Source organism: Pleurodeles waltl, chromosome 3_1 (assembly GCF_031143425.1).
Source record: "Pleurodeles waltl isolate 20211129_DDA chromosome 3_1, aPleWal1.hap1.20221129, whole genome shotgun sequence".
Lineage (NCBI taxonomy): Eukaryota > Metazoa > Chordata > Amphibia > Caudata > Salamandridae > Pleurodeles > Pleurodeles waltl.
In genome coordinates, this window is record NC_090440.1 from 1,604,927,224 (window position 1) to 1,605,503,939 (window position 576,716).

Consider the following 576,716-nt stretch of genomic DNA (forward strand, 5'->3'; position numbering starts at 1 on the left):
AGGGGTTGCAGCAATTATTGTGCCCCTCACTACAGTAGCACTGTAAAACATGTCTCAGGTCTGCCACTGCAGCCTGTAGTGTTGTTTTAAACTGTCATTTCGACCTGGCAAAATAATCCATTTGCCAGGCCTAAGTCTTCCTTTTTAATACTTAAAACTAACACCTGATGTGGGCTACGAAGGCTGATAATTCAGGGTGCATGGTATTTAAGGAGTAGGGCATGTGTACTTATGTTTGACATGTCTTGAAAGTGAAAAAACTCCTAAAGTAATTTTTCACTGTAGCAGGGCTAACTGTTCCATAGATTAACACAAGGCTACCATATTACACTTAATAAGTGATAACTTCAGTTTGGGAGCAGATAGGGAAATAAGTCTTCCACTTTTCTGCCAGTGTTTAGGGCCACAGGATTCGCTAATGGCTCTACTGTGGTGAGATTTGTATTCCTCTGAGATAGGTAACGAAAGGGCCTTTGGTGTGAGGTAGGGTGTACTTCTCCTCGGTTGGATGGCATAGGGAGGTTGCACTTAGACCTTCCTGAGCATCAAAGGGTAGCCTAAGGGCTGTACTCCTCACCTTCCATACTTCTGAAGCTGCTGTCCCTGTCACTGAAAAATATAGCTTACACCTGCACCTGCCAGCCCTTTCCCTCTTAGACAGATTCAAGCCAAACCCAGGGAAGAAGGGAGAACTGGCCATAACTAGTTTGAGAGTAGGCCAGAGATTGCCCCCCACACACAGGCTGACACTGAGTATATCTGGCACCCACAGAATCTAAAATCAGAACACTCCTGGACCTGTGAAGATTCAAAAGAGGAACTGCTGTGTTGTCTGAGAATGAGACTAGATCTGCATGCCTTGAAGCCAGGATCCCAGAAGTGACAGCAAGGGTCAGTTGGCTAACTACCTTTTTAAGCTACAGGAAGACAGCAAGCTTTATGAGGTCTTTCCTTCAACCTCCTAGCACAAACTGAACCGGTCTGGACCCTGCTGCTGGCCTCTACTAGAGTGAGTCCTCACCCACAAACGGTGCCTCCCCAGGCAAACCTTTAGCTGCTGTTAGAGTGCACTCTTCCAACCTGGAAACAGCAAGAACTGGACTCTAGGTGAAAATAAAGAAGTTCTAGGCTCTTCACATCAGAAACGGCTGCCTGCGATTCCCACCAGTACAAAGTTCCGTAGGTGACATCCTTGCGGCTCCTGTCAACACGAAGATCCGGCTGAGGCTCCTTGTGTGGAACTGGACTTAGTGAGATTTTAAATTCTCCAGCAAGATGAACCTGGTCCTTGTATCTGACCTGCCCCCATCACGATCAGCCAGAACTTGGGATTAACACCAGGTTCCGTGCAACCACATAGCCATTATTGGTGATTTGTGCTTTTTAGTGCTAATTTTACGTGAAAAATGGAAAATTCTTAATTCAATTCTACTTACTGGATTTTTGTCATTTAGTGTTTATTAAAATGTACTTTATTTCCCTAAATTGGTTTGGGGTATTTGCTTTGTTATGTCTTCACTTTAATACTATTTGAGTGCTGAATAAATATTTCACATAATGCCTTTACTGCCTAAAGCTGAGCCTAAATTATTTTGTGCCAAGCTACCAGAGGGTTAATCACAGGTTTATTTAGAGAACAAGGATTGTGTTTATTATTTGAGTGAGACTCGCAACATTCTCAATAACTACTTTTTTTAAACTTGCATTACCATGAGTTATTGTAAGTGAAAACAAAATCATTATGATGTGCGTTCTTCTGGCTTAGGCTAACTAGGCCCTCAGATAGACCTGATCTCCATGTTGGTTAAAATAGCTGCAGAATCATGATGTTCATTCTGTTTTTATATTTTCTTGCTTAACATCACATGCAGCATGTTTATTTTGCATGATGTATAATTCTTGAATAACTTGCTGGAGGAAGTATTTTGCTACTTTCTAATGCCCTTCCTGCTAGCATATTGATTTGCATTTATTAAGAATTGTTTTCTGTTGTTTCTGTGACTAGTGCGTTCTGACACCTCCTGATGACATTAGATCAAAAGGAACAAATAAATATTATTTTAAGAGGTCAGAGCTAAGATGATAGAATTATGTGATGTTTAAAAAATATGAAAGATGATTTGCTATAATTATCATATGGTGCTGACTTTCAGGTTTCCATATTTTCCATGCTGAAAATGACTACATAAAGCCTTGAATTTGGGGATGAGCTGGATCTTTGCAGACTCTAGCAGAGATGCAGCCCGATTTTCTACTGAGTTGCTGTACAATCGAGACAAGGTCTATTTTTCCTGATTTTACTATTGCATTAGTCCAAATACTGGGAGCCTTCATATCAAATGACTCATGTGTTTTAACAATATTACTGCTGCATCTTTCCTATTTTCTATATTGTACTTCAAAACTGTAATGGTTTTCTCAAAATTTCTGATATCAAACTTAATTTTGGAAACTGTACTTGGAAATGCTGTTTGAATCTTATCTCTAGGGATACACTACCTAAGACTTTGAGGTTAACCCTGTCCCAACCTGTGCAAAGTTTGGGAGCATCACTGTTATGCGTATTATATAGGCGGTAGCCCAGCCAACTTTAAGAGGACAAAGATCCAAGGGCGATTCTGTATTAAGTTATAAAGATTCTGTCTGATCCTAAAAAAAAGGCAAGGAAATGTCAGATAATATAGCAGTAATGAAGAGCAAGTTGGAGAAAAATGTTTCATAGTTATCTAAGTAAACAAGACCAGTGTCCTTAAAATTGTAAATATTTTGTTTTTAATTTTGTCAAAAGAGAATTAAGGTAAAGAAAGAACAATTGGCTGAGAGTTGCAATATAAGGGTTCTGCAATCAGGAAATATTTCTCTAAAGTTTGAAAACACCCACTGAGGAGAGTTGACAGAAGGAGTAATTACATGAGTGTAGCATTTTGAATGAGCTGAATGTATCTGCTTCTTTTTGCTGCAATATAATGTAATTTATCATCATTGTAATGTGTACAAATTCAGACTGTATAGACTTTCAGAGAAGATGAATCACATGAGGTGGAATTCAAAAGTTCAGTGAAGTCGCAGGGATCCAAAGAGGCCCAGGGACAAAAGAAATTAATAACAGAGGTGGCATAAAGAAATGTAACAGGGAATGTAACATGTAAAAGTGACCTATATCAGTGGACTAATGTTCAACAAAAAATGTCTACTGAAATATATTACAGAATTTGTTTTAATACCAGTGTATTTTCAACATTTTATTTCAGCAACACAATTATACAGTAGATATGAAAAAGATCATCTGGCACACTTCCTACTGTTATGAAATGTTGATTATTATTCATCCAGACATTGATTGCTTCCTTAACTCCTCTGTGCACACATTTGGGAAGCTAGCAGGAAAGTTACTCTTTTTTAACATAGCTGAATTTTAAAGACAATTCTATGTTTACCTGAATACAACAGGGTAAAACAGAGTTGAATCTATCAATCTGTTCAAAATGGCAAAATAGGCATTTTGTTATAATCTTAAAAAAATACATTTTGAATAGTAAAGTGCCAAAAATAGTTCTCTAATAAAACAAACATTGAACAAAGAATGATTATGATTATCAAAATTGTTATACCTAAAGAGTACACAACTGCTTCATTAGCAGTTGCAGTTGACAAACAATATCTAGATTATCAATTGAATCTTTCTGTGCAGTGCCAGGTACGCCCCTTTATTAACTGTGGAGCCTCCATCATTTGGCTGTAACCAACTGATCAATACTGGATATGTTTGATAACTAAGGCACATGACCACCTCTAAGGGAGGTTAAACTGTTAAAGACTTAAATGTTATATATGTTTATCAATCTTTGCTTAGTTTGACTTTGAAACATGTAATTTCCCTTACATTTTAAATCATAACTTAGTGTTTTGCATTCTGTGCAGCTCTCATATATACACTGAAAAGAATCTGACTGACATTAGTGACTTTAAAACTTTCCTCTGAATCATTAATATTTTCCAATAAACTACAGTTACTGGCAGTCTTTATCAAAACTTCTTTTGTTAACACATAATCCAATGACAAAAGAATTAAAGGACATTAAAAGTACCAATGATCAAATCTTAAAGATTCAAATGGCTACACAATACAAAATAATTAATTGACATCCTTGATAGATGTCAATTATGTTGGTCTTGTTAATTGCTACAAAAGAAATTAACAACAGCAAAAATAATTAAATTACAGTGATCAAATCAAGTTTTAAGCTTAACTAATGGCTTCGGAGGATACTGAACTGTCTTCGCAAAAAAATAAAGTTTGTTACATTGATAACAATGGGGACAGAGGAATGAAGAGCTGAGAGCAATTCTGAATTAAGATGAATGCAGAAACAGCATGTGAACCTTTGTGTTGCTCTAGGGACAGATCCCAACTATTGTTTCATGGAGGAAGTGGCAGTCTTTTTCACCAGTAAGTGCTAAGGTCAGTGGGTACAAAGGGATGAATAAACATGAGGCAATGAGAAGCATGTAAAGACAGAAAGATGACTGAGAACAAGGAAAAAGCATATAAACTGTCCTGCAATTGTCATGCCATAATTATAGTTACAACACTTTGATGCTAACAGAGGTTTCCAATTCTTTTGTTGGGGCATAAAGGTGTGTGTTGGAACAGTGGGTGGAAATGTGCACTGAAGCAGTGGGGCAAGAATGTGTATGTGAGCAGTGGGGCAGGAATTTGTGTTTTGAGCACTCATGTGGAATGTGTTTTCAAACATAGGTGTTGGAATGTGCTTTAAAGCTTTGGAGCAGGAATGAGAGTTGAGGCACTGGGGCCTGTGATTGCATTGTGGCAGGAATGTACCTTGTGGAACTAACTGCCATAAAGACGAGCAGACAAGGTATGTAACCTTTTAGTATTACAAATGACAAAATTAACAGGAACAAAGAGTTGAGGAACGCTGAAGAAGTCCAAATCATGGACAAGCACCTCTGTTGTGGGGGGATGTTTTCCATGCTCATTCTGGTATACAACTAACAAATATTATCTAACATAGAAAACTGCCTGAGCATTCACAATAAATATAATTAATTTTCACCTTGTGCTAATTCTTTTAACTTAACATTGTAACATTAAGGCAACTAGTGACAGTTTTAACTACTGCTAACATAACAAGAAAAACAAATTTAATTATAAATTGAAATATCTTTTCAACTGAAAAACGTCTACATAATTTTGCAGCATATTTCTACATATACAGTTATCCATGGTTTCTTACCATGAAGTCTAAAATATTATATTCACTTTCATCCCCAAAATACAGATATTTGTCTCATTGCATTGAAGCATATTCCCAGCTTTTGTGAAATCAAGAAAAAAATATAACTATAAATTATTTATACTTTAATATACCCAAAAGAAATACAGCCAGCAGGGAAATTATATTATTTTACAAATAAAGTATGTATATAACAATATAAATCAATCTTTTTAAAATGTTAATTTTGTTTTGTCCTTTGTACTGGAGGTGGTAATGTCTGAAGTATCCCATTCATCTGCTACTGCTTGTAAGGCACGTCTGTATGAACGGGATGGCTCCATCCTGATCTTCCATTAATTGATATAGTGTTTGGCTTCACAGTGACCTAAGGAAAAATACAATTACACCTAAATAATGGTTACATATTATTACTGGGGTACAGTTTCTCTTCTTTATTACCACTTCATTTAACTTAATAATTTAACCAATTATTAGTGTGATAGCAGAACAAATTTAAGTAGATCAGCAGCATACAGATATAGCTCAAGGAGAGCAAGGAGAGTTAACATACTAAATATTATCAAATTGCACATTTTATATGTGTTGCTTTAGTTCACATCGTTGTTCAGAATTACTTTGCTCTTCTTACACCAAGTTAAATCCTACATCTAAAGAAACTCTGCAGATTTAGATTTCTGAATACATGCCATAGAAAAAGGTTGTGTCAATGAATCAAGTCTAGGCTGATACATGTAAAGCCAGGTGCAAATAAGAAAGGAAACAGATAAACAAGGGGCCAATAAAGAAACATCGAGTAATGTGATCACATTGTTTAAGTACAAATATACCAATAGAAATGTCTCAATAAAAAAAAGTCTAGATCAGCTGTGGTAAATTCCAATTGCTAGTAGCTTCCAACTCAGTGTGGGTTGTGGAGGACGGCTATGTAGTTTTAAATGGAAGAGCTCACATACCAGTTTCATTCTACAGTATCAGTTTCATTCTACAGTACCAGTTTCATATACTCCCTCGATTTACTGAGAGGATACTCCAATCATCTCCCTGGTCATATAAGTGTGAGCAACAAGAAAGGAGGAGCAAGGTGACACAAATGCCCATGTTTTAACTAGAGTCTCTTCAAGCATAAATCCATTCTTCATGAAGAAAATGAGGTTCTGATTCTATGGCAACCAAACTCCACGACCCATCCATAGTGAATAAGTGCCAGCATAGCTTTTTTCTTTATACCATCAAACCCTTTTACCACTTGCTGAAAATCCATGAGTTGTCCCAGAGCTGTATGCACTGAAAGGCATTCTGCAAGGAAACATGCTACTTTGATATGCAAACCTACTTCAGATAAGCATCTGGACCTATTTTGCATCATGGAAACTGGATGAGGGTAGAGATACTCTTGTTTAATAAATGTGTTAGTGGTTGTGGAAACGATCTGCTATAACATTGAGCAATATTATGAAGAGTTAAATTTCTTCTTTCACTTTCTTTGAAACACGTATTCTACTATCTCCCATTGTTGGACCATAAATTACATTTCTCTTGGATCCTTCCACATCTCATGCATCATTTGCAGACACATTCCAAATTGTAATCTCCTTAAAAATACTTGAACCTTTTAAATAGGTGAATAAAATAATTGGTGCAGTATCCACAACCAAGAAATTCTATTTTTATCCAAAATATCTAGGGATTACATAGCTGGACAAGGCTGCTCGTGGATGACCATACTCTGGACCCAATCCTATTACATTTACACTGACATGTCCATACATCTATCACTGATTGAGCACAGCTCTGAATTTCTGTTTCTCCTTGTACCACAAGACTTTGTAATTCCTTTAAATTCATGGAAATCCCTAAAATGTTTAATAGTCCAAGGGAAAATGAGCCTCTGCAGATAACCTTTCCTTTTATTCGCTAATGATCATATGGAAAACACAGTAGATAGTTCAATAAGTTTTAAAAATAATTTTGCTGGCCCCAATTAACACCATTGCATTCTCAACTAAAAAACCTTTCCAAAGTTCTCCCTAAGAATTAAAGGCAGCCTCACTCACGAACTAAACATTACAATGGCCTAAGAGAAAAGTCAACTTGCACTAAACACAGACTTTTGACTATGCACCAGCTGCACAGAAACACCATAGCATTAGAGGAAACACAGAGATATATGCTATTCATAAAATTGCACCTCCAAATAACTAGAATAAAGAATGAACTTGTACAACCTGTACATATTATAATCTTACTTTGAAAACTATCAGTGGACCAATACAGATGGTTAAAGCATGTAACTGTCACTTAAAGTCTCTAGAACATACAGACCGAGCCATGGCTGTGTATGTATACCCATCGATCTGTCTAGTGCATGATACTGTCAATAACTATCAGCTCTTCTGTCAACAACAATCAAGCTATCAAATAATCAGCTACTCAAGGTGTTTCTCTTACACCATTCACTTTCTGCGTTCTAAGGTGTCTCAACACAATGCGTTATTTGGTTTCTCCAATAATTGGTTCAGTTCATTTATTTTCTTATTTTTCACTCATGTATACAAAAATACAGTTAAATAACTCTCTCTTCTAACTTTCAATGTTGATGATGACCTTGAGTCACATTCTTCTTTGTAACACACTATTCTTAAACTGTGTATCTGTGGACATGATTTCTGGATAATCCAAAATTGACCCAAACTGAAGCCAACTGAAACTGATTTGGTAATGCTAGGGTGAAAAACACCATACGGCACAAAGTTATGTGGCCCTTTCCACAGCCAAAGGCACTATCCACATATCTGGATAGCTTCTTGCCAGAACGTCTATTTAGACCTATAATGATGCCTTTGTGTCAACATGTGCGTTTACTATTGAAAGATGCTTTTAACGGTTCTTTTCCATATGACTGTTCCCTCACCTGGTCATCAAGCTCTCATTAAATGGAGTGCAACAAACTCCTAATTTATGTTCGCCAAAGCTTTAATTTAGGCTTATCCAATGTTTTTGCACTGCCACCAGTGGATCCAGATCACAGAGAGTTAAAATTAATAAAAAACACAAAATATTCTGCAAGGCAAATTAAAATACAGAACAATTTACAATGACCATTAACAAGTATTTCATCAATTAAAATTTGCGCAACATCCTAACTGCAAAATTGAGATAAAAGCAACCCTTAAGAGGAGGCAGGGGTATAATGCAGTATTATCCTGCGTGGCGAGTAAACTGTGTAATAGCAAAAGTGCATAGTGTCAGTGAAGGTCATCCCAAAAAAGATGATTAATAAGATATTGATGGGTGGTAAAACAAGTTTAGGTTCTTAAACACTAAAGTGCTGAGGGCTGGTAAGCAATCGCTTGAAATCATCCTTACATTGCCTCACAGGTAGAAACAGTTCTGGACGAATAAACTAAAATGCAGACAGTCAATTATGTTTGCGCTAAAAACAAAGTCAATTAAGTGCTATAAAATTCGAATGAACAAGTTTTCCATCACGGTTTCCAGCACTAGATGGCCTGGCTTAGTTTTGCACAATTTCCTAGATGCCGGCAAGTGTGCAACAAACATATCCGACGCATGCGGGTAAAACAGAGTTTGCCAAAGCTCCACTGTTAATCTCGTGATAGCATGGGAACGCTTTGCTGAAAATCTCCTCAACTGAAAATCTCCTCAACCTCTAACCCAACACCTCGTGTTATAAAGGGTGCTGATTAAAAAATTCTAGGTGTCAAAAGAGATTGGATCTGCCCCAGTTTCGCATTCCAAAAACAGAAAGGAAGCTTCCAAGAGACCTGGGGAAAAATCCGGGGAATTGGTCACTTGCAGAAAAATTCAGGTTTATAGGCACGACTACAAAAATCGGACTTGGATTGCAAAACGGGATGCCTATAATGAGCATAGGGCAAACTTGATACACAGTATTAGGGCAAAGAAATCCAAACATTTCTGGAAGATAGTAAAAGTAAAAGGCCCTCTCATCACCCACAAGGACAACATATGTGAGCAGGCGTTGATTTGTGATCTAGTGTGACAGAGCACTTGCGAACAGCAAACCCAATTCAATCAAACCAGCTGTGCCTCAGGTGGGTCGAGCCGGTGGCGAAATATGCATGTTCTTTGCTCTGCATCTTGAAATAATAGTCAGAGAAAGGAAAACATAAGGAGCTTCAGGGCCCCAAATGGGTTGCAAATACCACATTCTAAGATGAATCCAGCATTCTGGGTGGCAACTCTCACCCTGAGGCACTAAACCCGATTCGTGGAGAGGGGTGATTCTACATCCAATCTTCAAAGGTGGTTGCAGATCTTTAACTGCAAGACCTGTGTTCTCGGGCAGATGAGCAGAAAATCATCCTGTTTAAACAGACTGGCTTCCATCCCAATATAGACACCTTAACAAATCAAGCTGCCTTTACTATGAAGGCAAACCAGGCCCACAATACAAGATCAACATTGCATGCAGTTTTGTGCACCAAAAGGCAGCCATTGACTGAGATGCTAGGTCGCTGCGTTGACCAAAGTTAGTCAACTAGGGGATATCTGCAACACTTCTGAAAGCAATCTAACTGCTCTATACTTATACACAAATCAGGATCAAACTAGGGGACGGAAAAAGTATATCCCGGATAGCAACTACGAACACAGGCCTGAAACAGGGCTGTATGCTCACTCTGACTTTTTTTTTATATCTTTATTTCAAGACCTTGCAACTAAACTGGAATTAGCTAACACCTAGGCTCCGAAACTAGGTAGGAAGCCATTTGCCAGCATCCTCAATGCATACAACATATTATTGTTAAGTCAGACCAAAACTGACTTGCAAAGACTGCCTGATGAATATACAGCAAAAATGTCCTGGAAGCTAATTTAAAGAAGGCAGAGATGGTAACGTTCACCAAGAACACGAGAAAGATTGACTGCTGGCATTTAAACAATGCAAAGCTTTTTGAGGATCATCAGTACAAGAACCTAGGAGACTCAAATGTTAATTTTCTGCCGAAAAAGCCACAATGAAAAACAAGGCAGCCTAACTGCAGTTAGCACTTTTCACATTAAAGAAGGGTCTGTGAGGGCAGTCAATGCTTCTGTTGCTGAGAATACTGTATGCTAAATATTTACCACCCCTCTCTTATGGGTTAATCGTTTAATCAAACATTTATAGAGTGTGGCAAATCACCTGTGAGGGTCTCGAGGCATTGGCACTGTATGCTGCTGCATGGAGGTCTGATCATTCGGAAATCCAGGAATATAGTTCTTTTCTGAATTGATGGGGTGACAGTGTGTTCCTGAGGTGCAGGGGGTGGTTGTTCCAAGCCTCGACAAATCCTTTTGGGTGACTGCGAGGGAGAGGAAAGCTGATCGGAGGTGTCTGGTCAGTTGGTGGAAGGTCAGGCATTTGTTGATGCATGCTGGTCCTTCATTGTGCAAAGCCTTTTAAGCGTGGGTTCTCATCTTGAACTGGCATCTCTTCTGAATCCGAAGCCAGTGTGGTTTCTTGACATGGGGTGTATTGGGGGTCATTCTGGGAAGGCTGAGTATGAGTCTTGCCACTGAGTTCTGTATTGTCGGGAGTCTCTTCAGAAGGCATTCTGTGATTCCTACGTTGCTGTTGATGAGGGCCTACGCGATAGTCCTTCTGGTGTTTGCTAGGAGTCACCTGAAGATCTTGTGGAAAACGTTAGAGACACTCAATCTCAGAATTTACAGACAGCTTTTTTGCTTGCCTCACAATGCTTCCCCTGCCCAGATCAGACTTGAGTTTTGCCTTGTAAACCAACGACTTGTCAGACAAAGAATGTTTGTGAAATTTTGTTTCAAATTAAAAAAGCCAGCTCAACGTTGTTAGATTGCCTGGTCTGGCAACAATAATCAAACACACGCAGGAAATCGACTTTCAAAGACTATTTTGTGAACAGCTTGAAGTCTCTCCAAGTTCAACAGATATGGGACATGCCTTTTTCTTTTGCAGTTCTAAAAAACCAAATGATACTGCATAGGCCAGTTATCTTTCCTGAAAGACAACATGTTCGCCAACAGATCCCATACTTGGACCATGATACACAGATATTGCCAGTTCGGCAGGCAACCCTACATGGGCAGTTGCTACTCGAAATTCACAAAAGTTCAGTATATGATCTATTGTGTGGGCAGCCTGCCAACTCTGGACCATTGTTTTAAATGGCTGGCAAAGATTACAGCCAAAACATGCAGATGGTGCCATCAGGAACAGGAGCCCATCCAGCATGGTATCTGTATTTGTCTAGCACATCTCCCAGAAGGTAGACCCCTGCCACACCCCCATTTCACCCTTTTGGGAGTGTGCAGCTGTAGACAAACAGTTTTTAGACACAATAACGGGGACAATATGAGACTCAACACCCAGACTATCAAATGTTTGGCTATAGCAGACTTACCTATAAAGGAGTAGCTGCTAATGCACAGGCCTTCAAGTCTGGACGTACTATCTTCCATGTTGTATTTCTTTTTAAAATATTGCATTTTGTTTTGCAAACGTTTTAATTACCTATGCAGTAAAATACATTTGACATCTCACCTCCTAGTGAAAGTCCTCTATTTGCACAATATAGTATTCTGGAGACGATCCAGATGAGTCATGTGGGTTCAGTTGTGGAAGGTACTTGTTTTAAGGTAAAAGAAAATTAGCTCTCACCTGCTATCATAAATGTGTTAATCATGGAATAATCTATATTGTGTAATACGTCTACATTTGGATGTTCAGGTGCAGTTCCCATCCCGTAACAGCAATATAGATTTTTCACACATGGTCAGTGTAAAGCAAAATAAATATGAAAGCTGTTATTGCATCCCAGGTACAAGCAGTAGCTTTTTTTAAAATGTCTTAGTTCTTGCATAATAACAACTTGCCACATTAGAATCTTTTCGACTTAGTTCACAGTCAATTTACGTTTTGCCCCTTTATTGCTTACATGTGTGGAGCTTTTGCGATAGGAAACAGAAGTATAAAGTCACTTGGTCTCTTGCCAATTGATGTTGTTTGGAAAATTCTGCAGAGCGTTAGTCAGTCTTTCAAGCACGTGAGGAGATCTGCAGTGAATGTCGCGTACGTCTGCATCAGAAAATTGATTCCTACTATGGCTACTTCATCCTGAGAACTAACGAACACGCACAGAATCAGTAAAAGCATCCATACCATTGGGCTTCATAAGATTAAATACTCCACAGAATATATATTTAAGGTGTGACAACTAAAGCATCACTCTTGACCATGCTTCAGCAGCCTCTCTCCTTTTATACGTTGACAGAATGGTGAAACAAATGTATTACCAAAAATATTTATTACATTGAATCTTTCACAACACAGAATAGACACCTTCTTTAATCTAAAGTCCTATGTGTTCTTCAGATTCAAACTCTCAATCAATCCAGCAGGTCAGTAGGCAAACTGACTGTGTGGAAAGCCAGCCATGTGTCCTGTTATTGCTGAGAAAAAACTCACCTATTGTCATATTAAAGTTGGGGAGTTATGCACTCAGTGTACAGGGTGATATGCTATTTGCTAAGACGTTCATGAGATCTTTTGTATACCATGAGTAGCGAGCTCAAGAAAAGCACAGTTATAACTAGAATTACAAGTAAGAAAAACAGACAGTTGGAGCAATATTTTTATTACCCTGTTTCCTCTTACAGTGTTTGTGTCACCCAAACCAAGAGATCAGGATTTGAGCTCAAAAGTGTATTTTTCTTTCAGGACATCGGTTGCTAGTTCTAAAAGATCACTTCTCGCTGTTTGGCGTCAGTGTAATGCCATTCACCCCCCACCAATCCTTGGCCTAGAAATGATTTAACGTCCTATGAGTTCAGGACCTAGTATTATTACTTTCGTCAATTCTAGCTAGACACAGCAGCTGTACCTCAAATGTAATTCTTTTTCACCTAACCTGAACCTCTAGCATTTACCTTAGTTGAAAGAAAACTACAGTGTATTAGCGTCTTTGCTTCCGGCTTGTGTAAAGTCTCCTTCACTCTGGATTGTGCAAAAGACATCTCCTGATTTTCTACAGACTCCTCCCATAGCATGATCTATTCAGTTAGGGGTTTCGCAGCACACTGCCATTCAGAATGCAGCAAAATACAAGCATTTGCAATGCAATGGGTCTCGCATTTGCTCGCGTTAGAGCTATTAGCTTTGTAAACTCCTAACCAGACCTTTCCTGCCACATAAACTGATAATGAAAAGTAAAACAGTTTTACATATGGGAGCCGACGGTCACCAGGAGCGTGAAGGAGACACAGAAAAGGAAACAGAAGTTTGCTCGCAGTTAAACGTATCGGCAATTACCCATGTAACCGGCAAAAGTAGAATTATCTGTGTAACCAGCAAAAGTAGAATTATCCCTGTAACAGGGTCGATGTCATGCAAAGCGCTCAACTTCTGCCCAGCAAGATCCTGCTGCGTAGGAAATAAAAAGAAACAGTGCAGAAGCCATTCGGAAAACACAGAGCCTCGTATGTTTTCAGTAGTTTACCAGTGCTGTAGAGGAGGGCTAAACACTAGAAAAGGCATGACGTATGCATGCCTTTCACTAATTAAATCAAGCAAATTTTAAAAGGCAAATCTACAAACTAACCAAGCTGATGGGCATGGTTAAAAGCCCACAGAGAGATAACAACAGGTGTCAGAGCGCTTGCGCGTGCCCGACCCTAAAAAATAATCTTTCCATCCACTGAGTGGCTGATGTCTTCTTATATCCTTAGCTGACGCTCAGCACTTCCTATGTAAGCCGAGTAAGAAACAATGATGAAGACAAAAAGAAGGTGGCTGAATATTTTTTATTGCAACACAATTCCCATTACACCTTGACTCAATTACTCACAGTGAAAGTAACAATGTATTTATCTCAGCTCAGAGCTTAACTCATAAGATATGACAATGAAACAAAAAATAAGCACAATGGAATAAAAATTGTCCATTGTTACCAGCCTCACTTCCTTCTTCTTTAAGCCTCTATCTGCTCCATTCGTCTTTCCTTACTTCTTTCGGCTCCCTTTTTAAGTTGAGCGTGCAAGAGCTCTGTCCAGTTGCAATCTATCTGTGGGCTTTTAACCATGCCCATCACTTATGAGCTTGTCTTTCAAAAATCCTTTGTTATCACTGGTAAATGCTTTACATTTGTTCCTCCTTGGGGCAGTTTTGTTACTGCCTTGGCCATCAACCCTGTTACATGGACAACTGCACGTTTGCCGATGTGTCTGACTGCAAGAAAACTTCTTTTTCCTTTTGTGTCTCTCGTTCACGTCCATGCTCATGGTGGCCATGGTGTTTTGAATCAGCTTGCTTATGTTAACTGTTTTACTTTTCATTTTCAATTTATGTGGCAAGAAAAGTCCAGTTAGGAATTTACAACGTTAATAGCTCTAACTCGAGCAAATGGAGACCCACCGCCTTGCAAATGCTTGTTAAATCTTTAACTCTGTCCACCATCTACGCATTAAGTAGAATCTGCCTCTGGATATTAACAGATATGACTCAGTGAATTAAAACTCACAGCTGACAACTTCTGTGCGCTGCAGGTCTCACCTCTAGCTCAGCTGGGTCCACTCGCGCTTCCATCCGTCTAAGAACAGTTAAATGAGCGCCATTAAAATTGATAAAATGAACATCCTTTATCTACAGCTCTTATAAATATCAGCGCTGAAGCTCGAAGCACCACCAGGAAAACATTTTTTAGTCCTAAATTAAGATGGCAATTAGTAGGTGGAAAGGTGGAGGCAACACGGGAGTACAGGGAGGTAATGAGCTTCAACAAAGGATGAAATTATGCAACACTTTTCTCTTTACAACATAATTACATTTCTCTGCAATCAGATGAAAAAAATAACAAGTTGGGTAAGTGGATGCTTCCGTCCTAGCTCTTCCAGATCCTCCAATTTACATTTTAATTCATTAATTGTGTTCCAGGCACCTATGTTGTTTAATGATTAAACGGCGAACCATCATTTCTGGCCACTTCTCATATTTATTAAAAGTCTTCCGGCATTAATGTACAACTTCATTATTAAGATTAATGTTTTTCACATACTGCATTTATTTAATCTTTTCCCCGCACTGCAAAATGCTGGACTAGGAAGCTCCGTGTCCATACGGCCAGTGCAGTTTCTGGTTTTGAAAACCTGTTCCGCCTGTTTGCAGGTTGGATGTCTTTCTGCGAGTTCGCCTATCTTGTTGGTAACGGCGTGGTCTAGGAATGAGCAGTTGTGCTGAATCCGGATGAAAATATAATCCAAAAATCTCTGTAGTTTTTTTTCTGGCCTCAGATACATACACAAAGTGATATTATGCCGGTCAAGGGAGTAGACAGAAAATTAAAATACCCCCTCACTTTGAACCAAAGATGTTACGGCACCAACCAAGTGGAGGAAGGCATCGCAACCCTCCCCAGAAGAGATTACCTGCCTCTTTCAGCTAAGTATCTATCCATTCATCTTTTCATTCTTCCATCCACCAGCTGATAATACCAATTTAACCTTTACATTCCGTCATCCATTCAGTCTTTCATCCAACATTGTCTGTCACCATCCCAATAGAAAACTATCCATCTATCTTCAAACATATCTGTGCTTTCATTCAGTCATCCACCCTTTCACTTATCCATCCCCATTTCATCCATTAATTTACCTATCCAGCCTTTCAGTCACCCATCTATTTTTTTGTTCATCCATCCACACTTTTACTCATCCATCCATCCTTTAACTCCATCTAAATCCTCCCTTTCACTCATCCATCCATCCTTTCACTCAATCATCCATTCTTTCACTCATCCACCCACACTTCGACCTATCCACCCACATATCCATCGATCCTTCCACTCACTTATGCATCCATCCTTTCACTCATGTCCATCCATTCACCCTTTCACTCATCCATTTGTCCACCCTTTAATCCAGCCATCTATCCTCGTGTTCACACATTGATCCATTCTTTTACCCATCCATCGTCCCTTTCACTGATCCAGCCATCCACCCTTTCACTCAGTCCCATCCATCCACTCATCCATCCATCTACCCGTTCACTCACTGATTCATTTTTTCACTCACTACCCTCTCATCATTCCATCCATCCTTTTACTCATCCATTCATCCTGTCACTCATCCATCCTTTCACTCACTTATCCATTCATCCACCCAATCACTCATCCATCTGTCCTTCCTTTCATCCAGCCATCCTTCTAGCTTCCCTTTCACTCATTCATCCACGCTTTCTCTCATCTGTCCTTACATGCATACTTTCACTTCTCCGTTCATCCTTTCACTCATCTTGCCATCCTTTCAACCAGTCCTCCCATCCAGCCTTTCACTCATCCATCCACCGTCCATTTACCCTTTTACTCACCCATTGTTTCACTCTCATGCATCCATCCTTTCATCATCCATCCTTCCACCCTTTCACACCCATCCATCCATTCATCCATCCTCCTTTTCAATCATCCATCCTTCCACTCATCCATCAATGCATCTAACAATTCACCCCTTCATTCACCCACCATCACCATTTTACTCATCCATTCATCCTTTCTCTCATCATCCATCCACACTTTCACACATCCATCCCTCCAGGCACTTATCCATCCTTACAACCATCTTTTCACTCATTCACCCATGCATCTATCCATCCACCCCTTCACTCACCCACCCTTCCACCATTTTACTCATCCATCCATCCATACTTTCACTCATTCATCTTCTCGTCTTTTACCGCTCACCATGGGCCTTTATCTGCCGAGATGCAGGCAAAAGAGGCTCTTCAAAAACCCCACCTCCGCTGTAGCTGCTGAAGCGGGGAAGCTGGTGACACCCTTCATGCTGCCTTTTGGAAGACAGGAGAAAAAGCTGGATTGCAGTACTCAGTATCCTTCCAGAGAAGCAGAGCCCACACCATAGTTTCTTCGGGTTTGTGGGTGGGGTAGAATGAGTGAAAGATCCCTTCCTCTAGTACGCAGCGAGCGCCACTGGACATGTACCACTAATCCTTGGTACAGGACACCTGTGGTCGCTCCCGAGGGTGGATGATGATGCTCGCGAGCAGGCTTTCAAGCAGTCGAATCTCCTAGGAGGGAACTTACCTAGGTAAGAATACAGAGCCTGCAATCCCGGCACCTCCCAAAGTAGAATTCCAAAAGAGCCACCATGCTCGGGAAACAAACACCTAAGGCTGGAGCCTCTTTACTGAGAGGCTGGAGTAAGAAGCAATCAGCCCCGTCTCACAACCTATCCGAACAGAGTAAATGGTAGGAAGGAGCCAGGATACAATCACGAAGGCAGTCATAGCTTAGGGGTGGAGTCATCCTTATCATGCTACCTATTTGAAGAGGCTCCATTTCTCAGTAATCCAGGAAATTATGATTTAAGTGGAAGTCTTTGGGGATACAACAAAGAATGGGGGGTTTCCCTCCTAGAAGGGAGAATCAGAGGACCATACTGGCCACAATGGATCTTAGTTACAGCCCAAAGAGGTCCAACTAGTTTATGAATTGGCCTTCTGAGGGAAAGGGGTCTAAGGCTTACATCCCTGCAGAGGATTCACATAATGGGAATCAAATAAGAATGCGAATTTCCAGACTGCTGGAATTATAAAAATGCTAATGTCCATGTGTGTATAAATCTATTTAATATTTCTGCAGCCCAACCCTAGCCAAAATGCAGCAGAGTAAACTACAAGGTTCAAGACAAGTATAAAGTCAATGAGTGATTGAAGAGGTAGCAGGGTTGTGGTCTGTTGATGCATTGAGCAGGTAGTGTTTTGTGTAGTGATGCACATGAAATAACTTTTAATAAGTCATGTGCATTAATGGTTTTTGGTGATTGCAATGTACACCAATAAGATGCAGTACACATGTGATGCTCTAGAACATAATTTCTAAATACATTTAGTTACGTGAGTCCGCTATTCCTAATAGTGATTTAAAAAAATATATAATTTGAGTGCCTCCAATCTTTCTGTTTTGTAACTAGAGTATATAGGATATTTACTATGAAACAAGTTCAATAGGCCTCAGTGAAACAAAGTAGAGCACTTGCCAGCATATTGAGACTATGCAGTGTAAGACAAAAGCTCCTTTTTGCATGATAATCTGCCGTTTTTTGGAATGCTGGTGTTGGTTTTTGAACTCTGTGCACTAGGGCCCTCCCACCAGGCCTCAGTACATGTGCTCTGATCTTCAAGTTTGTGGAATTGGCTAAAAATACCAAGTGGCACATTTAACTTACCTTTAATTCCCTAGTGTATGGTATCCACTGTATCCGGGGCCTATGTGTTAAATGTCACTAGCGGACTGCAGCACTTGTGTCACCACTAAAGGCTGTAGGCCTGCCACAGAAGCCTAGCATGGCGGTTTTAAAACTGCCATTTTGCCCTGTTAAATTCAGCCTTTTGAAAGGCTTAAACCTTCCTTTTTCGGTCTAACGATAGCCAAGAACTTTGATTTCACAAATATTATATGTATATTATACTTACTTAAAGCTCTCTTCATCCATTGGTCTGTTGTTGTGTCATTCACATTTTGCTTACACCCACTACAGCATAGATCAATGAGCAGTGGGTCAGCCTACTTAATTCCACAGGCTAAATTAACGTTGAGTGACTGCATTTAGCTCTTTCACAAGAAGTGCAGTCCCCAAAAAACCTAGCTCCCTTCAGTACCAGTGTTTTTGCTCTGATGCAATTATTTAGTTTAGCGTTACCTTTGTGTTTAGAGCCTGATGTGATAGCAGGATGCTTTCTACCAGGTCTTCACAGCACAGGACACATTCCAGCTTTATCAGAATCTACCTCCTGCCAATAATTCATTTTGGAGCTGCCTTTTTACACGATTGCTGTTATTTCAGAGCATATCAGATTGTGCCCATTTGCATCTATTCTTTATAAAGAAATTCTTTTTTAGAATGCACACAATAGAATGAATTTATAACTGCATCCCTGTATGTATTTTAATTCAGGACTACAGCTGTACTTGTAAATCAGTTTAATCTGTATTTCCTGCTTGTATATCTTTCTAGTTTGCTTTCCGTGATCTAGTATATCAAGCTTATATAGATATTTAACTATTATGTTACTATTTGAATCTGTGCTGTTCCGTTTATCTATCTTGGGACCCTATCTATATGCCTATCTACCTCTGAGTGAGCCTCTCTCCCTGTCAGTAATCTATCTATCTATCATCTATCTGTCTATCGTCTCTACCTATCAATCTGTCTACTGCCACCATATCTACCGGTTTGTCTTGCTATCTCTCTCTACCTATATCTATCTATCTATCTATCTATCTATCTATGCAACGTCAATCTATCTTTGTAAATCTATCTGTCTTTTTAGGTCTGTCTATCTATGCAAGTCTATATATCTATCTATGCAAGTCTATCTATCTTTGCAAGTCTGGCTATCTATCTTTGCAAGTCTGCCTATCTACTTATGCAAGTCTATTTATCTTTGTCTGCCTATCATGCTATCTATCTATGTCTCTACCTATGCAAGTCTATCATTATATACATGCAAGTCTATAACTCTATCAATCTGTTCACCTATCTCTATCTCTCCCTATCTCTGCCTCTATCTATCTATCTATCTATCTATCTATCTATCTATCTATCTATCTATCTATCTATCTATCTATCTATCTATGCAAGGTTAGCTATCTACCTATGCAGGGTTATCAATCTATCTGTACAACCCTCTATGTCTGCCTTTGTGAGACACTCAAGCTTCTCTATTTTTTCTTTTCAACTAAGGTTGACATAGAGAAGTAGCCAGCCACCGACAAGAGCTTCCTGAGCACAGAATTCAGACTGTGCCTGCTCAGATCTTACCTGCCGTTGACACCAAGAGCCTCAAACTTCGCAACAAAGCTGAGGATCCGAAAGAGGTCCTACACTCAAGCCGGGTTGCCAAACCTGGTCCCTGTATCCGAGCCATGCTCCACCGCAGTCAGCCTTACTCATGACTTTGGCCGGGTCTAGCATGACCATATGCTCGCTGTTGGTGATTTGTGCATTTTGTTGCTAGAAACCTCTACACTTTCAAAAATCATATCCCCAGTTTCTTACATTAGAACTGTGTTGTCCTGGTGTCGATTTGATGACAAAATGTACTCTATTTGTATAATTACTTTGTGGTGAAAGACAGGAAACCGTGTTTCATGAAATGAAAAGGGCTCTTCTATCTAAACCAGCTCTACGGTGTCCTGATGTTACCCTTCGAGTTATCCTCCAAACCATATGAATTTTATCCCATCTTTTATAAGCGGATAATGACAGCTACAGGAGCATCAAAGTTAATGTTACTAACAATCAATAACACATGAATTGATATGGGGATATATCGGGGAAGGTTCCCCTGCAGTTTCCTACTGAAATTTAAATTAGTATGGTAGGCAAAATGTTTTGTAAAATGAAACTGACGAGAAGAGAATGCATACACATGCACACAAGCACACCTGATATTCCACTAACCATAATGTGCTGGGGAATTACTTGCAAAGCAGCTGCCTGCTGCGTAAACATCTACACACTGCTAAGAGCTACTACTTGTCCTCTTACAAGCTTTCCCATTTTAATTCTGTCCTCACCTAAAGCACGCTATTGCTCCTTGAAACCTGATTCTTGCTATTGGTATAGGAACAGAAAAATACATTTGTTTATAGGATCAGGGGTCTTTGGTTAAAACAATGATCTTTTGCAAAAACACCACCCTACTGCCATTTTCATTCTACCCACAGGAAATAACCTAATAGTCAGCTAAAACACCTAAAGGTCACTAAACATTTATGATGTTCACCGTTCAGAATTTCATTGAGTAGCAGAAGCAGAGATTAAGCTCCTATAGTTGTTGACTTCTCAAACACACACTTTGGATGAAAGCCAAGTAAAGCATGCTCCATTATGAATACAAAGTTCTGCGAATTTTACTGTTCACCTTTTTGGCAGCGTGCAGTAGCAGCCTTCGTGACAGTTCAGTCACCCCACACAGCAGTGCTTTCTACATCCAAATATAAAAGAGAGGCCTGGCACTTATGTCTGCCTTCAGGATGGTGACATGGTTATTTGGGAGCAACGTCTTCTTCATGGATGCATTGTATAAAGCTAGTAGGATTAAATCCTTATGATAAAAATACATTGTCAACATATGTTCCAGGAAAAGATCGTCTGGAAGAATTCCGACAATTTCTTGATATTGATCTACCAAACTGGACTCCTGTTAAAAAGTTAGAAATCCAAGATAAAAAACGTGTAAATTAGACTTGAAGTAAACCAGTTATTTCTCCATATGTATTCTAGTTGGATGAGATTATGCACTTCTTTACATTGAATTAAATGCATACTGTTGATGTTTGTGTGGGCAGTGGAGCAGTTGAAGACCCCAGATTGACTGGAATGCCTTATATGAACTGGTGATGTGTTAAGGTCTCATAATGCGTTATGAAAGATAAGCATTGGGTTAAGCAAGACGGATTAGTCTCAAAAAGGACACAGACAGAAATAAAAAATAGAGTACCAGTATGTTACATATCAGCGTAACAGCCAACATGTATGTTTCGTTTCTGAAGTATGCAGGTGCCTTAAACCTTTCAATGCATTTTATGAATATAAATATGAATATAATTTAAATCACCACAATGTTTGCCACCTCTATTTCGAATATTTCCCAACCACCATCATTGAATGCAAGCATTGTGTTGTCTGAATAGATACAAACCCGTTTTGGACACAGACAGAAGGCTCACTTACACAATATTGAATTACCTTATGCAGTGCCAATAGGGATTACCTTCCGGCATCAAGCAATAATATTATAACTAATAAATCCTCCGTCGTTTATTTCGATGAGTTAAACTCACCCTTTTCAAACTGGCAGCCGCCTCTCCCGAGCGAATGGCAGCCAGCAGGCTCTGGTGGATCTGTTCTGGGTCAGGGTTTGGACATGACAAAGCAGGCTTTTTCTCCAGGGCATGAGGAGGATTGTGGGCGTTATTATTTTTTTCAGTGTTTGTTAAGTTCATTTTCTACAAAGGGAAATGCAAAACACTTTTATCTCGGATGTTAAAGGCGGACCAAGCCATCAATCAGACATTAGTGTTGGTAAAGGTTAATGGTAGCGCACATGCAGCTTTTGGGACTTTTATGGGGACCAGCAAGCACAAGCAGCCGCAAATACATTACAAGCAAAATATTAGAGTTAAACCAGAAGAAATGAGCTCACAAAAGGCAGAAAACCATTCGAGTTTCACAGACAAGCGTTTACTACAGTTACTGAGGAGGGCATACTGTAAACTTTCATCGATTATTCCAGGATGGTTTTTCCTGTTGACCCAGCTTTGCGAACCCGAGTAAGCATAAAGGACGTCCATCTTTCACCTTGAATTAAGAAGAGCTTTGAAAAAGTGTTCTGTGGCCTCAGAAATATAAATATTATTACAGAGATTGTGAACCATCTGTTGAAAATATTTGATGTGGTGTCATTTATTCGGATCCAAATTCAAGATTCGGAAGAACAGGTTAGGTAACTGGAAGCATCAAACGAGTTTACTCTTAAGCAGAATTCTCCCCATCAAATACTGTGCTCTAATAAACACAAACTATAATGCAGCAAATTAATAACTACCATGTAACACATCTGTTAACATTATTTGGATAGTGGAAAATCAACCTCTAAACATCTGGATGCAACATTTTTGTAAAATATTTCCTTCGTGATTTGTCTTTGCATCTTTATTTTCAATTGATCATGAATAATCTATAACACTGTGAAGCACACTAAGAACGATTAAAGATGGTGATGGAGCGAAAAACCAGGACAACATGCACGTCGTAAAGAAACCCTTTTGGGAAGAGGAAACCTAAGGAAGGCAGACAAGACCAGCACTTGGGATCCACTGGAAGGAATGGGATTCTTATTCACTTAGTCATGTGCTGACGTGTGAAAAACCTTCTGGAAACCCAACAGATCATTCTTCTCCAACACACTTTTAAGGTTTCCTTTAGGAGGCTTAGGGCACCATCAGGTACATTCTTTTTGGCTGAGAGCACAATTTGTTACTGGGAAGTGTAGAGAGGCGGGAGCAGACCTCTCAATGAAACGTGTATAGCTATTAATGCAGTCTCAATGTGAAAGAAACCCCTCAACAAAAAAAGACAGCAATTTTGTTCTATGAACAAAAGTACCTTTTGGTTTCACCGCTAAAACCCTTTATAAAGCCTCCAAGATGTTTAAGACGCTCCCTTCATATGTGCACCTTCAAATTAGGGCTCAACATACCACACAACAGAAGTGGGTTAATATAAGGAGACACTGTTCGATATGTATTCGGGGGGACTCCAGGTGTGAATTCCTGCTTCAGGGAGTCCAGCAGTCTCTGGATTTTCAGCCGTTGCTTGTTCTTGTTGGCAGTTTTAGACAGAGTAATTTTAATGCTTTCTACAAAGTTACTGCACGCCAAAATTTCTAACTAACATTTTATTTCACCTTCCACTAATTACATGCTAGTGAACTCACATAGTATTTTGCCACAGAAATATCAAAAGTGATTCATATCTGCAGAATAATATTCCACAAGGACTGTATAATAAAACTGAGACTGATGCACACACATAAGCTCAAAGACAGAAATTAAAAACTGGAGGTAAAGTACAGACAAAACTATGCACAGTTTGGAGGCTTGTCATAAGGTACGAAAGGAGCTTCAGCATAAGGAATGGGATCTATTAACTTCAAGAATTTTTTTTTGCACATTTTTTTTCACTTATGGCCTGTCTTTCAAACTCTTGACTGACGAACTGCATGGAGCTGGGAAGTCAGCAGAGAAGTACTAGAGATCTGGCATCGATCTAGACATCAACGTGGTGCACAATACTATAATTTAAAGTGGGCACAGCTATAGAAGGAAATAACTCATTAAGTGCTGAACCATCATTGGCCAAAGCCAAAGAGGGAGGAAATACATAAACAACAATTATCCATAGCAGAGGCCATAATCTTAAATGGATTAAACCAGGTTTCAGGCTAAAATAGATTTTAACACAGTGGTGAAAAATTTGTAAAGTTTCCTCCACACATCAGACTTGGGTGTTTAATATGACTAATAACTAGTAAATGAAGACTGGTCCGTAATACTGTGTCAGGGCTGCGGGTGCCTCAGCCAGACTTCTGATGCAGAAATAATACTGTTATGTAGGTCCTCAATGAAGGAAGGAGAAAGTTGACAGTGAAGAGCGCACAGCAAAAGAAAAGAATGAGAAGAACTACAATGCCAGGGATAATACAGTGATGGAGTACATGAGATCAACAGAGAAGGTTCTGAGCACTTGCCAAAGGCAGGTTTGCCAATGGTGTCCCGCCGCTACTCCTGCCCATAATAAGTACGTGGAGCTGGAATACTGAGTGGATGTGGCATTCATCCAATGTAGGTGGAGCTCACACTAAAAGGGAAAACATGAAAAACACAGGCAAGTGTGGGGACAGCAAAAGAAAGAAATAAGGATCTAGATGGACACGGCTACTGGAAACTGAAAATGCATCTGCGGTGACAAGCATAATGCAACAAACAAAAATATCGTTGAAATAAAAAGTGTAAATTAGAGCTTGAATAAAATAATTATTTAACATAAACGGTGGTACATAGGGGCAGATTTTCCCACAACGCAAGGAAAGAAAATAAATGGGCAAAAAAAGTCAAAAATGCAGCACAATGCCACTTGCTGCGTCTGTCAGATTCAGGAAGGCTGCGCCCACACCACATTAATAAGGCAGCCACGTCGTATCACTGGGGAGGCACGGCAATTTCCTAAGGGGGCGGGGGATAGAAGCTTGTGACCACAAACCGAAATAAAACAAAGGCAACAGGAATCAGAGTGGTATTCAAAGAAATAGACACAGTCTATATGCTCTAGCCGTGGGGGTGGCAGCTACTGGACACAAACTAATGAAACATTCAAATTACAAAGCGACAAACCAAAATGCAACTAAAATAAAAAGTGCAAACAGGCACTTGATTGAAAGTAATTAGTTGATATAATAGAAGGTGGCATAAGAGACTGACTCGGAAACAGTGCAAGTAAAGAAAACAAGTGGGCGAAACAAAGTTAACTAACCATACTGCCACAGGCAGCGACTGTCTTGGTATATCTGCTCATTATACAATCACAAGTTAAGCATTCATATATCTGGCCTGAACAACTTTCTTAGAAAGTTTTCCAGGTTACGTTTTGATTAGACTGAAAGAAGGCTCTTAGGAACTATGCAAAGAATCAGAAGACCCTATGTCTTTTTGCATCTTCACACCTATGAGGAAATTGTAAGGTTGCTCCATAAAATAACTATATGAGGGAATGTTGAATCTTTTGCAGCACAAACAGGTGGATTGAGTGCCACCTGTTCGTTCGGACACCATATCATAGTACTGTTACTATATGCCAGATCTATCTTACCACAAGGGAGATTTGATGGAAGAAACTGACGCAGAGGCAATATTATAATCTCAGGATGTCACTTTGAAGCAAATCTTCCTACCTCAGTTTCATCCCATTGGTCACAATATCTTGTGGGGATGGAAGATTGAAGGATCTAAACATGTTTATGTTTAATAGTATGCTTCATTTCCGAATCAATCAGTATCTTGGAGCCTGGTTATCTTAGCCTCGTTAACAAGGCTTAAAGGGAATGCACTGGGCCATTAGGGTGAGGCCCATTTGGAAAACCTAGGCTATTGTGATTCCACTTCACTTGATAGGTTCACAAGTGTCTTTCATTCAGAATCTAATAATTATTCTCTGGTGCCTAGGAAACCAAAATGTATTTGGTGTCCTGGACAGCTTTGTCGAACTAGGTATTTATAAGAACAACAGTGGTTACTGTGTTCACTGAGAACTCCAAGTAATAAAGTAGCTCATGAAGGTACTGAGGCTGCTCAGGGTCTGTACTGATGATGCAGCTAATTCTCAGACATGGATGCCTCTTCTAACAGTGGACAAGAGATTCATAACATTAAAAGGGCAATAGAACAGGAAAAAGACGTGATATCTCCTGATATTGGTAGTGTTAAACCACAAATAGAGAAATCATAAGTGGCCTACCAAGATCAGGATACAGAAATATCCATCACTAGAGGGTCAAAGGCATTGGACATTCTTTTTATATGGTAAAAAAGGTTCTCTGGAGGGTGATGTTTTGGATGAAGTGTCCAAAAATGTTTTCACTGTAGTTAGCCAGTATAGGTCCTTACATCACTGACATTTGGTGTTATTACTAAATATCAGTGAAGTATTACTGTTCAACTAGAACCAAGAACATTCATTTTCTGATTTTGGGTAGCTTAGTCTGCTGCTCAGGCCCCAAGGTGAGAGGCAAATTCAAGGTCTTAAAAAAACAGCAAAAAGAAGATAATGATACTACAAAACCTATAGTTTTGGGAAAGATCTCTGCATCCCAGCTCTTATGTCACTTTTCAGACAGTCATCCCTTAAAGGTAATAACCACAATTCTTGGAACTCTGGCTTAAGCCTACGGGTGGGTTCAATTGGAACTCCCCTTTCTGGAATATTTTCGTAGATGTTTTGGTCACGATGAGAAAGGTCCATGGAAGGCCCAAGTATTACAATGCTCGTTGTGGTATGGAACATGTATAAGCAAGAAAATAATCATCTGTTACTGTGCATTCAGCACATGCATGGATGGTGTAGGCCTCGCTGGTCTCTTGTGACAAACTTAATGCTATGGTCTCACAATGGTTCACATGCCGGAACATCAGTTTACCAGGCCTAGATCTATACCCATGGCATGAGCCTTTTAACTTGACATATTCAAAACCATAGAGCTGACTCCCCAATTGTTTGTTGATTTTATAGTACATGATTTACATACTTACGGACAGGTCTGCAATCATTGACAAAATCTTTCACGGGGCATTTCAGCACTGCCTTCAAAATTTAGCACAGAAAGACGAGACCACACATTTTTATACCCAAGATGCTAAAACAATAAAGACCACTGCCTTAAAATGTTGTAGTCTAAAAAAACGTGACTGTGCAATTTAATGGACCATTTTCTGCAGTCTTGGAATGACCACTATAAAAAAGACTCCGTCTCATTCTTTACAGAAAAATGAGTCCTGATATAACTTTTAATTTGTCAGAGGTTTTTATTACGCTCTTTAAAACATGTTTCTAATCTATCATCCATATTAAGAGAATCAACCAACTTGTAAGATATTGGGTTGTTGCTTGGCTGGGGTTGGAACCCTGGTCAAGCAGCAACCACAATCCACCATAAATTAACCTGTGCTCAACAATCACCAAGTTAAAAAAACAGAGATATTTTAAATAAATAAAACAAGACCAAAATAACCAAAATCCATTCAGTAAAGCCATTGATATACATTTTTTTAAAAGTGAAAATAGGTCCAAAAAGCACAAAGAGCCAGCTGGACCAGGACAAAATCATGAGTTCAGGCCAACCATGACGGAGATCGGGCTGGCTAAAGTGACCCAGTTAGAACTGCTTAACAAAGTACCTTAAATCCTGGTTTGCAGAGCTTTACAAGGATCTGCGTTGAAGATGCATGGCACAATGGAAGATATGCGTTGGTTCTGAGGTGCGGAAAGGCTGCGACGAGAGCGGCTGTATCGTCATTGAAGACCCCGTCGACGAAGGCTTGTTTTGTGGTCTATCCCTGAGGATGCGTTGTCCTGTCTGCGTGATGCGTCGGTTCTGAGGAGCTGCATTGTCCAGCGGCATCGAGGAATATGAGGATCTATGCTGAGGATGCACTGAGCATTGGGGGTTCTGAAGAGGTTATGGGGGCAATGTGGACATTTGTAATATGTCCAGTCCATGCAGAAGAAGAGCTGCACCAGTTCTGCTTGGGGTTGGGCCTTGCAGCAGAAAAGATGCTTCCCACTAGATCCACAAAGGCTGGCAGAGCATCTTAGGCTCACTTCCAAGGGTCTAGGACTGGGGTGTCACCATTTGGCAGGGTATACACACAGATGACAGAGTCCAGGTGTAGGCAAAGGGTTACTGGAAGCCTGTTATGTCCCTCAGGCTTTAGACCAGGAGGCTAGCAACGAGGCCTTGGAGTCACTCTGGAGTTCTGGGTTCATGAGAAGCAGGTCCTGTCCTTCTCACGCAGGCAAGGGGGTAGTAGGCAGGTCAGCATAGCAGGACAGCAGTCCTTCGGAGCAGCAGTCTAGCAGAGTGGCAGTCCTTACAGCAGCACAGCAGTCCTTCTTCCTGGCAGAGTATACACATGTCCAGTAATGTACTGAAGAGTTGGGATTACCTATTTTGAAGTTGGCGAAGCTTCTAGAGGTCTCCACCTTCCTGAGGAATCAGGCATCTCCTTCCTCCATGTTCTGGGCCCAGCCTAGTGACAAGCCCTTAATGAGTGTGCCCAGGCAGAGCCTTTGTGATGTTAAAGTGTCGCAGATGACAGCCACTCCCTCTCATTAACTCAGAGTAGCTGTGAGGATTTGTGTATAATACATGATATGGCTGGGAGGCCTTCTTGTGCAGTACACTCACAAATACCATTTTGGGTCCAGTCAGATATGTTTACTTAACCTTAGGTTAGCCTTAAGCTCAACTCTGGGTAGCTGTGTCTGGGATCAGTAAGGCTTTGCGAATGAACAATGTGTAAAGCATTTAACAGCAGCAAACAAAAGAATCTAAAAGTCACACAACACAAAAGAAACAAGACACCAATTCTAAAAAAATAGATTAGACTTTCATGAATTCTTAGAGACTTTAAGCATCCAAATCCACAGGAGGGTTCTAAGGATACAGATCTTAGAAATAATAAATAACTTTTATGTCAACCACAAACAAGCAGCAAAACATCTGTGGTGGCTATCAATTTTGCCACTTGGGCAACCTCAGCTCGTGTCCCTGGAGCTGGTTCCAGGACATCAATCGACTGATCCTTTAAGTCACTGCTGGTGTTGGATGTCGGGAATCAACTTTTCCCGAGACAGTATACCGCAGACACAGTCCAATCTTTACTAGCCCAAAGTGCAGCAGGTGCAGTCCTTCCAGCATGCAGCCTTTCCTTGTCCAGGTCCAAGGGCAGCTAGGCAGTTCTTCATCTGTCCTCTCTCCGATTCAAGCATGATCTGAGGGTCAGGGTGGCAGGGGGTGACATATTTATTGCAGAATGTGACCTGAGGCACTCACTAGCCAATAGGCTACTGGGTCCCCTCCTACCTAGTGACAAAGGTCCTGTGATGTGTGACATCTGGCTATCCCAGGATGCCACATTCATGCCTCTTCTAAAAGGGCATATCCCTTCCTCAGTTGTCAGGAGCTTGGTAGCCAAACCCTTCCGACAAGTGGTCATCCTGGCAGAGGAGGTGACACCTCGCTGCTGCAGCATTGGCTTTGTTCCTGAGCCGGGGAGTCATTCACACTTCTCCCCAGGCACTTCGCTTTCTGTGTGTGTGCCTTTGGGAGGCTACTGGATGAGCAGGGCACAGAGTGGCAACTTTCTAAAAGTTACCTTTAAGAGTGACATTAATTTGGACCTGGCCATTAAGCTGCATTTAATGCCACGATTCATTTGATACCTTTCACAACCCAGTTTGGCAGTCCCACTCAAACGTTAGCCAGGTAGGATGCCACCCAATAACTCTGTGGAAGCCAAAGGGGCTACCAACTTTACTCACAGCAAAACAACAATTTGCAAGTGTTGCTGTTAAGACATATCCAAAAACAAATGTCTTACTTAACAAACTACAGCTCTCTGATAAAGGGCTGCATTGGCCTTCCTTAGGGGAGACTTATATATAACGTTAAGGGATAGGGTCACTGTGCCATTGGTTTGAATGGCAAAACTGAACTGGTAGTGAAAAACACTGTCCTTCTAGTCTGCAGTGGGAGGCTGTGAGACATATTGTACCTTGTCACATGAAGGGTGACAAACAGTGCTGCAGCCCTGAGTGAACACTCTGTCTTACGTGTCCTGGTTACCTTGTGTACAATATACTAGGGACTTGCAGGTAAGTCAGGCCTTGCCAACTGGGTGTATCCAATTCAACATGTACTTTGTATGTGGTTAAAACACTGGCACTGAGGTCTGGTTAACAGGCCTTAGTGCACGCCCAGAGTCGAAAAACCAGCAGCTTGCAGTCCAAATGGGGGCACAAAGTGGGGGAAACCTGGAAAAACCCTGTTTCCTTACAGTGGCCCATCCTGTCAACCCCTATCTTCTCTTTGTCTCGCTGTCTGGGACCAATACACAGAGATCAACTACCAGCTACATGTAGTCATGTGACCCAGGACCAGGTTGCAGGCACTAAAAAGTTAGGACAAGAAAATGCCAACTGTCTAAAAGTGGCATTTTTGGAATTGTGATTTAAAATCCAACTTTACCATTAAAGAGAGCTTTTAATTACAATTCTTTTGACATCAAACTCACCCTTTATACCTGATCCTAATTGGAAATTACAGCTTATTAGGGTTACCATTCTTTTTGGATTTGATTGCCTTTCAGCCACTGAGCATGGGATGAAAACCATCTAGTAAGGGAGATTATACAGGATTGTTTGAATCTGTATGGTTGGTCATGAATCAGTTGGTTGAAGTATATCAGGTATACCTTTGCTAAATTACGGAGGACTGCCCTGTTTGAGTCATCTGCCTCTATTTTGAAGGGTGGTATTCCTTGCATCCGGGAGAATTTTTGAGAAGAAAGCAATAGAGTTGAATAAACCTATGGTTTGTGGTCATTCTTGCTTGTGTTTGGACCCTACTATTGAGCCCTTTTTGTTATTCACTGCTAATGTTCACCGTTGTTTTCTCCTAACCTGGGCCCCTGTACTTGTGACAATTTTTCTTCATTAGATTTGTTGCAGTTCGTTTTGTTTTTTTCGCAGCCATTATGAGATACCACACACAGAATGTTTTTATTACCTGTTTTGTACAAGTAAGGCCCGCTCTTATGGTTTGACAGCTACTTCTAGATGTTTACACAATTTTTGGTTTTGCAAGTTTTTTTAGTTTTTTCTTTGAGATCGAGGAAATTGCTGTGGAGGAGGGGGTTCCTTTAGAGTATGTTTAACTGTTGTGTGCACAATACATTTCTTTATGATGATGACAGCATTTTATTCTGTCTTTGAATGTTTTTAGAAGGGTAAATTATTTTTTACTTGTTGCATTGCGTGATCACCTGTATATGTAATGTGAGATTGATTTTGGGTTTGTTTATGTTTGTAATGTTGGGATTATTTTATTGTGGTTTCTTTGTGTGTTGTATGTTTCTTACTGAACTTTTAGGATCTTGTACAGATCGAATTAAGTAATTTTGACTGATTGAATACAGCTTATTAAATCTAATAAGGTAGCTCCAATGTTATCCTATGAAAGAGGTAGGTCTTGCAGTGCTGAAAACTGAAATTTATTAGTTGTTCACTACCAGGACATGTAAATCTTGAAAGTACATGTCCAACTTTTTTTAATACACTGCACCTCCCTCTCTGGTCTGTCCAGCGCCTATTCTAGAGGTGACATATGTATTAAAAAGGAAGGTTTAAGCCTGGCAAAAGGTTTATTTTGCCAGGTCAGACTGGGAGTTTAAAACTGTAAACACAGGCTGCAATGGGAGGCCTGAGACATGTTTAACATTTTAGCAGTGGTTTATTAGGGGTAAAGTGGGCAGAGTCATAAGCCAACAAAACAGGTTTAGCACAATAATGGAAGTAGTGAAGGCAAAGCAAAAAGTCTGTGGATGACCCTGCAGAAAGGGCCAAGTCTAACAAAACTCATCAATATGTACTTGTTTGAACCTCACCTCTCCCTAAGAGAACAAAACCAGCAGGTAAATCCTTTGCCTGGATTGCCTTTGTGAAAACCAATAAGGGCGTAATACTGACATTTTCTGGTACACATGTTAGAGTTCTACACCCTTGCAAAAGACAGTCACCATAGTAGGAAAAAAATCTGGGCAGCATCATCAATGTTCCCATTGAAAAAAAAGCCTGGTGTTCTTTTGTGTTCCTCCACCTTTTGTTTTCAAAATCTAGGACTTTATAATAAGCTCCAACCCAAGAGTGGTATGACAGTATCTCCAAAAATCATGATCACAAGCTTAATCTAACCTCAGTTTTAGCTGGCTGATCTACAATTCAAGTTCTGGCTGGCTTTTTCGTTATGCTGTAAAGAACTGTCAGGGTTCCTTCCTAGGACTGATGGCATGGAAGACAAGAAGGCAGAATAATGGGAACAGTGCTGCCAAGATCACTCTGAGAGTCAGAGGAGAGAGCGATGCAAAAGGGAAGATCTATTCTAGGGAATAAGAGAGATAAGGCTCAGAAAAAACAGGCAGAAAGAACAGGCATACAAGAGGTAATGCGGCATCCAGAATAACTACCACCTCACGACGAACATATGTTATATATATATATATATATATATATATACACACACACACATACATACAAACGATATTAACAATAAAGGGAATGTGGGGAAAAGCACTCAGGAACTTCCTCACCCACAATTGCTGTTACGGATTCTGACTGCTAATACCTATATATTGGATATACATGCAAAGACAGGGTCTGTGGAGCTGACCCCTAAGGTGATGTTATAAAAGTAACTGAAAGACAATACTCACAGTGGACAAGAAATACCACCTAGGTTGGCAGGTGAGCCTACGGATCCTTGGGATCAAACAGGAACACGCAAGGCAGTAACAGCAAGGGTGTAGAGCTAAATACAACCACGATAGACAAGGAGCTAGCAAGGAGGAATGACTAATAGGAAAGAAGGGGAAAACAAGGGCACATTTGGCAGAACAAACATACAAGTAAACTTGAAGCAAACCAGCAGGAAAACAGTAAACTAGGAACTGGAGCAAAGAAATGGAAAGAAAGGCAAGGACTGGGAAAGGGAAAATATAGAAGGAGAGGCTTTCAGGGAGCACAAGAAGTGATGGTGCAGGAAACAAGGAAATACAGCAGGCAGATATAGCTCAACAAACAAGGAATAGCTGTGGCCCAGGAGTCAAAGAGCACTGCAGGGAGAGCTAGGTCAGGAACAAGGGGTAGCCAAGGCTCATGAGTCAAGGTAGCACTGCAGGGAGTGCTAATCCAGGAACAATGAATAACTACAGCTCAGGAACTGGAACAAGGAATAACTATAGTTCATGAACTCCGCAAATGAGAATAACAAAAGCTCAGGAAACACAGGGGGAATAACTAAGGCACTGGAACAGGAACAAGGAAGAACTATGGCTCAGTGCCTTCAGGAAACAAGGGTTGGTCGCACCAGAAAACAGCTACAATGACCAACACTGGGCTGAAGGAAACCGAGAATTAAAGGGCTCAGAGTAATCACATGCATCAGGTGTGAGCAGGCTAGCAGCAGCCAGCCACAGGTGTGATTAATTCCTCCACCCTTCCTTGGCCTGCAGGGAGCAAGGGATTATAGGTATTGGAGTTCCAAGCATGAGCAGACCGGCTTCCACAAAACCCGGTATGGATTGGGAATGGATGGTAATTTCCAAAGAAGGTCCAAATGGCATGAAGTCAAGATATGCATGTAGGGGAAGGTCCGGAAGCTTATTAGAGCATCCCACAACAGTCCCAAAATTCAGCCCCCTGGTGGAGGGCTTGAGAGCACAGGGAGCGAATCCCATCCTGACATACAGTCAGTGATCAAGAGTTTAGGCATCGCTCTATTGCACTCGGTGATAGCATCGCTCAGCAGAAAACACAATCCTTTCCACCCTGTCACCTCTTATTTCCTGAAATTACAAAATTAAGCTGTGGTGTTTTGCAAAGGCTGATTGTATCTCCCTTTGTATTTAATATGTGGAGTGTTTCCTGGCTAAAGTTCTATGCTAGGTAGGTGCCTATTTTTATGGGGACAACACCATCTCGTCTTCGGGTAATATTATTGGAAACACCCTGATATCAGCCACAGCACAGAAATCATGATAAAGTGTCTAAACATCACACAGATACCCACTGACTTCCTTAAGCTCAGTGTAACAAAAATAATATGTTACTTACCCTGTAAGAATCTGTTTGTGGCATGTAGTGCTGTAGATTCATATGTTTTGCATACTCCTGCCCTCTAGTGTTGAGTCCAGATATGTACAAGTTCTTCGAAGAAGTCTTTCGAGTCAAGAGGTAAAGTTACTCGTCCTCTTGGTGATAATGTGCACGGGTAGCAACTCCATTGTTAGATTATTTTTCCGCAGGCGGGTGAGAATGGAGTGAGTATGCATCAGTAAAGAGCAGTTCATGCATATGAAATTGTAAAAAAGAACTGCACTGGCCACAGGTGTCCGGGGAGGAGAATGTGAATATACAGCACTACATGCCATGAATGGATGCTTACAGGGTAAGTAACATATTCTGTTTGAGGCATATATGGCTGTAAATACACATGCTTTGCATAGACTATAAAGCAGTGCCCACATAAGCGGTGGCTAACCTGCTGCAGTTGTCTGGAGGAGTGTATGTAGCACTGCCTGTACTACATTAGCTTGTTGGTGTGCTAAAACAGCCACACAATAATGTTTAATGAAAGTAAGTGGTGTAGGCCATGAAGCTGCCTTCCAAATGACAGCTATTGGGATCTAGCCCAGAAAAGCCATAGAAGCCCCTAGTTTACGAGTAGGGTGTGCCCTAGGGGTTGCTGGTAAAGTCCTTTTATGAGACACTGCCTCATTTTAGGGGGGAGCCTGAAGCCCCCCTCTATCAGAGAATGGCTAAAGGGCAATGACCACCCCGCAGTAACATAGGAATTAGTATATAAAAACCAGGGCTGTACCCAAAAATATAATAGGATCTGGAGAAAATGGTGGGATGACTTCCATGGAGCGACTACCACCTTATAGTTGTTGGGCAAATGCTCACATCCCTGTTGTGTCATTGGTCCTAAACATACGTTTCACTCTTTTAAGGGCAATGTTTATTGTACTACTGCATTTGTATCCTAAGCTTGGCCATTTTTCTCCTGTGCTTTTCTTTGTCTTGTTGAAGAAAAGAATATAAAGTTTTTGAAAAATCATTCAACCATTGTTTAATAATCACATTGCAGTAACAGAGTCTTAAAATATGTGTGTATACATGTTCAATGAGAACTCATCTAAAATAAGAATGTCAGCCAAACATAATTTAGCAAGATATTTGAAAAATATTTTTTAACAAACAAATCGACTGAAATAGATCTCACCTGTTCCAGTGTTCTAGAGCTTTCCAGGATGCTTTCTGAAGAATAACTGGGTACTTCAGAAGGAGACGTTGCAGGGGACAATGCATTTGTAGAATCCTCTTTTAATGGCTGACTTGTAGTTGAGGTGTGTGTTTTACTGAAAGACTGAGATCTTTTGACTGCTGAGGACACAGCACGAGCAAATGGAGAAGGAGCAGTAGTCGAATACGATTTTGGAGCAGTGAAAGTCCTTAATCTTAGCAGTGGTTTTGACGGATTGCTGGAAAAGCTGAAAGGTTTTGGGGCTATTAGAGGGGGTTTGATTGTGATGTTTTCAGATTTGCTATTATGGTTGATGTCAGTTTTTGGTTGAATTAATTCCGAAGAAGAGTGAAGCATTCCATTTGGAGCAGCAACAATGGACTCGGGAGATAATGGAACATTTTGTTCAGTCTCCTTAACCAATGGCTCTTTTTGAATTGGACTGGTAGGGCTGGTGGCACTTTTAGCAACTGCAGAAGTTACATACTGACCAGAGACCCTTCTCTGTAACTGTGAGTAAAATGAATTTGTTCTTGCCTTGGGGAAAACATCATCTTGCTTTCCCTTTTTCTCTGGAGAAGCAACAGTCACATCTTTTTTAGATATAGGCAACACTGCTACATTGTTCGCCACTGCACGGGAGTCAGTTTGGCTGGCACTTGTACAAAGCTTAGATCGATAAGCAGCATTAGCATCATTGATATCACTAGCAGTGGGACCCTGCCCCTGTAAATATGGCATATTCGATTTTGCCGGGCTTTGAGGAGCTTCTAGAACTTGTGACTGTGCATCATATTCAAAATTGCTGTCACTTTGGCTTTCAAAGAATTTAAGTTTGTCCACTGATTTTTGTGGCACAATTGTGTAAGTGGTCATTCCGATTTTGGGTATATATTCTCTTGTAATTTCATTGGAAGGCTTAGGTTTAGGTTCAGTTGTTTGTCTATACAATCCATGAATTTTTGAAGGGGAATTATATGGACTTTGTGTGCCTTTTTCTTCATGTGTATGTCCATTGCTGTGTTCTTGTAAAGTAGAGACTTCATGCCCCTTACTTACTTTATTATTTAACATACACTTCAAGTTATCCTTTTCCTTTAAAATGTCTGAGGTAAATTCTTCAGGAGCAATTTGTCCATTATCATTGAGCTCATGACTAGCAGTCTGTATTGATGCATCTTGTGTTTTCACACCCGAAGTGCTTGTAGAATTTCCACTATTATTTTGATTTGTTATCAAGTGGGAATGTGCTTTCTGCATTCTAGAGTCAATATCATCATCTCTGCGATCATCTGGAGATCTAAAGTCTTCTGCAACACTTTTTACACTTAGCTCATTGCTTATACTTATATTGCCGTTTTCGCCTTCTTCAACAGTAGTATGTAGGTTATCTTCCGATATTGCTGAAAATAATTTGATAGAAAAATAATTCAGAAATCAAAGTACTCAGTAGCAGGAACACTTGTAAATGAAGTAGTCTTTAAGCATTATTCAAGACAACTTTTTCATTAGCTTCCATAAAAACGTCAATGGAAAATAGTAGATAGCTTTCAGACCCAACCTTTAAAGATCACCGTAAATATTTATCAATAACTACCTAAACTTTGTGTTGAAAAAAAAATTATTTGGACGCTACAGGACATCCATGCAGCACAAAGCTGAAAGGTTCACCAACTGTTCGGTGCACCTGTTGTGCATGACTAAAATGCATGCCTAGTGGCACTAGGGGTGAGGCACTATGCATAGTGCCGGAGTTAATTACTCTCAGCAAAAGCCTTAACCAACTACTGCGTATTTCATTGCACATCTTGAAGTACAGGTTCATACATATTATGGATGCTTAGTAAAGCATTTGTTTTTCGATTCAGACTCTCATTACGTGTGGCCCATACACATATATACACACACACCATTAAAAGGGTACTATGTTTACCAAAAATGACTACTACCGGGCACAGTAAAGACTGTACCCCTCAAATTTCAGCAGATAAAACCTGACAAAATTTAAAGATGGAAAAATGCTCGGTAATTCCAGAAGACATACAGATTTTGGTGCGGTAAGCATTCAAATCCATTTTATGCCCCATTCTGAGGATAAAACTTGTAAAAGATGAGAATCACCATACTAGATAATTTCTGTACACATTAGTGTCTGTTTTAATTGTGTGTGATAATTATAGCATCAAAGAGCAAGCCACTAGTAATGAGGGCCTAAGTTTCGTACTTAACATGCTCGGCAAGTTGCATGGAATAATTTAGAATCAGACTAAAGCTTTCATCCCATAATTCTATACTGGTATTCAACTGAAGCTTATTGAACATTTTGCTGCTGAAGCAGAGGCTTATGCCAAGCTGATTAGAGCTTTACATTCATTTAACGTGTCTACCTAAATTCTTAAAGCGCTAAATTGCGTAAACAATTACATCTAAGGCACTTGAGGCCTGATTTAGATCTTGGCAGTAACGTTCCCGTTGTCGACTTTTAGAATGAGAACCCATCCGCCGCCTTGATGCTCTGCCCGCTGTACTTAGATGTTGGTGGTCCCATAGACGAAAGCCTTGCTGCTAAGAAAAAAAAGTGGTGGTCCAGCCTCCACTTCTAAGTTGGTGGATTGGAGGGGGGAGGGAAGGGGTGAAAACTCACTTTTTCCCTCCTTCCACCTCTGCCTTCGACTGGACACAACTGGACAACATCTGCCATCACTGTTACCGACCCACAGAGAAAACACAAACCCCCCCACCCCCTTCATCGGATTCAAAGGTAGGGAATCTGCAGTGTTAAGTTATGTTGGGTGGGCATTGCACAGGAGGTCGGGACCACTGCAGGCATATGCATGTCACTGCCTTTGTTTAAAATCACTGTGACATGGAAATGTCGTGGAGACAATTGTGTCACACATGGCTGGGGACATACTGCACAACACGCATATCGCACACATGCACAACTGTCTTTATGGTGTCATCATTCATTGTCAAACTAATGTTGGCACCACAATGATGGTACACTCACATTGAACAATGGTGTCCATGTGGGCGCACTGCAAGGGACCGGTGCGGGTAGGTTTGTGCTATCTGTTGTGTATCTGAGTCAGTACGTGTGTGTGTGTGTGTGTGTGTGTATTGGCTAGTCAGGGTAGAGGGAGCTGGAGTGGGTGATGTGGTTGCATCTGTATGTGTGTCACTTGCATGTGAGACCAATATTGTGTATTTTGTGTTGCTATGTGACATATTCAGGTGAGTGTTGTTGTATGGCGGACATTGTTGTGATGTGTATAGTTGTGCGCTTGGGTCGCTGAGTATGTAGTTGTATTGTGTGTGGATGCAGTGTCAACGGTGTGTGTCATGGAGGTATGTCAATGTGTTTTTTCGGCATGTACGCGATGTGTTGTGTTGGTATTACAATGGATGATGTGTATGTAGGGTGCTGTGTAGTGTGTAGTGCAGGGGACACACATGGCTAAGGCACAGTTTGTGTGTGTATATCACTTACCTCTATTCCGTACCCAGTGCCATTGTAAGGAGCCCATTGGGTCCTGCTCCGTCTTCCTTTGTCAGGAACCTGCTGCCAGAAAACCTTCTGCAGGACTGTAATATCTAAATATGGTGGGCGGAACACCGTCAACTTGACAGTCTTCTTGGGTCCATCACCGACATGGCTTGGCAGTAACGCAGCCAAGATCTAAATTGGACCCTTGCTTTGGTTTCACTGGTTTCAGTTCATCTGTCTCAATATGCAGTACTATCTGCCTATTCTAAATTTATGAAAAAAATAAAAGTAGTGTGCAAACCAAAATTCTGCATGTCAAAAAACCTTGTTTGTGGAGTTTACTAAAGGCTTAAATGCTTAGAAGAGCTGCATGACTAGCACTCTGTATGATGTAAAACCCAAAGGGAGAAAATAACACATTGGACTCCATGATTACAACGCAACCTACCTTAGTAGCTCGCATAGACAACTGAGATGTAGAAGTAAAAGAAAACAAACAAAAAAAATTACCTTGATTTGTGTCTGATTCCAGCGTTAAAGTCTCTTTTTTTTCAAGCATTATTTCTTCAGTGTCTGTGCCTTCGGGCTTGCTCTGTGTTAAACTGCAAAACAGACAAACAAGCAGCTTTACTGGAAGCTTTTATGTTTTTTAGCGTGGTTAATGCCATATCAAATTGAAAAACCCTATGTTTGCACACTTGCACACTTACATAGTTCAGCACAGAAACAAACAGATGGAGGTGATGTGATGTACAAGTTGTAGTGGCCTGGGCTTTAAGACACACTAAATTCTGCAAGGCCAAGCATGAGCGTTTTTGAGAACAACATTTATGATTAAATATTCATGGACACTGCATGCACCTTCACAGAGGGCTAGATCAAAATTCATAACTGACAATACACTGGCCTACAAGAAAACAGACTGTTTCATCATCATGAAGAGGCAATGTCCATAGTAAATCAGCCATTTAAAAATTGGTGCCATGTCACACAACGGCCATCACCAGGGCACAGTGTAAAGAATGTGGGCTGAATCACAAAAGAATATATGGCAGAGGGAGTACTGCTACAGGAATACTCTTTCACATACTCTTACGTGGCTTTGTGAAGCAGATTAAAACAACTAACTCCCTAGTAAAAGTGCAAAGAGGGTGCAGTCCTGTTTGTACTAATCTCATGTGACTATTCATTGATAAGTCACATTGTATTCTTATTTTAGATGTCTGGGGTCTAATCCACAAAGGCATGTGAGATCATGTAAATAGAAAGCCTTTGTCCCCACAATGTCTTATACAGGAATAGTAGGCAAGCTGGAAACACTTTGGCAGACTATGTTTCTAACCTCTTGTACTTAGCCCTTCTAGGTTGCAAAACTGCCTCCAGGACAAAGGGAGGGACTCAGCTACATGTGTCTGTGCTTCTTGTTATGGGCAAGGCATAACACATTTTGTAAGAGATGTGTACAACCTCAGAGAAGGTGTCAGAAGTCAAAGGTGGACACTGTCACACTTTTCTTTCAAACTTACAAAAGTACTCAAACAAAGAACTAAGGGCATATAAAAATAAACAAACTACCTGGGTAAAGTCACAGGGTAAATGTGCATATTTGGGGCTATATGTTTAAAAAATAGGAACTGTGATTTCCTAATTGAGATTTTTACCAAATCGCAATTAGGAAATAACAATTCCTAATGAAAAAAAGCTTACAAACTTCAGATAGTGAATCCTAATGTAGTCACAAATAGACCTAAGTCATGAATATTAATGAGGTAGGTCGCAATTTACGACCCATTATGTATTGCTGCCATGACAGGGATGGTAGCCTGCTGGGGGCAGCAAACCACCAAGTCTATGACTGCTTTTTTAAAAAACAATCTTTTTTTATTTAAATACAGCCTGTTTTTCATAAAGTAAAACAGGATGGGTTTTTAAAAAAATAAAATGTAACAAACGTTTCATTTTTGATTACCCACTGCCTGGTCTTAAAAAATATTTGTTTCAACATTCAAAAAGGGGAAGAGGTCCGTGGGGAACCCTTCCCATTTCCGAATGGGTACCACCACCCTTGAAATGTGGGTAAACATGCCCTTCCAAATACTGAATTGCTAAACACAAATCACAATTCTGTAACATGTTACAAAATTGCATTTTGTGCTTTGTACATATGAAAATGCATTGTTGTGGTTTCAAATGGTCCTAAAAATGCTTTTGTACATATGGCCCTTGATGTTTTTCATTCCTGATGTACTTGAAGTGAACCAACTGAGCCATATTTTCAAGTAGCTGACATTGTAATATTGCAAGACATTTGTTTCACAAGTTTCACAGGTCTAATCCAGTCATAGTGCCTACATTATATGCAGATCTTTTTAACTTACAGTAAAAGATAAAGCCATCACTTGGCAGTTAGTTTTAACAGTGCTTTTCAACCATGTGATAAGCGTATTGCATCCAGTCAGTCTTTCTATCAATTTCAAGCTTTTCTTCTGATTGGTGAATGCAATGATGTGTTGCTGATGAGAAATAATGTTCCTGGGTCTTTTAGGATTAGAGTATTCAAAATATGTTGACTGCTTTCTCAGAACTGCTTGCAAACATCTATGATGTTTTGGCTAATATTGTTGAAGGTATGTACTGTACTATATACCATTTGGCACACTTATTAAGATGATTTCAGGAGAGGGTGACAAATCCCACAAATAATGTCAACCTTCCCTTAAGGTTTGGGTCTCACATGCTAGGCTGGCTCCAACGCCTCACCGCGCAAATCTACTACAGAATCGCAGTTTCCAAGTTAGCAAGTCTGACTTACATACATAATACATGGAAGCTTCTTTTGGCTTGAGTACAGTGACCATTTGACGCAGCTGCAATTGTCCTGAAACAAGCATAGGAAGATTCGTTCAGAATCCCACAATGGCACATCATTTCTACTTAAAAATCCAGTGTGCTAAACCTTGGACAATCAATAAAGTTAACAGTAAAGTATGTCATTTTCCAAAGGTAATGTCTAGTGGCATCTAAGACAACACTTCACAAAATGCCTGACTATGATTTTATATAATTATTTGCAGCAACATGTTTTGTCCTTCTGAGCCAATACCTCTCTGACTTTTGTAATTCGTTAATTCACTGAAATAAAACTGTTTGCATCTGAACAATTTATTGCGTGGTTCCGTAATAAAGAAAAACGTGCTACGCTATGCGGTTTTAAAACTATCCATGACTGACATTCTTCAGATCAAGTGAACATAAAAAATCAAGTTACTCACTTGTAAAATGTCTGGTGCTGTTATTCTTTAGGCACTCACAAAAGAGCAAGCACTGACAATTGCAAGAACGTGCACTGTGTATTATTATCTTTAAAACTTTCAAAGCCAGGGCACAAGCGGTTGTAGACTCCCGTTAATAGTAACGAGACTGCTTGATTTTTGGTAGCAGCACCCACAAGTATGGGAGACTGAGTCTGATCCCACACAGTGTGACAACTGTCGGCCTAACCCTTTGAGCTAGCTAGCAGCACCTCACCCAATACCAAAGGCAGAAGCGATTTATCGCAGTCTATCCCATGACACATCAGACTCCTAAGGGAAGTCGTGGTAGATCAGACCGTACCCCTTTCTCTCAGTTATACAAGTCTCATACATGCAAAGACAAACAGAAGCAGAATCTTGGTTCAATGGGTTATTTTTTAAAGCAGCTGCGCTCGATGTAAAAAGGCATGAATTGCAATTATGAGAATAATGAAACACAACACTATTACAGCAGTGACTTAAAGTGAAACACAGAAAGAGTTCCACCATATGGTCACAATACATCCCTAATATCCCTACCTACACTACTAAGTTTTTACATGAGAGCAATGGCAGTGGTAGCCCTAAGCCAGCCTTCTAGTTCAGGGAAGGAAGCCCAATCCCTAACCCTGAGTTAGAGGTAACAAAGAGGTCTCTTAGTCTGCTGGGAGTCCTCTCACGTACACAAAGAAGAACTGTGATGTTTCAGCAGAAAATGTGACGACGAGCAGAAAATGTGACGACGTTCAGCATAACATGGCAAGCTGGCTGGAATGTCCCCTCTAAGTTGGTGGGGGCAGCATGTTGTTTTATAATAAAACATTTTGTTGTTCTGGGAAATGCCCTGATGCGACACCATGTATTATTCTGTGTAGGGCTCACATTGTACTCTCTGGACTGGCAATGCCCAGTGCATAGCCGTGGAGTGAGCATAGGATAAAATGTTGTACAGAGAAATGAATAACAATCCTGCGTGGAAGGACAACTGATATAAAAAAATAAAATGGAACATTGCCAGTAAAATGAAGCCTTGCTAAAATAATAAGAGGAATAAAATGACAATTGACTAGATGGACAAAAGTCTCAGATCAAAGCTAAAATAAATGTGCCTATATAAGTACTAAAATACCTCCACGACAAGCACAGCATTCCTCTTCAGCAAGGCTTGGTTGACTTCCTTTCACTCAGTGCCAGACACAGTTTGTGAGTCGCACCCTGAAACGTTGTCAAATTGCAACTATTTGTCTGTGCCTAACTGCAAGCAGTAGATTACTGAGCAGAGAAAACTTGGGAGATGGCAATACATATTTGACCCTGGTAGCATATAAACATGTCCTTAAGTACTGCCTACTCAACATGAGCACCTGCCTTGACCTTGGATTAAGTCTAGTCTGCAGAAATTACATTTTCAGTGTATGTTAATTATGTCAGAGCCAATAAAATAGGCCATGCTTGAGAAAAGCCATAAAAGTTGCCTTTGTTATAGTAAAATGGACAAGGACCACCCAGGATGTCAATTTTAACAAATAATTGTGTGATAAGGAGCACTCTCCAAAAGGAAAACAAGAATTGGCAATGCCAAAACATCTGGTTTGTATTGTAATGTATGCTCTACATAAACACAAGTAAACACAGGGGACACAATTATTTCACATGTGAATAGTGAAATGGAATTTGGTGTAGTAAACACTAGCACAATGGGTAAACGTCTGTGATAAGGTCTGGCCCTGTATAAAGGACATTAGTATTTGCAAAAGACTTCTAAAGCACAAAAACAGATGCAAGGAGCACCTTGTCAAAATCTACTACTGATCTGGTATGGCAAAGAGTAAACAGCAGACTATCAAGTTTGCTGCGTAGTACATTATATATAGCCTTGATAAAAGAAAAAGAGAACAAACTTACTTTAAAAACAAGTCAGATCTGTAGGTAAAAAATGAGCATGTCGGTTCTGCCAGAGTGCAGGAGGTTCACATGCATCGTAGAGCAGGAAGCATTTACTTGATGATTGACATATATATATATATATATATATACATATACACACACACACACCAATCACAGTGGTGGTTGCACCAGTGTAGTGATGGTTGGATTGAACTTTCCCTATGAAGAGTGTTCTCTGTTTTGCTAATAACTTTGCTGCCGTTTGACAAATCTTCACAAAATAAGTGGGGGCTGAGAAAAAGGGGTGGGGGGGCAAAATGCAATTTCCCCACTCAATTTCCATATGGAATTTTAGACAGCGCAAGAGCCAAAATGGTGGACAGCTAGATATTTTCCATGAAAGAGTGATAGTTGTGATTTGGTGTACATCTGTTCAGTAGTTGTGGAGAAATTAGGACTTAAATTGTATAAACATACTGACAGTTCACCTGAAATTCAAAAATCTAACACTTCCGATTTGATAAGGGGGCTTTTGTTTTTGAATGGCTGGTGGCAAAATTAACAGAAAGGTTGTGGAGGCCATTCCAGGACTCGAGACTTAGTCCCCTGTACTGAAAATGTTTATCAAATACCATATAAAGGGGTGGGGTATCGATATCCTTGTGGCCAAAAATGTTAAAAATAAATTTCGGGTGTGGGGTGGTGGAAGAGATGTGATCTGACAGGACTCCAGAAGGTCCAGGAAAATAAATTACAAACATAATTGTGGGGTGGGTGCCCTTAGGGGATTGGCTGCCCACTTTGGGCTAGAAAAGGCCATGCCCTCTGCCCAACCCCACGCCTCACATTGCTGAAGGCTGTGAGCAAAGGGGGTTACCTGCCCATGTGGGAGTAGGCCAAGCCCTGCGCCCAACTCCACGCCGCGCACAGCCACAGGGTCTTGAGTAAAGTAATAACATTCTACTTTACATTTTTTTTAAACTGGAATTCACTGAAAATTCAAAGGTTAAATTGATATTATAGTTAGGTATGGTAATATATCTTACTTTACATTTAAAAAAAAAAAACAAAGGTTAAATTGACATTATGAGTAGGTGAAAGTGTCAGTTAAAACTTAACATTTTAAAATGAAAAAAAAAAAACCACTGACATTCAAAAGTTATAGGGGGTTATTACAACTTTGGAGGAGGTGTTAATCTGTCCCAAAAGTGACGGTAAAGTGACGGATATACCACCAGCCGTATTATGCGTCCATTATATCCTATGGAACTCGTAATATGGCTGGTGGTATATCCGTCACATTCGGGACAGATTAACACCTCCTCCAAAGTTGTAATAACCCCCATAGTTTACTGAGCTAACTAGTTTGCCATTTTCAATGCCACATGTGTTCCACAATTAAAGGCTCTCATAACTTATTGTTTTGCAAGGCACGGTCATCAATAGGACAAATCAAGCATTAACATGAACATTTTCAACAAAGCCAGCGTTGCTTAGAGACTTAAGTGGCACTACACGGTTTAGGAGAATGAGTAAGTGCACTTTTTTTCCACAGGGCCTTTGTAAGCCTAACTGGGAACTTGACTTCCAGCCCAGACCCTCCAAATGTGCAGCACGACCTTTGCTAGTTAAGGTAACTCGCTTGAATGATTCCTGGAAAAGGGGCTATGATGAACTGATCAAAATAATAAGGCAATGTTTTCCAGTATTTTTGCAGGCACATTTAAAACCTTCTGTTTCCCCTGAACAACAGGCATCTTACTGCCAACACAACACGAGGAGTATCGTATCTCTGAGCACATTTCATCAGAGAGGAGGCTGGTGTACTTGCAAAAGCACAAATTCTATAATAATCTTCGGATAATTGACGTAACATGCTGGAGCTGTAGTAATTCTTCAAAGTGTGATCAAATGTTCAAGCAAACGTTTTCACCTGCAATGGGATTTATGGTATCCAATACATTATTAAACTGCAAATTTACATTGTATGTATACGTATGAGGGCTGGAAAAAGCTTACAGGCAAATACTGAGCAAAAAACGTGTTGCACGACAAAAGAGTTCAAAGCCTTTCTATAGTTGTCTCCAAGTTGAAACCCCGTGTATGGAATGATCCAGTTTAATGGGGGTAAAAATAAATATGCTTTTCTCCCCTTTCTTGGAGGCATAAGGCCTTAGTTAATGAAGTAAAATGTGAAAATCTAAATTACTTTGAAAGGTACGAAAACAACTTCTATTTCTTATATTTTATAAATATAACCCTGTCACCAACTATCAGCCAGGGAATCTTCCTTCTGTCTTCCATTGTAGGTCTTAGTACCAGTTTTAGTGCTTGAAACTAAAACACAATCAAAATAGTCCATCAAAAGCATTCTGATTTAAGGCCAAGTTATAGTATGAAAAAAGCTTTGCTTGGCGTCCGAAACAGAAGGCATTGTTTGAAGTACTTAATTTGTGCTTGTTGTTTCTGGGGCGGGACACCAGCGCTTATTTTTGAGGGTCAGCACTTATTTTTCTGCCTCAAGCATTTACTACGAGTAAAAGACACATATGGGAAAGATGGAGGAAAAGAACAACGAAAAAACGTCACAAAGGGAGAAAGCAGAAAGCTGGAAGAGTAAGCTGGAGGGGCAGGGAGTGGCTGTAAATGGACTGACGAGTCCCGAGATGGCTTCAGGATTACGCTGCCTCAGTATTCCGTGTTCGCACATTTAATTGCAGCAGCCGCTTGTTTAAGAGGAGGGCTTTGGGCACTGGCAAGTTTTTATTTACAAATTAAGCACTGATTGTATGGTGACTGAGGGTACAGGCACACTGCTAACTGTATTAGTAAACTGTGCCTCAAAAATAAAAAAACTCTCATCAATTCTTTTCTCAGAACTACATATAGCATTATAGATGGATAACAGTGAATTAGGGATGTTTCTCACTGAGGGGTTCGGAGTGACATCTGATAGACAAAAGCAAAGCTTGCGCAGTCACTTCTGTAGCACAGAGTGCTGCTACTATCTTAAGGGGATGTTGCCTAATTTGCATAGAGGCTTGGCCCAATGCCAATGAAAAAAAGTAGCGACTGTGTCATATTATGGGCCAAGTACAGAGGCAAAAAGACTGCCAAGAGGTGCGCTGATTGTGAGCCTCACAGAGGTGGTGTACAGTCAGTGTGCATCCCAAAGGGCACTGTCTGAAAGCGGTTGGGAAGGAGCCCTGAGACATCCCTTGAATATGTCTTGGACAAATGGAATAAAGGAAATAAAACACCAAAACTGCCACTGTTAATGCGATAGTAAACCTAACCCTGTGCAGCTGTATCTCAGTGGGGGCTGGTCAAACTTTAATATAAACCCTAGTTTAGCCTGTCTGCGAGATCTGTTTACCTCCAGGGCAATCCTTCATGAAGTGTTAAAGAGTGAGGCTAAATATTGTGTTTTAGAGAGCTATTTCCCAAAGATTTTGGGCAAAGTTTGTGTAAACCATTCTGAAAGGCACACCTGATTTAATTAATCTCTTCCGTGTCTACAGAGCGAGCCTAGCGAAAATTCAACCGACAGGCTATGTGGGAAAGTCTTACTGTGAGCTGCGTCTTGCTGAAAGGGTGTCCAAACAGAATGACCAACAAGGGTAAATCAGTTCTCGCCAAGGGCATCCTTGACTCATCTGTTTTGTTTATAATGAGCTAGAAGGCTGATCTCCAGAGATGTGCATGGTTTACCAAATACCAATAACATCGTTAAAGAAAAAAAGTATCAATTTCAACCATACAAAGATAAATATTTAAAGAACTAAATAAAAATGAAAACAATGAAGAAGTGAAGAACAACAGTCCGTGGATAAAGCATTACCCCTTTACCTGTTTGGTTGGAAGTCAGTTAAATATAACTCTTAACACAAGTGCAAAAGCCAAAATAAAAAGCGCATTTTGGGAATAACTAAAGCGTTTACTTCTCAACTGAACACAATATGTACGGAAACCCAGCTCACAAACGGCCACTAGAGGGAGCCAGTGCATTAAGGATAGTAATTAGGGACCGCGACTCTTTTGCTATCAAGGATTGACGTTTGGAACTCTCTTCTTCATAAAATACATCTCGTTCCCCGAAAGCGGTTTTACACGCAGCGTCATCACGGGGACTAAAAACGTGACCATATGTTCCCTGTGTTTCTAACGTTAGTGACTTCCCTTAAAAGCTAGAGCACTCTGTAATTTCCTTAGTATTAGTCACAACGTCCTACAACCTCCTCCCTTGATGTCCACCCTCTAAAAGTATCAGATAGGCTCAGGCCGCAATGCAGTTGAGGATCTCTGCTCCCAGTAACACCCCCCTCAAGCTTTCCAAAAAGAACACATAGGGGCAGAGTCAGTTCCTAGCAGTGCCAGGGTCAAAAACTCTGTTCCTCACATGCTTTTTACCACTTTCTAAAAAGTCACATTCAAGGAGGTAAAACTGCTTCTTTCCATAGACACCTTGCGATCCGCACTTAATACCTAAATTTCTCTGACGTGGCCTCCCTCACCTGCTCTTCCGGAATACAGCCCTCACTTCCGCAGGTTTGGTTTTTAATCCAGACGGATTCTGTCCACATTCCCTTAAAAATTCATGATGTAGAGCGTCTCTTTATATTTAAACGTTGCCTTTATGTTTGTTTTTATTTTATTTTTATGTTTGTAAATTTCTATTTAGCATTGTAATCTTTGCATTCAGCAGGGCGCAGTGTTGTAACCCCTGTTTGCGCTATGAAAAACTGTAAAATAAATAGCATGTTGTTTGCTGATAATGCAGACTTTCTAGTTTGCATGCTAAATCTTTCGGATTCCTTTTTGAAACAAAGTTGAATGTGTGTCCACACGAGTGATAGCAGGTCAATAAAGTCCTCGTGCTCCACAAGTCGAAGGGATGCCTTCGGGTGCCAGCCCCTTACAGTTCAGATGTGGCTCAGGAAGAAGGCCCCATGGTAGACTGCAGCCGTTTCACGGGAGACTTAGGACCATATGTATGAACACTTTTTCCCATAGACACAGAATGGGTAAAAACCTTTGCTACATCTGGCCCTAAGATCCCCCACCTGCAGAATGTGAAGAGCCCCCCACCCCCGAGTTTACAGCATCTCACAAATATTCATTGGCCTTGTATGTAATGGGCCCATGAAGGGCTGGGGCAGACTGCACCACAGGGTCTGCAGGAGCCTTTATTTGCCCCAGTATCTTTCTCTACGAGAAAAAGCAGCGTTTCTTCTTTTTTCTGAGATTGAAATAAGGAGCAATGGGCGCCGCACAGGTTCGTTAAGGGTTTAGTTCAACATTCATTACAGTTGCCCAAACTTGCCCTTAACTTTCTCATAAGTGACTACCTTAGGCCATAAATGCGTTTCCATCAGAGATGCGAACTGCTGGTTCAGACCAGTGAACTTCTTGATGACACACAGCCCCTCTCCCGAGACATGCTACACCAGATACTCACAACACGGCACATGTGTAACTGGATGGGAGGTCTGCAGTCTTGCAAGTAACAAATCTGCTAGTTATTAAGTTTGACAACACTACTTATCAACCAAGTGACTGTAAGCCTACTAACTTGATACAAAACCAGGTCAGGCACGTGTTAACAGGGGCTGGACTAGCAGTGAAGGGAATCCCATTTCACACAGAGGATACTGCGACTGAGGCCTAACATCACGCCACAGGCTTCAGCTGAGATCAAAAATCCAGAGGTCTAAAAAGATGGGGAGATGGCATTTAGGGATCCTCCTAAAGCTTAATTTGTAAAACAATAAGGGTTGATGCCCAAAATGTTGCTTAAAAGCCCACAGCCGGGTCTGCGCATACCAGGGCTGTGTTTCCTTGGTTCCTCCTCTTGGCTCTTATCCACTACCAGATAATCCTTGTACCTTTATCTCACTTTTCGGGATTCTTTCTTGTTCCTGCTTTCTCCCTTTGTCACTTTTTTACTGTCTTTCTCTGCCTTTTAATTTCCCCCTTTTGTATTTTAGCTCTGTTTCTGTGGGTGAAAGTTTTTACAGCATGATATTCAAACTAATTTCGCATTATAGAGGCATTCAACGGGGAATTATGCCATACAGCAATATGTCCGGTTCGGCCACATTTATTATAAACATTAATACTCTGTTGCAGGAAATCATTTGCACCCACCGTGCACTTAACAGAAAGAATAGATGCGCCTCTCACAAATACTGAAGTGAGGACGGAGGCAATGTTCGATTACCCTACCAGAAGGTATCATCAGTCACAAATCATATGCCAGGAGATAATATGTCAGGGATAAATAACAGGCTTGGAGATAATGCATCCCAGTATTCCTGTACATTTTAATATCCCATTACATTTCTAGTTTCCTACTATAATATACCACCAGAACTGTTACTTTTATTCGCCAGTGTCACCATACATCAGTATACCACCGCCAGTTTATTTGTCAGTATTGCTTTAATATTTAAAGGGCCTGTTAACATTGCCAGAGTGTTGCTAACCCTATGAGACTCACTACGAATTAGCGAGGCATGTATGACTGTCATCCTTTTCGAAAAAGTCACTGAATTACACTAGACTACCAAATCAGCTCTGACACTGTCTCGGTTAAACATATAAACAAGACCAGTCACTGCCACCAGGAAAACAGCAATGCCAGTTTTTAGAATGTCCTAGTTAAAAAGAAATTGTGATTCCAGTTTTATATTTCTTTCCAGAACACCTTCACCCCAGTATCCATATGATAATTCACGTAATCTCACTGCCCCAGTTAGGCATCCATGGGCTTGTTGTCAGATGCTGCAGCTCAAGACTAGAAGCAGCAGTAGCTGGAAATTGGGCAATTGCACCCTTGGGCTACTGAGTAATTTGTTTGGCGTGAGCAGCAAAGCTTATGGTGCCAAGTCTATGAACTAACACGGCCATGTTCCTAATGTCATAGGCATGCTGAAACAAGCACTCGCCTCTTCCTCCCTCACCCACTTAACTCACCTAGAATCTGCTTCAACAGTGAACACTTCTGAGTTCGCTCCTTATCCTAAGGTACGCTACATCTACTTCCCACCACAGACCTAGCTCCAGTTCATGTCAGTCTTGCATCCTGAGACCAGTAATATAACAGCTAGACGTCTGGTGAGCAAGACACTGTTTCCATTCAAAAGGGCCAACCCCCTAGTGAAATTCTTGCTCTTCACCCTTCTCCTAGTACAGTGGGCCACTGCACATTCTCTACAAATCGCAATATGGACGATCACCCAAACGTGCAATTACCTGCTGCTGGCCTAAGCAGAGATTATTAATTTACTTAAGCTAATTACAAGGTTAACAATTAAGCAGCTAATGGCAAGGTGAAGCCTCACCAATGAATATCAACAAGTCACAAATGCTGCTTCTGTCACACCACACTTCACACACCACATCTTCAACTTGGTTCAATGGCTTATTTAGTCATCAACTGGGTTTACGTCCAGAGATACTCCTGTATTTTACTCTATTGTGTTTGGCATTTTTGTAGTACACTGCCGCCAACAGATTGGCCTTGCAGTGCTGAGCAGATCTAAGTTCTGGTGCAAGGCAGGGCCTGCATACATGGTATTACGTGTCCTATGTGGGAGGTGTTTGATAGTGTCCCTAAAGATCCAGTGCTGCATTCCTGGTGCTGTGGGTAAGCATGTTTATGAGGCAGAAAAGAGTAACAGTGAACCCTGACGCCCATCCGGTCAAGAACCTTAAGTGACCTTGAGCTGTTGATGGGAAGGTCGAATAGGCATCCCCCGTAAGGTTGCAAGCATCAGCTATGGCAAGGTTGGGCTCATGGATAGATAGAATAGCACAGCATGGACTGATCATCCACCAACTGGTTCCAATGCTCTGTCAGACTGCTGCACAAAAAAAGACCCACCACTGGGCTGATGGGAGTTACCCTTTTTGGGGTGGAAAGAACTGTGCAAGCATTTCAGGTATGTCATGAAGAATTCAAGGTTGAGAGGATCTTGAGGGTTACAGCAAGACTATACCCAGGCTCGCCCCTTAACGCTGCTCTGACAAAGCAGTTGTCCAGGTAGAATAGCAGTATATGGAATGTATGCAGCTGTACAAAGGCAGCCACAATGACTAGATCATGCAAAAAATATTCGGATATTTGTTCAGGTTAAAAATCAGCATTCTGTACCTGTAATGTTGGAGTCCCACAGTTTACCATAAGTCGTTCCTGGATTCCTGCAGAACAGGAACATGGAGGTAGGTGACCTGCCGGTCCTTCGAGATAAGCAAGTGACTATGGATGTCTTCCGGGACTTGAGCCAAAGCTGCAATCCCACTGTGCAGTGGGAGGAAGTGGGTTATATCACAAAGAGCCACAATGGGCGGAGCCCTCCTCTCCTTTTCATGACAAGGAATCAGTGTGAGTAATATTCCTTCCTCCTCTCATGAGGAGGGGAAGGCCCTGCTTAGAAGGAGGACTCTCTCTCTCAATACTGTTCAAACTTTTATGCAATGCAAACAGGAAAAGCTTGTCAGGATGGATATAGCCAAGGGAGCCGCAGAAAATACATAATGAGTATATAGTCACTTTTAACTTCATTTAAGCAACATATTATCAAATCACCTGCAACGTGTTCAAATATATGAGTTAAAGTACCCCAAGAGTGTTATGTATGAATTCAAAAACAAATACTTCCGAATAATATATAAAAGACAATGCAAATAATCCATGGGTTTCAACAAATTCTTCACTTGGAAATTTTGACAATATATATCTTTACTCCATTTCCCATTGAATCACTGGGGCACTATATAATGAGCACGGGATACCCAGGGAAGTCCTTTAAAATTGCTGGTTTCTATTGAGGCTGGGGAAAAGACTTGTCCTTTCCACTGAAGCATCTCTTTTTTGACAGAAGGTTCAGGGGGCTGCTACCAAGAGATTTTGGTAAAAGGATGACCCAGGCTTGTAAGAGGTGGATGGCCTTTACATTGTCCTCTGGCTTAAGGTCCATAGACCTAAGCCAAGATTTCCCATGTCTGACTGGCCTGGGTGGAGTATTAATAAGGTTCCAGGACATCTGCAGATTCTAGTCAGCTGAATCCTTGCTAAGCTAGCATAAGCTTATATTACTTTTGGACATAATCTAGGAGCATAAAGATGTACAATTCAACTCTTGTCACAGGGTTGGACCATCGTTTGCAGATACGGCTTTGGCCCTCAATAATATCTTTTGCACAAATATTTTTTTTTAATATGGCATCTTTTTCCAAGGGTGAGGAGGACTTTTTGCTCATTTAAGTATGTGACTAGTACATACCGAGTTAGTGGGTTCACAGAGGCGAAGACTAGGCTGTCCTTAGAAACCTAAGATTTATTAACCATGGACTTATTTTGCACACTTGGAGAACATTTTGCTTCATGTCTCTTAAGCCCATTTGCGAATATCGCACTCCATAACCAGAAAGACTTTGCAAGCAGTGCACAGGCTGCCACTCACTTCGTTGCTCTCCATCCCCTGCAGGTTATTGGGGTTTCTATGGACAGTGCCTCGAAAGCTGAGACATAACCGAATAGAAGCTCCTGATCATGTACAGATCCTTGTGGTTTCTAGTATCTACATCTGGGCCTCTTTACAGATCGTAAAGAATGGCTTTTTCATAAGAGGAGGCCTGGCGATGGATATACTGGACCCAATAAAGAGGGACCTTTTGGAGGAACCACAAGTGTACCCAGTGGCTTTAGCTGGGCCAAACTGCCATGCTAGTAAACACAGCAGTCTGGAATTTGGAACTGGAAGAGTAAAAGATTCAGCAAATTACATCAGAGTAGGCAGAAGCTGCACAGGTCCCAGACACTAAGGGAGAAAGAACTATAAGGGTATCCTTGGCACTCAGCTTTACACTCTGAAGAAAAAAAATGTTACTCCTAATGTCAGCTCTGGAAGGATAGGGTTCATCCAATCAAAAGGATTGTAAAGAAGCTATGCTGGAAGAAAGGAAAAACAGAAGCAGAGACAGCAAAGCCATTGAGTAAGAAGAAAGCGAATGCGACTAACAAGAAAGCCAACTAATTATTTGCAATATGCTGACTGAAAGCCTTACGTGTAGGTGTTGCACACACTAGGTCTTTTGACTCCAGAGAAATTAAAACTGGGTGTTATTGTGATCTAAAAAACGAAATCCTAGAGCACTCAATGGAAGTAAGAACTAACATTACATAAAAAAAACGGAGGCATAACACAACACAAGAAAAGAGCCAGAAGATGTATTTGATTCATTTCTAAAGTGTCTTGTACAGGGAACAGTTTCTGGTGCATGCCTGCAATTTGCCCTACTACTAGTTTGCTCTGGCACCGGGCAGTTGCCACAGAGATTGCATATTTCACTTTAATCTACAATCTGTACTACATACCCCCAGGTGGCTTCTAATAACGGTGAGGGTGCACAGATTATGCAGAATACCATGGATCTCATCATTAGGAAGAAAAACAGGGGTTGAGAGAAGAGTCATAAGCACCACCCCTGTCAGTGATATAGTGAGGCACTCAATTAGTGCATCTTCCTTTTCTATGTGGTTGTCACTCTCACTTGGCTTATGCATGAGGTTTGAGTAAACCCAAGGTTAAAGCAGTGGATTGTCTTGCCATCTGTACCCTTGCCCTAGGTATTCTGCTCCAGCCAGAATCCCCCATACCATTTGCTTGGTGGCATAAGTGTGAGATGGAGTGCTTCGAAGGGTCTTACGTCACACCCCATACACTCCAGAGATACCGCCCTTGGTGATACAATTGTTTCTAAAAATAGCAGACTCCATGTCGATCCAGCAATAGAAAGATGGGGGATGCAAAGATATGGGAGATCTATATACTGAACAACGCTTCAATCACCAGACCAGAAGCTACATTCAGGTTCTCCTTAGGTGAAGGACAATACCTCCAATACATAAAGATCTCAACCACAGCGCAGGAGGTGTGGTCCTCCTTTCCCGATGAGCAGCCTAGTTCCTTTACCTTGTCGGCTATATCACATATGCCAGGAAAATGTAGATTGATCTCCCACCTATATCAAGCACTATGAGTGGATTTTGCAGAGACAACACTCCCCACACAGACTAAATGAGAAACGATAACTGGGGAACCAAAGACTGGATAAAAATAATCGAGGGTGTGTGTAAAGTTAGCTCCAATGCCCGCTTCAAACTTATTTAATACAAATCCTTCCTCCGACGTATCTCACTTTGCAAAATCTCCACGCAATCTACCCCGGCCAGTCCCCTGCATGTCCCTGATGTGGCACACCAATAGTGGATTTTCTGTATGTCCTGTCCCTCCCTATTCTTATATTGGAACACGGTGGGACACACGCTAAATGAGGGCTCGGGGTGGAAGATAGGACTGGACATCTAATCAGTACTGCTGGGACTACTCCCATCACCAGCCAAGAAACATCTTAGTAGGAAATGTATCATTCTAGGTCTAGTCCTAGCGAAGCAACGCATAGTTATGGCATGGCCCGACCAGTGCGAGACACCCATCAATGATTAGTGCATAGCTACTCTTCTTGGGTGATCTTTCACATTTCCAGTTTGTTCAGGTCATTCTAGTTCCTGATCTCCTCCACCTCAGTGGTAAACTTCAGCTCTTGCGATGTGCAGTTTGTAGAGCGTAAAAATACCATTTGACTTTATGGAAAGCATTTGAGTTGAGTGACCATTGGATCAGTGAGCAAAGAGCCTTCCTGCAAGAAGCTATGGATGTCAGCCTCCACCAGTTTTTGGGCATATCACATTCAGTATCAGCAACAAGCACTACTTAAGCTAAAAGTTCAGCCAACCCCTTTCAAAGCCGAGACCTCTTGGGTTTGCCAATGCATGTCTGTTAATGTCATTTTCTTATGGTAACCTTGGTGATTTTTCCCCACATTAGCTTTCTGTTTTGAATAACTCAATCAAAAGGACTGAAAACAAAGTGCACACTGAAATGGGAAGTGTAAAAACTACTTTTCATTAGCAGCGGTCACTGTACGAGGACCATTAGGTGTCTGGGAACTTTTCAGACATACAGACGTTAGTATTGGCACCCTCGAGGTCCTGCAATGGCCACTGTCTTTAGTCCTCATCATGGACATTAATTACCAGTGAATACTACTCATACAACACTTCTCACCCCCTTGGCTGCCACTTTCAACATCTTTCTCAAACTCCTTTGAAAGGCACTTAAGGTGACTTGGTAGAGTCACGCTGTGTTAACCAAATAATGTACATACCACACACATCTTTAGCTCAGTCCCTTGTGAAGATCATTCCATTGCTAGCCTCAATTCCCATGGCACGTCCCTTCAAATTGAACAAGGCTTCAGTCTTTACTTTATGCAAATGAGTCATCCATCTGAGTCAGTTAGATCAAAGGTTAGGTTAAGCTTGGAGTTTGAGGAACAGGTTAGAATCGGAAACTAGGCTCCTGACAAATTTCTGCTGCTGCACCCCTGACAACAAAAGCTGTGACTATCTGGTGTTATTAGAGCCTTGATGGCCTGGGAGCATCTGTTAAGTTTTAGATGACAGACAAGAACAATACACCAGCAAATTAGGTTTACTGGCAATAGCAAACAAAGAGCTTATTCAAAATTCATTCCTGAAAATAGTTAGTAAAACTAAATTATAAGACTTCCGTTTTGCTTTGCGAGTATAAGTAACAGGGACTGTAGGGAAAACCATTGAGAGGAGGCTGGTCATCGTGCTGAATAATAGTGGTTGAAATTTAATATTATGGTCTTTGAGAACCAATCTAAAGGCGCCCACAGAATTAGAACAAGCATTTGCAATGCAATGGGTCTCACATTTTTCGAGTTAGAGCTATTGTTATTGTAAATTTATAACTGGGTTTTTCTTGGCACATAAACTGGTCAACCCTGCTTCATAATTTGGTCTCTTCCTGCCACAGAATTCCAGTGACCCTGCATATAACTAAAGCACTTCAATTTACCTTCTCCCTCTATCTGCAGCCAAAAATGAATGTTGCCATTTAGCATCCTAATAAAAATCTGCTATGCTAATTCCAACACAATACCACTTTCAGCACCCCAGCATCAGAGTTACTGGCCGGCTAACATAATTTCCAAGACAGCCACGGAGCAGTAACAAGAGAAATAAACTAGAAGGGTCACCCAAACATACCAAGAGTGTTCAAACAGTCATAGTGTAATAAGAATGTTAAGTTGGCCTGAATCATGGTCATAATTTGAATAAGGGAGAGATTAATAAAACATATACAATTATCACAGAAACCCAATAAAAACCTTTATCAGAAAAAAGGCGTTTGGCATTAGACTGTAATGCTCAGACAGCCCCTAGAGGGCAGCATGACAAAAATATAATTTGTAAGAAATAAGGTCATGCTACCATATAGTTAAACCCTAGGGGGAATAACCCCATGAAAAGAAAATGACTGAAAGTATTGCAACATAACCATATATTTAGCCCTTAGAGGGCATAGTGCATTACACATTTTTAGGGCTAGCAGGCCTACTGCAATGGTAGTACAAATAAGACCCTTAAAACACAAACTACTCTCAGCTGTAAAACAAAAGTTTCAGCCATGAGAGATTAAAAAGCTAGTGAATGGAGGGAGGGGTTATTGTCCTGGGGTCCACACTAAGCTAGAAATTACCTAGACAGAAAGAGCAGGTTGTGGTGTACGTTTTGAAGGTGGTCCCATTGTTCTAGGACCACCACAGGCTAAATTATGAGCAAAAATGGTTTGTATCGAAAACAGAATTGCACAAAGTAATGTAGTGCAACTGTATATTTAGCCCCTAGAGTATATAGTGCCTTACGTATTTTCAGACCTACAGCAATACTAAGGCCCTTAGAGCACAAACTACTCCAAGCTGTAAAACAAAAGTTCGAGGCATAAGAGAGATTAAAAAGAACTTGACTGGTGGGAGGGGTTATTATTTTGGGTTCCCCACTAACTTAGAATGTGTACCCATAGATGACTTAAATAGAAAGTGTGACATGCAGAACGTTTTGGTGGTGGTCCCATTGTCGTATGACCACCAAAGGCTGATTTATGGGCAAAAAGGTTTTGAAGTAGAATGCTTGCAAAGCATTATGGGGTGACTTTTCCTGAGTGCAGTGAATATTGTAGTATCTGCTCTCCCACTGTGCCGGGAGAGCTGCGTTGGGGATTTCTGTGTTTTTTAGTAACACATTTATCAATTATAACTGCCTGTGCAAAAGCTATGGAGCATGAAGGGGAGAGACAAAAGAAATTACTCAGACTAGGTTTTGGGTAACAGTGTGAACAATGTGACCAGCGCTCCAATACCGCCATGGAGATTGCGCTGTTTGCACTGTGAGTGCTGTGAGGGCCATGGCTGCCATGGAGCATGAAGAGGAAAGACAAAATAAAAAAAATTGTTCACCCACGCTGAAGTATTTCAGCAATTGTGCAATTATCCATGTAAGAGGGTCAGTCTGCAAGGCAGTAACAAAGTGCCCCGAGGCGGGACAAACGTAAAGCAATTACCAATAACATCAAGGGTTTTTTGTAAGGCAAGCCCATGAACGAGTGAAAGTGATGTGTGTGAGGTGGGCATGGTTAAAAGCCCACAATACTAACAACAGGTCAAAGCACTTGCCAACTTGACCTAAAAATTAGGATACAAAAGTTTTAGAGTGATGGCAAGTAAGGCAATTAGTAATGAATAATGCAGCTACCCCTGTAATAAGTGAAAGCTGTATAGCATAGATTTTGGGGTAAGAAATGTTAAGGATGAGCTGGGAAAAGATGACATCAAGGAAGTGCAGTGGGGCAGAGTGATCAAAAGATAAAATATGGGACTATGGACTGTATAAAACATAATTTAAACCACAAAATGACATCCTTTCAGTAACAATCGCAAACCTCAAAAGGTGAAGTAAATTAAACCGGAATTAAATTCTGTGACGTTGTTCAGGATATTTTCAATTTTGTATGTAGAGAAACCCTCACTTGAATTAATTAGCTTCAGCATGAAGACACTGCTTCTGAGAAACATATTGCCTGCATGATTACAGTCAAGAGTCATGTCTAGTGGATGTAGATAATTTCAACCATCTAGTGTATGGGTTCGGCCACTTAGACTCCCATTCTTTTCTGTGGTATTGTACTTGCAGCGCAGAGATTTAATACAGATGTGTATCTACATTTCTTCCTAAGCTTTTCAGTTTCCCAGTATACAAACAGATGGCAATGCATCAGGCGCCTCATCCCTGGTGCCTAGTGGTAGGCGTAGTATCTGTATTTTGTTTCCCTGTGTTTTTTGCGTTCGTTTTTATTGTGCCCATTTGCTGTATTTGCTTCGCTTTGCTTCGTTGTTGCCGTCTTGCCTTTTTCCCTCTGTGACCTGCTTTTTCCTTTTTCCTGGCTCTTGCCGGTTTCCCCGTCCCTGCTGCTGCGTCCCCTGTAGCCTCCCCTTCGTGCCCCGATTCGCCAAACCCTCTCACCTCCCAGCTGCTCCTCCCTCCCACATCCCCTTCTTAATGGCGCTGATGTGCGGCCGCGCCGTTGGTTCGCCAGAGGCAAACCCGTCTGCGCCCACCGCCCGTCCCCCTGGTCCACACACCTCCCACGTCCCGAAACTTCACTGCAGAGCTCCATGCTCTCAATCCCGGCCAGCGCACCGCCTGCGCCCAGGCTGCCCCAGACACACCCACAGACCTTTCACATGTCACTCATGCCACTTTTCCTGCAATCAAGCCAACAAACACCACAACAACACCAAACACCCCAAACAACTCATGTGCATCCTCCTCAACACCCGCTCTGTCCACAAGCATGCCATCGAGCTCTGGGACCTACTCACGACAGCCTCTCCCGACATCGCCTTTCTCACTGAATCATGGATGAACCCCTCATCTGAACCAGCCTTCGCCACAGCCATCCAGGAGGGATACAAAATCACCCGAAGAGACCGTATCAACAAACCAGGAGGAGGAATCGCCATAGTACACAGAAGTTCCATCAGGATTTCCACCAACGACACCCTGGATGCCGCAGAGCACCTACACTTTCAGATACACATCAATGCCAACACCACCTTGAGAGGAACCCTCGTCTACAGACCGCCAGGCCCCCACCCCCTATTATGTGACGCCATCGCCGATGCCATCAGCTCCCACTCCCTCGCCTACCCGGACTACCTGCTCCTCAGCAACCTAAATTTCCACCTAGAGAGTGCCAGCGACTGCAACTCCATTGCCCTGCTGGTCAACCTCGCAAACCTCGGCCTCAATCAACTGGTCACCTCGCCCACCCACTCAGCCGGACACATGCTTGATGCCATATTCTCCTCCAGCAGCCACATCACCTTCACTCACACCACCGAACTCCATTGGACTGACCACCACTGCGTTCACTTCTCCTTCCTGAAGCCCATCACCCACCACCAACAACATCCTATCCCTCACCGCAAGTGGAACAAGATCTCCAAGGAACAGCTGATCTCCAACCTCGCCCAATCTACTCCACCCGTTACCAACGACCCCAATACCGCCGCCATCAACCTCAAACGATGGCTCGACGACTGCGCAAACACCCTCGCACCACTCAAAAAACCCAGCAACACCTGCATTAACAAGACAGCTCCCTGGTTCACCGCAGAACTGCAGACCTTCAAACAAGAATGGTGGAAAACTGAGAAAGCCTAGCACCAAGAACACTCAGTGAGCAACTTCTCCGCCCACAAATCAGCCATGCGCAAACACCACCAGCTCATCCGGACCACCAAAAGATCCTTCTACAAAGAGCGTATAGACAACAACGCACACAACAGCAAGGAACTATTCACCATCATCAAGGAACTCACCAAACTCAAATCCTGCGCCATCGACCCCCCCCCACTTGCAAGACCTCTGCAACTCCCTCTCCAGCTACTTCCACCGCAAGATTGCAGACATACATGAAAGCTTCATAACGCCGTCACCCACTATCTCCACCACTGACACAGCCAACCCCACAGCACCCTGCAGCACCAAAGTACTGAGCACCAAGACCCCAGCCAACGATGAAGAAACCACCAAAACCATGAGCAACATCCACTCAGGCTCTCCAACAGACCTCTGCCCCCACCACCTCTTCAAGAAGGCCAGCCAAATCATCGCTTCCCAGCTCTGGTCCGTCATCAACAGCTCCTTCGAGACCGCCACCTTTCCAGATATTTGGAAACACGCCGAAGTCAACGCCTTGCTCAAAAAACCCAAAGGAGACCCTGAAGACCTCACAAACTACCAACCTACTCCCCTTCCCCGCGAAGGTCATAGAAAAGAACAAACAACTGTCCTGCTTCCTGGAGGACAACAACATACTCGAAGTCTCCCAGTCTGGATTCCGCAAAAACCACAGCACCGAAACCGCCCTCATCGCCTGCACCGATGACGTCAGGACCAGACTTGACAAGGGTGAAACCGTTGCCCTCATCCTTCTTGACCTTTCCGCAGCCTTTGACACCGTATTCCACAAAAACCTTCGCACACGCCTCTTCGAAACCGGAATTCGCCACAAAGCCCTGGACTGGCTCACCTCCTTCCTCTCCAAAAGAACCCAAAGAGTTTGCCTCCCCCCATTCCGGTCTAAAGCCACCAAGACCATATTTGGAGTCCCCCAAGGTTCCTCACTCAGCCCCACCCTCCCCAGTATCGACATGGCTCCGCTCGCCAGCATCGTCCGACCCGATGGCCTCAACATCAATTCATACGCCGACACCCAGCTCATCCTCTCCCTCACGAGGAACCCCTCTACCGCCAAGAACAACCTCCACACCGGACTTCTCGCCATCGCTAATTGGATGACAGCAAGCAACCTCAAGCTGAGCTCAGGAAAAACTGAGATCATCATCTTCTGACCCAACAAGTCAGCATGGAATGACTCATGGTGGCCGGCCGCCCTAGGACCAACCCCGACACCCACCACCCACCCACGCACGCACGCAATCTCGGCTTCATACTAGATTCATCTCTCTCCATGACTCAGCAAGTCAACGCCATATCGTCCTCTTGCTTCAACACCCTCTGTATGCTCCGCAAGACCTTCAAGTGTATTCCAACAGAAACCAGAAGAACGGTCACCCACGTCCTTGTCAGCAGCAGACTGGGCTACTGCAATGCCCTGTACGTGGGGACCACAGCCAAGCTCCAGAGAAAACTCCAGTGCATCCAGAACGCCTCAGCACGTCTCATCCTCAACCTCCCTCGCCACAAGCACATCTCCACCCACCTCAGAACCCTACACTGGCTACCCATCAACAAAAGGATCGTCTTCAAAATGCTAATCCACGCTCACAAAGCCTTCCACGACACCGGACCAGCCTACCTCAACAAATGACTTAACTTCCACATCCCGACCCGCCAGCTCCGCTCCGCCGACCTCTCAACAGTCCCTCGCATCCAACGCACCACATTCGGCAGCAGATCCTTCTCCCACCTCGCAGCCAAAACCTGGAACTCCCTCCCCACCAACCTACGGAAGACCCATGACTTCCTAGCCTTCAGAAAGTGCCTCAAAACATGGCTCTTTGGGTAGTAGCATTCAACCCACCCACCCCAGCGCCTTGAGACCCTACCTGATGAGTAGCGCGCTTAACAAATTATTGATTGATTGATTGGTAAGGTGATGATGGGCACATGCACATGGGAGCCTCTGACCACCACCGCCACTGGACAGGAAGAGCCTCATTTGAATTTTGGCATCCAAATAGGATTGTGGTCCTGACAGCTCTCACTGCTGACGCCTAACATATGATCAACATCACATAATCAATGGTGAGATGGCATACTAAGCCCAGGATTTACATAAGGTTTTATAAAGTTTACGTCTAGGTAGGCCCTATGGGGGCACCAGCAAGTCTCCACAAATCACACTAGTGTAGTGTGCATTCCCAAGTGATACCCAGATACCTCTCCTTGGAAGAGGGCCACACAAGGGAGAACCTTTCTCACAGGTATGAAAATGTTGCCTTCTTTCAGAGAGAGATATTTTTGGCTGGCAGTCCAGAGAACTGTCGGGCAAACAGTGTGCTCAGCACCTTATATCATCACCTGTCACTCTATTTATGCAATCCCTCTTTAATTATGCATTATGTCTAGGTCAATACATGCATCACTGAACTAGAGAGCCTGTTTATGTAATATGATATGAGGATCCATGAAAAGCAACCTCCATTGAAAAACTTCACCAACAGAAAGGTTGCACATAAACAACTCAAATTGCATTGAGCACTGAACAAGCACACCTAGGGAAACGTATTTTTGCTCTGTTGGGAGTTACCTAGCACCACAAAGTGGCATGTAAGCAAGACAAGAACAGAATTGTGGCATTTTCTCTACGGCACAATCTGTCACAGAGTAAAGCCACGATTACAATGGTACAATAAATTGTGTGTGCATACTACACACTTGCTAATTTCCACTACAGACCATTTGTAGATGTGTGTTGCACACCTCCTAATTACCGCTACCAAGGAGCAATTTGCACCCATTTGAAAGTTGGTTCCCAGAGAATGGGCATTACATGTAATTTGTACACAATTTCAGACGTTCGGATCATGCAATTTGGACTTATGATTTGTGGCAGATTTGTGAGGCAAACTCCAGTTTCTGTTGTAATATGAATCGACTGTTAAATTCTGTTTCGGGTACTACTGCCAATTTGTGCTCGAAACGGGATTAAAGGCTCGATTCTAATTAGGAAATAAGAAGGGGAGGATGAAGAATATGACATTCAAACATTAGTATACAAAAAACCCCTGCAGAACTAATACCGCTGTCAATAGAGACAACTGACCAGGCCATTCACTTCAAACAAACAAAATTACAAAAAAGACACCACAACAAACAACAAGCCAAAAAGATAAATGTACACCGGAAATACTATAAAGAGTGTCTAATTACTAAAGAGAAATTGAACTGAAAATTAAGCGTTTTGGGAAAGGCAAATGAAGAGAGACTGACAAGTAAACAAACTGTCAAGGGTTGCTGGAAATTAAAGACAGCTACAATTTGCAAAGCAGAATCTGCATACACACGAATGGCAAAGTGGACAAACTTGTTACTCCACATGGAAATGATACAGCTTAGTGAAGTAGATCAAATGCAGCCTACAGCTTTGGAGCTGTACCGTGCCAAAACTAAAACAATGAAGAGTCTTAAGAGCCGAATTCATAACTCCTCTTGAATTTAGCCTGTAACCAACTTAAAATGTTAATAAGGAACAAAAGCTCGCAGCTTTCCCAAACAAATCAAGCCACTCTGCTTGAAAAACATGTCCTGAACTCGCATCTTTCAATTTCCACAAATGAAAGGAAATAAAATCAAACCCAGAGCTTCTATGATGAGAATGTAGGGACCCTGATTATCGCAGCAGGTAACTGCTAGAAATATTTACTGAAAGTACTATTAGAATACTGAAGTGCATGTCTGCATTGCTCTTCATATATGGTAACATGGAATCCAAATGCTAAACTCTGCATTCTAGTTTTAAATAATAGCTAATGAGTGCTTGTCTCTAATGAGCTGAAGAGTATCGCCTGTCATCTAGGCCTACAAAAATGAAATCCCACCTCCAGCGTTAGTCTGATTGGATTTCTCCTTAAATGGGTTGTTGACATGCTCCTAAATGTATGTTCTCCAGATGAAAGGATGAGAGAAGACCAGGGGCATACCTTGGTCAGTAGACTGGAAGGTGTGAGCTTCAGATTTCCCAACAACAGGCTGGCATATAATACTTAAATACATTATGCAACAAGCAAGGTGCATAAGAGAGGCCTAAGGGTCAGTGGAAAGGGAGAAGAATGCAGATTTGTATGAGTACTAAGAGAGAACACACAATATTTGGTAAAATAACTAATATTTTGATTACTTTCAAAACAGAGAAGGAGCCAGCGTGTGTAATATTTTGTCTGTATGTCCCTGATGAAATCCAACCAATCTCACAATACCTGGCTGAAAGCACCTGTATCCAATTATGTTTCAGAAAATACATTTTGAAAATACAAACACCGCCCCCAGAAGCTACACCCCTGGAGAAGACACCCATGCAGCTCCTACTAAATAACCAACAGTATCACAAATGGTGCTCAATCATGGAAATTAATGTACACTTAAGTTTGCTCTGTGTCAATTGTTCTCTGTATGCATAACTTGAAGGGCTCCAAACGATATTGGAGAGGTTGCCTCATCCACAATTTATCATGGCATGCATCAACATTGGCTGCCTCTCCACTCCAGGGTAGGTAAATACAACTCCAGTGGAGTCAACTGTTCCAGAAGTTCTCAGATAATTTGCATCTGGACTAAAGCAGGAATCCAGGTGGAAAATAAAAATACGTCAGGGTACACCCTAAGAGTTCTCTTAGTAAATGGGTACCCTCGATATGATTAAAAATAGCTTTGATGGATATTTGGACAATCCACAATCACCGATGGCAACTAATGTGAACACAAATAATATGTGGGCCATAATTATGAACTCCATGCAGGCAACAGTAATGGCCCTTCAGTATCACTTGATTAAAATGGATATCCAGGTAGATCTGTTAAATACACCGGCTGTGTTCGTTTCTGGAATAGATGGTAAATTGGAAGAACTAAACACCCTGATAACTAGAGCCCAAATCAGTCAACATAATGACTTCACCATCTGTACATGCAAGGAGGTGGTAGCAGGTTATCGCAATTGCCGACAATCTCGGAGGGAATACTAAAAGAAGTCCGCCCTGCCCAGAAAGAGGAGCATACACATGCTAACCTGCAAATTGACATGTTGGCATCTGCTCCCGCTACAGAGAAAGCAGAGGGCTGCCCCTCCACCTTTCAGACAGCTTCACCACTGCCCCCGGTACAGAAGGGTTTCCACAGAAAATAATGCCATGGGCCATTCCATCACAAGGACCTCGAAAGCCGAAGTGTACCCATGATTCGTAGATAATCCCAGAAAAATGGAGAACCCTATGATCTTAAAACAGGCAAAAAGAGAGAAAAAGCTAGCAAGAAAGGGCAGGAAGCTTGCACGATCTTGCCGTCACAATTACAAAGGCCACGGTGTCCGTTGAATCAAGTAAGGAAGATAAGGCCATAAGGGGAATGCACAAATTGGATAGTAAGCCCCGAACTAATTTCAACGCAGTAGCAGTAACGAACATTGTCAATCCAGAAGGCACGACCATGACACCTGTAACATAGTTAGAGCATCGATCACCTGTACTGGCTAATGGTCCCCTGGAGGAAGGTGGACAGGCCAGCCTGTTAACACCGAATAACACAAGTAGAGCGAAAATCGAATATCATGCTGCACAGCAGGTAAACCTGGCAAGTCAACTAAATACGGATAGCCAGGAACAGGTTTATCACCTGCTTTGGATCCCGGAATTCGTTTCAAGGTCCCCTTCAGACGCATTAAATCGTTCTACCATCAGAAGACTTATAAAAGCACTCCCAGACTTTAAACATGTAACCTCAGAAGACATTGCCGGTATTAAGTTTATTCAAGCAAGAGGTAATCAACACATAGATCCAACGCTGGTTATCTTCTCAACTCCCGATCTCCCTAAGCAAATTCTGGAAAAGAGGGAAGTCCTGAGAGCCTGGGGAACTGAGGTGGTTGCATATCAAGGGGACTATCTGTCTCCATTATTGGAGGCCCATCGGGCCAACAAGACTATAGGTACATGGTCAGTTTTACGGGGAGTGGAGGATCCACTCAATGCAAGTAGAGATGAGGGGGGAATGTCCAATAAAAGGCCCAAAGCGCAGACTCTGTTAAAGGTTCAGATACAGAGGGATGAGGGGCTAAGGAAACTGGTAATGAGACAGGACCCCCTGCCTAATTGGAGTTAGCTGCCCCTAGCATTATCCTCAGAAAAGGTCATTAATAGTTGAACAGCAGCCGAACAGCCCTCAGAAGGGGCACTGACCATATGTTCATGGAATATAGGAAGCCTGCAGGCAAAAGTGGAAGATCCAGCAATACTGTAATTTTTGGGCTCATATGACATTATAATGATACAGGAATCATGGGCCCAAGTGTCCATACTGCTATTCGGCTATACAGGGCTTATCACACCAGCAGTATCCTTGCTGAACCATCTGAACCTAATGGGGGAGATCTACTGTTTCAACTGGTTCGACTAGATGGTTGGGAAACAACAACACATGACCCATTGGTATTAATCAACTTATATATTAACCCAAAAAAAGAAATCAGCCAGAGCCAACAACTTGATAAAGCATCTGGTGCATATACAAATCATAACACATCCAGCACACTGGTTAATTTTGGGTGATTTTAATCTCAACCTATTCCATAATCCAACTGAGGAACATATCCGAACAGTACCACCCATGCCAACACAAAATGTCCCAGTGAATGTAAGGAAAGATAAGATTAGAGAGAAATTAATAAAGATTAGTGAGTCTGTTGGCCTATTCACATTAAATGGACGGAGCTGGGCCGACACTCTATCCGTATGGACTAGATTGTCAGGGATAAAGGTATCCTATTTAGATTACACACTGTTAATCTGTCATTATCGCGCGGAAAGTGACCACAAACCACAGGCAATCAAGATTCAAACCACGGTATGTAAGCCGGAGAAAGTGGCATGTCTCAAAGGGGCGATTGGCACCGAAAATCCTAACCGATTGAAATGGTCATCTAACTCCATTAAAAGCCAAGCAGAGGCAGCGTTGTTCAGATTTGAATCCTCGGTTATGGACCCTTCTAATTTGACAAGGGCCTGGGAGGTCTTTGTCAAGAAAAAATAAAAAAAGGCATTCACCTGCCAAGGCAAAATCGTATAAGGAAAGCAGCGGGAGTTAGGTTATTGAGGCAATTGCGTAAGCACCCTGAGGATAAATCACTACTAAGCATCGTTTGAGAGCAAAGGAGGTTCTTGAAAAGGGAAATATGGTCCTTTACAAAACGCCAGCATGAAATGCTATGGGCTAAACTGCATTATGCATCAAAACTATCAGACTCAAAACATTTCTGGAAATTGATTAACTTTAAAGAAAAGGTTGCCAAAAGTGACCCGCAATGTCAATATAACAGAGGGAGCCTGGGTTGACTACCTCGAGTCTCATTTTGGGGAAATGACCATCGGAAGAGTTGCGCAGACCCAGCAGGAGATGGTTATTGGGGCCCCCGACGTCTCGACCACCTTGATATTCACTGCATCCGAGATAACAAGGATCACTGGGAACTCGCGTACTGACTGCTCCCGGGCCTAACGGTCTGCCACAAGCACTATTCAAACAGGCAACACAAAGATGGGCAGATTTCTTGGCTGCAATGTACAACTATGTTTTATCAAAGGTTCAATAGGCCGCATCGCCAACCAATTACAGACTGATTGCCCTTTTAGATGTAGAGCTTAAGTATTTCTCAGCATGCTTGCTAGAGCACTTAGAATCGTGGGTTATAGACAACAACATATTGCCCATAAACCAAAGTGGATTTGTTAAGAACAAGGGTACCACAACGAATCTTATGGCATTGTGATTATTAATGGAGCAAAAGGAAGGGGCATACCTACATACCTGTGCTTTGTTGATTTTAAAGCCACATTCCATTGTGTATCCAGTTGCAAATTGTGGGCAAAATTACAGCAATGGGGCTGCCTCAGCTATAGTAAATGCCATTAGGCTGCTTTATTCTGATACCTGGGTGAAGGTGAAACTTGGGGATGGCGCTCATTTATCGAGGGCAGTTAAAACAACAGTTGGCCTGAAACAAGGCTGTGTCCTGGCACCAATTCTCTTTAATCTATATATAGCAGATCTTTCTGTGATGTTAAATAACCAGTCTGCCCACTCGCCCACTTTTGGTGGGTATCAATTATCCAACATGTTATGTGCAGATGATCTGTTACTATTTAGCAACACCAGAATTGGCATGAAAAAACTGTTGAACAACCTTGGGGGATACGCAAGAGCTAACAAATTAGAAATAAATCGAAGTAAAACAAAAATGCTACATTTAGTCTATGCATTTAGAACCCTAGCAAATAACATTCGAGGTAATACAATGAAACAGTTGACAGCTGTAATGAGAGCAAAACTGCTCCCAACGCTCGCATATGGAACTGAAATAATGCGGGGGATAGAAGCAGCCCTCCTAGATAAACTCCTGGTAAGGTCCTACAAGTGGGTATTCTAGTTACCTGGATCAGCATCACCGGCGCAGGTAAGACTGGAGTTTATGCTTGTAAAGCAGACATTAACCCGCCCCGCGGCTTCTATCAAATGCTGTTATAAAATGTGTCACGCTCCAAAAGGAACGTTGGACAACTTAGTATGGCACGAAATCAATCTTGAAAGGGGCAACAACAACTATACAAAAGTATTTAGAAACAAGTATAAACTGTTTGGGCTTAGCAGACAAATGGGACCAAATGCTCCCTAGTCCAGCTTTTAAGAAAAAAGTGGATAAAGAAAGCTAGCAAACTTTGTAGTTGGCTAGAAGACAGGGAGGAACTAGTCAAAAAGTCCCACCGTTAGCTGGTCCTTAATTCATACATAACACCTATTGAATCCCCACAGCTGGATGCTCCCTATTCATCGAAAATCAAACAACACTTTTTAAAGCTAAGACTGGGTGACCTGCCAACGCTGGACCTTTTAGCAAAATGGAAGATGGCGTCACAAAGACGCAACCTAGAATGCTGCCTATGTCATCTAACGGTAGAGACTTTTGGGCACGTGGAATGCCTATGCCCATCCCTTGCCCTTTATAGAAGACAAATGCTGAAGAAGGAATTTAATGCATTAGGGGTTAGAACATGCAGATGGGCTCTAATTTAGACACTCAATCCAAGAAATGTAATATTGCACATCAGGTTGGTCCAATTTTTTTAAATTTTTATGTCCCCAATCGCCCCTCCAAAATCTGTACCAGGATTAGGCGCCTTCCATAAACCCCTATAAATCTCAGTAAATTTGAATAATATTAGGGGAGTGAATACATACACCGTCATGGGTTCGACAATTTTTCATTTTTTAAATGTCTTTAATTAGATTTATTGGAGCCGAAAGGGGTTAAGTTTATTGCACTGATTATGAGCTTTTTTACTGACCCCATTTAATAAGGTCTTGTACGATGTAACAATGATGGATTATTTTGGTAACTTCAGTAAATTTGGATAAACATTAGGAGAGCGAATATATATACTATTATGGAGTCAATAATCTTTCATTTTTATTGCGCTGACCATGAGCTTTTATTTATTGTATTTATGAAGGTTGTATATGATGTAATGGCAATGGATCATTCTATGGTTTTTATTAACTAATACAATAGCAATTTACCTGTTACCTGATGAGATGCAATGTTTCATCTATTCACACATTATTGGCAATGTGTTTAAGCCCCTACGGGTCAAAGGTCTTGTTCGGGGCTTAAAAAAATACCTGCCGGACTACTGCATACATTCCATGTATATTAAAGAGACATAAGGCTCTTACCTGTCTTATTTGGCCCTATTTGGACACCTTCATTTAATATAATAATGTGAAAAAGATTTTTAAAAAATGAGTTCTATGAACTTGAAAAAATGTATTAAAAGCCTTCTAAATTCAACCAATTATAAGTGATGATGTATTCTCCCAAAAGACACTCTCAGCATACTTACCCCCATCTTGTGGGCACCCGAAACTGCCAAGCAGAGTTCATGCCTTGCTAATCACCATTTCCAAGTGTATATTTACAGCTACGTGAATAATTATAAGTCTCCACCAGATTAGTACACGGGGTGGAGACATCCAAGACTGAACTGATGTGGGTAAAGTTACTACTAGTAATTTTTCACACACAGATAGATATCGCTGTCACTGTGGAGGTGAGGAAATTAATTGTTTAACCATTTTTATAAAATAATTTAATGTGTAACATAAAAGTATAAAATGAATTATTTTTATCCTACAACTAATAAAGTAAAGCACATTAACTCTTCACAATTATGTTTATCAAATAATTTAAATATTAATTTAGATTATAAATATTATTTTTACAAAATAAGTACTCTTATCAGCATTTTAATTTTTAATCAATTCCTAGTAAAGGAATAAAAAGTTGTTTTTAATGTAAATTAAATATTTTTTTGAAAGTCCAAACATTTGATGTATTATATTTTTTTAAATAAGATAACTATTAATGTTTAATAAAACCCTCCTCAAACCTCTCCAAATGCATCCCATTTTGTATTAAGTATTCCCCATTTCCCAGCCACACCCCGGGTCCCTCCCACATTTACTATAAAAAACATTTACCTACATGTGCTGAGATCTCTCCCACACTGGTGGCAATCTCTGAAAAGGAAAGACAGGAAAGGCAGAGGAGGACCTCTATGCACTTCCGTTTGTGAACAGCATTTTGCAGCAGTACAGCTATAGTACTATTTTACGTACAAAATGCAGTTTGTGATTAGGCCCGTAGACGTTTAAACACTATTAATCCAGTGGCAGCTCTTTTCCAAACTGTAGACTTCAGTTTGTTTGTCTTATTGGAGTGACATGGCACCAGACCTATGGTATAGCAAAAAATGGTGGGCTGACCCTGGGCAGATAACTGAGACATGCCTTTTCAAAACTCCTTGTTAGTGAAAGGAGGCATCACACTTCAGTACCTGGGTACTGAAATAAGTACAGTAAACCCAATACTGAGCACATCAAGGGTTCCTAGAAAGTGGGGAAGCTTGTTAGTGCTAACATATTAAATAAACATGAATGTGTCAGCCTGGCGATTCCACAAAATGGTGAACGCCAAGCTGAAACATTCAGACTTACAAATGCTTATGTTAACTTAAGGTAAAGATAGGGAATACTCAATATGCCTCGTTAGAAAGTTCATGAATTGCTGAAAGTATGTTGTATACTTCATCTAAAGGGTAAAAAAGTAGGTAACAATGGCTAGAAACAAACAGATTTCAATTTAAAAAAAAGGTAAAAACAGAGAACGGAATTACAAAAATAAAAATAAAAAATAAAGGTTTTCCACTGAGAGTGGAGCTGTAGTTGTAAAGAAGACTGCAGGAGGAGATGGAGCAAGAACAAAAGAAATAAAGGTAAACTTGAAGGAGGGAATGCAAAACAGAAACCGGGACAGAAATGAAAATGAGCAAGCCCACTTCACCCACCCAAATAAAATACTCTGTCCAAGAGGAATGAGAGGGAAATTGGGAGAAGAGCAAAAAGCAGAATGAAGGTGTGCGGGTGGAACAGGAATTACTCCAAATGCAGCGGAAGAAGGGGAAAGACGTTCATAAGAATAATTCTCTGAACTCACAGAAAAGAGGAAGTGGCAGAACAGGAAACATCAGTAGGAGATGAGGCAAAATTATGCAAGGGGAGTAATGATGGGTACAGGAGGACAGCTGCCTCTCAAACAAGTACTAATACAGTAGATGGGTTGTGGCAAATGGATAAAAAAAGGGAGGAGCAGTGGGAAAGAGGATGATTTGTTAAAAACACATCTATAGCTATATAGTGTCAGCTAACTTTGACATTATGCACAATCTGTATTTCTTCAAATGACACCTTCTACAATGCAAATGTATGACTATTTCTATTACAAAAAAACAGAAGTACCATCAACGTTGGTCTGTCTCGGTCAGGCAGGGTGCAGGCATTTGTGGACCCTCTGTGACCACATCTTACCTGCCTAATAACTACTGTTGGTATATGGTGCTCAGATAAAAAGAGGCGTCGTTTGCAAGATGTGCTGATGTAAATCATATACTGTGCATACTTTCCTTATCTTACAGTTGGGGGTTGGAATATACTTGTTTTTACTAAGGTTGAAAATGGTTAGGAGTGTCCGAGTGCAGCTCCCACGCGAGAGTGGATTGCTGAAGACTAGGTGCCAGTTACATTTAAGAAGACAGAACCAGTGAGCAAAATGGTCTTGGAGACTGTAAAGAGCAAAATTCAGAGTAGGCAGGATTAGAAGAAAACAGGAAATAAGTCGAAAAATAGAGTCAAAATTAATTTGCACTAAAGAGATATTGAGAAAGCAGTTATTTGAAGCTAGTTACGGTCATCTTTTGATTGCTTTCTATTTTCTTTTTATCATGGCTAGCCAGTCGCAGGAGGAGGTAATTGCGTTGCTTGCTCAACATTGGCAAAGAGAGACTGATTGGCTTAGCCAATGCTTGTTTTAATTTGATATGCTCAAAAGTGAGGCATTTGGGGACTTCATAGGAAAGACAGCAAAGACAGTATTACCTCCTCATCGTCCTCCCTTGTCCCATTCCGAATGAACGGAGTGAAGTGCCCTATTCACTCCTCACGTCACGTCTAGAAAGCTACTTCTTCCCGTTCTATGAAAGGGAAGAAGGACAAGGACCACAACCCTCCTCTCCCCTGGAACTATCTGTTTATTGTGCACCTCTTTGTCTTCACGTTGATTTCCAATGTTTCTCCCCCTTCCTTGCCATTGTCTTGCTTGTCCCTGTTGTTGGATGTTATGGTGCTAATTTGTTTTCTTCTTTCTTTCAGGCAGCGACTTTGGATGTCGTGCAGTCGGTGCGCCTCCATTTGGGCCCTGTAGTGCACCATACCCTGCTTCACTGGACTCCGGTCAGCATCAACCTTGAGGCGCTTATTCCTGTTTCCGCTTCAGTTCGCCAGGATGTCCTCTGGTGGTTGCATCCTCCTTCCCTGGATCGTGGTCCTCACTACCAATGCCAGCAGCCTGGGCTGGGGAGCGGTCTTGGGGGACCTCACTGCTCAGGGTCTCTAATCCGTGGTGGAGGCTTCAATGTCTTCCAATTGGAGGGAGATTCACGGGGTCTGGAATGCACTCCAGGTCTCTGTTTCCCCTCTGACTCCTGTGGTCCTCACTACCAATGCCAGCAGCCTGGGCTGGGGAGCGGTCTTGGGGGACCTCACTGCTCAGGGTCTCTAATCCGTGGTGGAGGCTTCAATGTCTTCCAATTGGAGGGAGATTCACGTGGTCTGGAATGCACTCCAGGTCTCTTTTTCCCCTCTTTGGGGTCACTTGGTGGTGGTGAGAGCGGACAACCGAGTGGTGATGTCATACTTCAATTGTCAGTTAAGCACCAGGTCCTCCTCCCTCAATCTCCTTGCCCGCCGCATTGTGTCCTGGGCAGAGTTCCACCTCCTCAGGTTGTAGGCCATTCACATTCAGGGTGTGCTGAATCGTCAGGCGGATCTCCTGAGTCGGGTGTTCTCATCCTCCCTGGAGTTCGTTCTGGCTCCTTTGGTGTTTTCCTGGATTTGCAATCAGCGGGGAGTTCCTACAGTAAATCTCTTTGCTACCCCCTTGAATGCCAAGGTTCCCTTCTGCATCACCAGGTTCCTCACTCAGGGTGCATGGGGACTGATGCCCTGTCCAGTCCTTTGCCACTGGGTTTTCTTTATGCCTTCCCACCCCCGATTTCCCTGATCCAGCGGTTCCTGTCTTGAATGCTCCAGGAGCTGGCAGATGTGGTTGTAGTCCTTCCTTTTTGGCCTCGGAAACCTTGGTTCCCTCTTCTCCGTCTCCTGGTGGTGGGGCTGGAATGGTGCCTTCCTCTGATACCTTCCCCTCTGTCAGTCCCTCTTCTTCCTCTGCGAACTCTGGAGCGTTTGCATCTCACGGTCTGGAGGATGAGAGGGAGGACCTTATGAAGCAGGGTCTTTCTTTGCAGGTTTCCTGTTCACTCCAGTCTTCTTGACGGGGACCCACTAACAAGGCTTATGCGCATCATTGGGGTTCCTTTGATGCTTGGTGCAGTACCTGTTTTTTGTCTCCTGTCTCTGCCCCTTCCTCTACAATTTTTCAGTTTCTTCAGGAGGGTTTTGATAGGGGTCTCTCTGTGGCTACTCTGAAACGCCAGTGGTGCTCTATTAAAACTTTTCGGGCTCCATGGGATGATTTATCTTCTTTTTTTAGCATAGCCTCTAAGTTGTACCAGGGTTTCAGCCCTCTTCGTCCACCCCTTCGGAACTCCCCCCCCACAAGACCTTCCTGTGGTGCTTTCCCATTTAAAGTCCCTACTGTATGAGCCTCTGGAGTCAGTATCCCTTAAGATCCTGACTTTAAAGTGTTTTTTTCTGGTTGCTATTACCAATGCCAGGTGAACTTGATAACTTGGTTTGTCACCCTCCGTACCTGTGCATTTTTGAGGACCAGGTCGTCCTTTCCTAGGATCCTAAATTCTTCCCAAAGGTGAATTCTTACTTTCATCGTGAGCAGGAAATTGTTCTCCCTGTCCTGCCTCTGGAGGCTTTGGTCTCTGACCCTTCCTTGTCCCTTTTGGACATTGTCCGTGCATTGAAGATCTATTTATCTAGGTCTTCCGAGTGCCGTCTCTCTGACCACCATTTTGTCAGCTTTGACCCTGTGCAGAAGGGCGGATGGCCTTCTTCTTCCAACCTGTCCCGTTGGATTAAGTCTGTTATCTTTTCGGCTTACCAGGCCTTGGGCCGGGAGGTTACGGGTGGGGTCAACCCCAATCCAAACGTGGGATGGCTGCTTACTGGGCTGAATGGTCTGGTGTTCCCCTCTGGGATATTTATAAAGCTGCCACTTGGTCCTCTCCTTCCACATTCATTAACCATTACAGGTTGCATGTTGCTCAGGGTTCTGAATTATCCTTTGGTTTTGAGGTCTTGGTCGCGGCTGCCTCCTCCTCCTGAGTTGGCTCCTTGTGGTTGGACTAAGCACGTCACTGGCTTGTGGTCTGAGGTGTTCCTGGGTCTCTGTTATTTTGTGTGCCTCATTAAACTTTGCACTGCACCGATTGTGTTCCTTTTGGTTCTTTCATGTGGCTGCTGAAAGCGGTCTTGTTTGGGCATTCTTCCATTAGTTCGAAATGGAACCAGGAATGATGATGAGGGGTAATGCTCCAATTATTTACCGTTAATCTTTATTACTCTGATTCTTCCTTCCTTGTCCCATTCCGTGTCTCCCTCCCTCCCTCCCTGTTCTTTCATCAACCGGTATTATGGTGCTTGGTGATACACAGGTAGTTCCGGGGGGAGAGGAGGGGCTATATGCTCCTGGTCCTTCTTACCTTTCATAGAAAGGGAAGCAGCAGCGTTCTAGATGTGACTTGAGGAGCGAATAGGGCACTTCACTCCATTGATTCGGAATGGGATGAGGAAGGAAGAATCGGAGTAATAAAGATTATTGGTAAGTAATGTGAGCACTACCAATGCTTCCATTACCGTTTCATTAAAGTCCATTTATATAGTGGAAAATGTTACCTAAATAACTAGAATGGGTTTAATACATAAGAAAATGCCCACATTCTGTGCCACATCATGCTGGGCAACAGCATAAATCAAAGTACACAAAGTGCCCTGACGAAACACCAGGCATGTGTGCACATTTTCTCTGTTCTCAGTACACTTTGGCATTAAAGAAGGGTTTTCTGATTCTTGTGCAGCCCCTTCTGTAACTCATACATGTAGTCGCTGAAGTGATCCTAGGAAATCCATACATATAAGGGAGCAATTTTCTTCTGTGTCCACGCTCCAGTCAGCCTCTTTGCTTTGGCAAAGAAGCTGCCATGAGACACAACGATTGTGCTCCCCATATGAGGGAGTGCACATTCTGGGCACCCTGAGGGCACCTCCTGAAAGCAGACATAAGGGGTCCAATGGACCCTTCAGATATTTCCCTGCAGGCAGATTCAATTCACTCACTGCATCTGCCTTCAAAAGGCACCCAACATTGCCTCCTGCAAAGTGAAAGGCAGACTGGTGGCATCAAACAACCAGTCTATCTTTTTCTAATTATCTGCCCTAGGGCATATGCGGGTTCGCAGCTACTGTGGGGGCAGCAAATCAGTTGTAATAGGACACACTGACCCAGTCTGTGCCTGGAGTGCCCAGTTAAGGGTACATCCCAAACAGAACAGAGCAATGCACCCTTTACATAATGCAGTCCAAGGTCTATGGAAGACATGGGAATACTCCAAAGCTGAGTTTTAACATCATGAACTTTCAGGAGGTTTAAACATCACTCAAAAGTCTTCCCGTCTGATATATTAGCTAGTATATGTATTTATTCTCACATTGATATATGGCTTTATATCCATTTAAGTACTTACTCAGCATTCAAGGCTTCCTGCTTTTCTTCTGAGCTCTTCAAGCTCACTGGTGTAATACCCTGAGAGTTGATGGCAATATCACCTTTTCCAGTACTAGACTGCGGCTCAGCAGAAGGAGCAGCATCTGCAACAGCTGAAGTCTCAGGCATTGTTGCTTCATTTGCTTTGAGGTATGTGTTTGACTCCTCCTTTTCATCAATTCCTTCCAGGCTATAGTCAAAGACGGCTCCACCTATCACGATAAAAAAAATTAAAAATAAAAAACATATGTGAATGTTGAAGGAAGATGTGCGATTCAAAGTCCATAAGTAGCAACCAAGATGAACTAAAATATTTGTGGTTAGAGTAGCCCAGGTTATTAGGGACTGAGCATTTTAGGATCATGGTGACTAATTAATCAAACAAGTAAACAAACTACATAGAGAGGGGCACTTTTCTTCTCACGTTTATTAAAATAAGAAGTAGGTTTATAATCTGGACCCCTTATGAGCCAGGAACTCTTGCCATAAATGTGGCAAGAATCATGTAAAGTAAATGCATTACATAAGTTTGTCATAAGAACCTATCACAGTATTTAGTCTCAATAGAAACAAAAACACTGCCTTCTAGAGGAAAATAAATCAAAACTCCTTTCTCCGATTAAAAAAAGAATCCAAACTAATCAGGAAAAGTACACCTCAAAGTTATACCATATGCAACATAATAATAAAATAGAACTATTTATATTTTCGCTCATGGAAAACTGCATTTCCTATTGAAGCCTTAAGAATGTCTTAAAAGTAGTTCATATCTCTATATACCTTTCAACAGCTAACAGTAAAACATCTCTTTCCTCCTTGATGGAAACATTTATAGCTGACCTACTTTACCTTCTGCCAGTCAAGTATGAGGACCTCCAGACTGACCTGCAGAAACGTATAATGTCCCAGAAAATACATCAAAGCCAAATGATAGCCTTTTAATAATTGAATTGTGGCTGAACTTGATGTAAAGGCGGTGGAGTTACGGAGGACGCTGGAGGCTCAACAAAAAGGATATTACAAAGGAAACAGAATTGTCAAATCACAGTGTTGTCTTACTGGAGATTAAAGCTAATTTACCTATGACTACAGCCACTTGGGAAAACAAAATCTGGAACCCTAAAGAATATTACGTCAGACTGGATGATGGATTTGAGTTAGCCATTCTTTTTAGTCAAATATGCATCCTAACAGTACAATAAAACAAAATCTTAATTTTTCCTTTCTGTGAGAAAAATGTGGGCGGGAAGCAACACAGACTAAGGGTGTGTGAGAGAGCAACATGGGCAGAGGGTGAGTAAAGAAAGCGCTATGACGTCCAGCACTGGACAGGTTATAGTGTTTTTTGTTTTACAGCAAAAGCAAAGGTGGGAGGCTGCACAAAGGAAGGGGTGAGTTAGGGGGCAAGGCCGACACTGGAGGGAGGTGTTGTGGGCAAGCTGATAACAGTGGAGGGTGGGAGGTGCTGGGCAAGCTGATAATAATGGAGGGTGGAAGAGAGGGAGGGGCCGGGCAAGCTGATAACAATGGAGGGTGGGAGGGAGGGGCCGGGCAAGCTGATAACAATGGAGGGTTGGAGGGAGGGGCCGGGCAAGCTAATAACAATGGAGGGAGGGAGGAAGGGAAGGGCCGGGCAAGCTGATAACAATGGTGGGAGGGAGGGAGGTAGGGACCGGGCAGGCTGATAACAATGGAGGGTGGGAGGGAGGGGCCGGGCAAGCTGATAACAATGGAGGGTGGGAGGGAGGGGTTGGGGAAAGCTGATAACAATGGGGGGGCAGGAGGGAGGGGCCAGGCAAGCTGATAACAATAGGTCTGGGAGGGAGGGGTTGGGAAAAGCTGACAACAATGGGGGGAGGGTGGGGTTGGGGAAAGCTGATAACAATGGGGGTGGGAGGGAGGGGTGGGGAAAGCTGATAACAATGGGGGTGGGAGGGAAGGGTTGGGGAAAGCTGATAGCAATGGAGGGCGGGAGGGAGGGATTGGGGAAAGCTGATAGCAATGGAGGGTGGGAGGGAGGGGTTGGGGAAAGCTGATGACAATGGAGGGAAGGAAGGGATGGGGCAAGCTGACAACGGAAGATGGGAGGAAGGGGCTGTGGGCAGCCTGATGAGAATGGATGGTGAGAGGGAGAGACTGGAGCAAGCTGATGACAATGGGTGTGGGATGGAGGGAGGGTCTGGGGCAAGTAGACAACAGCAGAGGGTGGAAGAGTCAGACAAACAGACCGCAGATTAAGCAGAACACAACAGAGGGTGGGATGAAGGGGCTTAGGGCAAACTGACAACAACTGAGGGTTGGGGGGCTAGGGACAAGCTAACGACAAAGGAGGGTGGCAGGGAGGGGCGGGGCAAGCTGACGACAACAAAAGGTACGAGTGATGGGTGGGGCAAGCTGACAACAGAGGGCGGGAGGGAGGGGTGGTGGCGTGGATGACAACGCAGGGTGGAAGAGAGGTGTGAGGGGCAAGCAGACGACAATGCAGGGTGGAAGGGAGGTTTGAGGGGCAGGCTGATGACAATGGAGGGTAAGAGTAAGGGTCAGAGGCAAGCTAATGATAACAGACGGTGGAAGGGAGTTGCTGAGGAAGCTGATAACAGAGGGTGGGAGGGAGGCTCTCGGGGCAAGCTGACGACAACAGAGGGTAGAAGAGAGGGCCTGGGGCAAGCTGATAACAGAGGGTGGGAGGGAGGGTTCTGGGCCAAGCTGATAACAGAGGGTGGGAGGGAGGGTTCTGGGCCAAGCTGATAACAGAGGGTGGGAGGGAGGGTCTGGGCCAAGCTGATAACAGAGGGTGGGAGGGAGGGTCTGGGCCAAGCTGATAACAGAGGGTGGGAGGGAGGGTCTGGGCCAAGCTGATAACAGAGGGTGGGAGGAAGGGACTGGGCCAAGCTGATAACAGAGGGTGGGAGGTACTGGGGCAAGCTGATAACAGAGGGTGGGAGGGAGGGACTGGGACAAGTTGGCAACAAAAGAAGGTGGGAGGGGTGGTGTAAGCTCACAATGCATGGTGGAAGGTAGGTGGAAGGGGCAAGCTGACGACAATGGAAGGTAGGAGGGAGGGATGGAGGCAAGCTGAAGAGAACAGAACGTGGAGAAGCTGATGACAACAGAGGGTGGGAGGGAGGGTTTGGGGCCTGGCAGATGCACAACAGTGGAAAGGAGGAGCTGGGTGCAAGCACACAGACAGCAGAGGGCAGGAGAAACACGGGGCAAATACACAAGGGAGACAGCACAAAGATATTCACACTGGTAGAGTGCTTATACACAAATAAAAAAGTAGCATATAAAAAATGAGCAGTGGCAGGACACAAGTAATGCGTTCATGTTCCAGGGCATGGACAAATGCACGAAGACGAAGGAAGCCTATGGCCAGCTGGTCCATGAAATGTGCTGGTCCATGAAATGTGCCGTAGATGGTGCCCAAACGGCATGGCATAAGAACATCATGGTAGTAAAGTTGACATATCATAGGAAGCAGCGGGGGCAATAAACATCAGTTGTCCGGGAAATAAAAAAGCTGTCTTATCAGAGGCAATCACGAGTTCATAAGTGACAAAAAATGTATAATAAACTTTCATGTGTGATGTAGTGTGTGCACACTGAGCAAGCAGAGGAAGTGTCTCAAGACTGCTCACCACTTTGTACACATCCAAGAAAGGCAAAATAACCAACACACTGTGCAATTATTACAGAGGAGAAGAGAAGAGTCTATAAGGAACACAATGCAAATATAAGATGTACGAAGGTTAAATGGACTCTTTGTACACAGTAGAGAGGGAAACTGCCAACCAACCTACTGCTGTGAGTGCTCAACATAAGGGTGAAGGGGAGAGACACCCAAGCGTAATTGAGGGATGTGTTATTTGTACAATATGCCCCACACAGAAATCTACTGTGTGTGCACAAGATGGAAGGTGAGGAACTTCAGATATATCATGCTCAAAGTAGGGGCATAGTTTCAGTATGTTTTATTTAAGGTGAGTTTACATGGTCTGACCCTATTACCTATTAGTCCTCCGCAGTGTTTCATGGTAAAGATAAACTAATCAAACATTTACAAAAATGACACACTCAGGCCTGATTCACAAGCTGCACTTTTGAGTAAGTTTGTTACTTTTAAGTAATAAACTGCAATACAGTAGTAACTTACACTTTTGCACCACTGGTATTGCGTCCTCCATTATTTTCTATGTGAGGGTACTGCAGTACCAGTGGTTGGTCATGCTGCTACTGTTTTTTGTGTAAGTTTTGTAAGTTACCTTTCAGAATCAGGCCCTGTATGTATAATATCGGATGGGAGCTGAGGAAGTCTGCACGCAGTGTGACTTGGAGAAAAGCATGGAGCATTAACTGTGGCTGAAGAACATGCCTACGTAGTGTTCAGAGCTTCTGAATCAGTAGACGAAAGCTACTGTCTAACCTAATTATGCAATGTGAAGAATGGGTGTGAAAGAAAGTCAAAACATTGTCCCACCGCAATATATACCGTATTGTAGAACAAAATGTCTTAAAACTTTCAAAAACTGTTACTCATGGATGTTTTGAGGTCTGTGCAGAACCAATTTGTGGAGTCAAAACCAAGTAAAATGCAACTAAAGCACATTTCTTTGCATCGAAATGTTTTGTAATAAACATTACTTGATCAAGGTAGAGGTAGGATATTTGCTCATAAAAGTCGGTCGAAATTAGTGCAGACTGCATTCGTTTCTACTTATCCCTAGAATTTAACATTGACCCTTAAAATGTACTTTGTATGTGCTCGACCTACTCAAAACTAAATTCTGGAGAAGTTGGGCTGAAAAAATGAATAGGCCTCTTTCTGCTCTCAATTAACAGTAGGGCCAGTATACAGTAAAACGTTAAGTCACAGTCGCTCTACCGGTGGGGGAAACGGAATGAAGCCAGTCGTTATTGACTTTCCTCTGGCCCAAATCCATCATACAAATGTGCGCACCTCAAATGAATAGAGGTTGTGTGAAAAATTCCAAGTTATAACATCTGATACTTTCAAATCAAAAACAGCATAAAAACCACCCGTATATTTTAGCAGCGATGGAAAACGCACACCTGGAAACATGCTCTGGGAAATGTAAAAAAAAAAAAACTTTCAAACTCGGTCTGACGGAGGACACTATTGGAAGGCGTCCTCCATGCATACGAAACACCACGACTTGAGCCAGAACTGGCAAATGCAGAACTAGCTCTTCGTTAACAGAAGAAATTGCATAAGTAAGTGTGCAGAAGTATGCTGTGCTGCTGCTCTGCAGGGTATTGTTTCTACTTCTGCAACATTTACTGGAGGCTCAATCTTTGAAACAAGAGAAGTCGTCGAAAAACATATAGTGAACAATAGCAACGTTTAAAGAAAGTGTGGTAATTCGGGGGTCTACATGCAAGCAATCCAGGTCTTTGTTAATTTCTTGTAGGTGAAGGAAGATTTGGGGGGGGGTGTAAAGAGCGCTCTCGCAGTCTACAAGAGCAACAATCCAAAGGGGATCTTTCAAACATGACAACTACATAACTGGAATAAAAGAAAAAAATGACAAGACCACTTGAGTGACTATTTAACACGTATGGAGAATTGAAAGCACTGAAGGCAATATTGGTAGGCAAAAAACCGGATATCGATGTTGCTTTCAATGGCCATGGTCAACATCCTGTATTACAGAGTGATGTCATGCCATCTAGTACAGAAGTGCAAAAAGCACTCTCAAGGCAATGAACGCGAGACTTGCAGGGCATCGAAGCAGAAGCGCAGGTGCAAGGCTTTGTTCATTCACAGAGTGCGATTTGTCCCTTGACACAAAACAACCTTTTCTGGACTTATGTCTCTTCTGGTGCCTCAAAGTGTAAATATGGTAAACAAAAAGTAAATATTTTTGAATTAGCCGTGTTCTCAAGTAGTGCTTAAATTGAACTGGTGGGGCCCACTGGCACTCATTTTAGGGGACCAGCTCTTATTTTTCTTCACCAAGAGAGCAAAAAAGGGGAAAGCAATCACAGGGGAAAGAAGTAAGAAGAGAAAGGAGTAAACAAAGAAACAAAGGGAGAAAGCAGGAACCTGCAGGAGTAAGCTAAAGGGACGAGGAGTGTCTGATAGGGGAATGAAGAGGCATGCGGTGAACTCAAGCCTATGCAGCCACTGCCTTGCTATTCGGCATGCTGACACTTAATAGCGCTGGGCGCTTTTGAACAGAGCCTTGGGCACAGGCACTTATTCTTTCACAAATTAAGAACTGCCTCTAATACTGACCCAACTGTATGTTCCAGCCTACTTCCCACCACATCCTGGATTCTGTACTAGGTGCACACTGGATCAAATACCCATAGTAGAAATAACAGTTTATCTGCCATTGTTCAACACTCCTTTGTTTCCAAGCTTGATTCACGCTACACAAATACTTCTATATACGCACATCCATAGAATGATAACTAACGAAAGGTGCAAACCCACAAGTCTTGACGTGCCCATGGGTTTTTTCTTTGTAATTGTTATGTCATGATCTTGAAAATAGCGTTGAAAGTCAGTAAAGAATTATAAAAAAAGATACCAGGTATAGTTACTAAAGGTCTTTGAATACAACAGAAATGCAGATTGTATTATGGCATGAAAGGAAACTAGGATTCTTAGGAATATTAGTCACCAGCTACAGTTGTCACTTCCGAATGTCTGTCTTCTGCAGGACTCTTCCTCGGAGAAGGTTCTGTTGTAAAAAAAGAATATATGTATATATATATTGGAACGCAATTAAGCAGTGTTTTTCCAAATGTGTAAAATAATGTGTAGATTTGTAAATTAAAATGGTGCTAGCTACCGCTGTACTAACCCCGTCAATACGAGAATTAACATTTTTCGCAAGAAAGAGGTTACTTTGTTGAACAACTGTTTCATGGTGCAGAATAAGTACGTGAAAAATCAGTCTGTTTTCCTTGCTGCCTTTGCTCTCATTACAGAAAATAGTTTGAATTTCCGTGAAAAAGGGGAACATTTAATTACCTTACACATGTAAAGAGCTCTGATCTAGCCGCAAAAGACAACAAACCACTTTATGAACAACATGCTGGAGAGCCAGGTGGGCATTTCAAAGGCAACAGCAGGGACAAGCCAAGGGGGAGAACAGTAAATGCTGGCTACATGGCTACAGATATATATATATATATATATATATATATATATATATATACTTGAACAAAAAAGGTTACTGGGGCATTATAGTTAGGCTCATATTTTAAACGTACAAAACCACTGAATGTAGAATTTCAGCTGTTGTAGTTAGAATTATTTCAAGTAACTATAACTCGTGCCCTAAGATAACTATAACTCACGCCCCCAACATGACAGTTTTTTCATAAATAATTTTACAACAAATGTTATGACGACATTATCAGTGATGTTATAAAAGATGTCATGAGTGCTGTAATATCTGGGGTAATTGGCAGTGCAAAATTAAAAGTCAAAATGACTGCCAACACTTCCTGGCAGCCAATCGGATCTCTGCATGAGATCGGGAGGATCTGCGAACCCCTTGCAGGTCTTGATATACAAATTTGTTTTTCTTTAATATTCAAAAAACTACTAAACATATTTACAATAAATAACAAAAAGGCTTCATTCTGTACACAAATTTACCTTTGTGCCAAATTTGGTGTAATTTCGTCCAGCATTTCGGGCTGTGGTTGTGTTCAAAATCCCTATAAGAATTAACATTGGAAATACACTTTTTTTTTAATTCCCCCCCCCCCCCCCGCCCACCCTTTGTCTCGGCCCTTGTTGATGGATCATTCCGAAAATTTCCATGCGCAACAAATTCCAACGTGACACTTTTTTTGGGAAAATTTCATGAAGATTCGTCAAAAGGTGCCACAGTCACAGCAAGTCAAAAATGCTTTTTCTATGGAAACTTGGTCCTAACTATAGCTACCTACTGGTATATATTAGAACGTTTGAGCCATTTGACAAATTTGGACAAAACTGTCTAAAAGCAAAGTTGATCAAATTGGCTGCTTCACAGAAAGTTTCACAATGAACTGTCAAGATGGGGCCGAGAAATGGGTGGGGTCCAAAAATGCAATATCCGATTTTAATTGCCAGTTTGCTAGCTGATATAGGAGAAATAATGCTGAACGGAATTAAATCCAAGTGGACACAAACCCAGGACTTTACTCAGCGACTCTCTGGGAGGTTGGGTGCAGGGCCTGGCAACCCATGGTATGCATGGCCGAAGGCTATACACAGGTGAGGGTTGCCTCCTCACAAGGGATTGGATGCTGAGGCTTTCAAAGTGCTGCACTATTTTGTCATATGTAATTAAAGTACACTGGGTACAAGCGAGTACTCTCAGCGTTAGACACTTATTTATGTAGCATTGTTTAACTGTGGAGGGTGGGTCTCATGCACATAATAGAGCAAGACATAAGATTTACACAGAGGGGCAGTATCAAAAAAGGGAAACAAAATATGATTTTAAAAATTATAGAAATTTACAGAAAAAAAAGTTTAAAGTTTAAAGTGATGTTATAGTTAGGCTTACTAATAAGGTCTTAATGTATGTTGAACCAAACTATAACAGAAATTCACTGAAAAACTAAAGGTTAAAGTGATGCTATAGTTAGCTGTTGAATGACACCAGAAAGTATATTGAAAAACCTACAAAAATCCTGAAATTCGGCAGTTATGTTTCAGTGCCTTTCACTATAGTGGATGCATGCTTTTTTTGGTCTGCCTCCGACACTATACACATAAATCACACCATATGGTTCTCATTAATCCCCAAGTAATGTTTTCTTCATGCGACTTAGCAAAGTTATTTGTTGAACTAATTGGGCATTTGGGCTCCCTATAGGATTAAGTCCGCCTGAGCTGATTGTTCACGTCAATTCAAAATGTGATAATGTCTTTTGGAAAAACATAAGGAATACTTTAGAGGGTGTTGGAGGTTTTTATTGTATTTCCCTGATGTTTCAAGCACACACTATCCAGCTTACGTTATGTAAGTGTATGCAGACAAGAGTCAGACCTTCCAAATAAATAAGGGTCTAAGGGCGCATGAAGTGGCAAGGTACGGATATCCCAATGGGACTGGGCTTTAGGATGATTTGCCTCTTTGAAAGGACTTGAACTAGGGTCTCTACTGAAATGCATTACACAAACTAATAGCTGAAAATGGAGAGAACACTTATTTAAGTGAGGATGAAGAATCATAAACTTAAGTGTTATGCTTGGCCAAAAGGTCCAGGACAGACCTTACAGCAGAACAGCAGATGTTAGTAAATGATCTTGTAGAAATCAAAAAGCCTTCCAAAAGTGTAATGTGGCTAATTGATAAAAATCTGAGATTTTTAATGCACATTTCCATTATTTCACCTGGGGGGTCATTATGGTACTTTATCTAACTGTCATGGAGAAAACCAAAACACCCACAACTAAAAGGCTTAAACTGCAGTCTTAACATAGGCATGTTTCGTACTTCAGAGACAAGCTCTGGCTTAATCATTGACAAATAAATGTCCACACACTTTCACTGTATGCAGATTTGATAGCCATTATAACAACAATCAAAAGCAAAGCTGTATTCATTGTGCATGTGTGTCATGAAGTTTTCAAACTACATCTGTTTTTGTTTCATTAGTACCGATCAGTGACCTTATGTTTCTACTAATTGGTGACCTTATGTTTCTGACTCTTAAAAATTATACCAATCAGAAATAATGTGCAGGGTTCAGATTACCGGCATCATTGCTGTTCTCATCAGTTTGGTCATGCGGTGGTTGAGCTGTTGGAGAGGGAGGGGGCGGAGCTTTGCGTTTAGCTCTTCGCAAAGTTGATTCGTTTGATGAAGAGCCACTTAGTTGCAGCGAACCAGTTCTCACTACTCCTTTTCCCGATAAGTCCTGCATAAAGTCAATCAAAAGCATATTGTTTGTGAACATGGTAATAAAGTTTGTTGCAGTCATAAAATCAGCTTATCAAGCTCACAGAATAGAAAAACAAACTATTGACTGTCAGAAAAGGCACGTTTTTAAAAATTGCGCATATCGTTGAGAGAGGAACCGTTACTCGTGAAGAACATTGTTTGCGAAGAAGATAACTATTCCCTGTAACTTGAGCAGACTTCAAAAAGGAATAAATATGCAACAATTGTGCTTTCATCTAAAGTTCACCACATCTTTCCAACTGAGGTGACCTACCTAAAAAGGTTTTATTAGCTTGCAGGGTGACCCAGATCTGATCTTCCATCCCAGCCTTGCCAATATTATGGACTAATTACTAGCAACACCTCCTTGTTAAACTTTACACTTTAATGGACACTGAATGACAACGTAGGTTTATGTGCCAGGAAGGGTATGGTAATGCATGGTTAAAGTGAACAATAGACAGTACTATTGTTACACACCGACACCTCACTACACACAGCTTCCTTCCATGACCAAGTATGATTTACTCATGAAATTCAAAAGACAACCAATCTCTCCTGTTCGTAGATAGATCTTTGTGAGCTCTGCCCTGAATGTGGTCTTTATAACATTCACTAGCCATTCACATAGGCCCTCCCATGGAAAAGAAAGTAAAAAAACAAACCATGACAAAAAATACCTATTTTAATTTCCGCATTTTGTGTGCCACACATTTCACAGAAAGTTTCAAGATGTCCCTGGTTACAGGTCAACAGACAAACAGAAGAATTAATCAAAGACATGGTTGACTAATCACGGTTTTACTGTTTGAAGAAAAGGGAGCACATCTTTAATACCATGCATTTTCGTTCAGGGGTGGGGGTAGATTTCAGCGGGAACGTTCCGTAGTAAACTTTCTTCAGTTAGAAAATCGACAGCAGTTCAAAGAGAAGTTCTGCTTTCATCAGAATTGTTTTCATGCGTTGCTGCACTGGGGAACTGAAAAACTGTCATGAAGAAGAGTTTCCTGAAGGAAGTACTGCTACAATCATCTAGGATGGCATTACACTAATCAAGTTACTCAATGAATAGTCATTGCATGATGGACCTAGAAATGAGCTGTCTCTTGTCACAGATTGTTACGTTGAATATTTGAAAACTGAAGGATGTTTAACTGTTAGAAATGTGGTCTTTGGTTGGCAGTCAGGTTACCCCGTCCAAGCAAGGACCCTCACTCTTGTCAGGGTAAAAGAAAATCACCCTCAGCTAACCACTGCTTACTCCTTGGTAGCTTGGCACTAGCAGTAGGCTTAACTTCAGAGTTCTAGGTGTAAAGTATTTGTACCCACACACACAGTAACTTAATGAAAACACTACAAAATGAAAATACTGGTTTAGAAAAATAGAAAATATTTATCTAAACAAAACAAGACCAAAGCGACAAAAATCCACAATACACAAGTCAAGTTATCAATAAAAATACAAAAAGAGTTTTCATGTAATTTTAAATACAACGCTAATGCTGTTAGCGTGAAAATTTACCTGGGGCGGGTCAAAAATAACCATGCACGGGTGAGTGTGCGTCAAAAAGGCCTTGTGTAGCATCGATATCATCAACGAGAGAGACCTTGCATCGTTTCTCCTTCAGTTGGGTCGGCGTACGTCGTTTCTTCTCTCTGCAGAAGAACAATGCTTCGATCCGGTCAGCACTCTCGGGTCCGGGCAGGCCTTGCGTGGTTTTTTACATGCCTCCCTCAGCGATGCTGCGCGTCGTTTCTCCAGCCGCGGGCATCAACCTTCCGGTTGCGTTGCAGGCAAGCATCAATTTTCAGCCGCGAATCCAGCGGGGCGTCGATTTTTCAGCCGCAGATCAGAGTCGCATCGATCTTTTCCCAGCACGGCGGTCAGTGGGTGGAGTGCTCACTCTTGGGATGCCAGCTTCTCCTTTTAGGGTCCCAGGAACTGGATGGGCACCACTTGACAGAGTAGGAGTCTCAGCAGAGGCTCCAGGTGCTGGCAGAGAGAAGTCTTTGCTGTCCCTGAGACTTCAAAATACAGGAGGCAAGCTCTAAATCAAGCCCTTGGAGAGTTCTTCACAAGAAGGAAGGCAACACAAAGTACAGTCTTTGTCTTCTTGCACAGGCAGAAGCAGCAACTGCAGGATAGCTCCACAAAGTACAGTCACAGGCAGGGAAGCTCTTCAGCTCTTCTCCAGGCAGAGGTTCTTCTTGGTTTCCAGAAGTGTTCTAAAGTCTGTGGTTTTGGGTTCCCTTCTTATACCCATTTTGCCCTTTGAAGTAGGCTTACTTCAAAGAAAATCCTGCCTTGCCCAGGCCAGGCCCCAGACACTCACCAGGGGGTCGGAGACTGCATTGTGTGGGGGCAGGCACAGCCCTTTCAGGTGTGAGTGACCACTCCTCCTCTCCCTCCTAGCACAGATGGCTCATCAGGAAATGCAGACTACACCCCAGCTCCCTTTGTGTCACTGTCTAGTGAGAGGTGCAACCAGCCCAACTGTCAAACGGACCCAGACGGGGAATCCACAAACAGGCAGAGTCACAGAAATGGTTTAAGCAAGAAAATGCTCACTTTCTAAAAGTGGCATTTTCAAACAAACAATCTTAAAATCAACTTTACTAAAAGATGTATTTTTAAATTGTGAGCTCGGAGACCCCAAACTCCACATATCTATCCGCTTCCAAAGGGAATCCACACTTTAATCATATTTAAAGGTAGCCCCCATGTTAACCTATGAGAGGGACAGGCCTTGCAACAGTGAAAAACGAATTTAGCTGTATTTCACTGTGAGGACATATAATACACATTACTATATGTCCTACCTTGACCATACACTGCACCCTGCCCTTGGGGCTACCTAGGGCCTACCTTAGGGGTGTCTTACATGTAAGAAACGGTAACATTTAGGCCTGGCAAGTGGGTACACTTGCCAAGTCGATTTTACAGGTTAAAACTGCACACACAGTCACTGCAGTGGCAGGTCTGAAACATGATTACAGAGCTACTTAGGTGCGTGGCACAACCAGTGCTGCAGGCCCACTAGTAGCATTTGGTTTACAGGCCCTGGGCACCTCTAGTGCACTGTATTAGGGAGTTACTTGTAAATCAAATATGCCAATCATGGATGAAACAATTACATACACTTTTGTATAGGAGCACTTGCACTTTAGCTCTGGTTAGCAGTGGTAAAGTGCCCAGAGTAACAGAAACAGCAAAAACAGAGTCCAGCACACATCAACAACCTTGGAAACAGAGGCAAAACGTTAACGGAGACCACGCCAAGGATGAAAAGTCTAACATTACCGTTATAGTGTATGGTCAGAAATGTACTCACAAAGTGCCTTGACACCCCAACTGATGTCTCCACCATGCATTCCCAGAAGGGGAATTCTCCCAATGGAGGGACTGTCCAATCACACTATATCATGCTCCAATATAGATAGTGCTGAAGGGAGTGGCTCCATATTGTAATGCTCACGATCTATAATAGAGACCCACTCATATTTGAGAACTGAGCTTTTGGGCCAGGGTTCTGACTATACAATATATGGTTATTTCGCATGGGTGTTGGCCTCTTTTCCATCAGGTGTCCTAACTATATGATGGTCCTGATGAGACCCCATATCTCCACAGAGGGTCAAAACGCTGTAGACTATAATTAAGTGAACCTAACAATGTGACCCATTGAAATTAAATGTGTTATGTAAATAGATAATTGGTTAATTTAGGTCACTTGCAAAAAAGAGTATAGGAAACCTGGATTTTTAATGTGGTGAATGTTTTAGACTTTTGAACTATGTTTTTGTGGGTTCCAATTTGTTTTGGACACCTTTGCTTTACCCCATTAGTGTGTGTGTCGGCCAATGGCTGACACACGCACACCCTCCCCGAGTGTGTCCCCTTTCCATCGATCCCTTCCTGGCACAGTTTCTTGACCGTGGATCGCAGTGCAGCGGCCAGGAAACTGCACTAGGCACCAGGGGTTGCTTTTGGGGGGGAGGGTTGGGGGTCAGTCCTTGTGTAAGTGGGCTGGTTCCCCCTCCCCCTCAGGGGCATAATTAATTATAAAAACAAAGGGTTTCCCCTCTAGGGAGGAAATCGCGCCCCCTAGGGGATAAAAAATAAATATATCTTTAAGAACAAAAAAAATTTTTTTTTAAATGGCTGGTCCTGACATGGGCAGACCCTTATGGGGTGTCATTTTTTATTTTTTAATATGTGCGGTTTCACATATTAAAAGAAGTGATTGAGAGAGAGAGAGACCGACTATCTTTATCTCTCTCTCTCTCTCTCTCTCTCTATATATATATATATATATATATATATATATATATATATATATATATTGAGAGACTCAGTCTATATACAGGGATGTTGAATTCCTATCGCCCGACGCCCGGGACATCTTGTTTGGGGTCAAGGGCAACAAGTTTTTATGTTTACTTTGTCCTTGGGACAAGTAGGCCCAACCCCCTGCAGCACAAACCCTTTGGCTGCCTGTTTACAGAGAGTGGAATTCTCTGCAGTTGAGGTAATGTGTTTCCAAAAGATAATGCTGTTCGAACTTGTATTTATGGTTCATTATTTGAAAGCCTTCATTATTAGGGTGAGTGCTGTAAATAAATGTTTTAAGGTCACACTTCACTAGTTGGTTCCAGTACAAAAAAAAAAAAAAACGTGTACACACATGTTTGAAAAGTTTAGGCTAAGAGGCTAAGTATAATGCTCCCAGAATGCTCTCTGATTATATGCAAATGAAGTGTCATTTAGTAAAATGTGTTGATGCATGCTAGTATTTCCCAAAAATATTTCTAATGGAAAATCAGTGTAACCATTTTCAACACGATTATGGGAAGCATGAAAATAAACAAACACTGACAAAGCCAACTGATCTGACATATTTTTATAAGTCTTTTAGTTTCATCAATGCGTGTCTTGTTTTGACATGGCTTTTGTAACACTTTATTGTTGTGGGAGCTCCCAGGCCCTCAACATTGTAACAAACATTGGCAAAACCCCCCCAAAAAGTTTTTGAACTCTTAAAGCACACGTTGCCACCATCGGCATAACAAAGGCCTCGCAGCCGCCCTCCAGGGGGCCCCTCCAGCACAGCACCTGCCCTGAGTGAGTCTGGAGAGGGGGCTCCTCCATGTTCTTTGCAAAGAGGCACCCTCCAGTTTCGTTACGTCACTGATTGCCACTGTAGTTCCTGACACTGAACAAAACTACTTTTGAAAGAGAGAGAAATAGAAGTTTAATAAAAACAAAAATGTCTTTGTTAACACCAGACCTAATTAGGGACCAAGACCCACATGTAGGTAGCTTTTTGCATGTCGCAAACAGCGACTTTCGCTGTTTGCGACATGCAAAAAGCACATTGCAATGCACAAACCCAGTTTTGCGATTCAGTAACCTGGTTACCGAATCACAAAACGGGTTGCGACTCGCAATTAGTAAGGGGTGTTCCCTTCCTAATTGCAACTCGCAGTGCAATGTAGGATTGTTTTGTGACCGCGAACACGGGCGCAAACCAATCGCAGTTTGCACCCATTTCAAATGGGTGCTAACACTTTCGCAAAAGGGAAGGGATCCCCATGGGACCCCTTCCCCATTGTGAATGTCACTGTAAAAAAAATTTCAGAGCAGGCAGTGGTCCTACTGACCACTGCCTGCTCTGAAAAAATGAAACGAAAACGTTTCATTTTTCATTTTTGTTATGCATCTCGTTTTCCTTTAAGGAAAACGGGCTGCATTACAAAAACAAACAAAAAAAACTGCTTTACTGAAAAGCAGTCACAGACATGGTGGTCTGCTGTCTCCAGTAGGCCACCATTCGCGAGGGGGTCGCAAATTGCGACCCACCTCATGATTATTCATGAGGTGGGCATTTGCGAAGCCCTTGCGAATCACAGATGGTGTCAAGGACACCATCCTACATTCGGATTTGCGACTCGCAATTTGCAGGTCACAAATCTGAACCTACCTACATGTGGCCCCAAATTCTTAAAGAAAGTCACAAAAGTGCACCCATGGTATATGTAGTACCCCTATAAAATATTTGTGAACTGTATTTTAGCATGGGTAAATACGATGTGTAGATTTGCTCATGTGAAAATCTATTGAGCATTTGCAAGTTCATTTTCCCTCCAGCCACTTTCTTCCCAACCCTGGAAGAAGTTCTAATTCTGCCATTGTCAGGAGTAAATGTTCAACCTTTCTTATTATGGGAAAATATTAGAGAGAAGCTGGTAAAAATCTTTAAAACATGCAGGTTAGTAGGTTTGCAGACTCAAAGGCATTCCAACCCTGAAACTATTGCTTACTGCTTCCTCCAGCCCCAGTATGCAGATCTGCAGAAAGGTGGCAAAATAAGGAAATTGCTACAGTAGGGATTGAAACTCTAAGTATTCAAGCCCTACTATGGTAGTAGCCCTGGCATAATCAGAGAGGCTATTAATTGCTGCCATAATTTGTCGCCACACTACATGGCACCAAAGGGACAAGTAGATCTTTTTACAGGACATGTAGATTTGAGAAGCAACCTGTCCCCTGGACAAGTAGATATTTTAATAAATTCCACACTCCTGATATACATAGAGAGAGATCTCTCTATCGATATATACATATATAGGTTTCAGTTTGTTTCATAAATGTGTGGTTTTCCTGGAGGCAGTGATCGGCCCACAGGGCAACCACACATATATAAAACAAGCATTTGCAATGCAATAGGTCTCGCATATTTCAAACAAGTTATTGTCCTCTTTTGACAACAGTGCCCACGAGCAAAAACAAAAGAAAACATGAATGGAAACTGAGAAAAGACAACTTAGCAAAATAAAAGAAAGTTAGCTTTAAAAAAAATAAACTTTGTGATTTTGTTAGGCCTTCTGGTCATGCTTTTGCCAGAAAACACACTTTCTGTTTGCAAGGCACTATGAGTTAAAAAGAACAATTAGTACATTGATCACGTTGGAAGCAGCGGATGGAAACTAATTAGAATAAATTAAACAGTGCTTGCTACCTGAGCCACACAGAGGACAGGAAATGATGCCAGCGGTGCTTTGACGAATTACCAGGTTGTGAAGAAGAGTGCTACGCAAACCAACAAATGGTGAACAACAGGTGGGCTCCGATCCCTTTACTGAACACAACAGTCTTGCAAGTGAGACGCATGCGCTAGTGCATGCACTCACAGGCTCGACCCTAAAAAAAAAAAGGTATATATGTATACAGAGGGTCTCTATATCATAGAAAAGGGTATTTTCATAGGAGATATACATCTGAATTTATATATAGATGTACATCTATCAGGCATAGATCACTTTCAGGCAGCAATAAAATGTCAAGATAACTCTTGTGATTATGTTCCTCTACAGAAAGAGATCAGATTTTTGTCTAGTGGAGGTTTTGAAGCTATAGAACAGCGCAGGTTTATATGATTATATGAATTCTGCAAAGTACTGATCTGCATTGTATGTGAGTAGTTGACTGGATTAGTAAAGCCAATCATTACCTGCACTTTAAAACAAATGAAGTTTATGTGAGAGGTGGCCATGGCACTTTTGCTGGGTGTTAGTGAGGGAATACAATGAGGTGGTCATGGGACGGGAGCACCAAAAATGATTGTCGCACTGGGTGCCACTAGCACTAAAAGCTGTGATGATGGGTATCACACACACACACACACACTTCCCCCCCCCCAAGCAATTGTACTGACAATAGATCTACCTTCTATGTAGGCAAGTGTTTTAGAGGGACATTTTAGCCAGTAACAGAGATGGCGTCTCATTGGATGACTGGTGCTGAAGCTGTAACTTGGGTTATGGCGGACAGCTCTAAGGCAGGATCGGAGACTAAGACAGCAGATACTGAGACAGCATCTGAGGAAGTGGACAATAGAGTCGAACCTGGGAATGATTTTTCAGTTAGCGAAGTCCCATCCGACAACATCTATTCCAGTGATTCTGAGGGAGACGATGAGGACTGTTGTGCTGTCCCTTTGCAAGCACAGTCTGTGCAGTGGGACAACAGCAGGTTAGCCCAACCCAGAGGGCAGGTGCAGCATGCGGCGGCAAGTTAAGACAGAGTGCTTTCTTGGCAGCCTCCCCCCGATTTAGTTCAGCCCAAATGCCACCTTTTACTGGTGACGCTGGATGTAAAGTCGATACAGCCAACTTTTTGGCAGTCGACTGTGTCCATCTCTTTTTGTATGTTGACTTGCTTCAGCAAACTGTGCAGCAAACAAATTTGCATGCAGAACAATTTCTGAGGGAGCATGGAGGCACTCTAGTGCCCCATTCTAGGGCACGCCAGTGGACTTCCACTGCACTGGCAGAGTTGAAGATATTTTTGGGCCTTACACTCAAATTGAGGTTCGTGCAGAAACCCACCCTGCAGTCCGACTGGACAACTCACACGGTTTGGGTAGCCCCCATCTTCGCACCGTACAAGAGCAGAGATTGTTTTATCTATTGCAGCACATGCTGCATTTCAATGACAATTCTGCTGCATTGCCTGGGACCATCCAGCCCATGACAGGTTGTTCAGAATTCGGCTTGTCAGGGAAAATTTATCTGCCAGGTTTCCAGAGATCTAAACTCCTGGAAGAGTCCTTGATCCTGTAAAAAGGGTGGCTGCTGTTCAGACAGTACACTGCGAGCAAAAGTGCTTGCTATGGTATCAAGCTGGATATGCTGTGTGAGAGCTCTTGTGGCTATGTTTACAACTTGAGAGTGTATACGGGGAAGGACCCCACACTAAACCCTGTAGTTTGCCCTCTCACATCAGGGGTCACTGGGAAGATTGTATGGGAGCTTGTCCAGTGATTCTTTCACAAAGGTTATAACCTTAATTTGGACCATTTCTATACAGGCGTACAGCTGTTCAGTTAGCTCTTCAAAGCTGGCACTGTGGCCTGCGGTACAGTACATTGTAACTGCAAAGGATTCCTGTAGGAGCTTGTTTGCAAGAAGCTCCAGAAATCCAGAAGTACTGCGTTGCTTTCCAACAAACTGCTCGCAGTCAAGTTCTTGGATAGGCATGATGTATACATGCTCACTACAATTCATGATGAGATCACTTCCCCCAACACGGTTTGGGGTCAGACGGCCGAAATCCACAAGCCAATCTGCATACTTAATTACAATAAGTACATGGCAAAGTGGACAAGAACGACCAAGTTCTTCAACCATACAGTGCGTGTCAGAAAACTCACAATTGGTACAAGAAACTGTCTACCCACCTGATCTAGGTGGCAATACACAATGCGTATGTTGTTTATTGTCAGACAACTACAGGAAGACTCTAGTCTTTCCTTGACTTCCAGTTGTCCGTACTTGAAAGCCTCACTGCTGCTACAGAAGCAGCAGCCTCCATTTCACATGTTCTGGAGGATGTGGCAAGGCTGCAGGAGCGAAACTTTGCTGTTCGCATTCATAAAACATCCAAAAAGGATTGACCATGTTGTCGATGTGAAGTGTGCTCGAAGCAGGGAAAGAGACAGGAGAGTTGTGTTTACTGACCCTAGTGCCCATCTCACCCAGGCCTCTGTTTCCCTACTTGCTTTACATTGTATCACACTAAAGCGAAGTTCTGGGAAATCGACTGAGGTGCAGGTGCCATTAGGTAAACCTTTCCGTGGCTGTGCATGGATACCAAACGTTCATGGGCCACTGCTTCGTTAGGCAAGCAGCCACATAATTTTAGTTCATCTACTTCAGGAAATCATAGACTTCCTTATGGCCTGCTCAACACCTTTATTTGCCATCAGAACGTGTTAGGTGTTCTGTTCGATTGCACATACTAGTGGACAGAACATATGCCACATTGTCACGAAGTACCCTGTGTGACAAAATGTTAAAGGTGTGACTGAATTTTGAAGTGCTTGTTAGGGGACTTATGTATGCTACACAAGGACCGCCAATATTTGCAACGAGAACCAGATTAAGTGTAATAGGTCAAACAAATGTCCTGTGGGAAATCTTCACCAACATTTCTACTTGTCTGAAAGTGTGCAAACTCAATTTGTAGCTTCACTTTCAAAGCAAAAGTAGAAGTGTTGGTGAATGAGTCCCGCAGGATATTTGTTTGACTTTTTACTTTAGAGACCTTAGGTAGTATGCACCATCATGGCTGCCTTAATTTCAATGGCAGATATGCTCGCTCAGTTCGAGGAATAGGCCTCGCAAGGCATAGTTGGACTCCCCCCAACTTGCATCCACAAACTGGAAGGAGTTTGATTTAGCACATTAAGGGCGCTGATGGCGCATGAAAGACGTGTGTTCTTGAGCTTTAAGTGGCTAATGGCGGAAGGCATTAGTACTGGTTCACTTGGCAATTATACAGGATTACTCAGGACTGCGATGAGGACAGAGACATGAACGGTAAAGAAAAGGTTAAGGTAGGATGAGCCCTTGTTTGACAGTGGTTAGTTGATGTGAGTGCAGTGATTGGTTGGATTGGGCCTGTGGCCTGCGGTATGAAAGTGTTGTGCATGAATGATGTGTGAATGGACCATAAAGCAGTTGGTGCAGTGAAGTGGCTTTATGGCTCACTTTCTGAAGGCTTGGTTTCAGTATTCAGATACTTTGATACATAATCATGCTTTGAAATCATAATTTCTGGAGGTGCTAAAACCAACCAGTGAGTGGCGGATTAACTTTAACATACTGGTACCAGGGGAGTCCAAGGGTGCAGGACTTGAGTGGCTCTCACCAGTTTTCCTTTGCCCAGAATACCCTTGAAATCACAAACTTTGCTTAATAAAACCCTTTTTCCCTACATCTCAGTGAGGCATTTTTTTTTTTTCACCACCGAGCATTCCCTTAAGTCTCCAGAGAAAAACGTTGCCTCATTTATGTGGGTGAGCAAGTGACCGCGACAGGGAAGTGCCCAAAATGTATTGTGGAGACATCAAAATTACCTATCACAAAACAGCCTGGTTTTGTGAGTTGGTCACCTGTGTATTTGGTCCTGGGCTCGCTAGCCATATAGGGAAACCTACCAAACCCAGATACTCCTAAAAACTAGACACCTGAGGCAGTCCACGGAGATGTGACGTGTGTGGATTCCACAAAGTTCTCTTACCCAGAATACCCTGCCAAGGTGAATCGTTGATTAAAACACTATTTTTCCTTACTTTTCCGTCATGTAAACTACAGGAATGTGAGGTACCATTCTTATCAGGATACTTGGGGGAATTGCTGGGTGGAAGGATGTTTGAGGCTCAACTAAGATTCATAATTTTGGATTGCTAAAATGTGAGGAAAATAAGTTTTTTTCAGACAAACTTTAAGGTTTGCAAAACATTCTGGGACACAGAACATGGTAAGAGCCCCACAAGTCACCCCATTCTGGATTCCCCACAGGTGCCTGGTTTTCAAAACGGCATAGGTTTGCTAGGTTTCCCTAGGTGTCTGCTGAGCTAGAGGCCAAAATCTACAGTTAGGCACTTTGCAAAAAAACACGGCCGTTTTCATTAGGAAAATGTAATGTGTCCACGTTGTGTTTTGGGGCGTTTCCTGTCGCGGCCACTAGGTCTTCCCACACAAGTGAGGTACCATTTTTGCTGGGAGACTTAGGGGAATGTTGGGTGGAAGGAAGTATGTGGGTCCCCTAAGATTCCAGAACTTTGCATTGCCGAAATGTCAGGAAAATGTGTTTTTTAGACAGATTTTGAGATTTGCAGAGGATTCTGGGTGACAGAACCTGGTGAGAGTACCACAAGTCACCCCATTCTGAATTCCCCATAGGTGCTTAGTTTTAAAAAATTTACAGGTTTGCTAGGTTTCCCTAGGTGCCGGCTGAGCTAGAAGCCAAAATCCACAGCTAGGCACTTTGCAAAATATGCGTCCATTTTCATTGGGAAAATGTGATGTTTCCACATTGTGTTTTCGGGCATTTACTGCCACGTGCACTAGGCCTAGCCACACAAGTGAGGTACCATTTTTATTGGAAGACTTGGGGGAATGCTGGGTGGAAGAAAGTTTGTGGCTCCCCTCAGATTCCAGAACTTTGCATTGCTTAATTTTGAGGAAAATTTGTTTTTTAGACAAATTTTGAGGTTTGCAAAGGATTCTCGGTGACACAACCTGGTGAGAGACCAAAAAGTCACCCCATTCTGGATTCCCCTGGGTGTTTAGTTTTTAAAAAAAGCATAGGTTTGCTAGGTTTCCCTAGGTGTCTGCTGAGCTAGAGGCCGAAATCCACAGTTAGGCACTTTGCAAAAAAACAAGGCCATTTTCATTAAACAAATGTGATATGTCCAAGTTGTGTTTTGGGGTGTTTCCTGTTGCGGGCACTAGGCCTACACACACAAGTGAGGTACCATTTTTATCGGGAGACTTGGGGGAATGCTGGGTGGAAGAAAGTTTTTGGCTCCCCTCAGATTCCAGAACTTTGCATTGCATAATTTTGAGGAAAATTTGTTTTTTTTAGACAAATTTTGAGGTTTGCAAAGGATTCTCGGTGACAGAACCTGGTGAGAGACCAAAAAGTCACCCCATTCTGGATTCCCCTAGGTGTTTAGTTTAAAAAAATGCATAGGTTTGCTAGGTTTCCCTAGCTTCTAAACTCCATATCTTGTGCCCATTTCGGAAATACATAGGTTTCCTTGATACCTGTTTTTCATCTTTTATATTGTACCAAAAGAATTGGTGTATACCCGTTATACAATGAAAACCCATTGCAAGCGCAGGTCATTTATTGGCTCTGGGAACCTTGGGATCTTGATGAACCTACAAGCCCTTTATATTGCCGAAACCAGAAAGGTCCAGCAGACGTAACAGTATATTGCTTTAAAAAAAACAAAAAAACGGCCATAGTTGGATAAAAGTTACAGAAATAAACGTATGCAGAAATGGCTGTTCTTTCAACTCAATTTCAATATTTTTTTAGTTCAACTGTTACTTTCCATAGGAAAACCTTGAAGGATCTACACAAATGACCCCTTGCTGAATTCAGAATTTTGTTTACTTTTCAGAAATTGTTAGCTGTCCGGGATACACCATTGGTTTCACACACATTTCTGTCACTAACTAGAAGGAAGCTGAAAGCACAAACAAATACTAAAAATCGGGTATGCCCCAGTAAAATACCAAAACTGTGGTTTTCTGATTCAAGTCTGCCTTTTCCTGAAAGCATGGAAGATGGTCATTTTAGCATCGCAAACCCTTTGTTGAGCCCATTTGCCGGGAAAAAAACAGATGCTTTCTTCTGCAACACTTTTTCCCATAAAACCCAAATTGTAGCTGTATTTTGGTTAATTTCTAGGTCTCCTCCAGGGAGACCCACAAATTCTGGGTACCTTTGGAATCCCCAGGATGTCAGAAAAAAGATGCATATTTGGCGAGGATAGCTTATGCAGACAAAAGGTTATGGGGGCCTAAGCTCAAACTACCCCAAATAGCCAAAAAAGGGCTTGGCAGGGGGTGGGGGGCTAGTTAGAAGGTTAATGTTTTGATTTTTGTATGTTTTGTCATAGGAATAAAATTAATTCTGAATTACCAAAGGGGCTCTGTTTTCTTAATCAAAAGAGTGGTTTCCTTTCAGTAGACTTATTATATATCATTAATGCAATTGTGCCAATCAAGTATACATACATTGCTTGACAAGAACCATTGTTCTAGATAAGTAACTTTCTAAAAGAGGTATTTTCAGACTTACAATTAAAAATCAGATTTCACCATAAGTTGTGATTTTAAATTGTGAGTCCAGAGACACCAAACTCCAAATGTCAACATTTTCCCAATTGCAAGTTACACTTAAATGATGCTCCAAGGTAACCCCAATGTTTACCTATGGCAGTGATAGGTCTTACAGAAGTGAAAAACAAATTTAGCAGTTTTTCATTACCAAAACATGTTAAAAGTACTTGTTGAACTTTTAAAATACATTGCACCCTACCCTTGTGCCTAACCAGGGCCTACCCTATCGGTGACATATGTAATAAAAAGGAAGGTTTGAGCCTGGCAAGTACGTGCACTTGCTAGGTTGGAATGACAGATTAAAACTGCACACACAGGCCCTGCAGAGGCAGGCTGGAGACATGTTTGGAAGGATACTGTAGTGGGCCCCCCAATCAGTGCTGCAGACCCACTTCTAGCATTTAATTTACAAGCTCTGGGGACATACAGTACACATTACTAGGGACTTACAAGTAAATTAAATATGACACTTGTGGATTAGCGAATGTTACCATGTTTTAAGCAGAGAACACATGCACTTTAGCACTAGTTAGCAGTCGTAAAGTGCCCAGAGTCCTAAAGCCAACAAAAACAAGGTCAGAAAACGAGGAGGAGGAAGCAAAAAGTCTGGGAATGACCCTGCAGAAAGGGTCAATGTGAACAATTGACATGCCATGATTTTCAAACAGGAAAGAGTGTTGATGGATGGAAGAAAAGAACGTATGGTGTCTGAGAGCTACCAGCATTCAAACTAACAGCATACTAGGATTACTTTTGATTAAATAACCAAGAGGTTTGCTTAGCTTTATGAATAGTTGGTGCCAATTGCTTTATTGACATATTTATACAAATTCGTCATTTGGTGGGGAGAATTCAAAATGTACTTTTAGTTTCTGTTTCAGACAACGGAATTGTTAGATAAACAACACAGCCTGAAATGCATTGGGTAAATGATGGATCTGTAACGATACTAGCATAAACAAATGAACATAATGAAATACATTCTTAAAAATATCAGAAATTCTTTTAAAAATGTGTGCATACAGCATTTGTGAACTATAAATCTCAGATTACAGTACGGATAAAAAGTTTTCTGGTGCTACAATAGAGGATGTTTGAATAAGAAATCAATAAAATTAAAACTAAAATTTTCTGCCACAAATCCCAGATAATTAAGCCAACAACTGCCTAAACATGTATCTTTAATGTATCAACTCTTCAAATTCCATGAGACCTACCACATCTCTCCTGCCTCAGAAATGTCAATAAATCTGACCTAAAAGGCCCAGAAAATAGCAACCCAACTAGAACCACCAAATCTGTATAGATGACACAAAAGGTCCTTGTGCAAATAATTAAATATAATTAAATCAAGTTTCTAGAATCAACTTAAGGTCACTAGACCAAAGGTCCAATACAGAAAACTCACTTTCAAGCCATAGATCAGTAATTGACACATTTAGTCAGTGGCCATGGGGGGAATTGACATGTGAACCCTTTTATTTGTGAGTGGCTGCCCATCATCCTCCAGTGCCACTGTGCTTGCACTCTGTACTTCTCAAATCTACAGATGCCCATTACCTTCCATCACCTTCTACTGTGGATATGACACCCCCTTAACAGGTTATCTGACATGACTAAACACTGACCACCCTGTATCTCAGTGTTCCACTCCTGTCTAGATTCAGGAACTCCGATCTTACATGTGGTGCCTTCACTTGCCTATTATGCCAGGGGGAATATTGTTTCTCAACATTATTCCCAGGGTCTGTGTTATTTGGGACTAAGGGCTGGTTGGAAGGGGTGTTGTTCCTTACTCCATTTGATGACTGCAACAAGCACTTGGCCTAATTCTCTCCTGTGCTGTATTTCCAAACCAAGATTGTGTCACAGACTAATATTCAAGCTGATTCACAAACCAATAGGGTTATATTTCACTTATGAGTCACTCAGGAATATGTTACAAAAATGTCTTCAGTTAATTTCTACAGGGTTCATTCCTGCAGATCCTACACCTTGTGGATCCATGTTGCAGAAGTCTATCTGGATATGTTTTAGTGTTTCCATTGAAGAAACACTTAGGTATCAGTTTCTTTACATCTTTCCTCTAATCATGTTTTCCATGACCCGATTAAAGAAATGTGCTGCCCAGCTGTTAAGAATATTACTTCACACTGCATCATGAATACACTACCATGCCCCACTGAAAAGCTTAGAAAAAAGGCAAAAGTGCTGTAAATCATAAATTAGACAAAACTTCAAAAATTAAGACTTCAAAATTCAAGACTTCCCACTACACTTCTTGCTCCAGTATCCCACTGCAGTGTAACCTGCAGAGACAACCCACAACTCGCCAAACCCAGATGGACGTTTATTTGGCATATTGCATGCTTCCTATCCTACAGAACACGTCTAAGGGAGATCAGATTCACCTTCAAACCACATTATAGACATCCAGCTGACACAACACTCCACCCTTATAACAATAAGTGCTATCAGGTGAAGTAAGGTATGCTGTATAAAATATGCATATCACCACGACTACAGGGAGTGCAGAATTATTAGGCAAATGAGTATTTTGACCACATCATCCTCTTTATGCATGTTGTCTTACTCCAAGCTGTATAGGCTCGAAAGCCTACTACCAATTAAGCATATTAGGTGATGTGCATCTCTGTAATGAGAAGGGGTGTGGTCTAATGACATCAACACCCTATATCAGGTGTGCATAATTATTAGGCAACTTCCTTTCCTTTGGCAAAATGGGTCAAAAGAAGGACTTGACAGGCTCAGAAAAGTCAAAAATAGTGAGATATCTTGCAGAGGGATGCAGCACTCTTAAAATTGCAAAGCTTCTGAAGCGTGATCATCGAACAATCAAGCGTTTCATTCAAAATAGTCAACAGAGTCGCAAGAAGCGTGTGGAAAAACCAAGGCGCAAAATAACTGCCCATGAACTGAGAAAAGTCAAGCGTGCAGCTGCCACGATGCCACTTGCCACCAGTTTGGCCATTTTTCAGAGCTGCAACATCACTGGAGTGCCCAAAAGCACAAGGTGTGCAATACTCAGAGACATGGCCAAGGTAAGAAAGGCTGAAAGACGACCACCACTGAACAAGACACACAAGCTGAAACGTCAAGACTGGGCCAAGAAATATCTCAAGACTGATTTTTCTAAGGTTTTATGGACTGATGAAATGAGAGTGAGTCTTGATGGGCCAGATGGATGGGCCCGTGGCTGGATTGGTAAAGGGCAGAGAGCTCCAGTCCCACTCAGACGCCAGCAAGGTGGAGGTGGAGTACTGGTTTGGGCTGGTATCATCAAAGATGAGCTTGTGGGGCCTTTTCGGGTTGAGGATGGAGTCAAGCTCAACTCCCAGTCCTACTACCAGTTCCTGGAAGACACCTTCTTCAAGCAGTGGTACAGGAAGAAGTCTGCATCCTTCAAGAAAAACATGATTTTCATGCAGGACAATGCTCCATGACACGCGTCCAAGTACTCCACAGCGTGGCTGGCAAGAAAGGGTATAAAAGAAGGAAATCTAATGACATGGCCTCCTTGTTCACCTGATCTGAACCCCATTGAGAACCTGTGGTCCATCATCAAATGTGAGATTTACAAGGAGGGAAAACAGTACACCTCTCTGAACAGTGTCTGGGAGGCTCTGGTTGCTGCTGCACGCAATGTTGATGGTGAACAGATCAAAACACTGACAGAATCCATGGATGGCAGGCTTTTGAGTGTCCTTGCAAAGAAAGGTGGCTATATTGGTCACTGATTTGTTTTTGTTTTGTTTTTGAATGTCAGAAATGTATATTTGTGAATGTTGAGATGTTATATTGGTTTCACTGGTAATAATAAATAATTGAAATGGGTATATATATTTTTTCGTTAAGTTGCCTAATAATTATGCACAGTAATAGTCACCTGCACACACAGATATCCCCCTAACATAGCTAAAACTAAAAACAAACTAAAAACTACTTCCAAAAATATTCAGCTTTAATATTAATGAGTTTTTTGGGTTCATTGAGAACATGGTTGTTGTTCAATAATAAAATTAATCCTCAAAAATACAACTTGCCTAATAATTCTGCACTCCCTGTAGAAGTGATACTTGGATCATAACCTTATTCAGTACCATCAGCAAAATCTACCTCAATAGACCGATATGATCCAATAATCTCATGTGCCATATCAGCAATTACCTCATGATATTGATCCAACCTTTCATAACAAATACAAATGTAAAAGGTTCATACTCCTGCTCGATAACCTTCATCGCTCACAACAAGCAATCTTCTCGTCCATTCTCTTAAGCTCATATATGGTATTTCAAGGTTGAATAAAGATTCCTATTCGACAATCACAACACGTGCCAGCTACGCAAAAACAGAAAGAAACTAAGTATAACAGCAGCTCAAGGCATCAATCACCAAGAAAAACGTCAACTAATAGAATACAAAAAGTGGAGGTTGGATGCCTTGACAACATGCATTATCACCAGCCTTTGTTCATTCATTTAAATATATGCACAACGCTAGTCCACTGCACCTATAGCAAACACAAACATCCCTTCTAACGTCATCATGCACAATACTAAACACCATCCATATGAAGAAACCACAAACTCAGTGAAAGCACAAAAGTGATATAGACACAAAATGTAGACCTCTGACTTTATTTTTGTGTAATGCAATGATGTGCCAACATATTCCCAAGGATACCTGAACATTTTGCCACGTGACCACACTCCACCCAGGACCTTCTTCACACTGGATCCTTTAAAAGTATTTGCATGACTAAAACACAAGGGTGCATCTTTGTGAATACAATGTTACAAACTCTTAAACACATGGGGAAACTGGTCAAAGGGCAGAATCAAACTACCTGCCTGGTACTGTGATTCCAGAAAAGTGTCCTAACTGAACCGTAGACTGTCTGACTTCTAAAGGAATTAATTACGTCACGGGTAGAAAATAAAGGATACCAATTAGTTTATCTGCTTCCCATCTTAATAGATTCATCTGCGACTGTGTTCAAACCATTTGCACCTTATAAAAGACTGTTCTGGAGCAACCAATAGGTGTTCTGTAGCGCTTTCTAATACATCGAAAATAATTGAATCGAGGTGATCCATAGAAAGCCCCCTTAAAAAAACACTTTGACCATATTAAAGCTATTTAAAGCAATGCATTGTTACTCAATACAATAAACGCCATTTTGTTGGTATCCATGGTTTCCCATTCAAGTACTTTTCGTTTTCAAAACAAGCAACTAACCAAAAAGACACTGTTCACAACTTTTTAGATTAATAGTAAGACATTTACTATAGCAAAGACATCACAATATTGCACAGTAAGGGAATGCTGGGCTAGTAAACCCCAGAATCAACAAAGCTTCAAACACTAGGACAATTTTACTTCAGCTGCACTCTACAATATGGTACTTCCTTCCAGCTTTATTAAGCTTAGTACCAAAAATCTGTCTCTTTAGGAAACAGTTTTACACGCTTTTCTGCAGTGCCTGTCTAAGACAGCAAATGAAGAATTAATAATGAGGTGAAATTCAGATGTCCTGAAGTTTGTTGGGGTTTAGTCATTAAAAAATTGATAACATTACTGAAACAGGTATTAAAGCATATGGCTTGCAACATGTATGTACATCTAAGTTAGTTGCTGATTTTTGTCTTGCTAATTGTTTTAAAGAACAACGATGTACATATGATTTGAAACAAATATGTTGAAAGGCTTGACATCACAAACCAGTTTGCAGGGCGTGGCCAAGATGGCGGCCACTCCATAGAACAGGTCTGTGCAATGATCCTGAATCCGTAATTAATCACCTGTCCCCTGCGCCAATGACCTTTCTAGTCACCTGGAGGCAGTGCTGGGCGAGGTGGAGATGAGCTGTGGCCTGGAAATGGAGACCACGTTGCCCTAATGGAGGCTCCGCAGCATGTGGTCCTGCAGCCCAGTTGCCAGGGATGTAGCATGGGCTGCTGCTGGTGGCGAGTGTAGGCTCCCGCGCATGACTGAGCTCATGATCAGCTGGCAGGGCCCCAGTGAACTGATAAGGGGGCACACATGACTCGTATTGGGCCCCGGGCGATTGCTTTGAGCAGGGCCATCTCTCTGCAATGGGCAGGCATCAGCCGTACTCCCGCAGGGGCCACAAAGGACTGGACTGCTCAGGCACGGGGCATGAGCTTGCGGAGATTCCACACCCTGCATGGTGGGTGAGACTGCAGTATTTCTGGCGAGGCCCATGGGGCCTGGTGAGGCAGCGCCTGGATAGCAGAACAGGGCTCCAGGGACTGAGGACTGCAAGAATGGTCTTCACACTGCCCCATAGGTGGCATTAGATGAGTGGTGAGTGTGGCACCGAAAGTGCTGAGTGGTGTAAAGGGCCGCCAGGGTCCTACAACCAAGTTACCTTGGGGCTGAACCTGCAAGAAGTCCCAGCCCCTGGAGTATCCTGACATGTGACTTGCAGACAGCGATCCCAGATGGGTGAGGCGGTGACCGGGGAGGCAATACCACAAACCCTGAGGCCTGGCTACGATGCTGTAGACACTCCATAGGTACCAGATGGTGGAGCACCCCTGTTCCTGTGACGTTCTGGGCATGGGCTGCATGTGAGGTTGGTCTTAAACATCCTGACACACCTCTGGTTGGACAATGGGGGACTGGGGGCATCCCGCCAGTAGTTTTTGACTGCGTGCCACCACGTAACGAGTGGGTGGGCCAGTGCCCCAAAAGGACAACAGCTACCCCTGCGGATAGCAGAGGGCCCCTACTGGTAATGGGCCACCTCTGCACGGCCTGCCTAACAGTCAGGATGCATGCTCGATGGGCCCCTTATATGTTGGCCCACACTTGTAGCCGGGCCCATCACCCAGGGTGTACTCCTGGTTTCAACTGAACACTGCAAACAATCAGTCACCGAACACACTGCCTGCAGCTGCCGCTGTGACAATAATTGCACTGGATGCCCCTGTTCGGACTGCAAACATCACTAGGCTGCTCGTGCTGTGAGACTCCGGTACTGACCAGTACTTTTAAGCCAGCACAATTTCTGTACCTGATCCCCTTTATCACCGGGATGGTGTTGTTGGACCAGAGGCAATTATGGGGCGCCTTCGCTCTGGATCACATCCTTCAATGACACTCCACGTGGCTGATGACCCCAGTCCCACAAGGCGTTGAATCAGCAGTGCCTCCTGTGGGCCCCACCATAGCAAAGGAAAAGATGGACATCTTGGCTGCCACAGAGAGGCCCCAAGTGTCACTGGATAATAAAACTGACACAGTCACGATGGTCCACTCTCTGCTGAGAGATGCCCACTGAAAAAGTGCAGAGCGGGTCCACACAGCAGAACAAACAATGGGGAAACTTCAACCGCAGACCCAGGAGACACAGTCCCAAATAAGTTTGCTGCAAAACAGATGCACGCACTGGAGGAGAGGGTAGAGGACACTGAGGAGCCCTCACACAGACACAACATCCACACAGTGGGCTTCCCCAAAGGCATTGAGAGCCAGGACACTGTGGCCTATGTTGAGGTGTGGTTTTACATCTGCATTTCTACTTCAGCTCTCTCCTCCTTCTTTATAGAGTACCAGCTAGCGGCTCCCGTTGGGTGCTCGTCCTAGACTGCTTGTCTCTCATCTCCTTCGTTATAGAGAACGAGATGTCGTTCTACATGAAGCCCGAAGACAAGACAGTCTGACATTAGACAATGCTAAAGTAATGATATTCCCAGACTAAACACTGTCAGTTCAGCACCAGAGACACACCTTCCTTGCAATGAAACACAAATTACATGACTCTCACATAGAATACTCACTTCTGTTACTGGCTTGCCTCTGGGTCCAGGAGGACGGTCAATCTCACTCCTTCAGGGACTCAAAGAGGCATGGGACTGGGTGGAGAGCCGTGGGTGTGTGGGGTCCTCCCTGACACAACCACAGATTACTAACTCAAGACCCTCCGGCAGAAAATTACGTAGACAAAGGGAGAAACACACAGATTGCCTCCTATGCGCCCTGTTCCTCAGATCTGGCAGACGTTGTACAGGAGAGAAGGAGGGCATTACAGATGGCTGCAGTGTTCCAGGATCCTGCTCAACCCACAAACACCGATGAAGAGCAAACAGAATCTACCAATGATGAGGGATCCATGTCACCTACCCTCCTCCCTCTGGACTCTGGCACACCACCCAGGGTCACATCATAAACTGCGGACGATGTCCTATGAACATTTCCGGTGTTGGGACTTTCAAGAGTGGTCCTGGTCACAGGGGTATATTTTTGCAACTATCCATGCATCCCTCCCTTTCCTCTTCTCCCACACAGGGGTCATATGACCGTTCTCACAGGTGGTGGGAGCTCCATACTCTAGCACTCATGCTTGCTTTACAATACTTGTGGCTCCAAAACATGTGACAATACATGCCTCCAAATGCCGTGCGGCCCAGGTGCTCTTGGATCCCAGCTGTACTTTTGAGGGCTGAGCACACCTGCGGGGCCTACCACCCGTTTAGCTCATCACATCTTGCATACATGTGCACAGACTGCCGGTGTCACGGGAGCTTGCAAATGCACTAGCAGACGGGGATCGTAGTGCTTACACACTCCATGAAGTGTCTCACACCCCTCAGCCAGAACTTCTACACTGGTGCATACAGTTCACAGGTTTGGACAGAATTTTGTTGCATCCCTGCTCCCGATGGTACTCAACGTTTTTATTAGTTGTGTTCCAATGGATAAAGTTGTTGACTGCACCTGCCTATCCCTGCATAGTATTGACCCTACCTTCCTCCCTGAGGTACGAGTACACCCACTTAGCAGCCACCATGTCGACTGACACTAACAGACTAGCATGGCATGCCCGAGGGATGAAGATATGAGGTGTACTCATACATGCGCTACAGGAAGATGCACACAGCATTCTTACAAGGATCCCATCTCACATATGCAGAAGCTCTACAGCGGCAGAAGCAGTGGAGGACCAAGTATATGTTATGATGTGGATCAAGGCTGGGGTACCATTCATGGTGGACATCACTGTGGTTGACTCAGAGGGTTGCATTATCTTTGTAGAATGTCGGCTGGAAGGCCACCGACTACTACTCAGTGTGCTATATGTACCCAATTCTGAGCACATTCTTGCACGCCCTGACCAGAGTGCTCATACACTGGAGTGATCTCCCCTGGTTACTGGGGTGAATTTAACAGAGCACTTAATGTAGATCTGGACCCATCCTTCCTACCCCTACCATGCAATGTTGCCACATCAAAAGCCCCGGTCCTAATGAACTCGCTGTAACAGTGGCATTTGACCAACATTTGGTGACTGTACAACAGGCACACAAGAGTATACTTGCTTTACTCCCACACTCATGATTTACATGTCCAAATAGATAGTCAGTACGGCAGACATGATTCCACATATTTTACACACTGACTGCCTAGGAAGACACACTCAGATCACAATCTGCAACATTTCAGCCTGCACTGGGACTATGGCCATCATCCCATCCCCACATGGAGCCTAGAGGTGACAGCTCTGGAAGACTCTCTGTTCAGGGAATCCCTAGACAACTGTATAACAGAACAATCTGACCTTGATATGGGTAGTGTCACCAACCGCCTGATTGAGTGGGACACATTTAAAGAGGTAACTAGGGGATACTGCCTCGGTAACACCCTAAACATGCGCCGCCAGATTGAGAGCAAGGTCTCATGCAGAAAGCAGTTGTGTCTTTGATTAGGGAGGCAAGCAGAAACTGCTGCTATGAGCAAGGAGCGACTGGCGCAGGTGAAACGCAAACATGCTGCATTGCAAGAAAGGCTGCAATGCTGTAACTATGCAGCCTGTACTGCAAAGACACACTCCAAATCAGATAAATTATGGGTGCTGCTTGCATGGCTAATCTGCCAGGAGCAGCCATGCCATCCCATTCCTTCCATTTGCTTCAGCCCGGGAACCCACATACACACGCAGAGGGGTATACATAACACATTCACACAGCACTACCCTCTACTATACACATCAGTGACCACTGCCACATCGGAGTGCCTGGAGTCTTTCCTGGTAAATGTGACCCTCCCTTGTGCGCCACCGGAACGCATGAGGAAACTACCATTGAGACATCACAATTATGAAGGTGCAGGAACCTATTTGAGCACTGGCATGAGACCAGGCCCAGACAGGCTACTGCTCAAATTCTATAAGACCTACTCTGTGCTACTGTCCCCTAGGCTGAAAACATTATACAACGAGGCTATGGCAGCTTGCCTGCTTACTCCCACACTACGTGAAGCACTGCTCATATTGTTTCCTAACCCCGTTGAGGATCCAGAGGAGCTGGTGTCCTACAGATCACTGGCACTTCCCAATGTCGACTACAAAATACTTGCCAAAATCTTAGCTGATAGACTGGCCCCTCTGGTCCCGCAGTTAGTGCACCTGGACCAAAACGGATTAGTGCCAGCCAGAATACTCTCTCTGAAGCTGAACTGGTTCTTCAGAGCACTCAAATACGCCCCCACTCTGTGGCTGCAGGTGGGGTGCTTTGTGCTCGATTCAGAAAAGTCTTTCAACTCCCTGGAGTGCCACTACCTATTTGAGGTGCTCGCTCGTTAAGGGTTGGAGACGCACTGTATCTGCCTGGTCAAACTCCTGTACAGTAGCCAGTTGGCCAGGGCTAAAACAGGATGCCTTATATCCGCCCATTACAGATTCAGGGATGTCCGCTGTCCCTGCTCCTCTTCCCGCTGGCCATGGAGCCGCAGGTTCACATTCTTCGTGAACAGGGCCAACAATGGGGGATACCTCTAAGCGATGGCCTTCACTCCATATCACTTTATGCAGACATTCAGGATATTCTGGTCACAATAGCACACATGCTCAACAGATATGCACAGGTTTCTGGTATCAGGATGAACTGGGCTAATTCATGCCTCCATTCGCTGCTGCCACCACACCTAACTCTGCCCTCTGGATTTACAGAATTCTTCTATCGTAGCAGCCTCCTGCATTCCGTTATCTGGGTATACATATCTACCACACCAAAGCAGACCTCGTTGACAGCAATCCTGTTTGTGCGATCACCTCCCTTCGATCGAAAATGGCGTTTTGGCAGACCCTGCCGCTATCAGTGGTGGGCCGCATAGCCCTCACCAAAATGGTAATGTTGCCACGTCTTCTGTATTACTTTGTCAATCCACCTCTATACATTATGAAACCTTTCTCACGCTCTCTCGAACGCTCTCCAAGTTCGGCCTCCCGACTGACTAGGGCGGCCTGAACATGCTGAATTTTTAACAATACTACGTGGCCTTCCAACTTCAGGAGTAGCCAGGTGAAGGCCGCCAGCTGGAGGAAACCTCATCTGTTTCCTCTCTGTGGGATCTCTCCCACATAATACACCTGCTCTCCAGGATGCCACTGCCCTGCACTCCCATGATATCACTGCTCCCGTAGAAGATTATACCTCACCAGGTTGATAATACCCTATGATCCAGCACTGCCATTCCTTGGGGTGCCGAGGGGTTGCCGTAGTGGCATCCTGGCAGGAGTTGGGCCCCTGGCATGATGCAGCGCTACATACCTTTGGGGACCTCTACAGTGACGAAACATTCCTTTCCATGGAGGAATTTATAGATGAGACCGGCCCCCCTTCGGGCAATTTTTATTATAGACTACATCATTCAGTCACTGGAAGCGCACTGGGGCGACATACGGCAGGAACCTGGCATGCCCCTAACAATCCAATACCTTCATGTGATGTGGAAGGACCGCAATCAGACGCAATAGCAAGCTGATTTCTTGGGAACACATGCTGCAACACCACCAACCACACTGCAGCAGCATGGGGGCATCAAATTAGGTCACTCCAGCACTGACAAAAATAGCAGAATTTCCTGGCAGACCCAACGGTGGTGGCCCAAAACACCCATTTCAGGCTCATTCAATGCTATGTATTACAGAGGACCTACCTCACCCCAAAAAATAAATTCCTATTTTAACAGAACAGATGTTGACTACCCCCGCTGTCATACACCCAACGCTGATTTTCTACACATGTTCTGGGCATGCCCGTCGCACTCTCAATAATGGCTAAGAATTATGTCTGTCTGGATGCGCTGCACGGGACATCAAGCACTACATACCTGGAAGCTGTGCTGACTGGGCCTGATATGACGAACAAAAAAGAACATAACAAATGGTTCATAGATTTGGTTCTCGTCCTTGCCAAGCGCCAGATCACTCATCAATGGAAGGCGTCCCAAACCCCTACTTTTTCCACTGCAGCACTCTTCATGGAAGCCTGGCTGCAGGGGGATAGTTAGACATTGCAACGCAGACACCAAGGGGCTGCGCAAATTCCCTCTAGCAGCCACCAGGGACACACTCATTGAGGAGATGTGCATGAATCTGACAGCAGTTGATCGTCCCCAACTTACCAGCAGAAGCCATCTCTTGCAGGCACAGTGCAAAGCCCGGCAAATTCAGTGCAACATGGATAATGTAATTTAACCCCCTTGGTCTTGCTTCCATTGTTCATTAGACATGGGTACTGCACTGTTAATTCCCGCATTATACAGCGGGTGAGGGCTAGTTTTAACAACTGTTGTTACAAAACGTTTTGATTTTAAATTGATTTTCAAATACTCATATCCTTCGCCTACATCCAGGCGCATCAGGCTTACTTTCATCATAACCTGTAACTGTATACATAGCATTATTAACATGCCTTGGAAAAGATGTATGTATACTGATATTCAGTCACGTGGAAAGTCTGTGCATTTCATGCGGATTTGTGAATTTTCACAAAATATTCTCCCCTGTAGAAACCCTAACCCTAATCACTGATCAAACACAGAAGTGATCGCTTTCAAGCTGTGAAAAATACTGCATCAATTCATAGGGGGAAATGTATGCGTCTTTCCTGGGTGTGGTATACTACCTGCAAGACAAGTGAACATTAGCAACTCACAAACCTACTACTGTATGGTGGTTGACTGCAAAATGCTCGGTGTCTTTCAACTCTAGTGGATTTTATACCATCAGAAAAAATCATGATTGTGCGAGTTACAGTTTCGAATTTATCATTGCAATGGCTTTTTTGAGCACCTAAATAAATATCTGATGAACAGAAAAAAAGTTGGATAACTGGGGCCTGGTGGCCTCCAATGCCTTTCGTTTCTTTCACACACTGCACCATTTATTTGCAATGGCCTTCAATGGTATTTACCCAATAGATTTAAAATTATGACCACAAGATTCATAGGATGGACTATATTCTGGTATTCATTTAAGTGATTTGTTGCATTGTTCACTTAACTAAAAGATCATTTTTCTTACCTTTTGCTCTCCATCAATACTGGCAGACTTTACAACACAGGATTGTGGACGGCTATGACCCTGCACAAAATCTTTTGGAACTGTCTGCGATGCATACATTGGAGGTAAAGGTGCTCTTCTTTTCTTTGGCATTTCCGTTGGCAGTGTGTTTGACTCATACGGTTTAAAAACCTTGCTGGGTTTTGTCACAGTGGCTGGTCTTTGGTTAGTGAGCAAAGGAGTAGCAGGAGCGCTTGCAACCTTATATTGACACACACAAAATGTTTTAAAAAAAAGAAATTGTTTTTTGTTACAAGATACTCATTTAATGCTTTAATTAAGTTCAAGACAGACATTTTAAGACATTTTAAAAATTACATAGATCAGAAGATGTTTCAAACATGGATTTGCAAGCTTTATATACTGATTCCAGCCTTTTGTTGGATCTGGAATGAGGTTTCAGAAACATTTACTAGCGTGCTGTAAATTTTCTTTATTCATTACATCAAAATTTAATCCAAAGATGTTGTGCATAAGTGATTTAAACTGGCTGGGAGAAGTAAACACTGACTGGCAACATCTATTAGGATTTCGGGTTAGAGACCCGAACAGCATGGTGATACAACAAAATCTGGAATGTTATCATATTTTGTACTCTAACATCATACATTCTAAAGTATGTAATCCCATACATATAATAGATAGATGTAAATAGCAACGGGATATCCATTTTATAGGAATATATTTCTTGTTCTGGTCCAAATTTGATATTTATCAATTCATTTAGGAAATTTGTGGTGCCTTCTATGTATCGTTCTTCTCATCAATATTTAAGTATGCCATTAAGGTATTTGCTTAAAGGTTGAACTATGTAATCTGTGCCTACAAATATCAGTCTGTACTATTAAGCACGCTTGTTCTTATACATTTTTGGTTTCATACAAGTGTCTGGTAGTATCAGATTTTTTTGTATGCTTATTTATCCACTCTTGTTATTCAACATGGCTCAAAGCTTCCACAATTACCCTCAAACATAATAATTACTTTGAATGGAGTAATGCCTACTATTTGCAAAGTGTAAGAACAATGATGGGCTACAATGCAGCACCAGCATATGCAAATAGCTTTATATATATGTTTGAGATGAAACATATACTAAGACAGGCTTCGGTGAAGAAGAGTTTAATGATGTGGATCGGGTTATTGATCATATATTTCTAATGGGTTTTTCCAAGACTGAATTACTGAGCAACAGAGATGCACTGACTCAAATCCATGACCAAATTAAATTTACACATTCTACAGATGAAACGAGAATAAATTATTAAACATGATAATTGAGAGAAAGATATTTGAGACTCGTACCAAAATGCTGAAAAAACCAAAGGGCAAGAATAATAGTCTTTCATATGAATATGTACCAAACTCACAGCGGCACAAATGCTAAGAGAATCATCTCTGTCCGTATGGTATTTGTGAAAGAAGAAAGAATCATGCTGTAGGAATGTCAAAACTGTGGGTACCCTCAAGAAATACTGGCAAAAATAATAAATAAAAATTGATTGGATCGATTTGTTGTGTAAGAAAGGCAAACAAAGAAGCAATTGTATGTTTAGATCTCTAAGCATGTAATGATTTTAAAAAGTATACTGTAAAACTGGGAACTATTGTAAGTGTGCCTTACTTTGAATGTCATGTTATTGGAGGAGCAGATACCGCCTACTAAATTAAAAAAGCTTTAGATATATGATACTTAGGAGTCCAAAATATTTTTGACTAGAAGTTAAAAAATGAAGGAAAAAAAAACTGTCTCTTTTACAAACATTGAAGACGAAGACGCATTATACCCTTACACTGTGTGCAGAGCAACAACTAATTAATTCTGAGTAAGTAAAAAAACTATAGGGTTTTTCAAAGTGAAAAAAATGTGACACAGAAAGAGGTGTATGTATATTCCGTTAATTGTCACTGCAGTCTTTTTTACATTGGAAAAATATAAGAGCAATTAAATTACATATCAATGAACACCGAAGCAAAAGAAGGTTTATTAATGAGGAATTAGCTCTAGCAAGAAAATTCAAACAGGCACAATACCAGATTATTCAACTAAAGGACCAGGTGTTAGAAATATTAACAGTAAAAAACACAGTTGACATAAGATCAGAGAAATCTGCTCTGATGAGAAATTTAGAGGATGGAGCAAGTGGACTCAATATTTCCTCAAGTTTAGAATAAGTGTATGAAGGTCATGTTTTTATGAGACCATGTACAATACATAATAGAAAATGGAAGTGAGTTGGCATCAATATCATTATAGATTCTGTATAGGACTACTTTGAACTCGGACAAAAGCATTTTAGTATAGATTGGAGGGCTCTCAGATCCAGTATATGGACCGGAATAGAAAGGGAGCAGTAATGGCAAAGTAGTAACAGACTTCACAGTTGGCACGTTTGACAAAACCTTTGGAATAAAGGTAGAAGGTGGCAGGTAATTAGGAGTAATCACTGCTGAATACTTTATACAGAAAGAGAAACTGTTTAAAAGCAAACATATTTATTGAGAAGGAGAGTTGTACATCTTTGTTACAGATTGTTACTGTACTTAAGATGGTCCTTGGCAAAAGGCACCGCCCAAATGCATAGTGCAACACTGGTAATGTGAAGCCGCTTTGAGGATTTAAACTTTATGGTAATTTAACAAGTAATGTTGGGATAAAAAAGTTCCAAAATCAAAATCATTCAAGTATGGTGGTTGAACCCAGCAAAATAAGTGCTATTCGGTTGTAGGTAACAGTACCCAAATTAGGGCACTGAAGGAAGGAACCCAAAAGGTGAACCTCACATAGCTGTTGCTTGGGAATAGTGGTAGACCTGAAGACATAACTTCTCCATCCTTCACATTTACATGTCAATAAAGGGGAGACTGTACAAGTGGTGAAGCCACATTTACACGTTATTCTGGCTGACACTAAAGTCAGACTGAGGATGTAAAGTTGCCATGGGAAAATCCTAAACACAGTTACTATTTTTCCCCAGAGAGATTTATTACCTTACAGACCAGAATAACATATTACGTTTCTCTCTACTTGCCACAAAAGGTAATAAAAGGAAAGGAGCTGTATGGCCCGTTTCTGCCAACTCTTTCCATGACTAAATGAAGCATAGACAAGAAGTACTCCCGTTTTTTTCAGCAGCAGATTTTATATGCTGAAAACCGTTGTTAGCTGTAGCTTTACTTAAAGTAAAAATCTCCTGTACAACAAAAAGTTATTACCGGTTCGTTTTTCTTTTTACTTCTCCGTAAAAAGCGGAAGAATCCTTTGTCATCTTCTTTTTGCTTTTGCATGTCTGTGTTTTGAGGGATCTGAAAGGACTCTGGAGAGCAAAAACAATTTATTTAAAATTATTGCATTTTACAAGTTATTTTGTTCTTCACAACTTCTATGTTCACTGCAAGTAATTTATTCACGATCATTTTATTGTTTAATAAACAGAGGAATGGACGCTCTAACCAATCAAACCACACGTTTAGAAACGTTTACATATAAATACAGAGCAGAAATTTAATAAAGTCACCAGAGGAATAGACCCAATAGAAAAGACACTCCTGTGGAAAAAAAAGCAAATAGACAGTCGAAGAAGAAGAAGAGCACTTCTAGTCACGAGAAGGAATGAAAGAAGAGGCAGTCCTGAAAACCGAAGCAGAGGAATACTCCAGAAAGGGGAAGCACATGCACTCTCAGTGTTAATGAAGATGGGCATTTACATGTAAAATGTTGCTCAAATTAGGGATGAAGTTGGAGGCAGTTTCAGAACTGAAAATATTAAGAAAATGTATGCGCCACCAGAGCTAAGAGGATGTGTCTAGCGCTGCTCTCACCATCTACAATCCAATGCCACACGCGTCGATGTGACCTCGAGCTAACACTAATGTGATAGAAAGGACTGGATCATGTCCTAAAGAGTTGGCACATTTCTCCCCGATCCCAGAAACCTCTACAGATGCGCACTGTACGAAAGAGGCCACCCGCTTGCTAGTGAAGATGGCGCAGTCCCTTTTATTTGGCCCACTGTCTGTAGACCTATATTGCGGCTTGGTTTGCATGGCTGCAGACGTAGCACCTTACTTTTTCCACACGGCACATTGCTCAAAGAGGTAGATCGAAGAGAAGTAGAACATAATATTCCTATGTGTTAGTGAAATAGTGCTCACGGGACCAATTAACAAACAAAATTATCAGCATGCAAGGTACTTCGCATACTCATAAATGGCTTTGTGAATCGGCCACAAAAAGACCAACTCCCTATTAGTAAAAGTACATAGAAGACACAGCACTTTCTATTTGTACTAATTATATGACTATTTCATTAATATTTCATTTTTTCCCCATTTTAGATGTTTTGAGGCAAAGTCACAAAGGGTTCAAGAGTAAGTGAGTAGTATTGCTGGAGTTCTACTTCACCATCTCTAAACTGCCTAAGTGAATTGTCCTCCAAATGCCCTAATTAAAGATAAATTCCACCCCTCTCAAGCCAGAAGCTGTACTTCATGTGACCCCCGATGGAAAGCTCTTTACACCTGCTGAGGGAGACATTTAACTGTAATGGAACCATTGTTGGTGTGAGCTGTCATGGATAAAGGAGGAGAAACGCACTGCCTGAACTGGAAGCGTACTTAAGATGGGCTGTCAATCATCTGGAGGAGGAAAGCAGCGGGAAACAATTACGTTCTGCCACTTTAGAAAGACAGAAGCAATGTAAAGGGGGCATATTTATGTCCTAGATTACAGAAAGGGCAACAATCCAGGACTGCATCTTTAGTGGGTGTTCATACTCCCTCGTCCAGGCCTGTACAATACCAGACTTTATGGGAACCTGAATTCTCCTTTCCAAATGGAGAGAGACAGATTTTCATCTTAATATTGGATTTATACTGGTTACAGTTGATCACCATGCTTACACAATAATCTACACCATTCCTGCAGCTCTTATGGTTCTTGTGGCATCACCGTCTGAACTCATTACTGAACACTAAATCTAAATTTCAGTTCTTAATCCTCACATGGGTGATTTGGTTGTGCAACTGAACGACCTGTCAAGTGATAATACTGACTGCAACTGACCAGTTTACAGACATACACCTTTGAAATTTGGTACCCCTATGCGAGTGCCATGTCCATAACTAGTAGTTTCACAACATGCAACACTGACTATGTAACCACTGGGAACAACAGCCTCACACCCCCTCTTTCCACAACTGGTTCTAGGCTCAGCTTCTTCAAAGATAATTTAATCCTGCAAACCATTAGCTAAAACCAACATGTGCTTGCACAATCTGTGAAGTGATAGGATGCAAGTATGAGTTGTTCTTACCAAAAGGAATGGCTTGTAGTATGTATTGAAGATTACTGGGTTGTAACCATTAGGGTGCATGTCCGCTAAGATTCAACACTGTAATCTTCATGACTGGTTCAATAAACCTTTTTTGAATGTTTAATGAAAAGTTAAAGCCTACAGCACAGAATGTACTAAGGATACTGCACACAAAGTAGCAGACAGCGGCATCACAATGAACAGATAGGAAAGAAATAATACTACTCTAGCATAGCTAGCTAAATACCAAGCAGTCAACTTTATGTTACAGAGCAGTCACTTTATGTTAAAAAGTATACCTTGTGAAGACGATAAATTCAATTCAGCAGCTGAAGAAGCTAAGGGAGAGAAAACATGTCAATAATGAAGTCTGTCTCTGAAAACAAACTATGCAAAAGGTAGCATTACGTAGTTTATGCATTATTGCATGTTTTAAGAATTGAAAACTGATAAATGACGACTTGACAAATACATTATGAACATGCTCTATCAGGGATGGCTCCTCCATTATGGCAGGGGAGCGTCCCCCCCTTCCCCCGCCAGTAACAGCAAAACGTTTACTCTAAAATTATAATAAACTATGTTTATTATCATTTTAGAGTAAAAGGGGCGGGGCCATGGGGTTGCAATAGGGACAGCACTCCCTCTCAGTGCGCATGCATGCTTGGCCAGCCACCTCGGGCTGGCCAAAACATACATGAGCACTGGGCTGTCTCCACCCCAGTAATGCAGCAGTATGAAAGCAGCATTAGGAGTGGACGCAGGGCAAGCTGGGAGCCTGTGCCTGCAACAGAGGAGAGGAGTGGAGCGGAGCAGATCCCCGTCGCGGCGTGTAAGGTATTCTTTAAAATCATTATACATATTTGTTTTGTTTCCCACCTCCCGCCAGACGCTGCGCCGCCCCATCCCTTTTACCTCCTGCGAGCCGCCACTCTGCTCTATTAAAAAGTGTAATCTTGAAACAACTGGTTTTATTTATTAAATAGAGCTCTAAATCTTGCAACACTAGCTCCCAAAAGGAGGCGATGGAATGAGTGTCTTTTTGAAAAAGAGGTCTCCAAAGACATACAGATAGATCATACCTGCCTATTGTATGGCTGCCCAAAGTGGGTTGGTCACCCGTGGTAGGATGGGCACAGATATAGGCTAGCAATCACTACATCATTATATTGATGGTAAATAAATATGTATATTTAATTATCTACAGTGTATTGACTCTTGAGGATGCAATGACTTCCAATATAGATGTACACAAAAATAATTTAAATGTACTTAAATGTGATGTAGATGATGCGATGCAATGTCTCTGGATATCCTGAATGGTATGTACGCAACACACCGTAAGCCATTAGGCATGTAGAATACACTGTAATGACACTATAACTTTGATGGATGCCCTGACAATATCTAATACACTTTTTAAAAGAGTCTACAGTCAACCATTTTCCCTTCTCTTACTTTAGAAAGCTCCTAGTTTGAATAGTACTTGGCAACATGTGGCTCTATCTCTAAACTCCTTCCCCTTAACACTGCAGTTTGCTAGTTAGTTGCACGTCTCTATCTCCTTTGTAGAAGTTGTCACCTTAAAAAATGGGAGAACAAGCAATTCTTCTACATCTGATTGCCAGGGCCAAACAGAGACAAAAGTAAACTGTTTTACCTTATATTTCTCGTTTTCACAGCTTGCCACATCTAAGTATTTTCACATGATTTACTGGACAACTACAGTCTGAATTCAATGAGTAGCCCTTGAGATGTGTTCAACTAGGGCCAAGAGTTTTAAGACAATAAATATATCCCACGTGTGTTTGAAGGACTACTAATCAGGAGGCACAACATTTAAGCTGTATTTTCCATAAACAAAAAAGAAACAGTACTTCCGATAGGTCGTCAGTTAGTTTCTGGAACTGAGGTTATTAGTTTTGGTTTATAATAGCATACTGTTAGTGGTACATTTTGCTGAGATGAAAACAAATTACTACCAAGTCAAATAAGCAGGCTGGGGTGGTTCCCAAACCGAGAGAAGAACAGTCAAGAGGTACAAACCATATTCGTGAATGAGACCTTTTTCAGAATGAAATAAAACAAACCACAAGCATTACTTAAAGAGGGAAGTGGCTCCTTTTGGAATCTCCTGTCAGTGGCCAGCGGAGTTGAGAAACCCAAGACCCTTAAAAACGCTAAGCTTAATTAAGCATGCATAAATAGCAAGATATTAAAAGACTACAACATTGACATCATGCAGAGAGCAACTCAGAATCAGCTAATTATGCACGTGTACTGATCACAAATACTGGGTTACTTGGGTATGAATACAATGTGAGAAGCTTTGAGTGCTTCAAGTGTTTTTTACCATTAATCATCTGGTGTGTCAGAGCCGAGATCAAGGATACATTTTTTTAATGCTCACATAGTAATAAGTTGTAGCAATGCTGTCAAATGTTTAACAAGTATTTGCAAAAGTTTTTAAAACCCTCAACTTTCTTAGAAATTTGGCTTATCATGGGTAGGGAGGAAAATGGGGTTAAGAGCACCAATCAAATGTGAACAATAAATGAGATGGAAATATTAATTTTAATTTCTTAACCCCATTCATGCCTATTCTATGCAGTATATCAATTATTACTTTAAAGATTCAAAGAAGTAGGTAAAAGTGTAGTAATTATTCTATGTGAAAACCAAAAAAGGTCTGATAGCATTTGATCATTTTAATTTCCTAACCCCATTCATGCCTATTCTACGCAGTACATAAATTATGAATTTACAGTATCAAAGAAGTAGGTAAAAGTGTAGTGATTATTCTACGTGAAAACTAAAAAAAGGTCTGTTAGCATTTGAAAATTCCTGAATGCAAACATTAGGTGCAAATGTAAATTTTAGGAGCAAGCAGATAGTCCTAACTTGCTTGCCCTGCCACAACTTCTAACTTTGTACATTTTGCCAAAAGTCTTTAAGCCACCCTATTCTGTCTTAAACCTGAGTGCCATCCAAAGTGAATAGGCACAATATTATACTCATCATTTCCGCATAAATCAAAGGAGACCGGATTCTGCAGGCATCAGTGAAATGGTGGTCCATAAAGTGTGAGATAACTACATGGCATAACAACGAGATGCCAAGCTCGGTATTTAAATAGCTTAGGGTATGTACGAAGGAGCAACCATGTCCAATAACCGACCATCCAAACATCTGGCAATCCACGTAAAACAGTAACTAATTCCACCCAGGATATTTATCCTGTAATCATATGCAGCGCCAAGTGATGTAGAAGTGACAAGGCACATGAAGACATTCCTCTCTGGGCACGGTCATGGTCTGTCATGGACATGTAGTGGTTCGGCTTCTACAGAGACACAGCATGATCTGTGTAGAAACTAAAAGTTCTTAGTTCTAGAAACCCTCTTCAACGTGGAACACCTTCAGAAGTACTAATGTATACTACCGCATGCTGTAGGAGGCTATTGAGCACGGAAGGTTCACCCACTTAGAATTGTCTTTTGGAAGAAACTGGTTGTCAAAAGGACAAGATAGATTTATGTTTACTTTGCTGGTGTGACTATATAGTTCAGATATCAAACGCATGTTTATAAAAATATGTTGTGTTGAGGGAAGAGGTGCCATTTCTAATCCTGTATGACAGAACAGTACTTCACAAACACCTCCCTGTTTCTTACTACCTGAAATCTGTGCATTGACGTCACTAGACTTTTTGCTGCACAATAAACAGACATTTCAGGCTCGAAATTTGGACAGATGCTTATGCTGAATAGAAGGGGTAGCAGCCACAGGGAAGTTGTGCTTACCACCGTGGTGCAGCGCAGGTTGCTGGGGTATGGTGAAAAACAAGGTGAGTGCCTGCTTTCACGCCATAGCACACATTGATGCTTTGCAGCCCTTCCAAATAGCACAAACTGGAGTATCGTAGTGGTGAGGGTGCTGTTTTTCCCCACTACTGCCGGCCCGAAATTCCTCTTTGCTTTCCTAACAGCAGCCCCTGCCTCACCTGTGCTTATTAAGGCATTAGTATAGGTCACACACAGTTACCTCTTACACCTACTTACACAATTTCCAGCATTATTACAGAACTTAAATTACACAAACATTATTTAGGCGCCTCAGCTGTTACCATATTTACACCTCTCTTGCTGTGGTGGACGCACAACTGTGACACACTCACTCCCTTACGGGTCACTCACGCAAAACACAACCGTGTGCAAAGCTCTCTTGTACATGGCAGAGCCTGAAGTTTGGTGCACCAATGTCAATAAAACAGGCGACTCATGCTGAGAGAGGATAGCATGCTTGAGAGGGGACGTAAAATGGGTGAGGGCAATTGGGACTAGTTTCTTAAAAGTTACTTTTTTACACATACACCTGGCTCACTATTAGCCCGCCTTGAGGGGTCAGATTATATTGTAGCAATATGTTTCAGTACACTGAGATAGTATAGGCGCCAGCAACCAAAGATCAAATGCTTAAGTTAAAATGCATCTTAAAATAGATCTGGCGGTTTACGGAGAGTGACATTAACTGGGTGTAGCCAAAATGTAAACAATAAAATAATGCAAAGTGGAGATCTGGAGTTGGTAGATGGAAGAGAAACCTTCCAAGGACTAATGCTAAATTGTATCTATGGGAAAGGTCCACTAGATATGATATGTAGAATTAATGCCTGAGCACCTAAGGCTTTACCCGCCTCACTGCTGAGCTCTTTTTTTATGACTGGAGAACTTTTCTCTTAACACTTCATATTCTTTTTCAACAAAAGGTATCCAGTCCCAATTTGTGCATTTGTCTCCACATGGCAGGGTGTCTAAAAGTTGCCCAGGGGTTGTGAAGTCCCCTGTAGGGAAACGATAAAATAGTAAATCTATACCAGTATTTTGATTTTTTTTAGGGAAAATGTGCTGTGCATGACATTTTTTTCTTAAAAAAGGCCTCAACAAAGATTTTGTTTTGCAAACATCAACATCTTCCCACCTTTCAGGAAAAAACAGCTTTGTAAAAAAAATATATATTATAATAATGGTAACAATAGTGGTAAATAATGTAACCACAGTTTTAGCATTTTTCTTAGTGGTAATTCAGTTTTCCTATTTATTTGTGTTTTAAACATGACTACAGTTAGTGGTGGAAAAGTGTGAAACCTATGGGTACACATAGAAAGCTACATAAAATTCAAAATTCAGCACAGGGTCATTTGTGTAGATTACACGTGTTTTCCCCAAGAAACCAAACACGGAAATCAAATATCATGTTAAAAAAATGGGGAAAAACAGAAATAAAGGGTATCGTTTCCAACTGTAATTTTTTGCCACTTGGCCAATTTACTAAAGCAATATTGTGTTATTGTGTTATATGGTGTCTCATAGATGTCCAAAAACATGACAAACCCAAAGCGAATAACTGAACTGCAGCTTACAATGATGTTTCATTGTGTACCAACCATGTAGCAATTCTTATGGTAAAATCTAATGCCTGGAAAATATGTATGAAGGAAATCTAGGCATTCATAAATGTGTCTAACATACTGAGTTTAGGAATACTGGTTATTTTAACAACTCTGATTTTGGGTTTACCTATACTATTATGTGATTTAGAGGGCAGTTTGCAAACTGTTCCTTTTTGCACACTGGCCTACATTTGGAAATCAAAAACGGAGAGAAATTCAATAGGTAATAACAAATGTTTAATTGTTCTGTGTTCCCAGAGTTCTCCTCATAAAAGCAATATCCTGCTTATGTGGGTGATCCTATGGCCGGCAACACAAAAGGCCCCATCACGCAACACACAAATGTTTGCAAGCAAAATCACCCAATCTGATGATGCAGGTAGCTTGGAAAATTTGGGCCCGTGGTCAGCTGCCACAATGGAAATCCAACCAAAACCAGTCTTTACTCCAAACAACGCACCCCGGAATGTCCAGTGTGGTGGGTCATTCATGGATCCTAGCACCTTTCCTTACCAAGAATGTCCTGCAAACTACGAACTGTGGCTCATATAAAGCATTTCCCTCACATTTCTATGATGGAAAGTTCCGGAATCTCTGGAAATCCACGTCTCAGTGTTCCCACTCTTCTTGTGTTAAAAAGTGTAGCCCATGTGTGGGTCAGCCTTCCATCTTCAATGGGAAAGGTCCAAATATGGGAGCAGGAACAGACGTTAACTTAATTTGGTCACAGTCTGACACTGGATTGCGGTCCCTGGATCATCCCCCACATAGAGATCTACTTGGGAAATGTTCAGCTGGAAAAAAGGGATAATGTCCCCTTTTCAGCACTACCTTTCCCACACAGATTGGTGCTTGGTGGGCAGAGTCATACCCCCCGAGCAACGATCAAAGTAAAAGTAGACCATGCTTTCACTTTGATTACTGTGACAACAGTAGTCTCTGAGCCACAGCAAACAAACACAAAATCCCTCATTACAGGAGGAAAACGTTTCCTTTAAGCTCCGACTTTATTTCTGAAAAAGAAAATCCTTCTGGTGTAAACATCAGAAGGATTTTCAGAAGCACTGCGGGGAACAACCAGATGACATCTATCACGCTACAAAACAGAATAAGTGTGTCAGAACTTAATTTGTAATAAACAGACAAAAATAAATCTGCTATATGCCGAAAAGTGTAGTGTGATGCACTATAAACCATTTTGTCAGGTAAGCCAGGTGTGCAGTGTGATTTCATGGATGAATTCCAGTTTTGTCAGGTGGCATTGCAGAATCTCTACAAAGTGAGTGCCTCAGGTAGTCCCAATCTAGCTAAATTCTAATTACCAGACTCTTGAAAAAAACATTTTTCTAATTCATGATGAGAGCTGTACAGAAGAACATTTGTACTTACTTGTCCTGTGACAATTCTCCCTATTGAAAAAAAACATTTTTCCATAAACTCACACTGCCTAATCAATGGCCCTCATTGTTTAGAGTAAAATCCCTAAATGGAGCTTTATATGAGACTTGACTTAATAAAACCTCACAGCTAATGATACGTCTTTTGATCCCTCTAGAATCCTTAATCAAACACCTAACAGTGAAGATTGAAAGATTGGTGAAGTTGTGCTGAACTGCAGAAAACAAATCTGATTCATATATCTTCAATCTGAGTGCTACACTTCACTCCAGTGTTTTGAAGTTCAATTCAGATCAGAAAACACAAATGACACCTAAATTTACATTTACTGTTGACCGAGTGCCAGTACCTCATTTGTGATACAAATATCAAATTTGATAACTGACAGTCCTATCACCTGCCAACAACATATTCTTAACTGATACTGACTTCCACTGGAGTAACTCACATCTCAGCTAAGTGTGCTCTTTTAGAATATTGGCTTGAGACAACTGTTACTTCTCTTTCTCCACGCATATGAAATGATCCAATCAGACTCTCCTGACAATAAAAGAAGAGTCTATTTTAGCCAACTTCCAATATTAGTCGACTGGTCAGATCATCATATTTCATCCTCCATCAAACCGAATAACATCCTAGACGCATACCCTTAAAAAATAATAATTAAATAAAGGATCAGAGATACTAAAAAAATGAACATCAATATGGTGGCAGTGAATACCATCAAGAATATAAAAAACTCCTATTGAGGAACTAGAAGTGACATACCTGACAAGTAGTGACAGTGAATCAACGGGAGATATAATGAAGAAGGCACCCCTGTCAACAATCTAAATCTCAGAACAATTATAATTTAAAGACCTAAATAAGCACAGAAAGGATCTTCAAACGGTGAAAAGAAATTGTAAAAAAAAAAAAAAAAAAAACAAGGATAACATTTTCTAAACAAAGGCAGACTTCTTTAGAGACAAAATAAACCAAGCAAGAAAGCACACAATTAAGCTTCTTTACCAGGGGAAAACCTCTTCCCCATTATGGGATACTAATGATACATTTCTGGATCAATATTCCAGAACACGGACCTGAATAAGCTCTCCAGATCCCTTGGCTGGAAGGACTTTGTCATTCTACTAACCCGAAACAGAAAGCCAGCTGGACTCCAACCACCCGCAACCCAATGAGCAGCATCTGAGTGATATGCGTACTTGGTAAACAATCAATATTATATGATATCACAGGGATGATATGTGGAACCAAAAACCTCTTTCATAAAGGCGTACTCAACAACACTGAGAAACAATGGATATATTTTAAAGATTTATTTTAAAATCACAATCATATCCCTGTGCACACAATATTAATAGTAGCTAAAATAATAAGGAATATAGAATAGTAGCTGCAACATGTACGAGCAGTGTGAAAAACAAAAAATATTGCAACATAGTGGTTAATCCAAAAGCTTTCCTTATGTCAATATCTACAATCCCATCCTCACCTCTCTGGGTAACCAAACCAATCTTAGCACCAAAGAAAGGGCCTAATTCGAGTTTAATAGTTGGATCACACCTACATACCTGTTTTGAACAATGAGGCTAATTTTCACTCTGATAGCACTGTCTGCTATTCTTGCCTACATTGGCAGACATGTTTATAATCCCACAATGCGAAAACTAAATTCACTTCTTATTAGCCTTCAGAAAATGTAGGAAATACAATTCACCATGGCCTGTCTCAGTCTTAAGGAACAACGTTCCTCTCTATCACACTCTGTTCTTCGCATATATAACATTATCTGTTATTGTTGGACTTTTTAAAATAAATCATTAACAGAAAACGTTCCTGCTAATCTTTCACTTATTTTTATTCTGTGAAACTGAATCCTTTAAATAGTAACAATCAAGACATAAGATTATCAACTGCTCATGAAACCTTATTCAGAAATCAAAAATAATTATTTGTATCTACGAATTCCATTCAGATAAAAAACTGTGATCATATTTGAGTAGACTTGATAACCACATTACAATGAATAATGACACGAATAGACATGCACTGTATACTTGTCAGTTGTTTCTAAATTATCAGCTTATGTAACGCAAAAAGGGAGTATCTACAAAGGAAAAAACATGATCATTATAACAGTAATAACTTGAAAGAAAGATGCAAAGAATTCTCTAATTTCTTAATTGAGAAAATGCTTAAAATGGAGCACGTCAGAAAACCCCCCAACCTCCCCAAAAAGGAAAGACCACTTGTTCTACACTATTGAATTGAAATACAGTATAAGCTGGGAAAGGTTCACAGAAATCACATGAAATTAAGCCCTTACAATGAGTTTAACTATCATACTTCTGTCACACTTCAATGACCCAATTCCTGCTGCAATAACAAAACAAAAAAAGATCAGCATCTACATAACCCATCCTAGATGAGCCAGATACTCTTCTCTGGCTTAATGCTTAGTTCCAGACTATATAAAGATACCTCAGTGCTTCTCACTTCTAACAGCTAGCAGTGGATCCAGACAATTTCCACCCAATTTCCAATTCTCCTTCCTTTCACGAATCTTTAAAAAATGTGAAACTACCTGACACAGTCAATCCATTGCTGACTACAAACAATTTAACAGTCATTAGTCTGGGTTTGAGTGGGTCTGAAGCAATGAAAGTTGTAGTGCATACAGCTGAAGCCTTGCGTCTATTTGAAAATGGTGAATCATGTCTCCTCAATGGTATTCAAAAAGTCAACCTTGAAAAATTTCTTATCAGCCCCTGAGAAAGAATGGTTTTAAAAGGAACTGTCCTAAAATGTTTTACCACCTACTTTGAAACTGTCCCCAGCGCATAATATTAAGCACAAATCTCTAGGACACAGCATTCCTAAGGTTGGGCATAAATCACGATTCAATTCCTTAGCCATCTCTTTTTAATTTGCATGTTGAAACTGTCGCAATGCAGCTGAAATAGTCAAACATATAACATCTCCATCCAAACAACATTTTAAAAAACCTACCTCTCCTGAAGACCAATCCCTGCAAGGTTATACACTATATGGGACATTAAATTATGGATGGACTTCCACTACTTAAAGTTAAATCCACTAAAAATTAAGTTTCTACTCATCTTACCTCTGCAAAGCTCAATCCCAGTGAAATTGTGGATTGACTCTTAACATCGAATGAATGAAATCTCCTAGCTTCACATTTGAGTTAAACTTGAAACTTAATTCTCACATAAACTCACTAATTCAGTCTGGCCCAAGAATCTGTAATCCCCTCAAAACCTATACTTTGAGGTGTTCGGTTAGGGCCTGAAATTATTAATGCCAACAATGACCCAGTAATTCTACACAAGCATCTTCACCGGAACAGTATTCTGCTCCGCAAAGGAGTACCAATATATGAGTTGCCCTCTTACATTTTCTCATTCTATACATTGTTGTGCAAATGCAACTATGTTATACTTGCCTAATGGAACGCATCCAGGTTAGGTACATGCCATATAAAACTGAATAAATAAACTAACATTCTGTGATAAAGGTAAGATGCTCGGACTCTGAAAAAAGTGTTTGCACATGCACTACAACGAATTTTGCTTTTTACTTTTGAAAACGTGTACAAGACGTGTGCTTACCAGACACAAGGGTACATTGCTCCAGTTGTCAGCATTCATTTAATAACCTAATGAATATGTTTAGTGGGAGTCTATACCATGGGTGCACAAACCTTTTTTTAGTTAAACTGGGAGATCATTTTCACTCTCTAAACTGGGATGGAAAACGGGTCCAGTTTTTTTCTCTTCAATACTACTACTTTTTATTTTTTTATTTTTTACAAATGGTAGAAAAAGTCACGATTTTCATGCAAACGTAGGAAAACGTAAATCTCTGCAACTATGTGACGATTGAGGAGAAAAGAGTTACAACTGTAAATCTCTACACATTTACAAAGGCAACTGGACTAAGGTTTAATATTTAATGCTCATCTAACGACCTGAGTGAAAGCCTGCATCTGTTTAAATTAACATTGAACATCTCACAATAGGAACTAAATTGCACCCGGTGGATTTATCTGTGTGGGGGGTCTATAATTTAGTCAGTCGCAATCTTGATTAAATGGCTATTACACTAAAATAACACAAACATACCTCTACTTGCATCCGCTGCATACAGTTCCCTTAATCCAAGATCATTGAGAGACTTTGTCAGTTCAAGTGGCTCCTGAGACTGGCGGTCCTTCAGCAAAACGGTGTGCAAAGGATCCAACTCGCATTTACTGGATATGGTAGGGATTAATTCTTGAAGCGATACATTCGGACTTGCTCTCAGTACAGTTTTCTGTGTTTTCTTGTAGTTTATTACTACTCGTACAGTTTGCTAGGAAGAAAGGAATAACCAACATTATAAACATGTGGATTCCTTTACATTACATATAAAAACGGAGAGCAACTATTCACTCTACACTAGACAAGATTTGTTGCAACAGCAGAACATCAGAACTGGTATCGCTAACAAAGGATTAAGGGCCATATGTACGAACACATTTTGCCATTGACACAGAATGGGTAAAACCCTTTCATACATATGGCCCTAAATGTCAACTAAAGTATAATGTTAAGTACGAGAAAGCTTCCTTGTAGACATATCTCTTAACAAGCCTGCTTCTCATCCAGAGAGGAGACGACTTATGACACAGACCTGCTTGCAAACTTTCCAAAAAATGACTTGGTTAACATCATTCCTTATCTAAAAAGTCAAAGTAGGCCCTTCATTACAAGTTAATACTGCAAAGAGATAGTGAGACTGGAATTAGGGATACCAGAAAATCCCTTTCTCTGATTTAAAGGAGATTACTAGTTAAAGTGCCTGGAATTGGGAATAAAAAGGAAGATCTGGATTTACTGGGTATTTTACTCAAGGTCTTCATTAATTTTGTGGACCTTTGTGCAGGTATTTACCCTCGGCGATAAAATGATGATAAATATCTGAGCGGGATGGGAGGCATTGGGGACGTGGATGGGGGGGTAAGTGGAGATTCTTTGGGGCGCATGGTCATTGACCCCCCCCCGCCATGGCGATAGAGTGGGCAGGCGGGCGCCCAGCTGACCCTTGATTCACAACCCCTGCCCCTCTGCACTTGTGGGTTCACTGGGTGCGCATCTGCCTCTGATAAAATTAGGTCTGGTGCTTCCTGGTCTGATAATTTCAGGTCCAGAAACATTGGAAAACTTAGTTTCCTAGATTGGTTCCCCCAGAAACCTCTTCCAGGCAGCTCATAATGGGGCCTAAATTGTGAAACATTAATAAAGTTTCCCACTTAATCTACTTGATGTACTGCAAACAGCAGGTTTGCTCCATCCTCTTTTCACTTCTCATGGTGAGTATTCTAAAATGGCTAGTTTTGAATGTGCTAGTCTCCTGGCAAGTGTCCTCAGAATTGGGGTTATTTTTGGCCCATCGAGGATATGTTTTTGGTATTTCAAGGCATTCAAGTAGTATTAGATCTGAATAGTGGACTTAAAATTCGGGGGCTCAGGAATTGATCATTTCTATTGTAATATACCACCCAGAAAAGGAGTGATCTGGTAGTGTATGAGAAAATGCTATTTCTAGTAACATTTGCCATGTAGTATTGATATATGACCAACGGATGATATTAAATACCCCACTTGTGCTGGGTCAAAGAAGAAAAATTATTGGACCTAGGTTCTGAAGAAGGTGGTTAAGAGAACTTGATATTCACTGAAACGTACGCTGGGCAATATTATTTTGCGATCCCAGGTCAAGATGGAACAATGGAAGACTGAATAAACAGTAGTCTCTTTGAAGGGTTGTTAAAGGATTTGTGGGGGACATGGAAAATGTGAATATGGAGTGCGTTTGAGTGTGTTGTTTAGGTTTGAATGAGGGACAGTGAACTATGAGTGGGGTAGTATGTTTTTTACATTGTATTGTATTAATTTAGTCATTATTGTGACTTGTATGTTGTATTTTTGACAGTATATATTAGTATGTATTTGGTATTTGTTTTAAACAAATATGAAGAAAACGAAGATGAATAATAATAAAAATGAAAGCTATGTAAATGAAAGTAAAGAAAAGTGCATGTAAAAATGAAATATATGTAAATGAAAATAATTTATGACTAACAAAATAAATATTTGAAGGAATTCTGTGGGTCAGTGCCCCTTAACATTGCGGAAGAGGATGATGCATGAGGCCAAAAATCCTCAGAGCCATGTTCATCAAGATACAGGAATGAACCTAAAACATCAGGATCATACCCTGACTGTCAAGGACTCATTTTGGTAGAAAAACACCTTAAAAATCACCCTGTCCAAAATTGCACCAATGCCTGGAAGTCTGAGTTTCAAACTCACATTGGGCTTTGACTCGATGGTGAAACCCAATAATGTCAAGAATTTGGCCGGCATCAGAAGATGATCCACGACTGATTGTGGTGAGTATGCCATTAGCAGGCAGTCAATGATGTATGAGAATAAATGTACTCATGACCTTCGAAGATGAGCCACAATCACCGCCATCACTTTCTTGAACACTCGAAAGGCCCAAATAAGGTCAAAGAAAAGCATGGGCTTATTTAGGGAGTAGCCAAAGTCTGTGAGGACCCTGCAAGCTGCACCTGAGTCAGTACATTAGACTGCTGCATTAACTTGCAAGAGCCGAAAGTGATATGCAGATCTTTAAGACCCAAATCTGTGTTAACAAATGTAATAAACTTGGCTATAATTGAAAGCGCAAGCGGTCATATCCGAAAGGTATTTATGAAGAAAACTTGAGGGTGTTTTAATATTTGTATTTCCACAAAGCAAAAATATTCATGTTGGCACTTTAAAGAAAATGGTCACAAGCTTACAAGGTTTGGGGAGGGAAAACCAGGGTCAATGGCAATAGCATTTCTGATTGACAAAGTGATGTCGCAACAGTGTGCACTACTTGCACCTATTTACCCTCATTCCAGCTCATGTCATGCCAAAGTGAAAGCTCATTTCTTACCTTGAAATGTAGGGCCGGGCACAAGATGCTTCAAGATATTTGTGTGTATCGACTGCAATTTAAATATTCTTCCACCTACTGAAAGACTGATGGCAAAACAGCAAAGGACTATCTTCACAGTTTCAATATCCCAGCCCACTGCCAGAGAGGCATAGTCACCAACAAGTCACAGTCCATACGCTAATGAATGGGTAATATGCGCTCCTGCATGCTCATAAGCGTGGTGTTGAAGTAAATTGCCCTGTAATTAGACCCCCCCCCCCATTCAATAACACCATTCAGGAAGCTCCACTGGGAATCTCTCTGCAGATCTCTCTGTACAAGCCCTTTCAGAGTCAGTGGTATCTGTGGTGTACACTGTACACAAAGTCTAAAGTGGGGCCACTGGTATAACGGAGTCCTGTTCTTTGACTTCAGTTTTGCCTGCTTGGTCATATATATTTCCCTATAACGACCATGGTCTAATGTAAAATGAAGGAACTGTTACTATTTCGGAATAATACAGAAGAGCCATTTAAAGGGTCGTGGTGAAATCAATTAAGTCAAATGTAATATTTTTAATTAGAAATGTAACTTATATTTGTCCACACATTCTTTAATCTCATTTTGTGTGTAGGTAAACTTTACACGCAGCCCTTATAAAAACATACAATTACTTTTATTTTAACATTTACATTTAAGTCTGAGAGCAACGTGTATTTACAAGCTACTTTAAACAACAATTTGGCAACAAAAACAGATACTATTACCTCAGGGATCACAGGAGTAGGCTTTTTGTTCTTTTCATCCAAATTCTTAGGCTTTAAAATAACCTTTTCCACATCAAGCATTCCAACTGGCATATTAGGCTTGAATTTAACCTGACTTCTCTCCTCTGAAACAACGTCTATTGTATACGCTGATGGGTTCAAATGATATTGAGCGCAAAGGAAAATCAACAAGTCCATCATGGGTTTGCTATGTGGAAGAACAAAAAAACAAAGAGAACAATAGGTACCAAATTAATCTCCGGATCGGACTGTGTACAAAGGTTTTATATAAGACTATCTTTAAAGACAGAATGACTGTTGATGGAGTTCAGGAAAACCTCTGTCTCCAGTGACCTAATCCAATGCAAATCATACAGAGCACTTATCCTTAGAAGGTTAGAAAATACTTCAATATTATAACGATGGAAGTCATTCATTTACAGAGTGGTTGTTACAAAATTCAGATGCGGCGAATTCGCAGGAGCCTTTGCTCATTTTCACATAAACAAATATTCAGAATATCAACACACAGTGGCAAAGTATGTGTGCAGCCTCGTACCAGACGTTTTACATTTTTTTTCCAGGGTAGTTATTCAGGCACGTCCACCTAAACTCATTTATGTTGTATTCAAACAAGGTATAATCGATTTTTTCAAGCACAACCACACTATAAATTATTATTTTTATCAGAATAAATCAGTGTTTTATGGTAACTTTCACAAGCCTCTTAGAAAGAGCACATTATTAACATTTAAGTTTAAATGTTAATTTTATTAAATGCTCCCAGCACAAAAAAAGGGGGATGCGAATATATAAAACATATGAAGTAAATATGTGCCTGTCAGTCTACCTTTACCCATAGTACACCCGAAGATAAAATAACCCAATTTGGCACCCCTTCCACTCTAGGAAGTGCCAATACGGAAAACCTTCTTCCCTCACCGACATTCGACATTTAAGATATTCAGAAAGGGCCAGATAATCTGTTTCTTTAAAAATGTTTCGTTTTACGTAATGTTCAACCCCAATGTTGACCGGGAATTGCTCTAATGCCGTCAGATCATTTCCTTTTACAATGCCAACAAGGCCCTCTTCCTGCACAAGATTTAAGCGCTGCTCGGAGACGAGCGAGAGTCTATAACTAGTCCCTCCAGTCGACTGATAGGTATACACTTGACAGTTCTGCCCAGCTTCGCTGTGTACTTGAGGTTGTCCCAGAAAAGTCTGAACAGAAATCTCACAAGCTGCTGCACCAGCATGGCTTGCTATCCCAAAAGATCTTCCAACTCTGTGACCTATTCCACTATTCGTGCTTTACCAGAGATTGCTGGCAGAACGCTCAACAACACTCTGAAGTCCTCCCTCTCCTCTTCATGTTTGGCAACCCCCTCCACAACCATACACGATATGAAGGTGATTTCCCATTTTAGTCGCCTGAAAAACTAGCACTTGGAATTTGCACATCAGCGCGATGCTGAAAGGGTCTCTCGCTTTCTCTCCATAACCTTCACAGCTACTTTTATCTTTGTTAATACTGCGATGCCTGCACGTACCACATTTATCTCATACAATTTCGCTCTAGTTGTGAGCACTAGATACTGTGCTTCATCATTAGACACCTCATGTGAATCTGTTTTCAATTTTCTGACTGGCTCCTAGAGGACTAAAGAACCCCTTTTTTGTTTCTTCTTTTCAGACACGTAGCAGGCTGCTAGGAAGTGGCTAATAAGAGAGACCGAGAAATCTAAACAAGCCAACTTCACATTGAGTTGAATCTAGGTTTCTCTGTTGAAGTCAACTGCTGCCAGAAGGTCCCATTGGAGCACCACTAAAGGGTAGAGTCTGGGCACGAGTTCTTCTTCCACCTGTGGCACCATCTGGCTACATGCCCACTTCTACCCGCTCAGACAGATTTCTCTGGTAAGACCTTCCACACACCTGGCATACTGGGTGCTGCAACGCTACTGTCAAGCCATTAACCCAAGACCTAGCATAACCTCTGGCTACTAGAAACCTTCAATTCTAACCAGGCTGCTCCCAGGCCTCTACAGTGGGTGGCCCAAGCAAGAAGTGCCACCAAATTCCAGGTTTCTTCTTTTGCACCTCACAAGTCAAGTGCAGGCCAGGGAAGGGAAAATGAAGGGGCGGCAGCAGAGTTCTGTATGTAAGAGAACACAGATCCAAACAATGGAGGTCTGCAAGTGAGAGCAGACTAAAGATTAGGTCCCTGCTTGGGATCTCCCACAAAACACAGCCCTCTGGGGCTTCACCTAGTAAATTATTCATATTTAACGTTACTCATTAAGCCACCCCCCAATCACCTGAGAGCTGTAAGAGGTTCAGAAATACAAAGAAGTGCTGATAAAAATAAAACCAACAAATAAAATCAATCATATTAGCCAATTACTTCAAGCAGCTACACAGATGGTGGGTTTGACTTTTGTATGGTAAATGTAGGGGTGCAACCAGACACAATATCCTCTAGCACACTGACAGACAGCAGTTAATTGCAAATATGCAGACACAGAAACTGCCTACATATATCTATGCACATACAGATCAACACATCTACAATTCACAGTGCTCATAGACCAGAGGACATTCAGGCACCAATGTGAACATACCTACAGGCACTGTAGACCTACACCTCCTGACATAGTCACCCACAGACACAGACCATAGAGATGTTGTGTTAGGTTGGTTGCATTTCTAAATCTGTATGCTGGTTTAATGATATCTCAAATGCTAGATGAAGAAGGACAGTGGGAAGGAAGTGGGAGACTAGTGAATGGAATGATCTTCCCCAAAACATGTTAGATGGCCATAGGCATGTGCCTGGCAAGAAGGATGCAGGGATGGAAAACATGCAGCAGGATACAGGGAGGAAGGAGCAATAGATGTATAAACCAAGGTGAACTAATAGTGTTAGAGATTAGGGCCTGCTGATGTTTTTTTTCAAGTGGTTAGAATGTTGGCTTGCAGGGCAAGCCAGTAAGAACTAGGCAGTCACTTAGAGGCTGACGTACACAGGAACAAATATAGTTCCACAGGTGCTGTCAGACAGTGCACAATAAGGTACAGAGGGGGTCATGAGATAGAAAGAAGAAAGAACGGATGTGTGTTTGCAGGCTTCCTGTCCACATATTTAGTCACTTTGTTGACAAAATCTAATTTGATGTTGATATTTCGAATTAAATAAAATTCTTCATCATTTGTATATTTGCTGGATGAATGTTTGTTTCCATATTTTTTGTGTATTATTTTGTGGTTCAAATCATTGAAAATGCCGAGGTCGGGGTCCCAGCTTTTGGTAATGATGAAGTGTGGGTGTCCCTGGATTCCAATAATGGTTCAATGGGGGTCCTTGGATTCCAGTAATGAATAAGTGGGGGTCGACAGAAGTAAAATGGTTAAGAATCATTGCTGTAGACTATTTCGAGAAGAACTGCATGTACTCACGAGTAGATTCAGACAGAAACGTTTTGGAGTCTGCCATCAGATGCCACTGGAGCCTAACAACTGGGCATTACAGTTTCGGTTTATAAAAAGTCATGGTTGACTTGTGGTCCAGGGGGTCTCGTCCAGGAAGGTAGTAGGACAGGGAGATAATGTGTTTAGGGTGTGGCACAGTTTTCAGTTAGGCCTTTTTCCAAAGTACCCTTCCGTTTGATGGCTGAATTAGCTCTGCTGCGGTGAAGGGAGTTGGTGGTCTTAAAAACTTGGCCTGGTTTGTTACTTAAATTCTCTAAAATCATCTGTGTTTGTTATATGGTACATAGGAAGCAGGGTCTCCTTGTAATGTGGTTGATATCTGTGATGCAATGGTTATATTTTGAGCAGGCATTATAAAAGAGATTTAAACCTAAAAAGACACAGCCAAGTACATCAAATAGAAAGTCCTACAAGTCATTCGGCATTATGGGCCCGATTACAACTTTGGAGGAGGTGTTAATCCGTCCCAAAAGTGACGGTAAAGGGACGGATATACCACCAGCCGTATTACGAGTCCATTATATCCTATGGAACTCGTAATACGGCCGGTGGTATATCCGTCACATTTGGGACGGATTAACACCTCCTCTAAAGTTGTAATCAGGCCCTTGGTTTCTTAATAGTGGTAGTAGACTCTTCCTGACCTGAAATATATTCCATTATGCAAGCACTTTCCTACAGCTTGGCATTCTTAGAAACTTAGAATTCTTAGAAACTAGACTTGGATTTATCCAAGTATCCTGTCAGCTTCTCTGTCAAGCAAATCACAAAGTTTGATACTATGTGCTGTAACATTGGGATTAATCTCACCCACTTTAACCAAACATAAGACCATACCTGATATCAAAAATTCATACGAAAGGCTAAGACCTGCTCATACTGCCTATGTGTGCTTGTTTAATGTTTAAGTGAGTAGAATCCTATCAGTGACAGCTAATGCTTTGTTTGAGTGTGTAGCTATGACAAATCCTATCCCATGGAAATCTATTACGTTATCAGGGATAACTCCCTCTCCACTATACCACCGTTGAAATGTGTTACATAGTAGATTCCATTTCTTGAAAAATCCACTCAATACCCTTAACTTACTTTTGAATATTAATTCTTTTTTTTTTTTTACAAAAAACCTACATATACAAATTTCAATGTAATTCAAGCCATTTTCAAAATCTCTTCACCACTATTACTTCCATACACGTTTGTTTTATTAATGTACAAATCGTGCAAACCGGACAACAAAACAGTCACTACAGAAATAGTATGCCTCACCATACTGTCATAATGCACACGTAACACCACAAAATGATATTTGAGGCAACCATTCCCCCATATTTGCATAGACAGAAAATTAGGCTGCCTATGCTGCTTATAATACAGGGTTTATCTGCAAGGCCATTGAATCAGGGAATGTGTATTGTTTGTGCATTTCATGTTCAAATGCCTCTAACCTCCAAGTCTCCCCCTCAAATAAATATATTGGAATTTGTCATTATCCTCGTTTCTCTGCTAAAATTGTGGACAGATCTGGCAATTGTTATGAATGCTTTCCACACCCTGTGAGGCTGATGATCCTCAAGGTTTATGGTTCAAAACTATTTTATTATTCCAATGCAAAATAATACAGAAATACTGTACACAGCAAGACCCCACTGCCCTGGGATGCTGCACAGAAAGAAGAGATACAGAAACATCCCAAACATTACCACAACTACTTCTCTCTCTCTTGTGGCCCCTCTGCCTCCTGCTCACTTCGACATAATGGGCCTCAGTATGACCCTGGCGGCCGGCGGTAAGCTGGCAGTAACACCGCCAACAGGCCTCTGGCTGGCGTTCATAATCCCAAGCACCGCTGCCCTGGGAATTATGAGTCCCAGGCCACCAGTCTGTCCATGGCGGTAAACACCGCCATGGAAAGGCTGGCGGTAAGGGGGACTCGGGGTGCCACTGGGGACCTGCACTGCCCATGCACTTGGCATGGGCAGTGCAGGGGCCCCCAGACACAGCCCCATCGCGCATTTCACTGCCCGAATTTCAGGCAGTGATGTGTGCGATGGGTGCTACTGCACCCACTATACATCAACATTGCCGCTGGCTCTATTACGAGCCGGCTGCAATGTTGATGTGACTTTTCTGCTGGGCCAGCGGACGTAAACACTGATAACGTCCGCTGGCCCAGCGGAAAAGTCATAATAGGGAGCCAGAGATACCGCCAGCAGTGGCAGTATACTGGCGTCCGTAGCTTCGGCGGTCTTTGGCCAAGACCACCGAAGTTGTAATGAGTGCCTATGTGTTTATGTGTCATGAGACCCTTCTGTGAATCCTCAAAATGTTTTACTGTCACAGAGTCTAAAAATAGGAATCCGACATTTAGATTTAATATCATGCCTTATTTTCTGCAATTGCTAATAAGAGTGTTCCTAAATAGATTTTGCTTTGAAATAGCAAGTACATTCTATCAAACGTATATCTAAAATGAGCTTGATATCCATAATTTTGACTCTATAAGTTGAATGCCATTATGAGACAAACCTTAACAATAAGTAAGAAAAAAGAAACATACAATAATGATTAAAGATAGCACTTGAGAGTGCATACTCTAACTTGAGAATAGCTATGAAAGTAGAAGATTGTGAGATTTTTTATACTCTGTCTAGAAACTTGGGGAACCGGCTTTGTAAAAGATGTGAAGTTGTGATTGAGGGGACCGAAGGGAAGCGACAGGCGAATCCAGTCTTCCTCGGCTGGCTTTGTGACAATGGAGCAGAAAAGAAAGGTCAGGCGGCTTTGGGACAATGGAACAGAAAAGAAAGGTAAGGGTGGGGGTGGGAGAGGCAGATTTAGGCACACAGCATTTAGGGACAGGAGGTCGGGAGTTCAGCCTCATGCAGACTCCTGCACTGGCAGGGATAATTTGTCCGTGAGCTATCCACCTACATGTGAAGAGGGTGGGAGGTAACACCACAATAGGACAGGTGACAGTAGCTACTGGTGTATAAGCGGTAGTCGAGGGGATGGAGAGTCAGATGCGGGCGTATCCACCCCTTGGGCAGCCAGGGTGGAGCACAGGGAAGGGGAAGACAAAGTTTGGGGCTTTAGAGCAGGACATTTGGGGATGGCTTTGCAGAGCGAGAGACTGGAAAATGCAAGCACAATGGTAAATGAAAGAAGAAAGAATGAGGTTCTGGGGACTTGGTTAGGCAATGGTTGGTACACCTTGAGGATTTGTTTAAGGGAGGTGTATTTGTCAGGAATTTGTTGTATTAGTAAGGTTGATACTATGTTACATTTTTATTTGAGTAAAGTAAAGTAGTAAAGTGGCCTTTCACGCTTTATGGTGGTTTGTGGTGTGTGATTATTTCACGAACAAATGCAGTCACATGGTAATGTCATACAGAGAAGTACACAAACCATAATAAGCTCAGAATCAATTATAGTGCAACAGCAGAAATAACAAGTTGTTAGCTGCAGCTTTAAAGCTAATGGATCTTTTCCAAGCAAATAAGAGAGCCAAGCCAGTGCATGAAAAGAGCAAAAATCGAGAAAAGCTCACTTGATTTGTTTATTTATTTGAAGCTGCATTTAAAAAAGCATTTCAACAAGAAATACTCTGCATAGCATCAGTTACACATTAACTAACCATCAATTAGTATACGAACTCAGCACAGATACGGTAGCACAAATACCACATATATACAGTTACAGTGCCATATTTGGCGTGGAAGGAAGGTTAATGTGCAGTTAGTTAATAGCTACAATTTTGCAACATGAGGTATTTCTTGAGAGCACTTCAAGACTTGAGAGTCTTGAAGAAGGTGAGCTACAGATAAAGGTATATTGCAGCTGAGAGAAGGTACAGGCACAAACCAAATCCTAAAAACAGCAGACATCATTTCCATATTTAAAAAAATCTATGAAAGAGCCAATATTTTGGGCTTTTGTATAGTGGACAATAGTTCTCCTGCTTCAGTAACAGACAGTTTAGGTACGAAAAGTCAGCATAAATACAGGAGTTCCTCATACAAACAAACAGAGCATGGACGGCAGTTGTGCAGGTGTGTGTCACGCAGAGGCAAAACAAAGGACAGGCGCAGTACAGCAGATGAAGCAGCCGCGCATGCTTCAAAGGGTAAGCATAGAGATTTAATTTTTGGTTCTTTGTATTGTCACCCTAAGGCATTCACAGTGGGATAGAAAAAGAACAATAAATAAATGTTAAATTCATGTTGAAACTGGAGCCTCTGACTCATTTTAATGAGAATGTAAGAGCAACGAAGCAGCATAAGCAGTGCTAAATGTGAGAGCACCAGCCCTGAAAAGCAAAAAAAATACTTTGTTTTGATACTTGTGCTTTTCTGGGTGAGAGAGATGTGGGTGTAGGCGAGCAGGCAAAAAAGCACAACATCCCTTTTTATTTGTAGGCCCTATTGAGAGATGTATGGAATTTACTAGGACTTATAGCCATTTAAAAAATCTGTTAATACATCCCAGCTATTTTTAGCAAGAAAAACAAAACTTTCAGACCCATTGCTCGTAAATATGCAATGTATTATTTTCCTTGGTAAAAAAATACATTCTGCTTATTAGTGGAAGCTGTCTTTTTCTGTTACTACCGATCTGAGTGATGGAACATGCAGCAGGCTGCACATCCATTTGCTCCAACAGCAATTGGGAATTCACGGACTCCTATCCAATCTTTCGCTCCAGGACTCCCAATTGTTAACTAAGAGACACCCCTAAAACTGTGACCTCTTTCCCCCAAATCTTGCTAGCGTATTATTCTACACGATTAGACAAAATTATCAATATAGAAATGTTTGTATTCACAAACCGCTAAAGGCCTTCAGTGGGGCAGCAGATGTATCTACCCTGTGCAATCGCTCATGACTTACTTTCCATATCTTATCTGGTAAAACAGTAAGAAGTTGAAACAGGCTATACTGCCGATTAGGTATATCATTCAGACTGGAAGACTAAAAAAAAAACATTGGTCACATTTGACATTATATGAATAAGCGCGTGCATGCTTTATTGCTGTGTGGAGGCCAACAACAGAATGTGTTAGTGTAGCAACAGTGTAGCTACATTTTTCACACACTCCTGTGGAACTGGTGGGTTTGGCAACTGCATGACAGTGTGCAATATCCATAGACAAGAGGCCACAGTAATGGCAATATAATGCTGTACAAATCTCCTGTTAACATAATACATGTGATCGATTGCACTAAACTTCAAGCGTACTTTGGACAACACACTACAGGAGTCACAAAGCACCAACAACTACTACTTTAGTTTTTACGCCTGAGCTAGGCACCATCTAGAGAACGTGAGCACAAAACGACCATCATTCTCAGGCTGTCTGAATCTCTCTCCCCCATCTGCTTCCCTGTCATGGTTTTTCATCCAGACCAGTTGAATCAGAAGGGTGTGGCATGGTTTTGAATGGCATTAATGTGCAGGTGTTACTCACATCACACAGGCCACCTGCCAAATGCAATTCTCAAAGAAGCTGGTGTAGGCGAGGTTTTACATGTTAGAAAATAACCCCTAATTTAAACGTGTTCCAGTTACCACGACTATGACAGCTATTCATATTTGCAGAATACTAGTGCACGTTTATTTTATGTGGCCAAGCCTGGCATTCTCTGTCTGTGCTTATGTGTTTTTTTCATTTCAGAAAAGTCATCAAATATGAGGTCTAAACTGTGATGTCTGTACAAGTAGAAAATGCAATATTTGCGTTCTATTGATGAAGCAATACTCAGGATGTTCCTTTCTTTTGTACTTTTCCATGATTACCTGCTGATGCTCGACGTATAGCATTTGTTAGATGAACAACCAATTCTAATGCTGTGCTACATAAAATGTCAGTTTGCTTAATTAAATATCCACAATCCAACTAATGAACTCTATTAGGAATCAGGTGTCTCTATAACTAATTTGTTTACCAAAAAATTGCTTTATGAGTTTGACTGCTTTATGTTTTATATGTTTGCAACATTGCTAATCGAACCTTGTTATGTCACATCCTACAATGAAATGTGTATAGCTTCTGTCCCCTGTACCTTGTTTTTTAGATGAGCTAGTTCATTTTGGGCTTTCTATGGCAGACTCTGCTCTGGTCTTTTTATTGATTATACTTTCTTTAACTTTCGAATGGAGTAGACTCAATGTTTATTTTATTTGTACTTAGACTTTCTTTGGACTTTCTTGAGAGGCAGACCGTATGCCAATCCTCTTGCGGAATTATACTTTAATTTATTTTAATTTTATAATTCACAATTGACATATTACTTTTTTTTCTGCAATGATCATATTTGTGAACAAATGTATGAAGCTTTAACCTGGGATCTTGTCTCATGTGGGTTGGTTTATTAGCCTTAAATTAAGTCTTACAAAGAATCGCAAAGTCTTACGAAGACTTGCACAGTCCCCATTTTGCATTTCAACCCTTTTAAATAGTTAATTAGAACTTCGACAAATTTGAGGTGGCAAATGTGGGAGAACAGAATAATGAATTGAATTAACAATATTTAAAGTAAATAGTGAAAATGTTTGGTTGGTGGAAAATTGGAGAATCTTGGAGATTTTTTCGAATATTGCCAGAGTACAAGAAATTGTTCTATGGAGGGGTATCTTCATTTCCGATGAGAAGTTCTGTACATGAGACACTGCTGAATCATAGTTTGCATACACATCTGTGGCTTAAAGAATGGCATATGGCTATTAAAGGTGATAAGTTGAAATTTCCTTAGAATGGTACACTTGATGGGAAGAACCCTGAGTTTTTGAGGCATGTCATGTCTGATATGAGACCACAAATGAGACATGCGCAGTTTAAGACACTGAATGAACAGTATTATGTGGCCAGTGAGTAAAGACACAAGTAAATGTAAAAGGGTCAGATTGGTAAGGCCATGAATAACTGGTTGCAAGTTATATTGTGTTTTTAAGGAATGAGTAGTGCTGTGAGAACGTATTAGAAACTGGGGGAGCTCTTCCTGTGAATACTACAAACTCAGACAAAAATAAAATAAAAGAGTAAAATAGAAAACAAAAATGAGAAGAAGGATGAGAAAAAGAGTGAGAATGGAAGTGGCCCTAGGGAAGATGATGATTATATAATTGATTTGATAGTCATGATGAGAACAGAGAATTTTGTCTCATGCAGCTTTGTTCATTAGGCTTGGTCTAAATCTTACGAAGACTCACAAAGTCTTACAAAGACTCAACAGTCACAATCTTGTACATCAACCCTCTCAATTAATTAATTAGAGCGTTGACAGTGGCGTACTTGGTGAAGAAAAACAGTATACAGATTTGTTACTGCAATTATAGCCAACGCAGACAAGCACCAAGCAGAGTTAAATGTTCTGACCTCACTGAACCCGTGGAAGAGCCTCAGCAAACATGCACCACGTGGACCTCTATTGCTGGTGGGGCATAAAATAAGCCCAAAGTTGTTGCCTCACAATTTTAGATGAAAGGAGTACAGCTGCCTGATCCCTACTGCTTTTCCTTCTGACTTTATTAACAATGGTTCAACACTTCAACCACGTTCTGTGCGATAGAAAGGTTACAGTGATACTACACTGGAGCAAGTGATACAACTATTCTTGCAAAAATGAATGTCAACAAATGCCCCTTGGTCCACAATAAAAAAGAAGCAGTAGCAAACTATATGAATCAGATGGCATATCCTATATAAAAGTTCACCTTAGGAAGCATGCAAGTAAATGGAAGCACTTTTATGGCAAAGCATTGTTCTATGAAGCTTCCAGTCATTCAGTGATCCATGATCAATTTATTTTATTATCACTGCAATTGTTTTTCTACTGTTGCCTACCACTGCACTCATTTAACTTTTAACTACTACAAAACCCACACTGGTCCACATGCACTGCTTGTTCTGAATAGGTCCAAAATATGCAAATAATGCTGGTTTCATCCCAATAATTACAAATAACGTTTAAGGGTTATCATTTAAAGAATAGCACAAGGGTTAGTCTAAAGCCAAACAAGTGTTGAGTTGTAGCAGAAAAAAACACAAAAAGCAAAGGGTAATTTACCTGCCATTAACAGAAGTAGATGTAGTTACATCATTGGGAAGAACAACTGTTAACTGTATGTCTCTATCAAGGTTCTCCTTTTGCTCCATCATTGCCGACTCCAAATCGAATGTTGAAGAACCTACAGAAGATCTTACATCAGCTGGCGGTCGAGGTGCTTTTCCTTTAGTTCTTCTTCTGGAAAATTTGTATAAAAAAGTCAGTACATTAGCAAACATGATTTGTGTAATTGATTATTGGAATAAATATATTTGACATGATTTGTTGTCAACATTAACATTAGAGAATTATATAGTTTGTGCGTTTTGAGTACCAATATATTTAATTGATATATTCTACAGATTGAAGCCCAATCCAAGGACCAGGATGAGTAACTGGCTAGAGCTGTGTGGTCTTGCATATTAGAAAGTTCATATTACAAAGTGTAGGAAGTCATCCTTTTTTCCCTGTTCACCCCCATTTTATGACTGATGCAGATGGTTACTGACCAGGCCAGTGCTCTATTCTCTAAAGGTATATGGTAACTGGTATAGCATATGGCAGGGCATGTATGTTTAGAGTACTCTGTGGACTTAATAAACGTACGTGTGCACTGATGTGGAGTGTGGTGTCATTTTGAAGCCAGGCATGCTTGCAGGCTGGTTTTAAAACAAAACTGTGTCTAAAGTACAGAACTACTTTTTTATAACTTACAGTAATGTATAAGTCACCCTTAAGGACTGTCCTAGGTGCCCCATAGGTATGGTGTCTTGTTAACTAAACAGGGACAATATAAATGTGTTTTATATACCCTGGAAAGGAAAAATAGCCAAACTAATTGTACCCTAATATAGTGCTGCTAGCTCCATAGGCTAACATGGGAAGAATTTATTAAACTTAACAAAATCTAGTGTTTAATTGGAGCGAACTAGCAATATTATTCAAAGCATCAAAAAATAATGGTTACAATAAAACTAACATCTTTCCAAGGTCAAATTTATTATAGCTACCACAGGAAAGTAGTTTTAGAACTTACTATCCTCAAGTTATCTAAAGTAGCCATGTAACAGCGTCTTCTGATTGGTCAGCCTTTAACAGTCTGAAACCAATCTACTACAGGAGAAGGTGTGAAGAGGCCTGGGCTGAAACAATAAAACCATTTGGTGGGAGGAGATTTGCTTTCTGGGGAAGCAAGGGATTTGAAGCCAGCCAGGAAGATAAGCTGGACTTCAAAGGCAGAAAAGCAGTTATCACAGGACCCAGGCCAGCCCCATGTCCTGGAACCACCAGCCAGATAGGACCCTCCCCTTCCTAATTAAATTACGAGAGGGGCTGGAAGTAGAAAGAAGCCAGATGTTAGCCACAGCTCTGGGTTGGGTTAAACAGACACACTCTCCAAGAAGAAAATTCCTCCATTTTGATTTTTGTCAAAAACAGTGCATTTTGGGTGAAAAATATGCCACACTTTTTAGGAAATGGTCATAGCAGAGGAAGGTAAGCTTACCCCCACTGGTTGGGGTGCACCAACCACTTTGCCAGCCTAGAATGGAGAATACATATAGGCAAGCTGCATGAGCTCCTCAGGTCACTGCCTGAAACATCAGAAGGAAAAATAATGCCTAGCTGGACCCTTGGTCTGCACCTCCTGCACTCTCAAAGCTCCACAAAGAAAGGACTGTGTCTGACTCAAAGGGAAAAAAGTAGACTCCCTGATCAGCAACAGGTAACACAGAGCTGGAAGAAGTCACCTGCAAGACCAAAGAGAGGATCACCCCAGTTGACCAGTGGTAACTGGATTTTTCCTGGTCTGTGAAAGTACATGTGGGAAACTGAGTTCTAGCCACCAAGAGGCAACCCAGAGTCTCAGAACTCCTGGCTGGCGCTACTGGACGTGTATTTTCCCCAAAGGAACTCAGAAACAAGAAGATCTGAAAGTCTGGAAACTTTCTACAAAGTTTTGCTGAAAAGCTCCAGGAGGAGACCAGCTCGACATCAAGAATCAAGCCGCCATCGTCGAACTGCGAATTTAATTGAACATGCTGGTTTGTCCCACAGAAAGCACGGAGCTCCTTGCCATCTACTCCAAGGACAACGAATTTCCAGGGTCTCATGAGGCAATGCACTGCAGCAGGCCGCCATCATCAAATTGAACTCTGGATTTGAGGAACCCAAGGACTCAACGTCGAGAGAGAAGCTCCAAGTAAAAGGCTAACGGTGCTGGATAACCCATCCACTGAAATCTAAATCCCATTATGTCCTAAGGGATTTAGATTTCAGCAGAGTGTATATCAGTCGCCGCTATGACAGAGTAACCCCTCTGCCAATATCTAAATCAGGCCTTCAGTCCAAAGGTGAACTTTTGACAGGGACTTAGCGCTCACCCTATCCAACCCGTGCTCCATCGTGGTCGGCTTAAAACCTTGGCTTTGCCCTGGTCCAGCACAACCAGACAGCTGCAAATGGCGCTTAATGCTTTTCGGTGCTAGAATGCACATTTTGAAATTTTATCTTTAAAAACTTATATCTCTGGCTCCCTACATTGGTTTTTTTCATTCTGGTGTCATTTTAAAAATACAAAATGTTCTCTAAATTTAGAAATTGGCGTTGGATTTCTATTGTTTTGTGTCTTTTAATTCATTACTGTTTTGGTGCTATTAAATGCTTTACACTTATCTGTGTCCTAAGCTAAGCATGACTTGTTACAAAGCTACCCAAAGGTGAGGAAGAATGAATTTGAGAATTGACTGAACCTTATTGCTGATTGTGGTATTATTACTAGCTGAAGGTGCATACCTCCACTAACGACTAATTCATTTTCCTACACAAAGAATAAGAAAAAAGTTACTCACCTGTAACCGACAGGTTTGAGCTTGAGGCTATTCTAGTTTCACATGTTGTGCACTTTCCACCATTTAGTGCTTGGGTGTTCAACCACAGGTGGAATATGTATGGCTCATGGTCACCTATGCCAAATTAAATTGCTGATTAAAATTAAAATATAAGGTTCTTACTACCTATTTTTACGCACCTGACAAGCAATGATAGAAAGCATACATTCTAGAAATCATATTAATATATAAACATATTTATAGAGAATAGTTATAAAACAGTAGTGGTCGTCATTGTGTACTTACGATTCAACAACAATTTCAACTGAAAAACTGTGTTTGGCAATAACTCTGGATCCTGTAAATGGATCTGCACAAAATTAGGCACTCGTTTAGTATATGCAACCTAAGTCTAGAATGCCAATTTCTCAGCAGTTCTGTGTATGGTGTAACAAGTTTAAAAGGAGGTGGTGGTGGGGGAGGAGTGCGGGGGGGGCTAAGAGAGTTTTTTCATGTTAGCTTCCACATTAAATTTTCCTTATCTCTACGGCAAACACTACTACACAGATTTCCACCCAAATTTCGATAATACAGTACTTTGCTCAGAAAGTGCCTTTCGTTGGTCTTTGTGTACTCTGTCCACTAGTCGTTTTGGGGCTACCAGAATTAGAATAAAAAATGACAAAGCCCTTTGACCTAGTTGCTTTGGTAATATGTTTCATCAATGTGACGCAGCATCAACACACAACAAGAAAGAAAAAAGTGCAATGACATGTGTTCGCCCATACGCATCATGATGCTATGGCAACCCAGCAATATGACAATATGAGCGTCATTGTGCATCTGCGTCATTGTGCATGCATATAGAACTGCAACAAGAGGGGTGAGCGAGCAATGATGGGGGAGAAATTAATGTGGGTGGCAACGGAGTGGGTGGGGGAAAACGAAGATGCTTGAGAAGATGGGTGAAACAAATTAAAACAAAAATGGCAATAGGAGATAGGCAAGTAAAGCCTATCATAGAAGAAGAAGAGAAGGGTTTGTAACAATATGAAGTGTATGTGGGAGCAGGCAGGTAATTGTGGGCGAAGCAGAAAATGAGAAATGGAGAAGGAAAACACCTGCACTCTCATGGGCACTGAAATGAAAAGAAATAAGAAAGTTCCTTGTATGTGAGCGGTAAAGAAAAACAGTCAGCAAATTAAAAGGATGGTAAAAAAGGAAAGTTCCAGGAAGGAACAGACGCAAGAACAGGAAGTGAAGCCATTGAATAAGAAGCAAGCAAATTATACTGATGAGAAAGCCACTCAAAGGTAAGAAATGGACTCTCCTAAAGCTGACTGCAAGTTCTGGCACGTCCACAGTGTTTTTTTTTTTTTTTTAAAGAGAGAGCTAAAAGCAAACTGTAGGTGGGACATAAAATGTGCTTAGCTGCCTTAATATGACACTTCTGTACATACTGTTGACTGAATTCACAAATTAAATATAGGGATTTCTGTTAATCACATTTGAATTGTTCAAGACAAGATGAAGGGGATAAAAAAAAAAAATCGCTTTTGCTTTATATTGAAATCACTATCTTAACATTCATAGTGTTTCTGAAAATTGTGAACATGAGAAAGCGTTTCCTGTTGATGAATATAAAATGGCATCCCCATGATGGCTATTTTTTAAATTGCAATTTCTCTGGCAAAAATTAATTATTATTCCTGGTTTGTTACCTCCATTATCAATGTTTATCAATCGGTTGTAGCACTAATCTGGGGTTGGGCACCTCTGATGCTGCCTCCCTTTGGCTGTGGATTTTTTTCCACTGTGTTAAAATCACAGCGTTGACCAAAATCTCGATTTTTGCTGCAAATTATAATATAAAATTAGGTAAAACTATCAAGGCTAAGTTTGGACGAAGGCTATGGAAGGATTCACAGCTTGTGGCTGAAGGTAGTTCCTGTCCATCCGTGTGGGTTGAGCATAGAGACTATGTGCAATGCAGTACAGGTACCGGTCAGGTGGATGCAGTAAGTAAAGAAATACTGAGAAATCCACAAAAAAACAGAAAGATTACTTGTAGTTCAGCAAGGACAGACCTGAAAAAACTCTGACATTCACTAGTTACACTAGGTAAAGCGCACCTTACCTAATTTGCCTGTAATGCTCTGTACACACATTTGTCAATGGCAAAGGAAAACAAGCATTAGTAAAGCTGATGCAAGATCCTTTGGCTTTGTCAAATGTAATTAAGAAAAAAAGCCCTATGATACGGCCATTTTACACAGCAGCCTGTGCAATATGTGTAAAAACAGCTTGGGGGTTAAGGGAACAAGTAAATTGAGGGAAGAGGGCGGGGTGGGAAACAAACACACAGCGGGAGACGTTGGCCAAACAATGGACAGCAGGAGGAAGCCAGGTGTGGGGAACAAACAACAGGCAGCAGGAGGAGGGCGGCGATGCAGAGGGACTAAAGACACAGGAACTCTGTAAGAGTGCATGTAAAAAGGAAAAAAATAAAGAGCAGCTGCAGGAGCCTCCGGACAGTTGAAGAACACTGGTCATGGACAAGGAGCTCTACTTGTTAATGCTCCCCTGAAGGCACACACAAAGAAAGCCTCAGGAGAAGGAAGAGGTGAGGAGAATGTTCTGAGCAATAGGAAGCAAGGAAGTGAGAGTGACGTCCGAGCCAACCTATGGTAAGTAATGGGCTCTATACCTGTTTTGATTTTTTGTTTTGTTTACAACAGATTTTGCACGAGCTGTGCAGGCGAAACCTAAAAAGACTGCCTACAAAAAAGAAAAAAATTGTGAGGAGCGCGTTATCGCGTGTGTTGCTCATTGCATTCTATAATTGGTGAATTTTAAGTATTTTCTGTGTTTTGTACCCTGAATTAAAACAACCTTTTATTCATCAGTGGATTACTAGGTGCATATGGGTATGACAGACCAATGCCTTTTGGCTCCTGAAACCCGTCAGTCTGTTATACCTAACTGCATCTATTAAAACAGATGAATTATTGGCTGCAAGATGGCTTTTTTCTTATCTGGAGTACCTTTGAATATAAATGTATATTTACAATTCATCATGGTCCCTCTGTGCCTAGTTTGAAAGCATTCAGATATTATTAGAAGGTATACTCTGAACCTCAAATCTCAGCTACTGTAACGCTTCAACAGATACAAAATATGGTTGTCTTTACTTTATCACTGCTAATCAGTGCTAAAGTGCTTGTGTTTTCTCTTTTAAAACATGGTAAAATTGGCTTACACCTGATTGGCATATTTAATTAACTTGTAAGTCGCTATCAAACTGTTATACCATATATCCAAGACTGGTAAATTAAATGATACTAGTGGGCCTGCAGGAATTATTGTGCCACCTGCTTACATAGCCCTTTAAAAACATGTCTCAGGGCCGCCCTTGCAGCCTGCTTGTGCAGTTTTAAACTGCCAATTTAACTTGGTAAAATAAACCTTTTAAATACATATACATATATAGACCATTACACGCTCTTGAGACTGCGTGCGGCGCTTCGCTACTCTGCTTTCCAGGTTTTGACTACAGGTGTATCAGGGCCTTCTATACCTGTTTTACCAAACGTGTTCTTTACCTTACGCACCTGCTGCTGCTTGGGCAGCCATACTACTCACAGGTCTACTACTCTAAAAAGATAATTTTTACTTTCTCAAGCCCACTCAACTGATCATAGGGCACCTTCGCTACTTACCATCACTACCTACCTACACTGGCCGGACGGCCCAGCCTTGATGAAGTCACCTGTGTGACGAAACACGTGTTGGCTGTATCTCAATGATGACACAATGATCTCTAACACCTACAAATAAAGACACCATCTACAAACAAGACTTGAGACTTTTTTCAACTTCATACTTCCTCCAACCTGCAACACAACATCAGGAATATCTATTCTTGCTATACTGTAGGACATTACATTCTGTGTGCTGTGGCCATCTTGTCCCATTAAATACATATACATCACCACTAAGTTAGTTTCTTAACATCCCATAAGCAGAGTGCATTGTGTTTAAAAAAATTGAACATGTATCTTTAAGCTGTACATGTCCTGGTAGTGAAAACCTCACCATTTTGATTTTCACTACTGTGAGGACTACCTCTCCTATAGGATAACATTAGGTTACCTTATTACATTTAATATGTGATAACTTCTGTTTGGAAGCGGATGGAGATGTCATATTTGGCGTCTAAGGAATTATAATTTAAAGTCCTTCTGAATGTTAAAGGCAGATGTTAAGTCACAACTCTGTAAATTCCACTTTTAGAAAGTTGGAATTTTCTTGTTCTAAGCATTTGGTGCCCGCAGACTGTTTCCTGAATCACATGACTAGGTGTAATTGGCAAAGAGCCTTTCTGTATTCCTCACAGGCAGCTACACAAGAGCATCCAAGGCAGGATAGGGGGTGGAGCTGGACGCAGCCCCATTTGCTTTTCTAAAGAGCAGCCTCAACTCACACACAAAAGTTCATAGCAGCCTATTGTGACTGCAGATAGAAGAGGGCAAGGAGGCATGAAATGTCTGACACTTATGTGGGAGGAAAGTTCCAAAAGTTTCTTCCACTTCAAAGCTGGTAGAAGGTATAAAATGGGACCCTCAGCCCCACTCTTCTGTACCCTCCAGGGCCTGTGGACCTTAAAAATTCTAAATATACTTAAATATCTTCCTTCCCTCCTTTTAAATTAATTTTCACAGGCTGCACTCTACTTGCAGGCCACTTGCTTCCGTTTGTGGACATTCCAGTGTTTACTTAATTTACAGTTCTAAAACAGCCATCTGACATCTTGTGGTGGTATATTAATAATCAAGTATATCATAAAATAAATGCAAAATGGCCAAAGTGCATGAGAACACATTGGCATGCACTAGCTGCCATCTGTGAATTATTTTTCTGGTACTTTGAAGCAGTATCATTCAAACATGGCCGGTTGTGCATTTGTATGAAGAAGGACTGCTGTGCTGCCAGAGAACTCTCTAGCTGTCTGAAAATGAAGACTGGATCTGCTCCCTTCATCCCAGGCTACCTGTGTGATTCCAAGGCCTAGTTAGCTTGGAGCTACAGGAAGAGAATAAGTTCCAGAGGCATCTCTGCAACAGCCCAGCTAACCTGCTGCACTGCCCACCAGCAACAAGAAGCTCTGTTCAATAAGTCTCTTTGCGTTACAGTAACCACCAGTGATGACCAGCAACGTAAAATCTGCACTTTGCGCTTCGACATTGACAGCCTGCGGTGGCAGCTAATGCAGGGCTCCAGCAACAATTGTCAATGACACCCGACAGGATCTACACACTACATCAATAACTGACCTTGATGCCAGGCCAGCTCTTCATGCTACAGCAACTACCATCCACAATACGCTCCCTGCTCATCGCAGCCTCCCCCACCATGAGCTGGACTCTTTGAGCCATACTTTAAAAAGGTAACTTTTTCAGCAGGGCTAACCTGGCCCCTGTATCCGGTTTGCACTCCATCATGATTGGCCCGAACTTGTGACATTCACCTGTATCGCACGATCAGATAACCTTGAGTGGCGCTTTGTGCCTTTAGGTGATATACTTACCTTAAATCTTTGAAATTGCAAATATGCAGTTCTACTGCCGTTTTGGGGTCAAATTATTTATTAAATTCTACTCTATTTTTCTAAACTGGTGTGGGACTTTTCTTGTGTTGTCTTTTTACTTTATTACTGTTTGGGACATCATAACTTTACACACTGCCTTTAAGTTAAGTCTAACTCCATTTGTGCCAAGCTACCGGAGGGTTAAAGAACACATTAATTTAGTGACTTTCTATTTCACCCTGCAAGGATTGTGGCTGTTGCTTGTGGGTTGAGGAGGTTAAAATCCTACAACCAGTGTTTCAGGTTTCAATATTTTTCATTTCTCAATTTAAGCATATAACATACCCTTCATTGCCCTCTTGTTTCCCTTCCTCTCTTGGTTTCCCAGGACCCACCATAAAACACTAGTGCATGTAACTTATTTAATGTATTTTTGTCTGGAACAGATTCAAGTCCGTATTCATGGGGACCAAAGATTTACTCCTCCATCCTGAGATGTATCCCTTGGAAGGAACTGCATCACCCTTAATGGTTTTGGACATATGAGCGACTGAGTGTCTTTGGTTGTAAATTCCAATAGCACACTCCAATGAATCCAAAACCAAAAACTCTTTTCCTCTACTTGCTATATCATAGGCCAATGGTTCCCAATATTTTGACTTCTGTGGACCCCCACTTTATTATTACTGTAACCCGGGAAGCCCCAATTAAATCATTATTGGACCCTCCCCTCACTAAGTCATTACTGAAAGCTGGGGACCTAATCTGTTAATATTATTTAATTTTCTAAGTAGTTGTGGATCCCCGTCAGAAGGCTTTGCGGACCCACAGCGGTCCCTGGACCACAGGTTGGGGACCACTGTCACAGTGTATATCTCTACTCCCAACTTCTTCCAAAGTCAATAATACTAGCCTAAAACTGCTAGGTGTGGTTTGGGGGTCAGACTGTCCTTATGTTTACAGGATTGTTTGGTTTGCAGTGAAAACTAAAAGGCTTGCCTTTTCATACCCTTCCTAAACCTCCATATTATTTTAGGCACCCAGCCTAATATAGCCCCATTATTCATATTCTAAACTGTGGTTTTGTCTCCTTTAGTACAGTTTACCAGCCCCATTGTTCGAAGGTCTCTCACCACTTATTGGACAACCGGAGCTGGATGCACAAAGAGGAGTTGATTAATTTATCCTCACTCCTTCCCTGTTGTTTGTCATTTGACGCTGCATTATGAATTGAATACTGAGGCACCTTATCTTACATGCAGATACTGACAGTGCGAGCAGCCTTGCAGTCCTAGCACATCCGTAAATTCCTCCTCAGAAGACGCTGCTTAATGCAACGTAAGGTAAACCTTTGCATGAATTTAAGCACACTGTTTTAAACATATGCTAGGCCTGTTTTTTAATCGATCCTTCCTTACCACACAGGTTGCACATACCCCCATGTCCTGATGAAGACCCTGCCTGATGGTTTTAATTAATTCACTTCCTATACAAAGGGCTGAAACGTCAACGCTCTTTAGTTGTCAGGACAAAAACTCAGACTCCTCCTTGGGACTTCTAAGGAATCCTCCTAGTAGCCCTATGTGAATTGGTTAAAGAACTAAACTGAACTGAACTGACAGACAGCCAAGCAGCTTATGCACTGCGTTTCAAATTTTATGTATTTTTATGTTTAGTTACTTTAATCCTTCACGTCACTATGCACAAGCACATAAGTCACACTTCTGCACATGTTGGAGCAACCTTCATTGGTATGTTCATAGATTGTCTCATGTACGTTGGACATAATACATTCTCAGTGTAGTAACGTCCGTCCCTGAGTTGTGTTTTTCTTCTCCATGTTTTGTCCTTTCGATGTGTATTGAGATACGCCTTTGGGTCCCTTAAAGAAATACAGGTTCTCCAAAACTTTTTTCGTTACTGACAGGGCCTTTCTCTGAGTGTATTATTTAATATCGTCCCCAAGGCAGGTCGGGGAATGTCTAACCCTGGAGGTGTCTCGTGTCTTTCATCACTATATTGCCGAAAGCTTTATTTTAAGGGTAGAGACATAAAATGTGAGTAAAGATACATTTTGTTACTTTCAGAGCCAAGAGGCTGACAATTCTTTCTTTACGCAAACACATAGCCAACAGTAAACCCAGGTCTACTGAAATCTTAAAAACTATACCCACACATCAGGCCTACCACACAGAAGACAAATCCCAATGAAATGCTCCCGAGGATGCCAACATTCTATCCAATTAGCCATGTGCTTGATTTCTACCAGAAAAGAGCGTTCATAGCCACTTATACATCAGTACAAACAGCACAGCATGCATAGATCTGCCAATCACTGCTGATCGTTGTACTTAAATCTGCACAGATGACATGATACCAAGGTCTGCTGTAGGTGATAGTTGTGAATGTGCACTTAATCATTAGCGGAGCTAAACCGCACCCCCAAATAAGACGTGAAGATGAAGTTTGCTTTGTAAGTGCGACATTTAAAGTGCATGCACAGCAAAATATTATATAGTAGATACTTTTTACGAAGGGACAATATTTTTGTTGCATCGTTAAGAAAGCCAATCAGCACAGCCTTCTTTACTTTCTGGACAAAATAAGCCATAAACCCAACATGCTATTATAACCACGAAATGGGACATATGATAGTGCACAAGCAGTTATTAGCACTGTGCCTTTACGACAGGATAAGGCATCCAAACTGCAAGCACTTCCTAAATAAAAAAGGGCACTAAAATTCGACATGTAACCAAAATGCCACTACCACGATAGAAAGCTAATCCAAGAAAAGGTAAAAGAGCATGAAAGCCAAAGAGTGAAGGGTACTGATCCAAAGCACTCTCCCTCTCTCTCTAATTCCTCGTATTGTACTTTTTTAAGAATTGAAAATATAACAGAGCTGAAGCGGCCGATGGCAGTGTGTGTGTTGTATGCTACTTGCAAACATTTGGCGGAAATGACCTGACTACTTTATTGACATTACTTACTCAAAAAATATGTGCTTATTTTTTTTCTAGTGTCCATAGAAAATGTACTCCTCACAAAAAATACGATCTCCTATATCACTAAATGTAATTCAAGAATCACTCCTTTTGATTCTGACCACAACGCTTAGGCCAAAACAAAGATAAGTAACATGGGACATTTGTGTTATTTGCAACATGCTTAAATATTGTACTGAAATATGAATGTTTTCGAAAGAGTCTTAAAACAAAAACCATTAAGAATTGCAGGATATTTGGACTGTTTAATTTGAAGGATTCTTCCCTAAAAGGCTGTACCCTATTATTAAAAAATGCATTAAGAGGGTAAAATAAATATTCGAGTTTACTTGTCTAGAAATGAGAACCACAGACATCAGACCAAAGTAAGTATTGCTGGGTTAAGCCTTTAAAGAAGAAGTTGGACAGTGGAAAAATATTTGCTCCCCTCTTCTGCCTGACCTAGTTAAGACCTTTTCTTTTTAATTTTAGAATGTCCATGAATGTGAAATTAACATATGAAGTAGGTTGCCAAGATGCCCCCCCCCCCACACACACACACATACACACACACAGGCAAACATGTCTGGCATTCGGGAAACCTCCTCTCACCTGAATGTAATTCTTTGGGGAGGAAGGATGCATTCTGATGACACCAGTGGCAGAGGGTGAGTAGGGGAAGATTACCAGATTACTCAGCCCGTCTACCTTGGTTTAATAAGGAGGAATCTTTGCCTTTTCCGGAACAACATCAGTTATTAATGAAGACTGACCAACAACATTAACAGCACTGTAGAGCAAATGTTGTTTTTCTCCACATGGTGACTATGACTCAGGTTGTGTTTTTGCTTCACACTGAAATTTTACTGCTGACTTTTTTATTTTTCACGTTTCTTCTCATTACACTGACCCCTGAACCACTGCAAGGGCAAAATAATAAGACAAAGTTTTTTACAGTATGCAAACTCAGTGCATGATGCTGACACCACTCACTCTATCCATCCTTATTCCTTCAATCAGCAAAACCTTAGGCCTCATTACAAGCACTTTTCAATTCATACATCATAACAATCTTTCCACATAGGCCATAAAGTTATTGGCTTGCCACTGTACACTGGGCTCATCACTAGCCACCTCATATACCATCTTTTGGATTAAACATTAAAAAGGCATCAAGGTAGACAAACATGCTGTGTTTGTGTGTGATGCCCCACTGATTTGCAACAAGACTTTCAACATCATTAAGTATTGTAATTCCTGCCTCCCATACTTCACAGCCATCACTGAAACATGGCTTGATCTGAAAGACTGCAGCTCTCTGTACTTAACGTGCCTCTTCCTCCACACTTCAAGGCAAGCTCACAAATGTGGTGGAGAAGGTGTTCCTCTTCAAAACATTCTCTCATAACTGCCCTTGTCCATCCATGTGCCACTCCATCATCCGACTTTAAGTACTGTTTAACAATAATTGCCTGCTTCAAGGTCAACATTCCAATCCTTGACTGTCCTCGAGGCGCTGTAGGTTTCTTCTTTAAAAACCTTATTAATGTCCTTGTATCTATGGCAGTGGTGTACTCACTTGTGATCGTGGGAGACTTTTAACTTGGACCCTAGATCATCTTTAATCACTCACTGCTTAATGACAAAGAGCACCCATTCACAAGGCCAAACCATTAAAGCCTACACTGATCGGAACAATCTCACACCCTCTACCTACCATAACCCCTCTGCTTTTGATCATGTCATCAATGATGTATCATTTACCATCCTCTCTAACCCCTCCACCCACACCTCTCCCTTGTCCATTTTCCAAAAGAAAACAGTTGCCTGACTCACTCCGAGCTCTACAAATGCACAGTGACATTATCTCCTTACAATAAAATATATTATTCACAAAATTCAATCAGACCTACAAACGCTTACAACTCTCACTATCCTATGGGCATGTTCTTCACATATTCTCCACAATCATGGACTAAATTACACACTGCTTCCTCCAAAACACGAATGTGTACACTCCAGAAATGGTGCAAGAATAAAAGAAAAAAATGGACATGCCTACCAACAATCACTGGTAACACTATCCAAAGTCCGAGAAAATGCTATAGAGGTCTACTTCCAAAACCTAATGATCTTACTACAAGCAAACTTACTTCTGACACGCCTTCAAGACACCCAGGCATTCTTTTCAACCACTCCATGTGGTTGGAACCTTTCATCACCGTCACTTCAGGAGGTAATTAACTTCACAATATACACATTTTAATTATTTTTCGCAGGCTGCACACTGTTACCACGCCACTTGCTTTTGTTTGTGGGCATTCCAGTGCATACTTAACTTACAGTTCTAAAATGGCCATCTGACATCTTGTGACAGAAAATGAATAATTAAGTTTAGAAAAATTATTACAATAAGGCTAAAGTGCATCACTACACATTGGTATGAATAAGCTGCCTTCTTTGTCTTTTTTTGGTATACTTTGAAACAGTATCACACAAACATGGCAAGCAGTACATTTGCATGCGTGCATGCACGTTGCTAGCCATCTTGGAATGGTTTGCTATATATACTTCATGAACAAAAACATTCCATTATGGCTACTCGTGTTTGCATTTACCCCTACGGATGGGCAGCAATATCTGATTTTTTTTTTTTATTATAAAATATGACAAACAAATACCCATTGGCAAAGCAAATAGCTCTGTTCCCACATAAGAAGGGCGAAAAACTATTGCCTTTTCCAGGGCTTCTTTTTCACTTTCATGCAATTCAACTACAGTTCTATGTACTGAAACAAAAACTTGTCCTAATGTATAACCTTTCTGATTCAAACAACAATAGTTGCTACCGGTTAAATAAATGAAAAATAAATGAATAAAAATCAGCGTCAAAACGGGTCAACCCATTAACAAGTAGGCCTGCGTTTTAAATATGGAAGTTGCACACTAAGTACATTTGTGCACTACAATTTGCACTGAGGATATACGGACAATATATGGTTTCTATGTGAAACACTTTCGTTTTCATGAGTGAACGCAGCCAGCCTATAAAGGAAAAAATGAGTTCAAACTAAACATAGATCGAACAGTAATGTATCAGTTACTTAAATTATACGTTAATTGATGCACTTGGGGGGGAAGCCTTTATCAAGTAATCTACAAACTGGATCTACTCCGTAAGCACCTCATCTCTCCCGATTACCTCTTTTACCCTAAACGAAGACAATTTTACAAACGCAAGAGGCAGGAGAAATCAGTCTCTAGGTATGTGGTCACATCACTACAAACTACTGAATTTTATATTTTAAGCTTGGCCATCGGAAGAGAGGGGCCATTATTCTCCAGGTCCTAAACTAGTTTCACGTCATTATTGCTAACACGGCTAATACCACTAAATGGCGACAAGTGCTAGAGTCAGGGGCTTAGCTTCCGGGGTGTGTGTGGGGTGTTACACCCACCTAACAAATTTATCTTTTGAAAAATAGTTGGGTACAGGGGCTTTTAGTTGGGTATGGTGATGTGTCTGTCGGATTTCACCAGGAATTTTACACAGACAAACAAAAACGCACACACACTCTCTCTCTCTCACACACACACTGTGTGCGGGAATACTTCAAAAATGCAGGTTATTTCACAAAATAATGGGTTTTCTCTCACCTAGTATCCCTACCAATCTGCATTCCTCTCCCTTTACGCTGTCCCTAAACCCCTCCTGTGCTCCCTTCTTGTCATATAATGTATTCTAACATTATGGGCCTGATTACAACTTTGGAGGAGGTGTTAATCCGTCCCAAAAGGGACGGTAAAGTGACGGATATACCACCAGCCGTATTACGAGTTCCATAGGATATAATGGACTCGTAATACGTCTGGTGGTATATCCGTCACTTTTGGGACGGATTAACACCTCCTCCAAAATTGTAATCAGCCCCTATGTGCCAGCGTGATTGTTGGGAAATCAGAATGTCCCCCCCTGCACCCCCCCTAACCCATATTACTGACCAAGCTGGGCCACTGAGTTACCATGTTGATTTTTCTCTCTCCCAGTAGGAAGTTTTTTTTTTTTTTAATCTTGCAAAGCAGGTGTCTTGCTATATGATTCCGGTATTGAGTTTTGGACCCTGCAAAAGCCTCTGACATGCCCCGGATGACATGCTGGATTTTCTGTTAACTGTTCGATGGTGCCTTCCAAGTCATGTTTCAACTTTCTCTCACTCTTTAACTATCATGTGCAGCAAAGGTTCTTTGTTTCTGTAACATCCAGTTCTGTCACTTTCAGTTCTGCACAGCTCCTCGACTCCCTTGAGGCTTAGTCCCCGCTATAGCAAACACTGTAAAAAATGGTAACTATCGGCGATCAGCTCGCAAAGAGCTCACGGCGAGACTGAAAAGCCAGAACATAAGAAACATACCACATACGTGTTACTGAGTAGATTCCAACAGCACATTCGTGTCTTCGTTAGCTATATATGAAGAACACTATTAGTCGACTTAGGAAAACATTCCAAAAAGGAGCAAGCGATGAATAAAAGTAGCCGCGAAGTGAAAGATTAGTACTGACCTATATCACAAGATACATATTTTACAGCGACGCATATGTTTTATGCTTTGCCTGGTAAAAATACCTTTTAAATAAGTCACTGAGCGATATCCTCATAGCTGGACCGGCATCATATTTTGTTAAAATCGATCATGATTGCCATCAATATAGCCTTTAAAAATACAAAAAATCCACAACTTTGAGCTTTCCAAATGAATAGTTTTTAGATGCAAAATTATAAAGAAGAATGTTCAGTTTCCCCCGGGAAGCGGCAAAGTCTCAACCACTTTAACGACCTTTTCCTTCCCATGAGACAGCACAAGTCACGTGCTTTCACTTTTATGTGAGTTATTGATTTATCGTTTCTTTTTCTTGTATTTCCCGCTTGAACTCTATTCAGTCCATTGTGAGTCATGCAACATTTGCATATGTCCAGGTATGTTTACGTATGCAGTGCCAAAATAAATGCTGATGCAACAAAACATATCTAACAAGTGTATCCAAGTGCTAGAGTCTCTTCCCTTCAGTTATTTCGTTTCCATCCGGCCAACCAAGTAGAAGGCAAAGTCCAGCAGCCGTGACAGGCAGCCCTACTCCATTAGGCATGCATACTTTCTCTGAAAAGTGAAGAATGTTCATGGTCTCTTACCCTTAAATAAAAAACAGCAGGATCCAGATAAGCTGCGTCGAACAAGACGGTCTTGTGTACTAAAATGTGAGTCGATTTCACATGACCAATCTGTGGGCTGCTGTGAGCACTTTGAAGTAGTTCTGAACTTTGGAGTCTGCACACAACTGAGCAGTTAACCGTTTCAACAATCAATCCCAAGGGCTTGAACAATCCAGGTAACTCGCAGGAGGCGAAAGGCATCGATCATTCCTGAAACGTATTACACTAATTTAAAAACAAACTTCTCAGACTAAATGTTAAGAAAATGGAGGACAAGCGCGTGATGGCGTTCTTAGAGAAACGGCGTAAAAGAGTAATCCAATAATGATTTGTAGCTAAAATAGCACAAATCTAGCATTGCTACTGCAGAAATTATGTGAACTGGTAGAAAATAGGATTGCATTGCGTGAGGGCCACAGTGTTCCGGTACTTTCTTTCTGGAAACCGGGAACTGTAGAGTCATTGCAGGCCTGACAATTTAGAAAAATGTTTATCGTGTGAGGAGTGGGGCGGGATTAGTGTAGAACACAGCTAGAAGCACTATGAATTCGGACTACATCTCCCAGAATGCACTGTGTTTTAGGGGAAACACAACTGCAAAAACAACTTTCCAGACATCAAGCTACCCTGTAACCTCAATTCTGTACATTGGCAATACCAAGCATTACACTGGCACCATTTACTTATCTTCCTGCAGCACAATAATTAACCACAAAGGTGCTTTAAATGTGTGGAAGTAGGAAACACTTCCACCTGTATACTGCCTGCATAGACAGGAGGAGGAACAAAAGGCCATCCAGCTCAGAATGTGCTTTACAAACAGTGGTTCTTAACCTGTGATCTGGGGACCCGGGTGGAGGGGGGATATGGAAGTGGAGGCCTACAAAATCCTACACAGAGGGTCTGGGACAGCTTTAAAAAACTACAGGTGTTGTAAATAAGAATGTCTGTTACCTATGTGTTTTGGTTTGTGTAGTGGATGTATGTCAGGTGCCACAGCAACCTTCCCTGGCCTGCGCTGCAGGAGAGAAAGAACACAACAAGGCCACCATCTTGGGAGTGTTTTTGCCTCATTCCTACAGACTGGCTGTGATACCCTAGAGATGCAACTCTTTCTGGTGTTTACCTAAAATTTTATAGCATCAAAAAAGACACAAAGAGGCACCTTCGTGGCATTTAACCTGGATAAAGACTGGGTTAAAAGAGTTAGGAGCAAAGAAAGGGGGCAGCCATATATTTATGTCTGTTAAACTTTTAAAGGAATTATTCCTCTACATTGGCAATACCAGCCTAACTTTTAAAAACATTGACTGTATACAAAGAGAATAACAGAAGAGGCACCTTAACTGCAAATGAATGTTAGCAATTTTGTTAAGAATGGCAACCTGCTATGCAGCACATTGACATGAAAGAACCTTTATTACCAAGCGCTATATTAAAATAAACGAGTTATTGCCAGATTGCCCCAACACACACCAGAGAAAGAACTCTAGGGGAGAGGATGTGTGTAATAAGGGCCAGAGCTGGCGACCTTGGAGCTGGGAAACGACATTCGAGTCTCGCGCCGGCTTAACATCTTATGATTCTGGGCAAATCACTCCTTACTACCAAAAACAAATGTGTTCTTGTGTAACGTAACTGGTGCTCATGTAAAGCGCTGTAATACCTTTGTATTGAGTTTGTGCTAACTGAACTCTATTTGAAGAGGCCTGATTTACATCCAAAGGCTAGACGTTTTTTGCTATCAAGCTTGAGGCCCTGAAGTGCTTGGGTCTGGAGTCACAAATCCTTTTCCACCATTTTGGAGGCAACACCTTTTGCCATCTTCTTGCCTAGAACTAATGCTTGGTTGGTAACCCTCCGGGGGTTATCATGAGCACGTCGCCTACAGTTAAGCTCTACTCAAGTCAGTTGGTTAATGACCCACTGCAGAGGTCTTGACAGAACACGAATGTCACAGATTGCAATCCTGACAGCTTTTTCACCTCGTCATCTCTGCAAGGTCGATGCAAATGAATTATAGCAATTTTGTTAAGAAAGGCTCCTGCTTTGGAGCACTATGAAATGGCAGAACCTTTATTACCAAGCACTAGCTGACCTTGGAGCTGGGGAACACGGTTCGAGTCTCGGCGCCAGCTCAACATTCTATGATTCTGGACAAATAACTTAATCTCCCTACACTACCAAAAATGAATGTGTGCTTGTATAATGTAACCGGTGCTCATGTAAAGTGCTGTAATGCCTTTGTATCGAGTTTGAGCTATATAAAACTGAAAAAAAAAAAAAAAAAGAAGCGCTCCAATACTTCCATGTCATGTTTGCGCTACATAAAACTGAAAAAAATTTTTTAAAAAAAACCCACAGACATCGCAAAGAAACAGCAAGATTACTGAAACCAAGGAAGACAAAGAAGCAACATACCGCCATGAGTGAAGCGGCGAGACGCTAAGGTACCTTCCCGATCGTGCAATAATCCATGTAACAGGGTCAGTCTCCAAGGTGGTAACAAAACTGCCTCAAGGCGGGACAAACGTAAAGCATTTACCAACAACATTAAGGGATGGGTGTGGTTAAAACTCTCAAAATAGATTACAAAACGAGGAGAGCAGTGCTTGCGCGCTGCTATGCTCGACCTAAAAATAATAACAGGTTAATAAAGTGGATAAAAATTAAGAAGCAAAAGGTAAAATTGATTAAAATGCTCTGTATTTGTACAAGAAACCTGAGGCAAAAATGTAATTGCTATCCTCAGATCGATTCGTGGGACAGTGTAAATGCATCAAATACAATATATTGTATGGATGATGGGTTGTCTTAACTGAAGTCAGAAAAGCTATCTTCCTATTAAAATAATTAATTAGTGTGATTTTTTTTTATATTTGTTTGTGTATTTTTTTGTGGTTCATATCATAGAAATTGTAAGGGCTTGGGTTCACGGCTCCCAGGAATGACTCTGTGGGGGTCCCAAGATTCCAATAATTATTCAGGGGGGGAGTCCTTGGATTCCAGTAATGATTAAGTGGGGGTTCGACATAAGTTAAAAGGTTACGAACCACTGCCTTAATTGATAATATGCATTTAAAGGTCTATACAGCAAACTACGTTAAACACTTTGAAAGAAGTGTCTTCCTACAATGTACAAAGAAGGAAAGGCAAACATTCACAAAATCATTAAAGGAATATTATGGAAGGGGGAGGAGTACTCTCGGGTAGGTGTTGGCCAAGGAAAGATTCAGAGAGCAACACTCTACCCCTGGCCAGCAGCGTTGTGAACGCCATCCTTCCCACATAATTTAGGCAATCAGACCTTTACAATTTGGGCCGATTTTACAATAATATTTTGTAAAATACTGAATTTAACATGTTCTATATTAGGTTAAAGTTTACATGAAAGATAACTGTGACATATTCGTTTTGGTGCGATTGTCAATGGTGTTGTTTACAAGTCAGCAATATAAAGAAATATAATGAAAATTGGTAGTCCTCCATTGTTTTTAGCAACTGGCAGGTGGATCCAGAGGTTCTAAAATGAAGTTACAGTCCTACTCCACACCCACGTCAAATACCTTGCGGTGCCCCATCACTTGCAAGTTACTGTTTTTCGGTGGACTCTTTTTAGGCATCACTGTCTGGGTGAGAAAGATCTATTGTGAATTTACAGGGGGCTTACAGTGAGACCATTTCTTAACATTGGTTGACTTTATAGTCACTCTTTCTTGATTCTTAATCAATGGCTCACCTTCCTTTTCTTCTGCTGTCACTCTCCTGGAGCATAACCTCTTTACCATCGTTTATATTTGCTGTCTTGTATGCATCCACAGCTCACTTTTAGGGAACTACTTTCTTTTTGTTTAGGCATTCCATGAAAGAGCAAGCTTTCCAGCTCTCTCTTGTGCTTTTCCCCATCCAAATACCCACCCTGCAGTCTGTGTTACTCTCTCCCCAATTGCTTCTCCCCTGTGCTTCTCTCTCCTGCTTGTGTTGCTCTCTCCATCTTGTGTGCTGCTTCCCCAGTCTCTGTGTTGTTCTATCATGCACACCCTGTGTTCCTCTTTGTCTCCTGCACTGCTTTTCACCTTATCCCTCTACTGTCTACCCCATCCACTTCTCTGTTGCCCGACTGTTTTTTATTTTTCACTTTCACACTAAACAATAATGTTAGAAATGGGGTTTCTGGTTGGCAGTCAGGTTACCCTCTGTCCAAGCAAGAACCCTCACTCTAGTCAGGGTAAGTCACACACAATCCAAAATTATCCTGTGCCCACCCTTTGGTAGCTTGGCACGAGCAGTCAGGCTTAACTTAGAAGGCAATGTGTAAAGTATTTGTGCAATAAATCATACAATAACACCATATAACACCACAAAAATACACCACACAGTGTTTAGAAAAATATATAATATTTATCTGGATAATTGCAGGTCAAAACTAATAAAGATGCAATGTGAAATTGTAGAGATATCACTAAGAAGTGATATAAAGTGTCTTAAGTCTTTAAAAAGCAAAAAAAGTCTCTTTCAAGCACAAAGCACCTGGTTTGGAGTGGAAAATCTCCGCAAAGGGCCGCAGAAGAAGAGATACGTGGAAAAATGGTGTGTGCGTGGATTTCTCCCTAGCACACACAGACTTGCGTCGTTATTTTTCACGCAGGAAGTCGTGCATCGTTTTCCGGCGCGCGGACAGTCTCTTTCTGTGGGTTGCGGGATTACCAGATGTCCCGGGGTCTGTGCGTGGATTCTCCTGCTTGTTTTCCGGCTGTGCGTCAAAGTTTCGGTCGCCCGAAGGCGTCGCGTCGATCAGCGTCGGTGTGCGGTGATTTTCTCGCATCGGAGCAAGCTGTGCGTCCAAATTTTAAGCGCACGAAGAGTCCGAATGAAAGAGAGAAGTCTTTTTTGCTCCTGAGACTTCAGGGAACAGGAGGCAAGCTCTATCCAAGCCCTTGGAGAGAACATTTACAGCCAGACAAGAGTTCAGCAAGGCAGCAGGGCAACAGCAATGCAGCAGTCCTTTGTAGAAAGCAGTCAGGTGAGTCCTTTAGGCAGCCAGGCAGTTCTTCTTGGCAGGATGCAGGTTCTGGTTCAGGTTTCTTCTCCTGCAAGTGTCTGAGGTAGGGCAGAGGCCCTGTTTTATACCCAAATGTGCCTTTGAAGTGGGGGAGACTTCAAAGAGTGGCTAAGAAGTGCACCAGGTCCCCTTTCAGTTCAATCCGGTCTGCCACGGTCCCAGTAGGGGGTGTGGCAGTCCTTTGTGTGAGAGCAGGCCCTCCACCCTCCCAGCCCAGGAAGACCCATTCAAAATGCAGATGTATGCAAGTGAGGCTGAGTACCCTGTGTTTGGGGTGTGTCTGAGTGAATGCACAAGGAGCTGTCAACTAAGCCCAGCCAGACGTGGATTGTAAGGCACAGAAAGATTTAAGTGCAAAGAAATGCTCACTTTCTAAAAGTGGCATTTCAAGATTAGTAATATTAAATCCAACTTCACCAGTCAGCAGGATTCTGTTTTACCATTCTGGCCATACTAAATATGACCTTCCTACTCCTTTCAGATCAGCAGCTACCACTTCAATACTGTATGAGGGCAGCCCCAATGTTAGCCTATGAAGGGAGCAGGCCTCACAGTAGTGCAAAACGAATTTAGGAGTTTTACACTACCAGGACATGTAAACTACACCGGTACATGTCCTGCCTTTCACCCACACAGCACCCTGCTCTAGGGGTTACCTAGGGCACATATTAGGGGTGACTTATATGTGGAGAAAGGGGAGGTTTAGGCTTGGCAAGTACTTTTAAATGCCAAGTCGAGGTGACAGTGAAACTGCACACACAGGCCTTGCAATGGCAGGCCTGAGACAAGGTAAAGGGGCTACTTGAGTGGGTGGCACAACCAGTGCTGCAGGCCCACTAGTAGCATTTAATCTACAGGCCCTAGGCACATATAGTGCACATTACTAGGGACTTATAAGTAAATTAAATAGTCCAATCAGGTACGATCCAAGGTTACCATGTTTAAAGGGAGAGAGCATATGCACTTTAGCACTGGTTAGCAGTGATAAAGTGCGCAGAGTCTAAAAGCCAGCAAGAACAGTGTCCAAAAAGTGGAGGGAGGCAGGCAAAATGTTAGGGGTGACCACCTTAAGGCTGTCAGGTCTAACATGCGTCCCCCCCCAGCTGAAAGTGGGGAGAGCTTACCCAACCTCCTGGGAGCTCTCATCGCTAAGGCGGAAGTATCTGGAGAGACCATCAGCATTGGCGTGGTCAACCCCTGGGCGATGCTCCACCGTAAAGTCCATCCCCTGTAGGGAAATGGACCACCTCAAGAGTTTAGGATTTTCACCCCTCATCTGCATGAGCCATCTGAGGGGCCTGTGGTCTGTCTGAACCCGGAAGTGAGTCCCAAACAGGTATGGCCTCAGCTTCTTCAGTGCCCAGACCACAGCAAAAGCTTCTCTTTTAATAGCACTCCACCTCTGTTCCCGTGGTAATAGCCTTCTGCTAATAAAGACTACTGGTTGGTCTAGGCCCTCCTCATTTAGCTGTGCTAGGACCGCCCCTATGCCATGCTCTGAAGCGTCTGTCTGCACGATAAATTCCTGGGAGTAGTCAGGGGCCTTGAGCACGGGGGCCGTGCACATGGCTTCCTTTAGAGAGTCAAAGACTTTCTGGCAAGCCTCTGTCCAATTCACCAACCTAGGTTGTTTCTTGGAAGTGAGTTCTGTCAAGGGTGACACAATGGTACCATAGCCCTTGACAAATCTGCGGTAGTATCCTGTGAGGCCTAAAAAGGCTCTCACCTCAGTCTGTGTTCTAGGTGGTTGCCAGGCCTTGATAGTTTCAATCTTGGCCTGGAGTGGCTGCACCTTGCCACCACCCACTAGGTGTCCCAAGTACACCATGGAACCTTGCCCAATCTGGCACTTACTAGCCTTGATGGTCAGGCCTGCCTGTTGCAGGGCCTGAAGCACCTCCTTGAGGTGGAGCAGGTGTTCCTCCCAGCTGGAACGGTAGACAGCTATGTCGTCCAGATAGGCTGCACAGAAGGCATCCTTGCCAGCTAGGACCCCGATAACCAACCGTTGGAAGGTAGCGGGGGCATTTTTCAACCCAAATAGCATCATTCGGAACTGGTAAAGGCCATCAGGTGTGGAAAATGCGGATCTCTCTTTAGCCCCCTCAGTCAGGGCGATCTGCCAGTACCCTGAAGTAAGATCAAACGTACTCAGGAACTTGGCAGCGCCCAGTCTGTTAACGAGGAAGGTTCGGTAACCCTGGTGGGTCCACCCTCAACTTGCCACCCAGCAAGCTCAGGTAGATCACCTAGGGTGGCAATGTCTTCCCCAGTTGGTTCGGGAGCCTCCTCCTCAGGAGTCCCGCCAACCACTGTGGGAACTTCTGGGACCGGTTTTCCGCGCCCCTTGCCCCTCCTCTTGGCAGTTCTCTTTGCCATTGGTCCATGCTCCAGACGCCCTTGACTTCCCTCTCGGTCAGCCATGGACCGTGTGGTCATGCAGACCCACTCAGGTAACCCTAACATCTCCAGGTGAGATCTGAGCTCTACTTCTTTCCAAGCAGTATGCTCAAGATCATTGCCTAACAGACAATCTACAGGCATGGCAGGACTCACAGCTACTTTCAGAGTACCAGAGACCCCCCCCCACTCAAAAGGGAACCAGAGCCACCGGTAGGTGACTCTCATGATTGTCAGCGACTATGACCTAGTGGAATGTATTAGGGACTATCTGCTCTGTTGACACCAGCTGACTCTTGATAGTAGTCATACTGGCTCTTGTGTCACGCAGAGCCTCCACCTTTTTCCCATCAATGGTAACCCACTGCCTGTACTTGGAAGTATTTTGGGGCATGTGGGCTTTGGGCACCATTTCTCCTTCTCCCAGGGACACTAGGGAAATCTCTACCTGCTGCCCAAAGCTATCTGGGTCCATCTCCCCCCGAGTGCTACACTAGTCAACCCAGGTGTCTGTCCAGTAGTGGACGGTGCCCTCATGGAGCACTGGGGGTCGCCTTTATAGTGACCATATTGGTAGCACTCTAAGCATTTAGGGTTGGATCTCCCTGATTTATCATAAGTCCCTGGCTTTTTCCCAAATCTGGAAAAGGAATGGTTGCCACACCCTCCCTGGGAATTCTTTTGGGGACCTTTGGAGAGTTCCTTATCTGTAAGTTTATCTTCCCCCTCTTTCTTCTGTTGGGAACACGGACCACCTTTGTGGGTGTCCCCCCCAGGTACCTTTTTGGACACTCTGGTGCTAACCCAGAGGTCCGCCTCCTCAGCAAGCTTCCTGGGATCAGTCAGCTTACTATCTACCAAGTGCTGGCGCAACTCTGTATAAGTAGTACTGAGCATTTACTCTCTCAGAATCAAGTCATATAACCCTTTATAATTATCTACTTTGTTGGCCCGCACCCATCCATTCAGTGCCTTACTGGAAAAGTCAAATAAATCTACCCATGTTTGTGTGGTTTGTTTGGTGCTGTCCCTGAACCTCTGACGGTGTCCCTCAGGGGTCAGCCCAAACTTGGCAAGTAAAGTGGCTTTCTGAAGTGGGTATGTGTTTTGATCAGGTTGATCCAATATGAGAAGTGTGTCCCTCCCCAATGGCGGCACATAACCCCACATAGCTACCCCCATTGCCCTTCAGGAACCTCATGAGCCCTTAGTGCAACTTCATAAGCAGCTAACCATTTATCTATGTCATCTCCCACCACGGAACTGGGCACCACATTTTTGGGTATACGAACCTTCTTTTCTCCAGCAGGTCCTGTCTGTATGCTGCCACCATTATTGCTGGATTCAGACTGTCTCGCATTGATCTCCAGCTCCTTGAGACTCGGTTCATGAGCCAACAATAGTTTCTTTTCAGCCAAAGCTCTTTCAGCTTCCACCTGTTTGGCTGCTCTTTCAGCTTCAGCTTGTTTGGCTTCTCTCTCAGCCTCAGCTTGTTTGGCTTCTCTCTCTGCCCTCTTGTCTTCCTGTTGGGCCTCAATTTTCAGTTTTGCCATTTGCAATTGGAACTCCCTTTCTTCTCTCCTTTCCTCTGCGGTCAGGCTTTACACAGAGACACTGCTTCCTGGTCTGGAAGGGGGCACAATTGCAGTGGTAACATCATCCACTGATAGCAACAAATCCTCTGAGGGGTCATTTTCTGGCTCCCCTTCCTCATCATCCTCCTCTAAATGGGCTTCTGCCCAGGCCCTCAGCGCCACTTGAAAGTCCTCCTTTTTGGAGGCCCCTTCGGTGGGTACTCTCATCACCCTGCAGAACCCTCTTAGCTGTTTGACCATATATGTATCCAATAGGGCTAGGTCAAAGTCTCCTACTTGAGACCCAGTCAGAGACATGTTGAGTGAGGATTTAGTTTTTGAAAATTGTCAGCAAAACGAATTTGCAAAACAAGAGATAAAAATCAAGTTGACCTTCAACTGTGGGTCGGTAATGAAATACTTAGCTACTGTATGTCACTGCACAAATACAAGTCCTATCCTCAAGGCTGATCACCAATGTTAGAAACAGGGTTTCTGGTTGGCAGTCAGGTTACCCTCTGTCCAAGCAAGAACCCTCACTCTAGTCAGGGTAAGTCACACACAATCCAAAATTATCCTGTGCCCACCCTCTGGTAGCTTGGCACGAGCAGTCAGGCTTAACTTAGAAGGCAATGTGTAAAGTATTTGTGCAATGAATCATACAATAACACCATATAACACCACAAAAATACACCACACAGTGTTTAGAAAAATATATAATATTTATCTGGATAATTGCAGGTCAAAACGAATAAAGATGCAATGTGAAATTGTAGAGATATCACTAAGAAGTGATATAAAGTGTCTTAAGTCTTAAAAAAGCAAACGAAGTCTCTTTCAAGCACAAAGTACCTGGTTTGGAGTGGAAAATCTCCGCAATGGGCCGCAGAAGAAGAGATATGTGGAAAAATGGTGTGTGCGTCGATTTCTCCCTAGCACACACAGACTTGCGTCGTTATTTTTCCCGCGGGGAAGTCATGCATCGTTTTCCGGTGCGTGGACAGTCTCTTTCTGTGGGTCGCGGGATTAACAGATGTCCCGGGGTCTGTGCGTGGATTCTCCTGCTTGTTTTTCGGCTGCGCGTCGTTCCGCGGAGCTGTGCGTTGAAGTTTCACTCTCACGGCAGGCGTTGCGTCGATTTCCCCTCTGGAAGTCGGGCGGTGTTGTCCTTGCGAGGCTGTGCGTCGAAGTTCCGGCGCCCCAAAGGCGTCGCGTCAATCAGCATCGGTGTGCGGCGATTTTCTCGCCGCAGAGCAAGCTGTGCGTCGAAATTTTCAGCGCGCGAAGAGTCCAAATGAAAAAGAGAAGTCTTTTTGGTCCTGAGACTTCAGGGAACAGGAGGCAAGTTCTATCCAAGCCCTTGGAGAGCACTTTTACAGCCAGACAAGAGTTCACCAAGGCAGCAGGGCAACAGCAAGGCAGCAGTCCTTTGTAGAAAGCAGTCAGGTGAGTCCTTTAGGCAGCCAGGCAATTCTTCTTGGCAGGATGCAGGTTCTGGTTCAGGTTTCTTCTGCAGCAAGTGTCTGAGGAGGTAGGGCAGAAGCCCTGTTTTATACCCAAATGTGCCTTTGAAGTGAGGGAGACTTCAAAGAGTGGCTAAGTAGTGCACCAGGTCCCCTTTCAGTTCAATCCTGTCTGCCAGGGTCCCAGTACGGGGTGTGGCAGTCCTTTGTGTGAGAGCAGGCCCTCCACCCTCCCAGCCCAGGAAGACCCATTCAAAATGCAGATGTATGCAAGTGAGGCTGAGTACCCTGTGTTTGGGGTGTGTCTGAGTGAATGCACAAGGAGCTGTCAACTAAGCCCAGCCAGACATGGATTGTAAGGCACAGAAAGATTTAAGTGCAAAGAAATGCACACTTTCTAAAAGTCGCATTTCTAGAATAGTAATATTAAATCCAACTTCACCAGTCAGCAGGATTCTGTATTACCATTCTGGCCATACTAAATATGACCTTCCTACTCCTTTCAGATCAGCAGCTACCACTTCTATACTGTATGAGGGCAGCCCCAATGTTAGCCTATGAAGGGAGCAGGCCTCACAGTAGTGCAAAACGAATTTAGGAGTTTTACACTACCAGGACATGTAAACTACACCGGTACATGTCCTGCCTTTCACCCACACAACACCCTGCTCTAGGGGTTATCTAGGGCACACATTAGGGGTGAGTTATATGTGGAGAAAGGGGAGGTTTAGGCTTGGCAAGTACTTTTAAATGCCAAGTCGAGGTGACAGTGAAACTGCACACACAGGCCTTGCAATGGCAGGCCTGAGACAAGGTAAAGGGGCTACTTGAGTGGGTGGCACAACCAGTTCTGCAGACCCACTAGTAGCATTTAATCTACAGGCCCTAGGCTCATATAGTGCACATTACTAGGGACTTATAAGTAAATTAAATAGTCCAATCAGGTATGATCCAAGGTTACCATGTTTAAAGGGAGAGAGCATATGCACTTTAGCACTAGTTAGCAGTGATAAAGTGCACAGGGTCTAAAAGCCAGCAAGAACAGTGTCTAAAAAGTGGAGGGAGGCAGGCAAAAAGTTAGGGGTGACCACCCTAAGGCTGTCAGGTCTAGCAAATAACATTTATTTAAATTTACCTATTCAAGTGGAGAATGGCACCCACATCTTTCTGCATGTATGCATATGTGCTGTTGTATGCATGCTCCTATAGAACAATGCGATGGGCAACAGCGATTGCATCATTGCTCTTTTTTTTGTCTGATGCTGCAGAGCACTGGCAAACCAAATTGGCATAGCTAATAGGGTGAAAAGGCAAGACCTATTGGCTTTGACAGTGCTTGTTGTTTCTGGCAATCAGACACACACTCATGTTTCGCCAAGTTTCTGGATTAACAGTTAAATACTAGTGAAACATTATTAATCTATTAAATGCTTCTATTCTATGTTAATATTTTTATTGTTCCTAATCATTACTGCCTCGAATGTGGAAATGGCGTCAATTGGCTATTTTTAAGTACCACTAAAAATAGTCAAACTGACCCACCTAGAGTCATTAAAGGTTTATAAAATGCTCTGTTTTCTATGTCCAAATACATTTTCTTGAGTTGCGCAAATTCGAATATGAAAATATGAAACAATATTGAATACAGATTAAATGGCATTACCACTCAAAAAAATCAAGAGACACGTTTTTAATAACTCAGACTTGTTCTAAATTGAACAAAGTTTAATTTTAATTCAGTCTTTCCTGTCACAGTTCTCAAAATACACAATTCTTTCTGTCCTTCACCAACAACCCGGGTCTTAAATAATGAGCACATACATTTGCAGAAAAATACAAGCATCTTAAAAATGTGTTGATAAAATTGAATAAGAAAAAGAGTAGAAAAACACATTACCGTGTAATTTCAGTCTACTTCAATGTATATATCAACAGCAGTTATTTGTCTTCATATGGACACTGGCAAGGTCACAGTGTTTAATCTTCACAGACAGATGCTACGAATAAAAGGCATTGTGAAATGTAGCTTCAAGCTGATGAGGTTTGTGCAGTTCCGGTGGTTTTATCCGGTGCAAGATAGTGCCAGCAAGAGCTAGTCAAAACAGGAAATTTTGGTGACAAGCCACTGTGAGAGTTAAAAAAAAAATCTGCATTTCTAATTTAATAAAACGGCATCCACCCGGTTAGGCAATCGTGGCACCAGATGTTAGTGTAAGGGAGGTATTCCACAAATGCACGTTCAACAATATGAAATTCGACTTTATTTTGGATCTGCTCCTCCCCTAAAACATCTATGTTTCACAGGCACTTTTTTGTTAAATTCAACCTCCGATATTACCCAAATTGGGCCGGAGGTATACATAATCTCACCATACACCGAAATGGTAGAGGGCAGAGGTGGTAGTTATATTGAAAAGCTTGTTGAGAGTGTATTAATGTACAATGATAAACGCCATCTTGTGCGCTGTGATCTAAGAATCGGAGTCTGTTCTAATAGCACAACTATGATGGAATGTTGATTGGAGTTTTCAGTACTAGGTCTAAGAGATGTTCCTCCTTGTATCTATCCTTTTTTGGCACACTAATATTGCTAAGACTTAGAAAAGCAGTGACTGTTTTTCTCTAAAACACCAAATATTATTGGCACCCACTCTCATTGAGTCTTCTGTTTTTTATGACCTCGTGTCCCTTATTTCTTCACTACAAAAGCACACACATAACATGAAGACAGGACCCAAAAAGGCATTTTTTCTTTGGATCATGCAGGTCAGTCAGCAAAATTAGTATATTAAACAGGCAGATTTCTGGTTACTGTCAGAGGGAACCTTACCCAGCACGAAGTTTTATTACTGAACGACGGACCACCACCATTCCCTTGCAGCGAAAACAAACACGTTTCTGGATACACCATAAACCTGTCTGCCTTTAAAAATAGCCACCTGATTCCATGTATTAATTATTCATTGCTAAATGTCACTATAAATATGATGAAAGGTAAAAGTGGTACTTCTACAGTGTCTTAGTCAAAACTAAGGGTTTACTAAGTCCCATTCAGATGCATCATTCTGTATAGTCTGCATATTAACCCCCCTTATTAGAAAATCTAATTGAACAGACACACTCAAATATAAATAGCCAATGTCAAATAACCTATATACCAACAACCTAAAACTTTACATTGGAACTGGTCCCAAGTCGATAGATGACACAAAATACAATAATACTTGGCAACAGAACACAAGGGCAACACTAGAAAATCGTATAGATCAAAGGGCCATCTAATATGTGATATTTGTTGACAGCGGCAAAGAAAAGCTGAAATGACTGAATGTAACACGTTATTTATACTACCATCTTGGATCCTACAGTTCCTAGAATTTTGCAAAATACATTTCATCAGGAAGGCAATCATTACAACCACAATCAAACAGGCAAACCGTGCTCCAACACAACCCCAAGCACTAGATTACAGACAATTTCAATGTGAAAAGACAATGAGGGCACTGACCAGCCATAACAAAAAAGTTTTAGAAATATTTTAAATGGCAAATTCACTGCAGGAACTGAGGATAAACTCTTGAGAGCTGTACAATATGAAAGAAATGTCATACTGACTCAACAGGAAATCTGACAGGCAGATTCAGGTGTATATAAACCCATTAAAATCTGTATCTAAACCCATTACATTAAATATTGGAATAGACAAAAGAGAGCAGCGCAGCAGTGAGTCTCTCGGATAAGAGTTCTGTACAGTAGTAATATTTTATGGAATGGTGGGATATGCTGATACACCCATCAAACTATATTAGCTGCTATTGTTTGCACTGTTGTACTTTTTTTATGTTTAATGCAATATTTTTACAGTTTGGAGCAAAAATTGTATAGTGACGATGATCCTGATGAACTGGCTCTTGATTCTCGCACCCTGATTGCGCATCTTGTTTTATGTCTACCTATCAAGCTTGTTTTCATAAAGTTCTCCAGCATGAGAATGTGGCCATCCAACCACTGCTAAAGACACTTAGAAAGACCGAATTGTAATAAAGGAGCCTTTATGTTTATTTCTGAACGACTTGAGATTTTCAGTCCTATACAATTGTTTAATGGAAGTTGGCCCATTGCTTCACTGTGCTAAAGGCATGAAGGGCAAAATGTACTAAGCCATTGTGCGATCGCAAACACTGTGATCCGCAAATTTAGAAGTTGTGTGACCACATAATGTATTTTATGTATTCACTAAAGCCCTTCTGAGATTCGGTTATGGCTTATTAAATTGCAAATAGGTTAAGAAAACTGACCTTGGAGGTGGTAGTGTGTGTGTGTGTGTGTGTGTGTGTGTGTGTACAGAAACCCCAGTAGACACCAAGTATTATGTATTATGTTTGATAAAATATTCCAAGATCTTTCCCTTGCACAAATGTGAGGAAAATCTGTTGACATTTGCATTGCATTCTGGTTATCAAAATGTAGTGGGATCAACACAAGTCACACTAACCAAGGGCTCCCCTATGTATCTACTTTTCAGGAATCTTTGGGTTATGTAGGATTCTCTGGGTGGCAACCAAACACAGGCTCAAATACAACAGGTACCCACTTCGCCAGAACTGGTCAATTTGCAAGACAAAATCTTCATGGTTCCTTTTTGCATTTGGGGCCTTTACTATTGCAGGCAATTTGTCTTTCACACTACTGGGGTAGGGCATTTATTGGGAGAAATGGGGAATAATGGATGGTAGAAGTTTTGTGGATTGCTGGAGATGTCACAGAAATGGGGGGGATTTTAGACAAAGTTTGACATTTGCAGGGCTTTCTGGGTAATAAATCATCGTAAATCATGGTAAGATCCCCACAAACCACACCATCCTGGACACCACTGGGTATCTAGTTTTCAGAAAAATCTGGATTTGGTAGGTTTCTGTCTGACCCCGTCCCAAATACTACAACTACTCACATCACCAGATTGGGTCAATTTGCATGGCAGAATCTTGACATTTCCTTGTTGCATTTTGAGGGCCTTTTCTATAGCACGAAACAGACCCAGTCACACAAATGAACTATTGTTGTTATCAGGAGAAGTGTGGGACATAGTAAAATAGTATAACATATGCTATCATCTATTACATTTCTCTCTATTATTGGCTTCCTAATGCAAACCAGGGTGCAAGAACGAACACATTTTACAAAATGCCCTCAGAATCATATGAGATTGTGGGTAACCCCAAACTCAGAGCTATAAAAATAAGCACAATTGCTAAATTCATTATCTTGGACACATTTAATAATGTATAGGTTTCCTTTATACAGGCTACCACTTGAAAAAAATGCAAAAACTGCAGTAAAAAAAATTCTTCAGCTTTGCCTGTTCCTGAAAGCTGGAAAGAGGGTGATCCAAATAAACCAAATTGTTTGTAGAAATAAAAACATACACTTTCTTACACAATTCGTTTCCCCTTTTTTGCTCCAAGGAATGTGTTTGCTATACTTTGGTGATGTCTCTGTTCCTCCAGGGAAAACCACAAATCATGGTTACCTTTAGAATCCCCAATAAGTGGGGTAAAAGGGCTGAAATTCTGTCGGTGAAAAGAAATATAAGAACGCTTAAACATGCCCCAAACATCAGAAAATGGTCTCAATGCGGGTGGGCGGAGCATCAGCACTTAAGGGGTTAAGGAGGTTACAGTAGTAATTATTTTAAATATGACAAATAGTTTGTTCTAGAGAAGGGGGTTTCACATAGAAATGCCTATCACAAATAGATTTAAAGAAAAGGACAGAAGATGCAGACTGGAATGCTTAAATGGCTTGGATAATGAAGCAGGAGGCTATAATATAGAGAGGTAAGGGGACCAGAGCTAACTAAGTATTCCTGGTCACGCAGGCAATTATTTAGGAAGATGAGGGAGTAAAACAACATTCCTTGTTGGATTCAAGCATTTTAGCAGGATGGTCCGAATGGCCCTGTGGGTAGATATCCTTTAGGTAAGCTTGGCTCTAACTAGCACACAAGTGAAAATGAAGTTCAGGTTGAGAAAGGACATGAGAAGAAGCATGTATATATTGAGAAGAGGCAAAGAAAAAGATTAATGAAATTTGGTGGGGAGACTGATCCAAGGAACTCAAGTGCTGTTTTTCGTTACAAAGGGTGCTGTGGGCCTATTATAAACCAGCGATTCCTACTCTAATAATAAGAGTGGGATGTAGGCCAATGTTTCAGGCCAAAGAATAGTTTGAGAGTTACTAAGAAATTAGTTAATGTCAACCGTGGGAAAAATATCAAAAGGTTCCACAAGAGCAGTTTCAGCACACTGACAAAATCTGGCATAGCACCAATAAAGGACATGGTTGTATTAGATGTCTTGTTGCACATATAGGCATACAATGCCTTAAGCATCTCTTGTAAGGACCCTTTAGTACCTGGGTTGGGCACCGCCAGCACAGCTTATTTGCCCGGTTTGTGTCTTTTATATTCATGCACATTTATTCACGGTTTATTCATATTTCTAGCAAGCCTACTTTTAGCAATTGTTTTATATATTTTATCAGCTGCCTCTTCTAGGAAGGCAGAGTTCATGCTGCACATTTTATCAGCCACTGTACCACATGTAACCTGTACCTTTGTCCAAGACTGCAATGTAAGGTACATCATATGCTATATTTTATTGACAGCCCAGGAGCCAGTTTCTATCCTCAAGACACAGTATTGTGTCAGGCCTGTTCTCTGAATACTGTATAGGTCATTATATATACAACACAAAGGCCCAAGGTAGGCAGAGAGCGTTCAGGCCATGATTGTCCTGGGATGCTACCAAACAACAGACAGCTTTGCTGATCCTGGTGCTGACTCCTCAGCTTCCCGAGAGGAATGCCATCCAGAGAGACGGACCCCTGCTATTCTATTCAGGTATGGGGCTAATCCCTTAGGTCGGGCCAGGAAGAGGGTTACAACCACAATGCTCTTAAATCTAGACATAGGGTTTTGGTAGGAATCTCTAGAATCACACAAAATGGTGGGGTTGTTTATCTTCCTCACTTTGGTTGTAATGAGGATTACCGTGTTATTTCATCTGCCTGATTATCGCAGCACATGCTTTTTACACTAGGATGATATTGCTTCAATAAAAACACTGAAATCCAATTTGCATGTTGTGTTTTGTCTTGGCATGTGTGAGTAACTGAGTTAAAGGGGTATGATCTGTCTCCATGACTTCCCTGAGGAGTCACAGTCTCAGGCTGCACAAATCATCTTTCATTTTGACAGGTTTGGTGGATTGGGTGTGGCACTGCGAGCTAGCCAGGAGTTATGCCGACAGTTGCCAAGAGGTATGAGGTTGACTCACCAAGATGTGTGGGGTTGACTCAGTCACTCACACTCGGTGGTGCTGCCATCCAAAACACTCAGTTGTTTCCAAAATAGGAACCGCATAACACATCACCTGACATAACAGACACCTATAGTAGAACCCCAAAAGTTGTCTGTTCTTAAATCGATAATACCCTGCAAAACCTTCGAAAGAGAAGTCACTACAAAACTGCAAGAATATGTTCAGCACAACATTCTGAATAATTGCCATTCTGGATTGCAATCTTTAAGACCAAGGACCACCACTAACATATTTCGGAAGAATTTCTTGTCTCCCTAAATTATAGAAAAAGGTAGATCTGATGCCTCTTGACCTTGCAGCATAGGACAGTGGACCATTCTATCCTGTTGAGGATTATGAATTTGGCTAGTGTGTCAGAAATGACCACTGAATAGATCTAAACATTTCTCTACAACTGGAGCCAACAAATCCTCACATGGCAATGCTGGGTTGCTCTGCTGCCCTTATTCTCCCCTCTACTCTTTAATGCTCCCTCTGGTTCAAATGCTAGATCGTCATCAAGTAAAATCCCAGATGCAGATGAGAATTACCCAGCCTACCTAGCAGAGCAGAAACGTATAATAACACACACAAGAGTGTGTTTATTATGTTTAATTTTGGATGAAGGATTGTTTTCTCTGTTTAAACAAAGGCTAACAAACTAAATGTAGAGGGAGCCAGTTCAGATTCTCACACGGGAAGAACTTTGCAATTTGAACATTCTTCGCATCACCTCTTAAGTGGTCAGAAATATGCATTCCGACCTCAACTGCATCCCACAAAGCAACACACTCATCGAGACAATTTCTAATTTTCTCCCTTTTGGAAAATCCTCCCACACCTGCAAACCAGCCACTGAAACAAACTACCAAACAAAGCCAACTCATGGCTTTACTAGAATTCATGTTAAAACTGCAAGAAGTCTATGGAGGCTTCCCCGAAATACTCATTGCCCGAGTCCAAAAAGCACAAAATTGGATAGTCAAAATATGCTTGAACTTACAACAAGCATTGGCAAAGCCAACAGGTCTGGCGGTCTCAGTCAGCCTTTATTTAACAATGTTCGTCTTGTTTTGCCATGGTTTTTGTAAAACCTTATATCTGGGGATTATGTCAGACACTCACCAACATAAAACAACAAAAAATAGCTAAAAGCAAAATAGTAATCCCTGGCATCAAAAGGAACTACTTGGTGTACGGATGTGCTCATTATGAAAGAGCAGAATGCTGTCGTGCACACTCTGAAGTTAGCCAGTAGCTCCAGTGAGCTGTCCTACTGTACCATGATGTCTGCTGTTGTGGTCTAAAGAGAAGCGTGAATGACAACACCTGATTACTGACAAAGAGTAAAAGCTCAAAACCCTTAATATATTATATGTTAAGTTTTTCTAAAATAAAAAGGTCTTGGACAATGGCAGACCTAGAAATATGACGATATTAAATCATCACTGAAAGCTTTCCACTAGCTCGAAGTTTTCCTCTTTTCCTCGCTCCCCTATCTGTCTGTACCTGCCCCATATATCCTATGATCCACACTGCCTCAGTATTCCTCTACCCATCCCTCCAAAACTAAACACTGCTGTGATTCCAGGTCTCCATCTCTCTCGCTCTCCCTCTCCTTCATAGCCTCTCTCATTGCCCACCTCCCACCATACCTCACTTGTGCCTACTGGCTTTTTAATGCTTGTAAAAGTGGGCTGGCATGACTAAGTCAATAGTGGCGGCCCCCATCTTCCACTATTTTCTATACTTTCAAGATGGCTGTCAAACTGCTGAGATGCAGTGTGGCAGCCATTTTGGAAGTACAAAAAATAAAGTTCAGCCATCTTTGAATCTTATTTTTCTTAGTTTCCACATTAGTTCCTATACAGGGAGTGCAAAATTATTAGGCAAATGAGTATTTTGACCACATCATCCTCTTTATGCATGTTGTCTTACTCCAAGCTGTATAGGCTCGAAAGCCTACTACCAATTAAGCATATTAGGTGATGCGCATCTCTGTAATGAGAAGGGGTGTGGTCTAATGACATCAACACCCTATATCAGGTGTGCATAATTATTAGGCAACTTCCTTTCCTTTGGCAAAATGGGTCAAAAGAAGGACTTGACAGGCTCAGAAAAGTCAAAAATAGTGAGATATCTTGCAGAGGGATGCAGCACTCTTAAAATTGCAAAGCTTCTGAAGCGTGATCATCGAACAATCAAGCGTTTCATTCAAAATAGTCAACAGGGTCGCAAGAAGCGTGTGGAAAAACCAAGGCGCAAAATAACTGCCCATGAACTGAGAAAAGTCAAGCGTGCAGCTGCCACGATGCCACTTGCCACCAGTTTGGCCATATTTCAGAGCTGCAACATCACTGGAGTGCCCAAAAGCACAAGGTGTGCAATACTCAGAGACATGGACAAGGTAAGAAAGGCTGAAAGACGACCACCACTGAACAAGACACACAAGCTGAAACGTCAAGACTAGGCCAAGAAATATCTCAAGACTGATTTTTCTAAGGTTTTATGGACTGATGAAATGAGAGTGAGTCTTGATGGGCCAGATGGATGGGCCCGTGGCTGGATTGGTAAAGGGCAGAGAGCTCCAGTCCGACTCAGACGCCAGCAAGGTGGAGGTGGAGTACTGGTTTGGGCTGGTATCATCAAAGATGAGCTTGTGGGGCCTTTTCGGGTTCAGGATGGAGTCAAGCTCAACTCCCAGTCCTACTGCCAGTTCCTGGAAGACACCTTCTTCAAGCAGTGGTACAGGAAGAAGTCTGCATCCTTCAAGAAAAACATGATTTTCATGCAGGACAATGCTCCATCACACGCGTCCAAGTACTCCACAGCGTGGCTGGCAAGAAAGGGTATAAAAGAAGGAAATCTAATGACATGGCATCCTTGTTCACCTGATCTGAACCCAATTGAGAACCTGTGGTCCATCATCAAATGTGAGATTTACAAGGAGGGAAAACAGTACACCTCTCTGAACAGTGTCTGGGAGGCTGTGGTTGCTGCTGCACGCAATGTTGATGGTGAACAGATCAAAACACTGACAGAATCCATGGATGGCATGCTTTTGAGTGTCCGTGCAAAGAAAGGTGGCTATATTGGTCACTGGTTTGTTTTTGTTTTGTTTTTGAATGTCAGAAATGTATATTTGTGAATGTTGAGATGTTATATTGGTTTCACTGGTAATAATAAATAATTGAAATGGGTATATATTTTTTTTTGTTAAGTTGCCTAATAATTATGCACAGTAATAGTCACCTGCACACACAGATATCCCCCTAACATAGCTAAAACTAAAAACAAACTAAAAACTACTTCCAAAAATATTCAGCTTTGATATTAATGAGTTTTTTGGGTTCATTGAGAACATGGTTGTTGTTCAATAATAAAATTAATCCTCAAAAATACAATTTGCCTAATAATTCTGCACTCCCTGTAGTTCTAAGATGGATGCCAAACTGTGAGAGGCAATATGGAGGCCATCATAGAAGTATAGAATTCAGTGTTCTAAGGTGGATTAACTTTATTTTCTATACTTCCAAAATGCTTGCCATGCTGCACCTAACAAAATATCATTCCAAGATGGCCAGTGTCCGCTATTGGTTTTCCCAGTGCAGGTGTAATTTTACAAATATTGGCAAAGTATCTATTGCAGAGCAAGACCAAATGTTTTTGTCAATGCTTGTTTTCTTTGAGCCCTAGTATTTGTAGGTCAATCGCGCAAGCACTTTAGACCGGTTGTAAGTATTTTGTGGGCTTTTAATCACACCCAACTCATGTCCATCACTTTCACTCGTTCATGGGCTTGCCTTTCAAAAATCCCTTGATGTCACTGGTAAATGCTTTACATTTGCCCAGCTTAGGGGCGGTTTTGTTACTGCCTTGCAGAGTGACCCTGTTACATGGATTATTGAATGATTGCTGGTATGCTTTCAGCGTGGTGCAAACTATTTATTTTCTTTTGTCTCTCCCCTTCGTACCCCAGAGCAGCCATGGCGCTCACAGCGCAGAACAGCAGTGTGAACTCAATCGACGGTATTGAAGAGCTGGTCACATTGTCCACACTGTTATCTATCAGAGTAATTTCTTTGGCTCTCCCCTTCACGCTCTATATCTTTCACAAAAACAAATGTTTGCCCATAACTCTGCCTGTGGTGGTCCTAGGACAATGGGGCCACCACCAAAATGTTCAGCATGGCATACTCTTTATATCTAGGTCATCTCTGGGTCCCCACACTATGTTAGTGGGGATCCCAAAATAATAACCCTTCCCACCTTTCAGTGTCTGTTTAAGCTCTCTCATCGCTGTAACTTTTGTTTTACAGCTGAGAGTAGTTTGTGTGTAATATCATTGCAGCAGGCCTGCCAGCCCTGAAAATGTGTAATGCACTTCACCCTCTAAGAGCTAAACATATGCTTGCACCGCACTATTTTCTGCCATTCTTTTTTCAAGTGGTTATGTCCTCTAGGGGTTAACTATATGACTACATGACCAAGTTTCTTATAATGCTAATTTTTTTGTGGTGTCCTCTAGGGGCTGTTCTGAGCATTACAGTGAACATGCTACAATATTTGCAGCACTCTGAAACTCGGCCCATGATGCTTTGCAGGGCATTCTTTTTTCAAAATATGTTTGCCCATAACTTAGCCTGTGGTGGTCCTAGGACAACGGGACCTCCACCAAAACCTTCAGCACAACGCACTCTTTCTGTCTAGGCCAACTCTGGGTCCCCACAGTAGGTTAGTGGGGACCTCAAAATAATAACCCCTCCCATCATTCAGTGTCTATATAAACTCTCTCGTAGCTGGAATGTTTGTTTTACAGCAGAGAATAGTTTGTGTTTTAAATGTCTTGTTTGTAATTTCATTATAGTAGACCTGCTAGCCTTGCAAATGTGTAAGGCACCAAGCCCTCTAGGGGCTAAATATGTGCTTGCACTGCATTATTTTCTGCCATGCTGTTTTCATATGGTTATGCCCTCTAGGGGCTAACTATATAGTTACATGACCATGTTTCTTATAAATGCTATGTTTATTGTGGTATCATCTAGGGACTGTTCTGAGCATTACAGTCAACATACTACAACATTGGCAGCACTCAGAAACTTGTCCCATAATGCTTTTTAGGGCATTCATTTTACAAAACATTATTGTCTATAGCTCAGCCTATGGTGGTCCTAGGACAATGTGACCACCTTCAAAACGAGTTCACTACAATGTGCTCTTTCTGTGTAGATCATTTCTTGGTACTCATACTAGGTTAGTGGGACCCCAAAATAATAACCCATCCCACCAGTCAGTGTATTTCTAAGCTCTCTTATGGCTGCAACCTTTGTTTTGCACCTGGGAGTAGTTTGTGTTTTAAGGGCCTTGTTTGAAAATATATTCCAATAGGTCTACTTGCCCTTTAGTTATATGTAGGGCCACTAGAATCATATTGGCAGAAAGGACCAAAATATGCGGCAAGGTTGACCAATTAATGTGGCACAAGACCTCCAGTTATAAATGTACAATGCCAATAGCTCCAACTCAAGTAAATGAGAGACCTACTGCATTGCAAATGCTTGTTGGTCCAGCATCTATAATAAGAATCACAACATTACAAGTGCCAGACTCAAAATAACACAACAGGGTTGGTTAAGCTAATTAGATCTAGTAGAGGTACAAGACAATATGAGAACCATGGAATAACTAAAATGTACAATACAAAACATAGTAGCAGCCTAAAGTGAAAGTGCCATTGGACAGCTTTATTTTAAATGGGGTGCTCAGGTCTTTCAAATGGCAAAAAGACATTGCACTAATTTTAAAATAAAACTAAGTGCTATGTTGAGGATATCGCACAAGAATTAACCCCAGACGATGATATTTTTTTTATCACGGATAATCTTTTAAAAGCAATATTATAGAGTTTCAAGTATTTTATAACTTTTCTTTTGTTCTTTCTTGTGCTTTTCGCATACATTTTGTTCACGGGAGACTGTTTCGAGCAGAAAATGTCTCGCAGACTCTACTAGATTGGATGTGTGCTGCGGTTGTATGCACTGTACTAGCAACAATCACATATGAGTTTAGAAACTGTTTAGACAATAAACTGAACAGGTATTTTGAATGAATTACCGGTATACAACGCATGCAGTTTTCACAGTGATTGCCTAAAAGTATATTAGCATAATACCAATCGTTTTCGTGACAACCATGTTATATGAGGAAAAATTGTCCTTCCTTCACCTCAATAAGTATACAGTGTTTGCTCACTTTCAGTAATTGTGAAGTGTTTTTCAATACCAGAGCAAAGAAGGACTCAAGATTAGGAAACAGATAGTAATAATCCAACATGGTTGCTTTTCCCTGAACACAGGGAAAGTAAGCAAACTTGCACTCACTTGCATTCAACTGCACATTATGGGAATCAGAGTCTATCCACAAACTACCTACAGCAGAAAAACAAGAGCAAATACCTGCCACACATAAATTAAGGCAAACTTACATAGGAATGCGAGGCTGCAACTGAAGGAGGAGAAAGTGTGACATTCTTTAAATTTTTGGTTTGTGCAAGAGGATGGTAACAAGGCTCTTTTAGGGGGCGTTTATGAACGTCTTTCTCTACACAACCTCACTGTGGTGTAAAGACACACACATGCATCTAAAAATACCATCATGTCTAACGAGTTTGAAGAAATCGCTGCCCTCATAGATGTTATTTTCATATGTATTAATGTTTCCCAAGCTCGAAAAAAATGACTATTCAAGCACTCAACTGTCGTTGGGCTACTCCGTCACCAACTGGGCAATTACGCTTTTTCGTATTTAGAAAGCACGTGCCAGGTTTCCGACACAAAAGAAAGCACTGTCTGGTGCCACTAGCTACTAACTTCCAGCTGCTCATAAGAGTGCTAACGTGATGGCTTACATTTTGACTGTTGGCAGCAAGGCAGGCTTTAAGTGTGATGAAAAAAAGTGGGCAGTCTTTAGAAGGGTGATGGCTTGGAAAGTGTATCTAGGAATTCTTTGGAAGCAGCGTGGCCAACGCAATTAAGGGCATTGCTTAATTGCATGTCATCTAAAATACTGTGCTTTCCATAGCGTACCATCCCATCCTTATTTTGGTGGCACTCTTTGAGCTTTCTGTTGGTGCAGCCAGACATATCAGAGAATACCAGTCATGCCTCTATAATAAGCTAGACCTAATGGTTTTGCCAATGTTGGTTAGCAGTTTCAGACAATAGGCTGGCAATTAAGATTTTGTTATAAATCATTACAACTGAAAATGTTTCAGTTCTGAAAATATAAAACCGTGAAATAGCTTACTTAGGTTTCTGGAATGGGTAGTGGTCTTCATAATATTGCAACCACTCTTGTCCCCCCTTTTTCACAGCTTTCCTCTGTGCCTGCCTGTGAGAAACACATTTTCCCTCCACATTTATTTTAATTCCTCCATCTGCATATTTCATACCTCATCTCTTTCCTCTTTTGCAGCCTATGTCCACTCTCCTGCGTGCACTTCCTTGCAACTCTTACACTTCACCATCTCCCTAAACACAAACACGCACTGTATGTGCCCATTAACCCATATGCACTGCATTTTCATTTATTTTCGCACTGTAAAATATTTGCCAGCTGTCTACCTCTTTCACAAACTTAACTAGAATCACAACTACAATTGGTATTCGTGACCACTGTTTTGTGCGACCTGCAGAGAGACCATGGACTGGATGTGTTCTGAAAACCTTATGTATCTCTCACTGACAGGAACTGTGAGAAACTCGAATTGCCTTTAGCCCCAACTCCAGTGCTCTCATATGTGACCAGAAACTTGTTATTATTGTTGTGAAATTCACAACAATTCTGTAATGATTCACAACAAAAACTATATATAACTGTCAAGGGGATTTGACTAAAATCTTGATGGAAGGTCGACATGAATTCTGTGCATTACAGTAGCAGTAAAATATACAAATAAGACAAAACAAGTGAAAATAAGACAGCGTTATAAACACCCACCCACAATCTGAGTCACACAGATACATCTACAGGAGACCCATTTCACAGTACACTTTGGGGTAAAATGCTGCGTGAAAGGAAAACTACAGAAAAGCAACATCCTGAAAAAAAGCAAATACTCTTGGGAAATACATTTAGAGGCAATGTGCAAAGTATTTATGCAGTGCACACAGTAAGAAATTGCAGAACGCAAAACAAGAAAAATCTCAAACCAATTTAGAAACAGAGTGAATTTTAATAAATAAAATGATAATCAGAACCTCAAAAATTAAATCAGTAAAACCAGAGGTATTCAATTTAATTTTTTTTAAATGAAAGTCGTACCTAAAAGCACAAAGTGCAACTCCTGGTCATCTGGTTGCGCTAGACTGGGGAAAGTCACAAATTGAGGCTTTGGATACAGGGACCAGACTAGTGCCTCTCAAATGTTACCTTCTAAGTTAGGACCAAAGAGTTCTCTTTGAGGCGGAGTGTTGAGGATGGTCATTGCTGTAGCTGGAAGAGCCAATCAAGCGTCACGGACAGCTGTTGAGTTGGCCGTCATCTTGACTGTTATTGTTGTAGAGCGAATTGCGGGTTTTACACTGCTGGTCATCGTTGGCGGATGCTGTCAAGACGTAGAGCAGGCCTCACCAGAGCTTTACACTGGCAGTCATCATGGGGGGCACAGTTCTGGCGAGAACAGGCCTGTTAACGATCATGGGGAAACCCAGCTTCAGGATTTTCACCATTCCTTTGAGAGGAGGGCACTCTGATGCCAGCCAAGGGTCCAGGACATGGGGAGTTACCTTTTGCGGATCAGGGACTCACTCCAGCAGAGACCACCATGACACAGACAGGTCCAGCTGCAGGTCCAATTGTAGCAGATTAGCTGGACAGGTATAGGGAGGCCTCTGAAGTTGTGTCTCTGTAGCTCACAGAGGAGGTCAGCCAACTGACCCTTGAAGTCAGTCCGGTTAGCCTGGAATGAAGACAAGCTGGTCCAATCTTCCTTCTCAGATAGAGGGGCAGACCTTGAAGCAGCAGGCCAGTCCTCTGGCAGCAGAGCAACCCTTGCTCTGTAACTTCCACAGGTCCAGGAGAGTTCTGAAGAACGGATCTGGAGGTCCAATATTTATACTTAGTGCCAATCTTTATGTAGGGGGATTACCACTCCCACAACTGTGTCTGGAAAGTTCCTTCCTTTCACCTGGTCAAGGCTCCAAATTGTCTGGTATGACAGAATGCATGGCATGCCTGGTGTCATGTTTCTTTGTGCGTACAGAGGGCAAAGCCCTTTGAACTGTAAGTGGGAATAGGTACGGCCTCTCAATAGTCATCATGCCATGATGGCCCAACCTGTCCACACCTAAGCCCCCTTTGTATCACTGCCTGGAATGACTACGCAAAACCCAGCAGCAGAGCCATTCACAGTCATGTGACCCAGGACACTGGCAGAATGCACAAATGGATGAGACAAGAAATTACCAAGTTTCTAAAAGTGAAATTTTCAGTATTCTAACTTAAATTTCGACTTTTCCATTCAAGAGGATTTTAAATTACAAAGCATTTGAATGCAAACAGTATATCTCTATGCGTTCACAATCAAAAGTTAGCAATTATTAAATATAATAAGGTAAACCAGTGTTGGTTAATAGGAGAAATGGGCCTTACAACAGTGAAAATCAAGTTTGGGAGATTTTCACTTCCACAACATGTAAAACCTTAAGTACACATGTCCCCCTTTTGTATACAATGCATCCTGCTCTATGAGTGTTAAGCTCCTACCTTAGGAATGACTTATATGTATTAAAAAGGAAGGTTTAGGTCGGGCCAAAGTTTTATTTTGCCAGGTTGGAATGGCAGTTTAAAACTGCACCACAGGTTGCAAAAGCAGAGATTTGACACTTGTACTTCAAAGACTATTTTAGTGGGCAGCACAATCCCACAGGTAGCATTCAATTTACAGGTCCTAGGTATATACAGTACCATTTACCAGTCAGGTATACGCCAACTGTACCATGCTTCAGTGAGATAGAACAAGCACTTTACCCCTGGTTAGCAAGGAAAAAGTACAGAGTCCTAATGCTACAAAAACAGGTTCAGCAGAAGAAGGCAAAAATCTGGGGGAGCACCTGCAAAAAGGGCCAGGTCCAACAGACTTTCTTAATGGTTTGCCATTGTTCATAAATAGAGGCCAAGTTTCAACTTCAGCTTTCAAATACTGCTGGGGCTCAGGCCCAGAAAGATCCACCTGATTAAAGCACTGGATGAAGAAGATAAGGAAGAGTGAGAGACAGAAGAGGGAGAAGACTGGCATGTGGACAGGATAAGGAAAAGGGCATTAAAGAAAGCAAAGAGATGACAGGTGTATGAAGACAGGGGGGAAATAAGGCATGGCAGAATGGGGAATTTAGATTCCCGTACACCAGTGTTTCCCAAACTGTGTGCAGCGGCTCCCTGGTGCTCCATCAGAACTCACCAGGGGTGCTGCACACTTCTAGAAACACTTAAATGCTTTCATTTTCATACTACTGCATGGTCCCATTCTAAAATACATCACATTTAGAATGGAGCTGTACAGTAGTATGAAAAAGAACGAATCACAGTGGAAATAAATCGAACTTGTTAGGGTTTTGCAATGTTATGTTGTAAGTTGTAAAACCCATCAAGTTTGATTTGTTTCCACTGTCAGTCTCTCTTTCATACAACCGTACAGCTAACAAAGCTGCATGGTAGTATGAAAGAGAAAGACTTGCACTGGAAACAAACCAAACTTGATGGATTTTATAATAGACATTGTAACATTGCAAAAACCAAACAAGTTTGATTTATCTGCACTGCGATTCTTTCTGTTCCATACTACTGTACGGCTGCATTCTAAAGACAAGTTACGTTTAGAACGGAGACGAACAGTAGTATAAAAAAGAAAGAGTCACAGTGGAAATAAATCAAACTTGTTAGGGTTTTCCAGTGTTACATAGTAAATTGTAAAACCCATCAAGTTTGATTTGTTTCCACTCAGTGTTTAATAATTTATAAATAAAAACGTACCTGAAACCTCTCCTCTGAAACATGCGGCTGCTGAAATTAAATATGCATCCACAGAACACTGAGGCAGCGTAATCCTAAAGTCATCTTGGGCCTCTACAATCCATTTACAGCCTCTCCCTGCCCCTTCAGTTCACTCTTGCAGCTTTCTCCCAATGTGAAGCTGTTCCGTCCGTCTCTTCCTTTACCTTTGCCATATGTGCCTTTGCTCGCAGTAAATGCCTGATGCAGAAAACAAAGGCACATATTTATGAAAAGTTTATGCAGCATTTGCATCATTTTTTTATGCAAAAGCGGCACAAACTTACAAAATATAATTATATTTTATTTTGTAAGTTTGCACTACTTTTGCGTAAAAAAAAATAATGCAAATGTGGCGCAAACTTTTCATAAATATGGGCCTAAGTGTCAGTCCTTAAAAATAAGTGCCAGTGCCCCCCACTGGAAACCCAGTGCTTAGTTTGTAAATAAAAATGTGCTGGTGCTCAAAGCTCTCTTTTGAAACAAGCGGATGCTGCATTTAAATGTGCGAGCCTTCGCGGGCCTCTTTAATCCATTTACAGCCACTCCCTACTCCTTCAGCTCACTCATGCAGCTTTCTACTTTCTCCATTTGTGATGCTTTTTAGTTTTTTTCTTCCTCCAGGTTTCCCATATGTATCTTTTGCTCTTACTAAATGTCTGATGCAGAAAACCGTGAACCTCCTGCTCAAATTAAGCCCTGTGGAAGCCACTTGCTCAAATTACGCACTGTTTGCACTGTAATTCTTTCTCTTTCATAAGCCTCCATTCTAAAGATGTTATGTTTGGAACAGAGCCGAACGGTAGTTTGAAAAAAAGAAAGAATCACAGTGCAAAAATCAAACTTGTTAGGGTTTTGTAATGTGCATTTGCAGCCCTTAGTAACCCAAGTGGGAATGCCATGTGGGGGTGTTAAGGAAGCCACAGCTGTCAGCGTTTGGAATGGTTTAGACCAGCGCATGACGTCTTGCCTAATATATAAAGAGTGTGTCCATTTAGGGTCAGGCACAATCAGGACAGTGATGGAGTGTTACTTCTGTCCTAGTTCTGCAGCTACTCAGGAAAAGAGGGTAATCATGTAATTACAAAAATGTCAACATTTAAGAGGAAAGTGGGAGATTAAAAAAAAAAAAATCAGGAGAATGTATTTCTCCCCTTGAGGCCTGAATCAGGTCTATTGTCAGATGTGGGACTTCCAAGTGTGGTGATGTAGGATCTGAGATAAAAAATGCTAATGTGTTTTTTATTTATCTTGCCAGGAACAAGGAGAAAGCGCTATGCCAGGCAGAAAGAGTCTGACAAAGGTGTTGTGCACTGGCCTGCAGCAGAAGATTACTGGCAGTGCGTACTCCAAGTCACTAAAGACAAGTCCCTATCGCAGAAGCCCTTTATCGGCTTCATCCTAATTATTTTTTAGGGAGAAAAATGGAAGCGCTCCCGAGTCCTGGCTTACATCCCTTCTCCCGTCAAAAGAAGTGACATAACGGGGAGCCGCGGCCAGTGGCTAGTAGGTCAAGGGAGCCACAGGTCGAAATATTTTGGGAACCACTGCCATACACAGAGGTGCAGCTATCATTAGTGCAACAGGTGCAGGGACATTGAGGATAAAAAATAATACTGGCCCACCATCTCCCAATTATAGCTTTATATTCAAACCGACCTGTGTGCCCCTTTTAGGTCCCATAACATCCAAGCTATACCACTGGCAAGGAGCACCTCTCATAGTGGGGTGAATGCATGCTCTTTACTAGGCTTACATTTGTATGTAGGGCTCATGCAAAGGGTCAAAGCATTCTGCCATTAAAGGTGTGCCATTCTAGGCTGTCTAAAGTGCACTAACAAAGACACAAGGAGTGTCGGCACTGATTAACACAACCAGTCATGGAAAAGCTATAAACCACAACTGCATGAATAAATAAGTGGCCCAGAAAATACAATGAGCTAATGTGTACAGTTTTGCCGACTGTTCAGAAAATGTACCTCCAGTCTTTTAGATCTTAGATGTTCTTCGGGTGTTTTCAGAAGCTTTTCATAACAAATAAAAGGCAACAGAGTGCTGACACTGCACAAAGGACAAGGCCCCATGCCACAGAAATCCGAATTAACAGAAAAAGCCTGATGTTAACACTGAGCTATTTCACTGCCCTAGTTTTTATACTAAACAAAAGTAAACGGTGTCCTTTCATTTCGATTTCATCAATATGTTGTGAAGTTAGATGAGGTATAGTCCACATGAGATCGATTGGTAATCAATTTATGTTACCTTACATACAGGATCGATAGTTCACATTTATTGTACATCGGTTTGGCCATTAAGCATTGTTTCCCTGCATATATGCTAGAAACTTGATTTGAATGTTAACCATATTTAAATGGACAGCAGACTTATGTGCATTGTGGACGGGGGGGATTGCTTTACATCTGCTCTCAGTTCACCACAGCCTTATACTCGCATATTTTTTTTATTCTCTATATATCCCTGGACTACATTTATAAATCTAGATGTTGGACTTGGCCCTCTCTTATCCAAATCTTTTGCCATCACGCCTCCTGTTTTCTGAAGCCACTTTTGTTGGCTTTTAGGACTCAGTGCTAAAATGCTTGTGCTCCCTACTTTAAACATGGGAAATTGGCTTGCACCCAATTGGCATACTGAATTTACTTTTAAGTCTCTAGTAAAGTGGTACTACAGGTACCCAAGCTCTGTATATTAAATGTTAAATTAAATGCTACTAGTGGGCCTGCAACATTTAGTATGCCACCCACTTGAGTAGCATTTTAAAACATGTTTCAGACTTGCCGTTGCAGCCTATGTTTGCAGTTTGAAAATGCCATTTCAATCAGGCAATATAAACCTTTTGCCAAGCCCAAACCTTCCCTTTAAATATATTTAAGTTACTGCCTAGTGTAGGCCCTAAACAACCCATACGGCAGGTTGCACTGTATCTAGAAAGTTGGACGTGTACTTTTAAGCTTTAGATCCTGGTAGTAAAAAAATCCTAAATTTGTATTTCAAAATACTGCAAGAAGTGATAACGTATTTTTGGGAGAAAGTAGGAATTTCAAGTTTGCTGTCAGAGGAATTGTAATTTAAAGCCCTCTTTAATGGTCAATCGGATTTTAAGTCACAATTCTGGAAATGCCACTTTTAGAAACATGGCAAATGTTGCTAACCTTTTGAAGCCTGCAGTCTGTTCCTGGGTCACATGACTTGGTGTAGCTGGCAGTTTGACGTTGTGTATTGCTCCCAGGCAGCCATACAAGGGTATTCAAGGCAGGATGGGTGTTGGCAGGATGAGCCATCCTGGCTTGATAGGAAGGGGGTGGAGAAAAACTATCACCTACCACACTTGTACTTCAAAGGCACTGGCCCAGCTTACACACACAGGACTTCACACTAGCCTATTCTGCCCCAGAATACCTGTTGCCATGCAGGTAGGCAGGAAATTACACACAATTCTGTGGGGGGAAACACCAGAGGTTTCTTTCACTTCAAAGTGGGCATCAAGTATAAAAAAGGACCCTCAGACTCACTCTTCAGTACACTTCTGGTCCTGTGGATACTACAAATGAAGGACTACCCTGCTGCTAGAGGACTACCTTCCTGCTGGAGGCCTGCTCTGCTGTTTGAGAAGGAAGACTGGACCAGCCCCCCTCCATGCTGAAGTGACTCCAAGGGGTCAGCTGACTGACTGCCTGTTCTGAACTATAGGGATACAACACGTTACAGAGGCCTCTGTTGCTCGGATGAGAATTAACCTTAAAAAACAAAAGACAACAAGCATCTGGCGAGACAGGAAATGTTTGTTTGAATAACCATTATGGTCAGGAGAGCAGTTATAGTACCAGGTTTGTAGAACTTATTCTCTTGTTGTACATCGGATAGATGCAGGTTTTTATACATGTCACTAGGTGTCATAAAACTATTATTTTCTTGGTAAAAGAATGTAAACAGTTGTCACAAAATCGTGAATACAATCCAGAGAGTGAATGCAGGTGAGCCTCGACCTAGCGGGGACACAATGTGGCCCAGCGAGTATGTGTCAAGATGTCTGGCCTGAAGGGCACGTGGTTACTGTGTCCTGATCAGCTATGTGCTTGTAACTACATGTGGCATCTAACTTTATGGTGTGTTTGGGAATGCATGCAACCCTCTGGCCGTGTGTGCTTTATTGGGGCCAATCTCTGAGGACCATTGTGGTGTTATTGCCTATCTGTGGAATATGATCTAATTTTACTTGTTTGTGTGTTTGCCTGCCGGCTAAGTGTTACATCATCTGTGACCTGTCAGTCTTTAACCTTAGGACTAGGTCTCAGAACCTGCCTCAGCACATACCTACATGCCAGGGTTGATGGAAAGTTCACGATGGTGGAATCCAATAGTAGTGATGCATCTTTGTTCGCATATATAAATTTACCATTGTCTGTATCAACATAGATGAATCAAATATTAACACCTCTCTTCAACTGCTCAGCAGACCAGCTATAACTGGACCTGCCTGATCCCTGCTGGTCTCTGGTGGAGTGAGTTACTGATCCCCAAGAGGACTCTTTGCACTATAGCATCTGCCAGCAACAACTGTCAATGTGAGCTTTGCACTTCGAGCTACGGCATCGACAACCTGTGGTGACTGCAAACACAAAGTTCCAGCAAAAACCGTTTGCAACACCCAACAAGCATTTACAATGCAACGGGTCTCGCGTTTGCTCATGTTAGAGCTGATCGCGTTGTAAACTCTTAACCCGACTTTTCACCTATTGGGAGAAAGTGCATTTATGTACATAACCCGAAAAAGTGAAATCAAGTATGTAAAGCGCTCGACTTCTGCCAAGCGAGATCGCGCTCGTAAATTAGAGAAAAAAAAGTCCACGAGCCCGATGGAAAACAGCGAGCCTCGCATGTTTTCTGTACTTGGTCGCTGCGCTCGAGGAGGGCTAGCCACCGGAAAAGGCATGCCATATGCGTGCCTTCGACTAATGAAAGCAAGCAGATTTTATTAGGGAAGCCCACGAACCAATAAAAAACACTGACGTGAAGTTGACAGGGCTCCGAGCCCTTTTCTAAATACAAAAGAGTCTCGCTGCGATACGCATGCGCGAGCGCATGCAACGCAGGCTCGACCCTAAAAAGATCTTTGGGCTACAGGAATGACAGTTTGCAACGCCTGGCTTGCTGTTCACGCTACAGTGACGACCATCCACGACTCTGTTGTTTTCATGTCAAATATTTTATTAAATTATATTCTATTGTTCTAAATTGGTGTGGGATTTTTCTTGTGTTGCGTTTTCGCTTTATTATTGTTTGTGTGCAGAATAAACACTTTACACATTGCCTCAAAGTGAAGCCTGTTTTTGTTCCAATTCACCGGAGGGTTGAGCACAGGCCAATGTTGTGACTTTCGTGGTTCAACCTCACAATGATTGTTGCTGTTGCTTCAGAAGTGCTCACATCCCCCTCAACCAACAACCCAATATCTCACACTAGTAAACATCTTATTCTAATAATTAGTAGAATTCAAATGCAATACAAAGCATATAACAGTTCAGCTGATAAAAGAATACTATAGGTCATAGATAATAACAGTAACATTGTCTACAACAAATTACTATGAGCATTTGGCTACATGGGTACAACTTATATTTCATGAAGTAATTATCCACTGTGCAAATCAGTAACTGTATTTTTAGTGATGTGAGTTCCCCACATCACTCAACAAATTCTGGAGCTGAAGGGTCCTGCCATTCATATCATATGTAGTTGGGTAATTGTATTAGCTTAGGAAACAGTCTTCATGTTCCACCCCACATAAGTGGGTCTCCCACACATCCAAAAATCACTTTGAGGTTTGATTGCTAGTAGTAGTCCTGTAATGTAAGGTTTTGAAGTTAATTCGTAAATTAATTTATGATTTCACCAACTGTGCAATACTGGGAAAGCAGCCATAACAAAACAAAGGCCACATATACCAGAATATACTGCAGAAAAATGTTAATCAGATGGTGGCATGGTGTAGCCAATTAATGATGAGATAGTCTACATGCAATCAATTTGATGCACTTTCAATACACTGACAAGAAAACTGTTAAATAACCAATTATTTCACTTCTGCGGTCAATTTCATTAACAAAGTTATACCGCTGAGAGTATTTAAAAAACACCCCGTAGAACACTGCTAGGTGCCCGCTTTTCATTGAGGTTCTTAATTTGTTAAAAACGTATAAATACTGATAAATCAGAACACCAAACAGCTGACGTTTTTGCGTATAAAGGTACTTAAGTTACCTACAAACAAGTATCCCAGCTCGAAGGGGTTATCCCTAAAGTACGTTTTGACGCTACAGACCAATTCTCTACATATTGGAAGTCAACAACAGCTGGCATGCCTGCACTGACCACAAGGACTCGCCCTAGTACTTGTGGTTAAGAGGGCTATGACAACTATCCCAAAACTGATTTGGGCCTCCTGCTGAGATATTTAAAATACGTAACCAAACTGAACATCAGATGTCAGGCTTTCGCTTTGTGGACCCAAACCAACAGACTACATTATGCATTTAGCGATGGCTTTGCATAGAAAAGCTAAGGGTCCGTGTATCCCTAAAAACTAAACTCAGATCAGTCAGTATGTGAAGTTATAGATGAAGAATGCCCAATGAAAATAATTCTCATTTAACCCTGACTTCAAAACAAGTTAGCTTTTTTCAGTATGTTCACCCGAACTTATGTCACATTAATGTATTTGGCAATTCAGCATTATCAGCGTATGTGATCGCCAACGTATGTACCAAGTATAAGAACATACCAGAGAACACCACAGCTTTAAATACACCGATACATCCAATAATTGAGAATTCCCTCGTTTCCCAAATCTGTAGATAATTAGGTAACTCTACTCAAAAATGGTCACATGTAACTGCTTAGATACAGTGTATCTTTCCGTTTCAAAGTTTGTCAAATGACTGATGCCAGGTCAGCATCTCAGACTTAGCATGGACGATTTTGTATCCAGCACATGAGCGTCAATTAACTAAAATGTCAGGGGAAGCAGAAGTGACATCACATACCCTTTTGACCTTAATAACAGCACTAGGGGTGACATCATATGATTTTTGGCTCTGAGTTTTCCCTGGAAGGCATGTCACATGATCCTAACATATCACACACACCCTCTTACACTCATTGTTATTCATTCTCATTGACTCACTTGCATTCATTCTAAATCTTCCTCAAACCCACTTATACTTTTGTGTCGCGCACATAGTGTAAAGTGTTAGGGTGGAATTTAACATCCAACTCAAATTCTGATTTGTGTTGTTAGATAGTATCCCAAAGTAATGCAATTTCAGCTATATGCTGCTTTATGCTATTTTAAGTCAAGGGGGCGTGCCATGGGTGGCATATGGGTGTTGCCATGCAATCATCCATAGGTTTTGACGCAAATCCCTATGTAAAAACTTTGGTAGATAGTAATTTGCTCCAAAATCTTATGACACCCCGAGGCAGGCATAATGAGGGGAAATGTTTTCATTTCTCCTTGTTTTCCCAACATTGCATGTGTGCTTGCATTGTACAGCACACTTACAGAGTGGGAAAAGCCTTAAGGCATAGCTTTGATACTGGAAGTGACCTCTTCCAGTATAAAACACCTATGCTTCAGAGACCACCCACACCCTTGCACTAGAATGGGTGGGCTGTCTGCCAAGAGTGTATCTGAACACAGGGAGAGAAATAATGCACATGGTCTTAGCAGATATGTTGCATTTTTCTCTCCCCCTTTGATGCAAGGTGGTGCAGAGACGTTGGTGCAGCATTGCCTTGTGTCAATGAATGGTAAATCTGGGCCTTAATCTCACTCACTTACTCACTTACACACACACACACGCACACAGACACACACACGCTTACACATACAGACATGTCCAGGCAAACACATGCTCTTTTTCACAAACATAACTCACCTGCAAGGACACATACAACATACATTTAAAAACATTGTTACTTATGGCAGCTGCCACCAAAAGTTCTATTTCAGCTAGTGTGCTCCATTTTTTTAATACACTAATAATGACTAACAGAATATTATTCACTATTAGTATGTTGAAAAATGGGTAGCAACTACGGAATGTGGATTTACCGTGTTCTTGGCACTAATTTTGCCACCTCTACGGGGGCTCCACTCTACATGAGCCATACCCCCAAATACACAAGGACAGGGTAGTCATGAGGGCCAACCCACACTTTTTGCCAAAGGTCATGTCCCACTTTCACAAAAAGTTTTTTTTCAAGAACAAAGGACTCAAGCCCAAAACAGCACTGCATATGTTGGATGTCTGTTGGGCGATAATATACTACCTAGAGAGAACAAATCCAATCAAAAACGGAAACAGGTATTTGCATCAATCGCAGACAATATCAAACCATTCACCAGTAACACCACTGCAAGATGGATAACCCAGACAATTCAAATGTGCCACAAATAGCTGGCACACAGCTATGAACCAAACCAACAGCACATCTGACAAGAAAGAAGGAAGCTACATTAGCCTTTCTGGCAAAAGTTCTGCTAAGTGACATACGTATGGCATCCACATGGCCATCAGTACACAGTTCACAAGACCCTACTGCATGGACATACATGTGAACAGGGCAGTTCAAGTGGGGCAAAAAGTAGTGAAGCAATTATTTGCAAGCTCATCCTCATGTCCTATCCAGCTAACACCGCAAGGAAAAGCTATGAAATCAATGCACAGCATGTGAAACCAGAAAATATTCATACTGTAAAACTAAATGGTTACTTACAAGTAGGAGTAGTTTTGCAGCTTGAATAATTTTTTGGATTCACATGAGACTCACCTGCCTCACTGGAAAATGAGGCGAGGGAAATTAAACAGGGGCATAAATAAGGTACAAATCAAGATCAAGCCTACAGAACATTAAATGGACACACAGTCAGCAGAAAAAAGAATCTGAAAATGGCGACCAAGAGCCGAGGCTTCCGGAATGGGCATCTAACTTTAGAAGAAGGCTGGACTAAGCACTAAATGGTGAGGACAGTTGATCCCCAGCAGAGAAAAGGGACTACCTCAAGAGTAGAATTCCGGACCCAACCACTAGATGGTGGAATAATGCACAAATTGTGAACCTAGAAAATATTCGTGCTGCAAAACTTCTATGCTAACTAGAGATGATGTGAATGAGAACATGAATTTCCCTTTAAGATCTCAGTCCGTTTGCAATTACTCTTGAAGTGGATGTCCTAAATGCGTGACTGAAAAACAGTCTTAGCTTTTTGGTCATTTTTGTTTTAAAAGTTATGAACCAATCCCTTACCAAAAGGACTCATAACATTTAAAAGCATGCTAGATAGAAGGGATGTTATATCATTTAGGTTGTACGTACTGTCATGTAGCACAAAATACTATGAGCATTTATTTACAGCTGCTTAACCTTTTCAAATAATCTTTCCTTCTGTGCCAACTCAGAAAAATAAACACCAACAATACAAAGCACTAGTTATCTCTCCACGCTCCCCATGTTGACTCATTTATTCAGGTAGCTCTAACCTTCCTACATGGACTTCTCAATTTCAATGCTCTTTTCTCTTTCCCTTCTTCAGGTCTCCAGATGAGGGCTGATACTGCTCCTTTTCTCGTTCTTGACCAGAGTTACGAAAATAGCTCGAATTTACTGAAATTCATGCTTTCAGTGGAGAAGTTAGAAGCACTCCTTTCCAGCATGTTGGATTTGGATGCACCATTGCCAGAGATAGGGCTTCTGTTCAGCAGAGAAACTCAGGTGTCTTCATGACTGCTGGAGCACAGAGGGAATCCTCATGGATCATAGATGGTTAGGAGAGCAGACAGCAGCAGCAGGTACTAGGTTACTGCATGGTACGCAGACTATCAAACCTAGGCTTCTTCATGGAACCACGGATGCCATGAGTTCCTTGTGGAAGACAGAGCTTAACCATATAAAATGTCCCATCCAAGATGGTGGTCTCTCCATTTGGAATCACATGAAGTTCCCATTCTAAGATTTGTCATAGTGTCTGCCCGTGAAGTCAGTACCTGTTTTTGTCATATAAAATGCAGAGCTTGGAGAGGGTGGATGTGTAACACAATTTATTCCCTGATTTTTCATTGTGCTCAACACCCCCTTGCTATACTTATTTGTCCCTCATTTCACCTATCAGATTTGGATCATTCTTGTGAATTTTCCCTTCTCATGCTGCTCATTTTAATGTTTGCTATTTTTGTTAGTGTCCTTCAAATAGACTTGGATAAAATTCCTTGTGGATTATCTGTCTCTGGACCTATTATCTTGTTTACTTCTTTTAAATCCCATGATACCATAGGAGTTTGATGCATTGCTCATTATCATCAGCACAATCTACGTCATTAATCAAGATCAAATAAGATTGCCAAAGGACTTCTTTCCCTTGAAGGTTTTTCCTCCCAGCTGTGATCGTCTACAACGAGGCACATGTAGAGTTTTATGTATATTACTCTACGGAGAGTGACACCCTGGCAACTGTTAGAAGTCGCTTTTAAATGTGCAATCTCAAAGAACACTCAACAGACCTAAATTGTGTCCAGTCCTTGACAGTCCCTCTAAATCTTGCAAGGTCTCTATGTGCGACCACTGTAACCAGGGAGTAGAAAATAATTTCAGATTTTGGAAGATTGCTCTTCCCAGCTATACCCAGCAATGCCATTAAGGGAATTAGAGGTAGGTTGCAACCTAGTCTTTTAGCCATCTCTCCTAACGGCAGAACAGGTAGTGTGTATCAAATAACATTCCCATATATTGTATACATATGTACCCGATTATCCCTTGGCATCCCAGGCAGGTTAAGCCTCTTGTCATATCCACTGAATGTAGTCAGGATGGTTGATTGTAAATCTTGAGGAACACTTTTAGTTGAATAAGTCTCAAGGTGGACTCTATGGCCTCTACTAGCAGGTGCATCAAAGCATCTTCCCAATCGTCATCCAACCATGTGTCTTCTATGTTTATACCATTCTCCTCTCAGAACCTGTATACCCCAGAGAAGGTTACTTATCATAGCTCTAGATGTGTTTCATATTGCCATTACTTGCATCTCCTCCATTAAGACTTTAGGCTCCAAAGGGAAATGATCTTGGACCTCTGCCACTCGCATTCTATGACTATCCTGGGCTTGTTGAAACCATAGATAATGAAAGCATTAAGAATGTGTTGTCTTGAAATCACAATATATTTTCAAGCATATAGGCCCTGCCAAATCACCGAGTTTTTTAAATATCTATAACGTCCCAGGTCAGTCATAGCCATCTGATAGCTCATTTTGGCTCTGAGAAAGTGTCACACGCTAGTTCAGAAGGACAACTTAGAAAAACTTACATCTCTTCTTTAACTCTACCTTGGAAAACCTTTCTACCAACACAGGCAGCATATGGATCCTGCCATAAATGCCAGAAAGAATGGGCACGCACTAACGGCCCTGCAGGTCAACCTATGAAAAGAAGCAACTTAAAAGACACATTTCTACATGAAGTGCACAAACGCAAATCTGTAAACTTCACCCATGTAACCAGTTACCAGAACATTCGCTTGGATGAAGAGGCAAGGAACAAATACTTTCACTCTGTGTTAAACTCCCAAAAAAGGACGATATCGGATACCAACTGAAAAATTTAACACGCATTTCAGATATCATTGTAAGTTCTGACAAAGTGAAACACATTCAAAAGCATCTCTGTATAACACACAACCATGCTGTGCCACCACTTTGCAACACCCACAGGCAAAGCTCAGAAAACAATACAGATACAAATGCATTCACATAACCAGCTGTACCTACTGCAGATACCCACGGAGTCTGAGCCAGGTCTTAACTAGAAGTAAAACTCTATGTTTACCTTTTTAATATGGAGGTGTGTCAACTTCCAGGAATTATGGTCAAGTTAAGGGCATAGTGTTCTTATTTGTGTCTGTTATCACCAGATCTGTTGCGACAGATCCTCGCCTTCAGGCACAAGTGCATATGGTCCAGGCAGTCTGAGCTGTTGGTACAGCTCCCTGGCTGTGGTACAAGATAGACTCAAGTTTCCTTATGCACTTATCTGAAATTTCCGATTGTGCTGGTCATTCACCTAAGCCAGGCAGGTATGTACACATTAAGCGCTGATCACAAGAGTGAGAAGGTCTCGGGTACCAAAACCTTGAAGTTATCATAGGAAACTGTAATTTGGCTGCTACAACTTACTCAATGCAGTCTATGAAATATGACCAGAGACAATTTAATTTACAATCACATTCGTGTAGTCTGGTGTTCGTTAGAGTACCAGCTTTTTATGCACGGCATCACAGAGTGTGGTGAATTCTAAATAACTGGCACTACAATCTAATGCAAAAAGCGTTTCGGTGATGTCTTTCGGTGTGGCTTCTGTACATCTTGCAGACTTGTAGTCCAAGGAAAGGGTAGGGGATGACATCACGGGTGATGCGGTATTGGTCAGAATTTTCGGCCAATAGAGAGTTGTGCAGGCGTTGCAGAATTTTCGAGAGATTAAACAAACTGGCAGTATATCCGGATCAGTAACTTTATGATAATATTTTATTCATGCTTCACTGGTCAATGCACAGGAAAATGTTCATCCCTTTTTAAATTTTCTTTGGATATTATTTTTTATCAATTTTGCAGGATATCTGTGTTTTGCTCTGAGTAAAGTTGTTATAGTGGTAGGGGCATTCTCGGAAGCGTCCAGTCTTTTTTGAGGTTCGTGATAGCCAGGATTAACATGGTAGACTTAAGTGTCCCATCTGTGCTATCCTCGTGCCGGGAATGTTGTACACAGGGTGCCCGACGATTGATATGGGGTAGCAGTGTTTTCACAGGTCTTACACCTGGAATCAAAAGTCTTGTAGAAGGCATTCTGAGAAGTAGTTCTCACTTATCTGACAGCCATTAAGTCTCCGTTTGCCAAAATCCCAACTAACAACATGTAAACGGAATACAACCATTCAAATATTTGGGAATAGAATAACACCTACAAATGCCAGGCAATCGGCCATCACAAAAATACTTTACACATTGTGAAATAATAGCCAGAACCAATTAAGATGAATACACGCCACGCATCATTTTGAAGCCTGAAGCTTGTATACCAGTTTGACAGGACTTCTTTTCAGAATGACATGCATTACCTGACTTTTCTTCTCAACAAACTCTCCATTCAGTTTCCAGACTACAAAAGCACGAGACTGAATTGTGATACAGGACTGATACATCACTACGGTGTATGTCAGTTCTTCTAAATGACACTCATACTTAACACGACAACTATAGTTTTCCATCACAGCGTGCATGATGTACAATTATGTCAGCATCCAGAACGACTTTACAGCACTTGTACTACTCAAAGTGAGGCTGAGGCAATCCCCTCTAGGCTAAAGCTAACGCAGACCTACGAAATACAAACTTGAAAATAACGTTTCTGATGCAAAGCAGCAGGACTTCTTTCAAAACCTGTGCAGGGCAAACGTGGACCTACAAGTTTTAATTTCTGCATTAACAGGGAGCTTTTTTGGGTTCTTTGGGAATGCTGATATTTTTCTGAAACAGACTTTTCTTCAGTTTTGCAAGTCGAAGCAGAAGGGCCACAATTTACCTAAGAAATTCCTGTGTCTCCATTTCTCCTTAATAAAGAAGAATATTAATTATCTTCAGGCGTCATCCTCTACAGCTGGAAGGAAGGAGCCTCAAGACCTCTTCTAAAGATGTCTACTTTCCACAATGAAAGTGAAATATTGACCTATTTCCTTGCTACCAGACGCCTAGAAAAGAGTGCAAAAATATCTGGCCTGTTAGCTTTCGTGCAAATGAACAGGGGCGGCTCCTCTTTTAGGGCGGAGAAGCTAGGGCGGAGAAGCGTCTCCCCTTCACCCCCCTGCCAGCAGCGGCAAACCTTTGAAAGAAAAGGCTAATAAACATTGTTTATTAGCCTTTTCTTTTGAAGGGTCGGGGCCACGGGGTGATGTGCACTGAGGGGGAGTGCATAGCACTCCCTCTCACAGCGCATGTATGTTTGGCCAGCTGTTTCAGGACGGCCAAACATACATGTGCAGAAGACTGTCTCCAGCCTGGCAACACAGCTGCCGGCTGGAGAGAGCCTCCACAGGCTCCCAGTCTGCCTGGGAGCGCCCTGGCTGGGTGCTCCCAGCCAATCCTGATGCTGCTGGCCGCAGGGCAGGCTTGGAGCCTGTGCCTGCAGCAGCAAGATGGGAGAGGAGCAGCACGGGCACGACGAGGAACGCGGTAAGTGTTTTATTTTTTTTAATTTATTTTAATGTTTATTTCTCACGCCCGCCCCCTCCAAGCACTGCGAGCCGCTCCTGCAAATTAATAATTTGAGTTACTTGATTGTGTAAATGTGGGGTTTTAACCTGGGATGGGACAGGAACCTCTTCCATATCCGTAGTGGACGACTTCAGAATGTGGTTGGCTGCAGGACACCCCATTGGCCTTATCGTGGTAGACCTTTCAGCTGCCTTTTATAGAGTGGGCCATACCACTGTAATCCACATTATGCTAAGACTCGGGGAGAGGGAAATGGAGCTTAGCATCAAGACAAAGTCAGCCCTTAACTCTGCCTATGTTCTGTTCAAAGGCTGCACCTGTGATGTTATGGTAACTCATGGATCTTCCTTATTGCCATTTTATTTAATGTGCTTATGAATCTCTTGTCAGCTACTATAAAACTTTTTGCTGTGGATTCATTTGCATATGCAGATGACACACAAATGTTCTTGTGTTCTGATAGACCCCTGGCAGAGCTCAGCACTCACTTCATGCTTGTTACGTTGAAATCTTAAGCTGAAAGAGTAACAACCCACTGAAGCCCAATATGAGTAACCATGAAGTCTTGATCTCAGGCCAGAACAGCTTCTGAAATCCTACCGTGTGGCCAGTGCAAATTGGGGGGGGAGGTCGGCCATACTTTTGCACTAGATTAATAATAAATATTTCTTTATGTACAAGGGACTGCATTTGGAAGAGCAGGTCAAAGCTGTAGTGTGAGCTTATTTCCACCAGATGTCGCACCTTAAAAAGCTCCTCCCGCTAATACTTTGATAGTTTGGAGGCCCTTTGTTTGGAGCAGGGATTCTATCAAAGTTTGATTATGCCAACGCCTGCTAGCTGGGAACACTAAAGTCCTCCTTTCAGATACTTTGGTCACTCAAAACATGGCAAACAATTAGTAAGTTGTGCAAATTTTAGCAATTTCAATTGTTTATAGAGGGCTACTTTGGTTGCGCTCTGCTCAGTTCATGACTTGCCCATGGGTGTTTCATGATCAGCTCTCTTTGAGACTCTGCACAAGACTACTTTAATAGTCTCCTGCCAGTCATCTTTGATTGCTGTGTGCTCGCCTATTGCCTGTTCCCCAATACAGACAGGCTTATGATGGAAGAAGGACTTTCTTTGTCAACTCACCCCATATTGCATCCCCCCCCCCCAACACACACACAGACTGTGGAACTCCTTACTGGCTAGCCTTCAATCTACAGTAAATTATAATGCCTTTTAGAACTCCCCTAAAACATTTTTACTAGGTTCTTCATGCACCAATCTTTTGACCTATCCTATCAACATGATGCCTCTGGGTGGATATCAACTGATAATCCTCAATCATTCATTCATGGAAAATACTTAGTGACACATACACATATTCCCTTGCAATTTCCTTTTTCAGGCAAAATAAGGAGTGTTTTGCAACCGTGCAAATGATTGGAAAGCACTTACAACTCATGTTAGAAGTATTTTGCATGGATACCACACTTCAATTCTCTAAATATTTGTATGAGGCAACAACACAGGGCTGTGAATTACTATAGACATGGTAAACAAAGCCCATATTTGACATACTATAACTAAAATGACCATCGATTTCACACTATGCACCGGTGAAACTGACTTTTGCTCTAATTCGTAAAAGCAGATATTTAGAAAAGACAGCCAACACAGGTATCTTCGACTTCAACTGAGTATACCCGATTGATTTGATTTCTCCAAATTTTCCTGAAGTTCAAACAATTACACAAATTATTTAAAACATATTTACATGACTGTAAGTCTCAAAGAAGAAGCTGCATTAGGTATGAATGTGCATTTATAAAATAAGAAAGTAGGTATAAAGTAGCTACAAAGCAACAGACCGCTGTGTAGTCCAGTGGCAGTTTATGATAAACACATCATAAGATATGGGGGCTACTCATTTTGAACAAACCTTTCCAAATGTAACGGGTCTCACCTTACCTACTCCTCTCTAAGAAACCAGAGAAACCTCAGTTTTCACCAACTTATTCGGGTTCCTAATATTATTTTTCCTAGAGAGAGTTTACAAAGCCTTACACAAGTGCATGTCACATATATCACTTGCACAGGTTCCTTTTTTATTAGAGCTTACTTGAACTTGAGTCAAAATTATTTGTATTTGAGCCTTTGCACCATCATAACGTTGCAGCCCACAGTACATCAGGAATTACTACCATAATGCCCAAAAATGCGGCCATACTGCCAGCAGTGTCATTACGTCAAAGCTGGGCACCACTGCATCATAGATTAAAACAATATTCTAAGAAAAGCTACCATTATGCCATGGTTAGTATTTTACCATGGGTGTGCGCAGACATCCACAAGTGGCCAAGAATTACTGCCACTGAACCTGGCCTATCATTTTTCCAGGAGTGGGCAATATCCGCAAGTGTCGAGGAAATACTGCCATTATACGATGCACAGCAATTTACCAGGGATGCCAACTGGCTTCATCATGAGGATGCCAACAAGTTGCCAAGAATTGCCAGCATTGTGCGAGGGACTGCAGTTTAACAGGGTGTGTAGGGTAGATAATGAGCTTCATCACATGGATGTCTTCAACTTACAAAAATTAACACCATTTTGCCAAGGCCAGCATTTTACCAGTATGGACAGTGAGAGTCATCCCACCAATGCCCACAACTTGCCACGACTTACCACCACCTTTGTGCCATGACTAGCGCTTTAACAGTGTAAGCAACTGGCATCATCCTAAAAAATGCCCAAATGTTGCAAAGAATGTATTGTTACATGAGCAGCATTTCACAATAGCAGGGGTACTTTCAGCACAATACACCACATGCATTCTCACACACTAAAGAACAGACAAGTACGTGTGTGCAAGCACAAACACACAGAGCATCAACATTCAAAAATGCATATAATACTCCAAAGCGGACATTTTAACATCTACCAGGCAGTCTCTTCTCTCTCAAAGCAAGCTGCAGTTACTCCAATCACTGGTCCCGGTAGAAGGAAGGGGCAAGATAGAAGACCTTCTGGTGACAAGAAGGAGAGGTGAAAAGAACAGGAGGAATGTTGGGGCATGGTTGAATGAAACTAGTGGGTGTACCTTAAAAGGAAGTATGACAAGGCAAGCACAAGGGCTTGAAAAGGGAGAAATCAAACACAATAAGTGCCCAGGAGGATTGGGCAACCAGGTTAAATTTACATGGGAGGGGAAAGGCACGTAAGGAGAACTTTTATTGTAGGTTAACTTCTCCTACAGGCATAAAAGCTGGATGACAGATTGTCAAATGGAAAGTAACACAGCAACCTAGGGCAGGGGTTTTGGAGAAAGGATTCCTCCATGACAGAATATATAGGTAACATTGTACCGGTGTACACTTGTGGCATTTTTGATTGTGTAAATAGTGTTGCATGTCCTGTGAAACTGCAACTGTTAAATGATTCCCAAGACTACACATTCTTAGCTCATTCCAAAACTTGCAAATTTTCCATCAAAAGCAAGGGATGGGGGTTAGTGAAACCACAGACGAGCAAATTCCTGACTCTCATACAGATTAGCTTTATTCAGCTGAATCCATAAAAATGCTTAAAGTATAAGAAAGTAAACCATGCTCTTTGTCAATTAATGACATTACAAATGTTATAAAATTATAAGAATGGTATTTAAACCTGCAATATTTAGACGCTTAGACTTGAATAATGTGGCACCACCTTTTCTTTATATCTCTAAGAAAAACAATTCATATTTTGCTCTGATATAAGGCTTTCCAACTCGTAGTACCGGAAAAAATAATTTTCCAAAAGATTGTCCTGAAGGTTAACGATGAACTTTATGAAACTAGAAATACAGCATGTTTTAATGTTATTTTCCCTAGACCTATGAGAAATTAACTTGAGTAACTAAACTCTACTACACAGACACTGGACCGTTTCTTTGTAGATTTGTTTACAACGAAATTGTGCAAATCCAAGCCTCTCTAGCCAATTGTGTGACAAGATTACAGAGAATGTTATATAACTCTCAAACATCAGAGGGATGCTGAAAGATGTGAGCAATAAACGTACATTAGAACTCAACATCTCCATTCCCACTCAATGTTTCAAGTGGTACAGTATAGGTTTCATGTGTCGGTCTCTGTGATCTGTCAGAGAAAGCGAATACAGCGTCTGTTTCATGAGAGTACACGGACTAATAAAATGGGCAGGTTTGTAGTCCCTCTCCACTGGCTGGGATGATGCAAGGAGCCCAGGCTGCGTACCGGTGTTACAGATCCAACCCGAATTGGTAACTAAAAAGAATAAAAAAAGCGTCTGTGTCATTCTGTAGGTGTACGCCCCAAATATGCTTTTTTATCTCTCTTTCGACAACGTCAAACTTTAGCACCAGGAAAACTGTGCAGCTTGGCTAAAAACCATTGGCAAAGTCAAAAGGTCGCAAAAGCAAGACCTACAGGTTTTGCCAGTGACTGTTTTCAATATTAGATTTGGAGGCATAAGTGTACACTCAACACTAGAGAGCTTTCAGGCCCACTGTTACTCTGACATGTACCTCTTTGACCAGTGAGCTTTTGGCATTTATTCAAAGTCGGGGAATAAATCCTTCCCCTGCTCTGCTATTTTCCTGCCACTCAATTATGATAATGCTTTTCTCAATGTTGAACACTAATGTACTGGGGTAACTGTTTGTTAGTCCATAAACCATTAAGTAAGGAGTTACATCTCACTCGCAGCACTGTATTACCCCACACCAAAACATGAATCATACGTCTTTACATGGACAAGCACAAAAGAAAAATCAATGTATTAGTGATGCAATTGCGTGACTGATAAGTAAGGCATGCATCAAACTAGGGAAACTGGATTAAAGCTTGAGACTCTTACTATAAATTAGACAGAAATTCGTTCCAGTCGTCGGAAGCAGCAGAAGCACTGACTACTAAACAATCACACTGTGTAAATAGACAGGTATGGAGCGAGGAAGTAAACACCAGGCATTAACTGGATCACCCCCAAATATTCCAGCTATTACCACCAATGGCCACTCGGCCTCGTTCCATTCTTACATAAGCCAGAATCTACCTTAAAAGCAAAAAACAAGGTTGTGGCACGTCCCAAAACAAAGACACTAACATTAAATTAAAGCAAGACATCTGAACTTCATTGTTCGACGGAATCAAGTGGAATATCCCAAAGCAGGCAGGCACCCCTCAGATGTGTTATGATCAATTGGGGCCAAGCCACATCTACTTAGAGATGATCGCTGAAGTGAAAAGAAGAGAAAAGAGACTTCTGTGTACGAAGCTAGAGGTAATAATAAGCCTATCAGGGGTAAGCATGTCTCACTTTGTAAGGAAAGGAATAAGGAGGACAGCTTGCTAAAGATTAGCAGGTTTCGAGAGCAAAGAGGGTTCTCCAAGAATTGCCATTTACCTTAAAAGCAGTAGCAATTTGTTAGATAAAATGCAGTTTTGAGAACACATTTAAATACAGATTAGGCCTGTATTAATGGTCTTTTCAGCAGCAAAATAATATAAAATCACACCTAGGGTCCTCTCCAAACACTGGCGACATGGGCTGACACCTGTGGCACTTCCAGCGGAGAGTTAGTCACCTATGCCTGTCTAAACATAGCAGAGAAGAGAGATTGGTCAGCCTGGCAGCAGTCACTACTGGGCATAGATGGGTGCCCGCTTGACCTGGGCTTTACCTGCACAGAAATTAACTGAGGGTTGTAATACTGAGAGATCTGCAAGTACCAATCAGCGAGGCAGTGAAGCCCACACAATGCCAAAGGCCACCTCATTCATGTGCACACGCTGTGTGTTATGTGCAGACGAACACCGAGGATAGCATCTTCATTTTTAGATTTTGTTTGACAGCGCAATTTTCTCAAAGACCTTTTGTTAACAATTCTTTAAAATATACTTAGTGTGGACTTTAACTCAACTTGGATGATTATTTCTCTCTTAGTCTCATGCTTTAGGCTGTTTGATGTCCTTGTGGGGTACTTGCTTTGCAATAAGGACCATTTACATCTGAAAAGTACCCTCAATCATCACACGTTGCCACAATGAATCCTTTATTCCAATACGAATTTTAAACATAAAGTAGCCCTTTGTTTTCTTTTCAGTGTAGCAGCCATTTTTCATGCTTATTAACATTTGAGAGTGAGCCCAGCATTAATAAAGCTACCCCACTGGCATGTCTCTTTGTAGATTGGGACAGCCTGACCTATATTCCACCACCCGCAGTCTTGCACGTTCAGCTATTTAGGCGCGATCTCGCAAGAATTTGGGCATGCTTCCCAGCGTCAGGCCCAATATCCATTAACTTTTTTCTTTTTTTGCAGTTTTATGTAGCGCAAACTCAAGCCGAAGATACTGGGGAGCTATACGTGAGCACCACTTACATTACACAATGTCACATTCTTTTTTTATATTATTCATTTCTTTTTTGTAGGCACAGGGAGAAGAAAGGACTGATTTAGAACTCGGCGGACAGGTTACTCCATTACAACTGTAACAGATATCCCACCCGCCGAAATCTAAATCCCATTCCATCCTATGGGACTTAGATTTAGGCGGACGGGATATCAGTCACTGTGTGATCGAGTAACCCACCTGCCGAGCTCTAACTCAGGCCCCAAGTGTTTTGCCCAGACTCGCAGGATGCTGACCAGAGGTAGAGACGTGAACCTGGTTCCCCAGTTCCATGATCGGCAGCACTGACCCTATGACCACAAACTCTCCCTAATGTGCCTCATCCTCAATAGCATGGCCAGCAGCTTCTTCTCATCCTGCTGCAGGCCCACTGCTGCTTTCCAACCGAGGCGGCTCCTTTTCATTCTGCTGTTCGGTAACTGCTGCTGCTCTGCACGCCTGGCGACTCCTCCCCATCCTGCCACCGGTAATTCTGCTAATGAACATAGGCCAAGCCAATATGATTCGCTTTTAACTCAAAACGCAAGCCAAGCCTTTCAGCTTCGCCACAGCATGTTTTAACTATTGCCAGTCTGGTTACCTGCATCCCTTTGCCAATATTGCCCACGTCCGCCCTGCCTGCCCCTTCTGTTTTTACTCCCATCAAGCTTCACTTTGCCTGCTGAAGGCACAACTGGCAGGAGGTGGGGTCAGGTACACGAGAGAACGGGGCCACAACCCACTGAGGAAGCATAACTGTGGAGCGATTTTTTTTCGTTTAAGTGTAATGCGGTGATACTGCCACACTAAATTGCACAGCGGGAACGAAGAACACAAAGTCACTCTCTTCTTCTGTTATTAAGAACAAGGCGATACTTTCAAGACATGATGTGGAGCATGAAGCTAAGTAGATCTGCCCGTCAGGCAAGGCTGGTCTGCTTACCTTCAAGCTTCACATCACTTCCTGAAGGTTTTGTAAAATTCTGAACAGCACTGAAATGTGTGTCGTTTTATTTGTGTGTCCTTCCGTTTGGAGCAGGAGAATTGTAAAATTATTTTATGGCCAGCATTATAATTGTAGTTGCCAAGTGGTCCTATGCCACGGCTTTTCATCAGACAGCAAACTACACTCTGGGCCTTGTAGTTTCACTTTTGGCACTTTAATGGGCTCAAAGCTCTCAGCAAGGAAAGTGTTGTTGGGTAAAGAGCCAGGACGATCTAAAGGTGATGCACTTGGAGTGGTGTGTACTTGCAGCACTTTCCCTCAAACTTACTGAACTTTCCATGCAGTACATTTATTAAATCACAAAATAAATACTCATACTGAGTAGTTGAAAAAAACATACTACAGTACTACAACAGCCTCAGAGATTAACAAAAAAAACAATTGTAAAGATCTGGGAGAATTAATGCCTAAAATACAAACCTTCCAACAAGTGTACCAGTGATCCAAAAATCACAATCCCACTTCTCTGCAATACTTCTTCCAATTCAATTTCAAAATCGGTCCCACAAACAGAGTTGTCCACCACCTACCCTTTCTGCACGTGGTGCTTGTGCAGCTCTCTAGCTTTTCCAGTTTGCGCTCAGAATTGCTGCCAAGAGGCCCCAGGGTCATGCGACTCATGTTCTGTCAATGACAGTTTTTAGCAAATGCACTGTTAATATTACAATGCGAGCCCACTTTGTGTAAGCAAGTGATGTGTTTTTCCATAAGAGCGGCTGAAGTCAGAGGACATCAGTGGCATGCAGTTCATGATCTGGGCTCTATATGAGCAAATATTGATGTGTTCAAGGTTAGTCCAGCCGGAGACCTGGTTCACAAAGACCCAGGTATTACCTGTTACCATTTGCCATTATAGTTAAACCGTGCATTTTCAAAGTAACTCTGCAAATGCGATAAACCTAAACCCCCGTCCACTTTGGTATTTTCCAAGACACACCTATTAACCTTTAGATGACCTGAGGACGAAACAAAGGGGAAAATGGGCCTAACAGTAAGCTGTTGTTTTCCTTGAGCATGATTGGCGAACAATGGAAAAGATAAAGCATCCTTGGGAGGAAGTACATTTTTATTATGTCTTTCACTTCTGCTATCGGTGGCGGGGGAGGGGGCACACTTGGGGGATAATATTGTTCACCTCTTAAGATCCATATGAAAAGGCTCCACAAGTAATATTTAATTCACCACGCATGTGTCTGATCCCTCTTGATCTGCAGTGATGTCACCTCTTTAGAATGTAAATTTGTAAGGTATAGGGCTGGTCCTTAGGGTGTCGCTGCTTACTTCAACTACTTTGCTTTATCTGCATCTAACATAATCACCTAGGAATGCGCATTACTTTTACGTAGCTTAAAAGGCCCAGGCAATACTCCATTAACCCGTATGAGAGACGGCAGAATGAATGATGCTTAAAAAGCATCTAGAAGTCAAAGAGATTCTTTGGTCTAGCTCAATTTCCTCCAACTGTTGTTCCTAGTTTGCCAGAGGTGTAACTCAGTAGGTGTACCTAACTTGAGTGCCACTATCTTGACTATCTCCCTTAGTTTTTAGACCTATGGGATACCTCTGCCATAAGAATGCACGTCAGAACTGCTTTTAGTGTTCCACACAATAGTATACCCCACACTTAAGTGCCATTCTCTTGCATGAAGTGTAAAGTAGCTTGTTTAAGTTTTTTCTGTAAGCTCTGGATTATTTACAACTGTGTTGAATCTACATATGGAGTCTCCATCTCCTGTTTTATTTCTAATGCAAAGGATGACCATGGTATGATCAAAGCGGGTGACCTCAAAGGTGTAGGTTTTTGGTTGAGATGGGTAGTGTTTTAAGCCGTCAGGTGGATTTCATGCATTCTAATGAGGATGACCACTCAGCCTTCATGAGTCTCCAGCATATGTAAATGTTTTTTTTTTTTTTCATCCTTCCCAGTCTTCTTCAATTCATGAGCAGCATCCCTATCCAAGCGCAACCACTGTAACATAGTACTATTAGGTGTTCAGAGGGTGCGATTCCATTGTGCCCTAAAGGGGTGAGTGGTTCTTTACTATGTTCAAGTAAGATTGGCCTGGATTTTCTTCTGTGGATGATCACAAAATAACAAGGGGAGTTATTTAGGACAAGGATGAATACAACTCAATAATGATTCAGTGGCATGGGTTGTTAGGAGTTTGAGAGAGAGGCAAAGAAGTGGCCCCTCAAAAATATGTGAACGTCAAAAAAGATTAAAATGTGGCACACTCTTACTGTCAATATTATACAACACTCTGACTCTCATAGTGGAAGGAGAGTAATAAGAACAAAAACTGATATTTTGCACTCTCTATGTTGTGTGCAAGAGTCCCGTGTATTTTGATGCAGTTACTGGATGACATCTAGTTTATTTACAAGCAATAAATGGCTTAGCATTTGATTCCAAAATGTAAACTGCAGTTTTCCTACTTGTAAGTCTCTTTTTAACCCGCCGCCATCCTTATTATTTCCAAAGAAGCTGGATGGGGAGCTTTCCTGCAGATAACTGATTGCAACATTTCAGATGAATGGGAATGGCCTCTTTGGCTATATTCCTGTTGCATGCGTGAGGCCTCACCTAACCTGCTGGATTAGAATTTTTATTGTCTCAATAAGATGTCAGCCTTACAGTCAGCTCGCCAAACGTGTAGCTAGTTGCCTGCTGCACTGTGCTTCTATTCAGGGCCGGACTACCTTTGAACACATTGCAACCACCTTAAAGCTGGTTGCATCTCCTGTACCTGCAAGGACTTCACATGGGTTCTCTTCCACAGCTCTTGGGAGAAATCATGGAAGGGACACAGATTTAAGCCCTAAAGGCACATAGAGCGGTTTCTAACCACTAGACCTCATAGCAGGATCCTGGAAAACCTCCTGCCTTTGCTCTAGTCCCACCACCTCACCTGTCTGCAATCTTTCCCTAGAGGATGGACTAGAGGATGATCAGGTGGTTTCAGTGGTTTCAGTGGCAGTTTCTACCTGTCCCAGTCTCATCTTAAGGCAGGCTGCATATTTACTCTGAGCAAATCACACATCTCAGTCAGATAACCTAGTACTTCAGGTGCTATCAGTCAGGTCAGCAAAGAGGGGGCTCTTCATTTTAGTGGCTGGTGCTCCAGACTTCTGTTGTGACTTACCAGATATTCACAGTCCCTTCAAGTCATTGATACTTTCTCTTGCTTTGTCTAAGTTTCGGGCAGTCAAACTGAAATGGTTACCGTATTTCAACTACCTTTGTCAGGTAAGAGCAGCTAAGCGTCAAGGCCTAATATCTAAATTTTATGGCGCTCTTGATGACTGTAAGGGAAGAAGCAGCTAAGACAGATATACTCCTCTAAGCTGATAACAAAATGCCCAACCACATCACCCTCTACTCGGCCTCTCCTTTCATATAGTACCTAAACCCATTGTATGAAAACACAACTATCTCTACCTGTGCAATAACCGAAAAATGTCCCCAAACATTAGTAGTAAAGCAAGATACCTAGATTGTCAGCTGCCTGAACTCCATGCTTTAGCAATGGCAACAGAGATCAATGTCAAACGTGACCACCCAAAGGCTGTTCAGTCCGGCCTCCGAGAACATCAGAAACAAATACTTCAGAAGGCACACATTGTGAATAAATCCTATGACTGTTACGGAAGAAAGTGACAAACTGGCATTGTCTATGAATAGATGCCACTGGTTACCCATAGAGAAAGGATTACAATCAAAAACCTTCTCCATCACTAGTAAAAGTTTCTTGTTACCTGTAAAGTTAAAGCAGCATCCGCCTCCCACAAGCTTTATGCTCTGCCTGTCATTATCTTCTGTCTTCCCAGACCCCCACACAAAACTGCTAGCTGAGAAGAGAGCTGCTTCAATGTGTAAGCCGTATGATATGGACCTGCCTTCCATTCTAGGTCAGGCATCTTCTGAACCCTCATCCTGTTTCCTTCAGAAAGGCCAACAAAACCTTAATCCCACACCAACCAGGGACGAAGGACCTGCATGACCAGAAGAGGCAATGCGGACTGCTTTGGCCATGACAACGAGACAGGAGGAGTCGCAAATCTCCCTCCAATCGACAGAGAGAGTGTGACACCACCAATGGGCATGATATTCTAACAAGCTTTATAAAAACCGAGGACATCTACTTTTGAGTGAGGCCTAGGTATCCAACGTTAATGTAGCAACAAGCATGCATCATGTAATAAGCAGGCATGATGTGGTAAGTAGGCAAGATAATTAAGTTTATCTTGTGTGCTAGAAGCAATTGAGATCAACAAAACATTGCAATGAAACAAATTAGGTTTTCTTTTAAGTATACAGGATATTCTGCCCCAACAAGGTGGTGGTCATTTTACAGCAAGTGTGCAGAGAACACGCTTTCACACGATGCAGTGTCCCATAGCCAATAATGCATAAACCCTATGAAGAAAATGGTCCCCAAATCACAGACGAGTGAAAAATCTCTTCACTTGTGGAACACAGAGCTACAATTTAGTTTAGCAGTCCAGAAACATAGACCAGTAGAATAGTATGTGATGTGAGCACTTTTCTCATCAATAGTATCAGGGAGACGTTGACAATGGACAGAATTCTACATGCTGTGGATACTTAAATAATCAATAGTATCAAGATGTTATTCACAATGGATTCTGTCTAGATGAACGGTCATGGCCACATAGCACTTCATTCGAGTTTCCTTCAGAATGGCATCTGTGAGAGCCCAGACAAACTCTTCACAGGAAGGAGAATTTGCATATGTTGATAATATTCCGACAGACCTCCCTCTCGTGCCTTTCGCCAAGGAACTTAAAAGAAACCCAAAGTGTGAAACACGTCATTTACCAACTCGTTTCAGTTTTTTTAATAAGGGAATGCATGTTCTTCAAGTTCACAGGGGCTAGATCAAAGACGTAGGTTATTATCTGTGTCGTTAATGGAATTCCTCATCTGCTGACAACTGATCATTTCTGTGCCTGCTAAATGGCAGTATTTAATAAGGCAAACATGGTTCGCATAAGTGCCTGTTTTGATGCTATGGAGACATTTCAGAGTGAACAGTAGTCTCGGCAAACAACTTATGATAATGTGTGCAGAGAAGTCATATACTCTGTTAAAGTGGAACATTAAAAGCACATGTCCCTTTGGCATGCAGAATTGTACTACAGATGGTCACAAATAACTCGCAAATGCTGTTTGTTCTATTACAACGCAAATGGTCAAATATTGCTTGCATTCCATTCCACTCAATTACTGCTTCCCTAGACCCTGTACCCTCCACCAAGGATGGGGAAAGTCCTCCAATATCACAGTTCAAACAAGATACTGGGATAGCCCAGCTTTGGAAAATATATGTAGTGAACCTATGGGATAGAAGGCCACCTACCCGCTTAATGTTTTAGATCTCACCAGAACACGATAGGTGGCTGTTGTTGAAAGACCTGTTGTGTACAATGCCAATACTTGGAGCAGGCATTGGATCAGCCGATTAACGGTTGACTTTGTTGGTAATCTGATTTCTTGCTTCTTAGTCAATGACTTTCCTTCCTCCTCTTGTGTTTTTCCTTCCACGGAGCAAATCTGTTTTACAGTGTTTCTGATGGTGTGTAAGGACAACGGAATGAAGTTGGCTGAAGTGCAGTTTATTAGTATTGGTGTTGCGTAAGATGTCCAGTGAGCGTGTTTCACACTTGACAATGCGGTGTGCGGATGCATATTATCCGTGTTTGGTACGGCAAAGGAGTGCGAGAATAGGCTTAAAAAACCTTAAGAGTTGTGGCTTGAGGCTCACTTAGGTAGTGATTTTGGGTGACCTCAAGCATATAATGAGCTACATAAATACACACACACACGTACGTATATGTTTATTTATGTCTTCTATGAGAACTTGTATCACAATGCAGAAGGTACTATTTTAGATGTGAAAAGTACACAGGATCGTCACACATTGAACTCTTGGATGCATGGTATACAGTGAGCAATTTTTTTCCCACTGCAAATATTTTAGTCAGGACTCAAAATCCAAGCCAGGCCCATTGACGTTGCTAATACCTGTTCATCAATGTGAGCAAGTCTGCGAGTTAGGTTAAGTTTCATACTGTCTTAACTGCAAGTCAGAAACATTAAATAGGAGTTGGTAGCGGGCACAAGTCAACAAGAGTTAAGTGCGCTTCCTCCTCTCGTTCCGCATTCTGGATACCTCGATGGTGAGTAGACTCATGATAATGGCAGCACTACAAACCCTTCTGATATGACAAAGTGCTCTCTTAAGAGCCAGTGCTGCTCGAGCCAGCCTTCAAAGTATTTCTCAGGTGGTGCTTCAATGGTATCTCTCTGCTATGAATCCTGGGAAGTCTGCAGTGGCACTCGCCCGCAGAAGGTAGACAACATGCAATGAAGTGGGATCATTCGACCTCTGGCTGTACTTTGAAATTCACACGTTTGATGAGGTGGCACCGTAGATAGCTATTCTGATGTTGGCATAGCTGCCATTTCACCAAGTATTGGATCTGTGTTCTACATGTAGAGAGGATTTCTTCATTTGTTTGTAAATGACTGCCGTGCATTCCTCTAATCTGGCAAACACTCCACATTGAATCGGACAATGATTATTTCACACAGGAAAAGATTGGGTGTGAGAATAGGAGTAGGGCGGAGGCAGATGGGTTCGGTTCACATGTAGGTTAGTTGTCACTGTAGTTTTTTGCAACATGTCCTTGGCATACAGAAAAGAAGTCACTGATCAGGTAGGGTTGAGAGGGGGAGAGTACATTCTCAGCTACATAGGGATCTCAGCACCTGTGATATATGTATAGGTTAAATATTGCAATTGAGGGTTTCTGGTGACAACGTAAACCATAATGTAGAACGCAGTGTGGTTTGTAACCATCAGCAGAACCCGTGTTAGCAATATTCAAAAATGCTATACATGGTATCCAATATGTAATTTTGTATTACGTGTATATTTTGCTGAGGTTAGCTTGAAAATATGTTTTTTCAAAGTACGGCGAACAATGGTCACTGTTTTGAGTTATAATGTTTACATTAGGTTTTTTACCTTTCTTAAATTGCTCTTAAAACAATGGACAATCGTAGGGGGGGGTATCAGTGAATTTAGGCGATTCTATTGCAGCAACACTTACCGCGCAACTATGGATTGTTCATATTTAACTTATATTTTGCACATAATTTGCAAAATGTGTATATTTCACCAAAAATGTTGTTTTTTCTAGCTGGAAGGGATTAAAATAATACTGCCCCAGAAGGCGCTACATCATTTGAATTTTGTGCTGCATAGTTTAGATCCTCTTGCTGCATATTTTGGCACTCCCTGATCCACAATCCCTGCACCTTGACAGTGTTTTATAGCTCAGCAGAGTTGCTTGGGGGCTGGAGTTGTCATTACTAAGAAGAAATCAGTATTTCACAAACGTCTGTGAAATGTTTTCAAATGTCACAGTTTCTTTGATTTATGGTTCTTTATACAAAAAAGTACTAAAAGCACTAAACCCCTTGTTTTGGGGTTTTATCTTCAGGGAAACAAAATGTCGACTGGCCTGCATGTTGCCAAGATGCAGCAGCCAAAGCTATCATTGTGTCTTTAGCAGCACTGGAATAAGTGTTGGGCAAATGAAATACACAAAGAGGAAAGAAGCCCTGAGGTGTCGAGAAAAAGCAGAATTGATGGAGGGATAGGGGAAGACCGAAAAGGGAGTAAGGAAGAAGAAAGGCAGTGTGGGGGAGCATAAAAGGAAGGTGGGAGCTTTGTGACAACCATGCCCATCAAGGTAAAAATACAACAGTGTAAATAGTCCAAGATTACACACTTGAAGGCCTAACCCTAAAGTGGAATGGCTTGAGTAAAAATCTTAAGCTACCTTGTCATTTTATTTATTTTGAGAACCTAACAGCAACACAAACATATTTTTTGAACAAATGTTTCAAAACTGAAATGTAAAAATCCAAAGGACAAAGGTTAATATTAATATCACATTTCCAATATCTAAACAGTAAATTCTTTGAAAAATGTATTTGCTAAAGGAAGAAAGAAGAACAATGAAACAATGTTACTGTTCAACAACGATTTCCGAAATTACACACTACCCAAGAAAAAAAACTTTAAAACCTTTAATATGCCAGACCACCGGTAAATGATTTAAACATATTAGCATGAAAGGACTACTTATTGGAAAATGTCAACTCAAAAGCATAAGTACGCCCAAATTGTTAACAAACATTGCTAACTCCATGATCCTGGCACGAATCTGGCTTCTGTCAGGTATTCTGTAACCAGAAGGGATCAAAGTGCTGTTGGTGTTTATTGTAGATAGAAGATACAAAATCCAAACAGAGAACTGGAACATTTCCTTACAGAAAGGGGGTATGACTTGGAACCTATTTGGATATGCCAAATATTTTGTTTGCACTTCCGGGACAAGCTATTACCCACAAGCACAACCACTAAACGTTCCAGGGATAACAATCAAGAGTGGATACATGAAAAAAGAGCAGCAACATTTCAACCCATAAATATTTGGCGATCTTTAGCTGTAAATAAAAAAAGTTATTGCCATTGATATGTGGCCCCTCCGTTTTTGATGCTGCAAATAAGGAGAAGCATGAATGAAACAGATACACTCTCGTCCAGGGAAAAGTACTGAATACAGGTAGTTCACTTAAATGGTGGAAACTATGAAAAATCATGAGTTTCTACTGATCTAGAATTCCAACAAGTTGTAATAAAATTCAGACATGTAAAAACATAGTAGCCCACAGTGACTTAAGACGTGCCCTTCAGCAATGCTCTTAAGAGAGCAATAATGTCCCAAAGGGATTAAAGCAGCAGAGAATTTGAAACGGATAGCAGCAAATTCTTTGGACCAGGACCATAAATTCTTGCCCTTATTAAAACTGAATAACTTAATTGTCATGGCCACTGGTCTTTCATAAGAGAAATTATGCGCAAGATCTTCCTACACTTCAGACCCTTCTCCAAGAATTCATTCAAGACTGCCACCCTGAAAGCAGGAACCACAAAAACATTTTGAATCCCACATTGTACTCCTCAGTGACCAAAACGATTCCACCCCTGAATAATTTGATTCACTTTCTGGCTACACAAAACGAGAGGCTGAGCACACGTTGGGTGGCCATCCATCTTCCCCCATGTTATCATCCTTGGATGCCTTTGCTCTCACCAGAGGGCCTACTAGCCAAATGTGACCCGGGCCTTCATTTGCTTGCAACTTGCACTCACTGTTCGCACTCAGGCTGGAGCAGTGGATTCCACATCTTTTCTTTCTAAGACAATCATTCTAATTATGGTTTGCTGACAAACTAGGAGTGTGAGAACAGACCAGTATCCATCCCATTTCCTTTAACATTAGCTTTCTTCTACAACTGTGTCGAACAGCTCACTGTAAAAGAAGCAGGACGTTGGTTAGGATTCTTATTTTCTATTTTTTGGTAAAGAAACACCCATGGAAACTAGGAGATAATAAGCCACTTAAAGATTACTACCAACTATGTCCATCCATGCAGCTCTATTGTGTTCTATATAACTTGCTACATTCAATGTCGGCAAACGACTGTATGATTTTTAGGGTGGTTAGGGCCTGGGTAGAGATCCTGAAATACAAAAGGCACTGCCGTTCGGGTGAGCTGGAAATAGATTCCTTATTTCATGTTATAGTGGCGGTGTAAACAGTAGTCAACCCTGCAAAAACACTGTTTTTTAAAAAGTTCAATACGCTGATAATGTTATATTTTTAAGTTTATGACAAATGTTATGTGGCAAACGGAGGTAACAAATGTATTTATTTCATTTTAACAAGAGATTATGTCTATGACAATTCTGGGTGGTTTTATTTTTATTTTTTACTTAGAATAAACGCATTACTGACTCCATCACCTCTTCTGTGTTTTTATTTTTAACAGTCCCCTCTTTCATTCGGTCTGAGTTTCAGTATAAAACTGAGAATGCATCTAAATGGGACTATGAGGAGTGTGAATGCATTTTTACACTTCTGGTATTCAGTGCCCTCACACAAACTCCCCCCCCCCCCCCGCCCCCCTCACACACACAAAAAAAAAAGGTGTTGAGGGGTCCCCGAGTCTGGCATATCTCACATATACACATTGACCGTTGGCTGAATGAGGCCCCCCACTCCCCCTTTAAGAGTTGAGCGTCTCTGAATGGTTGTCCCCGCACCGCAGGTTCAGGGGCATTCCTTACGCGCCTGGTGGTGGTAAGGATGCACTGGTTGCGGGTGGAATGTTCGAGAGTCGGTATGAGGATTCCCGATGGTCTCCTGATAACGTCTCCGGAAGGAGGGGTTGTCAAGGAAGTCCGAGGGCTTAGGAATGCAAGCCTTGGGTGTAACTGCAGAATCTGTTTGCCCCCGACACCCCCAGGAGAGAAGCCAAGCACTGAACTAACACATCTACGAACCCCTTCAAAAAGAACCATCAACCACTAAAATGAGCAAATCACGGCTCAAGGTGGGAGGAGAGCCGGTCGAGTCATGTTTGTAAACCTGCAACCTTTTCAACATACATTATTTAAAGGCAGAACATAAGAAGGTTTCTTCAGTTCTGAATAGTTTAACGTGTAAATCCATAAAAGGGTCTTCTAGCGTGTGGTCGCCTGGAATGAGCTGTTTCGTTTATGTCAGCACCTGCTGAGGTGCTTAACGCCAGGGCTGCTGTGTGTGCACAATGCTGTGCGCAAGATAGCCGTCAATGACATAAACAGCACTGCCTGCAACACATCAAAGGCAGGCTATCCTGCACTGGGCGAAGACGGAGAACGACAGACATTCAAGCAGTAACCTCGAGCCCCAGTGCAGACGCTCCTGTCAGGAAAAAGTTGACGAAAGTTCCCCCACATTCTAAATCTTGTACGTGACATTATTATCACGCGTATGAAACGGGGAAAAATTGCACCAAATGTCTGACTGCCCTGAGGGTCACACACCTATACCTTCGCTTCCCACAATCAGCCACGACTCACGCGCTGCAACTCCTGCCTCAGCAGCACATTGGCACATTGTTTGAGCAACACATATGTAGTCTTTAGAAACGAATGCACGGATTCTTTCATTTGGTCACTGAAATATTTGAAATCTCGCCTAAAAAGTCTGTCAGTCTGAAGTGTAGTTTTCTTACCTGCTCGCCTTCAGCCGCACGCACCCTCCCTTGATCCCTTGTGCAGGCTGGCGTTCTTACAAGCAAAAACATGAAAAGGAATGTTTACTGATTAGCTAATGGCCCGCCCTCCCACGTGACGTCACTAAGCCTGTCTATTTATGGTGCTATAGGCGAGCCGGACTTCACAACCCGCCAAGCGCTCCTGCAGCTTGCTCTCGTGCCTTTAATCCTCGCGCTTGAACTACCGGTCACTGGAAACAACATTCAAGAAGGCCCTTTAACAGGGCAGTTCTTCGGGGTAGAACAAAATATTAGGATCCGTCCAAATAGAGATGCAAATTATAGCTTCTTTTAAAACTTTTACTTCTATTTTTTTGTAAACTTTTAATATAAGGTTACCGACGCAAGATGCTCCAGCATGGGGGTGTCCTTTAAGAAAGTCCCCTTTTTAGGCTCAGTTGGTCCAAACGACCAGATTACAAGTTCCAGAATGCACCTTGTTGCAAAAAAAAAACTAAAAAAAACCAAGACTGGAAAATGGTGTCCCTGGTGCAACGAAGTCTTCAGGTAACCCGGTTTTAATTAGGGGTGGGTGGCATTTCTAATTCAGACGGCGTACTTGGGGAAATTTAGTAATCCCACATTACTCATGTAATCTGGAATTCCTAATGAATTCAATGGAATTAAAAACAATGAAAAACAACGAAGCAATTAATCAGCAGTATAAATACACCATATTGTAATGTAGATCAAACATATGGAGTCCCAGTGCAGGGACTGGAGACGAGCGGACAGTGTGAGTCTGCAGCTTGTGTGAACACGTGGGGTGCCATGGGTGTTGTCACAGTTCTCCTCTCAGCAGGGGCTGATGGGGTTTTAACTTTTAAAGGTCATTGTCCCCCCCCCCCCCACACCTTTACTGAGTTCTGTAGGGCAGCCTCGCCCTGTGGGCCCAACTGTGGCACGAAGGGGACAGTCTGTTACTGTTCTGCTGTGTACGGGTCCTGAACAGCTCAGTGAATGAAGGCCCACTGAAGGGTTAGGAGGTCCCTGAAATATCCCCACTTGAGCCACAAGTGCCTACGTAATGCCCTTGGTTGGTGAGCGCAGAACAGCCCAGTGAAGAAGAAGGGGAGTGGGAGGTCGCTGGCAGCACTGTAAATCGATACGATTCGTGTGTGACCAATCAGAAGCTGAGGTGCTTTCTGACCCCTGCGCTAGAGGGTAAACGATAATAAACAAGGATGTGTCTCATTCTTGTGTTCTTCCAAAGATGCTCTCTATAAAAGTTTATTCTCGGCTGATTCCATGTCTGGACATGACACTCATGAGTACAGTATGAATTTCGTTTTGTCACATGCGTCCACAATAATAAATAAATGAAAACACCATGTTGTCCTGCTGGTGCCACCATGGCCCTAAGCAACACCTTTTCTCTCTGTCGAAATATATTTAAAAAGTACTTGACATCCTGTCAGCATCCCCCTTGACACTAGGCAAACCCACTCCCTTCTGAGCCTTCCCTCCACATCCGAAAGCAGTTACCCACTATCCCATCGTAAATGGGAAATTACTGTAATTTTAATTTCACACCCGGGAGTGCATTCGTGCAGTTATGAGAAAAATTACTTCACCTCCCTGTGTTCAAAATTGAAAACACTTGCTAATTCCCCTAAATTGCTCCAAACAGCGTCAATGGCAATTCATCAGGACTGGGAGGTGAAACCTTAAACTATCTAGTTAGCTATGCTAATCAGACCTCTAATATATCTGGTTGTTTGTACAGAAAATAAGGTAAAGAGTTAATCTCATTGTGGGGATCCCCTCAGGGTGACCCGCTTACCTATAGTGCACGGGCCCCAGGGAATGCCACTGTTTTCGGAGCTGGTGGAAACTTACCCACTCCCCAGCATTCCAAACCTTTGTTAGGGAACAGCACACTTTTTGCATGATAAGGCAATGTCATCACAAGGTATTTTCATCAGCCTTATGTATATTTATGAATTACTTGTAGAATTGAGTAGTGAAAGTATAATACATGAACTTTTTCATTCTCAAAAGAAAATACACAGACTGGACAATAATTTATTGAGTGTTATTGCTACATGCCAGCGGATGGTGGTTACGAGCCCACACCACCTCCTTGAGTAGACCACTGATCTGCTTCGCTACCCTGAGTCAAGCACTACAATGGGGTGTTTGGTTCCAGTGGAGGACAAATGTGGACCCATTACTTGTGCAGGCCACACAACTAATGGCCCGTTTACGTACATGCTTCATTAGGGAACATCATTGGGGCCAAAGAGACATGCTGTCTGATTTATTCCTGCAGCTGCCCCAATGTCTCTGTATTCACAGATCAGTTTTTCTCTGGATTTAAAGTGCAGCTGCCTACAAGACATACTGTTACCAATCCTTTAAGATATGTGTAGAGTGAGTACAGGGTCAGGCAAAGCATTTTTCTCTCAAGATCATGCCATTTATTGTTTTAGTGTACCAACCCCCCTTCTATGGAGAAATTGCATTCCAATGCAGAAGAGAGAATTTTTCATCCCAAAAGTACCATGATTTGACACACATTACAACCTTTAACTCATTTCCACTGGTTTCAGAAAAAAACTTTATTTGTACTTTTTTTCCTCTGTAGCAGCCTTTCTATAATTTAGTTAGGACTGAAAATGCAAGCCATCCCTGTCTGTCAGCCTGGGCACAGCAAAGTCATAACTATCTCTTATTTCCATTACAGCAGTTGCCCGCAGCAAGGGCAGCAGTACAAATCATTCAAAGTGAACCCTGGTTATGTAAATTGCACTGTTCCCTGCATGTGAATGAGCTGATGGCCAACCTCAGTCTTACATGTTGTAAACAATTATGCAGGACTTCTTTCACATTGCAGTGGAGAGGAAGAGAGGACATTCAGAGACTTGTAGACAACGAAAACCATGACCAGGGACCTCCGGAGACATTCAGAGACTTGTAGATAAGGTGCAAGCTGGCAGAACCCCCACTACAAAGATGGGATGTGGGTTATGGCTTGGAGGAAGTTGGGGTAGGATTGTCCTCTCATGAAAAGGACAAATCCAGTAAAACAGGGATCCTGATAGTAGCAGGAAATATATCTCCATCTTTAAGCAGCCCCACTTTGACTAGGCTGGAAAACATTTATTAGATCCCACATCTTCCAAAAAATGTAAATTCAACTATAATTTAGCTTACATATCTTCAGCATAAGAAAAATAGCTACAAAACAGGTATAGGATAAAAAATGCTGAAAATAGATACGTTTAAGTGCAGGACAGTAGCTTCAGTTTATAATTAGGTTGTTTCCGTTCAGCTCTTAGCAACGATTTATTAGTCTTATTTTCCTAAGCGGGCAAGAACAAAGCACAATTTAATTCAATTTAATTCAATATTCAAGCTACAGTCACTCCACGCACTCAAAGCGTTTTCTCTACATATTTTACGGCCCACAGCATACACATTTGTCTCGTAGTCTAGTTCCAGAGAAGTGTTTAATTCTTCAACAATTAACGTCATATGGGATTCCTTACTCCATAGCACAGCAGCCTGCATGCCATTTAACAACACAAAACTGATGCTTCTATTGTCTGGGAGTGCAAGGTACCAAACACACTTGTAAGCAAGGAATCTCGTGGTTCACATATTTAAAGAATTCCCTTTGATGTTCAACTCAAGCTACACACGCTTGGAATCTACATGATAAGCTCGAACATAAATCCGGTTTTAAAACGGATATAGAGACAATACTACAATGTTTTCGCTATGGGGAGACAATTTACACTGACTTTTTGTTTTTTAATTACTAGCTGTGCTAATCGTTGTCCCCCTTGTGAATATCAGCATTCTGAATTATGCTCAGTTCACTTTATTAGTGGCTTGTTCTTTTCTTTCTTCCTTTGCAAATATGATTGTATATGTACTTGCTAAAATGTGAAGTGTCAGATATCGCTAATCAAAAACAATTACATTGCTTTTTTTGATCGAGTATGTATGTCTTTATGCTCCCTTCAATCTTCACAGTAGTTTTCACGTTGCACCTCTTAAATTAATCAGACATATCTTCACATTAACTGTGAGCACCATTGTGACCACAACCTTCAAGAAACTCGAAAATAGTAGGAAAATACAAGTTCATGTTTAGAACTCTCACTTTTTTGGAAGCGTGGCTGTTCCAAAGCATAGGAGGCAATGGGGCGACAATGGGATGTAGCTGGTGGTTTGCCAGATATTACAGAAGCAGCATGCAAAGTAATTTTTTGTCTCATTCTATAATATTGATAGCCCCTTTTGCATTAGCATGAATGAAACGGGAGCCTTCATGATTCCTGAAACTTTTTAACTAAGAGGTCTGGAAAATTCTTTTATAGTTTGGGTTCCAGTCAGCCTCCCTAAATGACACTGCCACCTGAAAGGAGAAATGGTACAAATGAAGACTGGCCGACCTTCCACCTTAAGTAGTGCTGCTACAGGCTGGATCCCTTCAACCCTCAGATATGTTTCACACCATCTCTGTAGACACGTCCTTCATCATATTGCCACGACCACTAACCAATCAAATCCACACAAAACCCTGGTGCCACTTGACCAACCTTCTCAAGACTTCAGGCAGTTCAGGGAACTTGAGAAGCAGTGAAAGCCTTCTCTTGGAAGTACCACTATTCAGACCTTCTCATGTTTCACAACCTCCATTCTCCAGAGTGGCCTCTTCCTTCTGTAACATCTTGCCCACTGAATCAGAACTGTCCCAACCTTACTAACATTCCAATGACTATTTAAGACCCTTCTTTTCAGGCTTTATCTGGTCCAATAATCCCTGCAGCCTTAGCAACCTCACCCGCTCTATTTGATCTGCTGATCAAGTTAACCACATTCTCCTGTCTCCACCCTCTCTTTTGTAGTCACTTCCTTTTCCCTCCTCATCCCCCACCCCAGATCACCTTTCCTGCCCCTTCCCCTTCGACCATTCTACTCCTTCTGCAAATGTAGTTATTTGACCTCTCTCCTTTTTACTCCCTCCCCCTTATCCCCTGCCTTCCCTCTTCCTGTACTCCATGTTTAGGCATGTTAACCTGGTTTCCACTTACAGTTTTTCTATATAGTTTGTTCTTCCAGTTCTATGTAAGACCACGTCTTGCATTATTGTTTATTTGTAAAGCGCATATATACCTCAAGTGACCATGCACTATAAAAGTCTGTGAATTAAATTAAAAAATAAACCTATCCCTAGGTCCTGCCACTCAAGGCACTAATATACTCACGGTATCCTATCAATAAAACTCCAACACCAGATATCAAGTCTCAATATGTACACCACTCCATCTCTACCTGGTCATAGTTCATGCTGCATTCCAGACACCGATCACTGACTAGCTGCCACTAACTACCCCCTTGACTTCACATATGCCACTCCCTGTGGCTCAACCTAAGTGTTTGTTCCAGCATTTCTTGCCAATTGTGAGTTCTCACTCCAAGCCTGTCATAACATCTCATCTCATATTTGCATATCACATTGGGCCTTTAGCCATCTTGCAAACCCAGGTCAGAGACATGCCCTACAATCTGATTAGTCATAAGCCCACTGACTTCCAAGCCCAGCGACAGATTGACCGGGTCTGGTGGTTCACCCCTAGCTCACTGAAGAACACAAAGTTTCACCACATCCTTCTTCTGGGCCTCATGGCAAACTCTATAATCTAGTCTTCTAGCACATTTATTATTAAAATAGCCTGACAGGCCCACACATTTATTATTAAAATAGCCTGACAGGCCCACACACAACCAAGGCTTTCAAGGTCAGGAGAATTCTCATCACCCTCAGATATCTAGTAGTTATCTAGATCCAGAGTGTAATTGCAACCCTGTACATTCACAGATACAGTGATCACCCTGCACTCATTCATTGTCTTTGGTGTACCAGGAATAAGGAAGAGAACCAAGAAATCTATCTGCTCTGGTGCAATGGAACATGGGCACAACACCATGCATGAAATGAGGAACGAAGCATGTAAGAGGATACTTAGGGTTTGAACTCAGGAGCTGAGATACTCAGGACAAGTGACAGGAAAAGCCTTGTGAACCAAGCAAATTATCTTGGTTAAAATCAGTTTATTTATTGGTAACCTCTAGAAGACGTACACCTGGGATTTAACAAATGCATGTTAAATGAAATTAAGCAAAGTCTGCTGCATTTTCAAAATTCATTTTGTGACAGATAAGATATACATAGGTAAACAAAGCAAAACAGCATTCTTATAATCTAACCAGGATGAGATAGCTATCTGGATCACCAACCTTCATCCTTCAACTCAGAGGCAAGAAATAATTTTCCTTAAGCTCTTTATACGGGAGTAATATATACCAGCAATCTTGTTGACTTTTGAAGTCCAGGTCTAAGAATGATGGAACCAACACTTCTGTTTTAGCTGCATTCAATTTTAACAGGTTAATGGTCATCAAACATTCCAGTGAAGCAAGATAATCCCGAAGTGTAAGATGAAAGTCAGAGTTACTACCACTACGTTGTATCAGAATTTGAATATCAAGAGTGGACTTCCAAATAGTAAAGTCAAAAGGACAAGTAAGAGAAATTTAGGTTTAAGTAAAAGTTTAAAAAAACTTAAAGTGCACAATAAATCTTCATAAACCAATGTCCAGCGTTTTTAGTTTTAGAAAGACAAAGTGCTTTAATTCACACATAGCTAAATATAAAATATAAATTTAGAAATGCAACCACTGAAAACAAGTCCTGTCTGGCATCATCCGGAGCAGAAAGGTGTAAAAAACATCTTGTAGTGTTAAATGTTTAACCCCCTTGCTATACTGTTTGTCAACAAGTTCACAATGGAAATTTCTTAATTTGCAATTGTCACAGAGTTCCCAGTGCAAATTCCATTCCAGCTGCATTTGTGACAAAGCCCACAATGTAAAATACAAACCCCTTACTTAGTGTATTTGACAAAGAGTTCACAATGTAAAATCTGACTCTCAGGGTACTGAGGCAGAGCAGTCCCATGCTGACTCGGGTAGGTGTTGTCAGCTCTGAGCTGGGCACTGGGCAACACACAAAAATAATACACAATAAATCAATGTCCAACCAATGCATTTCTTTGAAACGAAAAATAATGTAATGCACGTACAACTAAATACTACTCTAAACAAGACAAATATTTACAACATTTCAGGTGGAATTACAACCTGGAACCCCCGCAAAGAAATATCACAGCATGCAACTATCACTGTAAATGTAGTCTGCTCCCATTATCTGTGAGGTACTATGTGGCATTTTGCACACCAAGGCTTTAATAATAAAAAAAAGTAATGCTCCTACATGGGCACAAAGGAAAGTACAGCATATATCTACTGCCTTTGTCATCACATTTAATATTCAATAAAGCAAGCCTGGCTGCTTTAAAGTAAAAATACACTGGCCTGATCCCTACATCTCCCTCTGTATATAACAGTATTTCTCACTGCCAGACCAAGAAAGGGACATGTTTATTAAACCCCTTCTCACTCTACTTGTCAGAGAGTTCACAGCGGAATACCCTACCATTTGTATGTGTCAGATAGTAAAAAAGGTAAAGCCCCTTCCTAAGGTGCTTGCTCTGGAGTCTGCGCCTTCTTTTGATTGTATTTGTCATGGTCTTCACAGTATAAAACCCCTTTTGATGGCGCTTAGCAAGCAGTTAACATTCTACATTTCATTCCTATTGCATTTATCAGAGAGTTCACAGTGTAAAGCCTCTACCATCCATTGTATTTCATAAAAGCATTTCAAAAGGACCCAGGGCTGTAGGAAGTTACTAACTCCATTTGTTTCAGTGTGGGGCTTTCACCTCTGGTATCCAGGGAACTTCCATACTCTAGGCCCTCAAATTGGGGACTATGCACCCTTTTTAATAACTGTCTGTAAGGGTAACTAAACACAGCAGTCAATGGCTGTCTCAGGGAGGTGCTGTGGGTTAGAAACTCCAAAACCAGCAGGGCGCAACAATAAGTCACAACATCAATGTGCAGTCAGTGCCTTCACATTAAAACTGATAAGTTGTTTAATGCAAAAAAACTAAATACTATAATCAAAATGAGAAACATTTACAATATTTCAAGTGGAAGTACAAATTGTATTCCACACCATAAGGATCCTGAATATTAATGAGGATGCAAATCATATACCCTAAAGAATTACCATAGGGGTCTACTCCTTTTATCTGTGAGGTAATGTGCAACAATCTGTGCAACAGCAGGCTTGAATTATTATCTGCAAACTGTGTGCAGTTCAGTGGATTCTACATTTTGATAAATAATTCAATTGTTTTTGGAGTAATTGGAGGCCAGAATGGTGATGTTTATCCTGTATACATTAGATAGGTTTCCTTTCCTTGAATGTATACTACTAATAATCATTTAATTGTATTGTGACATTGAGTTTGTATTTTGACATTTAATTTGATGTTTAGGGTTTGGGGTCTATGGTTAAACATTAGAACAGTGGTTTATGGACAGCTACACGTTCAGGATCTTTAATTAGATGTAGGATGGTGTATATCTGAATGATGTAAAATCTTGGTGTCTGAATATATTGACTGTAGGCTATTGTAAATAATTCATCTTACTCATATTGTGAAAATGTAGAAGGTTGAGGACTGTTCTAACACAAGATGTCTGTTTAGATGTAGTACATATTGTAGTACATATTTGAGTTAGTGTATGCTTGATATGATCGCATATAATGTTTTAATTTTGATGAAGCACTGTGGTTGAATATTCTGAATGGAGGATTTTATACCCTTCAATCTACTAATATGTGGCTGAATGGAGACATATCACTATAACACTATTTAACTCAATACGTGACGGGTGTGAGCGCAGAAAATCATTATTAATTATTATCTTTTACGTAATCCTACTTATGTACTAATGTGTGAAATTACCTAATGTTAATAATTATTGTTGACACAGAATGTGCTTTTTTATTGGCCAGCATCGAAAGTAAGGCCTGCACATGTTTTTATAAATAATGCATTAACGTTGAAAATGAAAAACACGTCTCTTTAAGAGCATGTTCTCTGCTGAAATAATGAGTATTTCTGGTGGTCTGCTGGGCCTCAAGGAGATAAGGCCACAGGGAGAACTCCTGGTGTTCTTACTGTTGATACATTTGTATGTGCTCATGTCCGTTGTACAACAAACTTCTTTTGTTCAAGTCACAAATTTGTTCTGTGCAATGTATTAATAAAAATGTGTTTCTCTCGAGGACATGATGCAAAGAAAATGTTTCCATATCTTTGTAACTACTGTCCAGCAACAGCGTATTTGGAATTTGCCAAAACAATGGGTCCACAGATCATAGTCTGAAGAGGATGTGCGCAAGATACATTTAGTATAAGTTTGAATTACGTAAAGGGAACAGACACGAATTAATGGTTTGTAAGGTAACATTTTATGCAATTGTGATATCTGATGTTTTTGTAATTGGATGTTCTTTCTTTGCATGATAGTTTCAGCCAATGACAAATGTTTAGCAAGTTTAATTTAATATTTGAGTGCAGAGAAGTAGAGAGCCATTATTTCTTCAATGTGCTTCTTATAGGAGCCATTCTTTGTGACCTGTCACTTTGACACTTCATGCTTTGCCAGTCAGTCTACTGACATTCTGGTGCTTTATTATTTTCTGAGTTTACTATGTCTGTTCAATACTGAACTAATGCTCTGATGGTTTAGTAATATTATAGTCCAAATTCTAAACCGTCCCCCTTTCCTGTTCCTGTCCTGGTGCTGATGCTGTTGTCCCCCTGATGAAGTTATAACCTTGTTGCTGATTACCTTAAGGATAGGTAAATGTATAAATCTCTGTATTGTGTTTGTCTTTTGTTTTTCAGGTACCAGTTGCTACTGTTTTAATACTGCTGATATTTTTGATAGCGCCATTGCTAGATGTTTTCTAAATTATTGTTGCTAAAACCTTTGCATGAAGCCCAACATGCTAATCTGAAGTTAGTGAGGTGTTTTCTCTATACCTATGACTTGACATTGTTTTATTTCTGAATCAAATGTATCTTATCTCTCTTATTCAAATATTGATGTTATTGATTAGTGTTCTAACCACTGAAATTATCGTTCTTACTGCATTGTTTAAACTAAGATTTTTCAGGCCAATCCAACAGCCTATGATGTTTCTTTACTTGTACCATTTGGTGTTGAGACTAATTTTCATGACTTTAGCCATGTTAATATAGCGAAATAAACATTGTAATTGATACTAAAAGGTGTGGTAATTCGTGGCCAAATGGGTCATGGTGCATTTCTTACTAATTCAATGGTGATTGCTATTGTTTAATACTGCTGTGTTACATGACACCTAACAATATTAATTTAAACAAGTCAAAAGGTTCATTGACATTAAAGCCGCATCCGACCACTTACTATGAAGGAATAGATAAGCCAAGGGCGCGCTCACAGTTTTGGTAGCAGAATTTGATGGTTATGTCTCTTTAAATTATATTATTAGTCAGGTTTTTAATTGAGTTTTATTGATTTTAAATTGATGCAAAATATGAAGAAGATGTGTCCCTAAATGTCCAAGGTGACTTTCCCTGGTCCTTGGAGTCTGCCTATGTTGGTGGGGAGTGTTCTCAGCATTTTATTGTTTGATTGAATGAAGTAGATTGTGCACTTGCACAGCTTTAGCTAGTTTGCAGGTGACTGAGTGGTTTGCAAGATTTTAGGGGAGTTTACGTACTCCAAATGTTGTTGAAGAAGGGGTTTGCATACTTCAAATGATGTTGTAGAAGGGGTTTGCATACTCCGAAGTGTGAGAGTAGGGAAGTCGGCGAACTTCACATGTGTGTGGCGCTTGGTGCTCAAAAATTGTCCATGTGGTTGATGGTATATGGCCCTCGCAAGGTAGGTCTAAGACTCTAGAGTATATTTAAAGTGTATTGAGACACTTGTTTTTTTTGTAATTTGTCTATTTAGTAGGCGAATCGAGCATGGTTGGCAATTTGAGTTTGTGAGTTAAGTGGAGTGTAGGGTCTTTTCGACCGAGACTTGGCAAGTCCTATGTGCATCAGGACAGACGCATTGATCAGTTGAGAGTAAAATTTGCGGTCAAATTTTGCTAGCGAATCTGGTGAACTGAGAAAGATAGGATAGCTGTTAGAGCAAAAGCCATCAGTGAAAATCTGTAAGGGTCCTGAAGAAATTGCATTAACCTAACTGCAGAAAATAGACAAATTTATTTTTTGGTTTTGGTGAAGTGCTCGCAAATAATATCGCATTATTTTTTGAGTGTTTTTGAGTTTAGGAGGACAAGCCGCAAAACTTTGTCAGCCGCTGTGTGGAAGTGTGAGGTAATTTTGTACAGCACTGGGATAGGTTGGTTAGTTAAAAGAGTTGCGCACGGATTGGTGGACAACCGTGACAGGCAACTGGTTGAGAAGAGAGACTAAGAGGATTGTGGGATCAAGTGTCATTGCCTGATTATTGATTTTTGACATTAATTTGTGAAAATGAAATTTTTAAAAGCTTTAAAAAGTGCTCTTAGGGTAGATGAATACATTCCAGCTAGGGTAGGAGAAATGTGTCCACCAGAAGGTACTCCGACATATATCGTAATTGGAGAGAAAGGTACTGGAGCATGCCTTTGGTTAAAGCACTGGTGCAAAATAACAGGAAAAGAAGGGAGCTTAGCATTTCCTGAAAATGGGACATTTAATATGAGAATTTTAGAGAATTTGAGACAAGTGATGAATAGTTTGAAACCTCTGGCAGGACCAGCTAAGTTCAAAGCATTAGCGATCTGGGAACTAGTAGCCAGACAACAACAAGCATTGAAATCTGAGAGAAAAATTAGAAGAGCAGAAAAGTCACTAGCAGAAGCTAGTTGGGGTAATGACCAGAGACAGTGGAGACTAGGTACCGTACAAGGTATTAGTATGTTTCCTGAAGCCAGTGAGAAAGTAACGAAGAAAACTTCTAAGAAATCGAAAGGGAGTTCATCTTCAGATGAAAAAATCAGAAATCGAAAGAGACTTCTTCATCTCTAACTCCTGATGAGAAATCGAACGATGATGAGTTAATTCTGCAGTTGTTAAGAAATAGTCCACCACCATATGTGGCACAAGAAGGTCCAAGTGCTAGTGTGAATCCCACTGCACCGACACCAGTTAGGATGACAGAGTTCAGTAACCATAACATGACTAATAGTTCTGTACAGGTTAATCCTAACGTGAACCAGAGCTCAGTACAGACTAGTCTTTTTACCCAAATACCAATGCAGAGAAGTTTCAATCTGCCGACTGTCATCAGCGCAGTGTCAGCTGCAACAACCTAGTGTTCCTAGGATTTACCCAGATGTGCCTATTATAGATGCAGCAGCAAATCTAATAGTGCCAACAGGACAAGTTTATCAGAAACCAATGTTGGTCCAGTCAGAGCCAACTCCGCTACTGCTGCCTCAAATGCAGCCAAAAGCAATTCCAAAGTACACTCCTTTAACAGGCATGCAGACGAATATGTCTGTATTGATGAGCCAGAACACAGGGGTAATGCAGACAATATGATAATGCCAGAATAGTTTCTCCGGCGAGACAGACTTTTGATGAAATAGGGTCATTGTTAGATTTGAGCCCTCCCAGAGCTCCTTTGAATACTGAGACAGGGTCACACATTGAACCAACATGAGATTACTGACACCCCAACGTCTGAGTTTAAGTGTACAACAGTTACCCGGTACTCAGCCTAATAACATTTCATTACAGGGTTTGCAGCTCAGCAATTAAACGAGTGGTTAGAAAAGTTGAGTACTTCACAAGATGTTTCTAGTGAAGGGAATTATATCAACAACACTAGGCTTTCAATGGAAGCAAGTGAGCTTGTTAAGGAACCATAGGTGTAAATAGGTTAGAGTTCTACACTGAAGTAGAATTGAGATACTTTTGTCCGAAGATTACAAAAGAGGCAGGTGAGGTACATCAACAGTTAGCGGATGTAGCAGACAAACTTTGTCAAAAATGAAACATTTAAATAGGAGTTACAGGTTGGATTTCAAGGCAAAAGATTTCGAACACATGAGATTGGCAGGGATGAAAACGCACCTTAGAGAGTTGCCTTAAGGTATCCAGATATGGGGAGCATTAGGCAAATGGGAAGGTAGATGGGTGAAGAAGAGAGAAGTCGAAAAAAGGTCCTGATACTATTTCTGCAGAAGCACCGCAGAATCGGGAAGCAGTGAAAGTTTTACCAATGAGAGAAATTCCAGGAGGAAACTTTGTACATGTCCCTTGGAGCAGAAGTGACATTTTGTCATTTACAAATGATTTTCCCAGGTTGAGGGAGAAACCAGTAGAATGGTACCAGCAAACAGATAGGTTTGTGAAACTTGCAAAATGCATGTGGGAGGATTTGAATACTCTTTTGGAGATCATTACAGCAGATTTATGGACTGAATGCAACAGTAGTGTAGACTGGCCAATAAGTGAGTCCCCACGAGATCCAGCAACAGGTGCACCGTCTCCTGAAGTAATGAAAGCTTACTATAAAGTCACTGAATTTCTGAAAACGAGAATTTCACCCAAAAACATTGATTGGCAGCGCATAGGACAGCTCAGGAAGCGAAATAATCAATTCATGCATACTATGAGTGGTTGCTAAAAACATTTAAACTTTACAGTGGAACAGAAACAAATGAGCTGAAAGACATGATTCACTTTGTGTTCAGGTTTGTTGAAGGACTCAGACCAGAAATTAGTCTTGATTTGTTGGCAAGCCAAACCGATTGATGAGGTGCTGCAGTGTGCGAAATACTGTAGGGATGAGATTGAATTGAAACAGAAAAAGTTGAAGGAGAAAGAGATGGTGATGCAGATCAAGGCTGCACAGACAGGGATTCAGGGAAGTTTACAGCAGCAACAGGGAAATGGCATGTTTCAGAATACAAGGTATGTTTCAGAATGTAGGCAGTGGTAAAGGTCGTGGTGGAATGAGAAGTGTTAATCGTGGTTTGGATTTGTATACAGTAATGATACAAGGAGAGCAACAAGAAAAGAGATTGTTCCCTTGTCACGCTTGCAGGGGAAGCGGGCATTGTAAAATGGAGTGTCCGACGGTAAATCAGGGAGGTATGGTTCAGCAAGTGAATGATGTTAATTCATTTCAAAATGTGAGAGGTCCAAGAATGAGAGGTCAAAATCAAAATTTCCGGAATAATGTAAATCCGATGCAAAGTTTCCAACCTATGCAGCTCATGCAAAATGTACGACCATTACAAATGCGAGTGCCTCAGTTACAGCAGATGCAGCCACAGGTGCAGATAGTGCCTGCACAACAAATTCAAATGCCTAGACAACAAATGTAGATACCTCAATCTCCTATGGATCAATAGCAGGTGATGCTTTCTCAGGTGGTCACAGGTCAGAAAGTAAATCAGAGTAATAATACAGTACATCAATTTCCATTACGCAGTGAGGATGGAATAAACTATGAATGGATGTCTGAGAGTTTGGATGAAGAAGAATGTTGATGGCAGCTTATTTAGAAGTGAATCAGAAAGGTCCTTATGTCAAAGGAAACGTGCATGGCCACAAAGTTTCATTTTTGGTTGACACTGGAGCGACATGCTCAACAGTAAGATCTGCAGAAGTTCCAGACTTGCCCTTATCAGGGTAAACAGTTCAGATTGTGGGGGTTGAAAATCAATATTTCACAAACCCAATTACAGAACCAGTCTTGGTTAAAACTGGCAATTTTAAGGGTTTGCACAAGTTAGTGGTTTGTGACTCAAGTCCTGTATCCTTACTGGGAAGGGATTTATTGTGCAAAACCAGATGTTCAATTACTTGTTCAGATGAGGGTGTTTTTCCAGTATGCCAGTGTGTGCCATCACTGGCATACTGGAAGCTTCATGGATTCAAGGAGATGTTTCTGCACATGTGGCAGAACTAGTCTTACTAAAGCATGCCACATTTCAACTCAACTAAAGGCGACTACAGGGGTGTGGAATTTGATAAAATATCTACTTGTCCATGAGATAGGTTGTTTCATAAATGTACTCGTCCTGAAAAAAAAATCCAGTTGTTCCTTTGGTGACATGTAGTGTGGCGACAAATTATGGCACAATCTCATTCTATAGGAGCTCTGATAATAGCCTCTCTGACTATGCCATGGTTCAGACTATTGTAGGGTTGAATACTAGCAATTCCCTTATTTTGCCACCTTTCAGTAGATCTATATACAGGGGCTGGAGATAATGACAAGCAATAGTTCCAAGGTTGGAATGCCCTTTCGAGTCAGTGCAAACCTACTAACCTGCATGTTCTAGGGGTGTTCACCAGCTCTTCTGGAGAAAGGTTGGAAACTTACTCTTGACAAAAACAGAAGTAAAACTTCTTCCAGGGTTGAGAAAAAGTGCTAGGGGGAAGTGAACTTTTGAACTATGAATAGATTTTAGCATGGGCAAATCTACACATGCATATTTGCTTGTGCTAAAATTCAGTTCACAAATACTTTCTAGGAGTACAATTTCCTGGCCTACTTCTGTAAATTCTTGTGAATTCATGAAAGCTGTAAATCTGCATTAATGCAAGGACATATACCATGGATGCACTTTTGTGATTTTCTTCAAGAATTGTGACCTTTTGTTTTTATTTCAATTCTATCACTCTATTTTCAGCTGGCTTCACTGTGAGTGAGAGCATTCTACTCTTTCACAAGGAGCATATTGGCACATAAAGTTGTTTAGTTCAACGCCCTAAACTACAATGGCAAGGTGTGCTTTTTGACACACAAAATATTTTTTCTTTTTGCCAATGTTTATGATTGCGAGGGCCCCGTAGCTCCCACAACGATAAAGTTTTACAAAAACATATCAAAACAAGACATGCACTGACCACCAATGTCAGACTGATTTGCTTTGCTAATGCTTGTTTATTTTTATGTTTCCCATTATTTATTGGAACCAGTTACAATGATTTTTTTCATTATGAATATTGTTTGGGAAATACTAGCATGCATCAACACATTTTACTAAATAATGCTTCAAAGAAATGGTACCTACATTTCACAGTAGTTCAGCAAAACATTTTTTTCCTAGTTGCATTTTTGTGAATATTTTATTTTAAAGCAAAGCTTCTGCAAATAATTGCATCAAACCACAAGGCATAATGGGAGCATTATATATAGCCTCATATTGTTGAACTTGCAAATGTGTGTACGAAGTTTTATACTTGAACCACTGTCAGTAGTGAAGTCCGAATTTGAAACATTTTCATAGAGTGCTCACCCTAATAGTGCATTAATGAGCCTTAAATACAAATTCAAATAGCATTAACACATGGGCACAAATATTCCCGTAACAGACAATGCCCTACCCCGATCCATTATGTAGTACTGTAAACTGCCAGCCAACGGGTCTATGCTGCAGGGGTTTGGGCCTACTTGTCCCAAGGACAAAATAAACATGCAATGTTGTTGTCCTTGACCCCCAAACAGTATGGCCTGGGCATCGGGCTATAGGAATTCCACACCCCTGCGACTATTTACACAGACAGTCAATATGAATTTGGCATTGTGCATGACTTTGGATTGGAGTCACAGAGAGGTTCACCAATAAGAAATGGTAAAAAAAATACATGAGTTGTTAAAAGCGATTCAAATGGGACAATGATGTTTGGGTTTTGGGAGAAGGGAAAGTAGTACTGCCTAACAGTCTACTGACTCAGATGGCCAGATACTATCCTGATCAAGCTCATGTGGGGAGAGATGCCATGGTCAGGTTGTTTAAACAATTTTGGTTCCATCCAAGGTTTAGACAGGTTGCCGAAGTAGTTTGCCACAGATGCGTCATCTGCCAGAAGATGAATGTGGGCAAAGGAACAGTTGTCAACATGGGACATATAGGCATGGCTGGAGGACCATTCAGAAGAATGCAAATGGATTTCATTGAAATGCCTGTGTGTGCCAGTTTAAAATATGTGTTGGTGATTGTGTGCATTTTCAGTCATTGGATTGAGGCTTACCCTATAAGGAGAAATTACAGTTTTACTGTAGCAAAGTTACTGCTTAGGGAGGTAATTCCACGATTCATTTTTCTGGTCTCTTTAGAATCAGACAGAGGAAGCCACTTCAACAATGAGGTGATTAAGTTGCTATGTTCAGCTTTAAATATTTAGCAGAAACTTCATTGTAGCTACTGCCCAGCGGCCTCAGGACTTGTAGAACAGCTGGATGGTATTCTGAAGTCAAGACTGGCAAAAATGTGTGCATCCACGAATCTGAAATGGTCAGATCCTTTACCGTTGGTTCTAGTGTCAATGAGAAGCACCCCTGACAAGAAAACGGGACTGTCGCCCCATGAAATCCTCATGGGAAGGGCCATGAGATTGCCAACTGGACCGGCAAATGCTCTTGTGAACATTACAGATGATAGGGTATTGGACTACTGCAAAGGCCTAGCTGATGTGGTTCCCTCTTTCTCTCATCAGGTAGAAGCTACCACACTGCAACCGTCCCAAGAGCAAGTACACAACCTAGAGGCAGGTGACTGGGTTGTGATTCGAAAACATGTGAGAATATCATGTTTGGAGCCACAGGGGAAGGGTCCTTTGCAGGTGGTATTGATTACTACCACAGCTGTGAAGTGTGCAGGACTTCCGAACTGGATCCACGCAAGTCACACCCGGAAAGTGAATGATCCAACAGAACAAGAAGAGCTGTTGAAATTACCTCCACCTAGACGCATTCCAGGGCAAGACAGAAGAAGCACTGAAATGGAGTCAGAGCCTGAACAAACTCCAGTTGACTTGCCCACTCCAGTGATGAACGAAGTGGAAGGAATCCTGGAAGAGGAGGATGAAACTCCCTCAACGTCCTCAAATGAAACAGTAAAAGAACCGGTCCAAAAATAACAAGAGAGAGAAGCGGTCCAGAGAGAACAAGAGAGAGAACTGGCCCAGAGAAAACCTTCTCAGAGGAGGGTGTCCTCAGAAGCAGATGGTCTGACAAACCAGACTGTACAAGTGACTGAAACAGATATGAGCCAAAAGGATTTGACTCGTCCTGAAACGGTTGCGTGAACGTCAAAGGAGAAGAATTTGTGTCCAATACTGAAAAGCGCATTAACAAGAAAATCTCTGTAAGATGACAACTGGCCAGAAACAAGATCAAAGTCAAGGAAGACAAATGTGGTGCCACCAATTCAAGAAGAAGTCGATACTCCCAGAAATGAAGATCTAAGTGATGGTGAATACAGTGAAAGTCGAAGATTAAAAAGGAAGAGAATAGCTAATCAAAAATACTCAGGTCCTGATTGGGCATATGTAGCTACCAAAGAATGTCAAGAAGAGTTTTTGAATTTCTGCTTTAATGGAGACATTCCAGGTCTATATTTTGGCACATGAAGAAAACTGATGGAAACTCGTTGGGAAAAAATTGAAAATTTGAAAACAAAATGAAAGAGACTTTGTTGAAAAGAAATTGAGAGACTTTGATAACCTGAATTTGACAAGCTGCTCAACTGAATTTGACAACTTTTCCGATTTTTTTGACAAAAGAGTCTAATGTGAATGACACTGAATATTACTGAGAAGAGAAACAGAGAAATAAATGAGAGATTGAAATTGAGGACTGAAGATTGAAGACTTAAACATTTTTTGGTTTGGGGTTTTTTAGTTTTGATTTTTGCTGCTTAGCCATATTTTTGTATTTACTTTTACTTTTTGATTCTTTACAGACCATGGGTAACCATAACCATCAGAATTCTAAAAATAGATGCTGTAAATACATGGGTATTTGTTTGGTGATTGTTTGTGCAATTGTATGTTTGGTATTAATTGTGGGTGTGATTGTCTTTGATAAGAATGGGACCAACCATACCATAGCTATAGAAACAACTTCTTTAGAAATAGTGCCTACTCTTTCAGCAATGGATACATTTAAAATAGATGAGAAATATTTGCATACACAGGGAGAACTTTCTTCTAATGTCTTCTATCGCTTATTGCGTGAGTATGTTGATATCATGGGTGAGAGAGATTGTTATGTTTGCATACAGATTCCATCACAGTTTGCCTATCACAGTTTGCTGCTAACTTATGGCATAAGTTGTAGTCTTTTGCTAACACAATTCTATAACCAGGAGTAAATCCAATATTTCTACTCAAACTATGATGTAGCGTTTTCTTTTGTACCTATCATTAGGGATATTGAAAAGGTAGCTAAGGACAATAATATAGTAATGAGTAATTTCTTTGAACCTACATTAACGTTTGGGACAGCCTTCGCCCATAGAAACAATTTAACCTATTTACTTTCACCCTTAGAAAAGAGATTTTAGATTACGCAGAGGATAGGAGAAGGACGATAAAGGCTAAGGTAGATAAGAGATTAGTTTCACGTAGTCCTGGGATTGACTATGCATACACAGACATTACTAAACAAGGGAGACTAATTTTAGACGCACCACACGTAGGAAAGCTTTATATACAGGCCACAATCTAGGGTAGATAAAATATTTGTGGGAACGAGTGAATGCAGACGTGTTTTTGTTTGAGCCTGAGTGGACATTTATGTTGAATGTTCAGGATCCGCCCGTACCTGGTGTCTATTACATCTGCGGGAAAAATGCATATTACCGTCTTCCTAGAGGATAGTATGTCACATGTTATTTGGGAATAGTCTTCCCAAAACCAACTTGATAACTTGAGTAAATTTCCCAAAATGACTGAATTACACCCAAAGAGGCAAAAGCAAGAAACAATTTCTAGCATTGTTGGAGACATGTTTGGAGCAATAATTAATTCAGTGGGAATTGTTTTGAATTCCATTAAAATTCTACAGTTGTGGATAATATGTTGACAAGATATTCAGGAGCCATTTTTCTTTTGGATACAGAGATGGCTGCGGTAAGAGCTATGACTCTTCAGAACCGCCTTTCGTTAGACATATTAGTACAGGAGGGTGGAGTTCGTAAATTGCTAGGTCTGCGTCATTGTTGCTCCTTCATACCGGACAACAGTAAAGCAGAGGAGGGATTGTGAGCGCAGAAAATCATTACTAATAATTATCTTTTATGTAATCATACTTATGTACTAATATGTGAAATGAACTAATGTTAAAAATGAATGTTGATACAGAATGTGCCTTTTTATTGTCCACCATAGAAAGCAAGGCCTGCACATGTTTTTATAACTAATGCACTAACGTTGAAAATGAAAAACATGTCTCTTGAAGAGTATGTTCTCTGCTAAAGTAAATGCTGAAATAATGAGTATTTCTTGTTTTCTGCTGGGCCTCAAACAGACAAGGCCACAGTGAGAAGTTATTTAACTTCTGGTGTTCTTACTGTTGATACATTTGTATGTGCTCATGTCCGTTGTACAACAAACTTCTTTTGTTCAAGTCACAAATTGTTTCTGTGCAATGTAATAATGAAAATGTGTTTCTCTCGAGGAAATGGTGTGAAGAAAATGTTTCCATATCTTTGTAACTACTGTCCAGCAACATCGTGTTTGGAATTTGCCAAAACAATGGGTCCACAGATCGCAGTCAGAAGAGGATGCGTACAAGATATTTAGTTTAAGTTTGAATTACGTAAAGGGAGCAGAAGCGAATCAACGCTTTCTAAGCTAACATTTTATGCAATTGTGATATCTGATGTTTTTGTAATTGGATGGTCTTTCTTTGCATGATATTTTCAGCCAATGACAAATGTTTAGCAAGTTTAATGCAATTTTTGAGTGCAGAGAAGTAGAGAGCCATTATTTCTTCGACGTGCTTCTTATAGAAGACATTCTTTGTGACCTGTCACTTTGACACTTCATGCTTTGCCAGTCAGCCTACTGACATTCTGGTGCTTTATTAATTTCTGAGTTTACTACGCCTGTTCAATGCTGAACTAATGCTCCGATGGTTTGGTAATCTTATAGTCCAAATTCTAAACTGTCCCCCCTTTCCTGTTCCTGTCCTGGATTTTCAACATAGCCGACATGGACATTAAATTTACCTAGTTTGAGTGTCGTGGTTTAATATTGTATGTTATTTTCGATGTTTAGATTCAGGACACAAAGATCCATGAACTGACCTGTAGTATGCAGTCATGGAAACCTATCCAATATGGCCACCGCAGTACGGAGCATTTTCATGCAAACTTAAGGTCATACTGAAGACGTGTTCTAATTGGTTGACTGACATTTCAATAGCTTTATCTGTCATGGCACAGCAGTTTGGCTGACAGAATCTGGTCTGTCAGTACCTCTGTAATGCCGAGCAAGGGTAGGTGCTTGGGAGATGTATCTTGGGTTGAGGCTTGGTTTTATACTGTGTTGTTTTTGTTTCTCTTGTCAAGATTTGAGTGTCAGAAGTTAAGATTAGAGAATATGTTAACAGTCGTGGTGGTACCAATCTGTGTTTGGGCTTGTGGGCCAGCATGATATGAAGAGTACTGGTAACTCATTGCAAGAATGTATTTATTGAAGGAAGCAAAGATTACACAGCATGTTGCCAGTGAAATTATAGTGATATTTATTTTTGTTTAAAGCCGACCGACGGCACAACATGTAAGGTAATGATTGCCTATGGTTTGAATGTCTCTATATAAGGGAACCAGTTTGAAATGTTACTTTACTGTGGTACAACTGAAATGTGTTATTCCAATGATAACACTTTGCCTGCACTTGTGGTCAGACATTTTTGCTTGAGTGTGCTGACATCATACTAAGGGAAACAATAGCTAGGCATCTTGTTTGTTTGAATATTTGGAGTTTGTAAATTTGTATGGACTATCACAGTCAAAGCTAAATGGGCGGATTTTGGAATCGATGGTAAGGAGGAGTTACTCGATGATGATGCTTACTGTATTTGTGGAGTTAATCAGTCAAGTGTGTTTCCGGTACAAGTGAAAAGCAATAAGAAAACTATGGGTTTGCTGAATTGCTAAGGTGAGGCTCAGAATAGAATTACTTTGGAACATTAGAGACAATGGCTAGGTTATGATTCAACTTATATGTATTATTTTAATCTCAAATGTTATGTTTGTATTGATTGTACAGGAATGTATGTATGTTTTTCTGTAAGAGTGCTAACTGTAGATTTGTTGTTTGTTTTCCCTTACTGTACCTGCGTCTCAAAAATATAGCAATACCTGGTGCTCATTACAAAACCCTGAGTGCACCAACATACCTAAACAAAATATATGATCTCTGGGTTTTACTTCTAGGACACAAGGTATTTTGAAAAATTGTATATGAGCGAGTTATCTTGCATGGTTTGACTAGATGTGTTATTTAGTGTTTTCAATTTTTGTATTGTCATTGTTTTTACATTTCAAATAACTGGTTCTTGATTACGATAGGTGTTGGTTCTAGATTATGACAGTTGTTGGATGATTTGAATACACTAATATGCATATTTTCTTAATTTTCTTCTTCTCACTACTGTTTTTTGAGTTTGTAATGAATTGTTATCAATTGTTACGAACAAAGTTACTTGCTTAATGGCTTTTGTAATCAGAACATTCTTGATACCAAATGGACTTTGTGACCTAAACAAATAAGGAGTGTTATGATAATTTGCTAAGTTTCTTCTTGCAAATATTTATATGGCACAGGGGGTTGGAATAGGTTGTTACCTATTTTAATTTTCTTGCAATTGACTGGATTTTTTAAATTATTTATCTTCTAAAATTTGTAGCCCTGATGAAAACTGTTATTTAAGAACCAAACGCATTGGCTGCTTTGTTGTGTTTTATGCCGCTTATCAGAAGAGCAATAAAGAATAATTCTAAAGATTCATAGACTTTCTGTGTTCTTGGACTAACAAGACTTTATTATTGTTTTTGTTGCCTCTCTATATTGTAAAGTTTTAGAAGTGTGCATTTGGGACTTTGGATCCAGAAAGGCAGGCAGCATATTTATGTTTGTGATAATAGGGGAACTAATCAGTAGTTGCGGTGAAGTACCTTAGGCTACTCACAAGTAGTAATAGTGGATTTACAAATTGAACTACTCCTTATGGGCCTTACCGATTAACCATGGGTCAAAACATGTACCCTAAATAAATAATACAGAAGGCAACTAACTTTGTGAGGAAAATGTTACTTACTCCGTAAGCATCTGTTGGTAGCATGTAGTGCTGTAGATTTATATGCTGTGCATACTGCTGCCATCTACCCAGATGTGTGCAAGTTGTTTCTGTTCGAAGAAGTCTTTCGATTCACAAGTAAGACTTGCTGGTAATGTGCATGGTCACTGGCTCCATTGTTAGATTGTTTTACCACACAGCCGACGATGATGCAGTGTGAAGTGAAGCAATGTATAGAAAGATGTCCATGCAAAAGAGGAAAAGAAATTCAAAAGGATACTGCAACGGTGATAGGTGTACGGGAAGGGTGGCGGCCGCATGTGAATCTACAGCACTACATGCCACAAACAGATGCTCACAGGGTAAGCAACATTTTCAGTTCAAGCAAGTGTAGCTGTAAATACACATGCTGTGCACAGACTGTAACGCAGTCCTCCCAAAATGTGTTGGCTAGTCTGTGGGTGTTGCAGTAGATTGAAAAACCCTTCAGAGCACTGCCTGACCAACATAAGCTTGTTGGCAGGCTAGCACATCCACACAATAATGTTTTGGGAAAGTGCGTGGTGTGGCTGTAGGAAGAGCGGGCAGAGTCCTTTCAGCTTTAGCAAAACATGTCTGTGTGCATTTGATGATAATCTATTTAGCAATTCCTGACATGGATAGAGCGTTCCCTTTATAGGGTCTGAAGAAAGCAACAAAGAGTTGTTGGGCAAGGTGTATCATACATTTCTGCAGTTATAAACAGACCGATCGGGCCGTTTGCGACCGCAAAAATGCATTTTGGTATGTATGAATTCCAATTTGCGATTCCGTAACTTGTTACCTAGACGCAAATTGGAATTGCGACTACATACCGATTCGGTATTAGGAAGCAGTGTGTCAAGGGCGTCCCTTCCTAATACCGAATCGCTGCGGTATGCAGGAATATTTTGTGACCGAAATGCTGTTGCAAAGCATTTCCATTTTACCACGTACTTCAAGTAACCCATACGCAAATGGGAAGGGGGTTCCTAACGGCCCTGGCCTCACACAAAGGGCTTGTTTGCCCCCACTAATGTCTGGAGTCTGTGCTGGAGGAAAAAGGGGACACTCCTTGCACCAGTCAGTACTGGTTGAAACCCCTTCTCCCCCTTTTGTGGAGACTGCGCAAAATGAGTATAAGTACAGGGGGTCTTCCCCCACATTTGGAGACACTAATCGACTACTGAACTGGATGCAGTGTGCTGCTGGAAGGACTTGCCAGGAACCACCTTTGGACTGCTGCTGTTGGGCTGATCTGTGACCAGCTGGGTCACTAAGAAGAACGGTCACTGCTTCCAAACCTTTATGCTGGCCTGCTTGCCTGTGCCCTTCAGCCCTGTGCGCCATTTGTTGTCCACAGAGGCTGGGTGATGGGCCACCATTCCCCTGCACTCAAGTCCCTACAGCCTGAAGGAACTGCTGTGGACTATTCCCTTGTGAGGTGCGAGGAGAGCATCTTATTCCCTTGTGGATGGTTTTCCCTGGCCTTTCCAGCACGTGAAGGGCACTGAATTTCATTTGCTTCCAAGCACGTGAAGTGAGTTTTCACTTATCTCCTTTGGCACATGGAGGTGCCCCCTGTGTCTTCGTGCGAGAGGCTCCCCCATCGTAGGAGAGGTTGTGAGGAGCCCCTCAGGACAGTGCAGACTAGCGCGAGCTTGGCGGTGCCCCATGGGTACAAGTAGCTCGTTCTTCCCAATTGAACCTCACCGCAGCGGCCCCCAGGAGAAGACAGGTCAGAGTTGGTAGATACCTCTGCAAGTGCCCCGCTTGCCAGAGGATCGTGAAGGGCTCTCCCAGCCCCAGGAGGACTACAGAGCTTGAGTCTGATTGTAGCAGAGTCCCGAGCTAGGAGTCTCATCCTGCCGAGGCGCCTTTCCTAGAATGGAGACGCACGGGAGGTGAGTGTCCCATGATGTCTCGTGGAACGAGGGGGAAGCCTCAACGGAGGATACCACCCAACTGAGGGTTGTTTGGTGGAGGTGACCCCCGAGTGAGGTCGCCCATCAAGTGAGCTGCTTTCCTGGTAAGATTCCATGTTGGGGGGGGGGGGAGGGAGGCCTTTTTGCAGAGGATAAGCCCCTCCTGGTTTTGGTGTGGTGGCAAGATTGTCGAACTGGCAGGATGAGTAGGAAACCCTTGCCGGAGGTCGCATGGCTATCCAGCCTTTCCGGAACCTACAGCGACCACCACAAAAGAAGCGCTGAGGTGCTACAGCCTTTTTCTAGGAGGGGAGGTGTTGGGATTCCTACCCTCCATGCTCTACTGTTGTTTCTCCCAGCCTATGACTGGATAGTAATTCCCGGTTGTGCTAACCAGGTCGAGGGGGGAACACGTGTATTTTCATCATGTGTGCATCTAAGAGCGTGCCTTGACATTTATGCTATTGTAGTTTGACATGTGCCTAAGGGGAATGTTTTATTGTATATACATTCAGGGTGATGTCATGGCATTTCTGATGATATGTTTATTCTGAGGTTTGTTATTTAGTGATATTGACAACCTGAATACTGCTTATGTAGCAGAATAACCAGTAACCTTCATGTTTGCCTGACTACTGCTTAATGTTGCAAAGTACTAGTAACCTGAGTGATGTTCTGACAACTGCTTGTATAGTAGGGTATGACTGATGCATGTTGTTCTTGGTCTAATGGTGTTTTATGCAATTCAGTTTTATTTTATATAACTGGGTGCTGTGTTTATTTGGGGTGTACTTAGTGTGTCAAGTGTGTTGTGCAAATGCTTTACACATTGCCTCTGGGATAAGCCTGACTGTTGGTGGCAAGCTACCAAGGGGGTGAGCAGGGGTTATCTTGGGTGTGTAACTCCCTCCCCCTGACTAGAGTGGGTGGGTTTTGCCTGGCTTATGTACATACCCTAGCCAACCAGAAATCCCATTTCTAACAGTCTTTAAAATATACCTTTCACATAAATAATTCACACCTTCTGCCTATGTCATAACTTTTCATATTAAACAAACAGACCTGTGCCATATGGCATAATGTTTCACAACGAACCAGACAGGCCTATAGACTTGAACACTGGCTTGTCACCATAACCAACTCAGGCCTCCTGTATTAAGCATAGTCTATTCAACAATCTCTCTATTTTTCAACAGAAGCAAACAACACAACGTCTGCCCAATCACATCCAGTAGGGAGGAATATAAGCATGTGAGCAGAGAGTCTCTGGAGTGTTTTTTAATTGTTTTATGTTGATCAGAAAGTCGACAACAGCTGCGCTGTCAAGTCAAACACAAGAAGGTGATTAAACCAAAAAAAAAGGTTTAGAATTGTTTTACCCAAACACCTGACATGATGTCATCTTCTCACCCTACAATGGGGAACAGAGTGGCGCGTCCCATAGTGCCGCTCAGGAAGTTGAGCTGCCACCAGGATATCACCCTTGGGAGGCACTCCTAAACCGGGCCAAGTGTCAAGTGTCCAAGAGTTCGACTAAAGCATTCTGTGCCTGTTCCCGCTTCACCGCGCTGAAAAGCACTGTCGAGCATCCTGGATCCTGTCCGCACTGCTCGGGGCACCCGGACTGCTGTAGCCAGGTGGTCAGGCATAAACTGGGGCAGAGGAGGCGTGAGGTTGCTACGGTTACACCAGTGTCTTGCTGAAAGCATGAGAATGGGGCCTGGCGGATGCTCAGCTCTATCCGTGAACTGACTGGTAATTCAGCGCGTATCGTCCAAGAGTACTTTGGCACCCACCATCCACGAAGCACATTTTAAATCGTTGCGAACGTATGCACAGGGGCATGTGCCAGCTAGACCCCGTGCAGCGAAGTGCAGCTATCACCAGAGCGTCAAGCTCCCAAAGCAAGGTTCCCAGTATCAGACTGTGTAAATAAAGCAAGATTTTGCAGCACAGCATATCCAGCAACAGCAGTGATGGAGACCGTTGCTGATATTTTTTTAGTTCAAATAACAAGACCGGTGTAGTCCAAATTAAATTATTTATATCCCAGAGAAGAAATATTATTGATCAGAACCGTTTCAATGATTGATGCAAGCAGAGGATACCAAGCGTGACGACCTACAGCCAGACTTTTATCTTTGAACGAGTAATGTCCTTGGGCCAACAAGCTTGGTTCTTAGTGTAACTAACCAATGCTGGCTCAAACTGTCAATTCTTGGTCCGCATTTGTGATGCTCTTGGCATAAATGGGGCGCTCTTGACCCAAATTATTAGTGTAAATAAATGTCACACAAGCCTAAAAATTAGTTTACTGTGGTTAAGGTTACAGTCAGTGAGAAGTGAGGTAAAAGAGGACAGAAAAGGGAGGAGGGAGAGGGACCTGAGAGGAGAGAGAAAGAAGTATGGGGAAGAGACACAGTGGAAGAAATGAGAGGGGGGAAGGGAGAGACACGGGAATGAGGGAAAGAATGCGAAAATAAAACAGAGATAGAGAAGAAACAGATACAAGCAGAAGAGTAAAATTGGATGAGAAAGAGACAAAAAGAGAAGGGGAGCGACAGAGGTAGGAGGAGAAGGTATGCATAGGAAGTTGGAAAACAGACAAACAGCAGAGAGTAAAACGGAACAACTGGCAAAGACAAAAGAAGGAAGGAAGAAGAGAACATTCATGGAGAGTGGATATAAGTTGTAATAAATACAGGACAGGTCAAGATCATTTCTTGACATAGGATAAACTGTCATGAAAACATCTGTGAGGTAACTGCACAGTCTGAGTTCATATCATAGTACCTTAAAAGTGAAAGTTAAAAGAAGACCATTCAGCAGGTGTGAGAAATTGAACTTGTAAGGAGAAAAAAAAACAATAAATAGGAGACGATGATAAAGAAGAAATACCAGGTGCCTTCTGCAATGCCCTTTTGGCACCATACAAGATCAGGCCCGGACTGGCCGTACATGGCACTGGGTGTTTTCCTGGTGGGGTGGCAGGATGGGGCCAGTTGTATTGATGGTGGGCACAGTTTTTGTTTCTGCATTTCCTGCCTGCAGGAATGCACCACTTACACAATGCAAAACAAATGGTGTGCCAGTCAAACCACCCAGCATCAAAAACACCCGTTTTTTCCATTTGGTTGGTTCTGGTCTCCTGCAAGGTCATGAGGAGTAGCGATGACCTTCCTGGCTTCCAGTTGATGGGGGTGAGGGGTCTGCTGGTGCTTGGCTCTGAGAGTCCAGTACATAAACGATAAGGACTCTTCAAAATTAAAAACAGTGTATTTCGTTCTTTTGTGACAGTGCAACACATTTCAGTTTACTATATAATTTATACCATGACATTTAGTAAGAATTTTTAGAAGTGATTCCAATCATTACCTTAAAAAGATTCAGACCCCTCCGCCACGACACAGACCACCATACTATTTGTGAGCCAAGAGGGATTCAGTGGTCTTTTGCCCCCAATATGCGGCCTGGTGCATTACAATAGATGGAGTAACATTACCGTCTTTTGTTTTTATGTAGCCCACACCCTGATCTGCTGTTTTTAAATGCACTGTCTTGTGATATGGAAAGAAAAGGAACCACTGTGAAAAATGTAATTGCCTAGGATCACAAAATGTGGTCACGTGGAAACCGTGATTGATGCAAAGTTTCCTGGGTTCACGGTGTGCAATTAGGTCACTGCATGGTTAAAGATTTCTCTCTCCCTTTTTAGATCAAAGCTTAACACTTTGTGCTTAATTTTCTAAGTCACTAAATGAGCGCACTGTGATAAATACAACTTGGTTAAGCATTTTTCACAAGGATTAGCGGTGACAGTGTTTGGAGGGTGTGATGTTTTACTGCAAAAGCTAAAATGAACACCAGAGCACCCACCTTTCGTCAGTGCTTTGAGACAATTTGCTCTACTACCTAAACGTCTTTACTCATTGTTATCCATTCTTTAAACAATTCATCCAAACCCAATCCAACTGTTCATTCTGCCTTTGAGCCATGCCTCCAAGCTCCATTCATCCATCCAATGACTTGGCAAGTTCCCATAATGAAAAATGTGTTCTGAAAGGCACCATATCTGCAATTGTGCTCAAATCAACATGTTCCTGGGGGAACCAACCCCAATCGTCAATTGCAGTGGTCAGGCTCGCTTGCTGTGCACTTGAGGGAAGGTACGACAAACCTTACCAGGGCTGGTTCTGGTTCCCACTCTGGCCCTGGGCAAGATACATATTCATGTAAAACCAAAAACCCCTGCCAAGAGCCTGCAAAAGGGAAAAGGTCAAACAGGTAAACTGGAATCAGAAACCAATGAGTGTACAACCACGTCAATATCCTACTTGATCTTAACTCTTAACAAACTGATTGCTAATGTGCAGATCCATCTATATTGTGTTTGAGGCATCTTAACTACAGGCCTTCTCCCAGAATGGAAGATACATAACAAATAAAACTAATGTAAATATACAATAGCAAACACAGCCACAACATGACTAATAATACTAGCAAGGTCAGTTCTGTTGTGTCAAATTACTGCTTAAGGGTATCAAATACCACAGACAGCATCACCAACCATGCTCCTATTGCAGGAATATTAGTGTCTAAAATCATATAAAATAAAAGCACAGATAAGCGGGTCCTAAAGAGGAAGATAAAAACATTTAATATTAACTGCTTGCAATGGATTTAAAGGACGGCAACAACAATGCTGAACCAATTGGACCAACAATACACCTCATAAGCACAAAGGAACTGGGCAGATGCAGAAAACAGAATGTGTGCAGATGTAAAAATGTGTGCTCCGCACAGACATTTAAAGAGCACCTGTATCATGTCCAAGGAAGAGCTGCAGCATGACAGTCTCCTGATTGGTGGAAAGAAATACAATGGCAGGTAATGCCACCCTTAATTCAGTTCCACAGAACAATGCAGACGCAAAAACACATTAAAGTAGAGTCATAAGACTTTACAGAGAAAGACATGGGAGTTTCCCTGTGTACAGGTTCTCTGATGCCAAACGTTAGCACACCGTGAGAGTCAGACAGCCCAATAGCACACTTCTGTACAAGTTGACAGTGCCTGTCAGAAGATCAATATTCAGACACAACCCTTGCATTGTATAGAATCTGCACCACAATCAACCATCATAGTCATGCCAGCATTGTGCGGCAAAAGGCACTCCACCCAGTGAACAAGAACACCACATGATTCACAGTTTAGAAACTGCACATGGCAATGTCAAGTAGGTTTGCTTGTTTTCCTTCAGAAATACACGTGATCAGTGTTCGGGTGAGGGCTAACAATAGTTGCCTGTGTTTCATGTCTCACAGTAAAGAGAGGAAAACAGAGGCTTGAAAGAAAATCACAATGAAAATGTATTCGCTAAAATAGCCTGAAAATGTGACTCTAGCTTGCTTTGTAGACAGCCAAAAAAGTTGCTTCCTATCAATGATGTGTTTCTGGTGGATGTGTAATCTTCATGCACCTCATGACTAATTCTTCCAGGATTTGGCTCAGACAAGAAAGCCTGAGCAGTAACTCCAGGGACGTCAAGTGGCACGGTGTGGCTCTAGCAGCGACTGAGACTCAAAACTTGACATCACCAGAGTATAATCAGTGCCCAACAGCTCAATAGTTCAATAGTACTAGTATCTGATATTTTTTTCCATGCCTCTAAGATCCGAGAGTGACATCAGCAACAGATTCCACACATAATATGTTTCCCTTCCTTGAGATTTTATTGATCACAGCAGTAGCCCACTATGGTGACGGTGGGCAGTAAGTAATCTGCAAGAAGACTATGTATCCACCAGAAATATTGTTATCAAAGGTACGTAACATTTTCTTCTAATGGATACTTCTGATGTAGATTCCTCCCCTTATGAACGAGCCCCTGTGGAGTACCAAATTGTGAGAGGGAACTGAGTAGTGCCGATTAAGCAGGGAACTCATGGAATGCAGCTCGGGAAAAGTATGCATCAGAACATATATGAGATGTGAGGCAGCAGTACTTTGTAAAAGTATGCAAGGACGACCACCTAGCTGTCAGTAGGTGATCGGCAACTGGGACACCTCTGGAAAGAGAAAGCAGCCACGGATCAGATAGTATGAGCACGAATGACAGGGTATAGCAGATATTCATGCAATCGATGACCCAACACAAAACAGTGAGTTTAGTCTCCACCTTCCTCTCTTTTAGCTCTGGCAAAGCCCACAAAAATCTAGGCAACAGTCTGTTTTGTCATGTGCAGTCAATGTAATACAATACTGCAACTGTGGGATACAGCATATGCAGTCACTTCTTATTAGTCTGGTGTGGAGCACGAAAGAAAGATGGAAGAGTAACAGTGTGAGCCATGTGGAACACATACATGGCTTTGGGTAAGGAGGAAGGACTGTTTTCCAAACAGAACAAAGTGGATGAACTGATAGGGCCTATAAATTACTAATCCTACAAGCAGAAGTAATCACCACCAACAGAGCTGTCTTCAAATTAAGGAGTCAAATCTGACCCTGTGCATCGGAAAGAAAGATGTCAATAAGAAAGTCAAAACACATTTCAAATCCCACAGAGGAACAATAAAAGAAGTGGTAGGAAATATGTAAGGAAACCTCTTAAAAAACACACCACTAGCAGCGACCTAAACAGGGAAGGTTGAGCAGGCAAATGCAAGAAAATAGCCCTATACAATAGTCACTGCCAAACCCAGCTGTGCCAGGGACAACACAAATCACAAAACATCAAAGGTGAGATTTAAAGGGATTAATATCTTCCGACTCTCACAATTGAACCAATTCAGTCCACAGGCATGCTTAGATGGATTTAATAACAGGTTTCTTGGCAACCAACATGATATCTCCAGCCAAAAGGCCCTCACTGCCACCGCTCAATGTCCATATTAAGCAGCTGCAGGATCTGGTGATTAGTGAGGAGGACCTTAACATCATGGTGCAAGCACAGTTTCATTCTGCAGGGGAGATGACTGGACAACCAAATGCTACCAGATCCTCCATGACCAGACATAGCTATCAGAAGCAGCTGTGCTCAGTCCTCCCACACCTTTGCGGGGACACCTGACAGGAGCAGAGCAGCAGAAAACTGTACAACAGGCCCTAAGATGAGTCAAACCTGAAGGCATTCCCAAGGAAAGGGAACCAGTCAAAGGCCAGTGAATCATGAAAAACCAAGGCACTTCCTGTTCGTGGCCATGGCAAAGAGATCTATCAATGTAAACCCCAATCTAAAGAAGATTACTTCCAACACCTCTGGGTAAAACTCTCACTCATGGTCTTCTGGTGGAAGGGAGCTGCGCGCATCCACCCACATGCTGAAAAAGCTTGCTAGTTGAGTAATTACAGAGAAGATTCCCCATTGTTGCCCCTACTTCTACAGGTGAATCGCTTCTCAGCATAGGGCTGATGACCCTCTCACTGCCCTTTTTGTTGATATAGCAGATGGTAGTGGATCTGTCTGACAGAATCTAGACACTGAAAAGGAGAAAGGCCTTCAGGACAATACTGGTCACCTAGGGATGGAGCACATTTAAGTGCAGATTTTTCTCCAGCATGGACCAAAGGCCTCAGGCAGTCATGTGCCTGAGAGGAACACCCAAGGCTAGCAATGGGTGTAGAATCATAAAGTCTTCTTTTTGCTTCAAATCACAGATACAAGGGACTCTTCCAAAACTGATATTGTTAGCTGCAGGAAGTGCAACATAATGTAATCGTGCTCAATGGTAAAAAGTAGGGTACACCCTTTTCAGTAGGGATACTGGCTGGGGAACCTCATCTAATCAAGTTTCGGCATAGCCAAAGAATATGCAAAGAATCGCCATATATAAGGTGCACAATTTGTCTAAGGAATGTTTATGGTGGAAATCAGGAATGCTTGACTAAAAATGACCCCAATGGATCTTCAGAGCCAATCTATTGTTTATAGAATTTGCTGGCCTGAACATAATGAAAAATGCAATGCAATGAATACATCATACAATTCCAAGCTTTTCTTGGACATTTACTAACTAAACTCCTACAGCCTGCATGGAAATGGTCATATTTAGCACTTTGATGGGCATTGCCATTGAACATAACCATGCCAGACCTGACCACAGTTAGGGCTATACATTTTCACCAGAGAAGGCCTTAACTGTGGAATATGTGCTTGATAGACCTTTCCACTAGCTTCAACTACTATGCTTCTCCTGTCGAGAAACACTGTCACTTTTTATGTCTGGGCTAAAGACAGCTTTAGCTGTCTATTCAGCTTCAAGTAATCAAACAAATGACAGTACATAGTGGTAGTCCAAAAGCACACTTTTGAACAAATTGGCAATGCCTGTCAGGAAACCAATATGCAGACACAACCCTTTGATTGTACAACATGTGTACCACAATCAACAGTCATTGTCATGTGTAGTTATAGAAAATCCTACTGTTTAAAATCAAACAGGGAAATTTATCAGTTATACGTAACTGAGATAAGTATAAGTAGCATGCTGTAAAGCTCTGCTTGTGATCTCACATAGTACAGCACTGATGACATCTAAAATTTACGGCAGTACAAGTTATACTTATGTCAGTAACATATAACTGGCAAATTTGCTGTTTTTTTAGTTTCTAAACGGTGGTGCTTTTTCAGTGAATTTCTAAGTCTTTAACCAAAAATAAAATCATACTACCTTCCTCACATATAGCTCCATTTAATCATTATTGTTTAGTGACTATATATGTATATTATGTTACACAGCAACTGTTTTTCCAGTGATTTTTTTTTTTTTTTTTTTTTTTCCACATAAGTTAAAAGCTTACCACCATACCTAATTTTAACGTCACTTTAACCAAATATATATATGTGTACACTTTTTCTCACTGAACAAATACAAAGTATATAGTAATATTAAGGTATGATAAAAAGAACAAGTAAATTAAAGAAAGAAAGTGCATTAAATAAACAGAATCTGGCCAAACAAAAAAGGTTAAAGTGATGTTATAGTTGGGTAACTGAATGAGACATGAACAAATGTTTAAACCCCCCCAAAACTGAAATTCATCAGTTACAGTTTAGTGAAGGAACTATAACTTGCCCCACAATGTACAGCTTGTGATTTTACAAAGTACATCACTCATGGCATGTTAAATGAAATCACTGATGACCTCTAAAATGAAATCATTAACAACATATCTGCTGATATTGTCAATGAGTGTGACAGTGTGCTATAAGCTTTGTGTACTGGAAGTAACTCAAGCAACTATGCGTTCCTGATGTTCTATCACCAAACAAATGATAACGGACATAACCTTTGGCCATATACAGGAGCAACAACATATCTGTCAACTCTCCCACATTTGGTTGATGTTACTCAGTTTTTTTCTGGTATTCAACCACCTAAAATGCCACCACAGACCTTAATGTATTTACCAACTTTTTAAACCTTGAACACTCTCCAGTGTTCCTTCTCTATTCACCTCACACTCTTAAATACTACATGTGACCCGCAGATTTTAATAAGCAGATTGACATGTATGCTTTAGTCTCTGATAAGATATCTCTTATAGTTCATGGATAAGAGTTCATGGATATCATCTTATCCATGAACTATGGACAACACTCTGTAGTTTGGTAAAATACACATATTCCTGAGATGAGCAAAATGGTGTACAACATTAAAGCCATGCTTACCATCTTTAAGTGTGTCAACCGTACATTCTAAATTATTTTACAATGTGCAATACCAAAAAACATCAGGGAAGTTCTTTAAATAATCATTCACACTTAATAAACCTTAAGTTTACGTACAAGTGAATAACTGATTTTCAACCGAACCTTTCACTTTTCTAACTGATTTCTGACAACAGCCTTTGTTATTATTCTGTAACCCATTATGAAACATGCCTCTGCAACCCATGCCAGGTGTACTCAGCCTTTATCTTGGTGAACATGGAGTACTCACTAGAACGGAAGTTTTACTAGTAGGTAAACCGGCCAGCATATGACTCTTGTGATGGACTACCAGATGTGGCTCCAGAGCCTACACGGTTTCATTCTATGCACCCATATATGTACAACTGGTACTTCTTGGTTCTATATGACTATACATCCTTTACTACCAACTTAGTTTTTTGTTTTTTTTAAATGATGTAAGGGGATATGGATGATGCCAGTGAGATGCCATCATTGATGGCATTTGACATGTCATCACTGATATAATCAATGAGGCCTTTTAATATGTAATGGGTGATATAATATGTGACGTCATAAGCATTCCATGATGTGGCTGCAGGTTATACTTAGCTGACTAAACTGGGACTGGCAAATTTCAGTAGACGGCGTAACAGGTGGCTGCTGCTCTGAAGTTTGCCAGAGGCTATTATGGAGTTGGGTTCTCTGGACAGCAATCTCCATCTGTAAAATAGCAATGTATTATTACTGTATGAGACATTTCTTTAAGCTTTTTTTCTGAAGCCCCTGGGCTTATTTTTGACTAGTATACCTACAGCCACCATTCAGATGTATGCTTTCAATCTTTTGGTTTGGTGTCCAATTGGTACTGCTGTACCAATTGAGACAGAGTGCAACTCTTGCAAGTCATTTACTTCCTTTTCCATGTCCTGTGGTAGCAACAAAAGTACTGCAGGACATGAAAGTTTAAAGTTTGAGCCTAGGACTTTCCTGACAAGCCCAAATAAGTAAGAGATTTTTTGTGACTTCCAGTAAAAACACAACTGATAGGTTGGTGTGACTGTATTCATGCAATTTGGAGTTGTTCCAGTCCTACTTGCTTCTTTAGGAATGTGGATATCACTACCCTGTGTGCAATCTGTATTTTTTGGCGTGTCTTTTTTGGGGGATTAGACCAAAAGTAACTTTGAGAATGACATCAGAAGGAGACTAGGCCTGGGCAAAAACGTAATTACGTCGAGATTACACAACATTAAGTAATTTCAGGGAGAAATATTTATACAAGATAAACCGTTCTGGTATTTTTTGAATGCGAGCAGCATTATAGGTAGAATTTTTACCCAAGCACACCATTCGTGTTAGCACAAAACGAACATGAACGGAAGTGTAGTTAATGTGAAAAGCAGTTCCTTTAACATGGGTTATCAATAAACATTTCAGGTAGATTATTTACAGGAGTGAACCGTTCAGGTACGTTTTGAGTACAAAACTACAAATCTGACCACGAGCGGTAGTTTGCTGAATGCGAGCATCCAGAAATCAACTCAAAATTACATTTTTAAGTTTAATTTTTACCCAAATAGACCATTTGGGTAGTTTTGAGTACAAGATGCATTTCGTGATTCCCCTAATTACACTACACAAAATGACATGAGTTGCACACACCCTGAACCGCAAGGCCCTCAAGATGTGGAGGAGGAAAGCAATTACTCTTAAATCTATAGTTAGGGAGTTCTTCACAATTCCACCCAGCAAGAGAAAGGTCTCTGCAAAGGTCTTGTGCAAAATCTGTGACAAGGAGGTCAGCAGACAGGGAAAGGTACTCCTTTGTACATCGTAATGCATAAGCATCCCAAGTTATGGCATTTCTGCCACTTTGGCACAGGTTTAAAGAGCAGGGAGAGAAGGGTGTATCTACAGCTAGCATTGTCATTCAGCAAGCAGCAGCTCCTGGAGATGCACTTCCCTGGAGGTCCCTGCCCCAGGACAGGACGCAGACTCTTCTTGTTTCCAGGATTGGATTGCAGTGCTGTGACTGTGGCAAGGTAATTTCTTTGTGCGAGGAGAGTGACACAGCTTGCAGAAAACAATTAGGTGCACACCCAGCAACCTATAAGAACTATATATTTTTTTCCGATGCTCTGTTTTATTATTTTTTAGTCAAACCCCAAAAAATGTCAAGTTCCAGAAGCAAGGTACAAATTGCTGAAAACTCGAAAAAAAAGTTGTAACCACTCCCGTTGGTTCAAATTTACAAAAAAAGATTTTATATTGTTTGGCATGTCTCTACATAACTATCAAAATAGGTTACCAAGGACCCAATATTAGATTTGCAAAAAGGGACAGCAATATAAATGTAGGGTCTGTGTAAATTCGGTGATATTTTATATTTTAATACTGGATCATAGTGGGATGCAAACCTACCTACCCTAGCAAAATTTCAACTTACTACGATCACACAGACGGTGACCTGCTGAAGTCAGCAGACCACCATGTCTATGACCACATTGGCAAGACCAGGCCTTGCAGCCAAACCCCTGCAGGATAACCATGCACAGAAGGTGTTAAACTGAACTGGCATGATCACTGGTTTATGACCCTTTCCGGCAGCCAGGCCCTGCACCAAAGCAGTCAGCAACGGGGTTGGCCGAGCCATCCCAAAGCATACAGCCTTTGGTTGTGGACAGCAAAAGTTAGCTGAAGGGCCTGGCTGCGGGGCTGCTGCAGGACTGGTACTGCAGGAGTACTGCGGGACCAACGGTCCAAATATAGCTAACTTTTTATGATTAAGAAGGCATAACCATTAAACCTACTGATGATTGTCAGTAGGTAGTTATAGTTAGGACTATGTTTTCAAAGTAAAAGCGTTTTTCGATTTGCCTATATCTTTGGCGCCATGTGATTGATCGTCATGAAATTTTCCCAAAAAAAGTGTGCCAGTGATTCTTGTTGCAGGAAAGTTTTGGGGTGATCCGTCAAGCAGGAGTTGAGAAAAAGGGAGTCATAAAAAAAAAAGTGTTTTCCCATGGTACTTCCTGTAGGAGTTTTGAACACCAGTACAGCCCGAACTGCTGGATAGAATTACACCAAATTTGGCAGGGAGCTAAATTTTGTTCCACAGATTTTGCTTTTTGACATTTGGTGTAAATCCATTCAGTAGTTTGAGATATTAAAGAGAAAATAAATTTGTATATCTAGGGCCACGGATCAGTTGCGACGTTTTTGCAATCATTGTAGCGAATTCACGAATGTGCGCGCTAACAGGAATACTGTGATTGGTTGGCCGTAACCAGACCAGAAAGTTGGAGCTGCCATTTTAGGTTATGGAACATGGTCCCAGGGGCTGAATTTTTTTTTTTAAATGTGGTATAAGGGGTCTTGGTGGAGGTACCCTGACCCCAAGGGGTGTGATACATGGGTCTTTGAGGGTTAAATTATGAATTTAAACTGATGTTTTTTCACTACACGCGATATTCGCGAATGCGTTGCAATGCTTAGCACGGCCCCCCATGTAACGTTGCGATGAATTCACGAAATTCTGTTAATTTTTAAAAGAAAAAAAAAACATTTACAGACTCATTCACACATTAAATCCTTTGCTCAAAGAAGCACTGAGACACTCACACACCCACTCAAGGCAGTGGTTGGATTAACATATAGTAATTAAAATTACTTTATGTTAAAAAAAAACCCATAGAAATTCACTGAAAAAGCTAAAGGTTACAGGGACGTTATAGTGCTATAAGGTAACTATAACTTGTTCCCTTCACCAATCACTGCTAATTACCCCAGATATTACAGCACTCAGGACAACTTTTATAATGTCAATAAAAATAACAATGAAACATTAACAGTCAAATTATTGAAGGAAAAACTGTGCATGGAGGTGCGTGAGTTATAGTTACAGTAGGGCATGACTTAGTTACTTAAAATAACTAATTAAAACTGCTGAATTTCTATGGTTTTGTACACGTAAATTCAGAACCTAACTAAAATGTTCAAAACAATGGTTAATGTTATGTTATAGTGAAAAAGTCAGTTAAAACGTAACATTTTAAACTGAGAAAACATGAAATACTTCACTTATTGTTTACTTAGCTAACTAGAGTTTTGTGCCTCCACCATGCCTAACAATGTCACTTGAGATGTTAGCAGTGATGTCATCAATGATGTCAATGAACAGGTCATGAGTGATGCAGTCTGTGAGATCATAAGCAGAGCATGGTTGGGGCACAAGTTCTAGTTAGATCACTAAACTATAACTAGTGTATTTAAGTGTTTTTTTTTTTTTAGCTAAATATGTTACTTTTTAACTGATATTTCACCTAACGTTATTAGCATTTTAACATTTGTGATTTTGGCTGAATTTCTTATGTTAAGATGATTACCATACATAACTAGAACATCACCCTAACCTTTGCTTTTCAGTGAATTTCTAGGGGTTTTGTGATGCAAAGTAAAATCTTATTGCCATGCCGAATTCCCTGCTGAGCACAGCAGTTTTGAGATGGGCATAGGGCCTGACGTGTGGACAGGCCCCGAAACCAACACTCCACCCCCGTTACTGTAATCCAACCCCCCATGGATACCCACCACACATTTTTTTGGTAGTTAATTTTCAAGGTCCTTTACGAGTCCCGTGGGATTGTGATAGTCCACAATTTCTTTATATGCCCAAATGTTCCCTCTGTGGCCCCAACAGGGGCCAGGTGGTCAGGGTACCCCTAACCTGCCCTCTTCTATGGTATTTTGTTTTAATATGTTTAGGACATGTGGACAGAGTCCCCATGTCCTGTAATAACGGGCACAAAATGTTTTCTGATGTTGCAGTCTTCCAATCAGAGAGCTCCGTCCCACAGGAACGAAATGACCAGAGGGAGAAAAAGGCTGCTCAATCACAGCACTTATGTTTTTTAATTCCCAGTCTCTCGGGACTCCTCAGCATCTCCTGAGGGACCAACTCTAAATTTATCTCTATTTTTTTAACCTTAATTTCTCCAAAAATGCTAAACAGATTTAAAGCAAAACACAAAAAGCATGGTTTCTGGGTGAAGCTCTAGCTTTTTGTCTCCCTTTACTTAGCCCCAGCTTGACAGATCACCTGAAAACAGTTCTGCACATGTTCTTAGTACAGCCTGCTAGGAACAGTCTGTATTGTTCTATTAAAATTAGAGGGATTTTTTGTTATTACAAGCTTTATTGGGCGCAGCATGTTTCTTTTTCTTTTTGCATCATATACTTGCAAAAAAGTATATTTTACTATTGTATTTGGTGACCAAGGCCAGACCCATCAGCTTTGCCAATGCTTGCAGTTCTCTGCTGCAGACACACACTGGTGTATGGCCACCAAACTGGCTCTACCCCTTAAAGGAAGACAAATAAAAATGGAGAAAATATTTCAAAGCATTATCAGTCTAGTGTCATGTCTCCGAGCATACTATTTACACTTAGTGTCATCAACGCAGAGTACCAGTGGGTAAATAAACCAGAACGGGGTGGGAATGACTCTAGAAAATTTGCATCTGACAATCTGTATTTGTTTGTACTGGATAGTTATGTGAGGATCTCCGAACAGGAGGTTACGAACAACGTAAAAAAATAAAGCTAATCTAGAAGCAGTGCTTTAAGTGGGCTGGTACTGTGTACCTGCACTTCTTTATTTGGAGAAGGGGAGTACCTGCACTTCTAAGCGGGGGTGTAGTACTTTTTAATTGGAGAGTACCGGCACGCCTGAGAAGCAAGTATGTCCTCTGGTATAGGGTACCTACATTTCCAATTCAAGCACTGTCTAGAAGAATTATTATTTTCCTACCTCCTTCCCCAACCCCCCCACACTCTCCAAAAGTGCACACTTTCTAATATACTGAACTGGAGTTTGGAATAACATACTCGAAATTGGATTTATTCTGTGCTATTCAGTACACAAAGGACCTACAAAAATCTCAATATGTGGGAACCTTATCTGTGGCACAATGAGGTCGCCACTACAAGGAAAATAATCCAGCAGAGAGTAGTAGAGAACATAAGCCATGCAGGCACATCTTGGTTGCATGAATTCATTAAAGACCCTAGAGTGAAGTCAAACATGGGTTTAAGTATGTAACAGACATCTCGAGTGAGAGTGCTAGAAGAACAAAATACATCTGCGTCGGCTTTCTAAATGCACCCTGAATGTTTTCTCAGATTCCCTAGTTCTTATTCATCGATATTCTCACGTGATCCAGGTATTATCTCATTAAGCATTCATAAAGCTTGTGTACAGTACACGCCCCGCCTTTTAAACAAATAAAGGGAAAAGAGAAATCCTGTGGGCAAATGAAAATAAGCCGCTCTATTGTGCGTTGGCCAGTAATATGCCTTCTTTAGAAAACGTACGAAGCGGGCGAGGTCACAACATCTTGTTAAACAGCTCGGACTCCACACGTAGATGCTGAACACCCCGGTCAGAAATCAAGAGTTCCCCGCGCAGAAGGGATGGAAATGGCGGCTTCATAAGGACACGTTGGAATTTCACCAGCTTCGACGTGGTGAAAGTGGAGTGTGCAAAGTTTGGAAAGGGTTCCCTGGTGCGGAGATGACGCAATAACACAAAAGCAGATTTGTGACAGAAATAGGTCACGCAGTACCACCTGCCGTGTCACTTCCCTTTGCCGCATCCCACAACCGGGGCATTGTATTATTTCGCACTGAATGCCAGCGTTTACTATCACGTGGAATGAAAGCGGTATCGACATACTCTGAGCAGTCAATCTTGCACCAGAAAATATCAGATAAACTGAAAGAAGGTTCCTAATGACATGGCAGAAATAGAAGCAGACAGCAAAAACAGGAAGCAGGTTTAACCGCTACATCAAAGCACAGTGTTTCAAATATAGTAACAATGTTTAAAAATATAGTAGTTTTAAAATGTTGAAATTAAACACTTAGGGTTATTGGCGCCACGCCACCATAACGCCCCCACAAAATATAGCAGGATACCAAAAGTATTCTATATAATTATGCACAAACGGAAAAAAACAGTACTCTGGCTTTATGCCCAGTTTGGTGCTAATCTGACTATTAGTTTTTAGATTTGGCTTGAGAATCCACTTGTCTTATGTGATCCACAGAAAAAGCACTATAAAAAGCAGTGGTGGGGGAGTGGCTTAGGCTCCGCACATGTTCATCTTGCTTTCTACACGCTTTTGATTGGGCAGACGTTGTGTGATTTCACTGAAATTAGTGCTTGGTTTGCCTTTTCCCAAACAACAGGCCCGAGTTGATAATGGTGACGTGTCAACAGTGAAGGCCAGAGGCCTGACTGGTTCGCCTGGAAATGTTATGTCAGATGCCACAGATTCGATTGTTAATTATGAAAAGTTATGGCAAAAGCAGTAGGCTTACCTAATTTACTGAGAAAGCCACACAGAAAATCCAATAGGCTCTTAAGGATAGATTGCTTTGCACTGTGCTTAGGTGTAAGGAAATGCCTCCTTGGCATGGTTACCCTCTGACTTTTTGCCTTTGCTGATGCTATGTTTTGAATTGAAAGTGTGCTGAGGCCTGCTAACCAGGCCCCAGCACCAGTGTTCTTTCCCTAACCTGTACTTTTGATTCCACAATTGGCACACCCTGGCATCCAGATAAGTCCCTTGTAACTGGTACCTCTGGTACCAAGGGCCCTGATGCCAGGGAAGGTCTCTAAGGGCTGCAGCATGTATTATGCCACCCTAAGAGACCCCTCACTCAGCACAGACACACTGCTTACCAGCTTGTGTGTGCTAGTGAGAACAAAATGAGTAAGTCGACATGGCACTCCCCTCAGGGTGCCATGCCAGCCTCTCACTGCCTATGCAGTATAGGTAAGACACCCCTCTAGCAGGCCTTACAGCCCTAAGGCAGGGTGCACTATACCATAGGTGAGGGTACCAGTGCATGAGCACTGTGCCCCTACAGTGTCTAAGCAAAACCTTAGACATTGTAAGTGCAGGGTAGCCATAAGAGTATATGGTCTGGGAGTCTGTTTTACACGAACTCCACAGCACCATAATGGCTACACTGAAAACTGGGAAGTTTGGTATCAAACTTCTCAGCACAATAAATGCACACTGATGCCAGTGTACATTTTATTGTAAAATACACCACAGAGGGCACCTTAGAGGTGCCCCCTGAAACTTAACCGACTATCTGTGTAGGCTGACTGGTTCCAGCAGCCTGCCACACTAGAGACATGTTGCTGGCCCCATGGGGAGAGTGCCTTTGTCACTCTGAGGCCAGTAACAAAGCCTGCACTGGGTGGAGATGCTAACACCTCCCCCAGGCAGGAGCTGTAACACCTGGCGGTGAGCCTCAAAGGCTCACCCCTTTGTCACAGCCCCGCAGGACACTCCAGCTAGTGGAGTTGCCCGCCCCCTCCGGCCCCGGCCCCCACTTTTGGCGGCAAGGCCGGAGAAAATAATGAGAATAACAAGGAGGAGTCACTGGCCAGTCAGGACAGCCCCTAAGGTGTCCTGAGCTGAGGTGACTCTAACTTTTAGAAATCCTCCATCTTGCAGATGGAGGATTCCCCCAATAGGATTAGGGATGTGACCCCCTCCCCTTGGGAGGAGGCACAAAGAGGGTGCACCCACCCTCAGGGCTAGTAGCCATTGGCTACTAACCCCCCAGACCTAAACACGCCCTTAAATTTAGTATTTAAGGGGTTCCCTGAACCTAAAGATTTAGATTCCTGCAACTACAAGAAGAAGGACTGCCGAGCTGAAAGACCCCTGCAGAGGAAGACCAGAAGACACCAAATGCCTTGGCCCCAGACTTACCGGCCTGTCTCCAAAGCTCCAAAGAACCTGCTCCAGCGACGCTTTCCAAGGGACCAGCGACCTCTGAATCCTCTGAGGACTGCCCTGCTTCGAAAAAGACAAGAAACTCCTGAGGACAGCGGCACTGCTCCAAAAGAACTGCAACTTTGTTACAAGGAGCAGATTTAAAGACCCCTGCAATTCCCCGCAAGAAGCGTGAGACTTGCAACCCTGCACCCGGCGACCCCGACTCGACTGGTGGAGAACAACCAACTCAGGGAGGAACCTCCGGCGACTCTACGACTGTGAGTAACCAAAGTTGTCCCCCCTGAGCCCCCACAGCGACGCCTGCAGAGGGAATCCCCAGGCTCCCCCTGACCGCGACTGTCTGAACTCCATTTCCCGACGGCTGGAAAAGGCCCTGCACCCGCAGCCCCCAGCCCCTAAAGAAACGGAACTTCTGTGCAGGAGTGACCCCCAGGAGGCCCTCTCCCTTGCCCAGGTGGTGGCTACCCCGAGGAGCCCCCCCCTTGCCTGCCTGCATCGCTGAAGAGACCCCTTGATCTCTCATTGACTTCCATTGAAAACCTGACGCTTGTTTGTACACTGCACCCGGCCGCCCCCGCGCTGCTGAGGGTGTACTTTCTGTGCTATCTTGTGTCCCCCCCGGTGCCCTACAAAACCCCCCTGGTCTGCCCTCCGAAGACGCGGGTACTTAACTACTGGCAGACTGGAACCGGGGCACCCCCCTCTCTCCATTATAGCCTATGTGTTTTGGGCACCTCTTTGACCTTCGCACCTGACCGGCCCTGAGCTGCTGGTGTGATAACTTTGGGGTTGCTCTGAACCCCCAACGGTGGGCTACCTTGGACCAAAAACTGAGAACTGTAAGTGACTTACTTACCTGTGAAAACTAACAATAACTTACCTCCCCCAGGAACTGTGAAAATTGCAGTGTGTCCACTTTTAAAACAGCTTATTGTGTTTTATGACAAAAGTATTCATGCTAATGTAATGATTCAAAGTTCCTAGAGTACTTACCTGCAATACCTTCCAAACAAGCTATTACATGTGAAATTTGAACCTGTGGTTCTTAAAATAAACTAAGAAAAGATATTTTTCTATAACAAAACCTATTGGCTGGATTTGTCTCTGAGTGTGTGTACCTCATTTATTGTCTATGTGTATGTACAACAAATGCTTAACACTACTCCTTGGATAAGCCTACTGCTCGACCACACTACCACAAAATAGAGCATTAGTATTATCTCTTTTTACCACTATTTTACCTCTAAGGGGAACCCTTGGACTCTGTGCATGCTATTCCTTACTTTGAAATAGCACATACAGAGCCAACTTCCTACATTGGTGGATCAGCGGTGGGGTACAAGACTTTGCATTTGCTGGACTACTCAGCCAATACCTGATCACACGACAAATTCCAAAATTGTCATTAGAAATTGATTTTTGCAATTTGAAAAGTTTTCTAAATTCTTAAAAGTCCTGCTAGGGCCTTGTGTTAGTCCCTGTTAGCATTTCTTTTAGAGTTTAAAAGTTTGTAAAAGTTTGAATTAGATTCTAGAACTAGTTTTAGATTCTTAAAAGCATTCCAACTTTTAGAAGAATAATGTCTAGTACAGAGATGAATGTGGTGGAACTCGACACCACAACTTACCTCCATCTCCAGATGAAAGAGCTAAGGTCACTCTGTAACATAAGAAAAATAACAATGGGCTCCAGACCTACCAAAGTACAGCTCCAGGAGCTGTTGGCAGAGTATGATAGAGCCAACCCCTCTGTGGATAACACAGAGGAGGATGATATTGAACTGGAGGAAGAATCCCCTCCACCAGTCCTATCTAGGGAGAACAGGGCTTCTCAAGCCCTGACTCCAAAAATAATAGTCAGAGATGCTGGCTCCCTCACAGGAGGGTCCAGCCTCTCTGAAATCACTGAGGATAACCCCAGTGAAGAGGACATCCAGTTAGCCAGGATGGCGAAAAGATTGGCTTTGGAAAAACAGATCCTAGCCATAGAAAGGGAAAGACAAGAGATGGGCCTAGGACCCATCAATGGTGGCAGCAACATAACTAGGGTCAGAGATTCTCCTGACATGTTGAAAATCCCCAAAGGGATTGTAACTAAATATGAAGATGGTGATGACATCACCAAATGGTTCACAGCTTTTGAGAGGGCTTGTGAAACCAGAAAAGTGAACAAGTCTCACTGGGGTGCTCTCCTTTGGGAAATGTTCACAGGAAAGTGTAGGGATAGACTCCTCACACTCTCTAAAAAAGATGCAGAATCTTATGACCTCATGAAGGGTACCCTGATTGAGGGCTTTGGATTCTCCACTGAGGAGTATAGGATTAGATTCAGGGGGGCTCAAAAATCCTCGAGCCAGACCTGGGTTGACTTTGTAGACTACTCAGTAAAAACACTAGATGGTTGGATTCAAGGCAATGGTGTAAATGATTATGATGGGCTGTACAATTTATTTGTGAAGGAACACCTATTAAGTAATTGTTTCAATGATAAACTGCATCAGCATCTGGTAGACCTAGGACCAATTTCTCCCCAAGAATTGGGAAAGAAGGCGGACCATTGGGTCAAGACTAGGGTGTCCAAAACTTCCACAGGGGGTGACCAAAAGAAAGGGGTCACAAAACCTCCCCAGGGGAAAGGTGGTGAGACAGCCAAAAACAAAGATAGTAAAGAGTCTTCTACAGGCCCCCAAAAACCTGCACAGGAGGGTGGGCCCAGAGCCTCTTCACAAAACAATTCTGGGTACAAGGGTAAAAACTTTGATCCCAAAAAGGCCTGGTGTCGTAACTGTAGTCAGTCTGGACACCAAACTGGAGACAAGGCCTGTCCCAAGAAAGATACCACTTCTAACTCCCATCCAGCTAAAACTGGAATGGCCAGTCTCCAAGTGGGATCAACAGTGTGCCCAGAGCAAATCAGGTGTCACACTGAAGCTACATTAGTCTCTGAGGGTGGGGTGGATTTAGCCACACTGGCTGCCTGGCCCCCTAACATGCAAAAATACAGGCAGCAGCTCTTAATTAATGGGACAAGTGTAGAGGGCCTGAGGGATACAGGTGCCAGTGTCACCATGGTGACAGAGAAACTGGTTTCCCCTGGCCAATACCTGGCTGGACAAACTTACCCAGTCACCAACGCTGACAATCAGACTAAAGTACATCCCATGGCTATGGTAACTTTAGAGTGGGGAGGGGTCAAAGGCCTGAAACAGGTGGTGGTCTCCTCAAATATCCCAGTAGACTGTTTGCTTGGAAATGACCTGGAGTCCTCAGCATGGGCTGAGGTAGAACTGAAAACCCATGCAGCCATGCTGGGTATCCCTGAACTGGTGTGTGTCAAGACTAGGGCACAGTGCAAGGCACAGGGTGAAAAAGTAGAGCTGGAGTCTGGAAAAATGGCCCAGCCTACCAAGAGAAAAGGAAAGTCAGCTGGGAAACCAGCTGCAACACAACACCAAAAAGAGAACCTCTCTTCTCAGGAAGAAGTTCTGCCCTCTGAGGGAACTGAGCCTATGGAGCTGGAACCTTATCAGGTTGAGCTCTTGGGCCCAGGGGGACCCTCAAGGGAAGAGTTGTGTAAGGGACAAGAAACCTGTCCCTCTCTTGAAGGCCTTAGGCAGCAAGCTGCTGAAGAGTCCAAAGGCAAGAAAAATGGAACACATAGGGTCTATTGGGAAGATGGACTCCTGTACACTGAGGCAAGAGATCCCAAACCTGGTGCCACTAGGAGAGTGGTAGTGCCTCAGGGTTTCAGAGAGTTTATTCTGACCTTAGCCCATGATATTCCCCTTGCTGGGCATTTGGGACAAACCAAGACGTGGGAGAGGTTAGTCAACCACTTCTACTGGCCCAATATGTCCCAGAAGGTTAAGGAGTTTTGCCTCTCCTGCCCCACCTGTCAATCCAGTGGTAAGACAGGTGGGGATCCAAAGGCCCCCCTCATTCCACTTCCAGTGGTGGGGGTCCCCTTTGAAAGAGTGGGTGTGGACATAGTTGGTCCACTAGAACCTCCCACAGCCTCAGGAAATATGTACATCCTAGTAGTAGTGGATCATGCTACTAGGTATCCTGAAGCTATTCCCCTTAGGTCGACTACTGCCCCTGCAGTAGCCAAGGCCCTCATTGGTATCTTTACCAGAGTGGGTTTCCCTAAGGAGGTGGTGTCTGACAGAGGTACCAACTTCATGTCAGCATACCTAAAACACATGTGGAATGAGTGTGGAGTGACTTACAAATTCACTACACCATATCATCCACAAACTAATGGCCTTGTTGAGAGATTCAACAAGACATTAAAGGGCATGATCATGGGGCTCCCAGAAAAACTCAAAAGGAGATGGGATGTCCTCCTGCCATGTCTGCTTTTCGCTTACAGAGAGGTGCCTCAGAAGGGAGTAGGGTTCTCACCCTTTGAACTTCTGTTTGGCCACCCTGTAAGGGGACCACTTGCTCTTGTTAAAGAAGGCTGGGAGAGACCTCTTCATGAGCCTAAACAAGACATAGTGGACTATGTACTTGGCCTTCGCTCAAGGATGGCAGAGTACATGGAAAAGGCAAGTAAAAACCTTGAGGCCAGCCAACAACTCCAGAAGTTGTGGTATGACCAAAAGGCTGCACTGGTTGAATTTCAACCAGGGCAGAAAGTCTGGGTTCTGGAGCCTGTGGCTCCCAGGGCACTTCAGGACAAATGGAGTGGCCCTTACCCAGTACTAGAGAGGAAGAGTCAGGTCACCTACCTGGTGGACCTGGGCACAAGCAGGAGCCCCAAGAGGGTGATCCATGTGAACCGCCTTAAGCTCTTCCATGACAGGGCTGATGTAAATCTGTTGATGGTAACAGATGAGGACCAGGAAGCTGAGAGTGAACCTCTCCCTGATCTCCTCTCATCAGACCCTAAAGATGGCTCAGTAGATGGAGTGATCTACTCAGACACCCTCTCTAGCCAACAACAGTCTGACTGCAGGAAGGTCCTGCAGCAGTTTGCTGAACTCTTTTCCCTAACCCCTGGTCAGACACACCTGTGTACCCATGATGTGGACACAGGAGACAGCATGCCTGTCAAAAACAAAATATTTAGACAGTCTGACCAAGTTAAGGAAAGCATCAAGGTGGAAGTCCACAAGATGCTGGAATTGGGAGTAATTGAGTACTCTGACAGCCCCTGGGCTAGCCCAGTGGTCTTAGTCCCCAAACCTAACACCAAAGAAGGAAAGAGAGAGATTAGGTTTTGTGTGGACTACAGAGGTCTCAACTCTGTCACCAACACAGATGCTCATCCCATTCCTAGAGCTGATGAGCTAATAGACAAATTAGGGGCTGCCAAATTCTTAATTACCTTTGACTTAACAGCAGGGTACTGGCAAATCAAAATGGCCCCTGGAGCAAAAGAAAAGACAGCATTCTCCACACCGGATGGGCATTATCAGTTCACTGTAATGCCCTTTGGTTTAAAGAATGCCCCTGCCACCTTCCAAAGGTTGGTGAATCAAGTCCTTGCTGGGTTGGAATCCTTTAGTGCAGCTTATCTGGATGATATTGCTGTCTTCAGCTCCACCTGGCAGGATCACCTGGTCCACCTGAAGAAGGTTTTGAAGGCCCTGCAATCTGCAGGCCTCTCTATCAAGGCATCCAAATGCCAGATAGGGCAGGGAACTGTGGTTTACTTGGGACACCTTGTAGGTGGAGGCCAAGTTCAGCCACTCCAGCCTAAGATCCAGACTATTCTGGACTGGGCAGCTCCAAAAACCCAGACTCAAGTCAGGGCATTCCTTGGCTTGACTGGGTACTATAGGAGGTTTGTGAAGGGATATGGATCCATTGTGACAGCCCTCACAGAACTCACCTCCAAGAAAATGCCCAAGAAAGTAAACTGGACTGTAGAATGCCAACAGGCCTTTGACACCCTGAAGCAAGCTATGTGCACAGCACCAGTTCTAAAAGCTCCAGATTACTCCAAGCAATTCATTGTGCAAACCGATGCCTCTGAACATGGGATAGGGGCAGTTTTGTCCCAAACAAATGATGATGGCCTTGACCAGCCTGTTGCTTTCATTAGCAGGAGGTTACTCCCCAGGGAGCAGCGTTGGAGTGCCATTGAGAGGGAGGCCTTTGCTGTGGTTTGGTCCCTGAAGAAGCTGAGACCATACCTCTTTGGTACTCACTTCCTAGTTCAGACTGACCACAGACCTCTCAGATGGCTGATGCAAATGAAAGGTGAAAATCCAAAACTGTTGAGGTGGTCCATCTCCCTACGGGGAATGGACTTTATAGTGGAACACAGACCTGGGACTGCCCATGCCAATGCAGATGGCCTTTCCAGGTTCTTCCACTTAGAAAATGAAGACTCTCTTGGGAAAGGTTAGTCTCATCCTCTTTCGTTTGGGGGGGGGGTTGTGTAAGGAAATGCCTCCTTGGCATGGTTACCCCCTGACTTTTTGCCTTTGCTGATGCTATGTTTTGAATTGAAAGTGTGCTGAGGCCTGCTAACCAGGCCCCAGCACCAGTGTTCTTTCCCTAACCTGTACTTTTGATTCCACAATTGGCACACCCTGGCATCCAGATAAGTCCCTTGTAACTGGTACCTCTGGTACAAAGGGCCCTGATGCCAGGGAAGGTCTCTAAGGGCTGCAGCATGTATTATGCCACCCTAAGAGACCCCTCACTCAGCACAGACACACTGCTTACCAGCTTGTGTGTGCTAGTGAGAACAAAATGAGTAAGTCGACATGGCACTCCCCTCAGGGTGCCATGCCAGCCTCTCACTGCCTATGCAGTATAGGTAAGACACCCCTCTAGCAGGCCTTACAGCCCTAAGGCAGGGTGCACTATACCATAGGTGAGGATACCAGTGCATGAGCACTGTGCCCCTACAGTGTCTAAGCAAAACCTTAGACATTGTAAGTGCAGGGTAGCCATAAGAGTATATGGTCTGGGAGTCTGTTTTACATGAACTCCACAGCACCATAATGGCTACACTGAAAACTGGGAAGTTTGGTATCAAACTTCTCAGCACAATAAATGCACACTGATGCCAGTGTACATTTTATTGTAAAATACACCACAGAGGGCACCTTAGAGGTGCCCCCTGAAACTTAACCGACTATCTGTGTAGGCTGACTGGTTCCAGCAGCCTGCCACACTAGAGACATGTTGCTGGCCCCATGGGGAGAGTGCCTTTGTCACTCTGAGGCCAGTAACAAAGCCTGCACTGGGTGGAGATGCTAACACCTCCCCCAGGCAGGAGCTGTAACACCTGGCGGTGAGCCTCAAAGGCTCACCCCTTTGTCACAGCCCCGCAGGACACTGCAGCTAGTGGAGTTGCCCGCCCCCTCCGGCCCCGGCCCCCACTTTTGGCGGCAAGGCCGGAGAAAATAATGAGAATAACAAGGAGGAGTCACTGGCCAGTCAGGACAGCCCCTAAGGTGTCCTGAGCTGAGGTGACTCTAACTTTTAGAAATCCTCCATCTTGCAGATGGAGGATTCCCCCAATAGGATTAGGGATGTGACCCCCTCCCCTTGGGAGGAGGCACAAAGAGGGTGTACCCACCCTCAGGGCTAGTAGCCATTGGCTACTAACCCCCCAGACCTAAACACGCCCTTAAATTTAGTATTTAAGGGGTTCCCTGAACCTAAAGATTTAGATTCCTGCAACTACAAGAAGAAGGACTGCCGAGCTGAAAGACCCCTGCAGAGGAAGACCAGAAGACACCAACTGCCTTGGCCCCAGACTTACCGGCCTGTCTCCTGCCTTCCAAAGAACCTGCTCCAGCGACGCTTTCCAAGGGACCAGCGACCTCTGAATCCTCTGAGGACTGCCCTGCTTCGAAAAAGACAAGAAACTCCTGAGGACAGCGGCACTGCTCCAAAAGAACTGCAACTTTGTTACAAGGAGCAGATTTAAAGACCCCTGCAATTCCCCGCAAGAAGCGTGAGACTTGCAACCCTGCACCCGGCGACCCCGACTCGACTGGTGGAGAACAACCAACTCAGGGAGGACCCTCCGGCGACTCTACGACTGTGAGTAACCAAAGTTGTCCCCCCTGAGCTCCCACAGCGACGCCTGCAGAGGGAATCCCCAGGCTCCCCCTGACCGCGACTGTCTGAACTCCATTTCCCGACGGCTGGAAAAGGCCCTGCACCCGCAGCCCCCAGCCCCTAAAGAAACGGAACTTCTGTGCAGGAGTGACCCCCAGGAGGCCCTCTCCCTTGCCCAGGTGGTGGCTACCCCGAGGAGCCCCCCCCTTGCCTGCCTGCATCGCTGAAGAGAACCCTTGATCTCTCATTGACTTCCATTGAAAACCTGACTCTTGTTTGCACACTGCACCCGGCCGCCCCCGCGCTGCTGAGGGTGTACTTTCTGTGCTATCTTGTGTCCCCCCCGGTGCCCTACAAAACCCCCCTGGTCTGCCCTCCGAAGACGCGGGTACTTACCTACTGGCAGACTGGAACCGGGGCACCCCCCTCTCTCCATTATAGCCTATGTGTTTTGGGCACCTCTTTGACCTTCGCACCTGACCGGCCCTGAGCTGCTGGTGTGATAACTTTGGGGTTGCTCTGAACCCCCAACGGTGGGCTACCTTGGACCAAAAACTGAGAACTGTAAGTGACTTACTTACCTGTGAAAACTAACAATAACTTACCTCCCCCAGGAACTGTGAAAATTGCACTGTGTCCACTTTTAAAACAGCTTATTGTGTTTTATGACAAAAGTATTCATGCTAATGTAATGATTCAAAGTTCCTAGAGTACTTACCTTCAATACCTTCCAAACAAGCTATTACATGTGAAATTTGAACCTGTGGTTCTTAAAATAAACTAAGAAAATATATTTTTCTATAACAAAACCTATTGGCTGGATTTGTCTCTGAGTGTGTGTACCTCATTTATTGTCTATGTGTATGTACAACAAATGCTTAACACTACTCCTTGGATAAGCCTACTGCTCGACCACACTACCACAAAATAGAGCATTAGTATTATCTCTTTTTACCACTATTTTACCTCTAAGGGGAACCCTTGGACTCTGTGCATGCTATTCCTTACTTTGAAATAGCACATACAGAGCCAACTTCCTACATTAGGCCTGTAAACAAGCATTTTGATATATGGAATCTCACAGGTTACAGCAGCCAGCAAGTGATTTGCACTGCAATAATCTCCGATAGGCCTTTTAGGAGGTGTTGAATATTATTTTGCCAACTATAATTTTGCATATATTTATAATTTTGTCGGTGCAATTCTGGTGCCTGTGGGAAAGCTTATGTTCGATACATTAGGTTTGAATTGGTTACAGTGACAAAGGAATGATAAAAGCTATAGTCTGATAGATTAATTTGAAAAGGTTATGACAGATGCATAGGTCTAATCTGTTTATTATGAATTATTGTCAGCTCATCAGATCTCAGTGTGTCAAAGGCTGAATGTGTCTTACCACTGATTGGCATTTTTATCATTCTGATTTGGTTGAGTCTTATGCAATGGCTTATCTTATCCATCTTGTTACATATAGTGTTTGTCCCTCCTTGAGACCCTATCCTTTTACCTTAAGCCCTTCCAATGCTCACTTTTAGAGAATTATCTTTTTCTTTTTGCTTAAGAACCCCATGAGACTGCATGTATTTTCCATCTGCCTCTCCCTTGCTTATCTCACCTTACTGTTGTTGTTCCCTCTCGTCCAAGTGATTTTTTTTATCCGTACCGCTCCCCTCTCTTTTGCTTCTTTTTGTATAAGGACTCCAAAAGTGCATTTTTTAAAGTTTTATCACGCGTGTGCTCCTCTCCTTTCTCCCGAGATGCTCACTTTCATCCATGTATTTCTCTCCCCCACCCCGCATTCCATGTTGAGCTCTCTCGCCCATGGTGTGCTCTCCCAGTTCTGAACCCCCTCATCTTCATAGACCGTATTTCCCTTCCTTTCCATCACCATCCGTAGTGATTTCTTTCTTTTTTTTTAAATGCACCTTTGTGCTAAATACACTTCTTTTTTTTATTTACCCATCTTCCTCCATCTTGGAACGGTAAATAAAATATTAAAGTAAATGAAGCTTGCCTCATTCCACTGGTGGCGTATGCCTTCTGGCACATGCACACGTCAGTGGAAATGGCACATCTGCCTTCCAGTCTTTGTTTTAAGGTCAAGCGCGCAAGCACTTTGGCCTGTTGTAAGTATTGTGGGCTTTTAACCATGCCCACCGCACGCCCATCACTTTCACTCGTTCCTGGGCTTACCTTTCAAAAAACCTTTATCATTGGTAAATGTTTTACATTTGTCCCTCCTTCAGGCGGTTTTGTTACCGCCTTGCAGACTTCCCTGTTACATGGATTATTGCACGATTGCCAATACGTTTGCCTGCGAGCTAACTTATTTTTCTTTTTGTGTCTCTCCTTTGCGCTCATGCTCATGGCGGCCATGGCACTTTCAATCGGCTCACTTATGTCAACTGTTTTACTTTTCATTTTCAATTTAAGTGGCAAGAAAAGTCCAATTTGGAATTTACAATGCTAACAGCTCTAACTCGAGCAAATGTGAGACCCACTGAATTGCAAATGCTTGTTTTGGCGGTTGCACAGTGTCCCAACGCTGTACAGCATTGCTAAAAGCAAGAAGCAATGCCAACAGGTCCCAAAGGCAAGTCCTAATGACTTTGTCAATGCCTACTAAGGACAATGTGTGCGATGATCAAGTGATTCCGGCCATTTGTGGAGATCCGAGCCATTCCTGTTAAAAGCATTTACTGCTGTCATTCAAAGTGACCTGCACAAGTCTTGCGTAGTTTTCTTCCGATTGCCTCGGTCCAGGGCAAGCCTACGACCAAAGTAAATGTTTATTTGAATGAAATCATTTTAATTTCGGAAGTGATGTATTATCATCAGTCTGATGTGATGGGAGGCTAGCCGTCTGACACCGCAGTGGGCCAAGTTTAGAAATAAGTGAACAGGGGCCGGCACAATTCAGCTGTTGCCGGGTTTTGCTTGCCTCACCCTAAGGAGTCATTTGGGAAAACATTTCAACGGGTGGAGTAAGGCGGAGCCACACATGTCATCTGAATAATGAGTTGGCCGTCTGGAGGGGGCGGCTGTTCTCATAGTTAGCACGAAGTCCAAGGCAAGTTAGCGTAAAAATCTCATCTCACTGTGCAAGACAGTTAGAAAGTATATTTTACTGTGGAGGTTGCCAGCGAAATTCACACTGAGATGGATTTATTTTGTAACTACAAGGATGAAAAGTGTAACATATGTGAAGACATGAATGAGTAGCTAAGACACCTGCACTCAGTCGTGGAAGTAACTCTTCGCAAGTAGCAAAACGTGCAAGATCACTCATTTCTGAAAGAAGTTCATGCAGATCTTCCTAGAAAGCTAGCATTTTCATGTTCTTTTATATTTTTAAGACTTTCGTCTACTGTCTGGCTAAAATCAGTCATAGTGTGCAATATAGATTTGAATGTTTGACCTTAAGCAAAGTGATTTTAAGCTCCGATTTATTTTTTCTGCGTGAACACCAATTTGCAATGTCCCGTGTGCTGTGACTAAGGCCGCAATAAAGAACCTGTTGGGAGGGTGGGGGGCAGTGCTGCCCCCTAGGGGAGCTGGTTGTGTATACTGCGCTGCCAAAGTTGACTCCAACTGGGGGCCTGGGACTGGTATGCTGCATCCATCTAAGGCAGCCACCTACCGGTGCAAGGCCACTAGAAAAGATGCATCGTTCTTAGTGGCTTCGCTTGTGCACAATGTGCTATAAATGCAGCATTATATACACTATTTTTTTAAAAACGTATTGGGGCATAACCATTCAATTTCCCTTAGAAAGAGTTGGACTCGCTTGCTTTGTCCAGGTCAAGGGATGCATTCACGCCCCACCACAATTAAACTTCATAGCTGCTCCTGCCCCGACCCACCTCCAAAGGTGGACCCAGCACCCAAACACACATTCTCTCTCTTTCTTCCGTTGTAAAAATACCCTGGGGAGAATTTGGAAAGTGATGTACAGTAATGTTGGTCAGTATAACCACCCTACGTGCTTGCTTCAGCGCCCCTTCAGGGGTCGAGGTAAGGGCTATATACATTAGATTGTAACGCATTACAGGGCTGCATACCGTGAATGCCAGTTATTTAGGTTTTTGGACCTCAGATTGAATGCAGTGTCAGACGGTGGTATTGTTTTTGGCCTCTACATGTGCAGTGACTCAACGTTTTCCTGTGAGTGAGGTAAGCAAAAGGCACAACTGGTTATCTCGGAAAAACTAAGCTTTCGGCCCACATTTCAAAGGGCATTTTTATGGTTGGTTGTTGCTTAATCACAGGAAAATGCCCGAGCTATTTGGATCACAGCATCCAAACATAGGCATGGGCGCATACATAAAACAAACACATCGAAAAAAACCACACAGGGCCTTACAAACACAATTAGCTATTTCGGGAGCCTCTCGCTCCTTCACAGCTGCATCCTGTGCACGGGGGATGCCTAACACAAGCTGCTTTTACAGATCAGCAGAGACAATGGTCACCGAGCAGTAGCTATGAAGGCTTTTGGTTCTCTTCCACTGCAAACAGGCCCCTTACGTTTAGTGCCGTTCAGATCAACGATTTCCTTATCACATGTTGCCTCTACACAGGCTTGTTCATGCTTCATGAGAGCAAGGCAGGGGCTCTGGATGTGATCAGAAAGAGAATGTGGGGGCAGGGTGATAAACATTGCATTGTCCAGATACCTTAAACTATTCCTTGGTGAAAACTTCCAAGCCACATATTAATGTCCATACAATACTCTTACCGGCCTATGCCGCAGACTCAGCGTAAAAGTGGGAAAACCTATTTGGAAATTCTGCTAAGCCAGAAAGTTCTATGTAAATGGTTTGTATTTTATGGTAACCGAGCAGCAGATCAAACGCCCTTCCTGCAGGGAAACAGCGAGTCTAAGGATACATGTAGTACGTTTCATTACATTTAGCAGGAGGGAGGGAGGGAGAAATTATGCATTTTATAGTTTAAGGTAAAATGGCACACAACATTTTTCTAAAGGGGGGGAGGCGTAAAAGACGGGCTCAACTAAACACAGCTTTAATCGCACTAATACTCAAAGGTCTATTGAGAGAAACGAGTTACGACCTGGTCAAAAGAAACCTAAATCCAGCTTGAAAAAAACGCCAGATATGAGAGAAACTGCTTTGGAATGACAAAAGTGATCTCTAGTGTAACTACTGACTGGACGAAATACTGCAGCCGTTTGTTCCTGATGTGCCCTTCCACCATTTTACACTTCTGCCTCGGCGGGTTTCCTTGCACTTTTTTTTTATGGCTGCTTCCGGTCACCCTAACTCCACGAGCCTTCTGAACACCAAATGCAGCGGGCCTCTCTGAGAACCAAAACGGCTCCTTCCACTATGTGCTATCAAAATAATAATGCACCCCTCAGCCCCTTTTTAGTGATAGTATTTTTATGTATTTATTTTGTGTGCTAAACGGGCTACGACTGTTCTCCCCACACACAGAAAAGACCATGGTAGCCACCCCTGTAGTGCTGTCTTCTTGGTAGTATCCTAAAAAGGCGACCACAGCACATTCTGGGAACATGACTAGCTTTCCTGTCCAGCAACACCACCTACCACCCCAGGATTCACGTCATCTGGAAAGTACATTCCCCAGCATCCATGGTTGCTTTTTATGACTGTGTGGAACTCCACTGTCAGCAGTCTTGCAGCATTAATGTAACCACTTGGATTCCACCTGCCACGGAGTGAGCAAAAGCTCTTCTACATACTCTGTCCTGGATTACGAAAAAATTTCTTCAAACCACTCCTCCATGCCAATACCAGGTTTTGCAGAGGTTTAGTACCTGTCTGAACACCCAGTGCCTGTCAGATTCTGGTTCCTAGACAGACCACAAGGTCCCTTTGAGAACCTTCAGTTAACCTGGACACTGACCCACATGTCAGCTTTTTTATGAACCATTTGTAACCTCCTTTCTCCATTACAGAAGCTTGTTGGAACCAATGCACCACCCACAAGTCGTTATATATATATATATATATATATATATATATATCTCTCTCTCTCTCTCTCTCTCTCTCTCTCTCTCTCTCTCTCTCTCTCTCTCTCTCTCTCTCTCTCTCTCTCTCTCTCTCTCTCTCTCTCTCTCTCTCTCTCTCTCTCTCTCTCTCTCTCGCCCCTCACTTTCATGGAACTAAATGTATCCACATTGATAGGCTGAATTGGCATTGCTAAGGTTTAAACTTGTGACCAGCAGACCAAATCCAATGTGAGCACGGAGCATCGATTCAATGAGTCATCTTGCCAGTGCAGAATTTGTTTGACATGACATATAAAGGGGTCAGCCAGCTGGAGCAAGGGTAAATGATTATTTGGGCCCAACAGCAGGTCCATGTCCCAAAGCGAGTTCTTTTGGTATTCAATGTTGCATCCTTTGGATGAACGTGGAGCCCTCTAGATTATGGTCTTCAATGTTGTCCTGCCTCCCCCGCCAGTCGTCAACAAACTCCCTTAGGGGAAAAAGACGTATGAGTGAATCTGGGCCATAACAGAGGCTCCTGCAGCCCCTGAGGCGCGAGAGGGGGATGGGGTTTAACCTTCCAGGGAGCCCCCAATCAAGCGGTCCCATATTCAGCCTAAGGTCTATGAATATCTTGTGATATGGGAGACTCAAGTACACCCTTGTCTCATTCTGCAGGGGGGCATCATTTTGAGTTACGCCACTGGAATGCATCAGTAAATATGCTGTTTCAATTATTTCCAGCTAGGTAACCTCCTGCCACTTATATCCATAGCACACAGTATTGATAATGTCACTCAACACCTATCAGTAGAAATAGTATATCACTCATCTTCAATTACATCTTAGGGATGTGCATCATTCAGTAGTAGTGATATAATGCACGTCACCCACAATGTTAGCAGTGGTACTTCCTTCTCGGGTTTTGGCGTTAATCCTTTCCTAAAAAATATCATCAGCCCGGAACAACTTGCCTCATCTGTGGTCCTTCCCCTGAACCTGAACACGCAGCACCTAACTCTCCTCGGTGGCTGGGTTCACTTGTGAGGACGTCTGGTAATCCAGCTTGTTCTCTGTGCTCAGTCTTCTTTCCTCTCCATTGACATGGTCTTCTGCATTGAACAGTCTCCAGACAGCATCATTGTCTTTGGTCGTTTCTTTCAAGGTCAGTGTTTTATCCCTGGGCGTCTGCATCCTCTCCAGCAGCCTCTTCACTTATGGGGGCTAAAGAAGCACCCCGCTCCCCACTGCTTCCTGATGTCAAGAGCTAGCAGTGCAGAACTATCCGCCACTCAAGGAAACCTCACTGGGCTTTAAAAGGCACCGAATTATAGTACAGAATAACGATGGAGGGGGCTGATTCGCCTTTATAAGTTCAAGTTTTGATAAAGAACCCAGAGGGAGAGGTGATTAAACATACTGCAGTGTGCCGGGTCACCACAAAATAAAACAATACAGCGGTATCATTTTGATGACAAGCGACTGTATAAAGTATGAACAGTAGAACAAGGCAGGAGGATAAGCGTCTTACAATCAAAATGACTAACTGATTCGCTTCGAGTTATTGAAATTACTTTTCATTTTTCACTAGTGTGGCCACGGGTTTACAGGTATAGATTACACTATTTAACATTCTCTCGTGACAAATACGAGTAAACAATTCCTCGACATAATATGCAGAATCCGTTTACATTCAGCTTCAGACGGGGTCATTGACACAGCTCCTCACTTCCTTTTAGTTGCATTCAAAGAGAAAAAATGCTGTCCCCGGTTGGGCGCCTTAATTCTGTCTCTCATACCAAGACAGAAGCCTGCAGATCCTGAGGAGGGATGGCAAGTGCCACCCTTCGGGAACACGCCGCTCTCAGGTGAACACAAACAGGCCTTTCATTGTCCCAACTTGAAGACCCGACCGTCAGGAAAATAACTTGAATTCCTCGAGGTATCTTCTTACTGCTACATGGCAAACAACGCCAAAAATGGAAGGGTTTCAGGTACTGCTTTACAGATGACAAGGCTGAGAGAAGTGGCTCGCCGAGCCTGATGCTGTCACATATGCAGTGGTTTCTACTGCTGTGAATGAGCTTTACTACACAACGAGGACTCCGTAGAAGGGTATTGCCAATGGCCACCCGCTCGCTTCATTGTCTTGAGTTTCGAAATGCATCTGCTGGCAAGTGTATCGCTGCCTAGGACTTCTTTGGAGCTTTGCCAACAAGGCTACTTTGTTTCTAAATGTTAAGCATACACTTCACTTGTATGGTGAATGGATTATCTGGAGGCCTTGAGGTCATTACACAAGCCTTCAAGGTGAGGCCCATGCTTTGGACCACGGGGAGGCAAATGTTTTACCTCTTGTCTGAAAGGTATCTGCATGGGTCGTGAGAAAGGTTTTGTCGGCTACAACGTTCTTGATGTGAGATTTTTTAATTGCTCCTTTGGGGGGCGGGGCTTTCTTGTAGATGATATTCACCAGTGCAAAGCCCGTAGGTTAACTAGTAATCAGTTTAGGCCTACTTAGAGTATTAGTATCACACTTACCTAACTTATTCACAATAAACAAAGCCTTTCAGCCAGAATGTTATTTGCTATGTTATTTTGAAAAAAAAAACACAAGCAAGAACAAAGTTTCCTTTGCACGGTTTACAAAGGTCGATCGTCATCTATTACCCACAGCAACCTCGCTCCAAGGAGAGTGCAAGGATTAATTAAACACTGAAAGCAACCTATCCAATCCCAAAAACTTTATTTCTTCAGAAAACGGTCTAGAGATTGAGTGGGCATAAAACATGTATATATCAGCCGCGGTTCCTCCACTATGGCAGAGGAGCTTGGCCCCCCACCAGCAGCATGAGCTGCAAAATGAAAAACAAACACGATAATAAACAATGTTTATTATCGTTTTTATTTTTCAAGGGGTGGGGCCACGGGTGGTGACAGGGACATTGGGAGAGTGCACAACACTCCCTTCAGTGCGCAAGTATGTTTGGCTGGTCGTCTTGGGCCGGCCAAACACACATGCACACTGGGCTCTGTACAACCCGGCACTGTGTTGCCGGGTTGGAGAGAGCAGGTAGAGGCTCCCACTCTGCCTCGGAGCGCCAAGCTAGGGATCTCCGGCCAATCCTAAAGCTGCTCTCATGTGAGAGAAGCGTTAGGATTGGTCGCAGGGCAAGCTGGCAGCCTGTGCCTGCAGTAGTTGGAGCGGGAGCCAGAAGAGCGTCAAGGTTGCGGCGGAGGTAATTTTCTTTTTTTCCCTTTATGTTGTTGTGCCCCCACCGCTTTGTCCCTACAGGAGCAACCCCTGGAATATATGCTTGTCGCTATTTCTCTCGGTCCACTCTTGCCAATGTCCCTTTAGTTGCGTCTGCTTGTTCGAAATCTGACTGCATATATATGGGGCTGTGCGCACTTGCATACACAACTTAAGGGAAAAAAGGGAAGAATGAACTAAGGGGAATGACCACTGCAGAGGCCCAAAAGAACAGAAGGTTTCAGAGGAAAAAATCAGCTTCCCTACAACCGAGTTAGGATTCAAAGTAGGGCCCGATTATGTAGCCTGCGTATTACGATTCCATCACCAAAACTGGGAGTACCATGCAGAAACAGGCCCCGTTTATGTGAAACATAATCCCTAACTAACTTCAGTATTTGCTTGTGCAGGCAGTCCCTCCCTTAGACCACAGCTTCAGGGGGCATGGCCAAAGGCTCTTATTGATGTCTTACTCCATAAGCAGACTCGTCCCGTTCCTGGTTGGTCACTTTCGGATAGCTGATGATGCCTCTGGAATTCTCATCTCCTTCCCCTCAGCATCTGGAACTATCATGCGCCGGTCTGGTTTCTTACCCCAGTGATTAGGAGTACCTATTCTACTACCCTTTGCTCCTGACTTGCCAAGCTCGCTCTTGCCTCGCACTTGCCCCCGCCCAGTTTCTCCATAATCAGCCCCAGCAGGTTGTCGCCCTGGTACTCTGGACCAGTCCTCCTCTTGCCCTGCCCACTGTCTTTCTCCTGCTGCGCCCTCTTAATGGTGCTCACTGGCTCTATTACATCTTATGCTCTGTGGCACACAGTCCCTAAGTGCTTTGAACTTCTGCCACTTTACTGTCTCCAGTTGTGCCCCTAATATGATTCATACCAGCCCCTTTGGTCAGCTTCAAGTGTGTGCCCCATTCTCTCCCTTTTGTGTCACATCCTGAGTCCTGGCCCTCTTGTGCCCAGTGATGTCCCTCTACTCCACCAGCTATCCGTGCTATGTTTTTCCGCCACTGAGCTGACTACCTGCCATCTTCTCCAACGGCATGTCTCTTTGTATTCCACTGTCCTACGCACTCAGGTCGCAGTACGGCTGCTTTTTTCTCAAATTGTGTCCGACACCCATTACCACAACCCATTGCCTTTGTCCCATTGCTTCCTGCCTCGTGTCCCATTCTAGTCCCTTGTGATGATGGTGTCCAGCACCTATTGCTCACATTCCCATATAAGGCTTGAGTCCCCCCATCTGACTCCGACGTACTTGCTGCCGGCCACTTCTCTTCCTCTCCCCTGACCATGTCCTGATATCGATAGCAATCTTCAAATGGTAACAGGTCACCCTGCGCAACTCAGCAACAACCAGATATTTTAATATTATACAACAGTACAGATAACACAACACGACATGGCCAACCTGTTTTCCTCGTATCATAACACAACACAAAAGTTTCTACAAATTAATTTCTTAAACATCTCGAAATTGGGACTAGCAGAAGAACCTTGCTGGGCTAACTGGGGTATGTGAAATTAATCAATGCATTTGCTTGATATACCAATAAAGGACCCAAAATAGGACCACAAACACGTACAATTGTTGATGCAAAAGAACATCACTCTAATCATTTTCAATATTGTTGTACATGTATATACCTCAACAAAGTGTGTTACAAAAGTGTTCAAAGGTACCGGTGGTAACCATCCATGGGTTACAACATAGGGAAAACAAAATGTACAAGAACAGAGCATGTCAAATCTATTTATAATTAGTGTTAGATCTAAGAGCTGATTACTGAGATCATTTCTGTATGATTGTAAAAAAATAAATGCCACTGGGGAAAGCCCAAAACGTGATCGACGTGTCAACATTTTGACCCATTCCCATATCATAGCCACTTGTTGGGGTTTTATTACAGAATAGGTCAACAGACTATTAGTGTAGTGTCCCTTCCAGTTTAGGATTCGATTATTATTGATACAGGTGGTGATACAATGCCCTACATGGACTGTAACAACAGACCATTCAAGTAATATGACCTAAAAGACATGTTTAGCTAACTGAATTACACCTGGGAGAAAGCCAGGTTTCACTATCACATCAACGCAAACTATTTGACTTAACCTTCTGTAAATCCACATCAGTTTGCTTTGCAATGTAACCAACCAAAATATGTATGCCACTTTGTCTTTATTCTTACACTGTGGTGTTCAAGTTATTGTTTACATCCAAAATATTGTGTACTGAAAAAGGCCCCTTTAACAGTGAGGACCTGAACGTGATGTTCATTATATCAGCAACTGAAATGCATTAAATGCCTTGGGGTTTGTTGGACCTGGCCCTTTTTGCATCCCCAAACTTTTTGCCTTCTTCTTCCTATTTGTTTTGTTCTGTTCTGTTGTTGCAGGTTTTAGGACTCTGGGCACTTTAGCACTGCTGACCACTGCTAAAGTGCAAGTAGTCTCTGTCTAAATTGTATTGGTGATTAGTTTATCCATGATTGGCCTATTTGATTTACTAGTAAGTCCCTAGTTAAAAAAACACATACAAGCCACAAGTTATTTTCAAGTATGCCTGTAAAGATGTTCCAGTGGTGGAAATGAGCATCATACAAGCACAGAAGACACAAAGGAAGTCCCAAGGGCTGTACATGTTCCGAAAGCTATATGTTCCCTCTTGCAGAACTTTATGAACTGAATATGCTTTCTAATACTCACACAATATGAAACAGTGTGATCTTGGGTTAAGTGTTAACAGGTGATTTTCAGCATCAACTATCAGAAAGTCTAGACATGGATAACTTTTCTCCAGTTCTTACCTGCATCCCTGAAGATTTTCTGAATTAGTTCCTAATCCGGTACTCATACCAGAAGGGTTTCTTGACTCCTGTTCCAGCGCTGTACCCAAGTGAGTAACCTATGATGATACAATGGAAGGGGGTTAGCGTGCTTGAGAGCTAATTTGTGAACACTTTAAGCAAAACAAGTGTCACTGTGCACACATCTGAGACAGTGATTGAGTTGTGTTGCTCAGACACAAGCAGACATTTCTGCCTAAATGATTAATGGAAAGGTCATTAAATGATATTGGTAAATCATTTTAAGGCAGCTCAGGAGATGCCATCAAGAACAAAGTCTAAAACATTCCAGGATTGGTTTGTTAACAGCACAACTCTGTGTTACTCTTTCTGTGGTATCAGCTATTTGTGTAAGGCTGGCAAAAGAATCCTAGGCAAGCGAGTGTGGCTTCGGTTGATGGTCCAGGAAAGAGACCTACAGAGAGATTATTTTCCTAATTGTTTAGTAACATCTGCTTACCTGTAAATCTATATTTGACCATACTCAAAAGTTACTAACAGAAAATTCAGATCACATAACTGCTGGTTCCTTTATTATTTTATCCAAACCCACTTACCCCAGCATTGAATCGCACATGTAGACTTTTTAAAATAAACTGCCTGTCACAAAATAACCACTTTATTTTCTAACACCTGAGATTGGCAAAAGACCTTAGTGACATGTCGCATTCAACAATTAGGCTGGTGAAAGGGTTTGCTTGTATCACTGGTGCTAAATTCTATTTTTAGTGTCCATATAGGACTTGTAATGAGATGACAGGTCAGGACATGTAGGCATTGAGCGAGAATCAAGCCTTAGGGAAAGGTGCCATAGAGTTAGGTATTTCTACCGCCAACACCAACTTGACCATGGTAGCCAACAACACTACACTTCATTGCTGGTTTTACAACCTCTCAAGGATATATTAATGTTGTTGATTTCTTCTTTAAACTACGCTACTTCTTACTGAAAGAATTTTGATCACCAAGTGCTTGGCAAAGCTCATTAGACAGCATATGCAAAAGCTTCCTTAATAACAAAGTAGGAGCCGCAGTCTGCATAAATATTTTGAAAGAAGTTTTGCTTTGCTTTAGGCATTGATGTCTGTTTGTTCTCAGGATCTTATCAGTAGACTGATGACAAAACAGAACAGGTCATTCAGAAACTGAAGCAGAATGCACAGACCTGTCTCCAGAATATTAATTAAAACAAACCTAAGTGATGCGCATTGCAGTACAGAATTTCATTAACACTTACTGAGAATCATGTTATTCACCATGTAACAAATGCTTGACTATCTTCCACAAACTATTCCTTTCGAACCACCACACAAACCAAGGAAAAAGTGTACGGAAGCAGAGTACCATGTCATGTAACCATATCAGTAAGGAAAACAGAAAAGATCTATGCATTGCAAAAAATAAATTCAAGACATGTAGAGACAAAAAGACACGAAAGGTCACAGGGGATAGAATATTGATACCAACTAAAAATCTTCATTTGTAGAAGATTCAAAAGTTTTCACCACAATATATAGGCTACTTTCATTTTAGAAAATAGCCCCAATCCACATGGTAGTACAATTGACCTTATAAAGCAGTGGTGGGTGAAATCGGAGGTTCAGGTATCACTGCTGGATCCCATGAACCTCGTGAACCCTCCTGTAAACACTCCTGGTGGATTAAACGCCAGACTGGAAAACTTTTCGTACAGCAGTGCTCCTGCATGCTGCTAGGAGCCTTCATCAAGCACTGCACTGACTTCACATCACCCCAGAAATGATGGAGCCGCCCCAATAGAACAGTCACTGCTGCCTGCTGATGTCAGTTTCTCTTCCCTGCCCTCAGATGTGGAGAGTGAACAACTGTTGGTAACAGAGTGCTGAATACTAACTTGGGACCCTTTTAGATGCTAAAAAAAGGTCGCTCCACAGAACAGGAAGGTGGAAAGACCCTGCTGTCAAAGTGGTAGTACTTCATGAACATATCCACTGATGCCACTGCAGCTTGGCAAATGTCACTCTCTGCAAGAACGCAGTAGTAGCAGCCTTAATCCTAGCAGAAGGGGCTCTCAGTCCATCTACGGGGCTGCTTCTAGCCAGGGCATAGCATTTTTAATGCAGAAGGCTACATACCACAACAAGAACCTCTTCTGCACACCCTTCCCTTTCTTTGCTGAGAAGAAAGCCATAAAAAGCTATTCGTCCATTGGATGGTCTTTAGTACATTCACTGCACAACCTGTAAGTCTTGTATGGGTGAGGTGGCCTCGATAGAGCAATGGACTCCACAAAACAGAAGGGGATCAATACTTTCGTCAAGAAGGTTTCTGAGTCCTCAGCACCAAGTAGTCTGGGGAAAAAAGTTGGTACACAGCGGGTTTGACGACACAGCGAGCAGCTATGCATCATTTCAAAAGTCAAACACATGAGAAACACCAATACCAAGTAAGGTCCCACTGTGGCATCGTTTGATGGGGAACGTGCATGTCAAGCTGTCACCACACATTCCTGGCCAAAACCAGAGCCACTAGAATCACTTCGGCATGGTCGTTCTGGATCTATTTCGGAACTAATGATAAAAGAGGCAGGAGCTGCAACTCTTAACAAGTGTTCTTGTGGAAACTCCAACACGCAAAATGTCTTACATTGTGCTTTCTTAACAGTGGCAAAAAAATCTATGAAGGATTCTCCCAACTGCTGGAAGATGCCCTGCACCACGTTGGTATACAGTAGCTACTTGTACTCTGCCACAAATGTCCTAGTACCCAGCACACCACTCATGATCTGCAGACGCCATTTTCTCTGTTCTTCCACACCAGCATTCAGAGAGCTTGCCAGGTGGTTTGGGGTCAAGACATATACCCTATTGGATCTAACCACCTGCAGAGGCACAGTCTCCTGACACATGACCCAAGAACCCACTCCGCCCTGCTTGCTGAAGTGCCACGTAGCTGTGGGACAGTCAATAAGAACTAGCACGTGCCTCCATGTGGTCAATGGCAGGTAGCTCTTCAGAACCTCACGAAAGAGCTGCAAATCCAGCAAACTGAGCTGACCTTCTACCAGTGACCACAGTCCATAGATATCCACCTCCTCCTGATGACCTCCCCAGCACAGTAGGGACATGTCCATCACAACTATCAGCTCCGAGTGGGGAAGGGAGAAGGGCCTGCCACTGGACTAAAAGCTTTTGAGCAATCACCACTGGAAATCTCAAGTCGCCTCCTTTGAGACATGGACGGCATCAGCCAGATTGCCCTGATGCTGTGCCCATCAGAACTTTAAATTGCATTACAGACATGCATGTGCCACCTGGCAAGCTGTAGAGGAGGATGCACAAGACTTAGAGGCCAAGAAACCTCAGAACTGCGCTTACCATGGGCCAGAATTAAGCCTGCAACATCAGGATCATAGTCCCTATATCCTGTATACGTGTGAAAGGAATGCTCCAAACGCAACTGTGTCTGGGTTTACCCCAATGAATGGAACCCTCTGCAAAGAAATTAAGTTGGACTTAGGGCTCACTGACAGTGAAATCCAACAATTTGAAGAGGTCCGCTGATGTCCAGAGGTGGTCTATGGCACAAACCTTTCGGGTGCCAATTTACAGTACCGCATTATGGATCTGTGGCAGCATTATCTGCAGTAAAGGTAAAATGTGTATCTATATGTTCATGCTGTTCAAACTTGTATTTATGGTTCATTGATAAAAAGCCTTTATTATTAGAGTGAGTATTCCAAGGAAATGCCATAAGCCCGTTTTGCACTACCAACAGCAGTTCCAGTACAAACATGTGTACACGTCTGCAAAGTTTAATAATATGAGACTACGTATAATGTTCCTAGAATAATCCCTGATTCGGTACTAATACCTGCAGAAGTACAAAAGCAAAATTGATGTTTATTTAATTTAAAAACTAAGGGCCTGATAAGGAGCTTGGCGGATGGGAAGACCCGTCCACCGAACGTCCGACGCAAAGGTAGCCGCCACACTGGCTACCTCCCTGCATGGCCCATTACGAGTTTCCCGCTAGGCTGACAGTTTCCACCCATCAGTCTAGTGGGAAACTGGCGGCAGAATTGTCTCCAGCTCAAAATCGAGCTGGCAGCAATGCTGTCGCCTGCATGGTGCACCAGCACCCTCACAGTGTTCACTGTCTGCACAGCAGACAGTGCACATTGCAAGGGTGCTGGGCAGTGGGCCCCTGCACTGCCCATGCTAAGTGCATGGGAAGTGCAGGACCCCCACACAATTAGAACAAAAATATTGGTTAAAAGCAAAAATAGGTTTTGGTCTTCAAAAGCTTACATTGCCATAGTAGTCCTTGGCATGGGGAGAAACTACTTTGCGTGCCGATATGCTCCTTGTGAATGAGTAAAATGCCATCACTCACACTGAAGCCAGCGGATAGATAGATAGCTATTTAATAAAAACATTAGACCTAATTAGGGGTCCAGCTCTTGAAGAAAGTCACGAAAGTGCACCCATGGCATATGTCCTGTCCTTGCATTAGTGCAGATTTACAACTTTCATAAATTAAAAAGAATTTACAGATGTGGGCCTGTTACTCCTAGAAAATGTTGATGACAGGTAGTTGCGCTTTTTATAATTTCATAGCATGACATCAGTTGAGCTCAAGCAGACTAGGGTTCTGGCCCTGACATGGGCAGCAGAATTGTATCATCAGTGGACGTAAATCTCTGGGTGGGAGTGGAAGACTGTACCAGAGTTCATACAAGCTGAGTATCTCGTCCCAAGGAAACACACGGCACATGGAGGGACGCATCTTCAGTAACCCGACGGGAGGCCCCTGCAGTTCAGTGGGTCCCAGAGAGAGCCAGAAATATACTTAAAATTTGCATTATCGGCTCTTTGAAAGCCTTAATCTGCTGTGGGGTCTATGATGGTCTGGGGATCTTGGGGCTCCTCGAGACCAACTGAGCAATCAGTTCAATGGCCAGTGAAAAAGTACGACTTACATCTTGACATAATGTGCCTGATGTTTGGAGTCAGAGTGGTGCGTGGACTTTGACTTACTGAAGATTTCATGCAGATAGTGATGCAGTCAGGGGAATGGCCCTGTGACTGGGCCCACATCTATGACTTGCAGTTGGAGTGGGACCTGCATGAAGAACACAACTTCTTGAGTTAAGCAACTTACAACTTCATCTCACAGCTTTGAATTGCCTGCATTAGGGTGCGTTTATCACATTACTTTGACTTATGTCCAGAGCCCAGACACCAAATGCATATCTCATGTGGGTCCATGACAAACATTTGCTTCCTGCAGTCTTGGCACAGCTTGAATTCTGTTAAGCTTGGTTGGGACATTGTTCCCTCACACAATGTGCAGTCATTTTAGGAAGGCCAACAAAGTGGAAGCAAAGCTTCAGACGTGTGTCGGAAGGCACTGAAAGAGAGGAACAGAAGTCAGCTGACAGCAATGATGCTAATATGTGGTTTCATTACGTTGCTTCCAGGTCAGTATGGAGTCAGCACAGAGTTGCAAGATGCCACTTACTGGAATACAGAAGCACTGCTAGCAAATCAGCCAGATCCAGTGTGGCACGTGTGGGATAATCTAAGGTGGGAAATCTGCAGATAGACGTATCCATCAGAAGTAGCTCTCTTTCCAATTGCAATGCCAAGGGGTTTTCTTCAGACTTATTTTCTCACACAAAATCACCAGAATCGTACTCAACTTTCTCAATTAACATGTCAAATGCTATATCTTTGCCAAGGCACTACACAAGGATGCTCAGAAGCCTCCCGGCAGACCCATTATAGCAGCACAAGAAGGATTATTTGAAAATGTGTCAAGATACATAGATTGTTTATAATGACCACTGGTACAAAAGCTTCCCTCTTATTTAAAGGATAGAACAGATTTTTTTAGAAGAGTGTTTGACATCAGTTGGGAAGAAAATATGGTCCTAATGGCACTTGATGTAGCTACATTGTACATCAGGGTAGTAAGGGTGAGAGGTGCTGCACATCTGGAAAGTAAAGTACAGTACAGTTGTCGAGTGTAAGTACAGTAAGAGTCTGGTGCCAAATGGTCAAGTGCCTTACTACCCAGTAGGCCCAAACTTGAGTACAAATGTACACAGTAACAACAATTGCAATGTGGCCACAGCACACAGATACAAATAGTCCAATAGCGTTGCAAGGATATGTATCCCTGGTAGAACGGTTAAAGTTGGAAAAAGAATATGTGAAGATCCCAAACTTGTTGGAGAAAATGTCTTTAATTAAAGGCACAGTCTGCCTCAAGATTGCGCGTTCTTCAAAATACAGCCAACACGTGTTTCATCACTCAGGTGACTTCATCAAGGCTAGGCCGTCTGGCCAGCTAGACAATCTTGGAAAGCCTGTGGTAAGGCAAGGGAGTAGAGCTCTTGCAATGCAGAAGGTTAATTTGAGGTAGTAACTTCAGAGCATCGGGTGCTTAAGGTCTGTGTGATGACCAAGTATAGTGAGGAAGGCCCTGATAAGCCTAATATCAAGGAACCTAGGGCGTAGAGCCGAAGAGCCGAAGCAGTCATGCGTTCGTTTGGTGGCAAATAATCAACATCAGCATAAGGCATGCAGATGGACTGAGGGCCACAAAACACTTTTTGAGATCAAGACCTTGTATGTTTCATAAGCATAGTAAAATGATGGAGTGGTGTCTCAAGCACATTATCTTCTTCTTTAATGGTGAATTTTATGAACAACAACAGGGGACTGCGATGGGCACCTGCTTTGACCCCAGCTATGCAAATCTGCACATGGGCTAGTGGGAGGAGCAAGTGCTCAATGGCTCTCCTCTTGATGTTTGGAACACACATTATCCTATGTCTGTGCTTCATAGATGACATTTCTGTGCATTGGAAAGGTGACAAAAGGAGTGCTCAACAATTTGTGAAAGAAATAAATCAAAATGATTTGAATTTGAGTTTTAGAAGCAACAAAAGTGAGAAAGAGATCGAGTTTTTGGATGTAAAAATCAAGGTGGTAGATAAGAGGTTGGAGACCACCTTATACGGAAACCCTAGTACTGGAAATAGCATCTTGCATACTAGTAGTTTTTATCCTACTCCACTGAAGGAGAGTATCCCTTTTGGCAAACTCCTTAGAGCAAGAAAATTATGTAGTGACAACATAGACTTCAAAGAAGTACAACAAGATATGGTTCAGAGACTAAAGAATAGGGGCTATAAGGAGGAAAGTCTGAATAAGGTAGCTGGTAGAAACCAGGGAATCTGTTTTATTTGATGAAAAAAAGAAATGTGGTAAGAAGACAACACAGATTCACCATGACGTATAACACAGTACATATGGAGGTAAGAGCAATTTTGGGAAGGCACTGGCATCTATTGAGAAGTGATCCAGTATTAGGTACAGAGCTCAAGAGATATCCTCAGATGAGGTACAGAAGAAGTAACTCTTTAAGAGATAAAGTGGTGAGAAGTTATATCAGGAGCAACAAGAATAGTTGGTTAAAATCGAGTGGTGGATTTAAGAAATGTGCCAAATGTAAGGCCTGTAGAAATGGAGAAAGAATTACTGAATAAAAGAAAGAGGAGGTAGAACTATCCATAAAATCAAAGTCAGTTTACTTGCAAAAGTGAATTTGTAGTTTATATACTAAAATGCAGCAGTCCCAAGATCTATGTCGGAAAAACTACACTACAGGCACACAAGAGGATTCTACAACATTTGAGGGCTATAAAAATGGGGATGCAACATACCTAGTTGCCAGACACTATACAGAAGAACATGGAGGTGATGCGAGGGATCTAAAATATAGTGTCATTGATGGTATAGTGGCAGATAATAGAGGCGGTAATAGAGATAAAGAATATTAGAGTCTAGATACACACTTGCCCTAGACAGTAAATAACAGAATCTTTTAAACTGTGGGGAAGACCTATACGTGCACCTGTAAGAAATCCTAAGGATTTTGCCCGTTTAAATACAGGGAAAATCAGAAACTCTCATAACTGTAAATATACAGATGGAATAAGGTTCTGTTTAAGTATTTATGGATTTTAATGGTTTTTAATTTTAGTTTATGATATAGAACTGGGGGAAGGCAATCCAGCATGCAAGTGGAGCAAAGGAGACTATTATATTTGTGTTTATCGGCATGGTAGATCTGAAAGGAAAGTATTCCTCATGTTGAATTATATTAGAGGTATCTGACCCTATTGAAATGTCAAAAGATATTTGTTTGGGGAATATGTAGATTCAGTTACTTGGCTCTATGCTTTAGGCATTAATGAATGCTACAGCTCATACTGGGTATGTATGTAAATACTTGTATATGTAACTTGTTATTATGAAAAATTAATGTGAAGACAGAGTATAAAAATAATAATGAGAAAGGGAAATTTATATAAACAGTGGATCGCCATTGTGAAGATAGAGAGTATAAAAAGATCTAGAGTATAAAAATAATAACGAGAAAGGGAAATTTATATGAACAGTGGATTGCGATTATTTTGCAATGAAGTTCTGCAGCATATTGTGTGTAATTTTATTATTTTGAGGAAGTGGTTTCAAAAGCACTAGCAAAGGGAGTTTTGTAATATTTTCTTCATGTTTAGAATGACAAGCGCAACAAGAGCACGTAGGTGATGGATTTATATACAAGTAAGATGGTGGAACAAAAAGGTTGAAAAAGGCGTTCTCGCGCTCTGGTGTTTCCATCGTATTAGAATAAATATTAACTTCACACACACACCGAGTGCATGGAGTCCTTTTTTAGAAATAAGAAGAGATCTTTGTTTATATTAGGCTGCACCGATCCCATCACGTATCTCCCAAGTGTCGAGGTCAATTGAGTCCAAAGCGCTCGTATTTAGTTGATAAATTTATTTATTTAGCTTATATAGGTAATTCAGAGTCCCGAATGAGATGTCTGTCAGCGCGTTTCGGCAAAACGCCTTCTACTGGACAGCATATATACACACACACATATATATATATATATACACACATACACACATATATATTATTATAATATATACATATATATATTCTATACATATCTAAACAATACCCTTTGAAGTTTACAGTGAAATATATTATTCAAAGAAAGAAGAAGAGAACGCTGGGTAGTTCCCAAGTTTAGGTGGAGAGCAGCTCCTGTTTAGAGCACCCTACAACACCAGCGACACTCAAGCTGCTCACCTCAAATGTCAATTTTTGTAGCAAAGTTTTTAAGCATAGGATTAGGACAGTGCCATCCACGCAGAGCTAGAAAGGGACAAATGTTTTTCCCAATTCTACAGCAAAGTCTTTAAGCATAGTATTAGCATAGTACCATCCACACTGAGATGTAAAATGATAAAAAAAAACGTTTACCACTCCAGGCACAGTATTACAGCATTGGATAAGTCAAATACCATCAAACCGAACCTGGAGTAAATAAAAGAAACCCTTGGCACGTGCTTTGCTTTGATTATAGCCCTTCAGAGAGGTTTAGCTTTGTCCAGGAGCACCCAGTATAAGTCAAAACAATACCTTTTCAGGCTTAGAGTGCCTAATCCTATGTTTAAAAACAGAGTGTTGGAGTGTCGCTGGTGTTGTAGAGTGCTCCATACTCGAGCTGCTTTGGTAGTTGGTAGTTATAGTTAGGACCTAGTTTCCATAGAAAAAGCTATTTTGACTTGCCAATATCTTTGGCTGCACATGGGGAATCTTCATGAAATTTTCCCAAAAAACATGCCCCCTAGAGTCTTGTGCATGGAAAGTTTCGGGATGATCCGTGAAGTTGATGCCGAGAAAAAAAAGTGGGGGGGGGGGCAAAAAATGTGTGTTTCCCATGTTAATTCCCATAGACTCTTTAGAAACGTCTGCACCCCGAACCGCTGGATGAAATTACACCAAATTTGGCAAATATGTAGCTTTTGGTCCACAGATCACACTTACTTTCATTTGGTGTAAATCCACTTGGTAGTTTGAGATATTAAAGGAAATCCAACCTTGAATATCTGGGCAGAGCCTAAGCACAAACCTCATGGTGAGATCTGATTGTCTGTCAGCACTTCAACGAGAAAGGGGTGGCAGTCATCTTGGAACCAATATACGTGACAGCACCGATTTCAATGCATTGTAGTGAATGCAGGTTTTGAGGGGCACAAAAGGAGAAAATATAAAGTATGATAACAGATTTTAATTACAATATAAATCATTTGTTGCTAAGGTGATTTTACCCTGAGAAAAAGTCTTCTGCTGGGATTTCCAGAATCATGTTTGAGAGAAAAAAATTTTTTCATGATTTTCACACAGAGGTTATGGAAGGTGCTCCAGAAGCTAAAATGAGAGCATATTTTCTGTAAATTCATACTATCTTTTTCAGCCATATGAGAATGAAATCTGACATTCTCATTAAAACTTGTACTTCAACAGGCGCAGCCTATTTAGTTGATTCCCTTGTGTTCTACTGAAGCCTTCCAGTGTGTTCTAAAGAACAACTAGAGTGCTAACAGTCTTACTTACGACTAACGTGTGGCACACCTGAAGTCATCTTGATTGAATCAAACTAGTAAAGCTTAAAACATTAAATCTAGAAAGCAACAAAATAAGGGGATTCATTTGGTCTTAGAAATGATGGTTAGTGCTGTAGAAAGAAAAACCCGGAAACCTTTTTAGTGAGTTCTCAAATATCTTTCTCTTCTATTTCTTTAAAACATTCCGACACTTGAAAGCATTTTCTACTGAGGATACTGCAGTAAAGGAGGATATTAGGGAGCTTCATAACAAAGAAGTTTCCCAAGATGGCCACCAGAGAAAAAAGGAGCCTAAATGTAGCACAATTATCACCCAAATGTACCCCACGTATAACCCAATGACAGGCCCAATGGCAGAAGTATGCAAAACACTTTTTTTCTTTTTTTTTGTAGTTTTATATACTGCAGACGTGACCCAAAGGCCCTGGAATGCTTCACATGGGAATCAGTTACATTACACAAGAAAATATTGTTTTTGGGCTTTAGGCATGGGGAGATTAAGTGATGTGCCCAGAATCACAGGATGTCGAGCTGATGCTGAAACTCAAAACTAGTTTCCCAGTTGCGAAGTCTGCAGCTCTAATCGTAACACCACTTTCTCTCCCCTAAGTGCAACATATAATCAAGTGATCAACTGGATAAAAACACATCAAGATAACAAATAATTTAAAAGTGCTTTGTCACTAATTGAGAACTCAGACAATATGTCCTCATTTTAGTTTTTTAGAGCACTAACCATAATTTCTACGGGAATAAGACCTTCTCATTTTTATAATTTCTAAAGGAAATGCTTTAGTATTACAGTTTTGATTACACCAAGATGATATCAGGCATGCCGCACTTTGGTAACAAATATAGAATATTAGCAATCTAGTTTTTTATTGTATTGTAATAGTATTCATATAGCGCTTACTACCCCTGACGAGGCATTGAATCGCTTTTCAGAGAGTAGCACGCTACTCCGGAACCCAAAAGGAATTAGTAGTGGATTAGTATAGGGAAATATGAGTACAGTTTTAGTAGTATTATGAGTTAATTTGAGCCGCGGATATGTGAGTTTGTTAGTTGGATTGACTGGAGAAACGGAGGGGTAGAGGAGGGAAGAATCCAGAAGTGTTAATTGAGAGTTTATAGTAATAGGATGTAGGCTTGGGATGAGTAAAGGGGGATGGAGGAGGGAAGAGTCTGTGGAAAGGGTTAGTGAGATAACAGTAGCAGGAGGGGTTTTGGATGAGTTAAATGTGAGATAAATGAGGGAGAATTTAGTAGGGTTGTTTGGGAGATCATGGTAGTAAACGAGGTTTGGGTGAGTTAGATGTGGAAGAGGAGGGAAGAGATTAGGTAGGGTTATTTAGGAGATGAAAGTAGTAGAATTGATTTGGGATGAGTCAGAGTGGGAATGAAGGATAGATTGATAGAGACATGACATATGGTGATGGGTAGACAAAGTAAAGCTTACAAGAGAGTAAAAATATAATATTTTTTTATTTATCATTTTATTTATATATATATATATATATATATATATATTTTATCATTATTTTAAATTTATTCTTTATTATTAATATATATTTTTTTAGATTTATTTATAATTTGAATTTTATTTATAGATTTCATTTTATTAAAACTGTTTCCTCTAGAACAGAAGGACTAGAGTAATAAATAAATAAATAGATATGTAAACACACAGTAAGGGAATATATGTCCAAGGAATATAATAATGGGTATAGTATGAGAATAAATGTAGTATTGTATAAACACAGACTTTCAAGATTTGTAATATTTGAAGTTAATTAATAAGTGTACTTTTCTGACTTTTTTTATCCTTACTCAATTTTTGAATAGCCAAATGTCTATGATAATAAACATTTGATCAGTGTGATATAAAATAAGAGCAGGGATTCATAAGTATCTAATATAACAACTTATCTAGGAGCTATGCAATGACCTATGGACATGTTAAGCATAGAATAACATACACATATACATATATACACACACACACACACACACACACATTAATACACACACATATTTGTACATACATATACATATTTAAACTGAGTAAATATACGTTAAACAGGTTTAAAGAGTATGTGTGTAATTTATTGGTATGCCATAGTAGCAATACATATTTCCTAAAGAACTATACATATCTAGAATATACACATAATCAATTAAAAAATATTTATCAACACAGGCATTTGCAGTCCATAGCTGTTTGAATATGGTGGTTTGAAGGAAAGAGCCAACTCTTGAGTAGTCTTCTGAAGACAAGATCGTTATCTGTTGATCTTATATTTGGGGGTAATTAATTCCATAGTTTGGCTGCTTGAACAGAGAAGGATGAACCACCTATAGTCTTTTTCTTGTATGGTGGTGTTCTAAGGCGGGGTGCCAATCTTGAGCAGAGGTTTCTTTGTTAAATGTATTTGGTTATTTTGTTTCTGATAAAAAGTGGTCCTGTTCATGTATAGCTTTGTGGGTGATACAAAGCAGCTTGAAGGTGCATCTTCTGGCAACAGGTAACCAGTGTAGTGCTCTCAAGGCAGGGGAGATGTGGGCTTGTGGCTTTACATATAATAGTAGCCTGTCTGCGGAGTTCTGAATACATTGTAGTTTTTTCATAAGAGATAAAGATGATCCATGGTAGAGGCCATTGGCATAATCCAGTTTGGATAGTACAAGCGAGATAGTAGCCTGCACCTTGTGGAAATCCGAGGTGGGGGAAGATGCGTCGCAGAGTCTTCAAGGTGATGAAGCTTGTTCGTGCTAATTTGTCCACTTGGGCATTCATTGTTAACTTGGAGTCCATGGTGATTCCAAGGTTTTGAACTTCTTTGGATTATTGATGAGGTGGTCCGAGATAGTGAGGCCAGGCGTACAGTGAGTCATAATTTTTCCATTCACCACATATGAGTATTTCTGTTTTGGAGGCATTTAGTTTGAGATGGCTCCAAGTCATCCACTGATCAACAGCTCTGAGGCAACTGAAGATTAGTGAGTTTTCAATGTTTTTGGGGCATTCTAATTTAAGTAGTATTTGTGTGTCATCTGCATAGTTGTAGCATGTGAGATGAAAATCATTAATCAGTTCTGGTAATGATATCATGTAGATGTTGAAAAGCAGAGGTGAGATGATTGATCCTTGGGGGACCCCTGATTTTGTGAGGTAGGTTTGGACGAGAAGGGGGGAGAATAAATGATATTAGTTCTTTTTTGAAGGTAGGATGTAATCCAGTTGAGAACAGTCCGTTCTATACTGGCTTCGTGGAGTCTTTGAATTAGGGTGTCATGGTGAACCGTATCAAAGACAGCCGAGAGATCCAAGAGAAGTAGTGCAGCAACTCCATTGCGGTCAACAGTGTTTTTAAGATCATCCCAGATTGCTATGAGTGCTGGTTCAGTGCCTCTTCCTGGGTAGAATCCAGTTTGGTAGTCTGAAATTATAGAATTGTCTTCAATGAATTGTGACATCTGGGCGAATGCTGCTCTTTCTATCAGTTTGCCCAGGAAAGGTCCATTTGTGATTGGTCTGTAGTTGTTGGGGACCTGCGGGTCTAGGTTATTTCTTTAATAACAGTCAAATGTTTACAGAACAGAAAAAGTTCCTGTAGTTAAAGAGTTGTTGATGATTCTTCTAACGTGTGGCAGCAGAAATAGATAAAAGAATGCTCTTGAAGATGTGTGGTGGGCATGGGTCAGAAGGGCAACCGGAAGGTCTGCTTGCTTTGACCAAATCCATAAATTCACCTTGTGATATTTGTTTGAAGGACTGTATAGGCTGGGTTGGTTTATTCTTAGAGGGTATTTAAGGAAAGGGGTTGGTGCTGATGGTTTTCTTCTGTTTTAAATAAGAGTCCAATGTATCTGCCTTGGTTTTGTAATGAGCTGCCAGTTTGTGAAATCTTGAGTAGTGGGGTGACTTCCTTCCATGTTTGTAGGTTTAAAAAAATTATTGAGAATTTTATAAAAATCTTTGGTTGCAGATTTAGCATTTTGAATTCTGAGTAGTACCTTTTTTAGCTTTTTTGATTGATGATTTGTATATTCTGTTAAGTTTGTGTATCAGCAGTTTTTCTTGACTGTTTGTTTTGAGCCAGGTCCGCTGCAATTTTCTGATTTGTTGCTTTATCTTTTTAAGTGGTATTAGGATATCAAAAGCTTCCTGTAGCCACTCAAAGTTTTGGAACAGAATTAATTGTATCTAGGTCTGTGTCGGCTGTTAGTTGTGTTTCTAAGTCATCAAACTTGAGTTTGCTCCAAGGTTGAGGTGCATGTATGTAAGTAGTTGTGGGGTGTGTTGATTTGTGGTGTTTTATGTTGGAAAGTTATCAAATGGTGGCCTGACCATGTGATTGGCATGATGCTATGAACGGTAACTAGTTCAGGCTTAGCAAAAATGACATCTAGGTTGTGTCCAGCGATGTGTGTGGGACTGTGTACAATCAGATGTAGGTTCAATGTGACTAGGCCAGTGGTGATAGTTTTTGGATGGGGCATGATGGGGTTTGTCAGACCAAATGTTTAGGTCCCCAAGAATGCATAGGTTTGAGTATAATGTAATAAGGTTTGAGACTGTATCTAGAAAAGCATCTAGGAATGTTGAGTTGTTAGGTGGAGGTCTGTAAAGGAGGAGAAAGTTACAGGAGGAAGTTGGAGTAGGGTGGCATCTGGTGAGTAGGGCTTCACAACCTTGAATGGCAATGTTGTCTGTTTTAGTGAGATTTATTGCCTGTTTGAATATAATAGCTAGTCCACCACCTCTCTTGCCAATACGGTTTTGTGTGATGGTTTGATAGTCCGGAGGAAGGGCTTCATGCAACACTGGGGCCATGTCATCTCCCAACCATGATTCTGTTAAGAACAGTAAGTCAGGTTGTGTGTCCGTGAGCAGGTCGTAGATGTGGTGCTTGCTTTTTGAGAGTGACCGAGCATTTATGCGCTGGTAGTTTAGAAACAGTGTATTAGTGGCAGTGTTGTTTTGTTTAGGAGAAGGGTGAGCAGTATATTTTGAGCTTGTAGCAAGTGTGTTGTTAGTTGTGATAACAGTGTGAGGGTCATAATAGTCTTGTTTTTTAATATAGTCTTTTTCTTTCAGAAGTTTTAGAAGGCATTTTGTTGGTTCTGTGTGTATCGGTGGTGGACTTGGTGGCTGAGAGAGACGTAAAGAGTGTACTGTTTTTTGTAGGATAGCCTTATTATGTAATAGACAAGGGGATGAGAAGTTGTTAAGAGTGGCATGTTGTTTTTCTTGTTTGTGTCTGTTTAGTGTAGGAGGAGTATGGGTTAGGGGTGGTGAAGGAGCATGTGGATCATGATGTAAGGCTCTAAATTGTGCAATGGATGAGAGGCAGGAGAATGAATGTTTCTGTGTTGGGGTGCTTGTGGTAGATGTTTCTGAAGAGTGAGAATGTAGGGGTAAAGACTGGCAGGATTTGTATTCTTTGTGTAGTCATGAGGGTGGGAGTGGGTGTGACGATAAGTATAATGAAAGTTTGTGTTGATTTGGTGTGCTGATGTGTGTGGTCTGTATTGATTTTGTGGAATAGTGAGAGGGGATATTGGTGTAGTGGTTTCCTGTGAGGGATTTGTATGTGAGTTAATGCTGGTGAGTGGAATTAGAGTATTATAGGGGGTGTTGATGTGTTTTGGAGATGAATGTATGAAGTGTGTGAGAGGGGTGGATGTGGGTCAGGGGAGTTTGTATTAGTTGTGATGACTGGAAGAGGTAATATGTGTGGCGGAGTGGAGTGTGAAGATTGTATGGTTGTGTGTAATTGGTGAAGAGAGTGGAAGGGCGTTTGTAGATGGTGTGTTAGAAGGCTGGGGTTTGGAATTGTCATGATGAAAGGGGGACTGTGTGGGGCAAATGGAGGATAGTGTTATTGGTTTGTATGAACAGGGGGGAGTGTGTATCTGGATGGCTGAAAGTAATGTATAATTTGGTTTTGAGTTGTGTGGGCGATGACAGGTTGCGTTAGTGAGAGTGGACAGAGTAGTTTTTGCTGTGAGAATTAAGGTGTTTTACTGTTGTAGTGGATATGTGTATAGGTCTTGTATATGGGGTATCGAGTTGGATAATGAGACATTGCAATCTGTATGAGATCAGTTTGTGATGCAGGAGTTGGATGTTTTTGCGGATAATATGTTTGCATGTTGATGGATGTCTAGGGAGTATGTCCCTTTTCTGATAAATGGAAAATTGGGCAGCATTTCTGGCCCTAGTCCCTACCAGTCCCGAACAGCCCCAAACAGGCAGCTGCCCTTGTCCTCTCTGCCCTTAGCTGAGACGCCCGGGCTGAGACGCCCTGAACCCTAGGCTTAAATAGCCCTACTGGCCAATGGAAACCTAGTCCTACCCCTAACCAATCAGATTTGTAACCCTAAATCTCTCAACCAATGGGAGACCCACCCCTAATTATCAATCATACCCCTAATTCAGAGAACCAATCACAAGCCCAACCCCTAGAACTGGGAACCAATCAGAATCTCAACCATACTACCAATCACCGGCCCAACCCTAAAAACCAGGAACCAATCAGAATCTCAACCCTACTACAATCACAAGCCTAACCCTACAACCAGGAACCAATCAGAATCTCAACCCTGCTACCAATCACAAACCCAACTCTAATCCCTAAGCCAATAGAAAGACCAGCCCCCAACAACCTATCACAACGCCATATGCAACAACCAATAAAAACTTATATAAGGGCCAAGTACCCTGTGGGAAGGGAGGAGGAGGAAGCTGCTGTTCTATTCAGAATCTCCTTGGATACAGACAGGCTTAATCCACACTTCCAAGCTGCAGAGTCTACTTTCCAGGTAAGGGAGTGATTGTAAAAAACACAAAACACTGAAATACTGCTTGTCGCGCACTCTGAAAAGTGGCTTTTTTAAGGCATATTCAGGGGATGAAGACAGTTTCTAAACACAATTTAAATCACAGAAACAGATTAAGCAGTCTCCTAAACACACCCTGGAGAGTCACTGAGATGTATGTAGCATTTTTACTTAGAAAAGGGGGGGGGGGGCTTTATGCAGTCTTGTGCCACAAACTAGGAGGGAAATTTCAAACAGTCACGGCTAAAAAAACAGCACTTTTAGAGGCCAAGCTGCCTGAAACACAGAGTCTACAATAAACAGGCACAGGTAGCAGTAAAAAACATGTTTAAACAAATAATAAGATTTCCCAGAAAAATCTGAGGCTCCTTACCTAGGTCTCTTAGGAATCCTTGATCACTGGGCTGTATTAGGGCACAGAGAAAATGCTGGGCTCACAAAATGGAGGTGCAGCAAGACAGATGTCAGGGGCACGGACTCAAATAATTGAGGGCAGAGAGGAGGGTGCACAGTCAACAAGTTGACCACACTGGGCAGGCAGGAGGGTCTGGGGCAAAATAACAGACCACTGAGGACAGAAAGAAGATACAGTGGCAGTGCAACCATACATGCCTACAGACCTGATTCAGGGAGGAGACTTCAGATGTTTGTAAGCCCAAAAGGGATTTATTTTGTATATCTACAGCCTAAAATCTCCTGTTTTTCAATGTAAGTCAATGTTGGCAAGTATGGTACACTGGATTACTGAGGGCAGGAGTAATGGGGTAGGGAAATTGACTTGGGTAACAGAGGGCAGGAGGGAGATGGGCAGGGGCACCAAATTGGCCTTAGATGGCAGGCATCAGGGGATGCAGCAGCACAATATGTCACACAAGGCATGCAGGACGGCAGTGCAGCACACCGGACCATGGAAAGCAACAGGGAGGGGACAGGGCAATGCACATAGACACCAGAGAACTGAGAGGAAAGAGGCAAGGGCAGCAAGCTGACCATACCAGACAGACAGGAGGGACATCTGAAGCATCACAGACCATTAATGGCAGGAGGGCGGGGGCAGGGGCATGACAAAGGATGTGACAAGGCGGGAGGGAGGCGAAAAAGGCCTGAACATGGAAAAAGGAGGGCGGGGCAAAGCTGGAGAAACAAGATGACCATGGAGGGCAGATGGGATGGGCACTGGAAGCACAACACACCATGGAAGGCGAAAGCAAGGCTATAATGGCATACACACAGATAACAAAAGGAACGTGGGAGGGGGTCAGGGGCAGCAAGGTGACCAAACACGGCAAGTGGGACGTGCTGTGGCAGCACAGAAGACCATGCATGGCAAGCGGGAGGGTTAGAGGTAGCACAATTGCCAAGGTGGACAAGAGTGACAGGGGCATGCACAAAGAACCATGGAAAACAGAAGGGATGGGTAGGGGTTGGCCACTGGCAAGAGAAGGAAGGAAAGGAGCTTCATAACAGACCATGCAAGGTAGGCAGGAGGAGCAGTTGCAGCACAACAGAGCATGAGGGGCAGAAGGAAGTGGCAGCAAAATGGGCCATAGTGGACAGAAGGGAGGGGATGGGGCCATGGAACTCGGACAGGCAGGGTGGATGTGACAGGGACAGGCAGCAGTCATCTGACCATGCTAGGCATGGTGTAGTGAGGGTGGCAGCTCAATAGAACAATCAGAGTAGATAGGAGGGGCAGTGGCAGGTCCATGGAACATAAAGAGCAAAAAAGAGGGAGCAGGGGTAAGCACACAGATAGTGGAGGGGAGGAGAAAGGAGGGGAGGGGCAACAAGCTAAGCACAGAGGCTAAGCAGGAGGGCCATAATGGGGTATAGAATTGGCCAACGGACAGCAGTGGCAGAACAATGGTATAGGGCTGATCTCTTACAGCCCTGTATGGCCACTAACAATGGCCATACAGGGCTGTAATGAGGGAGCAGGGGCAAGGACTTAAAGAATGGATGGCAGGGGGATCGGGGGGGCAGGAGCAACAAGCTTGAGTGAGGGCAGCACTATGTCAGGCCAGGCCCTGCATCCACACCCCTCCCCCCCCCAAACATGCATTACAATGGGCATTTTACTTAACATAAAAAAACTAGAAATTCACTGATTTCTTTTTTTTTTACAGGAATGTTATAGTTAGGAAACAGAATTAAAAAAGAAACCTTATAAATTCACTAAAAAACTGAAGGTTACAGAGATAATTAGGTTCAGATTTTATACACACAAAAATCATAGACACTCAGCTGTTAGAGTTATTTCAATAACTATAACTCATGCCCTAAGATAATTTTATGTCAAGCACGGAGGCTCTTATTATGCTTCTCTAACTTGCTTTAATCGGAATAGCAGCAGTCAAGAACTACAACTCCCAACAGGCTTGAAACACATAAAGCCAATGGGAGAGAAAAACGTAATCGATAAAGCACCAATCAGAATAGCAGGAGGTACGTAATCACTAAGCTTGACTCCGACCAGCCCTCTTTCTTGCTGCTCATAGTCAAGATAAGTGACGTCTTTTTACATTCCTCCTTTACACGCTATTTAATTGTTTATTTCGTTGCTTTGTACTGTACTAATGTGGCGCTTGCTGTGTTCCCTATTGTTACACATTTCTATTCTCTGTTAAGGTACTTAGCGCTTCCGCGCTTTTGTTTAGGGCTTCCTTATTGCCCCGTCTATATTTCGCGCTCGCGCGCGCCTGAGGCAGCTTTTGCTGCCTCAGAGATTCTAACGGTCGCACTCCGCTCGAGCCGCTTCCGTTTTATCTGCCCATGCTGTGAGAAGTCGCTGCGCTCGTCAGCGAAGCGTTTCTCACCTCCCTTTTTGGTGTGCCGCTCCTTTGGTTACTGCGCGTCTGGGGAATCCTTTCAGGATACGGCCAATTAAACTTCTTGAGTTTCCAGGACTGCTCCGACACTCGGCCACGCCTCTGGGGGCGTGTTTGGAGGCCGTGCATTCCCTGGCTGTGGATTAACTCTTTCAGCTCGGGTTTGCTTTATATTTTACAGACTTGTTTTTGATTTCTACAATTTATTAGCATGGAATGACAAGAGTCTTTTACTAATTTGTCAGACAATAAAGAAATTGGAGCCTTTATTAATGAGGCTGTGGTTAAGGCTGTTTCAGCCACAATGAATAAAATGTCTAAAAACATTGAAAATTCTGTACAAAATATTGTTTACAAATCCTTTATGGCCCAGTCTGCGGGGGATAGCAGAAAAAGGAAACACAAGGATTTGTCTATACAAAAACCATCAGATGGCGCTTTTCTGACTGGTGAAGTTTCTTCTCCCATGACTGAGGATGAGATTCCTCCCAGGCCTCCTTCCCAGGAGGTTGTTATATCACAGATATAAGATACCGATGATGATGTCAGTGACATGGATGATCTGGATGACGATTCAGACTTCTGGGGCTCGCTATCTCAAGCTCCCCCCCCCCCGAAAAAGCCTAAGTTGGAGGTTACTGATCCTTTCTCGGCAAAGATTGTTTTGGATTCGGAGGGTAACCCCATGTTTGACCCGTCATTCCTCCACCACCCTAATTCCACGGAGTGGACCCCTGCGGCACACTTGAGTCAGTATATTGCTTCCAGGTTGAGGCTTCCCCTGGACAAACAAACAAGAGCCAAGTTGAAATCGGAGTGTCCCAGACCTTCCCTTTTCTCCAACATTACTACAACCCCAGTTATTGACCAACCCTTGTTAACTTTTTTCTTAAAATTTGGCAAAGACCCCCGCAAAGGGGTGGACAAAGCCTGGTCAAATTGCCAGGATAAACTCCTTGATGTGGTGGGACCTCTGCCCCGGATTCTTGAACCTGGTGGAGTCAGCAAAAATGGACAATGCTGACATTGATCCTTCCGAGCTTTCTCTGTGGACTCAATGGACATTCTGTCTATTGGGTAATTCCAACGCTGCCATTACCCATGAGAGAAGGAAAGGATTATTACTTAAACTGGATCCTAAGTTATCCAATCTTGCCCCCATGGATCCGGGGGTAAAAGCTGAAGGCCGTCTTTTTGGAGATTCCTTTATTAAGGACCTGGGAAAGTTTGTGTCAACATTTTTGTCCATTGATAAGTCGCAGCAGAACATTAAAAAAGTGTTGAACCAGCGGGTTTTCGCCAGGGCCGGTAAAGGCAGAGGCCGCTTTACAGGCCGGTCCATGCATCCCCAGGGATCCAGAGGCTCTGCTTACTCCAACTATGGATATCAACCTTACAAAGCCCAGTTCTACCTCCAAAGAGGCATAGGGTACAGGGGTCGCGGACAACGTGGTTTCGGATCCATCAGCAACACCCAAGGTAAGCCCTACCTCTGGCCCTCCTCCAGTAGGGAGCCGGCTCCGTTTTTTCATTAAAAAATGGCATTCCTTGACTACCGATCCTTGGGTTCTGAATACTGTCCAGGGTTACCAAATAGAGTTTTATTCAGAACCTCACCAGGTTTATCTTCCTCCTCCTCTAAATTTCTCAACAGAGATGTCTCTTCTTTTATCAGGGGAAGTTCGTTCTCTCCTTTCAAAGCAGGCCATTCAAATGTCGTCTCCGGATCCCTCCGGGTTTCTCAGTTCGCTCTTTCTGGTGCAAAAGAAGAACAAAAAGTTCAGACCAGTCATAAATCTGAAAAACTTCAATCAGTTTCTCGTGTATCGGCATTTCAAAATGGAGACAATTCTTCATTTGAGGGCTATTCTTCTCCCCTTAGATTTTATGGTGTGTTTAGATCTTCAGGATGCGTACCTTTTGGTTCCCATTCATTCAAGTCATGGCAAATATCTTCAATTTCAATGGCTTGGTCAAACTTACCAGTTTTCTTCCCTTCCATTCGGCCTATCTACGGCAGCTTGGTGCTTCACAAAACTGTTGAAACCGGTGACAACGCATCTCAGGTCTTTGGGCATCAGACTTCTGATTTATCTGGACGATATTCTTATCTTACATCAGAACCTCGACACTCTTCAGTCCCATTTACAAGTAACTTGTTCCCTTGTCTCCCAGTTGGGTTTTCTAGTCAACGAAGAAAAGTCGAGCACTATTCCTTCTCAAAGGATAGAATTCCTAGGATTCGAAATAGATTCTTCTTCTTCCACTCTCCATCTTCCTCAAAAGAAAGTACATTCCATCAAATCGGAGATTTTGCGGACTCTACGCAAATCTCACATTTCGCTGAGATCTCTGGCCAGGATTGTGGGCCTCTTGGCCTCTTCAATTCAGGCCATTGTATAATGCCCACTGCATTATCGAGCGCTCCAAAGACTAAAGATTTGTCATCTCAGGAAAGGTCTTGACTATTCGGAGCTGATCTTTCTAGATCAAGAATCCCGCCTAGAACTCCAGTGGTGGATAGACCATTTAGATGCCTGGAACGGCAGAGCTATCTTTCCATCAGCCCCAGATCTTGTGTTAGAGTCCGATGCAAGTCTGACGGGTTGGGGCGCCCGTTGTGGTCCAGTCTCGACTGGCGGTACATGGTCGTTAAGGGAGTCCAAATTGCACATCAATTATTTAGAGATGCTTGCGGGCTCCTATCACCAATCAAGAGCCTGGCAAAAGACAAGGTGCGGTGTACCATCCTCCTCCGGATGGACAATGTTTCGGCTATCCGTTACATAAACCATCTAGGAGGAACCAGATCAAAACCGTTAGCCGACCTAGCAAAAAGCCTTTGGGAATATTGTCTGCGCAACAAGATATCTCTCACTGCGGAGTATCTCCCGGGATTCCTCAATCAAACGGCAGATTGGCACTCTCGCTTCCTCAAGGATTACAGCGATTGGAAACTTCATCCCTCGGTTTTCCAGTCCATCCTCCATAAATGGGGCCCCTTCGGCATAGACCTCTTTGCCTCTCGCCTCAAAGCCCAATTACCTCTCTTTTTAAGCTGGCGTCCGGATCCTTCAGCATTGGCCTCCGATGCCTTTCTTCAAGATTGGTCACAGATGGTCAATTATGCTTTTCCTCCATTTTTAATGATCACCAGGGTTCTGGCCCAAGTCAGGCGTCAGAAGGCGACTGTGGTCCTGGTGGTGCCATTCTGGCAGTCTCAAATCTGATTTCCCCCTCTCTTAGAATTGGCAATCGACTTTCCCATCCTTCTTCCTCTTTTCCCTTCCCTTCTGCTGGATTCCTTAGGGAATCCTCACCCCCTGGTACTCCACAAAACGCTCATCCTGTCGGGCTGGAAGGTGTCAGGCCTTCCTCATCTAGCATCCCAATTTCGGAAGAAGCTGTTGACTTCATCAATAAAGCCTGGGCTCCCGGCACCAGGAAAGCATACTCTTCCGCTTGGTCTCTTTGGTCAAGCTGGTGTTTGGGAAGGGACCTCGATCCAATTTCAACAGATATAAACTATGTGGTTAACTTTTTAGCTGCGCAAGCTAGTGCAGGTACGTCCTATAGGACGATTAACTTGTATAGGTCAGCTATTTCTATGCATCACGCCTATGTCAATGGAAAACCTGTGGGTGAACACCCTCTAATTTGTCGTCTGTTTAAGGGAGTAAAATTTTCCATTCCTCCATTGCCGAAATATTCAAAGTTATGGGATGTTAATGTGGTTTTGAATTTGTTTTTGTCTTGGCTAGATAATTCTGATTTGTCTTTAAAGATGCTTTCAGCAAAACCTAACACGTTACTTTGCTTAGTGTCCATTAAGCGTTTATCGGATGTTAGAGCGCTGGATGTTACTTCTCGACAGTTTGCCCCCACGGGGTATTGTTCTCCATTAACAAATGTACCAAGACTAACTTACGTACAGTCTTTTATCCGTATTTCCCAGATCAACCTAAGTTGTGTGTGGGACTATGTCTCAAATGTTATGAACAACGTACGGCTGGTCTCAGAACGTCCACTTCTCCCCAACTACTCATTTCTTTCCAGAAACCCCATAATCCGGTGTCTTCAGCGACTCTGGCCAGATGGGTTCGTTGGGTGATGTCCTTAGCGGGTATAGATACCTCCGTTTTGGGGGCTCATTCAGTTAGAGGGGCCATGGTTTCCAAGGCTTTCTGGGTTGGGTCGAGGTTAGAGGACATTCTGAGTTCGGCTGACTGGTCCAATGACAATGTTTTTAGGACATTTTATTGTAAGCCAGTTCATACTGCTACGTCAGTAGTGATTAATATGCTTTAAAACAGCATAATAAGAGCCTCCGTGCTTGACATAAAATGTAGATTTTCCTAGTATGTTATGACGGAAAGTCTTAATTTTATTAAAGAAACAGAGGCGAGTATTATCCCACCTCAACAAGGAGATATTGCTGGCTTTGTCTTGTTTTTCCCTCCCTTGCAGCAACCTCCACTCCAGCTCAGTCTTCTACCTAATCGGAGGATGGTTCTGTCTGACACATACGTCTCTACTGGACAACCAGATCCTCCCCGCTGCAGTATCTCTGCTTCCGGCCGGATGTCTCCTTCACTTCGTTTCTGCCTGGACCTGATTCAGGACATTTGTTCATTGACTTTAGCAGTTGCGATAATTTTAACAATTTTTCTGTTATTTTCTCGTACTCACTAGCCTCCTTGCATCAAGAAAGAGGGCTGGTCGCAGTCAAGCTTAGTGATTACATACCTCCTGCTATTCTGATTGGTGCTTTATCGATTACGTATTTCTCTCCCATTGGCTTTATGTGTTTCAAGCCTGTTGGGAGTTGTAGTTCTTGACTGCTGCTATTCCAATTAAAGCAAGTTAGAGAAGCATAATACTCGCCTCCGTGTCTTTAATAAAATTAAGACTTTCCGTCATAACATACTAGGAAAATCTACATTATAACTTGCGCCCTCACCAGGCACAGCAAATTACCCCACATATTCCATCACTCATGACATCTTCTATGACATCATTGGTAATAACACTTGCAGCAAAATTATTGATGAGAAAACTGTGCATGGCAAGGGTGCAAGTTATAGTTACCCTAGGGTACAAGCCCCAATGGTAACCCTGTGTTAGCCAATGGGGCTACTAACTTTTCCCCTGTAAAACAGCAATTTGGAAGTGTTGTTTTTAAAACGTATCAAAAATATTAGTCTTACCTAACAATATACAGCTCTCTGCAATAGGGCTCCATAGACTTTCCTTAGGGGAGACGTACCTATAGGGTTAATAGAAGTGGTGGCTTTCCCATTAGTTTAAATAGCAAAGTCAAACTAGCACTGTAAACACTGCTCTTCCAGTCTGCAGTGGCAGGATGGGAGCCGTTTTGTCATTTGTCACACTCAGGGTGGCACAAACAGTGCTGCAGCCCTTCGTGGACACTCTGCTTTACAAGCCCTCGGTACCATGGGGGCCATATACTTGGAGTTTATAAGTAAAATCAGCTCTTGCCAATTGGGGATAGCTTGTAGTATCTTCCCCAGCCACCAATGACTATGCAGCACACGCAGCTGGTCATCACATCTTTGTCTGCGTGTAAACACTAACAACATTCTAAACCTGCATTCCCTTCACCATGCTCCAAGACTTACATCACAGTTCTACAGAGTCCATCAGGAGCCAAAATGGTTCTGTCATTAAAAACTAAGACAACACTACATCTCCCCCTCGGTTAAATAAACAAATTTTTTTTTTTACAAATATAAACACAATCATAGTTCTTTGATGATCCCTTGTGGCATGCTGATTACTCGTCCTGATTGTGTCTTTGGAAACTGGGCACCGGTAATAGAAGTGCCCATGATCTGCGGTGGCGATGGAGGACCAAAAGCAGTCAGGGGTTTTTCCAGTCTTTCAGAACTAGTCTCTACGTTGACATTAGAATCTGACAACTGGTGAACTACCTGCCAGAAATGCGAGGAATCTTGTGTAATGGCCTTCCCACTTTCCTGGTTACGACATGAATAGCTCAGCATCGAATGGAGCATCAGACACAGGTTTGACTGACTGACAAGCACTTGATCTTCTCTAGTGAAAACAATGTCTTTTGCACTCCGTCGCTTCTCTGCATAGGCCTTAATTTTCCTTTTACCATTCAAGTCATTGCTATGGGTTTCTTCCTCAGTACTTCATCTTCTGTTAGTCCATTGAGGCAACTTGGTTGTCATGGCTCTCCGGAACATCAAAGTTGCAGAGCTTTCACCTGTGGTTGAGTAAGGGGTCGAACAGTAAGCTTGCAGAGTAGAATTCAAGACAGTTTTATGGTTGAGCTTTTCCAATACAGCATGCTGAACAGCTTTCTTCAATGTACTCATGCAACGTTGAACAAGGCCAATGGTCTGTGGCCACGGAGATGTGCTCTTCTGATGCTTCACATTAAGATGATAGAGAAAGTCTCTGAATTCTCCACTGTTGAAAATGGGCCATTGTCAAATTTTGAGACCAGAGGGACACCCCATGTTGCAAAGATTCTATGTAATCTCTTGATGACTCTCTCGAGTGATAGTTGAGAGATAGTCGATCACTGAAAAACAGGAGTGTTTATCAACAATTACCATCATGTGATGACCACTGTCAAGAGGACAAAACAAGTCAACAGCAATTCTTTCTCATACATGCTTTGGCAACTCCGACATGCTTATGGTGACTTGAGTGGTTTTCGGTGACCGGCATTTGCATAGATGACAGGCCTTTAATTCTCTTTCAACTCTCTAAATGAGATAAGGAACCAGACTTTCATGGGCCACTTCAATTATCTGTTGTCGCATATTCTCCGGTAGACCAATTCTTGAACCCCTCAGAATAATGCCTTTTTAAATAACAGACAGTTCATCTTTGACATTTTTAAACTTCTGGTATTCAATGTCACTGGTAAGAAGTCGAGTATGCTGGTTCCAAGACTGATGTGTAATAATGTCTTCTGACTCAACATGTCACTCTCTTGACTTGAGGCAGCAACAATTTGCTCCAACGAAATGGCAGCTGGTATGTTTGATTTAACAAAGAACTTTATGTAGGCTTCAGCCATCTTGGAAGGGGTACCATGACAATGTATAGGCACAGAAGTTGTAGGCAGGGTTTTGATCTTTCCCTGTGCAGTGCACAATTGTGTAGTCCTATTCTTGTAAGAACACATGGAAATGTTCACAAGCCCAAACTCCATCTAACATTTCTTTCTTAGGTTGTGAATAAGCACATTTAGTTTGGAACAAACTTTTGCTTGCATATGCTACAGTATGTCTCCGAGCATTTGGGTGTCCGCTGTGCTGTGCAAGGACTGGGCTAGTTTGAACAAAAACTTCTGTATTCAGCTATGGATTAAAATATGCCATTTCAGAAGGTTCTCAACAGCTTGTTTAATTCCCTTAAAGCTTTGCTCACATTCATGTGACCAATGAATGAAAAATTATTTTTTGTCAAATCTCTCAATGGAGCACTCATGGTGGCAAAGCCTCGTATCTATCTGGAACAGAAACTGGCCATGCCAAGGAATGAACATAACACAGAAACCTCTTGTGGGAGACTGGCAGTTGACAACACTTTCACTTTAGCTGGATCGGGTGTCATACCCCCATCAGAAAAAATATGGCCAAAGAACTTTAGCTTTGTCTTATGGAATTCACATTTCTCAGCATTCAAAGTTAAACCTGCATCAACATGTAAAGAACACACTTGCTTGAGAGCTTTATCATGCTCCTTCTGTGTAGCTCTGAAAATTAATACGTCATCACTATAGTTAAAAGCAGTCATGACAGGCTGTATGATAGGTTGAATAACATCTTTAAAAAAAAGGTCTGCAGCAGATGACACACCAAAACATAGTCTTTTATATCAAAATAGACCAATATGTGTACAAAAGATTGTCGTGTACCTGCAATTCTCCTCAAGTTCCAACTGATATCCGTTATTTAAATCAAGGCGACAGAAGACTTTTGCACCATTTAATTGTGTTATGTTAGTAATGTGCAGACCAGGATGTTCGAATTGCCTTGTTCGTTTGGTGCATATACACACAGATGCATACAGCTCCTTCACTGTCCTTTTTGGGGGCTACCACCTTGGGAGAAACCAATGGCGTTGGACCAGTAGAACGCTTAATGAAATGTTTAAGTAATGATTTGAGCTCTTTTTCAACAGCTTCTTGTAAATGAAATGCAATTCATCTGTGTCTTTGAGCAACAAGATGGACGTCCTCATTATTATGCAATTGTACTTCCATATTCCTAAGTTTGCCTAACACATGAAACAATGAAGGGAACTGACTTACTATTTAGTGATGAGCATTCATGTTATAGTTCACTGAGATCAGTCCCATATCAGTACTTGTACTGAGTAAACAGGCACTTGACGCTGCACCTTGAAGCACGACTGGGAGCTTGCACTTTTGTTTCATCGTCGCTATGAATGAACCTCGAATTTTGAATGGCGTCCATGCAGCCTATGTATATATTTTAGTTTTCAATGGCATCAGTCATTGTAATGGAGATAGCTCGTTATATTTCTCCTCAAATTGCTTTGTTTTCAGGTGTTATTTTGTGCTTTTAACACCTGGCTTATCTCGGTCGTGCAGTGCTTTGATCGCAGCATAATCATGCAATTTGCTGTCGCTATTTGCTTCACTTTCAAAACTTTGATGTATCCTTCTTCAGCATTATTGTTCAGTGTAAAGTATAACTTTAGGTTGTGTAGAAACATGGTACTCCTCTTTATGGCCTCAACAGCAGGTTCTTAGCCAATAATGTGTAGACTGCTCAGTGAAGCTTTCATTATTTTCAAGTGCTCCACACCAGCTGGAGTTGCGCTTAGAATCCACATACGCCAAACTTTGATTTCTCACTTCGAAAGACGCACCCAAGGCACGCACGAGCAGTTTGCTAAGAGAACAGTAAACTCTGGGAGAGCACTGTCAATCTTCAGGTTACTAATCCCCTATCTTGTTGCCAGTTGTAACAGCTTGACCAGCCTGGGTACCCGCCAAATGTCTATGCACATGCAAAGCTGGGTATAACATGTCTATTTGTCTGCGTGTAACCGCGAACTCAACATTCTAAACTTGCATTGACTTCACCACGCTCTAACACTTATGTCTCAGTTCTACAGAGTCCACCAGGAGCCAAAGGGGTTCTGCCTTTAATAACTCACACAACACTACATAGCTAATGCAACATATACTTTATAAACGGTTAGAACACAGAGGTCTGGGTAGCAGGCCTTAGTGCACTCAGAGTCGGTCGAAAATCCAGCACCATCAGTTACAAAATGTGAGGGTGAACATGCAAAAAGAGGCATTTGCTTACATACTGTCTTTGATGTTCAAAACCATGTCCACTTTTTCCTTTTAAAATACAGTTACAATGGCCAGCCATAAAAAAAAAAGAAATTCTGTTTAAGGCTCTCTGCTTCACTCACCATGCACGCTATAATCTTCCTACTAGCTACCTCTAGGCTAAAGTTTAATGTTGTCACCTCAGAAGGTTGGTTCCTCTTGTCTTTATGGTCAGACTGATCATTCCTTGCTGTAAGAGTGAAGGAAACTGAGGCCGTTCTTTTAATGTACAATCAAGCCAAGGATCAGAAGAATGCACATCTTTGACAAACTCCTGGGCTTCAGGAAAGCACTGAAGGCATAACCTTTTCAATAAGGGTACAAGTTGGGCGGTGTTCCGCCCATAAGTCATTCAATACCAGGACAGCATTTGGTTAACAGAGCGCTATACAAAAAATCGGCAACATAACTTAGCTATTTTACTTCCACAAGAGTTTTAATTATGCAGGGGGAACGGTCAGCCATTTAAGGACCAGGCTGTGAAAGTTGTTCAACATCAAAGGTTAGATAAATCAGACAGTGTGGCACTTTTCTTTCTTTTCTTTTCTTACCCGCATCCCAGCACAGCTTTGACCCAGCAATCGAACCAGACGGGATTATCGATCCCTGATCCAGGTCTCTATTCTAGGGAGTAACCTGTGAAGACAGAAGAGAATGATGTTAGTAGCGCCTACAAGCCACGTTTCATGCACTTATGTAGGTAAAATTCAGCAAAACGATCAAGAAAAACTCCAGAAGTTAGTAGCCCACTGCCCATAGCACACCTAGGCAAGCTGTTAGTTGAAAGAAATAATAAAGAGGCTTCATGCAAAAATAAAATTATAATAATAATAAAAAATGGGGAACAAGGCAAAAACATTTGTGAACAGTAAAGCACCATAGGCATACATCTCAGACAGACAAAAAAATGCACTGTGTAATTCCAATCCAAATACACAGTTCTGTCAAAGTTGAATCACAGGAGAAATCGTTCAGCGACAATAGTATGAGGTTTCCAGAAGGCTTGCTCAGGGAACATTCTCCGGAGCAAAGAAGTAAATGAAACATCTACAAATTATATTACTGAAAGCACAACACTACAGTTATCAAACCAGCACTGGCTACATCTTTCTTCATAGTTGACAAATAATGGGAGGCATGCCGAGGCTAAACAACACAACTGATGGTCTCCAGACCGTGTTAAATCCATGATAGTGGGTTTGCCCTGTGGGGTGGGTTTGCACAGTACTTTGCTGGGCATGCACGGAGCACTGATGCGAGTACACAAAGCACAGTCCAGCATGTGAATAGCCTAAGATAAACCTAGCAGAGAGCTATGGCGAAAGATTCACATTGAGGGTTTAAGTGTCAGGCTTAGGGTCTACACTACCGTATGGTGTGAGGGAGTGCAGTGCATCATAGCAGGGATATGACGGTGGGTGTATGGTTGACTGAGCATGAAAATAGATGTGTACAGTGTGAATGAATGCCAGAGTGACTGTAATCAGCATCTACAGAGCTTGTATCAAAAACTGTGTCAGGCTATTTTTAGTAAAATATTATCGCTTGCCCTATGAAGCTTTAGCAGGTTCTTTAAAATACAGTTAAATGGAACCTTGTAGTCTACAAGTACCAAGATTCTAATTTACCCAACTGTAAAGTGATGGTTTTCAGGAGTGATAGCTCCTATTCAGTTTTCCTAAGGGCTTCGTCTTGTTCGTTCCAGCAGGCATGAAGAGTGCTAGAGCGCACTACTTTTACCAGTGCAGTTGGAAACAGCTGTCCTTTCAACTGAAGCACAGGGGCTGAGGCAGGTATTCAAGGTTCATGTCACAGTGCAAAGGAAGCAGAAGATTTGGTGATTTTTAGGATTGCAAATACATTTTTCTACTTGATATTCAATAAATTAAATGCCATAAATAATGCACTGCTTGATTTGAATCTCAAATACCATGAATGTCAGCAGCTTGAAGGTCCTTTTAGACTAGAGTGGTGCCACCGCCTGCAGGTAGAAGAGGTTCATAAGAAGAGACCTCCTGAACCATGATTCCTTCTGCGACTTGTAATAGCAGAGCAACACTGTCAAAAAGAAAACACCAAATAATAAAACAAAATCAACCCCAAGTGCGGCAGCTGGGTTGCTCACTGGGCCTACAAAGCAACATAAAATGAGGATCCAATGTACGAAGAGTCTGCTAATATAAGAGTACATTCAAAATGAGGAAGCAACAATCATCACCCTTGCATCTGTGTAGGTCCTGGATCATTTGACCAAGGACTGCGTTTCTCAGCTATTGGTTACTATCACCAACACTGCAAAGAATTTACAGTGGAAGAGCTACACTAAATGTTTTCAGAAAAAGACGTGCATCAATCACACTAGATGGGAAGCTTCATCATCAGGATCCCTCCTCCCCAGCATCTGCTCATGCTTCTAAGCATATTCATTACAAGCTCTCACTGTTAACGATTGTGTACATGTCCTAAAGTCAACCCTAGAAGTAAAATGTAAAGATTTGCTTTAGTCTCTCTCACACTTGCACCAGATTAAAAACAAGACTGGATTGGGTGACCGGTTGTTTAAGAAACCTCCCTCAGCTCTAACTTAAAGGTGAAGAGGAGATTTCTTAAACAACCAGGTACCTCCTGGTACATATGCTAACATCACCCAATGCACAAGTAACATAGGGGGTGATTCCAAGCTTGGCGGGCGGCAGGAGCCGCCCGCCAAGCGGGAACCGCCAGAAGACCGCCGCGGCGGTCATTCTGGGTTTCCCACTGGGCTGGCGGGCGACCGCCAAAAGGCCGCCCGCCAGCCCAGCGGGAAACACCCTTCCACGAGGAAGCCGGCTGCGAATGGAGCCGGCGGAGTGGAAGGGGTGCAACGGGTGCAGTAGCACCCGTCGCGAATTTCAGTGTCTGCTAAGCAGACACTGAAATTCTAAGTGGGGCCCCCGGGGCCCCACGACACCCCATACCACCATCCTGTTCCTGGCGGCCGAAACCGCCAGGAACAGGATGGCGGTATGGGGGTCGGAATCCCCATGGCGGCGCAGCAAGCTGCGCCGCCATGGAGGATTCCCCTGGGCAGCGGAAAGCCGGCGGTACACCGCCGACTTTCCGTTTCTGGCCGCGGCTGTACCGCCGCGGTCAGAATGCCCAAAGGAGCACCGCCAGCCTGTTGCCGGTGCTCCCGCGGACCACGGCCCTGGCGGTTTTTACCGCCAGGGTCGTAATCAGGCCCATAGTTCTTAGTTCTGGTCGAGTTGTAGTACTTGGAAGACAGAACTGTTCTACTCTAATAAATCTTTCACTCTCTTTCTGTGTTCTTTATCCTGGATTTTCCTACTCAGCAAGGGAACTAACACCACTGCCCAATATTATGATCTAGATAGGCGGGGGCACTTATCTTTGTTATGGGAGTCTGTCACAAAGACTGCATTTCCCTCACCAAGGCTGGGTGCTGGGTTAAAAATCCATTCCTCTGCCTCCAATGAGAGAGAACATACAGTGGAAAAGTGGACCAGGCTCATAGTTAAAGCCATTCCCATCAGTGGATCGCAGCAGCTGTGCACATGGTGGGTGGTGGAGGAGGCAGGTGGTCATGTTTAACACCCCATTTAGCATGCTTCTAACACTAGTTTAGTTAAAAACAAAAGGCAACACGTGCTCCGGCATTCAAAAAGTAAAACCGACATCTAAACTGATTCAGTGCTGGAGGAAAGATTAGCAACTACCATTCAATCGAGCGTGGCCACAAGGAACAGGAAAGTACATTAGAACTGCTTTAATCAGAGAAACCAGAAGATGAAAATTAAACCACAAATTAAAACTATACACATCTTCAATGATCTGCCATCCTATTAAAGATAAAAGTATAGTAAAAAATATACCTACCAAAGGAATGGTTAGTGCATTTATTAACCTTTAATAAGGTGGGGTAAACGCCAGGTAGGATGCTCACATGTTGCCTGCACGTCACTCTGCTGCCTTGTCCTCACTTCTTCTTTGCTGACAATATTGTCCCACTTTCACACCATTCCCTACTTCTAGTACTACTGACCCTGATTACAAAAAAAAGACAGCAGCAGGTGTAGTGGGGAACCACAACAAAAAGCAATTTATTTGCAGTTCATAAAATTCGTGATCGGTGGCCATACCCAGTAGGTTAGATGGAGGTGCACCTAGTTACTGTCATAGCTTTGCTTGGATATCTCTGGGTCTTCTGTGCACTACAGGCACTCACAGTTTTATCTCTGAAACTGCCAGACTCCTAGTGACAGGGTTGCCCAGGTTCATTGGAATCTACTCTAGAGCTTCCACCTTCATCACTGGTACTCCTTGACCCCAAGTGATCGCCTCCGGAGCTGACTCCTCTTTCATCCTCCCTGGTGATGGTTTCTTTCTTTGGCTCCTCAACTTACACTAATTGATGGTGCAAAATCTCAAAGAGAACCCATTAGTGGCTTGGGTGATCTTCTCAATGGCACACGTCCCCTTTGTCTTCTCTTGGATGGCAAAGCAGACTGGCTAATTTCATAGCTGAAAGGATCTTCTTCCCCAGTAACTGGCAGTGAGTAGACTTCCAATGGTATTTCATTCCTCAAGTTCCTGTAAACGGCTAAGTCAGCAGAACTATATCACCACAGGTCTATCTCACACTTCGTTCAGTGGCTGCTACAGAAACTATGTAGCTTCTGTGTTCCTGAAGATTGCTCTATTGGGGCATCTACTGGTGAAAGCATCCCGCCCTCTGGTGTCTCTGTAATTTCTCACATAGGCAGCTAGGCACAGGTGCCATCCCCAGCATGGACTCATGAGGAAGGCACCAATGGTAGGGCTAGATCACACAGGTCTGAAAGAAAAATGTGATTGCCTTCAGGCAAGGTAGATTCAGCAGCATTTACAGCATTCAGGTATTGGTCCAGAGTGTATTCTGGTGCCTGTAGTAAATCTGATTGCATCCTTTGTATCATTAAAGTGTTGGTCTCCACTGCGTCAGACAGTGCAGTGGGCAGTTCCCAGAGTAATAAATTAGACAGTAATGAAAAGCAATTGAGTCTGGCATTACATTTAAAGCTGCTATAGGCTCGACATCCATCAAAGTGCCTTTCCTTTAGCAGCACCTGCTTGTGTAGAGCCAAACATACTTCCATTCAGCACCAAGTCTCGCCTGTTCAAAAGGTTAGTGTTTAGACTCTCCCCCACTTCCTTGAACCCCAATAGCGAAAAACGTAACTCCCTGTTGTTGGTTTACCCTTGGATATTCATTATTAAAGTCCACATAGCGCTTCCCCCTTATCAGGCCCATGGAAGTCAGTGTCTTCTTTGGTCAAGTTTGGACAGATTTATTTTGAAAGAGTAGATTAAGAGCGGCAGGGAGAATCTTCTACTGCTGTCAAAAGATTGGAAACACTGAGCTGGCCCCATCAAGTTTCCTTGTGACTGAGAAATTGATCATTGATTTGGGAGTGTTTTTTCAGGTCTTCAAATTGCATACAGACAGTATAGACACGAGGTACAGGGGATCAGAGCTGATAGTAAGTCTAAAGATATAGGGGGTTATTACAACTTTGGAGGAGGTGTTAATCCGTCCCAAAAGTGACGGTAAAGTGACAGATATACCACAAGCCGTATTCCGAGTCCATTATATCCTATGGAACTCGTAATACGGCTGGTGGTATATCCGTCACTTTACCGTCACTTTTGGGATGGATTAACACCTCCTCCAAAGTTGTAATAACCCCCATAGTGTGGGTGAGTACAGTGTAGATGGTTTTGTCAGCTGGATCTTTCCTCCTTGCTGACAGAACAGGTTAATTTATGATCTATATACGAGCATGATTGGCCAAGACGTTTTTAAACAAATGAGGCCGCCCTGGAAAAAAATTCTTGCATCTGGATAACAGACCCTTTGCTCACCAAACCGCTTTTATAATTAGGATACACCCGAAATGTGCATGTTTTTTATAACTTAGTTTGTGATTAGGTCATGTGCACTGCTTTCATGAGTGTATCACAGCCCATATCAACAAAGGCTAATTTATGATGCTGTCCAATTAAATTTCAAAATTCTTCAAATTTGATTTTCTGTTTATCAGATACAGGGTCAAGTCTGCCACTATTTGAAAGAAAGTCAATCTCTGTATATCACAGCCTATGCAGCGATGAGGTAGATAGATGCATACACTTGCATAACGTTAATAGGGAAAAAGCTTAAAATGACCCAAGTCTGGCATCAGTAAGTAGCTCATCCTGTCCTGATATTTCCTTTGCATTCTGAAACTTTTAGTCCTTCAATTAGATGGAGAATAATCAAAGTACATGTACCAGAACAGGCAAGTAATTCCTTGTTAAGCTAATTGGTGGTCAGAACATTTATAAAAAATAAGCCAATATGCTTATTTTGATCTCTTACATGTAATATGTTAGAAATATAGCAGCTTTATTTTTGTGATGCAAATTAAAAAACAAACACGCATGCACTAACACAAATCAAAAACATGCTCGGTTTATGTTCAAAATGTGTCACAAAAATACAGACAAAAATTGAGTGTTTGTCGACCAAAGGGGATATGGCGAGAAATTATGCAGAAATCTAATCGAATAAAACATTTGGCAGATAAAAGTGTGACAGGTTATACATGAGGGTCGGGTAGGAATGTCGCACCCCTTTCTTGATTTGTTCCCGCCCAACGATATGCCTTTCAATAGGAGATGGACTGTAAGACAAGATGGAACAGTACCACATATTGAATACAAAATTCTCTACCTTACATTAGAAGGAAATGGCAAGTCACTGAGACGTTCCTATAAGATCAAAGAACTCTATAGTTGCTTGCAGCGTCTTTTAACCAACAGTATTGTATTCCTTACTCTTCCCCAAAAGCTTAAATCTCTGGTCTCCTGCTCCTTCGTATTGCACTTTAAACGAGGAGTCTAGTGTGAAAATAAATACAACACTACGTATGCTAAACTGTTGCAAAAACATAAGCAGCTTCATGCAAGTCAATTTCAAAGAGGTCTGGTAACATGCCGAGTAATTTGTGTTCACGTAATGAATTGTAGCCCAGCAAAAATAAACACATAACTATTGATGGCCCCTACTGGCAATTCAATGAAACAAGTTTCAGATGAGTGGAAAGCTAGTATTCCCTTTCATTCTTTAAGCATTGTGGAGGGCTGATACTTCATTTTCTTATTACAGGTGTCCAGTAATGGTACACAAAAAAATTAGAGGTAGGCTTTAATACATCTTTTGCACGGCTCAATTTAACACATATGGCAGCGGTTATTAACCTGCGGTTCGGGGACACAAGTGGGGACCTAAAAAATACGCAGAGGGTCCGCGACAGCTTAGAAAATGAAATCATTTTACCAGAATAATAGTGTCTGTAAATGAAGAAGCAACATTTAAAGTTGAAAAATTTTAAACGTTCAGTAAGTGCCAAAAAAAATGTTACATTCGAGCCAAACAAATTAAGCTAGTATTCTCAGGCTAATTTGCAGAGTAGTGCAAGTCCATCATACAGAATACAGTATGGAAGAGGAGTGGCCTAAACTGAATTTAGAAAAACTTTCCCATTAAAATTAAAGTTCTGATTTTTTTTAAACATTTGTTTTAAATAAAAATGTGTAATCCTTTAGGTATTTGTTGATTTGTTTTGCATTTCAAATCATTGAATATGCTTATGCAGGGGATCCCGACTTCCAGTAATGGCTCAGGAGGGGTCCGCATATTCCAATAGTAATTTAGTGGGTTTCCCCAGGTTCCAGTAATGATTAAGTGGGGGTCCAAAGAAGTCAAAGGGTTAAGAACGACTGACACATGGCATTATGGGAGTTGTTACAACTTTGGAGGAGGTGTTAATCCGTCCCAAAAGTGACGGTAAAGTGACGGATATACCACCAGCCGTATTACAAGTCCATTATATCCTATGGAACTCGTAATACGGCTGGTGGTATATCCATCACTTTACCGTCACTTTTGGGACGGATTAACACCTCCTCCAAAGTTGTAATAACCCCCTAAGTGTCCTTTCTATAAATTGAGGCTATTACAACTCACAGAATAGTTCTGTGACTATATGGGAGGTTACAGGTGTAAGGCAAAAATCTTTTATAAGTTCACAGAACCCCGAGGTAACTTGCAACATCCTTATAAAGTCAGCCAGAAAAAAGCTCAAATCATTGAACTCTTGCTCCTTCTAGAGAAAGTGTGTGGTTGCAAAATGTTGAATAATTATAGTATCTGTAATGCGTCTGTTAGCTGGCTCTAGTGCCAGCATTAAGAAATAATAAATGCACTGTAAATAAGTTATTACTGTTAAGTAGTTACGTAGGTTTCTTATTAGAGGTGACTAGTAATGGTGATGTCACTGCTAGACTGCACACAGTGATTACAGTAGAATTCAATATACTTCAAATAAGAAATCAGCCATACAATATATTCTTGGGTCCCCAGTGATAAAAAAGTTGAACTGAAAAGCATGATACATATACTAACCTACATTTTTGCTTGCTTAGGAATATCACAAAAATGCAAGTGAAATTGAATTATTTGGCAAAACTTTACAAAAACCGGGTCCAGATCGGCTCATATTTAAATAACCTCTGTTAGAAGGAGTGCACACCTACACTTTGTGTCTTCACTATAACACACACGAACGAACCAGTTCAAAATAAAAAGCAACATACAAAATACAAATCAATGATAAAGAAGTGTTTTCCAAATGCACTAGATACCTAAATTATCGCAGGAAGCTACAGCATATCCATACGTTGTACTATTAATACTGTACCATGAAACACGTGTCAGTTTCAGGGAATAATGGTCACTGGCTCCACATCTTAGGGAGACTGCTGGCAGTACTGAATGGCACAAATAGCAGTGGAAGACTGGCTCAGCTATTCTCTTCAGTCAGGGTCGAGCCAGAGACCCTGAGAGCTCTGCTGGTGGGTTCTTTCTGCTCAGTAGTTACCGTCCTTGTCCTTTATTTCTGTGTGGAAATTATGACGCCAGCTTGCCTGACCCGGACCATCATCTTCAGAGCTTGGGTTCAAGAGACTGAAGTCTCAGGCGGTCATTATGAAAATGTCGGGAAACACCGCCGACTGCCGTTGTGCGGTGAACATAACCTCGCCGTTGGCTGGGAATGGAAACCCGCCATATAATGAACGAAATCCCCACCCGCCAAAAATCACCAGACCACCACTCCCTGCCATGACCCTGTTGGCAGGAATCCCGGACCTCCCCGCCCAGCCACAGCCAAGCACACCCACATCCCTCCCTCCAAATATTGATGCACAAATCACCCTGGCGGACAGTGGAGGCCGGATGACCATTGGCGGCTGCGACCGCCACGGGTGGCAAGTGGACTCAACAGCAAGAAGTGCACATATTGGATAGGCGTATGACCCACACACCTGACACACATCTAGAACCCCATAACACACCCCCAGACACACCCCACAATCCTTTGCAACAAAACCAGGACAAGAGGATGGAGAGCACCAGAGACAGACAGCGAACGCCAGCATACAGGAGACGCACACCGACCCACAGAAGAGCACCCTCACCTCGTTCCCAGCCACGACACCATTCATCACACTCACCATGTCCCCTTCCAAACATCCACGCTTCACCGAAAGTGAATTAAGGACCATGGTTGACGAGATCTTGAAGGTGGAGCCGCAAATATTCGGGGCAGAGGTACAGCACAGACCCATCTCAAGGAAGATGGAGCTGTGGCAGACCATTGTGAACAGGGTCAATGCAGTGGGACACCATCCACGCACCAGGGACGACATCCAGAAGAGATGGAGCGACCTGCGGGGAAAGGGCAGGGGCATGGCATCAAGGCACCACATCGCAGTGCAGAAGACTGGGGGAGGACCGCCACCAACACCACCCGACTACACTGACTGGGAGGAAAAGGTACTGGTCCATCATGCACCCAGAGGGACTCACTGGAGGAATGGACTCTGGTAAGTCATCAACACATACCCCATATCCAACACACCTGAAATGCATGCACCACCCCACCACACCAACACCCACCAGGACCAACACCCCACCCAGGCATCAGCCACTACATCCACCCCCTGCATGACCACAAACCCACTAACAGGCGCACATCCCTCCGGCTGTGCACAGTCACCCACCCCTGCACGTACCCACAATGGAACTACACCCTCCACCACAATGCAAACCCACACTGGCGCAAAATGCAATGTCAACCTCACAAAGGCACCCTGAAAGGCCACTGAAAGTAACACCAGCACAAATTAGCCCAGTCTTGTGCACCACAAACGTTCATGCAGATGTAACAGACATGTCTATGTCCCCCAACAGGCACCACCACCCATGCAACCCTAACGGACGGGACAAGGAGTGCCACTGCCCCCCAGGGAGACAGAGGCACCTCACAGGACACTGGTGAAGGATCCCTGGACACTGATGAGCAGGCAGGCCCCTCACACAGTCCTGGACTGTCACCATGCAGCAGCCCCACCCAGGAAACCACTGTCACCCCTACCACCCAGTCAAGACCAGCAGCCCAGGGAAGGCGTCCCAACACAAGTGTACCCAGGCCACAGACTGTTGGAACACAGGTACAGAGGTCACAGTCTCCCACTCCCAACATGCAGGAAGGTGTGGGCCCCAGTACAAGTGGTACTGCCAGACCTGTGCAGGGGACACAGGCACAGGGGGCTAGGGCAAGTGCAAGGGTGGCAGTGGGCCAGGTGGGAGGCCCCAGGATGGATGCAGCAGCCCAGGACGTGATATCAAAGGTATTGGGCGCCTACCAACATACCCATGACAGGTTGGCACAGATTGTGTCCACCTTGGAGCACAGTCAGAGGATGCAGCAGGAACATCACCAACAGGCCGTGGAGCAGTGTAAAGAGTACAATGCCACAATGCCACCATAGCAGGAGCACTGCTGCAGCTGGTCAAAAACCAGTCTGACACCCACACCGGACAAGAGGCCCCCACAACAGCACCGGACAACCAGCAGCAGATGACCTCAGCAGCAGAAACATCTTAGGAACCACCCTCACAGGAAACACAAGGGCCTACCATGTCATACCCTAAAGGTCAACAGCAGGCGCCCAAACGGAGCCTCAAGCCAAGATATGGCACTAGAACCCCATCTAAGAACAAGGTCCCCTCCAATAAGTAACTCTGCAACAATATGCACAGCAACCATCTCACCCAATCACCAACCACACATTGCTAAGAGGCAATATGAAGTACTGTTAGCCAAGATGGACCCATCAAAACTACCAACGAGGCTGCCACCATGTTGGTCTTGAGGACACCCCACCTTACAACTTGCCATCACTATAAATAGCACTATTCACTCACTTCAACCAATAAAACACATTTCACACCTGTAACACTGTCCCCTGTGTTAAATTGTGATCAAAGTGAAGTATGGATGCAACTGGCAGAGAACAACTTTATTGACAAATCTGTGCATGAAGGGAGTCCTGTGTGCCTAAATGGTGGCAAGGAGGAAATGCATATAAGTGGGCCATGTTTCACCTATCTTTACCAACACCCCCTATATGACTGAGCACACTGACAGTATTAGTCACAAACCCCAATGACAGGCCCAAATACCAGCCAGTTACTGGAAGTAGAGTTATATCAGTTGTTTCCTGGAATTGACATCTTCCCCTTCCTCATCATCACCATCACTCTCGTCACCTCTCTGAGGTAGCTGATCAGGACCTATAGCACCCTCCACCTCCAAGAGGGGGATAGAATGTCTCACTGCCATGTTGTGCAGCATGCAGCAGGCCACCAATATTCTACAAATCTTTTCAGGCCCATAGGCCAGGGAACCCTCCGAGATATGTAGACAACAAAATCTAGCCTTAAAGAGACCTATAGTTCGCTCTATTACCCTCCTAGTACGCACATGGGCCTCATTGTAATTCCTCTCTGCATCCGTCCTGGGATTCCTCACTGGTGTCAGGAGCCAACGCAAGTTTGGATAGCCAGAATCACCTAGAAAATGGTACAATACAGAGTTGTCATTGTTATGCCCCTTAGTCAGACAGGCTGGTTGTCTGCAATGTGTCAGTTAGTGACAGGCACACTTACCTATGATCCACACTCTGTCCTCTTGTAGTTGTTCCATCTTCAGTGGCACACTACTGTTCCTCAACACAAAGGAATCATGGACTGAACCTGGAAACATGGCATTCACATGTGAGATGTACTGTTCTGCAGTACATACCAACTGGATGTTAATGGAGTGAAAGTTCTTTCTGTTCCTGTACACCTGTTCACTCACTCTTGGGGGGGGATGATCGGTATGTGGGTGCCATCGATGGCACCTATCACATGGGGTATGTTGGCAAAGGCATAGAATTTAGACTTGATGGCAGGGAGGTCAGTACTTTTGTCACGCCGCTGCGCGTGGCACGAGCCGAACATTTGGCTCGGGCCGCAGCACGCGGTCATAAGATGCGCCGCGCCCCCAGTCTGCTCTGTACCTTACGAGGCCCCAAATTGGGCATGGGGCCTCGTTCTTTTTTAGCGCACCGCGTGTCTAGGCAGGTCTGACCCCCCACTCACCTGTTCTTTTCTTCTTTTTTCTGGACATCTGGTTGTGCCTTCTTTTATCTTTTTCCCCCTTTCCCATAGTACCCTTCTCTTCCCAGCATTCCTTGTTCCCTACTCTCTATGATTCCTAGTCCATTCTGTTCTATGTGCTTTTCTCTATCTAAGATGGAGTCCTTTTACTTCCTGTTGGTTGTTTCCTGTTTGTTGGTATTTAAGGGCTGTGTTTCTTTCTCTCCTTGCGCTGCAACACTTTCTGTTTGGATGGTGTCTTCGCTCCTGCTTCCTTGTATTCCTGTGCTGATTCTTGTCGGTTCCAGTGTATTTTCCTGTATTTTGTTTCTGCTGTTACCTATTCTTTTTGTTCCTGTTGCAGGATTCTATCTTTTTGGAGGTTTTTTTCCCCCTTTTAGTTTTTTTTTCCCCTCTGGCACTACTCCTGAGGGACACGGCCTGTTCTTGGCGTACCCATTGCCTGCAGCACCGTGGCTACCAGAAAGAGTCGCCCCTACTTGTGCCAAGGCCGAACATTCCAGAACAGGATCCACGCCACTCGCTCTGCGGCCTCCAGGGTAAAGAAGCACGTAAGTCGTGACAGATTGCAGCGCCCAATACTCCCGACGTTGTCTAACAGCATGAATCATACAGTGGTGGCTGCTGCCCAATCTCTTCTGGCAACCATTCAGCAACAAGCTCAGGAACTACAACAATTACGCAATGAGAATGCTGCTTTACGACAAGCTTTGGCCTTTCGCAGTGCGGATGTACCGGCCGTTTCCACCTCTACACCTCGTTTCTCCGGTGAACCAACTAAACTGCGAGAGCTCCTTGATGCATTGACGGTGTATTTCGCCTTCCGACCTACCCAATTCTCCCACGACAAGACAAAGTTGGGATATCTTATCAGTGCGTTATCCGGTCCTGCCTTGGCCTGGGCAACCCCAATGGTATCCTCCAATGACCCAGTATTATCAGACTATTCCACTTTCGTGAATCGGTTTAAACAGATGTTCAGTTGTCCAGGATTGGAGGCCTCTGCAGAAGAAGCCTTATGTGACATCCAACAAGGCTCACAAGATGTCCTCCAATATATTACCCGCTTTCGACAGCTAGCGGCTGAGACCACTTGGGTGGAACGAACTCTGGTGACTTTATTCCGTAGAGGACTGGAAGAGGAGATTAAAGATGAGTTAGTACACTCCACCCGAGTTGAAGATCTTCATGGTCTGATGGATCAGGCTCTTTCCATTGAATACCGTCTCCAAGAACGACGTATGGAGAAGAGAAAGAGTAGAGGAGCTTCTCAGCCAAGCACTTCACGTGTCTTTATGCATCGTCCCGAGGAACCTCGTCCTCCCGCCAGAGACACCGAAGGCGAACCTATGCAAGCGGATACCACTCGAGGCCCACTTTCCGTTAGCGAGCGGGAAGACAGACGTAGGAAAGGATTGTGCCTGTATTGTGGTGCTGCCGGCCACATGCTTCGTACCTGCCCCGTTCGTCCTCAAAGGCCATCGGGAAACGCCACTTCCCGTCCTCTGTAAGAAGGGAGGGGACGGGATCATCAGCTATACCTTCCATCAGTTCATTCAAGGACAATGCCACGACTTTGTTTATGTTACCTGTGACGCTACATTTACCGGACGGCCGTCAAGAGAGAACAATGGCTTTACTTGACTGTGGTGCCAGTGGCATATATATGGATAAAACTGGCCACGACTCAACAAATACCCACACGACTCAAAGAAATCCCAGAACAAGTTCACACAGTGGATGGGTCCTTAATATCCTCTGGTCCAGTTGATACCACCATTACGACACTGAGTTTACAATTCAGAAACCACCAAGAACACATCTCATTTGATTTAATATCATCCCCCAATCATACTATAATTTTGGGAATTCCGTGGTTCATAAGACATAACCCTTATGTAAACTGGGAAACCCGGACTATTTCCTTGTCCTCACAGTTTTGTCATGAGAACTGCTTTGCTTCAGACACTTATTGGTCACCCAAGAGGTTGATGCCCACTGAAATTACTACCAGATGTTCCATCAATACAGTTCAAGGTGTCCCCGATCACTATCTAGAATTTCAAGATGTGTTCCAAAAACCAACCAGACCTGTGTTACCTCCACATCGAGATTACGATTGTGCTATTCCCTTGGAACCCGGAGCTATCGTTCCCTTTGGGAGGATGTATTCACTCACGGAACCTGAAAGGGAAGTTCTAAAGGAATATCTGCAAGAAAACTTACATAGTGGTCATATTGTACCATCGTCCTCTCCGGCAGGGGCTCCCCTCTTTTTTGTACCCAAGAAGACGAAGGATCTTCGTTACTGCCTGGATTTTCGGGGTCTAAATAAAATAACTATAAAAGACCATTATCCTTTGCTCCTCATCAAGGATATACTAGAGGCAGTCAGAGGGGCTCAACGATTTACAAAATTGGATCTTCGTGGAGCCTACCACCTTTTGCGTATTAAAGAAGGAGGTGAGTGGAAGACTGCCTTCCGGGCCCCTTTTGGTCATTATGAGTACAGAGTTATGCCTTTTGGTCTCACTAATGCCCCCTCCATTTTCCAAAGATTTATGGAGTCTGTGTTCTCTGATCTCTTGAACCATACGGTCGTCATCTATTTAGATGATATCCTTATTTATTCTAGACGTCCTGAACTACATTCCTCTCACGTGAAACAAGTCCTCCAAAGACTCCGGGAACATCAACTGTCCTGTAAACCAGAAAACTGTGATTTTGACAAGACCGAAGTCAAATATTTGGGATATCACCTTTGTCCCACTGGAATAGCAATGGACCAGGAAAAGGTACAAGCCATCCTAGACTGGCCATCTCCTTCCTCTATTAAGGAAACGCAATGTTTTCTATGATTGGCTAACCTTTATCGGCAGTTCATCTTAGACTTTGCAGAACAAACCAGCCACATAACTCAAACATTAAAAAAGGAAAATTTAAACAAAGGCTTTGTCTGGACAATGGCGGCTGAAAGGCTTTTCAGAGTCTAAAAAAGGCCTTCACTCAAGCACCGATATTGAGACACCCAGATACTAACAAACAATTTATTGTTGTTACTGATGCTTCCGAAATAGCCTTTGGAGCTGCCTTACTCCAACAACAAGAAGATGACGGTCTTGAACATCCTGTGTTCTATTTGTCCCATGTACTCTCTGCATCGGAACAACATTACTCAGTACTTGAAAGGGAGTTGTTAGCTCTGAAAACAGCCTGCCTAGAGTGGAGACAGTTTCCTATGGGTTCCAAAGAGCCGTTCGAGGTGAGAACAGACCATCGTAATCTACAATGTTTACGTAATTTTTTATGCCAGAACAGTTGTCAGGCTCGTTGGGCCTTTCTCTTCAGTCAGTATGACTTTTATGTCACCTATATTCCTGGATCCCAAAACGTTCTGGCTGATGCTCTGTCTCGCCGTTATCCAGATTGTACTTCTACCCCATCTCAGTATCTACTTGACACCCAGTAAAATCATCAGAGTAGCTCAGTCTTTCCTGGATGAGGTACAACTGGAATATTCTAACCTGACTGATCAAGAATTAAAGAAACTGAACATATGTAAAATGCAAGGGTATTATTATTATTATAAGAACTTGTTGTTTCTCCCTACTAATGGAGTAAGAGAAAAGGCACTACAAATGTGCCATGATTCACCGGTCGCTGGTCATAGAGGCATTAAGGCCACACAAGAACTACTCTCACGATCTTTCTGGTGGCCTTCCTGGAAATCGGATGTCGAAAAATACGTGCAGGCTTGTCCCATATGTGCTCAAGTAAAGATCCCCCGTACCAGACCTGCAGGATTACTACAACCATTACCTGTTCCACCGGCTCCCTGGCACACCATTTCTACTGATTTTATGTGTTCATTACCTCCATCGGCAGGAAACCGGGTTATCATGGTCACCATAGATTCCTTTATTAAGATGGCTCACTTCACTGCCCTGAAAAAACTACCTACGTCCCAAGAACTAAGTCAGATATTTATCCATCATATTTTCCGTCTCCATGGACTTCCACACAGCATTGTATCTGACAGGGGACCTCAGTACATCTCCCGGTATTGGAAACATTTTTGTAGGACACTGAATATCAACATAGCATTATCATCGGGTTTCCATCCTCATACCAATGGACAGACTGAGCGTCTCAACCAAGGATTGGAGCAGTACCTTCGCTGCTTTTGTAATTCTACCCAGATCAACTGGAACACTTACCTTCCTATCGCTGAATTCTCTTACAATAACACTGTCCATAGTGCCTCCAAGGTCCCTCCTTTTTTCTGTTCTTATGGCTATCATCCTACCTCTTTTCCTACTACTCCTCAGTCTGCCTCTTCTCTTCCTGCTGTTACTTCATTCTCCAGACGACTTTTACAGATCCATAAATTGATTCGAGCTAACTTGTTGAACACCAAGAGATACATGAAGAGAATAGCAGACAAGAAGCGTAGGGATGCTCCAGAATATCACCTTCAGGATAAAGTCTGGCTTTCGTCAAAATGTTTACCTTTACGCCTTTCTCAAAATAAGTTTACACCTCGTTACTATGGTCCTTTCCGTATCCTTCAGCTGATTAATCCTGTCACTGTCCGTCTTCACCTGCCTCGTACCTGGAGGATTCATCCGGTCTTTCATGTTTCTCAGCTCAAACCCTATGTCCCTGATCTTTACTCTCGTCAGTTTCCCTGTCCTCCTCCTGTGTTAGTGGATGATGTACCTGAATATGAGGTACAAGAAATTCGTGACTCTCGTATCTTTCACAAACGTCTTCAGTATTTGATTCATTGGAAGGGTTACCCTCTCAGTGAATGCTCTTGGGAAGAGGCATCTTCTGTTCATGCACCTCTTCTGATTCGCCATTTTCACCGCTTGTTTCCACACAAACCTGGGAACCTGGACCTTCGGGGGGGAACCTACTGTTGCGCTGCTGCGCGTGGCACGAGCCGAACATTCGACTCGGGCCGCAGCACCCGGTCACAAGACGCGCCGCGTCCCCTGTCTGCTCTGTACCTTACGAGTCCCCAAATTGGGCATGGGGCCTCGTTCTTTTTTAGCGCACCGCGTATCTAGCCAGGTCTGACCCCCCCACTCACCTGTTCTTTTCTTATTTTTTCTGGACATCTGGTTGTGCCTTCTTTTATCTTTTTCTCCCTTTCCCATAGTACCCTTCTCTTCCCAGCATTCCTCGTTCCCTACTCTCTATGGTTCCTAGTCCATTCTGTTCTATGTGCTTTTCCCTATCTAAGATGGTGTCCTTTTACTTCCTGTTGGTCGTTTCCTGTTTGTTGGTATTTAAGGGCTGAGTTTCTTTCTCTCCTTGCGCTGCAACACTTTATGTTTGGATGGTGTCTTCGCTCCTGCTTCCTTGTATTCCTGTGCTGGTTCTCATCGGTTCCAGTGTATTTTCCTGTATTTTGTTCCTGCTGTTACCTATTCTTTTTGTTCCTGTTGCAGGATTCTATCTTTTTGGAGGTTTTTTCCCCCCTTTCAGGGTTTTTTTTTCCCTCTGGCACTACTTCTGAGGGACACGGCCTGCTCTTAGCGTACCCATTGCCTGCAGCACCGTGGCTACCAGAAAGAGTCGCCCCTACTTGGGCCAAGGCCGAACATTCCAGAACAGGATCCACGCCACTCGCTCTGCGGCCTCCAGGATAAAGCAGCATGTAAGTCGTGACAACTTTGGGGAAACCTCACATAGGACTGCAGATGCCATACAAATGCATTCAGAAATCTTGTCAGTACCATGCTGAACATTGGCTGTGACAACCCAGCACCCATGCCCATTGTCACTTGAAATGAGCCCGTGGCCAGGAAATGGAATGCGGAGAGCACCTCCACTTCAGTTGGAATGGCATGCTGATTACGATTTTCCAGAGTTAGTGCAGGATCCAGTAATGCACAAAGGTCCTGAATTGTTGCACGTGTGAGTCTGTAAGCGATTATGATCTGACGCTCCACTGTGGTCCTCATATCCACAATTGGTCTGTACACCGATGGTGCCCTTCCTCACCACAAGGGTCGGTACCTACGAGGGATAGCAAAAAGGTGGGATGAAGACACATACATAGGCACACTTATCATTTGTGCACTGCATTGTTCAATGTAGTGTCTCTTAAATAACTGCTACCTGACAGATACACATGTACATCGCAAGGAGGGAAAAAGTATTTCATGTGTGCTGCAATACTGAATGGACAGAGGCCTAGCTGCTTCATGTGGTTAGTAGGGCCTGCATTGTGAGTAGTAATTAATTCTAGATGCGTCGGTCATGGCAAAATGTCTGCCCACTGTAATTCTGCCCTTTCGTTGTGGAAGTGACCTCATTCCGCTAGCAGTTGACGTCACAGCGAAAGGCAGTGTTTACTGCTGTTCGCACCCTCATTGGTTAACATGGATGCCAATGGGGAATCCTGGCGTATCATGATTGCTGCCGGCGGTGACAGTGCGCACCGCCGCAGAACGTACGCGCATTCGTCTTTGTTTGATCACTTGACTCCCTGAGCTCGTGCGGACAGGTACTCCACTGTGGCCTGCCTCTGGCTATGGATGTGCCTTGTGTTGCAGGGGAAAGTGCTCCGGCCTTCATCAAGGAGGAACTGGAGAAGCTAGTTGACGGGGTCCTGCCCCTGCACGCAAAGCTGTACGGACGGCCAGAGGTACAGGTGAGTCTGGGTTTTGGGGTCACTGTGTGTGTGTGTAATGGATGGTGTTGATTGCACATATGTGTGAACCTCTGAGCCTGCATGGGCCATGGTGCATGGCATGCTGCGTGCGACTGTCCTGTATGACTGAGAGTACTGTCCGTCCCATAGTGGACGATTAGCCAGCTGTTCCTTTTGTGCAAGTGCCTGACCTCTGTGTTCCATTTCTGTATCGCCCTTTTAGGTCAGCGCCCACCAGAAGAGGGCACATTGACATGCCATCGCCAAGGGGGCGCGGAAATTGGGGGTCTACAACCGGCGGAGCACCCACTGTAGAAAGAGGTGGGAGGACCTCTGGTGCTGGGCGTGTAAGATCACTGAAGCTCAGCTGGGGAAGTCCTCCCAACGTGGAAGAGGTGCCCGTCGGGCACTGACCCCCCTCATGCGACGGATCCTGGCAGTGGCGTACACAGAGCTGGATGGGCGCTTGAAGGCTGCACAGCAGTCACAAGGGGGTGAGTACTAATTTCACATACTTCAGTCTCGAAGGATGTCTGGGTGTGCATTAGGGTTCATGCTGTTTAGGGGCAGGGACTTTGACTGGTGTCCATCTACTTTATGGTCCCCAAAGGATGTAGGGGGTGTCTTTGTCAGGTTTCACATACGTCGGCTCCTTAGGTATTTCAGGGGATGGGTGTAGAGCAGTATTCTGGTCAGTAGTCAGGGGCATGGCCATGGGCATAGTGAACGGCTCTGCCTGTTGGGTGTGTCTTCTGGGTGGGTGTATGTCTGGCCATTATGTCCCTGCATTCAGCTACTTACAAGTGTCTCTCCTGTTTTATCTCCCCATCCCTGTTCTCTTGTGTTGGTTTGGTACAGCATCAACATCAGGCGAGGGAGCTGAGGCACCGGCAAGTGGGGAGGCAGAGGCCCACGGATCCTCAGAGGCAGAGACAACCGACGTCCAGGGGACCAGTAGATGTGAGGGCGAGGGGAGTTCCACAGGGGAGGCTACTACCACAGGAGGTAGTGACTCCGAGACCTCCTCCGATGGGGGCTCCCTGGTGTTGGCAGACCCTAGTGGCCACACCACTACTGTGACATCTTCAGCCACCCCCCATTCCATCACCGCCCTCCCTTCTGATCCCCACTGAGTTGCCCGTGCCCACCCACCCAGAAAGGTGGGCGTCTCCTTCGCCCCAGTCACCTCCTCCCCTGCCCCAGTCAGCCCTGCTGCCCTCACAGAGGAGGCTATTGACCTCCTGAGAACCATCTCTGTAGGGCAGACAACCATCGTCAATGCCATCCAGGGGCTAACATCAGAGGTGCAGCAGACAAATGCCTATCTGGATGGCATTCATGGTGCAGTGTCTTCCCTACAGATATTCACCCCAGTTTAACTCCACGGCCATCTGACAACAACACTCCGTCCTCGGACACTGTAGCCGAACACAGTTCTACAAGGTCAGATACCCCTTTGGTGAAGGACCACTGAAACAGATTTGCTGGTGCGAAGTACGTAGCAAGAGAAGCCGCAAAGTCAATACAACCAGCGATGCACTTCAGACCAATAGGTGAGCAGGTTGGCCCATAACTCCTCCTGGTTCTCAGGGCACTTTCTGGCCAAATTGTGTGCAAGTCCTCATTTTTGATAAATAGCCATCTGGGCACCACCTAGGGCCTAGGAGTAGACGGAGGTCGCTTGGGTGCTCAGGACACACTCAAGCTGGGTCCTGGTGCGGGTTCAAGATGGTGGAAGCCTGTTATGTCCCTGTGGCTCTAAAACAGAAGGACAGCAAACTAGCCCTTGCAATCACTACAGGTAGTTGTGGGTATAATCGTAGATGCAGGGCTCAACAGCAGGGTTGGCCTCTGAGGGTTCAGGAAGGCTCCAGGCAACAGGACAGTCCTTCCAGGTACAGCAGCAGTCTGGCAGAGTGCACAGCAGGACACAGCAGTAGGCAGTCCTCTGACAGTCCTTCAGCAAGTCCAGTAGTGAACTGAAGAATGGGTCAGATGGTCCTATTTTTATATCCTAGTGCCCTTCTCCCGAAATGTGGGTGAAGGTCCTGGAAAGGTTCTTTGAAGTTCTAGGCATTCCCCTGCCCTGGCCCCAAGCTGGCTGGAGACAATTTGGGATTGATAGGCTTTTTGTGAAGGGACAGGGCAGTCCATTGAGGTGAAAGTAGGGCTGTGCTCAGCGTTGCCCCTATCCTGCGAGTTGATGGCCCATTGAGACATATCTAATCTTACTACTGTGTGATTGTCTGGGAGGAATTCACAAAGCCTAAATGTCCCCTACACCCAGTCATGAGACCCAAGACAGGCTGAAGGCACAAAGGTCTAAGGGCAGGAAAATGCCAACTTTCTAAAAGTGGCATTTTCTGAAATGTCATGAACATTCCTATGTTACCATTAAAGATTGTTTATCGTTACAATTCTATAGGTACCAAACATGATATACCTACCGCCTCTCAAATTAAGAATTACAGTTTATGAAATGTAATAAGGAATCCCCAATGTTATCCTAAAGGAGGGGTAGGCCTCACAGTAGTGAAAAAAACGAGTTTGGGAGTATTTTACTACCAGGGCATGTAAAACGAAAAGTACGTCCTACCTTTTAATTACACAGCATCTTGCCCTATCGGCTACCTACGGCCATCTTTAGGGGTGACTGATATGTAATAAACGGGGATTTTCAGGCTTGGCAAGGGGGTTTAAATCCCAAGTCGACTTGACAGTGTGACACTGCATTCAGGCTACAATAGCAGGCCAGGGACATGTTTTAAGGTACTACCTAAGTGGGTGAAACAATAAGTGTTGCAGTCTCACAGGTAGCATTTAATTTACAGGCCCTGGTAAACCACTCTACAAGGAACTTGTCAGTAAATCAAATATGCCAATTGGGTATAGACCAATGTGTCCATGTTTTAGGGAGGGAGACAAAGCACTTTAGCACTGGTTAGCAGTGGTAAAGTGCACAAAGTCATAAGGCCAGCAAAACAAATTCAGCAAAAAGTAGAAGAAATAGGAGAACAAAGGTAAAATGTTTGGGAGTGACCCAGCAGAGAGAGTCAGGTTCAACAAAGGTCAGTTGGATCACCTTATGCTCTAGAACAATCTACTACAAATTCTCAACTTGTCTGTAACCATTGCCAGTTCGGTCCAACTATCTTTGTGAATTTACCATTCAGTCCCAGCAGAATCACTGATTTGATGCCAGAGAGTAGACTATTTCGCTGCCTCATTTTGAGCATAAGAGAGTATATGGACAGGCAGTGCCACCAATTGGATAATTAAACACTATAGGATTAAAGTATGAAAATGAAGGGGTCCACAAAGATGGTATTTAAGAGCATAGCTGTAGAACTCATTAGTATAGAGAGGGACAACGGAGTGAGGAACTAAGGATAGAAATACGTTCAATTCAGGAAAGACTAAAAACCCATAGTAGGACTGAGGCAAAGACAAAGGATTAATTTTAATACATTTTAAAAAATTAAATTTCCAGGTACTATTTTTAATGCAGTGTTTTCAGAGAACAGCTGTTCCTCAAACACCACACAAGGGTCATGGTGCACAAGACTACACAAGAGGGCACTAGAAGAATTCTAGAAAGGCAGGAGCCTCTGAAGGACAGGGCTTGCCAGTCAGTCACCGGTCTGAAAGACCGATCCTTGCCACAGCTATTGAGCAAACTGATATTCCTTTCTGTTTTAGGAACAGATTTTTTTTGTAGTGCGGGGAGAAGCGCGTCTAAAGAAAACGTGTTTGTAGTTGCACTCTACTGTGAAATAACAACTTGGCTTGGTGTTGAGTCAATTTATTGTTGACTACACTGTACATAAGTATTATTTGTAATCTTCTACCACCGTTCATAACTGAAACCAATGCAAAAAACAAAACTATTATTTTACTTTAAAAATAAATAAATGAACGTATATTTGCATATGAAGTTAAACTAGTTTTCAAAAGTAATCAAATTGGCGCTTTTAAGAAAAATGACAACGATCAATCTGCAATCGATATATATAATAAATTATAAAGTTTGGATTACTGAAATGAATAGCCGAATTTTCTGTTCGAATAGCGTTAAAATGACGCGACTAAATTGAGAGATTGCAGATTTATAAAATCTGTAGTCACGGAAGAAGATTTGATGACCTCTTGGAGTCTACGTGCTGCGCGCGTGCCATGGAAGAGGGGCTGCGCTCGGGACTTCGCCGTGAACATGCTCAAACCAGTCCCGCGCGTCTCCGTCGCACCACCTGCTCTCAACTGGCCCTTTCATGTGTGTTCAATGAGCAACGCTGCGGGAACTGTAAAATATGCAGGTGTAACTCTTATGGGTTAAGGCAATACACGCTGTTCAAAGAACGGCGCGCTCTAACAGAAAACATACGAGCAACAACTGCCAGGCCTTCAAAAGAACAGACCTTCCTTGAACCGCTAACCACTTTTGCAGCACTGCGTTTAGTTTGTTCGCTCTGAGTGGATGCAGTATAAAACTGCACATCTGCTGGATTTATAAAACATGTATGTTCTCGGCAGTTTAAATGGGCTTCCAGAGTGTGAACAGAATTTCCCAAGCAGACCCACTGCATAGCTTGTATCCCAGTGCATAGCTTGTATCCCGCTTTTGGAAGGGATAAGAGCACAATCACCCATGGCATAGGCCTGAAAAGGATCCACATTCCAACTAGTCGTTCAATGTCACATTCCATTACCTCTTTGAGCACTGCTGACTGTATGTCAAAATGATATATTTTTTAATAATAGTGCTACATTCCGCCCTACTGCAGTTTCTAAGAGCTGTAGGAGATGTTACTATTATCCAATTCCACCTCGGAAGAATGGTAAATTGAAATGACCTTGTTAATCTATTTCTATTATATTATATTGTGGGTGTTTCACCCTAAGGTCTTCAATACATTTCCGGTTTTTCAGCCAAAGTTTCGCTGTAATAAATTCTATACTGACGTCATTTTATAATTCTTATATTATATACCACCCGAAGTTTAATATCAACCTCTACCTGAAGGCACAGACATCTGAACAATATAAACATCAGTTTTAATTGGACCCAAATACAATTTCAGGTGCAGAAAAGGAATTAGGAATATAGTATAGAGGGCCTGGAACCTATATAGGGATGGGTAAAATTACTTCTACATGAAGATGAGATGACATCTTATTCTTAGCTTGCAATGCACATCACCCCGACTCCAGAGTTTATTCTCAAGAAGCAAAGCCCGGGGCATTCTGAGCACATTACCACGCACTGTATATCCCCATGGGGGACACAAGCCGGAACAGGACTGGGGGCATTCCTCTCGGCGGTCACGCTTCCAGCGATGAAAGGAGAACAGAAACTCGCTTTAAACAGCCCCAGAACAGGAATTGTGTTGTGACTTACGCAACTCTCCCACATGCAAAAGCCCAGGGCTAGACGGCTTTCCAATCACCTTCTATAAACCTTATGCAGACCTTCTGATCCCGAAGCTAGCTGAGTTGTACACCAGAGTATTGGCCTCTGGGCTTCTACCCTATTATATGTACGAGGCGCTTAGTTTCCCTTTCGAAACCAGACAGAGATCCTCTGGAGGTCACTACTTGCAAGCAACAAACCATGATGGGAAGTGATTACAAAATTCTTTGCAAATTACTGGCGACGGGTCTGCTAGAGTACGAGCATACTTTAATCAAGAAAGATCAAAATGGATTCATACCTAGCAGATCCAAATCTCTCAACCTGTGAAGGCTGCATCGACTGCCGGAAAAAGCTCAGTCCCAATGGATCCATGCTTCGTCTTAGACCTTGAAAAGGCCTTTGCCGTGCTGAACTGGGACTTTATGTTTGCGTCTGAAAACAGGAGTATGGGAGGCAAGAAGTTTCACCTGGTTAAACCTTTGTACACAGAGCAGACAGGTTTAAAATTGGCCAGCTGATCTCCACCCGCTGCACGGTGGGCCGCAGTACATGCCAGAGGTGTCCACTCTCGCCACTGCTTATTGCGTTGGGAATGGAGCCACTGGTGCAGCATCGGCATCAGTCTGGAGCAACCTGGGGTGTTTCTCTTCGGGGTGAAATGCATGTAGGAGCCCTGTATGAGGAGGATGATCTCATTTATGTCAGGGACATATGAACCAGAGTAGATGACATGACTAGCACATTAAGCGCCTCAAAAGCATCCGCGGCCTTAGGGGTAAATTAGTCTAAAACCTGCCTGCTTTCATTACACTCTGACTGTCCGGCTCATGCAGTAATTGTTGATTCTCATCGTATCAAATGGGAGGCCCACACGTTCCGCTACTTGGGCATTAATGTATAACATGTTCAATGCAATTTCCACACTTCGGCCACAGATCACCTTATGCACTGGCTTCCACTCACTGCAGGGCCGGTTGGCTCTCTCCAAGATGGTGATGCTGCAGAGGTTGCTTTGTCACTTTGTAAATTTGCCGGTCCTTGTGCCTCGCACCGTTTTCCACTCATTAGAAGGAATGATGGCAGACCTGATATGTGACAAGGGAAGACATATAACTGCTAAACCCAATCAGAAAGTGTCCATGGGTAGAGGAGGACTTGGAGCTCCGATATTTGAGCATTACTATATGGCAGTGCAGCTCCAATGGCAAGCTCGCTTGCGGGTCACAATTTGATGAAGGCGTCCACAGTGCTCTGGGGGGAAGCCTTGCACAGTGTGTGGAAGCTCTTCACCGGAGGACCCTACTGCCACCAACTCCCTGCTTCACATAGCCTATCACAGTTACCGATGGATAGGATTCTAGTTGCTGAATTAGAGTGATCCTGGGGCATGGTGGCCTCCGAGCCTGCTGCACATCCACTCACTCAGACATTGTTCACCTTAGGATCTGGATTGCAAAATGGATACCAGACCAGACAGTAGACCTTTTATCAACTCTCCAGCAGAAGTGGGAGTGGATCTGGGGTGCCCACTGATGTCCAAGGAATGAGATAGAGCACTCATATCTGTGCTAGATTTTGTGTAGTGATGCTTTCAATATATACCGCACAATATCTTACACAGAGTTTATTCGACACCGGCCAGAATCCATGACCTTTACCCTACATCACTCAGTTGCCCCAGCTGCCATACCCCCAGGTGGACATCTTGCATATGTTTTGGGTTCGTCCAGTTCGAGAGGAAATATTTTACTTGCAAAAACGCCCTATAGACACAGACTTGGACAACTTAATCCATACACTTTGGAGGGGCCAGAGGAGGACACTCACCCACCATAGCCAGGTATGTCACCACTCTCGCAACCTTAAGGTAAGTCAGTCAGAGGCAGATTTCCGTCCTTGCATTTGCCCCTTTCCGTGCACTGGGGGAATCAGATACAGCAGAATCACTGAGCCTTTTGCAGACACTACACCATTAACTCTAAAACATGCAGGGTATGATGCTAGACTCTTAGTTACTGATGCTTTCCTTTACTGTGTTTTTTCTCTTTTTACTATTTTGAATCATCAAGAGTTTGTGTTCCAGTATGCTCCATATGAACACTGCTCACTATCTGTCAATGTAGTTGCATTGTCAGTGATTTACTGTGACATCACACCGTAATGTTAGTTGACCAGTTGCTGAAAAACTCAATAAAGATGGTTAAAAAAAAACACACGCACAGCTTGTTCCTAGTTGATATGGTAAACAAGTTCTTCTAGTTGGGATGACCCTGAAACCATTGTTGTTGTGAGTCATTAGGCAGAATGCTTTAAAAAAAACAAAAAAAAACAAAACTTTTTTTTATCGTGGGACAGTATGGTATGATTCGAAAATTATAACCAATGTGGCCAAGGGCACACATTTCCAGATCTTCATGCTCCTGAAGATTCTGCTGATGGTATGAGCCAAGGACCAGTGAAGCACAGACCACCAGAAACTGAAAAAGCTACCAAACATTCTAAAGGTAGTGCTCTCAGATCCAATGTTGTACGATATGAGCTGCTGAAACCAACAGGCTGCTGTCAGTGCTGCTGGAAAATTTACAGAGTGGGGGTGCTGCCATCAGTGTTACATCACTGAAGTCTCATGGAATGTGAAAAATCCAAGCGTTTCACAAAGAATAAGTATGGCAAATGAGCCACACCCATTCAGCAGAAGAGTGGTAAAGTGGGGTATGTAACCAGCGGCGCATTTTGGAGTACACTGTTGCAAATATATACTAAACATGGTGTGAAGCACACTGTCATTTACAGACAGCGCTTTTTCCATTGAAATGGCCACGAAACTGGCATGCAGTTTTACGGATACAACTATATGGTGCACAAACGATAATATGTGGAAATAAGGTTTCTGCAAATATTCAACATAACCAAGTAATGTGTCTCGATTTGTTTTGATCATTTTAAAATCTTTGTGTCTTTTAGACTTCGGAATTACAAAAAATGTGCTTCATTTGTGCTTTCATAACTACTGATATATTTTGAAATATTTCTAAAGTTCACTTACAGTTATTTAAGTTTTGTTGTGTTAGAAAGAAAAGCTGACATCCTACAGCAATTCCTATCACCCTTGCTGACCCAGCAAGATTTGCCAGATACTTTACAAAATTTTCTAGTTTTGCAGTCACAGAAAGACAAGTAAACACCAATCTCCTTGTGTAAGCAAGCATTTGCAATGCAACAGGCCTCGCATTTCTCTGAGTTAGAGCTATTAGCAGTTGTAAACTCCCAACCGGACTTTTCTTGCCTCATTAAATGGAAAAAAAGAGCACGATCTAAACAAGCGAGATCGTGCTGCGAAAAACGAGAAAAAGTAGTCCACCAACGGGATGGAAAACAGCGAACCTCGTATGTTTTCAGTACTTGGTCGCTGTGCTCGAGGAGGGCTAGCCACCGGAAAAGGCATGATGTATGCATGCCTTCCACTAATGAAAGCAAGCAGATTTTAAAAGGCAAGCCCACGAACCAATGAAAGACACTGACGTGACATGGGCGGGGCTCCGAGCCCTTTTCTAACTACTACAGCATCTCGCTAGCGATACGCTTTAGCAAGCACATGCTATGCAGGCTCGACCCTAAAAATAAGCAGCAATTTGTCAGAAGACACTGCCTGTTATTTGACCTCTGTCTTTGAACAGACAGCAAATGTGACAAAAATAAAAACACACTTTGAAGACATCTTTATTGCTCATTCACCTTCTGAACTCCAGCATGGTTATTGTGGGGGTGCTGCGGCACCCCCAGCACCTCTTCTTTCAATGCCTATAGCTACTGTAACAATCAAGATTATGTCTGCTGCCAATTATGAGTTGTACATTATACCAGCATTTTTATATTAGTCAGCAAGGTCCCACAGAGACAAAAAAGGGAGAACTGTTGTTTTCTGCGGGGGGAAAGCCAACCTCATAGAGAAAGGTGAAATTACTATTACAAATTACAAACTAGCAGCTTGGGTAGCAGAAAGACGTATGCAAAGCATATAATAAGTTGATAAAATATTTAGCATTTGGGGGTTCCATGATAAAAAACCTTATGGAGGAACCACGTTTAGTTAATAAGGGAATTGGGAGTCGAAGAGCGGTGAAACTGTTTAACCAGAAATTCTTCCTCATCTGGATAAGTAGCAAAAAGGGAGGAGTTAAATTCTGAGGGCAACTGCCTGTTGGAGTTTCTTCAAGAATGAACAATATTACCTATATTTACATCCCACCTGCGACTAGACATGTTTTGGCAGCTATAATACACTCTGATGCAATAGTCTGTAGTCATTCTTGAGATGTTGGCCTTGCATGCTTCAGGCTGTATCTTTTGTCACTCCATTGTTCCACTTTCCTGGAGTGCCTATGAACAATTGGGTTTCAACCAACCAGGAACTGGTCAAGGCCCTGCACTCTGGTCTACCATCTAATACATTTGCCAAGTTCAAAGAAAGGGTGGTATGAAGGAACATTTAAGATCAATTAACTTGAGTCATAAAACGAATCAGATTTCACATTTATTGTGATTATTACAATAAAGTAGCCACAAACCTAGATGCTTCGCTGCACCCTTTCACAATTGTTTTAATTTCCATACACAAAATCTCAGTCACTCTGTACAATTGCTAAAAGAAGTGACTTCATTTTATTGCCACTCCTGCTTTGTTGTTACAGGCTCATTTTCTAAGCTGTCCCTTATTAACCTGGCTAATCAGAGACACACAGAGTAGAGGGCCTTTGTTCCCATTCTGCCCTGTCACTAGGAACAATGAAATCACTGCCATATCTGATGTATTTGACCTGCTTTATAAGTATACATGTGTAAGCTTCCTCGTATTTTCATTATGTTGTAAAGCATACAAAATACTAACAAATCTATGTGTAAATCTGACCAATAAAAGCCTTTCAAATCTCAATCTTCTCTATTCATTTCGTGATTTTTACCAGGGCAAGAAATTTCAGACTCAAGCATTAACATGATATACACTGAAAAAGTCAAGAGGTCCACATGAGTTGGTTGGGCCAATAGCCACAAATATATGCAAGCAACAAGGGTCAAAAATCAATTCCTGGAATTCCTGGATGAAGGCATCACCTCTATAATACCAATGTTAAGGCTAAACAGGTTTTAAATACAGGGGACATTGCTCTGGGTCCTCCTTTGTTTCTGGTAGCTTTCTAGCAGCGGAAAATGTGCAAGGAACCAGTGTGTGATGATTTCAGTATTATGGAATATCCACTGCCTCCTGAATAACAAGGTGTTGTTACAAGAGACTGAAATACTGACACTGTGTAGTCATTGACGTGTTTCTTGTCCAAGCATGCTATGCTATTAACGGACATTCTCACATGCCCCTTCTGCAAGACAGCTTCCCACACACACACATTTGGTAGATCCTTACACTTCAAGAAGGTCCATGTAGATCCTGACATTTTCACCTACCACCATGTAATGACACACCTTCCATTTCTAGGAAAGGTCATAGAGAAAGCAATCACAAACTAGTTTTATAACAAAATCAAGTCCTATACCCGCCAAGAAAACTTGCAGGCAGCTTCTGATGTTGCTGCAGAAACGACCCAGCAACCATCGAAGTTTTAGGCTACACCACCTTAATTGCAGATAAGAGCAAAAATGGCAACTTGTCTAGAACCCACTGCATCCTCTCATCCCAGTTATTTATCACACCCATCTAACACACTGGCAATCTGAAAAGGCGCTGACAGAGTGGTTCAAGATGTATGTTAAGAACAGAGCCAGATGGCCCAGGTGAACTGCAGATAATACGTTGAACATTAGTGCTGGCTAGCATCTTAGGTATCGATCCAAAACCCCAAAGAACATTAATATTGCTATACATAGCCTTATCAAAAGCATGTAGAACTTTAACAGGCAAACTCAAATACTCTGAAATGCAGAGACCTTCACTGACTATTTCTGTCTGGCCTCACTTCTTTTAAGATATGCTTCATCAGCAATCGTCAATCATAGTAACACAACCAGCATGCAAAATATTAACATCAAGAGACACACACACAAAACACGCAGAAACAATTTCGCTAGACTAGATTCTTGGAAGTGTACAAAGGAGAAGATCAGATATCTGGTCTTCGACTGAACCGCAAAAGTATGCAAATCCATCCCATGTAAAAACTATTAGGCACAGTCTCTCCTCCCCTTCAGAAACGAGCTCTAGTCCCTACTTGCTATGGTGTTACCTTTAGGTTACCAGACACACCAGAAACGTTATCCTAAGCCTTCCATATCATCATTGCCAAGCTGCATTCCACCCTTGCTACAGTTCTCTTGTGAACATCCCCCTCTTCCCACTGGTTGGATAAATCCAAAATCCACTCCACATCCACCTGCTTTTACTGTCTCACCCATTCTGTGATGCCCCTCATTAAATACCATATCCCACATCCTACATCCTAACCCACCTTCTGTTACATTAAAAGCAAATGCTCCCTCTGCTCACTTGTGTCAGCACTTATTTGCTCTTCGGCTGTATTTGCGCTATATAAGTATACTTACATACACTTCAAGAACATACAGGATGCTAAAATTCATGCAACACTGTACAGGGTCGAACTCGCGGAAAGTACCACTAACCTACAAGACTCCTGTCTGCACTGAAGGGTCCACCAGGCTAGCATAGAACTGCCCAATAAGTAGCTCTGCATCAGGCAGGTCATCCACCTCAACCTTCATATGGCCTCTCCTCAGTCTACGTGAAGAAGGCAGTATGAGGTTTCTCCATCCAACCACCATCAGGCTGCCATAATTGCTTTGCCGCTAGCCTGCTCATTTAGCTGCAATGCAGTCCAGTCCAACCTAGAAGGCAAGAGGCACAAATTGGCACTGCTTCCAAGATTTGGGGACAACTCACTTTTTCATTTAGAAGCAAACTATTTCTGTACCCATTTCTACAAAACAATGCAAAAGGGCTGTCAGCAGTGGGTGATTGTTTAAGAGCATTAATTTACTATCTGCAAACCTCTTTATGCAAACCACAGTACTCATCCTTCTACATTGCTTTAAAGCATATCTATATAGTAGGATAAAATGTGTTTTACTATCATTTTGTTGCATAATTAAGGTACAGATTTTAGTGGTCCAAGCAAGTGCATAACCTTGTGCTTTACGGTGCCAGCCTATTGGCAGACTGGATGGGCTTTTAAAAATGCACAAGTCACACCATCTGCTCCACTATATGCCCAATGCAACTGAGTATTAGAAATTACTAAACATATCAATAAAATTCATGAATCTACAAATATGCCACAAGGTTAGTACAATCTATCAAAAGTATCCAGCACTGTAAGCCTGGGGTATGAAACAGCAAAAAGCAAAATAATACCTAAGCAATGCTCACCACAGAGGGGCTTATTCACAAAGGTAAAGCTACACATGGGGATTTACTACATGCAGATTACACAGGAGTTACTTTACTACTTTGAGATATATTCAATGTAATCATACTCAAAAGTGTAGACTTGTATGCTCCCCTTCGAAATAGGGGGTAGAGTGAAAAAAAAACATCAAATACGGCGCTAAAGTCGTTATTAGTAGTGACTTTACAATTCAATTTGATGTTTCGCACATTTGGCAGAGACCTCAGCAGCTGGGGGTGGAGATTTCTCTATAGCAGAGTATACTTTTTATCTTAAATATTAGCAACAGTCAATTGCTATATATCAATTTAAATGTAGAATATTATAATTTTATAGCATTAAAAACGTAGCTTTAAATTCATCGTCTGTTTTGGGTCTTTTATGGCTGCAGTAACTACAGAATGGCGGTTTGTGAATAAAAATGGGCTTACTCTTTTGCGGGTGGGTGCATGTCCCTCCCTAACTCCTCCCTAAACATCCCTAAATCCCTCCTTAGTCATCCCTTTACCCTTAAGTAGTAAGTATACCCCATTTTCCAGCTGTTCCCCAATGCCCCCCCCCCCCCATATTTACCATTAAAACGTATACTTCTGTGTGTGAAGATCTCCAGGGCTGGGGGCAGAGATCTCTGCACATAAGATACAGGAGAGGCGCAGGCATAAACTTCGGCATGTAGGTATGTGAACAGCACTTTGTTATATGTTATTAGTACTATGAAAGCATTCTATAAAATGCAGTTTATGAAAAGGGCCCTAAATATTTTGCAAATAAACAATGAAGCATGAATTTTTGGCGCGTTCTGCGTTTTCCTTTATTAACTATCACCCCTAATAGGAGGGCCTTAACTGCCTGTTGACACACAGGACAGGAAACTTCAGACTGTCTTTCACTGTAAAAATCAAAACACAAACTGGGACGCTTACGTCTTTGATCATTAACTTGATTACAAATACGAGAGCTATTGAAAGGGGCGATTTTTCAAATGTACTGTGTTTATATGGTAGTGGAAGAGATTACTGCACAGACTCCGGCAGTGCATCGGAAAGAGCAAGCCGTACTTGAAAAAAGATACCAGCAGAACTCTGAAAGATGAAAACTGAGTGTTGCGTATTAAACTATATTCTTTGATGTAGTAAAAACAATATATTGTAATTTGAAAACTAAGAAACACAAATTGAATTTCGGGTGTGCTTTATTTTCTACAACAAACCCAAATTTTACAACTAAGGAAAAAGCGCTAATGCAAAATGTTATGTAAATTCCAGTTGCATGCTTTTTTTTAAATACATCCGGGTTTTGTGGCTGTTGATTTAAGTAGCTTTTCCAGGTGCATCTTAGCATGTATAAGTAAATATACTTGTGTACACATTTCACCAAGGCCCTGTCAGTTATGCAGCAACATCAAATATCTAAATTGCTACGAAGCTTTCAGCTTAAAACATTTACTGAGACGAAATATATTTCATTTTAGCCGATTCCAAAAATCTTATTCATCGGTCATGCTGTGAACACCCAGTGAGACACGCAATACTCCAAATGTTTTTGTCTTTGTGTTATTCTGTTTTGTCTGGTTGGTTATGAAATACAAATACATTTCTTGAAAACAAAACGTACTTTATTTGGGGCTTTTATAAAGCGCTGCTAACCCCAAAAGAGTGGATTCGGAGCACTTTGAGGTAGGATTATATCATTACAAATAGAAATTGGGTCCCAGTGTTGAAAAAGTACAGAACCAGGCATCCTTTTGCCAGTCTATGAAGAAGGGTACAAAGGGCTTCATTGTGCTGTGTTCGTGTCCTCAGACATTTTGGTCTGGCTTGAAGCTTCTAAGCAGGTGATAAAGCATTTCCATTTTATGCTTTAAACGAGATCAATGAGTCTTTTCACCTAACATAAGGGGTAGAAAAACTGGGCAACTCTCAAACAGCACAATTTAAAATGAGAGAATGACCCATTTCCCCATACAAGGAAAACTCCAGTTGGGAATAAAGTTAAGGGTTTTGTTAAAGATTCAGGCTCGAATTTATATAAATGATTCTCAAAACAAGACTATAAAGATACAGAATCATCATGGGTTAACCAAAGCGGCAGAAAAGATTCAAGCAAACTAACATCAAAAGAAATAAGAATTCGACAACAGCAATACAAAACATCAAAATAATAATTTGATGAGTAAAAAACAAGGCTGTTCATTTCTTTTAAGCATTAAGGCAATTTCATCTAAGTCATTTAAGTTACCTACTTAGGATCAGGGAAAACCAACAAATTGGTGAGTTTCAAGTTAGCATGAGCTGGGTTAAAACACACAAGGACAAAAGGTAAAAAGAAAATGAGCAAAAAGTATTTGGAAAAACGACATCTGGGACATAAAGTGACCAACCAAAGTATGCAAAAGGTATGCATAAAGGGAAGGCGTTAGCATTTCAGAAGCTAAGAGTCTTCCCCTTGGATCAGGAGACAATGTATAAGTCTCAGCAAAGTATTGAAAATGAAGAGTAATGGTAGAGAGGTCTGAACCTCTCAGACCCTAAGGAAAGCCAAATGGAGACTGCAGCTAATCCAGCGGAGGAACGGTATATTAGAGTTGAAAGTTCAAGATAATTCACTCATCCATCACTCCACATGAATCGAAAGGTGTAACTGTCCAATCAAAGTCCATCATGCAACAGTCATTTGAAACCTCAGGACGGATTCCCATTACTGACATGGGAAAGGCATCCATCTTAGCTCATCTGTACGTGTTGAAACAATTGTATACAGTCCATTTTCACAGTTCCTTAATGTACTGGGTTCAAGGTTACTTTCCCAGGCTGACTATATGTAAAACAATAGGACATCTATTTCCAATCTAACAATTCATGAAAATGGAATCCGAAAGAAACATGACTTTAGCAAGAATGACTAGACGTTTTCTAAGCGATTTATGAAACAGGGCATGGCAGGCCTCACATAGACTAATTAAAATGAATGAAGCACATTTGTTTATACAAAGCAAGGCACGTATAACATTCAAAATTATGAACTTGTCATTTGTAAGCTCTGTCAGAGTTCATGTTACAGTAGATTTAAAACAAAATAACTCTGTTAATGCAAATCATTAGCTAATATAGGCTTTCAGTGCATCACTTTCCAATTAGCGTATTAGAGTTTCAAATAACAAAATGCAAAGATTCTCACATATGGATGATCACCGTGACATCAAAAGTAGCAATAACATTTCTGCTACACCAAAAGAATGGCCAGCAGGACTTCAGGCTAATTAGTAGCCAGGAGAAAGTGGACAGCACTTGGTCCCACCTTAAGGAAGCACCAAAAGCAGTAGGGTCCGCATGAGTCTATGTGGTGTCCAGCAAGTTCAGGAAGTTGGTCCATGACCCACTGACAAACAGTCACTGCAAAATCCATGATAAGAGCATCCAGCCAACCAGGTGGATGCACAGATTATCTTCTCAGAAACACCTCCTGAAAGGTGCCCTTGTGCATTACTACACTTTCCAGAGCCCTGCTCTGCTTGAAAGTTTTGTGCATTAACTACTCTTCCTTGCAACTGTCATCCGTACAAAAATAAATGTTTGGAAATAACCATGGTTACATTTATCAGGAGCACTGGTAGTGTTTGGGAAATATTGGAAAATATTATTGTGCACACATTCTAATAACGATTGTGATCAATTTTGTATAACTTTTGCTCATAATGTTTGAGACCATTGTGTCAGAAAATGTGTTATATGTTTCGGGGGAGGGAGTTTGCCTACCAACTTCACACACTCAGATTAGGATATCAAAATGTCCTAAGAGAAACCATGCTCAAACCTTGTTAGCCTGAAACGAACAGCACAAAAATATGTGTAAAGTTCAAACATTATAAACAACTTTTAAGTCAAGAAAATAACACAATTAAATTCCCAAATCCGTTTAGAAACAAGGAGAAAGAATTAGTGATCAAAATGACCCCAAACACTGATAAGTAGCACTGGAATTATGAATTTGGAAGGTTTTGAGGCCAAAAGTGCTAAAAAAGAATGTGCCAATCAGTAGCTGAGTTCGCAGTTGACCTGGACATAGGCTCAATTTCTTCAGGATGGGATGGTGTTGAGTAGGCAAATGGTCAAAGTTCTTACCTTATTCTTTGGTTTTGGAGCTTCAATTCACCCAGTAGGACAAGGAAAGTAGCTGAAGCCATAAAGAGACCATGAAAGTCTAATATACAGTTGCAGAGTTCCTGTGTATATTGGTTAAATTACTCCTAAAGTGTACTTGTTTATGCCCACTGTGCTGGGTACATAACTTTTTATAAAAATGGCAATTGCATAAAGTGGCTTCAATGGGTAGGTAAAGCTGCATTATCCAGGAAAAAGGTTCTGTAATTTGGGTTGTCTGGAGAAAACCCTTTGAAGATGAGGAGAAGCCACAGAGGAGCATAAAACCTCTGTTTTGAAAGGTTATAGTATATGTTGCCAAACTCAAAGTCATTCAATCAAGGTGGGTGCTCTAATTCCCTGGGTTAACCGTTTAACAAAAAAAAAAAAAATAACCTACATCAAAAGAGAAGAGTAGGCAAGGCACACTACAGAGTAAATGTACTCTAATAAAGTCCTTTTGTATTGATCTTCGATGGGTCAAATTCAAAATCCAAGAGTCAAGAAAACAGTCTAAAAAATGTTATTTGTTTCATTTTCCACCATGATGGAAAGTACAGCCAATGCCTTTCATCCCAGAAGACAAATGAGACTTCATCAGCGCTAGTTTGGACTATCTAAATCAGTCAAATTTCCTAATTTCAAAAACACAAGTCCTGCTGCGCCCATGCTTCAATATATATCATCTCACTGGGCTATAGCTATGCTTAAAATTATTCTCAAAGTGATCAAATCAATTAAAAAAAAGTTCAACTGGACCACCTGGAACTTGGAAGTCCAGGGACCAAAAGCTGTTGCCATAGGCACTGTAATGGGAGCACATCAGGCAATACAATCCCAAGTGCCTGACTTAGAAAATGTTCTGAAGAAGAGTGGCACCCAGATTAAACCATTGATCTGAAAATGTGAACAACTACACAAACAGCCCAATGCTGTAACTTACAGACAATAGTAGTACTGGAAGGGCTTGAAGGCAGTACTAAATAGATGGTTTAATGGGTTAGTGCAATGCTAAAAGATAACGTCTTTGAGGGAAAGACAATACATTAGTGTTCCCTGATCTCCCAGTTGCTAGGGCCCCTAGAATTCCAACAGTTTCTTCTAAAGCTGGGACCAGACCTACACGGACAATGGCCTACTTTCAAGATTACAATATTAAGGAACTGATACACACTTTAACTACACAAAAACAAAAAACAGCTACACCTTCTCCATATTTCAAGAAGCTGCCTGTGAGACAGAAAATTGCCAGCAAGAAATGCAAGCACCGACCCTAGAGCTCTGAGCCCTTTCAATGCCAGTTACAAAGATAGCCAGCTCTTTAATTAAAATCAAATGGCAATGCTCTTTACAGGTGTTCCTTCCACATAAGTTCTGCAGGTTCTGCAGTTCATCTCTCAGAGATAGAACACACACTTCTTTTTAAAATAATGTGAACTAGTACATTTTATAAGGCAGAAAGTGTGGAGAGAGAAAATGAGGCGGTGGAGAGATAGGCAGCATAGTTTAGGACCTAGCAATACCTGCAAAAACAGACCACTATGATGCATCAAATTAGAATAATTACTGTTAAAGTAAAGTGACTGAATTCCAGGGATAAACAAAATAGGGTTAAAGAAGAGCTGGCCCATCTAAAGCCCAGTAATGGATGCTCTCAAGAAACCAGAGTGGCATATAAAGATAGGGAACCTTTTTTCAGATTAAGTGCAAGATCTTTTTATGTGCCATCTAAATCTTTCAATGCTATGTATACATCTATTAAGCACACCACCATCATGGTGTTTGACACACCCTATCAATTCCAATATAATCTTTCTTATCTCAGAGAACAGGGGTTAATGATAATTTTAAAGATAGGTTTACAGGTATCATACATATGCACACTATATGGCCCTGATAATGATAGCCTGAAACTTTTTTTATTTATTTATTTATTCAATTTTGATAAACATAAAACAACAAGCCCAGGAGCAGAGCAAATACACACACAGATAATCCCGGCAGTGTCCAAGCGTCAACTGTTTTTTAGCCAGTCAATGATAAGATATAGCAAGGGAAATATTCCCATCATGCTCAATACATCAGGTTCCATCCAACACAACATGTACTAGCCAATGGGACTAACATTAGAAACACACCTCAAGGATAGAGGCTAAATGCTACCACGCTCCCAGGACAGAAAAGAACAGGTCAACAACCAACAAGAGAGATAAAGGGCGGCAGAGACGGACACGGGCAGCACAGTCATCCATCCCAGCAACCAAACATGGCACTGACGAGCGGCAACCCAAAGCTGATCCTTCATGTGCGTGGCCGACCAAAAAAGCATGCAACATTTCATTTATGAGACTCCAAAAAAGAAGAGCAGGGGTGTCCAAATGTCCCTCGGGCTGGAGCCCTCAGGGACCAGTTCCCCAAAAATCGTTAACTGCTCCTGACAGAATGCTGCATCTCGCAGCCAGTCAGCCCCGCGAGGGGCCCGGCCTCTTCGCCACTCTGAGCTTAGCCAACAGTAGCAATAGACCCACCAGTCCCCGCAAAGCCGACAGCACCCCGTCTACCAGTCCAAGCAGCGCCAGCACAGGGGAAGAAGGGCAGATCCAAGTCAGTCATCTCCGCAATTGCATGCATCACTTCCAGCCAAAAGGCACGCACCTCGCCACAATTCCACGTCAAGTGTAGAAATCAGCATCAGGGTCGTGACACAATGTTAGCCTGAAACTTTACACACAAATCAGTAAACCTCCAGACCTTGCCCAGTAACTTCAACTTTGCAGAGACCTTTAACTTTATATCTTGCCCTTTAAAAAGGTATTATCAAGCTATGATGTAATTTCTGGGTGCCATAAATGAGACATGCTACTCTATACTTGAACAGATACAGTCAAGGAAACTGAGAAATCCAGAGTAGATAGTCTATATATTTATTCCTCTGTCCCCTTTCAATATTTTAGAATAGATTTCCTTCTGGTTAGCACTACACTAGCAAACTAGAGCAAATGTTATGTGTCGTCCAATATGGATTTCTAATTACCTATCTGTGTTTTTAGTACTAGAGCTAGAACATTATGTAAATAAAAGTCCTCACTAACATTTCCAAAAGCATCACTCCAGTCCAACCAACAGACCGAGGAGTGTAGGACATTTATAAAACAGTTTTTGCTAATTAATATACACATGGTCAACAGCAAAATAGTCTGGGATGTAATGAATGCTGGCATCCAAGGGTTCATTAAACAATACCTAGCCCAAAAACGTAAATCAGCTACAACCAAACAACAGGAACTAAAGGACAGTTTTGGGGATACAGGAAAAAGCCAGATCAGTTTGGGAAGAGCTAATGAGCTCTAACATCAATTAATTTGGGAGGATATTTTACCAAACAAAGCACAGATTAAATTGTTATACTCCAAAGGAAATATTTCAACAAATACAGAACTCTAGATACTTTCGATTGGAGCCAGGAGATACAGATAGCTCACTCTTAGCTGCCCAAGATCGGGAGCATACTGCAAACCACACTGTTTTAAAGATTCTAGATGAGAGTGGGGGGATTGTATTAGCACACTGTAATACCCTAAGGATGAAACTGAATGTTTTCAACCTTCAAAAACTGCTTGTTTAAAACTAGCACGTGAAAAAAAACCTCTGGTAAGGGTTTACAATAATTGCACACTGGAAGAACAAAAGGCGTGTTATGTTTGGAATAAAGGTAAACTAGAAAGTATCAGTATTAACAATTAGCAACATAAAGATATTCAAATATAAAACTTATTAACAAATGCTACTACAACCACCATCCATCCAAACAGTTATAAGTAGATATAAATCTACCCTCTTAACACTGATGTATACCAATCGTGGCAACACACTGTTACACACGTGCTTATCTACAGTCATCCATATTAGCAGTTTCACAAAATGATTGATGCAGTGTAAACACGTTTTAAGCTTATGTGTTTGAACCAGTGGTATGAAGCAGTGCTTTCTGTTAGATTTGTGTTTTCTAAATATATGTTTTCACCATACTATTTTTAAACCTTTTAATATATTAAATTGAGTATTGTAAGTATTTATGTTTTTCAACGTTTCTCTGTCTTTATGAAGAAAGCCAGAATCTTTAGAATTCATTATATTGTGCTTAATTTAGGAGTGGGTCCACTTGTTCTAACCACTGAACTAGAGTGTGTCCCTGTTTATTATGGATTGTTCAATCATTTAGCTTTCTAGAGCTTTAACAGAAGAGTTTTTTTATGTCATTGTACCCAGTCACAACTGATGATATCAAGTACCACCCAACACTGGCAGTGCACAAATTAAGTCGCAGCAGGTTATACAAACATATGAGCATCAGCCCACCAGAGGGTGATATGGTGAATATATATATAATGAAGATGTATAATAAGAAATTAGCAATGTTTAATGGTTGAATGTGGACAGAAATGGATAAATACAAATACAATATGTGTACAAGCCAGGAGAAGGCAAAGTTAGTAAAAGGATTACCATGGAACAGAAAGAAGGAACAGAAATAGCCAAGGCTCTGAAAGAGTTACTCAAGTAAATAAGTCAAAGTAAAAAGGAATTACATGTGTTAAGAAGAAAACAGAAATCTGCAGAAGCAACTGATTTTAATGAGCCTGCACTGAAAACAAAGGATGAAACACAAATACTGAAATAGACTATCACGCTCAGGATGCTAATTGAAATGGGAGAGGAAGCGGGACACCTTAGTGGGAAATAAGGGAAAGAGAAAAACAGACCTAAAATTAGCTATGATCAGGAGGAGAAAACACATTGGTTAGGCTGTGTTTTTTGTAATGCTTACTAATGAATTTATATTGCTCATACCCACGGAGTGCTATCAGATCTTATAAACAGAAACCTTATTTAATGTATGTATTTTTGCATGTAACATTGGATTGTGATTATTTGTTTTATTAAACCAGGGGTGAACACATTCAGCCCAGACATAGCAAAAAAGGAGAGACCTTCAAGACGGCAGGGAATAAGGTATATAAAAGGGCAAGTGAGATGCCAAGACATTGTTTGTGTACACATTCAAAATAACAGCTACACCCATGATGTGGCAGAAATGTTATTGCTACCTTTGACTTCCCAGTAATAGTCTATTTGTGACAATCTTTGCATTTTGTTATTTGAAGTTCTAACAAGTTAACTGTAAAGTGGTGCACTGCAAGCCTATGTTAAGGTGCAGTCACTGTAGAATAGTAATCTAAAGTGATATGGTACAGCTATTAAAATACCAATATAATCATTTGTTTTTGATTTCATGTGTTTCTCCATGATGTTAATTCATGGTTTTCACTAAAGTGATTATGAATTTCTAGAAGGAAATGTTTAAATGTTAAATGAAAAATGTTGAAAATGTAGTTCCCCATTTTACCTATTGCAGTATATTAACAGAGTTATTTAGTTCTAACTCCATTGTAACATGAACCCTGACAAAGCTTATTGATGAGGAATTCATGATTTCAATGCTATATGTGGCTTGCGTGATTTAAATGAATATGCATTTTAATTCACTTTAGTTAGCTTATGTGAGGCCTGCAAGGCCCTGTTCCCTAAAATGTGTAGAAGCATGTTTAGTCACTCTTGTGCATGTGTCATTCTTTTCAGACTTTGTTCCTATACTGTAGAATGTATGCTTGGAAATAGATGTCCTTTTGTTATAACCATAGTGAGCCTGGGAAAGCAACTTGAACCCCATACACTGAGGAAGTGTGGAAATGGACAATATCCAATTGCTTCAAATCGTACAGATGGGCTAAGATGAGCCTTTCCCATGTTGGTAATGGGAATCTTTCCAGATGTTTCAAGTGACTGTTATATGATGGACTATGATTGGACAGTTACACCTTTTGATTCGTGTGGTGTGATGAATTGACAAATCACCATACTTGAATATACCGTTCCCCAGCTAGATCTTCAGCATTCTGTGCACCATTCCCTTGGACTTTGTGAGGTACAGGCCTCTCTGCCCTAACACTTCATTTGTAATGCTTTTCTGAGACTTAGAAATTTTTCCGTGACCCAAGGAGAAGACTCTTGATCGAACTTCTGAAATGCTGACGACTTCTTTTTTTTACATACTTTTTGCCAACCCCGGTTAGCAACATTTTGCCCTAGATGTTGTTTTTTCAAATTATTTTTCTCCTCTATTTTCTTTTTACTTTCTTCCCTCATGTGTTGTAGCTCAGCACATGCTAACTTGTGATATGCTAATTTGTAGGGATTTCCCTTGCCCTAGCTAGAAACCTTAGGTGACTCTTAAATTGCCTTCATGCTTAAAAGAACTGAACAGCGCTTGTTTTCAGATCATCAGAAAATGCTGATGTTTTGTATTGCTGTTGTTGAGTGCTTAGTCCTTTTGATGTTAGTTCGCATAAACTTCTTTAGATGCCTTGGTCAACCCATGGTGATTCTGTATCTTAATACTCTAGTTTTGAGAATCACTTACATAAACTTGAACATTAGTCTGTAATAAAATCCTTAACCCTATTCCTGACTAGAGTATGGCCAAACAGGTCATACTGTCATCTTGAATTGTCAACTGAATTTCGATGCCTAACCTTTCTACCCCTTTAGCTGGGTGAAAAGACCCATTGACCTCGTTTAGAGCATATGAAAGATGGTCCATCAACCCTGTATAATTAATCATTTTGTAAAATGAAGAACTAGCCTCAAAACTGCTTAGTCAATTCTGGACTATCCTAAATCTTACCAAACAAGTTACTTACTTTTGGTAATGCCTTATCTGGTGGAGACTATATCTAGCTGCAGATTCCTTACCTGTTATTTCTCCCCAGGTGCCAGACTAGATCCAAAAGATTTTTTCATGAGCAGTATCCCAGCGTGCTGTAGGTGGCATTAATCAACTCTGCTTCAGTCGTCGGCATAGTGCGCACCGGAAGGTTTGTTGCGGTACTTGTATATGTGCCACTCAGGTCCACGACTTTCCACACCAGAGGCCAGAGCCATGAAAAACACTGCCCACTGCTGTGTCAAAACTAGGGCCCTATAAGGGAAGTCTTTACTCCTAGTAATCCGTTTGCAGAGCAATGAGGATGGGTGGGTCGGTAAGTAATCTGCAGTACATAGTCTCTACCAGATAAGGCTTCACTGAAGGTAGTAACTTGTCCATCTGATCGAGACTTCTACTGGCAGATTCCTTACCTGTGAATAGATACCCAAGTAATACCATCGCCAGAGGTGGGTCTGCAAACCAATTTCAAATGATAAAGTCCTGTAGGACGAAACGGGCAAGGTGCCTATTTATACAGACCTGTCTGCACACATTTATCAAATACAACTGCCTGAACAGAGATGCTCACACTGCTGCTTCGCAGATGTCCAGGACAGGAACTCTGCATGCTAACGCAGTGGTCGCAGCTTTAACTGTGGTGGAATGAGCCTGCAAGCCTTTAGGAGGTTGCTTTTCGGCCAGTGCGTAGAAGATCTTGATGCCGGGCATGACCCAAAGAGAGACTGTTCGCGTCTGCACGCCCGACCTTTCTTCACACCCACATACCCCACAAAGAGTTAATTGTCCACCCAGATCTCATAGGTAAGATCAAGGCAGAACGGCAATGTTATTTTTGGGTCCGGGCAGTTAAGTCTCTCCTCTTCCTTGGAAGCATGTGAGAGTGCATAAAAAGTAGGTAGTGTGATTGATTGGTCTATATGAAAAGGCGTGATCACTTTTGTCAGAAAAGAGGCCCTTGTGCAAAGCACCACTTTATCAGGATATATAAAGTGGTAGGGCGACTTAGATGTTAAAGCCTGCATCTCAATCATTCTGCGTGCAGATGTAATTGCCATGAGGAAGACTGTTTTCACTCACTCTGGGGGCAAGTGCAACTACCACAAGGAAGGCTTTTTTCAATGTGAGAAGCTTGAAGGGACAAGTGTGGAGGACTCAAAAGGAGCGCACACCAAAAAGGTCAGAAGCAAAATAAGATCCCACTGGGGCATAATAAATGGGGAAGGAGGGAACAGATGAGCAAGACCTTTAGAAACTTATGTACAATAAGAGTCTTAAACAAGGCTGGTTGATCAGGCAACCACAGGAAAGCAGAAATGGCAGATAAATATCCATTAAGAGTGCTGCCCAAAGCAGGGCCATGCTAGGCAAGGGAAAGAATGGAAGTAAAACACCAGAGAGAGGGGCAGAAAAGGGATCAACAGACATGTCTGTGCACCATGCCACAAATTTCTTTCAACAGGCATATATTGTTTTGGTGGAGGGATGCTTGGCTGCCAAGATAACATTACAGACTTCAGGAGGAAGGTCAAAAGCTGTCAACTGCCGCAGCTGAATCTCCACGCAGGAAGGCAGAGAGTGGACCAGTTTGGTTGAAGAACCCTCCCCTGCTGCTGAGACAGAAGATCTTCCTGAAGGGGCAGTCTGATAGGAGGATCAGTGGGAATGCTCAGCAGCTTGGGATACCAAACTCTCTGTGCCCAGTCCAGAGTCACAAGGATTACTTGGACCCGGTCATTCCCTATCTTCTTGAGAGCTCTGGGAAGGAGTAGTATGGGTGGAAAGGCATACAGGAGGCCTGAATTCCACTTGAGACAAAAAATGTCTCTAAGTAAGAGCCGCCTTGTAAACTCCAGGGTACAAAACTGCTGACACTGCTTGTTCTCAGCTGAGGCGAACAAATCTAACCAAGGCTCTCCCAACTGCTGAAACAGACCTTGCACCACCTCTGGGTTCAGACACCATTGTGATCCACTAGGCATCATCAGCTGAGTTTGTCTGCTCTGGCGTTCAGAGAGCCTGTTAGAAATGGGGTACGTAGATGGCAGTGGGTTGCACCCTGTCCAAGTAGGGACCGTCATTCTAGTCAGGGTAACGGAGCTAAACAACTAAGATAACCCCTGCTCACCCCTTTGGTAACTTGGCACGTGCAGTTTGGCTTATCTCAGAGGGAATGTGTAAAGCATTTGTACACACATACAGGAACACAGTGAAAACACCGCAAAAGTTATCTGATTAAAGCAAGACCAAAACAACAAAAATACAACATACACAAGTGTAGATACAATTTTTCAAAGATTAAATCTTACTATAGCGATTAGAAACACAATAACGCAAAATGAGGCTATCACGGCGTCTTGATGGAGTCATTCCTAACAGTCCGACGCCACTCGTGAGGGAGTGCGGGCCGGTCACGGAGTCATACAGACCCCAGGAACAGTCCCTTGGAAAATGATGAGGAAACAAAGACGCTGCACTGAGTCGGGGAGGAGCGGCATTGGTTCCTTACTGCTGCTGGGGAGGTGAAGCATCAGTTCCTTACTATTAGGCAGGGGAGGTGAGGCGTTGGTTCCTTACGGTTGAAGTGGAGGTGATGTGGCATTAGTGTCAAGGCATCTGTTCCTTGCAGCCAGCGGAGTCAAGATGCAAGGCCCGGACTTTGCCTGTGTTGCGATCACATCACAGGGCCGAAGGTCCTGCGGCGGAGTCAGAGTTGAGTGTCATGGACGTCCGTGACATGGCAATCGGGACTCACTCTGTGGCAGGACTTCAGAGGTGCTGCAGCAGCATCAGGCCTGGGTTTCAGGTCGCACTCAGCGGGGGACCACTGCTCCGCTAGTTCCAAAGTCACTCTGGAGTCTATGTTCTTGGTTTCTTCTTGGTTATACCAGAACTCATTCCCAAGGGCCAGGACTGGATTAGGGACCACTTGGCAAATCAGGACTCTCAACAAGAGAGCACGGGTGCTGGCAGTTGATGTCTTTGGTTACACTGAGACTTCTTAACAGGAGGCAAGCTCAGTCCAAGCCCTTGGAGAACCTTTGGAAGGAGGATGTGGAAAGCAAGGTCCAGTCCTTTCACTCCCAGGACAGAAGTGGCAGGCCAGGATAGCAAAGCAAAAGGCAGAATGGCAGTCCCTCCTAAAGCATCCAGCTCTTTTTCCTGGCAGAATGTCCTCAGCTCAGAAGGATTCTAATTCTGTAGTGTCAGAGGTCCAGTACTTATACCCATTTCTGTCCTTGAAGTAGGCAAACTTCAAAGAGTACGGTTTTTAATGTTATGTTACCACGGTATTAGTAATGTTATAGTCATGCTTAATGTTGTATAGTGTAATAATGTGTTTGTTGATTGCCTGAATGTGGGCATGGTTAAGTGCATAGGAAAATGCAAAGAAGATCATGAAATAAATGGTAAAAACTATATAGGTTAAGATCATTTATTTACTTGACTTTGAATTTAAAGGGATTTGTTGAATAATTACAGATAGAGTAATTGGTTTTATGTACACTTTCTAAAAGTGGCATTTTCAAACCTACAATTCAAAAACCAACTTCACCAAAAGATGTATTGTTAGTTCAGAGACTCCAAACTCCATATCTCTATCAGCCACCATTGGGAAATTACACTTCAAATATATTTCAAGGCAATACCCATGTTACCCTATGGGAGATATAGGCCTTTCAATAGTGAAAAACAAATTTAGCAGTATTTCACTACCAGGACATGTAAAACACACTGGTAAATGCCCTTTTAAATACACTGCACCCTTCCGATTGGGCTGCCTTGGGTCTACCTTAGGGGTGGGTTACATGTAGTATAAGGGAAGGTTTGGACCTGGGTGCACCAAGTCAAATTGGCAGTTTAAAACTGCCCACACAGACACTACAGTGGCAGGTCTGAAACATGTTTACAGGGCTACTCATGTGGTGGGTGGCACAATCAGAGATGCCGGCCCACTAGTAGCATTTGAAATACAGGACCTGGGTTCACATGGTGCACTTTACTCGGAACTTACGAGTAGATCAAATATGCCATGGATAAACTAATCATCAATACAGTTTAGATAAAGAGCACTTGCACTCTAGCACTGGTCAGAAGTGCTAAAGTGGCCAGAAAAAAACCAAAATCCAGCACAGGATCAAAAACAGGAGATCAGAAGCAAAAAGACAGAGGAAACTATGCAAAAAGCTGACAGGTCTAACAGAGCCTGTCAGGTGTTGAACCACCAGGGATATACCCTGCTGTACCAGCCATGTACAGAGGCATAGAGCCTCCTGACAAAGAGTCCACGACCCCACTCCACCCCACCCTGTTTGTTGTAGCATCACATGGCGATGGTGGTGTCCGTGAACAGCTGTACTAGCCTTCCCTTGATGCAGGGTAGAAAGGATTTTAATGTCCGGATTCCACCAGAGACCCAAATCGTCTGATTTCCAACTCTCCCAGATGACCGTTCCATCACAGGAGTGATGCATCCATCCCAGGAATGCCATCAAAAGGCAGGTCAATAAAGAAAACTTGGACATCCCTCGAAAAGGCAGACGGCCACAGCCAAGCGTGGGGCCTCAGTGCCACTGTTGTAGAAACCGCTCTGCCTAGCGAGTCGGACGTGTCAAGTTCGCAATGAACAGTGAACTTTACTGCGTCCCTCCCATCGGCAACAGTCAGAGAGTACAGCCCGGGGCTCCTCCAGAACCTGTGGCAGCACTTGCACAACTGTGTACCACAGAGTGTAAGAATAACAGCCCAAAACGCATTGCTTGTTCACATACTACCGTACCAGGCTGGCAGAAGAAAACATCTTCTTCCCAAATGAGTGCAGCCTCTTGGATTTGCTTCAGGGGCGAATGGTAGGGAATGCGCCATGGGAAGTTGAGGTTTGGACCACCAAGATTTCAGGTGCAGGGTGATGCCGGCGGCGAAGCCAGCACTGGGTGATGCCCATCCGGCTCTGTGTCCGAGATTACAATGGGGATAGCCCTGCCAGTGGGGGCCGGCGATGCCACTGTCATCGGGACCAGCACTGGGGGATGTCAAATTGGTAAGACTGGCATGGGTCCGGATCCAGAACTGGATCCTCGAAAGTCCCATCAGCCAAAGCTGCCAGCGTCGAACCGGAAAGGGCCCCCTCTGACTCACCAGGCCCAAAGGCGCGCTGATGGGGTCAGACTGCCCAAAAATGTGACGCATGGCCCCATAGAACCCTTTTTAATTGGGCAGGAGTTGCTCCAGGTCCTGGAAATTCAGGGAGGCACAGTCAGCCCAGGTGCAGGTTCCGAAAAACGAGGCCTAGAATGCAAACGCTCCCTCATTGCGATGGCTGACAGAAGAGGAGAAGTCAAAGAGTGCTTTGACTTCTTGCTCTTCTTCTTGTACCTCGACTTACCCAAACATCCCAAGGACTTGAATAGGGACGACAACGTCTTTGGGCTTCACGACCTGCCCAGGACTTTCCCTTAAACCATGAGCACTACCTGCTCAGAGTCACTTCAAGGCGACCACCAGCTTTAGGAACTGCTCCCTAAAATCCTTCTGATGCATGGCCCGATACCCGGAGCATGACTTTGGGTTGGGTCATGCATCAAACACCACAAATAGACATGGTGCAGATCCGTCACCGACACCACCTAATGACAGGATCTGCAGGGCTTAAAAACTGTCTTGCTTGATAACATCTCGAGACACCAACAGGTAATACCTCAAAAAATATTTGACAAAAACTTGAAAAGGTTCAGTAAAAAAAAATTACTTAGGGGTAGCTTTTCTATCGGATCAACGCTGGCTGGAGCAGAAAGAAAAGAACGGATGTCGGCATGCCTGTGTGGCGCTATATATGCGCCTCAACATCATTTTCGGTGTGGACGATGCTGACAATGGACGGGGAGCTGATCGACGCCACATACTGGCATGCAGGGGTACTGATCACAAAAAATCTTCCAGATCTAGTCTGACGCCTGGGGAGAATTCAGCGGTAAGGAATCTACAGCTAGAAGCCTCTGTCATATATCAGAGTACATAGTGCTTGAAATGAAAAATAGTAGTGCAGGTACTCTGTATCATAGTACCTGCTTGTTTCTGAGAAGTGCCGCTAGTCTCCAATTAAAAGTATTACATTTTTCTTGGGAAAGGCAGGTACTCTCACTCTCAAAATACCCAGTACCAGGCCATTTAAAGCACTGAGCGTACAAATATATTTTTGTGACTGAGCGGAAATGTGCTGATGGCATTACCCTGAATGTAGTGAAATGCATTTATAATGTTGATTAAAATAATTTGGAAGGGTGCAAAAAATGCTTTGTCATAATACATAACCATTCGTAAAAAGGTGCCCTCCCTGGCATATCCTAAATGTTAACAAAACAAGGGGCTGGAAATGTGCCCAGTATGTGCTGGGCACATTTTTATTAGTGAGATATAGATCGGAGTACAAAGTAAACATCACCCTTAATGGATGCATTTCTCATACGATTTGGCAATGCTCACCAGTCCTAAGTTTTAAGAGAGGTCAATGTCATTCAGCTTTTTCACAGAGTAACCATGGCTTGAGATTGGGTTAACCTTCGCTGGAATGTCAAGGTTGAACAAGAATTGGCAATGAAATAGGTCTGGCTTTGAAAGAATGCTTAACTGTAATGTGAAGCATTACAGGTTGAAAGCACAGGCATGGAAATATAGTTATGTGGAAGCAAAGAACTGTAGAAAAATATTGGTGAGCGTTAAACGGTCAGGTGCCAGGCCTAAAAATTCATGTAGGTTAATGACTGCCCTCCTCCCATCTGTGCCGATGCCAGAGAAAAACCACCATAAATTATCTAGTTATCTAAAGCACATTAATAGTATTACGCTGTCACGTGGGTGCTCCTGACAATTACATTTCAGGCAGCTGGATAAATAAAGAAAATGATCACAGCTGTGTGTAAAGCAGGCACTTTTTGTGGAAGCACACAACTTATGTTCAATCAAAACATGTAGTCCTTGCTCCTAACGTGGGCAGATCCAAAGCCACTCTTCATGGCGATTCTTTTTCACATAATTGTCTGGCGACAGCAGCACTGTCTAGCCAGGCCATAAAAAATAAAGAGTTTACGGAAAGGGTGGTATTCTAGTAGTTAAAGAACCATGTGTTAAAAACCCAATATTATTGGTTGTGGACTAGAAGACACTTTCCATTTGGCTTTAGGGATATTAAGCGAAATTCTGGTGAGGGCTACAAAATCATGGCGACCAACTAAAGGCGTGGTTCCCGATTCTGCTAGGTTTGCTTATCGTTTATATCATCATGGTGTTTTGAAACATATATATATATATTTTTTTACTAAAGATTATCAGGAGACAAGAGTTTTAGCATTTGCTGAGGCCAGCAGAGGTCTGCAGTATTTTAATGTTATACAGATCTAGAAAGGCACATTTCCACCAAGATGACATCCAAACTTTATAACCACAAATGTTTAATAGAAAAAAATATGTTACCTAAAATTGGACATGGTGAATTACGTGGCAATGCTGGCTTTACACAGGACCTTTTTCCAAAATACAGTATCAAAACATATACATAACAACATCAAGCAAGGTTTTTTTGCATAGGGATGTGGGATCTTTGCGTGCTATGCACATCAAGGGCTGCAAGCAACAGGGACTACTAATGCATGAACTTGTCTGCAGTCACAGGGAAAAAATAAATAAACCAGCTCTCTGTGATTGCGTGCCTGTAGGTTCCCTCACCGTAGAAGTGGGCTCTCAGAGCCATACAACTGAGATAAAACCTTCCAAACTCTTCTACCCTCTCCCAGCAATGGCCATGGTGCAGGTGAAGAGTGCATACATGAGCCCTGTTGCACCAACAGGGAGTGCAGATATGCAGCTGAAACCTCCTTTGAGGAGGAGACCAGGTGTCCCCCTCCACCCCTCCCAAATGGCCACCTTGAGGATTGAGAAATTCAGCAGGAACCCTGGGTAGGGTGACCAGATTTTGAGGAGCAAAAACCGGGACAGGTCAGACATAAAAGAAGGACTAACTACTTTACACTCACTTTTATATCTGGCCTGTCTCGTTTTTTTGCGTAGCTTTGTGAACGTGTGCCTATATGTGTGTTATAATATATATATATATATATATATATATATATACACACACACACACACACACACACACACACACACATTTACATATATAATTAGCTATGGCTTGACCTCCCACCCTGCAACCCCAACCCGCCCCCCACCCACCTCTCTCTGCCCCCAGTCTGTCTCTCTGCTGGGAGCAGACAGGGAACTGTGTTGCCTGACAGTAATTGATAAATTACTTAATTATTGCATACTTTGTAGGCGTCTGTTAAAAGGAGAGCATACCTTTAACTTATGCTTCCCTAGATAATCTGACCTTTGTCCCAAAAACCGGGACATTTATGTAATAATTTGACCTTTGTCCCAAAAACCGGGACATTTGTTTAAAATTAAGAGAAGCATCAGGACACCAGGACAGTCCCCTAAAAACTGGGACTGTCCGGGACGTCTGGTCACCCTAGCCCTGGGTGACTTTTGCCTGTTGGTTCAGACAGATCAAAGGGGATTCTCTCATTTTTCGAGTAGGCACCTCCTCGTGCACCGGAGTGCACACCCACATTTGAGTCTACACCATTTGCAAAGGCAGTGCATTTTGTATTAAAGAAGGGACTATTCAGACCTGTACCCTGGGCAAGACACATAGGTTAGTGAGCACTTAGAGCAGGAGAAGTAGGCTGTAACTACGGGTCTAACAACTCATAAGCAAGATCGGCTGAAAGTACTAAAAGACAGACACAGAGTGTCCTTTCACTTTACCAGATAACAATCTGACCTCCAGCTAGGAATGTAGTATTTGTATGGCGAGAACCTAGCCGAAGGCAGCAGACATGCAAATACAGGGTCAAAGGCAGGGCCACACCAAGCAGTGGTTTGAAAGGTAGCTGGTTTCTAGACTATTACTGCATCTAGATGATGGAGTGCTCTTTAACGAGGAGAGTCATTAGGGTAAGATTGAGCTCTTCGGAAAACCCTTTCCTTCGTTGGTGGCTGCAACCACCTCTCAAGTTTGAGTACAGATTCTGTAGTGTGTTGAGTGACTTATTTCACTGCGTGTTTATATTCGAACCACATTTCTTGCTTAGTGCAAGGCGTGTTCTAGAGAATGTTACTTTCGACATAAACCCCTAACCAAATCTATGCACAGCTCTATATAGGAGAGAGTTCAGAGAACGCATTAATAAGTCAAATGGTAAACAGGATCTCATTTATAGAGAAGGGGTTTAACGCTTCCCCTGTAGAAACATTAGACGAACATATATTTTAGGAACTTCGCCAGAGAATAAAAAAAATTATCATTGCTGAAAAGACATGCACTCCATTGCACTCAAATCTGACTAGTATGATCATGTTATTTAGGTTTATAAATGTGGAAGATCTCTATGAATAATTCAATATAATCATCAATGCAATATCTTATGAAATTGCTTCTCGTAGTTTTGACTCTTGCTCTCGGCAAGACTGCTGAGTTAGGATGACAGTACCTATGTTTGTAGGTGACTATGCCAATCCTACAACAAAATGCCACGGTCGTTCAACCCTTCCAGCTCACAAGCAGCACCTCACCTAAACCCCAAATGGTTAGAGATGATTTGTGGCAGTCTTGGACTCAAATGCATGACATCTCAGGGGATAGTGTGGTTAAAAGGAGAGTACCCCTTTCTCACATCAACAACAATCATACATCATACACAGGCAAAGAAGAAGATTCAGTAAAAGGTTCAATAATATTTATTTCATCAAAAACTGCAATCTACGATAAGTTGCATGGGCTGCAATGATTAGGATAATGAACAATGCAAGAAACAGAATGAAAAAGACGAGAGTCATTAATACAAAGATCCCCACCTTCTCGCAATATCATTCGATCTCATGAAATGTGTGATAAGTCCTAATACCCCGGTCGTTAGGCCTAACCTCTAACCCAGAAGAGAGCTAGGTGTGTTAAACCTCAATCTGCCAATGCCATATCCATGAGAAGAGCCCCTAACCCTTGTTATCTTGGAATGAGGTCTCTAGCTTAGACTCCGCAGGAACACAAAGACTGGGTCAGTGTCGAGGTGATGTGCCGCAGCAATAGCAGCAATGGCATCAGGTCAGAATCCCTCTATCTATCTGATAAAGTGAGGAGTGTATATATACAGATCTACCTAGATCCCTGACATTGGTTAGTTCCCAAACAACAGATAACAAGGCGTGCTTGGGACGGTAATTAGTATAAACAATTCACTCGAAAGCATGAAGAGGGAAAGTACCTAACGCGGACACCTTCAGTTTGTTTGTATTTGTCGCCTGGTCGTGACGTCTTAGCTCAGTGGCACTGATAAGGGAAATCAAAACATGGGCCTAAGTCAAAACAAGGCAGCCATCTTAAAATAATTAATTTAATAAATGGGCTAAAACAGAGCAGGCTAAAAGTCACTAGGTGACGGGGGCACGAGTTCTGCAAGCCAATGGCTAAGCTAACTCCTGTATCCCTAATAAAACAGACTAGGATTCACTACATGCCATTTAGATCAGTCTCAGACACTGCAAATGTACTCTGGAACTGGTGGCAGTGGGGGCAAGATAATGTTGTTCTTATTAACGGTAAACTGAGGCATACCAGAAGACTTGGAATGTTTGTGTGGGAGAGGGGTAGGGGCCCTTACTGTAGCGTTGATTCTCACATCCAACGAGACATATAATTTAGTGTTAGCATTTACATGCTTCTGTAACAATGGCAAAATGCTTCACCCTAGTACTTGTAACCATTAGTAATACAAGAGTGGCTTGGGACAATTCCTGGTAGACATTGTTACTTGACACCTGTATAAAGTGCTTCTGTGCTTGTGGAACTTTGAAGACTCAAGTGTACCCATTCAGTTGCAGGAAAGAGTCCATTTGGTAAATTTGTGTATGAGTGGGGGCTGCAATGTGACCTACGGAGGGAAGGTTGTGGTCATGCATGAGGTTGTGAGAGGTGCTCTGACTCCTGCTGATTGTTGCTGCAATTTGGAAGGACAAGAAGGAAGAGTGGCACATTCACAAGTAAGCTTATCCAATAGGAACTAAATTCTCCTGTATTGGAGAATGCTGATCCCAAGTTCTAACACCGCCTATCTGCCATCCAAAGATAGCATAAAAATCTTACACTTGCTCTGAGAAATAGTCAGAAAAGTCTGTTAGTAGTGGTTATGTGGTACATAACGGGGCTAAGTAGAATACCAAGGTTTTAGATGACAACTCCATTTTGAAATCTGTCAAAGCCTGTAGGAATAGGGACAAAAATAAAAATCTTTACAACTGATAGCACACACCTGATATTCAACTAACCTCAAAATAAAACTGCACCCACTTTTATTCACACAAACAACAGCATTGGAGTGATCAGGGATATTTCATCATACTCATTCCTACAAGAACCTCTACAGGTCCCCAAACTAAGGCCAGTGAACGAAGCTGTGGGACTGACTGCATCAGCTCTCAGTCAGAAAGCACACAGGAAGCTTACTGAAGTAACTGCAAAACACACAGTTAATGGAGAAACAAAGAGACCACAGGACACAAGAGGGAGGGGAATCTTCTACCACCCTGCCTAGACCACATAAATGCCCCAGATCAAGTGGATTTTGGCAAATGTAACATACAACAGGGGATGGGGACTGGATAAGATGGAGGAGTAACCATGGGTAGCCAGCAACCCCTCCACCTTGCAGCTATGAAATATGAATCTGGGAAATATCTTCAGAATATGCAAATACCACAAGGACAAAAAGATGCCTCTTCTTAAAAATACCAGGTTTCATGACGAGGAGAATGGCAATATGAGAACGGAAGCCTACACTCCAAGGCTAGAACTATTCCCCTATGAAAAACAACATCTGGCCACACTTCCTTTAAGGTATGTAAACGTATAATTCAATACATCTCGTGATGACATATTCTTACAGAGGTTGTGTTTTAATATTTTCTATCCTTCTTTTGTATAAGTTACTGTTGACTATATAGGAAGTAAAGAGTAATAAGACCAAACTGTGACCTATATTGATTGGATTTTATAATGGGTTTTAACGCTTCACTATCTTGTATTTGCAAATCAAAAAATAAAATAAATGGAGAACACCAACATCAACCACAGCAATGAAGCTTCATTTTGATGATTTCACAGAGGCAAAAATTCTTCTTCCTCAAAGGGTTTGTGAGCTGACACCAAGAGAAAGCAGAAAACAGGACAGTGGGCAAATAAACAGCACATAACAGGGACCTGTTTAATGGAAAATGGGGTGGAATAGGTACTGGGATAAAGGATATACTAGCGTTTCTAAGGCATAGGCGGGTATATAGGTACTGGAATACAGGAGTGGGTATTATTACTAGGACATATGCAGGAACAGGCAACAGGGTAAGATAAGTAAACGTATCATAGAGGAGGGTGAAGGAATTGACCATGGAAAAGGAAGAGTGACACAAAATGAGAGAAATGAAGGGTTAAGCAGGGGTGGAACTCCATTGTAATTAAGGGAAAGAGGGCACATAGAAAGGAGGAACAAGGTGGATATAGGGTTGGGGGGGCCTGCACAAAACTGATCAATGATGCAATACTGCCAAAACAGACTGAAAGGCCCTTCCCATTGTTTTTGTACAGCACAATACCTGACATACCTTATTAAACTACATGCACAATCTAATGCAAGCAATCATCGGAGTGCGACAGAGTATATGAATAAGAATGCCAAGCTTGATTTCACTGTATGATGTAACTACAGCCATCTTATGCAGTAAGATTGGTGCAACTGAACAGCCTGCATATGCCCTCACCTCCCATATCAAGATTCAGTCAGGGGCTGCCATGATGAAACAAGACTTCTTTTGCTTCAGTTCGTCAATGAAATGTGCAGCTACCTTATGAGAAAGGTACAGTTCCTAACCTCCATTGACCACACATGCTAATAGAATTCCCCACAAAGCACCTATCACAATTCTTAAAAATCTTAAACTCTTACTGAAACTCTGTCCTTTCTGTGAGTATGTTGCCAGAGCTATGGAAACTAACAAAGCTGTCTCTAGCCACACCCACAAAATGGACCTTTCTCTTCTGCATGGAATCCCCTAAAGGCAACTCAGTTTGCAGTGTTGCCAGTTTGCAGTGTTGCATAATACAAGTCGCTCTCTGGGTCTCACTTTCTCGCTGGATCTCCTTCACACGCCCACATACAGATAAAGAGTTGAGAAAAAGAAAATAGGGTCTCTTAAGACACCATCATTTTATGTTTTTATGTATATTTGACATTCATATAGTCCTTATCAAGACATAAAAGCAGGTAAATATAACCTTGCAACAAAAACATTTCATTATGTCATTATTAATCAAAACCCCAAAAAATATCAGCCAATAATCAGTATATTTGTGTGAAAAAGTAGATTCTCTGTTTATCCTCCCATATCAGTTAAGAAGGTACGTAGAATGTGGTGCTTCTAAACAAGTTCACACGATTACTTGATTATAAGGATGTGCTTCTGCCTATAAATACATTCACTTTATGCCTGGGTCTAATCAATGCCTGCGACTGTCTCAGAGAAAGAGCTGTTGTTTCTCATCCATCTCTGAAGGGTTACAAAGCCACTTTCAAACAATATGAAGCCCTTCTTTTCACAGTGAAAAACATAACGTGCATATGGAGAAACTTCGAGTTAGCTCAGTTGCCAATTTATACAGCCCCAGAAAATTCATCCCAAAATCAGACGATATGAGGCTTATAGAGATCACAAAGAACCCCGAAAGCTACATCTATGGATCTGTAGCTTTCTCTCAAAATGGTAAACTTTAGAGTTCATGATTTTCAAAAATGCGTTTTTGTGCAAGAATGCCAAGAAGAGTACCAATTTTCTCAAAAGAAACCGCTGCACATCTTAGATTTCAAAACAGGACATGAATGAACCACAGGGCTTGTTGAAAAATGTCCTTTGGACTGGTTCAACTAAACTGCGCTTGTTTAGAGGTAACAGACAACGTATTAGGCAAAACGTAAATGCTGCATATCACCACAAGAATCTCATACCAACCATCTAACACGATGGTAGAGGAATGACTAGTTGGCTCGGCTTTGCAGTCACGTGACCTAAACACCTCATAATCCATGTATTGATCGCGAATTATTCTTTCTATCTGCACCTTTTAGAAGAAGATGCAAGGCCATCTGTTCAACAGATAAAACAGTGCAATGACTCAAAACATAATAAAAAATATATGTCTGAAATGAATGGCTAAAGAAGAAAACAATAAAGATTTTTAATTGGCCAAGTCAAACCAAGTCCGTCCCTAAATATCATTGAGTTTCTGATGCAGGGCATAAAGAGAATGTGTGAAAAAGTGACCGGAAATGTTTATTTCCAGCAATGACTGCTGAAGGGGATTACACAAGCTACCTAATGATGGGATTGACTGTTTCACACAAGACTAGTCAATGTTGGCTAATTTTTCCGTTTAATAAAGAGTAATGGGAAACGTGTTACCTGTCGACGTTATTTTATCTACTACTGTTAGGCTTGGTGAGGACTAGATGAAGGTCAGTCACTGTGTACATTAAAGGGGAGAGACCACAAGCGACGTGTCGGTTACCTTCAGTGAGCACACATTTGTTAACATTCCCTGCTGTTCTGTTGATACTCTTTATTTAAAAAGTCATGAGCTTGACTTTAAATTACACCACATCAACCGTCACGTCTAGACAAAGGCTAGGAATCATGCGACAGACCTCGTTATACTCGAGGTTAAACCCAATCATTTTAGTTACAGACAGTCTTCCGCGTGTCGTTTCGCCCAGTACAATAAAAGGCTACGTGGTTAAATCGCGTTTACCTGTGCCATATACTTTAATTACAACAGGGCTTAAACTTTCCTTAACCTTCGCTTTTGAGGCGGGAGTGGGAGGCAGCAGGTGACTTCATACGTGTATCTGTTATCCTTAACATGTATTTAGCAGCCTGACGCAATCCTCAGGGCGTTACGCAATCTCAAGTGAGCACACTGAAACCACGGGATGCTCGGCGCTGCAGCTGCAGGTGTACTACAGTATGTCAATCGCTACTAATTGCTGGGTGATGACTTTCGGATTCCGCATAAATCAGAAAAGTAGTGACAAGCAAACGAGTTTTGTTACTCATAACATCACAAACAATGGCTGGGGTGCATGTCACAACACGAGGATTTAGCTGCCAAGGAACCCAAGAAACAGAAGCTTTCCTGGTTGGCGCGCTCACATGTTGACTTCCAACAAAATGGCGGCTGGCTGCAAAAGCCACTTGTGGAATTTAGTGTGACTTAGAATCGGTCTGAGGGTGTCTGGGGGTGCAGGACCACTATGCACAGACCCTATCAGACAAGGCCTTCTTGTACATATTACAGTAAATTGAGGAAGAAAGGGAAGGTAAAAGAGGCAAAGGCGGTGAAACAGAGTGAAGGCAGAGATGAATAATGTAAGGGGGCACTGGCGGCCCTCACAATTTTGAACAGTTGTAGCACCAAGGTTGGGATTTCACACCACCTGGCACGCTCACATTTAAAACCTTTTCAAAGAGGTTGCCACCCGTCTGTCTGTTTAGAGCCCAGTTCGGTAGGCTGTGGCTCAGCTGCTCCAAGTAACCATGACCTACAATTTAACAGCTGCTTTGTAAAATGTGGAAAATTTTGGATTTTCAGGATGTTGACATGGAATATCACCTTAGTGAGAATGGTGTCGGAATCCGCCAAGTCACTCAAACACCTGCACTAGAGAACTGTCTCCAACCTGCAGGTCACTGATGCTTTAACTGTACATATTCTCTGACCAACAAAAGCTTTCACTACTCTGCTCTGCTGAATGTTACCCGAAGAAAGGAAGACTGCTCTTGCCCCCTTCTGCGAAAGGAACATTGTTTTGCTACTACCATCCACTACCAATTTTTTAAGTAAGCAAAACTTGCACTACAGCAGCCCGATCTGTTTGTTCCTTGATGGGATAAGCTTGTGCTACTTCTGCCCTACCTGTCCTCTGAAGGAGGGAAGCTTACAGTAGTTCTGCTCTTGGTATACCAGGTCTATGAAGAAGAGCTGTCTCCATTTCAGAATGAAGCTGTTTCCACTGCTTCTGAATTTAAACAACGGATCTATACAATGTGCCTGCATAGCATGCCTCATAAATCGGGACTTTTACACAATATTTGATCTCAGATGCATGTAATCCTGAGGGAATTCTTGTCCCCAAAGTGGCAATATTTGAGCACCAAAACATGGTGACAGAAAAGAAAGAGAAGCAGGGTCCATTTCTTTTCCATCCATTTTTAATCTTGTGACTGGTAGACACCAGTAAAAACATTTCTAGCTTGCTGACACAATTGTAACACAGGTCTTTGAGTTTAACAAAGAGAGAACATAAATGTTATAGACCAGGGAACCCATAACGAACAGACTGTACAACAAGTAAACAGTAGTACTTCTGGATGTTTAGTGCAAGATGTAGAACCCACTGAGGAACCATACTGCGCTAGGCAGGTGGGTTTCGTCATCCTACATGAATGACTAAATGGCAATTCCATTGAAGGTTTGGATCTCTGCTCCAGGTATGTTGTGCTTCTTGTATGTTTACAGAGAGTATACAACAGTCCTTTAGCGCCTCTCGCACCGTTTAGTGTCAGCTAACTGTGTTGTATTTGTCCTCGTTGAGTGAGATAATCTTTACTTATTCTTAGCGTCAGGGAAAACTGCACTGTTGCTGTCCATGTTGAATCTTTGTTGTGCTGTGTAACTTGGTTTAAAACTTTCCACTAGATAAAAGACCATTCATATTGCCAATGCTCATTTTAAAGCATGACATGAAAGAAAGCGAGAATCCTCACAAAATATCTAACCAGAGTTTCTGTTGGGTTTTATATGCGGAACAAGCAGATTCTGAAAAGTACTAGATGACATATTGACATTCCCAAAATACCTGAGAAGTGCCTCCATGTCCAGTATAACACCTAAGAGCACGTCTTGCATATTAGCCAACATCACTTTGCATTCCGGGGCTTTGAATCCATAAAGAACAGTTATGGGTTCAAAAGCAAGTTGGCTGAAAAGCAAGGAATGGGCTTATGTGTTATAGTCAGGGCCACTGGAATCATGCAATTCTGCCGCCACTGCTTTTTCCACATAATTCTGGATTTGCCAAATAATCCGGCATCTGTTGCATAATCTGCAGATTTTAGCTAAAAAAAATTGTTTCCAGCTTGAGAGATCAAAAGTTACTAAAACTATGCCAACGTGTTCTTGCGCCATTGAAGGCCCTTTGCAAAGGATGAGTGGTCATTTTCCATTGCTTATTGCTGTGTTTGGGTCTTAAATGGACACTAATAAGGTGCAATTTTTCGGGAAAGCGTTATCAAGTGCAAAAATGACAAAATAATGTATCTTAAGTCGCATAACTTACCTTTTTTCGCTGCATAATTTAGTTTACTGTGCCATGTAATTTGCTCCTCCTCTGCCACATTATTCCAGTGGCCCTGGATATAGTGCACTTGACAGGCTCGTGAACTGCAAAATAAAATTTGTACTGAATTTCCACCTTTATCTGGGAGGGTTAAACAGCCCCGTGGCCAAGAGGACAGAGAGAGAATTTCAAATGCAAATAGGGACATCTCACTGCTAATGGACTTACATTAACACTTCCTGGGGAAAACGTCATTGTTTCCCAGAACAATGCGAGCGGCAGAGAATCTATCGAAGGAAAAACAATGCGCTAGCCCTCCTCTTCCCGAGAGCCTGCTTGTGACCCTAACTTGAAATGATGCAGCATTTGCCACGAGGGCAACCAGAAAAAGAGGGCGAAGGGAGAGGCAGGGGAAGGAGAGAAATAGATTTCATTCATGATTTCTTTGCATGCTAGAGTAAATTATTTAAGATTCAGTACCAATATCCGGTCCTGCAGCAACAAGAGTTTTAGAGAGTCAAAGAGCCACGAGGTAAAGGAACACAGTTTATAAAACGCTTCAGGTAAAGAGCAGCACAAAAACTGACCAATAGGCTGTAAAATAATTTCAACATTAGAACGGACATAACATTTCATTACATCAAATTACAGTGAACCAAATTATCACCATGGACAGGTTAAAAGAAAAACTGAATATAAAAAGAAGGCATAATGGAGTTAAAAGAAAGATGATTACAACTATATAAGATGTAACATACAGCTTGTGAGGTGCAGCCAATGCACGTCAACTTTGCATCAGAGAATCTGTGAGTTGATTACTGAGGCAGACCCAGGCAGAAGGTGAAGCTACGGGCTACCTGCCAGCATTATTCTGGAGGGGCAGAACATTCCTTTACAGAAGCCGATCTGAAGATGAGCAGTTCCTCGTGTACCTGGATGACTGCTATGTCTCCATGTGTGTCTTATGAGGTCAGAGGGCATCAAATGTGACTTGGGAGACTAAGTGGTATCAGGTGACTCTGGCTCCCTGGAGCAGCAGCTGCTACTGTCCATCTTCCTTATGTTCTCCACAGATAAAAGTATAGTGTTGCGTCACCTACATCTTAAGGTCCTTCAATGACCCTTTTCTTTGACCATGTTTCACCTAACCTTGCTGAGAGAGCAGAAAAAGCTCTGTGGGTGGCCGGCGTTAAAGGTTAGGGAAGCTTAAATGAAAACTTGCTGTGAAACATAGGTCTTTTAGCAGAGTATGCAACTGAAGAAGAGCTAGAACTCACGGAGGTAGGAGGATGGTTATAAAAAGACTATTTCACCGGAATGTAACTTTTCTAGACCTGGGCCTTCTACTTACAGATTAGGCATTTCTGGGGTGTTGGGCCAGTTGCTTCATTTGAGCTGAACCAAGACTACAAAACTCAGAATGGATTTATCTGTTAAAGGAAATCCCCGGATTTAAAAAGGGATATCTTTGGGACTTGGGCTCATCTGTCTACATCAGTTATGACGTTAGGGAAAAATAGTTAACGTGCTTTTGTCAGGTGAACTAAGCTTATAGCATAAGATACTGAAAGCAAATTCTGCTCTTCAGACAGAGATGTATATCCCCGAATAAACTATATCTGAATTTGATACCAGCTTTCAATGTTAGCCGATAATCTCTCACAAGAACTGCAGTGATATTGTTTTCGATTTTTGGTGTTAAAAGTGGTTCTTCCAGCCGTTTTTAGATATTTCCTATGTCTAAATGGAACTTAATTAGAGACATCAACAACACTTTAGAATGGCTTTCCATTTTAAGTTTTAGAAGATGCAGTCACAAACTGTCTTTAAGTATAGAACAGGATTTAAGTACATCCTCTGTGATGATACACACATCAACTGAAAGGTTATTAAACGGGTCCCAAATTCAGAATGGATTACCTTTCTTCAATCAGTAAAACCTTCTTCTTAGCTGTGGTGAATCCATGCCAACTAGGCTTTGTTTAAATGCTTGGATTGGCATTAATGCAGCTGGAGGCTACAACTGGTCGGGTCTCCACTAAGATAACTTGGTACATAACTGGACTGTGTTAAATCTTTTGAAAGTAACAGCAGCAGTGTAGAATATAATTTACATCTACTAAATGTTGAGTTAAGATATACAGCCATGACAGACTTACAAACACCTTTCAGTGACAAAGGAAAACATATATTCTTTAGCATATTCACACGTTTCTCATTCTCTTATCTTTTAGTCTAAATTTCCAATGCATTAAACTCTCTAGGGAACTTCAAGAGGACTAGGAGCAGTGTTTTCAGCATCCACATTGGCTAGCAATTTCTTCTCCACAGCAAGGACGACAATTTCATTGCAGTTGAGTCTGGATCTGGGAACTTATTCCATTTGATTACCAGAACCGAAAATAGGATATTGAAACAGAATAACAACGAGCCTGACGAGTCACGGTGTGTTTTTCTTTCAATAGAGGGATGGTCTAAAACCTTCTATGTTAATTTTGTGCACAATTCGTTTGAAAGGAGCGTTGATGAAGTCAGACCAGTAAGTGAAATGGGGCACTTTGCTATTACGGATACCAATGGCAATTTCAGGTTATAATCTGTTTAAATGTATTTATAGATCTTTTTAACTGATCAATAAGAAGCCATGTAAATCAATACACCACTTCGATGATTTCAAATGATCCATAATCGTGACAGAAGTTTTTAAAGTAAACTACACTCGAGCCACAAGACTGTGGGGTTTTGCTGAGGGAACAACTGACTTTTTTGGCCAGAAATAATTTGTTTGTATTATCTGAATGAGGTGAGGCAAAGTATGTTCTGTGGACGTAATAAAGCTGGCAAAATATTTGCATCCTATTTAAAACAGACCCGTCAGAAGACAAGAATAATCTCTACAACCAACGAACATGGCGTCACATCGACAAACGAGAAGGACATCCTAAAGACCTTAAAAAAATATTACCATACCTTCTACTCCAAAAGTCATAAAACATCTTATGACATATGCTTAAACTACCTCAACAAATGTAATGTAACAAAGATAGAGGAATCAACAAAAGAATCACTAGAACAGCCAATTTCTCACAAAAAAAATCATAAATGCGATCAAAACAATGATAGCCAGATAGGCACCAGGACCAGACGGCTTCCGGTGTCATTCTATCAAACTTGGGGTACCTCCCTAAGAAGACTTATTTATTTGCGCACTTCTCAAATCAAATCAGGGTTTATAAGCGCAACTACTCACCCGTAAGGGTCTCAAGGCGCTAATGGGGTTTGTCCTCTGGGTTTCAGTCGAAAAGCTAGGTTTTAAGTTCCTTCCTGAATTGGGGTAGCAATAGTGACTGCATGAGGTGCAGGGGCAGCGTTTTCCAGCTCTTTGTGGTGAGGTAAGCGAAGGATCTCCCACCAGCCGAGGTCTTCCGTATGCAGGGTATGGTGGCTAGTGCTTGTTGAGTGGAGCGGAGAGGTCTGGTGGGGGAGTAGAAGGTGATGCAGTGGTTGAGGTAGGCAGGTCCTAGGTCGTGGAGGGTCTTGTAAGTGTGGACGAGGAGCTTGAAGTTAATTCTCTTCTCAATAGGGAGCCAGTGGAGGTCTCTTAGGTGAATGGAGATATGTTTGCAGCAGGGAATGTCCTGGATGAGTCTAGCAGAGGCGTTTTGGATATGCTGTAATTTCTTCTGGGTGGTACCTGTGCAGAGGGCGTTGCCATAGTCGAGTCTGCTGGTGACCGGGGCATGGTTTACAGTTTTGCGGCATTCCTTCGAGATCCATTTGTAGATCTTATGGAGAAGTCGGAATGTGTGAAAGCAGGAGGATGGGACTGAGTTGACTTGGCAGGTCATGGTGAACGATGAGTCTAGGATGACGCTGATGTTGTGTGCGTGGTCTGTTGGGGTGTGGGAGGTGCCGTGGGTCGATGGCCACCAGAAGTCATCTCAGGCTGATGTGGATGGTCCCATGATGAGTATCCCGGTCTTGTCTGAGTTGAGCTTGAAGCAGCTGCCGTTCATCCAGATGGCAACGGCTTCCATCCTGTTGTGGAAATTCTTCTTGGCAGTAGTGGGATTTTCAGTAAGTGAGATGATCAGCTGGGTATTGTCAGTGTAGGAGACGATGTTCAGTCCGTGGCCCCTGATGATAGATGCAAGAGGGGCCTTGTAGACGTTGAAGGGTGTGGGGCTCAGGGAGGAACCCTGTGGAACTCTGTACCTGATCTCTGTAGGTTCTGACAGGTAAGGCAGGAGTCTGACTCTCTGTGTTCAACCCAACAGGAATAAGCATATCCACTGTGAGGCCTTTCCGCGGATGCCGGCTTCGTGGAGTGGGCGGATGTAATTTGTGGCGGCAAGGAGGCCGGTCTCCATGCTGTGATTGCTCCTGAAGCCCAAATGGGAGGTGTCCAGGATGTTGTTGTCCTCAATGTACTTACGGAGCTGAGCGTTGATGGCCTTTTCGATGACCTTTGTTGAGAAAGGCAGTAGAGAGATAGGGCGGTAATTCTTTAGGTCCAAGGGGGGGGGGGGTCGGCCGTGGGTTTTCTCAAGAGCAGTCAGATCTCGGCGTGCTTCCAGTCCTCTGGGAAGGTGGCTGTCTCTATGGAACAGCTGAGGGTGTGTCGGAGCTTGAGTGCAATGGATGTGTTGGCCTTGTTGAAAATGTGGCGAAGACTGGGATCCGTAGGGGATCCGGAGTGGATGCTGCTCATGATGGTGCGAGTCTCGTCTGTGGTGAGGGTGGTCCAGCGGTGCAGGGTCTGTTGTGGTTCAATGGGATGGATCTGGGTGGTTGTTGGAGGGCTCGGGGGGCCTGGGATCCAAAGCTGGGATATGTGTCTTCGATGTTCTGGTGCTAGAAGTTGGCTAGCCTGTCACAGAGGTCTTCAGATGGTGGGATTGCTGTTTCTGATTGACGGTTGGCAAACTCTTTGACCACGGCGAAGAGCACTTTGGTGCTGTGAGCGATTGTGCTGATTCGGTCCTGTAAGGCGGCTTTCCTGGCAACTCTGTTGAGGTGGTGGTGGGATTTGGCGGTCGCTTTGAAGCATCGAAGTATTCCAGGGACTTGCTGTTCCTCCATCTTTTCTCTAGCCATCTGCAGGAGTGTGAGGGAGAACTAGATGATCTTCTTGCGGTGGTGTTTAGCTGAGGTCTTACAGAGAGGTGTTATGGTGTTGGCGCATTCGGAGATCCATTGGTGGAACCTCCACGCTGAGATGTTAGCATCTGCAGTTAGGGGCGGGGGAGACTTGCTGAGCATGTTGGAAAGCTATTCCTTAGTGATCCAGTTCCATTTTCTGCTTGGGGCTCAGAGTGTGTGGGGGGGGTGAATGGTCAGTGAGGTGATGGTGAAATGGATGATGTGGTGGTCAGTCCAGTGAAGTGTGGAGGTGTTGTCGACGATGTTGTTGCTGGTGGAAAAAATTGGCGTCAAGCGTGTATCCTGCGTTGTGTGTTGGTGAGATGACTAGTTGCTTTAGTCCTATTGTGGCAACGTTGTCAAGCAGGAAAGCAGTGTTGGTGTCGTCACTGTTGTCAATGTGCTAGTTGAGGTCGCCAATGAGGAAGTAGTTTGAGGAGGTGAGTGCATGAGGAGAAATTATGTTGACGATGGAGTCCTGTACATTAGGGTGCTGCGGAAGGTTGACTCGGGTGTGGCGTGTATCTGGAAATGGAGGTGCCCCATGAGGGGCGAGTGTTCTTCTGCATTGATTGTCAAGCGGAGGGAGGATTTGTGAATGACGGCCAGGCCGCCGCCTGGATGAGAAGACCGGTCTTTGCGGAGGAGTTTGTAGTCACTGGGGCAGTGATGGTGATGTCCAGTGCAGATGCTGGGTTTGTCCAAGTTTCAGTGAGGAAGGCAATGTCCGGATGGGTGGAGTCCAGTAGGTCCCAGAGTTCTACTGCATGTTTGTGGAGGGAGCGAATGTTGAGGAGGATGCAGCAGAGACATTCCGGGTTGGTGGTCGATTGTTCTGTGGTGGGAGGGTCCACTGTTTGGTATAGGGTGAGGCTGGGGTGGCAGAAGAACGTCCGTGGGTGTCTCTGGGTGATGGGAGACAGCAGGCGGCAGATCGTCCTGTGATCAGTGTGTGGAGCGTCTTCGCGCTGTAGCGATAGAAGGTCGGAGGGCCAGGGATTGTGGCACTGGGCATGGTCTAGGCGTGGATGGCCGCTATTAAGAAGGGGAGGGAGGCAGGGGTCCGATCAGCTGGGAGGAAGGAGGGTGGAAAATTGCTTCCCAGGGAGGGAGGGCGGTGGGGCCGCAGGGACAGCAGCAGCACAGAAAACACAGGGAGAGTGAAAGGAGAGAGAAAGAGACAAGAAAGACCGAAAACCACTTTGAGCATAATAACTCCATCACAAGCACAAAGCAGATACTTGATTGCCAAATATGCCCACTGGACTCCGGTCAAACTTTACAAACTAGGCCTCCGATCCTCCAACACATGTGGAGCTGTGAAAAAGAAACAGGAGACTTAAAACACATGCTAATGGAGTGCACCTCCACCAAAAAGTTCTGTCAGGACATCAGTAATACAATATCTCAAATACTTCATACACAATGGATTCCTACTTTAGCCTCTATTTCACCTCCCCACTGACATTAAACAGGCATTAAAAAGAGAGGACCATCTCCTATGGAACATTCCGGTCACAATTGGCATTAAAACTATCCTCAATGAATGGAAACATTCATCCAAACTAGCACCCCACACATGGTAGGAATGGGTCCAATTCACCAGAACTGTCTGTAACTCACTAAACGTATACTTGAAGACAACACCAAGGAAGAATGGCAAACTCTAGTGCAAACTAGACAACTTTATGTCACACTCCTTTATGTAACCACGATCATCTGATCACTCAATCATTCATGCATTCACTCACTCATTCTCCCACCCTCCCTTTCCTCTCCCCACTCTCCCGCCCCTCCTCTCTCTACCCATCCCTTTTTCCCCATGTACTCTCTACCTTTCACCCCCTATCACCTTCTTCTCTCGTTTCTGCTTGTTTACTCTTTCTTATTCTGTGACGCCGCAGAGACCAGCGGTGTCCCCCCTCGTTGGCCGCAGTCGGATCAGCGGTCCGCGTTTCAGGTGGCCGGTTCTGCCACGGGCCACTTTTTGGACTGCAACCTGCTTGCGGCGTGGTCTGGGAGTCCTCTCTTGGGCTCTGGGTCACTCTGCGCTCATTCGCGGCTCACATAGTTTGCTCACCTCCTTTCTGGATTTCTTTTTCTTCTTTCTTTTCCTTTTTTCTCCTTCCTTGGCCATATTTTCTACTTCTTCCCAGGAGTCTGTGTTTCCTTTCCTGCATGCATTGCTTACCACCTTTTCTACTATTGCTATTTTTCCATTCACCTGTATGTGGCTTTCCCAATCTAAGATGGTGTCTTTAGCTTTTCCTGCATGTCACTTCCTGTTTGTCTGTATAAAGGCACAGAAGGTCTTCTGTTCTTTGCATTGCAAACACTTCCATCCTGGTGGTGCTCCTCGCTCTCGCTTCCCGTGATTTGGACCTATCCTGTTTTTGCCTGCAGTTTTGTTGTTCCTGATTCATTATTTTTTCTCAGTTTTTTTTCTTCCTTTTGCCTCTTTTCAGGAGTTTCTGTGATCTGAGTTTTTTTTCCCTAATATTGGTTTTTTTTCCTCTGGGGCTCCTTCTGGAGGTTACGGCCTGCTAGGCGTTATACTGTCAGCAGCACCGTTGCTACAGGAAAGGGTCGCCCTTACCTTGGCCGATCTAGAACAAGCAAGAAACGAGGTGGAGCCCCAAGACTGGCAGATTACAGCGGTAAGAAGCGTGCAAATCGTGACACATTCATATACAACGGAGGTACCTTAATCATTCACAACATCAAAAACCGTTCTGTCACAATACATACCCTGATTAACCTCACCTCACCATTGCAAACAAATACACTTGTCTCTATCTTCTACTTTTATAAATGAGAACCGAATCCTCATGCTACATTCTAACCCAATGTTCCTACTTGATTTGATGGTACCATTCAACGTATTGTTTTTTTCCATTCATGTTAATTTTTTTTCCTATTGAATAAAATCCTAATAAAACAAACTCTTGGGGAAAAAAAAATATGTGATTCCTGTTTCAATGCCTTAGCCTTTCATTAACCCAGAATGCTAGTCACTATTTCCTCATGTACATACAATTCTTTCACTGTGCTGTCATGATTGTGTTAGATTTTCAGCTTCTTTGTTCAGAAAATAAAGACATGCATGCATCCTGGCTATCTCAAAGACACAATGTAAATAATAGCCCTTACTCAATAGTATCCATCGTACAACATCATGCTGTGTATGTTTTTGAATTCAGCACTTACAATTGAAACTTCATCTTCTGAATCCTTTTCATAGCACTCATATTTGAGGATAAAGCATAACTAGGGTAATGCTGTCTCTTGATCATAGAGGGCCTTCTCCCAGCTTCCATATTGCAGTAGTCTAATATATTGCTTCTTTATGTTATGTTCTTTCTAGGATAGCTTTATTCAAGTCGTCAAAATATCAAACAATCCCCCTAACCAAAAGCCTGACCTACTGTCTTTGCCAATATAAATTAAAACTGCTGTTTTCTTTTTCCATCTACTAACAATTAACGCCACTTGCTGTTCTCAGAATCAAATGATCTAGAGACAGCCATTGCTATAGATATTCTAAGGCTAAAACCTGTGTGCTTACACCTCCAAGTTGTTTCCAGAACACTGAATACTAAAGAAACATGATAAAAAGATGATTTCTGAGCACACCATTACTGTATGTAAGATAAAGTTCTTGATTGAATGAGCCGCTTTACAATTCTGTTGCTTGCTATTGCAATGCTTTAGAATTAAGTAGTGTATACAAGAATCTAATTAAGTGTGCAGTTTGCAGTACTTGTGAAATAAAGGTGTCCATTTTATATAGCGAGCACATTAGAAAGAAAAAGAGTAAGGATTTGTTTGGACCAGAAAACGAAGTACACTCAAATCCAGCTAGATGTGATTGTCTTCAACAAAGAGTACTATTACATTAGAAAACTGACAAAAAAAATAAGACCTTTAGCAAACAGCCGGGGACAAAATTGTACAAAATGCATTCTTAACTTCCCCTGTGAACCACCACTCCCAAAAATGCACCATGAAATATGAACAAGCTCAGTCTGCTTTGCAAAGTTCAGTCCTGGCCAGGACCACAAGGACACCGCTGAACTTTGCTGCATATTGCATCAGCATTTTGGAATGGAAAAAACAGAGTTGACCTAGAAGGGTCAAGCTCAGCAGGCCTTACAACAAGCAAGACAATTGTTTAAACTGAGCAGCTGGTAACTGGAACAAAAAGAAAAGTTTCTTTCAAAAGATGAATAATTAAATCAATCACATACAATATCTAACTTTTATGCTTTAGGAAAGCGGACAAAATGAATTATTTTAGTAAAAATAAGAATCAATAACTCACTTTAGCCACTGCTGCAGTGGCTCAGGGACATATGTACCCACTGCAAGTGCTGCTGTTATAATGGGTAACAAATCTGAGCCAAGACATTGAACATGCACATTTGTACATTTTAAATATATCCCCAAAGTCAGTCTTATCCTGAGTTACAATGAGCACCTCACTCCAGGTCATAACGGACACTGTCTTGAGTCCTGAATGTTTAACCTACAAATCATGTTTTTTCGTGACTGTTTGTCTAATTAGTCTAATAGAAGCAAATCAAGACTACAACACTCAGAATGCATTATATTACCCAAAAGTTCAGGACTGGAAACAGTGTCTAATGATCTGGAAGTAAGATATTACCCTACTTTGGGAGGGCTACACGGTCACCTCCATGCATTACGCGCCACAGGCCACATTGGGGAGTCTTACAAATTTAGGTGGCAGACAGATCATGGCAGTGTGATAACCAAAACTGACATGAGTAGTGAGCTACCACCACGCAAAACATAAGGTAATGAATGGTACTGCAACCACAGTGCTGCCATGAACAACCCTCTAGGAGGAGCTATTCAGTCTTCTGTCATCCATTGGATTTCACCACTCCCATGCACTGATGTGAAAGTAACACAAATAAGGCCTACGTAAAGCTGAAAAAAGGAGAGTTTGTTCTAATCACACCACCGACATATATTGATACTGTAATCTTAACGTGCAAGTGTGGTTTTGCATGGAATTTGATCTCTACATTAACTGGTCGATTACTACTTCATTATGAAAGCATAGTTGGGACTCACATACATTTCACAATGAAAGAGCCCGCTGTGAACATTGAAATGGTAGTACAAAAGTTTGACGTTACACACCGACTATCAATTGGTGTGATTAATGAGAAAAACAGACTAGTTAGATAAAGGGGGTCATTCTGAGTCTGGCGGGCGGCAGAGGCCGCCCGCCAGACTTCCCCCCTCCAAAATACCGCTCCGCGGTCGAAAGACCGCTGAGGGTATTTTGGCTTTTGCACTGGGCTGGCGGGCGACCGCCAAAAGGCCGCCCGCCAGCCCAGTGCAAAAAACCCTTCCCACGAGGACGCCGGCTCAGAATTGAGCCGGCGGAGTGGGAAGGTGCGACGGGTGCATTTGCACCCGTCGCGAATTTCAGTATCTGCAAAGCAGACACTGAAATTCTTTTTGAGGCCCTCTTACGGGGCCCCGCGACACCCCATACCGCCATCCTGTTCCTGGCGGGAGAACCACCAGGAACAGGATGGCTGTATGTGGTGTCTGAATCTCCATGGCGGCGCAGCAAGCTGCGCCGCAATGGAGGATTCAATAGGGCAGCGGAAAACCGGCGGGAGACCGCCGGTTTTCCCTTTCTGACCGCGGCCAAACCGCTGCGGTCAGAATGCCCTGCGGGGCACTGCCAGCCTGTTGGCGGTGCTCCCGCCGACCCTGGCCCCGGCGGTCCGTGACCGCCGGGGTCAGAATCACCCCCAAAGTATTTGCAAATCCGCTATTTTAGGGTTTGGTTTTGCTGATGAGGTCATTAAATACTTCTCTCTTGCTCAGAACATTTAATCATCACCGCAGGCAGCTGACTATACACTAAAAGTACTTTAGCCACATGAAGGCTAAAGTAATTTCACACATGTTTCAAAACATATTTTTGACACTTCCACATGTTTTTCTACAAGTTAGATCTAGGGTGAATATGTTTACTTTTTTCGCAAGATGCTCCTACTGTAAACCAGCATTTGTGATTTTACCATTTGAGAATATAGACAAAATCACAACTTTGACATCAACAACTATGCAACTTTGCTGTTTCTAAAAGAGGTTGTGTTGAATACAGACATTTTCTGTTCGTGACTGGTGGTCAATATTCCCCATTTTTTAAATGTTTCCTTATGGTTGGACTTGGTCAATACACTGGGTCAGAAAACGTATGTTGTAATAACAAAGGCATGCATGTTAAACTAGAAAACGTTTGAGAAGTCCACAATTTATTATTTGTTTAGATTACCAAAAACGTTCCTGACCCAGTATCTCTTGCATGATGCAACAGCGACTGAACTCTAAAGGATTTCCATATTATCCATGAGGAGTTCCCAAATCTGGCAAGTTTCTATAAAGTTACATGTTGTGCCATGAAGCTGAGTATCTCTACGAAGGCCAAGTACCTGCTCTCACAGTCCTGCCTCTAATCGATGGAAATGCCACCAGTGGCTATGGAGAAAGAATAACATGGTGGTGGCGGGAATTAGACTGTGAGAATGATGATGCCTCTGCCCAGGACTAAATGTTCATTACTGCCCTGCATTGTGAACCAGATATAGTTTTTATTGATACTTGCTTTCAATTGCACCCTAATAATTACAGGGAATGCATGTGAGAAGAGTGAATTTCATGCCCTAATTCATTTCCTCAATTCGACCCATAAAAAAAACAGTATCCCACACGTGAATGGACGTGTGGTACAAGAGGAGACCTGAACTCCGACTATAACAAATGCACTATCAATATGCTTTTTTCATGGATGGTTATTCTGTAGTTCTAGGTCGAGGGAAGATTAGCACCCAAAGATTCTTATCATTCCATACATTCTGCAAAACTCAAGACTCCGTGAAAACAAACAAAGTTGTCTTGCATTGCCCCTACCAATTTTGCAGCACAATACCGCCAAATACATATTACTTCCACATTTTTATATTGGGAAAACACTGAAATCCAGAGTCAACATTGAAAGTCTACCAAGTGTCCTCCACTCTTGTTAAAAACACAAAAAAATAAGGGACTTCAGATTAATTAAAGTGTGTGCCACACAGAAGACGAAAAGACAAAAACAAAGAATAACCATACTAAGTGCATTTTGGACACGTAGTATATTTGCAGTTCTCCCAAATTAGCTGAAACTAGTCTGGGGGTGTTTGTGTTTCCAAAGGCGGCCGGGTTAGATTTGGCAGTCCCAGCTGCTCTGTTCCTAGCACCAAGGCAGATCTGCATATGACTGGTTCCTGTTGAAGGTGGAATGGTAGGCAAAAACAAATATTGGACTGGGCATGGGCAAAGTTACCACTGGCTGAGATTAATTTAAGCAATCCAATATTTTGTCTTTCTTTTTTGTTTTTTAATTAGTTTAGAGCCTGAAATCTAGAAAAAGAAAATCTGAAAACAGGAGATTCATACGAATTGAATGAGGTTGGACATCTCTTCGTTTTTATGAGCTTCTCTTTCCAAGGTATTTATTTACATTTCTAAGTGGGAAACAATGAACACTGATGTATCTGCATTTTCCCCATAGTAGTTCCCGTAGTACCACATTTCTTCTACTAAAAACAGCATTGTCCACTGCTAAGTTTCTAAAAGATTAAGTGATGAGGCTCAATTTTGTGTCAAACATTTAGGTTGCCAAATACCAAGATTTTCTAGTCCTTTTTAAGATTTAATGGAGTACTTTGTCATAATATGTTAATGCAAACAATTTCACCTACATGTGCTCCCATTTGTCCGGTAACCTAAGCAGTGATCAACTAGGTACAGGCTACTGTTTACCAAAGTCAGCTACCTTTATCAGATGTCATTTGACTAGAGGTCTAGCTTTGGTGCTGAACCAGGCTGTGCAGAGTAATAAGGCAGAAAAAGAACAATTGGCACAACAGTACAATACAAGACATACAATCGATGTACAATTATGTCTGAGCATTTGCCAGGGAAATCTGGCAGTAGTAGCTAGCATACAGCATGGTGCCTTTTTGGTATGTTAGAAGCCAGTGTGAAATCGCATGGTTATGTGGTTTAATCAGGAGACATGTGGGAAAGATAAACAGAGATAGAACAAGAAAACCAATGTATAACCATAAACTTGTGGTTAGGTTGAGGGCTTTGATGGAGAATTTCTGTATGCTCTAATTCGAGGAAAATGAACCTTTGGATCCATACATACAGCATACCTAGGAAATTAAGGCAAACTATATCAACATTGGTTAAACAGTGTAACCCATTTGGTCACACAATGAGGACCCAAGTCAGAAAGAAAGTTAAAGGTTTTTTTTACAAATTAATACTCAGTTCAATGTAGACAATTCAAGAATATGCTGTGAAGATACAATATCACCATGGGGTGACCGAATCTGCAAAAGAAATTCAATTGAACTAACATAAGACAAACTAAACACTCAATCGCAACATAGAATATCAACAGGGGAATTTGGTGTTCTGAGAATACGCGCAGGTCAAATCTTTTACACATTAGTGCAAATTAAAATCATCCAGAATTCTCCTGTTTACCTAAATCAACGCAAAAAGGATTCTAACTAGGCAAACATGAGGTCAGACGGTGAAAATCCAAAACAAGACAAAATGGTGTAAAAAAAAAAATGGGGAATGGAAAAGGAATGGAAAGTGTCAGCATTGCAGAAGCTTAATAAAAGGTCTTCTTAGAAAAACAAGCATAAGCCTACACCACAGTCAGCAAAGAATGAGGAAAATGAAGGGGTATCAGAGGTCTGTAACTATCAAAGTCCAAGGGAATCTGCCTTACTATTAATTAGTCAAAGCCCTAGTTAGCACTGCAAATTCAGTTAGAATACACCTCTTTCGATCACACCATTTAAGGTTTCATCTTCTTCCTTCACACGGTGGAACTTGCAACAATGCAGCACATTCCAAAGACAGTCCTGGGAAGGTTGCTGCCCTTGCTCTCCTGTACAACTTTTGCAACAAGTATGAATAATGGCAGTCTTCACATTCTCGGTCTCTCTATGTGACTCTGAGTGCAACACTTTACATTAGTTTAGCATGAATCCACACATTCGGTTTTTGTTATGGTGACATATAGATCAACATTGTTACATCAAGGGTGACAGCCAAATCTCTGCTGCACCAGCATACATGGCTAAGCAGGAGGCGAGAAGCAAGTAGAGGTAAAGTTTTCATCCCATACCTCATTCTTCCACCAATACAATCTCCCTGCCCCTATACTGCATTCTCATTGTTTTCTTTCCCTCTGTTTTCTGCTCCTGCCAATGTTTTTCCATTTACTTCTTTGCCCCTTTGCTGCTTTTCTCTCTCTTGTTCCGAGTCGAAGTATGAAAGTTACAAAGTAAGTTGTGATCCCCAAAACAAAGAGTGTCGGTGGGTCCCATACGCAATCACAACTCAAATTAAACACTGCCATCAAACCTTATGAAGACTGTGGATGATGAACTGTATAATATGCTTCCTCTTATCCTTCCTGAGTGTATTTTGAAGAGTATAAACTTGGGTGCAGGAGGAACAGGGAAGCTGATGTGAAATGGTAAAAGGTGGTGGTGGTTGTGTCTGTCTGTCTGTCAGGGGTGGGGGAGGGTTCATGGAAAAAGGCAACCATATCCATGGATCCAACATGGTGTACCTTAAGATGATCACACAATTATTTCCTATCTGAAAAGCCAAAGAGGTCTCAGGAAAGCGTGCAAAATACTCAGTTTTTCTGTGTATGTATGCACCTGTTAATGAATACAAAAAAACTAAGCTTGCATAGGTTCCCTTACCATTCAGAGTGTGAGTGGTGGTATGCATGCATTGAATGGTATTGTCTTGGGGCAAATTGGTATTTTCAGGAAAGCAGGCATTTCTCTTTAAATCGTGGGGCAGTGTGGAAGTCTTATATACCATGTATGATTTCTATTCACAGAGGTCGTGAAAAACTGGATATGCATTGGCAAAATGAGGGGGACATAAAATACCATGTGCTGTTTTAATTTCATACAGTACATAATTTCCACTACATAAGAATGTTATTCTTATATATATATATATATATATATTTTTCAGGATGTGCTGTAAAATAGATCAGGGTGTTTCCAAAATATTTCCTCAACAATTTCACCAACTTGTCACAAGTGCTGCTCAAATAAGCAAAGGTACAGTATGATGTTCTGCTCAATATCCAATTTCCACCTTGCCACAGCCACAATGGCATACTGTCCGCTATTTACTCACAGCCCACAAACAATTGCCAGGCATATTTTCACTAATTTCAGAATGGATTATTTCTAGAATTTCCCTATTCTATAGGTCAATTGTGAGAGAACAGGGCTGATAGCAGAGGCCCCCTAACTCTTTGCCCCCATTTTCCACTTTTTTGCTGGTGTTTTCCTGACTCTGATGGTGCCCTGGGTACTGCTAACCAGTCCCAGGGCCTGTGCTCTGTGTAAAATCAGTATGCAAATTAGGCTAATTATAATTGGCTAAGTCAACCTATCTATAAGTCCCTACTATATGGGCATGAAGGTTTAGGGACCCCAGCATAGGTAGTGCACCCATAGGTGCACTGCTGAGGTGCCCAGTGTAATTTTAAAGGCAGGCCTGCCTTGCTGGCTGCTTTTAAATTAAAGTTATATGCAAATTCGACTTTGGAATTAAAAGTAGTTCCAAAGTCTTAAACTACCTTATGTTTACATATAAGTCACTCCTAAGGTGTGCCCTATGTGCCTCTAGGGCTGGGTGCCATGTAACTATAACCAGGGACCTTATAAAGCAATTTTGTGTGTAGTTACTAGAGGGGCAGTACTTCCAGCCTGGTGTATAAAATGAGAAAGTCGCAATCAATTTAATTAATGCTTAATAGCTAAGGCTCCCCACTATAAAATGAGCTAAAGTACTACTAATAAAATTCGAGAAATTAATTGAAGAAAATGAATTACTGGACCTTTATTAAACAGAGTTCAAGTCAAGTTCTTCTACAATACATTTGTGATAACTGGTCTGGCAAAACAAGAAGGAAAAGGAGAGTGGACAACACAATCTAGGATGTTTGTTAAATTTAGTAGGGCATTAATTACATAAACAGTGACATCCTTGGAGGAAACTTAAGTGCATGGGGTACTTAACTTCCCTTTTTAAGACGGCCCAAGTTCTCCATTCAGAAACAAGGGTCTATGTTTATTTAAACAAGGAAGCTAAGAAGTCAAGCAGAGATGCAGGCTCGCACCAGTTATTTTACTTGTACATTGCTGATTTGCCAGACGTTCTAATGAAGAATGCTTAGATCCTTCCCAGATAGGTGTGAGCTCGTGCCTCCCCTTCTATGTGTGCAACACTGCTTTTCACTATCGGGGTGGCAACTGGCAGGAAGCCTCCGTAATTAGCCTTTTCTTCATTGACAAGGCCATTTACTTATGATCACACTGATCAATTCTTACCACCATTATCTGGGGTTAATGGAAGGTTTGAATCTAAAGACTGAGTGGAAAGTAGATTGGAAATGCTGGATAAGCACCACTATCTTGCTATTGCGCTAGATATTAGCTATCGGACAGTACCACAAACATTTAATCTGTGAATGCTGCAGTGGTTGGCCTGTACTAATTTAAAGTAAGGATGGGGATGATTTTTTGTGCAAAGGGGGTGATGAAAGTGAGCTTTAAGAATGCAGACTATGATTGAAATGACCAAGCCCCATCTTAAAATATCAATGAAGTATTTGACGAAATGGTAGTCAACCAAGAGGAGCTTTTTAATTGCGTTACTGAAAATCTTGGCGGGACCATGACATATTACCCTCCTGCCGAAATACTACTTTACTTTGTAAAACTCTGTAAGTAAACTGTAGAAATTCTTAAACTCTTCACTTTCACCAGGCAAAATTTTGACAGAAAAGAGGATTAGATACTAAGAAGAGGTGAGAGTCTGCTACCTTCTGGCTACAGACAGTGAGGACATCTGATACATCCTGTCTCATTGTCGGCTGTTCGAACTCTCATGATTATAATGGCCAAGTCTAAGCTTACATACAAATGCCATCAAAAGAAAGAAAGTTGAAATGAGAGTACTCACGTAAACTGAGTGAACCAATTTTAAAGGTTTGAAAATAATTCAACAATTCTAATATGTATACAAGGTTGATTAAAAACTATGCCCGTTTTAACTTGGTATGGTTCTGGTTAGACTAAAACAAGCTAAAATAATAACTGTAATGTTGAGTCCGTCATATTGGCTTACAACACATCAAGAAAGTGTTACAAAAAAATACGGTGAGGACTGAGTTGTATTATAGGATGTGCTTGGGAGTCCTCCAAAACCATCTTGGGTCTAGTTACGCTAGTTTGTAAAACCTCTTTTTCAATCCGAGTAGCTGTGGCTTTGAGCAGCAAGGCTTAAACAAAAGAAATAGTGTAAAGCACTAAGACCCACCAAACAACAGAACAAGGAAGTCAAACAACATGGAATAAATCTGACACTAATTTATAAAAATATGTTTTTATGAATCTTTAGACCGCACAATGAGCAAAATCCTGTGAAGGGTTCCAGAGATATTGATTTTTAAGTAAAACATACATCTCAGCTTTTTTATCCAAAGCCCAAACAAGTATTGGTAACTGCAAGGTTTAAAAAGTTTTGAAGAGCTGTGTTTGGCTACTCTGGCCCGGAATGGACAACCAATTCTAACAGGGAGAAGGTCAAGGAGGCCAATAAAGAATACTGGAACATTTAGCTGGTCACTGAAGCAGTCTCAAGTCTGGTTCTACAATTTACACAAAGACTGCCATAGAAGTGGTATTGATATGGGATACTGGATGCAAGAAGATGCTCTGGGCGCTGTGCGGCTGAGTGGGGGTCAGTTCATGACCTTTATTCGGCTATACCAAAAGTAATCCATAAAAGCACATGCTAAAATACAATAAAAACAGTAGGACATGAATCAATAAAGCTCATAAAGGATTGGAAATTTTAAATTTTAAATCATAAAATAAATAAAATACAATGAATACTTTAAACACATTTCTAAAGAGCAGTAAGGCTTTTCCTAACATGAATTGCTTTTAGGATATCATTTGCCACCCTGTAGCATACATTCGGGGAGTCTAAGGCTAACAAGAATTCCAATCCATCCTGATAAGTTCTTATATTAAGTTAATTAAAAAGTGGTTTAAGGTAGGTAATTCTAAGATGTTAATAGAATTTCCAGAATAAGACAAAATGCAATGTGCATTGTTTGCTAACTGCATCACAAGGGCATCTATCTGACTCTAGTGGGCAATGCCTAGGTTGAGGAAATGCTACTAGATGGTGCGAAATGCCCAGTCTTAGTCTAATTAACACAAACCTGTGCTGCATGTTGGTGACTATGGAAAGATAGCCAAACGTACTTGCATCCAATGAGTAAGACAATTAAAGACCAACAATGGTTTTGGTAGATTCAATTAGCTCCCTAGCGTTCGCCTTATATAATCATAAAAGTGTCCTTGATACTTTTATTTTATAATGACAGCACGTCCTCTGGATTATGTTTTATAGATCTATTAAAACAGATTCAAAAGAGGATTCAATAAAAGCTAACCAGGGTATACGCATGGCTTTATCCAGTTTCACACAGTCTAATATAGTATCTTTAGTAAAACCAGTGGCTACCGTAGACCATATGCTATGCCATAGAAGCAGAGGTCTCACCTGTAGCACATCTTCCAAATACTGTATGCCCATTTCTTGATGCGTGATCCAATTAGAGGCTGATATGGTTAGACATAGCATGCGTTTTTGGAAACAATTCTCCTCTAATTGTAGGGGAGCGCTTTTGGTGTAACTCCACACCCCGTCACCATACGCAACAGTGGAAAAAACTCTAGCCCTGTAAATGTCCAGCATAGTGCCTATGAGGTGGCTCCTTAGTTTACTAGCAAATCTGAATATAGCACCTGAATTTCTTCTAAGTTTGTTCCTGCCCAAACAAACCTGCTCGTCCCACTGTCCATTGCTAGAAAACAATACTCCCAGATAGTTAAAGCAATTGACAGTACTAATCTCCATGTTCTGAATGTAGAAACGTCTGCATTTCTTTACCTTCTTGCCACAAGCCATAATAAATTGCACCTCTCTCTAGACAGTGACACAAAGGGAGCTGCGGTGTAGTCTGCATTTCCTGATGAGCCATCTGTGCTAGGAGGGAAGGGAGGAATGGTCACTTACACTTGAAAGGGCTGTGCCTGCCCTCACACAATGCAGTCTCCAACCCCCTGGTGTGTGTCTAGGGCCTGGCCAGGGCAAGGCAGGATTTCACAAACAAGAGAGACTTCTCTTTGAAGTAAGCCTACTTCAAAGGGCAAAATTGGTATAAGAAGGGCACCCAAAACCACAGACTTTAGATTACTTCTGGATATCAAGTGGAACCTCTGCCATGAGAAGACCTGAAGAGAAGTGCTGCCGTGCCTGAGACTGTGCTTTGTGGAGCTATCCTGCAGTTGCTTCTTCTACCTGTGCAAGAGGACAAAGACTGGACTTTGTGTGCCTTCCTGATTGAGAAGATATCTCCAAAGGCTTGTCCTGAGCTTGCCTCCTGTTTTTGAAGTCTCAGAGCCATCAAAGACTTCTCCTGTCAGCACCTGGACTCTCTGCTGAGACTCCTGCCCTGCCAAGTGGTGCCCTATCCAGTTCCTGGGGCCTTGGGATGTGAACCTGGCAGACAAGACTGAAAATCCACGCACAGACCGCCCTGGGGGGCAAACTTTTACGCACCTTCCAAGACGGGGCTGAAAAATGACATGCCACCGGCTTCGCAGCAGAAATTGACGCGCGGAGCTGGAAGAATGGAGCTCACACCTGCTGATGGGGGGTGTTAATGTTGCCACTCACATTGCGCAGTTTTGCTGAGACCGTGCGGCAGGATTTTCGATGCAAACCTTGCTGGGTGAGGAAAAATGACGCAACGCTCCCCTGCGGGGAGGAAAAACGACGCACACTGACCCAACCTGAGAAGAAGAAACGATGCACAAGCTCTCTTGCGGGTGAGAAATCAATGCACCGCCTACCTTTTTCGACGCACACTCGTCCGTGCGTGTTATTTTGACGCTACCCAGGTACTTTTCAAAGCTAACAGTGTTTTACCTGTTTTCTCAAGTATCTGAGACTCTTTGCTTTTTAATTAATAACTTGACTTGTGTATGTTGGAATTTTGTCGTTTTGGTCTTGTTTTGTTTAGATAAATATTTTCTATTTTTCTAAACCTGTGTTGTGTCATTTTGTAGTGTTTTCATTAAGTTACTGTGTGTGTTGGTACAAATACTTTACACCTAGCACTCTGAAGTTAAGCCTGCCTGCTCGTGCCAAGCTACCGAGGGGGGGTGAGTGGGGGTTAGTGGAGGGTGATTCTACTTTACCCTAACTAGAGTGAGGGTCCTTGCTGGGACAGGGGGTAACCTGACTGCCAACCAAAGACCCAATTTCTAACAGCAAGTTATTGAGGAGGGAAGTGAGATCTTTCTAGTCAGTAGATACCATATTGGTAGGGCCAAGGTTACTATCAGTCCCCCCTTCTGCATCGTTTTTTCCTTTTTATAATGGGTGACTGGCTTTGAGGTGTAGGGTTTTTACTTGGGAGGGTCATAGGCTCTATCTGGGAATCCCCATTCATCAAGGCCACTGTATCAGCTGAGGGGTGAATAACTGGTGTATGTTCATGTGGTGCTAAAGTTCCCCCTATCCCATCTCCCAATCCAGCTGCCCCCAGGAATAAGCGCCTTTCCGCGAGGTCAATTTCCTTTGAGATGACCCCTACCGCTCTAACTAGGAAGGAGTCAATCGTTGTGCGGCAGGGTTCCGTATCTACCTTCTGTCCCACCACATTCCTTTTGACCATAATTAGGGTTTAGATTTACCACCTCCTTGAATAGTTGCGTTCTGTCTATGGCTGGCTACCCAAAAGCCTAGATTATGGTATTGAATCTCCCCAGATTGCAGGCCTATACTTATCACACTATTAGCTAGATAACTCAGGAGTTTTCAGATGGTCAAAAAGTATATATAAATATAATACACAAGGAGAAAAGGTAAAAAAAAAAAAAGTAAGAGAGCAGGCCCAGCCCAGTCTCTGTCGGCCACTGATGGGCGCAGACGGGCCCGCTGTTGGCCCGGGAGCGTTCAGCGCAGCGGAAGTTCGAGTCCCCAGTAAGGCGCTTTGGCGCGTCGGAGCGTTATGGGCGGCCTCCTCCCTCTGGTTCTCCTGGGAGGTGTGGTTCAGCCCAACCTTCTGCCCCCGTGTCCAACTGCAGAGTGATGAGCACAGCGGAAGCGCAAGTCCCTTTTAAGGCACTTTTGGCGTGTTGTAGACGGCCTCCTCCCTCTGGTTCTCCTGGGAGGTGTGGTTCAGCCCAGCCTTCCACCCGAGTCGAAGTGTCCAAGTGCTGAATGGGGTCTTTCTGGGGTTACTCCTCGGTCTACATTTGAGGTGGGGCTACTTTAGTCACAGGAGTCATGGTCCCTCAAAGTCCTCTTTGAGCTAGAAGTAGTGCAGCATTGACAGGGCTTCCGGTCTCCGGTCCAGCAATTTTGTTTGGCACAGGTTAGTGTCCTTGTTGCACAACCAATCCATCTGCACTGACGACTCTCCCGGGTCTGGCAGACATGAGTGCATCTTTTGAGTGCCGAGAGGTGATCTTGTTGGCTGTACCGCAGCAGTTAGTGGAGAGTCTTCAAGAGTGGCTACTGACTAGCCGGGATTGGCTACTTCATCTTTTATGGTCCTGGTGATGGAGCAAGGAGTCAGTCAACTGAATCTTAGAGTTCACCTTTTTAGTCAGAGGCTCTGGAGTGACTTTTCCAGAAGCCAGGCATCACAGGCACAGTCCTTTCTTCACTAACTCAATAAGCAGCAGGTGAAGTTCAGTAATTGGTTCAGCTTCTCTTGCCAAGTTCAGAAGTCAGAAGGGCAGAACTTCTTTAGTCTTTTCTCCAGTCCAAACGTGAGCTCAGGTTGCCAGATTTAAGCCTGGAAAGTGCCCTGGGGGGGATGATGAGATCACTAGCCAATGGACTACCAGTATCCCTCCCACCTTATGGAGGCTTCCAGCTATGTGGGGCATCTAACAATCCCACACTGCATCATTCTGCCCACACTCAAGATGTCGGAGCCATCCCCTGAGTGTTAGGAATTTGGCAGCCCCACCCTAGAGATGGGCTACCGGTGTCTTACATGCCCACAAAAAACAGTGTGGCAACTGGTTTCTCCTCTCTGTTCCTGTGCCAGCCGGCCTACCTGAACAAAAAGGGCAGCCCTACTCGAGTGTCATCGCCATTTGCACACCAAAGGCGGTTTCTCACTTGAAGCTTGCCTTTTGGGCAACACCCTTTGTGGCTTCCTGCAAGGCGGGGCTAGCACCTATCTATGTGACATGCCTCTGTTGTTCCTGAGGCTGGGAGTGATTCTCACAGCTCCCCAGTAGGGCAAAAGGCGGTCTGGTGGTCAGCATCTGCAAATGGCCACCAGATAAACTGAGCAACAGTTACAGTTTCTAAAAGTTGCTTTTCCATTAAAAGCGACATTACGTTTGATTTGGGCATCATGTTTGACCCATTTCAGTAGCCCCATTCAGAAGATGAAAGCCTGTAACTCTGCTCTAGCCAAAGAGGCTACAAGCTTTTCCACAGTAAAATGGCAAATTGGTAGTTCAACTATTAGGAAATATTCAAATTCTAAGTCTTATTTGCTAATATACATCTCCCTGCCTTAGGGCTTGATAGGCCTTTTCTTAGAAAGACGACATGTGTGTATATATAAGGGAAGTGGGGGCTTTGCCATTTGTTTAAATGGCAAAATCGAACTAGCAGTTTAAACGCGATCATCCAGGCCACAGTCGCACACTAGGAGCCATTTTGTAGTTTGTCACGCTCAGGCTCTCACAACTACTGCTACAGTCCTGAGTGCACACATTAACTTACAGGCTCTGGGTATCCTTGGGACCATCTACTAAGGACTTGTTAAAAGCTAACTTATGCCAATTGGGGCAGACAATTAAAGATATACTTTGCAAAGGGTTAGAACACTGGCACTGAGGTTTGGTTAGCAGGTCTCCATACACTTTCAGAGTCGAAAAATAACATCAGCGCAAAATTTTGGGGGTGAGCATGCAAAAAGTCATTCCCTCACATGGCTACCCTTCAAACAAAAGGTGATAAGCAACTAACAATTATTCTAGTAGTTGTCATCATCTGAGTGGAAGCACCTTTAAAGGCCATCTGCAATGGCATGGTCAGTACCAGGTCTGTGTTCCACTGTGAATTTTATAGCCCGTAGGGAAATGGACCAGTTCCACAATTTGGGATCATCTCATCAACGGTTTCAGTCACCTGAGAGGCCTGTGGTCAGTTTGAACTCTGAAGTGAGTCCCACACAGATAGAGTCTCAGATTCTTCAAGACCAGACCACAGCAGCGGCTTCCATCTCAATGGCACTCCAAAGGTGCTCTCTGAGGAGGAGATGTCCACTGATAAAATATCCTCACCCTGGTCATTTAACTGTGAAAACACTGCCCCAACTTCCTTACATGTGAGATCAGAGCTGATGAGAAAAATTGTCTGGGTGTAGCTAGTACTTAGTACATCTTGTAGTCTCCTCAGTGTAGCCATAGAGTCTGAAAAGCAGGGAAATGTGCATGGTGCAGAAACAGAATTCCTCATGACTAAGCCTCAGAAAAGTGGTACAGCTCCTTCACATGACTTGATTCATGGTTTCGTCAACAGCTGTTCTGGCACACAAGCTACTTGGCTTTAAAGATGGCAGTATTTTTTTTTAAAGTTTAAATCTGTATTATGCTCCATGTAAAAAAAGGAGTGGCCCATATTAAAAAAAAAAAACACTCTTGTGTAGCACTGTCGTCTGGTGATGCAACAGAGCACTTTAAACACCCTTACTACAATAGCAATCTTTTAAAATTACAATAAGTACTCCCTCGGTGTAGTGAAACATAAGGCAAGTGCAGTACTTAATTTGGCCGGTGGTTTCCAGTGCTCAACACAGGCACTTAAACATCGGCACTTATGATAGTCTGCCATATGGTGGAGCTGTTTGTCTAATTTAGAGATGAGCACAAAAGTTGTTTATTAATTCAATATACATTAAAATAACTAATACTTGCCACCCAAGCCATTCTTTTAGCTTTCGGGGCTGGAATAGTCTTAACTGTAGGAGTATGATAGTAGTTGTACTAGTGCTGTCATTGGCAGTGCTGACAGGGGCAATGGATGATGCAAGCTACAGTAGCATCCTAACGAGTTCCCTGGCTCTTACTTACAAATTAAGCACTGGCGTGAGAATAAAGAAACAACACAGGCAATGGTCTCTTCGCTTGCTACACAACTGAAGGGTTTGCACAGTAGTGTTACAAATTCAAAAAGTGTCAAAGACAAAGCCATTATTTTTTTATGCAAACAAACTGTGGAGAGGGATGGACCAAACGCCAAGGACAGCAATACTGGAGATATTGATGGGGGATAGTGGAATATTTTTCTGTATAGTCTATATATACACGAAGTGGACAGACCACAGATAGATGCAAAGCTTCACACAGGAAGCAGGACAGCGAAAAAAAACACGTGAAGGACGATCGAATTTGAGGCTTAATTAGAGCCCATCCTCGCGAAATCCTTAGCCTCTCTGGGCAGGATGCCGAGTAAACCTGGATACGATGCACAATGTTTGCACTTTGTGTGTGGTTGGGCAACATCTGGAATTCGCCTAGTTAACAGGAAAACCACCGTGTAACAGTGGCCTTGCCATCATTATCTGGCTTGGAGGTGAAAGGCTTTGTAAAGATGTTGCACAATCGTGTACCCAAGGCATTTAGTTTTTTTAAAGATGAAAACATCATATTACCCAACATGCCTTATATTTCAGTAGGCAGATAAGTTACCCAACATGGCTTCTACATTGGTTGGTCCAATTTAGAGGAATTAGCAAACACTTTTGGCATGCACTTTGACACGTCCCCTCACAAAAACAGCTGATCAAAACCAGCAGTAGGTAGTCAGTGTACTTCAGCGCCACATATATGAAATATAACACATAGCTCCTGCTATACATATTTGCATATCGTATAATGAAATGCTAAACCAAATGTCTCCAACATTCACAAACGCTTCACCAAAGGCATTCTCAGTTTTCTGCAAGATGTGAAAAACAAATCCCTGCAATTATGATCTCGAGCACTGCCTCCATTCAGCGTCTCGATTCTTTCACACGCGCCACCAGGGGAAACGTGACTTTTGACAGCAGTCACCCATGACGCCAGACATGGAATTTAATATTGCACCCCGCTGGCTAAATGGAAACCGCTAGCACTTCACATAAGCACCACCTGATTGTTCCCAGGCAGCAAGGCAATTTGAGGAATTCTAATTATATGAACTCTTTGGTCTAAATACATTTTACAAAACGGGTCCCCTCCAAGTCCAATTAACTTTCTTAGATCTGGCGAAATGCTACTTTGTCCCGTATTCTTTGAAAACCATTTAGATCTATATGGTTAAGGATGTTTGGCTTACAATTGCTTCTTGTCAGCAATATTAATCATATTATAAGCCACGAGATTTACTGCCTGGCGCTTAATGGGGTTATGATCCAGAATGGAAACAGGCCAGAACCCCATAAAGTGGCATTTCTGCAATACGTTTTGCAGAAACAATATTTTGATTCAATGGTTCTTAGGTTTTTAACTTCTGATGTCCCCTACTACACCACTACAGGAAGCCAGGGACCCCAATCCCTTTTCTCCTCACATTATTCTGAAATCCTTTATTTTCAAGTCACAGTTGCTTTCTTTTGCATCCTTTTTTCACTCCAGTACATTAGTCCTTGCATCTCACTTGCTTACCTATCCCAAATAGCTACAACTGCACACACCCATTCAACAGTACAGATTTTGGTCCAGTCAACATTTCAGCAGCTTTGTACCTCCTTCATACACTTTCACAAATAATGACAATTACAAATGTCACATACCACCGTTGCCCTGTGCCCTCTGCAGAGGAGCAAATGGTTGGATGGTCAAGTAGTTTATAACACCAAAATGGCCCATTGATGAAACTCTCTCTGCTATCTGCCTCGACTCTAAACCTCGCAGTTATGTCCCGATTGAAACACCCACCCACACCTGAATTCACAGATACACCTACGTGCAACCCAGGTTGCACCATGCACAGTACAAGATTAATGCACAGTATGAAAAAACTGCAGGAAACCAATATGCTGGTGCTAGTGCAGGTGTTTTAATAAAATAAATTATTAATGAGTGTTGATGTATTTTGAATAATACGTTTATGTAGAAAATATAATAACTTAGCAAAATAATGCACGCATTTGGAAATGTGATCACGAAAAATGGCCACCAATGTTAACGAAATGTACTAATCAATGATTTAATACTTATGAAATGTTGAATATATGTTAGACTAATACAGTAATATGTCATATTAAAGGTTAGTGATTTAGCTTTATTAATTGTAGGCCTTAACTTTGCGAGTGTCTTGGCCTACTTGACAGGCCTCATGTAAAAGCTGTATTTCTTAGCGTTTAATAAAATGAATGTCCAGAGAAAGTTAAACTGTGAATTCTTATTGTATTGTTTAAATGTGCTCATAACGGAAGCTTTTCGCGTGACCCGACTGCTAGAAGATGATGTTCTTGCTAATGCAACATTTTATATGTAATGTGAGACTAATTTTTCCAGGACAAGAACGGAGTAATATTAGAATTCATAGATTTGGGATCTTAGTTTTATTGGACAGAGTGCAAACCTACGATTAAATGACCAATAGGGATTTAGGGGGTAGTTTTAACAGTTTTGACTTAACAAGACTGCACTGAGAGAAAACATCCATTATTGCCCATTTTTCCTGACCGAGAGGTTACTACTTTCTTATGCGTCTTGACAGGAGACATGCTTAACTTTAATGCTTAAAGACTTTGCCCTTTTTAAATTCTGATGCGGAATCCTGATGCCTTGCTGATCGACTGATATCCTGAGGACGAAGACTGATTCTGCTTTGATGATCCACTCTAAGGATAGGTATATCCAAAACTGTGATTAATCTACATGATCTTAGCATTGTTAATATAGGGAAATAAATATTATAAACTTTTACTAAGCGGTGTGGTTATTCATGACTGATGGGTCATGGTGTGTGAAAATTACTGACTCCATTGATTATTGATTTTATGGCTTGCCAATGATTATTGGTTATTGTGTATTGATTATTCATTGTGTAGTGGAGCTATGGTAAGATCATCTTAATTGCGAGTCAAAAGGTACATCGACCTATTCGCGTCCCCTTGTAAGTTTACTTATTAAGGTCACACGCCCTAACAGACATGGTAGCAGACTGATGGTTAGTCTCCTTAAGAACTTACCATAGACGTCCGGTATAGAATAATGGACTAACAGACGTGGTAGCAGTTTGATGAGTTGGTCCTTTGAGAGTTCCTTATTATTGAGATTTGGATTTTGTTTTTCAGTGATGATAACTGGAGAGAAATTGATGTTCCCTTAAGTCCAGAAATGACTTTCTCAGATCCTGGATCCTGCTAATGGTTGTTTGAGGATGTTCCCAGTGTTCTAGTGATAGTGTGAGTGAAATAGGTTGCGCTTGTATAGCTTATGCGAATCGCAGGTGAATTGTGAGGTTTGTGAGGATTTTAGGGAGTTTGCGTACTCCAAATGAAGTTGTAGTAGAAGTGTGCGTACTTAGCAGTGTGAGAGTAGGTAAGTCGAACTTGATGAGTGTGGCGCTTTGTGCTCAAAAATTGTCCACGTGGTTGTTGATGTACGGACCCTGCGAGGTCTAAGACTTCAAAGTATATTGAAAAGTGTATGAGACACTTGATTTTATGTTGTAATCTGTCTGGTTTAGGAGGTTGATCGTGCGTGGTCAGCAAGTCGGAGTGTGAGTTCAAGTGAATGAAAGAAAATTCAACTGAGATTTGGCGAGTCCTATGTGCACCAGGACAGACCCATTGATCAGTTGAGAGTAAAAATAAGGTCGAATTTTGCTTGCGAATCTGGGAGACCGAGAAAGAAGGAGTAGCTGTAAGTGCGGGAAGAGCCATCAGTGAAAAATCCGTAAGGTTTCTGAAGCGATTGTGTTACCTTTCTTGTAGTAAACCAGCAGATTTGTTTTTTGTTTTTGATTGGTGCCTGCAATATTTGCATTAGTTTTGTTTGAATTGGAGTTTGCAAGGTCGAGCCGCAAGACTTTGCCAGCCGCAGTACGTGTGAGTGTGACGTCATTGGAGCCACGCTGGGATAGGTCGGTTAGTGAGATGAGTCGCACACGGATTGGCAGCCGTCCGTGAGAGGCAACTGGTTGAGAACGTAGGAAAAAGGAATCTTGGTATTAAAAGTCACTTCCTGATTTGATGTTGAACAGGGATGTGGAATTCCTATCGCCCGACGCCCAGGACATCTTGTTTGGGGTCAAGGGCAACAAGTTTTTATGTTTACTTTGTCCTTGGGACAAGTAGGCCCAGCCCTCTGCAGCACAAACCCTTTGGCTAACTGTTTACAGAGAGTGGAACTCTCTGCAGTTGAGGTAATGTGTTTCCAAAAGATAATGCTGTTCGAACTTGTATTTATGGTTCATTATTTGAAAGCCTTCATTATTAGGGTGAGTGCTGTAAATAAATGTTTTAAGGTCACACTTCACTACTGACGTTAGTTCCAGTACAAAAAAAAAAAAAACGTGTATACACATGTTTGAAAAGTTTAGGCTATGAGGCTAAGTATAATGCTCCCAGAATGCTCTCTGATTAGATGCAAATGAAGTGTCATTTAGTAAAATGTGTTGATGCATGCTAGTATTTCCCAAAAATATTTCTAATGGAAAATCAGTGTAACCATTTTCAACACGAATATGGGAAGCATGTAAATAAACAAACACTGACAAAGCCAACTGGTCTGACATATTTTTATAAGTCTTTTAGTTTCATCAATGCGTGTCTTGTTTTGACAAGGCTTTTGTAACACTTTATTGTTGTGGGAGCTACTAGGCCCTCAACATTGTAACAAACACTGGCAAAAAAAAAAAAAAAGTTTTTGAACTCTAAAAGCACACGTTGCCACCAGTGGCATAACAAGGGCCCTGCAGCCGCCCTCCAGGGGGCCCCTTCAGCACAGCACCTGCCCTGAGTGAGTCTGGAGAGGGGGCTCCTCCATGTTCTTTGCAAAGGGTCACCCTCCAGTTTCGTTACGTCACTGATTGCCACTGTAGTTCCTGACACTGAACAAAACTACTTTGTGTGCCAATATGCTCCTTGTGGAAGAGCAGAATGCGATCACTCATAGTAAAGCCAGCCGAAAGAGAGAGAAAGAGAAGTTTAATAAAAACAAAAATGTCTTTGTTAACACCAGACCTAATTAGGGACCAATACCCACATGTAGGTAGCTTTTTGCATGTCGCAAACAGCGACTTTTGCTGTTTGCGACGTGCAAAAAGCACATTGCGATGCACAAACCCAGTTTTGCGATTCAGTAACCTGGTTACCGAATCGCAAAACGGGTTTGCGACTCGCAATTAGGAAGGGATGTTCCCTTCCTAATTGCGACTCGCAGTGCAATGTAGGATTGTTTTGTGACCGCGAACGCGGGCGCAAACCAATCGCAGTTTGCACCCATTTCAAATGGGTGCTAACACTTTCGCAAAAGGGAAGGGGTCCCCATGGGACCCCTTCCCCATTGTGAATGTCACTGTAGACATTTTTTCAGAGAAGGCAGAGCTCTGAAAAAATGAAACGAAAAAACGTTTCATTTTTCGTTTTTGTAATGCATCTCGTTTTCCTTTAAGTTAGCAGTCGCAGACATGGTGGTCTGCTGTCTCCAGCAGGCCACCATCCCTGTGAGGGCCGCTATTCGCAAGGGGGTCGCAAATTGCGACCCACCTCATGATTATTCACTAGGTGGGCATTTGCGAAGCCCTTGTGAATCACAGATGGTGTCAGGGACACCATCCTACATTCGGATTTGCGAGTCGCAATTTGCAGGTCGCAAATCTGAACCTACCTACATGTGGCCCCAAATTCTTAAAGAAAGTCACAAAAGTGCACCCATGGTATATGTCTTACCCCTATAAAATATTTGTGAACTGTATTTTATCATGGGTAAATACGCATGTCTAGATTTGCTCATGTGAAAATCTATTCAGCATTTGCAAGTTCATTTTCCCTCCGGCCACTTTCTTCCCAACCCTGGAAGAAGTTCTAATTCTGCCATTGTCAGGAGTAAATGTCCAACATTTCTTATTATGGGAAAATATTAGAGAAGCTGGTGAAAATCTTTAAAACATGCAGGTTAGTAGGTTTGCAGACTCAAAGGCATTCCAGCCCTGGAACTATTGCTTACTGCTTCCTCCAGCCCCAGTATGCAGATCTGCAGAAAGGTGGCAAAATAAGGAAATTGCTACAGTAGGGATTGAAACTGCAAGTATTAAAGCCGTACTTTGGTAGTAGCCCGGGCATAATCAGAGAGGCTATTATCAGAGCTCTTACATAATGAGATTGCTGCCATAATTTTTCGCCACACTTCATGGCACCAAAGGGACAAGTAGATCTTTTTACAGGACAAGTAGATGTGAGAAGCAACCTGTCCCCTGGACAAGTAGATATTTTAATAAATTCCACACCCCTGTTGAATAACAAAAGGTAGAAAAGATGAAGTTTTTCAAAGTATTGAAAAGTGCCCTAAGGGGAGATACGTATATTACAACGAGTGTAGGCGAGGCTACACCACCAGAAGGTACACTGGCTAACATTGTAATGGAAGAGAAGGGTGTCGCACCATGTCTTTGGCTAAAGCAATGGTGGAAATTGACAGAGAAAGATGGAAACTTAGCGTTTCCTGCAAATGGGACGTTTAATTTGAGGGTTGTGGAGCATTTACGGATGGTGCTATATGAATCGAAGCCCCTTCCAAGACCAGCACATTTTGAGGTATTAGCTATTTGGGAGCTAGTAGCCAGACAGCAGGAGCAACTGAAATATCAGAGGAGGATGAGAAAGGCAGAAAAGACTCTAGCGGAGGCTAGATGGGACTGTGTTCAGAAAGCATGGAGAATGGAGACTTTGCAAGGGATTAAGTTGCTTCCGGCAATAACGCAGGAAAATGAGAAGGAAGGAAAGAAAGCTAGTAGGAAAACTAATAAAAGTCCATCCAAGAGTAAGGAGGCTAGAAAGTCTTCAACAGTGGAGGAGGACTCAGACTATGAGGAGTTTATTACACACTTATTGAGAGATCAACCACCAACATATGCAGTGCATGAGAGTGGTCCAAGTACCAGTGTTGATCTGACAGCTCCGACAAAGATTAGTGGGACAGTAAGTCCGGTGCAGGTTAATGCTAACCTGACACAGAATGCAGTGCAAAGTGGTCTTAGTGTGCCTACTACTCCTGTAGTGCAGGCCCAGATGCAACCGCTACAGGTTCAGATAATTTATCCTGATGTGCCCATCATGGAAACGGCTTCAAACTTAGTGGTGTCAACGGAACAGGTGATTCCAAGACGGATATTGGTTCAGACTGAGCCAACTCCGATTTTATTGCCCCAAGTACAGCCACAGGTAATGCCAAGATTTACGCCAGTGACAGGGACACAGTCAGGCATGACTGATGATGAATCAGAATATAGGAGTTACTCTCCCACAGAACGTAGGTGCCAGAACAGAGCCAGATGCTATATTGCTGCCTATTACTGTTGGCCCAGCTGTACCATTATATGCGCAGAAAAAGCTGACTGTAGGTGAACAGGGAACAATGTCCCAAGAACTAATGAGGGGAGGAAATAATGAACACGTTCAGGTAGTCTCTCCTGTGGGACAGACTTTTGACGGATCAAGATCATTGCTAGACCTTAGTCCATTTGTTGAAATTCCGGATTCGGTGACAGGGCCAAACATTAGCCAGAGCTAGAAATTATTGACCCTGCAGACTCCGAATGCAGATGCACAGCAAGTGCCACCGGTCCAAGCAAGTAGCATTTAGTTACAAGGACTGACAGCTCAGCAATTAACTGAATGGTTAGACAAGCTGAATACCCCACAGAGTGCCCCTAAAGGAAAGCAGCATTTGAATTATACTAGGCAAGGCATGGAAGCGGGTGAACTCATGGACGGAACAATGGGGGTGAATAGGTTGGAATCCTACACAGAAGCAGAACTGAGATATTTGTGCCCAAAGATTACGAGAGAAGTGTACCATGTGCATCAGAGACTAGCAGACTTGGCAGAGAAATACAGCATAGAAATAGAGAAGACAAAGCATTTTAAAGGGAGTTACAGATTAGATTTTGAAGCTAAATATTTCGAACACATGAGATCTGCCGGAATGAAGGCACAGCTTAAGGAATTGCTTCAAAGTGCTCAGATCCTGGGGAGCATTAGACAAATGGGAAAGCAGATGGGTGAAGAAAAGAGACAAGAGAAAAAGGGATTCTTTGGAGCTGACTGCAAATGTGCAGCAGGATAAAGATCCAGTGGAAACTTTTACCAATGAGAGAGATTCCATGGGGGAATTTTGTTCATGTCCCTTGGGGCGGAAGTGGCATTGTGTCATTCACAAATGATTACCAAAATTTAGAGAAAAGCCAGTAGAATGGTATCAGCAGACAAACAGATTTGTGAAACTTGCAAACTGTTTGTAAGAGGACTTGAACACATTATTAAACTATATAGGAAACCCACGGCAACTAACTCGCTTCTTCATGCCAGTAGTTCACATCCACACTCACAAATCAGAGCTATTCCGTATGGGGAGGCCACCAGAGTCAGACGGAACTGCCAGGATGACCAGGAATTTGGGACACAACTGAAAATCTTGGAACATCGTTTTGCCAAACACGGATATCCCAACAAACTGCTAAGTGACACACATGATCGAATCATGAAAGTCAACAGAACCACATTACTTTCCAAAAAATCACATAGACAGGTCGGCACAAGAAAACCACCATCTTTTATAACTACCTACAGCTGCGCAAGTGCCGACATTTTCAAAATCTTAAGAAAACATTGGAAGATCCTAACATCCGATGCGACACTGGAGAAGATTCTCCGGACACAACCGGACATGACTTACCGCAGAGGACGTACCTTGAGGGACCAACTTTGCCATAGCTTCCTGCCCACTATCACCAAAGGCAATTGGCTTCCCCCACCACCCCTGGGTTTTTATAAATGTGGACACTGCAATATCTGTGATTATGTACAGGACAAAACCAAAAAGTTCATGCATAACACGGATGTTACACACACACTATTAAACAATTCATGAACTGTAATACTAAATATATCGTATATTGTATCATCTGCACATGTAAGAAGATATACATTGGAAGTACCATTAGACCATTCAAGGAAAGATTACAGGAGCACATCAGGGCAATCAGGAACAACAACACCGATTACCCTCTTGCAGCTCATTTCAACAAGAAACACCCATTACAAGAGAGGCTCAATGTGCACACTTTTGGAATTGCCACCCTGGGCGGCTGCCCTAGGGGCAGTAACAAAACTCTTCAACTAAGGCAATTAGAGAGTAGGTGGATTATAAAATTACGAGCAGTGGAGATGGGCTTAAATTCGGACAAGGACTTACATGTCTTTCTATAGCATTTTCGGCATCTCCAAATCTGCCCTCACAACCTACACCACCTTTCCATGTACAGCACTCATGATATTTCAAAATATATGTTATATGCATTGACATCGGATTATTCCTCTTATCCCTCTCGATTTCATGACTCAGTATGTAATGTTTTGTGGCAATGTTTTATATTTTTCATTGGCCTCTGCTATACTGTAAACACTTTGTCTTCCTGCGTAATCCTTGTATTTTATATGGATGTATTTTCATTATTCCACACCACTTGTCAAATGTCATTGTGTACTAGCGTCTGTTAGTTTACAAATACCTTTACCTATAGATAACTTTATTGTTACATTTTTCGGTAGTTCTGGTCTCTGTGCTTTCTCAGTATACAAATATTAGATGTCACACGACATTATAACTCTAAAGTAACTCTCCATATTCCTCTTTCTTCATATAGCGGGTGTCACATATATTTCTCTCTTCTTTTGTTCTACCTCTTTCATCGACATTCCAACATGGCGCCCGCTTTCCATCTCAATTGGATACAGCTTTAGTTTGGCAGTCCCTTTTTCATTTCTACTCCCAATTCGGCTTCAAATAGAGGGAGTTCACCATCGGCGCGTAATCACTATTCGCAGCACAACGCAGAGGGAAACGTTTGAAAATATTTGAGGTATGGGCACATACAGACTGGTAGTGCGGTGCGCTAGTCCGGCAATTTTATGGGGGCTCTGCGGATTTTCCACATCGCCTGCAATTGCCTTAAGCATTTACTCTTACTAACGATTTAGCATGGCATCTTTATGTGATTTTTTACGGATGCTATACATCGCCTACAATTGCTTTAACATTTTATACAGTCTACGACACATTAGGTCGTACACAAACGCCACGTTCTTTAATTATGGGCATTCTACTTATCTCGTTTTACCGCATTTCGGTTTCATATAAATAATCACTGCATCAACTATACTCTTTACTCCGACAACATGTGTATTAACCCTACTGGTTACGATCACCACTCTAAATAACGATGCTCTAACCAGTCCATGTTATGTTAAATAACTAGTATTAGAGGGCTCACATGGGAGTCACGGACCGCCCTTACCAGGATTTCGCCTTCTTTTTTACTATACAGGCTTACCATGGTCCTCATGCTCTTCCTTACTTGACCGCCTTCTCCAATCATAAGACATTAATTTGTCTCTGGCACTTTGGAACATTGAGCTAATTATCTTCACTATAGGTATGTCTTTCGAGTATTGGATCAGTTAATCCACTATATTTCTCTTCTCCTTGTCCACAACACCGATGCCTCTAACGGTGCATGTCTTTCGCTCGGTGTTTCAACATCTAGGACACACGTCTACTCTGACACATGGTTCTTTCTTTAATTTTTGGTATCACCATAGTACTGTGGGTGCGTGTGTTGTCTTCGTTTCTTTCTTTTTTACTTTTCTTGATTGTTTCCCCTTAAAATAATTTTTATTCCCTGGTTCTGTCTTTCCTTTTTCACTTTCTCTCTGACACATTTACTTCAGATCACCTTCATTTTTCTGACACTCTTTTGGTGATACACATTCCAAATGAATATGGAGAGTTGCAACGTTATCTCTGCATTTGGGTCACACGTTCATGGCTAACAATCGGGCTTCCCTTCTCTTAATTTAAATAAATGTTTTTCCTTTGGTAACATACACTATTTTCTTATTTAACATGTTTTCCAGTATTTGATACTCTATTTCTTTGCGTATATCCACAGCCTTGATAAAGTCTACCCAGACGAAACACGTGTCGGCTGTTGTCTATTTGGGCTGCTGTTAATTTGAAAAGGATTTCTGTTGTCATCTGTTGATTCTGGCTCCAAGATGTCAGCTTGGGCCACATGACATTGTTTCATCTAAAGACATTACGAGGAATAAACTGAAACATTATCACTTCTTGGGATGTGCCGTGGTCTTCCTTCCTTACATTATTAGAGATAGTGGTTGCAGCTGATCTGTGGATCGAGTGTAAGAGGAGTATAGACTGGCCAACAAGTGAACCAGAAAGAGACAAGAATACAGGCGCACAATCTCCTGAAGTGATGAAATATTACTCTAAGGGGATTCAGTTTCTGAAATCGAGAATTTCGCCCAAGAATACTGATTGGCAGAGGATTAACAGGACAGCTCAGGAGGCAAAGGAGTCGATACATGCATATTATGATAGATTGTTGCAGGCATTTAAGCATTATAGTGGTACAGAGACAATTGAGGCAAAAGACATGCTTCATTTTGTGTTCAGATTTGTGGAAGGATTGAGACCTGAAATTAGCCAGATGATTAAGAGTCATTTGATTTGCTGGCAAGCAAAGCCGATTCATGAGGTGTTGCAGTATGCGAAATACTGTAGTGACGAAATAGAGTTGAAGCAGAAAAAGTTGATAGAGAAGGCAATGGTATTACAGATCAAGGCCGCTCAAACAGGAGTGCAAGGGAATTTTTCACAGCAGTTGCCGTAGCTGCAGCAGGGAAACATGATGTTCCAGTCTCGGATGAGAGGTAGAGGTCTTGGAGGCAATATGAATTGTGGTCCAGAATTGAATATTTTAGTTGTTCAGAATGATGTGGAGGGAATGAAGAAGCTATTGCCATGTCACATTTGCAGAGCCGTTAGACATTGGAAATGGGAGTGTCCAATGTTGGTGCAGGAAGGTGTTGTTCAGCAGAGTAATGACATCAATTCATTCCAGAACATGAGAGGACCGAGAGTAAGGGGTCATAATCCAAATTTTCAGAATAATGTCAACTGCAACATTTTCAGCCCATGCAGCAGGTGCAAATTTCCCGTCTACAAATGTCACAGTTGCAGCCGATGCAATAGCAGGTTCCCATGGTACCTAGACAGCGAATACAAATACCTCTAGCCCCGATGGAGCAGCAACAGATGATGCTTTCTCATCAAGTCACAGATCAGAGGCATAACAGAAATAGTAAAAGTGCACCAATTCCCGTTACACAGTGAGAATGGAATAAATGATGAATGGACGAGTGACAATTCAGATGAGGAGCCATGTGTGCTTGCGACTTCCCTAGAAGTAGATCAAAGAGGACCCTATGTGAAGGGAAAGGTTATGGGCCACAAGGTTTCATTCTTGGTTGACAAGAGCTGCACGCTCTACAGTGAGAAGTGCAGAAGGTCCAAATTTGCCCCTTTCAGGTAGAACAGTGCAGGTCATGGGAGTTGCAAAACAGTATTTGAGAAACCCGATTACAGATCCAGTTCAAGTGGAGATTGGCAATTTTCAAGGATTGCATAAATTTGTAGTCTGTGATTAAAGTCTGGTATCCCTACTGGGAAGAGCCTTGTTGTGTAAAACAAGGTGTTTGATTACTTGTTCAAATGATGGTATTGAGATTCAGAGAAATAGTGATGATGAAGAGGAACATGCCCCATAAACAGAACATGAAACTACAAATGAGGAGTACCCTTTGATTGAATTTTTACCGATGTTCACAGTGAAAGAGCTCTATCCTGATTTGCAGGGAACGGTAAAGGAGAAGGTGTGGGATTTGACAGGAAAAGAAGTAGGTTTGATAAAGGGAATGGAGCCAGTCAAAGTTACTGTGAAGCCGAATGCAGTTTTTCCTCAACGTCCGCAGTACCATATGCCGCAAGATGTCCTGATGACAGTAACACAGATAATTGCAGATTTTGTAAAGCAAGGAGTCTGAAAGAAGTATTGAGCAGTCCACGTAACTCACCAATAATGGGGTTGAAAAAGCCCTGTGGGAAGATTCAGATTGTTCAGGATTTGAAAAAAATAAATGAGATTGCGGTCAAATGTTGTCTCGTGGTGCCAAATCCAGCTGGGATAATGTTCCAAATTCCATGTGATGCCGAGTGGTTCACTGTTATCGATTTGTCACAAGCATTCTTTTCTGTGCCTCTTCATGAGAATAGTCAATTTCTCTTTTGTTTCAAATTCCTGGATTGAGTCTATTGCTGGTGCAGAATTCCTTAAGGGTTTTCAGTCACCTTCCATATTCAATCAGATTTTGAAAAATAATTTGGAGTCATTGGAATTGCCTTTCCAATTGACCTTGGTGAAGTACATTGATGACTTGCTGATTGTGTCCAAAACAAGGGACGAGTGCAAGTATGATATGACTGCCCTGTTGAACCATTTGGGAAAGAATGGTCGCAAAGTGCAGTACTGTCAGAAAGTGGTGAAATATTTGGGCCACCAGATTAGGAAGGGTTCAAGAAAAATATCCGGAGAAAGGATTACGACCATATTGCAGATAAATCCCCCAACTACACAAAGAAATGTAAGGATGTTTTTGGGAATGATAGGTTATTGTCTCCAGTGGATCCCAAATTTCCCAGTCCTTTTGAGACCACTCCAGAAGCTAACTCACAAGAAAGTCACTGATCCCATAGTGTTAGACCAGGATGAAATGAAAGTGTTCACTGAATTGAGAGAGAATTTGTGCAGGACTCCAGTGTTGGGTATGCCTGACTACATAAAACCATTCACATTGTTTTGTCATGAGCATGTTGCATGTTCTCTGTCTGTCTTGACACAGGTCCATGGAGGTGTGAATCGCCCAGTAGCGTATTTTTCAGCTACTTTGGACCCAGTCGCAGCAGCCTTACCCGGTTGTTTGCACACAGCTGCAGCAGTTGGTCAGAGCCTTATACAGTATGAAGGCATTGTGATGGGACATCCCCTGACTGTAATGGTCCCTCACTCTATAGAGATTCTACTGACAAGGATGAAAACCTAATATTTGACTGGTGCGAGGTTGACTAGATATGAAACGAGTACTCTAGGGTCACCAAATGTGTCATTGAAAAGCTGTACAGTGCTGAACCCGGCAACTTTACTTCCAAGTAAAAATGTTGACATTGAAAAAGAGGAAGATGTCAAGCATGATTGTCTTGAAGTAACTGATTTGTGCACAAAACCAAAAATTGACATTAGAGACACCCAATTGGAAGAAAATGACCAAATCATCTTTGTTGATGGTTCTTGTCTGAGAGACAGTACAGGGACACTGAGAGCAGGATATGCTGTGTGCACAATTACAGGTACCTTGGAAGCTTCTTGGCTTCAAGGAGTGTATTCTGCCCAAGTAGCGGAACGGGTAGCCCTTAGTAGAGTGTGCCACATCTCTGCTCAGTTAAAAGTTACAATCTATCCGGGTAGCCAGTATGGATTTGGAATAGTCCATGATTTTGGTCAGTTGTGGTCACAGTGAGGTTTCCTGACCTTTTCTGGTTCACCAGTAAGAAATGGTGAGAGAAATAAGGAACTGTTACATACTACTCAAATGCCTGAAAAGATTGCCGTGGTGAAATGCAGTGCACATCTGAAGTCGCAGGACTATGTGTCATTGGGAAATGGATATGCGGATCAAGTCGTAAGGTTTTGCGCACTGAACTGTATATCATTCAAAGACAAGTGGGAACTGTTACTTGAAGAAGGTGAAACTTGCACAAGCTATGCATTGAAAATAATTGACACTTTGGAAGAATTGAAAATGTTGCAGAATATTGTTGACAGGGAGGAAAAACGTTTATGGAGCAAAATGAAATGTTTGCAAAGGCAAGATGAACTGTGGGTTTCAGAAGAGGGTCAATTGGTATTACCAAATAGCCTGTTGTCTCAAAGGGCGAGGTATTATCATGGTCAAGCACATATTGGGAGGGATGCAATGGTTCGTTTGTTCAAACATGATTGGTTTGACCCAAAGTTTAGACAGGTTGCTGAAGCAGTTTGCCATTGATGTGTCATTTGCCAACAACTAAACGCAGGGAAAGGGACAGTGGTTAATTTGAGCCACATTGGAAGAACAGGAAGTCCATTCAGCAGAATGCAGATGGATGTTATTGAGATACCTGTGTGTGGAGGTTTGAGATATGTGTTGGTGATTGTTTGTATCTTTAATCACTGGATTGAAGCGTACCCTTCCCGAAGAAATTATAGTCTCACAGTAGCGAAACTACTGCTTAGGCAACTGATACCGCGTTTCCGATCTCTTTAGAATCAGATAGGGGAAGTCACTTCAACAATTAAGTAATTAAATTACTGGGTGCAGCATTGAACATTGAGCAGAAGTTGCATTGTAGTTACTGCCCTCAAGCATCAGGACTAGTGGAACAGATGAATGGTACATTGAAGTCAAGAGTTGCAAAGATGTGTGCGTCCATGAATTTGAAATGGCCTGACGCATTGCCTTTAGTGTTGATGTCAATGAGAAACACGCCTGACAGGAAGACACCGCATGAAATCCTCATGGGCAGAGCAATGAGGTTACCAGCGGTGCCAGCAAATGCACTTGTCAACATTACAGATGATATGGTGTTGGATTACTGCAAAGGTCTGGCTGATGTAGTTCACTCTTTTTCTCAGCAGGTGGAAGCCACCATACTGCCACCGATCCATGGCCCAGGACACAACCTGAGAGCTGGGGAATGGGTTTTGATCCGAAAGTACGTGAGAAATACGTGTTTGGAGCCTCGTTGAAAGGACCTTATCAGGTAGTTTGGACAACTACCACAGCTATGAAGTGTGCTGGAATTCCAAACTGGATTCATGCAAAGTCACACAAAGAAAGTGGCATGACCACTGGATCATGAAGATGTGTTGTTAAGAGTACCAACAACAGTGAGACAAGTCTCAGGGCCGGAAGGAGAACAAAGGGGAACTTAGACCAGATCTGAGCTTGTTGAGGATGGCTCAGTCACTCCTTTGAGAAACGAGGGAGTATACCTCCAGGAGGGCGACGGAGAGCCTATCTCAATTGAAGCAGCAGGAGAGCCTAGTCAGAGGAGGGCTTTCTCAGAAGCAGATGATCTTGTGAGACAAACAGAGCAACTGCCAGACCCAGAAGGGGAAGGAGTTGAGGTGGATCAAAGTCACTGTGATCTGACTCCTCCTGAACAGGTCAGTCAAGAGAAAACAACACAGAACAAGAAAAAGGTTCAAGTTTGACTCTGAAGAGAACACTAACAAAGGGTTCACTGAAAGTAGATAAGTGGCTGGAGTCACAGGGTGGAGAAAGGGAAAGAAGTGGTTGTTGAACAAACAATCGAAGAAGAAGCAGATACCACAAGAAGAGAAGATCTAAGTCAAGGAGAACTGAATGGTGATCGAAAATTGAAAAGAAAGAGAATAGCAAGTCAAAGATACGCAGGTTCTGAATGGGCGTATGCAACTACGAATGAATGGCAGCAAGAATTTATGTCTTTTTGCTTTGATAGAGAAGTTCCGGGTCAGTATTTTGGCACCTGAAGGAAGCTAATGAACTGAACTGTTGAAACAATCTCAGAGAAAATGTTTGAGAAAGAGACTGTTGGAATTAACCGAGAGAGACATTGATAACCTGATTTGACTTTTTAAAACCTGAATTTGACAAAGCCGCTAACCGATTTTGACAAGGGATCCTAGAAGTGAAACTGAACTGCTGAAAGAAGAGTTGTCTATTTTTTATTTTTGCTGCAAGTTTTTCTAAATTTCTTCTGCTTTCTGATTCTTTACAGATCATGAGTAACAATAGTCAACAAGGTTGAGATGCTAGGTGCTGTAAATATATGAGCATTGGTTTGGCAATTATTTGTGGGATATTGTTTGTGGTGTTGATTGTGGGTTTGTCTGTTCTGGATAAGAGAGAAGCCAACCATAATTCTGCTTTTGAAACAACTACTGCACTAACGGCATTAGAAAAGTTTAGGTTTGATGAGAAATATTTGCATGAGGATACTAATGCGCAGGGAGAACTTTCTTCTAATGTTTTCTATCGCTTATTGAGTGAGTATGTTGAGACAATGGATACGAAGAATTGCTTTGTGTGTACGCAGATTCCTTCATTAGTCGAGGAAGGAGTCGCCTATCATAGACTGCCTTTAGCCTATGGGATAAATTGTAGTTTGTTACTAACACGATTTTATAACCAAGAGTACATTCAGTACTTTTACTCAAACTACGATGTTGTGTTGTTGTTTGTTCCTATAATTAGGTACTGGAGTAGAGTAGCTAAGGATACCAACATAGTAATAGTTAGAGCTTTCTTTGAACCTACCTTGATGTTTGGCACAGATTATGCGCGTAGAAATAATCCGACATGCTTGCTTACACCGTTAGAGAAAAGCTGCTTAGATCCCACAGATGACAGGAGAAAGGCAATAAAAGAGAAATTAAAAAAAGCTTGGAGAAAAGGACTTATCGTAATGATAATGTTTATAGTGCAATTAAACGCAAGGGAAATTAGCTTTAGATACACAACATGTAGGGAAACTTTGTATATATAGGCCTAAGTCGTGCACTGACACTTTATTTGTGGGAATGAGTGAATGTAGGCATGTGTTTTTGTTTCAGAGTAAATGGACGTTTATGTTGAATTGACAGGACCCTGCAATTCAAGGGATTTAGTACATCTGTGGTCTTAATGCTTATTACCATCTTCCAAGGGGATGGTATGGGACATGTTATTTGGTGCTATTCTTCCCAAAGATTTATCAAATGGAGGATCTGAAAAGGTTTCCGAAAGTGACTGAATTACATCATAAGAGACCGAGGAGGGACTCCTCTTCTGCTATAGTGGGAGATATAGTTGGAGCAGTGATTCCTTCAGTGAAAGTCATTCTGAATTCGATAAAGATTTGAAAGTGGTCTACTATTGTGGATAACATGCTGACACATTTTTCAGGAGCCATACTCCTGATAGATACTGAATTAGCTGCTGATAGAGCTATGACTCTTCAAAATCGTCTTGCTTTAGACATTCTTTTAGTGAAGGATGGTGGAGTCTGTAGAATGATTAATTCTAGGCATTGTTGTTCGTAAATACCAGATAACAGTAAAGAGATAAGAGACTTACTTACTAATCTGACTGATGCGAGTGCTGATTTGAAAGAATTGAAAGAACAAGGTGTTTGGGAAAAGGTTGACAACAGGTTTGCTTAAGTGGGAAATTGGCTCAGCAACATTTGGAATGGGATTCTATTGAAAATATTACAGGGAATATTAATTGTTGTGGTTTGTCTATTGGGGATATTGGGATTGTGTAAATTATGCAAAAGGATTACATTGAAAAAAATCAAAGAATGATCAGAGGAGGAAAAAAAAGAAAAGGGAAACATTTTACAGGGAAAATTCAAAGGGGAAACAAAATTATGAAGAAGTTGAATTGTCATAATTTTAGCTGGTGCAAACATTTGTGGGTAGTAGTGTGATGACATATTTAGTCATCACAGGAGGGATTGCTAGCACAGGTGTTTTAATAAAAATGTTTATGAATGATTGTTGATATATTTTGAATAATAGGTTTATGTAGAAAATATAATAACATAGCAAAATAATGCACGCATTTGGAAATGTGATCATGAAGAATGGACACCAATGTTAATGAAATGCACTTATGTTAGACTAATGCAGTAATATGTCATATTAAAGGTTAAGCAGTATGCTTTAGCTTTATTAATTGTAGGCCTTAACTTTGCGAGTGTCTTGGCCTACTTGCCAGGGCTCATGTAAAAGCTTTATTTCTTAGTGTTTTCTAAAAGGAATGTCCACAGAATTAAACTGTGAACTCCTATTGTATTGTTTAAATGTGCTCATAACGGAAGCTTTTCGGGTGAACCGACTGCTAGGAGATTATGTTCTTGCTAATGCAACATTTTATATGTAATGTGTGTGAGACAAACTTTCCCAGGACAAGAACAATAAAGATACTGACTAGAATAGAAGCTGCAACAATATTGTTACCTGACAAGCCGGATGATGAGGACATCGCAAGACAAACCAATCAACAACATGTGAATGGATCAATATTAGAATTCATAGATTTGGGATCTTAGTTTTATTGTACAGAGTGCGAATATACGATTAACTGACCAATAGGGATTTAGGAGATAGTTTTAACAGTCTTGACTTAACAAGACTGCACTGAGACAAGACATCCATTATTGCCCATTTTTCCTGACCGAGAGGTTACTACTTTCTTATGCGTCTTGACAGGAGATGTGCTTAACTTTAATGCTTAAATACTTTGCCCTTTTTAAATTCTGATGCGGAATCCTGATGCTTTGCTGATTGACTGATGTCCTGAGCATGAAGACTGCCTCTGCCCTGCTGATCCACTCCGAGGATAGGTATATTCAAAATTGCGATTATCATGCATAATTGCTTTTTCTTTCTAGTTACCAAATGCGCTGTTGGATAAAGCTATAGTTAGATGTTTTCCAAATTTGTGTTACTAAATTGTTTTGCATGAAGCCCAACATGCTGATGCTAATTTGATGTTAGTTGAGGATCCTCACTAATGAAATTATGATAACAGGGACTAATGCTTGATGAAATTCTCTGCTAAACTTCATGTATGTTATCAAATCGACACAGTTGACTTTGCTACTGATTTGCACTGTAAACTTAGAATGTGTTGTTGTTCAAGCTTTGATTAGAGTATGTTTCTTCCGCCACTTTGGACAGCCGGTGTTGTTTCTGTATGCGTTTCATATGATTTTGCGAACAATCTACATGACCTTGGCATCGTTAATGTAGGGAAATAAATATTCTAAACTTTTACTAAAAGGTGTGGTTATTCATGACTGAAAGGTCATGGTGACTGATAATTATTGACTCCATTGATTGATTGCCAATGATTATTGGTTTTTGTGTATTGATTTTTCATTATGTACTGGAGCTATGGTAAGATCATCTTAATTACGAGGCAAAAGCTTCATCGACCTATTCGCGTCCCCTTGTAAGTTTACTTATTAAGATCAGACGCGCTAACACTGGCAAAATGAAATATTCTTATGGAAGCAAATTAAGTAAAACATTATCAATGTAAACATAAGCTTTTTCAATGGTGTGGATTATCTGATTTTAATTAAATATTACTGCTTACCTCTGGCCTCAATCTCCCCAGACAGTTTGGCGCTCTAGTCCGTGGACTGCCTCAGAATGGGTGAGGACCCCTGGGGGTCCGCAGTCAAGTGTAAGAATCCCTATTTTGATTCATAGGTTTCAACATAAACAAGCTAGGCTTTAGACTTGATTGTATCTTTTAGATAGATTCTTGTGTACTTTTTTTTTTTTTTTAAACCTGGGAGCTGTTTCGCATGGTGACATGGCTTGGTCTAAATCAAGCTGGTGTGTGTTGTTAGAGAAAGTTAAAAGAACAAACCTCTTACCAATATCACCCTTTTAACCTCCTTTCAGCAGGTGTGTTTTTGCTCCCCCCAATCTATCTTCTTCTTTCCTTTATCCCCAATTTTCTCTTTCTTAAATTTTATTTCCATTTTAACTTTTCCATAAAAGTGGAATTGCCTTGCTTGATTGCTCATAAAAGCTAGAAAAAGTGATTAGAAAGAGAACAATGGCAAAGATGTTGTTTAAAAAGAAATATAATAATGGAGTGGCCATCTATCAAATGTCATTTCACTCGTTTCAATTTTTATTATTTGTGGATAGTTGAAAGTATTAATACTTTTTAAAAAACGTACAACTGGACCACACAAAGCAGTCCAATGGGTTGAAATGTAATTACTGCCCCAATTTCAATGGTACTTAAAAATAACTATTTAAATCCCAAAATACCACCCAACAAGACGGCTGACAATATTGGTGATATGTGAATGAATAGGGCTGTAGCGCTAGAACTATGGAAGTCGTCATTGTGACAGGCTTAAAAGCAACATTTTTGTTGGGGTCAGAAATGGAAGGAATACAACATGAAATTTATGAATTGATGCAGTCATAGAAGCCAGTGAAGACTCAGAGATTGGATTAAGCATGGACAGCCACTGTCATATTTTTATAAAAGCACACAAATACCAACTGCACATTGCAACAGATCTATTGATTCTGGGATTGCCGTGTACATCACGGAAGCACTAATACATGGAACTTCCAGCTGCTATTTTATTACAATAGTTAAGGGAGCACAGCACATTATCCTGAAGTGTTTGCAGAGGGGCATTACGAGATTTAAAAGGAAACAGAAAGCAGTCAATGACTGAACAACCGGTTCTACAATAGCTTCTGGAAATTGAGTGACTTGACTTTTGGTACCACAAACACACATTGGATAGTGGAAGGCAAGATACGCTTCGGAGTGCATTACTCAAGATGAAATTCTAGAAGACTGGAAGTCTGTAGATGAAGCGTTTTACGTGTAACTGTCAGTGCTTCAGAGAGTGAAGTTGAACTGTACCTTGAATAAAGAGCCAGCAGAGGGACCTAAGGAATGAGGTCTCATTCAGATGGCCTGGACACAGAATGGAAAGCAGCGTTTTGCACTGGTTGGAACCAATGGACAAGGTTTGCAATAAAGGGGAAATAAATATGATCCGCATAATATAGTTTGACGTGGTTCAGGCTGAGATATAACTGGAGGAATTGTTTTGAAGACCCTCCACTCTCAGTATATTCAAATTTGCCACCTGTGTCTGAAACTAAGTTAGAGTCTATGGGAATGCCAAGGTTATAAACTAGGAAGGTTGATTATCTAGTCTGCTGAATAAAGGTCAGGCTCCATGACCTAAATCTGAAATATCTGCACAGGTCAGGAGGAATTTGTTTTTTGTCAGATTAGGCTCAAAGGAAGTTGGTGGCTATCCATAGTCGAGTAACGTCAAACAGTTGACCAAATCTCTCAATTTTGACTTGCATTGCCTGTCCTCTAGAGAAGAAATAGGCAAAGGATGAGCAGGTGTCTCCAAAGTACAGGTAGAAACAAATCCCTGTCTGAAGGAGTAATTTGGCACAGAGTTGCAAATATAGGTTAAATAGGATTTTAGATAGAACTGACTACAGTGTGGGACACCATAAATTAATCCTCTGACTTCTGCCTCCAAGTCTCCAAGCCTTTCTATTCAAAGAAGGAATTTAACCACCTGAGAATCATTATAATAAAGTCTATTTCTGATAAAGTTTTGACCATTATGTTCAAAGGTGTTGAAGGCAGCTGGCAAGTTTAGTAGAATGAACACCCCAATACCACAAAACTCCATCTGGAATATTTTGATGGTTGTGTTTGATGAAAAACAAATCTGAAGAGAATTGTTCGGACTCTTTTATTTTGCCTAACGTGATTAATCTTTTTTAACTTGTGAATGGCTTTAAATAGCTTGACAAAACTGGGGAAAACCATTCTTGAAAAATCATTGGTCTCTTCATGTTTTTTTTTTTTTCTTTCATCCTTTTAAAGGTAGTGTTCCCACAAGTAACCCTTCCCTTTTTAGGTTGAGCGTAAGCATACGACCTCTTCTGTGCTTGCTAGTGGTCAGTCATACCTCTTTGTTCCACCTTCTTCTGTGTGGGAGCAGAGACCAACTACTGTATAATTACGTCTTGTCCTGTTTACCTGGTGTGTAGGGGACTTTTCTTTTTACTTTGTTTCCTGCTTCTGTCCAGGGAAGCTTCCCTTTTCATTTGCAGAGCATTCTTGATCTGAGCTTAGCTGTTAACAAGGCTGTAAATCAGGCTGATCCTGATCTGAAACGCCCCAATATTGCAGTATTGGGGATTACACAGAACTCTGCTAATGTACCTTCTGCGGTTCTGCAGTGCCCCCTGCTGTTCCACACTCTGACTTCTATTTGAGGATGTGGGGGAGCCAATTAAATCTATTCATAGCTGGCATCTTTATTTGGGAGGGTCAGTTTCACCAATCTCACTCGGATCTTTCTTTTACTCTGTTTACTCTCTTTTCTTAATCTTTATTGACCCAAGAGAATGTAGCGACAAATTCTACATTACATCATTTTGAACAAAAATATATATGCATAAGAAGACAGAGACATATGCAAAAAGAGAGAGGCACATTTATTCCTCCTCGTGATCGGTTCAACATGACGTTTTAGCTAACCAGCTACCCAATACCCCCCACGTAGCTTGCCCCTTTTGTCTCCCTTCTCGCTCGAAAAGAGCAAGCTCGAGCTGATAAATTGAGAGAAGGCAGTCTAGCCAGATTTCAAATGTGGGGGGTGTTGATCTAGCCATGCTGTGGATATACATAAACGGTAGACAGCCATAATTACAAAAACAAACTTGGTCAGAGGGGGTTTGATCATATCAGATACCCCAAACATTAATACTCCTGTGCTTAATTCTACATTGTGGCTAGTGACTTCTTTAATAAACTGCTCTACCTTCTCCCGCAGTGTGGATAGCTTTATGCATGTGGCGTACGTATGCGGAAGGTCAGCTTCATGCTGTTGAGATCTTGGACAGTGTACCCCCTCTGTCTGACCCCAGTTTAATAGCTTCCCTGGAGTAAAATAGAGGTCAAATATCATTTTATAGTGTTGTGCCTGGAGGGACGCACAGCTCAAAATACTGCAACCCAATTCTAGAGAATCATAAAAGACTGAGGGGGTCATTCTGACCCCGGCGGGCGGCGGGCACCGCCCGCCGGGCGGAGACCGCCAGAAGACCGCACCGCGGTCACATGACCGCGGCGGTCATTCTGACTTTCCCGCTGGGTGGGCGGGCGACCGCCAAAAGGCCGCCCGCCCGCCCAGCGGGAAAGCCCCAGCAACGATGAAGCCGGCTCCGAATGGAGCCGGCGGAGTTGCTGGTGTGCGATGGGTGTAGTGGCAGACACTGAAAATCTGAATGGGGCCCTGTTAGGGGGCCCCTGCACTGCCCATGCCAGTGGCATGGGCAGTGCAGGGGCCCCCAGGGGCCCCATGACACCCGTTCCCGCCATCCTGTTCCTGGCGGTAAAAACCGGCAGGAACAGGATGGCTGGAAGAGGGTCCGAATCCCCATGGCGGCGCTGCTTGCAGCGCCGCCGTGGAGGATTCTCTGGGGCAGGGGAAAACCGCCGGTTCCCCTTTTCTGACCGCGGCTTTACCGCCGCGGTCAGAATTGCCCCTGAAGCACCGCCAGCCTGTTGGCGGTGCTTCCTCCGTCCCCGGCCCTGGCGGTCCATGACCGCCAGGGTCGGAATGACCCCCTGAGTCTTTCACATTGACCTTTGCACACCATTTTTCGCTGTGTTTCGCCAGGTCATCTGGTAGTTCATCATTCAACCTCGCGTAGGCAAACCGTATAGTAATCTTATCACTACGTATCATTGTTTCTAACAAAGGGTACTTAGCAAAACCTGCCGACCCTCCAGTTTTCCTATGGATAAAGTCTCTCACTTGCAGATATTTGAAAAAACCCTGATGATCTACCCCGAATTCCACACATAAGTTCTCGAGAGTAGTAACTGTGGATCCGACAAAAAAAAAATCACCAAGCCTTTGAATTCCATGCCGATTCCAACTCACCATATAATAATCTCTGAATATCTCAGGAAGCGAGAAGTTATTCATGATCAACGTATATCGATTATATCTCCCAAGCCCTATTCTTTTTCGCAAAGGGTCCCAGCATCTAAAGGCGGCAGATATAACTTTAAACCGGACCTTTTTAAAATACCTGGGCTCCAAAATAGCCAACAATGCACCATTAGCTACGGGGCCGATTGATAATTCATAAATATTCGGGACATATCCTTTGCCCTGTATAGACCAAGTATTATTAAACAGGGGGTGCATGTACTGTAGCGCGGCCGCCACCTGATATAACTTAAAAGTAGGGAGAGACTAACCACCCTTCTCCCTAGGCAAACGTCATATTTACTAGCCCTCCGAATATTGCCATACGACCAAATAAACCTCATTATTAATTGTTCCAGTGTATTACACCAGGATTTCGCAAACTCTAGTGGGATGGCCTGAAATAGATATAACACTTTAGGGAGGAGCATCATTTTTACCATATTACATCGCCCCATAATCGTCATGTGTAGGTTATTCCATCTGTATAGACTGACTCTAGCCCTATTTAACTATCGGCATGAGATTATATTGAATTATTTGCTCCACCTGCGGGTGAATATCAATCCCCAAGTAGACTGCATGATCAACCTTTCGTTTGTCCATCAAGCTACAACGGTCGTTTAATACTATTTGTGTCTTATCTTTATTTAGAGAATAACCAGACACAATCCCAAAGCTTTCTGCTGCACTTTCGATTTCCACCAAAGCCAGATCCGGATTGTCTGTGCTAACAACTATGTCATCTGCGTAAGCTAAAAATTTTGTACCCCACCTGTTTCGGACCACCGGCTGAATATTTTCATTTTTTTCAAAATATCGCAGGAAGGGATCAAGATATAGTGCAAATAATAAAGGCGAGCATGCACAACTCTGCTGAGTGCCCCGCTCGATTTTGAAATCACTTGAATAACCACCATACATTTGTATTCTAGCCCTTGGGTTTTTATACAGGGCCTTTATAGCTATGATGAACCGCTCCCCTAGACCATATAGCCGTAAAGTTGCCACAGGTACTCCCAGCACACTCTAGCAAATGCTTTCTCCGCATCTAACAGAACCATAGCCATAGGTTCCTCTGCTACGTGTGTAACGTCAAATAATGCTATTACTCTTCTGACATGATCTGTTGCGTCCCTTCCTGGGACGAACCAGTGCTGGTTAACCGTTACCAACTTACTAATGTGAAAAAACAAACGAGTCGCCAGTATTTTAGAATACATTTTCACATCGCTGTTGATAAGAGTGTTTGGGCGGTACGAGCTTAAGCTAAGAGGGTCCTTGTTTTTCTTTGAAAACACTACAATATTTGCCATGCCCCAGGATGGCGGAGAGTTACCCCCTTCCTGTACTTGAATTAATACTCTCAGCATCACTGGTAGAAGCATAGCCTTGAAGCACTTATATAACTCAAGCGGGATACCATCCGGGCCTGCGGCCTTTCCCGTTGGGGAGTACCCCAAGTGCCTCCTCTAGCTCCTCCATTACAGGTACCTGTCCGAGCACTCCTAGCTCCTCTGGGGTGATCCTACCCCCCGGGGCCTCGGGGATCCAGCTACCAATAGGCTGCCCTGCACCAATGGTGGTGGCACTATACAATTCACCATAATAATCACGAAAGGCTTCCCTAATTGCATCGGGGCCAGTAACTATCGACCCTGTTTTATTCCGGATTCTCAAGATTGCCCCGATGGATGCTCTTTGGCGGGGCCTCACTGCTAGGATGTGCCCCACTTTCTCACTATACTCATAGCACTCGCTCCTCCTAACCATATATTTTTCCACAATCTTTTCTATCATGCCCTTGTCGATTAGCATTTTAGCTATCGCTGTCTGCTGTAAGGCATGCTCAATATCAATACCGGACTCAACTGCCCTAATAAGCTGCGCTTCAGCTGAGCGCAGCTTTCCCATTGCTTCCTGGGCGCGAGCCAATGACAATTTCTGCCGCCTAACACAAAAGCCGAGTGTTTTCCCCTTATCACTGCCTTTAATGTATCCCAGACAATTTCCAGTGGGGCAGTCCCCATATTAACTTCCAAAAATTCCCTCAGCAGCATACGTATGTGCTGAATATACAGAGAATCATTCAACAACACTTTCAAACGTACAATCTTTCCTAGGTCTCTGCCATCCCGATAACTTAGCCTCCAGGAGCAAGGGGTTATGATCTGCCATGAATCGGGGGTACAACTCGATTTCCAGCCCCTCAAGGAAGATAGATGAAACGAGAAAGTAGTCCAATCGCGCAAACCTCATAATGGGGAGCTGAGAAATAGGTATACCCCGAGTTTGGCCATTTCAGTGTTGGCCATACATCTACCAATCCCACTTCCCTTTGCATATTCTTGAGGGCCTTAAAGACTCTGGGTTTACGTCCTGGATAGCCCTTGTTCATAATCTTACTTAAATTCTGCAGTCCATCCCATGACCCATTGATATTTAAATCTCCACAAACAATATACGGAGCGGGCCAGAATGCTAGCTCTGCCAAGATAAAATCAAATAACATTGGATCGTCATCTATCGGGCCGTACAGTATACACAGCGTAAATCTTGCTTTATCCAATAAGCATTCAATAATCACCCATCTGCCAAGCGAATCAGCCTTCCTCCGGGGAACAATACATTTAATATTACTAGTTAAGATAGCTACCCCTTGTTTTAAACTTCTGCTCGGAACATACTAACAGCCTTCAGCCCAAGGTCTCAACATTTTCTATGTGGGTCTCCTGCAAACAATAGATATCTGCCTTTAACAATTTCAAATCTTGAGTCGTTTTCCTCCTCTTACGGGGATTATTGAAACCACATATGTTAATAGTTGCTATATGAAATGCGACCATCTAAGATACCACAAGCTGTATTCGCGCCACCAGGCTACCTTTATAAAAACTTCTCCATCCGGTACCCACAGAAAAGCTTATATAACAGCCGCTGGCCATTTGGCGATTTGGTAGGATCTTGATACTAAATACACTAGGCCTACACATAGTATATATTCGGTACATTTTCCTTAGGCTACAGCCTCTTGAGGATCAATTTTCTTTTATCTGACCATCTGTCATAGGCGTCTCCGTTAGTTTGATGCCTGCATAGTCCCATTTGAGTGTCTTACTGCTGCTGGTTGCGGAGAGCTCGGTGCCCTCGCTGAGGCTGGACCGTATTCTTACACACTTATGATGTCGCCGTTGTTGTCGCACTGTGGGCTCTGTAGTTGATTATATGCTCCCAGTCTCAGAGAGTATGCTACTACCAGATTCACTCTGATTGTGCTCACTGCTGGTGAAATCAGATGCCTCCGTGAAAGAATAGAATTTATCGCCACCGTCCTTTGCCCAATCAGGGGCTTTTAAACTCATTCCAGCTTTTTTTTTTTTTAACTACTGCCACCTCTTTTGGAACCATACAATCTAAGCTCTCCGCAACCAATGTGGTGTGTATGCCATCCACTTCGTAAGTCAGCTGCTCACTACCTGTAGACTCAGTCCATTGTATTTGATGTGCGCTTCCGCTAGCTGGAACGCTTTCCCCCTTGTTAGGCACTCTTGAGTCCACTCTGTTGCCCAGAGCTCCTACCGGGAAGTCCCCAATACTGTTGATACTTTGTAGTGTAGTTTGATGAGGTCCAGTTCCTTCCGTGTGTAGCCTCTCCCCACTAACTGATGAGCAAATTCCTTTGACACCTAAATGATTGTCTGTTGGGTGGCCCCCAATATGCTCCAGATTTCTTTCTTGTAACCCAGCCGACAGGAAAGATGTGATCATGGGCTGAATTTTTTCCTTCCCCCTAACATCCAAAGGGGGGGGGGGGAGAGGAGGGGTAGCTTCATCGTTCTTGACACCTTTACCCGGACCTGCTGCAGATTTCCCGCTCGGTTTCATTATAGTTGAGGCTGGGCGTCTGCCTACAAGAGCTATATCACCTTTGTCTTTCCCCATTCATACTGCCCGGGCCCCCTCCCCCTTATCACCAGAGTTCCGAATAGTTTTCGGTGCCATATTTGTTTTTAAGGTGCCTGGGAGTGTGCTAACCAGTGCACCAAATCTCGCGAATAGTGATGACGCACTCCGTATCAGCCGCGTTAGAGCACTTCTCACAACACGGCGCTGCCAAGAGTCTGAGTCTGAATGGCTTTGTCCAGTAGCGCCGAGCCAAAGAGCGAGAGCAATCGGCATTACACCCCCCCCCCGCCGCAGCCGTATCAGTTATTACACTACTAGCACTAGCACTCCAGCTCGCTATACCACTGAGAGGAAGGGTGCGTTCCAAGTGCCAACCCTCAAATACTCAGAGCAAGGTGCCAGGGTGAGGGGGGCAGCTCGGTGGTTCCCAATAGCGTAGTTACACATCCCACGGTCAACGGACTTGTCCGAGAACACTGTACAAGTGCATACAATAAGGAAATGGGAGTACCTCTGTATGCTTTCTGTCTCACTCCCGGCTCCAAGCTTCGCTGCTTCCCCGAAGAAGGGCTCGCTCCGCATTCCACATTAAGTTGCTGCATTGAAGAGGGGCTGAGAAATGGCAGCGCTGTGAATTCCAGTAGCGCGTCTTTGCCTCCTACCGGCGTGCTGGAGGTCGCGAGCTGCCGCTCCGCGGAGGGAGGGAGGGGACGGCACAATGTTTACTGGTGGCGCGACTGCACCTCCTGCGGGCACAGCCTCAGCGTCTGCCGTAAAACTCTTTGGCGGCGGGTGGTCCTGGTAGCGCGGCTTGAGCTCCTGCAGGCGGCCATGTTCTGGCGGCGTCCGCGGTGGGCGTGGCTTGTCAGTCGTCTGCTACGTCAGCACCATCTTGCTCTCCAACATCGAAAAAAATGCTGCAGAGTGATTCTCAATGTTTTCTTTCTCGCCCACTTTTCCCTTTCCAGCTCCTACAATCCACACCTTGACTGTTTCACTCTTTCTTTCAACTATTTATTTCTACTTCTTTCCCTTTTTTTATTTCCCTCTTCCTAGCTCCTCTTTTAAACTTGCAAAAACTTGGTTATTTCTTTCCTTGCTTTGTTCTTCTGTTTTTTCTTCATCAGGTGTTCATTCTTCCACTATTTCTTTCTTTCTCTTCCCTTCATTCTTTGTCTTTTTTATTTGCTCTTTTCTTTGACTCAGTATGCATCCTTTCACTTTTATTTTTTTCTAGGACTTTCTCTGGTGCTTTTCTTATCTTTATCTGTCAATTCATGTTTTACTATAAATACCTATCTTTCCTGTCAGTATGTGGAAGCCACAAATTACTTGTCAGGACCCAAAGTGTCAAAGTGTTTTTCCCATTCTGTGTCTATGGGAAATGCGTCAGTACATACGTGCCCTGGTTCTTTCACTGCTTGTTTCTCTCACCATCTCTCTTTTTTCTCTAATGTTCGTTTTCTCTTTCTTTTCACACTTCTTTCATTATTATTCCTCTTTATATTTTGTTCGCTAGCTTCCTTCCCTTTTTTCTTTTGCTTCACACATTTGCTCTGGTTCTTCTCTTAGTTATGTTTTCATTTTCTCATTCTCTTTCCCTTCTTTCTTTTATTTCTTTGTGACCCGTTCTCTTTCTTCCCTTTGTCTGTTGTATTACTTTTGATTCTCTTTTTCTTCTCCATGCGCTTTCTCTCCTGAGGCTTAGTTATCAATGGAGCAACAGGTGACGTGGCACTGGGGCCCAGAGACCTACCGACCCCACTCAACTCTAATGACTGCTGTATTTTCCTACCGAAATTGCAGTCAACCATTTTCCTTTCTTACTCCAGGGCTCATGACACCGTTACTACGCCACTCGTCCTCTCCATCTACTCCCGACTCCTTCTTTCCTTTCACCCTCCAAAATGATATTTTTGTTATGGTGTTTTGAGCATTATACTCTAATGCCAAAAGCTTATTTCTGATAAAACTTATACAATTATCATATAAACCTTTAAGATAGAGGAAGAAGGTAAATTGAAGTGCTTTAGTTAAATGCTGGGCCGCTGGAATTATATGGCAGGAAAAGACGAAATGATGAGGCAGGGTTGACCAATTTATGTGGCAAGAAAAGTAAAGTTATGAATTTACAATGCCAATACATCCAACTCAAGAAAAATGTGAGACCTATACCATTGCAAATGCTTGTTTTAAGATGGGTTCCCCCAAACCTCTCCTAACTCGAGTTACTTTTGTACCCTTCTGTCTACCTTTAGTGCCCCCACCGCAACAGTTTTTTCCAAATAGGCATATATACATTTCCCACAAAATATACTATTTTTCTAGATTTCTCAGTACCTATTTCTTACTTAAGAGTGCTGCACCTGCAGTCACTGCTGGGGCCAGCCACGTCAACCAAGAACAGTGAGGGCACCACACATTGTCTACAGGTCACTTAATTATTTGCGTGGGACATGAATGTTGGTCTTTGCAGGGCTGCTGGGCTGGTGACAAGGCCCAGGCTGTGCTGCACTCCACAGACTGTCCACCATATCACTATCAGTCAAAGGGCAGCTGGTGCAACACATCAAGATGTCCTGCTTCAAGAACACACAAAGGGCACAGGTAGGAAAATGTATCCGATTCGCTTTTGCTGCCTTGGCTGTGCAGGTCCTGGGAACTGGTGAACAGAGATGATGACACTGCAAACATATATATAACATGCCCAGCTAATGGTCTAGAAGTCAAAGGAAGCAAACTGTGCAGAGGAGTACACTGCAGGCCGCATCAGATCTGAAAGCAGTGTCTTCCCCCTTCTCCGTTTGAAAGTAAGCCACATCATGACACATCACGCCATGTGATGCAGACATAGTGAGGCCTCTGCCCAGATTCAATGCAGCTGTGAAATACTTACCTTATATCCATAAAAGTTTGCACTTGCATCACATGGCATAAGTGGGTCCTGGTTCCAAATAAAAGAGAGCTGGAGTCATATATTCATACAACCATCCAGTTCTGTTAGGTTCCAGCAGCTAAATATCAGGAAGATGTGCATACATCACTATTAAATTGCTAATCCAGATTTTTGAAATAGCATACTTCTGAACTGCTAGTGTATGCATTCTAACCGAAAGTCCCCTTTGTCCTTCGCACACAATTGGATATGTCTAAAACATCACACACCAAATGCAATGAGCAGTACAGCATGCGGACATTGCACAAAAAGTCAAACAATGCACTGCTCTTCCATCTACACACCATGTGGACACATGTCAAACCACGTACCCTCTGTGTTCTGCCGATCATTTCCATCCTGAACTAGGCACAAATGTATCGCTTCAAGATTCAGATCGTTCAAACTCCTAGGTCCTCTACCCAATCAGGCACTAACCAACTGCAAGCAAGCCACTCCTTTAATGAGAGAAAACAGTACCTTACTTAACCTGGAAAGACCATGACCGTGAAATCGAACTCCACCTACAAGACCAACCTAGAAATTCTTATTTTATGTACAGTGTAACTGGTGAATTTAAATACCTTGTAATGTACTCATTTGTACCTTAGAAGCCTGCATATTACTGCTCAAATAATTATTGACTGCTTATGTGCATCTAGGTAATAGTACCAATTACAAATGATCTTATGTAAAGTAAGATGATGTATACATCACTTCTATTGACAGTGCTTCAAAGTATTCAATAATTACAAATGAAACCCTCCACCAACCAGTCAGATTTAGGGCAGCCTTGGGGTATCCACCCACCCATCTTATTAAGGAATCCATCAGCCAATCACGTTAACACAACTGCCGTAGTCATGATTTTAAAGGATCACTCTGCCACGCTCATACCTATGGCTGGGTGAAATTGTTTTGCTTATATTCTATAGTAAGACGTCTTGGTTAAAACTTGCAAATTCCACCAATCTGCTTCCACCCACAAGTGAAAAAATAGCAGAAAGCAGGGTGAATTGCTGGGGAAATGGAGCAAGATTTGTTGCCCCTACTAATCAAGCCAGACATGGAATAGTCAATGACAGATGGGTTGAGTGCTCAGAAAGAATATCATTTGTCAATAGGCTGTCATCATCCACTCAGAAGCATCCAAGCAGAGAGACTTGTGAGACTGATTAATGATGCCCAATCAAAATTGCAAAAAACTGATGAAACAGAAGACTGTTTGGTGACCACGAGCCAATCAGATAGGTCTTTGTGCTTACACCCCTTTATCTGGCTGGCATTGCTTGTTCTCAATAACAAAGGATTGTCATGCGAAACCTGACGATTTTCCAGTTCTTTGATGAGCCCACTCTTTAGTCAGACTGCACATTGTGTCTGTTTCCTTTAAACTAACCTGTACAGTGGAGCAGGACTGAAAAGAAAGCAAGCATTGGCTCCAGCTTTTTGACTTTGTCAATGCTTGTTTTGTCATGGGTTTTGCATAACGCAAGTGTTGAAGAAGCTAGCAGACTCTAATTAATTTAAAGAAACAGGCAAAGGGAGATATTGCTATAGTAGCCCCTTACACTGAATCTAACTTCTTTATGTGCAGATGTGCTGTGTGTGAAAGGGCAGAATGCTGTCACTCACAGTGAGGTTAACCAACAGTTGGGTGTCCTTGAACCCTACTCAGGGGGGCCACGAATGCTTAGGAAATGAAATAATATGAACAGTTTAATAATGTGCTAATAAATAAAGAAGCAAAAACATTCCGTAAATATTGAGGAATTTGAAATTGGAGGATACAAATTAAGTTGGTATCCTCAGATTAATTTGTGAGAGCAATGCAAGTGCATCAAACAGAATATATGAGTGGCCTCAACTAAATTTAGGAACGCCTCACCCGTCCTATTACAATCTAGATTTTGTTACATTTGTTTGTAAGTGAAACAAAATATTTCATTATTTGTATATTTATTTGTTGAATGTGTGTTCTGTATTTTCTGTGTATTGTTTTGCTGTTCAATTAATTAAAAATGCTTAGGCAGCGGTCCCAGCTTCCAGTAAGTTTTCAGTGATTATTAAGCGAGGGTCCACAGAAGTCAAAATGTTAAGAACCGCTGCTCTATGCTGTAGTGGGCGGATGAAAAATGACAATGGCAAAATACTAAACCAATGGATTAAGAGGAGTGTCTGAAAACACCTACAAGTAAGCACGTTATGATATATTTTTAAAAACTCAAATGGTCTTGGCCAACACCAGAGCTAGAAACTGTCATAGACCATTATAAGTATTTAAAACAGAGCAAAAGACAACCAGGATATAAGCGAAACACAATCAGTGGCAAATAGTTAAAGGAAAGATTAAGCATAGTGACAGAAAACATAAGATTTGGGATTATTTAGCTATTAGCCTGGAGACTATTGCAGGCCAGTGCTGTTCAATATGTAAAATAAATTCCACCTCTGGAGAATCTGAGGATGACAGACAACATTGGGCAAGGACATGGATAGTGTTTTTCACTATAATATGGAGCAATGAGTAATTTCCTACAACAGACTGCTATTATAAAATAAAAGATGTGCCGCATCATGCTGAATCAACACGTTGAATTTAAAGATTTTTTTTCTTCACAAAATAAAGGTGTGCATGTACAGGATTGGTTAAAGGTGCAACAAATCTTGGCCCTTTGACAGAAGAATGTCTTTTATATTCACCACTTGCAAGGCAAACTTCACCTTCTGACTGTTTCTTATCTCACTCCCCTATGTGGGTATTAATTAAGTTTGCTAATGCATTCTTTTCTGGAAAAGGGACTTTGTCCCGAGAGTTATAGCCCAAGGTGTTTCTTAATTATTTACCTAGTACAGCTGAGGAAAAACACACAAAGTCAGCTAACTATTCTGAAAAAAACTTCCCAAACCAAAAAGCCAAACCCGTTGATCCTGACAATGCTTCTCTGATTTAGGTGCTCATGCCATACTGTCAAAAAGCCTGACAGTTTAAGCAAATGGTAATAGCAAAGTATTTTTATACCATTCAATATTCTACTAGCTATCCCGGATAGAGACAACAAGGTGAAAAGGCTGGAAACACTGCACTTTCCATTACTGTTTTTTTTTAGAAATGATATTCAGGGGTTACAATAATTCCTAAGGGTCCCAGAGATAGTTCTGTGGACAGCTGTGATTAAAGAAGTCTGTGTAAGAGATCTGCTCATTCCCACTCACTCCTCCTGCCCCTTCGTGAATGCATGTTTCTCCGTTCTCCTCAGAAAAGATGTTGCTCACCCGCACAGACTCCAAATTCCTTTACATGGGTAGAGCATCCCACTAGTTACCAACATCCAGCACCCCCAAAATACTGCCACAAAATGAACTAACAATGTAAATAAGAAATGGAGTTTTATTTATAACATTTGTTGGAAGTGGGACTGTACAAGGCTAAAATACATTCAATGTCATTCTTTCCACAAGTCCACCTGGACTCTTAAAAAAAAAAAGACTTAAAAATACAAAAAATACAGGAACTATTGCAGCAAACACATGTAGTAATATTGGCCTTTAGATGGTCAACATTCAAATCACAAAGGTTGCTAAGTGACACAAAAGCTTTTTAAGTTCTTTGTTATTTGGAGTACTCTGGAGATAATGCAATGCACTCCAAATGAAAGGCTCAACCTGTAGATGAGTTTCCAAAGTGCCACCAATATGCACTGGTTGGTGTGGTGTGTATGCCAAGTCGTACATTTTACAAGATGCACATGATTATGCTGTAGCATTTTCAATAAAAATTCACTAAGAATATGATTCCATCACTTTTTACTACAACGGATGATAAAATCGCCACAACAGAAAAAGGGACTCAGTATCATTACACCGATTCCAAACTATTTACACCATTTTCCAGTTTTAATTTAAAAGCAGAATACTCAAGAGTGCTGTTATAATGGAAACCACACAATTTAAATGGTTCTTTTTAAAGCTTTAAAAGGCAAAACAGATGTTTCATTAATGTAGATTTTATTGAACTTAATAAAAACACATTTTTAATTGAACTTAATAAAAAGTACCATACATTTGTGGTTCATAATGATTTTTCCGTTGAAAGTTAAACCAAGAAAAGAATCATCATATTATTTCCACAATCCGTCAGGGAAAAAAAATATATATTTACATATTCATTGTGGTATAGTAAGAAATGGTAATTCAACCTGAAGAAATTACTTTGTCAAATGCTATAGTTTAAGTACTTTGTTTTTTGTCAACATACTGGCAGATGAACCTCGAAGATTTAATAAAACATTTTTTTTTTTTTTAAAGATTATAGACAGACCGAAATACTATAATGCATTTGCTTGCAAACTAAGTAGTTTACAGTGCTTACTGTATTCCGCTTGCAATCTCAAGGTAGTGTGCAGTTCAAGGTATGTTACAATTTCTTGAGGGAGCATTCAAGCAAATACAACAAATTTAACTGAGAATGAACCAAAATAAAAATCAAAATTACAGAAAACTGTAAATAGAGCTAACAACTACACTATTTCCATCATGCCACATTTTTGTTTGAAGCAATAACTAATAGGGGCATGAACGCAGGGACAGTGAGGGACTGATACTCTAAATGAGCTCTAACATTGCTCATAGATCTGGCATATCAGTTAAAGTGTTTCCTCAGTTACTGGCGAGATTAGAAACTCATTAACTGATCACACATGCATTCTGTCTTCCTTGCACATATACATCCACTCAAACACACACCCACTGATAGACTCATTCTCGCATTGTACCATTTGCGATAAAAAAAACACAAACTCAACAAACACGCAGGGGTGAATTAAATGAATTAAAGTAGATAAAAGGGAAAAACTGTACCACCTCAATGTGATGGGCATATGTTTACAATAAATAAAAGTAAAATATTGAACATGGCACGGAGTGGCTGTCTGCGAATTGTATTGCGTTTATTGTAACATTGCTTTAAAGTTTCAACCTGTCCTTTGTTGTCGCGCAAACCTTTGTCTTATTTACTTGTCTCATGCATGTCAACTACTTGGATCTAACTGACTTTGGCGCTCTCTAATGAACCTGTCACACTTTACTAATTAAATTCCACACATTAAGATGAAGCTGTAAACATTCTCAGTAAGGATGACAGACGAAGACTAGGGTTTATATGTTTACTCAAAAATTCTGATACATGAGCAGGATCATCAGTCAATCATGAGAAGAACTCTGAGGTTCTACAGGAAATCCAGCATATATTCACTTTCTAAAAGGGAAAAGGTGAGGCACAGCCCTAAACACAGGAAAAGCAGGTCCTTTTATAGGTCTTTAGACAAAGGATTTCATACAATCACTACACAAATACATGGTTCACAGGATATCCACCAATTGGGAACAAACATTTTACTACAAAATATAACTGAGAATTCTCTCACAATTCTACTACATTCCCAGTGTCTATTCAAGTGATATGACTAATTACACAAAATGTTATTCTGTCTGAAACAGTTAGGTTGTACTTGATAAGGTACATTGTGTTTATTGAGACTTGGAAAGTTTCATTGCTTTCAATATAAGTCCACAATTCTTTGTGGCAGCAAGAAAAAACAGCAACCACAGTGATCATGTTATAAGTTACGATGTCACATCTAAAATGGAAGAAAACACAAAGGTAAGTTAAATTGGAGTAAGCTTGATTTTTCATGCATTAAACATTACAAGATTTTTTTTAAAGCAGATCCCTCCCCACCACCGATGGTTTCTAAATCATCACATTCATGTATATAACACAATTATCATAATTTTAGGATTCTTCTGTTTCAATCCTTAAAATTCCTTCATGGCATCATAATGTTTGCTCTGCATCTCTTCAACCTTTACACTGACAGCTTCTTTAACCCACACTTTAACCAACCATTTGAGGAAATTTCTTTGCAACGTTTTAGGAAGAAAAGAACACATGCATTGGCAATTAGTATGACCAAAAGAGGGTCAAAAGCAAATTTAGTATTCCTCCACCTACACTTCATAACAACTTCATCCATCATGAGCAGGGGAACCTTACATTAATGGGCCTGGTAGCATGCATTCATTTCTCACAGGCAAAGAGGCCCGTCACTATAGTTCACCAAGGTATTCTGCCACCACCCTGCTACACACATGAAAACAGTGACAGGGAAAGGTAGTCCTCAGACGCTATGAGGGTGCCCCTCCCATTTCAGGACAAGGTCTAGAAACTATCAGCGTTAAAGACCAGGTCTAGGTCAATGCACGCACAGGGAAGTAGTGTGAGGCATGAACAAAATCAAAAACCAGAGTCACAGGTATATGTAGATCAGGCACACAGGGCAAAAGACACGGCCGTACATCATGCAGGGGGCATTTCTGTCACAACAGAGGCCTACCTATACTTTAACTTATTCTTAATTTTCCCTTTCTTTTTCTTGGCAACTCACCCTGCAGGAAATGACCATCTGCTGTGAAGATCCTGCCTATCTGGTGAAGGAAAGCTAGAAGCCTTACCAGAACTCCTACTCAAGCACTTGGTTGCCGGAGATAGAGAACATGCTACAATTGTCCAAAAACAAATGCTGCCCGCTGTCTGGTACTCTGAGACCCACATCATTGTGAATAATGCTTAGAATTCTTTTGCAATATGAACACAATGGTGGGCAGCCAACTGAGCATGATCACCTTCAGTCTCATTAAGGTTCATATTCGATGATCGCAAAACTCTTTTAGTATGAATAGTGACTGTAAGATGAAGATAGAATTTTTTTTTCTATTCAGTATTTGATTGATGTAATCGTCAGTGTCAGGCATTATTAACATTACACAGAGAGGTTGTAAGATAAGGTCCTTCTCTTATAACCTCTTTGTTTTTACACCAAAAAAACACCAAGCAGAGAAAGAAAGATACTTTCTTGATAAAGTAGTTGGAATAGTATTTTGAAGCGATCTTACCCACTTTGTCTGACTAACTGTAGGAAGCTGGGCCTTTATGTGGTATGTCAATACCAAGTAAAGAGTCCATGGGTTTCTCATTGAGTGGACAGGGGCTTGCTATGCAATCCTAAAGTGCTCTATTTGGAGGTAGTGTGGTCGAGCAGCCTTAAGTTTACCACAGAGGAGTGCAAGACACTCACAAATGCACACAACAGACCAGGGGCCAGATGTATCATTTTATCCAATAGTCGAGGAGTTTCATACTGCGATTTGCAAGGGCTCGCAAATGGACCTACCTCATTAATATTCATGAGGTAGCTCGCAATTTGCGAGCCATTGCAAATGGCTACAGTCACAGGGATGGTGGCCTGCTGGGCTCAGTAGCCCACCATGTCTATGATTGCTTTTCAATAAACCAATCTTTTTTTTTAATTTTGGGGAATGCAGCCCGTTTTCCTTAAAGAAAAATGGGATGCTTTTAAAAATGAAAAATGAATAGTTTTCTTTTCATTTTTTAAGAGTAGGCAGTGGTCTGTGGGACCACTGCCTGTTCCTAAACTTTTTTGCATGCATTCACAAAAGGGAAGGGGGTCCTTGGGGACCCCTTCCTCTTTGCGAATGGCTTACCACCAATTTGAAAATGGTGGTAAATGCGATTGTTTTGCAATCGCATTCACGGTCACAAAACAATAATACATACCTCTGCGATTCGGTATTAGGAACGGATGCCCTTGACACGCCCCTTCCCAATACCGAATCGGTATGTAGTTGCAAATCCAATTTGCAATTCAGTAACAAGCTACCGAATCGCACATTGGACTTGTGACATACCAAAATGCATTTTTGCAATCGCAAAAATGTTTAATACATATGGCCCAATAAATAAGACACATGACTCAAGGAGAACTGCACCAGTTTATAAAAATAGCAAGTATGTTTATATATGTTTAGGGATCAGAGAAAAATCATTCAGGTAAGTATGTTTTTAAATAGGAATTATTTTCACTTTAAAAAGTGGACACAGTGCAATATCTGAGTTCTGCAATGTTACCCTATGGTAGGAAAAATAAGTTCTGCACACAGGTAGAGTACATTGACTTACAAGACCAATCTCCAGGACTTAAGGTGAACGGCGGGCAAGGTCCAAGGCACCACCGGTATTACACCACCAGCGGCATGTGGACGGTTGGGTGCCCAATGCATTTCAATGGAGATTGGTCACTGCGAAAAGAGGCTGCAATCTCTGGCCAGGAAGCCAGTAGGGCTGAACTAACAGTGGGGCCCAGGACTCACGATGCTCAGGCAAGGTAGGCACCTTTGGTCTTCTTCTCCATGGCTATGGGGCAACGGGTGCAGAGGTATCTTTAGATGTCAGGTTTTCCCTTACCTGAGCAGGCGCGGTAGAGGGGGGCTGTGTGCAGAGGCTGCAGGCTTCGTAGGGAAGTCCAGGAGGGCTGGGGAACCTTGTTGGCACTGGTGGTCCACTTCAACTCGGGTCGGAGACGGCGGGCGCAGTGGTGACTTCAGGTTTCAGATTTTGGCAGTTCTGAAGGCATCAGAGACCCTTTATTGGAGTTTGCTGGAGAACAGGCATGCTGTTCACAGGAGGTCTTGAATCTTTTTTAAAGGCAAGCAGTTCACTCAGGTTTCAGGAGACACAGCTGCAGGAGGTAGGTTTTCGAAGAGGAATGCGGTCCGACCAGCGGGGCTGGTACCAGGTCAGCTGGTTCTTTAGTCCTCTTCTGCTTTTGCCATTCTTCAGGATGCTTGGTCTAGTTAGGTCATCAGGATCTGCTTCACTAATGCCAGGTACTCCCCTAAATATTGAATTGAGGGGCGTTACTGAATTGAGGGGTGTGTAGGGTAGTAGCCAATGGGCTATTGACTCTTGGAGTCACTATGCCCCCTATATGACCACTTCCTGTGAGAGTGGGCATAACTCTGTCCCAGAATTCCTAGGGATGCCATCTCAAAGATGGCTACTTCTGACAAATTGTGTTCACCTCGGCTTAGCCCAACTTAGGGGTGGTACTAGCCTGAGGGTAGTACACCTACCTGACTAGCTAATTTTTCTGCCTGTTAACATGCCATGGGGCGCTGGGTAAGGGTGGGCAGCTTCCTCTTCAGTGAGGGGGAGCCTAGGTTTGCATTTCAAAGGCAGCAGCCCTTTGAGGTGCACCTCCTTAGAAAGGCCAATCAGCAGGCCATCCTATGGAAGGGGCTAATACACCCTCTTCCCAGACAGGCTTTTGTTTGGGTCTCCTGGGAGCAACACTCTCACCCTAGGGGGCCAGAAGAGTGTCTCAGGTGGCAGGCTGGCAGAAACCAGTCAGCAAGCACACCAGAGGCTGGTAGGTTTTCAGGGGGTACCTCTAAGGTGCCCTCCAAGTGCATGTACCGATAAATCCATCACTTGAAAAAGTGTGAGCTTATAGACACAAGATGTTTGATACCAAACATTCCCATTTTAGTGAAGCCATCATGTAGCTGGGTAACTCGTATTAACCAGTGTCCAGCACATGAATTTAAAATGGCTTCCCTGTCCACTTATTAAGTCTAAGAATTGACAAAAGACATAGCAGGGGCATATCCGCTCTTGCAAATATGCCCTCACATGCCATATAATGCACCCAGCCTTAGGCCTGTCAGATCTGCTGTACGGGTGACTTACATATTTTGCATTCAGTGGTAGAGGACGTGGCACACAGATGTGAGACATGTTGTGTTTTCCCTTTTAGCTGCAACAAGAGACACAGCCTGCAATGGCAGCCTGGCATGTGCTTGGTGAGGGGTTCCTTAGTGTGGCACAATTAATGATGCAGCCCTTAGGGACCCTCTTTAGCATCTCGGGCCCTAGGTACCATTTACTACAGATTTACAGAAGGTGCTAAACGATTTGCCAATTGGGGAAACAACTGTACAGTTTTGGGAAAGAGATCTGGCACCGAGGACCTGGCTGGCAGGAACCCAGTGCACTTTCAGTCAAAATCACATCAGGTACAAATCAAAAAAGTGGGGGGTAACCATGTCAAAAAGATGCATTCTCTGCTGTGCTGGTGCAGGAAAAATATGAGTTATGATTTATTATTTGGTCATGGCTGGCCAGGATAAGTTGCACTCCTGTATTTCCAGGCTTCCCATAATACACCAGTTCTTTTTTTTTAAATAGAAGGGCACACATAACGCACCAATTGCTTGCACAAAGATGGACAATATACTGTTTGCAATAATTGACCTGGTATGAATCCAAGCAGATTTGTTCCACATATTTATAATTCAGGGGCGTCTAAGGTAGATCCAGAATGGCTTGGTCTATGCCAGGTTTGCATTACATCCATATATGATAAACTGACTACAATTAATGAAAAGGTACTAATTCATAGTGATGGGCTATCCAGATACCAATCATCGATCCGACCCTCCTGCACATACTTTGGAGCTCAGTCCTAACACTTACATTGATAACAAAAATGTGTCCTAAATTTACCACCGTACTTCAGCACAGCATACTGATACCATTTTGAAATCTGTGGTTTTATTTTTTGGTAATAGTGGTGATCTATGGAAAAGTACAAAAAATACTGTTCTGAAGTTTAAGGGCAGCTCTTCCTCCTTTCGTTTTCTATGGTCAACACGAAATAGGACCTCACCACCGAAACTCAACACGCTTCATTCAACCCACGGATGAATAACGAGTTTTAGAGGCAGCACTAAATCTGCATAGAGCGTAGGGATCAGTCATGAAAGAGGGGCCTGTTTTCATTTTTTATGCATAAACATATGAAAAGATCGCGGAAATGACATAACCAGGATAATATGCATCACTGCTTAGCCGCTCCAGAGCAAATACAGCCCAAAGACACAAAAAGACGACCATGGTTGCAGCAAGTCTTGCATCTTTGGTGTGCCTTTTCAAATTGTATTTATAAACGGTATATTCCCGATGGGCCGCACTCTGGAAAAGTGCAGCAACAAAACTGCACTTGACCTCCACCTCTCTGGCGACTTCAAAGGACAAATGAGGGTGCGATTTTCTGCTGCACCCTCACAGCATTAAAATACTCCATTCCTTTCACTGTTGGGCTACCTTTGGATTATTTTGAATTTGTTTTCTTTAGTCCACAAAATTAATTTTCTAAGCCAATCTGTTTTTTTTCTTCTTTTGTTCACATATTTCACGAAGGCGATTATAAGCTCTCTCTTTATTTCAATCAAACCACACACTACCGAGGAATTCCGATATTAAAAGAAAAAAATACAAAAATACAAAAACCTGCGCGAACACACAAATCTCTTAAGCACGATAAAGGATCATATTACTCTCAATTGTTATTTTTTACGTAAGGTATTTGAGAGGTGTCCCTTCTAAGAATCATAATTAGATTCAATAAAACACAAACTAGTACTAATAACAAGAGGAACGCACAGTACCTATAAAACAAACATTTTGGAAAAATCAATGTCTTGATATGGAAGCCGCAGCGCTACGGTTCACAGCCTGCAATATTGGAGCCCAAAGAGATGATAAAACCTGGTCGCCACGCGCATTGCAGACCCTCCGAAACAGGACACCCCCTTGTAGTCTGCCGAAGAGGTGGTTTATGCGAAAACCAGACACACTGAAATGTGTAATGCCTTCCCAACAGAATGTGGCTTTGTTCCCGAGGGGAGTACAGGTGGGCCACCACTACGCCCGCCCACCACCTGCTGTCTTGCTCCTGTTGCAGTATTGTGCTGCATTGGTGCTAATTTGTATTTGAATTTTGCTGCATTTTGTTGTGTTTGTGTCACGTGGGGTTGTTTCTGTCATCCATTTTTTTGTGCGCTATTGTGTGTACTGTAGTTGGGTTGTCACTCTGTTGTGTTCTGTGGTGTATTTTTGATTCGTTGTGTTATACAGTACCACTACAGATCTAAGAAATGTGCCATTTTCAGTCAAAATCAGCATTTATATTAATGTTCCAGTCATAAATAACCAATTACCTACAGCCCATCTCAAGCGAGGGCAGACATCACAGGCAGGCCTGCCTAGCTAGCTCTCGTCTGTTTATGTTTAGATAAAGAATGTTGCTCCTGGACAATTCCACCACCATGTTTCTCTCTGGGCTTCCCAGATCTCATTCTAAAGTAAAAGTGAAACAAGCACTAGCAAAGCCAATGTATCACGTCTTTGGGACCTATTGGCTTTGCCAGTGCCTCTTCACAACACGGGGTGGGGGAGTATCACACAAAGGAGAATACAAGAGAGCAGGGGAGGGGGTAGTTTCTGGGTTGGAGAAGCATGGAAGAGAGAGCTTGCAACATGAGGGAGACAGCAACACAGAATGAAGGTGGGGCACATATATGGCAGGCGGGAGAAGCACACAAGGGAGAAGGCTGGAAACCACATGCACTCTCATGGAGTGCTGAAGCAAAAAAGAGGTTCTTTAAACATGAGCAGATGAAGGATACTAGTCATCCAAGCCAAAAGACGTTAAAGAAGTTCTGTTCCAAGTGAAGGACAAAGTCAAGAAGGAGCAAGATGGACAAGGAGAACCATCAAATAAGAAGTAAGCAAATTAAAGTGAAATGGTAGTAATGGGAGAAACAGTAAGCAACAGATGGGCTGCAAGCCAGTTGTATGTTCTTGGTAAGCCACAATAGATCTTTTCCAACCAGGCAGCTAGCACGGTCTTATAGGCTCAACCTAAAAAGAGTAGCAAGACCAGGTAATGTGTATGACCCTTTCAACCTGGAGGCCAGGCAGTGTAAAATATAAATCATTATACATGAAACAAGTCACAATGCACACCTTAAAAGGTCCGAGGGCCCTAGCTTGTAAGCATGTATGATTTACATTCACTATTGACAAAGATACATGTCTCAACAATAAGAATAAACACGTTTGTGGCTGAAGTGTGATGCAAGCTCACGATCAACCATTTTTTAAGCATGCAAATGCATACATATTGACAACTCAGCTGATAGAATCCAAGGAGCAAATCATGTGCAATATAAGGATTTAGAGTTTCCTGGTAAAGCAAGGCATTCCTATTTCATACCAACAGAGGTGAATTCGAACAACATAGACTCCACACCTACTTGAGTGTACTGCAAATCATGCTGACACAAAACCGTTTCTAACACAGATTAATTCCAAATTCGATTACATAATGTTGACTAGAGTAAATAATAGTTAGTTTTATAACCAGTCAGGGGCACTAGGTTACATAGGAGCTACGAGTGTGAGCTATGATCAGCTCCTGAATACTGAATATTACCACACGCCAAGGCTATCTGACTTGTAGCATGGGTGTTACAAGTCAATTAGCATTTAATATCAGGCACTTCAAAATGGTATCATAGATCACTCAAGTTTTGCTCTTGTTGTCGGTACGATGTTGCTTGGAATCTCGTGGTGGAAAACAACTCCGGTATTGACAGCTCTCAGACTATATTTCTATGAGCAACAAGAAATATGACTCTACTCCCTTCGTACTGACTCGCTCCGTACCACCAAGGACCCATAAAGCCATAGCTTTCTCCATCTGCTACTTTCAAATTTGGTCAGAGCAGACATCTGCCCAACAGGTTGATTATAACTGGCATCTGGAGAGCCGGTCTGAGCAAATGCAAAAAAGGAGCATGGAGGCCGAACTCCTGTCTCAGCTCTGAGCAGGTATGTCGTGCACTGGTAGTCAAGTTTAAGGAACTCCAAGCAGAACTGCATCCATAGTGTGTACTCTACAAAAGAACTCACTCCAGGCAAATGTAGTATGTCAACATTGAAAGAACCCTTAAACGAGTGAATGAAAAATGTAATCCACTTTGCCTCAGTGTACACACACCTCAAAAACAGTGCACTACCTCCTCCTCTAAATGTATTGAGCTTTTCTAAATGTAATGTGAACTTGAGGGCTGTTCCCAGCACCCAAAACTTCAGCTCCTTGGCTGAGTTTTCCCCAAGTCAAATGTTTTCTGGTGTCCACAGTTCATGTCCATCGTCATCACAGAAAAATAGTGGTCACACTTCAGTCTTGCGCTAAGCACCAATTCTGTGTCAGCTTCCCCCGCATTGTACCCACCTACCAAAGTTCTGCTACCATAATTTTCTAAAATCGAAAGAAAACCACAAGCAACCATTGACAATACCAACAGGCCTGGCATCAAAGGAATGTTGCATGGTAATGTTAAGCATTACAAGTAGACGACATGTAAATGGATATGCATTTATGTGGGAGAAAAGAACTACAGAATAATATTGGTGTAGGTTAAAAGGTAAGGTGGCAGTTGCACTGTCAAGCCAGACTTTAAAAAAACATGCAGGTTAATGGCTGCCCTCCTTCCATCTGTGCTCCTGCCAGAGCAAAATACCTAAAATTATGTAGTAATCTACGATAATTTAATAGCATTACAAAGGGGGTCATTCTGACCCTGGCGGTAAATACCGCCAGGGCCACGACCGCGGGAGCACCGCCAACAGGCTGGCGGTGCTCCCATGGGCATTCTGACCGCGGCGGTACAGCCGCGGTCAGAAACGGAAAACCGGCGGTGCACCGCCGGTTTCCCGCTGCCCTGGGCGCCGCCATGGGGATTCCGAGCCCCATACCGCCATCCTGTTCCTGGCGGTTTTGGCCGCCAGGAAGAGAATGGCGGTATGGGGTGTCGTGGGGCCCCTGGGGGCCCCTGCAGTGCCCATGCCAATGGCATGGGCACTGCAGGGGCCCCCGTAACAGGGCTCCACCAAGATTTTCAGTGTCTGCCATGCAGACACTGAAAATCGCGACGGGTGCAACTGCACCCGTCGCACCCCTTCCACTCCGCCGGCTCCATTCGGAGCCGGCATCCTCATGGAAGGGTGTTTCCCGCTGGGCTGGCGGGCGGCCTTCTGGCGGTCGCCCGCCAGCCCAGCGGGAAACCCAGAATAACCGCGGCGGTCTTTTGACCGCGCAGCGGTATTCTGGCGGGCCCCGCCAGGCCGGCGGCTACCGCCGCCGCCCAGGGTCGGAATGAGGCCCAAAGTCTTGTGTGTGCCCCTTAAAGTTCAAGCTCAGGCAGTTGGATAAATAAACAACATTATCACAGCTGTGTGGAGGGCAAGCACATTTTTGTGGAAGCACACAATTTCTGACAAATCAAAACATGCACGTCTGGCTACCAACATGTGGATGGAGCCAGAGCTCATCTCCTGGCGATTCTCACATAATTGTCTGACAACCGCTGTACCATCAAGCCTTATCATAAAAAGAGTTTAACAGAGAGGAAACATTTTAGAACAAAAGTATTTCATTAGAGCACACCTCTCAATCTGCCCTTCTTCGGAGGGTGTCACACGTCTTTGAATATTTTGTATCCTCCCAACATGCCAGAGGCTAGTCAGTGGGATCACAAGTCTTGCAATCTTTCCTCACCATGCCAATCATTGTTTGCCTCATTTGCAGTCTCTAGCATAAACAATTGACTTCACCCTCCGTGGAGATACAATAGGCTGAGGGTATGTCATGTTTAGGTGTGCTTAAGTTTCTTTGATTCATATTAATTACAAAACTCAATTTGAATATGGAATTTGTAAATGGTTTAGAAAGTGACCAGGACATACTCTACTGTTGAACGTACACTGTATGTAGGTGTGCGCTGGACAATTTTCTTGCAGGTATTAGGGTGATGTACCCAGGAGGCATTTGTATATGAGGCAGAGAATCATGAATGAGGTTCTTCTGTTTGGTGTAGGTGCCTGAGGTGGGTGCTATTGGTTCATTATTTTTTGATCAGAGGAGAAAATACATATTAGCCCTTTGTTGTGCACTCCCTTATTTCATGAAAGACAGGGTGTTTCTTTTGCATTGACGTTGTTCCAACTTTGTAGTCAAAGTCAAAATGTATAGCACAAACCTGAGCCCTGTGTAATCCTGCGCACAGCTGTACTTTTCAAAAGCATTATGTTCTTATGTATACGTAGACAAGTTTTCTGTATTGATACGGTTACACCAGTTTTAGTTTGCTTGTATTTATGTTCTTTGTAATTCAGATCTCCTTTTTAATCATAATATCAAAAGGCGTCAACATTCTTTTGTATCAATTTCTCCTTGTGTCGTTGATAATGTGGCTGTAATCAGATCATCTCAAAAGCCTTTGCTAGTTACTCAATAGGTTTTGACTATTTAATACTCTTCAGCAGGAAGCTAGTATGCCATATGTGAAAACCCCACAGAAGCCGTATTTGTATTTAAGGCAATCTGTCAGTAAAGCATATCTTCTGTGTTATAAAAAGTAATATTTGAGATCCTTCTTAAGTTTCAAACATGACTGAAAGGGATTAAAAACAAGTAGTGTGTTGAAAACTAGTAAAGAACAAGAGCTGTGTGTACTACATGTGTAGACAAAATCACGACACGTAAAGTACACACACTTTAATGTATAGAAAAAATGAACAATTCCTTCCCTTAAGTGTGTATTAATGTCATAGGTCAGCCAACTGTTAAAACGAAGTACTCTGTAGGTATTCAAATATGGAGCTCTACCATGTCAATGTGCACCATACCAGGTCAATTGTTACGTGCGAAAGACATTTTATGACACTTGTGTCCAGATGTAAATACCTTGGGGCTATATATATATATATATATATATATATATATATATATATATATATATATAATACCACTCGACCTGCGAAACCTGACTAGTGTGGACCATCTATTTTTTGGCTTGTAAAGAGACACATCTGTGCCACGGGGGCTAAATAATTCTAGAAAATTTTGTGATGTTTTTGTTTAAAGTATGCATACAATATTCACAAAAACTAAAAATGATGGAAACTGGAAAAAATGATGCTTGCTTGTTAAAATGGAGCACTAGATGGGTGAATCTGTTTACCAACACGAGCATTCAGAAAACACTATTCAAGTTGCCTGTTGTTTATAATTTCACAAAAGAAAGTAGCATACAGGATTAGGATACATCTCTAATTACATAACTAAGCTGTGAGAAGTGGCGTTCTCTGCCCAAAATAGGGTGGGGTGTGGGTGTTTTTGGGGCTTGGAGTGAGAAAGGGTGTAGGGTGGTGAGGGTATATTTAGGGTTTGAGGTCGGTAGGTGCATAGGGTGGTAAGGGTGTTTTTAGGGTTTAGGCGTGGGTAAAGGGTGGTGAGGGTATTTTTAGGGTCTGTAGTGAGTAGGGGCATTGGTTGGTAAGGAGGTTTGAGGGTTTAGAGGTGGATAGGGGCTTTGGGTGGTAACGGTATTTTTAGGATTTGGGGTCTGTAGGGCCATTGGTGTTAAGGGTCTTTTTAGGGTTTAGAGGTGGGTAGGGTATAGGATGGTAAGAGTAATTTAAAAAGGGGATTGAGGGGTCTCCAATTAGGAAAAAAGTAAAGTTAGAATTACTAAAAACGTGGGAAGTTTAAGGAGAGGGTTCCGCCTCAAAGATTAAAATGACATACATATATGCATACTTCAGTACACTTTTCATTGTAAAGGCACGCTTGGTAAAGGCGTATTTGAGGTAAAGACATTCCTGCTAAATTGTTTGCTTAGTAAAGGCATTGTATGGGAAGGCATGTGTTGTAAATGCATGCGTTTAACATCCAACAAAGTGAAGAGTAGGAACTGTACCCTGTTCCGCTATCGTGCATGAGAGGAACATGAACTATTTTGAACATTACTCAAAGGAGAAGTATCCAAAGGCAAAGAGAAGTATGACTAGCTTCAAGAGGCAATGCTCAGACTAGGAAACCTCTTCAATAAACATCATGACCGAAAAGCACCATTTGTATACCCTGAGACAAAGTTATAGCGAGACTTTTGATGAGTTTCTCACTGCCTTGAAGGGTTTATAAACAACATGTGACAATGGGAGGGAATCTCAGACGAGACAATAAAAGACCAACTGATGGTCAATAGTAACAGGAAACTTATCCATGAAAAGCTATAGATCACTGGTGATCCAACATTCGAAGAGGCGATCAAATCAGCAAAAGGCACTGAATAGTCTGGGCAAATCTGCACCTTGGAGAACGAGAATAGCTGAGACCCAGTAGTCTTGTTATTTTTGTGGCCCTGCTTCATATATTGATTCTTCAAAGAACTGCCCAACCCATAGGGAGAGAATGCAATATGGGTCAGTTTGGGAGACTTTGGAAAGAGATTAAAGAGATTAAAGAGATTACAATTTACATTTCAAAGAACTGCCCAACCCATAGGGAGAGAATGCAATATGGGTCAGTTTGGGAGACTTTGGAAAGAGATTAAGTGAACTATCAGGCAACAACCAGAGGAACATGACCCAAGCACAAGTGATAAATTGAAGGATGGTGCAGTTAGTCCTCTGATGTGCTTGGGACTTGTTTTAGGGCATGACCTGATTGTCATGGCAGGTACAGGGTCTCCTTACAGGATCACCACTCAGAAAAATGTTTATCCCTTATTTGCATCCCAAATGCTTTCTTCTCTGAAAATTAGAGCAGCCACTTTTGAAGGGAATAGCATAAACTTCAATGGGTATTTATTTCCCATTGAAGTCATGCATTAGGGAACGTCTGCAATGATAAAAATGTATGCCATACACAAGGGAGTGTGTGTGTGTGTTAGTCTAGAAGAAACAGACACTGTTGAGGATTGCTTTAAATCTCAATGCAGAGGATCTAGTGTCAATGGTCCAAAACCTTGCTCACACTGTAAAACTGAAGTAGGGGGCCATTCATATCAGGCAAGGACTGAGGGCAGTGCCAATTTGTGTGTGCAAGGATTTTCAAAATATTCTTGAGGAGATTCTGAGAGACAGCATTAGAGAGGACATTACATTCTCAGTGTAGGTCTCACCTACTTTATTGGTCACAAAATGTACTGGATGTTAACGCTTACGCATATACTTGAGAGCATTAAACTCAAACACTGTCTTTAGTAAGTACCCACTGCCCAAGGTAAATTAACTTATCTCTTTTAGACAGTGCTGCTGTGTTTTCCCCTATCGATCCATGGCACATGTATCAATTTAAATAGACTGGAGAACCAAGACCCTTGACTGCCTTTTTTACACCCTTTGGGCTGTTCCAATACAAAACAATGTTGTTCAGCCTCATGTTATAGGCACCCGTTTTCCAACGTGCCATGTACCACCTGTTTAAGGACTTGGAAGACAACGTCAGATGGTTTCAAGACAATATCTTCGTATTTACTGAGGATGCAAAGGAATGTTGTGACATTCTATGCAAGGTTGAACAGAAGTGTTCTGATATTGTCAGCTCGTAAGTTTAATTTTTTCCAGGCTCATGATGACTAATTTGGGCACTCCCTATCAGAACAAGGAGCAATTTCGAAGGAGTCGCTGGTGAAGGCTCCCAGCTTGCAACACAGAGCAACTGTCCATGGTTTTGTATAGTCGTGGAACCATTGCGGTAACTCCTAAGCAAAGGGGTAAAGTACATGTGGGGTAGTAATCAAGAACAAGTCTTCAGTTTAGTTAAGCCACATATCGTCAGATGCCCCACCTTGAGACCTTTTTCCCTGTGCAAAGTGTGCATTACCACTGTTGATGCAAGTGTACAGTATATGTACTTGGGATACTGTTATTCCAAAGAGCTGGCAGGGAGGATTTGGTGGTAGCATATGCTTCATGAACTCTCAACGAAGTGGAAAGATAATATGCTGTGATTGTGCGAGAACGCCTGGCATGATTATGGGCAGTCAATCATTTTCAACACTTCATTCAGGAAAACAGGTTTGTGCTCCAAATGGACCACTAACCCTTGATTCTCATCCAGTTCTCTGGGGATGGGTAGAGTTCTAGGCAGTGCTTACTTTGTCAATAGAAAATGTACCGGTGCCCACAGCCCTCTTCTTCAGCATGCGGCCGCTGCAAATAAATATGGGAACACGAAATACTGAGGCAGCGTAATACTGAAGCCATCTCTGGCCTCTTCGATCCATATAAAGCCACTCCCTGCCCCTTCAGCTCAACTTAGCAGCTTCCTACTTTCTGCCTTTGTGACGCTTTTTCGTTTTCCCCTTCTTCCGTCTGTCCCATATGTGTCTTTTCCTCGCAGCAAATGCTTGAGGCAGAAGAAAAAGCCCCGGTCCTCAAAAATAAGTGTCGGTGCTCAGCACCGGAAACAACAAGCATGAATTAAGCACTGGTTCTAGGGACCAATTTACCAGGTTATGCTCCAAATTATTGTTTTGAAGTGTTGTATGTGCCAGGAAAGAATAGCTATGCAAACTGTTTATCATGCTTACCATGCTCTAATTCGGAAGATGCTGAATACCACAATGATGATACTGAAGTGGTCCCTAGTGAAAAGGATGTATGTGTGCAGCATGAAGGGTCAAAATCTGAAGTGTTTTAGTATGTTGAAGAAGCCATGGATGAGGTGCTGAAGTTGGTACGACAATAAACACTCACTGGTTGGCTGCCTACCACATGTTTGGAAAGTTCTTTGCATTTGTTTTCTCAAATTTCAGCTGAGCTCAGTGTAGTTAATAGTTTCGTTTTTAGAAACAAGCGAGTTCCACCTGAATGTGTCATATTCCGTTATGAGAGCCAGACATAATCCTCACATGGGCACGAAAGCCCTTAATAATTTGTTAAGGCCTCCGTTTTGGTGGTCAGGAATGGATTGAGATTAACTGCTTTGTCTGGGCTTGTCGATTACTTCTCAAAGTGGCACAAAATTAAATTCACTGAAAGAGTCACTACCACAGACGTTTTGGAATTTTTGAGGGAAATAGAGAACAGGGAGGTATTTTCCTGACACGACAGTAAGTAATAATGGGGTACAATTTATTTCCAGAGAAATTACAGAATTCTTAAGCACACACAATATCATCCACATAATGACAGCCATGTACGATGCCAGCTGTAACAGTGTGGTTGCACATTTCTATCACTTCTGAAGGATAATGTCCATCTTGCCTTCTAGAGACATATACCACTCCAGACTAGCTGAGAGAGAAGATGGATTTACCACAGCTTGTCCTGTTCTGTGACTTAAGTCAGCCCATTCCAGTTGCTCAAGGATCACTTTCTTTCATTTAGTTTGCCCATGATAACTTAAAACCAAATACCCCTAACATAAGGGTGATAGCACCAGCTCAGATCTCAGTAAGGTGAGGACTAAAGTTATGGTGCATCAGTCTAAACCCAAGCACTGTTATGAGGACTCACACAAAGCCATGTTGCCAGAGGTTACAGTAGGTGATGGGGTACGCATAAGGCTACCTGTTAAAAATGACAAAGTAAATTCCAGGTTTTGTAGGTGTCAAGGTGGTGAAGATCAAATAAGGCAGTGTAGTGTCATCTACCTTGCTTGAACAGTCAGCGTGCTCTATAATTAGCTATTTGGCACCCGTATGGCTAGACCGCTCCATTGGAGAGTCACCATTCACTGGCTCTATTCTGAATCATACAGCTTTAACACCGATATACTGACAGTGTATTCTGGGTAATGTGAATCTACTTTTTGGGCCACTACGAGACTTTTCAGTGGATCTGTACATTTGTCTTGACAATGAGGGACATATCCAAGTCTCATTCATTTCAGTTCATTTAGCTTTATTCGATTTTAGATTTGAAAATCACAAAAGCACAACATAAAAATAATACATGAAGACATGTGCAGTTAAAAGAAGTAACTCTGTACTATTTAAAAAAAAGCCGGCTTTCGATGTCTAACAATGGCCCCAGAAATTTGGACATAACATTACAGACATATATGGACAGCAACAACTGTAAAAGTATAAGAGCTGGACGGCACTGGGTTAGTTTCATAGCTTTCAGTAATGGCAATAAGTTAGTTTTTCTTTGTAAAGTGAACAGATTACAGAAAAGGTTACATGACGTGTATTTTGAGAGGGCACGTTATCACACGGGCACCTTTCCAAGGGTCTCGACAAGTCGTTCATAGAAGGAAAGCTTACCAAGTGATGGAAAATGTCCAATCTAAATCTAGCGAGAACAAATCTATGATGATCATTACTTACACTAAGGCGGTACCCTTAAATGCCAAATGAGTTTAAAATCAGCTATTTTTTTTAATAACACTTGGTTTAAGCAGCTCAACAGATAACCGCAGCTCTTCCAAATGGTTCAGACATTCCTGCTTCAAAAGTTTCCTTGAGACTGATTTTAACAATTCGAGAAAGTAATCTTGATGCCCCAAGTCAATCAGGAAGTTCTTAACATATTGTAACCACTGTACTCATGCTACTCGGTGGAGCTAGGGCAATCAGCAATAATGGCCTGATTCAGTTTTGTATACGTAGAAGATCAGATCTTATGCCACAACAGGAGTGGCTGGATCTTAGCTAAGCTTGAGATAAAAGAAGAGCGGAATAGAGAGATGATATTTCAAAAAAGCATTCTCAGCAACCTGCAGAGGTTCGTAATTTGCCTGGCCTCACAGGCCTGCCCCCATACAGGGCAGTAGACACGCTTTTGACTTTAAACACTGCCAACAGTGTCTTGGGGGGATTTTCCCACACTTATTTGCAAAACTATGCAAAGCCGATATATAGCTCTCTGGAAAGAAGACCCCTTGACTTAATGGTAACTGACCAAGGCCCATCGCAATCAAACATAACCCCCAAATATGAGAACGATTTCACATAATCAATTTTAGTTCAGTTTATCACAGCATTAGAAGAATGTCAGCACCTTTCCATACCTCATAGCGAAAGTCTTGCTCTTATTGACTAATAGGCCTAGCTTCTCCATATAGAATGCCAATGCATTAATAACTGCTGGAGTGCTAAAGGTGTATGTGCCATAAGTACGGCCTCATCTGCGTAAAGCAGGGCGGGAATAGGACAATGCCCTATTTGGGGGAGATTTTTACAGTGGCCATGTAACGTGCTACCCAGTCTGTTGATGTATAAGGAGAAAAGAAAGGGAGCCAAGACACACTCTTGTCTTACCCTCCTCTCTATTCTAACTGACTGGGTACACTCACCTTGCAAACCATACCGGGCTCTAGCCCAAGATTCTTCATTATAATACACAATTTACTGTGGATTACACAATCAAATGCAACTGACAACTCAACAAAGGCCAAATATAATCTCCCTTGTTTGATGGTACAATATTTCTCAACCAACATCTTTAAATTTAAGCTCTGCTCAACGGTCCCTACCCCTGCATGGAAACAGTACTGTAGATCTGATAGCACGTTATTCTCCTGGGCCCAGTCCTGTAGTCTTTCCAAAAGAATGTGTCCCGCCACTTTCGCCAAAGAACCTATTAGGGAGATTGGCCAGTAACAAGTTGGACTATGCCTATCCCCCTTTTTAAAAATTGGCACTATAAGAGCTTCCGACCAAGACTCCAATATACCAGTTTTACAGCAGGCATTTAACAATTGGGTAAGCAAAGAGCCTCAAAGGCTGGTGTCAGTTTTAAATAAGTCTATTGGGATAGAATCAGGGCCCGGTGCCTTTCCACCCTTACTCTGGTTTACAGCACTAACAACTTCCTCTAAGGTGAAAACCAGATTAAATGGAAGGTTAGCGGAGGCAGGGGAGCTGCTGCTCGGTGTACCACCCCTATCTAAACTTGGTTGGTCCAGGAGACAAGAATAGATGGCTGTGAAATGCGCGATTCAATCAGCCTCGCTGTTTGCATTTTCTTGGCGTGGGCCATCATCGGGCCTAAAGTAGGGTGAATTAATTGTCTGCCAAAAGAAGGCTGAATCTTTACTTGGGATAAATTCTTGAAATGTAACCCACAGTTCTTCTTTCAGTGCTAGTTTCCTCTGCTTTATAACAAAATAGTAGTTTTCCTGGTAGTACGATCTCGTCTATGCAATGTGGACTCTTATGCAGTGCTATTTTCAAGGAATTATGAGCCTTTGTACAAGCCTGTCAAACCATCCCTTCTCCTTGGTATTTCTCTCCCTACTGGAAACCTACAGACCCTCCTTGATGCACCTGGAAGTACTCAGGAAACCACTATGATCTCCATAGGGCTGGTGTCTATGTCCAGCCATTGATTAAAATGCGGTTTGTTACGACAAATAAGCTTTTTTACAAACTCCTGGGGATCAATCTTTGTCCATCTTAGAGTGTACCCATTTTGCCTAGCAATTTTCACATCACGCACCATACAAGGATTTGTTTGCACCATCTGCACTAACCCATCATTGGGCTGAAGGTCCAATTTACTTCTTAAAGGATAATGGTCACTAAATGCAATGGGGTGTGTGATAAAATTTCTGACCCTAGCGGCGCGTCTCTGTGTTATTGCTATATAGTCTATTACCTAATTTTACCCTAGTCCATCAAATGTATAAGTAAATGGGGCTATTGGGAAATAGACCTCATTACAAAAAAACAAATCAATATTAAAGACTAACTCATTTTAACAATCAGCATATTGGGAATGAGTAAACTGTGAAGGCCCATCAAAACTGCTTTCACTTAATCCGCAAATCTTGGCAGCATCCTTAGAGCATAGTTCTACATTAAAATGCCCAACCCACAGGATTATTATGTCCTTATTACTATCATTACTAATAACTTCAAGTTCCTTTTTTAGTTGTCTCAGGACTGAGTTAACCTCCAACTTTGGGATGTTGTTATAGAAGTTGACCAGAGCCAGCACACATGGAACTGAGAATACTATGGTGATACCTTGATAAAACGGCAGTGGGTATACCATTGTTATGCTAGAAACATTTACAGTATTTGATATATAAGTACAGATTCTCCCTTTTGCTCTCCCAGAGTTCGATGGCACCACAGGAGTGTGAAAGGTTTGGTAGCCATTTAAATTGATTGGGTTTGCTGCCCACGTTTCTTGAAAACAAAGCAAGTCACAACCGTTTATGAAGTCACCCCAGTCAGCTATTGATAATTTAGACATTAATGCTGACACATTCCAAAATGCTACCGTCGTCATACCTATTCTAATGGTCGTTCTAGTTGGGGGAAGACCTTACAGACAGGTACGGCTTAACCCTGGCTCTTCATTTGGCAAACTACTCAGTGAATCTAATAAACCCCTGTCGGCAAGACTGATAGACTCTGGTCAAACATCCCCTAATGAACTGAGAAGGAGCAGCACCCCAACCCCTGACACAGTAGGAGTGCTTAAATCCAGTCAATCTACACCTTATAAACCTTCAAGACAAGAGAAACGGTTACTGGTTGTAGGCAAAAGAACGTCTGCACCCAATCGAGTAACATGCATAGAGCCATCCCATTCGCTATGACGTTTACACATGCATCCTGGTGGGGAGATGATCATACCTGATCTAGACGGATGGGTAAGGGCGCCACATCTTCTGTTAGGTTGACAGAAAAAAACGAGGTGCAATACCATTATACTGTTTGACTTCGCCTCCCACATGCCCACTCTTTTCAGTATGGTTTCCACCAGGCATGGCGATTTAAAATACATTATTAGACAATCCCCTTCTAGCTTTTTCTGTCTCCTCCCCACCCATCTAACCCTCCTAACCATTGTGAGATCCTCCAGCAGTTCGCTGGAGACACCCGCTTTCTCACCTAACCAATGTATAGCTTTGTTCCTCAGCAATGTCCAATTTTCTTTGGCCTATGACCCTGGTGGGAGGGTTGGCACATTAGCCAACAAAATATAGGGTGACGCAGCAGGAGGTAAATCCGGATATGGGGAGGCTGATCTTGTATAAATAGTTGTGACTTTGTCCCTACTAGGCTTACCCTCTGGTACACAAATGCTACAATCCGGAGTCGCACCACACAAACTACTAGGAATCATCTGAACAGGGTGTTTACTCACTGTCTGATTTGCCCCTGGACCAACTCCCTTCTTCTGGTATACAACTCCCCCTGTTGGTTGTCTAAGCGCATCTACTATGTGTTTATCTGCTTCCAAGTACGGATGGGATACTTGCAAGGGTTTTACGGCACCTGATGATTGGGCTGATTGTAAAAGCTCTGTGCAGGTAGAGATCATAAATTCCATCTGGGACACTCTATTCGAAAGGGATGTCAGTGACAATTTAACAAAAGCTTCCAGCGATTGCATAGTATTTAATAACACCTTAAACTCCTCTGTTGATACTTTGGCTGTAGTTTTCTTAATGGCAGGCTTAGCCTTGCTCAATTTATTAGGCATATTGTGATCTTGCTTCTCAATCTTGTTTACCACTAACATACCTGCTTGACGTTTGGGTGTGGGACCTGGTGTTCTTAAACGTTTTAACTGGGGTTCGGGTCTGAGTCACCATTTAAAATAGTGGGGTTAGGATCCCTACCCTTGTCCCTACTATCCAAATTATCCTTAACTATTAAGGTTACACTAGGAGTAACAGATACAGAGTGGGTAGGTTCTGACACTTCCTCCTCACGAGTAGATAGGGATTCCTCAACGGAGGAAATCTGCTTCTCATTTGCTCCCATTGCCCCAGTTAGATAATTTAATAAGGAGGAACACGCGCGTCCCTGATCTTGTGCCTTCCCGCCCCAAGCTGAATGTTTTCTTTTCCCTATCTTCCGGTTCTCCGTCGCATTCAAAACTCACTCCCCGATATTCACTCTGGCTCCCCTGGCACCTCTCCACCAGTCGGACGCTAAATTACAATAGGTACAATTTTAATTTTTTCCCTTATTTTCAAGAGAAAAAACCAAGGAGGGTGGCCCTGCCTTGCCACCTCCTGTCGCTGACAGGCACAGGATGGGCCTGCCCATGACCCGGGCTTGTCCCGTGCTGCGGGAGAGTCACAGGCACTTTAAAGCACTCGTTGGTGTGTCAAATGAAAGCAGCTGAACCTGAAAATGCCCACCTCCTGGGGGCCAAAGAGCACTCTGGGATATGTCACATGGGTTGAAACATTGACACATTTTTCTGTTGACTGTCATTTATTGTGATATTTTGGAACTGTACTCTAAATTTCAGTCTTGCTTCAAAGCAGTTTTAATAGTAATCAGTCTATGGTATTTATCTTGTGTATGGCACCAGCGCATTTTCACTCATGTCACTATTCACCATCACTGAGACGAGATTATTTGAAGACAACATACAGTGAATAAATTTAACTGGACACATATGTTGGGTTGTTGAACAATTGTTTTGAAGGCCAAGGAAGTATAGGCTTAACTTCTCCTGGGGAAGCCACTGTTGTTTGATATCATGCTGCAGGTTGAAAAATGTTGGAGCATCAAGAGAGTAGCCAAGTGTTTGAGTGGTGGAAGACTGAATGCCTCTGAGGCAGATCCAGAGGGGAACTTGGAGTATCCATGCTCGGATGGCCCTTTTGATGTTCCCCCGGCTGGAGAAAAACTTAACAGAGACTATAGTGCCACAGACCCTTGAGGTGAGGACCCCCATTTACCATTAAAGGTTGTTTGAGAATCTCCTCGAAAAATGTTCCAGTGCTGAAAGTGTTTGAAAAAAAAAAGGAAAAAAAAAAAAAAAAAAAACTTTGCCTGGCAAGACCCTAATCTTGGAGGATCCTCCAGGATTAATGCTTTCTTTGTTCTTCCTGTTGTTTCAGTTTTAATAAATTGAAAGATGTGTTATATAGATTTTAGGTTTCATTGTGTACGTTTTTCTTAGAGTATTATTTTCCCCCATTTCCCCCGTTCCGTTCCCTCCTCTCCCTTAGGTTCACACACGGGAAGGTTGGCAGGCGGAGGGTTTGCGAGATGACAGATGTTCAAAGATCGTTACACTGCCTCTTGAGAGATGGTCTCTTCCTGTTTATGCTGCTTAAATAAATCATTATACCGTCATTGATCCTTTAGTCATTACAGAAATTATTATTTAAAAAATAAAAAAACAAAACTTTAGAACAATGTATCCGTTGCATGATATACTTCATGGTCTGTGGTAAAACTATCCGTAAAATACTGTCCACTAATCAAATACATCAACAAGAAACAAAATAGAACTGTAAACCGCGTGTTTGTTGGCCACAAGGCACAAGAGGTGAGGAAGCTGGTGCTGGCACGCAGTCACGCGCATGCCTTCCCACTGAGTTTAACATTTTAGGAGACAGAAGCGTTTTGTCTTGCGTTTTTTTAAAAGGAACCACGGAGATTGCTCACGAATCACCATGCAGGCTAAAGCTGGTCGGGAAAAATGCAAATGACGGAGGGATCAGAGACGAAAAGATATGCTTAAATGTGAAAAGGGGTGTCATGCTGAAAAATTTGGTAGAACTCGTTAAATTCTGCGTTAAACAGAACCTTGCCCGTCAACCGAACAGCACGTTTGGACTTGCACTGCGGAAATGCCTTTCTTGTAAGCTGAAGGAGACCATTTGAAGTGCTCTTTGTATGTCACAACAAAAGATACCTTGTTTTTAATAAAGCGCTTCCAGTTACACATTATATTATAATTATTACTATGTCTCCTCGTTTATTATGGCCTAGTTTGCCCGCATTGCGCATAATTTACACAGGTTCCTAGAACTCAGCAATCGATATCACCTCTACAAGATTGCAAACCCCCCAAAAAATAAAATAAACAAACATACACGTTCTGGTTAAACAATAACTCACAACATGGCGTCCATCAAAACGTCTATCCTATTTAATGGAGCTCCTAAGTACCTGCACACGTTCTGCACTGCCTGTTTTCCATGAACCATACCCAAATATTTGCCAAGGATGCATTAGCATATTTGGTGCCCAAACAGTTTAATTTGCATGTTATAAAGCGCATAGTCATTTCTGATGATTAAAAGTATAAACTCGCCATTTTCGAGCAATAGGTAAAATAAGTCATTTCTCCAGATAGCTATGGATATCGAATACCCAAAAAGTGGCAGGGAATATTATGCACACTTTTACCCAAAAAACATCATAGAGTAAACTTCGTGTCAGGCTTCTTACTGCTTGCTTAGGAACAGAGAGAAGGAAAGCGAGCGCTATAGACAGTAAACTGTGTATTACCTGAGGTTCAAAGAGTACTTAAAAGCAGGCCCACGCTCCACAGACTACCGGAAAGGATGTTCCTGTGTCCCTTATGGAAAGTTCCGCGCGGACAAACAGTAAGTCAGGGGTAGGGGGCGATACCTGGCCAATCCCACATGATGTCAGAAAGACCTCCTGAATACTCTGCTCCCGAATCCATTCAAAGATGGCCCTCTTCTAGCCCATAAAGTGCCAACACACGCACATCGACATGTGAGTTCCCTTAGGCTCAATATGAACCACAATGTTAAGAAAATATTTGCACCAGGTTATAATCACCACACTTGACATAGAAAAAAAGGCCGAGTCACAAAGTCTAAATAAGCTATTCCAAAATGTATTTGTTTTCTCTACAAGGATTTCTGTTAGTACCAATGTGCTCAACTTGCAAAAATGTGCATCTGTGAAATATGGAAGCACTAACTGAGTGGAACAAAATAAATGCATATTTTGCCCAAGGTGATTTAAAAAAGGAGCGAGACAGTCAAGATGACTGCATGAACAAACATCCACGAACCCAAATGCAAACTGCACCTATGAGCTAAGCTGCTGGTTTTGAAACCTAGGGGCATGGGCTTGACTGAAAACCGTGTAAATTCTGGCCAATCCTTTAAATCTTGCGGTGCTAAAAATACGTGAAATGCAATAGTAAACAAGTGCAACATTTTGTAATTATGCAATTCATACTGTAACTGTGTAATTCTGTGATGTAAATTCCAACTTTATGTACACAATCTTGTATCATCTCGCTAGTTTCACGTTTCTTAATTTCCGGCCACAAGTGAGTACAAACATACTTGGTTCCCAGCTCCAAAGACACAGGTGGAAGGATGTGGGCAGGAGTTTAGACCCCTGAATTAGCATGGCGGGAATGTCTGACGAGGAGATGTGTAGGAAGTAGCATTTTCCTCCAAGCTACATCCAATTTCTGAAGTAGTCGAAGGTGTCCTCCCATCAAATGCATGACATTTGTGACCAAAAGCACTGGATATGGTGGTTTTTGGTGCTTGGACCCCACCAATAATTCATACCAGGGATCTGCTGGAGGCTGAGAGCGCAAGTGACCCTCTGCACTGCGAGCTGAAGCGGATGTAAATGGGGAGGGAAAGCTAAGGATCACCGGGATGAGCCGGTTCACCGATGCACGGGGATCACTTCTACGAGGCGCCGCAGGCTTCCTTCCTTAAAATAATTTGGAAAGGTGTAGGATGCATTAGCATGCCTGTAGGCTGTAGAGCAAAACCTTGGAGTACATAGCACGCAACTCAATGCCATCTCTGACAGTTACTGAAAATATTATCACTGCAAACATGCCCAAAATATGCCTTTTACTCATTGGAAACAGCTCTTTTTATACATACCAGCTAAGTTCAGCTTCTCTCTGTTTTAAAGCATTGTAATTTTAGGTCACTTAAAACATAAAATATTCCTTACTATGCAGGAAAGGCACATTTAACTTTTAAAAGTTCATTTCAGATTTTTAGGTGTGATTATCTCGAATTCACCTGTTTTGGTATAATGCTCATACAATGAGCAAGCAGGTACACGGCACTAATAAAACAAGCATTGGCAAAGTCAATAGGTTTCACCTACGCAAGATCTATTGGATTTGTAATTTTTTTTTTTTAGGTATGTTGCAAAGCAGTTCAAAATGGCTTAAAGTTTAGAAAAACAGCTCTGACGTGGTCAGCGTTGACCATGTCATAGTGCTGTTTTTTTCCTTCACTTTAAACCATGTTTCACAGCAGCACGGGCTGCTATGCAAACACAGCAGCACGGGCTGCTGTGCAAGACAACTTAAAGTAACACAAAATGCTTTAACGCTTTTCATTTCCTTTAACCCATGTTTCACAGCAGCCCATGCTACTGTGCAATATGTGTAAAAACAGTGAGTAAGACCAATCAACGTGAGGGAGGTACAGGGGAGGAGAGGGGGACCAGGAACAAAAAACACGAGGTTGGCGGGGGTAGAAACAACAGACAGAGGGAGGAGGGTGGGGAAGAGACAGCGGGAGGAGGGCAGGAAAAACAACAATGGACAACAGAATGAGGGCAGGAAAAACAACAATGGACAGCAGAAGGAGTGCGGGAAAAGCAACAGAGACAGCAAGAGGAGTGTGGGGTGAGGAGAGGGAGCAGCAACATTGGGAGAAGGCCAGGGGCACCGGGGGGAGGTGGGAGGCTGCAGACATGCTCTCTATAAGAGTGAACACGAAAAGGTAAAAACAAACAAAAAAAAGGACCTGAAGGAGCAAGTGGAAGGGCACTTGCTGCAGACAGGCAGCTGTACTTCATCCATGCTCCATAGCAGGGACATAAACGAACTCCCAGGAGGAAGCAATAACCAATACGAAGCAATAACCAATACGAAGCAATAACCAATACGAAGCAAGGGAGCAAGCAATGGTAGGTGATGGTTAGTAATGGACGGGCTTTTTTTTTGTTAACAATAAATTTCGTTTAGACAAAACCTAAAAAGAACATGAAAACAAATCTGAGAAAGCTGGCAGGAAAACTGTACTCACCTCCCATGTCACATTACCTTTAAAGTAGCATGAATATGTGCATCATACATGTATAACTTGTAAATGCCATGTCTGCGCTACTCCATTTCTATTTGAGTGTATGAAAGCTATGTCTAAATATATGCAATGACTACTTAGAAAATGCATTACTTTCTTAACATAGGCCAATGCATCACCTCAATCATAGTTGATGTATATGTGACTCGATTAAGAACATTTTTATTGTACATTATATGTTTATTCACATGCAAATTTAATACATATTCAGAGAAGTGTGTATCCTGCCTATGACTTGAAAATATGCCCATTGAAGTGATGAATAGATAGGATTAGGGTTGACACATCTGATCTTATTATGAAATGAGATAATTGCACATGGTCTAAGCCAGTGGTTCTGAAAACAGGGTCCACAACACCTATTCAGGGAGCCTGTAACTGTTTGGAAAACTAATTAATATTAGCGGGCTATTAAATTATATTGCATGGAAACAAAAATGAAAATTTTATCTTTCTGTAAATGTATAGGAATTTGAAACTGGAGGCCAAAAATTAAGTTGGTATCATTAGCTGGATTTGTGGGAGCAGTGCAAGTACAGCAAATATACTCTAGCATGGAAGATCACTGGCATTAATTGAAGCACTGGTCTGCCCCCACAAAAAGAGCATGCAATGCAAAAATAAAAATTCAAAGTGACACGCTAGAGCCTGGCATATCATTTTGTCGTTTAGAAATGAAACCAAAATTTTAAAATGTAGCAACTTTGCCACTAAAAGTAAAATTTTGATTTTGGTATTTTTTGCTTGTGAATGAAATTAAACACTTAATAATTTGTGCATCTGTTGGATGTATACTTGATTCTGTATTTTTTAGGTTTTGAGGTTCAAAATGTAGAAATTGCTTCAGCAAGGTTCCAGCTGGGATACAGAGGGGATCCAAAGAGGTCAAAAGGTTAAGAACCACTGGTTAGGCTAATTAGCCCAAACTATTTTTTAGGGCTTGCGTTAGGATAGGGTAGAAAATTCCCCTACATGGTGACAGACATGCACTCCTGCCCGCAGGATACAAGCTTTATGGATATCTGGACCTCATGTAATGAAATGTGGTCATGGGTGGACAAAGATCATGCATATGCAACATGATCTACGCCTGCTTCATGGTTTTGAGGTCTTGTTGGACCAGGTGAGGTGCACCACGTGCTTACTTTGATATGGTAGTTAACTGATAGGAGCATGGTGGTTTCTGCATACAAGTTTTTTGTTTCATAGTGATCAGAAGTGTAAACAGGCCTTTCTACCTGTACCACAGGAGTGGTGCCTACTGGACCAACCATGTAAAGTTCAGTGGCTGTGTATTTAACTCCCCCTTGACATTTATTGATTGCATGCAAAGCCGGACAGCAAGTGATACTTCCATATGCATGCTGGGATGTGTGTGTGCCTGTGTATTGTACATAACATGGAGGTCTGTGGGCTCCATTTTGGAAGCACAGGGCGTGAGGACACACAGATGAAAGGAGAGCAGGGTGTTCTCTGCGTACATCAAAGATCTCAGATTCCAGAAAGGGTTACTGATCAGTAGGGCCTGGGCTCATTGTCATGGTGATGGTGGGACGGATAAGGTTGGCATTGTAGACCAGGGAATCCCGATAGAGGGCAACGCTTAGGCTTTTTAACCTTTATGAGGCATATTTCAGTCAACGCTGACAGCCAGATGCGATCCTCGATTAATCCCTTTGTCTGTGTTACGGGTTAGTCAGAAATGGAGCCACTCCTGCTGTGGCAGACTATCCCTTTCATACAGTGCAGGGCAGCTGAGAGCACTTCAAAAGAAGCTCACTACCATAACCCGAGTTTCAAAGGATGAGACACTAAATGATATTTATGTCTGGAGCTGGACTACAAAGGAGGGACCAAAAAGCCCTTTAATAGCACTAGTCATCACGAGAAAGAACATTGCCACAACCTTTAGCTGCTGAAACCAGGTCAAGGGATTAGGGTCTGCTAGTCTCCCTTAGTTTCCCTGCTTGGATAGGGGACATCACCTAGGAAGACAAGACAACTTGACCCAAGCCTGGGGCACCACTCTTCAGCCTACCTGCCAAGTCCAGTGGACCCTGTGAAGAAGAGGAGAGCCCCTGGAGGGAGCGAAGTCATTCAGGGATTCTGGTGAGTGAAATGTATGATGCCCGGTCTGGTTGGGACTGCTGCAGGAGTGTGAGCTGTCTGCCTGATCTTGTCAAAGTCAGCAACCCCATGTCACCAGGAAGATGGTCACATTGCAGTGCAGGATGTCACCCATACAGGGAGTGCAGAATTATTAGGCAAATGAGTATTTTGACCACATCATCCTCTTTATGCATGTTGTCTGACTCCAAGCTGTATAGGCTCGAAAGCCTACTACCAATTAAGCATATTAGGTGATGTGCATCTCTGTAATGAGAAGGGGTGTGGTCTAATGACATCAACACCCTATATCAGGTGTGCATAATTATTAGGAAACTTCCTTTCCTTTGGCAAAATGGGTCAAAAGAAGGACTTGACAGGCTCAGAAAAGTCAAAAATAGTGAGATATCTTGCAGAGGGATGCAGCACTCTTAAAATTGCAAAGCTTCTGAAGCGTGATCATCGAACAATCAAGCGTTTCATTCAAAATAGTCAACAGGGTCACAAGAAGCGTGTGGAAAAACCAAGGCGCAAAATAACTGCCCATGAACTGAGAAAAGTCAAGCGTGCAGCTGCCACGATGCCACTTGCCACCAGTTTGGCCATATTTCAGAGCTGCAACATCACTGGAGTGCCCAAAAGCACAAGGTGTGCAATACTCAGAGACATGGCCAAGGTAAGAAAGGCTGAAAGACGACCACCACTGAACAAGACACACAAGCTGAAACGTCAAGACTGGGCCAAGAAATATCTCAAGACAGATTTTTCTAAGGTATGAAATGAGAGTGAGTCTTGATGGGCCAGATGGATGGGCCCGTGGCTGGATTGGTAAAGGGCAGAGAGCTCCAGTCCGACTCAGACGCCAGCAAGGTGGAGGTGGAGTACTGGTTTGGGCTGGTATCATCAAAGATGAGCTTCTGGGGCCTTTTCGGGTTGAGGATGGAGTCAAGCTCAACTCCCAGTCCTACTGCCAGTTCCTGGAAGACACCTTCTTCAAGCAGTGGTACAGGAAGAAGTCTGCATCCTTCAAGAAAAACATGATTTTCATGCAGGACAATGCTCCATCACACGCGTCCAAGTACTCCACAGCGTGGCTGGCAAGAAAGGGTATAAAAGAAGGAAATCTAATGACATGGCCTCCTTGTTCACCTGATCTGAACCCCATTGAGAACCTGTGGTCCATCATCAAATGTGAGATTTACAAGGAGGGAAAACAGTACACCTCTCTGAACAGTGTCTGGGAGGCTGTGGTTGCTGCTGCACGCAATGTTGATGGTGAACAGATCAAAACACTGACAGAATCCATGGATGGAAGGCTTTTGAGTGTCCTTGCAAAGAAAGGTGGCTATATTGGTCACTGATTTGTTTTTGTTTTGTTTTTGAATGTCAGAAATGTATATTTGTGAATGTTGAGATGTTATATTGGTTTCACTGGTAATAATAAATAATTGAAATGGGTATATATTTTTTTTGTTAAGTTGCCTAATAATTATGCACAGTAATAGTCACCTGCACACACAGATATCCCCCTAACATAGCTAAAACTAAAAACAAACTAAAAACTACTTCCAAAAATATTCAGCTTTGATGTTAATGAGTTTTTTGGGTTCATTGAGAACATGGTTGTTGTTCAATAATAAAATTAATCCTCAAAAATACAACTTGCCTAATAATTCTGCACTCCCTGTATGAGCACCAAAGTCTGCAACATCTGTGTTATCAGGCGGGGAGGGGCACTGAGAAGTGCGATCTATCTCCCATATTTGTGCACCAAGGTCAGCGACCCCAGGTAATTGCCTGTGTATGCGTCAAAGTCAGTGACCCCCCATGTGACCTGCAAGGGACCACCGTGAAGTGCAGACTGTAGCCTGAGTAGGCCCAAGGTCAGCTACCATGTGTCACCAGGAAGGAGCCACCTTGACCTACGGGCCGTCGCCCATGTACATGCCTAGATCAGCAACACCCTCATGACCAAGGGGGAGGGTGGGCACTGAAAGTAAGGGCCTTTGCCCTGGTTGGTCGTGCCAAGGAAGCCATAAGGGAACACTTACTGATCACAGCAAGAGCCAGGCGAGGACATCAGACACCGATGCAGGCAGTCCGAAGACTTAGGAGGCCTAAGCAGCATCGGGGGAAAGAACTACAAGAGGCTGAGGGACTTCAATGTTGGGAGACCACAGGTCGTAAAGAAGCACCCTGGTCCTCCCTGGATTGCCAGTTGCTATCGGGTCAGGTAACACAGTCCCAGGCAGTCGGGCCTGCTGAGTACCTGCATGAACTTAACACCTAAGCTCTGCTAGCCTTGGGTCTTAAGGTGAGATAGAGACTTTGTTGCCTGGGGACTAGTAAGGGCTGCATCTGGAAAACGGCTCCAGTACAGAATGGAGAATAACCAACCCCACTAGATGGATGAAATGGGACAGAGGTACTTGAGGATTCTGCCCTGTACATTGCTAGCACACTGACCTTAAGAGGCTGTGAGGGCTATTTAGTGTGTTGGTTCTATGCTTTGTGAAATCATATTAAAATACTTTTTTTTTTTCATAAAAAGGTAATTATTTGGCTGGACAATCATTATTTCTGTTGGTATGTATACTCTGAGTGTAGATCAAGTGCATTCCTCTCACCTACCCCATGCTCAAAGAGCATTGGACTGCTCGACCCGCACTACCACTGAGAGTCAATTGATGATAGGGGAAACACTTAGGTCCAATAGTAGGTCGAGACATGATACAGCAAGATTAAAAGAAGTCAACCCTCACTTTTGGGCCCAGTCTCTCTTGCTTGCCCTTGGACCTCTAGAACAGGTTCTGAAAAGCTTGATCTCTGCTTTGTGAGGCTAAGATAGGGTAACTTTGGATCCAGTGCTGGTTGGCTGTTGGCATCTAAAATTAAGAAATCGTGGTTAATGCATGAATCCGAGGCCTGGGGAAGTGTGTTAATTCTTGGGTCTTTTCAATTGGAAATCACGTGTGTGTATGAGGGCATCCCATCAATCACACGCATGGCATTCCCCTACCAGTAATTTGTGAACCTTGCGATCCCATGGCTCTAAGTACTCTGTGCATTTCAAGCCCCTGACACTACTGCTTTTCTTGGTGACTAGTTAAGTTCCATACATCCCAGGTTGAACTGCAAAATGCCATAAAAGAGCAACTGCCCAAGTACTGACAGCAATAACTGTACACATCTGCATCTAGATAGAGTAACCAGGGGTCCCAGATTTGCCAGGGCACTCCCTGTATTTTTTTTTTTTTTTTAGCCTGCTCTCCCAGCATATTTCAGTACATTTGGCTCGTGTCACGGTTTTCAGATAGAGTCAACTCAAGATATTAGGAGGCTGCTATTATGTGTTCGAACGCAACACTGTTTAGCAACTGTTATCTGAAAACACGTTAATGAACAGGTAAGAACCTGTACTTAAAAATGTGCATTTTATTTCCTTGGTACCTCGTTGTCTGTGTTATTATGTGAATGAGCGCTGTCCTTCTGTGCCCAGGGAATAATGTAAAACTGTGGTCCTCTGTCTATTTTTGTAAAATGTCCCGGTTTATTGCTTTAAAAATGTGGTCGCTCTACGTTTTAGCCAATATATTTGAAAGTTATTCTGTAAAAACCACAATTTGGGCCTGTTTATTTTAAAATGCTTGAGAAGCAGGGAGGGGAAGATGGGGAGGAGGGGGGTTCAAAATTCCAATGGAGGGAGCAAAAGGTAAAGGGCACCACCTCAGTCCAGTGGGCATTGGATTGTGGCCATCTTACTTTTCCTTGCAGAGACATATTCGATCCAGCCCCAGTACTCCACCACTGAAAGTTCATCTACCACAACTGCATGGCTCCTGGGAGCCCTGCATATCCGAGAATGCAGACATTCACCAATTACATGCACCAGCAGAGAGCCACTAAATTTGCCAGTGCTGCTGTCTGCAATCAAGGACTAGCCAAACTGCTTCCATTGAAAGTGCGCAATACCTCATATTACAAAACTGCAGCAAAGATGGATTTGAATAAATAACGCATCAATTAGCGCACTCCCACTCATGAAAAGACCTCTTTGAAAAAGCTGCAAAACTGTTTCCCACGGCATTTGTAAATAAAGAACAGAACCATCTTTGTTCTTAAAAGGTGTTTCCTTCCACACCACTTTGATGCAGTTTTCAGAAGATCTGATAGATAGCGTGAAAAATCTTCCACAAATAATGTTTGGGGATATACATGACCTTAAATCTATCTTTAACTTGTATGTGCTGCTATTCATCTGGCAAATGGCTTTCAAACAGAAATCAAAATGCCATAAAACGTGGATATAAAGGACTTCAAGATGTGCTTATATACTGTCTGATACGTAACTGCAGGAATATGCGCTGCATATAAATAAACCTGATTATTTGATGTTAAGGGTACAATCATTGTTTAGGAGAGACTGAGCAATAAGTAGCACAATCTTTAACATTCACAATACAAAACAGTACAAAATCGCCATCATTGAGGAAAAGCTGAAAAATATTTCTCATTAGTGGAATTCTGAACACAAAAACTGATAACAGGGAAAAGTTTCTACACTAAAGTAATCCCCTGTGTCCATCACACAGCTTGAAGGTCATTCTCTGCATTCAACATAATTTTCTGAAGAATTTATTTTGCTGCTGCTCAACCTTCATTTCCAGGTGTAAACCATCAGCCCTTGCTGTTTGTCAACTCCTTGAAAAATCCAAGCCATATCAGCAGGTTTTTTTCTTTTCAGATGTCGCCAGCAGGCCTGCTCCATTGTGTGAATTTAAAATCAGTCCTCTTTACATTATTTGTTCCCTTGAAAACAGTTTAATGTTTTAGGTAAATGGCAGAAAATCGTCCACACAGGTCGTGATCATTCATCATCACATGATGCATTGATCCCATTAGCGGCCTCAGTTCCTTCCCACTTTATAAAAAAAATAATAATAACCAAAATATTACTGTAATGCTCACATGTGACTTGTAACTAGGGACTTCTCTTCTCTTGTTTTTACTACAGACCACCATCCAGTGTCATTGCAAATATGAATTCAAAAATCCTGAAAAAGGGCAGGCCCGGCATATCGGACCTCCATGTTCAATCTTTATAAACCAAGCCAGCACCTTCCCTAAGTTCATACAAATCTATTACATAGTGCGAAAACAAGAACCTTATTAGATGGATCGAATGAACAACTAACAGCCACATTCTGAGCATGCAGTTTGTAACAGGAACAAACATACACAATGAATATAAAAAACTGTACACAGTAACAGTAATGTTATGACAGGGGAAAAAATGTATTGTATTGTGGCATTTGTACAGCGCTTACTACCTTTTATGGGGCGCTGAAGCATTTATCCACACGGATAACAAGCTACACCACGTAGTGGTGGTCGGGAAGGTGTTGTTTTTGTTTTAAGCCTATATGGGAAGTGTTATATCGTGCACAATGACCACCATGGTGTGGTAATAATGTTATGGGATGCAACGCATAGAGGAGTGATGGATGAAGGTACACGAGAGAGAGAGGTGCAAATTAAAGTGAGGACTAACCAGCTTAGCCATGGGGTAGAAGGATGCTTTGTGCCAAAACACCAGTAAGGGGGATAATCAGAAAAGGTCCAGTAATCCATACAGTGACATGCACCAGGCAGAGATACTGTTGAATGAGTATAAGAATATAAAAAGAGCAAGAATGGAAATTGGTGACAAATGCGGTAGCCGTGCCCCATTTTATTTTATACTTTCTACTGCTGAACAAATGCATCCCATGAAGGAGGAAGGATGTGAAAGAACAATCTAGGCTACCAACATGAGCAGAAACTACCCAAACTTTAAAAGGTCCAAATTCAACCAGCTCCTGCTAGACTGAAGGAAGCTGAAATCTGAGCAGATGTTCATGCCCAAAGCCACTCTTAGACTCTGAAAGGCAGAAGCGGACCAGTCAGGTGAGCCCTAGTCAGCTCGTAACTCACATCCAAGTTAGAGGGGGCACCTTGCACATGTGATGGTGAGAGATTTAGCACTTGGTATTTTGCTGCCCTCACAGTGCATGACCAAACTAGGTTTCCTTGAGTTACCCTGGTGTCTTCACCCTTCCTTGCCCACCTCAAACTTTTCATAGACACCAGAGTCCCTTATTCTTTATAGTTTAGATAATCCTAGAATTCCCTCCCAAAACAACTTCCACTTTCAATATTAGTGGTGAATGACATTTCAGTGTACAGTGAGATAATGTAGGGAAAGAAGACTTTCCCTGCTTCCATTAATTAAGCAAGGACAGCAGCCTGGCACCAATTTGGTGGTTATCAATCTGCTCAGTCTTAGCTCAGCTCCTCTCTGACCTGTGCACCTTGTGAAAGACACTTTAGATACGCCTGCACAAGTTAACTTTTCTTCCAAGCTCCTTTGTCTGGTCTATTCCCATTCTACCCCTCCACTGCCCATTAATTATACTCTGATATCTAGTCAGAGGAAATGAATGATAGCCAAAATGTGTAATTTCCTGAAAAAGACAATTCCTAGTTCAACCCCTCTGGATGCTGGCTCCAGCCAGCAGAGTGTATTGATTAAGTATACTGGATACTGCAGGTTTCGTCAGCTCTGGGATAATACAGCATTTACCTTTCTTGTACATTCAAGAACTTTGATCTTGGGCGATACAGGCACATTGCAGGGAAAATATATGACTACCCCATACTACCTTTAGGGTGGTTGTCATAGTTTGGGATAGCCTTCCTTAATTTGAACGCTTGGTCCCATGCTACTAAACATTTGCACTGTGGAGCTATGACCCGTAATCTCCCTTTGTCAGCATTTTAAAGAATGCAAGTATGCTGTTCTCTGCCAGCTCGTCCTACCACATTAAAGAAAGTTGGGCAAGGGCTGCTGTTTATTTCCACACCAATAAGCCTGGCAGGTAGGGGATAATAAGATGCAAAATAGTAAAAGGTCCCAAAATAATATGCGCCTTATTTCTGAACTGCGTACTACTTAGAATGGGTCTATAAATCTACTACACAACACCATCAAGCCTAATTCAAGGAAAGGCTTAACATCCAATTCAGAACATCCTCTGCTTAGTACCGCCACTTCTTATGCCGAGGCATGAAATGTGCAAACTTTCTGAAGTTACAATAGAACTACTTTAGCACTGAAGCGTGGGGCCAGCCTAAATTTTTTAATTGCATGTTCTATAGAAAATACCATAGGGGACAGGATGTGGCCTACCTTGGAGCTGGGGAACACGGTTCAAGTCAGCACCGGCTCAACATCCTGTGATTCTGGGCAAATCACTTAATGTCCCCTTGCTACCAAAACGGAATGTTTTTGTGTGTAATGTAACCAGTGCTCATGTAAAGTGCTGTAATACCTTTGTACTGAGCTTGCGCTATATATAAAAAAAAAAAGCACTTCAATACCTTCGTGTCGAGTTTGTGCTACATAAAACTGCAAAATAAATAAATGAATAAAGCACTGCTATACCTTTGTATCGAGTTCGCACTACATAAAACTGCAAAAAAAATAATGAATAAAAAAGACCCTGCAGATATCGCAAAGAAACAGCAAGATGCCAGAAAACAAGGAAGAAAAACATACGACCACGCAGTACAAATCAGCAAGGCAAAAGAGAAATATAGTGTGCTACATTAAATTACATGGCCGATTGTGCAATAATCCGTGTAACAGGGTCAGTCTCCAAGGGGGTAACAAATCAGCCTCAAGGTGGGACAAACGTACAGCATTCACCAACAACATCAAGGAATTTTTGAAGGGCAGGCACAGGAACCAATGAAAGTGATGGGTGTGAGACAGCTGTGGGTAAAGCCTACAGAATAGATGACAACATGTCGAGAAGAGCAGTGCTTGTGCGCTGCAATGCCAGACCCAAAAAGGGTTATACCCTCAAGTTGAGGATCAGTTGACATCCACATAAAGCCATTCTGCTTTTTCCATATGTTGTACACATGCCTCAAAATCTATTCCCATGACATGAATATGTAACAGATATACAATAAATTTTTAAAAAATAGACAAACTGGAAGTTACTCGCTAGGATGGTGGCAGCCCAAGCAGGGAAAAACGAGGAAGAAATGCAGGATGTTTTGAGGGGGTGATAAATATTATTGTGTTGTGCATTTACTTCTACAGCACAACAGGGAATATTGTAACTCAACTGTTTTATACATATTTTTTGAGGACTCGCTACATATCGGTGGCTTCAGTGACCTACCAGGTTCTAACATAACATACATATAAGGGACTGCATCTGGTGGCAGACCAATGAAAATGTAAATTTTATGACAAGACAAGACCGGAGGCTCCTATTATGCTTACTTTTCCTGCTTTCAATTCAATAGCAGCTGCAGTCGAGAACAATTACCAATCCCAGATGGTTAGCAGAACAAGCCACCAATGGGAAACAAAGAATTACTAATGGCCAATCAGAACACAATGTACATAAAGATATACCAAACTTGACTGCAAACAGCCCTCTTTTCTTGCTGCTCGCAGTTAAGATAAGTATATCTTTTTGCGTTCAACTCATTTTAAAGTATTCTATTGCTTAATGTGTTTATATATGTTTGTTTTTAAAGAGCTTTACAGCGCTTTCACGCGCACGCTCTATAATATTCATTTCTTCTATGCGTTGCCCTTCCCCCCCTTTTCTCTCATATTCGGTCGACACGACCGTTTATCTCGCGCTTACCGCGCTTTAACCTCAGGCGCTTCGGATTGTTCTGGACGCTCTGTCGGTCTCGCGCTTACCGCGCTTCAACCTCAGGCGTCGCGGTTTGTTTAAAAACGCTCCTCTGCTCGGCTATCTATAGCCCTCAGCTCGCCCCTATTTCCTGTCTCTTCGTCAGGATGCTTGCGTTAGCAGCTATTTACAGCATTACTGCTTCCTTTGGAAACTTCCTGGAGGTGCGGCCTTTCACCGTTCAAGGCTTCTGGCTGGCAGGGGGTTTTCCTAACTACACACCCCTTATCCTGGGCCCTCCTTCTTCAAGTTTAACCCTATTTTTACCAGTGTAAATTTAGTTTTACCCTTAAAATTGATTTTTCCTCGTTTTTTGAGGAAAATAATGATTCTAATGAGGTTTTCTCAAACAACTTGAATAAAATTATACAATCCTCAGTGGCAAAGGCAGTTTCTGCCTCAATGTCTACATTTTCTAAACATATTGAAAATACTGTATCATCCTGTCTCTCACAATGTCAAATGGCCCTGTCTGCGGGGGAAAGCAGAAAGCGCAAAGCCACGGAGACTTGTAATGTTAATCAGTCTAATGTCTCATCTGCGCTGTTGAGTAGTGAGTCTATATCACACAGGACGGAGGACGCATTTCCTCACAGGCGTCTTATCACGGAGGGGAAAAACTCTATGGGTGCTAAGAGTAAGACAAAAACAAAACATTTACTCTCAACCCACAAGACTGTGATTGGTAACATAAAAGATACTGATGATGACATGGATGATACAGATTCTGATAAAGACTTGGATAATATCAGTACTTCTGATTTTTTGATTGGACCACCTACCAAAAAAGTTAAATCAGCGTCAGGAGACCAATTTTCCTCTTCCCCTCTCCTAGTTGCTGAAGGAAACCTAATGTTTGATCCCAATTAATTCACCATCCTAACTCCACTGAGTGGCTGCCTTCAGAACATGTTGCAGACTACATTACAGCCAAACTACACCTCCCACTTGACAAGCAAGTGCGCTCCAAACTTCACTTCAAATGTCCTAGATCATCTCTCCCTCTTCACATTACTTCCACCCCCTCCATCGATTCTTCCATTTTAACCTTTTTCTCCAAGTTTGGGAAAGATCCGCGTAAAGGAGTGTCAGAGCTTTGTCATTCTGTCAGGACAAAGTTTTAGATATAGTGGGTCCTTTAGCCCGTATTTTTGACATGGCGGAATCTGCGAGATTTAATAATGATTCAGTCGATCCTGAAGAACTCTCCCTCTGGATTCAACGAGCCTTCTGTCTTCTTTGGAATGCAACTCCGCTATGACTCACGAAGGACGGAAGGGACTTCTTCTTAAATTGGACCCTAAACTGGCTAACCTTGCCGCTATGGACCCAGGCCCCAAAGCTGATGGCTTGCTGTTTGGCGATTCCTTTATTAAGGAATCAAGCAGATATGTTACAACCTTTGCTTCTCTTGATAAAGCGCAACAATCGCTCAAAAAAGTTTTAATTTGCAGGTTTTTGCCAGGGCCGATAGAGGAAAGAGTCGCTTTACCGGCCGTTACTCCAGATATCAAGGCTACAGAGGCTCCTTTAATTCGCAACAGCAAGATTTTTGTCCACAATTCTACCCTCAAAGATCCAGAGGCTTCCGGGGCAGAAACCAACGTAATTCCAAATCTTATCCTCCTGCAAGTAAGCCCACTTTCTGGCCATTTTTCCATAGGGGTCATCTAAAATTCTTTCTCCACAGGTGGAAAGATATTACTTCAGATCCCTGGGTTCTCGACACTGTCAAAGGTTACTCAATAGAGTTCTACAACACCCCTTTTCAAATGTTTCGTCCTCCTCCCCTAAAATTCTCTACAGACATGGCAGCCCTAGTTTCTTCAGAAATCCAGTCCCTTCTTCTCAAACAAGCCATTCAAGCTGTCCAGCCTCATCATTCAGGATTCTTAAGTTCCATTTTTCTGGTAGTCAGGAAAAACAAGCAGATCAGACCGGTTATAAATCTCAAACATTTCAATCAATTTGTTGTATATCGCAATTTTAAAATGGAAAAATTTTTGCATCTCAGAGATTCTCTTCTTTTGAACGATTGGATGGTTCGTCTAGACCAGGGTTCTGCAAAGTCGGTCCTGGAGAGCCGGGTCCATGCCAGACTTTTAGCATATCCACATTTAGAAAAATGTAGATTTCTGAAACATCTTTTTTCTGAATGTGGATATGCTAAAAATCTGGAATGGACCCGGCTCTCTAGGACTGACTTTGCACACCCTGGTCTAGACCTTCAAGACGCTTATTTAACCTTACCCATTCATCACACTCCCAGGAAGTTTCTTCAGTTTCAATGGCATCACCAAACCTATCAATTCACTTGTCTGCCTTTCAGGCTTTCATCAGCTTGTTGGTGCTTCACCAACTTAATGAAACTGGTGGTAGCTCATCTCAGAGGTCAGGGGTTCAGATTAATGATTTATCTAGACAACATCCTTCTTATGCATCAAAACATGATCACTCTTCGCTCTCAGCTCTCTTACACCACTTCGCTCCTTTTGGAACTGGGTTTCATAATCAACAACAACAAATCTGTCCTAACTCCATCCCAAACCACAGAATTTCTATGATTTCTAGTGAATTCCTCTCAAGGCACTCTTAAACTCCCAGATACAAAAATAAAATCCATCAAATCAGAGATAATCCACTCTTTACGGCAGACTTCTTTCTCCCTAAGGTCCCTTGCAAGGATTGTAGGTCTTCTTTCCTCCTCAGTTCAAGCGATCTTCCCGGGTCCCCTTCATTATCGAGCTCTCCAAAGATTAAAAATTCAACATTTGCGCAAAGGTCTTGCTTATTCAGATTCCATCCTCCTCGATCAAGAATCCCGTACAGAGCTTCAATGGTGGCTAGACCATCTCGAAGCCTGGAACGGCAGGACTATCTTTGCATCAGCCCCAGATCTTGTATTAGAATCCGATGTAAGCCTAACAGGTTGGGAGCAAGGTGTGGTCAAATATCGACTGGAGGCACATGGTCTTCTCAAGACTCTTAATTGCACATCAATTGTTTAGAGATGATTGCAGGCTCCTTTGTTATCAGAAGCTTTAACAAAAACAAAGTTATTTTCCATATGGACAACCTCTCGGCTGTCAAATACATAAATCCTCTCGGCTGTACCAGATCCAAACCTCTTGCCGAATTAACCAGAAGCTTTTGAGAATTCTGCCTTCACCGCAAAATTTCAGTTCAAGCAGAATATCTGCCAGGTTCTCTCAACTCAGTTGGAGATTGGTACTCGCGTCATCTCTCAGATTACAACGATTTGAAGCTTCATTCTTCCATCTTCAATTTGATCTATCGCAAATGGGGTCCCTTTCAGATAGATCTCTTTGCGTCTCGCCTAAACACACAACTTCCTCAATTCTTCAGTTGGAGGCCGGATTCCCAAGCTCTAGCTACGGATGCTTTCCTCCAAGACTGGTCACACTCAACAAATTATGCCTTCCCTCTTTTCATTATGATCAACAGAGTGCTTGCCCAAGTACGGCGTCAGAGGGCCACCGTAGTTCTAATAGTTCCATTTTGGCAGTCCCAAGTCTGGTTCCCTCCCCTTCTCGAATTATCAATAGACTTCTTAGTCCTTCTCCCCTCCTTCCCATCTCTTCTTCTCAACCCCCAAGGTCTTCCACATGATCTGATCCTCAACAAATCCCTTCTTCTCGCAGCCTGGGAGGTGTCAGATCTTCTTCCTCCTATCCAGGAATTTTATTCGAAGCTTCAACCTATATTAATAACTCCTGGGCCTCAGGTACATCTAAAGCTTACAAGTCTGCATGGTCAATCTGGTCAAACTGGTGTCTAGGAAAATCTTATAATCCCTTTTCAGCAGATTTAAGCTTAATAGCTAACTTTCTTGCTTCTCAAGCTAGCTCTGGTAAATCCTACAGGACTATCAACCTTTATTGTTCAGCTATTTCTCTTCAACATCCCTTCATTAACGGTAAACCTGTTGGCGAACATCCTATCATTTGCTGGCTATTAAAAGGGAGTAAAATGTTCCAATCCTCCTCTACCTAAATATACTGTTTTGTGGGACGTTAATCTTGTTTTACAAATGTTTTTATCTTTCCAAGATAATGACTTGTCTCCCAAAATGCTTTCTGCTAAATTGACAATGTTGTTGTGTCTAGTCTCTATCAAACGTCTTTCAGATGTCAGGGCTCTGGATGTACCTGCTCGCCATTTTACCCCTACAGGTGTTCTTTTCAACGTTTCTAGACGTACTAAAACCAATATCTCGTCTGTGTTTTATCCTTTCTTCCCCAACTATCCAAAACTATGTGTGGGTAACTGTTTAAACGTTTATGAAAAAAAGACTATTGATCTCAGAACATCTTCGGCCACCCAACTGTTAATTTCCTTTAGGAAACCCTATAAACCAGTTTCTTCCCTCACCTTAGCTTGTTGAGTCAAATGGATTATGTCACTTGCAGGAATCAATACCTCTAAATTTAGAGCCCCATTCTACCTGGGGAGCTAGGGCGACCAAAGCCTTCTGGGCTAGTTCCCGTTTGGAAGACATTCTGAGATCAGCAGATTGGTCAAATGATGTTACATTTCATACTTTCTATTGCAAACCTATTAATACTGCATCATCAGTGGTAATTGATATGCTTTAAACAAGCATAATAGGAGCCTCGGGTCTTGTCATAAAATGTAGATTTTCCAAATAATTTATGATGGAAAGTCTTCATTTTATTAAAGACACGGAGGCAAGTATTATCCCACCTCACTTATTATAACTTTGTTTCTTATTCCCTCCCTTTTGTCTCTACAAACGCTTCAGAGACTAACTCTGGATAAATCCCTGTGTTCATCATCCAACATGAATCAGACGTTCCCTCATTCAGTGTTACCTATGGATTGTTACCATCTTCCTTCCAACAAGACTGTCGCTGCATTTTCCCTGGATTGGTTTCAAGATCTGTTTGCTCTAATTTTAGCTGCCAGTATAATTGCTTGTTTTTTTCCAATGTTTAAATCTTTCTAATGACTTTCTCGCAGAAGAAAAGAGGGCTGCTTGCAGTCAAGTTTGGTATATCTTTATGTACATTGTGTTCTGATTGGCCACTAGTAACTCTTTGTTTCCCATTGGTAGCTTGTTCTGCTAACAATATGGGATTGGTTATTGTTCTTGACTAAAGCTGCTATTGAAATTAAAGCAGGAAAAGTAAGCATAATACTCGCCTCCGTGTCTTTAATAAAATTAAGACTTTTCATCATAAATTATTTGGAAAATCTACATTATATGCAAAACTGAAAAAGATCCTGCAAAGTATAATTTGGAAGGGGTTCTCAAATATGGTAATTCTAGCAAAATGCAAGCTCTGTTAATTGTGGAGTCTTCATAGTTTACGACAGGGCATAATATATCTGACGTTGTTCGTCATGTGAAGGGGAATTCTCTTTGTAGCAGACCTTCTTTGAGATATATTCAGCAATCGGTCGTGCATGCTTATTCAACAGCAATGAGTGTACAGAGTACTAAGAAGAGATGGTTTCCTATTCTTTAGTGCCATGACTTCCACATTTTGTAATATCTGGAAATTTGACAATAGAAAAGCACCAACATTAAGGGGAAAAAAAGTGGATCTTACTTATTAGTATGGCCCATCTGGGAATGCCAGATTTTGGCATGGGGGACAGAGCAGCAACATTATTTTATTATGGGTGGAACGGCACCTTGTGATTCTAGAGGTTCTGTAGGTATGCAGAGTTCTGCAATCTATCTCTTAGAGAACCTCCAGGTTTGTAATCCCAGTCGCAGGAGACAGTTCACTCTGGACATGAATTCACACCTCACTCTACTTTACAAGCCACAAATGCATCATCATCATCATCATCTAATGGTGGACCAAGAAAGCAATAAGGAAGTGCAATCAAAGCAAGTGGTTGATCACTGTTGAAACATCTCTCAAGGAGTCTAAGGCCTGAAATGTAAGTCATCTGGAAAAAAAGGGCATTAATCCACCCTCTTATCACTATGCAAACAGAATGTCCACACTATTATGAACATGTTTGGGATGTCTTAAGGACTTTGGACTGGCAAACTTTAGAACTCAGGGTTACAGCCAACAACAATTCATGCATCACCAAACCACTATCTGAGGCATAGCATAGCGCAGACTAGTCAACCATTTCTCTGGCTTCAGTACCCAGAGCAAGGATAAGAGAGGAGAGACTAGGTGGTGGCGAGGTTTGCGAAACAAAGGAAAGATCACAAGTGCAATCCAAGCGTACATACAGCAAAGAAAACTGCAGGACATGCCCTAGCATGGAGCGATATGTAAGAAATTAAACAAGAAAAAAAAGAATGTAAAATATTCCTGCTTCATCAGAAGTGAAAGGATACAACTCAGCCAACCAAAGAGCAAATAAGAAACGCTCCAGAGGTCGGAAGACAATAGGGAGGAGCCATATAAGAAAGAGCACGCGACTTACAAAGACAAGAAAAACACCCAAAAACAAACAAGGGACAGGGCCCAAAGCCCACTCTACAATGCTGTCTGCGACAACTGAGGCTGTCAATAGTGAAACGCAATTATGTTTTCTTCTCACTGAGCACTTACTACTTTGAAAATAAAAATATTGATTGTTTTGCTTGCACAATACCAAATGGCAACAAAGACAACACTGATATAAGTAAACAATGAAGCTTGAAGAAGGGTTAAGGTTTCAGTCATTGTGGGACAAGCGTTATTTGTAGCATATTACCATCACTTTTAAAATATAGAAAAAGTGATGGGTGGAATGCTTCAATTAATCTCAGGCACTGGTAATTACTTCAGTCTCATTCCAGTACATTTTATTTCTCTCTGCCCTATGGACTGGCATCAGTCATATTCAAACCAGCCTTGGTCCGGTTCCAAAACAAATATATTGTCCAGCCTAAAGAGCTAGGCCAGGGCCGCTCCAGACGGGAACACAAACAATGAAATACATTTTTTTGTGGCCGCTTTGGGCCTCCTCAATGAGGCGCAGTTTCTGACTAATGATACAGGGAACTAGGACGAACGACTGGGCATCCCAGTTGCACATAGGACTTCTCACTTAAACATCACTGCCATCCAAGAGAGCAAACGTCCTTCAAGGCTAGGGCCATCCGTACACTTGTATGTTGTACACAAGTTGCCCCTAATCCTTACCATGGTGCACTTTTGCCGAAATCCAGAGGTCATGCCGAAACTGAGGAAGTGTCTTTCCCCAAGCACTTTATCCATTCAGAGATTGACAGTGCACAAACGACAGCAGACCAGATGTTACACTTTCATAATGCACTGCAATCGTACAAGGTCAGAGTGAAACAAACGCTAGACAGTTTTTTTTACATGGTCAGTGCAAATGTCAAAGCAAAACTGCACTGACAGAATGTGTATGAAATTGGCCCTATGCCTTAACTGTCTACTGTAAAAGCAGAGGAACAAAAGGATTCATAAAAATATGCAGACCAACAAAAGTTAGTTTTGAAAAAAGACAAAACTAAAAAAATGTATTGCACAATGAAGCCGTCTTCAGGCCAGTAGACTGCTTTGTAACACTGCGATATATAAGCCATAACTGTCATGCAGAAAGCTGGACAGTTGTAGGTATAGTCATACCGGAGGGATGCATAACATCATGTTAATTCTACTGGTTAATAGGATATAAGATGAATGTATGCGTTTGAATTCGCCTTTTTATGACTGTTCACGAGTCTGTTTTGGCGAAGCTTCTCCTGTGTCTTGCCAATTTCCATTTTCGACTACAGATCATCTATCTAGGTCTACGTGGTATTTTGCTTTAACCAGACACATTCCCATACAATCATCAGCCAAGCTTTTTAAAAATGACCGTTAATCAACCTTCAGTAAACACCGCAGTAAATAAAAAGTCCCTCTTGATCAAACTGTAATATGTATGAAGGACTCTGAAAATAAAAATTGGTCAGTTCTGAAGTCTGAGCTTAAAATGGACAATAGATTGAGCACAATGTTTGCCCTGCCATTCATTTAATTGCCTTTCCAATTATTGTAAAATTGTAAATATATACAGTAATGCCACCTAAAAACAAACTTAAAAGTGTAATTCCATCTCAGTGGGTTCATTCATTCGTTGATCAAACCGTAATTGCTCTTCTGTAGTTTAAAAAATTCAGGCCCAAACAGCTGTACCTCAGAGGTGTCAACAGCATTAACTTATTTTGACACATGCTAGAATTATAGCTAAACAGCGCCACACCATGACTGTGACCATATTTTGAAAAGCAACCCCTTTAAAAAAAAACACTTGAATGACCTCCAGACCAAAACGAGTAGTTCGAAGTGTTTCACAATTCAAACGGTACATCAGCCCCTTTTGTCTGCTCCAATTTGGAAAGATACACATCTCTACGGGACAGAGCACAACTCCTAACTGCCTCAATTTACATAGAACAATGTCAAATCAAGGCTGCAGTTTAAAGAAACAAAAAAGGTGTCTTTCACTCCTGTTAGTCAGCGACAAGCAGAAAGGTGATTTTTATGGCAAAGTTTATTTTTTGCGAGCCTTAGTTAATAAGTTCAAAACAACAAAATCTGCATGTTTCTGTACATTTCGCTACATCACTTTTTTTTGTAATTCTGACTTTTATTAAACTGTGTCTAATATATTTTTGCAATAACATTTAACTGTTTTTGGTGTGTTTAATTGTACACTAGAAACTCTATATTTATTCCTCATGTTTGCAAACATACGATGTCTCATTTGAAAGAGCATTACACCAAAGATTTAGGTGGTTTATGGTAAAGGTGATAATGTGACTATGTATTATACAGAATAAAGTACCCCCTACTGTACATTATAAAGAGATTGATTACAAGTTACCTTGGGATTACATTATATTATAAGGGAATGCTGCCTTTGGCCCCTGTCTTCTATATGGTAAAGGAATTCCTCGGAGACTTGCACTATCCTTATAATGTACGACAGAGGTACATTATCTTATATGTAGTCCCTTCACTGCGTAACAGACAGAAAGAACAATGAAACTGAGCAATAACAGAGTCGGCAACATTTCTGTAATAAAATGAAACAGTTTCAGAAGCAATGGTCTTATTTCACCAAATAGTGGACTGGAGCCACACATTCACTTTACACCAATACGTCACTTAAAGTATCATCATAGAAGATCGTGGATGCATGTCTACCACATAATATACTGCATTGAGGTAAAAACTACCCTGACACTGGGCCAAAAAAAGGTAAAGAATATGTTTAATCTCTCAGACATACATCCCCCAGTACTTGGAGCTGCAACGCACAAAAAAACAAAAACAGCAATAATACAAAAAAACATATGCTAAACTTAGATGAAACCAAACATACACTTTCTTTTAAAAGATCACAAAACAGAGTAAATACTGGAACGTTTAAAGCATTACAGAGTTTCAAAGCAGCAACATGACACTTGTTTCCCCCTAGACACCGCTTAATGATGCCCGGACGTAGCATATTGCCTACACTGTAAAGCCTCTAGACTGCAGCGGTGCTAAAAAAAAAACAGAAAACAAAAGTTACAAAATATGTTGTACCTCTGTAAAACTGACTCTTTTGCTCAGAAACCCCAAATCATTCGGATTCCACAACTAGTGCTGGAAAACCAATAATCCGCTTAACACACATCTGCGTATAGACCGCGTTTCCTCTGGCTGTGTTCTGTGCTACATCCGCACTCTTGCAGCCATAACAATGTTCACGTTTTAAGGTACCGCCTATTGCTCTGACTCCAGATCAAAGAAACTTCAGATCACCTCTAACGCTGGGATACTGCAATACCGGCAAACAGCTGTCTAACAGAAAACGCACACGCCAGCACTCGAAGAAACGCCTGAATCGGGCGCGAGATTCCCAAATATGAGCCTTACCTCCCGGATCCCGAGCGAGCTGAACAAATCCAATTGCCTTTGCCTTGCTGCACGCTCTAACCAACTTAATTAAGTGAAACTCTAAGAGGAATAAAATCGGAAAACTAGCTTATAATGACTGACAGGAGACGGGAAAGTAATAGGAAAGTCTTGCTGTCCATAAATCCTACGATTGGTTAGAAATAATACCCGCCCCTTGAAAAGACGGCCCCCGTGTTGTCCTGCACTCTTCTGGTAAGCAATAGTGAGCTCCTTTTATCCCAGTGTTTTTTTAATGATTTCGCCAGTCACTTGTTGAAGTTGCATGGGCTACTTTAAGTTACAAAAGCATCTTTTTAAGGGAGTGTTTTAAAAAGCCCACAGCAGCAGTTTGTGCCTGGCAGCTGCTACTAGAAACTAAGCGCTAGTCATCACCCAATCACAGGAGAGCTTTACTTACTCTTAGCCAATCATTGCCAGAAGGTATACCCGGGGTTGGCCTCCTGTTAAGAAGCGCTGTGATTACAAGAAGGGCGTCAAAAAGGAATAAGGGCAACGAAACGAAAAAAGGACACCTGTCAAGGCCAAGGCTGTGGCCATTATGGAATGGATTTATTTATTTTGCTAAAGAAGGATTCCTTTACGTAAATCGACGAAATAAGCCGCCACAGTATACTTTCGGCTAACTCACTTCCTTCCAATAGTAAATGAAAAAGTGGAACCAAGGTTATCACATTTAAAAACTTTAATCTAATACATTTGAATAATGAAATTACGGGGCGATCAAAACAAAAATGCAGATATAACGTGTTGATATAGCATTGGAACATAAGAAACTAAGTTACGGTGCTGCACCTTTCTGTTATATTTCTTTCGAAAAGACTTGAGTACGTTTTGTTTTTGTTCACGGGCGATAGTGCTCTTTTCTGACTACCACATAGATCATAGAGTACGGATCACGTTTCAAAGGTGATTGACTAGAGGCGTGTGTATCATTACCTTTCTACGATGTGTCCTCTTGGATTTGGCATTTCGCAGCACTTAACGTAACTGCCCTTGAGAAGGGAAGCAGATTTACCTATGAAGACACAAAATGTGGCACCTGCCAATACGCCTTCCCTGCCTGCATGAAAGAGACGCGAGCATTTATTCAGTATGCAGTACAGCCCCTTCCAGGCAGCGGTGTGTGTGGTTATTGTGTCCAGTGCCTCTAAACTGCTAGGCTGTCTTTGACAGGGCATAGAGTGTTCTAGAGCATTTCACCCTACTTCGGAATTAATGCTCATCGAGGTCAACTGATCTTTGGACGCTACATAGGCTGTGGTAGAACCATAGAACACAATTTCAAGTACAGTAAAATCAAGTTAAATAATACAACCAATGTGGCCATACAAGGAAAACTCCAGTTAGGAATAAAGTTAAGAGATTTGTTACAAACTTAAGCTCAGAGTCATGTAGAAAATTTGCAAGACAAAGTTATAAAGCAACAGAATCACCAAGGGTTGCCCGAGGTGACGAAGTATGCTCAAACAAACTAATATTAAAAGAACCAAGCATTCAACAAGGACCATGCAAAGCATCAACAGGATGATTTGAGATTCGGAAAATAAATGTTGCTCAGTTTTAATAAGCATTAAGACATTTCAAATCATCAAAGTTCAATTTAGCTCAGCACACAGAAACCCTACAGTTAGCCAAATCATGGAAAGACGTGTGGGGCGGAACACATGCAAGCAAAAGACAAAAAGAACAACAATCCTTTGCAATGCAATGGGTCTCGCGTTTACTTGAGTTAAAGCTATTAGGGTTGTAAACTCCTAACCGGACTTTTCTTGCCACGTAAACTGAAAAGTAAAACAGTTTCACATAAGCGAGCTGACGGCCACCATGAGCGCAAAGCAAACAGAAGTCCGCTCGACTATGGCGGAGGAGCGTTCCTCACCCCCCGCCAGCAGCAGGAGCTGCAAAATGAAAAATTAAAATAATGTTTATTATCGTTATTATTTTTCAAGGGGCGGGCCATGGGCAATGACAGGGACAGAGGGGGCGTGCATAGCACTCCCCTCAGTGTGCATGTATGTTTGCCTGGCTGTCTCGGGCCAGCCAAACACCGGGCTCTGTCCAACTCGGCACTGTGTTGCCGGGTTGGAGAGAGCAGGCAGAGGCTCCCACTCTGCCTCAGAGCGCCAAGCAAAGGCACTCCGGACAATGCGAGAGCAGCATCAGGATTGGTCGCTGGGCAGGCTGGGAGCCTGTGCCTGCAGCAAGTGGAGCAGGCGCCAGAAGAGCGGCTAAGCTGCAGCGGAGGAAAGTTTCTTTAAAAAAAAAAATCCTTTATGTTATTGTGCCCCGCCCCGCAGCTTTGCCCCTACAGGAGCCGCCCCTGACTGGCATATATTGTTAAAATACTTCATATGACAAGCAGATCACATGAGAGTGGCTTAAACTGCAGTGGAAAGAGGAAGCAGTGCAGATTGGTATGATTAATAAGTGAGAGGAACATAATATTTAGTAAAATAATTAAAACATTTTGGGCTTTCAAAACAGAGATGAGAGTGTGTGTGCTTTGTCAGTGTGTGCGTGCATACATCTCAGGTGAAACCCGACAGACAACTCACCATACCCAACTGAAAGCACCTGTATCCAATAATTCATCAGGATATACTGTACATTTATTAGTGGGGGTGTAACACCCCAAATACACCCCTGAAGCTGCGCCCCTGAGTGGGAGTGAGGATGAGTAAGTGAGAGAATGTTAGTTAGAGTGAGTGAGGTACCCTGCAATTTAGAACTGCAGAGAGACAGGAAGGGAAGAAGTGAACACAGCTACCTTTTCCCAAACACACTTCATGAAGCAGAAACAGGTCTAGAACATGCAGGACACATTTTTAGTGTTCTACCAAAAAAAGGGCAAAGAGCGAAACAAAGTAGCATCTACTAAAATATCAAAGGGTCTAGCCTACTTAGAACTGATAGCATGCCTGTGTACATGAACAAAGAATAAGGGCATACTCAATAAAAATCCTGAAATGCTGGACTTGTTACAGGGTACAAAATACTATTTTATGAAAATGAAAGCGTGTCTTTGCCTGGGCATAGAATGGTTTAACATAAGAATGGATGCAGGAAAATGATGAGCTTGGTGTCCCTGCCACTTGAGAATGCTACAGTCATGTCTATGCCTGGGACTCAGTGGAATAATGGACAGGGCAGGCCCATGCATTGTAAAGACCAATAGGACCACCATGGGACAGAGTGGAAGAGCCCCAGTCCTCCAAAATATGTACTGGTGGGCCACCTGGCACCCCCGCACAATGTAACCACTGAGTTAAGGAGAGGTCATTGTATGGCCATAAAGGTAGGGTGGTGGGTAGTTATAAAGTAAGGTTTTATTTTAAGGTGTTGGTTAGCATAGGGTCAGTACACTTACTCTTGAATCTATTTTACTCAATGTAATCTCAGAAGTGGTAATCTCAACAGTGGTAATTTCTGAAGTGGTAATCTCAGAGGTAGTAATCACAGTAGTGGTAATCACATCAGTGGTAATCTCAGCAGTGGTAATCCCTGCAGTGGCCATCTCTGAGGTAGTAATCCCAGTAGTGGTAATCTCAGCAGTGATAATCCCTGCAGTGATAATTTCAACTGTGGTAATCTCAGGACAGGTAATCCGTGCACTGGTAATCTCAGAGGTAGTAATCACAGTAGTGGTAATCTCAGCAGTGGTAACCCCTGCAGGGGTAATCTCGGAGGGAGTAATCACAGTAGTGGTAATATCAGCATTGGCAATCTCAGAGTTAGTAATCACAGTAGTGGTAATCTCAGCAGTGGTAATCCCTGCAGTGGTACTCTCAGAGGTAGTAATCACAGTAGTGGTAATCCCTGCAGTGGTAATCTCAAAGGTAGTAATCACAGTAGAGGTAATCTAAGGAGTGGTAATCCCTGCAGTGGTAATTTCAAAGGTGGTAATCTTTGCACTGGGAATCTCAGAGGTAGTAATCACAGTAGTGGTAACCTCAGGAGCGGTAATCTCAGAGGTAGTAATCACAGTAGAGGTAATATCAGCAGTGGTAATCCCTGCAGGGTTAATCCAGAGGTAGTAATCACAGCAGTGGTAATCACAGCAGTGGTACTCTCAGAGGTAGTAATCACAATAGTGGTAATTCAGCAGTGTTAATCTCAGAGGTAGTAATCACAGTAGTGGTAATCTCAGCCGTGGTAATCCCTGCAGTGGTACTCTCAGAGGTAGTAATCACAGTAGTGGTAGCCTCAGCAGTGGTAACCCTTGCAGGGGTAATCTCAGTTTTAGTAATCACTGTAGTGGTAATATCAGCAGTGGTAATCTCAGAGTTAGTAATCACAGTAGTGGTAATTTTAGCCGTAGTAAACCCTGTAGTGGTACTCTCAGAGGTAGTAATCACAGTAGTGGGAATTCAGCAGTGGTAATCCCTGCAGTGGTAATCTCAGAGGTAGTAATCACAGTAGAGGTAATCTCAGCAGTGGTAATCCCTGCAGGGGTAATCTCAGAGGTATTAATCACAGAAGGGGTAATCTCTGCAGCGGTAATCCCTGCAGTGGTACTCTCAGAGGTAGTAATCACAATAGTGGTAATTCAGCAGTGGTAATCCCTGCAGCGGTAATCTCAGAGATAGCAATCACAGCAGTGGCAATCTCAGCAGTGGTAATCGCTGCAGTGGTAATTTCAAAGGTGGTAATCTCAGTAAAGGTAATTTTTGCACTGGTAATCTCAGAGGTAGTAATCACAGTAGTGGAAACATCAGGAGTGGTAATCCCTGCAGTGGTAATCTCAGAGGGGCTCATTTCAATGTAGTAGACTCTATGTAGCGGCATGTGGACTCTGTTGTATTTTAGGTGGTGACATACAACCCTTCGTGCTGGGTCCTCGGTCTGATATGTTCATTGCATTTGCATGTGAATAACACTCAAACATTTTCTATTTATAACGTGCTTCATTGAAGAACATGTTTTAAACCACTTCCTCCTGAGTGAGAAAAAAGACCTCTGAACTGAGTACACCACAGCGGCTTCCTGAGGGGCACCATCCTCATCTAAAGGTAAACATCTTCATTTGTTTTGTTTTTACTAAGCAGACTAGGGCCTTATAAAACAATGGGACTCGGATAGAATCTATGTCACAAGCATTTGCAATGCAGTGGGTCTCGCATTTACTCGAGTTAAAGCTATTAGCATTTTAAACTCCTAACCGGACTTTTCTTGCCACATCAACTGAAAAGTAAAACAGTTTCACATAAGTGAGCAGACGGCCAACATGAGCACAAAGCAAACACACAAAAGGAAAAAGAGTTCCACTCGAAGTGAAATTTATCGGCAAAAGTGCAATTATCCATGTAACCGCAACAGTGCAATTGTCCATGTAACCGGCAAAAGTGCAAATATCCATGTAACAGGTTCGATGTCATGCAAAGCGCTCGACTACTGCCCAGCAAGATCACGCTGCCTACGAGATAAAGAGAAAAAATAGTGCAGAAACCATATGGAAAACATGGAGCCTCGTATGTTTTCAGTAGTTGGCCGGTGTGCTGAAGGCAGGCTAAACACCGGAAGAGGCATGACATATGCATGTCTTCCACTAATAAAATCAAGCTAATTTTAAGAGGCTAATCCATGAACCAACCAAACGGATGGGTTTGACATGGGCATGGTTAAAATCCCACAGATTACACCAGGGACGGAGCGCTTTGTGATCGACCCTAAAAAGAGCAAAAGGAACTTGGAAAAAGGTAATCTCGGGCAACAGGTTACTAACTAAGGTAGGCAAAGATAAGTTTAAAGGGAAAGTGTCAGTATGACAGAAGCACAGTCAAGAGTTTTCTGTAAGGATTAGGAAGAAAAATCTCTTAAATCTCAGCAAGGCATTTCAAAGGGGCAAAGGCAGAGGGGAAGATATCTCTCCAAGGGGCTCAGCATTCAGGATACAGGGCAAAAAAGGGGTTCAGCTTCTCATCTGCAGGCAGGATACTCATCTGATCTAAGTCCAACTGGGTATCAACATATCAAAGTTCATACAGCAATCTGATTCGTCAGGGTAACAGTTCATTTATTGTTGAAGGGGCATCATCCAATAGAAATCAGTCACACGACTCCAAGCTGAAACAACTCCATCTTTTCCCAGGTCTGTCATGAGAACCGGATCCATCCATGTACCTCCACACAAGATTGAAACAAATGTTTAAATTGCTAATCCACAGTCCAGGATGTTTTACATCCTAGGTCGAATTCTTACTACTTTCTATGTGTAAAACAATAGACGCCTATTACCAATCTAGTCTTCTCATGGGAACGAAGTCTGAAAGGAAGTTCACATTAGCAGAATGACTTGACATTTTCTGCACAGACATGAAATACAGGGCCTAGCAGGCCTCACCTAGCACATTAATACATAAAACACTTTTTAATACGCAAACTATAAATTCTTCATTAATAATAATAATAATCCTTCATTAAACTTCAATACCACCAGGGCCTCTAACAGTCTAAGCAAAGGACTTTTCAGTGCATCACTCTACAATCAAACTAATAGCACAGTTGAGTAGGTTCTCATAATCCTAATGAGGCTACTGGATTTGGGTTGCAGAATCACCTGAATTGTGTGGAACTGAGTCCAATCCCACACATGTTACAACTGTCGGCCTAATATGTGTTTTTTCTGGCTAACTAGCAGTGCCACAACTCTGCCCAAGAGCAGGGATGATTGTGGCAGCTGGGCACATGATAGAAATGACTCCTCAGGGGAATCGTGGTCGATCAGATCTCATCCTTTTCTCTAAGTTACATTAGTCTCACCCATGCAAAGACAAACAGAAGTAGAGAATAGCTCAATAAGGTTTATTGAATTTGCTGCATCTTAGATAAAATGGCATGACTTGCAATAACTAGGATGATAAAACACGCTAGAAGCAAAATGATTGAAAGAAGAGTGAAACACAAAAAAAGTCCCACCATACTGTCACTATGAGTAATGTATGTGGTTCTTACCTAAGCTACGTTAGAGCACAGTGTGATAAACTGTAATCCACCCTTCAGGTTACCCCCTGGGAAGACATCATCCCCCATACCTGAGCAAGGAAGCATGTTGTCTAGGAAGACACCAACCCCATGTAGGTCATGGATGGGGTAGTCTAATCAAGCAGCTGTAGTGAAGGCAATCAGCAATCAGCATGTGGTCGTGGTACTCTGGCTGGAATCTCCCTCTGACATGTATGGGACAGAGACGTTTTTTAAAATAATAAAACAGCGAATGTTCTGAGAAAATGTCCCCACGTAAGGATGTGTTTGTTTCTGTGAATGTTGGAGACACAGCATACCACTTTGCCAGCAACTCTATCTCGCTGCACTTTGAGGAAAGCACAATGTGAAAAGAATGTCTTGCTAGAAACATCATCGCAAATGTGGCCTGTGCTAAAATAATAAAATAAAGCTGAATAAAATGTAACTGGGCTAAAGTGCACAAACGGCAGGCCCAGTTGCTAAAATAACGTATCTAAAAACATGGCTAAAATAGCTACACAATAGTACTTTAGTTAACATAATGCATACACTCTCATGTATAGATGATTTCTGTGACAGGAGAGACTGCACTAAAGTTTCTGCTACATCAGCCCCTCCTCTGATGGCGAATCAAGCCACCGCAACCACTCTAATTCTCATTTTCAATAGGACAGCTCAAAATTTCAAAGGCTTATTTAGGTAAGGTCTCCCGAGGTCCTCTAACCTCTTGACATTATTATAGTATATTCTCCTTCTAATTTCCATCTCAATTTGCTCCTTTCTCTGTCTATTCTTGGCTCCTTCCACCTTCAGCTTCTTGAATAATTTGTAAAGACCAACTGCAACTAGGACACACAAGCCATAATCAATAGGGGTCTCAAAATGGTTCCCACAATTCCTTTCTTCAGATTTCCAAACCACCTTCCAATAGCCAAAAAACCACTACCTATTGCTTCCCATGACTGGTCATGTTAACTCGTTCAGTTCCTATTTCAAGTCAGTCATGTTTGCAATGTATTTTCTTATCTCTTTACTATTGTCAGGTATGTAAATGCAACACTGTTCAGCATGCAACATCTTTCAAACTCTGCTTTCCTTTGCAAGAAGAATGTCTAACGCAAGGCAATTTTGTAAACCATGCATCCTCAGGCAACCATTTCCGTGTCGATTAACAATATGGCACCTGCAGTGCCTTTGGATAGCTTATCTATTATTGTTGACAACTTCCTAATATTGAGCTCATTCAAGATAACACATACTCATGGAATTATGACACCAGAAATATCTCCTATAATCTCTGAAGCACTCGCTCCTCTCTTGACTGTGGTGTTTGATTTCTCACTCCAGACTGGACCATTAAAATGGTCCACGTGGTATATCTTTGGAAAAACCACTCCCAGGTAACATGTACCATACTAGCCTTTCAGCAGTTTGTAATAGGTATTCTTTCCCCTTATGAAATAAACACCTGGTATAGCGGGGTCTTGTCCATTCAACATAAAGGTCCAAACACTCTGAAACAGAAATACCTCTGCATACACTGGTTTCTACAAAATGTGTGTTGGTCTTTGATCTAGGTTTATATGCACATAATTTCTCTACATGTTGCCAACTTATAGCCAGGAATCCTTGACTTTCAGTTTCTGAGTGAGCTTCATCCTTTCCCCAATTTTGTAAAACAACTCCCTTTTCTATTTTAGCCTTCATAGCTCTTCTCCTCTCTTCAGTTTGTCCAACAAACTCCTTCGTTACTGGGCTTAGAATTCAGGTCAAATTCTTCTTGTGGGCATAAACTGTACCAAATGTCAAAGTAGGCTCAAGGAAACCTCCAACTGTGTCAATATTTTTCTTCTTGCAATGCTACTCAAATGTTTTATGATGGGAGCAGACAAAAACACTAGGTCATAATTAGAATAGAAGTATTGATAGTACTGCTGCTGGTACAAAAGTGTTAATAACAGGCTACAGGAAATTCCATATGTTAGAGGTAAGCTATGATATGTGATTCCCCACAAAAGTAACCCAGGCACCCTAATGCTGTATCAGACAGGGCCAGCAAGCATAACAAAATGTCAACACAACCTGTATGTAATAGGAAACATACAACAGATCCAATACGGAATGGTCAGATATCCATGCAATGGGAACATGTGCATATCACGGACACACAACACACTCATAGCTCCACACATACATCAATATACTCAACCACACAAATACCACAATCAAGCATACACAAACATAGCAATCCATAATCATTACAAAACTTAAACTGCCCAAGTTATGGATCCAGCCAATGCAGCCATACAGATGCAAAGCACTGATATGCAAAGTAAACAGCATCCAAATACATTTGTATATAAACCATGAACTGAGAAAGGCCCGACAAATGTTTGAAAGTGTCACCAACGTGGCCTGTTGGGCAGTTGTATTTTGATTTTGACACACAAATAACAGTTATATACAAAAGTGGGCCATAGGCCAGTCCAAATGCAAATCACTCCTAAAGTACATAGATCCAGGCAATTGGCCCAACTTGACTCCTGACAGCCTCATGGCCTCCACAGGGCAGGGACATCAGTGGGGCAGGCAGGCACCTCAGGGGTCAGTGGGTGGGGGTGGTGGTGGGGGTTAATGTTTGGGAGGGGGTCATTGGGCTTTGGTTTGGGAGGGGGTCATTGGGCTTTGGTTTGGGAGGGGTTGGGGGTTCCATGTTAGATTTGGTCAGAGAGTGAGGGGGTTTTGATTTGGCTTTAGGTACAGGTGTTTTTTTTGGTACAGGGGGAGGCTTTTTTAGTGGGGGAGGGGCATGGGAAACAGAAGGGGGGTCATGGGAGGACTTGGAGATGGAGGGACTGGGTGTGGCGAGGGAACCATGATGGCGATGGTCAACACAGGATGGGACAGGATCAGGGAACAGATCAAGGCAGGCAAGGAAAAGCTTCTTAGGCACAGGGGTTGGATACAGGTCTGGGTGTGGAGGTAGAGGGAGTGCTTGTTGGACGTGTAGGTGTGCTGAATATGGATGCAAGTGTATGCATAGTGTGCATGTGAGAGGTGGAGGAATGTTGAATGTCTGAGTGGGAGTATTTATGTGTTTTGGGAGAAGGGGGAGAAAGGCTTGTAGAGGACAAACAGGTTGTGTGAATGTATGTTGGGGTGGTGTCTGCAAGTAAGGTGGGTGTGCTGCATGTGATCATGATGGTGGTTGTGGTCAGTGCTGATGTGGTGCATGTTTACAGTTTTGGTGACTGTGGACAAAACAGAAGTGGTGACAGGATCTGGGAGTGAGGATGCAGTGCTGGCAGGTGTGAGTGGTGATGTGACTGTAAGGCAGGAGGTGGTGGGGGAGACAGGGGAGGCAGTGGCTGTTGTTGTATCTGCTTGTGAGCGTTGAGTGTGTGAATGCTTGTGGTGTGACTTGTGGTGCCTGTGTGTGTCTTTGCGTGCCTTGTCAGTTGCTTTAGGTGAATGCTTGTCTGAATGTGTGGGTTGGATGGCTGAGGGGAGAGTGCTCTGGGATTAGGCACAGGTAGCTGGAGAGAGGACGGAAGAAGTAGGGACACTAGCTGCCGTCAATAAAGAGGCCAAAGCCAGAAATTATCTCTGTAGGTCAGCCAAGCCACTGTGAATGCCTTCCAAGGAGGCATTAGTCTCCTGCATCTGGGATGCCAGGCCCTAGATGGCATTCACGGTGGTTAAGTGCCCCACAGAGATGGATCTCAGGAGGTCAATAGCCTCTGCATTGAGGGCAGCAGGGCTGACAGGGGCAGGGGCAGAGGTGCCTGCGGCAAAGGTAACACCCACACTCCTGGGTGAGTGGGCACGGGCAACTGGGCGGGGAGCTACTGGGAGTGCAGTGCTGGTAAGGGGGTGGCGGACCAGGATATTGCTGGGCTGGTCCCAGAAAGGTCCGCCACTACCAGGGAACGTCTATCGGAGGAGGAATCATAGTCAGATGTTGAAGTTCATGTCGCCCGGTGGTGCTCCCCTCACCTTCCAACACACTGGTGGCCTCGGCGTCAGTGGACACTGCTGATCAGTGCTATAGTGCATGTGCTCTCCCTTCTAAAGTTGGTATGATTTCTCCCTTCTAAACTTGGTATGATTGGTTTACACCTGTTTTGCTGATTTACTTTACCTGTAAGTCCCTTGTAAAGGGGTATACCATATATCCAGGGCCTGTAAATGAAATGCTACTAATGTGCCTGCAGCACAGATTGCACCACCCACAGAAGTAGCCTTTCAAACATGTCTCAGGCCTGCCACTGTAGGGCCTGCTTGTGCAGTGTACTGCCACATTGACTTGGCAAGTCAAATTACTTGCCAAGACCTAAACTCCCTTTTCACTACATCTAAGTCACCCCTAAGGTAGGCCCTAGATAGCTCTATGGGCAGGGTGCTGTATATGTAAAAGGTAGGACATATTTCTTTATGTACTACAAGTCCTAGTAGTGACAAACAGCCTATTTAGTTTCTCAGTACTGTGAGTGCTACTCCTCACATAGGATTGCATTGGAAAAGCCCTAACATATGTCTAAGTGGTATCTTCTGATCTATGAAGAATAGCAAGGGCATGTTTAGTATGTTTGGAATGGCAGTGAGAAATGCTGCTCACTGATGTAGGTGAATTTATTATTACCATTGTAGATATGGCACTGTTAGAAAGTGGGCATTTCTCTGTGCTTATAATTCTGGTGCTTTTGCAGCTTGACTCCAATCTACGTCTGGGGTTGAGTGACAGCTGGGCTTTGTGCATACTTTCTAGACAGCCATCACACGGGGAGGGTGGAGATGTAACAGGAGTATATCTGCATACTGAATGGTCTTCCTGGGCTGGGAGAGGTAGAGGTAGATGTATCTGTAAAGACTGTGCCCTTCCCTCACACAAAGGGCTGGTTTACCCCCTATTGATGTCTGGAGCCAGTGTTAGAGGAGAAGGGTACATTCCTGGAACCGGTTAGTACTGGTTGAAACCCCCCCTCGCCACCTGGGTAGGAGCTGAGCAAAATAAGTATAAGTACAGGGGGTTGTCCCCCACACTGCGAGGATTTGCACCTGGATGCTGCTGGAAGGGGCTGTGAAAGCCATTAGGAGTAACCTGCTTGTTGTGCTGACCTGTGGCCTGCTAGGTCATCAGTAGGACTGCCACTGGACTGTCAAAACCCTCTTGTGCTGTTCTGCCCACACCCCCTGTGGGGTCCCAGTACCCTCCCAGGGGTCAGCAAAGGATCCCCCTCTCTATTGCCAGTGCTGCTCCTGGAGCTATAGCATCTGGGTAGCGCTACACTTTAGACTAAAGCAAGTGCTGAGGGCTGTACAATGCGTTTGGTGGGATCTCTGCTGCAGGGAGTGCGTGGTGAGCACCCCTGTGATCATCATGGCTGTGACCGCCCCCTGTTGCAAGGGTCAATCGCAGAGGAACCACTGGCAGCCCCGGACAAGCACAGACTAGGAGTGGACTCTCTGGTGCACCTGGGACATCGGTGGGCACTTACTTCTGGGTGGAGTCACCACTGCAGCCCAGGCTGCCAAAGAAGAGGAGTTGGCTCTCAGACAGAGGCACTGTGAGGCTTTCCCTGAGCTGTGCTACCTCATGGGTAGAAAGATAGCTGTCTGGGAGGCCCTTGAGGGCTCCAGATGTGCCACTCATTGACAGTGACTCACTAGATCACCTCAGGAACCAGCAGCCGTATTGCGAGTATGCGGGCAGCTGTTGGTGATCACCCACTAGTGAGGAAGGTTTGTGTTTTTTTTTCTTTCTCCCAGCTGCCATCTGTCTACCTGGGGGCGCTTCGCTGCTGTGTGGATTCCCGGCTGAGTTCCAGCGGCTGCAAAGCACATATGCAGGTGGCGTCTTGTGTCACTTTTGAACCGGGGAACCTATTAAAGTTTCCCCACTGATGTGGGATGTCTTTGTGTCTCCCCCATATCTCCTTGAGCATCCCTTGTGGGGCCGTCACTTAATCCGCAGGCAGGATATGGAGGGATCCTCAACGGAAGTCCCGCTCTTGCAGAGTTTAATTGGATTGCTGTATTCACTGGAGTAGGCATTGAGGGGCTCCTGTGGCCTACAGGTGAGGATCACAGTAATACCATATATGTAGTAGAGGTGCAGGTGCACAGTATTCATGTGGTTTTACTGGTGATAGGTGACGGCCATGGTAATGATTTATGTATGAAGGTGTTGGGGTAATTCTTGTATTTTCTCTCCCCGCCCCAACCTCTGCCTGTCATGACCTGATGTTACCTATATACTGTGTTTACTCTCTTAGGGAAACAAGTACATTTTCAGGATTCACATTGCAGCTTTGGGGCGGATGTGCAATGTTTTATGACAAATCCAAAGGATGAGGATATTTTTGCATTGATGATGAGGTCTTGGCATTCATGATAATGTGTTTATGATGACATGCATTTTAGGTGATAATGATGACCTGACTGCTGCTTGTGTTGTAAAATAGTAGTAACCTATGTGTTTACCTGACTACTGCTTGCTTTCACAGAATACTAGTAACCTATGTGTTGTTCTGTAGTGTATTTATTGTGTCACGTGTGTTGTGTGTGTTGTGCAAATGCTTTACACATTGCCTCTGGAATAAGCCTGATTGTTTGTGCCAAGCTACCAAAGGGGTAAGCAGGGGTTATCTTGGGTGTGTAGCTCTCATGCCCTGACTAGAGTGGTGGTCGCTGTCTGGCTGAGGTGCCTACACTAGCCAACCAGGAACTCCATTTCTAACAACCATCCACTGTTGTTGACTCGCTTAGACCGCACTTGTGCTGTAGTAGCCACTTGTCCAGCTTTACTAACCTGATCCCTCTTGTTCACTGTAACCAACCCTTCAGGAACAGGTGCTGTATCATCTAGGGACCTGGAACTTTGCAGGTGTAGCTCGCATGTACCCAGTTAGGGAGACCAGCACAATTCACAGCTGTAGAGGTTACCAAAACCACTTGATGAGAGCCTTTCCAACTCGGTTAATAGCATGTCTTCCTTACATGCTTTTTCATTGCAAACCAGTTACCTGGGCATAGTTCATTGCAAAGCTCCTGCTGCAGCTGTGTTGTAGCTTCTCCAGCCTGATAAAAAACAGAACGAACAACGCCAGTCAATCCTTTGCAATAATCCAGCACCAAGTCATCTGTAATGTTCACAAGCGTATTCACAGGCACTGCTGGCAATCTCATGGTCCTCCCCATGATAATCTCATGAGGGGCCAACCCAGTCTTTCTGTCTAGTTAAATCTGCATATTGTGCGCGTCTGGCCCTTTCAAAGTGGTGGATGTACATACTTTCGCCAATCTGGACCTCATTAATCTGTTCTACAAGTCCAGCAGCCTCAGGTCTGTTGCTGCAATGGAATATTTGCTCAACTTGCAATGCCACACACAATAATTTCAGAACCTCACTGTTAAAATGAGTTCCTCAGTCTGACTCTAGAGAAGTCGGGATTCCAAAAAGTAGACTCAGTGCACTAGGAAACAGCTTTGCCACTGTGGGACTATCATTTCTCCTGGTGAGGTAAGCTTCTGCCCAGTTTAAAAGAATGCATACAATGACTAAGAAATATCTCAGTTCGTTGCACACAGGCAGCTCTATGAAATCCAGCTACATCCTGTTGAACGGTCTTCCTGATCTGCCTGTGTGACTCAGTGTAACAACTGTGCAGTTTCCTACATTCATCTGCTGGCATGTGACACATCTGTGGCACACGGCTTCAGCAATCACTCTGAATCTGGGGTTAAACCATGTTTGTCTAAAGGTTCTGATAATTGCCTTTGTACTTATATGTGTCTGTCCATGATAATATTTAACCATAGGTGACAACAAGCTCTTCCATCGCTGGAAAATGCTCTTCCATCAATGGAAACCTAGATATCATTCTCATCTCTCTTGACTCATTCTGCTTTAACCCAACTTTGCTGTTCTTCTGTCACTTCTTCCTGCACTCTCTTAACTTCTTCCCACGTATCAACAGCAGTTAACAGGGCATTTTGACTTGGCTCATCATATGTTTCATTAGTCCATTCTCCATTAAAGGAAGTACAACTTAGGGCACAATATCTTGCCACTTCATCAGCATATGTATTACCTAAGTTTGCATAGTCAGTAGATTTCTTGGGTGCCGCACACTTGACAACAGCAATTTTTGCAGACTGCTGTAATGTATTCAACAAATTGTAAATCTTATCACTGTTTCTGGTAGGGGATCCAGAGGAGGTCATGAACCCTTTTGGGACCACCAATGTCTGAGATCATGAATAACACTAAACCCAATCTGACTATCAGTGAAGTTTGCCAATTTGAGCTGTTCAGAAACACAGCCTGCTCTGGTGAGAGCAACAAATTCAGCTATTTAGGCAGAAAAGAATCCTCGAAGCTAGGAGGCTTCAATCATACCTGAGACAGTGCAAACTGCATAACCAGCTCTCAGGGTACCATCTTTATCTCTTAAAAAGGAGCTATCAACAATCATGACATACTCATTTTCAGTTAAGGGGACAACTTGAATGTCAGGTCTTGGTTTGGTGAACAATTCAGTCACACTGAGTCAGTCGTGCTCAACCTCATCCACATAATCATTGACATTTTCAACAGGATTGGGCAGTAACGTTGCAGGATTACACCTGGTTCAGAACAGTACACCTCTTGATGTTAACATTCGGATAAGCAAGGATGACTTGCTCATAACATGTCAAAAGTGCGCTGGTCAAATATTGTGTTTTTGTTTGGGTTAACAGTATCTCCACTGAGTGGGAATAAAACATTCAGGAGATGACCCAAAGCAATGCTTTCACACACTTCTATGCTGACGCTCAAAGCAGAGACTGCCTTTAAACAACCAAGCAGCATTGAAGCCACAGGATCAAGTCTGGCAGGAAAATAAGCCACAGACTTGTTCTCATTTCCATGCAGCTGTATCAAAACTGATAGAGCACATCCATTCCTCTCACAGCAAAACAAAGAAAAACATTTGTTATAATTAGGCATCCCCAGAGCTGGGGATTGGAATGAGCTTTCTCTCAGCTTTGTGAAGGCACATATGCAGTTGTCAGCCAATGGGAACGAATCAGACACATCTTTGTGTGCCAGACTCTGTAAAGGCTCGTCCAAAAGGGAAAAGTTTGGAATCCACTAGCCAACCATTCTCAGGAACATTCAGATTTCTTTCTGTGTGGCAGGGGGATTCATTTTCATGATTGCTGAGATTCTTTCCTGTGACACTTTCCACACACCTTTCTCAATGTGGTGACCTAAGATCAGGACTTCGTTTTTGCAATACTGCAATTTTGGCTATTTTCTCCTAAATGATTCAGAAGAGCAATTGTGTCTCTCCTGCATACTTCTTGGGTGTTTGGTGCAACAAGTAAGTTGTCCATGTACTGCACTAACACTGAGTGATAAGCCATTTTAAGGGACTCCAGATTCTTTTTCAACGTCTGGTGGAAAATGGATGGCAACTCTGTATACCTCTGGGGAACTTGTGTCAGAGTACCTTGGTTCGATCTCCTCAGGAGCAGAAGATAAATCCTCAGTCCCAACCCAGACTACTCGCAACAAAATAGAATCTCCGTTTTGAGCACTTTCGCGGGGGAAAGGGGAATGGGATTTAGAGAGACTGCCTCAGAGATGGTGTTTCTTCTAACACTCGGTTTGCCATTCACTTCTTATCCTAACTGAATAATAGCACCTGCAAAATTACAATAACAATTACTAGGGACACACTATTGTAACTACTTCATTCATTTACATTTACCAATGATTAGGTTCACTTAACAATTATTTCTCACTCTTTTACCCTGAGCTCCCTGAGGATTTTGCCTCTCTCTTTCTCTATTACTGTTGAATGTTGAATAATAGAAGTTTTTAGTAAATACTTTTCTTGGAAGTTGTTATCCGTTTTTTCTAAGTGAAGATTAGCTTACTTCTCAACCTTTGTGCTGATATATATATATTGAGCTCGTTTGACTGTTCGTTCCTAAATAATTTTGAATAGTTGCTATATATATATATATATATATATATATATATATATATATATATATATATATATATATATATGTATATAGATGAAAGTCAAGTATGATAGTATAATGAGTGATGATTGTATTTCCTGTTGTCTGTTTTATGTTTATGTTTTCTGTTAAGAATAATCTGTAGACTTCTTTAACTCGTCGTGTTTATATTCTCCAGTAAACCTTTCAAACTTTGATTGATAATATTTTTATAATCTTTGGATGTTCACAAGAAATACTTCCAGCCGGAAACTCATTCATTAGCTGCGAAAACTTTCTGTCACTGCCTCTGCCTCTGCCTCTGCCTCTAAGCAATTAAATATTATCTGTAGTTAACTTGAATAATCTGTGAAATGCAAGTGACACCAAGTTTGCCTCAGAAAACGTTAACCTCACAATGAGCGCTCTCTCAACACATCTGGAGTCCTGTCAGGTCACAGTTGAAATGCGAAGCTCTTTAGCTGCGCGTGCATATCATAGCAACTTAATTGAGTGCAACATTGAACAACAACTTAATGTTTGAACTTCTCGTCGGCCATCTTGGATTCCTTTCTTCTGCATTTTCCTTGCAGCGTGAGTAGCACGACTCGACAAACCTTTCTCCAGGAAGGACATCGCTTTTTCCAGTGTGGATATTGCTTTACCAGCACTCCTATAGCTTTTCCTGTACGTTTTGCTGTTATTACATGGCAAGTTTGAGGGTTCTTGACAACTTGGCACCATGCCAAAACACAACTGCCAAATTTGAACACAAAGAGGAATTGACTTCCTCATGCAATGGTATGGAGAAAAAAGCTTGACATAATTCAGTTGCCGCAAACCATTCTGCTTTGCATGGAATTTGGAATAAAATGACTGCAGGATTCGGTACCACGGGAAAACATGGAATAACAATCTCATTTACCTTCCTCAGGTCTTAGGCTATACTGTACGTTTCATTGGGCTTCCACAGTCCTAAAATGGGAGAGTTATGTGGTCTTCCCATTATCTCTTTCAGTATACCTTGTTCAATTAAACAATTTGTTAGAAGACCGATTCCAGAAATTGCCTCAGTAGTCATACTATAGGGTGTGTTTTTGGATACACTGCTTTTGACTTCATTGTTATTTTAAGAGACTCCACTTCTTTGATGAGTCCTTTCCTTTCCTGAACAATCCCAAACCTCAGGTGTCACTGTGTCTTTTAAATCTTTGGCCAACTCATTACATGTCAGCATTGGGTACAATGTGACACTCGGGTACTGCTTCACAATTTTACAGGAGACATTTTACTCATTTATTTGGATTGCAAGTCCTTGGGGTGTGCAGCGAATAGAACAGATAGCTTACACAATAGGTCGCAAACTTATAGGGCTTGAATCACAGACCACAAATTGGTGCTTATCTTCCAATGAACCAATTTTTATGTTCTGTTACAAGGTTGGTCAATTGTTTATGTGCGACTCCTACAACCTGGATTCTCTTTCCTGCAAGGGGCAAGGTTGGCACTTCTGCTATTCTGAGAGTGGACCGTGTAGCTTCTGTGTCAACCAGAAATGACACATCATGGCCCATAACATCAGAATTTACATAGGGACCATGTTGATCTACTTCTAAGAATGCACCTTACATGCAGTTCTCATCGTCGAAGCTACCAGCTTGAAACATTTCGGAAAACTCCTCATCACTCAGGTCAATTAGGGGAAACTGTGATGCTGTCTGATTTACATTTGCACTTGCAATTGGATTTGAATTCTTTTGGGGAACAACCATTTCTCGTTGAGTCATTGGGGCTTGTGGTACCTGCATTTGATGTCCTGGGGATACATTTACATTTTGCACTCAGGGACTTGCTACTCTTTGGATTTGAACCTTATAATTGTCTTGTACTTGAGTGACTCCAGTATTCTGCAATTGATTATTCACATTATTAAAGGGACATTACCTTCACTAATAACCAAAAGTTCTGCACACATGACACAAATTAGTTCTCTTTAAAGCCCGAACATTAAGAACACCTCCACTTTGATCTACATAAACACCTTGTCCTCTGCCTCCAGGCAGGGCAACAACCAGTACCTGCTGTGGCAATCCTTACATACCACCAGTGTTCACCATCATCTGCGGACTCTGACTAACATTCTGTGCAGTTTTCAATTGCATGGCCATCACTTTCTCTTTTAACGTTTTCTGCTTTAAACCCAATTTGTCACTACAATACTTTGCATACTGCAGGATTTCATCAATTGGTTTATTCTGCCAACAAATCAGATGCTGCTAAATCATCTCACATATGTCTGACTTTAATACTTGCACAAATCTGAACACAAAATGACAAATATCTCTAGCTTCTATTATATCTGTGCCAGTATGTTGTTTGAAGGCTTGCTGCAATATTTTGTAGTAAGCATGAATCAACTCCTTCAACTCCTGGATGGGCCGGTCAATCTTCTCACAATCAATATCTTTTGGGAACACCATGTTTTTCAAAAATCTAATCACCTTGTAATACTTGTTCATCACTTTTTCAGAAGGTGTACACATTACTGGATCTCTTGGAGGTTCACAATCAGGCCAATCCACATTCACCTTGCGTTCAGTCCTCAAATCAGTCGGAATCACAATGTCAAACAACATATTCAAATCTTCCAACGGGCAAGTTTCACAAATCTCTCTGTTTGCTTGTTCCACTCCACTGGTTTCTCTCTCATTCTCAGGTAATCATTTGTAAATAACAAAATATAATTTCTGCTCCAGGGTACATGAACATAACCTCCACCTGGTATTTCTCTCATGGTAATCATTTTCACATTGTCCTCTGCTTGATTTGCTTCTGTCTGAGGCACACTTGGCTTTGCTTTCTTCTGATCTCTTTTCTTCACCCACCTACCTTCCCACTTACCTATAGCTCCTCATTTCTGAATGTATGTAATCAATGCCTCAAAGTGCAATATCATTTCAGGGGATTTCATGTTAACTACAGGCCAGATGTACAGCCACTTAATTCTGTTAGTCTCTAATTGCGATTCATTGCGTATCACAATTAGAAACTCTTAAAATGGAATGTACAAATGTGTCTCAGACACATTTATGGACACCAGATGGGGTTGCAAATTGCGTACCTCATTAATATTCATAAGGTAGGTCAAAATTTGAAACCCCATTGAAGGAAAATGGCCTGAATTACAAAAAAAAAAATTAAAAGTTTCCTTTTTGAAATGATGCAGGCTCCCCATTCACAAACGGGAAGGGGTCCCTTGAGGACCCCTTCCCGTTTGTGAATGGGTTACCACCAACTTAAAGTTTATGGGAACTACAATTGTTTTGAGACCGCATTCACGGTTGCAAAACCGTCATACATGCCATTGTGACTCGCTATTTGGAAGGGACGCCCTCAGCATACCCCTTCCAAATCACAACTCACAGACCTATTTTGCGATTCGGTAAATAGATTACCTAATTGCAAAAGAGCACTGGTACATACCAAAATGCAATTTTCTGGTGCCAAATGGCCAGATTCTGCAAATTTGGCAGTTTGCAAGCAGAAAATAGCTACATACATCTGGCCCTATATCTTTTGTCCTAAACTCCAATCTGTAACTTTTCTTTACAGGGCTTTGATTTCTCCAAATCCACATCATATTTCTCAGCCACTTCAGCTAATCTCTCATAAACCTGCCCTGCACATTGAGTAATGTCTTTGCACATGAGCCATAGTTCATCTTCTGTGAAAGTTTCCAACTGGGAGATGTCTAACGTTCCTAAAATCATTTAATTCAATTCCAATTTCAATCTAGGCACATTTACTGATCTGTCTCTCTCTGGTGTCTTTTCTGTTCTCACATTGTTGTTCGTTATACCTGTTGCACCTTCAGGACTCAAATTAATTAACCAATCAGTCAGCTGCTGTGCAGTGAAACTCTGCAAACGTATATTATTATTCTGTGGTGCTTCTGCTCTTAATGGTCCTACATTCTGGCAATTCACAGTATTAAAATGTTACATGTTCTGAAGCATGTTAAAGGCTACTCCTCCTTATGGATTGCTGCAATTTACATTCGGGATCTGATAAGGTCTGGGCAGAAAATAAGGTGGGGTTCCCTGAGGATACCTCACATCAGGAGTAAATCCTGTTTGGCTTGCCATCGGATTTGGATCTGCAATTCTTTAGGGGTTAACGGTCTAACAAGAGAAGCTGTTCTCTCCATTTCTGAGTTGTTAGAAAATACTGATCTCTGCACATTAATTGATGATATCCCAGCAGATGTAACTAGTGTATCAGGAACTGTTGAGACATTTAATGAGTGTGCATTGCTTCCAGACGTACCTGGTCCATATAAAGGAACAATGGGACCAATAGTCACAGGAACTGTCAATGCATCTAGACCCATATGGTTTGCCTGATTCTGAGGAGCTGTCATTCCTACACTCTGTCCTGTTAACATAGTCCTACATTTTTATTCTGCTTGTCTTGGGATAACATTTGGCATTGGCTGAAATGGACAAAACATTGGCACAGGTTGATTCGGAATACAATTTTGCACAGGCAAATTCACATAAGGCGACTGTACAGTCTGGTTCACATCAGAATTTGGTACAACCTGATTCACAACAGGACTTGGTACAGGCCAAACTGAGTTAAAACTCTGTAGTGGTTGATTTGCTTCAGAAATTCGTGTTACAAAATTTACAGGGGTACCTGGTACTATCGGATTCAGAGTCTGTGCAACTGGAGCAGTTAGGACATTCAGGGTTACATTTTTTGCTGCTTGACTTCTTGCTCTTACATCAACTGAATGGTACGGAGGTGGATAATTCATCAGGATCTGATTTATAAACTCATTGTCTAAGTCACTCTCATATGTCCCTGTCTTTTTATCCTCAGTAGCTGTTGTCTGTTCTGCCTTTACGGTCTTTTTCTTAGTATTAGGCTTAGCACTTTCACATTCTTCATTCAAAATAGCTGGATACATTCTGGCTCCCTCAATTATATCTGCTCTCCACATTTTCTGCTGTGTGTCCAATTTGGCCTCTGCAAGTGTCTTCATCCTGTTCTCGTACTTGTTTGTCATTCTCTCTCATGCTATGAGTTCCCAAATACTAAGGGCTTCAAATTGTGTGGGTTTTGGAGGCGGTTTCACCTCATACAGTATTCACCTCAGATTGTCTAGAATTCTCAAATTAAAAGGTCCATAATGAGGAAATGCTAAGGCACCTTGTTTATCAGTAATCTTGCCACATGTTAAAGCCACAAACAAGCATTAAATCCTTTGACAGACAATACATAATGATCTGGAGTTCCTTCAGGCAGGGTCTCTATACCCTCTCTGACTGGAATGGACACATCTCCTCTTAAGGCACTCTTTAAAGATTTGAAACATTTCATTTTCAATCAAATCCAGTTAGTCACAATAACTTTTCAGTTGAATCAGGAAGTTACTTAAATCCCACAATCCTTTTCTCTTGATGTTCTCATCAATAGCAATGCTGCACTGTACCAGCGCAGCTTTACGCCAACCAACCTATACCAGCGCTCCACACAATGATGTCACACTCACTTCTTTCAGCAAAACATTCACAATTGCCTCTCACACAGTCACTCAGACACACCGAATGCAAAATATTGCGAGCAAAAACCAACAACCTGTCTGCACACTACATGGTAGGAACTCAATCACTTCAATGATGTGTGGCGATACATCTTCCAGTTGTAGCTTTCACAATTATACAACGAGTGAAACTTGACCAGCAATCCTCACTTCGGTTGATACTGATCCCCCAAGTGCACTCAGGATATACTTAATACCAACCACAACTCCCACTCACTCTAGCAAAATTATTGGCACTGTCAATGATGTCTCATGACAAGTACCTCGCTGGAATTAACCAAGTTTCTTCTACACTTGTGCATTATCCCGGGATCGTAGGCCACGAAAGACACATTAACAACAACAAACGTGCACATGTGTTAGCAACAAGAGCCACAATCATATGAGTACAACGACTCCGCAAAACACTTCACAACATCACACTTTATCGCAGTCTTCAGGCCAAAAGCAATGCAAGCGCAAAACCCTATTAATAAACACTCACACATCCGTCTCTTGGCATGACACTGGAACTTCATCAATCTTCGGAACAGGTCATGGGACAGAATTCAGGGTGGACAAAATTTGGACTTGGCAATCGCCTGGGACCAATCCTATCTCCCTAACACTATACTTGAATAGTTCTTCCTCCTTGTGGGACAAACCATTTCTCTGCTACTAGATCGGCTTAAGCATTTTATCTATTGTGGCAATCACTGTTCATTGAGGTCAACGGATCTTTGGACCCTGCGCAGGATGTGTTAGAACCACACAACACTATTTCAAGGCAAACCAATTAAGTTACACAGTATGAACAATGTGGCTATACAAGGAAAACTCCAGTCAGGAATAAAGTTAAGGGATTTATTACAAATTTAAGCGCAGAGTCATGTAGACAATTCTCAAGACAAAGTTATAAAGATATAGAATCACCAAGGGTTGTCCAAGGAAAAAAAATAAGTTCAAACAAACTAGCATTAAAAGAACCAATCATTCGACAAGAACTACCAGAGCATCAACAGGATGATTTGAGATACAGAATGTAAACATTACTCAGTTTGAATAAGAATTAAGGCAGTTCAAATCGTCAAAATTCAATTTATCTGGGCACAGGGACACCCTAGAATTAGCCAAATCATGGAAAGACATGGGGCCAAACACATGGGGGCAAAAGACAAAAAGGGCAAAACATTTGGAAAAAGGTAATCCCTGGCAACTAAGGTGGGCAAAGAAAAGTAAAAAGGGAAAGTGTCAGCATGTCAGAAGCTCGGTCAAGAGTCTTCTGTAAGGATTAGTAAGAAAAATCTTTAAGTCTCAGCAAGGCATTTCAAAGGAGCAAAGTCAGAAAGAAAGATATCTCTCCAAGGGGCTCAGCTTTCAGGATACAATGCAAAGAAGGGGTTCAGATTCTCATCTTTGGGCAGAATAATGGTCTGATCTAAATCCACCTAGGTATTGACATATCAAAGTTCATACGGCAATCTGATTTGTCAGGATAACAATTCATTTGACGGTAAAGGGGCCTCATCCAGTAGAAATTGATCACATGACTCCAAGTTGAAACAACTCCATCTTTTCCCAGGTCTGTCATGAGAACAGCATCCACCTATGTAGCTCCACACATGATTGAAAAACATGTTTAAATTCCTTATCCACAGTCTTGGATGTTTCACATCCAAGGTCGAATTCTCACAACTCTCTATGTGTAAAACAGTAGATGCCTATTACCAAGCTAGTCCTCTCATGGGAATGAAGTCTGAAAGGAAGTTCACGTTGGCAGAATGACTTGACATTTTCTGCACAGTCATGAAATACAGCGCATAGCAGGCCTCACTTAGGCTAATGCAAGTGAGTAAATTCAGCACAATAATACATTCAAATAAAATGTATTTTAATAGGAAAACTACAAATTCCTCATTAATAATTCTTTATTAGCATTCATGTTACAATAACTTTAAACAAAAAGGCTCTGTTAATACATGTCGGTCAGTATAACCTGAACTGCATTTCTCCATTTTTGCACACATATTTAAAACGTTACTCATTAGAAATTCAATACTGGTTCAATACAGACTATTAGTTAGAGTCTAAATTATACCATGCTGTTAGTTTAATCCTTCAAACACTTAATTAAACTTCAATACCACCAGGGTCTCTATCATTAGTCTAAACAAATACATATTTAAAATGACTTTTCAGTAGGTCACTCTATAGTCACTATTAGTACTTTAGTTAACATAATGCATAAACTGTCACATATAGATGATTTCTGTGACATGAGTGACAGCACTAAAGCTTCTGCGACATCAAGCACAGCAGGCACCCAACAGCAGCCTGGGAGTTGCCAGAGATGTGAAGTGTGCATGTACATAAAATACTAGAGTGATTATTCTTTTTTTAAATCAACAAGCAGCTCTAAGACCAACATAAGTGACATATTAAAGAAGGTGCCTCTACACTGATTGGTGAGTTTGTGTGTGTAGTTTTGGGAGTGGATGAAGGCAAGAATGTGTGAATGAATGGATGCCTGAGATCATGCAAGGACAAGTGTGAGAGTGCACACTTGTTTATTGTTTGGTGCTGTTTCTTTGCTCCTCATAGTAAAGGAGAAAGTTATTGTGAAATCAAGAGTCTTGTATAACACCAAAATCAGTAAGGGTATTAGCTGGTTCAGTCCGTGCACATACACACTTAGGGCCAGATGTAGCAAGCCGTTTGCATGTCACAAACTGCGAAAAACGCAGTTTGCGCCATGCAAATGGCCTCCCGCGATGCTCATTCTCAAATTGTGAGTCGGTACCGACTCGCAATTTGGGAATGCGACTCGCAAATAGGAAGGGGTGTTCCCTTCCTATTTGCGACTCGCATCGCAATTCAGACTTGCTTTGTGACCACGAATGCAGTCGCAAGGCAACTCGCAATTACCACCAGTGTCACACCGGTGGTAACTCATCCGCAAAAGGGAAGGGGTCCCCATGGGTCGCAACGACTCGCAATTTCAGATTCGCAAAAGAATATCTTGCTACATCTGTCCCTTAGAAAATACACTCTAACCTTCACCAGGACTCAGTTAATGGCGCACAAATCTTTCTCTCATTTCCTTGCCCAATGCACACCAACTGCTTGGACCGGGAGTGATGTAGTCCCTGTACAGACTTTGGTGGTCCCAGACTGAGCCCATCTCTATTTTATTAAATGCTGTACATTGAATGAAGCTGTAATGTCCTCAATAACAAATGACAGATGGGCTAAAGTTTAAAAGTTTACTCAAAGAATATAAGAGCACAAATACATAACCTAGGGCCATATGTACTAAAGCATTTTCCCATAGACACACAATGGGTAAAACCCTTTGATACATCTGGCCCCTAGAGTATTAATTAAGTTAGCATATAGGCATATACGTGATAAAGTACAAAGAACTCAGTGCAGTTCTGCAAATAATCCAGTATAGATTTGCCTTCTAAAGGTTGGAAAAGGTGAGCTTTTTTGATAGAGAAAACAGGTTCTTTTATAGGACTTTAGACAAACAATTTCATACATTTATTATACAAGTACATAGTTCCCAGGATATGCAGTAATGGGAAACAAGCAAAAAGAAACATTTTACTACAGAATACATTTGGAAATTCTCTCATACTTCTATTACATTAGATTCAGAAGTTCTCAGAGTGTATTCAGGTGACATGATGCGATACATAGTATGTAATTCAGTCTTGGACAGCCAGGTTGTTCTTGATTAGGTACATTGAGTTCAGTGTGACCTAGAAAGTCTCAGTCTTTCAGTGTAAAGCACATAGGGCCAGATGTAGCAAGTTCCGAATTTGCGATTCGGAAATTGCGAGTCGGTGCGACTCGCAATTTCCGAATCGCAAATTCGGATGCAGAACGGTGTCTCAGACACTATCTGCGAATCGCTATGGGGTCGCAAAGACCCACCTCATTAATATTAATGAGGACGGGTCGCATTTTGTGACCCCATAGCGAGTCCCTGCACTCACAGGGTGACACTGGTGGTAACTGCGAATTGCTTTGCGACCGCGTTCGCGGTCACAAAGCAATTTAGCATCGCGATGTGAGTCGCAAATAGGAAGGGGACACCCCTTCCTATTTGCGAGTCGCATTCAAATTTTGCGAGTCTGTACCGACTCGCAAAATGTGAAAGAGCATTTTGCATGGTGCAAACTGCGATTTTTGCAGTTTGCACCATGCAAAATGCTTCCTACATCTGGCCCATAGTTGTTTATTACAGCAAGTATTAGAACAGCAACAGTGATCACGGGATACGTTACAACGTCAAATTGAAAATGGAAGAAAGCATGAAATTATGTTAGTGTAAGCTTGATTTTGCGTACATTAAACACTATGATTCAGAAAAACAGATCTCACACAGTTAATCCTGTCACTAACTTCTTAGTTGGAAGGGATCAAAGAAAAATGTACTCCATATGGAAGTGCACCCACAGCTTTCTTCCAAAAATGGCAACCTTAAAGTGGACAGTCTTGACTTAATCTGGACAGGCACCACAACAGCTTTCTTGAAGGTAACTGCATCAATATTACTCCATGCCGTTCCTGTGAAGGATGCCATTAATGAAATGGATTCAATTATGAGAAAAGGCATTTGAAGTCTTCATTTGCATGATACTGCATGCCATACATGCATTTTATTAATCGTTTCAGAAAGTTCATATATGAATCTAGATTTTTTGACTTGTAAGTGTTAGTGTATTAACCAGAAGGAATTGTGCACAAGTTTCTTTCAGGCATTTGCCAGTCCTCAACTTCCCTACCCAACAGAAAAGCTGTTGTCACAGCAGTCATGGTTTCTGAAGCAAGGAAGCTTCAGTGCAGTGGTTTTCTGTTTTATTCTTTTATGTATGGTTTCTGTGTTTACAGTTTTAGTTCTCTCTGAAAGACTATTTTTGCACCTTGTGAACACCGTTGCAGAATTTAAATAACTTGGACCTGAGAGACAATTTGCTGTTATCCTTTCAATATCTGCTATTTGTGGCTGTCCACAGAAAATGTCAGAAGAAATATTAACCCTCCCTCAACTTCTTAATACACATGGTATAGGGACTTCCCTTCCACAGGAGAGTTACATCAATTAATACCATATTGCTATGATTCCAGTACTGAAATTGCTACTAAATGCCAGGGGGCAGGATTAAGTAGCATAGTCGAAAGGGAAAGGGGGCAATAGTTGGTGGAAGAGGACCACACACCATGGCTACAAGATATGTTTTGTGTCTAAAAGACCGTACAGAAGCAGCTACGCGTTTCAAAAACTTAAATGAGTTCATAAATGGAAAATTGTACACTCACTCCTCCATGTGAGTTTTCATTTGTGCAAGTTGCAATGTTATCCCAGAAATGTTAAAAGCAGAGATAATATCCACAGCAACCACTTGTACACAACAACCTAAAAATAATACATTTAGAAAGTATAGGTACAGTGAAGTTACAGGGAAGCCCATTTATAAGCCTTTCTTTAACCACTGAGCACAAGCAAACATTTGTCATCGTCTACCTCAACAAAGAGGACCTCAAATTGTCCTCGTTGGCCTTTGACAGAAAAGGGGTGGTTTGGTTGTGTGGCCTATTCAGAGCTGTAGATGTTGGTGCACTCTGTGATTCTTAGAACTACAGCATCCGACAGGTAATATGTTCTCTGCTGTTGGGTTATGCCTTCTTCATATTTGGAACTACTCTAAAGTACATGCTGAGTCTTCCAGCATTATGCAGGGAACATCCCAGAAAAAAAATTGCCAGAAGAGTACGGAGCATTCTGGAAAAAACTGCTAAGGAAAAGATTTCCAATTGCTCCTGGGAAAATTCCCAACGTCTGATTAATTTTCTACTGATAGTTTTGAAATTTCCACTTCACATTTAGTAAGTTTTACCTAGGTTTAATAAGTGTGTGTGAAAGATCTACAGACTCTAAGATTTTTATTGTCAGACATTAGCTTGAACATTGGTTTGTACTATTTATTTAGAGGACATATGCTGTGTATTCTATGAGTGTATTTTGTTGATGTGCAGAATATTTTCTGGATTTGACAGATGTGAGTGACTTAGGGCCAGATGTAGCAAGGTTTTTCTGCCTCGCAAACGGCGAAAAACGCAGTTTGAAAGGCGCAAAAGCCTCTACGCGATGCAGAAACGCATTTTGCGAGTCGGATCCGACTCGCAAAATGCGTTTCCGACTCGCGAATAGGAAGGGGTGTTCCCTTCCTATTTGCGACTCGCAACGCGATGCAAGTTTCGCGGTTGCAAATGAACTCGCAGTTACCATCCACTTGAAGTGGATGGTAACTCATTCGCAAACGGGAAGGGGTCCCATTCCCCTTTGTGAATGAACACAAAAATATTTTTTCAGAGCAGGCAGTGGTCCTATGGACCACTGCCTGCTCTGAAAAAAACAAAACAAAAGGTTTCGGTATTTTTTCCAAGTGCAGCTCGTTTTCCTTTAAGGAAAACGGGCTGCAGATGGAAAAAAAAAACTGCTTTATTGAAAAGCAGTCACGGACATGCTGTCTCCATCAGGCCACGATCCCCGTGAGTGCCCAGACTCGCAATGGGGTCGCAAACTGCGACCCACCTCATTAATATTAATGAGGTGGTTCTTTGCGACCCCATTGCGAGTCGCAGAAGGTGTCTGAGACACCTTTCTGCATAGCAAATTGCGAGTTGCAATTTGTGAGTCGCTCGGACTCGCAAATTGCAAGTCGCAATTTGCAACGTACCTACCTCTGGCCCTTAGTGTACTGCGGTTTAACTTAGGCTATAGTCACATTTCAGCCAGGAATACATCTTTCAGTTCTTTTTTGTGTATTACAGATTAGTTACTTACAGATGTCTCTTTTCTGCCACTTAAGAGTACCCTGAAGCAAGTGAGGGTCCCAACTGTTTCTTTTGCCTACAGCAGTAATTCCCAAACTGTGAGTCTCAGTCCACTTGTGGTCCTGAGCCGATTTTTGGTGGGTCGTGAAAGTCCGAGCAAAAAATAAAGATGCATTTAAATTCTTTATTTATCACAAGAATTGGTGTTTACAAACTCTTCTACCTTTGCGGCCAGAGAAAGAAGTGTAAAGTGACTTCTTTGAAAATCTTGCTGGGGTACAGTTGTGTGGAAGGAAAGGCTGTTGGATGTATTTGCATCACACAACAAAATGTAAATACCTGCAAATTAACTGTACAGGTTCAGCAGTTAGGAAGCAAAAATTAAGTGCAAAAATTAATCACATTTTTGTTTTGTAATTCTGAAGACTGATAGAAACAAAGGTTTTAATAGGATCAAAACAAATCAAATCACTTTACTTGGTGGTGAACAAATGATAAATATTAACTGAAACCCGAGTTCCACACATTATCATTTGCTCGCAGCGTAGTTTGATCAGTGAAACTGTATGGGTGTGCAAATTTAGTGGCCATTTCAATGGAAAATGTACTATCTGTAAATGACAGTGCGCTACCACACGATGCTTTAGTTACATTAAAAAATTGCCCACCTCATGCCTGTTAAAGCTAGTTGGGTCGCAAAAGTTTGTCATTCTAAAGATTGGGCTGTTATTCTAAAATGTTTGGGAACCACTGTCCTAAAAGATTTCACTCACCTCTACCTATTAAGTAGTAATATTGGTTGTGTTTACCTAAGTAATTGGGAGTCTATGCTGTGAGAGTCACGGTCATTATACAATTCTGGTAAGATCTGAAGAGCTGGTAAAAACAGAGAAAGTTGTGGTAGAGTAAAATGTCCAGTGTCAGTGATGGAGGTACCCGGTCAGCAGTTCTGCACAGCACAGTATTGTATAACATCACTACTGTCAGCACAACTACAGGGCTGTTCCAGCCCCTGCATTCAATATCTAGACTCTATGATCAAGAGTGACTGTGCTGCTAAAATTAAGGAATCCCACAGGAACAGCACTGATAGAGGGTACATGTAACAAAAGTAAAAAGAAACCTTGCCAGATGGCATATACAAAATGCTTATTCTTAGTTTTTCTCTTGGGGTTGTGGTTGGAGTAACCTGTATGACATATAAACTTGAAACATTATTCCTTGTAATTATTGAAGGGTTATGAGTGAAATAACAAAAGCAAGATATAAACATGCAAATTAACAACACAAAAAGGTCTGTCTAAATAATGTAAACTTTAATATTCAGTGCTTCAATTAAAAATTTGAAATAAATCAAATCACAATATACAAATATGAATTTGATTATGGTTATCATGCTTCAGTACCTTCATTTTATATTTTTAAATACAGATCAATGAAACAAAACTTCATGAGCAAATTATAGAAAAGGGTCTAACCAACCACACACCATCATACAAACGTACTCATAAAATAAAACACGGGTTCTAGGCACCTACTACATTCCACAACATTGAGAAGTCCATTGGTTTCAAATTCTATAACTGTTTAGCCAGAAGGATCGTAGCCCCCCAAAATATTGGCACTGTACATTTCTGTGGGAATGTATCTTCTGAACCATTGTCTTCAGGACCACCCAAATATCAATAACATGATTTGACACTACAGGTGAAATCAGAACAAAACGTCATCACAATCTGGACTAAGCAATGACTAAAACTCATTAATAATATAATTGATTACCAACAAAGTGAGGAAAAGAAAAGCCATCCCAGAAAGCAGGACTTTTTAAATCTTCAATGCACCAATACACTATACCTATTGAGTAGTAGTGCCAGCAGAAACGAGACACCTTCATATAATAGAAACAAACACGTCACCAAATTAATTAAAAAAAGAGAAATGTGACTTCCTAGTAAGGATCTCCGACAACAATAACACTACACAATGAACAGATGGAGACCTCCTTACTGTTCTTTTAATTTCAAAAATCTTCACAGGCCCATTCCATTGTGAACTAGGGATTGACATTATCAATCAGACTAAAATTAAAAAATTATACAAATAAATAGGCTGAAAGTTAGAAAAAGTTAAAAACCCTCACAAAAGTGAGCATGTAAAGTCATTAAAGCAATAGATCTACAACCATAAATAAACTGAAACGGTCTTCAGCATATCAAAGCAAGCATGCTCCCTAACCCAAGATCACCTATGAATTTTATGCTGCTCTGAAGAGCACACAAAGTACAAATGCTACCAGGGTTCTACACAAGGCCAAAATGGTATGAAAAAAAGCTCCTCACAAGATCCATTTTTTCCTGTCATGCCAGGACAAGACCAAAGTCTTTATCTTCATAAATTTCGAAACACTAGGCTAGCATTGGATGTCCTCAATGAAGACTCCAAACTTCTATCCACAAGTGAGTAAATATAATTCATGATAGGATATCTATCTCAGCAGGGATTATACATAATAAGTTAAGGTGTGTACCTCAATATTATTGAGGTGCACCTCAAAGCTAAACAGATCTAACCTTTGTATAATATCCGACTTGAAACAGTGATCCCAAAATAGGTTTCTTCTCTTAGTTCACCACTCTGTTCCACGTACAAATCCACCTCTGTAATTTGTCACATCCATTCCATACTTTGTATTCCTCAATATTCAGCAGTACATCTAACATGCACTGCGTTGCTATCCTGCAATCAAACAAAATAGTACTGAGCATATTCTTCTTAAGCATACAAGATTTGGGTTCACCCTTCACTACTACAACTCCTTTCATAACATAGTCCCATTGCCCAACTTTAACTTATATTTCTTTCATACTTGTCCTGTTATCATGATCCATCCTATACACTTCCTGTTCTTATTCCATCTTTTCATTTACCTCCTCAAATGACCACCTAGCAATCTTTAATTGTTGAATCTACCCAAGAGCCATCTTGAAATATTGTACTCTACCCTTCATTACACAAAAAGTGGAACATTGCGGCCGCATTATTTTTGAAATTATAAGATCACTACATCACTATATTTTTTAAAATACCCCTCTCAAACCATATGTCCTTTCAAAACAAGTTGCATGGTCCATTCACAACACAGCTAAATCCTCTCCCCCAGGGCGTTACCTCTAGTATGGTCAAGGATGCTACGGTGTGCTCATTTCCCATTCTGCAATAAGTTCATCATCATATCTAGCCTAATTTGAAACCCATTATCACTTAATAGCACACAGGGTGTCCCTTCATGTAGAAATACACTCTTCATCTGTATCAGCAATGGCGGTATTCACCATAATCACAATCTTTAACTCTGGCTACTATGAAAACATCTATAATGTCAGACATACAAGTCATCAGCCATGCTTGCATCAGAGGTTACATCGCACTCAGGGATGAAAGCTTACCCTGTGTTCAAGCTTAAAAAATAATCATAGATTGCAGAAGTTTTGGAAAACTGTTAAACAGCACATGGAAGTGTGTTCATAGTTTGACTGATAGATGCTGGGTTCCGACATTACTCTATCAATCAATCAATCAGGAATTTGTTTAGCACACTACTCACCCGTGAGGGTCTCAAGGCGCTGAAGAGGGAAGAGGGGAGATTGGGGGGGGGGGGAGGTGCTGCTACTGCTCGAACAGCCAAGTCTTGAGACTTAATTGGATGCTGAAGGATCACTTCCAGGTTAAATCAGGCAGAGACAGGGCAGTGAGCAGAGAATACCGAGAGTTAGTGCCTGGCAGCATTTCAAGAATTTTGTGGCATAGTTTCACATCATTCTTTTTGGACACGACCTCTTATTCCTGTATCTTTATTTTTTTCCTCTCACAAGTTCCCCTAAGGTCTTGTTGCTCCTTATCATATTGGCTGTTCAGTCTTTATGGATCTTGGTACCTCTTTTGCACCTACAAAGACTGGAAAGAGAGACTGAGCCTGTACTTACCCGTTTAATGGCAGTTATGAATGTGTACTGATTTTCACACTGTTGTTCATCAGTGAGGTTGACAATTGACTTGAGAAGTAAAGCACCATAAAGAAACTGCTGTTTCTGTATCTCTGCTTCCCTCTTCTGCTCTTCTTCTTCAGTCAGACCTATGGTGTCACTGACCTTATGTAAGGGCTCATTGAAGTTTTGAGGTTCTCTGAGGGTTCCTTTACAGTCTCATGCATATCCTGATACATTACATAACATTATTATTAATTTATCAATGTTCCCAATGTTCCATTGTCTGTAAATCCAGATCCACATTTTTTCATTGTCTGTAAACTCAGACTCACAAACTACTTTCTAGACCCAAATCAGCCTAAGTCATTAAATACAACTTTTCTGTAGTCTGTGATCACTGGTGGACCTAGATCAATGCCACCCTCAATCAGGGAGCATCTCCTTATTTACTAAAGATCAGCCAGATGTTTTTTCAATAAGCCTGGCCAATGCCTATCACATCCATCACATTTTAGCCTGACGTGTAACTCCCATGTGGCAGTGTGAACCAACTCAATTCATTTACTGTCAAGAATTAACTGAAGCCAACCATTAATCAGGCTTTTGAGCTGCATACAGTATTGAGCCAGCCACCAACAGCATTCTTCATGACATCCTTCGCTTACTTGATAATAGAGACACATGCCTTTTACATAGTAGACTTATCTCAATAATTGAACAATGCTTAGGCAATTAGGGAAAAAGTCTTGAAATGATTTCTCTCATTTCTTACTAGACAGCACCTCCAAGTTAAATTTGGAGAACTCACCTCTGCTCAAGCTGAACTGCAATGTGGAGTCCCCCATGAATCAATCTTTGACCCAACTCTCTTCAACATTCATATAGAACCTTAATATTTAATAATGAGGGACACAGGTGTAAACGTACCCCAATATGCTGGTGACACAGATGTACCTAATGACATCAAAGACTCATGACATCAGCACCTTCAGAACATGCTTCTGACGACTTGTCTTAGATGAAACACAATTATTTTCTATTGGATCCAGAAAAAACTAATTTCTTCTCCTCTCATTGTCAGCCAAAAAGTTGGATTCATCTTTTCCAAACCTTTTTATGCTCAACAGCTTCACTGCTGCTCCTGCACCATTAGGTAACTCATTCAGATTCAACATTGGTCTTGCACTCACATTTATCCCACATCTTAATGAGATTGCCAGAGCAGCTAATTTCCTTGTGTATATGTTCAAGATACATCACCTCATTTTGTCCAACGTTCATACAACAGCAGTACATGCTCTTGTCATATTGCGTCTAGATTTTGGTAATGCCACAATAAGTGGCATTCCACACTTATATCTGGCCCTAATTAAATCTGTCATCCACCCGGGATGCTGCTTCATTTTGCTACAGTATTTTACCATATCACTCCAATTTGTATTGGCCTCCACTGACTAACCATACAAGCTAGAATATGTTTCAAGTTCTGTGTCTTAATGATAAAGCCATGAATTAAAACTTCTCTTCATAGCTAGCAAAATGTTTAACAATCTGCAGAGTATTCAAGACGTGAGAAGCAACGACTCTCTGTTACTAGATATTTCCAAATGTAAATCTTCACTAGCAAGAAAACAATAATTCTTAGGGGTAGCCATTACTAAATGGAACACTGCATACAAACATTAGAAAGCTCACACCTCTTACTACTTTCTGGAGACAGTGCAAAAACATATTCAAACATTTTCTTACTCAGTGGTAGCATATTGCCAAGGACAGATGCATCAGTATAACAATGTGCCTTGTTTGTGACTTGTTAGGGTAATGCTAAATACTTAACACATTTTTCTTAAGTTTGTCTACTAAGTGCCATTGGTACAATGGATTGAGCTCAGGTATATTTTATTCAACTCATGTATTGAACCTGAAAAATGTTGGACTTATTAATTGGGAGGCCTCAATTTCTCCCCAACTAATAACCCATTTTCTTATATTGTTGTTCAGCAGCAAAATCCAGAACTTGTGTTTAACAATTGCCTCTCAGTTGTAAAAGTCAGAATTAAAAATCCCTATAGACAATCACCAGTGAAAATTGATTTCTGATTTTTAATTGGCATAAGGTTTTAATTGGATCATTGGTTGTTTGGGGGACATGGAGGTGCTTAAGTCTCCACAGGAGAGCTTTAACATTGGAGTGCTGAGAACCACTGCCAAGTAGAGAGGGCTGAAGTATAGCAGGGAATTCAGCAGGGAGGATTCCTGCACAGCGGTTGGAAGAGGTCCGTCTGTTACAGACCACCTCAGAGGAGATTGATAAAGCCTGAGAAAAAGAGGAGGCGTAGGGCAGCCTATCTCAGGGAGGCTTGCCATGCACACCTTCCAGGGCTGGGAGTGAAACTTCCAAAAGTATAAGAACCATCAGAACTGGCAGTCTATGGGATGGAAAACAGTGAGAAGCAGCCTACAGGACACTACCAGGTCAAGCTAGCTTCTATAGCCCTGGCAGAGAAGAATAATCCACTGGAGGAGAAGAAGACCAAAACTTCAAAGAAGATTGTAGCAGCAAAGGTTAGGGGTCCACAGGGAATTCGTCAGTCCCTAAATTGCCTAAAGGTTTTGTGCCTAGCTTTGTTGTGGGTGATGCTATTGAGAAATAGTGGTTTTATTATGAGAGGGCATTGAGGATGCACAGGGTGGACAAACAGTTTGTATGAGAGAGAAGAAGAGTCCTACACCAGTTAGAAAAATGCACTAGTGCATAGGTTTGATCTTCCTGAAGAGGACTATAAGAAGTTTAGAGACACCCACAAAAGCCTTAGAGTGACTTCATAGACACATCTCATTGAAAGTACTAGGTGGCTGGCAGTGAAGTGAATCCTTATGAAGGACTATACCATTTGATTATGAAGGAGCACATATTGAGTAATTGTTCTTCAGAGGTACACCAGCATCTAGCAGACTGCAAGCTGACTGACCCTAGAAAGCTTGGCAGGGCAGCTGATGTGTCAACATGTAATAGGGTGTCTGAGAAATCCAGTAGGGTTATCCCAAGACGATGGGACCACGTCCACAGTAGGAAAAGGAGGGGAGCAATAAGGCTGAAAAAGAGAACTGCAAAGGGCTCAAAAATTCAGAGAAACGAACAGTCCCAAACCAATTCCAAGGATCAGGAAGATTAGATCCAAAGGAGAAAAGGCTTTTCAGAAGGGCAGGTGCTTTGTCTACCATCAGGGGACAAGAAGAGAGTATTCACAAGTGGGCACTCTGCAAGGGTGGCCAGTGTAGTATTGTGGATGGAGGAGAGAGGAGGGCATAGTGTACCTTAGTTGGGAGATAGACCAGTAATGTAAGCTGGTGATCCCAGAGGATGGTAAGAATCACTTAGAGAGGGTCACAGTGAATAGGGTCCCTGTCTTTGTTCTGATGGATACATGTGTCAGCCAGAAATTGTATTTTCTTCCGGAAAAGTATCTGCCAGAAGAGGTATGCAGCTTAAGAATTGTTTATGGGTGAAGTGGTAGTCTGATGTCCCTGTTCCCATGGTCTCCTTAGTGCGGAGGGGGGTAGTTGCTTAGAAAAAGATAGTTGTATGTCCCCTCCAGCCCATAGACTGCATCCATGGCAGTGAACTACTACGGGAAATTAGGGAACCAGTGTTTAGGAGCACCCAGGTTGGCCTGATGGTGTAGCCCTACTCTGAGAACCCTAAGAAGACAGAGAGATTCAGGAGCAAGTGGGTGACTCCTTGCCAGCCCACATGCTGAAAGTGAGACCATACCATGGAAGTGAATTGAAGCAACCAACTCTTAGTTGGTGGCCAGTAGCTTAGGTCCTCACACAGCTGTCAGTGGCCTTGGTTGCCCATGGGTAAGGTTGGTGGCTGGGGCTGAGCTTGGAAGTACTGTTAAAGTCAAACAATGAGAGATGGTCCAAACAGTTGAAGTGGTCTTTCTCCGTACAGAGAGTGGACTTTACAGTAGGATGTGAATCTAACCACGTCAAAGCAGATGGCTTTTATACATCCTATCCATTATGACAATGAGAACTGCCAAGGGAATGGCTACGTTGCTCTTAGACTTTTTACACAGCTTTTAGAAAATCTTTCCTTTTGCATAGTAACCCCATCTGGTGGTCATTAGTATTGCTGGTTTTAGAACTCTGCACATTGGGTTACTTCTCTCCAGTCCAGAGTGTATTTCCTCTGATCCCTAAAACCTGAATCAATCAGCTCTTCCTCAATTGGCATATTTAAAATTCCAGTAAGGTCATAGTACATGGTGCAGGACAATGCACCAATGGCATGTAAAGTGAAATGTTCTCTGTGGACTGCAGTGCATATTGTGCTATCTACTAGGCTGATAATGGAAAACATTGCTGCAGCTTTTAAAACTGCAGGCGAACCTGTCAAAAATAACCTATTTTGTTAGGATAAATATTAGATACCTCACCCTAAGAAGGCCCTATAGTCCACATGGTAGGTTGCCAAGTATTTAAAAGTGCTACCTGTATGAAACCAAGGTTGTCCTGATCTTACAGTGACTAGCTCCCAGGGGCGGCTCCTCCATAAGGGCGGAGGAGCGTCCCCCCATCCAAACCAGCAGCAGAAGCTGCAAACCTTTCAGAATGAAAGGATAATAAACTATGTTTATTATCTTTTAGTTCTGAAAGGAGCGGGGCCATGGGGGTGACTTACACTAAGGGGGAGTGCTCACCAGTCCCGCTCAGAGAGCATTTTTGTTTGGCTGGCCGTCTTGTGCCCGCCAAACTCAGGTGCATTAGGCTGTCTTCAGCCTGGCAACACAGTTGCTGAGCTAAAGAGAGCCTGCACAGGCTACCAGTCTGCCTGGGAGCGCCCCGGCTGGGCTCTCCCAGCCAATCCTGATGCTACTTTGAGCAGTGTCAGGATTGCCGCATGGCAGGCTGGGAGCCTGTGCCTGCAGCAACGCTGGAAAGGAGAACGGGTCGGGTCGGCGGGTCAGGTAAGTTTGTATTTTATTTTTTAAAATAAGTTAATGTACCCCCTGTCCCCTCTTCCCCTCCCTGTCGCGCCGCACCCGCCCCACCCCTTTTAAGTGCTGCGAGCCGCGACTGCTAGCCCCTCCTAAAGGTATTTTGATTGTACAGGGTTGTGGCTTGCTCCACAAGAAAAAGCTAAGATACTGTTAGTTTGGAAATTCTGTATCTGTGGTTTGGGATACGCTATAGAATTCATTCAACTACTTTTTAAAATACACATTAAAATGCAATTCTATGGTGAAGTTATATATTTTTTATATATATATATAGAAAGGAATACATCTTTTTAAAAGTTAGACTTTGCCTGACCGGAGCTCCAGTAGACTAATTAGCATTAGGCTACCAGCAGCTGCTGCCATACCAGTGCTTTCTCTTTGATGAGGTGTGAAAAGTGCTTCCAGAGAAGAAACAATAACCTGGGATTTTCTGCACACATAGTTGTGTTTGATAAATGTTACACATCCTCTCTCATGAAGGACACTTGAGGAGGGTTTAGGAACTTAATTCACTTGAATGGGAGCAGGGTAAGGCCTGCCTATTAACCGTTTAGTGATAACTGAGACCTGGGGAAGAAGAGTTTTTTGATCCTTGGGCTAAGGGTAGCCAGCATGATTCTACTCCATTTGGAGGAGGAGCTGGTCCCAGAAACATTTTAGTGTGTGGTTATTTCCCTATACAGACCCCTGGCTAGGCCAGCAGCCTCCGCCAGGGACAAAAGGGTTCTGTCATGTTTGATTTTCCTGAAAATGGTGGCTTGTGGGAAGGTTTTCTGTAAAGCAAAAACGATGTTGTGCAAAAGTGAGAAGGTTTGCCCTTGGGATCTGTCAGACCATTGGTTAGGAAGTGGCCAGGATTTACCCCACCCTCTGGCTAATGAAAGGTACAAAAGTGGCATTTTGCTGCCAGCTCCTCAGAACACATCTAGAGCTGTGAAAGAACATCCGAAAACCATGAAAAACAAAGATTTCATTAATCCATTGGCTTCCCTCTTGACTTATCGTAGCTCCCTATTCCCAGGTTATGGTCTTTGAAACTCCAAGTTTTTAGCTTTTGTACTCTTTTCTGGGACCTCTGCGGTGAGTGAGTTTCCCTCCTGGAATTCTACCCAATGTAAGCTTCAACAAAAACTTAATTTGAGGTGCACATCTCATTGCTTATTTTTTAAAATAAGGTTAGCTTCTCTTAACAGCTGGGATAAAAGTGTATGAGAAAGTTGCAGGCAATATGTGTTCACATGCTTGTGCATACATAGAGAGGATGGGAGGTGGGCTGCTTGTCTGATCCAGCATGGCATCTGAACTCAGGTAGAACTGTTGCAGGTGAGATTCAAATTAAGTTAGTCATGGCCTGCTAAGGACTTTTAATTCAATTGGACAGACATCCAGAAGAAGTGTCTCTTTTGTTCTTGGCTGAAGTGAAAGACCACTGCTTTTACTCATAGGTTAAATTGTGTCTAAAATGTTACTTTTAATTGGCACAAGGTAAAAAAACACCTTGATATCTCTTATTGCACTACTCTATATGCATTTGTGCATTTATAAAATTGGACACTTTTTCCTGGGCCACTCAATATAAATCCTACCTTAATGTACCCTGCTGGAGAGGTTTATTACTCAGCTGCCCTGGCTGGATCATCAAAGCCTCCTGAGAACAATGGGCTCATCCTGGGGAGATTAGATTTTTCCTGGAAGGGAAATAGGAAGAATTGAAATCCAATTAGCTGTACCTCTCAGTCAAATACCTGCGGGATGTTCAAACATAGTTGAAAGGGAAGGCAGACAGTCTTTTGGCCCCAGTCACCATAGGGAAAGTTTTGGAAGTCTGGATTGAGGAAACCTGGCATGGCTGGGCAGGGCTTGGCTCAGAGTGATCTATATGCCTTTGTTTTTCTTCAAGGTTCCATCTCTAGGCAAGCAGGAGGGACAGCCACTGTGCCAATTCAAGTAATTGTCAGGTTTGGGTCAGGTGTGATGTGGAATCACCAGATTGAATAGGGACCCTCAGATTCTGGACCTCTCCACCTCCAGCTTTGAGCACCTGTACAGCAAACAGGAATTAAGAAACAAGAAATAGGAGGATGGACCTGCGTATTAGGTGAACTCCTGTCAGTAGAGTGGAGGATGCAGTCTAGAAATTTACTTCAAGGACTTTTGCTTGACTCAGGGCCAGTCAAGGGTGGGCTTGCTATGGACCCTGAAGTACAAGTGATCCGCTGGACTTCTGTGAAATGGGTGAAATTGTTTGTGGGTGCCCTAGGAGTGTATATTATATGCTCCCGCTGGATAAAGAGGCATCCTGCAAGTGGCTAAAGGCCTCAGGTGCTTGTGGAGTGCAAGTAGGGAGAAAGGTCTGCCTTTAGGACCATGGCTGGAATGCTACCATGTGGGGCTGCTACCAGGAAGACCCTATTTCAGCAGACTACCAGTGATGGACTGGGAGATAGGTCCAAACTTGTACAGTGTGCTGCTGCAAAAGAAAAGGATGTAGATATATCAGGGTCTGTAACAAAATCAAAGAAAATAACATCAACAATTTGGTTATGATTGGGGCCCACAAGAATACTCCTGGTGGCTGCAGTGTGCCAGCAAGAGCACAACGCAACCAACACAGCAGGGCCGGGTTTAGTCAGAAAATGAGACGCTTGTATGCCACAATGCACTGCTTTGGAGCACGTCCCCTGAAGGTCAGGGGTAACTTCCAAATGATGAAATACCAACCAGGAATTTGCAGTCGCTCCTGGGGAGCCTGTGAAGGTAGGTACGGTCACACTATTTCTAAATAGTATGCCCTAATTAGAGGTTGAATACTGCAAGCAGACATTTGGCTGTCCTGAGGAAGTCCCCACGCATTGAGTGCCCCTAAGCTCTGTGAAGCGTGTGCGAATAGGGGGCCTTCTAGGGAACATGCAAACTACTATGCTTAAAGAGGAAAATGCAGGCAGGCAGGAGCAGCAGGGGCTCTTGACTTATGCTCCTGGCACCAGAGGCAGAGGCAGGTAAAAGAACCAGCAAGATCACTCTCCTTCAAGAGCTTGTTGCGTGATCTGGGAAGGCTTATGCAGGTGAATGGGTGAGTAGTCTTAAGTGGTATATTTAAACTAGTTTTCCTTTTCAAAATAAGAAGCACTGACTGGACGTTGATTTATTAAGTGGTATTTGTTGCATTTCTGGGTTCTAAGTCTCTAGCTCACAGCACCTCCCTGGGTCAGCCTTGTACAGCTCTTTCTTGCTACCCTGCGATGCAGGGCCTTATTTATATTTCGGCGGATGGAATACTCCATCACAAACGTAACAGATATCCCATCTGCTGTATTGCGATCTCCATAGGGTATTCCCCTTTGCCAAGGTCTAAATCAGGCCCTCAGTTGCTAAAATGGGTACTGCGTTTCATGCTGGAGGGTCTGCAGTAGTGGGACCACCTAGAAACAAAATACACCAGCTGTAACAATTGGAGCACAGTAACATCTGATTTCCCTTGAACCCACCGGCCAAGATTTTCTCAAATTTGTATATTATATTGTTATTAAAAAATAGATTCCCTTGGACACTTATAACATTGGTACTTGTCATGGGCACAAGCTTCAAAACACAAGGAAAGTGCACTCCAATGCCTGCCCATGGTGAGAGCAAACATTGAAGAGAATATTTGGAACTGCCATGTGCAGAAACCCAGAGAGTCAAAAGCTTAACCGTTAAGTGTTTACGACCATCAAGAATGATTATTAAAATACACACATTAACAATGGCAAGTTATGGTGGTTCTTGAACCTGAAATTGTGAGAGTGCTGTATTCTAGCACATTTAACAGTGGTTCCCGTCTCTTTTTAATAATCTTTCCAGTGGTCGCAAACAAAAGTGATGTGCTTAGGTGACACAAAAGCACATTTTTAAGGTATTATCTAAATTAAATTTTGATGTGGTGAGGGGATGTAATGCTCAACGAGTTGCCTATGGCACTGAACAAACATAGGCCAAAGGTAGTAGTAGTAATCTCTTTATTCTGTTCATATTAACAAAATAAAAGTACATGTATACAATATAAACAATTCATACTACATGTTTTTTTTAAACATATAAAAACAAATATAAAAGACCAACTTGCACATAGGCCATATAAAATACAAAAACAATTCGGTCATCAATTACCACAATAATTCATTATCTTACTACATCAACTATTGCACACTCAAAGCCCCAAAAATGCCCCCTCATTTAATTTAATTCCCAATAACAATGAGCAGAATGTGCTTACATATGGGCAGCCAAGCATATAATAAGTATCTAGACAAGGCGAACATCAACAAGGGAGTCATGTCTCCTCTAAAGATCCTAATGGTAGAACTCACATGTCTATTGGATAGGACAAGACAAGTTGGAGTAAGCCATACTTTCCTATACACATTGTATCTAAAACAGAAGAAGAAAAAGTGGACACACTTGACAAAAGGACAAAAGGGTGAGATAGTTGCATCATTCCATTTGCTAGGAAAACTTTTTAGGGGTAAGGTGCCATATCGGAACTGTAAATGTGAGGTTTTTGCCTGTGAGGTTTCAATCTGGTTCAGGAACTCTTCCTGAAATAAATGATGTTTAAAATCTAGGAACCTAGCTGTTAAATCTCCCACAGTGCATGGGTTCAGCCAAGAGCCCTGGATATAAGACAATATTTTGTCTTAAGGGATGCCAAAATATTTTTGTGAATACTTTGTGGATTTGCCCATAGGTCACCCATATACAGTTTATTTAACTACTTTTTTTTACAAAGCATAACCATGGAATCCTCCCTTTATCATCTAATGTGTCTACTTCACTTAATGATTCTCTCATATGAAGTGGTGAATTTTTAAGCTAAATCTGTACCCAAAAAGCTAGGGGTCTAAATACTACCACATGCACAATATTATTCAACCCACGATCTAACCTTCTTGGAGATAATGGTACATCACATTGTAATCCCCAAACTGATCTCATAAACGTATTTTCAACTTTTTCAAGCACCCCTAAATTCTGGGTGCCCCACAACTCAGCACCATAGAGTGCTGCACTTACCCCCCTTAGCCTGATAAATGTCTCTGACAATACCGGCTGGCCTATATGTGCTGGCTTTGAGCCTTTTAATTAAGAGAGAGCTAACATGTTGGAGGACTAACTGTGACTCGGTGATGTGCGGGCCCAAGCTAAAGTTTCAGTAACTTTCAGACCTAATTACACAAAGGTGGTCATTATGACCCTGGCGTTCCTGCTCCGCCACGCTGGCGGTGGTGGCCAGACCGCAGACAGCATGGCGGTGAGGACTGCCAAATTATGACAACAGTAGTGAACTGGCTGCATTGCAGCCAACTCACCACCTGTGCCGCCAGGGGGGTAGGACCACCTGGCCGAAGGTTGACCACCTTCGACTCGGTGGTCCACCTAACACCGCCTGCGGTATTTTGAGTATCCTTACCGGCAGGGATTCGGTGGCGACAGCCCCGCCACGGAATCCCTGGTGATAACAATACTGGCAGCAGGAATACTCATTCCTGTCACCACTGCAGGACTCCCCAACCCCCCGACCACATCGGAAGCCCCCACCAACGAGTGACACCCCCCCTCCCACGCGATCCCCATTCTGTATCCCCCTGCCCCTGATCCCAATTCTGAACCCCCTCCACCCTTTGTACATCCATGCATGCACACATCACACATACATGCACACATACACACACACTCATTCACACACACATGCGCACATGGCCATGAAACCCCCCACTCCCTGCATACGCCCATTCACACAAGCACACATACACTTGCATACACACAAACACAAGACCCCCCTGCATTCACACAAACCCAACCCCCCATTCATGCACACAACACTCAACACCCCCCCCTCCCCTGTCGGTTGATCACTTTACCTGTTGGTCGTAGAGGGAACGGGGTCCATGGCGCTTGCTCCGTCGCCAGCGCCCCGTCACCACAACACCGCCACGCTGCTTACAGTGATGTAATACAGTGGGCGGTGTTGTTGTGACATGGCAGTGGAGCAACCTCCACTAGACTGCCAACTGCCAGTATGGCTGCTGGCTGCTTCCCTGCCTAATAGTGGCAGAGAGCATCCAGCAGCCATAATATGGCAGTCTGAAGACCGCCAACATTGGCGGTCATTTGGCGGGCGCAATATTGGCAGTCTTTGTAAAAGACCGCCAATGTCAAAATGAGGACCAGAGTCCTTTACCTGCTCAAAAGGTATCTCACCTAACTTCATTCTCCCCCTAAATGATTTATGAGGGTTGAACACCACAAATTTATCTTGTTGGTGTTTACTTCAACACCAAGTTCTCCACATGCTTCGGCAAACCAGTTCAATGCGCTTTGTAGCCCTATCGGTGTTCTAGATAAAAGCAAAGTGTAATCTGTGAACATCACGGATGCCACAGGGTTGCCCACAATCTTAGTGGGAGTTCCCATTACAGTCCTGGAAGGACTCAATTAGCCCGGTAATGTAAAGAGTGAGTAGGGCTGGGGCCAAGACACACCCTTGTCTTACCCCTCTATATACTCCAACACAATCAGTCAGCTCTCCACTGGATCCCCATCTTATCTGAGCATAGTTCCCTAGGTGGAGCCTAATGATCATATTTAATATGTAATTCCAAACTGCTACCTAGTATCTTCTCCAGCAGGTGCCTACAAGACAGTTTTTGTGATATATCAATGAGGCTGATCGACCTGTAGTTTCTTGGGTCACTTCTGTCCCCCCACTTCTATACCCTGGGACTATTTCTGCTCCCAACCAGAAGTCAGGAAACTGTGCACCCTGTAAATTGCATTAAAACAGATGTTAAAAATAACACACCAAGTTTCCACTTTGGCTAGGTAGAGGTCGCCCGCGATTTTATCCAGCACTGGCGCGTTTCTAAAGTAATACTCATTTGTATGATAGACCCCCAGTATTTTGCTATATTTATCTTAGCTAGCAGATCTCCTTTATGAACTAAAGCCCTCTGTTCATGTAATCCACTCAGTTCCTGTAGAATTCCCTGGAGCATCAGTTTGAAAGTTAGATCCATTGGCTGATCCGCAGCCTGCATTAGTGTGTGTTTGATGGGCTATATTCCAAGACGGTCTCTTCACCAAGCCCACATGCCACCAGTGAATATGGAAGTTGTGATTGTAAAACAGTGATTGTGTAATTGAAATCTTCTGGATGAGTAGAAAATGTCTTTCCATGAAACCCCCTATACATCCCCAAAATTGAAGAGTCCAATACTGTCTCATGTTTTGAATCTGTTTTGCCAGCAGTTCAGTACACCCTTAGTCGCTGGTGACAGCGTTTTTGGGATGGGGCTATTTACAAGATTCCCTGTAGCTGAGCATGAACCGTTTGTTGTTGTTCGACGGGCAAGGCTGGGACTCACTGTTTTTTCAAGGGCAGAAACTGAATCAGAAGTGAAGCTGATTCAAGGATGCAGTTAATTTCAACATAACTATTTCTTGCACCAGTTCTCTATGTGTTCCCCACTTTAGATGATACAGGATGCTCTTGAGGTCAGTCTGATTCCATAAATTGGTATTTTAACTGAGTTTGGTACAGTTAAATAACCTTTCGTTTCTCCAAGAGCTTTCTTCACATTTCCAGAGTAATCATTTTGTGGTGTTATATTTTTAAACAATTTACTTTAAAGTACACTTTTGATTCTTATTTTGGCTTTTAGATTCTCTTTCGGCTTCCTTTAGATACATATATGTGAAATTTAAGTTGAATTCTCCTGCCTGATTTTTAATTTTTGTTTTCTACTGGGAGAATCTCTTTATCCAAATGGCAGCTGGGCATTAATGCATGAGCTAAGTAACAACTACTGTGAGGTATATAATTATCTATTCTGTTTTTCAATGTATTTGTTTTAAAAAAAATATAGACCACTATTCTCGAAAAGAAACAGAATGTATTTTCACTTTTTCTCCTGTTTACAAACACTCTTAGTAGTAAGCCTGGAAAACCATGCCTGTGGCTGGTTTCCAGGAGTACTACTAGAAATCGCATGTGACTATTGCAACGGGCTCCTGTTTCTGGTTTTCAGAGTCCTACACAGCATAGAAGTGCACACAGAAGCAATGGTACTTCCTGTGCAAATGCACTGGTTTTCTTCCCCCATGCCCCAAGCAAATCTGGTAGTAATCTGTTCCCATTCCCATCCTGGAAGAGGAGTCTCTTCAGCCCTGTGTGGAACTAATCTCAAGCTATTTACAGGGTAGAAAGCAGCTGAACAGGAGACTGAGAATGCCCACAAGTGTACATTTGTGAGTGTTCCCAAACATCTATGGCAAACTCACCTCTGAAGATCCACTTTTTACTCCTTCAGTGGGATTTATTACTGTGGATTTCTCTGCAATTGTGGTTGAGAAATAGGCAGAAGTATGTGCATTTACACTTGCCAGGAATCTCTTGTGGCAAGCATTAATAAGCATTTATAAGGTATTCTTAACCGCAAACTCATGTCTATGACCCAAAATACATTGTTCCATAAGTCTCACAATTTGTCCCCAGTATGGAATACTGTTAGAAATGGGGTCTCTAGTTGGCAGTCGGTTTGCACCCTGTCCAAGTAGGGACCCTCACTCTAGTCAGGATAAGGGAGATACCCGCTCAGATAACCCCTGCTCACCCCCTTGGTAGCTTGGTACGAGCAGTCAGGCTTATCTCAGAAGCAATGTGTAAAGCATTTGCACATAACACACAGTAATAAGTGAAAACACTACAAAAGGACACCACACCAGTTTCAGAAAAATAGCCAATATTTATCTATATAAAACAAGACCAAATACGATAAGAATCCAACATACAGTAAGAAAAATTTGAATTATGCAAGATTTACTCAAAACTACAGTTCCTTGAAGTCGATAGCTCCACCTGGGGCTATCACGGCGTCGTGATCAACACAACCAACAGTTCAGGCCGGCAGCGGCGTTGCGAGCCAGCTACGGTGTTGGGAAGACCAGCAAGCAGTACCTTGGATTTGCAGAGCGTCATGACCTCACAGTGAGCTCCGGAAGGCGGCGTCACTGACTTCACGGCGTCAGGTCCGGAGTCGGTGCAGGAGTCGTCGGGCCCTTGGGATCACACGCGTTGCAGATCAAACTCCAGGCTGATGAAGTCAGGTGCGCCTGCGTGGATGGCGTCGGGGCTGCGGTGCGAAGTGGGACGATGCGACGTGCGGTGCCCACAGGTCATGGTGCAGGCAGCGGCTCGGTGACGGCGTCCAGTAGCGTCGGTGAGACCAGGGCTGCGGTGTGAAGCGGGGCGGTGCGACATGCGGTGTCCACAGGTCACGGTGCAGGCAGCGTCGTCGTCATTGCTGAAGCGCTGTCGTCGGTAAGCGGTGCAGGACGGGACGGTGCTTCGCGACCCTCACGAGCGGTATCCACAGGCCATGGTGCATGCAGGATGCCTGGGGACGACAAAGGAGTCGATGGTGTTGGCGTCGGTGGACCGGAGCTGCGGTGCGGGATGGGGCAGTGCTTTGTGTACCTCACGAGCGGTGTCCACAGGCCACGGTGCAGGCAACGGCGCCGGTGTCAGCAGGAGCGACGTCGTCGGGGATTCCCAGGCTGCGGTGTGAGCAGGTGATGCCAGAGTGCGGGGCCCACAGGTCGATGACGGCGTCGGTGAGACCAGGGTCGCGGTGCAAAACGGGGCAATGCGACTCCGTGGGGCGTCGGCAGGTCACACTGCAGGCCAGCTGGTTGTTGGCAGCGTTGCAGTGGTTTCTCCTCTTAGACAGCACAAAACACACAGTTCCCAGTGCTGCAGGTTGAGGAAACTGAAGTCTTTGGTGTCCCTGAGACTTCCAACAGGAGGCAAGCTCTACTCCAAGCCCTTGGAAAATTTTCTCAAGCAGAACACACAGCAAAGTTCACCCTTTGCACTCTTTTCAGGCAGAAGCAGTAACTGCAGGCAAGTCCAGCAAAGCAACACAGCAAAGGGACAGTACTCCTCCTTCAGCTCTTCTCCTGGGCAGAGGTTCCTCTTGATTCCCGAAAGATTCTAAAAGTCTGGGGTTTTGGGTCTGCTTCTTATACCCAGTTCTGCCTTAGAAGTTTGCAAACTTCAAAGCAAAGTCTCAAGTGTTTGCAAGATTCTTCCTTGTCCAGGCCAGGCCCAGACACTCACCAGGGGGTCGGAGACGGCATTGTGTGAGGGCAGGCACACTCCTTTCAGGTGTGAGTGACCACTTCTCCCCTCCCCTCTGGCACATATGGCTAATCAAGATATGCAGGCTACACCCCAGCCCCCTTTGTGTCACTGTCCAGAGGAGAGGTGTGAACAGCTCAACTGTCAAACTGACTCAGACAGGGAATCCACAAACAGGCAGAGTCACAGAATGGATTAAGCAAGAAAATGCCTACTTTCTAAAAGTGGCATTTTCAAACGCACAATCTTAAAATCAACTTTACTAAAAGATGTTTTTTAAAATTGTGATCTCAGAGACCCCAAACTCCACATGTCCATCCGCTCCCAAAGGAAATCTACACTTTAATCAGATTTAAAGGTAGCCCCATGTTAACCTATGAGAGGGACAGGCCTTGCAACAGTGAAAAACGAATTTAGCAATGTTTCACTGTCAGGACATATAAAACACATTACTATATGTCCTACCTTAACCATACATTGCACCCTGCCCTTGGGGCTACCTAGGGCCTACCTTAGGGGTGCCTTACATGTAAGAAAAGGGAAGGTTTAGGCCTGGAAAGTGGGTACACTTGCCAAGTCGAAGTTACAGTCAAAACTGCACACACAGACACTGCAGTGGCAGGTCTGAGACATGATTACAGAGCTACTTATGTGGGTGGCACAACCAGTGCTGCAGGCCCACTAGTAGTATTTGATTTACAGGCCCTGGGCACCTCTAGTGCACTTTACTAGGGACTTACCAGTACATCAAATATGCCAATCATGGATAAATCATTCAACAGTACAATTTATATAGGGAGCAGTTGCACTTCAGCACTGATTAGCAGTGGTAAGGTGCGCAGAAACAATAAACCAGCAAAAACAGACCTGAAAAATAGGAGGAAGAAGGCAAAAAGTTTGGGGATAACCCTGCAAAAAGGGCCATTTCCAAAAAATACCATACTTCAGGCTTTCTAATAAGACACAGTCAGTATTGAACTGAGGTATAAGTGGAAAATGAGAGCCTTGGACGTTAACACACCTGTAGGACTCATGACCATTACATTATGCATGCATGTGTGTATATATATATATATATATATATATATATATATATATATATATATATATATATATATACGCAAAAAAGAGAAAAGAGAACTCTGGGTAGTTCCCAAGTTTAGGTGGAGAGCAGCTCTAGTAAGGAGCACTCTACAACACCAGCGACACTCTAGATTTTCTCACCTCAAATGTCTGTTTATCTAGCAAAGTTTTTAAGCATTGGATCAGCACAGTGCTATCCACTCCGAGCTAGATAGTGACAATGTTTGCCATTTATACAACAAAATCTTTAAGCATAGGTTTGACACAGTGACAACCTTGCCACCTTGCCGAGCTGTAAAATGACAAAAGCCATTTACCACTCCAGGCACAGTATTACAGTTTTGGACTGGTAAAATACCGTCCCCTGACATGTGTTTCACTCTCATTAGAGCTCATCAGAGAGGCTTAGCTATGTCCAGACACAAGGGAGCACCCAGTATAAGTCAAAACAAATCCCTTTCAGGGTTAGAATGATGCATAAATTATGCAGAAAAGAGAACTCTGGGTAGTTCCCAAGTTTAGGTGGAGAGCAGCTCTAGTAAGGAGCACTCTACAACACCAGCGACACTCTAGATTTACTCACCTTAAATGTCTGTTTATCTAGCAAAGTCTTTTTCCATTTATACAGCATATGATATATGTATAGCTGTTTTCAGTTGTTCATTGTTTCCGCTCCTGCTTTTAGTTCTGGCTAGAGTCCACTTGAGCTCTGCTAATGTTTATGTACTCTTAAAAAAAAAAAATTAAAAAGTAGTATAGAGAGAGGGGCATATGACTCTGCCACTGTGGCAACATGAAGATTTGAAGGTCTGAACGGCAGCCATGTTTAAAGAGGGGATTCCCCATGCAACCTACCCTATTGCTCACTGCAATAGTAAAATAACGTAGCAGTGCTTCACTGTGGCCTTGCTGCCGTCAGGGTCTATAATACAGGTGAGGCTTCTACAGTGTGTTTCAATGAGTGTTAGTGTCCATATTCTGTTATGCAGCAGTGCAGATCCTACAAGTATTGGACCAGTTGGCCCCCGCATCTTGGCCTAAGCGGCAGACAGCTCATCATTGTGGCCCCACCCCTTCCAATTCCTTCCCTCCTAAACTGTTGGCACATAGTCACTCTCTGTCACGAACTCCTTGTTTCAAGCATTACAATTACATATCATCAGCATGTATGTTCCAATGCTTAAAGAACAAAATATATTGTATTACTAGAATGTCTTTATTGTTTTGTTTGCTTTAATGTAATGCCAGTAATGTGCTTCTCTGTGTGACTCATTTGTTTATGCTGACGCTGATGACTCATTTGTTGTTTCCCTTTTACAGCACATGTCAGTTCTGGAACATGCTCAAATGATCTGATGACCCTGATTACTCATTTGTTTGTTCTGACTGTGATGACTCATTTGTTGTTTCCCTTTGGCAGTAGGTGTCGGTTCTGGAACATTTTTAATTGACTTGTGCTGACCCTGATGACAAACTTGTTTATGCTGACTCTGATGACTCATTTGTTGTTTGCCTTTTCAAGTATGTGTACAGCACTCTGGTAAGACACATTGGGAGCTAACTCCTAGTTCCCTTCAGAGAGATTTGAGAAGAACTGTTGCAGCTTTTAATTCAAGAATGTCAAGAACTTTGTGCTATTTAACACAAGGAACTGTAATTATGGACTTTGTTCTCTTAGTGGAAACAACCAGCATTTTCTTGTGTGAATTGTAAAAACAATTGTTTGTGAAAGTCGAAAGTAGAAATAAGAATTGTTGACTAACGTCAATGAGGCCCTCCTTGCTTGATTCCCGGTCGAGAGGAGCACCTAACAGGGTTGCCCGCTTTCGCCATTACTGTTGGTCCAGGTGATGGAGCCCCTGGCTGAGCCCATCTGAATGGACGCCAGAGCCTGTGGCTTTGACTGGGGGGATTGTGCGGGGAGGAAGACAGGCTTTTGTTGTATGTGGACAATCTGCTCCTTTATAGTTAGCCCTGTTCAACCCTACCACAGCTTATGGAAATCTTGGAGCTCTACGGAGAAGGCTCGGGCGCAGGGTCTATTGGAGCAGATATCCCCTTGTGCCCATCTGAGCGGAAGTGTCTCAGGACCTGGTGGAATCCCGCTTATGGATCGCGGGAGATTGTTTCATTATTTGGGCATGGCAGTTGACCTTTCTCATCCAGGTACTGGGACGTAATGTCACCCCCACTTGTTGCAGAAAGATATGAAGAAATGGTCTCAGCAACCACTCTATTGGCGGGCCGCAGATCTCTTTTCACGATGGTGGCACTACCTCACTTCCTTTATGTGTTACAGCATTTTCCCAAACTGCAGTCGCGCATTACTACTGTTCTCTGGGCTGGGAAGACCCCAGGGTGTCCTTCGTGAAGTGCCGTTATTCCCCATTTGATGCTGGTTTGGGGTGGGCTGATGTCCGGCTCTATTACTGGGCCTAACAGATGATCAACATCGACAACTGGTTCCAGGCAGCTAGAGCAGACCAGGCCTTCCGGTTGGAGCCGACTCGCCTTCACCCCTATGGTCTCCTCTCCCTACTTTATGGCTGTAAGTCTCCATGTTCCCTCTTGCTAGTTACGCAGGTCCTTATCTGGTACTCAGCACTGCGCCACACTAAATGGTATGGCACTCTTACTGGAGCCACCCCTCTCTGGCATGGGACGTGGTAGGCTGAGGTGGCAAGATTGGTCAGATTCTTGCGGTAGGATCAGATCAGTCTCTCCACATTGGGAAATGTCTGGGGGGATGGGTATATCTGTTCATTCCTGGAACTAGTGAAAGATGTCATCCTTCACGCTTCCCAAAGCTACCACTACCTCCAGCTGCGGCATGCTCTGACTTGCTACGCAGACAGACTGACAGCTCTCCCAGAATTCAACCCAATTGAATGTAAACTAGTGATCGATGAGCTGGGTGAGGGGGCATCTCTTGACTTTACAAGTCTCTGGTTATCAATACGCCCAACCCTCTGGGGACCTTGAGGGCTCGGTGGGAGGAGGATGTGAGTTTCATTGAGGATGATAAATGTGTGGAGGTGAAGATAGCATTGAGGATGCTTGCCATTTCCATGTGTTTCCGCTTGATTTATTTTCACTGTTTTAACAGGAAATATTACTTTCCTGAGTGACTGTGGCAAACAGGTCGGGCTGTCACCCAGTATGTTTGCGGTGTGGGTCTACGCCTAGCACTTTTTACCACATTGTTTGGACCTGCCCAGAGGTGCCGACATATTGGACTGCCGTTAATAGGTACATCAGGCGAGTGGTAGGAATTCCCTAAGTGCTCGTTCCCAGGATAGTCTTGCTAGGTATTATAGAACCAGTGGGACACTACAGAGCAGTCCGTTCTTTGATTGCAACATCGTATATGGTGCCCAAGAGAGACCTCACCAGTCCCTGGAGGGATGCACAAACACATGTATACATGAGTGGGCCCGTGGCATGGGCTCCTGCACAGTGTTGGAAAAGCTGGTGTACAAGGGGAGAGGGAGCACCCTAGAAATACGACCAAATATAGGGGTCTGGACTGGAGACATCAGTTGAGACTAGGAATGTTTTCTGATACATAATGTTTACCTACTACTGCTACAGAGATATTTGTCACATTTATTGCAACTTGTAACTCTGCATTTCCTTTGCACATCTACAAGTGCTCTATTGCAGCTATGTGGCCTGGACCCGGAGTTCTTGTGGATGCTGTTGTTAATATTCTAACAAAAATCAATCAAATGTGTTATAAAAAAAAGATTTTTTGGCAAACCTTTTTCTTCCCTGCACTACCCACCTTAATTTCCCTTCTCTGTGAATGGGTTGTTCCATAAGAAAGTGAGAGTTTTTAGGATGGGCTACATACAGCTTTCATTCGTTATGGAAGACCTTGTCTCATCAATTCTTAAAAGAACGGTACAAGCAAAAGAACAGAAAGAAAGTTAGGTTTGGGTCAGCACCCTTACATCTTTTAGCCTTCATGCTTTTTTCATGATTTGCCATTGCTTGGATGGGCTGTCTGTCAAGTCTATGGCATTTTGAGCATGGCTATGTTGTCCTAGTTGTATTCCTGTTTGGTTATGGGCAAAGGGATTTAACTAGTTTTTGTATTGAGCTGCAGGTGAAACTGGAAAGGTAGCTTGTAATTAAGGGAACAGTATATTCTTTGATGTATTTACATTGCTGACACAATAACATCTTAATTTCTTGTTTATTTCTTTTTTTCTTTAGCAGGAGCTGCTGTTTGGATGTAGCAGGCGGCCATTAAGGCATAATGAAATTCACCTTTACATGTTCATTTGTTTTACTTTGCTGTCATGATAACATATTGCTCGATTTACTTTTTTCACTAAATAAAAAAGTACCCACATAAAGGTCCTCATTATAACATTGGAAGTATATACTGCCTACCGCCATGGTGACGGCTGCCAAAAGACCGTCGCCGCGGCTACTAGAAGGATGGCGGAAATCCAGCTGTGCTCATGGTGGCGGATGGCGGTAAGGTGGCGCTGCCATGATACGGCCTGGCGGTGTTCTGCTGGCGGATGCTGCTGCTGGAAGCAAGCGCCACATCACGTCTCCTGCCATAGGACCCCCTCACAAAAGGTAAGTCGGGTGCTCCTACAGGGGCGGGGGTGTTGTGTGTATGTGTGGGGGTGTGTGTGCATGTCTGTGGGTGCATAAATGCGGGTGTGTGCTGCGTGTTGTATGTGTGTGCATGCATGGATGTGTGAGTGCATGTATGTTGTGATGTGTGAATGTGTGTGTATATGTATGTAAGTGTGTCTGGATGTGTGTGTGAGTGGATGTCTGCATGCGCGGTTAAATGTGGGAATGAGTGTGTGAATGCGTGTGTGCGTGTGTCAATGAATGTGCATGAGTGAAGGGGGGTCTGGAGAGAGAGGGGAGGCTGGGGGGGGGAACCAGGGGAGGGAGGTGGGGAAGACCCCTATCAGTGACAGGGAAGGGATACACTGTCACTGATAGTGCCCACCGGCATGGTTTTCGTGGCAGTAAGGAAGCCACGAAAACCATGGCAGTAGGCATCGTCATAATCTTGCAGGCGGCCTAGTGAGGGCTGCCGGGCCGGAGAATGTAGTCTCCAGCCCGGCGATCGTTACCACCGTGGCGGACGGTGTGGTACATTGGCGGTTTGGCACGCCATAATATGGGGGAAAGTACCGCCAGCCTGTTGGCAGTACTTTTCTCAATTTTACCGCCGTCCACCGGGGTCATAATGACCCCAAAGTCTTTCTTACTGAGTAATAAAAGTACTGGAGCTTTGTCAAAAGTATCTACAACACAATATTTTGATGTGTATGCCTTTTAAGTTAACCACATCCAAAACAAACATCATCTTCTGAGTCCCTTTCATAATGCTCTTCTTTGCGGACACAGCTTAACACTGCTAATGCACTTCGTTCAATTAAGTGATCCTAATCTCAACGTCCATGTTGTTATAGCCCAAGATATTGTTTCATTATGGTATTTTCATTCAGGGAAAAGTGGGACAACACACAAGAAGTCACTTAGCTATTACCAAACATCCTCTCAGCCAGACCTATTGGATTTACCAATGCTTGTTTGCCCATGAACCTCTTGGGTCCACTCCATATTATATATTTGTCTGGAACAGAGGCACTGTTCTCGTTAGCCAAGTATTAAAAATACTTGTATGTGAAAAACATGAATCTTCAGCATGGTTAGAATGATATACAATTGTAATGGTATGATAACTCTGGTGGTTAATGCGCTTGTTGAAGAGAGCTGTGTTTTGTTTTACAAAAAGTGATCAAGATATTTACATAGCGTAGGTTCTTTTACTGATTGCCTTGTTGGTTCATTCTTCTTTAGGCCTGAATTTGTTTGATCATGAGAGATTTTTCTGACTAGCACTGTACTTCAGTTCACAGTATCTTTAGGGTTGGCAATATTTATGTTGTCTCTTGTAGGTTGCTACCAAGGTGCTTTTGTCCTGATGAAGACCCCATGTAATTATTTTTATGGGGTCAAGACGTTGACTTGAATGTGTTGATATTGTCAGATTTTGAAAGTAATTCTTTGTCCAATCTGGGTATTACCCAAGTTTGTACATATTGTAAACATTGCTTATACTTTATGTGGTATGTGATTTTTTGACTCACCTTTTGCATTTAAATTACACTGTGACTTGGAGCACCTACTTTGTGTAAACTATCCTGATTAATTTTTGCTACGAGAAAAAAATAATACTCAGATCACAGATGAATTTGTGGTGTTTTAATGTATTGAAGATTCTGATTAGGGAAACAGTATTATTGAGACATTTTTAAGAAGTATATTAATGAGGACCAGCTCTGGTTGCGGCATATAAACGCTATCCTGTCTGAACTTCAATCACTCACATATCCTCACTCAGCAGTCCATTCTCTCACCAATCTACTTCTCCACCCGTCTGTCGTATTGTCTCCTTCTCATCTGTTCACTCACCAACCAATCCACCTACCATGCCAGCCCTACATCGACCCACTTCCCAATCCCCACAAAGAGCAATGTAAAATTGTACTCCTATAAATAAACAATTTAATTTATTCAATAAGCCAGAGAGATTGTCTTTGCTCATTTTTATGTGCACATCCTGCATGCAGGCCACATGGGTTCTCACACGCCATTAAGTAAAGGAGGTTTCCTTTTGTTGCTCCCTTGATAAGCATCAGTGGGTGATATGACTCAGCGGTTCTGCTTAAGTGCTACTTCCTTTTCACTTTTTAGGGGACTTTTAAAATGAATCACTTTGAGCGTATAAGAAATAGCTAGTAAATAACAACTAATAGGTTCAGTGGACTAGCATTGGAAAGAACATCCATAATACTACAAAGCATGATAACTGCATTATACAGAAAATCCATAAAAAAAGAATCATGCAGATAAATTACTCACTACTGAGGTAGAGGTTAATACATAAACTAAAACAAGCATTGGCAGTGCCAACACTTCTAGCTTTAAAGGAATGTTGTATGGTAGTGTGAAGCATAAATACCATGGGAATACAGATGTGTTTGTGCTAAAGAAAAGAACTGTAGAATAATATTAGTGTATGTTAAAAGGAGAGATGTCAGGTGCACTGTCAAGAGAAACCTAGAAATACATGTAGGTGAATGACTGCCCTCCTCTAATCTGTGCTGCTGCCGGAGAAAAATAACATACGTTATCTAGTTATCTAAGAACCTTTAATAGCATTCCAGTGTCATGTATGTGCCCTGAAAGTTGAAGCTTATGCAGCTAGATAAATAAAAAAAATGATCACAACCAGCAAACACTTTTTTTGTGGAGCACACAACTTCTACCCATTCAAAACATGTACTCCTGTCTGCCAACATGAGGGTGGAGTCAAAGCCCCTCTCTAGTGAAGCCAGACCATTCACATGATTAGTCACCCTCACCATGCCAATAATATACTATAAAATTATATTAATTCTGCCAGTGCTACCTTGGCAAACAAATAATTTTGCACAGTGCATTCCATTGAGTGTCCTTGTAAACAGAACAGTTGTGCTGATTTCGACATGAAGACTGAGCAACCTAATCTATATCTTTTTGACAATGTATACTCCAAAGATATATTTTCTTACTTAGTGTAACTGAAAATGCAGGAATTGCACCCTTTACCTATCATTCATTGATTCTGTCAAATAACTTTGGAGGGATGTCCTTCACACCTAGCACTAACAATCATTTATGTTCTCGTTGTTCTTGCCACGCCAACATCGGACATAAAGCCAAACTATTTTAATGCCAACTTCACAATCTTTCTACAAGCGACATGAGATCAAAACATACCCTCCCAAGTGGGTATCAGTAAATACTATGTAAGCCAATGTTGCAAGTACGTGTAATTCAAACCTGAAGGACCTGAAATACTGTTTTGTCATAGAAATGATTGAATTGATTTTTCAAATTTACATTGGAGTAATGTAACATAAAGTGATAGAGTGAAGCTGCCTTTTCACACTGGACCTCAATTGAAGTGTTTCTGAAAACAGACAACTGCTTGTGGAGATCCCATCCTCAACCGAAGTTTGTTTTTTAAATCACAGCATTCTATAGTGTTATGAATTCCATTACCAACATCCCCATATACATTGGAAAAGCATTGCAAGATTGTGGAGATACTAGACACCAAGATGTTTAATCTGGGGTATAAAATGCAGTGCTAACAAAGCATTAGCAAAGCTAGTAGGTCTCGCCTTTGGGACCTTTCGGCTTTGTCAATGGTTTTCAGCAGTGCTATACAACATCTCTGATGCCGTGCAGCATGACTAGAGAAAAATGAAAAAAAGCCTACAATATGGCCGCCAGGATAATCCTGTATTCCTGCACACCTTGGAAGAGCATGCCTACAAAATTATGTAGGTGCTGTAATTTTCATTTACCAATCTGAGTTGGATTGGTATATAAAAAGGAAAAAAACATGCAAAGCTTTTTGTTGAAAGTGGCTGGGAGGTGCAACATGAAGGGCTGAGGTAACACAAGGGTGGTAGCCACATGAGGTCTGGAGGGGCAAAAGCAACATGTAGGTGTGTATGAGGGAAGCAACAATGGGGTGTGGGTGGGTGGAAGCAATACGAAGGTCACGGGACGATGGAGAGAAGCAAACTTGTGAGTGAGCAACATTGAGGCCCTCATTACGACCCTGGCGGTCATGAGACCGCCAGGTCTGCAGTGGAGGTCGTACCTCCGCCAAAGCGGCGGTCCGGCTTCCACATTACGGCCATGGTGGAGCCGCCACGGTCTGACCATCGGGACCGGCAGGTTGCCAACAGTCGACAGCCTGGTGGGTGCCAGCGGTAAATATCCGCCAGGTCAGCTCTGGAAGCAGCGCTGCCCTGGGGATTACAAGTCCGCTCTCCACTGGCTTCTGCATGGCGATCCCACCGCCATGCAAAGGCTGGCGGAGATGGGGGCAGTGCATGGGCAGGCAGGCAGTGAAAATCGCAATGGGTGCTATCGCACACGAAACACCGCAGCATTTCCGCCAGCTCGATTATGAGCCGGCGTCAATGTTGTGGTGAGTTTCCCACTGGGCCAGAGGGCGGGCGTAAACAGTTTCTGCCCGCTGGCCCAGCGGAAAACTCATAATAGGGCCAGAGGGTGGAAAACCAGAGTGGCGGTTTTCCATCCTAAAGTGTTTGGCGGGCGGCCTCCACAGCCCACCAAACTCAAAAGGAGGCCCTGAGTGTTGGGGAGGAAAGCAAACAGATGAGGCAGACAGAGAGAGCACTGTGGAGCTGGAGGGGAGAAGCATGCAACTGAGAAAGCAAAGAATGGGACAAGCACTCCAGGGCAAGTTCATAACCTAGAGGGGGTGGGAAGAAGGAGAAGGGAGAGAGAGAGAGCAACATGGAGCTTGGAGGAGGAAGAGATGTACACTAGGGAGACAGCTGTAAAAACAGGTACTCATGTGGAATGCTTATGTCAAAGGGGAAAAGAAGCCACTTAAAAGTTAGCAGTGGAAGGACACAAGTAAATTGACAATGTTCAGGAGGAGGGCAGGACAAATGTTGGGCAAGGCACGCCATTGAATAAGAAGCAGGCAAATGAGAGTGCCAGTAAAGCCAAACAATGGTAAGCAGTAGATGGGCTGCAAGCCCTTTTAAGTCCTTGATACGCCCACCGTATGTCTTTTGCAAACAAACAATTGCGTTGTCTTGTAGGCTCGACCTGAAAACGAATTGAAATTTGCAAATGCCAGCAGCTGCCAATAAATAATGAAATCATTATTTTCAACTCCTGGACATATCAAATGTGTTAGTACAATAAAAATACGTCTCATATATGTGCGCCAAATAATATTTAGAGGACTTAAAGGAATTTCTTGGATGAACTTTTTAAGTCATAGAAATACACAGCAAAATGCCTACTTTTTTACATATAATATTTTCTTGTTCTCTGCATATTGTTTTGGTTAGTGTGTGAAACTAAAGCACATGTTGAACATCTGAGACTAATTACAGTGTGCTGAGAGTCAAGTTGTCAGCTGTCAGCAGCCGATTAGTAATACACGATCCTTCATACACACTGCTTTCATCCATGCCATAAGGTTTAGTGTCGTCTTCCCCAGACAAGATGTTGCTGTTTTTTCCAGAAAACTGGAAAAGTCTTTTCTCTACATCAAAACATTTACAGTCAAGATTGCATTTCATTTTAAATGTGTTTAGATCTGTTTTTCTATATTAAAAGTGCACATTTTCAATAGCGAGCAATGTTCGGTGTAATTTTATTGTTTGTTCTGTATAGAATTGGCCTATTTTTTTTGCGACTACCCAGGCACACTAAATATATATATACATCTATATGGCACGTGTGGTATGGGTTTTTACCATGATAATTCAGAAATAGATTTTGAAACATTTACTAATAAACAATCTACACCCAAAGGGACGATATTTTTGCAATAAATACTTATCATGGGCAAAACATGGATTGGTAAGTATGTAACAGATTAGAGGCAGGTCGATTTTAGTGAATTAACCAAATTGTTCAAGAATTTTATTTTCTCACAACATATATCTCTAATTTTGTGATGAAAAATCGTAAAAGTGTTTTTTGTGTTATCTTCATCAATCTCCCAAGTTACCTTCAGCATGGAAATAGTATATGCAGCACATTCCTTTATCTTGTTCGGACAGCTAGCATTGACCCGCAAGGATTGCTGGGAATGAAATTATAGGACTAGATTTACAATCAAGTTACTATAGATTTACACAGGAGTAAAAGGCAATTGGGCAAAAAAGTTGCTTGTGAAAAATACATACGATATTTCCCCTTCGGCAGTGACACACGTGGCTACTCAATTGACCTAACATGGTGTTTTGAAACGTCCTTCTGCACAAAGAGGGCTCTCATCTCATGTTAATATGTGCTTGGGTGAATTATACTCAGATGAGACTCAGCAGCAAAATGTCAGCGAACGTTTGCCTTTGAGATACCATTCCCATAACCTTCACTAACCTTGTGTGTTTCACACATCATGCTTGTATTCAGCTTTAAAATGCAAAGCCTGCAGATCTTCATTTCCACAAGTGGCACATACACTATGTTTTTCTGGAAAGTCATCTTTTGAAGGTCCGGGCAAGTCTGCTACATTATGTTGATTCCGGAATGTAGTCTTTGTATAGTTGTGAAAGGATCTTAAAACTCAGGTGGTAATGACGAGTTTGGCAGTCCGAGGACTGCTCGGGTTGAGGAGGCGGTTGCACCGCCGCCGGCCCGGCGGAGTAGACCGCCATATTATGACCGTGGCAGTGTTCTAACCAGAACACAGCCAAGTCACCGCCATTACCGGTAGTGCGGACCGACCACCGCAGCCGTCGGTAGGCATCTCCAGGCCAGCGGGGAGCATGTTTCTGCCGACCATATTATGAAGTCACACACCGCCAGGATATCCGCTGCAGTTTCCCCAACATGAAAAGCCTGGCGGAAACGAACAACATAAAAGGGGACACTCACCTTCAGGAACACAGGCACGTCCACAGCCTCCATGGAACCAAAACTGGAAGTCTTCCCAATGCTCCTGCTGGCCATACAACTCCAGAACCAGCGACGGTGACAAACACACCAACCGTAAGTACACCCGCCTAGCACACACTGGAGGGAAGGCCACTGGTACACACCCACACACAACACACACACCCAGCACGACTGGCACGCACACATGCAAACATACGCCCGCACCAACACACACCCACACATAAACACACTCACACACAAACCACACACACCAGATCGCACATATGCTACACATACATGTGGAAGGAAAGCAAGGACAAGTATGTTACCCTCAACACCAAGGGGTCCCTGGTGTAGATATATTGAAGGGCAATGGAACAGATTTAAAAGCTATTTACAACAGAGGCCTGCTGGACAATCCAACTGTTATGGGTGCCCCAGGCACACAGGGCAATGACCATGACCCCAACTTGACTCCTGACTGTAAAGTGGCCTCCACATGGCAGGGGCATCTATGGGTCATGCAGGCACCTCAGGGGTGATGGGGGGCGAGGTGGGGGCTTGGGTTTTTAGGGGAAGTCATTTGGCTTGGTTTGGGGGAGTTTAGCTTTATTCTTTGATTTTGGGGGAGGGGGCTTTGGTTTGGCTTTGGGAAGGGGTGACCTTGGCCTTTGTGGGGGTAGAAGTCTTAGGTGGAGGAGGGGCATGGCTAGTACTAGGGTGACCATGGGAGGACTGGGAAGTGGAAGGCAGGGATTTTGAGAGGGTAACAGGGAGCTTGGGGGGGACAGGGACTGGGTCGATGGGAGGGAAAAGAAAACAATATTGAAGGGAACTTTTTTTAGGAACACAAGATTGGTCATGGGATAAATGTTTGGGAGTGGAGGGAGAGGTAGTGGTTGTGAGGTGTGTACGGTAAGGTGCCTTGGGTGCAGGTGCGAGCATGGTGCCATGTGTGTGCTGTGTGGCTGTTGAGTGGGTGAGTGTGGGTGTTTAGGTGTAGTGGAAGGGGGAGGAGATGCAGGGTGATGGCAGGGTGGATGTGTGAATGTATGTTGTGGTGGTGTCTGAAGGTAGGGTGGATGTGCTGCATGTGGGGTGTTGACAGTTCTGCTGAGTGCGCACGTGGTGTATGGGGTGCATGTATGGGGGTCTGCTATTGTGTTGACAGTGAGACTGAGTGCACTTGTGGCAGGATCTGGGAGCGATGATGTGGTGACTGCAGGTATGAGTGGTGTTGTGTCTGTGAGAGGGAAGTGGTGGGGGAGTCCGTGTAGTGAGTGGATGTTTTTGTGTCTGCATGTGTCTGTTGTGTGTGTGCATGGCAGTGGTGTCTTTTGTGGTGCTTGTGTTTGTCCTTGCGCACCATGTCTGTTGATGTGGATGCATGTTGGTATGAAGGTGTGCCTTGGATAGGTGGGGGAGAGGGCTGTGGGATTAAGAACAGGTAGTTGGAGGGGGGAACGGAAGAAGAAGGGACACTGGCTGCCATCAATGAGGAGGCCAGAGCCGGAAAGGATCTCTGCAGGGCAGTCAGGGCACTGTGAATGCCTGCCAGGAAGACAATGGACTGCTGTATCTGTGATGCCACTCCCTGGATGGCATTCACGATGGTCGACAGCCCCATAGAGATGGACCTCAGGAGTTCAATAGCCTCCTCATTGAGGGCAGCAGGGCTGGCTGGGGCAGGAGCAGAGCTGCCTGTGGTGAAAGAGATGCCCACCCTCCTGGATGAGTGGGCACGGGAAACTGGGTGGGTAGCTACAGGGACGGCGGTGCTGGTAAAGGGGGTGGGGACAAGGATGGTCCCAGATGGGTCCGCCACCACCAGGGAGCATCCATCAGAGGAGGAATCTGATGTTGTCATCGATTCTATCTCCCCAGTGGCACTCCCCTTGCCCTCCATCCCACTGGTCCCCTCAGCTCTGCTGGTATCAGCCTCCTGGATCCCGTGGGCTGCACCTACCCCACTCGCTGGTGCCTCTTCTCTTTCTCCTGATGATGCTGATGCACAGAAAGACAGATGAGGAGAGGGAGGGAGGGTGTCAGAGAAAGACAGGGTGCTATGGGTCAATACCAACCCTACATTCACACAGAGTAAAAACATCATTATCTGCTGCTATGCCATGGCAGGCCATGCCCTTATCTATACATGTAGCAACGTTAGGACATCATGGGGGAAACCACAGCAATGCTGAAGTAAACTGCTGATGGTGGAACAGTAGCACTCATGTACTTGATGAGGGTCATACTAGTCACACTTGTCCAGTGCCTGGCACATTCTCATGGTCATGTATGGAGAGATTTCCTGAACTGCTAGGTCAACAGAATCCTGCATGGGTAGGTTGCATGTCCACTAATCCATTGACAAATAGCACAGTGACATCTGGGCCCACTGTGCCCATCTACACATACAGTACATGGCCACTGATTGAGGAGTGACTAATGACCTCTATCACAGTAGTAGGCTGATACTGATGGCAATGCCCTGACACCTCAGGTGTACTGATGCTGATGGTAGGAGCTGGGCTGATAAACCTTGTTGAGGGTGACCACACAAATCCCAGATTGGAAGTATATGCCCTCATAAATCACTGTCTGCATAGTATGGGCACACATCTATGAATCCAATCCTGCCAGGGTGGCTGATACCCAGAGTCAGCATGCAACTACCAATAACCTACGCTACATCTTACCATTAGTAGTCAACCCAAAGCCACACAAGCATAGCATTGTCGAGGTGTGAGCGTGTACTTACCCCCCTTGTGGCTGCTGTGCTGCCCTCAAGCACCCATCCACCTCAGGGTAGACCACTGTCAAGATGCAGGCTATTAGGGGGGGTCAGGGTCCGATGGGCACCCCTCCCTCGTTGGGAGAACGTCTCCAGCTGGCCCTCTGCGGTCTTACGTGCCCAGCATCTCAGGTCCTCCCATCGCTTTCTGAGGTGGGTGCTCCGCCAGCTATGGACCCCCAGGGTCTACACTTGCCTGGTGATGGCACGCTAAATCCCCTTCTGATGGGCGCTGACCTGCATGGGTGACACAGACAGATGGACACAGTCATGTAGAGTGGCATTACAGGGTCAGCAGTGGACATCACACATCAGACACATCTCATGGCCACACTCACGTGCCATCTTGCCACTAACGCTCAGACTTCTCACCCATCTCCATGCATCCACTCCGTCTGCCTTGTCCCAATGCCTTTCAACCTCACACACACACATCACTATCAAACAGGACAGTGACATAAGACTCACCTGCTGCTCTGGTGCCGCATACAACTGTGAATACAGGGGTAGGACCCCATCCACAAGCTTGTCCAGCTCCTCCTGGGTGAAGGCTGGGGCCCTATCTCCTGCAGGATGTGGCATATTGGCTTCCAGAGTCAGAACACAGCAGCACAGGCCTTGGAGGTCTTGCTTGCATGGGTGTCAGTAGTAAAGTGAGCTATGCCACAGTAAGTGACGGTCACGTCCGCTGTGTACATGACTGTCACTGCCGGTGGTGATCACCATTGGCCCCAGTCCCCCGTAGGCAACAATGTTATCCAATGAGGAGTCGCACTGCGGTTGAGACCGGCTTCCTCCATGACGTCTTATGCCGGCAGAATGAGGACACTTCCTTCTGTCCTGTACATGCAGGACAGGCGGCTGCTATTTTACATGCATTAAGTGATTTGTAGATGAATTTTAGGTGTGTCATGGATGAAATATAGTGACTACTGCATAGATTGACAATGTCCACACATTGCATACCTAAACTTTTGCTTTCTCCCCTATCCTACTCCCAGATACGGTGCAATGGTGATGATGAGAAATGCCCCTGTGTACCGGCCCCTAGTCGACCTTGCTACCCTGGATGAGAGACACGTCATACAGACTTATCGTCTGAACCGTCAGACCATCACGGAGCTTTGTACCCAGTTGCAGCCTGATCTGTTGCCTGCCATACGTCATCCTTCCCTTAGTACAGGTGTTTTCAGTTCTCCACTTCCTCGCCTCAGGGTCGTTTCAGATGACACTGGGCTTGGGAGCAGGGATGTCACAGCTGATGTTCAGCAATGTGTTGAAGGATGTACTGTGTGCTTTGCTCAAACATCTGCCCTGCTACATCAGGTTACCCCAACGTACAGATTTGGTCACTGTTGAAGCTACCTTCTATGATTTGGCACATGTCCCTCATGTGATAGGTGCCACTGATGGTACCCACATTGTTTTGTAACACCCAGGATAAATGAACAAGTGTACAGGAACTGGAAAAACTTTTACTCAAGCAATGTCCAGGTGGTGTGTCTCGCTGACCAATATATCTCCCAGGTCATGGCCAAGTTCCCTGATTCTGTGCATGATTCATACATTCTGCCAAACAACAACTTCCCACACATGATGGCACAATTACAGAGGGACTGGGCTCATTGGTATGTATTCAATAGAATGTGTGCCCCTGTAATCGCACCTCTCTTCACAATCTGGCCTGTGTCCCCACTAGTATTGAGATATGCCTAGCTCTGTGTACCCAGGTGACTCTGGCTACCCTAACTTTCCCTGGCTGCTGACACCTGTGAGATATCTGACTACAGATGGCGAAAACCATTTCAATGAGGCCCATGGCAGGACGAGGCTTGTCATGGAGAGGACCTTTGGGCTACTGAAGGCCAGATTCTGCTGTCTACATGTCTCTGAAGGTGCCCTACTCTACAAACTACATAAAGTCTGCAAGATCGTTGTTACCTGCTGCATGCTACACACTCTAGCCCTGAGGCATCACATCCCATTGCTGGATGTAGAGGAGGTAGCAGCTGGACCAGCAGCTGATGAAGGGGACATAGTGAGTGATGAGGAGGAAGATGATGAGGATGCAGGTGACTCTAGAGCAGAGTTAATTCAACAATACCTCCCATGAGAAACAGGTATGTGTCAACTGTATCATATGTGACCTGTACTCCTGTCTGCCTTGTGACATAGCTCCTCCTGGTGTCTTTTATCAGTGGAGGTGTTGAGTGCAGCTCTCCCTCTGGGTGGTTTGTGGGGGGGGGGGCATTTTGCCCATCAGGGAAGGTGTTATTGTTCAAATGTCAGTGCTATGTGCTCTTTGCTGTTGTGTTGCATCACTCATGCAATTCACTGTGCCATGTGCTATGTTCCCTGTACTGTTTTGTCAACTGCAATTGTAGTGCCAGACATAGTGGTTTCATCAGTAGTGTTATTTATCCTCACAGTCCACAATGGGAGAATGTGTAACCTGACTGTTACTGACTGTGGCACGTCTTGAGTTGAGTTTTGTCAGCTGTGAGGGAAGAACCATTGAGTATGGATGTCTTGGACATGTAGATCTGACATGGACATATGGTTTGAGATTCCACCTGCCAAATCAAACTATGGATTGAGACATTATACTGCATGTGTGTTGTGTGGCCAACATTGACTCCTATCATGATAGTTGTCCCTGTCTTGGTCTATTTGCAGGGCATTCGTGTGGTTCAACTCTGGTTCCTGCCTTGCCTGGTGGCTCTCTTGACACATGTATCCAGAATATGTCTGCTCCACTATCAACCTTGCTGCATTTTGCTCCCCCTTCTGACTATCTCATAGACTTTTGCAGTGATCTTAATTATTACAATAATGACACGTAGGCAGTAGCTGTGCTCAAAGGTGTTTAATGTTTTTCACAAGTGCAATGGGTGATAAGTGGTATCATGGTGGGTGAAATCATCAGAGTTGTTACCCCATCTGTTGGTAGTCCAGGTCCAGTATTCAAGGGGCTATGGGAAAATGGAGACATGACAGTGGATAGTCAACAGGGTGTGTCAGTGGCAGACAAGCGAGAATGTTCAGGAGAGGGTCACTTACTGGCAGTGGTCTTGGCATCAGGTCCTACAGGATGTCTGGATGGATGTCCTCACTTGCATTACAGTTCCTCAGCTATAGGGGGAAGGGTGCTGGTGGTCTGCGGGTCCTCTGGCAGGGTCTCCATTCCACTAGCTGCAGCAGAAGTGGAGGGCTCTGTTGGAATGTGGCTAGTGGAAGGGTCCTGCTGGTGGGTGGAGGAAGCATGCAGAATGGTGGTCAGTTCCTTCAGTACCCCTGCAATGGAGGCCATGGTGGCATTAAGGGGCTGCCACTGCTGAATGGCCTCCTGGTCGTATTCACTCTGCAGCTTCTGGTTCTCTTGGATGGTTGCGAGGATCTTGCCCATGTCCTGGGACTGGTGGTATGCTCCCAGGACTTGGGAGATGGCCTTCTGGCCAGTCGTTTGGTGTGGGTGCCCATCCTTTGGACCACCGGTGCCCTCCCATGCTCCTGCCCCCCTGTGCCTGTGCCCCTGGCACAGTGTGCCCACTCCCAGTTGCCCCAGGACCTTCAACTTCTTGGGTGTATGGCCTTGACTCTGGTCCCTGTATTGTGGGGCACACTGCTGATTGACCTGTCCTTGGAACACAGGTTTGGGGATGAAGGGTTGGCTGTGCTATAGTAGCCACATGGGTAGGGGACTCTGATGTGTCCAGGGTGGGGCTGGTGGTGGTGGGCTGACCAGTTGGCCCAGGCAAGTCGTCAATATCCAGACATCAACTGGGGGCTTAATCCTGTGGAGGGCTTTCTGTCTCTGGCATCGGCTCGGCTGCCAGGTGGTAGTGGTAGCAGGACCTGTGGATCGAAAGGGAGGGTGTTACATTGTGGAGATGCACTTGTTCGTATCATCGTCTGATGCATGGAGTAGCTTGACTTGCTTCCCAGTGATGGCAATGACAGCTGCAGCACTGCAGACATTGCTTGCTGGTGAAATAGTGGCATTGTTTCCATTTACCATTGAGGGTTGAGGATTTTGGATAGCAATGCTGTCATTGTCATGTGTTGGAACGCAGTTGAAGCATCCAGTTGGTGTGACATGTGCTATGGTTTTCTGTGCTGGTGTTCCACTGTGAAGTGGGACTGTGAACTTTTGATATGTTGGAGTTGTGGTGCTTGGCATTGTGATTGGTATCCATGCATTAGGGAGGGACTGTGTGTGGATAGTGGCAGTGGTGTGGTGTGGCATGCGGGTGAGGGGGTGGGGTGTTTGGGGGCTGCAGAAGTGAGATATGGGGTGGATTAGGGAGTGATGGGTGGTGGGAACGCATGCTGGACAGGAATGGTTGGTGCCTGGGAAGTGTTACCAGAGTTGAGTCCTCCAATGATTCCATTCAGGGCCTCAGTATGCATGATGTCCAAGACCTTCTCCTCCCACAATGTGAACTCAGGGGGAGGAGCTGGGGGCCCACCACCAGTCTTTTTTATTGCAATCTGGTGCCTGGATGCCATTGAATGCACCTTCCCCCGTAGGTCATTCCACCTCTTTTTGATGCCCTCCCTTGTGCATGGATGGTTGCCTACTGAGTTGACCCTGTCAATGATCCTCCGCCATAACTCCATTTTCCTGGCTATCAAGGTTTTCTGGACCTGAGCTCCAAACAGTTGTGACTCTACCCTGACAATTTCATCTACCATGACCCTCATCTCATCATCTGTTAACTGACGGGACATGGTGGTTGTGTTGTAGGTGGGGGTGTGGGTTGTGTGTGTAGGATGCAGTGTAGGGTGGTTGGTGGGGTGGATATGTTTGGTTGTGTGTGCTGGTGTTATCTGGTGTATGTGTGCAGTGGTGATGTGTGTATTGCGTTGCTGGTGCAGTTGTGTGTTGTGTGATGTGTGGGAAGTGTGTTGGTGTCTCTGGTATCAACATGCAGTGTCCTCCATTGGTGTGCTCCTCGATGTCTCTGTTAGTAGTTGTGGTTGCAAAGGATCGTGGTGGTATGTGTGCGGGTGTGTTATACAGTGCAGTGAGTAGATGTGTGTAGTGTGTGTCAGGTGTGGGGTATTCAGACTGTCCAATGTGGTGTTGGGTTCTGTTTGAGGTGATATTTAGACCACGGCCATTCGCACCGTCGATGGTTTTCTGCTGTGCAATGACCGCCATGCTGATTTGTGGGTCGTAATATGGAGGGCGGGGTGTTGGCATGATGGTGCTGGTGGTGGGTTCATCTGTCTCCTGCCCTTGGCTGGCCTGTCGGTTTGGGATTTGTGGCTGTATTTGGGCGGTCTTCAGTTTGTGTCTCGTAATACAGCGGTCACTATACCGCCATCACTAGCGGTCTTTTGGCAGCCGCCGGCACGGCGGTCTTGCATAAGACTGCCAAACTCATAATGAGGGCCGCAATGTCGAAGAAAAGGTTTTTGGCAAAAAACTGAATGTACTAATGGTGGTGAAGACTGCTGCAGTTTTTATCTACACTTGCACTTTTGTTTGCAGCGTCTACCCTTCTAACTCCTGAAGAGAAGCAGGGACCACTTTATGGATAAGCCTGCTTTGATGTATGTTTGGCTGACGATATTTTTTATTAAAGCTTAGATAAGTCATTTGGGGTCTTGCTGGTTTTTTTTCTCTTTCAACATTTGCTTGACCTGTTATTGAGCTTTCCACCAACTGTGTATGTGAGTATTCCTTTGTTTTGTACCACATACCACCTACAATGTACATAGAAGGAATAATGGGGTACCTCTCTTTGTTTCCATTTTGGACTGAGTCTGTCCATATTCTATGGTCCTGGTGGGACCCTTTGATTCCCTCTTTAGGGGTTGAAATAGCTGCTATTTTGAACTGATACTATATAGAGAATCCAATAGAGATAGCCATGCGATGATTAATGAAGACTTTTTATTGCTCTTGATAAAACAAAACATGCCTCTATTCTGTATCGTCTTTTTCTACCTGTCTTTAGTCCCTGAAGTGTCTGGCTAACTGAATATTAAAAGGTTATTTTTGTCTTTTTTTCATGAAAACATGCGATATATGGGAAAAGTAACTAATGGATCAGACGGAGTAGGAAATAGAAGAAAAAATACCCGTACCTGTGAAATCTGGAGATGTTTACTTTCTTTGCTTTTTGGTGATTGCACATGGGCCAAAGAATTTACTATATGATGCTGAGTTGGGTCAAATACAAAAATTAGATAAATGTGTTTGCAAAGTGCTTGACCAAAGAGGTCCGCAACTCACAGAGGATCCAAAAGCCATAAGAGAAAACATCATGTAACCTGAAGATTTTTCTATTATAAAAGGTGGGCCATAACAGTAATCCTGTGAACTAAAAGAAATCATAAAGAGATATAAAAGTAAAGTATTGATAATGGGGTGGTGACAACATTCCTCTTCATAACGTAGCTGCCCAGTGGAAGAAATTGAGTTGTAGAATTTCCACTTTCAACTTCTTTTTTTAATTAACGTTCCAGAGCGAGAGTGTTGTTGTTGAAAAAAACATGTCTATTTAGGCTGTAGCCTTCAAAACACTACTAAAACACTTAGGGCCTCATTACGACCCTGGCAGCCGGTGGTAAACTGGCAGTAACACTGCCAACAGGCTGGCGGTATTCCACCAGCTATTATGACCGTGGCGCATTAGCCACGGCCATACCGGTGGCCCAGAGCAGCAGTGCAAGCACCGCTGCCCTGGGGATTATGAGTCCCCAACCGCCTGCCTGTCCACGGCGGTAAACACCGCCATGGAAAGGCTGGTGGTAAGGGGGACTCGAGTTGATGTGACTTTTCCGCTGGGCCAGGGGACGGAAACACTGTTACCGTCCACTGGCCCAGTGGAAAAGTCAAAATAGGGAGCCAGATATACCGCCAGCACTGGTGGTATAGTTGCGCCCGCAGCTTCGGCGGTCTTTTGAAAGACCGTCAAAGTTGTAATGAGGGCCTTTATCACATAAAATTTCAATATGCACAATTAAATACTGTACCATAAAATAAAATAAAACATATCCCAACTATATAAATCCAAAATATACAAAACCCTGCTATATAAAATAACTTTTCACCCTCAACCTGGTAAATAAATCACATTATTGTCCCTCAACGATGTACCCACGGAAATTAAAAGTCGACCCATTGCACACGACACATCTAAAAATCTCATGTCCATCAATAGGTCAATCACTTGTCCTCTATCTCCAATATCATATTTTTTTTAAAATAAGCTTTAGGTACTTCGCCCGCTGGGGTTAAAACCACAGACAGACAACGAGGATATGGAGAGAATTCATTTTCACATTAAGACCACATTGGCAAATGTTCTGTTCATTTTGCAGAACCTCACGATTCCCTGACGTAAAAACGAAGTTTATTCCGCAACGAAACCTCAACATACTGTGGCGCATCTTAATATTTAGAATATTTTCTAAATAGGGGAAAATTCCATCATTCTCCCAGGAATTTAGCAAATGTGAAACTGAGGATTTATTACTTGGGTACAAAAGATCCTCATTCCTGGAGACCTGTTTTAATAATTTTGTAAGCTCTGCCTTACTTACTCCCACCTCATCAATACCCCTTCTTACCTTTGTTTTTATTGACCTAGCACTAGACTAAATTCTTCCTCTTACTCCCCGTGCCAAAGATAATTCTCTTTATAGTATCTCCTTTTGACATAACAGGGATATTTTTGATATCCCTGAACTATCAATTCTTGTTAAAAAATTTAATAACTCTACACAAACAATCTGTGTACACCGTAATAAACCTGTCTCTACTGTAATCGCCTGTGCCATGGTAGAGGATGGGAGGCAGAGCAGCCTTCCCAGCTCCTCTTACCGCCTATACCCATCACCATCACCCTAAACATAAACTGCAGTCTTACCATAGCTTGATAATCTTGCAGTACTGGTCGAAGAGATGGCCCCCCATATTGTCAAATTTCCTTACGTCCGCTATTGATACCAGTGCCTTATCTTGTGAGGAGGCAAAATGGTCCTTCATACCAAAATGATGTGAAAACCATACCCCTAAGTATGTATAGTTATTCCCTCTCTTCATTTTAGTTTTATTAATTACCGAACTCATACTCTTCCCATGATTCCCTATTTTGAGCACTTTGTTTTTTCCATATTTATTTCCATTTTTTTCATACTGCAATAATCTCCGAATATATTCAATTTATGTTGTAGTCCAATACCTGCCTGATCAAAAATCCCCAAATCATCTGCATATAAGAGACAACTAATATTTCTGCCATTCATTTTGGGACTAGAAACATTTGGCAAGCTTAAAGCTTTGGGGAGATTGGCGAGAAACAGGGGAAGCAATGATAGGGCCAATACACACCCTTGCCTCAGGCCATTTCTTAATCTGATTTTCCTCGAGAGTGAGTCCGCACTATCCAGCTCCACCTGGGCCCAGTTCTCCTTGTACAGTTCCTGTAGAATTCAAAGCAGGTCTTTTGGGATCCCATATCCCTTTAATACCTGCCACAGCAGTATCCGATCGACTGAGTCGAAAGCAGAGCTAAGAACGACAAAAAAACAATACAGTGCCTCACCCCGCTCTATGGATTTCTTTGCAATGTCCCACAAACTAAAACAGTGATTAGTGGTTGAGTGACTCTCCTTGAAACCACCTTGCTCCTGGGACATGATAGAATTTACATCCACCATCACCTTTTTTGTAGATTGGTTTTATCGCTGCCCCCTTCCAACTCTCCGGAAATCTTTCTGTTGCCACAACAGCCTGGACCACCATACAATATTCGTTTTTATTACCACTGCCAGCACATTATATGGGCCTGCAGCCCTTGCGAGCTTTTTCCTCTCAATAGTTTCCTTAATTATTATCTTGGTAAATCCCATCTTTGTTTCCTTATCAATACTAAAAGTAGTGGGGCTCTGTTCTGTCGGGACACCGTGATTATATGTCTGCTCTAAAAATTTGACCCACACATCCTCTCCCACCTGTCCCAAGGTCCGCTTTTGTGAGAAACTTGCCCCTCACTGTATTAACCTCCAGAATTTCCTATCATTGTTAAACTCTGTTGTTTTTCACATCACATCCCAACATTTTGTCTTTGATTCCTTTCTTCTTTTTAGCTACTATTTTTCTTAGTTCCCTTTTTAAACAACAGAGCTGCCATCCCCCACCTATATTTCTTGAACACCTTTGGTACCTTTCGAATTTCCTAATATTACTTTTTAATATCCTACATTCTTTATCAAGCCAATTTATTTCATGCTTCCCGGCTTTATTTTTAGTTTGTCTAATATTAAAATTCGTAACTTCATATTTAAGGCACCAACCACCTTGTTTATTACAATCACATACCCGACTAAGGGATCTAGGGAACCTCCCCATGATGTAGGTCACTGTAACTATACTGCAATTCCTTTAATAAGCTTAGGTGCTTGTCTGAAAGCCTTGTTTGTAAACGCTTTGAGCAGTCAATAGTCAACTCTGTGTTGGGCAATATCCATTTTAACAATAGTTCTTAGCGGATAATGATCGCTCCCCTCCGCCCGCAAGACCTCAAAGTTCATTACCAGCTCAAATGTACAAACTTTCCAGAGCTAAGAGTGAGAAACGCAGCTGTTCCGGCTTAGCAGGGCGTGGTTCTGGCTCAGCGAGGGTGAGAGACGCAGGAAGAGGATAGATGTGACAGCAGAGGGTAGCGGTCCAGCAGCTCAGCGGCAGCTGCTGCAGCAGCCCAGCTTGGCTAGAGTGTGCAGTTATCGGGTGCTGGGTTTGGCCCTGGGCAAGATCCTAGCAGACAGGCACTGAAACTGCCAATAGCCACAGCAGCCTGCTATAGCCCGTATAATGCATTAAGCCTGCATGCCCTGCAGCTCATGAGCCTGAAAAGTCACGCCGTGCTGTGGCAAGCAGCTAAAAGTTTGGGCGGCAAGTCTCGCAAGCCGCAGCACTTATACCTACAGCAGTTGCTGCCGTTGGAGATTATTGGGCCTTTGAAATTGGAGTCCACTGGAGACAACTGTTATTGGAGTCCACTGAGCCCTTCTGAGTTATTGGGGTTTGTTTCAGGCCACCTGAGATTCGCTGCAAGGCTGCTTTCTCTGTGTCCCCTTGGCTTTCCAGTTTCCCTGCCTTGCACTGCATTGTAGTTCCCTGCCCGGCCCAGCTTTGCCTATGGCGGTTTCCACTGCATGACAGCACAGCAGCATGGTAGCTCTGCCGTATATTCTAAAATGGCAAGCAAGCTAGTGTGCAATTCGGTCTCCTGTCAGCAGGTTCTGCCCTGAGTTATCAGAGTTTCCAGCAGACTACACTGGCCCAGTCCGCTTTCATAGCCTCTGAATACTGTCCATCAACAGACAATCCTGCAAATTTGTGAATTTGAAAAGCAACTGAATTTAAACAGAGCATTTATGCAATTAAGCAGCCCTTTCCCACTCGTGTAAACTCACGCCGCAAGAGAGACTATAGTAAAGCCACTGTGTGCTCCTTGCTCTGAGCGACCAAGGTGAGCGTGGTCACAGTGCTAGAACCGTAACCCAAGGTAGAGCCGGAGTGGTGTGGGGGCGGCCAGGCTAGGTCCCGGTGCGGCTTGCTTTGCTCTGTGTGCTCCCACGCCCCCCATCCTCCACAGTTTCACCGTGTGCTGCCGGTATGAAACATGGAGAACACAAATCCCGTAATGTAGCCAATTGGAAGGAGGACCGCAGGCGCTACCAGCAACACCCTTTATTACTCTATTCCAATATTAATATTAATAAAAATCACCAGCGGTTGTAAGCCCGATACTTGATTGCCACCTGTTGGGTGGTGGTACTGCTCCCTGCTAGCAGTAGCAGTGGGTAGTGAAGGGGGTGCAGCCCACTGGTCCGTGGCTGTGACTGTGTCCAGAACTGAGGCTAGTGACACCATTGTAGCGTGCTCATGCTGCTTCCCCGCGACTGTAAGTGTTCTGTCTAACAGTCTTTGGGAAGTCAAGCAGCACTAGCCACGTTAGCCTACTTACAGTAACTGGACAGTTGATTAGTGGGCAATAACAGGGGCCCTGTGCTGTGATACTATGACCCTGACGAGTAGGCACAACCACCAAGTGAAGCAGGCATTTCCGAGGCATTCGCTGAAAGTATACAACATACCGCTTGAGACATACCTTAAGGGAAGTGGGCCTGGGCAGAAGGAAACCACAATTGCTGTGATGGGGAAATGTCTGGCTCTCAGCACGAACTTGAACCAGGAGTTCCTTTTTCTTGCCCCACCACTTCATTGACTGCTAGTACTGCCAGCACTGAGAGCAAGGCTGCTCCCAGACTCACCCCCAGATTAATAACCAATTTTTACAGAGGATTGGCATGGAGGCCCTTACATTATCTGTCGGGCCAGTGCTGATTCCGGCGATGCCAGACAATGGTGCAGCGACACTGGAGGTTGTCTGGCCCACCGCTATAGCGAAGCCTTTGGGCACGGCAGCTGCAGCACTACCTATAAACGGGCCAACTCACCATGGTGTGGGTGTAATTGATGAGGTGGCCCTAGAAGTGCCTGCTTTCAAAATGGAAACTGCCACAGATGCCATAGCCATTCAAGCCAATCAAGTAGTGCTGGCACAAGAGCAAGCCCAAACAAGGCCATATACTATACCCAAAGACCAACAAAGCTCAAGGGCAGTAGCACGGGATTGTGAGGACATTATTAAGAAAGCCAGTGCTAGTGAATCTGATGTCTCCCCCGGAACCTGAGTGGCTGATTCAGGATTGTACAACTCAAGATCCCATAGCGCTGATCGGCTACCAGGGGGACGATAGCCTAAGAAGTGATTACCTGAGTGACAGTTCCTTAATGTTTCTTAATTATATCCTCCCTGGTGCACACCTTAGCATGGTCACCGACAGTAGAACAAGCGCAGCAGGGGCTGGTCCCTTGGAAGGTCCCATTACCTTTGACGATATCAGGGAGCTCAGGCTGAGGCTGCCTGCACAAAACAGCAGAACCTCCATTTGGGACCTCTACCTTGATGATTCAGGACTGCAGAGTATCCCAGCAAGCCATTATGCAGAGAGTATCTCTCCTAATATGGGAGCACCACAAAGTTTTATAATCTCAGAAGCTATGAATGCCTTAAATAGAGTTTTGTCATTATTACTCTTGCTCCTTGAGAAGTCATTAAGTGGGACTGAGCACAGAGGATCGTTACTAACCTTGATTCTTTGTACCTTAGTCCCAGATGGAAGAAACCTTGATGCAGCCTCTGAGACAGATATCCATATTGGGCCTGGAAGCCTGGCACACCAGAAAGCGACCTCTGAACTCCAAACTAATGTTTTGATGGATACTTGCCAAAGCTGGTCATAGTTGTAGTTGTAGATGAGTGGGAAAGTCCCCCTCACCAATGGAAGAAACAAGAAATGGGGGCATTGGGGCTGGTGCAGTTGCTGGCCATCGAGCACCAAAATGGCAACTCTGCCACTATTGCTAAATTGATCTGTGCTGTGGACGACAGTAAGAGCAAGTCAGAGGTGGGTGCAATTGGGCACCCAGGTAAAGTATCATGCAAACTGGGGAATACTTAAATGGAACACAGTGCTGACAAAAGTACAAGCAATGCCATGGGACTTGTGAACAACAGGATGAAGGGTAAATCAAAGAAGAAGACAAGGAGTGGTCCATCCTTCCCAGTGTATTAGTTGAAATGGCTGTTCACCAACCCCAGGGGACGTACTAACAATCATTTGACCCCAAGTGATAACCATGAGAGTGTAGTTGCAGTGGAGATCAAGGCTGCCTGTGATTGTGCACCCTACAATCCTGTTAGAGACTTAATTGGTGCAAGCAATACAAATGATACAGGCTCCCTGAGATTGATCTAACCCCACAATGCGAGGACGGTCAAAGCGTAGAAAACATGAATGGAGAAGAAGTGCATCCAGTACTGCCTAAAGGGATAAGAAAAAATAATAAGAAGAGTGGTCACATGAAAAGAGCTGTTAAAATGCTGGGGCCGGTTGTGGTAACCGAGCCATGCAGTGTCGTGCCTCCTGTGCAGGGCACAAGATGTTACCCAGCCTAAGAGCATGTTGCGCTTACTGCTAAGGAATTTCAGTTGCCTCTCAGCCTGAATCCTTTTCCTCTGATATTTATTAGCTCAAGAGATAGTGCAGGAGACTACAACATAAACAATAGTCTCCTGGTACTACTGGCATTTCACCATATCCAAAAAGAGTTGACTGCTGTCGGGAACTTGTCGATACTTTTCGTGATGCTGGCTTTGTGCATCTGTTAAATCGATCAAGATTATTAACTCTTTAATATGCAATTCCTGAGCCAAGAGTGGTCTCATCTGGTGACATGAAGAGAACAAGCAACTGTGGTCAGGACCGGGAGAAAATTACGCCCATTCCTTCACATCTCCTCCTTCCTCTTCTTCTAAAGTTGAGTTCATGTTGCCCGGTATTGCCAGGCTGATCCTCAGTCACATAGATGATTTTCATATTATGGTGGTTGATGTTCTACCCTTCCCAGGTTTCAATCAGGAAGAAGTAGCTTCAAAAGAGCAGTACAGGCAACAAAAGCCCCCCCGGTCCTGAACGCCCCTCTAGCCACAGACCAGCGGCTGAGGTGGCAATGAGGGCACCTTCGGCTGCTGGTGGAACATGCCACGAGAATCTGTCCATCACTATGAGTAAAAACGGCAGGTCAATCAAGATCTTAAACTCTGGTATGAAGGAGGCTGAGAACAACTCTATGGACTGGTTGTGGAAAGCAGCAGCATTGGCTAATGGTTCAAGGGCACCCCCTAGAGGGGAATCTGAGTAAGGAAGGGACCGTCCTCCTAAGTTGCTACCGTAACTGCAAAAGGCACATCTAAAGCCATCACACTGGGCTGAGTTGGCGGTGAGAATTTGCATATTGCATCATGGAACATAACAGTACTGGCTAGTGAAACAGAGTACGAGGACTGGCTCAAATTAGTTGACCAATATGACGTATGTTGTTCTTAAGAATCTTGGGCCCTTGATGAAATCTTTGTAAATGGGTTCCTGGTTATTAACTCCCTGGTTATCAGCTCAAGGAAGGGGTAGCCATCCGGAAGGCTTTCAGTATGGGTATCATGCAAATTGAATTGCAAGTTAGACCAAGTAGGGCCACCATCCCTATCATCCAATGTGCTGCATGTGAGGCTCTGGTTTGCAGAACCTGAGGGCAGGGTCTCTGACTTCTTTTTAAGTTGCCATCTACTTTTAGTCAATGGTCGTGCTGTCTCGTGCAATACTGCCAAGGCGACCTTTGGCAATGGAAGAAGCTCATCACTAATTGATTATATAACTATCAATATAGAGGCCTGGAAATGCATGTGTGATATGGCCGTTATCAACACAGTGGAGAGTGATCACAACCCTACGGTACTCCGCATGAAGTTGTGCTCTGTGTGGTGTGCCTTTGTGAATGTTCGATCTGAGGGGAGATATGGACATGAAATTGTCCCGTACAATAGCAGGAAGAGAATAAGATGGAGTAGTGAGAAGTATCAGCTTAAACCTATAGCGATTGAGTATGGAGTTTTAATCATGAATACTCCGACCAATGATAATAGTTAGCGAGTTGAAGACCATGTGATCTAGACATGCTGTATCCAAGACAGATGGCTGGAATGGTGGGAGGCAAATATCAAGGAATTGCTGGTATGACAGGTTTATGCAGCTACCAGAGTGAACTAGAATTCAGGGATTGTAGGAGTGAGTACAAGTGCCTGATAAATACTAAGAAATTGCTGTCCCAGAAGACACTATGGGCAGAACTGAGGGAGTCATCACCTGAGAACAATACTAAAAGGTTCTGGGAACTTGTAACACAGGTGATGAAGGGGGCGGTGAATATCTTGTAAACCTATATTGGCCCGCCCACATGGGTCGACTATTTCTCTCCATTTCCCTGGGCTCTTGTGCAATTGATATTCTCATTCTGGAATTGGAAAGAGCATTGAGTGCCATAAAGAGGCACAAAGTGCCAGGCTCTGACATTGTGTCTGTTGATGTTTATGATGAGGAGCCTCATTTCTGGGCCAGCATTCTTTCTAAAGTGCTCAACTCAGCGCTTTATTGAGTAAGTTTGGTCCGTAATCCTATGGCAGTAGCATACCTGAGAACCCTGGAAGAAGCCACCTCGAGTGGTGGTTGTGGGGGTGCTTGTGGGTGTTGCCTGTAAAGAATGTGCTAAGAGAACTGAAGCTTGAGGCCTTGTGGGCGGAACCTTATAGAGTGAGGCAGGATATTGCACAGCAGATCAAAGACCAATACCGTGAATATAAGTTGATGAGGGCACGCCTCACGCTTAGATCAAGATCAATCTTATGTAACTATTTCAACAATGCCTATGGCCCCCCTTGTACTGGTTATTTGGGCTTGATATACCCTGAGCTTAAGTGAACACTGTATGTAAAATACATGTAAAATGCTGCTGACCAGGGACTACTTAAATTGTATGCGCAGGCTTGTGGCTGGGTTTGAGAACTGCGATTTTTTTGGTGGAATAGACAACCTAGCCCATTTTACCTTGCTTTGAAAAAAAAAATGACTCCCCCTCTTCAAGTCTTATGTGGTAGAATGTGTTAAAGCAGTTCTGGCGCTTTGCGCTAGGCCTGGTGATATGAATGTGCATAACCTCATAGCATTATATATATATGGGCCGCATGGTCCTGTATAAGAGAGTTGCCAATCAAGCTTGGCCTTATCCCTTTATGAGAATCCCTCGAGGTTGCAGGGCTGTATTTACAGGCTAGGTGATTGTACCAGATAAACCTGTGGCACTCCTTCTGAGTAAAGTTGTGTATATTTCATTACATCCAGTGCCATGCATCATGGCTAAATTGTCATTTAAAAAAAGTTATTTATGCACCTGCAATTTAGCTCAATTCGGGCCTGCACTGGTAAACTGGTTGACTGCCTACTATGAATTGAATGAGCTATTTAATGGATTGTGTTGTCATGGCACCCTATTGATTGTATTGTACATCTATTTTAGCTAAATTCCTTTCGTATCAATTGTTTTATTGAGAATAAATGTAGTTGAAATGCTACTAATTGACTATACCGCATGTTTTTATGATGCACGTTTCAAGTTTTTATTGTTTCATTCCTTCCTATTTTTTAATATTGCTATTAATTATTGTAAGGCTTATAGCTGAAACAATAAATATGATAAATATTTAATAAAGGTGCCAACGTACCTTTAACTTTAGCCACTGGCAGCCTTATTTGGACTGCAATGTGTTCTCTTTTAATCAATCAACAGGTGCGTAGTCATCCCTGCCTGTTATTCCTGTCACATCGACCCCTGAATATCCACACACAAAAAGTATAATGGCTTGTCTAATGCTCAAACTTTTACAACATTGACAGAACCACCGTTCTGGTGGTTGTTGCTAATGTTAAGAGACAACCACGCCTGCAGGGCCGGTGTGTTGTGAACCCTAAGCTAGTTCCCATCTCTTGTCATTTATTTTCTGAAGATTGCTTTGCTCTCAATTCAAATAGTATCAGTATTAGTGTGAGATTCCTTTTTTGTGTCAACTACTGATGAAACATGCAGTCCTCGAGTGTAGGCTGACATTTTGTATTATGGTGCTTGTTTTCATAACGGTATAATCCACCCTAGGCTGACACCTTTCTTGATTACGGATATGATTATACACCTGACATCATGGCATCCTCCTATGAATCTCAATGCCAACTTGGTGCTGCCCATTAATGAAAACATATGGAGTTAATCTTACGTAGATTAGGCTGTGATAGTTTAGGCTAGAGAGGTTAGGCCTGAAAACATTAGTGACCAAGACCATTTGATAACCTGGGTCCTGATGATTTGTTGATTTGCAGGTTTCCCATCCAGACTTCGCCCCCAATCAGAGAGATACATCAAGAGAGCCAGCTGCAGAAGTTGGTAGCAGCTGTGTGGGGACTCTTGTCCTTGGCTGAAACTCAAGCCTGTTCTTCTATGGCAAAACCCTGGAAACATTAAGCTAAACTTGCTGTTTCAAAAAGTATGCTGTGTGATCCATTCCATATACTTGGCAGGCATGAACGATACATAGGCGGTCATTCTGACCGCTGAATGACCGCCCCGCGGTCAAAAGACCGCTGCGGCCATTCCAACTTTCCCGCTGGGCCGGCGGGCGACCGCCAAAAGGCCGCCCGCCGGCCCAGCGGGAAAGCCCCTGCAACGAGGAAGCCGGCTCCGAATGGAGCTGGCGGAGTTGCAGGGGTGCGACGGGTGCAGTGGCACCCGTCGCGATTTTCACTGTCTGCTAAGCAGACAGTGAAAATCTTTGTGGGGCCCTGTTAGGGGGCCCCTGCACTGCCCATGCCAGTGGCATGGGCAGAGCAGGGGCCCCCTTTTGTGGCCCCTCGGCACCCGTTCCCGCCATCCTGTTCCTGGCGGTAAGAACCGCCAGAAACAGGGTGGCGGGAAGGGGGTCGGAATCCCCATGGCGGCGCTGCAAGCAGCGCCGCCATGGAGGATTCCCTGGGCCAGGGGAAAACCGGCGGGAAACCGCCGGTTCCCCTTTTCTGACCGCGGCGGTACCGCCGCGGTCAGAATAGCCCAGGAAGCGCCGCCAGCCTGTTGGCGGTGCTTCCGCGGTCCCCGACCCTGGCGGTCATGGACCGCCAGGGTCGGAATGACCCCCATAGTGTTTTAGGCTACCAAATTAGTGTAGGGTTTAGAAATAGCATTAAGTCTAGGATGCCATTTAGCAAACAAATTGTTTGAACTGTTCTTAATGTTTTCATTAAAAACAACAATTTTAACTGCAATTTTATTCTCATTCTGTCATTACAGTGTATCTTATCTGCACAAAATTAAGGCTTTTAATATAAACTTTTAAACTTCAAGTCCCGATTTATTAGTGCAAAGTGTTTTGTCTGCAAGATGAACAAATTGTTGTGATTTTCACCTTGTCCCTGAACCTCTATAACGGGACGTCTGATAATTAACCTGAAAGCACTACTAGAGCAAAGAATTGTATCAAACTTTAATTAAATGTTTGAAGGAATAAACTGACATTATGTTTTAATTTAGGCTCTAAATTAATAGTCCTTATTAAAACGATATTGAATTTCTAATAATTCATGTTTTAAAAAGGTGTATAAAAAAGACAAATGTCACTGTACGTTGTATTGACTGTAAAGTATTAACAGAGTCATGAATGCTAATGGAGAATTCTTGATGCAGAATTTATAGCTTGCATATTAAAACGTGTTTTATTTAATGTACTAATATGCTGTATTAACTCACTTGCATTAGCCTAACTGAGACCTGCTAGGCCCTGTATTTTGTGACTGTGCTAAAAATGTCAAGACATCTTGCTAACGTGTACCTTTCTTTCAGACTTTGATCCAATGAGAAGACTAGTTTGGTAATAGACGCCTATTGTTTTACACATAGAGAGTTGTAAGAATCTGACCTTGGATGTAGAACATCCTGGACTGTGGACTAGCAATTTAAACATTTTTTTCAATCTTGTTTGGAGCTACATGGATGGATGCTGTTCGCATAATAGATTTGGGAAAACCTGAAGATGTTTCAAGTTGGAGTCTCATGATCGATTTCTATTGGATATTGCTACTTCAATGTCAAATGAACTGTTGCCCTGATTAATCAGATTCCTGTATGAACTTTAATCCGTCAATGCCCAGCTGGACTTTGGTCAGAGATCTGAAAGATCCACGAAGATGAGAAGCTGATCCTCTTTTGCCCTGCATCCTGAATGCTGAGTCCCTTGGAGGGGTACCTTCCTCCCTCCCTTTGGCCCTTTGAAATGCTTGGTGAGATTTAGAGATTTTCCTCCTAAGCCTTACAGAAGACTCTTGACTGAGCTTCTGACAAGCTGACGCTTTCACTTTTTTCTTACTTTCTTACCTTTTGCCCACCTTAGTTAGTAACTGGTTGCCTGAGATTACCTTATTCCAAATTGTTATTGTCCTTTTGTTTTTTTGCCCACATGTGTTCTGCCCAGCACATGTCTTTGCCTAATTGGCCAACCTGTAGGGTTTTGCTGTGTCGAGCCAAATTGAACATTGGTTACTTGAACCACCTTAATGCTTATTAAAACTGAGCAATGATTATTCTCCGTACATCAAATTCTCTTGCTGATGTTTTGCATTTTCGTTGTTGGAGGCCTAGTTCTCCTAATGTTAGTCTACTTGAACTTATTTCGTTGCCTTGGTCAACCTTGGTGATCCTGTATCTTTTTAATTTTGTGTTGCAAACTGTTCACATGACTCTGAGTCTAAGTTTGTAATAAATCACTTAACTTTACTCCTGACTGGAGTTTTCCTTGTGTGAAAACATGGGTTATAGTGGTTAACTTAATTGGTTTGTATTGAAATTTGGTTATATGGTTCTACCACATCCTATGCAGGATCCAAAGATCCATTGACCTTGATGAGCATTGATTCCTGCGAAGGATGAAAGTGCTCCAGCTCCCCACCTTTGCAGTTCTGAAGGAACTCTCGAGAATTCATATCAGACGGACATTTCTAGATTTGGGGGACTGAACGTCCATCAGGATGATGCAGTGATTAACCCCCCCTCTATGACAGACACTTCTTCATTCTACAACCCTGACTTTAGGCCTTATGAATCCTTCCTCAGAGAGTCAAGCTGATGAGGGGAGCAGGAGGTAGGTGAAATCTGAAATGGGAATGCACAAAGATCAAGAGGAAAGCCCCATGAGTTTGAGGAGACAATATGCACCGAAGAATCTGATTAACCTTGCTAAGTTGCAGACTGCAAGTGGCCCATCCCAGGCAGATAGCTGCAAACAGAGAGAGAGTGCCCAGCTTTGGGGGGCTATAGAAGGTATCCTACATTCCCAAACAGGGATGAACACTTTGGGATGTTTAATGTTTACTTGGATATGACATTCTCTACAGTGACTCAAAGGCTCTGTGGCTGAGCTCACCAGGAAGTTAGGACTCCCTATACAGTGCAAATGTTTCATACTGATAATACCCCTTGGATGGGCACCTTTGCATGTGGTTAACAAAGGTAAACTTATGTATTGTGTACACCTTTTCAGTAATCACACCACATCATTTTAATAGTAAGTTTACGAACGCAGAGATTCTGCAGTTGGGGGGGAGAACTCATCACATAAAAATATATGCTTTTTAAAATGTATTTTCTCCATGAATGCTCCCTACCTAATAGTGTCCCCCTGAAGAACCATCCTTTCATTATTTTGCCTCATTCTCATCATTCAAGAGCCTCTAAGAGGAGATGATTGCTCATTCCATTCATGCATATGTGTCTGTAGGTGCAACCACATGCAGTCCTCTAACTACTCCTGACCTAAGGATGAACGTTCATTTTCTTAATTAGTTCATCTACTTAATTGTCTTCTTTAAAATATACATCTTGTTCTTCTACATTATTTTTTACATTGCATGAAATCTCAGTTACACTTTAGCTCCAAGGGCCAGATGTATCAAGCTCCCGGTTTGCATTTCTTAAATAGCGAATTTTAGGAAATCGTTATTTAATAAATGCAAAATGGGATGTATGAAATTTGCGATTCGGTAATAGCGATTTCTTAAAATTCACAATCGCTATTACGGAATCGCAATTAGAGAATGGGACTCCATTCATCCCTATGGGCCTGTAGGCCCATGGGTGCGAATGATTTTGCATTTCCCAACTTGTGAATTCCAGTTAGGAATTCTCAAATTAAGTAATGCAAACTCCAGGGTGCTGGGGGCCTGAGGCCCCCTCTGATGCACCCCAAAAAAATATTTGCGGACATGTGAAGCACACACTTGCCCGGGGGCATGTGTGCACTACATGTCATTTTTAAAAATGCATTTATAATGCATTTTTAAAAATTGCACATGCTTACCACCAAATTGGATTTGCACTGTTTGCGAATGCAAATTTTTTTGATACATCTGGCCACTAGCTTTTTAGGGTTGAGCGCAAAGCGCTCTGTCCCTGGTGCAATCTCTCGCTGGGCTTTTAACCACACGCATCAGTTTGGTTCGTGGGCTTGCCTTTTAAAATTTGCTTGATTTAATTAGTGAAAGGCATGCATACTTCATGCTTTTTCCTATGTTTAGCCCACCTCGAGCGCACCGACCAACTATTGAAAACACGTGCAGCTCTGTGATTTCCGTATGGTTTCTGGACTACTTATTCTCTTTAATTCGTAGGCAGCGCGATCTCACTGGGCAGTAGTTGAGCGCTTTGCATGAAATCGACCCTGTTACATTGATATTTGCACTTTTGCCGGTTACATGGATAATTGCACTTTTGCCGATATATTTCACTGCAAGCGAACTTCTGTTTCCTGCTTTGCGCTCATGGCGGCCGTCGGCTCGCTTATGTGAATCTGTTTTATTTTTCATCTTCAGTTTATGTGGCAAGAAAGTCCGGTTAGTTATGTGAAACTGTTTTACTTTTCATTTTTAGTTTATGTGGCTAGAAAAGTCCAGTTAGGAGTTACAATGCTAATAGTTTTAACTCGAGCAAACGCGAGACCCATTGCATTGCAAATGCTTGTCTAACATGTTATTTCCTAATTCTCACTGCCATCATTTTGACGATGTCTGATTGTAGGAAAACAGGCTTTTTGTAGGCTCCCTCCTCCCCACTTTTTGCCAGATTTTGGACTACTAGCTGCTGCTTTTTGACTCTGAAAGTGCACTGGAGCCTACTAACCAGGCCCCAGTGCCAGGGCTGTCCCCCTAAAAATGATGTATGTGAATTGGTAAACCCAATTGACAAGGACTGTAACCCCTGTATAAGTCCCAGCTCTATGGTACCAGTGGTAACTAGGGCTTGGGAGTTAAATAGGTCACCAGGGCATGAAGCATTATTTGTGGGTTTGTACCTAAGCATCCTGAGGTTGCCAACTCCATCATGGCCCCACTGAAGTATGTCAAGCTTGGTATCAAACAACTTGCCTCATTAAACCTGACTCGATCCCGAAGTCAGATTTGATGTGACATGCACCCAGGTGACTACCGTAGAATTTGCCCACCTGGCTGCCCCAGCATTTTCTGTGTCCCAGCTGACAGCCTGCAGCTGCTGCCACCAAGGTAGAAATCTGACCCCCTGCCAAGTGGTGTGAAAACACCCAGGAGTCAGAAACAAAGGCTGTACAGCCCAGGGTGGATTATGCTATTCCGGAAAAGTGGCAAAATAGAAGATTCTGGGTAGAATAGGTAACACCCCCCCTGGATGTGGTCACCTCAGGGGGTGGATTAGCTGCTGGGGCTCGGAGCCCATTGGCCACTTGCACCCACACCCATAACACCCCTAAATCTAGGATTTAAGGGGCACCCCTGGCACCAGAACCTCAGATCTGATTCAACTTGCAAACCAAGGACATAGAAGAGATCCAATTGTGCTACTTTAGGACCTGCACAAAGAAAAGGCTCTAGACTCTACACTTGTGGCAACCACTCTGCAACTGCATGACCGTTGCTTGTCCTGGACTAGAGACCAGGTTCAAAGGCAAGAGGAACTTCTCTGAGCAGCAAAGGAACTCCAGAACTTCCTTGGACTAGAGGTACTAGTCGCCTGCAGTCAGCAGGAGCCAGCACACTCCCAGAACCAAAGAATCACTGGTCTTTGGACCCTCCAAGGGATCACCGACAAGTAATATCTTGAATCCTCCCAGAATTTCAGATATGAGACCCAAAGGAATACCTTCTAAAGAGACATCAGTCTTATCACTCGCCACAAGACTCTCAAATTCATCCCCTTCTTTGTCTCTTACCATATGGGCATCTACTCTTTTCAGATAACTGTCCACTGACACACCAGAAGCAACTTCTTGCTTATCTGTCCCCAAGAGTGCCTCAAAATGTATTTGCTGTAGGTATACCCTCAATTATATTTCCCGGATGAGAAACTAAGCTATCCAATGCTTCCTCTCTATCAACGATGACCCCATGATGCTATTCGGACATCAGTATCCTGTCTAAGGTTACCCCAGAGAGCTGTACGTCTCTTTTATTTTCATCCATTATTTTAAAGAATAGATTCAGTAAGTGGGTAGTTTTTTAATAGCTTGGACTGCTTTCCTACTTTTAGGCTTAGTATATGTCCTGCTAGAATTAGGCACATGCTTTTTGTTGGGTGATACCTTTCTTAATATGGCACCTCTTTCTTTCTCTCCTATAGAGCCCTCTTCTTTTTTTCTAAGTCTGCTGATTGTTGCAAGTCTCTATTTTTGCCTGAAACTTTACGTACAATAGCAGACTTCATGGTAAGGGTACTATAGTAGGATAGCGAGGTGGTGAAGCTGACACTGGAATAAGAGAGCCTCTAAAGTCTCCTCCATGCTTTCTCTCCCCTACCTCCCTGGTACCTATTTCTTTATCTAATTTCTTTTTAAGCCTGTTGATCATAGTGAGTCTCTATTTCTGCCTGAAACTTTACTAACAGCAGCAGGCTTCATGGTAAGGGTACTAAAGGAGGATAGCGAGGTGGTTAAAGTTGAAGGTGAGACTGGAATTAGAGAGCCGTTAAAGTCTCCTCCACGCTTTCTCTCACTTACCTCCCTGCTACCTATTTGCAAGTGCCAGCAGGGTTAGATCATCTATTCCCCGTCTTGTCGTGTTATGACCTCCACAACGTACCGGTGGGATTGACAGCCCTCTCTGCCCCTCAGTCTTCTGTGAATATCCGTGCTGTGACCCTTCTCTGTGTTCTCCGTTCATTCCCGATACAATCAGTGTATGCCTGAGCTCCAGCACTCCTCCTCCAGTGCTGACTCTGCCCATGACTTGCAAAAGGCTGATCCATGCAGCAGCTGCTTGGGTGCACTGCAGAGAAGTCAATAAATAACTTCAGCAGGAGCCTGGGAGCTGAGGCCACAAGCTAACAAATCGGGTGGGCATCAATGGTTCAACAATGTGGCACATAATAAAACTATAAATGAGGTATGGACCCTGTCCAAGCAGGAACCACAAGCCTAGTCAGGGTAACTTACAAGCACGGCCTAAATTAGCCTGCTCACACCCTGGTAGCTTGGCAGAGAGCAGTCAGGCTTAATTTAGAAGGCAATGTGTTAAGTATTTGTGCCACACTTCAAACAGTAAAACAGTGAAAACACCACACATAAAGATACCACATCTAGCTAGAAAAATAGATCTTAATTTAATGAAGAAAACAACAAAAACATCAAAAAGCCAACATGTAGAAGTCGAGATATGATTTTTTAAAGAATAAACTGAAATGTAGTGCTTAGAAGAATAAAACACCAACTGGGCTATCCGGTTGCGATAGACCAGGTTAAATTCAAAAGTTCAGGCTGACCGCGGGTTGGATACAGTCTGACACAAGACTGCTAAAATTTTACCTTCTCAAGAAAAGAGCCAAGAGTCCCATTCATGGGGAAGAAGTTCTCCAGGAGCAAGGAGAACGTCACTTACGGTGGTCCACAAGCACAAAGAGTCAGCCGGACGTCCCAGAAGGGTAGAGTGGAGCCTCAAGTTCATGAGCAGCGAAGCTTGCTGTGTGAAGAGACAAAATTGTTGTGTCCCCTGCTGATATTTTGGACAAGCGTCACGGTTCCGGTGTACAAAAGCTTGATTCCAGGAGCCAAAAAAACTTACAAGGGCCCAGGACCTGAAAGGCACCTTTTGCGGGTCAGGAGCTCGTTGAAGACGGACCAAGGAGCTGTGGGGAGCCTGTTATGTCCCTGTGATTCAGGAGGCGAGCAGACGAGCCCTTGGAGTTACTCTGAGGTCCTGGGTTCAAAATGGAGGGTTCAGTAGGTCCAGGTCTGTTTCCCCAGGCAAGAGGGCAGGAGGCAGCAGGTCAGCTCAGCAAAGCAAGAGTCCAGCAGAATAGTAGCTTAGAATAGTGGCAGACCTTGTAGCAGTGCAGCAATCTTTCTTCCTGGCATACTATCCACAGGTTCAGAAGTGTACTGGAGTGGTGGTGCCTGAGGTCCACTATTTATTTTTTGGTGCCCTGGTACTGGAAGGTGGGAGAAGCTTCTACACAGTGACTGTGAAGCGCAGGGAATCCCCTTCCTCCCCTGCCCTGACTCCAAGCTGGATGGAGTGAAAACACAAGGTCGTTAGGCTTCTTGTGTGTAAAAGGGCACAGTCTATACAGGTGTAAGTGTGAGCCTGTGGCCAACTCCTCCCTCCCTTCCTGCCCAGGATGGCCCATCAATCACACCCAAACTCCATTTGTGTGTGGCTGACACATTGGGGGAATGCACAAATCCAGCTGTCACCCCACCCTAGACCTGTATTGGAGACAGGCTGCAGACACACAGGGCTTAGGAGCAGGAAAATGCCAACTTTCTAAAAGTGGCATTTTCAAAATGGTAATAGTAAATCCAACTTTACAGTTAAAGAGGATTTATCATTACAATTCCATAGGTACTAAACATGTTAGGTCTACCCCTTCCCAATCAGGAATAGCAGTGTATTAAATTCAATAAGTAATCCCCAGTGTTATCCTATGAGAAGGCCTCACAGTAGTGAAAAAGTAATTTGAGAGTTTTTCACTACCAAGAAATGTAAAACTTAAAAGTACATGTCCTGCCTTTTAATTACACAGCACCCTGCCCTGTCGACTATGAACCACTTCCCCTATGGTTGACTTATGTGCAATAAAAGGGGAGTTTAATTCTTGGCAAAGGCTTTTAAATTCCAATTTGACAGGACAGTTTAAACTGCACCAAAGGCTCTGAAATGGCAGGCTTGAGACACATTTAAATGGCTAATTAAGTGGGTGGCACGATCAGTGCTGCCGGCCCACTAGTAGCATTTAATTCATAGGCCCTGGGCACATGTAGTGCACTTTATTAGGGACTTATAATTATTTAATTATGCGGGTAGGTCAATATTACCATGTTTTAAGGAGTGAGCACATGCACTTTAACACTGGTTAGCAATGGCAAAGTGCTTTGAGTTATAAGGCCACAAAAATAGGTCCAGCAAAAAATGGAGGAGAAGAGGCAAAAAAGTCTGGGATAAGACTCTAAGGCTGACAGGTCTAACTCTCATTTAGTAAAGTAATGATGAAGTAGCCCAAATCCAGTGGAATTAAAGTGGGTGAGCAATTTATTCTGAGCAATCATCCCAGAGCTCTTGCAACTGTTGTCAACTAGCTGCAATGTAAAGGCTCTATCTGTTCATTGCCACCCCAGATTTTTTGTCCAATTGCATCCTCCTTTCTGGACATCCAAGGAGGTGTATTGATTGCACTTCTGTCTTAGTTTTCAAGTGCTTAAGCCTAGTAGATAATACCTTTGTCACAGTTATAGTCCTGTGGGTAAAGATTGTCCCCTTATGACAGATCCATCATGATGCTACAATAGGTTAGAAAGTGCTTCACTATTTTCCTCAACTCCTCTGTCATTCCAGTATGTTCACTTTAAATTTTGTTGGGCTGTATGACTTAAGTCGATTCCCATGGAACACCCACTCTGGCTTCCATGTGGTAGATGTGTCGACCAAATAGTTCACTTCCATCCATTTGGGAGGACTCTGAACTATCTTCCTAACCTTCCTTGATTAAGGTGAGTGGGCTACACACTGGGTGCCCAAACACTAACTCAAAGGGACTGAACCAAATTCCTCCCTGTGGAATATCTCAGTAGGTGAATACATGATTACTGCCTCATGAGGTTCTCTGGCAGAGTTCCCATCATACTCTTAAGGGTCTGGCTAAACAGTTTCATCAACCCATTGGTCTGCGGGTGGCATGGTGTGGAGAACTGGTAGGTCACATCAGCTTGCTCCCACATCTCTCTAGTATAAGAGGACATAAAGGCCCTCATTACAACCCTGGCGATCGGTGATAAAGTGGCCGTAATACAGCCAACAGGCTGGAGGTAAGTACTGCCAAATTATGACCATGGCTGTGAGAA

At 42.5% G+C, this 576,716-nt stretch overlaps 1 protein-coding gene across 5 annotated transcripts; it reads right to left on the reverse strand.

Moving 5' to 3' along the window:
* Window positions 1-2,749: 2,749 nt before the first annotated feature.
* On the reverse strand, window positions 2,750-486,039 carry COBLL1 (cordon-bleu WH2 repeat protein like 1). Of its 5 annotated transcripts, none has more exons than XM_069225246.1 (17): window positions 485,889-486,038; window positions 317,833-317,917; window positions 287,716-287,813; window positions 145,717-145,893; window positions 134,159-134,366; window positions 130,541-130,769; window positions 119,845-119,883; window positions 117,447-117,547; window positions 114,192-114,431; window positions 86,951-87,113; window positions 83,867-83,926; window positions 77,200-77,431; window positions 41,775-41,840; window positions 39,473-39,564; window positions 35,455-36,878; window positions 22,124-22,288; window positions 2,750-5,625 (listed from the first exon to the last, which is right to left on the reverse strand). In XM_069225246.1, the coding sequence occupies exons 2-17, from the start codon at window positions 317,836-317,838 to the stop codon at window positions 5,539-5,541; spliced, it is 3,387 nt and encodes a 1,128-aa protein (XP_069081347.1). In that variant the 5' UTR covers window positions 317,839-317,917; window positions 485,889-486,038; the 3' UTR covers window positions 2,750-5,538. The 5 variants fall into 5 exon arrangements, with proteins under 5 accessions (XP_069081347.1, XP_069081348.1, XP_069081351.1 ...); XM_069225247.1 differs by lacking the exon at window positions 485,889-486,038 and adding an exon at window positions 485,556-485,664; XM_069225250.1 differs by lacking the exon at window positions 22,124-22,288 and having other exon boundaries at window positions 485,889-486,039.
* Window positions 486,040-576,716: the final 90,677 nt, after the last annotated feature.

What these genes read in the sequence shown, in the direction of transcription:
- COBLL1 (XM_069225246.1), bottom strand. An exon ending in GTATTGATGGAGAGCAAAAG is followed by an intron (nt 87,114 to 114,191) that starts GTAAGAAAAATG and finishes GACTTTATGCAG; the next exon opens with GACTTATCGGGAAAAGGAGT. An exon ending in CAGGAAGCCTTGAATGCTGA is followed by an intron (nt 41,841 to 77,199) that starts GTAAGTACTTAA and finishes TGCTTGTTTCAG; the next exon opens with GACAATTGCAGCTGCGTCAA.